Source organism: Hyperolius riggenbachi, chromosome 4, assembly GCF_040937935.1.
Source record: "Hyperolius riggenbachi isolate aHypRig1 chromosome 4, aHypRig1.pri, whole genome shotgun sequence".
In the NCBI taxonomy this organism is placed as follows: domain Eukaryota; kingdom Metazoa; phylum Chordata; class Amphibia; order Anura; family Hyperoliidae; genus Hyperolius; species Hyperolius riggenbachi.
Genome location: NC_090649.1, coordinates 413,727,134 through 414,185,834, shown reverse-complemented (window position 1 = coordinate 414,185,834; position 458,701 = coordinate 413,727,134). Strand labels below are relative to the sequence as shown.

Here is a 458,701-nt window from a genome sequence, read left to right as displayed (position 1 = left end):
GCAAGGTTGGTCCAACTCTGCTTACAGCATAGGAGGAGGATGAGGAGGCGTGCCAGTAACCGCTGGGTGCTCACCAAAACTAGCTGGGTGGAGCACCCAGCTAAAAGAGCCTGGTGAGAACACAGATTATGGACCTCTCTTATGGGGAGGTTCATTTTATATATTTTCCTGCACAGGTGCTGAAATGCCTTTAAGCAGCAAGATTGGCCTGGAAAAAAAAAATAACGTGTTGCCCTCCGCTACATAAAGGAAAGAGCTGCTTGTGTTACGGCAAGGAAATAAGAAGTAGTGGTAAAATAATGCAGCACGTTTCTTTAAGTTTAGAGGGTATTTTGTGCTTTAGTGAAACACTGGGCTGCAGCTGTTAAGCCCATACATTGCTCAACTTGGCAGCAGATCAATCGGCCGTCTTTTTTGGCTAATTATATTCAAATTGGATGAAAATCAGTGCCACCAAGAGCAGGCAATCGACAATGCAACCAATTTCAGGCTGAAAATGATCATATGTATCGATCGGACATGGAACAAAATCTCGTGCCAACGTGCTCGATAGTAACAGCGGGCGATATTGGTACGAGCGACAAATGCAATGGAACCCCCATCACTGTTCTCCCCCCTAGTGTAAAATATGAATGCCTCCTGCCCACCACGCCGGTGTCTGCCGCTGGCTCAGTCTCCACACTCTTCCTCACACACACGTGACTCACATAGTTGCCAGCATATTGCATGTGGCCGCGTGTGTGACGTTACGGACAGGTAAAGTATTCATGCACGGGGGGTACAACTTCATTTAGGAGGCACAGTGGCAGAGTGTGGCAAAGCAGCGCCACCAGGCCGATTCCAGGAAGATTTCATGCTGAAATAATTTGAGAATCGGCTTGCTGTTTATGGCAGCCACAGATCTCTCTCTGATCAGAGAGAGATCTGTCTCTTGCTCGATCAGCCGGCAAAATCGTTAGATGTATGGGCACCTTTAGGGTGTCAGCCAGGCCATCTAAACTGCATCCAGAGGTCAGCTTCAAACCCAGATCAGTATACTGCGGTGCATCTACAAAACCAACTTGAAAATGAGCTATTTTTATCCTCTGTATGCATACTACGTCATACATGTCCAACATTGGTGGAGGGGCGTTACCCCTTTTTTCCTTGATCTACAGCAGGGATCAGGAACCTTTTTGCCTGAGAGAGCCATAAACACAACATATTTTAAAATGTATTTCTGCGAGAGCCATACAATGGTTTTTAAACTAGGACAGTGTGCATGCGCAGCAGAGGGCTCATGTCCCTGTTGCCATGGTGATGTGTATACAGGCGATCCGCTGGGCAGGGGAAGTGTCAGACACATCTTCAGCTTTTCAGCAATTTCCCCGAGAGCCAGACAGGAGAAATATTGACTAACAGCTTGTACAGCCAGCTGACTTTGAGGTTGATTCACTTTATAGGACGGGATCCTCGGACTTTGGCCCAATAGGCTGCCTGTCGAATGAAAATTTTACTTCCGCTGCCACACTAAGCTGCGCTGCTTGAGCAGTTTAGCTTCGTGAATCAACCCCTACTGAGCCAGATGTAGCCATCAAAAGAGCCACATCTGGCTCCCGAGCCATAGGTTCCCTACCCCTGTTCTACAGAGAGCAACTTCTTAATCCTGAGTAGGGTCAGGTCTAATCTCCCCACCTGCCTATACAGGGGTTGCCTATGCGGTAACCCTGACTTGTGAGGATTCTGCACATACTCTTTCCACACACCTTCATTTACCAGTGCATACTACACACTATTGGGCTCTTGGTGTCTCTTTCTTTGTTTTTGTTTCTCTTGCAACTTGAAAATGAGGCCAACAGACAAAAATGAAAAGTCATCACAATTAGTTTAATGAAGTGCACAGAATAGCGATCATGTCAATAAAATAAAACAATTAGTTTTTTTGTCTTTTTCTTTTATACATCAAGTGTGCTTTATTTCCTCCACAGGTATTCTGTTAAATAAAGCACCATATATACTGCCAGGCCACAGCTAGAGAGGATTCTTTACAGAATCAAATTTCTTGTGGTTTTAGAACAGGTAAACTTAATTTTGATAATAAGAACCACAGCGATACGAGGCAACGGCCTCTATTATAAGGTACAAAACTGGCACAGAGGACACCATATTATACACGGTAAAAATGACAAGTTTAAATTACATTATATTGGGGTAAGGGAGGGTTACAGCCTCCTGTTATTCCAAGTGGCCAGTTAAATGGATGCCACTACAGCAAACCTGAATTACATAAAACAAAAACCATTATGATTGGCCTTCACAAAGTGAACTGCGGGATGCAACTCTTTGTTTCTTGACTTCTGCCTGAACAAGAATAGAGCGTATAAATCTAGCCTGCCATTCAAGCAGAAAAGCACTTGACAAACTGAAGCAAAAAAAGAACGAAAAAAAAAGTAAAAGAAACTGCAAAACTTGTATACAAAAAGGAAACAAAATAAAATAAAAGATAAAAACTTAAAAGCATATGTGCTACAACTATTGTCAAGAAGCAGCTTTGTTTTCTTTTCCTGATATCCTTGAGACCACAAGAATGGTGGACTCGATGGTCCTGCACAGGGTATCTAAAATGTCATTTTGTTGTACATGACTAAAAAGTCCCCTGGAATGCTCACAATTTAACGACGGGCTGAGTTCCTGTCCGTCCTGCGTGGGGGATGGCTGCCCATCACAACCCCTCAAGTCTGCTAAGTCAGCCAGCACTGCAGAAATGGACGTGGAAGGGAGCTCCCCGTCGTCCTCGGTGACGTTAGTCTCCTTGGGACTCTGAAGCTCTTTCACATCTTTGCCATCTTCAAACTTCATGCTGCAGCCAGGCTGCTCTTCCATTGGCTGTGGCCTTGCAGGCAGCATCATGTCTTCCGCGAGGGAAGAGGACGCTTCTATCCTGTACTCTTTAGCAGACAGTGGTGATGGAGAAGGTGGATCTTGCTCTGTTCCTGGGTCAATAATTGAAGAGTCTCTTGTCTCATTGTCAGATGTGCTTGTGGGTGTGGATGCTTCGCGCTCTGTTTTCAGATCGGTCATACAGCTATCGACCATGTGTTCCTCATCGCTGCTAACTCGCCGACGCTTGACTGGAGTAGCACCTTCATCATCTGGGGAGGAAAATAAAGTTACACTCAGTGATGTAGCAGACTGCAGCATTATTATGCTACAAACCCACATACCATGCAATTTCCCATCAGACCGACATGTCCGATCTGCTCCAGATCGATAACAGGATCGATATTCAGATCACTACTGCACAAAATCAATCACGTTATTGATAGAGAGCACATCAGATCGGGAGATCTACAGACTAGTGTAGAGATTAATCTGAAGTGAAAATAAACATATGATGTAATGATTTGTACGTGTAGTACAGCTAAGAAATAGAACCTTAGTAGCATAGATATGAGTCTCATATTGTTTCCAGTAAAGGTAAAGTGAATAAACTTCAGTTATCTCTGCAAAAGAGCTTCTCTGAGCTCTGCGACTTATTTAGTCAGAAAGAAATGCTATTCTTTTGAAGTACTTATACATCAAAGATACGATTTTACTGCAGAGAAGTTCAAAAGGTCATTAGCTCTGCTCAGTTTCATGGTTTAAAATGCAGAGTGTAGTTTGAAAAATGCAAATATTTGAGAATGATGCAATGTTATAAATAAAGCTATATAACCAAAAATAAAAATATGAGACCATTTTCTTTGCTACTAATGTTCTATTAATTATCCGTACTACACATACAATTCAATACAAATAAATATCTAAATATTGTTGTTGTTTTTTCAGGACAATCTAGACTGTGTGTGGTATTTTTTTTCCCTAAATTCATTCTATTTTATGGTCATCTTACAAGAGAAAATGGGTATAATACATAAAATACACTTCATAAACATATACAATACACTTCATAAACATACAATACATAAACTTCAGGTTTCACGCTTCCCAATTTTTACGTAACATATGCCACTGCTAACACCTCAAAATATATTTTGTGGCTCATCCCGGTTAAAGAAGCACCACATCTTAATTCACTACTAGTTGGGCATGAAGCGGACCATTTTTCCCAAATTGCATATCTGTAGTGATCGGATCTGATCGCTTGGATGACAGTTCATGGGTGGGAGGGTCTCTCATACTGTACAGATGCCTTGCAACCCCACAGCACAGTCATATCTATACAGCATTGAGGCTTCAAACTGTTGCCTTAGCAATTGCATACAATCGCTACAGGTGGCAGTCAGAGGTAAGCTCACATCTTAAGGTCGAGTACATAGGCTAAGAAGAGGTTAATTTATAAAAAAAAAACAAAAAAAAAACACACCACACCTTTCTCTGACACCATTTTTTAAAACTTTTACTTTTGAACTTTTTTTTTTTTTAAACTTTCAAGCGAAAATGATTGCTGTTGTAGTAAATAGCAGCAATCATCCACTAAACACATGCACATGTGGCAGTTCCTTTTAATGCAGGATTATGATTCGCACATCCTAAAAACATCAGGGTGGTCAAGTGGTTTAAGTACATTGCATTAAAAAGGACAAATTCAGGAATTCTCTGGAGAGCTGAGAAATAAGGTCTAAAATTAACCAAAAGAGGGTAAACAGTAAAGTATCTAGTTTGCGGACTTAAAAAAACACTGAGTGCAATTAGGAAGACATCATTTTTTTTATTAAAAATGGAAAAAAAAGCCAATTATCTGACAGTAATGCTAATCTGGCTTCAGCAGTCCCTGGAATCACACTAGGAACAAGTGTGCAGCTAGTGGAGACTAGACACCAGGGGCTTTATTCAATTCACTTTTTCACCTGCGTTTTCTCCAAGGTGATACTTTCCCAACTTAAAATAAAACCACCAACAAGCAATCAAATACTCAAAATAATTGTAACAGTAATTTTGCACCTACTTTTTCCATTGCAAAGTGCTAAAAGTTATTTTAAACTGAAGATTAAAAATTATCCCCTAGGAGAAAACTCAGGAGAAAAAGTGAATTGCATATGGGCCCTGGTCTTCATACTTGTTCTGGATCAGCAATTCCGATAGCACTGAAAACAGAAGATCAATATAGACAACCAAAGCAGGTCAACCTTTGCAGCTGTTAGATTTCTTTTACATTACGCAAACCTGAAGTGAAAATAAATGGATGAGCAATTGTCCAGCCTCGCCCACAGCTTCTCCAGAGAGCCTTGACACTCTCAGCCTTAGTAGCAAAGGCTTATGGGAGCTCAGACTGGGCAGGAGGAGGAGGTTACTAGCCAGAGATTTCGGAGGCAGAAGGGAGGAGGGGGTAGGAGATGAGTGAAGTTTTCACAGGCTGAGGGCTGGAGATACAGATCAGCTTGCCTGTGTGTGATGCGACAAACAGAACATGGTTGCCCTCATTGTAACATAGGAATAAATAATCATAAACTGTTAAAGTTGTTTGCAGCTAGATTTGCTGAGTTAACTATCTAAACTTTAGATAAGATATATAGACAAGTTACTTGCTATAGTTAGTTTTTCATCTCGGATCCGCTTTAACCTCAAATGCATAGCAGCAGGTTTTTTTTTTAATGTTTTTCAGCTCCCATTCAGAGACATCTTGAACTGTTAAGCTTGTTATCTCTTCCCTGCACTTTTAGACACACAAAATAATCTTATCTATTCTGAAAAGTTATCAGTGAGTAATGCTCCACTGAAGAGAAAGTGTAATTTAGAGCCCTGAAATCTTAAACCTCTCAGTTCAAAAAAATAAAAAATGACCAAAGTTTAGTTCTATGTAGGCTTGGGACTATACATACATATATTTCTCATGTCATATGTCCGTTCACATACCCTTGAAGGCTTGCTTTAAAAGGGGTATTCTTTCTCTTTCACTAAGGGCTCATTCGCATGAGGGCGATTACCGATAATCGGCGAAGCACTAACGCAATTGTAACTATCGCAGTGATCTCACTGCCGAGATTGTCGCCGATCGCAAAAACGTATTGCCTGCAGCATTTTCCTGCGATTCTTGAGCGATCCGATACAGTGCTTACAAAAAGCACTGATCGCGATCGTCTGGAATCGTGAGAGTGTACAAAGATTTTACCGCACTAATCACAGTAAAATCAACCACACAAAACCATAGCACTACCGTTTTGTGCTTCTAAGTGAGAACGGCCCCACAGTAGACAGAAAAAAATCTCAAAGTGCCAAATTAGTGTGCAAGCAAGTAGGAAGGCCAGCTGGCCTGCTTAGGGCCTGGTACACACTTGGCTGCGTTGCGCTGAGATTTAAAATTGCATGTGATTTTTTTATCTGCGAAGTCTTTATGAAAATAAAGCAAATCGCTAAGGCACTGTACACAGTAGTGCGATGCAATTTTTTATTTTCATGAAGGCTTCGCCATTAAAAAAAAAAAAAAAATTCAAAAATTGCATATGATTTTAAATCGCAGCGCAACACAGCCAGTGTGTTCAGGCCCTAATATAGATCCTTTTCATACAGCGCTTTTGTAAAAAAAAAAGAAGGAAATATTGAAACCCCCCACATGAGGAGATGGACTAGTCCAAAACTTATCAGATCTGTCACATTTTACTACCTACTGAAAACAACATAGGAGAAAAGTAATTGATACATTTTATTTTGGGAGAAATGTACTTCTAAATATTAATTTTAAATTCAACATTTTTTTTTACCCAAGTGTCATAGGACAGGTCACAAAAGAGAGACCTTTCCTACATTAAAATACTAGGAATGAAAATGTAAGACTCCCAGTGTCCCCATACTGAAGCATGCTGATATGGACATAGCTGGAAGTAGCAGCAGTTTCCCTTCACAAAAAAGGAAAAGTTGTGAACCAAACCGTGGTCTTGTCCACACAACTGCTCTTCGGCTACAAGGAGACCCCCTTCATTACTGACCTTTTGTTTTACCTTCTTTGGCTTCCTGCTCTTGTAACAAGTTCCTCTGCTGCTGGCAGGCTCTGCACTTGCTCAGAAGATCTTGTAATGTTGGTATTAAGGCTGGGTTGACCTGTTTCGGAGTGTGAACTGAGAGGAGTAGAGCCAGCGCTCGGAGATCCTAAAAGACAAAACGTTAATTTGTAAACCATTGAAAAATACTCAACATCTATTTTGCAATGTTATATCAAACCCAAGGGCATAACTACAAACCATGCAACTCTCCCTATTTCCTGAGTGACCCCCAGCCAGGTCAGGTCACTCAAAATGTGCAGTCACTGTGAGCCCTGCATTACAGAAAGGCCACCACGACCCCCTCCTAACAACTGCGGCCATCCTGACCCCATTTACCCAACATGACATACTATGATATGTAGAAGGTTTGGCGTAGGAGCAGCAGGAGGGCCTGGTTCGGGAGAGAACAAGAGACTGAAAATATGCATGGCAGAGGAAAGAAATGGCTGCGATCTGAAGTCATTAACAAAAAAAAAAAAAGTTAACAGTTTAAAGCAATACTGTAGATACACATCCATACTCACCTATGTAGATGGACGGCTCTGGATCTCAGAGACTTCCAGATACCCCTCTCCGCACCCTCAGTACACTGCTGTTCTCCTGCTGAAGTTATTCGACCAACTGGTCAAATACACCTTCAGGATTCCTTGTGAAGGCCTCAAAAGTACTCATATCCGCAAACACTTTAAAAACGAGCATTTCCATACTGCGCCTGCGTTAGTCAAGGCTTGTGCAGTATGGATGGGCCCGTCTTCAGAGGTACTCAGGGACACAAGTGCTTCCGAAGCCTTCCAAAGTGTGCCGAAACAGAAATTGGCTCCTGACCAGCTCACGGAGCTCTGCTGTCATACCACAACAGGGCAAGTGAGCTGCGGCAGGCAGAGAGTGACACGATCGGCAGGAAAGACAAAAGCATGCGGCAGCAGTGAAGTTAAATCTACGCCCTGGCAGGAATAACAGCATTGAAAAAGGCCGTAGATTTTAATCACTGATGTCCGGAAGCAGCAATCACTACCATCCGGAAGTGTTGGCTTATTTTCAAATGAGGACAACAGTTAACGACCAGTTTATTTGCAAAAACTATTGTTATCGACTGTTGCCTTTATTTGAAAGCAGACACTTGCCTTCTTTTAATCGTTTTTTTATTCATTTGAGTGCCTCCTGCTCACCAAAGTATCTACCGGTATTACTTCTGTTGGGAGGTTGATATTTTATGGCCCAATGACGCATCTTTTTCATTTTGTGTGCGACATTGTGGGACACCCATTCTGATACTATTCACCCAACATGATCACCAGGAAGGAGTACACTGGGGATAGGAACTTTGGCAGATGCAGAAATTTGGGGACAAGATGAATGGTGTGCTGTAGGTGACCATTACTAGGGTCTATATTTTCTGTGAAAAACACATCAATATAGCTTTCTTGATTTGATTAAAGTGCCAAGCTTGTCCCAGCCAAAAGAATACAGCAAAGCCCCCATTGTCAATTAACTGGCATGCCTGAGGGAATAACGGGGACTGTTTTTTTGGGTGGTTTTGGCGGCCACAAAAAAACTCAGAGCCTGCAGCGACGTCCTGTAGCTTTTATATGCTTTACGGCATCCGTGCACAGCTCCCGGCTTATCACAAGACCAGACGCAGGTCAGGTGACACGCAGGAAGACATACATGGAGGACACTGGAAAGCAGCCAGGAGCCCGCTAAGAGCTACAGGACGTCGCTGAAGGCATGGTGAGTATTTCATCCTGCACGAGGTGGGAGGTTGGTTTGTGCTTTTTCGTCTGGCTGCTCAAGCAACCGGCAAGCACATGTATCCAGCATCACGGAATCCTCGCCTGTGCTGGATATCGGGGACTCTGCTGTACATACACAAGTCAACCCTAACCCCTTCCCAGATTACCACCTTGGTGTATCAGCCTTAGTAAAACATGTGACTCACCCCATTTAAAGTGCTGCTTGCTTTGGAAATTTCAATCCTGCTAATAAAATCAGACTCCACATTTTGATACTGATTGATGACGTGTGTAATAATGGTGTTGATGAGGCTTGCACAGTTCGTTTCTGAGAATACCTGATTTTGAACCTATAAGGGGAGAAACGAGCAATGTATGAATTAATAGAACACAGGATGATGGTTGCTACGGCGAGAGATCGTAGCCTTACATACGTACCTTTACCAAAAAATGGGTGAGGAATGTGTAGACCACATTGTTATTGAGAAACACACGCTCATCCACCAGAATGCTTTTAATATATTCGGCAAACACTGGGTCTTCACACAGCAACTTGATGCAGTTTTTTGCCAGTGGAGTCTGCAGATGTATAAAAAAAGATAAAGATATAGTGAATCAAAGCAAAGAAAGGGTGACGTCTACAACCTAATAGATAAAAGTCTCAGGTCCTCTGTGCTAGAGCATCAATACTCAGGGCTGTATCTGGATGCTGCTTCATTCACCACAGAGCCTTTCCAGACAACGATGGAAGACCGCTCAAGTTGCTCTATTACAGCTACAAGATCATTGCTAGTGCAAATGAACATGTACAGGTATTACTGGATGTTTTTAAACCACACATGCACTTTGCATGTATTTTGTGTAGGTGGATGTTCGGATCGTATTATGTGTTGAACTACATATGTATCTATGTTCCCCACGATTGTTTGTTTTGTACTCTGTACTTCGCTACAGAAAATGTTGGCATAATATAAATATTCAGAATAATAATGATGTTTAATTTTGCAGATCTTTGATACCCATGCAGAGGGATTGAACACAAAGGGGTCTGTGGTCACTGATTACTAGTAACTTACGCTGAATACTCACACAGAAGAGACACACAGGGACACACAGGGACAATGCAGGGAGTTCCCGACGGCACGGTAAGTCGTCAGTTCATATCGGCGGGTGTTCGTAAGTTGGGGACTCGGCATATAAGACCCATTTTTTGGGGAGAAAAAAGTGCGTCTCATATGCTGAAAAATACGGTAGTTAAAAGTAAAGCTGGAAACAAGCTTTATTTACAGTGTAAGGGCTGGGGCCCACTAACAGTGCTTGTTGTTTACTGGCAAAGCGCTGCAACAGCTGAACCCTATGGTGGTGGCTCTAGAGTGTTGAGATCTCTGTGCTCAGCATTTTTGGAGCAATCTCAGAGTGATTGCATTCAATGGCTACAGAGCCAAATCAGGATTGCTCCTGAAATCGTGTTATCACTGGACTTCCGAAAAGCACTGCTAGTGGGCCTCAGCCCTAAAATGGATTATAAACCGTATATTTTTAAGAACCATTTTTTATTTTTGATTACATTTTTATTTTGTGTTTCATTTGGCGTCAAGATAATATGACAGACTGTGTAAAACTGGACAAATCAATGACAACCTACCATGTCATCAAAACTGATCTTATCCGTTAGTAAGCAGAGCAAAGAAATGCAGATATATGTAAACATTAAAAATCCTGTGATTAACCAATGATGGGCAGAATCTCATTTCCCTAAATACTGTGTGAACATATAAAACATATCATACCTGTGTTTGGCATAATTCCGTCCAGAGTTTTGGAAACAATGCCAGATGCAATGAAAGCCCTTCATATGCAATTAGGATACCTGTAAAACATTTTTAGGTAAAATATTAGTTCCTTGATTAACTAGAAAATGGAAAGAGCTTATACCATGAAAAGGGGCTTTAGTCAAAATCTGAATTCCTATTTAGTTAGTAAAATTGCCATCAGCTTATTCACATCCTAACTGCATTCTCTTCTTCCAGAGTGATAATTGTGACCGATTTTGGCGACATTCCCCAGCTGAGCTTAAGCTAAGTATCAGGAGCTGAAAGCGGTAAGCCAGAGCTCAGCTCGGGCTAGCTAAAACCGCCGCTCCTGCCTGCTGCCTGGGTCCCACATGCGATCAGCACTGGCCAGCGGGACTCCAGGTTTCTCTCGCCGGCCAACGGGATACCCTTCACCTCCATTCTTTTTCCCGGGATACCGATGGCCAATCAGTGGCGAAGCGTCATGATGTCATGGGGAGGGGGGAAGGGAGGGAATCGGGGGCACAACATTTAAAAGTGGACCTGAACTTTTGCACGGGGCAGAAGGAGAACATAGGGAAATGCACCCTGTATGTATATAGAGAGTTTAGCATGCCTTATCCCCCCCCCCCCCCCCCTCTGGACCATATCTCTTACACAGCACAGAATGTAAACATGGAGAAATGCAACCTGACTGTATATGTAGAGTTTAGCCTGTAAATTCCTCATTTGTCTCTAATCACAAGTTGTAATTTGATGTGTCATCTGACTGCCATGGCAGATAAGCTCATTTGAAAGCAAAGGATGTTAACAATAATGCCATTTGGTTCCCAACTGCTTCTGAGCGAAGTGCTTCTTGCCTTACTGGTACAGATTTTTGCCTGGAATCTCTGCCTGCACCGACCTCTGCCTGGATTTTGACTACTCTCTGCCTGTCGCCTGTACTGAACACTGCCTGGATTTTGACTACTCTGCCGGCTGCCTGCCCCGATTGGGATGCCGCCCTCTGTGCCATTCCATGTTTCAAAATATACCACACGCGGGAGGTGTATTAGGTATATGTGTACATACTGTATAGTCTGGTTATTTGTACAGTTTCACTATTTAAGCTTATTCATAAAATTAACTATTTCAACAATTGTGTGTTCTACTCTTTAATTTAGACACAGGATGTCTATCAGGCCTTTATTCTGATATATTTTGGTGGGTTAAGAATTAAAGTGTTAAACTCTGACATAATATTCAATAAAAATTTGTTTTCCTACTTTTTATATCCCATACAGTTATCATATTTGCTTTTTTGCATAAGTATTCATTTAAAAATTACAAGTTCCCAAAGTAGTTTTATTTGCTCTGAAAGCTGCCATTGCATTTTATTCATAACTGGTGTATTTATATTGTAATGTACCCAGTAATGATTTCTGAGCAGTATATCAGTTCTGGACACATTAGAAGAAGTTTCTGCACAGTCAGGGAATGTTTACATTTCTCTCTGCTACAATTAAGTAAACACAAGATAATGTTATCACCAGTTCCGATGTGGATCTCCCTGCAGGGAGCATTCTATTGAAAAAGTAAGCCCTGTGTTTTAACCCTTTGAATGCTGTTCTGCTTAAAACAAAATTGTGGTAGTATATTATATGCTGTAAAAAAAATCTTTTAAAATAAAGAAGAAATTCTGGATTTTATACCATTTTAAGAATTGGAGGCTTAAAATTCTAAAAAAGAAAAAAAAAAAAAAAAAAAAAAAAGTACCGCTTTAAGGCCCATAAATCCAGACAGAAATGCACTGCCAGGGAGAGTAATAAAGCATCTTTCATAGACCTGGATGGGTCTGGATGATTATATGTGCTATTGTAGCCCCCAGGCTCCCATCGTTACTGATGGTTTTTGTGTTTATGCCAATTTAACTCCCACTCATAATTGATCTTCACAGCAGAAATGTCTACATAAGGAGGTGGGGCATGAAGTCACAGTAAGTAGCAGATGAGGAGCTATAAAACCTATATTTGGTACCAGAAATGTAGAGGAAGGAGAGATCTTTAAAGAGACTCTGAAGTCTCTTTTTTTCCCTGCTTTTCTCAAATTCCTGTAAATCACCCATCTCCCGTGGGGATTATTATTATTATTATTATTTAGGGATGAGGCTATTCAACAGGGGCATTCATGCTAAACAGGAATTTATGACAAAAACATGTAAAAAGAGACTTCAGAGTCTCTTTAAGTGTAGCTGTACCAAAAAACAAGTGCCCCAAATGGGTATTTACCTCGATAGACCTCCTCACCAGGCCGTTACAGTGCTGTGACCTCCCGAATCCCATTGATAAACCTTCATCAACGGCTCGTGCCTGCCCAAGAAGCACAGACCCAATCGGGCTCTGTGTTTTTTCGCCAACACGTACTTGGAAAACCTCTGGAGGATCCAGAGGCTTCCTTATGCCGAGGTAAGTATCTAACTTTACTTCCCTAAATCAGAGGTTTAATTTAATCCTGTAAATTCAGTTTACAAGGAAGTACTATATTTACACAAATCAACATGACTATTTGGGAAATTTGCCTTGTTCAATTTTGAATACAGTTGAGCTTTAAGTTTTACAGTCTTCAATTCAAAAAGCATACATGAAAATAATTACTCACTTAGCTTTATCAAAGCTTCCGTAAACTTCTCACAATTGATTGCTACACGGCAAAGGAGATGGATAAACTGGTGATATGAAGACAGGTAATCTAGCAGCATGCGATCATACACATCATCTTTACCCTAAAAATAAGACAGAAGACCAATGTTAAAACAGACCTTATAAATCAAACACCGATTATAATTTATTTAATGGTCTAAGTAGTTCAGTTTGGAGCTCCCTGAAGATTTTAGACTGATTTAATGTGCATGGATGTGTTCCCTATACAATGGTAGAAACCTGACAGGCCTGAGTGTGAATCTCAGGTTCATAAGCAGTAAAAGTTTGTCTGCATGCTGATTGGTATAGGAAGAGTAGGGTCTCTTTCTGCAGAGGAAACCTCAACGCTGGTGAAAGGGTCTAGTAAGGAATGTTGTTGCATGCAATGCATTTTGGATGGCAATGTCCTCTATTTCTGCAACCAAATACAATTTGCAACCTAGTTTCTATCACTGCTATTACAAATTGCAGAGGGTTAATGCTTGTATGTAAATTGACTACGCCTCTCAGCCACTGCTTTTAAAATCTTGGTCCCTAACAGGATGCGCATAGCTCCGCTTTCTTGTGCGATATTCAGATATGACATCATTCAGATACAGAAGAAAGCTGGCGTACACACGTATGTGATTTTGGGTCATTTTTTCCTGATTGTATATCAATCAAAAAGACAAAAACATGGAACGATAGCCAGTATTTTCATCAATATTTTCCAGCATGTTCAATATGCATGTTCCAATGAAGAAAGATAGATTTTGAGCTAGCTGGTCATTGGCAATTAGTAGGCTGTATACATTTTTGCCCCATCTGATCTTTTTTTTGAATGGATTGATGCAAGTCTGAGAGAAGAGGATGTGTGGTGTATGAAAGCCTGGTAGAATAGGTGGTGGACGTCATGCGAAACTGGTAGAGAGACTAGGTACAGCTATGTAGCAGCTGGTGACACAAAAGATTTCAACAGCTTGGAATTGGGCCAATGAGATTAAACAGGAAGTAAATCTGAATGGCTAGTTGCATACAACTGGTATACAATTTACATCCACCCAGAATTATTTCCATCTCATTAACCATCTCTAGCTGTGCTCATCATAGTTACCAAGACTCTCTGTGACATGAGTCCACACTGACTGTCAATAACTGCCACTTGAAATTATTATTAGGGATAGTTTTGGGTGACAGTTTCAGAAAGATCACTACATCAACATGCTGCTGGGCTACTGAATTTCTGTTTGGGAAACTACAAGTGAGAGGCACCCTATTGTTGGGAAAATAACACTATTTCTTACCGCAGTCCATGTATTATCTAACAGTGAATCACTAATGACATAGTGAAAGATAATGTAAGACTGTTCTGATGCTGGATATTTGCCTGACTAATAGTTTTCCAGCAGCCCGCTTGCTCTGTATTTACCTACCTTGCTGGATTCAACCATTGTGGGCAAGAGGCACATATTGAGCTCAGGACGAGGGGGGCGAATATTGCTTTTTCCTCCTATAAGTTTCATGTTTTCACGACACGGGAAGTATGGACCAAGTGACACTGATAGGAAAAACATTTGGTCAGAACTGGCTATGTAAAATATCAAAAGACATTTTTCTACTGGAGATTTACTTATACTGCAATTAATAAGAAATATTTCATAACACTAAGCAATGCTAAAGCTCAACGAAAACCAAATTCATAAAGAGGAGGGCAGTTGGACTCAGAACAAAATCAATGTAGTCTCTTGCCCAAAATTGTAAATAAGTGTAGGAAAGGAGGGGGGAAATAGTACTTCATAGATGTGAACTCCTATATCAACAATATCACTTTAATTAATAATATAAACAGTGTACTTTATTAGAAAAGCAATACAAAATCCAAGAGAAATCAGACATCTATGACATTAGTCTCAAAAAAGCCACTTCAAAAATGTAGCCTATTTGCCATTTTGAGCATAGCCTCCTAGTTGCATGTCTGTTTATCAAAGTGTTCAATAGGCCACAATAAAGTTCAAAAAGTTAATCAATGTAAAGCAATCCAGTAGCACAGTGTTCCCCAACCCTGGTCCACCAACAGTACATGTTTGTAGAAATCCACAGAGCTCTGCTGAGACACTAATTACCTCACCTGTGCATGTTTATGGTTTCCTGTACTACTGGTGAGCCTTGAGGATAGGGTTGGCGAACTCTGTTTAAATAGCAGACTAATCAAATCCACAATTGTCAGAGGCAGAGCAGAGAACTAGTTACAAAAGGCAAGATGTTAATAAGGCTCCTTAGGGGGGGGGGGGGGGGGGGGGGGGGGGGAAAGACAGTTACAAACACTGGAAGGTGATGGGTTATCCTGACAGCAGTTCCATGCGTCGCTCCGATTTGCAATTTTAACAATAGTAGTTTCACTATAAAATTGTTTGTATGTAATCTGGATTTATTAGCGAGTGTGCTGCAGTTGGGCACCTGCTTGGCTTTTCATGTGTGTGCTTGAACTAACAGATCATTGGTTGTATGGATTGACCTGGATACAGTCTCAATTAAAGGGACTCAGAGCAGTGCAGAAAATATGGAAAGATGCATACCATTTTGAAGCTCTTTTTCTCCTCTATTTAATGATATATAAACCGCTGCCCTACACCTTTTAGTTTTCACTATTTTCGGGATCAAAATCGCGACCGCAGCAATTTCAATCACGCAAATAGCGAAAAATAAAAGATGTAGTTCGGCGGTTTATACATCATTAAATAGAGGAGAAAGAGAGCTTCAAAATGATATGCATCTTTCCATAGTTTCTGCACTTTTTGGAGTCCAGCATTGTATTACACAGTATTACATTGTATTACAACACTTTCCCCAGTGTTGGCAGCTCCATTCAGCACAATGCAATGAAATACAAGGAACCCAGGGGGATATAATTAGAAACATCATGCTGGTAGGTGGGAGGATATAATTAATTAGTTGTGGGTATGCTTAAAGGCATACCCACAGGCACTGCTCGGAGTACCTTTAACTGACTTATTCCACCTCTGGATGATAATTTGGCTGCAGGGAAGGCCTCCGTTACATAATTTAGTCTTCTGGATTGCTTTACAAAGATTAACTTTTTGCACTTGATGTCATGGTCCACTGAACACTCTGAGGAGACAGACATGTGATTAGGAGGTGCAAATACGCTGAACGGGCCACATTTTTTACATAGTTGTGAGATTTCTCTTATTTTGTATAGATTTTCGAATTAAAGTACATGGTTTATATTAATATTTTTTATTTATATAGCGCCAACATCTTCCATAGTGCTGTACATAGTACAAACAACTAATGGGGAACAAATATACATAAGAACTACAAGACACTGTACAGTCATAACATTGAATAGTAGAAATACAAATACATACATTGCTGATGTGTAGTTGGTACATGTGCATATGTTAAAATTACAGCAGTATGAGAAACACTAGGAGGAGGTCCCTGCCCTTGCGAGCTTACTATCTAAAGGGTAGTGGGGAGGAAACACAGGGGTTAGTGGGTGAGGCAGTGTGCCTTCAGTGCTGCTTATAGCAAATTATAGGCTTGTCTGAACAGCTGTGTTTTCAGAGTTACTGTCACAGCAATATTGATTGTTGGTAAAGGAGTTCATTCAAGACATCTTTCCCCCCCCCCCCCCCCTTTTCCTACATGAATATAAAAAAAGTACCCCATTAACTACATTTCCCAATAGCCATCAGAGGAGCTAGGAGCAGCCACTTACTTGGGATGTTGCTGTGGTGGTATGTGCAATGGTTGTGCTGTAAAAATGGAACGAGCGTGTGCAAAAAATCATGAGGACTCAAGAGCACGAGTTCCTTTAGCACATCTAAAAACAAAATTACAAGAAGGATGTTAGAATGTTGTACAATATTACACAAAACAATGAAGTAATCTGATACATCAAGTAATTAGTTGTCACAGCTGAATTACAAACATGACAATTTAGGTCCAGATACTGGTCTCATTCTTAAAAGGAACCTAAACTGAGAAGCATTTAGATCTTTCCTTTTAATATACCAGTTGCCCGACTTCTGCTGATCCTGTGTCTCTAAAGCCCCGTCTACACGGGGAGAGATTGTGGCGATCCGGCGGCTCGATTAGCCGCCGGATCGCCTCTTCCGCATGCCCGCCGCGTCCCCGCTCGGCGCGCATGCGCGGGAATCAATACCCGCTCGATTCCCGCTCGTCCCCGCGCCGCTTATCTGCCGCTCGATTCCCTGCCATTGTCCCCTCGCGGGGAGCGAGCAGGGAATCGGCGGTGCTAAGATCCGTCCTGTCGGATCTTATCAATCGAGCCGCATCATCGGCTCGATTGATAAGGAGCATCGCGGCCACATCTACGTGTGTAGATGCGGCTTAAAACTTTAAGCCACAGCCCCTGAACAAGCATGAAGATCAGGTGCTCAGACTGAAGTCAGACTGGATTAGCTGCATGCTTGTTTCAAGTGTGTGATTCAGCCACAGAGATCAGCAGGACTGCCAAGCAAATGGTATTGTTTAAAAGGAAACATCCATATCCCTCCCAGTTAAGGATCCCTTTAAGGTGCCCATGCATTATGTGATTTTAGCAGTTGATCGACCTACACACACCTCTCTCTCTGATCGAACAGGGATCTGATGGCTGTCATTAACCGCAGACCAATTCTCGAGCAATTTCAGCATGTAATCTTTCGGCAATCTGCCTCACCACCCCCTGCGTTATAGCACATGTGTGATGTCAGGCGCACCCACGTGCTATAAGGCAATGTGCTGGCAACCTCAAGGGCAGTAAATCTAGAAATGGAGTGCAGACACAGCAGCACCAATCGATGGACAGGAAAGGATAACTTCATGGGGCATCGTGTGTATGTGTGTTACGTGTACATTAGGAGGGACAGCGGTTGGGGGCTTCTGTTGCGTTTAAGATTATTGCCCACCATTAACGCCGTGCACTCGATCAAGCATGTTGGCCCAAATTTTTTTAAGAACGTCTTCATGAGGCATGCGACCAATTTCGGCCCAAAATTGGTTGCATCGTCGAATAGGCATGCTTTGGTGGCACTGATTTTAATACAACTTGATAATTATTTAACTGTATGGTCGATCGGCTGGCAAATCTATAGCTACATGGCCACCTTTAGACATACCACTACTGATGTGGAGCCACAAAGAGGCTCTGCCTGAACAGATAACACAGAGAACAAGCAGGGGGAGTGTGGCAGGTGGGAAGGTAAGTGATAGAAGAGATCCCACTAGATACTGTTGCCCAACAATCACCATGTGGGACAACTAATAGCCTGTACCCATGGATGTGCTCCAGAAACATGACTTCAATTCAAAGAGAAGGCGGAGATTAAAAAAACAAACAAAAAAAAAAACGAAGAGAATCAAGCGCAGAATAGAACTGTGCGGGAAAAATGGTCGCAACATCACACAGAAAATGTTACCGTGTGCACCCAGCATGAGACCCAACCTGGTTTACTAAGGTAATGACATCAACCATAAGATTGTACTAACCCCCCACCGCCCCCCTTATAATGTGCTGCCAGGACAGGCCTACATCATAGGTCATATATACTGTATGCTATGCACCAATCTCAGTAAAAATTTGTAAAGACAGTAAAGCATTGAAAATTCATGACAGATACCACCTGTCCCCCACTTCTCAGAATCCTCAATGCACCTGGCCTACACACACACACACACACACAGACACACACAGACACACACACACAGACACACACACACACACACACACACAGACACACACACACACACACACACAGACACACACAGACACACACACACACACACACACACACACAGACACACACACACACAGACACACACACACAGACACACACACACAGACACACACACACAGACACACACACACAGACACACACACACAGACACAGACACACACAGACACACACACAGACACACTGAATTTATACCATTCAACAAAACTGTACTTTCATTGTACATGTAAGATGGACAACTCAATTCCTGAAGTCCTTCTGTATTAGGAACAACTGGCTTTGCAGCTACACAACCTAACATTTACTGTGCATTCTAAATAACAATAGAGTGAGTTACCTATACAGGCATTTCTCAGTTCTGGAGGACTATAAGAATTTAACAATGTTAGGAGCTTGTGAGCAAATTCAATACGCTCCTGCCACTGGATAAGGGCCTGCTTTACATCTGTAGAAAAACAAGAGCAAAACAAACATAAGCTGCGAGTAATAAACATAAAACCATAAACACATGGTGTTCTATGCAGTGTAAAGTAGTAAAGATATAAATAGCACATAACATTCAGCTTAGCTCCTCCCACCTTTTCTCTGCAGATAAGGCCGTGTTGATTTGAGGACGGAAAGAAAGATGGACAAAAGCTCCACTAAGTCTCCAGTCACATGACAGGCTGTAGCTTCATGGTACATCATATGTAATGTGTTAAAGGACTGTAAATACAAAAGGTGGTTCCAAGTTACATGTCTTATTAAATGGATGATTTGTAGTAACAATCACATTTAAAGTGAACCTAAACCGTCACAAAAAAAAAGTTTCACTTACCTGGGGCTTCTACCAGCTCCTCCGCCCCCTTGTCACAGCTTACTTTCCGGCCAGTGCGCCTGTGGAACCGTGGTTGCGTGTCCTTGTTCGCGTTCCGTCCACAAGAGCATCCTGTACAGCACAATATGAGGTTTTCTCTTACTGTGCCTGCACAGGACGCTCTTGCCAACAACAAAGCAAACGTACGCGGCCAGGGCCCACGCAGGTGCCCGCCAACTGTCAGTCGGCAGAATGAAACTAAGCCACGGCGGGGGAACGGAGGATCGTTGAGGACAGGATCGCTGCTGGGATCCAGTAGAAGCCCTAAGTGAAACTTTTTTTGCGATGGTTTAGGTTCACTTTAAGGGAAAGAAAAAAAAAAAAAGATTGTTACCCTACAAAAGATTTTAATAATAGAGGAAAGGCAAAGAATTAAAACAGGAAAAGGGGATGTTGGGGTGATCATTATTTCTCACTGAAAATATTACAAATTAAGGCTCTACAAATGATTAAGAACCCTGTACAACAATACAGATTCTAAACTGGTCACATATACAGTCTTAACTGTACACTCCAGTACAATCAGTAATTTTACTGTGTTGGCTCCTATACATAGATATGGCACAATTACATGGCCAACATAGTGTGGTATATGGCCAGTATTTAGATTGCTGCAGTTGATCAGTGTGTAAAAAAAATAATTGCAGTTTATGTTAGTGTGCCACTAGGTTTAGTCAATCCATTGACTATCTGGTTATACCTGGTACCTTTATTTGTGTGGACTTTATATGGGGCATGAAAATATGGACCATCTAAGTAGCTGTGTAAACATTTTCCTACTTTTCACGTTAAATATCAGATCATATCATATCATTTGCACAGTGGGTGTTTTTTGCATATCAGACTACAGACTACTATTTTTCTCTGAAAGCAAGAAAAAAAAATAAAAAGCTGTGGTGTCAGGTTTCACACACAATTACAAATGTTTATAACAAGTTACATTTCCTCTGCTCTCTGCAGACAGTTCAGTAAGACACACATAGCTGCCAGCGAGAGCTTTCTCACACCCAGGGTTAACAGATGTAGTGTGAGGGATTCCCCCTCCCCTCAAGGTTCACTGGGCTGTAAGATTTGGCCAGACTTAACCTCAGTTAGGGCTGGTTCAGACGGACGTTTGCAGAGCGTTTACTGCCAGCGTTCGGGGCTTGGCGTTAAACGCTGCCATTCAAGTGAATGGGAGCGTTTGTACCAAGCTTTTACGAGCGTTTGCACAAACGCGGCGTTCGGGTCCCGATTTTCACTGGCGTTCAAGGAGCCCCTGGAAGCTACATGTTGCTTCCAGGGGCGGTTAACCGCGACGGGTAATGTCCCTCTAGGGGAAGAAAAAACGCGACCGCATCCGAACGCAATGCGAACGCTGCTGAAAGCCTGAACGCATTGCCGCCGCGACGCCAATGAACGCAACGCCTCCAAACGTCCGTCTGAACCAGCCCTTAAGAGTGAAAGGAATTTGATACAGTAAACAAAAGAGATAAGCAAGTGAAATGTATACATCATTATTTACCAACACTTCAGAAACTCTCAATCCCAGGTTTAAAAAAAAAAAACACGTTAATCGATCCTTTAAGTCATGTTTGTCACTGCATTCCACATCACTCAGATATTGCCTCCTTCCAATCTTGAATGAGGAAGTATCTGGGTAATGGAACACAACAGGGAATGCAGCTACCAGCGATGGAAACCAGGATAACTTAACAACCTCACCTCCCCCACCCCCAATACATGAATATTATACTGCACTCTGATAAATTCCCCGGAAGCTGATCCCTATTCAGAACCCAATGCCTGGTGTCCTGTATCATCCAATAACAATTAAGAAAAAAATTGGATTCGTTATGTTGTAATTGCGGTTGAATCCTTTTGGCAACATAGCGTCCATTATATACAAACAAAAATTAAAACGCAATTGTAGGTAGTACAGAATTGGTCAGAGCTTTCTTGTCAGTGTCCAACCTCCTATAAGCAGTTATACCCCCACTGGTGATGTGTTGGGTCTCCTAAGTACAATAGACAAAAGCTTACATAACCATTTTATTTGGCCAGCATGCAACTCTCCATCGACTTAGGAATGGAGTTCTTTCATGATAGCTCAGCCATTAATTTGGTATGCACAAAATTTTATTTAAAAGCACCACAAGTTTACTGCACAAATTACAGACAATACACCAAACACAAATAGCACAATACCAGAATGGTAAGAAATCCAGATAATAACTCACCTCCGTCATCAAGATTAATCCTCTGTTAAATACAACAAGAAGTCTGTCTTCATCAGACTCTAATAATATTCTGAAGGCACTGCAAAAGAGATCAAGCCAAAGCCGGTCAACAAATAAAACACTGAATCTGCCTAATGAGCAGAAAAACTGGCAATCACATGAACTCCTTGCAGCAAAACATTCCAATATTGCATAAATTAATGAATTAAATAACAATGTTATTTGTTAAAAACAAATATAAAAAAAGACCTTCCTCTTAAATGTTTTGTTTGTAAAGCTGACCATACGCACTTAAGATTGCCACCCAATATGGCAAACAGATCAATCCCTCTGATCTGATCAGAAAGGGATGGAATCCCCCCCCCCCCCCCCATACACTGCACACAGATTGTAAATAGATTTCACACCATGAAATTTATCAAATCGCAGTGTTGCACTGTTTGATACAGTGCAATTATTTTATTTATTTATTGTATTTATAAAGCGCCAACATATTACGCAGCGCTGTGCCTCAATCTACTGCTGCATACCTGCCACGTCCATTTTTATTTGCAAAATAGATCAAAATTACAATCGATAAAGCTAGCTGCGCTATAGCTTTCTGGCAGATTTGATAACAATGATTGAATCTGCCAGCACAAAATCTAAGCGTGTATGGCCATCTTTACAGTGAGGAAGCATACAACTCCTGCCCCCTTACCTTATTAATGTTGTCCAGCAGGAGCGGCCATCCAAGCAACGCAAGTAACAGTTTATGGTTGTCTTCTTAAACTGTTTGATATCTTCCAGCTCCTCCTCTCTCATATCTGGTCTCTGAGCTACAAAGAGCTGCATGAGATTAAACAGCTCCTCCACAGCCTGAACAAAGAAGACAGCAAAATAAATGGCAACGCACAAAACAGTGATTTACCCGTTCTGCTGCTGGGGTCGAGTGATCTGCTTTGAGATGATTTCTAGGGTGAACATATACAAACGGACTGACCCTCTCAGTGTAAATGATTCAATTGTGTGACTGACAAATCAAGAATTAAAGCAGCAGTTATGCAAAGCTGTAAATATGCAAGCTGAGCTAAAAGCGGCTCAGATCCCATCAAGCCGGATCACTGACCAGAGCGGGCAGTGCAGTGTCTGCTCAGAGATGGTGCATTGTGGTCCAGTTGGAGTCTGAAGCATATGCGTTTCTATCACAGGCTTGTGTGGGAAACACATCTATCTGGAATTACTGTGCAGGTCAGATTTTGGAGTTACAGATTGACAAGTGTAAACGGATCCTACTAATAGCATAGGATCCATTGACTGTCAGTTCCTGCAAACCTTTGGGGTCCATGTTGTGCTGCAGTGTGAACGGAGCCCAATTACTTGCCCTTTTTGTGCTATGCCAAAACGTTACCCCTGAAATAATTCTTTATTTGGGAGACAAATGTTTTCCAACTAATAGTGCAATAACAGTGGATGAAGGCATGGTGTCTGTGAGAACACAACCCTGCAGATAGAATTCATAAAAGAACAATGACAAATTGGACTTAAAGCACACCTTACCTCAGAGGCATATGTTGCCTGCCATATTCATTTCCTTTTAAACAATACCAGTTATATGGCAGTTCTGCTGATCACTTTGGCTGTCGAAGTCTCTAAATCGCACACTTGAAACAAGCATGCGGCAAGTCCAGTCAGACTTCAGTTAGATAAACATCATCTGTGCATGTTCAGGGCCTATGGCCAAGTGTACTAGAAACAGAGGATCTGCAGTCTGCCAAGCAATTTGCATTGCTTAAAAGGAAATAAATATGTCAGCTTCCATATCCCTCTCAGTTCAGGTATCATTTAAAGTGGACCTGAATTTTTGCACAGGACAGAAGGAAAACCGAGAAATGCAGTGCTTCCAAGCAGCATACGTACGTGCATCCTCTCATGACCCCGGCGCACGTGCGCTGGAGTCATGAGGGGGCGCCAGTAAACAGGACGGTACAGAAGCCTCTGTGCCGGGATTGCGCAGACTGGTAGGATCACAGCCAGGCGCAGCATCCCCAATCATTACAGCAGCTGCTGCTATGCTGCTTGCGAGCACTGACGATTGCGCTGTCGCCTTGAAACAGACACATAAGCCTATATCCAATTCACTTTTTCTCCTACGTTTTCTACTAGGTGATATGTTCACATCTTACCAATAAAATGCTTTTAAACCAACAGAAAACAAGAAAATAAAATACTCAAAATAACTGACATTTTCACCTACTTTTTTGGCACTTTCCAAATTAGTGTTGAAAAGTGATTTTTAACAGAAGTTGAAAACATTATCTCCGAGGAGAAAAAAAAAAACTTAGGAGAAAATGGTGAACTGTAATAAGGGCTCTACTGTCTCCACTGACCAGTCACAATGGCATTTGAAAGAAATCCTCACTTATAGTTTTGTTTCAGTTTCAAATCTACAGAGGAAACTGTACTCACTCCACTAATGACTTTAGGCTAGTATTAAGGAAGTGTTAAAGGGGAGTAACATACTGTATATACTCGCATATAAGCAGAAGTACCCCCTTTTCCCTCAGGAACCATTTTTTTGTGCTGAAAAATTAGGCTTATACACTGAATATATAAGGTAAGCAAACAAGACATATTCGTGTTAAGGATACATGACCCAAGGCAAAGCTATCTAAGGTAAGAACAGATATATGTTCATACTGGCTCCACATACCTCTGTGCATTGTCCTTCCTACTGACTCCCATAATTATGCCTTTAAAAAAAATGTGACTTTTGGATGAAGTCCTATTTTCAGACAGGAAGAGGCAGTCTTGCTGTGATGTTCCTGAATACCATCCTACTCTTCCCCACCTTATTCACTCCCCTTAAGAAGAGGAAATGGGAGGGGACCGGAGGGAACGCCGCAGCAAGAATTTTCAGGTCTGAAAATTTGACAGTCAAAAGTCTGATTTTCAAAGGCATGATTATAGGGAACAAGGAGAATAAGGAAAGAAAACAGAGCGCACAGAGGAACGTGTATCCACCAGGAAAATTCCTCTCAGCTCACCTTAGGTAGCTTTGCTTCTGGTGTGCTTTAACCCTTTGCACAGTAAAAGGAATCAGGCGTGTGTACGCGCCTTAAGAGCCATATACATAATGACGTTATACAACTGATCAGCTTGTACAACATCATTGTGCATTTGCATGCTGCAAGGTAAGCCTAAGGATTCATTAGAAATCTGCCACAGCTGATCAGCACACACCAACAACAGAAGAGTTTTCATCTTAGACAATGTTAGAGGTACTTTTGAGGTTTGTGAAAAAAAAAATGTAAGGTGTAGTATATAAGCTTAAAGGATATGTCCAAAAAACAAAACAAAACATCTACTTACTTTCCTCCAGCCCCTGGTAGCCTATCTGTCCCTCACCGCAGCTCCGGTGTCCACGGATACCCTCCTTTGCAGATGCTGACCTCACCAGGTCGGCATCTACTGCGCCTGCGCTGCTTACAATCTCACACTCGTAGCTGGGAGCGTTCTGCACAGGCGCAGTACTTCTGCGCCTGCGCAGAATGCTCCAAGTTATGGAAGCGCGATCGCGAGCGGCACAGTAGATGCCGACCTGGTGAGGTCAGCATCTGCATCGGAGGGGATCTGGAGCTGCGGTGAGGAACAGTTGAGACTGCCAGGGGCAGGAGGAAGCCATTTTTCTTTTCCTCAGACGTATCCTTTAAATGTACAAAGGGTTAATATGATCATATATTTTCATAAGCTGATTCAAAAACGTCAGGACAAACAACTAGCCAGAGCATGACTTCTCAGCTGGCATTTCCTGTACACCTGCATTAATATGAGATCACAAAGTACATCTATGATTCAAACATCAGAACCAGAAGATTTTCAATAATCTCGCTTTCCTTTCTTACCGCAGGGTACTGACTGGCATGTGGGGTAAGGTTTTTAAAGGCCCACTGAATGTTCTGATGTGAGGCAAGTTGACGGGTGAAGGCAGGAGACTGTTCACAGCACATCCGAAGAATGCCGTAATAAGCTGGCAGCATGCCACGGTTGAAGAGCACCACGTCTTGGTCATCGTGATCCGCCAAGATATAGTTGAAGGCAATATTCTTGGTCACCACAGGGTTCTGAACAATAAGGCGCACATTCTCAGGGCAGTCAACACAGACATTGTACCAAAAGGAAAGCAAGGCTTGCTTGTTGTGATTTGTGGCTATGGCTGGTTCAGACAGCTTGGGCTGGAAAAGGTTCCACAGATCCATAAAATACGTGGAAAACATGAGCTTCTCAGTTTTGGAAATCAAGCAATAAGTCATGAAGCTAAAATAGGGCACCAGTTTGGTGGTACCATGCACAGCAGCATCAACATAGAGCTTTGCTCTGGAGAGGAGGCCCAGGAGGACATTGTACACCTGGTGTAGTACCACTGTGGTTTCCGGGCTAAGGGGTAGGTCTCTGGTGGGAATGTGGAGAGATCGTGTGGATCGAAACATCTGACGAAAAGAGTTGCTTGGAATAAGTGACACCAACAGGTAGGCGGCAGCTAAAGGAAAAATAAATTGTATTAATTATCTTCAAACATTTCATAATTGCTTTGTCACTAATTTAAACTAGCTTTAACTACAGTACTTAAAACAAGAGCACCTCTGGCTACATTTGGTAAAATTTGGATGGCTTCAGTTGGACATTAATCGCCAGCTTTGATTGCATTTATGATAATTGTACAGTTATACAATAATCATTGAAGTTACTGGTATGAGTGGTTGTTTGATTGTGTGTATGTGTGTTGGTTGTTAAAACACTAGAAGAATTTTATACTGGTAGCTACAAGGCAATGCATTCACTGCCTTTCTGTTGCCCTGTACAGGCTGGGCGCTTGCAGAGGGTAGTAAAGAGGCATTCATTGTATGGAGGCTCACCTGTGTGAGGCTGCAGCAATACTCAGATGTGAAAAGAGGCGGTTCTTTGCTACCTGGTAACACTGCATGGTAAGCGCTGATGTGATTTTGATGAAAGCTAGGGTTGTCCTTATACATTAAACTTTTACCACGGTCTAAAGATATTGTGAGAACCTCAGAGTGTAATGTATTAAGTTGCGGAATACGTGGATTGCTCTGCACTGAGGAACACTAGAGTGCTTGGCAGATTCCTGAAATTCCATAGGACACTATACATTTAGGAAATGTGCTACTTACATGTTCTAACTCTTGGATAATTGTGCGCCAGGAGGAAACGCTCCACCCAGTTTTCCATGTTCTGCAGCACCCAACTGTGTGCCAGCTTGTTTCGAGGTGTCTGCACTGCCAGCCAATCCAAGCACTGGGAAGGGTTGTATTCAATCACCTTAAATAGTGAAGAGGTGAGACGAAAGCAATTTTATCAAAATGTATGCGCCACAAACACACACACCACATCAGTCAACTTACCTCCCATATTCTCTGCAAAATGTATGAGGCAAAAGGGGGCATTCCAGGAGGTCCACCAGAAAACTCCATAATCATGGTTAGCAGCTTGAAGAAAGGGTTAGCAGCCTGGAATATGCAATGCCACAGAATTAATAAAGGCTCCTTTTCATGGGACTTATGGTTTTGTATTTACTGCTGGCATATACTGTATGTTTATGTGTACTGTATGTTCTATGTTCCCTGTACTGCCAAGAGACTATAAGGGCCCATTCACACGAGAGTTTTGCCGACGATTTTGGCAAAACGCTCAAACGCTAGTGTTTTTGAAAGCGCTAGTGTAATTAAACTCTATGGGTCCGTTCTCACTCGGGCGATTTGCGCTAATCGACGCAAATTGCCCCAAATCGTGAAATGCAAACGCATCGCCTGCACCATTTTCAGGCGATTTGCCGGCGATCGCGTTTTAGTGCTATAGAAGCGCTAAACGCGATCACGGAGAAATCGCTGCACTGTCCAGTGATTTATCCACAGAAAAATCACTCCCGCAAAGCGCCGGTAAAAATCGCCAGCGTTTTGCGCTTCTAAGTGTGAATGGGCCCTTACAGTTCAACTGATGGGAGCGAAAATGTGATCTACGAATTCAAAGGGGGGAAAAAAAAAGTTGATAAATCTGAATGGTAGGGATGATCAATGAGTAGGAAATAGTTTCTCCTTGAATTCAAATTTCATGCACATTATATGCAGCTTGAAACTGAACCAGTCAGAATAACTTCCTACCAATTTTTATTGGTTCAAGTTCAAGCTGCATAATTTACATTCAATTTAAATGTAAGAAAAAGACTGCATTTCATTGATCATCCCTAATTGTGGGTACTTTAAAAAAACAAAAAACATTTTATATTGCTTGCACCCATTACAGAAATACTGTATTTAGCCAGTTATATCACTAACACTTTTGTGTCACACTCCATATCCAACCAAGTGATACCACTCAATCATATGACTATTACTTCCTGTGTTATGTGCCTCCATACTGACCAATGACTTTTGCCCAATTCCCTCAATTAAGCAGGCAGGTGTGACTGAAGGATCATAACCTGAAATAAATAGCGGTGTCACCCTGTCCCTCTACAGCACAGCAGATTACTGCTAGTGAAAGCAGCTTTCTCAGGAGTCACAATGATCAGCATCCCATTCCCTTCAATTAGAATGTGCAGGCATACTAATATAACCTAATAGTTGTGAGGAGATTTATTTAGCAGACACTATTATGGGAGAGAAGTTTAGCAGTAGTTTTGCTGACTGGGTTTATAGTTGTGTTTTAAGAGGAATAGTTTAAACAATTAAGTACCTACCTCTGGAGTCAGCTTCGCTATAGAGGTGAAGAGCATTGATGCAATCTAAAAGACAAGAAGAACAGCATGTAAATATGCAATATCATGCATTTGTATTTGCAAGTTATGGTGGCCACACACCATTCAATGCAAATATTTTACACCAATTTGATACAAATGATCGGTTGTGCAGAAAAATTGAAAGTATTTTTTCTGCTATTCGAGTGAGAAATTTCATCAAATTTCCCATTTTTTTCTATACAAGTTGATCAAGAGTGTTGGATTTTTCTGATCAATTTACAAACTGCTTTGCTGCTGTCATGAGCCTATACGCTATGTCGTTGTTGTGAATTATGTATTTATATACTGCACCTTAGCAATACTGCACTTACACGTTAGCATTTTTTCCCTTGAAAAAGCTCCCATCTAGGAAGTGAAACATGTCGGGTTTCTGGTGAGGGTTTGTGTAATTTATTATTTAGAACAATGATGTATAGGGAAATGAGGTTTTTCCTCATACATATGCACGCTGATTCCCACATCATTGACTAGATTCCAGTATGATTTTCTGTGACAGCACTTTACAAGATTTTAATAATGTATGATTAAAAGATAAGTTTTATTAGTCCCTGTTGACAGAGGCATTTATGGTGTATAAACATTTGAAATCTGCCTTAAGGGCCCGTTTCCACTTGTGCGTTGCGATCCCGTCGCAGAAAACGCGTCAACGAATCCGCATGCAGGTGCGGATTCATTCGCGTTTCCATGCGGATTTTCACGTGGAACCACTCACTGTTTGCGCTATACGATATTAACCATGTCAATGCCGGCAAGCATTTTTTACACGGAAACGCCAGGAAAACCGCAAGACTAACATGCTTGCGGTTTTCCAATTACATTACATTAGCAGCGATTCGCGTGCGGGTGTGTGGCATGCGAATTCTGACGGCTCTGCCATGCAGATTTTTTCTGCACAGCAGACCGCACAGAATTCCTGATAAGTGGAAACAGGCCCATCCACTTGTATTGGTTATGCAATTCTGCATGCAGAAAACACATGCAGATTCGCTCTAGTGGAAACGGGCCCTAAAGGAAACCTGCACATTTTCCTGCCCCATGATATACTTACCAGGGGCTTCCTCCAGCCCCTTGAAGCCGACGTCACACTCTGCATCTCTGATTGGAGCCACCAGCCCGGGGGAACCCGCCGGTGCAGAGGCCAACCTCAGGGTCATCCTTACTGCACCTGCATGAAGCGCTGCTGTCCATCAAGTCCACGTTGTCCGCAGGGTACTGGGCAGGACAACGTGAACTTGGACAGCGGCGCTCGCGCAGGGACAGTAGAGGTGGTCGGCCTCTGCACACAGTGCGGACCCTGGGCTGGCGGCTGCAAACGGAGATACGGCATAGGATATGTCGGCTGCAAGGGGCCGGAGGAAGCCCATGGTAAGTATATCATGGAGCAGGAAAATTTGCTTGATGCTTCCTTTAAATAATGGTGTCCTTTAGAGAGCAAGCAGAGTACAGGTTACTTTTTACAGATAAACTATGTATACAGGCAATCCCCAGTTAAACAAGATAGGGAGTGTAGGTTCGTTCTTAGCCTGAATCTGTTCTTAAGTCGTAACACTGTGCCATCTCTGTACCCAGTACCTCTTCTGTGCCCCCTGTGTCAACTCTGCTCCCTGTAACTGCGTATACAAGTTTAAAAGGCTTCTTTTTTTAATTGATTTTCTCAAAAACTACAATTTGGAGAAAACATAATTTTGACTTGTTCCCACAGACTACATGTCGTTCCTATTAGAGGGTCGTTCGTAAGTCAGGGACTACCTGTAATTATAGTAAGGACACTGATAACTCAATGTCCTAGAAAGTGTAACACTTACATGTTCTGCAAGGCGGTTGTTGTATCGGCAAAGGCTGAAAATAAGATTACAGGTTTGCCGGATATTAATTCCATCTCGTATGTGTTGGAACAGAAAAGGGAAGCCCTAAAAAAAACAAAAACACACAAATTTATCATCTGTAACCTAAAACTATAGAATGAAACAACATGCAAAACGGTAGCATCCAACTCATCCAATTACAAACACATTGCATGTACATTTACAGGAATCACAGACAATAAGATTACCTTTCCACCTGTTAGTGCAGCCATGTCATTCTGAGACAATGTGAGATGCCTAGAAACAGGAAGAAAAGTATCGTCATTGAAGTTTACTGAAAATTTTCCAAAAGTCCATTTTTTCCTTAGTGGTCAGTTGCGTTGCAGAATTCTGCATGTCAACTCATTGCCCATACAATGCTATGGGGCTGTTCACAGTTAAGAAACCGTGTGTTATTCTATCTTCCTGCATGCAGGCTTTGCATTAAAGTCTATGTCCAGTCTGCATTGCAGTCCGCAGTCATTACAAGAGTTATGCAACTGACCACTGTGAACCTAGCCTGAGGCTTGGCTCACACTGATGCTTGTTATAAATGTGTTTTTAGGGCAAAGTAAACCAGCAGTTTAGCTGCTCTCTAGCACTACTTTGGGTCAGCTAGATCGCGTACTGGTAAGGCTGTTGCCTTTGATGTATAATTGGAGCCCTTGACCAGGGTTCGAATCCTGGGACAGTATGTAAAACAGTAAGGAGTATTTGGGCAAGGCTCCCCAATGATCCTGGTCGCTTGTGGAGAAAAAAAAGTCTAAATGTTTTGTGTCTTGTATTGTCTACTTCCAATGCCTATTTCTGCAAACTACAATGGGTAAACCACGGTGTCCTGCTCAAATAATGCATTTTTTCAATTTTTTTCTTATTTTTCCTATTAAAATGCATTGAGGATACAATAATTATTACAAAAAAAGTACCACCCAAAGAAAGCCTAATTGGTGGCAAAAAAAACAAGGTATAGATCATTTTGTTGTGATAAGTAGCAATAAAGTTATTGGGGAATGAAAGAGAAGTGCTGAAATGTGAAAATTCCTCTCGTCCATAAGGTGAAAACAACACGCGGGCTGAAGTGGATATTATTAAAAATAACACAATATCTGTTCTGTCATACATATGCAAATGGTGCTCCTCAGATGCAGGGAGACAAGAATCATAGCCATTAGTCTACCTTTCTGAACGGGACTGTTCCACCAGGAATGCTATGAGCGCAATCATCTTCTCAAGAGCAGCCGGCCTGTACTTTTCTTCAGCAAGTGACAAGATATCTTCTTCCTCCTCTTCCTCGCCTTCTTCTTCTTCAGACAACACTTCAACCTGTGGCTGAAAAACAATTCCAACAGCAATTATTAAAGTGGCTTCCAATATCAAAGCTGCCTGTTTTTACATTTGTTCATACTCATGCAGACTGCTACGCAAAAATAAAGAAAAGGAAGCACGCTACCCGTATTCATTTTCTTGCACAGAGAAGTGTGCCCAGCTTATAGCCTGGTGCCCTTCAGCTCCTGTGCGCAAGGTACTTCCTGTGCAGCACGTGATCCTGGCCACTATTAGAGTATATATGAGAGTAGCCCACAATGCAACAGCACTTTTCAATTAAGGAAGCATTTTATTTGATTTTGGACAACCGATTCTTCTAATTATTTCTCTACATAATCACCTCTTTTAAGCATTTATCATATATTTTTTACAAGGTTTTAAATCCCTGTGTTGTAGCAGCACACTCCTTGACTATGAATCAAAGGGACTGGGGGCTTTAGGTTAATGCTGCTGAACAAACCGTTACTGGCACATTAAAGCAAATGGATAGGCAGCTTCTAAAGGGCAATGCAAAGCTCCCCTCTTGTCTTGAAACACTGCTCTCTGGTGGAGGTCCAAATGAAATGCTGTACTGTATGATGAGTGGGTCATCCCCCCTGAGAAGTGTGCAAACCTGGTGGCCAATTACAAGAAACGTCTGACCTCTGACTGCCAAAAAGGCTTAGTATTAAAGCATCTTTTGATAGGAGATCAAATACTTATTTCACTCATCACAATGCACATCATTTGTTCTTTTGTTGTTATTCGGTTTCTTGCAGCTACAATAAACCTACCATTACAATTCTAGATTGGTTATTTCTTTATCAGAGGGCAAACAAGCAAAATCAGCAAAGGATCAAATACTACTTTCTCTAGCTTTACAAGAGAGAAAAATCAAACTATGCGAAAGATGTTGTCTGGACACAGAAAATAATGAAAGACGTTATTTATACAGGGTGGGCTATTTATAAGGATGCACCTTAATAAAATGGGAATGGTTGGTGATATTAACTTCCCGTTTGTAGCACATTAGTATATGTGAGAGGGGAAACCTTTCAAGATGGGTGGTGACCATTTTGAAGTCAGCCATTTTGAATCTAACTTGTTTTTTCAAAAGGAAGAGAGTCATGTGACATCAAACTTATTAGGAATTTCACAAGAAAAACAATGGTGTGCTTGGTTTTAACGTAACTCTATTCTTTCATGAGTTATTTACAAGTTTCTCTTTGTTTACAGCCATTGACATGTCGCCGAGATTAACACGTGAGAAGCGAATAGAAATTGTGTTGATGTCTGGTGAACGCAGTACCCAGGTAATTGCAGCAGATTTCAATGCAAGACACCCTACCAGACCACTCATCTCCCATGCTACAGTTATCAAACTGCTTGCTAAGTTTCATGAAACTGGTTCAGTGTTGGATTTGCCAAATTGTGGACGCCTGAAATCTGTCACTAATGAAGAAACATCAGTGGCTGTCCTAGCTTCATTCAGCAAGAGCCCACAGCGTAGCACTCGCCGCATGTCACTGGAGAGTGGCATTAGTCAACATCCCTTCGGCGGATATTAGCTACTCACAAATGGCACCCTTACAAACTCGAGCTACTGCAGCATCTCAACGAGGATGACCCAGATCGGCGCACTAGAATTTGCAGAATGGGCAAAACAAAAATTGGAACAGGACCCTCAGTTTACGCAGAAGATTTTGTTCAGTGATGAGGCAAACTTTATGTGAATGGTGAAGTTAAACAAAACCACCGCTATTGGTCTGACACTAACCCACATTGGATAGATCCCTCCAAGACTGTTGGAACAAAAAAATTTAAGGTATGGTGTGGTATACAGGGTCAAAGATAGTGGGGCCATTGTTCATCAATGTAAACCTCAAGGCCACTGGATATGCGAAATTGCTACATGATGAGTTTCCCTCTTTATGCACTGAAGCTGGCACATTCCCTGAGTTTTTCCAGCAAGATGGTGCACCACCACATTATGGGTGTCAGGTCCGAGCATTTCTAGATGAACAGTTTCCTGGAAAGTGGAATGGTCATCGTGGGCCAGTAAAATGGCCACCAAGGTCTCCCGATCTGTCCCCCTTAGACTTATCTTTGGGGTCATCTGAAGTCAGTTGTCTACGCTGTGAAGATACTAAATGTGAAGCACCTGAAACTATGGATACTGGAAGCCTGTGCTAGCATTTCTGCTGCGGTGTTGCTATCAGTGTGTGAAGAGTGGGAGAAGAGGGTTGCATTGACAATCCAACACAATGGGCAGCACATTGACCACATTTTATAAGTGGTCAGAAACTTCTAAATAACTCATGAAAGAATAAAGTAACATTAAAAACAAGGACACCATTGTTTTTCTTGTGAAATTGCCAATATGTTTGATGTGTCACATGACCCTCTTCCTATTGAAAAAGGTTGGATTCAAAATGGCCGCCATGGTCACCACCCATGTTGAAAAGTTTTCCCCCTAACATATACTAATGTGCCACAAACAGGAAGTTAATATCACCAACCATTTCCATTTTATTACGGCGTATCCATATAAATGGCCCCCATGTACTATTCATGACTGTTTCCTGAAAACAGAGTAAACCACAGCGCTGGGCAGGCGCGTGAGTCAGTCCATTGAGCGCCAGGGGGTTTGGCGCACCAGGTGACTGACGGGGAGAGGGTGTCACAAAGGCCTGACACAGACACCATGAGCAGGATCCCCTCCTCCTGCACTCTCCCCCTCCAGATATGCGGAAGTCAGGCAGAGAATAACTCAACTGACTTCCGTATTCCAGCCGCTGGAGCGCTGCATCACAGTCACAGGTCTCCGCTTTCAATGTCGCTCACTGTGCTTCCTAATGAGCGACTTTGAAGGCGGGAGACCTGTGGCACGTGACGGTGACGCAGAGCTCCAGCATCTGGAACGCGGATATCTGGAGTGGAAGAGTGCAGAAGAATAGGACCCAGGTAAAGGTGGTGGTGGGCTGGGTTCTGAGCTCCCCCTTCTTGTGCTGCTTCCCATACTGGGGCCAACTATGCTACCTATACTGGGTGCAGCTATACTGGAGCAACTATGCTATCTACGCTGGGGGCAACTACACTGGGGGCAGCTATACTAGCTATACTGGGGGCAACTATACTACTTTTACTGGGGCAACTCTGCTACCTATAATAAGTGCAACAATACTAGCTATACTGTGGCAACTATACTAAGGGCAACTATACTAGCTACCTATACTGGGGGCAACTATACTAGCTACCTATACTAAGGCTACTACCTATACTACTTATATACTTGGGTAACTGTACTACTTATCCTGGGGAAACTAAACTAGCTACCTATACTGGGGCAACTTATACTACCTATACAGGAGGCAACTATACTAGCTACCTATACTGGGGGCAAATGTATCAAATAGACTGGGGCAACTATACTGGGTGGATTACCACACTGTCATTAGGAATGAGTGCAAAATATGCCCTATACGCAAATTTTGCCCACTAGCAAACCAGAATGATAGCCCCAATTGCAATAAGCCCTTCTCAGTTTTGCATAAGCTCCACCCCTCTCCATCAATAACCAGTGACCTCTTTCTTAGTCCGCCCCCTTCAGCACGCAATAATGCTTCCTCCAATGCCCCTTCTCCCCACCCCATCCTCAGCAGCAGCAAGTGACCTCTCTTCCTCCTCCTCCAGTAGAAGCCAGAGACCTATCTTTCTTCTTTCAAATACTGCGATAGTAGGAAGCGGTCAGTGACGAGGCAGAATGAGCTGGAGGCTACATTTCTTCCAGAAGTTAGTGCAGTGCCACGGCACTCCTTCCTATAGGGGGTGCGGCTTACTTATTTTCAGCCAGCAACAAGGAGGGGGTATGAAAATTAATCTTTCAAATGCCAATTAATGTACAAAAAAAAAAGTTTAACAGGTTTTTATCTCTAACTGTATAGTCTCTTTTTATAATATAAAGTCTCTCTGCAATAAGCTGATCTCTCATTTACATCCCAATAAAACAGGGACACAAGCCAGTGGCAGTTCCTCCTGCCTTGTACTGTGTCTATGGTAATACTTGCCAAGATAACAAAGGTGTAATTGTAGTTAGACTACTTACGTTTTCTGGTCCTTTGGTTCCCATGTAAAAATGTACCATGGTAGATATGGCTTGTAGGGACAGCAAAAACTGGCTCTGAAAAACAAATTTGTTTCAACGATTATATGTGTTGTGAATGAACAAATAACGGAGTAAGACAAATCAGAAGGCAATTACCTCCTCCTCTCCCATTTTAACAAACTCATACAAGAAGGCAAAGTACTCGGTCAGATGTTTACTGTGAGGCTTCACACCATGCTCCATAATGGACAGTAATGTTTTCACAAAGCGAGTGACACAGGAGCGGCTTCCTATGTCTTCTACAGGCCCATCCATGTCGTCAGAGCTGGAAGTGAATGAGGAAATAGTGATGAGGAATGACGAAACCGCTGATGTCTTCCAATGCAGACATTTTACCAACACACACATATACTGTATACACACGTTCATTGGGGTGGCAATTGGGGATAGTTGTGAACGCACTGCGGACCCTGGATCAGAGGGAGGCTCATACAGGTTGAAGAAAGTAATTTGTGCACCAGTGGCTACCTGGTAAGATCTCTATGGTAATTACTGGTATGTCGATGCCCAGGGGGTAATTTTGGCATCGGCGGCGCCCAACAATTATCGTAAGTAGGCGAAGCATATGTCTGCATGGGGGGAGCAAATTTAGCAGTAAAGACGGCGTTTATATTGATGGGGATTGTGACGCAGGGGGTAGGTTAAGGCTAGACACTATTAGAGGGAGGGATCAAGTGAGAATAGGGTCAGGTTAGACTATAGTAATAAAGGTTGGAGTGCAGTGTAAAACTTGCACTGGCGTCCAGCGCCTACTACACAGTGTGCACACAATCGTGGGGCAGAACAGATGCTGGGACACTAGCCACTATACAGTATATTTGGAACTAGACTGTTCATCATACGTAGTTCTGATTAGCTTGTACACTCACCCATCCTCCATGCCTGGCTGGAGATAGAGGTGGGCGTGCGCAGATCGGAGCCTCTGAATGACATGTATACACAGACGCTGGAACATCTGTCACAGACATAAAAACATCAGCATTTAAGGGTATGGAAAGCAACAAGAGAAAAAAAGTCCAAAAGCTACTACTAAACTAGCTACAAAACACAGCTAACCCTACATGCAGGGATGAGAAAGATTGAGATTATGAAAAAAAAATGGTGTGCAAGGAGTTCAGGCTGTGCAAGGAGTTCAGGCTGTGTAAGAAGGGGTTAACTCACCTAGGCCGAGCATACCTCCACGCTGCTCTCCATCTCCTGACACTTCCGCCTTCACAGCGGAAGTTCCGGTTTAGAAGGTGGAAGTGTTGCGGCGTGGTGCGGCAGGAGTTAATCCCTTTTTACACCATACGAACCTTCCGCACACTCCAAGCTGATTCACAAAATAGTTCTTGCTCATCCCTGGTTGTTTGTTTTAACAACAGACCTAACGCAGATATATATTTTGTTAAATGACAAGCTGCTCCAATCCTTTCAAATTACCATGGATATAATGCAAGTCCATTGTTAGAGAGTATAACACAGATGTTTTCCATCCAGAAACAAAGGTGCCCATACAGCAGAAGATCGAGCAAGAGATCTGTTGCCTGCCCATACACTAAAGGCCTATTCCCGATTGATTTCAGCATGAATCAGTCTTGTGACGCCGCCTCATGTAAAGTGTTCCCTCCTCGAAGCAGTATACTCTACTTGTCCGTCACTGGCTCTGGGCTCCATTGGCATACATGCACCCTGGTTGCCGGCGTATACATGGGCGCCTGTGTGATGTCACACAGGCGCCCATGTTAGTGCATGTAAAGTATACTGCACCGGGCACCAGGGGAACATTTTACATTAGTGGACACATGGCCGGGGGTTCTGTTGCTCGCCACAATATCACATGCAGTTACCGCCATGCACCCGATCGAGCAGGTAGGCCCTACATCTTGCAGCATGTCCGACCAACACGACTGATTTGGGCCTGAAATGTATTGCATTGTCGATCAGGCATGCACTTGGCGTCACAGATTTTCATCAGATTCAATTATAATAATCAGATCAGGTGGTTGATCAGTCGCCAAAATCGTCTGATGTATGGCCACCTTGAGCGAGATCAGGCTGTATAAAAAAGATATGGAACAAACCTGTCTGACAATCTGGTTTGGACATTTGATAAGGATCTGCATAGGCCACCAGTCGTCATCAGCCATTCGATCCAAGAACCACTGAAGGGGGAAAAACAAGGCCCATAAAAACAAGGCAATTTTATTTCTGTATTTAAAAAAACTAAAAAGTTCTGAACGTTCAAGACACAATATATCTAATCTCACCTCGCAGGCAGCCTGGCTGTTATTAAACTGCTTTGTCAACAATTCAATCCACTGGAGCATCGTGGGCTAAACACAAAGAAAACCACTTTACTTACATTAAATACAATGAGGCCTACTCAAACACTTAAAAGAGACACTAACTATGAAAACTTCTCCTGTGGGGTACTCACCTCGGGAGGGGAAGCCTCAGGATTCTAATGAGGCTTCCCCCATCCTCCTCTGTCCCACGGGGATCTCGCTGCAGCCCTTCAAAGCCGGCCAGACAAATCCATCAGCCTGTTCAATATTTTCCTTTCCAGGCTCCAGCGGGGGTGCTGTTTCAGCTTTCGGCTCCAAAGTAGACGGAAATACCCGATGTCAGTCGGGTCCATTCTACTGCGCAGGAGCTGGAGACTTGCGCCAGTGCAGTAGAATGGACCAGACTGAGATCGGGTATTTCCGCCTACCTCCGAGAGCAGCGCCGCTACTGCGTCTGCGCTGGAGCCAGGAAAGTAAATATTTACATCGCCGACGTTCGGAGGGGCACAGCGGGACCCCCGTGTGACGCAGTACGACGGGGAAAGCCTCGATAGGATTCGGAGGCTTCCCCCTCCCGAGGTGAGTAACCCCCCAGGGGCCGTTTTTTCTCAATACAGGTTTTCTTTAATTTGTACCTGAGATGAAGACCTGCAAGATATGCAATTCATACATACTTCCTCCAGCACCCTTCGGGCCTGATCGCTCCCTTGCCGCCGTCCTCCGCCTTCTGGAACCTCCGTAAAGGCTCCCGTAAGGTTGGCCAGTCAGGGCATGCGCAGTGCGGCTGTGTGCACTCCCCCATCATGCTCCTGTTTCTGGGAGCGTTCTACACCCGTGCAGTAGTACTTCACAGGTACAGAACGCTCCCAGTCACAGGAGCATGACGGGGGCATACGCATGGCTGGGCTGCGCATGCGCAGTAAACCCCGACTGGCCTAACTTACAATTGCCCTTACGGACGACCCAGAAGGCGGAGGAGGGCGGTGGGTGACGGATCAGGCTGAAGGGGTCTGGAGGAAGCCCCAGGTATGTATGATTTTTATAATGCAGGTCATCTCAGGTTCATTTTAAGACTGAACTTATTTGTGCATTTCTAAATTGCTATGCAATGTAAAAATTCACAAAGATCCAGCAGCACCAGGTGTAGAATTACAGATATTTTATTTAGAACATGTCTACATGACTTATGTCCTTTATCAAGCTGTTAAGAGGGCTACATACTTTCTGATCAAGAACAGCAGTCCAAAACCGCTCTGTCACGCTTCCCATACTGACCATGCAGCTCAAGTGTTCTGATTCCACTAGCAAAAACTGAGGAATACCCCGACAGCTCATGGTGACCCATAACTACCTAGAAAGTATAAAGGGCTTAAAAAGACCAAAACATCCCTCTATTAAAAAGCAATGCTAAAAGTAATTTTGCCTTCCTAAAACCTTTCATCTTAAAATACCCTCTGTTTTAAAGTAAACCGAACTGCAAAATAAAAGTCAAAATAAACATACACATGTCATACTTGCCTTCCATGTAGTGTGCTTATCTCTCTCCTTTCCCGCGTCCTGTTTGTCCATTATAATCCATTGAGTTCTCCTTCCTCAAATTAAAAAATGGCAATGACCCTGTAACAGCTTCTGGGTCAGTACTGTGTTAACATGTAATACCGCCCACTTGAGCCATAGAGAAATATGGATATTACACCTTGCACATCAGTTTGTCCTTTCAGTTAGAACTTGCAGCAAATTAAATAGTGGAAGAGGTCCCTAAGGCTTTCAGCTTCCAGAGAAACAAGGCTGACTAGATCTAGTCAAAACTAATAGGAATTATTGTTATGGTGCCCATACAAGGTACAATTTTTTTCATCCAATCTTACCATTTCTATGTAAACCACCCTGGCGTTCTGATAAGATCGCCAGGGAGGCTGCGGGAGGGTTTTTTTTTAACCTCCTGAGCGGTATGGACGAGCTCAGCTCGTCCATCACCGCCGGAGGCTGCCGCTCAGGCCCTGCTGGGCCGATTTTCTTCAAATAAAGTGCAGCACACGCAGCCGGCACTTTGCCAGCCGCGTGTGCTGCCTGATCGCCGATTCGCCGCGAGCAGCGGCGAAAGAGGGTCCCCCCAGCCGCCTGAGCCCTGCGCAGCCGGAACAAAAAGTTCCGGCCAGCGCTAAGGGCTGGATCGGAGGCGGCTGACGTCAGGACGTCGGCTGACGTCACTCCGCTCGTCGCTATGGCGACGATCTAAGCAAAACAAGGAAGGCCGCTCATTGCGGCCTTCCTTGTTTATTCTGGGCGCCGGAGGCGATCGGAAGAACGCCTCCGGAGCGCCCTCTAGTGGGCTTTCATGCAGCCAACTTTCAGTTGGCTGCATGAAATAGTTTTTTTTTAATTTAAAAAAAACCCTCCCGCAGCCTCCCTGGCGATCTCAATAGAACGCCGGGGAGGTTAATAAAAAAAAAACTATTTCATGCAGCCAACTGAAAGTTGGCTGCATGAAAGCCCACTAGAGGGCGCTCCGGAGGCGTTCTTCCGATCGCCTCCGGCGCCCAGAATAAACAAGGAAGGCCGCAATGAGCGGCCTTCCTTGTTTTGCTTAGATCGTCGCCATAGCGACGAGCGGAGTGACGTCATCGACGTCAGCCGACGTCCTGACGTCAGCCGCCTCCGATCCAGCCCTTAGCGCTGGCCGGAACTTTTTGTTCCGGCTACGCTGGGCTCAGGCGGCTGGGGGGACCCTCTTTCGCCGCTGCTCGCGGCGGAGCGCCGCAGAGCGGCGGCGATCGGGCAGCACACGCGGCTGGCAAAGTGCCGGCTGCGTGTGCTGCACTTTATTTGAAGCAAATCGGCCCAGCAGGGCCTGAGCGGCAGCCTCCGGCGGTGATGGACGAGCTGAGCTCGTCCATACCGCCAGGCTGGTTAAAGGGAACTGCCTAAATTATCCTTTAAGTCAGTGGCGTAGCTAAGGAGTTGTGGGCCCCGATGTAAGTTTTACAATGGGGCCCCAACAAGCACTCTATACATAACAATTGATACGGCGTACCTAATCCTGCCAAGGACAATCACAGTGTCAGAGGTGCAAGAAGGGGATGGGTGACAGTGTGAAGGATTACTACTATTCAATGCATCTATAGACATGATTATTATGAGCACAGGACCAATAGAGAGCTAATACTGTACCCCAAGGGCCCCGATCCGGTGGCTACCTCTGCAACCCCTATTGCTACGCCCCTGCTTTCAGTATATTCACTTAATTTACCCTTACACTACATAGAAATGGTAAGACGATGAAAAAAATCGTACCGTGTGTGGGTACCATTAGAAGAAAATGGTGAGCTTCTGAAAGGAACCGACAGTGCGGGTATTTATGCAATATCCATTTGCAAGTACACCATGTGTTAATTTTAAATAAAGTTTACTCAGTTCTGCTTCCCCTTAAGAAGGAAAAGTTCATATTGGATATATATGAAACAGAAAACTGGGGTTTTCAAAGGGTCATCATCAGTCTCCGTTCTTGTTCAATATCAATCTCCTTGATTGCAGTCATGTAAGTATGGATGGGTTACAAAAGATTCAATCACAGAACCAAAATGCCTGACACGGGTTTCACGGCCAGAAGCCGCCTCCCCAGAGGCACACAAATGTGTATATATCAGGAGTAACCGGATTAGAGGGACCGCAATCTGTGATGCTGTAAGTACGAGGTATAGCACCAAGGTGTGCTCTCCACAGTAGCAGAGTGTGTAGGAGAAATCGCTCTTAATCCGGTTACTCCTGATATATACACATTTGTGGGCCTCTGGGGAGACGGCTTCTGGCCGTGAAACCCCCTGTCAGGCATTTTGGTTCTGTGATTGGATCTTTTGTAAGTCCATACTTACATGACTGCAATCAAGGAGATTGATATTGATGAAGAATGGAGACTGAAGAAGTTGCTTTGAAAACCCCAATTGTCTGTTTCGTATATATCCAGTGTGTATTCTGGGGTGGAACTGTATTGACATATTTTATCTCCATTTTCTGGCATTTACATTTCATATTGCTACCTAATAGTTGAAGGTAAAATATCAGAATGACACCCAGGCAACAGGCAATTTTTAAAACTAACAGGTCAGTTTCGTATTCCTCACACTTTTGTCTAGTAGCAGCCTTTGTAGTCACAAAGGCTGCATGGTTCAGTATCTGTCAGACTGCAAGGGGCGGGGCCCAAAGTATTAAGTCTACAGCAACAAAGTCTGGCTTGCAGGAAAATGATAAAAGAGGGGCTCATTCTAAGGTAGGTTAAAATACATTTATGGGACATTAGCGGAGGAACTTGTACACACAAAAATCTCAACCAACGAATTTAATCAAAAGACTAGCAAAACTAATACCCAGAGCTGGTTTTAAAGAACACAAAGGGAATTTTGTCGACACCTAAAAGACATACAATACCTTTTCTTTTGAATGGATGAAAGTCTCCAACACAAATGATGTGCTTAGCTGAAAGAGAAGAACATAATGTTAATTACTAAAACATTTGAAGAGAACCTGCAGGGGAAGCCTCTGGGTCTTAATAAGGCTTCCCCCGTAGTCCTGTGCAGCACCAATCCAGCGCTGGCTCCCTCGATCAGCAGCAGAAGGCAATATTTACTTTTTAGACCCAGCGCAGGTGCAGTACCAGCTCCCCCCTCCGGCTGTGGAGGAAATAACCAAGCCTGAGTGGATACCACTCTGCTGCGCAGGCGTCTTGCACCTGTGCAGTAAAGCAGACGTGATGAGGCGTGGCTATTGCCGCCAGAGCCGGAGGGGGAAGCTGGTACTGACCCTGCGCTGGATCTAAAAGGTAAATATTGCCTTCTGCTGCTAATTGAGGGACCCAACGTTGGATTGGTGTTGCACAGGAGGACGGGGAAGCCTCATTAGGATCCAGAGGATTCCCCTCCCGAAGTACGTACTCCATAGGGCCACTTTTTTCCCTTACAGGTTCTCTTTAAGATAAATATAAATGAGTGCTTAAGGTATGAAAAATGCATGTAAAATCACCAGTAATTCAATAATCATAAATTAGAGAGAATACTTAAAGCATAACTCTGGAGTTCAAACTAATTCTGTGAGGAGAAAATAGTCTGCAACAGATTGATCTGCAAACACAATATTTTACCTTGGCTGTCATTAGAGACACTGCTTTGGGGTCTGGTAAAGTGCTGGGGATGCTGCTGCAAAGCTGCCACATAAACCTGGAAAATAGAAGGTGCATTATTTCACTCCTCTAAAAAAAGGCATTGGGAAATAATGCTATAGAGAATGAATGCACTTACCCAAAATAAGTGTGCTCGAAAATGTTTTTGTCTTGGAGAAACTGCATATTGTCATGCCATATCCACTGAAAATAGAGAAATAAAAATAATTGGAGTCGTAGAAACCCTTAAATGAAACAAAGGACAGGGATTTCTAGTCAAAACTCAGTTTTGTCTCATGAACATATTCATGTCAGATTCCTAATCTAAATTATTAATGTTATATCCCCACAAGGAAGGTGATAGAAAATGGGATTTCTGTACTTGGGAAATATAGATCCCACTCATTCCATTCTTTTCACAGTGCACTGGGTGGTCTGCTCCCACGCCGTTGTCCCAGTCCTCTCCGTTGAGCCACTTCCAGCCTCAGTAGTCTCCAACTGAGCCAGTTGGGGACTACTGCGCATGCATGGTCCTGAGCGCACGTGAAATCATGCTCCTGTGGCAAGGAGCAAGTGCAGTTAAGACTAACCGCGCTTGTGCAGGACGCACCTGGGAGCACGATTGGGGGGCATGCGTGTCTGGGACAACCCGGCTGGATTGCAGACTGCACTGTGGATCATCTGAGGAGACCTTATCGACAAAGAGGGAGGCAACGGACTACAGTGGGGTGGAGGAAATCCCAGGTATGTACAAATGATTTTGTTTCAAATGTTCTAGGTTTACTTTAAGTGCATCTACCTCAAGTTGTCTGCAACTCACTTTGTGGCTGGGTTAACTGGAAGTTTTGCAATTGCTCAGAGATCCACATACAGTGGTTTTCCAGAAGCAGGCAAGGCATTCCATTGCTCCTTGGTTCAATTTTTTCATTGTAGGTTCCTTCCGACAGTGGATAGCAGTATGCATGGATACTAACTGGTCTGTGCCAACTGACTTTCCTTCCTTGTACTACTTTTGTTAAGTATCAACCACTGCATATCAAGAACACCCCACAAGAAAATGTAATCTTGCAAGAGATACTCTGACCACGTAAGTTAACTTTCACTTAAAGTCGCTAAAATCCTTTTCGGCTTATTTACCTACTATGAAAATATTGCCTTTAAAACCTGTTTACTTAGCACCTAATGAACTTCACCCCTTGAGACAAGGGCCATTGATGCATCATAATCAAGGTTATTCTCCTTATCTGTCAGTAGTTTCAGCATTGTGGCTAATCATACAAAACCTGTAAGCTGCACATGACCAGAGCATACTATGTAGTAAGTATCAGAATCTCAGTAAAAAAAAAGCATAAATACCTCTAGCAGCTCTGAAGAGACATCAAATTTCACCTCCTTGCTGGTCTCCTCCTCCGGCTCCACGCGTTTGTAGAACAGCATGTAAGCACTGTGAGTCTAAGGAAACAAGACGGATCTGTTACCAGTTTTAATTACATCACACACTGAAAGCATTTAAGGAGTACAGTTTTATGGAAATATACCTTTTCAAAGGAGAAGTCCATAAATTTATCAGTGACCGAATCATACGTCTTTGTCTAAAAGGAAATAAAAAATGTTATTTACCAGGTAATGTAACTTTTCTAACATGCATTTTTTTTTAAGGTGAATGAGGATTTGAAATTATTACATTAACTTACTGTCATTTCACCACCAAAGCATTCTGAAGCAAGCTGAGCTGAATCAAACGGCTTCACTTCGGCATCATTAAAAAGATACCTAAGAAACAGAATACAACAGTGAAGCATGAGAAAAGATCTTAAAGGTCATTTAATACAAAAGCACTATTGCCTCTTGGTCCATGATTTGTCTTTGATAAAGGGTCAACTTCCCAGTAGAGACCTCAATCCTGCAACTGTCTCAAATGCCTCCTGTAGCGCTTTATCTACTCTCTTGATGGCATCTTGGTTGCCCTTGAACAGGTGACACATCTTACTAGTAATTAGGTAGCAGCCAAATCAAGGCAGCTCTTATTACAATCCAATAGGACCAGCTCATGGAAGTGGAAGCATTATCTGGGGAGAAAAGGGGCCCAATATAAATGATGGAGGGCAGTGGACCAAAAAAAGACTACTGTTGAATTACTTTGATCTCCGTGACTTTTTAAAACAATTTTTACTCCAAGCAGTCTCAGTAACTAACATTACTAACATGTTGTCAGACACATCCTGTCTCAGCACTCAAAAATAATCTTCATTGAAATGGGTTCCCATTTTTGGCTGCATGTGTGTGCAAGGAAATCCAGGCAGTCTTCTAGTTATCCTTGGCCATGTCTTCCATTCTCTCTGGTTAAGTCATACATGACCTTAGGCCTAACAATAGGCAAACAAGGAAGGAAATATAGGACTTAAGCAAGGTTCAGCTCCAATTATTTGGGGACCTGCTGGGACTCAAGAGATACCACTTTTAGAAGACTGCCCAGGTAGTAAGGCAGTCTACTAAGCAGCCTTACTGTCGGTGCTTTAAGACATTCCATGGTTGTTGGACACACCAACCACCTTCATGAACACAAAATTAAGTTTAGTATTTATTCAAGAACAGCTACCCAGCTAAAAGCACATTTTCCTCAGATTAACAAATTATTTTTTGTAGAGATATAGCAGGGCTTACCACTTGTTATTTTTATATGCGTGTGGGTTTACAATATCCTTGATGAAGCTGTAATAATGACCACCATCAGCAGTACCGGTGTGAACAGTAACTCCTATCAAGTCGTACTCATAGCTCTCAGTTTCTTTCACATCATCACCTTCATCTTTGAAGCCTAAATGAGCAGCAACAAGTCAATGTTAAGATTAATACACTTAATGTGGATTTAAAACAAAGGTTGGCAAAGTAATAAGCATAATAGTCACACAAGAACTTGAGGGATAAAGGAAAGACTTTAGGTCAAATTTCCAAAATGCTGACCACACCCTGGCACTATTTCCCACAGGTAGTGAAGTGTGTGGCCTTTCACCACTGCCAGATGTCTGTTGTCACCTTTGGACTCCAGTGGATCAGTTTCCATTCACTAGAGCTAGGCAGAGTGAATATGTAGAAAGAGCATATACTGCACATAACAGCATATACTGTTAAAGTGTACCTGAGAGCAGGAATCAAACATTTTATACTCATCTGGGGATTTCCTCCAGCCCCATGAGCACTGATGCCCCCCCCCCATCCTTTCCATTGGCTCTGTTCCGCCGCAAGCAGCCCCAGTAACTGGCTCAGTTGCGTCAGTCGAGCTTTTCTGCGCATGCGCGGACAGCCATGCATGCGTAGAAGAGCTCGACTGATGCAACTGAGCCAGATTACTGGGGCTGATTGCAGCTGAACAGAGCCGCCAAGAAGCACGGCGAGGGACGCAGCAGTGCTCATGGGGTTGGATGAAGCCCCGGGTAAGTATAAAATACTCCTTATTCCTGCTCTCAGGTACACTTTAAGTCTATGAAGAATGAGACTCCTGTATCTAGGTAGCAGTAATTAAGTCTAAGCCCAAAGACAGTGATGGGTTGGCTGACAGGAGGAGGCTGTAAACCCCACTACTTACAGAAAAGACCAGCAGTGCTAAAGTAAACATTCTGTGAGATATATATATATATATATATATATATATATATATATACACACACATGTGTGTGTACCTACGTGTGTGTGTGTGTGTGTGTACCTACGTGTGTGTGTGTGTGTGTGTACCTACGTGTGTGTGTGTGTACCTACGTGTGTGTGTGTGTGTGTGTGTGTGTGTACCTACGTGTGTGTGTGTGTGTGTGTGTGTACCTACGTGTGTGTGTGTGTACCTACGTGTGTGTGTGTGTGTGTACCTAAGTGTGTGTGTGTGTGTGTGTGTGTGTGTGTGTGTGTACCTAAGTGTGTGTGTGTGTGTGTGTGTGTGTGTACCTAAGTGTGTGTGTGTGTGTGTGTGTGTGTGTGTGTGTGTGTGTGTGTGTGTGTGTGTGTGTGTGTGTGTGTGTACCTACGTGTGTGTGTGTGTGTGTGTGTGTGTGTGTACCTACGTGTGTGTGTGTGTGTGTGTACCTACGTGTGTGTGTGTGTGTGTACCTACGTGTGTGTGTGTGTGTACCTACGTGTGTGTGTGTGTGTACCTACGTGTGTGTGTACCTACGTGTGTGTGTGTGTGTACCTACGTGTGTGTGTGTGTGTGTACGTGTGTGTGTGTGTACGTGTGTGTGTGTGTGTGTACGTACGTGTGTGTGTGTGTGTACGTACGTGTGTGTGTGTGTGTGTGTGTGTGTACGTACGTGTGTGTGTGTGTGTGTACGTACGTGTGTGTGTGTGTGTGTGTGTGTGTACGTACGTGTGTGTGTGTGTGTGTACGTACGTGTGTGTGTGTGTGTACGTACGTACGTACGTACGTACGTGTGTGTGTGTGTGTGTGTACGTACGTGTGTGTGTGTGTACGTACGTGTGTGTGTGCGTACGTACGTGTGTGCGTACGTACGTGTGTGCGTACGTACGTGTGTGCGTACGTACGTGTGTGCGTACGTACGTGTGTGCGTACGTACGTGTGTGCGTACGTACGTGTGTGCGTACGTACGTGTGTGCGTACGTGTGTGCGTGTGTACGTGTGTGTGTACGTGTGTGTACGTGTGTGTACGTGTGTGTTTGTACGTACGTACGTACGTACGTACGTGTTGTGGTGTGTGTGTGTGTGTGCGCGTTGTGTGTGTGCGCGGTGTGTGCAGTGTGTGGTGTGTGTGCGTGGGACTTGCCTGGGACTTCCTCCAGCCCCTTGTAGTCTGTAAGCTCCCTCCATGCTGGTCTGGAGCACTCCAGTCTGCCGCTGTGGAGTCTGCAATCAAGCTGGGTTGTGGGTGCTACTGCACATGTGCAGTTTTACCAAGGGTCGGCCGGTGTGGTGTGTGTGTGTGGTGTGCAGTTTTACGGAGGGTCGCGCCCCCCCCACCACCACCGATTGCATGCTGTGCAGGCACCCAGCAAAAGGAGAGTACCTTTACCGGCCTCAATTGGGGACTTTACCAGAGTTGACAATGGCATAACAGAGGGGGCCAGAAGGACGACGGTGAGGGAGCAGATGGACTACAGAGATCTGGGGTAAGCCTCAGGTAAGTTCAAAACCTTTTCTTTTCATTGTCTCAGATATACTTAACCCATTCAGGTTCCGTCGTTTTCACGTGAGAAATGTTCACCTCCCATTCATTAGCCTATAACTTTATCACTACTTATCACAATGCACTGATCTATATCTTGTTTTTTCCGCCACCAATTAGGCTTTCTTTGGGGGTACATTTTGCTAAGAGCCACTTTACTGTAAACACATTTTAACAGGAAGAATAAGAAAAAAATGGAAAAATTCATTATTTCTCAGTTTTCAGCCATTATAGTTTTAAAATAATACATGCCTCCATAATTAAAACTCACGTATTGTATATGCCCATATGTCCCGGTTATTACACCGTTAAAATATTGTCGCCATACATTGTGATAGGGACATAATTTTATTTGGAAATAAAGGTGCATTTTTTCCATTTTGCATCTATCACTATTTACAAGTTTAAAATAAAAAAAAAAATATAGAAATATTTCATCTTTACATTGATATTTAAAAAGTTTAGACCCTTAGGTAAATATTTACATGTTTTTTTTTTATTATTGTAATGTTTTGTTTTTTTTTATACTAAAAATTTTATTAGGGTACTTTTGGGAGGGTGGGAGGTAAACAATAGATTTATAATGGAAATGTGTGTTAATTCTGTGTTGGTTTTTTTTCCAGGTGTAGTATTACTTTTTGGCCACAAGATGGCGGCCATGAGTTTGTTTACATGACGTCACTAAGCGTAGCACGCGCTTAGAGTGACGCATCAGGAAGAAGACGGCCAGAAAAAGCTCAGCTTCCGAGAGAAGCTGTCGCTTTTTCAGCGGGGGAGAGGAATCAATGATCGGGCTCCGTAGCCCGATACATTGATTTCTTGGCTACCGAATCCGCGGCCGGGAGTGCGCGTGCACGATCGGCCGCGGGGGCGCGCGGTAGCGCGCATGGTTCCTGGACGTAGAAACTACGTCCAGGAACCAAAATAGGTTAAATAAAATCTACAATTTTCAAAACAGAAAAACATCTCTTACATTCTGCAAGTATAAATTCAGTATTACGTTACATAAATAAAACAAAGGCTGTTATGCACTAAACAGAATTGCAGTTTGGACTATCACTACAATGGCTACCAGCAGACACAATACCTTCTATTCGGTCATTCTTTCCCATTAAAAAATCCTCTGTGTATGGAGTCATATCTAACCGCAGAGGGAAGGAGAAATGAGTGTTGACCTTCTCCTTCATCATTGTGACCATGTTAAAGGTGTACCGCATTGTGTTAAAGCTTAATATCCTTGGCAATTTCTTGAAACAAGCCCTGAAAAACATAAGATGACAAAAAAATTAGGTTACGAGTGCCTGTGCACAGAAGTTTCTCTATCTGGGTAATGTGTGGCTCACAACTCCTCTGACAAACAACCTTCCCTAATGGACATGCTTTGCAAAAGCACAGCAGAAAATACAGTATAGGACAGCTATACTTTTCTCCGATTGCTCCCTTCTTCAAAAGAGTTATGCTGACTGCCAATGCAGGTCACAGAGCAGAACATATGGGAGTTCCCATTGCATTAGTGTATTTAGTTTCAGCCAGTTAAGCTCAGCTAAACAAACGTTTATCGTTTTAGTAAATATGTCACATCAAGTTTGATAGATAAATATCGCTGGGTGTCCTCAAACCATATATTTGGTGGTAGCATGTATATAATATGTTGTGAACACCAAAGCTATTTGAGCCCCCGCGGCACCTTGTATTTAGTGGCACAGGAATGTCATTTGGCACCATCAACACCACTATTTGACCTGATCAGGTTGATTGCTCACTAAATTGTTAAGTTAATAGGTACCTTGAGGCTAGAAACCCACTAGGAGAGCTTTTCTGAGCGCTTTGTGATTTGAAAAGCTCTAGCTAATGTAATGCTATGGGTGTGATCCCACTAGAATGATGTGATTTTATAAAACTCCCCCATAGCATTGCATTACCAAGAGCTTTTTCAAATCACTCACACTTACAAAGCGCTCCCAGTGGGTTTCTGGCCTAAGAGTAAGCCCAGTAATAAACCCTCCAAAAAACAGCCTGATAATGAAAAAGCATGGAGTTCAGCTGCAGAGCACTATTGTTCTCAGTAAGTGGCTGTATGGCCACTTATAACCACATGCCCGCCACTGTCCCTGCTATTTTGCTTGGGCACCTGCTATATTTTGGGGTGCAGTTTAGTTACATTGTAATGCAACTCCACTGACCCAATTTTACTTGGGTGCCTATGGAGCCCGCTTTTTATGTAGCTGGTAATTTCTAACTTTAACATGGTTGCCTATGGGAGCGCCCAAATTTACTACCTTCCACTTACATGCCCGTACAGCAGTTCCATTGGCGTGGAAACTGGCTTGTAGTCGAGGGAGTGCTCACACCTTGCGAAGCCTGCATGACGTTTTAAGGGAACCTAAACTGAGAAGGATATGGATTTTTCCATTTAAAATACCAGTTGCCTGACTCTCCTGCTGATCCTGTGTCTCTAATACTTTTAGCCACAACCCCTGAACAAGCATGCAGATCAGGTGCTCTGACTTAAGTCAGACTGGATTATCTGCATGCTTGTTTCAGGTGTGAGATTCAGCCACTACTGCAGCCAAAGGGATCAGCAGGCTGCCAGGAAACTGGTATTGTTTAAAAGGAAACGTCCATATCCCTCTCAGTTAAGGTTCCCTTTAACTAGATTAGCAGTCAGGTGGATGAGGTGGTGAATGGCCATAGCCTCTTTTCACTACTCACAATCTCTGCTGCAATGCAGAGCTGTGCATACTTATTTCGGCAAGCAGGTGCATGGCCACAGTTGCCCTTAAAGGAAACCCGAGGTAAGTGATATGGAGGTTGCCATATTTATTTCCTTTTAAGCAATACCAGTTGCCTGGCAATCCTCCTGATCCTGTGTAACACTTTTAGCCATAGACCCTGAACAAGCATGCAGCAGATCAGGTACTCTAACTCAGGTTTTACTGTATTAGCCATATGCTTGTTCCAGGGTTTTGACTCAGGCACTACTTATGCCAGAAGATCAAAAGAACTGCAAGGAAACTGGCATTGCTTATAAGGAAACAAATATGGCAACCTCCATATCTCCCTCACTTCGGGGTCTCTTTAAGGCAGTGTCTCTCAAACCTGTCCTCATGACTCCCCAACGGTGCATGTTTTGCAGGCAGCATCACCTATGCACATTCCAGGTAGCTGAGACACTAATTACCCCACCTGTGCATAGGTGATGCTGCCTGCAACACATGCACGGTTGGGGAGTCACGAGGACAGGTGTGAGAAACATTGGCTTAAGGACAAGGAAGTCCTGACTGCAGTATGTATACAATACAACCTTATATGTTGTGACCCTGTTTCAGTTACCACAATATCAGGTTTGACATCGGGTCACCTTAATCTTCTCACTGAAGACAGAACACTATAAAATGGGGAGAGGTCCTTCATAGATTAGAGAATGGTAAAATGGGCCAGTGCTGTTTCTCAGAAGACAGTCACTTACTTGTCTAATTCAAAGTGTGAAAATACAATTAACAAAGACCAAAAGGAAGGAGGCGAAAACACTTTTCATACTTTATATCATTTAGTGTGAGGTAAATGAAATTGTGAAGAAACCCTATAGCATGGTGAAAGCAATGACAAGTCCATGTAAGACACTGACTGCACTTACAGTCTGTTCCAACACTTACCTGGTCTGTGTAAATATGGTGCAGCATGCAACACTGGCAGCCTTAGAGCAAATCTGACCCACAGCCTGGACACAGGAGCTTGACCCGAACAGAGTAACAGGTTAATCCTGCTACGTCTACACTAACATCGCAACCCACTCATCTACCACACTGCCAGTATGAATGGATGGGATGGTGAAGGAGAGGTCAGTGTAGTGCAATGTCACAATGTGGGTGGAGAGAGGTGCAGCTAGCCATTACACCCAACCAGCTCCAAGAGAGCAAGCTGCTGGATGGATTTGCACAGAACTTGGATTAGGGGAAACTACACCAAAGTAATGCAGATCAGGTAACTGACGGCACTGACTGTGGACTCAGCGTCTGGTATGAGACTGTTTACTTTTAATACCTATATCTTACTACAAGGTACCTTTAAATCCAGTGGGAATAGGAGCATAAAATACAGACCTACATTATTGGTTATTGAATAACACAGAGACAGTAATAAAACAACCAAATAGAATGCTTCATATCACCTTTTCTCCGCTCGCACCTTCTTCCCACACTGGGAACATGTGTACATGTTGTCACCTTCCAGAGTGTCTTTGATGGTGACTTCATCCAGTGACTCCTAAAGTGAGGACAGTGGTGACATTTAGATGTTTGAACTTTATTCCAGAAGAACACAGGATGCAGTGCTTTCTCCTGGCAGTTAAAAGTGAATCTGTAGTGTGTAGTATACATGCATTCAATGGGTCCTCTACTTATAGCAAGTTACATAGTTATTTGGGTTGAAAAAAGACATACGTCCATCGAGTTCAACCAGAGAACATAAAGTTATAATTACCTGCTGTGTCTTTACCCCCAAATCCCTCAGCGCAGAGACACCCCCTCCTATGCTAAAAAAAATGCAATGGTGATTTCTCTACTTGGGATAGAGAAAACACCATGGTGGGGGGCGGGGCTACGGGAGGGATTTGAGGGATAAAGAAACCGCAGATAATTATAATTTGCAATGCATAAAATACCGTATTTTCCGCCGTATTAGACGCACTTTTTCTCCCCAAAAAATGGGGAGAAAAAGTCCCTGCGTCTTATACGGCAAAGGCAGGTAATCCCCGACTTCCGAACGCCCGCCGATACGAACCGCGACCCGCCGTCACGTCGGGGATTCCCTGCACTGCCCCGTGTGTGCCCATTGCTCCCCGTGTGGTCCGCAAACACCCGCCGCCTCTTGTGACTATGTTCCCCCTGGGTGGTCCACAACTGCTGCGTATATGTCCGCAAACACCCGCTGCTTGTTTACATGACCCCCCTCTGTGTTCCGCAACTGCCCGCTTGTGCCCTCACTTGCGTCGCCGCTTTCCCCCGGTGTAAATAGCTGGACCCCGCTCATGTTACCTAAGTCAGTGCCTTCTGCAGAGATCGGAGACCCGCTTGTGCCCTCACTTGTGTCGCCGCTTTCCCCCGGTGGACCGCGCTCATCTTACCTAAGTCCGTGCCTTCTGCGGGGATCGGAGACCTGTCTTCACTTCCGCACTTCAGCTCTAGTAATTGCTTCTGCTGCGTCATCAGCAGAAGCCTTCACTAGGGGGAGCCGCGTGTTTGAAGACAGGTCTCCGATCCCTGCAGCACTGACTTGGGTAAGATGAGCGCGGTCCACCGGGGGAAATCGGCGACACAAGTGAGGGCACAAGCGGGTCTCCGATCCCTGCAGAAGGCACTGACGTACGTAAGATGAGCGGGGTCCAGCTATTTACACCAGGGGAAAGCGGCGACGCAAGTGAGGGCACAAGCGGGCAGTTGCGGAACACAGAGGGGGGACATGTAAACAAGCGGCGGGTGTTTGAGGACATATATGCAGCAGTTGTGGACCACCCAGGGGGAACATAGTCACAAGCGGCATCACGGGTGTTTGAGGACATAAACACGGGGAGATACACGGTAGGCAGAATGGGGACACCTAGGGACAGAAAGACACAGACTAGGGACATAATGAAGACAGCAGGACACGTACTGGGGACATACAGGGAACACCTGGGGACAGCAGGACATACACTATAGGAACAGCAGTGAACATTCTGGGGACAGCAAGACACACTAGGGACATACTGGGGACAGCAGGGTATGTACCAGAGACACACTGGAGTCATACTGGGGACAGCAGAACACACATTAGGGACTTACTGGGGGCAGCAGGACACACATTAGGGACATACTGGGGGCAGCAGGGAACATACTGGGGACAGCAGGACACACACTGACATACTGGGGACAGTAGTACACACACTTGGGACAGAAGGGGACACAGGACGACACCAATTGGGGGAGAACATCAACAAGACGCTCCTGGAACATGGACGCACCAGGTTTAGTATATTTATTTTTTTCCTTGTTTTTTGCCCCCTAAACCTAGGTGCGTCTTATATTCCGGAGCGTCTTATACGGCGTTAAATACGGTACACTGGACTTCAACAAGAGATTTACATACATTAATGATTACTATCGAAATCAAAAGTTGTTTTATCTTTTACTACTACAATCCATAATTCAGTGCTGCGTAATAGGTTTGCGCTTTATAAATTCAAATATTAAGGTGATCCACTTTCTAAATAGGACAGCCCAAAAACATATACAGGTAGTCCCCTGTTTACAGACGCCCAACTTACGAACGGCCCGATCCCATCGCGATGTCATTTCCATGGGGGAAGTTTGAAAAGCGGTTTCAATCGTCCCGACTTAAGAACGAATTCAAGTTAAGAACAAATCTACAGTCCCTATCTTGTTCTTTAACTGGGGACTACCTGTACTACAAACCTACTGGAGTGTACGGAGTACATAGAGCCCCAGGTAAGCAGAAGTATAAAGGTTGCATCTTTTATGCCTCAGGTACACTTTAGGCTTTACAGTGAGGAAAAAAGGAACACAGGCTAGTTCTAAGTAGTATTGGGACTATACATACATGTTAATCTCATGATGTTCCGTTACGTGTCACGCCTAAGGTAAACTTTATTGTAAAAAAAAACAAAAAAAAAAACCTGATGGCACCAGCCAACACCAAAATAAACTGCTTATTTTTTGCGTTTTCTAAAAGAGGAACAGCCGTTTTGTTTTATCTTAGGATTAGAGCTTACATCTACCTCTTGGTGGAAATGGTTGGGCAGGCAACTATGCTATGTCTTCCAGCACGATCCCGTTACTGACAGGAATCTATCTCATGTGTGCCACACACTAGGAACAGGTTTCCAATAGATTTCAGAATGACATCTATTGGAAATTGATTTAAATGGATTATTGGACCATTAGATCCAATGCAACTCTATGGGCCCTGGTGGCAGCAGCAGATCCATCTAGATTTTCCATCCTATCAAATAGCTCACATCGATCAAAATCCGCCACAAATTGATCGATTGATAGATTCGACCAGTGTATGGGCCCCTTCAATGACTGCAAAATGAAAAGTTTTGCCTTAATTGACCTAGTTGTTCTAAGACAATCTTATAAACTCAATGAATTTAGTCAGGTCATTTACCCCTGAGTATGGCTTTTAAGGTGGCCATACATCAGGCGACTTGGCGGCCGATCGACCATCCGATTCGATGATTATTGAATCTGATGAATATTTGTGCCGCCAAGCGCATACCCGATTGACAATGCTACCAATATCAGGCCGAGCATGTTGATCGGACATTCTGCAAGATGTTGGGCTGTCGTGGTTGATCTGGTTCAAGGTGGTAACGGCGAGCGTCTTCGGGACGAGTGACAAACGCAACAAAACCCTGGTGCTGTCCCCCAATGTATAAATGTTCATGTATGTGCGCATTTATACATTACCTGTCCTGTGTCGCGATGCCTATCCGTTTTCTAAATCCACATGGCGTGTGTGACATCACACATGCACCACGGCGGCAGCGTGTATGCAGCCAATGGAAGAACAGCGGATTGGGAAGGACAGGTAATGTATAAATGCATACATGCACATTTATGCACTGGGAGGACAGCACTGGAGGGGGGCTTTGTCACGTTCGTAGATGTATGGCTACCTTTAGATTTTTGCAAAGGTCTGTGTATAACTATGAAAAAGGCTGCCTCTTTGCAAGAATATGGATACCAGAATGTGACAGAAAAACAACTTAAACATGCAGATTTAAATGCAGGTGATCAGTGCATTTTGAATTTAACTTTCTGCCCCACCCCACCTTATTAAAAAATAGTACTGCCTGGTATGTATATGTTAAAGTAGCTCACCAACACCAAGTACCATATGATGCTGATCATAAGTGAATTGAAAATTCTGTACACAGCAGTACTACTCACATAGATGTTTTTCATGTCAGCCACCTGACATCTCACGGTGTAGAATTCTTCTGCTGTTTGACTTACATGCTCACAGTCCTGATGGAACATAAGCAAAGTAAACATACAAATGTATCATTTTACATATTTATATTGGGCATTTTACATATAGGGAGAGCCGTTTTCCTGGCACTTTAGATTTACAGATGGAAAAATTATCTGGAAGCTGATTGCACGACTGAAGGGTACTGGTCTAGAAATTGAGAGCCAGGTAAGTAACTGCATTTAAGATCCGCTCGCAACTCTGCATGTAGCTCGGAAGGGGGATGCCTAATATCAGGGGCACACGTGTCTATCTATATTGGGGAAGCTGCCTAATAACGGGGGGGGGGGGAGGCACATGTGGCTACCTATAATGGAGGGGCTTTCTAATACAAGGTGCACATGAAGCTACCTACAAATTAGGGGCTGCCTGAGACCTTGGGCACACGTAGCTACCAATCGGGGGGGGGGGGGGGGGGGAGCTGTCTAGTACTGGGGGGGGGGTTCACTAGGCTACCTATACATGGGGGCTGCCTAACCTTCGGCCACACCTAGCTACCTATACTGGTGGGGGCCTGCCTATATTTCAGGCACATCTGGCTACCATATATTTGGGAGGGGAACCACTACGGCCACTAGTGCATTACACGGTTACATTACAGTAAGCTCCACCCACACGCTGTCATGTCCACATCCATTTTTGCCACGGCGTGCAACACTCACTTCTATTCTGGTCTGGCCCGCCCACTCAAACCCCATTTGGTCCTTGAGTCAAAAAGTTTGCCCACCCCATATCTAGAGAATTGCTGGATCAATGAAGCATTTGGCAAACATACAACATTTAAAACCACCTTTCTCTTATAAGATTAAATTTAAAAAAAAAAAATAATTACAAATTTGTATCAGTCTTTCATTCACATTTCCCTTACAAGACATTTGAAGATATAAAGAAAAATACCTACCAATGACACAACATTGTTTGTAATAACGCCTCCAAATAACGTTTTCACTGTGTTTTTCTGTAAAGCAAAGGAAAAGTAATATAGTTAGTTACAACACAAAACCTGCTACAATGAGCTACAGTGATGGCAGACAGATCTGGCTCACCAGCTCAGGAGACATCTCTTCAATCTTGGTTATGAGGTCGGTGAAGAACTCTGTCATGTCCTTCTGCTCTCCCGTGTTGAGCGGCTGTTTGTCCATAGTGTAAGTCTTGCAGAACGGCCTCGGGTTGTAAGCTTTGCACTCACTTTCCTGATGGAAAAAAACACAGCACTCCGCTTACACTACCGCATGCAAATACCAAACAGAGTAGCGATGGTCAGGAAGATGCCAACAATTTCACCTTGCATGGAAATGTAATGCAGATCACAGGCAGCTTGAAATTGGATTAATCAGAGTATTAAAAGAAAAACACTTATTGAACTTTGGCACTGTGGTTGTAGGGAACCCGAGGTGAGGGGAATATGGAACCTGCCATATTTATTTCCTTGTAAACAATGCCAGTTGCCTAGAAGCCCTGTTGATCATCTGGCATGAGTAGTGTGAGTCAAAACCCTGGAACAAGCATATGGCTAATCCAGTAAAGCCTGAGTCAACGGAGTCAGAGCACCTGATCTGCTGCATGCTTGTTCAGGAGTCTATGGCTAAAAGTATTAGAGACACAGGATCAGGTGGACTGCCAGGCAAATGGGTGTCGATTGTTTAAAAGGAAATAAATATGGCAGCCTCCATATCCCTCTCACCTCAGGTTCCCTTTAAGCAGAGATACAGTTGTCGGCAGGCAGAAGGTACCACACTGCCCGGTCCGGTTAGCATGCTCTGACCAATGACCAAGAATGATGAAAGAATGAACGGGTCAGGACTGCTGGGTCCGTTGCTTTATTCAAAGTGCTCAATGCATAATACAGTACTTGTGCAATTGCAAACAATGCGGCACATACTAAAACCTCACTCGTTTGCTCTGGGCGATCAACATGAAAAGGAACTTTGCCCATGAAAATACCACTACTTAATGTGTACATGCGAAATTGCCGCCAGGAGACTTTGGCACAGGATACAGCCAATATACGACTTACCCTACTCCTGCACAAGTTCCCGGTGGCGTTAATTACTATTTTCCCTCCAGGTCGACGTGGATGGCAGGGAATTATGTAATTCGGCTGCCAGCAATACTGGCGGCCGAATTACAGTTTTTTAAAAGTAACTTCAGCTTCGTCTTTTGACAGCACCGAAGTTACTCACTGTGCGCTGCTATAGCTGTAATTCTTATTACGGTCTATTGTGGCGCCATGTTCACTACTTAATAGCTCAAGAAAAAAAATGACTCGTACATCGATCACGATGATAGGCAGATTCGACAGATTTTTTTCTCATCAAATCTGACGAGATAGAGAGAGACCTGTTGGCTGCCCATAGACCGCAGGCCAATTCCCTATTGATTTTTAGCATGAAATCTCTTGGGCCTGGTGATGCTGCATCTGCCGCCACCCATTGTAAATGTGACCCCCTGCCCGTGCATTTATGTTTTACTGGTCTGCGGTCACCTACTGCAGTGCGCATCCATCTTCCACTTCCGTATTTACGCCTTACATACTGCCAGTGTATAACACGTGTGACGTCACACACATGCCACGTACTACCCACCAGCAGCGCATGTGGCGTTCATATTCACAGTGCGAGGAAACAGCAAACTTGCATTTGTCGCTCGTTCTAATACTGCACTCTGTTACTGCCATGCACTCAATCCATTACTTTGGCCCGAGATTCACCCGCATGTCTGATCAATACATGCAACCATTTTTGACCCAAAATTGGTTGCATCTTTGACCCAATAATTATTGAATTGGATGGTTGATCGGCTGCCTGATGTATGGCAACCTTTAATCATTTTTTTTTGGTATAAGAAAATAAACATGATTGTATACAACTTAAAAATAGTTCAAACATTCATACCTTTCAGATGACCAATCAAATAATGTATCATTCATTAACCTCCTTGCCGGTTATCCAGAGCTCAGCTCGGGGTAAGCCGCGTAGGAGGATTTCTCAGACCCCGCTGAGCCGATTTTCACAAATTTCGTTTCCTGCACGTAGCTGCGCGCAGTTTCCGATCGCCACCACCCGCCGCGCCGCACCCCCCCCCCCCTCCAGACCCCTTGCACAGCCTGGCCAATCAGTGCCAGGCAGCGCTGAGGGGTGGATCGGGATTCCCTATGACGTCCCGACGTCATTCTGACGTCCCGACGACGTTCTGAACGGGATTTCCTGCTTACTCTGATCGCCGATGGCGATCAGAGTGGATAGGGAGATGCCGCTTGTCAGCGGCTATCATGTAGCGAGCCCTGGGCTCGCTACAGGATTTAAAAAAAAAAAATGTAAAAAAAAGTGCTGCGCTGCCCCCTTGCCGCCAGAATTGTAACGGCAAGGGGGTTAAAACTGCCAAAGTCATATATACCAATGTATGAAAAAGTATAAACACATGCCAATTATGAAAAAGTCCATTCCAGGCAAAATTAACTTACCATTAAATATGTAAACATTTTTTGGAGCTCCAGCAGGGTGGTCTTGTGTTTAATATCATCAGAATACTGCAAGAAATAATGATAAACAAGCATGAGGAACTAACAGTATAAATTATTTTATCCAGCCAAAACAAAAGTTTCTCTACCTATAGCTAAAGTGATCATTGTTTACTCATCTATATATTTGTGATGAGCAAAACGAGTTATCTTAAAATACAAATCTCCACTGACCCAGGAAGAAAATAAAAACTGAGCCACGCTTCTAGGTGTTTAGCTGTTGGTTAAAGAGGAACTATCAAAGAAACTGTCCTATAGAGCTTTTAGCCAGCAACACTAGAAAGCTTTTCAGAAGCCTCTGATGACTGCCTGAGTGAAAAATGCTTTGTTTATAAAGTTTTCTAACAGATTGTGTCTGTCGGGGCTAGAGCTGTACCATGTGGATAGGTTCCACTTCTCTGTCACTATTCACAGAGGATTTACTGTTTTTCTCTGCCCTGCTTACACCGACCCACAGCTGCTTTCTCACAGATCATATGAGAATAATTTTTAGCTACAGAGAAGGATCTGAAGAGAAGGAGGCTTACTATTCCTGTTCTTGGATGCTTTTCCCCCATTCAAAATGAGCTCATCCTGGCTGTAAACTCTGCTTACTTTACACTGCCAGGCAGAGAGAGACACACACAGGAACACACAGAGCTGCAGCTGAGGAGTTATTTAAAGCTATATTTCCACTTTCTAGCATTCTGAAGACATTTATTTTACAAGATTATAGACAGTGAGGACTGTTTCCGCATGCTGGATGTGCTGGACACAGTCCTCCATAGTAATGCCCACATTCAAAACTTTCTCTGTAAATGTCATATTTTTTTCAAATAAAAAAATGAAATGATGAAAAAAAGCATTTGTATTGCTATTTGCTAGTAATGACTGGAATTCTGTGTGCCATTTAGAATTTTAGTTAACTTTGATAGTTGTCCTTTAATCAACCATCTGCTTGTTAAATGGTCAGGCTTTAATTGGCTATATTTTTTTCAAATACCTGGGTCAATGGAAACTTATAGGAGTGCAACAAAAAAAATTAAAGGCAGGAAAAAAAAAAAACCCTGCTTTATTTGCTCATGAAGATGCAGTTACTTTAGGTTTGATTACAATGAATTCACCCTTATTAATTGCAACATAAAATTATGATTTTGCTAGCTCTTATGTTGGTTACCTTAGCAGTAAAGATGGCTTGCCTGGCCTCCGGTATCATGTACAACTGCTGAATGGTAGATGCCAGATAGCAGGTGGCTCCAAGATTGGTGAGTCCAACAAACCTGCATTCAGCTCGCACATCATCATGTGGCCAGTAGTCCCATTTATAAGGGGCATGGGAAGCTGTGGTGCAAAATAGACAGAGGTAAACAGTGGAAGACAATCATGAATAAACAAACTTTCAAATCAACACCTTATGGATCCCACCTAAAACTGAATTTGCTGGTTGAAAAAAGACTTGTCTAACTTTGTAAGACTATTTATAGGTAATAACATGGACTAACAGGAATAATCATCAATGGAAAGCATTTACACAAGCACACATGGTTTTGCCTACGGAACAGATGGCAGCATTACTACTACTACTGAGCTCGCAAAACATTTATCAGGCGTACATATGTACACTTTATTTTTGCAGAATCGCACACAGTTAAGTTATGGGACAGCAGATCATTGAAAAGAAAATGCAAACCCACAGAAAAACCACATAGAACAGTGTTTGTTTTTTATTCTTTTTGATGTCAAGTCTTAAAGTAAACTTTCAGTCCTCTTAAAAACAATAGTTGCTTGGATGCTATGCTGACTCTTTCGTCAGCGGTGGAATCCCAGCGATTCGCACCGCACTAGTGGAAACGAGCCCTAGGCTGCCTTAGCAGTAACCCCAACTCTGAGCTGCGGATTTCCACCCCAAGCTTGAGCGTTAACCCCGAGCTGGATCCAAGGGAAGTGAGTAATCTGGAAGAAGGCTGCCACAGATCTATCTAGCAGTATGATTTTTTTAGGGCCTAAAAGCGAATGGAAATATTGCACCGCTTTTAGACAAAATCTGGAATTAAAGTGGACCCAAACTAAAAATACAAGATTTCAGAAATAAAATCTATTTTCTAAATGATAATAAATAGCAGCCTTTTTTCAGCTGCATGATAAGTATAAAATATTTGACATTTATTGGAGGAACCCCTCCCTTCCTTTCATATTGCCGGCAAATAATCCGGCAAACTGGTGGAGTAGATGGTGTCCAGCAATGGAGCAATTGCTAATGGCTGCCCCCAGTATAACCCTAGTTATGCAAAGAGGAGGGTGAAAAGCATGCACTGAAATGCTCATAGGCTTGGAGTGTTTATTTATATTTGTATGTGTCAGAGTGGTGCAACTAAATATTTTGAATTAAAAAAATGTTTGGTTTGGGTCCACTTTAATCATACCGCCAGAGAGGTTGAATGATGTATGGACACCTTTACGTTCATTGCACACCCTAGATAAAAACTATAAAAAGCATGGAAGCATATAGGGTTAAGAAGGGCCCTAAACAAAGCGTTTCTAAGACTACAATTATTATAATTTAATTTGTGGAAGAATCAGGTCTCTAGCTCGCCTATCCTCATAATAGCTATGGCATGAGTGGTTCTTTACAATACTTAACATTGCTAAGGTCCGTCCAGGGCAGTAGAAGGTGTAAAAATGATAAATACACTGGTTCTTACACTGCATGTGCTGCGCCATTACCCAGTTGTGTAACAGCCTGTAGTTCTCCACTGATCCTTTCACCATCTCCACCAACAGGTCATATGCAGCAGCGCGAGAAGAATGGGATTTACACTTGGGCTGCCGCCTGTCCTTTAGGCTGGGTAACATGAATAGGAGATTGAAAATATCTCTAAGAAATTCCTGAAAAACAACAATCCCATTAGATAGGTACTGACCACAGAATAGATATGGAGACTGAGATGTAAGAAGAATCAGATGTCATTACCTGCCCCTCTCTTGAAAACTTGAAGGGAGGCTTGTGTTTGATGACGCTGGTTGCAAGCCTCAGGAGTCCCGTCATCCCATCATCTTCCACATTTCCATCCTGGTAATCCAGAATTTCTCGACTAGTGTGAAAAGCAAACACTTATGTAGCAGACTTGCAAGGACTCAGCTACACCAATGCATTGCTCATGCATTGCAGTACAAGGCTTATGTGCGTTTTCATCTTTTGCCAAAATTGTTTCACTTCTGCCACAAACTTTCTTTCCCGTTAATGGAGGGGGCTTAAATTAGAGCCTTTGCCTTTAAAAGGACAGGCAGTCTCAACCGGAAACCAGTTAAAATCTCAGCGGTACTAACTACTTCTTGTCTGTCTTTAATGGATATTGTTTATTATAGTCATTGTAATCATAGGATTGTATTGGTCATATGTTAAAGGGAACCTAAACTGGGAAGGATATGGATTTGTCCTTTTAAAGAAAACCTGTAACTGAAAAAGTTTCCCTGGAGATACTCACCTTGGGTGGGGGAAGCCTCCAGATCCTATCGAGGCTTCCCCGTCCTCATGTGTCCCACGGCGGTCTCGCTGCAGCCCTCCAAACAGCGGGGATGTAAATATATACCTTCCCGGCTCCAGTGCAGGCGCAGTATCGGCTCTCCGGGCGGAGATAACTGATCAGTGTCGGGCCACTCTACTGCACAGGCGGAAGTCTCCTGCGCCTGCGTAGTAGAGCGGCCCCGACATCTCCGTGCTGAGAGCCGCAACAGCGCCCCAGCTGGAGCCAAGTAAGGTAAATATATGAGCCTTGTCAGGCTTGTCAAGCGAGGATTGCAGGAGACTTCGGGGGATCCAGCACTGGATTGCCTGCAGCTACAGGGGGGGGGGGGGGGGGGGAGAGCCTCATTGGGACCCTAAGAATTCCCCCTCCCGAGGAAAGTCCCCCCCAGCTGACTTTTTTTCAGTACAGAGTCTCTATAAAATAATACCAGTTGCCTGACTCTCCTGCTGATCCTGTGTCTCTAATACTTTTAGCCACAGCCCCTGAACAAGCATGCAGATCAGGTGCTCTGACTGAAGTCAGACTAGATTAGCTGCATGCTTGTTTCAGGTGTGTGATTCAGCCACTACTGCAACTAAAGAGATCAGCAGGACTGACAAGCAACTGGTATTGTTTAAAAGGAAACATCCATATCCTTCTCAGTTAAGGTTCCCTTTAATTTATGTTTGTTTTTAAAATATGTCTAAGAAATGTTAGGTCATGTGTTATTGCAACTGACCTACTTAGCCCAATACTTAAAGGGAAGGTTCAGGGACACCTTGCAAAAAATAAAAATCGATATCCACTCTCTTCTGCGTCCCACGCGGGCGCGCTGACGTCATCGGACGTCCGCCGGGCTGTACTGCGCAGGCGCAGAACTACTGTGCCTGCGCAGTACAGCCCGGCGGACGTCCGATGACGTCAGCGCGCCGGCGTGAGACGCAGAAGTGCCGGGCCTTGGAGCGCAGAAGAGCCCGACCTGGCAGCCGTCCTGGCCAGGTCGGGTCGGCCACTGAAGACGACCGGAAGCCTCGGGAGCGGCGGCGAGGGCACCTCCTGCCTGCCACGGGCTGGAGGAAGCCCCAGGTAAGTGGATATCGATTTTTATTTTTTGCGAGGTGTCCCTGAACCTTCCCTTTAATATTTTTTTATTTATATGGTGCCAACATCTGCTGTACTGCTGAACATAGTACAAAACAGACAATAGTTTGGGGGGCATAAATACGTGAATAGTTCAACACATGTACAATCAGGACAACCAGCAACACTGGTACAACAATGTACAATCGATGAGTAATTTGAGACATTACCAATACTGGTGTATTTATTGAAATACATTAGAAAAAGAAAACATTAGTGAAGGTCCCTGCCCTTGCAAACTTACAATCCAGGAGAAAAGCACAATATAAAAGTTATTTGTATTGTGTAGCAAATTTTTGTATATTTAAGGGATTTATATGAATACTTAACATTTTACTTATTAGGCACTCTATTTAGAGGTACCGTATTTTTCGCCGTATAAGACGCACTTTTTCTTCCCCAAAATGTTGGGGGAAAAGTGGGTGCGTCTTATGTGGCGAAGGTACGGATTTCGGGATGCAGAGGTGCGCAGGGAAGCACTATATACATTACCTGCTCCTGCCGCCGCGCTCCTGGCTCCAATCCTGGCTCCCCGATCCTCTTCTTCCATCTACCGCTGCCCGCTGCTGCCCCCGCCGAACATCGCTGGCCGGTCTTAATTAGCCGCAGGGATACGCTATCAGCACACCACGTGCCGGGGTCACGCATGCCGCCGAACGCTGGCCGGACCTAATTAGCCGCGCAGGGATACACTATCAGCACACCACGTGCGCCGGGGTCACGCATACGCATGTGTGACCCGGCGCACGCTGATAGCGTATCCCTGCGCGGATAATTAGGACCGGCCAGCGTTGTTCGGCGGCATGCGTGACCCCGGCACGTGGTGTGCTGATAGCGTATCCATGCGGCTAAGACCGGCCAGCGATGTTCGGCGGGGGCAGCAGCGGGCAGCGGTAGATGGAAGAAGAGGATCGGGGAGCCAGGAGCGCGGCGGCAGGAGCAGGTAATGTATGTGTACTCACACTACCTGCACAGGGGGACACCGGCACTGGAGGACACACGGACAACGGGGCCACAGGCACAGGGGACGCTACCACAGGGGACACTGCTACAACAGGGAGACACTGCCACAAGAGAGGGATACTGGCACAAGAGGGGGACACTGCCACAACAGGGGGACACTGCCACAACAGGGGGACACTGCCACAACAGGGGGACACTGCCACAACAGGGGGACACTGCCACAACAGGGGGACACTGGCACAATAGGGGGACACTGGCACAATAGGGGACACTGCCACAGGGGACACTGGCACAATAGGGGACACTGCCACAACAGGGGGACACTGCCACAACAGGGGGACGGGGGACACTGGCACAGGGGGCTGCAGGCAGAACAGGGGGACACAGCAGGCAGAACAGGGGGACACAGCAGGCAGAACAGGGGGACACAGCAAGCACAGGGGGACACAGCAGGCAGAACAGGGGGACACAGCAGGCAGAACAGGGGGACACAGCAGGCAGAACAGGGGGACACAGCAGGCAGAACAGGGGGACACAGCAGGCACAGGGGGGACACAGCAGGCACAGGGGGACACAGCAGGCACAGGGGGACACAGCACATAACACTGTCCCCATATGTGGTGTAATAGTATGTAATGTAACTGGAAAGGGGGAGGTAAAAAGTCCTTAAGACGCCCCTGCATCATAGACACACCTAGGTTTAGTTCTTTCTTTTTTTCCTGATTTTTGCCCTCTAAATCTGGGTGCGTCTTATATGCCGGAGCGTCTTATACGGCGAAAAATACGTTATTTTATACTGTATTAAAAAGGAAATAAATGTCAGTGTCTATATCTCAATCACTATATGGTCACTTTCAGACATGGTATGTAACCCTGTCGGAATAATGCCATTAATTCCTGTAGTATTATTGGCATTAAAAATGGAATTGGAAAGCACTTGGGACAGACAGAAATAATAGGTTTTATTCTTTGCTCTTAAGAGTTTGGTGGGAGCTTTTCTTTAAAGACCACACATAAGCCAGCATCAGTAAGGAAAATACTGTATTGAAGGAAGGAAGAAAGTGAATGAATGAACAAAGAGACATACCTGCGAATACAGTCGGCTAGATGTCTTGCAAGTGCATCCAAATCAAGCAATGTTGTCTACGAAAAACAAACAAACAAACAAGGTTTAATAATGTAAGAATACCTATGTGGCTTAATAAATTTAAGATGGATAAATTCTATGGTTCTTTACAAAATCGGATATTCATAGATCTCCAACGCCCTTTGAAAATGTATGTTCACAATCAGGCAGGATAGAGCACTCCCTCTCCAAGTTATACTACATACTCCTTTCCAGGAGCTCAGAGTCATGCTTGCTGAAAAATCACAGATGGTTGGGACAGAGATTTAGGTGCACCATTACCTGCCGAGACTTGGGAGAAAGTTTTTATACTATCCCATAAGTGATCAGTCTCCACCAAACTATAGAATTTTCTCCAGATGGTACAGAGACCCAGTCAGAACACATACTTACAACCCTACCACCTCGGAAATGTGCTGGAGGTGTGGTACATATAGAGGCACTTACCTTCATATATGGTGGGAATGTGACAAACTACAGAGCTTCTGGTCCAGAGTATTCGCACTACATGAAGAACTTTACCTTCTCCCTCTCCTACCCTCCCCAGCAGTGGCCTTGCTATCAGCCCTCCCTGGCTCGCTCTCTTCCATAAAAAAATCAATCTTCAGATTTGTGCTTACTGCTGCACGTACGCTCAATGCTAGGAAATGGCGGGCCTTGGAAGCCCCCAATGTAACTGAACTCTTTACCCATCTAAACGAATTAATGCAACTTGATGATCTAATACTATCTGCTCAAGATATGCAAGGAAAATGTGTCAAAAGATGGGCAATTAGGGTAGATTACAGAGAATCAGATAAGGCCAAAACCTTCTCTCTATCTTCAGTTCAGATCTAAATTAACTGATAATTTCCCCTGTTCCCAGTCAGTAGATCTTGCAGCCAGATACTATTCTTTATGGGTTGTTGAGAATCCGGTACCCCTTCTTAAAATATAAAATCAGGACACACGCTACTTCCACCATTATTATTATTTACTATATCCATTTATTTGCATGGTGGAGATATTGGCTCTTGTTCAATATTGTATTTTATTTGCAGAATGTCTGTTTGTGTCAAATTATCATGCATATACGTCCATGCTTCATATTGCAATGCCAAGGAAACCCTTGTGGTAAGGTTTTTCCCTACCCCACCCTACCCTTACCCGATTCACCTTTTTCTTCCCCCCCCCCCTTCATTCTCCCTCCCCCCCCATACTCGCCCTCCTCTTTCCTCTCTTCCCCCCATCCCATTGCCTCATCTGTGCAGGAGGCGTCACTCAGTGGATCCTTACTTTCTGTGCTAATTGTGATGTTTTTCCTAGTTCCCTGCTATGTATTATACACAGATGCTGTATTAAATACTCACTTGCAGAATCGCTGTCATAATGCTAGACATGTACTTATCTGCAATACCATTACGTTCCTCTGAAGCCTCCCTGTATAACTATGGCAATGTTATTTGTTCCTGTTTATGTCTTAAAAATTTCAATAAAAATATATTCTTCAAAAAAAATTATGTAATAATAGTGCATTCTAGGGATATCCAAAAATTGGTTTGGTGGTTATTTGGAGACAACTAGGCCAATATCTTCAACTAAAATTCACCACTTCTAAAGCCAAGCCTGCTTATTGTGGTACCAAAATAACCATCGCCTTTTTACTGTCAAATCTACCAGCCACTGAAGCTCCAACATATTTTGTGATTGTTTTGGATGGCTGTTTGTAGTTATGACCATTGTATATGTCTGGTGCTTGGTTCTCTGTTCAGCAGCATGCACCAACCTACAGAGCAGGGAAGAGGAGCAGGTGGTTTGCCTTCATATATGGCAACAGCAACTGGGATTTCCCAACTTGGTGGAACGCTGAAAAGGAACAAGTGTCAGACAGTAAGCTTGTTTAGGCAAATGGACTTCACTTGAAGAGTGATTCCAGTGTAAAAGACAGAGCCGTCATGTAAGGTCTGACTTAATGCTGCCAGGATTGAGGGGTCTCTGGGTTAATAACTCGCTTGCTCGGCCGTAAATTCACAGGTGCAGCTCCCAATCCTCCTCCCCCCATGAAAAGCAGCAGCTGCACTTTATCAGCTCTGACCACCCCTACTTGTGTTTCAGAGCTTTGCAATGCAGCCAAATCAAATTAAAGCCTTTTGTTGACCAAACTGTGGCTGCTGTAGCATGAGTGAGATGGAGGAGAGTCTACCGGTTTCATATTATCAATGAATGGGAGGGGTGGGGCTTGTATCGAGACTTCCACAGAGACCAGAAGCTTCCATATAGGAGCAAAAACTTTAGTGCTAGCCAGCACAGGACAAAACAAGAGGTAAAAACATTTTAAAAATTCATTTTATTTATTTATTGTATTTATAAAGCGCCAACATATTACGCCGCGCTGTCATAAGTTTCAATGTTTTGTTTGAACTATACCTGGCTGGCATCTTTGACATGAATGTTATCTATTAGTTTACACAGTAACCAAAAATATTCTTTACATCCAGGTCGTAGAATAGTTTCTTCCTCATAGTCCTCTACCTAAAAAAAAAGAAAAACAGAAATTAAAATATATAATTGTATGTGCTCTCTTTGTGAATGTCATTCTTATTTTCAATTTAAGGGCAGAAATTTTATGTCTGAAGTGTTAACAGCAGCCATGTCAGTGTGACATACAATATGGTTCATTCATCTCCCACACAGAGAATAATACATATTGAACTTTTTAGCACTGTTATTACAAAGGAGTGTTTGTTCAGCCACCTATAAGTTTTGGTTTCTAATTAGTTTTCAGGAGAACTGTTGCTACAGTTCAACTTCTCCGACTAAACAGATAAAGTACTGGTTTACTAAACCTTGTGATGACCAAAAAGTGTGCGCATGGGGAACACAAAATCAATGCAGGACTGGTACCATTTGTGCCAATGTCTATTTCAAGTCACTTGTCACTTCTGTTATGCTTTAACAGAGGTAGCTCTGCCAAATGCAATAGAGGCTGAGTCAATGAAATGGAGGAAAGTAGGACAGCTTTTCAAAAACAATATTTACAAGTCTATCAGGCCAAATGTGTCAATGGCCTCAATTCACTAAGATCATGCTGGAGAGAATAAGGCAAGAGAAAACTTACCTCCACACAAGAGATAGTATCTTCTCTCTTGATTCCTTAAGTTACCTCCTCTGTAGTTATTTTACACACAGTTAATAAACAGCTTGTCTTTTGTCTTTAACTGTGGCGTTATTTTAAGGATTGAAGAGTTAACTTAAAGACAGAAGAGTTAACTTTAGGTTTGCCTGAGGTTAAATGTTTCCTGAATACGACATGCCTCATCACCATGGTGATCACTCTAGAAATGTTATTAAAGACAGGAGATAAGCTTAGTGAATAGAGGCCAATGACTTATTGGCTTGCAGTGTATGACTGCTGCCTCAGAAAAGATCAATTTATGGTGTTTGCACAGAAGCGGACTTGTGTTGTATATAGAAGTTGGGCTTAGAAAATCAGTTTCAAGAAGAGCGAGTAAGGTGTGGTTAGTGTTAATCATAGAGCATATATGCCGACATCAACCAGACAAATGTTGATTGGGTAATATCTTTAATAATTACATAGGTTTTCAGTCTCATGCCTAGAGAAGGAAATTTAAGCGTACCTGATGTGATATTTTTCTAATTTAAAAGAATGGCTGTAATCACTGTTTTTTTTTATATATATGATAAGCAGCTTGTCAAATACTGGGAAGGCGCAGCAGTAGCTTCAATGGGACAACCAAAATGCGGCCCATTGCAACGTAACTCACACCTAGTACCCGCCTCCAGAAGCCACGCTCCAAAGGATACTGCTACTTGCTAGGGCACAAGAGGACAAACCGAGCATGGTCACATGTATGGCGTCTGATGAATGTGCATGCATTATGAAAGTCCACTGCCAACAGTTATCAAAAGGAATACTTTTTCAAACAAAGTGGTTTGACACGCTGACATAACATTCAATAAAAATGTGTTTTCCTACTTTTTATTAGCAAGAAGTTTTAAATCAGGATGATACCATTTATTGGCTAACTACAAATGAATAAGAATAAACAAGCTTTCGGCCTTGCAGCCTTCGTCAGGTTTATATCCTGTTAGTTTGCAAGCTGGTGGTACAGACAGCTTATATACATGCAACATCAAAAGGAAAAACAGATATTTTTTTCAAGCATAAATACATCATTAAGATGCCTTAATACAAACAGACCATCTAAATGGGGTAAGATAAGGATCCTTGTTTACTTTATTGCTCACAGACCTGGTATTAGGATTGACCCAGAGGTATCGTAAATTCTTAGTTCACAAGTTCAGCTAGGGTGGCTGAGACAGTTCATATATCATCAATCTCATACCAATATAGAAAGTTGTTGTCCTTATTCAGACCCTTCTGCACAGCTTTGAAACAATTTATAAATTTTGTTTCTGCTATTAATCGGTCATTTGACGTTTTGAAGCCGCCCTTCAGGGCAGTGACACGAAGATCATCCATGCTGTGTCCGTTGGACCGAAAGTGTGTAGCAACTGGGAGTCCAGATTTGGTATCATTAATAGTGTGCCTGTGTCCATTCATACGTTTGCGCAGAGTTTGTCCAGTTTCTCCCACGTACATAACATTGGGGCATTTAGCACACATGATCAGATATACCAGATTGGTGGACCCACAAGAAAATTTACCTTGTATTCTGTACTCCTGTTGTGAACCTGGTATCGATACCCTGTCAGTGGAGTAAATGTGTCTGCAGGTCCCACATATTTTTTGTCGGCAGGGTGATGTTCCGTTTTGTTGAGGCCTATTCAAAGAGCTCCTGACAATCATCTGTTTTAGATTGTGTGGTTGCCGATATGACAAGAGTGGAGGTTTAGGGAATATTGTTCTCAGTCTGTGATCCTTGTGTAAAATGGGATGAAGTTCCTTAGCAATCCTCCTTAAGATTTCCAGGTGTGGGTTGTAGGTGACAACCAAAGGGACACGTTCCTCTTTCTGGTTTTGCTTATATTTCAGGAGTTCAGTCCTGGGGATGTTGCTGGCTTTCCTGATTTGGGCCTCAGCCATAGGAGGACTGTAACCTTGTTTAATGAAAGTGTTCTTAAGGTGATCCAGGTGCTTGTCTCTGTCCATCCTGTCAGAACAAATCCGGTTGTACCTTATAGCTTGGCTGTAAATTATAGAGTTCTTAATGTGCTTGGGATGAAAACTGTCATATCTTAGGTATGTGGGACGGTCTGTAGGTTTGCGATACACAGAGGTTTGTATGTTGTTACCCCTGATGTATATGGTGGTGTCCAGAAAGTTAATCTCTGTGTGAGAGTAGGTAAGTTTCAATTTGATTGTAGGATGGAAGGCATTGAAGTTCCTGTGGAACTGGAGAAGATCATCCTCACTTGCGGACCAGATGATTAAAATATCATCAATGAAGCGGAAGTAGGCCAAGGGTTTTATGCCACATGCATTGAGGTATTCCTCAATGCATGTGGCATTGAGGAATGACTTGCGGACCAGATGATATTTTAATCATCTGGTCCGCAAGTGAGGATGATCTTCTCCAGTTCCACAGGAACTTCAATGCCTTCCATCCTACAATCAAATTGAAACTTACCTACTCTCACACAGAGATTAACTTTCTGGACACCACCATATACATCAGGGGTAACAACATACAAACCTCTGTGTATCGCAAACCTACAGACCGTCCCACATACCTAAGATATGACAGTTTTCATCCCAAGCACATTAAGAACTCTATAATTTACAGCCAAGCTATAAGGTACAACCGGATTTGTTCTGACAGGATGGACAGAGACAAGCACCTGGATCACCTTAAGAACACTTTCATTAAACAAGGTTACAGTCCTCCTATGGCTGAGGCCCAAATCAGGAAAGCCAGCAACATCCCCAGGACTGAACTCCTGAAATATAAGCAAAACCAGAAAGAGGAACGTGTCCCTTTGGTTGTCACCTACAACCCACACCTGGAAATCTTAAGGAGGATTGCTAAGGAACTTCATCCCATTTTACACAAGGATCACAGACTGAGAACAATATTCCCTAAACCTCCACTCTTGTCATATCGGCAACCACACAATCTAAAACAGATGATTGTCAGGAGCTCTTTGAATAGGCCTCAACAAAACGGAACATCACCCTGCCGACAAAAAATATGTGGGACCTGCAGACACATTTACTCCACTGACAGGGTAACGATACCAGGTTCACAACAGGAGTACAGAATACAAGGTAAATTTTCTTGTGGGTCCACCAATCTGGTATATCTGATCATGTGTGCTAAATGCCCCAATGTTATGTACGTGGGAGAAACTGGACAAACTCTGCGCAAACGTATGAATGGACACAGGCACACTATTAATGATACCAAATCTGGACTCCCAGTTGCTACACACTTTCGGTCCAACGGACACAGCATGGATGATCTTCGTGTCACTGCCCTGAAGGGCGGCTTCAAAACGTCAAATGACCGATTAATAGCAGAAACAAAATTTATAAATTGTTTCAAAGCTGTGCAGAAGGGTCTGAATAAGGACAACAACTTTCTATATTGGTATGAGATTGATGATATATGAACTGTCTCAGCCACCCTAGCTGAACTTGTGAACTAAGAATTTACGATACCTCTGGGTCAATCCTAATACCAGGTCTGTGAGCAATAAAGTAAACAAGGATCCTTATCTTACCCCATTTAGATGGTCTGTTTGTATTAAGGCATCTTAATGATGTATTTATGCTTGAAAAAAATATCTGTTTTTCCTTTTGATGTTGCATGTATATAAGCTGTCTGTACCACCAGCTTGCAAACTAACAGGATATAAACCTGACGAAGGCTGCAAGGCCGAAAGCTTGTTTATTCTTATTCATTTGTAGTTAGCCAATAAATGGTATCATCCTGATTTAAAACTTCTTGCTTTTACTGATGGCTAACACGGTACAATACCCTACTGCTACTACTTTTTATTACTCATACAGTTATAGTATTCGCTTTTGTGCAAAAGTATTATTGCAAAAGTGTAGTTCATCTTGCCCTGAAAGCTGCCATTGCATTTTATTCCAGCTGCATTTTATTATATACTAAAATCTTCTAGTGAGCTATTCTGAACTGTGTGCATGCCTGAAGCACAGAGAGCTTCTCAGAGAGTGTTTTCAGTTGTTAACACACAAATGTAACAACATTGGAATGTAAACAAAGATGCTGTTATCTTCAGTCTGGTTATCTCTAGTCTGGATGCTGATTTCAGGCTGAACAGCTTTTCCATGTCAGGACAAGGTGCTGTTTAACTGTTTCAATGATGTTCTGTGAATTTTTTTCTGGGATAGTTGAGCTTTAGGCCTTTTTCACAATGCAACGTTAAAGAGAACCCGAGGTGGGTTTGAAGAATATTATCTGCATACAGAGGCTGGATCTGCCTATATAGCCCAGCCTCTGTTGCTATCCCAAACCCCCCTAAGGTCCCCCTGCACTCTGCAATCCCTCATAAATCACAGCCACGCTGCTGACAAACAGCTTGTCAGAGCTGGCTGTGTTTATCTCTATAGTGTCAGTCTGCTGCTCTCCCCGCCTCCTGCAGAACTCCAGTCCCCGCCTGCATCCCTTCCCTCCCTGCTGATTGGAGGGAAGGGACGGGGGCAGGGACCAGAGCTATGCAGGAGGCGGGGGAGCAGCTAAGACTGACACTACAGCTGTAAACACAGCCTCACAGCATGGCTGTGATTTATGAGGGATTGCAGAGTGCAGGGGGACCTTAGTGGGGTTTGGGATAGCAACAGAGGCTGGGCTGTATAGGCAGATCCAGCCTCTGTATGCAGATAACATTCTTTAAACACACCTCGGGTTCTCTTTAAAGTCGCACGTCAGAAAATGTTTTAATGTGGACAATATTAAGTCTGTGCAACATTCACAGTGCACACGTTGCGTTGTGTGTAACGTGTAGCAATATTTAGAAAGTGCTGCATGCTGTGCGTTTAAGCAATAAATCTGCTGCGTTGTGTGTGTTGCGCATGCTCAGTAATTTTTTTTGAAATGTAACGCATGCGCTGTTTTCGCTCCATCACTGTGCGACGAATACGGCGCACCAAACGCAGGGCTAAAAGTTATAGTCTTTCAATGCGTTGCATTAGGGGCACATTATGCGACCTTAACGTCACATGAAACGCAACGTCCCACTGTGAAAGAGGCCTTAAAGCTGTAAGGAATCTTTTAGAGCAAAATAGAAATGCTGACTTTCAGACCACTTTAAGGGGGAGGGAGAACCATGAAAGGAGTGGCACAGGACGACAAAAATGGTCCAGATGGAATAGGAGGTGTTGCTTCAGGTCACATGATTTACTTATACTCATTCTGAATTCACAAGTTTGGTAGTTTTTCCTTTCCAGAGAATATCAATGAAATATTTATTTTTCCAAATTCATTTATATTGCAAATTGCAGGCAGCTTGGAGATCGATCACTCAAATTATTTGGATCAATCTAACCCTATACCAAGCTTCATGCAATTTGCAACTAATTTTAAAATAAAGGACACCTTAAAAGAGACGTGATATGGAGGCCGACTTATTTCCTTTTAAACAATGCAAAATGCCTGGCAGACCTGATGATCTTCTGCCGCTTAAGGGGCATACAGACATGCGACTAAAGTCGTTGGTAACGAACGACTAACGATCGTTTATAACAACGATCGTTACAAAATAACCGCTAACGATCGTTAAGGGTAGCGATCAGCAACTGAAGTCGTTGCAAACTGGAAATCCGTCCTGGCGGATTTTTTGCAACGACGATCGTTAGCAAAAGTACGTGTGTATGCTGATCGTTACAAAAACGATCGTTCGTTAAGTACCGTACATGCGCAGACAGAGAGAGAGAGACAGAGAGATGTATATAGATATATGTATATAGATATATATATATATATATATATATGTATATATAGATAGAGATATATCTATCTGTGTGTGTGTGTGTGTGTGTGTGTGTGTGTGTGTGTGTGTGTGTGTGTGTGTGTGTGTGTGTGTGTGTGTGTGTGTGTGTGTATAATATATATATATATATATATATATATATATATATATATATATATATATATATATATATATATATATATATATATCTGTACGCAACTTCCTCTTTCCTACTGGCCATTAACAATGACGTTCGTTCCGGGTTCATTGATCTGAATAACGTTTAGCATAATAGATGCGCTGCATCATACGTTCGTCACTTCCGCATCGTTCGTTCGGAAACGATCTGATCGTTTGCCACTTTCAACACCTCTTTACTAACGACCTTTTCATTTCTCTCCTTAATTGATCGTTCGTCGTTGCTTACGAACGATCGTTATCGCATGTCTGTACGTAGCTTAATACTTTTAGCCATAGACTCTGAACAAGCATGCAGATCAGATATTTGAGATAAAAAAAAAAGCTGACAAGATTAGCTGCATGCTTGTTTTAGGTGTGCAATTTAGACACTACTTATGCCAGAATGATCAACAGGACTGCCAGGCAACTGGCATTGCCTTAAAGAAAAATATGGCAGCCTCTGTATCCAGTGTCTGTTCAGGTTCCCTTTAATTCAGAAAATTAGCACCCCATGGATCATCTGTAATCCTCATGGTGGATCTAATCCACTTCCTCCATCACTGCAACCATTCAAGAGTTTGTTTTAGCAAAAAGGCCAATGTAGTAGCTTTGAAAATTGGGAAACGAGATGTCAAAACTTGCAATAAAGATACACGAGTCAAAAGTAACAGGCAGTCTAGTATGTAAAGTAGAAAATTCTTCTGAAGTGTATAATGCAGCCAAGAAAGTATTTCATCCCCAAAATGTGAGAAGTAACAACAGTGGGAAATAACAGCCAAGGCTTACTAGGAAGTCACTGGTTGGATAGGTTGATGTAAGCAGGGGTCTCAAACTCGCGGGCCATTTGCGGCCGTCGATACAATATTTTGTGGCCCTCGCCAGCAAAAGCTTCCTTATAGTTCGCTTCAGTCCTCCCAAGTAATCCGCCATGTCCCCGCGGCTAAACGAGGGCTGCAGAGCCCCAAATCGCCCGGGGGGCAATCTGCTGGCATTTCCTGGAAGGGGCAGAGCTTTCAGCTTTAGCTCTGCCCCTCCTGACGTCAATCGCCGCACGGATCGCCGCCTCTCCCCGCCCCTCTCTGTGAAGGAAGAGTGAGAGGGGCGGGCAGAGGCGGCGATGCGCCGTGATTGTGAAATTCCTTATGCGGCCCAGCCTCATCCTGACTTTGCCTCCTGCGGCCCCCCAGGTAAAGTGAGTTTGAGACCCCTGATGTACAGGTAGGAATTAATATAGGAAAAGTACAGAGAAGCAGAGCTACCTTCACAGCTTGAATAGAGCAGACATTTTCCAGTCACTCACCCGAATGGGTTTTAGTGCTTGAGCATCAGGAAGAAATTTTAATAGTGTTGATGCAGCCAGAAGCAGGAATGACCGATTTATAGAGTCGCCGCCATCCAGACCAGAAAGGGACAGCTTGTACAGGCCATTGCACGATTCATGACGAACTGCAGTCTAGCAAATAAACATGGACACGTTACAGTTGAATTTAAATTGCACATATTTTAAATAAAATGGTCATTTCACAAGAACAAGCCTCATCACTCATTGCCTTGCCTACAAGAGGACGGATATCAAGGAGGAAAAAGACACTACTGACCTGTGGCTGCAGATCATAAGTGCATGTCCTTTAGGAGGCCATTTATAAAGAAGCAATACATCACAGTGAACCACAAAACTTAAACATTGGTCTATTTATAAAAAGGTGGTATTTTTTGCAAAGCTAAACACCTCTGAAATGCCCGGTAATATTCCTACGCCAGCTATTGGTCCCCGATTGGCTGGGTTAAGGTCACATGATGTGGCGGTGACCACACAATTGATCCAGGCTTTCCCTGACTTTTCCTTAGAAATAAGAAGATGACACTGCCACATGTACCAGAACCCCACTAAGTTCTCACAATTCTTTAGTATTAAACAAAATCCTTGTGGCCTTCCACTGGACCACAGTGCCCTGATCTGACAAACAGTCATTATTCCATGAAAACAAGAGATAGTGATCAATGTACACACTTGCTTCCCTATCCTGATCAGATATTTACCTGAAATCTAGTAGAGAATCAAATGAACCACATCACCTATCTCTGCAGTGACTGGTTTCACACGATGCCATGTGGCTAATGACCCCTGCAGCTCCTCCTCTAGCCTGATGCCTAATCATAGATTCAGACGATAGTGTCCACAATTCGTGCACTGCCATCTACCGTGGGTTTCCACTAGGAATTCTAAACTATGCAAGTAAAAACGCACACCAGTACATTTGTCCTGTGTGCCTGCAAAATGACATTCAATAGCTTTGAAAGGCACAAACAATTCACATTCAAGTGAAGTATGCAGTACATTTAGATATCAGCGAAAATTGTATTACACTAGTTGTAACGATGTACTGCAGTTTATGAGGTGGCATCCTTGCAATTGGGAAATGTGCAAGGCTGTAAAAAATGCTCCAAGTGCAACTAGAGGAAAGGAACCCTAGGCACACTAACATCCAGCTGCAGACAGTTCCATACACACATAGATTGCAACCCAATCTGGCAAATTTATTAATCCCTCTCTGAACTGAATCCGTAAACGACCGAATCCTTCCATACATTGCACACAGATTATGTGGCATGTCGTGCTTAAGATTTCCAGCAGATTTGAGAGATCGAGTCTGCCGGGAATAATCGATGTGTGTATGGCCTTGCTTTACTGCAGCTTGTTCTGTGCAGTCATACCAGATTTTATCAGAAGGGGACACCATACATGTTTATACCTGGGGGCTCTGAAAAACAAAAGGGATTTAGAGGTTCCTAGACAGACCCTTTACCATGAGGCTGACTTTTAGGCTGGGTTTATAGGGGGCATGGTGTTGCCGGTAACAGTAGGAAAGTATCGCAATGGGAAAGCAACACCACACGTTATCCAAGCGCTGCATATGCAAGCAGTGAAGCATACAGTCAATGAAAAGCTCCTGTTTAACACACACGTTTTGAGGTAGCCCACTGAAAGCAGTGTTACGATGTCGCAACACACCCGTCGCATAGGTGGTGAATTGCAGTGCAAAAAGCTACCTAACTATGCTGCACCACTGTGAACCTAACCTTATACTCTTATGGCTATGAATACTTAGACAACAACCCCTCCAAAAAAAAATCAAATTTTACACACATTAATAGATAGAAGTCATATTAATCACATTAATACATAGAAGTCATATTTTATGACAAGCATAAGATTTCTCTTGAAGATAGAGTCTTACCTCAGGTATAAGAAGCGTTAATTTTTTAAGCCAATCTTGTAAATTATCACTATCTGCGAGACTGGATTTGACCAAAGAGCAGCAATGAGCCCAACTGACAAGAAGCCACATTGAATAATGCGTCACTAGATGGGAGAAACAAGAGAAATGTGTCAGAAGATTGTCATAGGCCAGCATACATAATGGCTCTATCTGTATTCAGACATGCAGTGCATATGGAAGTGTGGAAGCCGACAATTCAGAATTCATAGATTACATCCAGCACAGTGTAAAATGTAATATTCACCTGCAGCTAATGTTTTAAATCCATTCCAAACAACCCCATGATCAATAGCAGAATTATAATGAATTAAAGTGTTGCTGCCCCCCTCCCCCACCCACCGTTAAGAGTGCAGAGGACTCCCAGCTGCCACTGGGTAACATGATTTTCTCTCTCCCTAAACTTATAACTGAAATAACAGAAATAAAAGTGCTGACAGTGTAAGGAGGATTTGGCAGCCATTTTGCTCCTCAGATCACTGGCCAAACAACCTCTATACTAGGAAGAGGGACAATGCAAGAGAAGCCCAAGAATAAAGGCGGCCAACCTATAAGATATGAAAAGTGAAAAGGTTACAACTACACGTGTATTAAAGCAAACATGTAATGTCCAAGAAAAAAACCAGTTAGATACTTGCTGAGGCAGTGGAAAGCCTCTGGATGCTCTGCAGGCTTCCCACGTCCTCCTTGACCCCACTGCTGCTGGCCAGGGCCCTCTCACTTCAGGGCAGCACTCCCCTCTCAGGCTGTGCATGGATGGGAGCGAGAGACCATACCCAACGAGGGACCTTGCGCAGGAACAGAGGGCTTCTTCACGGATAGGGAAGCCTCTGGACTACCCACAGGATTCCCTCTATTGAGGTAAATACCAAACTTTTTTTTCTAGAGAACATTACAGGATCACTTTAAGAAAAATTTTCAAGGAATGATGCTGATGCATAATGTATTTTCCTTGCTGTCCTTTCCTTTTTTGACTCATATGCTCATTGTTGTATTATATCTATGTCTTATTCGACTTGAACTACTTTGTACGGTTTTACATTTTATTTCAATAAAGTTTTGTTGAAGAAAAAGAAAAAAATTAAACAGTGTCGTAGTAGACAATACTTCATGAAAAAGGTTTTGTGACCTTTTATTGCAGTAAGCTGTACCTGTGGCCTCACATCAGATCCAGCATAATAAAGTGCATCCCGCCTTTATGAACCAGAGTTCCACTTTAACCACTTTACCACCAGTGGTGCGGATATCTCTGTCCCTTTTTCCCCCCTGTCAACACCACAGACGGAGATATCAGCACCTCCCGCCGCTCCCTCGTGCACGCCGCCGCCCGCTCGCCCGGAGATCAATGAATGGGAAAAAATGTTCCCGTTTGTTGATCTAAGCCCACCGCAATGATCGGCTGCTTCTATGAGAAGCAGCGCGATCATTTAAAAAAGAAAAAAAAAAGTTTCCCAGCCTCATAACACTTCCTGCAAGATTACTTCCTACGCTTGCAGGTCGCATAAACAAAGTAACTGTGGCCATCTTGTGGCCAAATAGTAAAACTACACCCTAAAGCATTTTTCATATACAAATACATTAGTTTTACACAAAAAATTAACTCATTACCTCCCACACTTCCCAATTTTTTTTTTTACTAAAAAAAAAAAAAAATTACAATACAAAAAAAAAATACATAAATAGTTACCTTAGGGACTGAACTTTTTAAATATTTATGTCAAGAGGGTATAACACTGCTACTTTATAAACTATGGGCTTGTAATTAGGGATGGACGCAAAACTGAAAAAAATGCACCTTTATTTCCAAATAAAATATTGGCGCCAAACATTGCGATAGGGACAGAATTTAAACGGTTTTATAATCGGGACAAATGGGCAAATAAATTTCATGGGTTTTATTTACAGTAGCATGCATTATTCAAAAAACTATAATGGCCGAAAGCTGAAAAATAATGTTTTTCCCACAATTTTTCCTATCTTCCTATTAAAACATATTTAGAATAAAATAATTCTTTGCTTAATGTCCCACCTAAATAAAGCCTAATTGGTGGTGAAAAAAACAAGATATAGTTCATTTCATTGTGATAAGTAATGATAAAGTTATAGACGAATGAATGGAAGGAGCGCTGAAAGGTGAAAATTGCTCTGGTGTTCAAGGGGTTAAACCTCTCAGTTGTGAAGTGGTTAATAATGCAGCTTGAAAATCTGTCAGAATTATGGAATATTGAATTGTAGAATAATTTACCTTCATGCCTTGACCTATGATTAGACTGGGCTTTTAATACCCTGCAACAAAAGGACAGGTCAGGTTACCATGCAGCTTACACACTAAACAATCTAGGTGTACGGTAATCTATAACAGTGTTTCACAGCATAATTATAGCAGGTACTCCTTAACCACTAGCGTACCAACAGTCTCTGGCCCATTAAAGCGGTTTAAAACCCTGACATAAAATTCAATAAAAACATGTTTTCCTACTTTTTATATGCTATACGGTTATCATATTTGCATTTGTGCATAAGTATTATTATTCATTTATATGTTATAGGTTCCCAAAAGTACAGTTTTTTGCTTTGTGAGCTGACTTTGCATTTTATTAACTGGTTTTATTCATTCATTCAGGCAGACATGATTTGACTCTGTGTCCGGGAGCTCCTGCAGTCAGAGAATGTGTCACATTCCACACTTGATGCATTTAAGTAAACACAAGATTATTGGGATGCAGTAGCTCTGTTGGCAGGGGAGCTTCTAAATTCATCTGTGATTAACCCTTTGAATGATGTTCTAGTAAAAAAAAAATGCTGGTTGTACATAATATGCTGTGAATATTCTATTAGAGCAAAGAAGAAATTCTGCGTTATAAGGACCAGAGACTGCTGGGTACCATAAAACAGGGCTTACCGAGGAATCACTGCGTGGACCCGCCACTCTCTTTGGTCACACATCACCGCATGCCCCTTGCTCTGCCGTCGCTATGACAGCAGAGCTCTGTGAGTTGGCTCCTGACCCTGTCATCAAGGTGCTGGTAAATGATGTATACATTTCATTTGCTTATCTCTTGTTTACTGTACCAAATTCCATTCACTCTGAACTGAAAGCAGTCTGCTCATTTTGTGAGGAAAGAGTGAACAATGAGGGGAGGGTGGATTTCCCTCACAGTTATCTCTGTGTGTAGCTGTGAGTCAGAGAGCTCTCAGAAGCTGCCTGTGTTTCTGAGCTGTCTGCAGATAGAGGAAATGTAACTTGTTTTTAACATTAATTGTCAGTGACTCAACAGCTTTTCATACTTTTTTGCTCTGTAGTCTGATATGCAGAAAACAACACTGGCTGTGCATTGAAGCAGAAACCCCTTCGCAAATGATTTGTCCCAATAGAGTTAAATCCTATACACAATGAATGAAAGCTTTTGCCTTTGATATTTAACATGAAAATTAGGAAAAGGTTTACACAGCTACTTAGACATTATTTGTACATTGTCATTTTAGAACACTTGGGTATTGATAGTATTGTTTAAGTTATACTTTTCTAAATCTCAAAATATGGTGTGTGTTGGTCCATTCTCACTGGTCACGTTAAAATAAGGAGACATATCTCCTTCCTCCAATGGCTACACTGGCACCAAGCTTCAGTCTAAAGGTGGGTAGACGCATACAATCTTGATTGGTCAATTTTACCACCTCCATGTACTATGAGGATTAACGTATTTTGAACACCATGAACAGATTGTGTAGGTAAACTCTCATAATACATGGAAGTGTTAAAATTGGAGATTAAAGATTGAATGTGTTTTACACCCTTTAGCTTCGAGTCTAGAGGAAGGTGGAAGCTATAACTCAAGGTAGGTGGTTCTTATTTTTGGCTTTTTGTAACTATCTTTGTCCATTTGCTTGTTGTTACACAGTGCAAACACCAGGGTTGAAACTCCTCCCTGGCCTAGCCTTGCCTAAACAGGACTTTTTGACTGACCATCCAAGATTTGTAGCCCTGAAGATGTTAAGAGAAAGCATTCTAGTGCCAGTTCAAGGTGGTCAAGGCTGCCTTCTACGGACACAAAGGGATTCTGGAGTCCATTGCACAGTTAAAGTTTTCGGGCCACCCTGATGTACCCCTCAGTATGAAATCTCTCAATACAGCATAAGTGTTGCTACCAACCTTCTCTGTCCAAGTTCCCTCACGGTCTCCCTGCCCCCTCTGGGTCTTCAATTTTTGTTCTTGGGAGTGGTTGTTCTGATATGAGCAACTAGGTTGTGCTGTCTAGCTAAAATTGGGGATGAAACTTTGTGCTGATCAAGCTACTGGCTGCAAGACTAAACTCCATTGTTATGCCAAGAAACATATAGCCCCCTGCCTGGTAAAACTGGATATCACCCTGCACTGGTCAAAAGGAAAACAGAGAAATGCACCCTGTATGTATTTAGAGAGTTTAGCCTGTCTAATCCCCCCTCATTTGTGTGTAATTGCTAGTTGTAATTCAATCACTCCCATGTGTTACATGACTACCTATTGCAGATAAGCAGATAAGCCCATTTGAAAGCACGGGCTGTAAACAATATGTCTGCTTCCATGAATCAGGAAGTAGAAACTGTGCAGATTTAGTTTAGGATTTGTATCAACTGTAACAAAGAAATGTTCTTTGTTTAAAGGTTACTATGCTGTAGTGTATCTTAGAGCAGAGAGGACATTCGGAGTTCAGGTCCGCTTTAAGCCCTTCAAACAGGGTACTCATCTGCTGTATCCTTTAAAGAGGGTAGAAAGGATTTGATTTACTCACCTTTGGGCTAAGTTGTCATAGGTATACGCAACAGACATTAACCGCTGAATCATACACGTTCCTTGGACCAGAACTAAAAACACCTTCAGAGAGAAACAAACGCATATATTAAATCAACACAAAGCAATAGAAGGAACAAGTAGCTTTTGCTTTTCAGCAATACTTGCAGCCTCACAATTAGTTAAGCCATAATAAAGTACATGATGCTTGCTTTAGTCTGTCTGTCCCTACAAGAGACCCCGATTCTTCTCTGCAGGACCTATGAGAACCTTCTTAGCGGTAGTCAGGCACGGGCTGGAAATCTGCAGCTCAGAGCAGTAACCCAGAGTTTGATCCATGAGAGGGAGGTGAGTAATGTGCAGAGCTGCCACAGATCTATCTAGTGGTAAGATTTTTATGGTCTTAAATCTCGTGAATAAATTGCACTGCTTTCAGAACTGAAAATCTGCAAATAATCATAATGCTAGGGGGGTTAACCTCTTAAAATTAAAACTAGTCAGACTGGGTCCTGACTAGAGAGAAACTCACTTGCATACCTGATTAACTCTTTCAGGCAGAAAAAGAAAAGGGACAAAGCAGTGTTCTCCCCAGGCCCTTTTAGCCTCAGCTCCAACCGGCTGTCATCAGCTCACCTCCTCTTATGCTTTAAGCAGAATTGTGCAGAGAAGGGCCGACCCAACATTCTCATCTCGCCCCACCCGGCTATTTTTTCATGCCACCTGGGTGGGAAAGTTTTCTGAGGAGAACACTGCACAGCATAGTTATATGTATGCTCGGGGCTTGAATCATGTCCCCTCAGGTATTTGCCCTTCAAGGTCGAACTCCAGAAACAAATCTACATATAGATCAGCATGTGGAGCACCTTTGTGGTGGAAATAAGGCTTCAAAGACAACAAAAATACTAAACTTATACCAAGCAGCACGAAAAGAGCAGACTTCTGGGTGGGGCTGTCGCTTAGCACAGTATATAATGTAGGCCAGACTACATGGGGGTGGGCCTTCGGCTGAGCCACCTGCCTCAGAGGACTATGCTGCAGGAAGTGGCTGTAGAATGAGCTTCTCATCTGGTCATGTGATAGCAATTTATTTTACACCAGCTAATCAAGAATGCTTCTATACAGAGGGAAACAATCTCTGCCACCAAGTTCCCCCAACACTGGCCTAGTGAGGAAGGATTTCTACAATGGCCTAGGAAAACAAAGCTGAAGAAAGTTTTGCTTTAAAGGACAAATCTGTGACGCTCCAACTGCCTGTGCAAAGATTAGGATGAACATTTGAAATTACAACCTTACGAAAAAAAACACATTTTTACAATGACTGATGTTTTTATAAGAAGAATGTCACTGAAAATTACCTCTGTTAATCGAGGTATATGGAGTCCTTTAGAATGATCAGCACCAGATTTCCTCGATTTACCAGGCCAGGCTCTTTTCCTATGGCTTTCTGCTATTCCTGCCCAGGCAAAGACATCGTGATATGCCAGGTCCAGATCCGTGGGGTCCACAGCAAACTGACATATCAACTTTAACAAGCAAGCTAAGCAGTCCAGCTGCCACTGTAGAGGTACAGAATGGAATAATATGTCTAAGAAAACATTTCATTGCAGTTAAAGCGTATTACATATCATCTTACTACTGTAGACTAACAAGGGAAAAATCCTTTCATTTGTCAAATATTTGGTTATTTGCCATCAAGATTAAAATGATAGAGCTATGCAATACTGCCTACTTAAAATGTAATAACAGTCTAGGATGATATACAAATTAAAACCTTTACTCGTATAATTATCCTACCTGCTTTTGCCCCAAAGTAATTACAGTAAATCTGTGTGAAAAACCCACTTTCCCTCTCAGCTCACAGTACAGTTTGTGCTGGAAGAGTCATCCTGCATAATTATGCCATATCCAGTTATGGCTCTTTTCCACTACATGTAATTCCAATGCAATTCTAAAAAGTCCTGCATGCTGTTTTTTTTTTTTTGTCTTGCTAGCAAGCAGTGAGGCTTCTTGCACACAGGGACGTTACAGGCGCACGTTAGTGCAGCCTGCAACGCTCCCCAAATGCACAGCAATGTAACACAAGTGGGCTGTTCACACTGCTGTGCGTTCTATGCGGCTAAGCCGCGTTAGACTGTTTGCACATGCTCAGTCATGTTGGGGAGGAGGGGAGAGCAGCCAGGCACATGGCTAATTAATATTCACTGCACTCAGTGACGTGCAGTGTTTACTTCCTGGAGCGGGCGCTCTGTGCAGCGATTGGCCGGGCGGGACCACGTGATGCCGCATGCGTCCAAGAGTACGCATCACGGACGCCAGAGTGATCTGCACAACGCGTCTCACTCCGACGTCCACACCAGAGAGCACCAGGCGTTGCGTTAGGGGCACGTTATCTGCCCTATAATGTCCCCTAAACGCAACGTCCTGGTGTGTAACTAGCCTTAAAGTCGCAAGTTGCAGTGTAAAAGTAGCAGTGTGGACTAATTGATGGAATAAAAATAACTGATGATTCAACTGATATGCTAACCGTAATCTGGATTTACTACCCGTGATAATTTATAAACATTAAGTACTGTACTACTGTAATATACATACATACATACATATACACACACACACTGACAGGTCAAATTTTTTATTATTCGCTATAATAAAATAATTACTAGAATATTACACAGAATGCAAATTCCATTCCCAACCCTAAGGAATGTGTTGGTGAAGACAAGTTATTTTAGAGCTCTTTCACATCAAAAATCGCAAAACGCAACAAACACGTTTTGCATTTCATATTTTGCGTTGTGCAATTTTCATTATGCTGTCCTCAATTGAAACTCAGGAAAAATGCAGCAGAACTACGATTTCACTTTTAGAAAATCGCAAATGCATTCAGTATGAATGCATTCCCACTGTAACTTTGGGGGTTTTTTTTTGCTCGTGATCGCACTGTGCTGATCACCAGAGTTCAGCAAAGCGCTGCTGCACGAGTTATCCTATGGGATTACTCACACTGCAGCGATTGCAGCGCGTTTGCAATTTCCGATGACACGATTCTCATTCATTGGAATGAGAATCGCAAAACGCAATCGCCGAAAAATAACGGAACACAGCAAAGCAACGCCTAGCGATTGTGATCGGTGTTGCTAAGTGTAAAAGGGGCATTAGCCAGGAAAGTATACTAGGTCACTGAGTTTAGAAAAAAACAAAATTGTACACTGTGGAAAACTGCAATCTGCTGCATAATATTAGTTTAGCGCACACACAGAAGCTCCCTGCTTTGTTTGCACTAAGCAAACACTTCTATTTTCTCCTCTTGGAGATCAAAGGACACTTTGCAGTGGGGAGAACTGAGTGCAGCGCAAGCCTTGTGTCAAATACGTTTGGAGGGTCCCAGCGTTGGATAGGTGCGGACAAGGAGGATGGGGAAACCTCTGTATTATCCCTTTTGTTTTTTTGTACTAAAAAATAAAAAGACTTCATCTACAGAAAGCATGTATACAATTCACACTGTACCATAGACTGGACAACCAGTTTACTATAAACTCACCACTGTCCAAGATTCATGCTCTTTGGGCTCCAATATACCAGAATTAAAAATTTCAATGAGTTGCTGTAGACCACCAGCAGCTACAAACTAAACACACAACACGTCAAAATATTACAACAGGTCAAGGCCAACAGTTTCATCAAATGGACATTACATGGAGGACTTCAAAAGAGCTCTAAAGCAGTACACAGAATAGTAAATGGCATTTCAAAAATGTCTGTTCGCACCCAAACATTAATACTTCATATCTGTAATTTTTACGTTTGTATTGACGAGCTAGTAGTTTCACTGGAAGCCTTTGGTTCCCTCATTTCCACCCAAGCCCAACGGAAAGCCGCTACTGCGCTTGCACAAGAGCGTGGTAGGTAAATATTTCAGCTGTTACTTCGCAGACACAGTAGCAGCTGAAATATTTACCTACCACAGTGGCTAAAGCTGCCGACTGATTTTTTGAGGGCTGGCAGCAGAGGGTGAAGAGGAGGGAAGAAACCTCATTAGGATCCAGAGGCTACTCCCTCTTTTTAAGGGCCAGAACCTTTTTTTTTTCAATTTACTTCCTGATCACATTATCACTTCCCGTGTACGGGAGCTGGCGGCGTTAAAACCATCAGGCTTAGGTAGCCACAAGTGTGGCGTATATTTAACTGCATGCGTTTATAGCCCTTTTCAACCAGCAGCATGCTACTCCTGACTTAGTAAAAGTACTCATTTATATGTTATTTCTATAGAAAGGGAAAAAAAACACGCCATGCAGTTTTTACTGAACTTTGTCTCTCATAATGCACTGTGGGTGTTCTGACTTTAATAAGCTGTGTGTTTATTTCATGTTGGTGAAATGTAAGTCGTTATTTACACAGACAAACTAAAAAGTATGGAAGTCAAATACACACTCCCTATTTCTTCCAGTATAGAATTAGATGAATCCACAGTACATTATCCATTGCCAAGATAGATACCTTGCAACTCCATGTGTTTTTACTGTTCTCAATCTGGTCTTCACTAGAATCGTCTGAGTCTGGATACAAATCGCTGTAACTGCCCTGAAAGGTAAAAATTAACAATATGAATTATACTCAAGAAATACATTGTATGTAATTTACACTTATGAACCAAAACCTTAAAACCCCATGGCTAATATGGTGTTGGACCCCTCGTGCCAACAGCTGTGACCTGTCAGCACAGCCTCTGGAAGAACCCTGAAGGTGACCTTTACATCTGGCAACAGGACCCCATGAGCAAAGCCTTTAAATTTTGTGACATTCAGTACTTTCCAGAGATGCTCAAGTGGACGGAGATCTGGGGAAACTGGAGGCTAGAGAAAACATAATTTAGCAAACCAGACTAGCTGGAGCTTGTTTATTTGAGGGGAGCAGAGAAAAACCTCACATTAGCTCCACTCCTTGCTCAAAAAAAATAAATCACTGCACAGCACACCGCTGTACCCATGGATACAGGACTCTGGACAAGCCGATGGAAATCCCATCGCTGGAACGCTGAGAGCAGGCGAGTGAAACGGCACTTCATATCTAGGTAAAAATGAGACATGGAGTGCGAGGAGAGGGGCATTTGGGGAGGGGGGCAGCCTCTTGCCACCTGGTAATAGTTGCCGCCCTGAAGTACGCAATTCATGTTGCTTCATGGAAAAACTGCCCCTAAGATTTGAAAGCTGGTCTACCAAGCTTTCCTTCCTTGGACCAGTTTTAGTAAGTACTAATCACTGAATAGTGGCGACACTCCACAAGACCTGCTGGTATTGGAGCGACTTTTCTTCTTTCACCACAGTAACTTTTCACTTGCTACCACATGCACCACATGTATCGCACCCTCGACAAATGCTGATGTAGCAAAATCATCAGTGTGATTCACATACCAGTAGTCAGCCCAAAGACCATAAACTATGAATGTGAACATGGGGCCCGCTAATGGAATATAAACTAATGATAGCATTTATTAAGGTTCTCCAGGGCTGGAAACACAGGAAAATGTCTGTAGTTCTGCAAACATGGTTTGGAACTATTAAAAGCTCATCCTTGGCAACAGTATTCTGCTTGTGGTACTGTTGCCATGAGTTTGTCAAGAACCTCCCGCCTTGCTGCATAAGTAGTTTTGTGCAGAGCAAGAGCCTTACCTATTCATTTTGTTACACCTGCACTACTTCCCTGTTGACTGACAAAAAGGCTTGACAAGCCTATCTTTTAGCTTCCGTTAAAGCTAATACACACGCCAGATTAAAGTTGGGCGAGAAGGCCAATAGCAACCCTCTCTGTCGGTAATCTGGCATGTGTACAGCAGCCCCCAGTTAAAGATCTGCCAGGTGGATCAAATTAGTCGAGCAACAGCCAATAGCTTTGTTCCACCAGCTCACCCTGTCCGCTGCATGACATCACATACGAGCCACTTTCTCAACATCAATCTAGCATGTGTTAAAAGAACAACTTGGAGAAGAAGTGTGGAGGAAGAAATAAAGATGGTTGGGACATCATGGACTGAGATAGAAAAAAAAAATCGCCCAGGATAGAAACCGGTGGCATACATTTGTTGAGGCCCTTTGCTCCAGTAAGAGAGACAGAATTAAGTAAGTTAGAAGAACTGTGGACTGGTTTTATATGCTTATAGAACAAAGTAATCAAGCAGAAATAATATCAATTAATCCTTGTAATTTAAAGAGAAGAACATTTTCCTTCAATGGCAAGTGAACATTTTATCAGCACAATGTCTAAAATCATCAAAGTATTACCGTAGACTCTCTTCTTATCCTCCTGTTAGGTTTGCCTAATGCTTCAATAATTTCAAGAGCGTACAGAAGTTTGTGAGCACTTTTGATGCGCAGTAAGTCCTTCCAACAAGGTACATCGTTTCCCTTAAAAAAGAGACAAAGTCATTTAAAAAAGGCTAACAACTGAAAACCAGCAAATGCTGAGGTTTCTTCTTGAGCAATGGCAACCCTAGCATGCTCATCAGCTTGGATTACACTGCTGAGGAATTGACTGCCCACTAGTACTCACCTGCTCATCAGACACATTCTGGAAGGCCTGTAACATATTGGGACAAGTAGGCAGCAGCATCAGGAGCTCCCAGACACGCCTAGACAGGTTCTCTGCATGGAGATGCAGCTCCTCACACCTCGCACTCTGCAATACAGTAGTCCGTTAACATTATTTTAGTATTAAAGCAGACTTTGCATAATAGTTTTTAATTTTAGCGGTACCTGAGCAGATAAAGGAGGTCTCTGCAGTGTTCAGGCATGATTAGGTCTGGGACCCACAGAAGCTGTTTCAGATGCGTTTTGGAATCGCCAGTGATTACAAAAGCGCTAGGCTATTGAGTGTCAATGGAGGTGATTCCACAGGAGAAATTTTGATTTCTCCAAATCACATTTGTGGGTCCTGCACCTCTTTGGGTGTGAGTGGGCTCCAGTACAATGTATAGGATTGCTGCAAGATCACTTTTCAATCACTCGTAACCCCCCCCCCCCCCCCCCCCCAAAAAAAAAGAGAAGAAATCACAAACTGCAATCGCTGTACAAATCACTAACATTGAATGCAATTGCTTTTTCTAGTGGTCCCCAGTCCTAACTCATACATATATAGCAATGCCCGAGAGTCAAAAGGTAACAGTTAATTTCTACCTTTAAATTGCCAACAAACTCAGTTCCACAAAAAAAAAAAAAAAAAAAAAACATTTATATAACAAGAAAATGCCCAAACTTCCTTAGTCTTCAAGAAGGATACTGTGTAAATAGGCCTAGTCTGCAGCTGCTTCACTTGGAGGCTAGGGCTGCTGTACAGCTCAACAGCCAGTGAAGACCCCAAGCTAAAGGAAGCATCTGTTTTCTGAGGAAACATCTACCGCTATCACTTTAGCTACCTAACTTCATTTTACACATATGGAATATGTATGCTGTATTATAACTATAAGCATGAACAGAAGATAACCATATGCTTGAAAAAACAGAGCATTTCTTGTGAGCTATTTTCTTGAACAACTTTACAGTTTAAGTCTGTATTCCCGCATCCTACAATAATTTACACACATTCATTAGGGCCCGTTTCCACTATCGCGAATCCGCATGCGTTGCCCGCATGCGGATTCGCACAGCCAGTACAAGTGGATGGGACTGTTTCCACTTGTGCGTTTTCCTGAACGTTTTTCTGTGCAGAAAAAATCTGCATGGTAGGGTCCTCAGAATTCGCCTGCGTGTGGAATGCAGGCGAATCGCACGCAATGTATTTAATAGGGAAATTGCATGCGTTTTCCCCATGCGTTTTTTGCCGCGATTTTGCATGCGATTTCGCATAGGTACCCATGTTAATTCACACAGGCAGTGACATGGTTAAAATCGCATTACCCTAACCTATGCGAAATCGCATGCGAAATCGCGGCAAAAAATGCATGCGGAATCGCACCCGCATGCGATTTCGCCTGCGGTGATTCGCCGGCGATTACGCAACGCAATAGTGGAAACGGGCCCTTAGCGTCTACATATAATCCTGCGGCTTCAATTACAATGGTCATTGGAACAGTTTCTGTTTCATTACATGGTTACAGTTGAGAGAAAATAGACATTTTAACTTTGTACAATTAGCATAACAATATCAGTAACTGGTCCAGGTGGTTGGGACAACCTGAGAAGACTTTATAGTAGAGCTGCAATTCTGCATTCTCAACACCACAGCAATGAGGAATGAATAGAGTTTGGCTCACACTGGTGACATGATCTACCTATGGAAGAAAAAGTTTTTGCCATTTATTTAGAAAGGGGTTCTTAAAATAAGAAGAAGTAGTTATGGCAAATTCTATATTTGCATTTAAAGGGGGCTTAGAGGCTTTCCTTCCATTGAAGAAAATCCATGGCTATAATGACTAGGTAACTCCCGGTGTTGGTCCAGGGATTTTATCTGATTGCCAACTGGAGTTAGGAGAAAACTTTCTTTTACATTTTAAAGGCTAATTGGCCCAAGCCTTGAAATGTTTTTGGCCTTCCCCTGTAGCAACTGAAATATGTGAGGGTACAGAATAGTGTACTGTAGCAATTTTTTTTTTATTATTGGTTGAACTCCATTTTTAACCTAACTATGATGGATAATGAGATCCAGACTGCATCTACAGTATTTATTGACTTTACAAAGCTATTTCAAAATGTCTCCCTAAATTCAGTCATATTCATCAGTTATTCACACAAGAAAATTCGTACCTCAATATCTTCTATGTCCATTTCTCCTGAGGGAGGCTTGAATGATGCCAACATTTCTAGCAGGTCGAAGAGAGTGGTGAGGTGGGGTTCCTGCAGCAGAAGCAACATAGGGATATTGTCCTTCTGTGGGGGTGGCAGGCAGGATGCCGGTAGCTGCACTCCTTCCCCTTTCCTTTCCCGTCGTGGGGCGCCCAGTGACACAAATACCATCTGAAACCAAAACAAGATACACAAATGTAACTTTTCTCTCCTCCCCATCTAATACTATGCCTTACTGTTGGACATGAAGACATTATATTGGGCAGGATGACAGGTGAGTAATGGAGCTTTACACTAGATGTTTATGGAGTCAAAAGGGCCTGATGCATGTAACTGCAGTAATACTGCCATGCACAGACAGCGCACAATACACTTACTTCTGCCAGCAAGTACAACAAGTAACGTAATTAGAGCAACCAGTACTTGAGCAGTGTGACTATTGCTACATAAACTGCAGTTACTAACGAGTGTTACCACAGCTCCGGCAGTGGAAAGTCAACTCATCGGGTTGGTGACTTCTGCACATGAGCGCAGCTCCCTCCGCTGGGAGCGTTCTATGCAGGCACGGAGCTACTGCGCAGAACGCTCCTGGTGGGAGCGCGATTGTGAGAGGCACGCGCCTAGGACCATCCACTACGGGGCCTAGAGCTGAAACATGGAATAGCACGGACCTGCGACACACTTCTAGAGGCTGGAAGAAGCCCCAGGTAAATAAATCTGAATACCTGTTTGTCATCTTGCATCTCCCTTAAGGGCATTGCAGCTTTCTATTTTAACCCCCTTGCCGGTCCAATTCTTGCGGCAAGGGGGCAGCGCAGAACTTTTTTTTTTAAAAAATCATGTAGCTAGCCTAATGCTACGGTAGGCGGCGATCGCGTACCACACGCAGCTAGCAAAGTGCTAGTTGCATGTAGGGAAAAAAAATTGTGAAAATCGGCCCAGCAGGGCCAGAGCAATCCTCCTGCGCGAGTTATCCTGAGCTCAGCTCGGGATAACCGGCAAGGAGGTTAATGTATCGGCCCTTACTTAATTCACTTTTCCGCCTAAATTTTCTCCTAAGTTATATTTTCATATCTTATTAATAAAATGTCTTTTAAGCCACCAAGAGGCAAGAAAATATTCAGAATATTTTTGACAGTTCTTGGTTTACCTACTTATGGTACTTTTTCATTTGCAAAGTGCTGAAAATGTATTTTAAACAGAAGATGAAAATGTATCTCCTGGGAGAAAAATTAAAGCAAATGTCAGCCAAATTAAGATATGCAAGCTCTGCGTACCCGGGGCTTCCTCCAGCCCCTTGCAGCCAACATGTCCCACGCCGCAGCTCCACTCTCAGCCGCTGGTGGGGTCTCCGCCAGTGCAGAGGGCCAACTTCGCAAGGTCGTCCTCTACTGCACCGCTGTCAATCAAGTTCACTTTGTCCGGAGCGTATTGCGTAGGTGCATTACACACCAAACAACATGAACTTGATTGACAGCGGTGCTCCTGCAGGCGCAGTAGAGGACGACCTCGCAAGGTCGACCTCTGCACTGGCTGGGACTCCGGGCCGGCGGTTGAGAGCGGAGCTGCAGCGTGGGACAGGTTGGCTGCAAGGGGCTGGAGGAAGCCTTGGGTAAGTAGAGCTTGCATATATTCATTTGGCTGACGTTTCCTTTAAAGAGAATCTGTACTCTGAAATTCTTACAATAAAAAGCATACCATTCTATTCATTATGTGCTCCTGGTCCCCTCTGTGCTGTTTCTGCCATTCTCTGCTGCAAACCTGGCTTGTAATTGCCAGTTTTAGGCAGTGTTTACAAACAAACTAACCAGCTTCTAATAGGCTCAGCTAAGCAGAGTGTGTTAGTCACACAGAGCCTGCAGGGGGTGTGTACAGCTTCTAGCTAATCACAAGCAGCCCTGCACATTCCAGTCTGACTGCCTCAGCCTGACTGTGCCGACTATAGAGAGAAGATTAGATCATATAACAGAGATAACACAGCTACTGTGCAATTAGGAAAAGCTGCAGTAAGCCAGACCACATTAGAAAAGGCATAGGAACTTATAGCATAGAAGAAATAAAGATAAACAATTTGTTACAGAGTCTCTTTAAGAGAAAGAGTGAATTGAGTAAGGGCCATCATATCTTTCACAAGCATCCTTCAACCAACTTTAAAAGCAGGAAGGGACATACCAGCTCAAACTCAAAACTAAATTCCATCAAAAATGCTAATTACGTAATACATACCTGCATGTCCTTAAATCCCAGTTCATGAAGTGTTTTTTCATCGTAATCAGTAGTTAATTCATGACCAGATGAAATCATTCGAACGGGACCCATAAGACCACCTTGAAAAAAAAAAAACAGTTTTACAGTGAGCAATAAAATTAGTAGCTTAATTTACACCTATTTTAAAAACAAATTTAAACTGGACCTGAATTCTTGCACAGGACAGAAGGAAAACTTAGAGAAATGCACCCTGTATGTATTTAGAGAGTATAGCCTGTCTATTTCCCCTCATCTGTGACTAATCACAAGTTGTAATTTGATCTCAGCTGACTGCCATGGCAGAGAGATAATTGGTAAACACAATGTTAACCCTATGTCTGCTTTGATGAAAGCAGAAAGTGGACACCGCAGATGCAGGATTCGTTTTAGCTGTAACAAAGAAAGGTTTCTCTTTAACCACTTGATGACCCAGCCTTTACCCCCCCTTAAGGACCAGCGCTGTTTTCGCTGATCTGTGCTGGGTGGGCTCTACAGCCCCCAGCACAGATCAAACACCAGGCAGAGCGACCAGATCGCCCCCCTTTTTTCCCCACTAGGGGGATGATGTGCTGGGGGGGGGGGGGGGGGGGTCTGATCGCTTCTGCCTGTGTGTGGCTGGCGGGGGGGGGAACCTCAAAGCCCCCTCCGCCGCAGGATTCCCCCTCCTTCCTTCCTCTCCTCCCTCCCTTCCCCGGAGATCGGAGGCTGCACAGGAACGGATCTGTCCTGTGCAGCCTCTAACAGGCTCCTGCCTGTCATGTGACAGCGATCCCCGGCCGCTGATTGGCCGGGGATCGCTGATCTGGTGCAACGCTGCTACTGTTAGCAGCGTTGTACGAATGTAAACAAAGCGGATTATTTCCGCTTGTGTTTACATTTAGCCTGCGAGACGCGATCGGCGGCCTGCAGCCTATTCACGGAGCCCCCCGCCGTGAATTGACAGTAAGCAGCTTGCGCGAGCGGCTGCTTCCTGATTAATTAGCCTGCAGCCGGCGACGCATATCTGCGTCGCTGGTCCTGCAGCTGCCACTTTGCCGACGCGCATTATGAGTGCGCGGTCGGCAAGTGGTTAAAGGTTATTATGCTGTTGTGTATCTTTTAGAGCAGAGAAGAAGTTCTGAGTTCAGGTCCGCTTTAAGAAGCGACAAAGGGCAGGCATTGTCTAACATTTTTGTTGATATTTGTGTTTGCCCCAATAAAGAAAACAGATTTTCTGCAACCCACAACTGTGATTTGTAGGGGAGGGGGGGGGGGGGGGAGAGAGATAGAGAGCACCAAAATCAATGTCTTGTATGACCTATGCTAGCAAGGAGATGGTATGAATGTCTAGAATACATTATAGAGAGTGAACTTATGGCCAATGAGGTGAAAATAATTCCGAATTGATGCAGGATTATGCAAAGCTTTATGCAAAGGTATGCAGCTTAAAAATGGACCAATCAAATAAAGAGGTGGTAGGATTTGTTTGGTCCATTTTCAATCAACATACATTTGGATTGCTCACCCCTAGACTTCGTGGAAAGCAGCCATGATCTTAAATAAATGCAAGTATTGATACTGCATATTATGCAGACATACCACCTTTTCTGCACAGTTATTTCTTAGCACAGTGCTCCATTGAGTATATGAGTTATGTGAAAATGTGTCTCTCCTGGTCTCCCCTTTGCTGCGTCTGACCACTCAGGTCTATGATGGCTCAGACAACTGTTCCTAGAAATGAGCTGCACAGAGGAAGGGCTGCTTCCATGAGTTACATATAGCACTGCACATGTAGCAATGGGACTTCAAGGGAGTTTCCAGGTTATAGAAAAAACACCCCATTATCAAAAAGATAAACCAGATTTCTCGTCAACCAAGATATTAGACTATTTCCCACTTTCTGTTTCTGCCGACAGCCTCACTCTGTTAAGAAAACTGTTCAAAATCTCCAAGCAGTGTGTGCTAGCTACGCACGTCCACACAGTATGGATGTGAGCAACCTGCATCTCACAGAACATCTACAGACTGTTGGAAAAAGAGAACAGGGACGTAAGAAAAAAACTAAATACATTTTGCATTTTCAAACACAGTTACAACCTTAAATAAAATGGCGCTGGTCTCTGTAGGAAATCGATGATCTTTTTACTTTAGAGTAAGCAGATCAGCCTCCTGGAAACCCCCTTCTACTCAGTGGCGATTCTCGTGCACAAGAAGTTTTGCCTCAAAGCATAAACACCACCATATTGCACAACCATCACATGGTCTTCATACAAAACAGTCACGCTAAGAGAAATTCATTTACTGTTCTTTTATTCTTCCAGAATATTAATCCAGAATGAAAGTTTCCATTAATGACCAAACGCTCCATAACTGATTTCAGCTGTTCACTTACAGCAGTGATGCCTTTTAAGAAAATCTGTGATGAAAAAACTCCCCTGGGGGTACTCACCTCGGGTGGGGGAAGCCTCCAGATCCTATTGAGTCTTCCTTCGTCCTCCTCGGCCCCACGGTGGCGGAGAAAATCCTCCCGGAGCGGTGGCAATGTAAATATTTACCTTTTGGCTCCAGTGCAGGCGCAGTATCCACTCTTCCTACGGAGATAGGCGAAAATAGCCTGCGCAGTAGAGCGGACCAGACGGAGATTGGCCATTTCCGGCTATCTCTGTCAGAAGAGCCACAACAGTGCCCCCGCAAGAGCCCAAAAAGGTAAATATTGCACAGGCTGTCGGATTTGTCGCCTGTGCGTTCCGAGGGCTGCAGCGAGACCGCCGTGGGACACAGGAGAACGGAGGAAGCCTCAATAGGGTCCAGAGGCTTCCCCCTACTGAGGTGAGTACCCCAGAGGGCAACTTTTTCAGTACAGGTTTTCTTTAAAGAGAACCCGAGGTGGGAATTACTTTTACTATTGGGGCACAGAGGCTGGTTGTGCGCACTAAGACCAGCCTCTGTTGCCCCATCGTGTGCCTCCATGTCCCCCCTGCTCGCCGCTATACCCCCCGCATTGCTGGCGACACGCAGCGTGTCGCCAGCTCAATGTTTACCTTGCGCTGTCAGTCAGCGCTGCTCCCCTGCCTCCTCCGCATCGGCGCACCCGCCCGTGTCCCTTCCCTCCCGCTGATAGGAGGGAAGTGACGCGGCGGGTGGCGCCGATGCGGAGGAGGCGGGGGAGCGGCGCTGACTGACAGCGCAAGGTAAACATTGAGCTGGCGACACAGCCAGCAATGCGGGGGGTATAGCGGCGAGCAGGGGGGACATGGAGGCACACGATGGGGCAACAGAGGCTGGTCTTAGTGCGCACAACCAGCCTCTGTGCCCCAATAGTAAAAGTAATTCCCACCTCGGGTTCTCTTTAAGCATTTTTTTCAGTTACTGAAAATGTGTGCCTAGTCTTCATAGTTTTCAGCACATCTGCTTCTCCACCACCTCTACAAGATTAACACAAGTACCTTTCTGCAGATGCTTACTGCGAGTCACATGATGTGTGCAATTCCCAAAACTGCTTTGGATTATCTCAATAGAAGTGTCCATGGCGACTCCAAGCCTTGCAACTTACTCTATTAAGCTTGGTTCTCACCGTCACTGTCCTCCCTGCATTTCGGTGAACCAGGCAGTGACTTCAAAGCAGATGGGTAAATGACTGCAATGACTTTCCACTGGCCAGTTCACATTGATGTAGTGTTATTTTGCCCATTGCAGAAGAATGAAATTACATTTTTCTAGACAAGTAGACCGTGCTGCCATTCATTAAAAAACAAGCCTGTGAGTACAGGAGCATAAAAAAAAATAAAAAAAGCCCAATCCCAACCTTGGTAGAGGGACCCATGTCCTCCTCCAGACCACCGCCCCTGCTCTGGACCCTCTGAAAGTTTGTGGCTGTGCTCCTGTCTGTAAATGAGCGGAGGTACACTGCCTGTGCAGTAGCATGGTCTTGCTCATGCACAGATGGGAGCGCAGCCATGTGAACCTATTCGACAAGCTCTTGGCAAATAGGTTCAGAGGGTCCCAGTCCTGGAACAGCAAGGTGGAGGGGAGGCATCTGGATTAATCGAATACATGTCCAAAACCTGTGTCACGGACGGTTGCGGGGCCGCAGGCGCGTCCTGGAACCGCCCGTGAAGAAAAAGCAATCGCACTCGATTCCCTGCATCGATTGCGCTTCAAATCGGTACAATCTGGGTTGAGTGTGTAGGGACAGCTGAAGTCCTTTTCTTAGCAAAGAGAGCACCATCCTAAAGGCTGGATGGCTCTTTTGATATGCTAATGAGCCTGAGCCTAATCTGCCCCAGAGAGTCCCTGGCTTCAAGCTGTGCTGATGGCCCATCCATCAGGTATAAGGTGACAAGCACCATGGCAGAAGCAATCTAGTTGGGCTAAAAGCCAGACCCACTGGCTCATTCCCAGCAGGGGAGGCGACACCTCGCTGGCTGCTCCAAACTTCAAAGAGCCTTTGCCTGGGAATAACCTGAGTCTCATAGCAAATCCATAACTTCCCAGATCTGTCATATTTCTGGGGTTCCTGAGATGGCAGCTTCGCCAAACGTGGGGGAAGTGTAGCATGAGCCCCGGTGCTGGTTCTGAGGAAGTTTCAGAACATTCTGAGGTAAGGACTGCCAGTTAGGCAGTTTGAAAGTGCCTGATGATACCACAGGGGTCCCACCCCTCATGTCTGGTATCAGGGCGCTGGGTAAATCGAGACAGACCTGAAAATGTTAATAAATCTGCCCTGACCTGTACGGTTCTGTGAGATAGAGCCCATATATGGGTAGATATGATTTCTAGCCCCCAGTACAAGGGGAGGGCTCATCTCATCTTCTAAGGGGGTGTATGGCTCCCCGCCCTCACTCCCTCCTACTGAAGCAGGGGCATAAGAATGGCTGAGGACCCAAACTCAGTGTCCTCCAGCCTGAAACATCTTGCACTCATCAGATGCCAGCTTGAGGATATGCTGGCATCCACCTGGTCTGAACTCTGAACTCAAATTGAAACCCAGAACTCTGTTTTCCCACAAAAAGGACAACTTTCCAGGAACTAAGTATTTTTCTCCCTTCTTTTATTTTTTATACTGGCTATTACTGTTTTAATAATTGTTGATTTTAATAATTGTCTATATATATTAATTATTTATATTGCGTGAATAAACGACTTTCTCCAAGTCATTCACTGTCTGCTACCCTGCTTATCAGCACACACAGAACTGATCCCGGGTCTCTGAAGATACGCTACTGTTTGTTTGTTGTTGGCTAGACAGAATATCGTGTGTTTAACCGTTTTATTCGCAGGATTAGTCAGTTAATGGGCTCCACGGTCCCATGGTAACCGCGGTGGTGGCAGTACCCTGAACCAGTGGGTGAAGTTGTAATCACCCGTGTCTCACAGGCTCCCTTCTGAGTTGTCTGCGGCTAATTCTTAACGGTTCCTGCGCATTGACTGCGACCAGAGTTCGCACGATCTGTGCGCTGGCACCGTTTAGAAGGCTAAGTGCGGTCAGCCATTAGGGCTCCTGTGACAGTGTTAGGCAGCGGTTGGGACCTGTGTTGTGCTGAAAGTATCTGCGATAGCGCTATCGAGAAACGAACTAATTCGTTGGTGTAGCTGGAAGGCAATATATTTTTTATATATACAGAGAGACTGTGTAGCCAGTACCCCTCCCCAAAAGTTTTATTTTATTTGGCGTGGAAATGTCCGGGAACTACAAGAAAATGTGCCTGGCGGACCTGCAAAATCTTTGCCAAGAGAGAGGCATTGATGTCGGCCGCAAGAAACAAGGGGACCTGGTAACGGAATTGTTTCAATGGGATACCCAGCAACTGCAGGAGCTGGATGTGTCTGCTGAGGTAGACGCTGACCCATCTGACTCAAGGCAAGGGGAACCAGAGACTGAGACTCCTGACCGTACAGAGGTTGTGCATCCTGAGGGCCCTGCATCAACAGTTACGCAGGAGAATGTCAGTGTGGACCCCAATCCCAGAGTTTCTGAAAGTACTCGCCTGGAACCGGCCAGTACTGGACTGTCCGTTTGTACTGATCCGCTAATGCAGCAGGCATTATAAAAGCTGATGGACACTGACCTGGACAAGTACCTGCAGTACATGCGTGAGGAGCGGCAAATGCGGGAGGAACGGGAGCGGCAAGCCGCTGCTGCTGCTGAACGCCACGCAGAGAGGGATGCCGCTGAGCGAGAACGGGAGCGCCAATCTGCAGAGGCGCGGGAGAGACGACAGCATGAGCTCAACATGGCAAAGGTTCAACAGGCCAGCCGGAGTTCACCGCCCAGTCTCCCTGCTGAAGGAGCTGCACCACCCGTAAGTGCAAAATTTAAATTTGCTAATATTGAAAAAGACACAGACATTGACTTGTTTTTGCGGTCTTTTGAAAAAGCATGCCGTCAGTATCGTCTGTCCCAAGACCAGTGGGCCAGACTTCTGACACCTTTGCTGCGCTACAAAGCGCTTGATGCCTTCGCAGAATTGCCTGCGGAGAAGGATAATGATTATGCTGCTATAAAAGACGCTATCATTACTAAGTACCAGCTGACGCCAGAAGCCTATCGGAAAAAGTTCAGGGCCTGGCAGAAAAAGCCTTCGGATTCGTACCGAGATGTGGCCAGCAGCTTGCTCACCACACTCCGCCAGTGGACACTAGGCCTCACCAAAGGGTCTTATGATGTCCTGGAGGACTTGATAGTCCTGGAACAATTTCTGAACATTTGCCCTGCTGATGTATGCCAGTTTGTGCTAGAACGCAGGCCGGCTTCAGCAACTGTCGCTGCAGACCTTGCTGAGACTTTTGCAACTACCCGGGTGGCTGATACCCGCAGAACTGTCCCATCCAGCTGGAGAGGAGGTCAGCCCAATACCTCGGCAGACCCTCCTGCCCCTGTGAGCCGTCCGCCACAGAGGCCACCCAGCGCAGCTGCTGCACCCAGGCCTGCAGCGCCTGGAGAGGTCACCTGTCACTACTGCCGCCAGCCCGGACACATGAAATTCGACTGTCCGGAGCGGAGACAGACACCACCAGCACCTGGATCATCTGCATCACCTGCACCTCACCCACAGCAGAGGCAACCTGCCAGCGAACCACAGCCTGGATCATCAGATTTTGTCCTGTTTGCCCGCGGAAAGGAAATCCGCGACCGAACCGACCAGCAGCAACTTGTTAGAGTGAACGGCAAAGTTGTCACCGGATTTCGAGACACCGGAGCTGACATCACGTTAGTTCACTCACATCTTGTGCCAAAGGAGAGCATCAGCTCCAGCCGATCCCTTGCCCTTACTGGAGTAGAGGGCACCCTTTTTCACATAGCCCACGCGACAGTGAAGCTGGATTGGGGAGTGGGAGGAATCCAAGAAAGGGTTGTTGGGGTTATGAAGGATCTCCCAGTCCCTGTGTTGCTGGGGACTGATTTGGGCAAGCTTGTGTCCTACTATGAACCTGCCACGACCGCCTTGTCGCTCACGGGAGGAGACGGACTCTCCGCCCACCACCAGGTACTTTATACACTTGGGGGAGCACCAGGGGGAGGCGGGTTGAATGTGCCCAGTTCAAGGGTACCAGGTTCAATAGTGCCTGCTTCAAAGGCACCTGAGTTTGATGTACAGACTGTCTGTTGTGATGATGCTGTAACTGTACCTGAGTTTACTGTACAACCTGTCTGTAATGAAAAAATGTCTATACCTGTCAATGTCATTACTGCATGCAATGATGATTTGAGTAATGTCCGTCTGTGCCATTCTGACAGTGTACCTGTGCTAGCAGTACCGCGCAGCTGCACTGCTCAGAACCCGAGCTCAGAACAGGTGGAGGGGGTTCCGGCCTCCCCCCCCTCCTCTGACCACAGGGATGAGACCTTTCAGCCGCTGGCCTCGTGTGACATGAGCCAGTTGGCTGAAACTGACAGCGCCGTATTCTCAGCCGCACTACAAAGTGACCCAAGCCTGAAGGTGCTCAGGCAGCAAGCCGCTGAGCCCCTCGCAGACGGGGCCGCTTTCAAGGTGTACTGGGAAGGTGGGAGACTGTACAGTGAGTCTGTACAGCCCCCTACAGGTAGATCCCACGCGAATACCAAATGGCTTGTGGTCCCGAGTGCGTTCAGGGGACATGTGCTGAAATCCGCACATGGTAATCCTCTGACAGGGCACTCAGGGGTCCGCAAGACACTTGCCGGTATTCGGAAACAGTTTTATTGGCCCCGGATGAACAGGGATGTAGCAAACTACTGCAGAGCATGTGCCGTCTGTCAGGAGCTGGGAAGGTCCAGGGATCCCCGCGGGGTTCCCTTAGGTCCACAGCCACTTAGCAGGGGAACCCCGCGTGGGCTGGCTGTTGACTTAACCAACCCACTGCCCATTGTCAGCAGTCCCGGCAGACACCACGTCCGACTGCAGTGGTGCAAACGCCCTGTCCAGAATGGTCCATGTCGGGTCAACCCTGAGGGTAGCAGACCGCGCCCGGTCCAGGGAAACCGAGCCACAGGCTCCAATAGGTTTTCTCGCCGCACCGGCAACCCGAGACCCGTCAGCCAGGTTGGCCGACACGCAGCGGGCAGCCGGCCCCAGAACGCCAACGGGGAACTAGGTCAGATCTCGCAGGTTAGCGGCAACGACACACATCTTGCTGATGAATGTCTATCTGCCTTCTCCCCAGGGAGGGCTGTCATGGACGGTTGCGGGGCCGCAGGCGCGTCCTGGAACCGCCCGTGAAGAAAAAGCAATCGCACTCGATTCCCTGCATCGATTGCGCTTCAAATCGGTACAATCTGGGTTGAGTGTGTAGGGACAGCTGAAGTCCTTTTCTTAGCAAAGAGAGCACCATCCTAAAGGCTGGATGGCTCTTTTGATATGCTAATGAGCCTGAGCCTAATCTGCCCCAGAGAGTCCCTGGCTTCAAGCTGTGCTGATGGCCCATCCATCAGGTATAAGGTGACAAGCACCATGGCAGAAGCAATCTAGTTGGGCTAAAAGCCAGACCCACTGGCTCATTCCCAGCAGGGGAGGCGACACCTCGCTGGCTGCTCCAAACTTCAAAGAGCCTTTGCCTGGGAATAACCTGAGTCTCATAGCAAATCCATAACTTCCCAGATCTGTCATATTTCTGGGGTTCCTGAGATGGCAGCTTCGCCAAACGTGGGGGAAGTGTAGCATGAGCCCCGGTGCTGGTTCTGAGGATGTTTCAGAACATTCTGAGGTAAGGACTGCCAGTTAGGCAGTTTGAAAGTGCCTGATGATACCACAGGGGTCCCACCCCTCATGTCTGGTATCAGGGCGCTGGGTAAATCGAGACAGACCTGAAAATGTTAATAAATCTGCCCTGACCTGTACGGTTCTGTGAGATAGAGCCCATATATGGGTAGATATGATTTCTAGCCCCCAGTACAAGGGGAGGGCTCATCTCATCTTCTAAGGGGGTGTATGGCTCCCCGCCCTCACTCCCTCCTACTGAAGCAGGGGCATAAGAATGGCTGAGGACCCAAACTCAGTGTCCTCCAGCCTGAAACATCTTGCACTCATCAGATGCCAGCTTGAGGATATGCTGGCATCCACCTGGTCTGAACTCTGAACTCAAATTGAAACCCAGAACTCTGTTTTCCCACAAAAAGGACAACTTTCCAGGAACTAAGTATTTTTCTCCCTTCTTTTATTTTTTATACTGGCTATTACTGTTTTAATAATTGTTGATTTTAATAATTGTCTGTATATATTAATTATTTATATTGCGTGAATAAACGACTTTCTCCAAGTCATTCACTGTCTGCTACCCTGCTTATCAGCACACACAGAACTGATCCCGGGTCTCTGAAGATACGCTACTGTTTGTTGTTGGCTAGACAGAATATCGTGTGTTTAACCGTTTTATTCGCAGGATTAGTCAGTTAATGGGCTCCACGGTCCCATGGTAACCGCGGTGGTGGCAGTACCCTGAACCAGTGGGTGAAGTTGTAATCACCCGTGTCTCACAGGCTCCCTTCTGAGTTGTCTGCGGCTAATTCTTAACGGTTCCTGCGCATTGACTGCGACCAGAGTTCGCACGATCTGTGCGCTGGCACCGTTTAGAAGGCTAAGTGCGGTCAGCCATTAGGGCTCCTGTGACAACCTGTAAATAGAAAGAGCATTCACAAGTATTTCAAAAAGGTGTGCCCAGACCTGCACCCCAGTACCATCAGGGGTCAAAGGTCGGCACCACCAATAGTATTCTAGCTCGATCAAGCTACAATATAGGTGGTGCCGACCTTTTAGGTTTTCTATCCAAATACATGGATAGGCAATTGGTGTGCAGCAATCCGTGTTTATGGGAGGCATGACAGCAGAGAGTCAGCTCCTCCCCCTGGGCAGCATCATGATGTTAAGTCACACCTCCACTACTACAAGAGGTACCCCAACCTATCCCTAGCCACGCACACCCTGACAAAGCTCACAAGGGGTGGGCGTAAACACGCAGGTGGGCAGGGTCACATTCCACAACTGCTGGTGAGCGATCCCACTGGACCAAGCAGCGGAGGCTAGTGTGGATCTGCATGCACACTGCTCCCAGAAGTCTGCAGCCTGGTGCTGCATGTGATTGCTGGATGGATGCTTTCATGCAGGAATAACAAGCTATGCGGTTTGCAAATGCAGAAGGAGACAGAGCAACTGTCATCCTGTGGACTATAGCTGGTGAGCTCTCCACCTGATACAACTCTGCGGCTATTTGTTGTGCGACCATTCCCTTCCACACTGTCTCCTCTCTAAAGATTCCGAAGTGTGTGCTTTTTTGCACGAGACGTACGTGTGGTCTGGAGAGATATGGGAGTGCTTCATGGTGGGATCTTTAAAGAGTAACTGTCAGGCTGCAGAAGCTAATTTAAACCTCTATTCTCCTGTGTTAAACAGTTTAGAAGGAAGCTCAAAAGCCATTAGTGAAGATAAAAATCTCAGTTACCTTTGATGTGTGCTTATCAGCAAGTCTGTTATAGACCCATAAAGACACTGCAAAGCATTCTGGGGCCCTCCCCTCGGCTGCTAATGAGACGTTACAGAAGCTTGTAATCAGTCCAGCGTGTAGCACTGATAAATCTCAGGGCAGAATACTCTGCAGGAGTCAGCTATTGTTCCTAGCCACATGGCTCATTAATATTCACTGCACACTGTGTTGTTCAAGTAGGAGCTTATCTGTGATCAGGAAGCAGGCAGGACATGACGACACATTTGACAGAAAAACATGGAGCCTGCCATGAGCTGTCAGGAGCATCTATCTCTGCATATACTATATACAAATTCTGTGAAATCCAAACGTGGACAGTGAAATGCATATGTAATGTAAGTACAGCCAATCTTTAGCTACTGATATATGTGTTTATTTTCTCTGAGACCTTATACCTAACAGCTCCTCTTTAATGGTTGGTGTTTCCTAGTGCAATACAAATTGAATAAAGTTACATTTATATTTTGCTACACCTTGGAGTGATGATGTGCATTTAGTTGGTATTTGTGACGTCACTCCCGTTCATTAAGCGGTTGAGATGGGCTTTAATTTGTGCATTGTTACAAGTTTTGTCATAAGCCTACAGGTTGATCATACTACAGACACTAATAATCACCCAAGTGCACATATGCAAAGTGACTTGAGAAACATGAACACTTGTCGGCATTGAAGACAGGCTTGGGGAATTATCGCAGTAATTGAGGAGACGGAACATCACTGCTCACCTGGAAAATCTCCTTTCCGGCTGCTCTGCCCAAACTCCTGGAGCTGAGGTTGTTGGTTCATTTGATCTTTCTGTAAATTTTCATACCAGTGAGTGACTTCTGCCCGCAGGTCAGCAACCTGGTCACTTGGATACATTTCTATGGTCATCTAACATGGGACAAATGAAATCATGTTAGATGCAGGATACACATACGCAAGATGTACAGCATAGTTGGAAGCAATCTCACCTTATCAGGAAGGCCTGCCGGTTGACAAACAATCCGTAGAGGCAAAGACTGCTTGTCATTCAGTGCTTTCAGGTGACTGCTAATGCCAGTTCCTTCAATCTGCCACTGCCTTAGATGGTAGGCAAATCTAAGTGAGCAACAGGATGAAACCATTAGTATTACAAGACTATGACCATTCGTATGCAGGACAAACCTGCAGAGGTAGTGTGAGTCTAATCTCTCTAATATTATAAATGCGAAAGTTTGGATGTTTGTTAATCACGCAACAGTGGCTGAACGGATTTAAATGAAATTTGGCACACATAGTACATTACTCTTATTAACATATAGGATACTTTTTATACCCAGAATCAAAAAGTGGGCGGAGACAAATACACATTTCACTGGGAAAATGTGAACTGCAGCCATTCTTACACGGTTAATGGCAGGATTCTTAAACTTTGCACAGTTGGTCCTCCCACTATGCAGTATATGGCAAGGTAAGGAGTGTGGTAATTTAGTCAAACAAAACTACTAACCTCAAGTTACACTATGGAAGCACTTTAGACCATTACTGTACAAAACATACATTTTGATCATTTCAGTTGACTGTTCAGCAACCATAGCTGTACAGACTGCTCATCTCTCCACCAAGCTAATATGCAGAGGGTTATAAAAGCAAGTGATGCCCTGGTGCATGGATAATTAATAATACAATTTTACGGAGACACCTGAACATTCTCTACGTTTAATCTGAAGACCTTCATGGATGATCATTTAAGCAGAGTGACCTTCTAGACACTCGTATACCCACCAAGTTCACTCACAATCATTTTCTAATCAATTTGAAAGACAGCCAGTAATTCATGCATATCTATGTGATGGGAGGATGAATGAATAATATTATAGCCTACCGCCTCCTAAAAGCTTCGAGGTGTGTTTTCAGCATCAGTAATCCTCTCTCAATGATGGTGAGGCTGGAATGGGCATCCTGCTCAAGATTACTGGAAGCAATCATGAGGCTTTCCATGCATTTACTGATGAACTCATGCTCTTTCTCCAGTCCAGTTTTACCTGAAAATGGAAATACAGTGAGTTGCAATAAAACCAATTAAAAGGTTATAAACTTATTAAACCCAAATCTATACACTAATTTGCAGAAGTAAACGGACCACTCTTACCATTTATATAATAAGAGTTGATGTACTGAATAGCAGCACGGCTGACGTCACCGCTGTGTGCCCTCAATGCAATGCCCCAGAACTGGTCCATTCCACATAGCTGAACATTGAACAGAAAATCAAGAGAATTATTTGTTTACAGACTTCAACGGCATAACTAAAAATCATGGGCCTCCCAGCAAAACTTTGATGGGGTCCCCCTCAGCGTTCACACCCTTTCCCTTGCCTTCCCAGATGACTCTCACAGCCGGGGGGGGGGGCACCTTGCAGGGGTTGTAAAACAAGTGTGGACATCGTAATCTTAACGCACAAGTGTAGCCACAAAAACAGCTGATCTGAAGAATGGACCCCTTTATCAGAGGAAGTGAAGTATTAGTTGGGGCCCACTTACTGCTCTGGGCCCCCCTGCAGGTCACAAGGGCTGCTCCCCTGTAGTTACGCCCGTGCTTCCAGTGGCATGCTAGGAGATATGTAAAACTGAACAAGCCACTTGTATGCTGGTCTACATCATCAACATACAAAAAACAAAGTATACAGCTATTCTTACTAACTCCCTAATATCAGGGCTGTTTAGTCAGAGTTGGAGCAATTTTGGGTAACCGGAGTCGGAGATTTCATTGGATGTCGGATGATTTTTGTACAAAATCTACAGCCCTGGTAAGTATTAGACATAGGAGTCGGAGTCTGAGCCATTTTGGGTACATGGAGTCGGAATCTGTGGTTTCATAAACTGAGGAGTTGGAGTCGTAAGATTTTTGTACAGACTCCACAGCCTTGCCCAACATCCTATAACATTTCATACAAAGCAGTTTCTAGAAAGTGGGTAAAAAGGCTTTTCAAGGGATATAACCAATAATAATAGTTTTCCACAAATTATATACTGTTCAGGGATAACCATGTTTTTTTTTTACTGAAAAACATATGCTATAAATATAGGCTAAAAATAGCATTTCAAATCATATTGACTTAATCTGACTAAGATAGTGAACATACATAAATATTACCCAACTATCTGTCAGTAGTTTAAACATATGATAGCTCCTCGATATAGATACAGCTATAAACCCCATAAGTTGGGTCATCTAAACCAATCCGTTGTAAGAGCCTCATTAATTTTTGACTAAGCTTGTTTCGTGAACTAAGTTCACCTTCTAGACATCCAAGAAAGTGAGTAATATATCTTAAAGGGGTTCTGTTTACTTTAAAAAAAAAAAAAACTGCCACTTACTTGGGGCTTCTATCGGCCCCCTGCAGCCGGAATGTCCCGTGCCGTCCTCTTCCAATGCGCCGTTCCCCGCCACCGGCACCGATGTAATTATTCGTCTAACTAGACGAATAGAAGTGCGGCTGCACGGCCGGGCGCTCGCTCCCGCGGAAGCTTACCGCGCGCAGGTGCAGTACAGGAAAACTTTGTACTGCACCTGCGCAGTGAGCTCCCGCTGACTCTCGCGGGAGCGAGCACGCAGACGAATAAGTATACCTTTGCCGGCTGCATGGAACGCGCAGGAAATTCCGGCTGCAGGGGGAGGGGGGGGCGATAGAAGCCCCAGGTAAGTGGCAGTTTTATGTTTTCAAAAAGGTAAACAGAACCCCTTTAACCTCCCTGGCGGTAGGAACAAGCCTGACTTGTCCAGGGAAAAATAGCTGAAAACGGTATGGACGAATCAGGCATGTTCAGATATTGTAAGGCAGGGATACAGTTTTTCTAAAAAAAAAACAAAAAAAAAAAATTTCCACATTAAAATGTGCACTCCTATGCAATTTTTTTGCATGCTCTGGATACCTGGATGCAAATTTTAATGTGAAATACGCATGTGAAAAAAAAAAAGTTTTCTACCACAAAGCTGAAGAGTGAGGAAATGGCAGAAATGGAAAACTAAATTTATTTATTTTTTACATGATTTTGTGTTCAAAACTTTTATGATGCTCGAAACGTGTACTAGACCCTTGCTTGACACATTTTATTAAGTTACAGGCACAAATTAATGAAAATTAATTGAACCATTTTGCACAAAAATCCAGCAGAAATTCAACACAGGGACTTAAAGAGTAACTGTTAGGCATGAAAAACAAAATCAATTCTCTATTTCTATCTGTTGATCATATAAAAGGAATGCTAAAAAGGCAACGCATAACTTTAAAATCAGTGTTACTTTTTTATTGCAGAGATTAATCCTCCTGTCCCCAGCTCCTTAGTACGCAGCCAGTAATCAGCCGCAAAAGAGAAGTTGCAGTGCAGGCTGGGGGAGTTTCTGCACAGACACAGCTAGTTCAGCCTGATTGGCTGCAGCCTGTGTCACTCTCACTCCTTTTGCTCTTATTGGCTGCCTCCCATGACTGTCCGTGTCTGCCCTCTCCACACTCCAGCCCGACAAGCATCTCAGCCGATTCATGTGGGCAGTGGCTGCCACCACCGCATCGCATCCATGGGGACCCCCGTCCCTGCTACCATTTCCTTAAGGATTCCCTGCATTAACAATCAACGCTCCCTATTGGTGTGGGGAGGAGGAGGGGAGTAAGGGAGGAAATGACCTCACCATTGGCTTCAGCTGGAGGTAGTAAAGATGGCCCCTGCCAGCAAACAGAATTCTCTCCATTTACCTTTTTATTTTATTTTATAAAGTTCACTGAAATCAACACTTGGACCGTGCAATACACATGTTATGTAAGTAGAGCTGGTATTTATCTACTTATATATGTTGTTTTTTTTATCTGGCATGGTGTGGCTGACAGCTCCTCTTTAAAATCCCATACATAAAATCAATTTGTGAAAGGAAAAGCTACTATGAGGAAAAAAGACGTAAAGGAGGAATAGGGAGAGGGAAAGGGGGAGCAGAGGGAGAAAAGGGCATGCTAGGAGCTAATTACATTTCTTTATATATTGAGTATCTGGCTCCTAGTGCCAGTACAGCTTTATGACGCTCTATCCAAAGCTCACCTCAGAATTGGAGCCCCCATCATATGCGCTAGTTGCCAGGCGGGCCAGATTGCAGAGGTGCTGAAAGAGGTTCAGCCCAGTCATGCTGATGGTTTCGGGTTTTAGCTGCGGCATCTATAGGTACAAAATAAGCATGTTACGTGCCAGCACAACAAGCATAGCACATGAACACAACGTGTCTGAGGATAACAAACCTTTTCCAGGAATAGATGTTTGTAGGTCTCCATCCCCATGGCATGCTGGTCCTTGCTGCGCACCTGATTTAAGAACCAGTGTAATGCATCATCATAGCACTCCAAGTCTTCTACCAGACAGTGCCATAGGATGTCTACCTGCTCTAAACTAAGTCCTGCAAGAATACAAGAAGCACAAAATAACTAGTGTCAAAGATATTATATTACAAGTCAGTGAAATGTAACAGCTTCTCTCTCATAACCCTAAAATGCCAATAGTCTCCTTTTATCCTGTCCAGACAACCACCAGTAAAATGTGGATGGAAATGACGATTACTCAGGATCTGGCAACTTAGCCCTGCTGGGACTGACATAAATGGAGCACTAATAGTGGGAATACTTGAAATGCATACCTGTAAATTGTGGCGAAAGACGGCGCACCCTGCTCGAGCTATTCTAATGCTCATTTTAAAATTATTAGTCTATTGATAACGTAAAGAGACACTGTAAGAAAAACAGCTTCAGGGGGGTACTTACCTCTGGAGGGGGAAGCCTCATGATCCGAATGAGGCTTCCCCAGTCCTCTGTAGCCTTGGGGATCCAGCGCTGGCTCCCCCAAAAAGAGCCAACAAGCACTGCGCAGGCATGACAATGTTAACCTTCCTCGGTTCCAGCGCAGTAGCAGCTATCCGATGGGCTTAGGCAGAAAGAGCAGAGCTTAATCATGTCTGCTCTGCTGCACAGGCACGACTCGCCTGCTCAGGAGAGCGGACCAAATCAGGCTCTGCAATTTCCACCTGAGCCAAAACTGTAAAGGTGGCCATACACTGGTCGATTTGCTATCAGATATCAACCAACAGATAGATCCCTCTCTGATCGAATCTGATCAGAGAGGGATCATATGGCTGCCTTCACTGCAAACAGATTGTGAATCGATTTCAGCATGAAACCGATCATAATCTGTGGTGGTGGTGCTGCCCCCCCCCCTTCCCGCTATACATTACCTGCTCTGCCGGCACGTGTCCCCCGATCTCCGCTGTCTCTCCTCTGCTGGGTTCCGGACCGTCAGGCTTCACTGCGCTCTACTGTTTAAACTTCCTGCTGGGACAGGAAGTTCAGTGAAGCTGCAGCCCTGGAGCCCAGCGGAGAAGAGACAGCGGTGACCGGGAGGACTCGCGCCGGCCGGAGCAAGTAATGTATTGCTGCTGTATTGCGTCGGTTGTCGGGCATTCGAATGCCGCTATCGACGCACTCCCGACCCGCCGGCGATCGAGCAAAATCTTCCGCACGGACGGCTCGGTGGGAACGATTGATTTTGGACGGAAATCAATCGTTTGCACAATGATTTCACAGCAGATTTGATCACAGTGATCAAATCTGCTGTATATCAGCGGGAAAATTGTTAGGTGTATGGGCCCCTTAAGCCACTACTGCGCCTGCGTCGGATCACGGTAGGTAAATAGTTACCTAGCCACTGTTCAGGGAGTCCCATCGCTGAAAAGGAATAATGGAGGACAATGGAAGCCTCCTTAGGATCCAGAGGCTTCCCCCTCCTGAGGTAAATATCCCCCAGAGCAGGGTTTTTTTCTTACAGATTTGCATAAAAAAAAAATACCCACATAATTTGAACTTCAGCTATTAATGGCATCTGAATAACAGTTTTTATCGTAATTTGAACTCCGGTTATTGACGTTGCTCAAATTACACAGCGAATGCCCCTTCATATTACAGCCTATAGTGTTGCCCAAAACCCGGATGCTGCACATTGCCTAAATTACCAGTCTCGCTTGGAACAAACTATCTGAACAATCATATTAAGATAATGGATTCAAGTAAGGAAGTCCAAGAGCTCTGATACCCCCAAGTGCAGTATTCACTGCTGCTGGATCTTGTTAGCCAGACCATAGATACAACAAGGAAAAAATCTGCAAACTCTGATGAGTACTAAGAGCCAAAATTTTTATTGAAAACGGTAATACACTGGACACCCACAGGAATGACTACACAGAGTTTGCAGTTGTCCTTCCTTGCCAAGACATTGGATTGGCACAAGCTGAATGAAACAAAACAAGATTTCTGACTTGAGCATGTGTAAAAATTTCACATTATAAGCTGAGGGCTTGTCCAAACACCAATATTTACTCCTGACTAATTAAGAAACTAATAAAAATGCTAATTGGAAGTGAATTCCACTTCATTCTGATCAGAAAAAATAATTTATTTATTTTTTTGCAATTGGGTGCGCTGGTAAATATTGGTCTTACACATGTCGTATTGTATAGATATATAAAATAACCTGAAGTAAAACATTGAGAAGGAAGGATTTGTCAGAAAAGCCATTGCACACTTGTGAGCAGTTTAGCTTCTCTGACCATAAAGAGAAACAGTCTGGGAAATCACTTGTAAATGACCGATAGCATGAAAGGTTTTCCGCAGATTGGGTTTTGAGTACACAGACTAAAATGCTCTAAATAAAGTTATTATTGCTACCTTTGTAATGAGTGCGCAGTCTTCTCTGAGCAGGGGCTGTAAAGTAAACCCATGTTATTCTACATATTAATTACAACTGCCCAGATTTAGCCACAGTATTTTAACATTTCAACATTAAAAATGCCAATTTCAGGACCTCCCAAAGGCAGGGCTATTTCCCATTGTCAATATTGTGCCTCCCAATGGATGACGGATACAAATATCTCAGCTTTGAACAATGCTGAAAGGGGTTAGAAATGTTCTAGGGGTTCGGGCATCATAGTAGCTTTAAAGAGGGAGAAAAAAAAATCCAGGGCCAAAAATTGAGGGACGGTAATATAAACTAGTTTGGGAGTTTTAAAGGTGGCATACACTAGTCGATATTTATTGATATCCAGCCGATCTGATCATTTGATCAATTCTGCTAGAAGTCGATACTGTAAACTATATCCGATTGATCATTTTTCGGCCAAAATTGATTGATTTGGCCAATTGTGCTGAATGGAAGATTTCACTCGACTGGTGGCGGGTAGTGAGTGCTTTGCTAGCAGCATTCGATTTCAAGCCGACCAAAACAAAGCCGGCGCTATTCATTTGTCTACCCGCATTTCCTGTCGTATCTTCTCCATTGCTGGGGCTTCTCCCTGTCTCCTTACTCCCTGTGGAGCTGTGTATCACTATACAAATATCTGACTTAGTAAAAACAATTTAGGCCAAACACTAGAGACCTCTAGCGGTCACATAAAGTACATGTTTGGTCTCTAGCGTTTAGTCACATAGCTCCCAGGGAGTAAACATACAGGGAATAGCCCCGGCAGAGGAGAGAAGACATGGGAGAAGTGCCGGCAGACAGGTGAGAGTAGCTCCACTACACTCTGCACAGCCTGGGGAAGGGGGGGGGGGGGCCCTCTCTGACCAGATAATGGTCTGATGGCCACATTGACTAATGTATGGAGCTTAAAGGATACCACAACTGAAATGTGGCATGATGAGATAGACATGGGTATGTACAGTGCCAAGCACACAGATAACTATGCTGTGTTCCTTTTTTTCTTTCTCTGCCTGAAAGAGTTAAATATCAGGTATGTAAGTGGCTGACTCAGTCCTGACTCAGACAGGAAGTGACTACAGTGTGACCCTCACTGATAAGAAATTCCCCTTTTTTACCTCTTTCCTGCTCTCAGAAGCCATTTTCTGCCAGGAAAGTGTTTTATAGTTGGAATTTCTTATCAGTGAGGGTCACACTGTAGTCACTTCCTGTCTGAGTCAGGACTGAGTCAGCCACTTACATACCTGATATTTAACTCTTTCAGGCAGAGAAAGAAAAAAAGGAACACAGCATAGTTATTTGTGTGCTAGGCACTGTACATACACATGTCTATCTCATTATGTCAAATTTCAGTTGTGGTATCCTTTAATACTATGGGGCAAGTTTCTACAGAATTGGCAAGGTGAGGTGGCAAAGCAAAAACAAAAGACAAGCCAAGGACAAGTGCATCCCTTCTGCTTATACAAGGACCAGACTCATGCTAGTGCAGCAGGGATGAGCGCATCTGTGGAACTTCTAAGTATTAGTAGTACTGAAAAGCTACACCAGAGTACAACGTTGGAATGACAAGCTAGACCAGGGCTGGGCAAAGTACGTCCCAAAGGCCGAACATTATAAAGGCGGCTCGCTGCTAGAGGGCAAGATTCTTCTCCCACCTTTTAACGTTGCGTGCAGCACGCAACACCGAAAAAGAACTCACCCAAACACTGGATCCAGCAGGGATCTCCATGGCAACGGCGTGGTGATGTGACAGGCCATCATTACGTACCAGTGTGTCACATGATGCCGCCGTCACAGTGGAGATCACCATTGGAACGACCAATTGGGTGAGCGAGGGAGAGAAAGGTGCAGTGGGCCGCGTTCTAGAGGAATGTGGTCCAATCCTGCAAAGTTTTCCCACCCGAGCTAGACACAGGAATGGGAAGGCTCTATGCTATCCAAAACCTTTCCTTTATAGGGCAAGTATCAAAAACTGAGTTTCCTCACTTCACGTACACTTTAAACAGGAGAATGGAAAACAACACTGAGCAAGAGACATGGAAAGCCGATACTGGAAAATAAAGTGTACAAAACATGGACACAAATATATACAGAAATAAACAAATCTGGATACGTACTGAAATGGTCAGGGGATCCCAGTGTTGAGAAAACACATGTTAAAAACTGAAGCCGGACTTGCACCTCTGCACTGTGACTGTACCTACACCGGAGACATGACAGATCAGACAACCATAGCACAGCAGCGAAGAAGTTAAGAGAGAAGCATTAACCTTATCCAATGAAAATGCTATTTTTCAGATTTCCAGCGCTATTTAAAGTGGCCCGCAGTGGGCTATTAGGCCCTGGCAATTCCCCATGATTGAATGCTACCCACTTTCCTTCATGTGATTGGTTCATGGACTCTGAGGGAATTTTACCACTAGGTGGTCAAGGAAGGGCTGGGCAAGGGTTGCACATTTTAGGTACACGTCAGGAGGAAGTGTGGCGGTCTTGCTAAACCCCGGAACTCATTAGAACTTGGAAAAACTCTTTAGCAAGTGCAGAGTTCATTTTAAATAAAACCTGCCGTAACCCAGGAAATTTTAATGGCTCCTATACCCTACCCCGCCAACTAAAGAGCCATGTCTGTTATATAAATAAAGTAATGCATGAATCTTCCAGGGTCTAACCTGCAGGGAGCTGTCTGGGCCACACATACTCCCACAATGCACTGTTTCATCAACCTGAGACGCAGCACATCACTTTCAGCATCACATGACCACACGGGAGCTAGAAAAGGCATGCATTTTTGTCCCTTTTTTAACAGCTACTGAAGGTCTAGAGCCGCTTTCCGAACACCGGCGATTAGAAAAGCCCTGCAACGTTGGAACAGTATGGAGTAATTTCACAGGAGCGTTGCAATCACAAACCCACTGCATTTTTGCCACAATCCCGGAGCAATCGCATTTAAGGCAATTCGTGGCAAATTGCAATACCTCCGGGAATCACGCTGAAAATAGCAGTACTTTCTGATTAATGACAACGTAATTGATTTCCGAATTGCAAATGCAGCCACTAGTGGCCCCTAGTGGTCACCAAACTTTCAGGCTGGAGGAGCAAGGTTGGAATTGTTTTCACATCCAGCATTTTATCACATGCCATGCCCCTGCATACTTACAAAACATGCTTGTGCCTTCCATCACGGATGGACTGGATATAGTGCACCAAATTATCAAAGAAAAGCTTCATCATGTTTAATTCCTTCTCTGCCCACCTAAAAGGAGAAAAATGCATTTCAAATACAAAGTAAACACCAAAAAAATACTGCGGAAGGTACATCTAAGAACACTTACAAAAGACAAAATGTATTGGCAGCAGACTTTTGCCAAGCATTGCAAATCGCATCTGGAAATCCGCATGCATTTTTAAATGTTTTTAAAAATGCATGCGTTTTTATGCACATCATGCGAGAATTGGCGTTGCAATTTGAAAACTGCCTAACAAAAAGCAGGAAACAGGATCACAGGCAAAAGGAAATGACGCTGTACATGCTGCGTTAATTTCCGCATTTGTAACGTGAATATATGCAGCCCCACTGATAACATTAGCCACGATTCGCATCCAGATTGCCGCGGATGCGAAAAAATGCAGCATACCATCCAGATTTTTCCCACACCGCATCACGTCCAAAAATTCACATTGGTTGGAAATCGCTCCAGTCACAAACGTGTTGCATTTTGGATGCAGAAATTCGCATTCAAAATCCCTGAAGTCACAAGTCAAAGATGAGATAGACATAGGTATGTACAGTGCCTAGCACACAAATAACTATGCTGCATTCCTTTTTTTCTTTCTCTGTCTCAAAGTGTTAAATATCAGGTATGTAAAGTGGCTGACTCAGTCCTGACTCAGACAGGAATTGACTACAGTGTGACCCTCACTGATAAGAAATTCCAACTTTAAAACACTTTCCTAGCAGAAAATGGCTTCTGAGAGCAAGAAAGAATAAAATGGGAATTTCTTATCAGTGAGGGTCACACTGTAGTCACTTCCTGTCTGAGTCAGGACTGAGTCAGCCACTTACATACCTGATATTTAACTCTTTCAGACAGAGAAAGAAAAAAAGGAATGCAGCATAGTTATTTGTGTGCTAGGCACTGTACATACCCATGTCTATCTCATGTCACATCAGGTATCCTTTAAAATAGAGGTAAAAATCGCCATGATCGCGCACGTGAAAAATTGCAGTGATTTTTACTGCGATTTTAATGAAAGTTAATAGGAGCGATTTTTAAAAAGCACTCAGAAAGCGCTAATCACAAGCGCTCAGAAAAATGCTTATAGTGTGGCTGGGCCCTTAGTCCTCATTTCCATCTACTCTCTGCATGTGATGTGATTCTTCCCAATTTGTTTATTTATAATAAATGGGATCGCAGCGAATGCATGCAACCATGCGTTGTGATTCCATGGTGAATCGCAACGCATGAATGGAGACTTCAGACAGTGCAGCCTATGTCCCAGTGAATGGCGCACACTACGCATTGCTGAAATGTAATCAGCAACGCACAGATGAAAACGAGGCCTTACTGTAATCAAATTCAAACACCAATAAAAAGCTACATTTTCCTGCCCCGATCAATGACTAACATGGTACAGCAACTATCATTTTTAGAAGGATTTACTTAATCCAACGAGCATGTACAGTCTAACAAAAGAAATGTGTCAATACCAGAACAGCTGTAAACTGTTAGATAAAAGTATTCCATAAACAAAACTACAAGCAGATGCAGAAAGCAGATTCGAATAACACATTGATCAAAACACGGCCACTTTACAAGTTTCAGAAAAACATATCAATGCAGAAATGAGAGATTCATTCTTTCCACAGCCTGTTTATTTTTCATAACTGCACTGCAATAAAATACCTCACCAGTAAGAGGCACTGCAGTATTTGTAACTGCAAATCTGATTCCCTGACCTCCCAAAGGCCATGGACATGCTTTGAGAATTTTGAGAAAGATCGATATTTGTACAGGATATCGGCATTTTACATTCCCTTTACAGGGGCTTTCCATATTCACAAAAAGTCACTCATCAAACTGTTTACTCAAGAAATTTTGAATCAGGATGAGAACATTTATTAGCCAACTTAAAAGAAAAAGAGTAAGCTTTCAGCATTCTCCAGACTCTATACAGAATTAGAATCAAATCTATTCCTGTATGCATACAGGAAAATTCTGAAGAAAGCTTATTAACCAGAAGTGGAAGATGACTGAACTATACATTTTAAAAAGACACGGAAGCAAATATATATATATATATATATATATATATATATATATATAATGATTTGTATGTGTAGTACAGCTAAGAATTAAAACATTAGCAGCATAGACAAGATTCTAATATTGTTTCCAGTACAGGAATAGTTAAGAAACTCCAGTTATCTATGCAAAAGAGCCATTGAGCTCCACATCTTTCAAAGTTGCAGAGAGCTCTGTCCTCTGAAGCTTGTCACTGTATTTTCTTTTTCTCTCCAGAGGACAGTTCAACAGTTGATAAGGCTGCTCTGCAAAAACATTTAGAATGCGGAGTAGTGTGTAAACAGCAAATATTAGAGAATGATGCAATGTTATAAAAAAAAACACCATATAACTGAAAATAAAAATATGAGAATATTTTCTTTGCTACTAACCTTCTAGTAATTATCCGTACTACACAACCAATTCATTATATCATACTTTTTTTTTTTTTTTTTTGCTTCAGTGTCTCTTTTAATAAAAATTATGTAAAATGAACCACTCAAGTCAAAATTTCTGATTTTATATTGTTTTCCCTAACTATGATTGGCTTTACATTTAAGATAATTCAGCAACCTACATTGTTATCCAGTGGGTGTCATAACTGCTCCCAAACTGCTGAAAAGTTCCAAATAATTTAGGCAGAAGCCTTAGAGAAACCACCACAGACCTGGAAATGATAGAGAATCAAGATATTTAACAGTCACATAAACACAGCAGCGCTGCTTCATGAACAAAATATCAACTTTATAGAGTATAAAAATAAACAAATAGGTAAACAAGCAATAAGCACAACATTAACAGGTTTGATTGATGTTTAGCTAAATTTCTGCTTCATAAGGGCTCGTTTACACTACATCCAAATCAGATTTTTGATGAGATTTAAAAAAAAAAAAAAGTCCTGCATGTGTTTTTTCTGTGTTTTTCTTCTGGTGCTGCTAGCATTTAGTGAAAGATGGAACCGCAACTCTGAATCAGAAATCGTCATTGAGATTTGCAGTGTAAAAGAGGCCCCACTCTGGCCACTCATCTTCTCAGCTACTTCCATATATAGGGAGTGAAATTAGTCATTAAGCTGACTGTATTGGTTTGATCACTAGGCAGATCCACCACCTGCACATACAAAGATAATGAGCAGTGGCAGTTGGTAGGCCTTAATTAAAGGAATACAATCGATTCACATATTTTTTTCAATTGACACAGGAATTGTTTGGGAAGTGCTGCTAAGTACTGGTGTATACATTTTAGTAGCAACCTCTTTGTTTACGGTTATCAAAATACTTTCAAACTTTACTGACGCCAAAACTGACGGCAAACTGGCAGACTGAGCCATGAGGAGAGAGGAAATTCCCCTCACACTTGATCAGTTAACTATGTGTGACAGAGAGAAAGCTCCCTACAGCTGCAGCTTCTGTGTTCTGTGTTTCAGACTGAAGTGTCTGAAGAGAACAGAGGAAATGTAACGGTCACAGCTTTTCATACTGTTTTTGCTTTCAGAGTTTGATATGTTTGATATTTGCTTTCTGTAGTCTGATATACAACTCTGGCTGTGCATTGAAGCAGACACCCCTTCTGCAATTGATTTGTCCCAATATAGCTAAATCCTACCCTCAATAAATTACAGCTTTTGCCTCTGATATTTAACATGAAAAGTAGGAAAATGTTTACACAGCTACTTAGACATTATTTGTACATTGTCATTTTAGAACACTTGCGTATTGATCGTATTCCTTTAATTTTAAGAAAAATTTGAATTGAGCGATTTCTGTCCGAAATCACGATTTCCTTCAAATCAAGCTTTATTTCCCATTTGTGCCTCTCTGTCCCCCTGTGTGCACCCTCTGTCTCTTCTCCTTGCTCCTTTTGTCTCTCTGTTCCCGCTATGTGTCGCCGCTATCCCCCAGGCTGCGGCAATGCTGGACATACCTTTCAGCATGCGTCCAGCGATGCCGTGCATTAGAGCCTCTTGCAGGCTTTAATGCACGGCATACTTCCTGTATGTCATGTGACATATAGGAACCAGGAAGTATGCCAAGCACAAGAGCCAGAAGACTGTTTGGACTCGTGCGGAAGGTATGCCCAACACTGCCGATGCTTCAAACTTCCCCCATGTGGAAAGGACGTCATCGCAAAAATCGCTGCTTTGACCATTTCAAAAGCGCGATCTTGGTGATTGCGATTTCGGTTTAAATTTGATTTATCGTTGAGGCCTAGCAGTTGGTATTGAGAAACCCGGGAGAACTAGGATATGCAATTACAGTTATCCTTTAAGTAAGGGTTGTCCATTGTTTAGGATTGGTCTGTAAACTTTCACTTACCTATTATTGGCAAGGTTTTCCAAGCAGCCTTCAATAAAACGCATCCGGATCTGCCTGTCTGTAAACCAGCAAACTAAGGAGCACAGAAGCTTTTCTGCTTCATTTATTAGACCCTCCGACAGGTGGACCTGCAGTACACAAACAGACGTGGTTATGTATAGATCTGAGCATTTAGTACACTTACATTGATAAGCAATACAATTTGCACTCACAGCATCTTCATCTTGTACCAGATCCCACAAGAGTGTGTTCCCCTTCTTGCACACATTATCCAGGTTGATGTCCACCACTGAGTTGCTATTATACTGGTGTTTATGAACAGAAGGACCTAAACAATCAACAGGATTTAGGAGACAAACAGTGCACAGACAAGATTAGGGCAATTTACTAAGTGATGCATAGTGAAAATACTGTGTTCATCTCAGAATCTAACTTGGTGCAGAGCATTATAGAAATGATAAGTCTCTGTACCTGAGCACGTGTGACGTGAGCAAAGTTAGCTACAGTGTTCAATACATACTGCCTTCTGTGAAATGCTCCTACAAGCTGTGTACATACTAACCATTCTTCTATTCTGCCTTTATTCATCACTGCTTTTGCAGTGCTTGGCAATCAGCAAACATTACACCATATGGGGGTGATCACACATGTAGTTTGCTGCTTGCAGCAGTTTGGGAGAGATCACAGAGTGATCACATCTGTGGTTGCAGCAGCCAAATAGCGATCGCGCTGGGAATATCTTTGAAATGGCGGGACTTCTGCATAGTGGGTCCCAGGCCTTAGGGCTGTTTCATACTACACACTATTTTCCTGCATCTTCAAGTTGCAAAATGCAAGGACACCAGCAAAATTACAATCAAAGGAACCCTTTTAGATAAGTGAAATGCAATTGAGATGCAATTTTGCCTGACTGCAAAAATCCTGCATGTTGCATTTTTTCTGTTTTTTTCCTTGTGTTTCTAGCACTCTGTGAAACTAAAAGCCAGATCGCATTGCTTTTGCGATGGCCTTTTAGAGCTCGTTCAAACTTTTTTTTCAAGCGCAGAAAATCGCCCTAAAAACGATTGTGCAATGATTCCCTATGAGAGAGTTCACATCTGAGCGGTTAATTTCTGATTCGCTCAGCAAAGCGGTGCCTGTACTATTTTTGAGGCAATTTTGCCTCAATGGAAGGTATAGGAAAACACAAAAGGCTCACAAAACCGCTTTTTTGCAGCGATTGCGCAAGCATTTTTAAGAATAAATACATTATATTTATTCTTTTCCGGGTCAAAGCACTTTTACCAGAACCGCAGCACGCAGTGGAGCGCCGGGAGGTGGAAAAAAAGGCACAAAAATGCAAAGCTCTTGCATTTTTTCGATTTTAGGTGTAAATGAGGCCTTACAGAGTAAAAGAGCCCAAACTCAGCAGTAGACAGTAATTTAATATGTGCCTGTGTATGATGGTTGCAGTAGATATACAGATACACATATTATATAGGAAATCAGGTCTTGCCTTGACTCATATGCTCGTGGTAGATGGAAGCCAAGTTAGGAAGGTGTTGCTGGAGGTGTGAGGTGAGCTCTGCGTGGGAATTTATTTGCACTAGCTCTTCCTCACAGCCAGATTCTTCTCCGTCAAAGTCCGCCATGTTCTTCTCAGACTTTGCACTCACCTGTGAGCTGCTACAACTCACATCATCTGCGCTCAGCATGTCGTCAACCATGTGCCTAAAAAGGAAGCAAATGAGGATCTTAAACTCTATACCAGCCCACTCTTATTAATTATAAAATATGCAAAGGCTAAGGAATATGCACGTTGGAGTCAATTCACTAAGCGTTACTGCACTCGGTAATACAGAAAACAGGAGATTTTACCAAACATCTTGTGAAACACCCATTCACTAAATCTACTACCGCATTGAAAAGTAAAATTACCGACAAGTGAGGTAAATTAACGACTTGTGTAATAAATACCTCATTAAATTTCAATTCACTAAGATTAGAACATTCGGTAAAGTAAGTAAAACGTTCTGTATTTTACCTCCAGCCAGGTGCTGTGGGTGACTAACAATCAGCATGTGGTAAAATTGACAGACAAGGGAGGCAGCTAATAGGAAGAGCCTCTGGTCCTGCTACTTACCCCATTTTATCAGATACACTGCCAAGTGGGACATCACAAAAAAAGAAAAGCTACGAGTGCAGGAGACAGAGAAAGGCTTCTTGTATCCCTTTAGATGTGCAAGATCTATATACTGATACACAGAAGAGAGCCCTCTATTGGCATGTATGCACATCTAAAGGGATGCAGGTGGCATTTTAAGTCACAAAACTGAGTCAGAAATGGCTCATGCAGGCTATTACCCTATGCGAGGGAATCTTAGTGAATTTGGAAAAAAAAGTTGTAAAATACAGAATACAGTATTTTTTACCTAACAGCCCTTAGTAAATTGACCCAATTAGGTGCGATCAAAATGCTCTGTGAAAAAATGATCTCTGTGTACCTCACTGGAACCAATAGTCTTGGTCTACAGTGAAGAAGAATTACTGATAGGTCAGTTAAGATAACCACATATTACATGTGTTCATTGTCTGAACACATTTTAGGTAAACCTCAACATTTTAGTCAACCCTAGCTGTAGCCCTTTTCCTCCCTGAAAACAAAATTAGACAGGACTGTGTTGGGGAGCGGCAGGCAAGCCAGCTGGCACTGGGGGTGGAGTCAGGGGGTGGTGTTATACAGCACTGAGCAGTATAAAGTAACACAAAGGAAGCGGATTGTAGTCAGAAGTTAGGCTACAGTGTGAAGCATCATTAATAAATCATCATACAGACAGATGGCATTTTCTGGCTGAAACTATTATTTGTGATAATTTCAGCTGAAAGTATGCACCCAGGTAGGGGAAAAACACATACATGTTTGTCTCAGCCAAGCGGACCATGTACTGTCCAATGGAAAGGGTAGGAGGGGAAAGATAGAAGGCTGTTGCCAGATTACAGACTGCCAAGTCCAGCTTTACTGAAACTAAACTTAAACTTGGGAAAAAAAGAAAAGGCTGTAAAACGAAGGAGGGAGCAGGGAGTGCTGTGCTGCGGAAGGAGCAGGGAGTGCTGTGCTGCGGAAGGAGCAGGGAGTGCTGTGCTGCGGAAGGAGCAGGGAGTGCTGTGCTGCGGAAGGAGCAGGGAGTGCTGTGCTGCGGAAGGAGCAGGGAGTGCTGTGCTGCGGAAGGAGCAGGGAGTGCTGTGCTGCGGAAGGAGCAGGGAGTGCTGTGCTGCGGAAGGAGCAGGGAGTGCTGTGCTGCGGAAGGAGCAGGGAGTGCTGTGCTGCGGAAGGAGCAGGGAGTGCTGTGCTGCGGAAGGAGCAGGGAGTGCTGTGCTGCGGAAGGAGCAGGGAGTGCTGTGCTGCGGAAGGAGCAGGGAGTGCTGTGCTGCGGAAGGAGCAGGGAGTGCTGCGGAAGGAGCAGGGAGTGCTGCGGAAGGAGCAGGGAGTGCTGCGGAAGGAGCAGGGAGTGCTGCGGAAGGAGCAGGGAGTGCTGCGGAAGGAGCAGGGAGTGCTGCGGAAGGAGCAGGGAGTGCTGCGGAAGGAGCAGGGAGTGCTGCGGAAGGAGCAGGGAGTGCTGCGGAAGGAGCAGGGAGTGCTGCGGAAGGAGCAGGGAGTGCTGCGGAAGGAGCAGGGAGTGCTGCGGAAGGAGCAGGGAGTGCTGTGGAGGTGGGGGGAAGGAGCAGGGAGTGCTATGGAGGGGGGGGGAGGAGCAGGAAGTGCTGTGGAGTGGGGGGGGGGGAAGGAGCAGGAAGTGCTGTGGGGGGGGAGGAGCAGGAAGTGCTGTGGAGGGAGGGGGAGGAGCCAGGAGTGCTGTGGAGGGGGGGGGGAGGAGCAGGGAGTGCTGTGGAGGGGGGGGGAGGTGCAGGGAGTGCTGTGGAGGGGAGATGCAGGGAGTGCTGTGGAGGGGGGGGGGGGGGAGAAGGGAGTGCTGTGGAGGGGGGAAGGAGCAGGAAGTGCTGTGGAGGGGGGGGGAGGAGCAGAAAGTGCTGTGGAGGGGGGGGGGGGGAAGGAGCAGGGAGTTCTGTGGAGAGGGGGGGAAGGAGCAGGGAGTTCTGTGGAGGGGGGGGGGGGGAAGGAGCAGGGAGTTCTGTGGAGGGGGGGGGGAAGGAGCAGGGAGTTCTGTGGAGGGGGGAGGAAGGAGCAGGGAGTTCTGTGGAGGGAGGGGGGAAGGAGCAGGGAGTTCTGTGGAGGGGGGGGGGGAAGGAGCAGGGAGTTCTGTGGAGGGGGGGGGGGAGAAGGAGCAGGGAGTGCTGTGGAGGGGGGGGGGAAGGAGCAGGGAGTGCTGTGGAGGGGGGGGGGGGAAGGAGCAGGGAGTGCTGTGGAGGGGGGGAAGGAGCAGGGAGTGCTGTGGAGGGGGGGGAAGGTGCAGGGAGTGCTGTGGAGGGGAGATGCAGGGAGTGCTGTGGAGGGGGGGGGGGGAAAGGAGCAGGGAGTGCTGTGGAGGGGGGAAGGAGCAGGGAGTGCTGTGGAAGGGGGGGGGGGGGGAAGGAGCAGGGAGTGCTGTGGAGGAGGGAAAGAGCAGGGGGTGCTGAGGACGAGGAAAGAGCAGGCGGTGCTGTGGACGGGGAAAAAGCAGGGGGTGCTGTGGACGGGGAAAAATCAGGGGGTGCTGTGGACAGGGAAAAAGCAGGGGGTGCTGTGGACGGGGAAAAAGCAGGGGGTGCTGTGGACGGGGAAAAAGCAGGGGGTGCTGTGGACGGGGAAAAAGCAGGGGGTGCTGTGGACGGGGAAAAAGCAGGGGGTGCTGTGGACGGGAAAAAAGCAGGGGGTGCTGTGGACGGGAAAAAAGCAGGGGGCGCGGTGGACGGGGAAAAAGCAGGGGGGCGCGGTGGACGGGGAAAAAGCAGGGGGCGCGGTGGACGGGGAAAAAGCAGGGGGCGCGGTGGACGGGGAAAAAGCAGGGGGTGCGGTGGACGGGAAAAAAGCAGGGGGTGCGGTGAACGGGAAAAAAAGCAGGGGGTGCGGTGGACGGGAAAAAAGCAGGGGGTGCGGTGGACGGGGAAAAAGCAGGAAGAAAGCTGCGCATCCTCCTAGCTATTAATCCTGGGAACAATAATTACTGGCAGAGATACAAACTACCCATTTTCCATCCCTACTAGATGGATCGCCTACAAGAACTACAAATATAAAACAACAATTCATCCAAATGTGACAGGGTTGAAGCACGGTCACTTCGTGTCTTTGGATATCTTACAACAGGACAACATAATATTAAACACCAACTAAAAATAAATAAAAGTCCAGCAGCTCTGTTTTGGAGGGAAATTATTTTGAATATACAAATTTTACCTGTTCTAAAATGGAACAGCAGCCAAAATATAGTTCAGATTTGAATAGGGCAGGGAAAGGTCAGAGCGTCTGTCAGGATTTTACTGCTCTGCCCTTTCTCAGGAGATTCCCCTGACTTGTTGTTGTTTTGATGCCCAGTACTCAGATTCCCAATCATCTCCTACAGAATAGATAGCATGTTTCCCTAAAAATAAGACAGTGTCTTATATTAATTTTTGCTCCTAAAGATGCGCATAGGCTGATTTTCAGGGGATGGTTTATACTACTATCAGGAAGTGTCTCTCAGCAGAACATTTCCTGTTGCTTTGTACTTTGCTGTTCCTGGATCTAAAGGTATGCTACTGTTCTGATCAGGTACCTGTCCCATCAACCCTGCACACAGTTGATAACCTTGCTGTGTGCTAGGATGACAGGACTGATGCCCAATCAGCACTGCACTGCTGTGTCCCCGCTTGCTGGCCACCTCTTCCTCTTGTGCTGTGTACTGATCGGGCACCTGTCCTGTCATCCCTGCACACAGCTGATAACCTTGCTGTGTGCTGGGATGACAGGATTGGTGCCCAATCAGCATTGCACCGATGTGTCCCCGCCTGCTGCCACCTCTTCCTCCTCTTTAACTTCCGCCAGGGCTAATTTTCAGGGTAGGGCTTATATTTCAAGCATAATCAAAATATCAGCTAGGCTTATATTCAGGGTAGGGCTTATTTTAGGGGAAACAGGCTGGGGCCATATACAACAGCCACAGACGTAGTCGGTTATAGCAGGCACTAAGAAATAGGCTAGTGCCATATACAACAGCCACAGGAGTAGTAGGTTATAGCAGGTCCTACTGTGGAGCAATATGCAGGATGGATGGGCAATGGAAAGGGAGAGTAATGAAGCAGGCAGCACCCTGATGTAAAATGCATTACAGTGCAACCTGACTTGTAAGATTATTAAATGTAGGAATATTAATGATCTCCCCCAAAAAATATCTGAACAGATAGAATTAGCAATACAATTCTAAGAAGCTCCCACACTACATAAAAATGATTGCCATCTATGTTCTCATTGGAGATATTCAGAAATAAATGTGTCATTGTGTAAAATTATCAACACCTGGCAACATATTAGAACTTGGGGACATGATTAATAGAATGCATGCAAGGTACTAACTGGAAAAGGTTTTAGGAAGAACTTACCCCTCATGGTGGTGGTGATGATGGTGGTGGTGGTGATGATGGTGGTGGTGATGATGGTGATGTTGAGGTCCAATAAACCGTCTGCAGTTGAACAGCTCATTCCCGATAGCCTCTCCCAGGAAGTCTCCAGTGCGGGCGATGCAGGTGTCATGAGATCCTTGCATGTGGCCACCACTCATCTCTCCTGCCATCTCGTGCTCGGGTTCTTCTGCGTGGGAACAGCCATCCAGGATGCGGATGCGGCTATCACCTGGTTGAACAGACTCTGAATTAAAAACCAGGTCCTTGCATGTCCCATTGTTTGCTGTACCCATGTCCGTTGTCCCCTGGGGCTCCCCCAAACAAATACCCGCTTGAGACTCCAACTTTCTTTTCTGGAGGTCAACTGCTCTGCTGCTCTTTGATGGGTTGTGAGAATGTTCCTCTTCCTCCTCCTCTTCCTTCAAGGCTTCCATATCTGCCATGTCCTCTGAGTGCACCTCACTACCAGGGCTTCCTGCAGACTGACTGGCATGACTGGAATTGACCTCGTTGCTTGATCCATCGCTGTGACCACTGCTACTCCCAGGCCCACTGCTGGCATCTTCACCACTGTTTGCCGTTTCGTCAGAACTCCCTTGCATGGACTCCTGGAAAAGTCCAAGATGAACAAAATGCTGACCAAAGGATCACACATCCCATTACTAATCTCCATAAGTTGTGCAAAATTGGATTGAAAGGCATGAGCAATGCATCGCATCAGTGGGAAAAGACTACAGACATCTAATTTCTTGACAACTCTCCATCAGAATACCAAGATCCTTCAAGCACTACCATCAGTGACCTTTATTCTTAACTACTGGTACCAATAATGTGATCTACTAGCCTTGGAAAACAAAACCAACAAGGGAATGCGAAAGGTTTCAAATGATCTAAATGATAGTTTTAGCCATCTGTTTTACTATAGTGTAGATGTCTTTTCGTGAACATTTGTCAAAAGGCACATTATGGTAAGACTCAGGCCTGAGCCATAAATTGTGCCTGCCCTTTGCTCCCTCACTAAGCTGCCTTCATTGGCCAACTGCTGCTAGACTGGTGTCCACTAATCCAACAAATGACACCTTTGGACGTGGTGTACAATTAGCCTAGCACAGCTCTCAAAGGAGCCATGACAGGCAGGAGGAATAAATCTGCAGCACAAGCAAAAAGAATATTTGTCCATTTCTAAAAAGACAGCATTTTTTCACAATTCAGTAAAGTGCAGCACGACCTTAAAGTGTAAAATCAGCATTTCATGACACCATACAGATTTAGCAGTAGTGAATGGCAGAGTAAATTCTCTACTTCCCCACTGACCATGGTTCCCCCCAACTCTATTCACTGACCTAAGTCATAAGATACTGAATGATTTATTTCACGCTGCAGGTCACAGAAAAAAAAAAAAAAAAACACTAAAACCTCCAGCTACTCAAAAGTCTAATGCCTGGTACACACCATGCAATTTCCTGTCAGACGGATCAAATGGATAATTTCCAACAGTTCCCATCTAATATGCGATCATTTTTCTGATCGCTTTTTCAAAATCGCTTCTATTAAAAAAAAAAAAAAAAAATCGATTCAAAAAATGATCTAAAATCAGTTTGGACCTGTTGAAAATTATCGATTCGATCTGTCTGACCGGAAATTGCATGGTGTGTACCAGGCAAAAGAAAAAGACACTGAGCAATAAGGTACCTCCGTATCTGACAGCCTCTGCTGTACATGCTTTGATCGGTTCAAGATCTGTTCGTCCATCTCTATGTCACTCCCGCCACTGTGGTGAGTGTCACTGTTGTCACTGCTCTGTGGGCTGGCAGCTGGAGAACCTGTAAAACACAAATATAGTTAACAATTGTAAACATCTGAATATTCTATTGAAGTGTGTCGTCCTAAAATGGATCAATTTTATCATTTATATTAAAAAAAAAAGAACCGCTACAGAGAAATAGAATACATATAAGTTGTACTCATGGAGTAAATCTGTAAAAATTCAAGCATCCTAGGTGGAGACAATCAAATTTCTGGTATCCGCTGCCAACACAGATCCATTATTTTTATTTGTATAGCATCCATAATCTCATACACAATAACAATACAATTACATGCATATTAAAATAAAAATATATATTGTAAAGAACTTGTACAGCAAGGACAAGAAAAAATTCAGAAGCAACCCAGTACTTGCAATCTAGCCCGGGTTGAGCAAAAAGTTCATTGAATAAGCAAATTCCAGTTCAACTGGAAGTGCAATTTGCATCAATGGAAATAAAATATTGCACTGGGCTTATCATATTTGAGATCTGCCAAACAGTATTTCTAGAATCCATTTAACTCTGTACAAAATATTATTTCTACTGATTTAATTGACAGGGGGACCCAGAGAAAGTATTTAAATAATAGTGGAGGGGGGGGACTTGGTGCATTCAGACCATAAAACGCACTGACTCCCCCCCCCCCCCCCCCCCCAATGGTTTTGTTTAACCTTTTAAACAGCAACATTCAGGGTGGAAAATTGCAGCTCAGAGCGGTAGCCCCGAGCTACACCCGTGGTGGCCACCGGGAGGTCAATGCAGAGCATTGCGCACAGCGGGCTTCTCATTAACCTCCCGGGCGATCCAGACGTTGGTGGCTATTCCTCTCCCTGTCCACGGAGGCTCTGCATCCCCTTAGTGAGATCACTAACTATCGTCAGGACGACAGCCGGCGATCTCACTATAGGGTTACAGCACCACTCGGAGGGAGAACCGCAGCACTGGATACCAGGAAGGGGAGTGAGTGCAAGGACTGCTCCAGGCCCTCGTAGTATGATATTTTTCTTGCTTTTAGGGTCTAAAAGCACATGAAAAAAATTATACCGCTTTTAGATCCTAAAATCAGAAAGAAATATCGCCAGGGAGGTTAAAGGAAATAAATATAGCAATAGGACTGCCAGGCTCTATGCATTAATTAAAAGGAAATAAATAGGGCAGCCTCCATACGTCTCTCACATTAGGTTCCCTTTAAAGGAAAACTTAAGTCAAAAATAAAAAATTATATTTACTCACCCGGGGCATCCCCCCGAAGCTGGATGGTGCCCTCGCAGCCCAGCTCCGATCGTCCTGTCCCCGCCGGCGGCTACTTCCGTGTTCTGCGACAGCCGCCGACAGGCTGGGAACGCGGCTGATTTTCCGCGTTCCCAGCCCCTATATCACCCTCTATGCTGCTATAGCGTATATGTTATACGCTATAGCAGCATAGAGGGTGATATAGAGGCTGGGAACGCGGAAAATCAGCCGCCGGCGGGGACAGGACGATCGGAGCGGGGCTGCGAGGGCACCATCCAGCTTCAGGGGGCTGAGGGATGCCCCGGGTGAGTAAATATTTTTTATTTTTGACTTAAGTTTTCCTTTAAGTAAGCAAAGCTGCACAAAAGATTTTTGGACCTTGAAAAGTTTTAGACGTCAAAGTTATAGTTCACACTAATTACGCGTGTTTCATTTGGGGCGCAGTTGGGCTTTAATAAAAGAATTGTGAAATTCTGTAAGAACTTACCTTTCTTATTGCCCATTGGTAGATTAGTATTCAGTAACGAAGCAAAGGAACTCTGTTTAGAGAGCTGAGCTTTAGCCGCTAGTGCGTTGTTCCAGAGAGCTTTAATCAGCATGGATGCCAAATACAGGGTCTATAAAATCAAAACAACTTCCTATTAACAGCAAATTTGTGGCTCTTGATCAAAAGACAACGTCTCTATCTAAAGAGATAAAAACAGCAATCACAGAAAGACATTTGCCAAAACCTTGTCACAAATACAAAACCTGTCAAATATTGCCAAAACGCAGGTAATTATGTTGGCTGCAAGTACATCAACAAGCCTCTAATCAGCGTCTGTGCAGAACAAGTCCCTGGTAAGCTACTAAACGGAAGCTCAACCAAGGTACAGCAAAAACATGTCTAATAGTAACTCAGATTCTGATGTCAGAACTATATACTAATAAAGAAGGCACTCCAGCATACAACAATGTTTTTATAATAAAGGTGTTAAAGAGCCAACTCCATGAGGTCATTGAATTGAGAACTGAAAGGGAAAACCACTGCCAAGTAATATTTTTTCCCCCTTTAAAATGTAATAAATTGCAAAAGTGTTAAACACTTCCACTAGCCAGCCAGATAAATCACCTATTTAAATAAGTTTGTTGATAGCGGGAGAAATATAGGATTTCCAGTGCAAAGGCAACATAAAATGCCATTCTTAAAGGAATACTATCGATACCCAAGTGTTCTAAAATGACAATGTACAAATAATGTCTAAGTAGCTGGGTAAACATTTTCCTACTTTTCATATTAAATATCAGAGGCAAAAGCTGTAATTTATTGAGAGTAGGATGTAGCTATATTGGGACAAATCAATTGCAGAAGGGGTGTCTGCTTCAATGCACAGCCAGAGTTGCATATCAGACTACAGAAAGCAAATATCAAACATATCAAACTCTGAAAGCAAAAACAGTATGAAAAAGACGTGACAATTGCTCTGCTCTCTTCAGACACTTCAGTCAGAAACAGAGCTCCCAACAGCTGCAGCTCCTGTGTCCTGTCTCTCTCTGTCACACACAGAGCTACACATAGAGTTAACTGATCAAGTGTGAGGGGAATTTCCCCTCTCCTCATGGCTCAGTCAGCCATCAGTTTTGGCATCAGTAAACTTTGAATGTATTTTGATAACAGTAAACAAAGAAGTTGCTACTAAAATGTATACACCAGTACTTAGCAGCACTTCCCAAACAATTCCTGTGGCAATTGAAAAAAGTATGTGAATGGATAGTGATCCTTTAATTATAAAAGGATGCCTGAGTAAAGCAAAACAGGCGGTATAAACAGCCGCTGGCCACTTACTATACTATGAAAACATAGCAGCTCTAGCAGGTTAGACAAGCAGGGCTATGCTGCACTAGTCATCACTACTCCTGCATTATATGTATGTTTTTTTGTCTTTTAGCCTTTAGATTGCGCTTTGCAATATAAAGAGCCAAAGTAAATGAATTAAATTCTCAACAAAAGCATAATTTGCCTCAAAGAGAACCCGAGGTGGGATTTAATTATGTTAGTGGGGCACAGAGGCTGGTTGTGCACACTAACACCAGCCTCCGTTGCCCCATGGTGTGCCTCCAGGACCCCCCTGCGTGCCGCTATACCCCCCGCAGTGCTAGCGTCACACAGCGTGTCGCCAGCACAATGTTTACCTATGCGCTGTCTGTTAGCGCCGCACCCCCGCCTCCTCCGTATCGGCACTACCCGCCCGCTTCCCTTCCGCTGATTGGAGGGAAGGGACGCGGGCAGGTAGCGCCGATACGGAGGAGGCGGGGGAGCGGCGCTGACAGACAGGCATAGGTAAACATTGTGCTGGTGACACACTGTGTGTCGCTAGCACTGCGGGGGGTATAGCGGCGCACAGGGGGGGTCCTGGAGGCACACCATGGGGCAACGGAGGCTGGTGTTAGTGAGCACAATAAGCCTCTGTGCCCCACTAACATAATTAAATCCCACCTCGGGTTCTCTTTAAGGGTCTTTTTGGAACAATCGCACCACACCAGAACCAAAACGTTGCCCCGCATGTTATAGCTGCAGTGCTAAACAAGACAAAAAAAAATACATACATAAAAAAAATATGTAGCTGTGTACTTCTGGGATTATCGCCAAGTTGCACGACAATGCACTGCAGCTTCTGCATTACCCTGACCACTTCCATCGCATCGCAGGCCATTACCACGAGCTACTACAGGAGAGAGCACCACAACGCAAGTTACATACTCACTTATTGACTGGGAAGGCCATAGAACCTTCTCTCTGTCCCCTCTGTCCACTGCTGCCTCCTGTAAAAGTTATTTGACCAACTGTTCGAATACATTTTCAGGACTACTCAGAAAGCTTGGGAAGCACTCGCATCCCAAAGTACTGTCGAAAACGAGCAGGTCTGTACAGCGCACGCACGTGCGCACTTGTGTATGCGCAGTACTGAGCATGTCGTCTTCAGAAGCACTTGGCGACATGAGTGCTTCCAAAGCTTTTTGAGGAGTCTCAAAGGTACAGACTTTCACGGGGAAAGGGGTAAAGTGCATCAATGGACCAAGGGCACGGAGAGGGGACCGGGAACGCTCTATGGTGTCCAGAGCTTTCCCTTTCCATAGGCAATTATTTTTTACAGGTTCACTTTAGTATTGCATTAAGAACAGGTTTATTTTATAACAGATATTCCTTTAGGCTGCCAAGCAAAGCAGCAAACAACTTTGTTAACTATCAAAGTGTCCAATGAGGGTACCAATGTCCGCTTAACAGCACAGCTGCCATTTAATGTCAGAGAAAAAAGCCCATTCTGCGGCTCCACTCACCTGCTCTGTGTGTGCACTGGGGTGAAGGCCGGACACCAGGTTCAGGAGATGTCTCAGAGGCACAGGATCCAAGTTTTTAATCAGTGAGGGAAACAAATCATGGATATATCGACTACAATGTTTCAGCTGAAATATAGCAAAATAGTTTCACAGGATGCAAGGTGATCACATGATTCAATGTCTCAATGATTAAATGTAAAACGCATTTGCCAACGCTCAGGAATGAAATGTAACATACCTGTGCAGCTGCCCAGATACAGTCTATGTGCTGAGTGCTCAGCCGCCCCTCCGCTGCCAGAAAGTTCAGGATAACCTGGCATTGCTTGATGATCTGCAGGAGAAAAAGGAAAAAAAAAACCATACATATAAGAAATACAATAAAAGGCAAATTAAAGCATTACAGTTATAAGCCATCCACACCGACCTCAATGTGTAGGTTTGGTCCAAAAATATGTTCCACCACATTATTGCTGATGAGCCAGTCTGCAAGCTCCTTTGCTATGGACCTGAAGCCAGAAAACTGATGGTTAATAGGAGGTTCCAAAGAATTACATCTGTAAATTGTGGCTTATCTGGGACATTTAGAAAAAAAAAAGTTGAGTTGCTGAAATTAAATTCCTTGTTTCACATGAAATGATGCCTTAATGGTTACTTCAGGATACAGCTGAGTTTTTGGCCCAGCTGACATAAACCTCTCATTCTGTTTTAATGCTGGTTGTACTGGTCAAAGGCTCTTAGGGCCCGTTCAGACTGCACGCGTTTCCAGCCGCGTTTTGGAAACGCGTGCAGGAGGCCGACACGCACGACATCAGACAGTGCATAGAGTGCACTGTCTGATGTTCACACTGCATGCGTTCCGGACCTGTGCAGTCCGGGAACGCATGCTGCACGCAGATTTTGTCAAAACGCGTGGCTGTCCCATTCACTTTTCAGTGATGGGATTAGCCACGCAACGCACACAAACGCAGATGGTGTGCGTTCGTACGCGTTGCTGTCCGCACACGTTCCGCACGCATGGCCATCCGCATTTGTGATCTGAACGGCCCCTTACACAGGAGACCAGGGGTTTGAATCTTGGCTCCTCCTGCTCAGTAAGTGAGCAACTATTTAGTAATGAGTCCTTGGGCAAGACTCCATAACACTGCTACTGCCTAATGAGCGTACCCTAGTGGTTGCAGCTCTGTCGCTTTGCGTCTACAAGGAGAAACGAACAATATAAAGGTTTTGTGTCTTTCCTCTATATAGTATGTTATACAATAAAAACCTCAGAACTGCTAACTGCCCATATAGTTATACTACTTGTCTTAAAGAGAAACCATGATCAAGAATTGAACTTCATCCCAATCAGTAGCAGATACTCCCTTTTACATGAGAAATCTATTCCTTTTCACAAATGGATCATCGGGGGCTCTGTATGGCTGATATTGTGGTGAAACCCCTCCCACATGAAACTGCCAGGACCATGGTCCTGGCAGTTTCCTGTCTGTGAACCTCATTGCATTGTGGGAAATAGCTGTTTACAGCTGTTTCCAACTGCCAAAAAAGCAAGCACCAGCTAGTTCCAGTGACATCACCTGCCGGCAGTAAAAAGGTCACCATGTGATAAATGTCAGAATGTAAATCAGGGAGAGGAAAGATATTACAATGGGCAAACACTGACTAAATCATTTATACATAATTATTGTAAAATTGAAGCACTTTTTTATTACATTATTTTCACTGGAGTTCCTCTTTAAGGCCAAAGTAACGTAATCCATGTAAAACAAAAACACAAATGCCCCAGGTCACAACAGATAGTTGGTGGTGGGGACAGTAATTAGCATTTTAAGCCATTTCTTGGGTGGGGTCTTCAAGTTCAGAGGAAGTTGGGTGAACAAGGGGAAGAATTATACTGCAACTGTCAACATAAGTCACATGGGAGACTGTCCTACTTTGTTTACTTACTAAACAGAAGCATCTCTCTTCCTCCATATACATCAAAGTGAAATCTCATGAAAGTGGGTGGCAGAGGGAGGGGGATTTAAAGGAGAGCTGTAGATGAACTGAACCTATGGGGGACCACCAGATGAGATGATCTGGTGCCAAACACAATTACGTTGCAAAAACATACCTATGTGAAAATGGTATATTAGCTGCAGACAAATAGTGGGTTGTAAGTCATCCACCAAAATGCTTAGTTCTCAGGAAATCCTACCGAGCCATCTCTGTTCCTGTGTTAAGTCTAGTATACACAATCATTATGGTAGATTACGCTCTCGATCAAGAAATCGAAATTGCTATATATTGAGTGTACACAAGTATGCACTTTTCATTTCTAATTCTGATTTGTTTACTGGTTGGGTCTCAAATGAAAATGGAATCTGCATGGAAAATCCTCTCAGATTAAATATTAGAGAGACAATGCTGCTCCCACAAATGATGACAACCAGTTTAGGCTGGCCAGGACATTGGAGACAGGATCAACCTATTTTTGACCTATTACTGCATTGTAAAAACCTATCATGCATATACACAGGTCGATGATCAATACATGTGCAAGCTGTCTGATCAACTCACAATTGAGAAACTGGCCAAATACACACTATCAAATCGAAAGCAAGCATCGATAAACTACATTTCCTTTAGGCCCAATGAGATCAACTTTCTAGCCTGGAAGTTGGATCGGCTGTGAAAATTGCGTGGTGTCTACTATCCTTCACACAGCACTGCTGGGAACCTCTCACTACAGTGCTTTTTAAAGGAAGTACTTTAAGCAATCTATAGCCATTACTCACAAAAATAAAAAAATATTATAATAATAATAATAATAATAATAATAATAATACAGACCACATCAATGTGCAAGTGTATTAATCCCTTAGATTTAAACTGTATGAAGTCTTCCCCCATTGAAGACATTACTGAACTAAGTACAGGGATAAGAAGGAAGGCACACTGGGAACCGGTAAAAGCACACTTGGCACAAACAATGTGATATAACCCCACACTATGTACACAGAACCTTGACATTTAATCAACCCAAAGGTCCAGCACAGAACAAACTCCATCAGTAAAGCCAAAGCACTTACGTTTCTGTGTCAGACACTAAGGACTCATTGTTGCAGACATCGTTAAAAGTATGAAGTTGATTCTATGTGAAAGAAAAACATATTACCAAAAGTTAAGACAAATACATTTAATGACGATTTCCAGATAATATTCATGACCGCATTAAGCAAGAGAGCCGAGCCTTCACCCCCCCCCCCCCCCCCCCCCATTTCATGTCTGTCTTGTGGTTTCTAAAGTATAAAGGAAGTATGTGGTCAAGAGAAAAGGGGGGGGGGGCTTAATGTTGCTCCATTACCTGTGTGATATTAGAATTACGAGATTACTGCGGGCTAGTTCACACTAAGAGCACAAATCATGAATTGCAATATTTGCAGCACAAAATTTTGCGCAATTTTGCTGCATGCAGCGAGTTTGAAAATGACCCCACAGAGATACACAAGTCACAGCACTTTGCTGATCGCCGGTGATCAGCAAAGCGCTGAAAAGTTCCCGAGTGTGAACAAGCCCCAAGTTGGATATTGCACTATAAATCTTAGGCCAAACGATTCTATTTCTGCTGCCTTTGTTGTAATCAAACATTCACGGTAACAAACTATAATTAAATGCTTCCTGCTCATGTATCTGGTCAAACACAGCTGGTTCACACTACTGTGCTTTTGTTAGTGCCCACGATTTGAAGAGTGCTTTGTTAATGTAATGTGTGTGCTCTCATAATAAAAATCAAGCACAGCATTACATTAGCAAAGTGCTTTTCAGATTGCTGGCGCTTAAAAAAACACTTGCAGTATAAAACAGCCCTAAGAGAGTAATAATAACTTGTAGTGTTAAAATAAACTCTCATACAGCACTTTCTACTACAAAAGACTGTGTAGACTGAATAGTAAAAGTAAAGATGTCAGGCTAACTTAGAGCACACAAAAAAACCGAAACATGTTTACTTTGTCATAGAACATCTGTAAGAAGAACAAGTACTGCGCATGTGCAGGACCGCTCCCGGCAACGTGAGCGTGATCAAGGACGCACGCAGGCGCAGTGGCCAGCGACTGGCTGTTGCTAAAATCGTAACTTCAGCACTGCAGGGAACCAGAGGATTGGCGTGGGCACAGGGCAGCTGCAGGCGGCCAGTAGAAGCCCCAGGTGAGTTAAACCTTTTTTTGAGATGGGGGGGGGGGGGGGGGGGGGGTATGACTTTAGGATTCCTTTAAGCAGTACCTATAGCAGCTGATATTTTTCCCATATTTGCTCTGTTAACCCTCTCCTGGAGCCATGAAAGGACCAATAAGGAGGCTTAGGGGAGTTTTAAGGTATGGGACAATTACAGAAAAAGAAAAATAAATCAACTCGGCAGCCAGCATTACTGAAACTACTACTGGATTTAACATGCTGTTTTCACCACTGATTTTCTAGCACTTTTTTTCATCAAATGCTCAATTTCTACTGCACATGATTAAAGCTCATCAAAAAGAAGCAGTGTGCAGCCTGCCCCCCTCCCAAACTAATGTCACTCTGCCGGGAGTACCATCACTCCTGCCTAGACCCAGCTATTTTTCTAATCGATTCCATTGATCTGATTGGATAGCAGGTTTTCAGCCGTTCATGGGCCGGAATGAAGGTTTCCAATCAATTTTGTGATCAAAAAGGATGATCGATGGTGCAGGAAATAGTATCGTTTATGGCCACCTTTAGACAACTGTCAGGTATGCATGTATGCAATTCTCTTCATTTACTATATAAAAATTCACTGAAATCAAAACATGGACAGTACAATATGTATTATGTAAGTAGATCAAGTATTTATCTACTTATATATGTGTTTTTCCCCTGGCATAGAATGGCTAATCCTCTTGCTTTAACCACCTTAGCGGTATGGACGAGCTCAGCTCGTCCATTACCGCCAGAGGGTGCCGCTCAGGCCCTGCTGGGCCGATTTTGATCAAATAAAGAGCAGCACACGCAGCCGGCACTTTGCCAGCCGCGTGTGCTGCCCGATCGCCGCCGCTCTGCGGCGATCCGCCGCGAGCAGCGGCGAAAGAGGGTCCCCCCAGCCGCCTGAGCCCTGCGCAGCCGGAACAAATAGTTCCGGCCAGCGCTAAGGGCTGGATCGGAGGCGGCAGACGTCAGGACGTCGGCTGACGTCCATGACGTCACTCCGCTCGTCGCCATGGCGACGTAGTAAACAAAACACGGAGGGCCGCTCATTGCGGCCTTCCGTGTTACTTTTGGCCGCCGGAGGCGATCAGAAGAACGCCTCCGGAGCGCCATCTAGTGGGCTTTCATGCAGCCAACTTTCAGTTGGCTGCATGAAATAGTTTTTTTTTAATTTAAAAAAAACCCTCATGCAGCTGCCCTGGCGATCTTAATAGAACGCCAGGGTGGTTAAAGAGTAACTGTCAGGCTGCAAAAGCAAATTTAAACCTCTATTCTCCTGTGTTAAACAGTTTACAAGGAAGCCAAAAAGGCAATACTGAAGTTAAAAATCTCTCTTACTTTGATGCTTGCTTAACAGCAAGGCTGGTTATTCCCAAGCTCGTAAGGAGGCCGCATAACATACTGCAAAGCATTCTGGGGCCGCTTCTTCTCCCCACTCTGCACTACCCTGGGTACTCCCCCTTCATTTCCCTATCACGCCCTAAGGCTGCATTCACAGTGGAAAGTTACAGGCTCATGTTACAGCAGCTTATAACATCACAGCACTGAAAAATCACAGGGCACATGTTCCGTTAGAGTACACTGCATGAGTCCGCTATTGTTCCTAGCCACATGGCTAATTAATATTCACTGCACAATAGTGTTGTCAGGATCATGAACCATTAGGATCTTTGATCCTGATCGAATCATCAGGAAGGAGGGAAGATATTACATCACAATTGGCTTCATAGGAGACAGACAAACATGGAACCTGCCATGAGCTGTCAGGAGCAGCATTGTCTGCAAATACTATATAAAAATTCTGTGAAATCCAAACGTGGACAGTGAAATGCATATGTAATGTAAGTACAGCCAATATTTAGCTACTCATATATGTGTTTTTTTTCCTCTGAGACCCTATACCTAACAGCTCCTCTTTAAGGCCCATACACACATTAGATTTAAGTCGGCTGCAATGCTGCCCTTCAAAGTATAGAGGGCGACATTGCAGGGAGTCAAGCGGCGAGCAGTGGAACGCAAAGAAGGTAAGCTCCCCTCTCGCCGCCTACATACATTTGAACAACTTTTGTGCAAAGTAGCTAGAGGGGAAGCGAGGACGGGGGACGACACTGACTGGAAATATATGCTCTAATTACATTAAAAAAGGAAAAACTGAAGGAAAAAAAAATTCGCCAAATCTGCTACGGACAAGTGTGGACATAGCCTAAGGGCGTGATTCCACTTGAGCGGCGCGCGTCTGCGAGACGCGCGCCGGCTCTTCTGGGTCTGAGGGGAAAGCAGACGAATCCCATCAGCCGTGCCATGCACAGCTATGGGATCCGCAGCCTCCCGCGCCGATTCGGATGGCAAAGCCGGCCGAATCGCTAGCGGTAGCGATTCGGCCGGCGTTATCAGTGCACCCTATAGCAGAGTCGCCTGCGGGGAAACTCTGCGGATTCGTGGCGGTTTCCGCTCAAGTGGAAAAGCGCCCTCAGTTTTTCATTGAAGGTTATTATGCTGCTGCTTATCTTTTAGAGCAGTGAGAAAGTCCTGGGTTTAGGTCTGCTTTAAGTGGCATTCTCCTTTAAAGAAGAGCTAAGCTTAAAAAAAAAAAATAAAAAAAAAAAAAAAAATTCCCGGTACTTATCCGTTAGCCGGGCGCATCTGGCAGGTGGCGCTGTTGATGTTAATTCCAATCATAATTACTTCACGTCAACCTGTGAATGTAAACCGCCGGATGCGCCCGGCTTAAACAGATCAAGCCGCCGGCTTGCTTCGTGAGTGTCTCGCTCTCCTCCCCCTCTTGCCCTCTCTCGTATGAGCCTTGGGGAGGGGACATGCGTGTCCCCCCAGAGTCGTTCGTCGCGGCATTGCAACGAACGAATCTGGGGGGACACGCATGTCCCCTCCCCAGTGTTCTATAGGAGAGAGGGCAAGAGGGGGAGAAGAGCGAGACACGAAGCAAGCCGGCGGCTTGATCTGTTTAAGCCGGGCGCATCCGGCGGTTTACATTCACAGGTTGACGTGAAGTAATTATGATTGGAATTAACATCAACAGCGCCACCTGCCGGATGCGCCCGGCTAACGGATAAGTACCAAATTCCCTTCAAACAAAGTGTCATCAAATTTTTCTCATTATGATACAACTGTGGCAAAATAAGCTGGTTAATTAACTCCACACTCACACAAAATTTCTTTACTGAAGTTTAAAATGACTTGAAGAAGCAGTTAACAAAACTCCCGATTCCATCTAATCAACAGTAAGCCAAACCACATTTTTTTCAGTCAAAAGGTTACTATGGAGACACTGCAAACACTCACCGTTATCTGACTCAAGCCAGCAAGCCTCATTGTTAGTGTGGGTGACATAAAATATTTGAAGGCTAAATCGAGGCTCTCTTTATCAAAGCACAGGGCTGTGTCCAGGGGCTCCTTCACAGTGCTCCACATGAGGTCAGCCATGTTCCGGGCTGCACTCTGCCGTAGCTCCTGGTCAGACAGTTTACATAGATACCTAAATGACAGAGAGGAGTCATGCAGGTAGGTTATATATATCGGTAGGGAGTAATACTAGCAGATTTGATTAAGTCATATATGGTTCTTACTACTACCCTTTGATAAGGCTTACAGCCACAAACTTGCAGACTGTCACACCAATACATTCTAGATTAATAAATGATTTCAGTGGTGCAGAGATTTCAGACTCCATAAGGGCTCTTTCCCATTAGATAACGCCTGCACGCTCTTTCACACTAGGAGCTGATCTGTGTGTTTTGACGGATCGCTCCTAGGATGCCGGTAAGCGGGGTCACATCATGAAAGTCTATTGGCTTTCATGCCACCTTTCACATTAGACAAAGCGTTCCAGAGCATTACGTTCTAATGCATCTGGGAGCTTTGAACCGTCCAGCCGCAGCGCTTTCCCATTGGGTGAATTAGAACAAGCACCTCTGATATGCATCGAACCTCAACTTCCAGACGTCACGCCATAGGTCAAAACGTGTGCAAAAAAAAAAAAATAGAGTTCGTGCACACATTATCTAGTGTGAAAGAGCGCTCAGTTTAATTTGCTTAACTGGCAAAACAGTGATGATAGAAACACTCTAAACTCTAGGTTACACACATTTTAATTAAGAAGCAAAAGACTGAAATAAACGACAAACTGTATGTAGCAATGCGGGATTAAAGGGAGTCTGAAGCGATAAAAAAAAAAAAATAAAGAAAAAAAAATAAAAAAGGACACTCGCCTAAGGAGAAGGAAGGCTCTGGGTCTTATAGAGCCTTCCCAGTCTCCTGGCAGTGTCCACGTTCAGCACTGGATCCCTGTTAGCAGTCTATGACCAATTTAATTTTCTCACCGCCGTAGGCCGTAATGAACATTACGGCTATAAAGGCGCAAGTTGACTCACTAGGGAGCCAGAGCTCAAATTGGGGGGAGGGGGGAGCATGAGTGACAGCGAGGGCACAGGATGGCTGCAGGGGGCTAGTAGATGTTCCAGGTTAGTGAAACTTATGGGGTTTTTCTTTTTTTGAGTTAAGGTTCCCTTTAAATGAGGCTAAAGTAGAATCAAGTCCACGATAAAGTTAATAGTTCAAATCTCTGCATTTAAAAACACATTATAACTCCTGTATTGCAGAGAAAATACAGAGCTGGCACTGCAGTATACGTACATGAACCTCACACCAGTAGTATATTTATACTGGGTGGGGGAGTTTGTGCACTAGTTGCCCAAACAAGCATAAAGTCACTGAATGTGCTCTGGCCTTCAAAAGTAAGCGAGCATCAATCCAAATTCAAAAACACACAATCCGGCACTATTCCAAATCTTCTAAAACCTTTATATTCCATTAGCTGCTTAATATTCAAAGCTCATAAAAGACAAATGGACATACCAGGCATGGTGATGGTGGTGATGTTAGCTGTGGGGCAGTGTGGGATCCATTTTCAATCTGCACAATATCAGCATAACTTTTGCAACTTAGAATTACAGTGGTGTGAAAAACTATTTGCCCCCTTCCTGATTTCTTATTCTTTTGCATGTTTGTCACACTTAAATGTTTCTGCTCATCAAAAACCGTTAACTATTAGTCAAAGATAACATAATTGAACACAAAATGCAGTTTTAAATGATGGTTTTTATTATTTAGTGAGAAAAAAACACTCCAAATCTACATGGCCCTGTGTGAAAAAGTAATTGCCCCCCTTGTTAAAAAATAACTTAATTGTGGCTTATCACACCTGAGTTCAATTTCTGTAGTCACCCCCAGGCCTGATCACTGCCACACCTGTTTCAATCAAGAAATCACTTTAGGAGCTATCTGACACAGAGAAGTAGACCAAAAGCACCTCAAAAGCTAGACATCATGCCAAGATCCAAAGAAATTCAGGAAAAAATGAGAACAAAAGTACTGTAATTGAGATCCATCAGTCTGGTAAAGGTTATAAAGCCATTTCTAAAGCTTTGGGACTCCAACAAACCACAGTGAGAGCCATTATCCACAAATGGCAAAAACATGGAACAGTGATGAACCTTCCCAGGAGTGGCCGGCCGGCCGACCAAAATTACTCCAAGAGCGCAGAGAAAACTCATCCGAGAGGCCACAAAAGACCCCAGGACAACATCTAAAGAACTGCAGGCCTCACTTGCCTCAATTAAGGTCAGTGTTCACCACTCCACCATAAGAAAGAGACTGGGCAAAAACGGCCTGCATGGCAGATATCCAAGGCGCAAACCACTTTTAAGCAAAAACAACATTAAGGCTCGTCTCAATTTTGCTAAAAAAAAACATCTCAATGATTGCCAAGACTTTGGGGAAAATACCTTGTGGACCGACGAGACAAAAGTTGAACTTTTTTGAAGGTGCGTGTCCCGTTACATCTGGCGTAGAAGTAACAGCATTTCAGCAAAAGAACATCATACCAACAGTAAAATATGGTGGTGGTAGTGTGATGGTCTGGGGTTGTTTTGCTGCTTCAGGACCTGGAAGGCTTGCTGTGATAGATGGAACCATGAATTCTACTGTCTACCAAAAAAATCCTGAAGGAGAATGTCCGGCCATCTGTTCCTCAACTCAAGCTGAAGCGATCTTGGGTGCTGCAGCAGGGCAATGACCCAAAACACACCAGCAAATTCACCTCTGAATGGCTGAAGAAAAACAAAATGAAGACTTTGGAGTGGCCTAGTCAAAGTCCTGACCTGAATCCTATTGAGATGTTGTGGCATGACCTTAAAAAGGCGGTTCATGCTAGAAAACCCTCAAATAAAGCTGAATTACAACAATTCTGCAAAGTTGAGTGGGCCAAAATTCCTCCAGAGTGCTGTAAAAGACTCGTTGCAAGTTATCACAAACACTTGATTGCAGTTATTGCTGCTAAGGGTGGCCCAACCAGTTATTAGGTTCAGGGGGCAATTTCTTTTTCGCACAGAGCCATGTAGGTTTTGAGTTTTTTTTCTCACTAAATAATAAAAATCATCATTTAAAACTGCATTTTGTGTTCAATTATGTTATTGTTATTATTTGACTAATAGTTAACGGTTTTTGATGAGCAGAAACATTTAAGTGTGACAAACATGCAAAAGAATAAGAAATCAGGAAGGGGGCAAATAGTTTTTCACACCACTGTATTTGTATGTCACAACATCCCTGGCCAACAGCTCAGGTAAGCAGGAGAGCAGCACAGAGTATATTCAATGCAACCTTCATATACAAAAGTGCTAGAAGAAGCATTTACGGGTCACAATGCATATCTTTGCTATGAAAAGAGCTACACTTTTGAATGATTGAAATGAGAACAACAACAATCAATACGTTTAGTGACAGATTCCTACCTTATAACATAGGTCCTAAATGGTATAATGTGCTGCATAACAGCTGGGATGTGTAGCCATATTCGGATCTAAAAAGGAACAAAAGATTGCAAACAGTTCAATGACTGAAAACTTCCCCCCCCCCCCCCGACCATACATAACTGCCCAGCATAAGCAATGCCTGCAGTATGTGACAAGCATCTGTAAAATCATAGCAGGTCACCAAACACTATGGTTAGCCGTACACCACGCACTCGTAGCAGATTCAAATCAAATTTATTGAATTGGATTGTAATCTTTTTATTGCCACTTACCAAAACGATTATTTTCTTCAATTGGTAGCAGGTAAATTTAGAAATATACGACTAACAGAATTTTGATTTGCCTTAAAAGAAACCAGAGCTGGGATGATATAAACGTTTTATACATACCTGGGGCTTCCTCCAGCCCCATGTACACGGATCACTCCCACGCCACCGTCCTCAGTCATCGCCCTCATCGGTACCGGGTCCCGTAACTTCAGCCAGTTGTGGTCAGTCTGCGCAAAAAAAGTGCGTCCTCTATGTATCTCGCCGGCGGCTGTCGGAAAGATACATAGAGTGCGCACTTTTTCGCAGGTATGTATAAAACTTTTATACTATCTCAGCTCAGGTACACTTTAAGATGGTCACACACAATCTAATTGAAAAAAACATTGATACAAGAATTGTTTGTCTAATAGTAATTTTTGCCACATCTCACCAGTGTGTCACAATTGCTAGATTTTCCCCAATAGAGAAAATAAACAAAAATTCTCGAAAACTCCCAAGAATTACTTGGGTCTATAAATCAAGAAATTGACAATCTATTCTATACCACTGAATTTTCTGAAAAACTGATAAGAATATTCTGCCACTTCCAAGTGGCTTGGCTACGAAAATAAAATGAAAAAATTCAAGAAAAAGCTTCTCTTCCATGAGCATTTGACAGGCGTAATGTGTAGGATGGAGGGACCCAATGTGTGTTCTATTTTAGTATTTTAAAATACATCCTCCCTTTACCTGACAAAACTGCACCATTGGGCTCCTGGTCTTTACCTACTTCTCACCTAGGTTTCTTGGCCCTTTCAAGAATCACTAAAAAAAAAAAAAAAACAACCTATATCTGACAGGCGTTAAATTCACTGCCTGTCAGCTGCTCCTTGTCCACCGGCCAGAGGCACTTTCTAGCACTCGACACGGGCAGCAGACAGACTCCTCCCTTATGAAATTGCATGGAAACACGGCTGTTGCTGTGCTCAGACGCAACATGAGACCGATTTTCACTACATGGTAACGCCACCACATGTCAAGTGGTGTTACAACCATTGCCATTCAAATGCATTTTAATTGCACCAGAATCGCAGATGTGGGTGGCAGATGGGACACTGACCTACATGACAAACAAGCAGACATCTGTCGAGAAGAGGGCTCTGTTTGATCAGACTTATCAGATCAATTTGCAATTTGTTCAATAGATCACTTCCCAACTGGTTACTTTTCCATTCTAGAAGTGAAGATATGTGTAAATGGGCTATACTTGACTTCTATGTATGGTGACCTTTAGAAACAGGTCTTTTACATTGGGCATTGTCATTTTTATAATGTCTTCCTATAATCTACCGCTCCTCCAAAAATTGCTTTACGCAGAGCTCTACTGAAAGCTGAACCCTTTTTTTATTCCACCTCTTTTCACATACAGAATTCACTAGGATGACCGGACAGGGACTGTCACAGGAACGCCATCTTACAGAAGAGGCCTGCTGTCTCACCGGGAGACATTTACATAGCAGCAAAACCTTTACAGAAGCATTCACCCCCCTCCCTACACTACCCAAATCCAATTACTTTATAAGCGGAGTCCCAGGAAATAAAATTAGCTGTGGATGGTGTGGTGGGGTTAGAATATATCCTGTTGGCATTTTATTCTTGTTCTGTGTCCCCAGCTGTGGGAATTGTCATCACTTCCAAAATATGGCAGAAAGTGAGACATGGCAACAAATGTATTTTTTGTAGTAAACAATCTTTGACCTTTATTCCCCACCCAAAGGAACATCAGATTTTATACTAAAGCCTCTAAAGCTCTACAAAGGTCCCCAAAACAGGAAGTAAAATAAATATTTTCAATAGGATCACAGTGAGAAAACCCCCAAAAGTTTCAGCTTTTTACATTCCTCAAAAGGAAAATATATTTTTATTTCTTGGAACTGGGCTTTTAAGCAGACTTCTGTCAGAGCGTGAGGTCTGCATAAATCATTAGCAAGCAGCAGCACTAGCTGTTGCTCAGCTATTATTCAGTAACGTTCTTTACCTTTTAGGTCCCTTTCTTACTTGTTACTAGCCATTGCAATGCGATTGTTCTAGAACAGGCATGGGCAAACTTGGCCCTCCAGCTGTTAAGGAACTACAAGTCCCACAATGCATTTGCCTTTATGAGTCATGACTGTGGCTGGAAGAATCCTGCAATGCATAGTGGGACTTGTAGTTCCTTAACAGCTGGAGGGCCAAGTTTGCCCATTCTTGTTCTAGAATCCTACCACAATGCTCCTGAAAATACGCAACAGACGTTAACTGTGTTGGTGCTGCCATAACGTAAGGCATACAGTACCATTCGAGTATGCCTCACTTCCGGTATAAACACGCACATAGTTCTGATAACACACTGCATGCAATGCAATACTGCGTTTGTACGCGCCACAATCAATGTGGTGATCCCATAGGTCTATCATTGCTTGGGTATCAATGTGTAAAAGGAGCCTTAGGTTGGAACTCCTAATCATGTAGTTACACTCCCCTGCAGATGCAAGTATAACATTCTCTTTTTTATACTTTACCCAAAGATGGGCTTTAAAGCGGAATGAAACCTAGCATTTCTCCTTTGCTCTAAAATATTTTTTACAGCATATTATATACAACCAGCATTTTTTTTTTACTAGCATTCAAAAGGTTACACACAGGACTTGAAAGTTCAGTGCAGAGAAATCTGGAAGCATCCGAAGTGGAGATAATGTTATCTTGTGTTTACATAGTTGTATCAACTGAGGAATGTGACACATTCTCTGACTGTGCAGAAGCTCATGGACACAGACACTCAAAGCATTTCTGCCTTCAATACATAATGAATAAAACCAGTTATGAATAAAATGCAAAGTCAGCTCTCAAAGCAAAAAACTGTACCTTTGGGAACTTGTAATTTCTAAATGAACAAGAATACTTAAGCACAAATGCAAATATGATAACCATATGTCATATAAAAAGTAGGAAGACATGTTTTTATTGAATATGGTACTTATCCGTTAGCCGGGCGCATCCGGCAGGTGGCGCTATTACTATTCCCCCTCCAGGCCGACATGGATAGTAGGGATAAGATGCAACTCTGGTGGAGTTTTGTCGCCACCTGCCGGATGCGCCCGGCTAACGGATAAGTACCTTGAATATTATATCAGGGTTTTATACCGCTTTAAAGGACAACTGAACTGAGAGGGATATGGAGGCTGTCATATTTACTTCCTTTTAAACAATACCAACTGACTGGTGACCTGCTGATCTCTTTGGCTGCAGCAGGGGTGTATCTGGGTAATAGAGCCTATGGCAAACACGGATATTGTGCCCCCCTCCGGTTACAGCCCCCTTTCACTCCAAAAACAGCATCCTTTCCCGTGTACATGTGTTATGGTTGCATGTATTTTTTGGCTTGGCATATTGCTGAAGTTACTTTTTGGGAAATCTCTCTTCCTATTCTCTCTCTGTCATGTTCCCCAGATAACAGAATCAATCGGATTTGAGGGCTGAGTGACGTGGAGGCACAGGGACAGGCATGGTTGTGCAACACAGGAGCGGACATTGCGCCCTTAGTGCTGTGGCGCCCATGGCATGCGCCATGCCTGCACCCCTCTAGATACGCCTCTGGGCTGCAGTAGTGTCTAATTCACACCAGAAACAAGCATGCGGCTAATCTAGTCAGACTTCAGACAGAAGCCTCTCATCTGCATGCTTATTCAAGGTCTATAAGATAAAATTATTAGAGGTAGAAGATCAGCAGGACAACCAGGCAACAGGTATTGTTTAATAGGAAATTAAATAAGGAAGCCTCCATATCCCTCTCACTTCAGGTGTCCTTTACTTTATCTTTCAATTGTTGCACTTTTGTATTCTAAAGGCCAGTACACACATTCAACAAAACTGCCTAATTGTTGTCCAACTTTAGTCCGTTTTAGACTGTTGGACGACAATCAGGCGTGTGTAAGCATGCAAACGACTTGACGAGCTACTAACAACAGGAGTTGTGCCAGATCCAACTGTCAGATCTATGCTGGCCTACGGTCGTCTGCCATTAGGCAGTTGGTCAGTGTGTACAAGTTGTTTGAACAACTATTAAACAACTTGTACTTGTTTTCAATGTATAGTCTGTCGTTCCGCTATCGTGCACAGTCTGTAAAGGAGTTGGTCATTTATCCATCTGGACGTGTGGACATACAGGTCGTGCGGTACGTCAGGTCGTGCGAGTGGTTGTTTGCATGTTGTGCACTTGTTCAACGTGTGTATGTAGCTTTACTGCTGTGTGATGTAAAAAAAAAAACCAAAAACATAATGAGGTTTTAGTTCTACGTGTCTGGAAATGGGACCTACATGTTTGTTCCAAGGTCAGTGGATCAAGAAAATAAAGTATAAGAGCTTGTTGATGACTTCAGAGCTGGCCCCTTTAAACCCAGAAAGCTTGTAATGACAGTTCTATAATTTGTAAACTGACTGGTCCATTGTAAGGACAGGACAATGTAGACCACAACAGCCATTCACTTTGGTGCCCTCATTCTTAGTTGTACATGGTCAGACTAACAAACACAGAGGACTTTCCATACCAAAGCCAACTATTTCTATCACATTTTTATTAATTGTATCTGTAATTACAGGATATTGTAACCACACATTATAAATGCACTACACTTACTGAAAGCAGTCAAAGTGACTGAACTTGCTTACAAGGAAAAACAACAACAAACCTGTTAGCTGTAGTATGCAGACAGCATTTTAAAGGGTAATTCCTTTTTTATTTAAAAAAAAAGCGTTACTGCAACATATACAGTCTGTTTCAACCTGTAGCGGTTACAACTTTCTTATACTGGAAAAAAAAAATTCAACTAAGCTTAAAGGGACTCCGAGCAGTGCAGAAACTATGGAAAGATGCATATCATTTTAAAGCTCTCTTTCTCCTCTTTCCAATGATATATAAACCGCCGCCCTACGCCTTTTAGTTTTCGCTATTTTCTCAATCGCAAAAATAGAGAAAACTAAAAGGTGTAGGGCGACGATTTAGGTGTCGCCAGAAAGAGGAGAAAGACCACACTTACCTTCGGTAAGGTCTTTTCCAGTAGTCCAGGGGACAGCACCCCTCCTCTGAGACTTGTCTCCCCTCCCAATTCTGGACAGGAAGCTATTAAACAAACAAATTTGCATAATGGACAGCAGTACATGTATAAATACAAGCCACTTACAATGATCCTCAGTAATAACAAAGATGACCCGGACTCACCATACGATGCTTGCAAAATTTGTTCTTAATAGTTTCCCACATAGGGTGGGAAGTAGGGGTGCTGTCCCCTGGACTACTGGAAAAGACCTTACCGAAGGTAAGTGTGGTCTTTCCCAGAGCGTCCCTGGGACAGCACCCCTCCTCTGAGACGATAAACAAGATTCTCATTAGGGTGGGACTACTGCCTGTAGAACTTTTCTACCAAAGGCTAGATCACCACTTGATAATAAATTTAGTCTGTAATGTTTTACAAATGTGTTTTGGCTGGACCAGGTAGCCGCTCTACAAATCTGCTCGATGGAAGCTCCAGCCCTCTCTGCCCATGAGGTTGCGACACTTCTTGTAGAATGAGCTTTGACAGATGTTGGAAGGACCTTACCCTGTGATTGATATGTCATTAGAATAGCCTGTCTTATCCATCTAGCAATAGTTGGCTTTGATGCACGGAGCCCCCTATTCTTTCCAGCAAACAGGATGAACAAAGCATCTGTCTTCCTCCATGATTTAGACCTCTCCAAGTATTGAAGTAGACACCTTCTGACATCCAGACAATGAAGCTGTTTCTCTTTTTCATTAGACTGTTTCTCACAAAATGAAGGAAGAAATATCTCCTGAGTTCTGTGAAAAGTTGAAACTACTTTTGGAAGGAAGGCAATATCTGGCCTCAAAGTAACCTTGTCTTCTGAAATAATACAGTAGGGAGGCTTAATTGACAAAGCCTGTAACTCTCCTACCCTTCTTGCCGAAGTAATCGCAAGAAGAAATGCCATCTTCAAGGATAACAATTTTTCCGAAACTTGGTCAATTGGTTCAAAGGGAGGACCACACATAGCCTGTAAGACTATGTTTAAATCCCAAGACGGGGTTCTCGGAACCAACACTGGACGTAACCTCTTAATTGCCTGAAAAAAACGAAGAATGAACTCCTCCTGGGCTAGTCTTCTTTGTAGGAAAACACTGATTGCCGCTGTCTGAACTTTTAATGTACTAATACTCAGTCCTTTTTCAAACCCTGCCTGCAGGAATTCTAAAACTGATGTCGATGAATGAACATTCATAGATCTCTCCAAACACCAGCTATTATAGACTCGCCAGGCCTTCTGATAAATTACTCTTGTCACTTTCTTTCGACTTTGAATCAAGGTTTCCGAAAGACCATCTGAAAACCCCTTAGACTTCAAAATGTTCCACTCAGGTTCCATGCAGAGAGACGCATCTGCTGAAGATTTGGATGAAAAACTGGCCCCTGCTGCAATAGATCCGGACGTTGAGGTAAAAGCAACGGAGGACTGATCGATAACCTCTGTAATAGACTGAACCACGGTCTTTTCGGCCAAAATGGAACTATCAGAATTAATCGAGCCCTGTCTCGACAAATCTTGCTGAGAACCTTCGGGATCTGGGATAGAGGGGGAAAAGCATACATTAGTCTGATGCTCCAATCTATCGAAAAGGCATCTATCGCCCATGGCCTGTCCTGGGGCCATAGGGAACAAAAGAGTTGACACCTTGCGTTGCTCCTCCTTGCAAATAGATCCACTTCTGGATGTGCCCATGTCATGCAGATCTCCTGGAAAACCTCCGAGTTCAGGGTCCACTCGTCCTGCTTTAGAGCCGATCTGCTTAGGTAATCCGCAAGATAATTGTTTACACCCCTCAGATGCACTGCTCTGATGGATTTTAGATTTTTCTCCGCCCACAATAGGATTTTTGAGGTCTGAGACCATAAAAGATGACTTTTCGTTCCTCCTTGCCTGTTGATGTACGCCACTACACTGGCGTTGTCTGAACGTACTAGAACATGACAGTGGCTGATGTAATTGCAAAAGTGAAGTAGGCCCATCCATACTGCCTGTAACTCTTTGCTGTTTGACGATCTTCCTTTCATCAAAGTGGACCACTGACCCTGTGCTGGTAGTGAGTCTATATGAGCCCCCCAACCCCAGGAGCTGGCGTCTGTTGTCATGATTTTTTCGACTGGAGAAAACCACGGTCGACCTTCGGACAGACGAACTGGATTCTGCCACCAGCTGAGAGCTGCCATTACTCTGAAAGGAATTAGCAATCTTCTTTCTAAGGACGTCACCTTTCTGTTCCAATTCTTTAGGATCCAATTTTGTAGTATTCTTGAATGGAGTTGTCCCCACTGGACTGCAGGGAAGGAGGAGGTTAGAAGGCCTAGAACCGACATAGCCCTTCTTAGCGTAATGGCACCTGTGGTCTGAAAAGAAAGAACAGTATTAAGAATAGCAGTTGTCTTTCTCTGAGGCAAAAACACTTTCTCATCACAAGTAGAAATAACAAAACCTAAATATTCCATAGTCTGTTTAGGTTGAATAGATGATTTAGACCAATTAATAAGCCATCCTAGAGATTGGAGCAATTCCAGAGCTGAATTAATCTGGATTTTCAAGGAATTTACTGAGTCACCCCAAAACAAAAGATCATCCAAGTAGGCCAAAACATTAATAGATCTTTTCCTCAAAACAGCTAAGACCTCGGACATGACCTTCGTGAACAACCAAGGAGCCGAGGCTAATCCAAAAGGTAAAGCGTTAAACTGGAAGTGCCTTACCTCTTCCTGAATGCTGATGGCAAACCTTAGGAACTGCTGAGACTGTAGCTCTATCGGGATGTGTAGATAGGCGTCCTTGAGATCCAATGATGCCAGGAAGCAATCCTTCTGTAACAGACTTATAACAGAGGTGATATTGTCCATCCTGAATCTTCGATATTTTACGGCCTTGTTCAACCCTTTCAGATTGAGGATGAAGCGGAACTCCCCCTGAGGCTTTTTTACAAGAAAGACCGGTGAATAATATCCCTGACCCCTCTGGCATGATGGGACCTCTCTGATCACTCTTTTTTGTAGTAACATAGTCACTTCGTTTTGTAATGCCATTGTTTGAATCTCTGTCTTTGGCCTTTGATTTACCCAGAACCTTCGAGGGGGGGGATACTGAAATTCTATGGCATACCCTTCTAACACAATTTTCTGTAACCAGAGATTTTGAGGAAGAAGGAGCCACTGCTCGTAAAAATGGGCCAGTCTTCCCCCCACCGGGATCCTGACGTCATTGTTTATTTTGCTGGGAGGTATGGGCAAAATTTGATTTGGCTTTCTGAGGCCTACTTGGACCCCATCTCTTTCTCGATGAAGTCTTGGGGTCTTGTTCAGGTTTAGAGGAACGAAAGGAGCGTTTGGGTGGAAAGGTCCTCCTTTTAACAGGAAAATTCTTTTTAGCATCAGCAGTTCTTTCCAAAGTCTGCTCTAACTTAGAGCCAAAAAGAAATTCCCCCTCACAAGGTAGACTACATAATTTAGAGCGGGAAGAGTTATCTCCCTGCCACGTCTTTACCCATATACCACGTCTAGCAGAATTTACTAAAGCAGTGGTCCTGGCTGTCAACTTCACCGTATCATCTGCTGCATCAGTGAGATAATTGGTGGAATTGAATAGTTTTGGAAAGTCCTTTAATATCTCCTCCCTAGGAACACCAGAAGCAATCTTGTCCTGAGTTTCCATCAACCAGTATTTCAGGGACCTACCCACTGCTGTTGAAGCTACTGCAGGTTTAAAAGTTAGTGATGAGGACTCCCATGCTCTTCTGAGGAGATTATCCGCTTTTTTGTCAATTGGATCCTTTAAGTTTCCAAAATTTTCGAACTGCAAATCTGTTTTCTTTGACACCCTGGAAAAAGATGGGTCAAGCTTGGGAGATGTACCCCAGAATTTCTGGTCCTCCGCACAAAACGGGTATCTACGATTTAATGACCGAGGCCAAAAGGCTCTCTTTTCAGGTTCATCCCACTCCTTAATCATAAATTTTTAGAGAAGAATGAACTGGGATAAAACTGGACTGGGGATCTGACAAACCTTCGTACATCTGATCCAAGGGTGTCAAAGTCCTCTGTTCAACTGTAATACCCATAGCCGTATGCATATCAGATAACAGATTCTTCATTAGGTCCGGAGAAAAAGCAAATTTCTGCCCTTTGTCTGGTCTATCAGATGTATCCTCAGCGGAAATCTCTTCAAAGGAAGATATTTCACCCTCCTCCCCAGAATTTTCTGACTCCTCTGAATCCTCTCCCCTCTTTCTCTTAGGAACAGATAGGGAAGGTATAGGGACAGTGACATCAGGAATAGCCGAAGTGCCCTCCATAGGGGAAGTGCCCTCCAAAGGGGGGATGTCTTCCATAGGATCTGCTACAGCTGATGTGGGTGATGCTATAGCAGAATCCTTAATTTCTTTTATGGCTGAAGACATCTCCGAGCGCATCCATCCCATTAAGTCTTTGAAAACTACTGGGGATTCATCCTTGACAATTTTATCTGTACAATACTGACATAATTTCTTAGATGAAGGAGCAGATGAGGATATGCGATTATTGCAGATAGCACATCGTCTTTCTTTGGAGGATGATGAGTGTTTACTCAGAGTGGACTGAGATGATTTATCCTTTTCCTTATCTTTGTCAGCTTTTGGAAGTTTAGGCTGAAATATATAGATAAGAAAAAAACTGTCAGTCCCCTCAGTGTAACTTAAACAGCATATTCCGCAGAAAAAACACAAACAATGTCTCACCAGAGAGGGTTCAGAGCCAGTCCCTGCAGATTGCAGTGAGGAAAGGCCTGCGGCGTCCTCCATGATCCACCAAACAGCATTGAGTCATGGACAAACAACAGATCTTTTTTAAATCTTACCCTCCTCCTCCTTAATTGCCAGCAGCTGCCTCTGTGTCCAGCAGCCAATCGCTGTAATGATCACCGCTGCGGGCCTGCAATCAGGCCTGATCATGTGACCAGTCATGTGGGACGCCTGCACATGACGTCATCGCGCTTCCGCCGGAACTTCCGGTTAGCGCTCTGCCGTCCATAAAACTTCCGCACTCCAAGGAGAAGCCTCCACCACGCTGGGCGCATAGCACACTGAGTCCCCTGCTCAGCCCGTCCTTGCCTGCCCCACACGCTGCACCTGCCACCTGACATGGGAGCACAGAGACCCCTCCATCCGCTCCTGTCCGGGACAGGAAAAACAACTGAGGATCATTGTAAGTGGCTTGTATTTATACATGTACTGCTGTCCATTATGCAAATTTGTTTGTTTAATAGCTTCCTGTCCAGAATTGGGAGGGGAGACAAGTCTCAGAGGAGGGGTGCTGTCCCAGGGACGCTCTGGGAAAGAGAGCTTTAAAATTATATCCATCTTTCCATAGTTGCATTGTATTACACAGGACAACACTTTCCCCAGTGTCAGCAGCTCCATTTAGCAGAATGGAGCTGCTGACTTTAGGAAAAAGTCGCCCTGTGTAATACAATGCAACTATGGAAAGATGGATATAATTTTAAAGCTCTCTTTCTCCTCTTTCTGGCGACACCTAAATCGTCGCCCATACGCCTTTTAGTTTTCTCTATTTTCGCGATTGAAATCGCGGCCGCGGCAATTTCAATCACGAAAATAGCGAAAACTAAAAGGCGTAGGGCGGCGGTTTATAGATCATTGGAAAGAGGAGAAAGAGAGCTTTAAAATGATCTGCATCTTTCCATAGTTGCTTGTATTACACAGGACAACACTTTCCCCAGTGTCAGCAGCTCCATTCTGCTGAATGGAGCTGCTGACTTTAGGAAAAAGTCGCCCTGTGTAATGCAATGTAACTATGGAAAGATGGATATCAATTTAAAGCACACCGATCGCCACCGCCCCACGCTCGATCGCCGCTATCCGCGCCGCCGTAGAGCCCCCCCCCTAGACCCCTGCGCTGCCTGGCCTATCAGGGCCAGGCAGCGCTAAGGGGTGGATCGGGACTCCCTTAGACGTCACGACGTCCATGACGGTGACGTCATCCCACCCTGTCGCCATGGCGACGGGGAAAGCCCTCCAGGAAATCCCGTTCTTTGAACGGGATTTCCTGATCGCCTATCGCCGGAGGCGATCGGAGGGGCTGGGGGGATGCCGCTGAGCAGCGGCTATCATGTAGCGAGCCCTAGGCTAGCTACATGATTTAAAAGAAAAAGAAAAGCAAAAAACGGCAGCGCTACCCCCTGGCGGTTTTTAATATACCGCCAGGGAGGTTAAAAGAGAAAATATGATAAACGGTTCTATGTCTCAGTTAACAGTCATCATGAATAACTTGTATATACGCTAATAGCAGTGCGTAGTCCACAAAAAATTAAATAAACCTATTAAAAAAAAACTGTTTGTCCATCACTCGAAACCCCTTGATTGAGTTCAACCAAACATGGTGCACAGATCTCTTAGGAGAAGTTCACACTCGGCACCTGGAGCGCCGCTAGCCCGCGATCGGCTCTGCCATTCACGCTTGTGATTCCCGTTCAATAGAATAAAAATCATAGTGCAATCGCCCCTGAAATGCTGCATGTAGCGCGTTTGATCGAAATCGCAACCGCTGCATTGTGAATGTATCCATAGGGATACATTAGTAGCAGTGCTTTGCTGTGCGCTGACGATCAGCTAAGCGCTGAAAAATCGCCAAGTGTGAACCAGCCCTTACTACCTGGGAATAGAGATGAGCTCTGGATGAAATTCGAACAGGTTTAATTCAGATTTCATCCAGATAATTACTGCATCTGAGTGGGCGGGTGAGGGATGGTTAACTTACCCTGGAGCCGTCTGCTTTAATGAGTCCCACGGCACACCTCACACTGCGTTCCAGTTCACTACCACGCTTCGTCGTTCAGGAAAGTGGGTGGAGCCTACAGCCCCCAATCAAAATACAACTATTGATTATTAAAGGTAATATTTAAATTGCTGCCATTCTTACACTGTTAATGGAAGAGGCCTCAAACCTGCTACAGTTGGTTATTGGGTGACTGGGGTTTAAATTTAGAAAAGGGGGTGAAGTCAAACAGCCAATCAGATTTGTTCGATAAACTGCTTCCACTCTAACATTACTGATGCCAAGGACCCCAAAGCTCACAATCTTTGTCTATGACTGACCGTAAAAAAGTGGCCAGACCCAGCCACCACCAAATACATACCCAAGCAACACCGGGTCTTCAACTAGAGCTATTCTATGCAGTCCCTGCAGTGCATCAGCTGGATTTCTAGTGCACATCTCTGCATGCTTGCAGAAAATGGCCCTGGTGTTTTTATATCAAATATAGGAAAGGCAAAGGCCTTTTTCTGCAAGGTGGAACCTGGCTGCTATGGGGACATGCTGGGACATTCACGTTGGCAATGACGGGACGGGTTTGGCGACAGGGTAGAGTGTCAGCTTCCTGTCCAGGAGCATTTTGTTCCCAAAACTTGACAGTGATAACTACTGACTCCAAACTCCTGAAAAACATAGCATGAGTACACAGCCGTGACGTCCAAGAAATCTGATCTGTCACTGCTTTAGGGTAAATCTGAGAAGGAAAGTGCACGTCTGTGAAGATGCAAGATAAAGGTCTGTGGGGATGCCTTATTATGCTGAAGACACTAAGTACTCCCACTCACCACAGCCTGCCAGGTGGTTACTGCAGTGAGTTATATTGTAAGCTTCTGAGCACAGCAGGTATGTCTATGTAATGCATATTTTTAAAATAGTTGCAATGTATGTAATTGATGTGGTTAGAATAGTGCTTTGTTTGTAGAAGTGCAGGTATACATTAGAGTTTCATCTTTGACTGTCTCTTACCTAATTTGCTGTCCCCCCTGCTGTTGCAGTAGGTCCCATATTGCATATGGCAATTCTGAAACGTGTGCTTTGGAAAGAGCATCTGCATACTACTCTCACAAGCCTACACACACACCAACCAAACAACCTAGTGTTCAGACAAGCATCACAGTGGTTAGGGGAGAAATGACGGAACACTTTCAGAGTTACGAAAAGGCTTTACACTCACTTAATGGTGTAATGGTTAAGGGCGCTGCCTCTGACACAGGAGACCAGGGTTCGAATCTCGGCTCTGCCTGTTCAGTAAGCAAGCACCTATTCAGTAGGAGACCTTAGGCAAGTCTCCCTAACACTGCTACTGCCTATAGAGCGCATCCTAGTGGCTGCAGTGCTGACGCTTTGAGTCTGGCAGGAGAAAAGCGCGATATAAATGTTATTTGTCTTAAACAGGCCATCTCAGTAGCTAAACATTCCCTCCTCCGGCCCCCAACTCCACCTTCCTGAATCTCAGCTCTCCCTTCTTTAGTGACAAAAATTACCCACATCAGGAAAAGCTTCACCCAGCAGCCCTGTCTCACCATACAAAACCCAAACGTTCTATCCTCAGTGGTAAGACCCAAAGTGATAAGTATATCTGGAGGTTGCCATATGCATTTCCTTTTAAAACACCACCAATTGCCTAGCAGCCCTGCTGTTCTATTTGGCTGCAGTAGTGTTTGGATTACATCAGAAACACGCATGCAGCTAATCTTGTCAGATATGACAATAATGTCAGAAACACCTGATCTGCTGCATGCTTGTTCAGAGTATATGGTTAAAAGTATGAGAGGCAGATGATCAGCAGGACAGCCAGGCAACTAGTATTGCTTTAAAGGAAATACATAAGAGAGCCTCCATATACATCTTGCTTCAGGTTCCTTTTAAAAGTGTTCTCACCATTATATGAACTCACGATCTCCTCAATCATCTCTAAATCACATGCCATTACAAGCCCCCTTGACCCCATTCTTTCTCACCTTATCATTCACCTATCCTCTACTATTACATCTCTCTCTCTCTCTCTCTCTCTCTAAGCAAGCCTTCATCACACCTAGGCTTAAAAAAACTTCTCTTGATCCCTCTTCCTGTTCAAATACTGTCCTAGCTCTTTATCCCCTTTTAATTTCAAAGTACATGAGCACCACGTTTACTCAGTTCATCACCTCACCCCTAATTCACTGTTCAATGACCTCCAAACTGGATTCCACCCAAGCCACTCAAACGAAACTGCCATCCTCTAAGTAACCAATGACCCGGTAACTACTAAATCTAAAGGCCTCTACTCTATTCTCATCCTAGGTCTCTCTTTTGCTTTCAACACAGTGGACCATCCTCCAACTCTCAGCTCTGTGGCCTACCCGCCAACCGTTTCACTACGCTACAGTCCATCATGAACTCTACTGCACAACTCATTTACCTCTCCCGCCCTATCCTACTGTGTCAATCTCTTCACTGGCTGTCAGTTACACAAAGGATAAAATTTTAAATCCTGACACTCACCTACAAAGTACTTTACAACCTAGATCATCTAAAACTTATTTCTAGATACCATCCTACACGCAATCTCCACTCTACAATGTTCTCCTGTCTTCCTCCCCGGTCATCTCTTCCCACACCCACAAAACGTCTCTCGATCCTCTCATCTGGAACACCCTCCAACACATCCGCCACTCGCCCACACTTACCGTTTTTAGGTGCAACCTGAAAACTCGCCTCTTCAGGCAATCATATTCTACTAGGACACCCTGGCAACTGACCACCATTTTACCATCACATACACCGCTTTCCTTCACCTATTGTCCTATCCTTTAACCCTCTAGACAGTAAGGCCGACTGGCCAGGGCTCTCTTTCCCTTTTGTCTCTTAATGTTGTATAGTGGGTGTGCATATCTTCTACTATTATGTAAAAACCTGTAATTGATTTGTTCACTGCATAAGCTGTAATCCATCTTTGTTTTATACTGTGCTAACTGTATTGTTTATATTGTATTGTTATACCTTATATTCTGATGTACAGTGCTGTGGAAGATCCTTATGCTATATAATTCAAAATAATAATAACAGGTGTCGATTGTAGCTAGACTCAAATAAAAAGACCTGTGTATGTAAAGGAGCCCACAGTTATCTAAATCTTAAGTGATGTGCAAAACCCAACCCAAAGCGCATTCTCCTTCAAAACCCGACTGCCGGAAGCCGCTTGGCCATGCACTGTGCATCTTCCCCCCACCTCCATACCAACAGCTTACAGGCTAGTGATGAGTCTGTACGGAACATGGCCCAAAACTGTCGCCCTAGGGATCAAGTCCCAGTCCCTGCGGCGTCAGTCCCCATGCATGTATAAGTCTGTTATACATGACTACTTGTATATAGGCCTGTGTGATTAATGTATTCAAGTAATAAGTACGCAAGTACAGAAAAGTGGTTAGGGGACAAAAAGGTACTCTACGTTGATCGGGCTACAGACCACAAGTTTACCTACGGACCCCTCTGCATGCTTGCTGAATGACTTACATTAGATACAACAGTGATGAATGCATGAGCTATCAGAAAGGGAAGAGTCTCCGGAGTTCCATACTCAAAGCAATCCTTCATAAGAGAAAGGCCATTTTTCCCACAGAACAGGCAAACATAACGGAGAAGGTGCAAAGGGACTTCCACATCCTGGAAGGAAAAAACAGAAAAGAAAAAGTAAATATATGCAGATAACACTTCCCTTGCAAGCTGACCAAAACCAGACTAAAGGGCCCCACATGGTCAGGCATCAGACAACCCAGAAAGACTTCGGCTTGCTACAATAATCCCTGGCCCTTATTCAATTAATTTCCCTCCTGAGTTTTCTCTTAGGAGATAATTTTCATATTCTCTGTGAAATCACTTTTCAGGACTTTGCAATTGAACAAATAACATAGCTTTTACCCTAGTGGACAAGAGCAATTTTCACCTTTCAGTGCTCATCCCTTTCATTTGCCAATAGCTTTAGCTCTACTAATCACAATGAAATGATCTATATCTTGTTTTTTCATCACCAATTGGGCTTTTTGGGGTTCATATTTGTTTTCAGTAATTACTTTATTTTCTATGCATTTCAAAGGGAAAAACAAGGAAAAAATGAAAAAACACACTTTCTCCAATTTCATCCCCTATAGTTTTAATATAAACACTGCACATGTGCATAAAACCCACACATTTTACCTGCCTATTTGTCCTGGTTATCACAAGGTTGTAATTATGTCCCTAGTACAAAGTATGGTGACAATATATTTGGAAATAAAGGTGTATTTTTTCTATGGGGTTTTTTTTTTCGCGTACATGCACGTGCAAGTGCACAGCGGCAGCAGCACTGTTTGACTTATGAAAAAGGTCTTGGAGCCGTTAAGAAGCTCCAGCAGGATGTTAGTTAAGTTAACATTAAGTGTTTACATTTAGGGCCCATTCACACTTGAGCGGGAAATGCTAAAGCGCTAGCGTTTAAAAAAAAAATGCTAGTGCTATTCTAGCCTATGGCAGTGTTCTCACTGCCGCAACTTGAGACAATCGCGGGCGTTTCCAGATTATCGCTAATCGCAAACGCGTTACCTGCAGCATTTTTTTTTTTTTTTAAATTGGACTTGTAGTTTTTGAGAAAATCGATGTTAAAAAGAAATCTAAGAAAAAATGGCTTTTAAACTTGTATAAACAGGTACATGGGCCAGAGGTGACACAGAGGGAGACACTAGAGGCTCAGGGCGGCACAGGGGACAGATGGCACAATGTTCTGACTTAAAGGAGTACTATCGATTGAAACGACTTTTTTTTTTTAATACTCTATATTAGTGTACACATTACCACTAGTGCTAGGGGCACTTTATTTATTCACCCAGGTCTCTCTCACTATCCCTGCTTAAAAATTCTTTTCTCACACAGCTCATAGTAGTTTGGGTCACCCTGAGCTGCTTGGTTACTCTGTCACACAGCTCACAAATATATTTTACTGTGTCACTCACAGCATGCAGCAGACATGAGGAGAAATAGGCTGATCTGAGGTGGTAACAGGTAACTAAATGAGCTGGAATATTGCTGGAATATAACTAGCTGTAACAGGAGTCTGTGTTTACACTCAGACTGGCTGCCTGCTTGAGGAGATTCACTCCAGGCTGCATCCACTTTACAAGCTGCTGAGAGGGGCAGACCACTGTCTACAATTAGCATTATTAGTATCTTTATCAGTAAAGAGAAGCAAAGATAATAAACACACATTGCTAGAATCTTTAACCCCTTACCACCATATCAACAAGATTCTTTCAGCAAGGTGATAATTAAACTATAAACTGAGGAGTTGATAGCATCTCCCCTTTGCAGAGACATGGTCTAGCCCTCTGGGAGCTCAGTATTAGATACATTTTGTATCCAACACTGACGCCAAAACTGACGGAGGATTTTACAGCTGAGAGGAACAGCTGTGTGAGGAATCAAATTACTCCTAGTACTTGCCCTAATGTGTGCTACAACATACAGCATTTAAAAATAAATGCATACATCGATAGTATTCCTTTAAGAACATATTCAGGTTAAGAACGAACCTACAGTCCCTATCTCGTTCGTTAACCGTTAACCGGGGACTACCTGTATTGTCTTCATTGCCAGTAGCTTAAAGCGAACCTCCAGACTAAAAATCTACTCAGCAGAACTGAAAAGGCTTGGTGTTTCTTTAACAGTTTCACAGCATCAGTCCTTTGTTTTTCTTATAGAAGTCTACTTTTTAGCTACATTTTTAGCTAAGCTCCGCCCCATCAAAGAAAATTGCCCGGGCTTTTTTCCCCTGAGCAAAGCATGATGGGATTTCCTATCTTGTTATTCATGTTGCCTAGCAACTGGGAGTGGTGATCAGGACACAGGACAGTTGGAACTGTATCTCATGCTCCCTGTTACCTTCTTTCAACCAAAAAGATGGCTGCCCTTATGAAATCATAAACCTTTGCCTGTTCTTTTAAAACAGGGTGGGTAAGAGATTATATTACCTATCTATTTTAATTAAGATAAATAATGTAACTTAATGACAGTATGTTTGTTAAAGGTCCGTACACACGCCGGACTGGAGGCAACGACGGGTCCGTCGTTGCCTCCCGCTGGGTGGGCGTGCCAACGACAGTCCGGCGTGTGTACGCACTGTCGGCGGACTGATACAGCTGTTTCTGAGCGATCCGCCCGGCGGATCGCTCAGAAACAGCCGTATCAGTCCGCCGACAGTGCGTACACACGCCAGACTGTCGTTGGCACGCCCACCCAGCGGGAGGCAACGACGGACCTGTCGCTGCCTCCAGTCCGGCGTGTGTACGGACCTTTAGGCTGAAGTTCCTCCCTAAAAGGCATTTTATCACCTTGAAGAAAACTCAGGGGAGAAAAATGTACTTGCATATAGGCCCCTGTCTCTAATCTAATGCCTGACCAAGTCCTGCCCTCAGTCTGATTCAAAAGCATGTGATGCAATTAGCAACATTTGGAGCGTTCATTTAGATTCTGAAGCCAGTTGTGGCAGGGCTGGCTTCTATTCTATGGGTGATCTGGCAGCCCCTGCCGTTTTCTGGCATGCAATGCATATTCTGCTATTAAGAACGCTAGTGGTAGGACCATGGGTGATACACGGGAGGTTTATAAGTGCACCCATGGCTTTAAAGTGGTATGAAACCCAGCATCTCTTCTTTGCTTTAAAAGATTATTTACAGCATATTATATACTACCACAAATTTTTTTTTCACTAGAACAGCATCCATCTAGTTAAACACAGGACTTACAAGCTCCCTGCAGGGAAAGCTGGATGCCTTGGAACTGGAGAGAACATTATCTTGTGTTTACTTAATTGTATCAAGTGAGGAATGTAAACACTTCTCCAACTGTGCAGACACTCCAGAACACAGACAGATAAAGCAGCTATGGGTACATTACAATATGAATACACTAGTTATGAATAAAATGCAATGTCAGCTCTTAGGGCCCTTTTCCACTAGCGCGATTGTGATTGCTGAATCGCAAAATCGCAAATCGCTAGTGATTTTTAAATCGCTAGAGTTGTTACTTTATCATAGAAATCACGAGAAGTATTTTCCACTACAGTGATTCGATTTGGAAATCGCTAATCGCAATCGCTTGCTGGAGCGATTTTTACAATGATGATGCAATGCAAATGAAAATCACAAATCGCAATCGCATAACAGAATTAATGAAAAACCGCAATCGCTGGCGTTTGTGATTTGTGATTGCGATTGCTAGTGGAAAAGGGCCCTTAGAGCAAAAAAATTGTACTTTGGGAACTTGTAATGTGTAAATGAATAATACTACTTATGCACAAAAGCAAATATGATAACTGTTTGGGATATAAAAAGTAGGAAAACATGTTTTTATTGAATATTATGTCCGAGTTTTATACCGCTTTAAGTGTACCCGAGGCGAACCTTGAGTAAAAAGATACTTAACCAAGAAGAGCCTCTGGATCCTGAAGGGTAGAGGCTTCCCTCACTATGCTCAGGTCCACCGTTGACCGATGCAGACCCAGACAGGCTCTTGTCAGATTCCAAGCTCACGACTGTGCTACTCTCCAAGTATGAGCGCAGCCATTCTCAGCTCCTTTCAAGCACAAGCGCCCCATACTGTGCAAGCAGTGCCACCCAGTAAGCTGCAGATGCTCGTGCACAAGCAGCTCTGACTTACTGCGCAGGCACCCTCATCCTTGAACAATTATGTTGTGGGTATCAGGTTGCCGTAGTGCCCATGAAAACTGTTGACCTTCTTCAGGAAACACTAGGTGTATGCATTCCATTCAGCCAGTCACTTTAATACAATAATAGAAGTTACTAGTTACTCTAAGTAAAACTCATAAGTATTCATTCATTGCTCCATTTTGCACCCGATCGATCTTCAGATGCGATAATTTTATTAAATCAGTGCCGCAACATGGCCACTTGATCATTCTTTCGATCGATTTCTGCCCAAATTCAATCCAATGGATCAATTAGAAATGCTGTAAAAATATCAGGTAGAAATCTTGGCCTGTTCCAGCAACGTGAGATTTGATCAGAGAGGGATCCATCTAATGGTCAACCTGATAGCAATCGACTGATGTATGGCCACCTATACTGTTCATCACAAGCACTAAAACAACCAGCCCATTGTACAAGTTGTCATTGCTAGAGATGGTCTATCAGATGCTAGAAATTATGGCTAGCATGCAATTCAATGCAAACTGTGGCATTTGCTGGCCAAATTTCAAACTGCATTTATTTAGCCTGCATGCAAGCTGGAAAAATTAACATATTACTGACCACTTTAACTTTTGTAACACACTTACATTCATGTCACAGAAGGCCCCAAGGAGATTGCTTTCTTGAGCCGAGATATCCTGAGGGGAAGAGAGGGAAAAAATTGTTGACAACTTTTAAAGTCACACCAGGCTTGTCTCATCTATGACTGCATTTATTGGCCTCAATTCACTAAGCTTATCTCCTGTCTTTAATAATGTTTCTCTAGTTATCACCATGGTGACGAGGCATGTAGTATTCAGGAAACATTTTACCTCAAGTTAACTCTTCTGTCTTTAAGTTAACTCTTCAATCCTTAAAATAACTCCAGGTTGTTAAGTGCGTGTGATATTAACTACAGAGGAGGTAACTTAAAGGGAACCTTAACTGAACGGGGGGGGGTAAAGAGTTTTACTTACCTGGGGCTATTACCAGCCCCCTGCAGCAGTCCTGTGCCCTCGGCGCCGCTCTGGAATCCTCTGGTCCCCCGCTGTCACTTAGTTTCGTTTTTGACGACTCACCAGTTGCCGGCCGCCATGCGTATTATTGGACGCATTCACCAATGCAATTGGCGCTATTGCGGACCGCAACGCGTACAAAAGTACGCGTTGCCGCATATCTACGCGTGCGGAATGCGGCAACGCGTATTTTTGTACGCGTTGCGGTCCGCAATAGCGCTAATTGCATTGGTGAATGCGTCCAATAATACGCATGGTGGCCGGCGACTGGTGAGTCGTCAAAAACGAAACTAAGTGACAGCGGGGGACCAGAGGATTCCAGAGCGGCGCCGAGGGCACAGGACTGCTGCAGGGGGCTGGTAATAGCCCCAGGTAAGTAAAACTCTTTACCCCCCATTCAGTTAAGGTTCCCTTTAAGGAATGCAGAGATAAGATAACTCTCTTACTGTGTGGAGGTAAGTTTTCTCTTGCCTTATTTCCAGCATGATCTTTGTGAATTGAGGCCATTGATTCATGAAGTCATTCATGATTGTTATTCGATTCTGTGTATTTTTGCTCCTGTTTTAATATGTTTATCTGGTTTAACTTTTTTTTTATTATGCGTACTTTGTTACTCTTGGGTGAGGTGTGGAGTGCTGTGCTCCTCCCACTATCGGGGTGGGTCCACGCGCCATTCTTGATTGCCACCACTTTTTAAACCTTGTGTCTAGAGCTGTAAAAATTGGCTATGATTAAGGACCTAGAGTCTGAAACATGTTAGTCTTGAGCTTCTTTTTGTACTGGAACATGTCTTGAATAAATTTTGGATTTTCTTGAGACATTTGTGCAGATCATTCTCTCCTTGTTCAGTTTGTTTGGGCCTGGCTGCCTAGGTCCTAGCACTGTCTCCTCATTCTACAAGAGAGCGGTTACCTCTAACTTTTTCTATTCACCCCAGACCTGTTACACAGCATACACTAAACTCTTAAAATGAACACGTGCCAGACTTGACATAGTGCCCCTAAGGGTAATGGCATCTCTCTGAATAAAAGCAAATATGTAGAGCCCGGAAATCTTAACATCTGTACTTTCTGGTGCAGGAGTATGATTGTATTAGCAACTGTATTACAGAAACCCCCACCCATTCACCTACCCTGTATGTCACTCCATGAATTGCAGCAGAGCCTGGCTTGTGGCTAGGTGTGCAGGCAGAATAACCACACCAATAAAGCCATCACCTTCTGACAATATAAGAGTATCTTCATTGAAGTAACAACCATGCCACTAGCTTGTTATCACAATGATACTTTGAGGACTGATGTATTTTCTTGATTGCATTTCAATGCACTAGCACTTTGCAACTCTGATCACTTTCACCCCTGATGAAGCCTAAATAGGAGGCGTAACATGTAGGGACCTTAATGTGTTTCACACTATGTAAATAGTTTTTTTAAAGCTCAACAGAGAGAGGAGAGTTGGGATTAAATGCATTACAAAGCCCGCTCTATCCCTGGAGACACCATCTCCTCCCTGGCTTATCTGAGATGTAGCTTTTGACAAATTATCTAATTAGGTCATCTCTCTGAATCTTTAGGTGAACCAATAAAGGTTAAGTTTTAACTAAATTTGAATCTCTATACCCTCAATCCCTAACTAGGCAATCCTTATTATATATCTACATAGAAGCAAAGGTCTGCTAGTAGTTAGGTGGGTAGAAAGAGTGTGGTTTGCTGTGTTTTTGATACAGCCATTGCTTCAATGGAGAAACTGATGTATAATGGAGTAGAATGTTTAATGGCTTAAGTCCAGGATACACAAACAAAGGCTGTCAAAACTCTCTGACGACCCATTGAAAAACAGAAAAATGCAGAAAGTGTGGTAATGTTGCACAAAATGAGTGAAACTTTACATTAGTAAAGACGTGCAACACAAAAAACATTGCATACTGCAAATTAAAATAAATTTGCTATAATATATGTCTTAAAGAGAACCCGAGGTGGGATTTAATTATGTTAGTGGGGCACAGAGGCTGGTTGTTTTCCGAGGCAAGAAAATAAATGTAGATTTACCAATCTGGGGCTTCTTCCAGCTCCTAGAAGTCACTCATGTCCTTCACCGCAGTTCTGGTCTTCTCTGGTGTCCCGCCTCTGAAGGATCGCCAACCCCGGATGGGTCGTTGCCTTCTGCGCATGTGTGGGCCTGTGCCATCGGAATCGTAGTGCTCCTGCACAGTACTAGTGCACAGGCGCAGTACGCTCCCAATGGCGTGGGCTCGCACACACACAGAAGACGCTGATCCACTGGGGGACAGCGATCTTTAGAGGCTGCCAGCAGGACACCGGAGAAGACCGAAGCTGCGGCGAGGAACACAAATGAACTTCTAGGAACTGAAATTAAACAAATGAAACTTCTAAGGGCTGGAAGAAGCCCCAGGTAAGCAAAAATACTTTTATTCTATCACCTTAAAGGGAACCAGAGAGGAACGGGGGGTTGAAAAAAGAAAATGATTTTATACATACCTGGGGCTTCTTCCAGCTCCATAAGCCTCAATCGCTCCCACGCCGCCGTCCTCAGCTTCCTGGATCCGCCGGTACCGGGCCCGTCACTTCCGGCGGACGCGGCCAATTGTCCGCATCACAGGGGCTCCCTCCATACATGTACGCATGCGGCAGCGCAGTAAGCAGCCACATGCGTATCTGTATGGAGAGAGAGCACCCTGTAATGCGGAGAATTGGCCGCGTCCACCGGCCGACTTGCCGACTCACGGCAATGACGGGACCCGGTGGCGGCGGATCCAGGCAGCGGAGGACGGCGGCGTGGGAGCGATCCGTGCGTATGGGGCTGGAGGAAGCCCCAGGTATGTATATTGAATCCTCTCTGGTTCCCTTTAAAAGTCCTTTAAATATGAAATGCTGAGCTGAACTCAGGCTTTAACATGTTGCTCCAACCAAACACTTTAGTTATGGACAGCAGGGGAGGGGGCAGAAGTCTGTTAGGATTCTATGGCTTTGTGTTCCGACCAATGATATCCTCTCCTGTGTCAGACACATTTGACAGTTGTCACTAGTAACATGCTACTCTTCACTGCCAAAGAAGGGCCTGAAATCTAGTAAATAACTAGCTGCTGATCAATTAGCTAAAGCAGCACCTCCATTAGTGCGATTTGTTAGATTTCTAGATTTGACTGGTTCACTGGAGAATTGCACGTTAAAGAGTAACTGTTAGCCCCAAAAATCAAATTTAAATCTCTATTGCAATGTTTTAATTACTTTGTAAGGGAGCCAAAAAGGCAATGCAGAAGTTAAAAAGCAATCTAATTTTTTTTTACTGTGTAGCCTTTTCCCCAGGACGCAAAGCCGCATAACAGATACTGCTGAGCATGCAGAGCATGCCCATGTCTGTCCGACCCCCCAGGACCAGGTGCCGATATCTTCTCACCCCAAACAGCTGACACGGAGAGAGAGCGGGAGCGGAGTACATCTACACACTTCCAGCGCCGCCACCGCAGAGCAGCCGCCGCCGTGCATCTCTCTCCTGCTCGTGATTCTCTCACATGTGACTCGGCGGCGGCTGCTCTGCGGTGGCGGCGCTGGAAGTGTGTAGATGTACTCCGCTCCCGCTCTCTCTCCGTGTCAGCTGTTTGGGGTGAGAAGATATCGGCACCTGGTCCTGGGGGGGGGGGGGGGGGGGGTCGGACAGACATCGGCTCCGGGGGGGGGGGGGGGAGCGGACAGACATCGGCACCTGGTCCTGGGGGGGGGGGGGGGGGGTCGGGCTCTGCAGTATCTGTTATGCGGCTTTGCGTCCTCCTTAGGAGCTTGGGGAAAAGGCTACACAGTAAAAAAATTAGATTGCTTTTTAACTTCTGCATTGCCTTTTTGGCTCCCTTACAAAGTAATTAAAACATTGCAATAGAGATTTAAATTTGATTTTTGGGGCTAACAGTTACTCTTTAACATAACTTTCTGTCCAATACTATATATCACTGCAACAGATGTCCCTACGGAAAGATTTATACCCAACTCCTAATCTGGTAAAAATGAATAGTTTGGCACTCCCCTCAGCTTTTGTCCCACCGCCAGCTGTCACAGGAGCAGAAAACACAGGCGGCTCACCTCTCCCCCTTGCTATCCAAAACTAACGAGATTATTTATATGGAGTTCCACCTCAAGAAAGAGAAAGAAATATGTCCGTCTATGTCAAACCAGCAACTCTGGTGTAGTACAGTATATGGTTGACCGCAGCACAAGTCTATGGAGCTAAACGTTTCTGCTCTTGCGACAGTTAAAGGATACCTGAAGTGACATGTGACATGAGGAGATAGACATGTGTATGTACAGTGCCTAGCACACAAATAACTATGCTGTGTTCCTTTTTTTCTTTCTCTGTCTAAAGAGTTAAATATCAGGTATCTAAGTGGCTAACTTAGTCCTGATTCAAACAGGAAGTGACTACAGTGACCCTCACTGATAAAAAAAAATTCAAACTATAAAAACACTTTTCCTAGCAGAAAATAGCTTCTGAGAGCAAGAAAGATAAAAAGGGGAATTTCTCATCAGTGAGGGTCACACTGTAGTCACTTCCTGCCTGAGTCAGAACTGAGTCAACATACCTGATATTTAACTCTTTCAGGCAGAGAAAGAAAAAAAATGAACACAGCATAGTTATTTGTGTGCTAGGCACCGTACACACACATCTATCTCATTATGTCACGTGTCACTTCGGGTATCCTTTAAAAATCCCGGGATCCACTATTAGGCAGTCAGTTTATTTGGCTCACCTGCTCTGCAGGATTATTATATGTGTCTAGCATTTTTAAAGAAATAAAGTGAAGCAACCAGAGCTGCAAAGCAGAGTGAAGCAGACAGGTGTGACCTCACTCATCAAGATTATCAGAGAAAATATGAAGAGGGCCTTCAGGCAGCCATGTATCTGTCACACATCTTTACTTATAGCATATGGTGGCAAGTGGAGTCATTCTTTAACAGTAGTAGTGTGGAAAGTTCATATTTAACAGTAGCAGTTTTGGATAAAAGTTTAACTGGACCTGTAAATTTGCAACTGTTACAAATATGTGTGCGACTACCCATCAGAAGACAAGGCTACTGTAACAATAATACACAGATGCTTCCATTTTAAGCCCTGTACACATGCATTGTTCTCTTCACTTATTCTGCCCACTGTGTGACGTCACACCCACTGCAAAGGAGCAAAATGTCGCTAGCCTGCAGGCTGACAAGGCATCTGTCAGCCCACGTCGGCCGAGGGATTGGTAACAGATTCCCAAAGGGCAACATGCCTTGTACGTGTGTAAGAGGCTTTATTTTCCATACATTGTAGGTTTTACTATTAAGAGGTTTGCTTGAGGCGGCTATTGTTACCACTGGAGAACAAGCATTTTTAGAAGGTGGTGATTTTGATCATCTAAATCACTCACCTGAATTGTATAAAATTAGGTGTTATTTTCCTTTGGCTCATCTGATCTGCATACTTGTTCCAGTAGAGTAAGTCAAAGTTCTGCAGTCATATAATCAACAATAGGGATGAGCGTTACAAAACCAAACGCTAATCCGTATAATTCGGAACAGATGACTAGGCAGGAGGGGTAACTCACCCTTGACGCCGGCTCCGTGTGCTGCCCTTCATGTTACGTTCCAAACTCTCTAGCTACTTCCTCCTGACTGTGAAGGACAACCTACCGAGAGCAGGAACACACCACAGAGGGCAGCACACTGCGGCAGTCTCAATGGCAAGTTAAAACTCCCCTGCTGTGGTCCTCTGTGCTTGAAATTCATGTTTTGTTCAGACTCCAGCCTTGAGGGTCATTGCCAATGTTTAAGATGGACTGAGGAATGTGCGATTTATCAAGTAGAACACATTTCCTGATTTAGACCTCGGCCCCCAAAGACAGGAGTTGGACAGCCCCGCCCTAAAACAACCATACACCCAGTGAAGAGGCAACTCACAAATGTTACACTATTGTTCGGACCATAAGACGCTCCGGACCATAAGACGCACCTAGGTTTAGATGCTAAAAACCAGGAGAAAGAAAAATATACTAAATGTGGTGCGCCCATGGTGCAGGTGCCTCTTATGGACCCCCACCAAAAAAAAAAATTGTCCCTCTTCTGGCTTCCTTGTACCTCATATGTCCCCCTAACTCCTCTGTCTCCTCTGTCAAGTGGACAGAGGATACAGAAATGTCCTGTGTCCTCTTGTCCCCGGGTTTTCTGTTTAGCAGTGTCCCTGTGTTGTCTGCCTAGTGTGCCTGTCCCCTCCAGTGTCCGATGTCCGTCCTCACCCCCTCTGTCCACTCCAACGTTGCTTCACCGTCCCCTATAGTGAGTGCCCCCCATCCCCTTCCGTGTCCTCTGCCCGTTACATACAGAATAAATTGTAAAGTGATGGAGTGATGCGCAATAGGCATATGCTTTGTCCGCAACTCTGAAGATATTTGATTGAAGAATAAATAGAGAATTTGTTCATATAAAACCCCGTGTTTCTCGTTGAAGTTTGCTTGTTACTGCATTTTGGGGTGGAACAGAACTATCCATTTTATTGTGTCTATACTGCTTGAATGCAACGTTACTCACTCTGCAGTGGCGGCGGAAGGTTGTGTGTAAAGTACCTTATTGCGGCTCGTTGGATGCAAAGGCTTATTGTTCATTAGTTCTTTACTCATTCGGCCCCGTCATTGGAGCCAGCCTCGTTGGAGAAATTGTCTCTCACTTTGGAGTATTACATATTGGGCCCGACACGTTACATACAGGCTATGGCTTTAAGCATCAGGCTATGGAAGTAGCGCACAGCATTGTAAAAAAAAGATCAGCGAATCAGGCAAAAGGTGCTGCCCCAGACCGACAATCACAGCCCTCCCTGCTGCAGTCTCCCTTTCTAATAACCCGCACTGGTCTTGACAGCAGGACCAGGGGTGCCGTCATTGGGCCAATCCCTGCACTCCCCACTACTAAGGGAGTGCAGCGATTGGCCCCAATGACGGCGCTCTGGTTTCGCCGTCAAGACCAGCGTGGGCCTATTAAGCGAGCGAGAAGGGAGCAGGGATGGCTGTCATTGGCGGTCTGGGCAGCGCCCCCTGCCTGATTCACTGACCTTTTCCGATGCTGTACGGCTACTTTCGTAGCCTAAAGCCGTAGCCTGTATGCAATGTAGGAAAAATGGTAGGTTGTAGCCCCGACGCAGAGAACACTGGAGGGGACAGGGACACTCACTGGAGGGGACTGGGATAGAGACAGACATTGGAGAAGACAGACACTGGAGGGGGCGAGGACAGGACAGTGGACACCGGATGGGACGGGGGGTGGTGGTGGGGGGGGGGGGGACATTGGAGACAAGCCTGAAAATGTAGTATTCGAACTATAAGACGCACTAATTTTTCCCCCCACTTTTGGAGGAGAAAAAGTGCTTCTTATAGTTCGAAAAATACGAAATAGATTGTTTCACAGCAGTGTCTCAGACCATCAACACCAAAAATTCAACAAGTCAAATCTGAATAGTGATTTTGATACAGGGGGACTAAAACACTCACTCAGCCATGATCAGCTAGAACTTCAGAATGTCAGATTACAGTAGAGTCTTGGTTTTCCGGCACAGACAGGGATCAGCTAATGCCAGATAAGTGTGCTTACTGGTTGCTTGAGACTCAATGTTAAAAATAGGCCTAGCCAATAGAGTACTATACCCCATTCTATACAAGTACCATGAACTCTGAAATAAATGGTAAAATACAGTAACTGAAAGTATTTTAACCTTGGGGGAGCCATGGAACACAGTCTTTAAGCCCAGCAGAGCAAACAAACAGCATCAGAAGTTGTTTTTCACCAATGTGATTATGCTGGTTGGTGAGACTGCTGGTTAGTTCAGTTTCAGATAACTAGGAGTCAACTGTACTGAGTGTAGCTACATCAATGCCTCATACAACACAAGAAAAACGTTGTTAAAGACTAACATTCCATGACCTATTGTGATTCAATTGAGAAAAAGACCAATTACATAAAAAGCAAGGTTCGGAAGCATAACAACCTATCCTCGAGAATATGATCAGGTTTATTATAGGATTATAGTTACTGTGAGACTGTGGCCCGTATGCAATTCACTTTTTCTTCTGAGTTTTCTCCAAGGAGATCATGTTTTATATTATTTTTAAAAGAACTTTTCAGCACTTTGTAACGGAGAAAGTACCAAAAAGAAGTTGAAAAAGTACTTTAAAAATTACTTGGTGGTTTAAAAATATCACCTAGGAGAAAACTCAGGAGAAAAAGTGAATTGCATATGGGCCCATGTGTCCAAATACATTTAGGGCTGGTTCAAACTACAATTGATTTGAAAAGTGCTTTGCTAATGCATGTTGTGGGTGATCTTTATAAAATCACTTCGCTCACATACAACATTAGCAAGAGCTTTTCAAATCACTGTCGCTTAGAAGATTACTTACAGTGTGAACCAGACCTAGGATTAAGAATAACCATTGGTGCAAGCATGCATGCACAGCTTTTCCGCATGATTTTTGTAGAAATGTCTTATGACACATGCACATGCATGTGTCCCTTCCAGTTCCGGTGCCGCATGCAAGCTCATTCCTTCATCGTCTGTAGTGTGTTGAAAATGACTGTTATTGCAGCATGTGCAGAAACACAGCAAGTCATATTGTTCAGAGAGGTTTGTCATTTGTTGAAAATAGTTGGTGCACAAAAAAAAAAAAAAAAAAATTGTCTTGGATTGTGTATTTGACTTTAAAGATACCTGTAGCCACCTAAAAGGAAAAAAGTGACAAACTCGCCTAAGAAGAGGGTAGGCTATTTATCGCATAGAGCTTTCCCAGTCCTTTCTGCATTCTTTTGTTCCACAGCACCCTTTGCAGCGATGCAAATTTAATGTCGAAGAAGCCTTCAGGTTTCCTCGGAAGACTTCCAAAGTCCTTGGATCTAAGTGCATGCATTAAATTAAGGCCCCGGGAAATTTGGGTGCAGGGCAAAGCCGAAAACCTCACCCTGAGCGTTTGACCGACACTATAGCCATAATTCATATTACAGCCTATGTTGCCATATGGTGCACCAAAATTTCCTTTGCAGTTTCTGCCTTATCTTATTGTTTTATTCAAAATATTTCCAAAGACACGTGGTGCAGTATGGTGCTCCTCGTCTTCGGAAGTACCTGGAGACTAGAGGATCAGGAAAACAGCAGGCATGTTCAATGTCCGGCCTGGGGGACAAATACAGCCCATCAAGACATTTCTGGTGGCCCCCAAAGCTCTCTACAGTTAATTCCATGAGGCCCGCAGGCCATAGCTGCAGTGCCGCATGCAGGGGCCAGCAGCAGTGATTAGCAGCTGCCACTGTGTTAACTGCAAACAGTATATAGGTTATTTCCCATGGAAATATTTTAGCAAAATGTCACTTAACAGCAATCGGTAAAATTTTTTTAATTTTGCTAGTTCGGACCCTCTAGCACAGGGCTTCCCAACTCTGTCCTCAAGTACCACCAACAGTGCATGTTTTGTGGAAAACCATAGAGGTAGATAATCAGCTCTCCTGAGACACTAATTACCTCACCTGTGAATATTTGTGGCTTTCCAAAAAACATGCACGGTTGGTGGTACTTGAGGAGAGGGTTGGGAAGCCCTGCTCTAGCACTCAAGAACGGCAACATGACCCTTGGCCTAAAAAGTTTGGCCAACCCTGCTCTATGGGATCCAGTATCTTTCCTCTTCTTAGAAGAGCATGTCATTTTTTCTGTTTTAGGTGGCTACAGGTATCTTTTAAGTTAAAGGTCTTTTACGACACAGCGTACTAAAATATAGACTCAAAAAAAATGACAGTAATAAAAAACAGTCACAGTAATAAGTAGTAATTAGAAATACCTCTATTGTGGGATGCGTATTATGCTTGTAAGCCGTGTAGAGAGGAAATTGTATTTGAAAGATTTTTGCCACACACAACAACAGTTTTTCTTTTTCTTCAGTACTCCATAAACTATACAAGTCAGTGCTTTTCAAAGGGTCCTCTTCCGTTACGTTACAAGTTCTTTCACTTTCTAACTGTTTGTCAGGGGCTTTACATGGGTCAGAGCGCCCATCCTCTCCTTCCTCCTCCTCTTCCTCCTCATTTGTCTCCTTCTCCACGTTCAGCAGCTCATCGGATGGGTTGGCCTCATCCTGCCAGTTTGAATTAGGGCTAGTAGTGCAAATTTTCAAAAGCTGGTCCCGCAAGGTTTGGACTTGGCCAATCACTAAGTTAATAAGGGCACATACCACTTGGTTAAAGATCTCCAAATGTTTATACTCCTTAAAGCAGCAAAGACACTGTCTGTAGAGGAAACAGTTAAGGAAAAAAAAAAATCAGTATGAAGAAACAAAGACATGGATCAAATCAAGTGTCACAGAAAGGAAGCCCTTTCGATGTTGAGTGAAGATTACATATTGTAGTCAATTGTCAAGACCCCATGATAACCACTACAAGAGGAGGATCAGGTCACAAATGTTGAGATAAAAATTGTCTTAGTCCATAAATTAACAGCAGCCACTATATTCAGAAATAAGTACATTTAAAAGGGCCAATTAAAGCATAACAGTGAGGGAAAAAGTTCCGAGCTAGATACCAACCTCAGAAGAGGGAAGCTTCTGTATAATCTGCACCAATCCAGTGCAGCGACCCTCAAACCTTTTCAATAAGAGATTGCAGAGTATGTACTTGCGACCGTGCTCCCATCTGTGTACAAATGCAGCCACACTGGATAGGCACAACTACGGCCCACACCTGTACAGTAGCACTGAGCCACTCCTGCACAGCTTTTTCCTGTTACTACGAAGGTGTAGCCCTGTACCTGTGCAGTGCAACCACACTCATACATGGACAGAATCATGGCTGCAAAGAAGGGGGTCCTGGTGACCATTGGTGGAGTGGAAGTAGATCAGAGAAGCCTCTGGAAGATCCAGAGGCTTTCCTCCACTGAGGTAAGTATCCAACTTGGATCTATTCTCCTCCCCCACCCAGGTTTGCTTTAAAGTACCCCTGTACCAAAAAAGAGCTCCCATGGGGTTACTTGCCCAAGGAGGTGAAAGCCTAAGGGTCCTAATGAGACTTCTCCCATCCTCTCTAGCCTCGGGGATCCAGCGCTGGCTCCCCTGAAAATCCCTCCGACAAGCACAGTAATATATACCTACCGCAATGCAGCATCGGCGCATTTGGGGGCTTCCAGCGCTAAATTACCAGGAAGGAACAGGACAGGAGAAGCCTAATTAGGATCCAGAGGCTTACACCTCCTGAGGTAAGTACCCCCCAGGGGCTTTTTCGATTTCCCATCGGGTTGTATTGTGGCCGCTGATGCCTGTGCAATAAATGTACCCCACCACGCAAGCTGTGGGTCAGGAAACGTGCACAAAATAGCATTCTAGGCCCTTAGGCTATGTTGACATGTTTACACTCGCCCTCTGTATGTCAGTTAAAGAAAACCTGAAGGGGAAAAAATAATTATACATACCTGGTGCTTCCTTCAGCCCCCTTTAGGCTCGGCGCTCTCTTGCCGTCTTCCCGGGACGTCAGGATTCTCCACTAGCCACCCCTGTAATTCTGGCAGTTGGGGAGTATTGCTCATGCGAGGACTGGCAGCGCACCCCAACATGCTTCTGTGCCTGGAGGATTCTGAGTCTGCACAGGCGCAGAACGCTCTGGGCAACAGAAGCGTGATGGGGCGTGCAGCCAAACTGCGCCTGCACTGACAGGAGGAATTACCGGGCCGCCTAGCATAGGATCGAAGCAGCCAGGTAAGACGGCGAGGGAGCGACCAGCTTGAAGGGGACTGAAAGAAGCGCCAGGTATGTATCTTTTTTTCTTTTATTGTCTCAGGTACACTTTGAGCCTAGGCATGTGGCCCAGCAGGGCCAGGACCTCGGGCAACACTGCAGGGCCAAACTGTATAGATGCATCGGTAACCTGTTATGTTGTGGTGTACCCAACGGAGTGGCCCACGGGGTGCATCACATGACAGGCATGTGGAGTAGAAAGAACAATGCTCTGTGTAGCAGTTCGGCCAACTTGATCCGCCTGAACAAAGACAAAATATGTTAAAACCGTGTTTCACAAAACTGTCCTCAAGAACCTCCAACACTGCACGTTTTCAGGAAATCCATTCTGGTGGTTAATACTAATTGCAGAGGACGCCTGTGAAACATGCACTACTGAGGAGATTTGAGGACAGGATTGGAAATAAATTCTTTAGCCAATAAATATCAGTCACAGCTTACTTCTTTTCCAATAAAGAACACTTTCTGAGAGCTGCCAAGGGAAGGTGGCACTGCAGCACAGCACTAGCTGCCCCAGGGCAGATTGTAACCGTACTACACACTGATTGGTGGAGGTTCTCTGCAACAAGAGCCATGCCAATCACCAGATAAATCACTCACACAAAAAAAAGTTTTATTTAAGGGGGGGGGGGGGGGGGAAGACATGCAAACCAACTTAGAATAATTTACCTTTGTGTCCAGGAATTAATGTAAGCAAAAATCTTGAGGGCATGTTCTTTTCTGAGTTGTAACTCATCACTGCTGTCAGTGTCAGATACTGAAACAAAGAAATATATAAAGATCACGGCTAAAGCACTGCATATTCTGTATTCATAACCTACAGCAATAGAAAACGGTTTTTATTTATCTTGTGTAAAAACACTCTGATATGGCTTTGCTATGTAGTAAGAAAAATGGTTATACGATTAACCCTCATTCACTAAGTCTTTCATCAGTGACATCCAAAGGCTATTCCTATAACTTACACATTTTTATTTCATATTAAAACTACCCAAGTCTAAAATAATAAGTTCATTATTTACTGCAGCAGTATCAGGGATCTTTTACTCTACATGCGAATCGGATTTCCGACTATTAAAGTAATTTTCTTCCTGTGTTACTAGCAACCAGTGAAAAACGCAAATCAGAATTGCGATTGGCAGTGATAAAGAATCCTCAGACTTGCTGGAAATTCAGAATGACGGGAGTTAAAGGGAACCAGAGATATGATGGTTATATGGCATATTTATTTTATTTATTGTATTTCTAAAGTGCCAACATATTGCGCAGCGCTGGACATTAGTTAAGGTTGCAGGCAATATTTAGGGGTGACATTCAGCAATGAGTCAATAATGGAATGCATGCAAGCCAGATCATGCAGCACAGTAGGAGTACAAGGTAATGCTTAGTCACTGGATGGAAGTATGGAGATTAGGCAAGTCGAGTTCACTCAGATCCATAGGATGAGTGTATGGTAATGGAGGTGCATGAACAGGTAGGAGACATAAGGAGGAGGACCCTGCCCTAAGGCTTGCAATCTAGAGGGAGAGGTGGGGACACGAAAGGTAGGAGGACCAGAGTACAGCTGCAGGTTTAGAGCACCAGTGAAGGGGGTAAGCCAGAGTGAAAAGGTGAGTTCTGAGGGCATTCTTGCCTTGAAGATGATGGAGGGGGAACACCCTATTTGGGGGAGGTAAAGCGTTCCATTGTGTTGGAGCAGCTCTTGAGAAGTCCTGGAGGCGTACATGGGATTGGGTGATGCGGGGGCTGTCAGGTGAAGTTCATTGGAGGAGCGGAGTGAGCGGCTAGGTGTGTACCTCTGAGTGATATCGGAAATGTAGGTTGGGCAAGATTTGTGGAGAGATTTGTAGGCCAGACAGTATCTTGAATCTGGATAGGAAGGCAGTGGAGGGATTCACAGAGGGGAGCCGCCATGGTGGAGCGGATAATTCTGGCTGGTGCATTCATGATGGACTGCAGCAGGGCAATTCGGGCTATAGGGAAACCAGACAAAATGGCATTGCAGTAGTCAAGGTGGGAAATTATGAGGGCATAGATGAGGAGTTTGGTGGTGACAGAGGTCAGCAAAGGGGGGATCTTGCAGATGTTACGGAGGTGGAAGTTGCAGGACTTTGTGAGGTTTTAGATGTGGGGGTGAAGGAGAGTGCGGAGTCCAGGGTGACACCCAGACAGCGGGCTTGAGAGGTAGGGCAAACGGTAGTGTAGTTAACTAACATTATTATTATTATAATTAATTGTATTTATAAAGCGCCAACATATTACGCAGCGCTGAACATTCACATCTTGAAGGGTCAGGAATGGCTGGGGTGGGAAGATCATAAATTCCGTTTTGTCAAGGTTTAGTTTCAGGAACCTGTAAAACAATACCAGTTGCCTGGCAGTCATCCTGATTCTGTCTCTCTAATACTCTCTAATACTTTAGCCATAGACCCTGAACAAGGGTGCAGCAAATCAGGTACTCTGACACAGCTGATGCAGGTTTTACTGGATTAGCCATATGCTTGTTCCAAAGTTTTGAGTTGACACTACTTGTCAGAAAATCAACAGGACAGTCAGGCAACTGGCATGGTTTACAATGAAATAAATATGGCAGCCTCCATAGCCCTCTCACCCCAGGTTCCCTTTAACTGGAGAGTAGCAAGTAGCTCCTTATAAGCCAGTGCTCAGGAGTTCACTCAGAAACCAATGTTGTGACTGAAAGCAAAGAATCCATTAGGCTGGTTTCACAGTGGGACGTTACAGGCGCACGTTAGAGCAGCCTGTAACGCACCCCCACCGCACAGCAATGATAAATCAATGGGCTGTTCACAGTGCCCACGTGTCAAGACAACGTACTGCATGCAGTACTTTATACGCGGCAAAGAGACGTTAGACTGTTTGCACATGCTCAGTACGGGTGTTTTTTTTTATTTTAGGGGCGGAGAGGAGGCGGGGAGAGGCCACTACGTAGTCAGGCACATGGCTACTTATTATTCACTGCACTTGCAGAGTTTACATCCTGGAGCGGCCGCTGATTGGCTGGCGGGACCACGTGATGCGAAGAGCTCCGCTCACGTGGTCTCCGCAGCGCCTCCGACAGAGCAGGCGCCCCAAGAGCTGCTTGTAACGCGGCTCTTGGCAGCGTCCTGCTCCAACACCACCAGGAGTTGCGTTAGGGGCACATTATGCAACCATAACGTCCCCTAAAACGCAACATCCCACTGTGAGACCAGCCTTAATGGAATGAGACGTGGATACTGTGGTCATGTAACTAATCAGTTTAGGCATGTAGGTGCTTTATAACAACTTAAAGTGGACCTGAACTCAAAACTTCCTCCCAGCTCTAAATGCAACAGCATAATAACCTTTAAAGAAACAAACATTTCTTTGTTACAGCTGATCAAAATTCTGCAATAACCCTGCAGTGTGTTTACTTCCTGCTTTCATGGAAGCATATATAGGGTTAACATCCCATGTTTTTAAATTAGCTGCGCTGCTGTGGCAGAGGAGATTCCTGAACTGACAGTTAAGAGATCAAATTACAGTGGTGATTAGTCACAGATGAGGGGGAATTCGACAGGCTAAACTCTCTAAATACATACAGGGTGCATTAGTCTATGGTTTCCTTCTGTCCTGTGCAAGAGTTCAGGTCCACTTTAAATATATTCAACACAGAGAGAATGTCTAAGAAATAATTTCCTTAATACAGGCAGACAAACCGAGAGCCCAATATAGTGTAGTAGGTATTAGCCCGAATGGAAGAAATGAAAGGTAAGTATTATACTTACAAACAAGGGTTACCGCTGAGGCAACCACTGTATAGGCAGGTGGGGAGTATAAACCTGTCCCCACTCAGGATTAAGATGTCGCTCTCTGTGATAGAAGAAAAGGAGGGTACAACACCCTTCCACCAAGGGTGGTTCACTGGATGAATCAATGTACAGAGGCGCCAGTAGGATAAAAGATACTAAAAGGTTTAAAACATCTAGGTGGCGGTGGTGGACCGACCGACCCAAAACAGACACGATGCTGTCAATTAAAGTCAACGAAAATTTATTCACATACTCCAACAAACACTGCGACGCGTTTCACGGGCATAGAACCCGCTTCTTCAGGCATTAAACAATAGGAGTATCTCACTAAAAAATGACAGAGACATAAACCATATCAGGGAACTGTAAACAACATGTTGTACACTTGTAAATGCAGATTTAGATATGTATCAGGGGGAGAAGGTAATGAAAGGGGTAATTGAGTGCATCGTTAATTGTACTGTGTATGGGAGGTGAGAGGGGGAGTACTGTTAGTCAGAACATTGTGGGAAGAAATTACTGGGCAGGGAGAGACAGGAGGAGGCAACACAAATATATCACCAGGTATTATGATATGTGGTAGTGGGGAATGGGGAACAGAGAGGTGTATGATTATGAGCAATAGTACAGTATTCATAGACTAGATAAAACGTAAAAGGAGTAAATTGCTTACCAGCTCTAGGTCCTGATAGGGTTTGGCACCTCTGTGCTCAAAAACCCCGCTCTGGACCTTTAAATAGATCCGTGTCGGTGCAGGAACGATTGGGAAAGCGTGGCTGGAGGGCGTGGACCTGGATGGTAGCCAGGGTAGGGGGCCAATGAGGTGAGCGAGGGGGTGTGGACAAGGGAGCCAGTCCTGTGGAGCGTAATGGGGAAGGGGGCGTGTTTTCGCGGAGGCAGAGCGGTGTGACGATTGAGTCTCACCGCTTGCCTGAAGTACGCATGTGTGAGTGGCTGAATATGCCACGTGTACAGAAAGGCTCTGGGGAGTTGTGGGTATGGAGGGCGCCTGCGCATGAGGCAGGGACCGCCATATTTGTTGGGGGAACAGAGGGCAATGTAAGGGAGGGGAGGCCCGTGGATGAGGGAATGACTGATTGTCAAACCATGTCATTAGATAGGCAAGCGATGTTTAGAGCTTTGAGGGCACGCATTCAAACATAGAATCTTCCTGTATTTTCAAACGAACGTGGGTTTGTTTAACAGATTAGTAATAGTGATGAGACGCTGCCATCTAGTGGCCATTTTAGGTATATATCGTATTAAAGTTATAGAGAAGGTTTGCAAGGGATGAGCTGTTCCAGAAAGGAATTGAAAACGTATCTAATGCTGATAGTGATGTTTGTATGTGTCCTGGTGCTAGGATTGGTATAAATAAACAGATCATAACTTCCATCATGATTCGAGTTGCAATCATGAAAGGAGAAGGATCCAAAGGGGTAAACATTAAAACTATGCAAAGCTCCAAGGATAAATCCGTTGAGGGACTCCTCCCCGTTACTCCGCACCGCCCCAACATACATCTATATATATATATATACACACAGAAGAAGTGATCAAAATATATCGTATGGGGGTAATATACATTCAAGTGTATACGTATTGACACATTTTCGTATATTGTTGGTACATATGAATTCCTTTCATATGAGAATATTCCTATATAACACAATAATAGTAAGACATATATATACACACACATACACATATATATATATATATATATATATATATATATATATACATACATACACACATACATATACATACACATATACACATACATACACACACATACATACACATACACATATACACACACACATATATATACACACACACACATACACACTTATAAAAAGAGGTAAAGTGAGATAATAAAGAAGTAAAAAAACTTAAAAAATGATAACACAAACATGGATGCAATAGATAAAAATTCAACACATATAAACGTAAAAAATTACTAAAAGGAGAGCGCCAGATTAAAAAGAGAAATCAGTTGTACTTGAGGAGTGAACCTAATAAATTTTCTCCAGTACCTCGTTGAGGCCATCTGGAGTTAGTGTTTTCAGTAGTTGTATCCAGTACATTTCTCGTTTTTTGAGGGAGTCAAAGGAATTGGAGTGGTGGTATGGAATTGATTCGATAAAAGTGATACGGAAAAGTGCAGGGTCGCTATTGTGGTGTGTGGAGAAGTGGCGTGAAACGCTGTGTAGGGGGTATTTGTTTTTTATGTTCCTTTTATGTTGTCCCACTCTACTTCTGGCCAATTGGGTGGTTCTGCCCACATACTGTAGCTGACATGGACATGAAATGACATAAATGACGTATTTGGATCCGCAGTTTATTGTACTTTTGATGTTGAATGTTGTATTGGTGACTGTGGAGGAGAATGTGGATGTGTTGAGGACGAATTGGCATGCTAGACATCTCTGATGAAGGCATGGGGCACTTCCTGGGGTTGGGATGGTTTGGGGATTTATGTTATCTATAGGTGGCTGTCGCAGCCTGCTGGGAGCCAGAAGGCTGCGAAGGTTCGGGGCGCGTCTATATGTAATCTCTGGTTTTGTGGGTAAGGTGGGTCGTAGGTGGGGGTCCTGAAGAAGGATCTCCCATCTGTTGTTGAGAATGTTGCGGATGGACTGGTGTTGGTGGCTGTATGTGGTAATGAATCGGGGTGTGTTGTCTGTAATAGTCTCGGGATATCGTGTGGATGGTGTCGGGATTTTGGCTTTATGGTACGCATCCTGTAGGAGTTTTTTGGGGTATTTTCGGTCTGTGAATTTAGTTGTCAAAACTTTTGATTGTATGTTGTATTGTTGTATGTCTGTACAATTGCGGTGTATTCTCTTGTATTGACTGTAAGGGATGTTCTTAGTCCAAGGGCGGTGGTGGAAACTGTGGTAATGTATGTAATTGTTGGCGTCAACGGGTTTAAAAAAGGTTTTGGTTTTGATAAGGTGTTGGTCTGTGTATAGGACAAGGTCCAAAAATTCGATAGAAGTAGGGTCATGATGAGAAGTGAATTGCAGGCCTGCTGGGTTACTGTTGAGGTAATTTAGAAAGGAGGGAATAGTAGTGGGGGAGCCTTTCCATATAAAGATCAGATCATCTATGTATCTTTTGTAAAAGATAATATTGCTAGAGAAGGGGTTATCTGAATATAGTTTGATGTGTTCTAGGAGCCCCATGGCCAGGTTAGCATAAGAAGGGGAGAACGAGCTTCCCATGGAAACTCCGCTGACTTGGTGGTAGGTCGAATCTTGAAATGTGAAGAAATTGTTATTAAGGATGAATTCGGTGCATTGTACTAAGAAGGATTGTTGTAGAAATGGCATGGCTGTGTTGGATTTGAGGTAATGTTGTAAGGCTGTAAGGCCAAAGTGGTGTGGAATATTTGTATACAGGGAGGTGACATCGCAGGTGAGCCAGATGTAGTCGTCCTGCCATGGTGTGGAATGTAGAAATTGGATGAGGTGTTGTGAGTCTTTCAGGAAGGATGGTAAGGCCTGGACATGGGGTTGGAGGTGTGTATCAATGAATCGGGACAGATTGCTTGTTGCTGAATCAATACCTGAAATAATAGGTCTACCAGGTGGTTTGAGAATGCTCTTATGAATTTTGGGTAAATAATAGAAAAATGGAGTTTTTGGGTGATGGTTGATGATGAAATTCCTTTCGTTTTTGGTAATAATGTTATTAAGAAGTGCTTCATTGATGAAATTTTTAAGGGTTTTATTGATTTCGGGTGTGGGGTCTGTGTTCATTAGTTTATAATGTTTGGGGTTGTTTAATAGTCTCAGGGATTCCTCAAGGTAGTCGACTTTATCAAGGATGACTATCCCTCCCCCCTTGTCCGCTGGTTTAATAACAATGTTTGTGTTGCTTCGCAGGGTTTTGAGGGCCGATCTTTCTGACGATGTTAAGTTAGAGGTGGGGAGGGTGTCAGGGATGGTGAGTTCTTGTAGATCTTTTAACACCAGAGAATAAAAGGTGTCTATGAAGTTGCCCTTGGAGGCAGTGGGGTAGAATCGTGAACGGCCTTTGAGTTTTGTGTTGATGAATTTTTCGGTCTCTATTTCAGCTGTAGGAACGGAAACAATGGGGATTGAATCATTGCAGGTGAGGATAAGACTGGTGGAATCTGTATGGAGCGGGGTGTTGAATTTTTTGATAGCGAAGTGTCTTTTAAGGGTGAGTTTCCGTATGTAAGTATTGAGGTCATTGAACAGTTCAAAAAGATCAGATTGATTTGTGGGGCAGTAGGAGAGTCCTTTTTCTAATAAACCTGACTCTTGTTTTGTGAGAATATGATGGGATAGGTTGAAAATACTTCTCTTAGTTTCTGTGGCAAGTGGGGGGGTACCAGTTGGGTGCAGAGCAGTTATCGTTTGTTTCTTTTTTCTTTTCCCTCTCCTTCCTCGTTTTCTGAGTCTGATAGTGGGCGTTTGTTCTTTTTCGAAGGTTGTAGATGGGAGCGTTTGGAGATGGGGCTGGGTAATTGGGTCGAGAGGATGTTCTGTGTTAGGGAGGCTGGTAACTCTAAAAAAAGAGGATGATAGGGTTTGGTTTTGTGGTTCGTCTGACTCTGTAAGTTGGGAGATTCTAGGTACAAAGAACTTGCTGATGGTGGTTTGTAGGGGCTTGTCAGAGGATGGACTGGAGGGTGAGGTGTGTGGGTCTGATCTAGTGGGGGAGTTGGGGTTGGAATTATACGTGCTAATTTGGGAGAGTCTTATGTCGCCGTCCGCGTTGTTGACCGCTAGGTCGGGGTGGGGGGAGGGACAGTCATCCTTTTTGGTCCCTGATGGATTGGGCTCCTGTAGAGTGAGGGTAGCTGGGGGGTTGGAGTTGGTGAAGTTGAAGTTGGCTAATTTGGAGTTTATCTGGGTTTTTTTCTGGTCAGCCACAGTATGTGGGCTGCTATTCTGTGAGTTCTTTTGTGTTGAAAGGGGGATTGGACGTGGTTTGGTGCGAATTGGGTGTTTGGTTTTAGGAGTGTTTTTAGAGTGGAGAGTTTTGGTGTTCGTGAAGCTAATGGGTGGTTGGACTTGTTTTGAAAGAGGAATGGTGTTGTTGAAGGTGAATTTGCTATTCGTGATGATTGGTGGTGGTGGTGGGGTGTCTGGTTTGGTAGGCAGGAGGGGAGGGGGTGGGTATGGTGGGTAAATGTGCCCATTGGGTCTGTTGAGGGGGAGGCTCATAAGTGGTGGTGGGGGGAAGGGTGGGTAGGTGCCTGGTGCTGAAGGCATGAGAGGTTGAGGTGTGGGTCGTGGTTTCCTCTCCCTTTCCCTGTGTTCTGCATAAGCGAGGCGATCGCGATTTAGTTTTTTGAGCTTTGTTTCAGTAGTATCTCGTTCAAATTTTTTTACTCTAGTGGTAAGATTGGATAATAGGGGGTGGTATTGGGGGTTGGTGGTGTGTTGGGCTAGAAGGTTTTTACATTCTGTAATTGTGGGCTGTAGTTCTACTACCAGGGACTTTCTCTTTTTAATGATTCTCTCCATAATGCCCTGTGTGCAACATTCTAGATACCTATAAAATTCTGTCGTAAAAACCGTATCTTTCGGAAATGCTGATAAAATTTTGATTCTAATGCCATCAGGAGAAATTTTTTCACTGATATATGTCTCCTGCATGGTGATATCTGCTAAGTTAAAAAACTCATCCTTAAGGACTGACTCTAGTTTTAGAAAGGTAGGTTTCAAGTCCACTTGTGGAGGAGTGTTAGTGGTAGGAGTACAGTTAGTGGACTCTGTAGTAGACTGTTGCGTCTTCTTAAATTGTGCCAGGAGTGTGTTCCTATGCGATATGTGGTCTTCGAAAGGATCCATGTAATATGTGCAGGAGGGCTGCGATCAGGTTAGGGTTGCCGCGTCGTCTAGCGAGGTGGCCAAGATAACTTGTAGGAGATATAAGCAGACAAACCGAGAGCCCAATATAGTGTAGTAGGTATTAGCCCGAATGGAAGAAATGAAAGGTAAGTATTATACTTACAAACAAGGGTTACCGCTGAGGCAACCACTGTATAGGCAGGTGGGGAGTATAAACCTGTCCCCACTCAGGATTAAGATGTCGCTCTCTGTGATAGAAGAAAAGGAGGGTACAACACCCTTCCACCAAGGGTGGTTCACTGGATGAATCAATGTACAGAGGCGCCAGTAGGATAAAAGATACTAAAAGGTTTAAAACATCTAGGTGGCGGTGGTGGACCGACCGACCCAAAACAGACACGATGCTGTCAATTAAAGTCAACGAAAATTTATTCACATACTCCAACAAACACTGCGACGCGTTTCACGGGCATAGAACCCGCTTCTTCAGGCATTAAACAATAGGAGTATCTCACTAAAAAATGACAGAGACATAAACCATATCAGGGAACTGTAAACAACATGTTGTACACTTGTAAATGCAGATTTAGATATGTATCAGGGGGAGAAGGTAATGAAAGGGGTAATTGAGTGCATCGTTAATTGTACTGTGTATGGGAGGTGAGAGGGGGAGTACTGTTAGTCAGAACATTGTGGGAAGAAATTACTGGGCAGGGGGAGACAGGAGGAGGCAACACAAATATATCACCAGGTATTATGATATGTGGTAGTGGGGAATGGGGAACAGAGAGGTGTATGATTATGAGCAATAGTACAGTATTCATAGACTAGATAAAACGTAAAAGGAGTAAATTGCTTACCAGCTCTAGGTCCTGATAGGGTTTGGCACCTCTGTGCTCAAAAACCCCGCTCTGGACCTTTAAATAGATCCGTGTCGGTGCAGGAACGATTGGGAAAGCGTGGCTGGAGGGCGTGGACCTGGATGGTAGCCAGGGTAGGGGGCCAATGAGGTGAGCGAGGGGGTGTGGACAAGGGAGCCAGTCCTGTGGAGCGTAATGGGGAAGGGGGCGTGTTTTCGCGGAGGCAGAGCGGTGTGACGATTGAGTCTCACCGCTTGCCTGAAGTACGCATGTGTGAGTGGCTGAATATGCCACGTGTACAGAAAGGCTCTGGGGAGTTGTGGGTATGGAGGGCGCCTGCGCATGAGGCAGGGACCGCCATATTTGTTGGGGGAACAGAGGGCAATGTAAGGGAGGGGAGGCCCGTGGATGAGGGAATGACTGATTGTCAAACCATGTCATTAGATAGGCAAGCGATGTTTAGAGCTTTGAGGGCACGCATTCAAACATAGAATCTTCCTGTATTTTCAAACGAACGTGGGTTTGTTTAACAGATTAGTAATAGTGATGAGACGCTGCCATCTAGTGGCCATTTTAGGTATATATCGTATTAAAGTTATAGAGAAGGTTTGCAAGGGATGAGCTGTTCCAGAAAGGAATTGAAAACGTATCTAATGCTGATAGTGATGTTTGTATGTGTCCTGGTGCTAGGATTGGTATAAATAAACAGATCATAACTTCCATCATGATTCGAGTTGCAATCATGAAAGGAGAAGGATCCAAAGGGGTAAACATTAAAACTATGCAAAGCTCCAAGGATAAATCCGTTGAGGGACTCCTCCCCGTTACTCCGCACCGCCCCAACATACATCTATATATATATATATACACACAGAAGAAGTGATCAAAATATATCGTATGGGGGTAATATACATTCAAGTGTATACGTATTGACACATTTTCGTATATTGTTGGTACATATGAATTCCTTTCATATGAGAATATTCCTATATAACACAATAATAGTAAGACATATATATACACACACATACACATATATATATATATATATATATATATATATATATATATATATATACATACATACACACATACATATACATACACATATACACATACATACACACACATACATACACATACACATATACACACACACATATATATACACACACACACATACACACTTATAAAAAGAGGTAAAGTGAGATAATAAAGAAGTAAAAAAACTTAAAAAATGATAACACAAACATGGATGCAATAGATAAAAATTCAACACATATAAACGTAAAAAATTACTAAAAGGAGAGCGCCAGATTAAAAAGAGAAATCAGTTGTACTTGAGGAGTGAACCTAATAAATTTTCTCCAGTACCTCGTTGAGGCCATCTGGAGTTAGTGTTTTCAGTAGTTGTATCCAGTACATTTCTCGTTTTTTGAGGGAGTCAAAGGAATTGGAGTGGTGGTATGGAATTGATTCGATAAAAGTGATACGGAAAAGTGCAGGGTCGCTATTGTGGTGTGTGGAGAAGTGGCGTGAAACGCTGTGTAGGGGGTATTTGTTTTTTATGTTCCTTTTATGTTGTCCCACTCTACTTCTGGCCAATTGGGTGGTTCTGCCCACATACTGTAGCTGACATGGACATGAAATGACATAAATGACGTATTTGGATCCGCAGTTTATTGTACTTTTGATGTTGAATGTTGTATTGGTGACTGTGGAGGAGAATGTGGATGTGTTGAGGACGAATTGGCATGCTAGACATCTCTGATGAAGGCATGGGGCACTTCCTGGGGTTGGGATGGTTTGGGGATTTATGTTATCTATAGGTGGCTGTCGCAGCCTGCTGGGAGCCAGAAGGCTGCGAAGGTTCGGGGCGCGTCTATATGTAATCTCTGGTTTTGTGGGTAAGGTGGGTCGTAGGTGGGGGTCCTGAAGAAGGATCTCCCATCTGTTGTTGAGAATGTTGCGGATGGACTGGTGTTGGTGGCTGTATGTGGTAATGAATCGGGGTGTGTTGTCTGTAATAGTCTCGGGATATCGTGTGGATGGTGTCGGGATTTTGGCTTTATGGTACGCATCCTGTAGGAGTTTTTTGGGGTATTTTCGGTCTGTGAATTTAGTTGTCAAAACTTTTGATTGTATGTTGTATTGTTGTATGTCTGTACAATTGCGGTGTATTCTCTTGTATTGACTGTAAGGGATGTTCTTAGTCCAAGGGCGGTGGTGGAAACTGTGGTAATGTATGTAATTGTTGGCGTCAACGGGTTTAAAAAAGGTTTTGGTTTTGATAAGGTGTTGGTCTGTGTATAGGACAAGGTCCAAAAATTCGATAGAAGTAGGGTCATGATGAGAAGTGAATTGCAGGCCTGCTGGGTTACTGTTGAGGTAATTTAGAAAGGAGGGAATAGTAGTGGGGGAGCCTTTCCATATAAAGATCAGATCATCTATGTATCTTTTGTAAAAGATAATATTGCTAGAGAAGGGGTTATCTGAATATAGTTTGATGTGTTCTAGGAGCCCCATGGCCAGGTTAGCATAAGAAGGGGAGAACGAGCTTCCCATGGAAACTCCGCTGACTTGGTGGTAGGTCGAATCTTGAAATGTGAAGAAATTGTTATTAAGGATGAATTCGGTGCATTGTACTAAGAAGGATTGTTGTAGAAATGGCATGGCTGTGTTGGATTTGAGGTAATGTTGTAAGGCTGTAAGGCCAAAGTGGTGTGGAATATTTGTATACAGGGAGGTGACATCGCAGGTGAGCCAGATGTAGTCGTCCTGCCATGGTGTGGAATGTAGAAATTGGATGAGGTGTTGTGAGTCTTTCAGGAAGGATGGTAAGGCCTGGACATGGGGTTGGAGGTGTGTATCAATGAATCGGGACAGATTGCTTGTTGCTGAATCAATACCTGAAATAATAGGTCTACCAGGTGGTTTGAGAATGCTCTTATGAATTTTGGGTAAATAATAGAAAAATGGAGTTTTTGGGTGATGGTTGATGATGAAATTCCTTTCGTTTTTGGTAATAATGTTATTAAGAAGTGCTTCATTGATGAAATTTTTAAGGGTTTTATTGATTTCGGGTGTGGGGTCTGTGTTCATTAGTTTATAATGTTTGGGGTTGTTTAATAGTCTCAGGGATTCCTCAAGGTAGTCGACTTTATCAAGGATGACTATCCCTCCCCCCTTGTCCGCTGGTTTAATAACAATGTTTGTGTTGCTTCGCAGGGTTTTGAGGGCCGATCTTTCTGACGATGTTAAGTTAGAGGTGGGGAGGGTGTCAGGGATGGTGAGTTCTTGTAGATCTTTTAACACCAGAGAATAAAAGGTGTCTATGAAGTTGCCCTTGGAGGCAGTGGGGTAGAATCGTGAACGGCCTTTGAGTTTTGTGTTGATGAATTTTTCGGTCTCTATTTCAGCTGTAGGAACGGAAACAATGGGGATTGAATCATTGCAGGTGAGGATAAGACTGGTGGAATCTGTATGGAGCGGGGTGTTGAATTTTTTGATAGCGAAGTGTCTTTTAAGGGTGAGTTTCCGTATGTAAGTATTGAGGTCATTGAACAGTTCAAAAAGATCAGATTGATTTGTGGGGCAGTAGGAGAGTCCTTTTTCTAATAAACCTGACTCTTGTTTTGTGAGAATATGATGGGATAGGTTGAAAATACTTCTCTTAGTTTCTGTGGCAAGTGGGGGGGTACCAGTTGGGTGCAGAGCAGTTATCGTTTGTTTCTTTTTTCTTTTCCCTCTCCTTCCTCGTTTTCTGAGTCTGATAGTGGGCGTTTGTTCTTTTTCGAAGGTTGTAGATGGGAGCGAAACGCGTCGCAGTGTTTGTTGGAGTATGTGAATAAATTTTCGTTGACTTTAATTGACAGCATCGTGTCTGTTTTGGGTCGGTCGGTCCACCACCGCCACCTAGATGTTTTAAACCTTTTAGTATCTTTTATCCTACTGGCGCCTCTGTACATTGATTCATCCAATTTCCTTAATACAACTGAGAAACGCAAGAAAATGGCCCGATTTCTCTTTGGTCCAACCCCCTTCTCTGAACCAGTATTCCTGCTCACTATAACAATGCCTATGGCACAGCATGTCTTAAGAAGCCATAAATAGCATGTGCATATTTTATTTTAGTAGCTGCAAATCCGTGCTACGCACTGCCTTTCCCAATGAAACATTCGAAGAACCTCACTTGCACTACACAAATGCAATGATGTTTACATTGCACAACGCTAAAGATCACAGATCACTGAGGGCTGCTAACCTCCTGCCTTAAAAGGCACATGCAGCTTCATAAACATGCCATAAGACAACTGTCATTTATTGATGGCCGCAGTACAACTGTTCCTGCTGATTTATGAGGCTGTATGCAGCTGCCACTAAGTGATTCCAAGAAGAATGAGAGAGGACCAGCAGGGTTAGGAGCTAAAGCAGCTGTTTCCAGCTACAGTCTCACTAATGTCCACCTACAGAACATGCCTCAAGTTAAAAAGACAAGGGCAACCTGCTACCCGCCAGGTACAGGGCCAATGCTAGTCCCAGCACAAGCTGAACGTCAACCAGCCCTTCAAAAGAAAGCTCATGTACACCTTTTTTCTGATTGTTTTAATTATGCCAATGCCACCCAGGTCTATGAGTTGGAGAAAATTTTGGGTACCTGGAATCTGAAACAAAAGGCACAGAGTCCGACTCCTAATAAATATAGCAAACGTCATCTTAATATAGCTTGAAATTCCTAAGCTTTGGCAACAATGAAATGCCTTTTATGTTACATACTATCAATCAACAAGCTTGTTATATGCCAATTAGAGGAGTCGGTGGAACCAGAAACTGAGAAGTCGACTCCACAGACCTGGTACCATCCCCTCTCTTCCCAACAAACACATTTATTATGACTTTGCAAAATGTCCAGTGAGAACATCCCATTGGGGCTACCAACCAGAATTAGTCAGGCTCCCTGCCGTCTCCCCTGGGAAAGGGACTACTAAACCTTCCTTTTACCACTGACTGAAAGGAAGGCATGAGTGTTCTGTATATCAAGCAGTGGGGGGGGGGGGGGGCGCGGGATGGCTTCAGTAAGGCCTTGTACTCACCGTGCTACATCCGATCAGGAAAATAATCGGGCACAAACTCAGACAGGAAGTGACTACAGTGTGACCCTCACTGATAAGATGTTATAGAACTATAAAACACTTTCCTAGCAGAAAACGGCTTCTGAGAGCAGGAAATAAAGGGTAATTTATTATCAGTGAGGGTCACACTGTAGTCACTTATCCTGTCTGAGTCAGGACTGAGTCAGCCACTTACATACCTGATATTTAACTCTTTCAGGCAGAGAAAGAAAAAACGGAACACAGCAGTTATTTGTGTGCTCAGCACTGTACATACACATCTCTCTCATCATGTTACATGTCACGTCGGGTATCCTTTAAGTGATGTGGGGGGCGGGGCAGTTTGGGAGTTAAGGTAGGGTTTCTAGAATGTGACAAAGGCAGGAAGGTGGGGATGTTTTGGGATGCTGAAGAAATGAAACCTCAAAACCCAAGCCAAAAGGCTCCAAGTTTCATGAATGTCAGAGACAGAGGGTTGTGAGACCCTGACAAGTTTGACAACTTGGAAATTAAATCATGTACAGTACCTACTCCATCTGGTTACAGCATCTGTGCTACTGCTCAAGCAGGGCCAGTACTCACAAATGTGCAGTATGGCTGTGATCTCATCCATGAAGAGGGTCCCAGGCAGCAGCGGATAGGTCAAGGAGTATTGGGGAAGCCTCTGGACTATCTACTGGAGTCTTTCCACTTCTTAGGTAAATATCATTTTTGAAGTTTTTTTTCCCTTACAGGTTAGATTTAATACAAACATTTGAATGGTTCTGGTTTTGCACTCCCGTTTCCGTTAGCTTTGCTACTATGTAAAGGAAACCAGAGACGTTACGAGTCCCGTAAATTCCTCCAATCACGGCCAGTCTGCGCAAGAGAAGTGCGTATCACTCCTGCAGCCGCTGGAGAGATATGGAGAGGGCCCACTTCTCTTGCACAGACTGACCGTGACTGGAGGAAGTTACGGGACCTGGTACCGGCGATAGAGAAGGCCGAGGATGGCGGCGTAGGAGCAATCTGTGCGTATGGGGCTGGAGGAAGCTCAGGGTGTGTATAAAACGTTTAGATTAAAGTGAACCAGAGATGAAGCACCCTCATGTATTTTCCATATATATCAGTGGGAACATTAGAGAAAACACATACCCTGCTCTCTGTTTTATTCTTCACTGCTCAGCCTGCTTGTTATCAGCCCTGATAAAATCCCCGACAGAGCAGTCATTCTGGCTTTGCTTAGGAATCACTATAGCGGAGTCTGTCTTCTCTGATGTCTTTTCAAGCCTATGCCTGCCCCTTCTGGCTCTGCTATAACGATTCCTGAGCAAAGCCATACTGAATGCTCAGTGGGGTATTTTATCAGGGCTGATAAGAAGCAGGCTGAGCAGTGAAGAATGGTAAAATACCTGAGGGTGCTTCATCTCTGGTTCACTTTAAAACGTCTCTGATACACTAACTTAGTCTTTAAAAATCTACTGAACATACATTAATCCCTGATCTTTCCAGGATGTTTAGGTTGCTTATCTCCATTTGGTTGATCTAAATTTATATTTTCCTCAGATGAAATTCAAATGATCGTGAAATATGCCAGGACATTCACCTGTTTCCATTGTCTTGCAAAACACTATGTTGGCAGAGCTGTGATGCGCGATGCACCTGAATCCCTCTAGCCCTGCTACACACGACTAAAGGGATGCAGATGCATTTAAATGTTTCATGGCGTCCGTTTTTTTTCCCATGCACACAAATCGGACATCAACCTATTAATTTCAATAGGCTGCGCAAATAGCAGTCTCTATATAGTGAGCTTTCAGCCACGCTTATGGAAATGTGTTTGCAGGGACATCAGACAGAGCATAGACTGCACTGTCTGCTGTTTCCATACATGTGCTGCAACTCACCACTGAATCACGCGCATGGTTGCCTGCATTTTGGGGCAATTGTGCCTGCGATACCATTCAGTAGAATGGGATCGCAAGCTCCTCCCCCCCAGAGTGACATGCAACACAGAGTTGCGCAGCTCTGTATTGCAATGAAAACGAGCCCTAAGTGGAAACAAGCCTCTTTCAGTTTAAAATAACTGCTCACTAAGTGAAAATACCAGTTTTTGCACTAAATACAGTACATAGTGCTCAACTGAAAGCAAGCAATACAGGTGTACCTCCGTGCTAACTTTATATGCACCACAGGCACCCACTGCCCCTCCGCTCGATCCCAGCACAGCATCACAGCAGATTTTTCACAGATAAGTAGCCAACCAGCATCTACTTGAACTCAAACACACAAAAACCACACACACAAGGTTACAGTATATTTGTCTTCCCATCATATGGACTTTAATCAAATATTAACTTTAATCATTGGCATTGTCTTTTTATCTACAAAGATGGTTTCATTTAGTTCATTAAACTTCAAGGTTATCCTTGGTTACACAGAAAGAGTGGCCTTCAAGAGTAAACAGTTACACAGTGTGCCCACTTGTAAGCCAGATAAGGATCCTCCAATAATACAACATTGCTTGTTCTTACACTTTTAGCATCCGCAAAGTATAGTACAAAATCCAAAAGGCAACACTGCCCTTGTGACCTAGGCTTATGGGCTTTTATCAGAGTTTCAGTTTGAAGAAGCTTTGGGAAAACATAAGGAGCCTAATAATGCAACTCCATTCTGCAACCGAGAGTCTGATGATGCCCGCAGTACTTGCCATAATCTGAACATTGGGGAATTTCTCCTGAGAAGGGGCCGGTTTGGTTGAATTAGTTTGATATACATTGGATGCATGTAGTGGTGTGACAAGCTCTTCACCAACCTTGAAACTCCACGCTCATATTAGGATTGAGCCAGAAGCCTGAAGAGTGTACACAAAATTTGGCCCAAAAAAAAAGCTTCCAGTGTGTATGAGTGAAAAACATTTGGCATCAGTTCCCGTCATTCAATCGTCACATTTTGACCCACATAGGAGGTACACAGAAGCGTAGCAGTTAGCCAATACTGGATGCTACATGTAGTGAAATGAGACAGGATCGAGCGTGGTGTTTGCATGGACAGGATAAGTCAGTACAGACGTTTAATCTGTTAGCATTTTCTAACAAAATATTTAGCTTGAAACTGCTGTGCACTCTAAACCCTTGCTGGCAAATCTCATTAGGCTGCCTAAGGCCTCTTGCACACTGCAAGCAAATCAGATTCAGATTTTTAATCTGTTTTTACATCCGATTCCGATTATTAATCTTAACTGCATGCTGCGTTTTTTGATCCGTTTTTCTGTTGAATGTATTCAAGGAAAATCGGAAACGGAATCGGAATCGGAAACGGAATCGGAAAACGGATTTGCAGTGTGCAGGGAGCCTAATGCTGGGAATACACGGGTCGATTCCAAGCTGATAATATGGTTAGATAGATCATTTCTGACATGTCAGATCACCACTCGATCGTTTTTGCCACTCGATTGATTATTGAAGTGAATTAAAAAAAGATACAAAAAATGAGCGGAACATAAGAGAATTAAGCCAGGCAAAACTATCAGGCGCAGGATCAAGCGCCAGAATCGACCCGTGTAATCGCAGCATAATGCAGAGAAACAAGCGGGCGGCAGGGAGCAGTTATAGTTACCTGTTCCAGATGGCTTATTCTCTTCCTCCACTTGTGGTTCTGAACTTCCGACATGTCCTCTGGGTCCAGATCATATGATATGATGGAGATCGAGGAAACCTCGTCAACATTACAGCACCACCCCGCGGTGGAAGAGGGGTGATAGAAGAGACACTTACACCACTAGGTGGCGCTGTCACGCTGATACGGTCTCCTGGATCCCGATCACATATCATGTGATCAGAACCAAGAAGACATGTCTGGATTACATCATCGCTGCTCTGGAGGAAGAAACAGCCAATCCAGCCATCCAGACAGGTAAATAGAGCTCCCTGTCTACTCTGCATACCCTGCCAGGCTAGGACGGCACACTTCCCCAGTGGCAGGAAAAATTTGGCCCTGCAGCCAAAGTTTTATTTTATTTGGCTGCTAAAAGGTTAAAAAGAGATGTACATTCATTTACAATACTTGAGCTGCAAACACTGCATTTAACGCCCATGGGAACTAGGCCTTATGCCTAATACATACGGTACGATTTTCCGTGCGATAGATGGATCCGATTGATGAAATCAGTCATGTCCGATATTGCTCCCGATAGTTTCCGAGCTCGATTTCTCATAGCGGTGAATGGAAAAAGATAAGAAAAACCAATGAAGAGAATGGAGCGCAGAATCGAGTGCGGAATCATGTGGGGGGAAAAAAAATCCCACTGAAAATCTTACCGTGTGTACACAGCATAAGACTGCGTTTTAGATTTTTGCCCCTAATGTGATTAAGTTTGACAATCCTGCTGCACTACAATGCTCACTTGCTCTTGATTAGACCCCTGCAAAAATGTATTGAGAGTCAATCCAAATAATGCTGTTGTACGAGTACCATGCTATACAATATGTTTAAAAAAGTGGGGGAGATCCCCTGCAGAACATGTGGCAAATAAAGTGTTAAAATGAGCATCATCCCTTCATTCGCATTGCCGCATGTTTGCCTGCTGCCTTACCACCATACCTCCACTAACTTCCAGGGATCCCAGCCCCTACCAGCCAGGCACAGCACCATACAGTAAGCGCAGTGTTCTCTCCAGGCTCTTTTAGCCGGTGCTACTCCTGACTAATTTTGGTGAGCACATAGGCGGTCATCAGCTCACCAGCTGAGTTGGCTGACCCCCGTTCCACCCCACCTGGCTACTTTTTCTTGCCACCCGGCTGGAAAAAAAAAATCTGGGGAGAACACTGAAGCGAGTGACACCGCAGCCACTGTTTGCAGGCCGAGAGCCACTACTACGACCAAGGACATCGTCCCAAGCCAGGTTTCTGGCTAAAGAGGAACACAAGCGAGACAGCTGGCAAACCCATAAGGGTTAATCCGGCAACTTCAACCAGGTGAGACCTTTCCACATTGGGCCCTGCGCTACTACCAACAGCAACCACAGTGTGCACTCTGTCCTTTCTATGTCTATGTAGCACTGTCATACAGGAAGCTTACACGTGTTTTTTTCATACCACCAGCACCTAAATGCTTAACAAGTAAAATTGAATGAAAATGCCTGATATTGCCCTGTTGGGGAAATAGATTTTTTTTTTACCAGATTTAATAAAAGCAATTGAATCGGCCATTATGGCAAACTTATGAAAAGCATCCCATTTTGAATTACATTCTACAACTGCTAAATTATAACAAGTTTTCCTGCAGCTCAGCAATTTGGCATTTGGAAAATAATCAAATTAATTAACTTCAAAGAAGTTTGCATTCCTTCACTAAATAAATCCCACATATACGTCATGGTGCAAATGCTGACCTAGGCTGTGGAGCTGCCTGCTATGCTTTGTTTCTTCAGCTGAGACACAAGTCTAGAAATGTAGGTCTAATTCACTTCATAAAAGTATAGGGGTAGACTTATACATGAGTCACGGGCAACACTGAGCACACTGAGTAATGTGTGCACTAATAGTGACCTTCCCATTTGCAGCAATTTACCCTGTGGTAAGTGACACTTTGAGGATAGGAAATGCCAAGAAAACAGAGGTCTGAAAGTCCTGGCCACAACAATTAACAATGCACTTGAAACAAAAAGAAAAAAAATTGCACAACAATTAACAAGTTAAGGGACAGGGGGAAATACTGGGTTGCATAAAAGGGAGTGAATAATTCAGGGCTGTGGAGTCGGTACAAAAATCCTCAGACTCCTCTAATTTGCATATTACAATCTTGTTGATTGAAAGAACGTAAAATAAAATGAATCTCTTAACTGCCAATGCTTAGGAATTTTAAAAGACAACTGAACTAAGAGGGATATGGAGGCTGCCATATTTATTCCCTTTTAAACAATACCAGTTACCTGGCTATCCTGCTGATCTAATACTTTTAGTCAGACTTAGGCCTCGCTCACATCATTCGCGCTTCCGTGCGCATTTGGAAGCACGTATGACGTGGTAACATGCAAAAACGGCACAAGTGTACTGCTGCATGCATTCTGCCCGCAAGCGCAGAGCTGATCCATTCATTGTCAATGGATGGGAACAGCAGTGCAGCGGGTAGCATCGCAGAAGGCGTGCGATCGTACACGTTGCAAATGCGTTCTGATCGCACAGCTATCTGCACTGCATAGATGTGAACAAGGCTTACAACTAGTCCTTGGTAAAAGTACTTGTAGAAGGTACAGACAGGAATAAAGAACATGCTTGACCCGCAGTTCTGACTCCCAGCTGCTAGCCACAAACTCCTTTCTGCTGCAATTCTATGCAGCCATATGACAACATCTGTAGCACCATATGCAAAAAAGACATGTGCCTGAACAAAGCCTAAGCCATGGTCAAATGTGACTCCATTGGGGGGGGAGGGGGAGTTATTGTCGCTTTTCCAATGCCCGCGCGCTGGGCGCTATAAGTCTATACTAAGGATGTCTGGCACTCACAATTGGATTGCTTCAGCTGAATAAGGGGGTTGACGCCCCTTGTAAAACACTAAAAGAAGGGTAGGCGGCACATCCCAAGAACTTATTTTACTGTAACTTGCAATATTAAAAAGCCAACCTTTTTCGGAGCCATGCAAGGCACCTTTATCAAGGCATAAATTGCTCTAGGAAACCACTTGTCCGCCGCTCAAAGGTGGATAGACCTCAAACAGATAGTTCACAGAGGATCTCTAACTCCCTCTAACAGTGAAGTGTCTCCAGCGAGCGACTGCAGCAGGAAGTTGCCGATCGGTGCACAGAAGCATCTGACAGGTGGTAAATTCACAGTTTTAAGCCTTCTGTAATAAAGGGGCCTAAAAGAGATGAAGAGGCTACAATTTTGGGAGAAGATGGCAAACTAGTTGGTTTGGCCACTTGATGATCTCAGTGCAAGACCAGAAGGACAAACAAATGGGCAATGTTTAGTGAAGGTTAGTGAGAGTCTCCATAAAGGCCTGTACACACGCCTGATTGTTGTCACCCCACTGGCATTAGGAAACTTCGCTGGTCTGAGGCCATACAGACACAGAGTCAGCTGATGATGCGGCCTGTTGCTATGCGGGGAGGAGGGGGGGGGGGGACGCCATTGGAGCAGAGCAGACATGAAGTAACATGGCAGGCAGGGCTAATGGTGAGAAGAAGTTATTGACCATAAATTGATCTCCCCGGCGGATCGCTTGCTGGATGGCGGTCAGGCGCCACCGTACACACGGCAGATTATCTGCGGAGGCGGCTGTTATCAGCCACCTCAGCATATTTTAATCCAGTGTGTGTACAGGGCTTGAGGCTTCTTTCACACAGGAGCCTGAAGACTGGGAATTCACCAACTGTCTGCTACTCCCATGCACTGTTTGGGCGATTGCAAGTATGTGGCACGGGCAGAGCAGAAGGGACACCGCAGAGAGTCACATCCACTGATGGGCTTCTGAGTAGCTACCCACTAGTAACTACTTGGAAGCGAAACCAGGAATTAGCAAACCTGGTAAGACTATTTTTAGTAACACTCCAGGACAGGTACACTTCGAGACCTGGCTCCTCCCAGGAAACAGGAAACATCCATGAGCCTCTCTATATCTTTAATGTAACCGCAGGAGTCCGGCAGTATGTATCCAAGAAACGAAGACAAAACAGGTCTAACCGCCTCATCTCCTGCCAATAGTATACTTATATATGAATTTCTATACGTTCAGTTATATTATACATTGTTTTTGAACAGAGAAATAAAAGTCGAGGGTGGGTTACCCCCACCTGTCCTGGAGTGTTACTAAAAATAGTCTTACCAGGTTTGCTAATTCCTGGTTTTTCCATAACACTCCAGGACAGGTACACTTCGAGATGATAACAAAGAAATTAACATCACAAACCTTAGGGTGGGCTGACTGCTTGTAGGACTTTCCTTCCGAAATCCTGATCTGAAGCAGATAAGCGATCCAGCCTGTAATGGCGTGCGAAGGTCCCCAGGTTTTTCCAGGTAGCCGCCTTGCAGATCTCCAGAGGCGAAGCTCCAGCCCTGTAAGCCCAGGTAGTAGCCGTTGCTCTGGTTGAATGTGCCCGGAGACTGTCTGGAGGTTGTTGATCCATGACTTTATAAGCTTCCAGTATGCACAGTTTTATCCAATTGGCTAACGTCTTCTTTGAGGCTTTCTGGCCCACCAGTTTTCCCGTAAAATTAACAAAAAGAGCCTCTGATTTCCTTAATGATCTGATTCTGTCAAGATATGCTAGGACAGTTTTCCTCACGTCCAGCGATTGCCACTCCCATTCCTTCTCATTGGAAGGGTTAGGGAAAAATGAAGGAAGTACTATTTCTTGCTTTCTGCAAAACATGTCACCTACTTTAGGTAAGAACTCCGCACTCGTCCTCAAAATAATTCTATCTTCATATATCATGCAATATGGCTCTTTACAGGATAGAGCCTCCAGCTCGCTGATTCTCCTTGCCGTGGTGATTGAAACTAAAAAACCGCTTTTAGCGTTAATAACTTAACGTCCATAGAGTCTATGGAATTGAAGGGAGGCCGTGTCAGAGCTTTCAACACAACCGAAAGATCCCATTTGGGAAAAGGTTTAACCCTAATTGGTCTGTTTCTCTCTATCGATTTCACAAACCTAACCACTAAAGGATGAATGGCAAGCTTTTTATCTAAAAAAAACAGAAAGTGCCGAAATTTGAACCTTGATAGTGCTCAAGGCTAGACCCTTGTCTATACCGGCTTGTAAAAACTCAAGAATAGTCGCAATCTCTGTAGACTTATACTGAGATTGCTGTTTCCATAAATTAAACGTCTTCCAGTACTTCAGATAGATAGCTCTGGTATTTTTCTTTCTACTCTTAATTAGTGTTTCAAAAACTTTATCAGACAGCCCCTGTCTCTTGAGTATCAGTTCTTCAGTAACCAGGCCGACATCTTCCATTTCTCCAGGCCCTGAATTCTCTTCCCTTGCAATGTTATCATTTGATTGTCCACTGATAGACGAAGTGGTCCTTCTATCCTCATCTTGAGTAATAGTGGATACCATGATCTTTTGGGCCAGTCGGGTGCTATCAGTATCATGGTTGTTTTGGACTCTGCCAGTTTCCTCAGCACAAGGGACAGAAGATTCAATGGTGGGAAAGCGTAAACCAGACCGCTCGTCCACGGTTGAGCTAATGCATCTACTGCCGCTGGCTTGTCCCTGATATTTACGGAGAAAAAATTGCGGCACTTGGAGTTCTCCCTGTTGGCAAAAAGATCTACTACTGGATTTCCCCATCGCTTCGCCAACTCTCGAAACCCCTGCTGACTCAATGTCCACTCCGTATTGGAAGTCTGCGTACGGCTCAACAAATCTGCTCGAGTATTCAGTGCTCCTTTCAAATGTACTGCCGTTAACGACCCCAAGTTCTGTTCTGCTAGATCCAGTATCTCCAGTGCTAACTGTAATAGTTTCCTTGACCTTGTGCCTCCTTGTCGGTTGACATAAGCCACCACTGTCGAACTGTCCGTTCTCAGCTGAACATGGTGTCCTCTGATAATGTGTATCGAACCTATTATGGCCAGTTTCACTGCTAATAGCTCCCTGAAGTTTGAGGACTGAGTTTTTATATGCTTCGGCCAAAGGCCCTGCATCTCGAATTCTTGAACATGAGCGCCCCATCCTGCGCCACTTGCATCCGTTGTGAGAACCACCACCACCGGATATTGCCACAGTCTGCCTTGTGTAAGATGCGCTGGTGTAATCCACCACTGCAGGTCGTGTTTCACTATGCCTGTGATCAAAAGCACTTGTTCCAGGGACACCACCGTCTTGGCCCAATTTTTCAGAATCCATGATTGCAATTTCCTTGTGTGTTTCAAAGCCCATTGAATTGCTGGAGCCGTTGAGGTTAAAAGCCCCAATAATGTCATCGCTTCCCTGACTGTTATCGAGCTCTTTCCCAGGAAACCCCTTACTTCCTGAACCACCTTGTCCACTTTTGTCTGCGGAAGATAGATCTTTTGTGCTCTGGAGTCCAACAAAACTCCTAAGAATTGGATCATCTGTGTTGGTTCTAATTGGGATTTCTCCCAACTTATTATCCAGCCTGCTCGCTGAAGTTGATCTAACACAATCTCCCGATGGCTCACTAAAGCTTGTACTGATTCTGCAATGATCAGTAGGTCGTCTAGATACGGGATCACCATGATTCCTTGAGCATGAAAGGAAGCCACAATCTCTGCAACCACTTTTGTAAATATTCTTGGTGCTGATTTGATTCCAAATGGGAGGCAGTTGAACTGATAATGCTGAATCCCTGTCTCCCCCTTTACTGCAAACCTCAGAAAAGTCTGTGATTCCTTTTCGATTGGAATGTGCCAGTATGCGTCCTTCAGATCTATGCTGAACATAAAGCAGTCCTTTAGCTGCAGGTTTTTTTATTGAAAAGATCGACTCCATTTTGAACCTTTGGTTTTTGATATATGGGTTCAGGGGTTTGAGATTGAGGATTAATCGAAATTTCCCCGACTGCTTTTTCACTAGGAAGATTCTGGAATAGAATCCCTCCCCTTGTTCCCAAGCCGGGACCCAGGATACCACATTTCTTGCTAGCATGTCTCCTAAGATCTCCTCCAAAATTACCTGTTCGTCTGGAGTCAACCTTGAACTGGTTATCACAAATCTTTCCAGAGGAGTTCGCAGGAAAGAAATGTGATAACCCTTTTGGATCAAGTTTAATATGAATGGGCTCGTTACAAACTCTTTCCAATGTGGGAAGAACAGGCCCAGTCTTCCTCCCACCTTTTCTTGATCGTCATTGCTGGGGTTTAGGAATGGGGGCAGAATTTCTGAATAAGACATTCGGTTTACTCTGCTCCTTGTTAAATGACCAGGGTCTTCTTCTCGTCTGGATTTTTGTTTTGGGATCTTGCTTATTTCTCCGAAAAAACTTTTTCCCCTGGCGAAAAGGCTTTTTCTTGGGAAACGATTTCTTTTTATCGGAAGTTCGTTCCAGAATATTGTCCAATTCTGGTCCAAACAATAAATCGCCTGAAAACGGAATGGTACACACTTTGTTCTTTGATAAAGAACTACCATCCCAAGTCTTAATCCAAATGTGTCTTCTTGCCACATTGGAAAGACCGGCTGCTTTCGCAGTCAACCTAATAGCTTCCGTAGCTGCATCAATGAAAAAAATAGACTTAAACATAACCGTAAACGAGTTTAAAATCGTTTCCTTGCTAGACCCAATTTTAATATGCCTTTCTACCTGACGCATCCACAAATCCAGTGTCCTAGCAACACAAGTTATTGCCAATACTGGTCTGAATATTGCGCAAATGGCCGACCATGTCTTCTTCAGGGCAAACTCAGCCTTTTTATCAGACTGATCTTTCAAATTCTCTAAAGGCCTTGATAGAATCAGTCATTTCGTCCTTCATAATTCCTAGAAATTCTTTACAAGGCACTGCTGATTCTTCGTTAAGCACCCTCAAGGTACATTGCTGACAGAAAGTTTTACTCCATGAGGAAGTCAGCTTTATATTACAGGCTGGGCATCTCCTACTGGGCTTGGGCCTAGAGCTATCGCCAGCCTCAGGATTCCCAGTCTGAAAGACACAAACAACGGTGCTACATCAGTCACTTGGTCCCTGAAAGACATCATATACCTCCACCACAGTGATAGGATAGTAACCGTGACAGACCCAGGCAACAGGCACATCAACCCTATAGCGCTAAGCCAGCCCTGGTCCCTTGCTGAAACAGAGCCTCCACTATCAACAATACACCACCAGTGAAAAACAGCTCTGTACCGACCCACCAGGAATAACACATGTTTAACGATTACCACCGGTGCAAAATCATAATCAAACATGGCAGCAAATGATGAGACATAGATAATCAAACCCAATAGACACACAGTCTAATGTCTCACCCCTCCTGGAACTTGGGTTATGCCCTCCGGCTTCCTAGTTTTCTCCTGTGTCCGGATTTCCGTCAGTGCTGTGGAGGGGTTCACTGCAGGCACCGCTGTAGGCAGAGCTACAGGTACCGCCGCAGAGCCGGCCGCTCCCCCAGCCGTTAAGCCGTCCGAGCCGCCAGCCACAGACCCGCTCTCCATCCAAGCAACAAGCAAGTGCACCGGACACCAGGATACCACGGCTCTTCAATCCGGCGCCCGGAAGTGACGTCAGACGGCCGCCGGAAACGTCCGCGCCGCCATCTTGAATTCTGGCAACATCAGAGGAGAGTTGGCGTCCGCCTCCGCAATAGCCGACCCCTCTGTGCGTCTACTCCCCGGCCGGCAGCCATCGCTCATTGCGTCCTCGCCGTGGTCCTCTCCGCTCCCACCAGGTGCCCACGAGCACGGACAAGCAGAGGCAGAACAAGCGACAAAAGGCAGAGGTTAGTACGCAACCTCGCCGCCCCGTCTACGTGCCACACCGCCCTTAGCCCCCCAAGCTCTCCAGGACAGGCAGCACTCCATATAGAGACCTGTTCCCAGAACAGGAAACATCCATACTGCCGGACTCCTGCGGTTACATTAAAGATATAGAGAGGCTCATGGATGTTTCCTGTTTCCTGGGAGGAGCCAGGTCTCGAAGTGTACCTGTCCTGGAGTGTTATGGAAAAAAGTTAATTACAGCACCTGAGGGGGCGGATGGAGGGCGGGCTAACTTACCCATGCGGCCGTCTGCTTGAATGCATTTCAATCGCATCCCACGTTGCGTTCCAAGTCTCGTTCCCGTCACTACCGCGCTTCTTCAAACCCGGAAGGAGTAGTGACGTGAACATGACTTGGAACGCACCGTGGAATGCGATTGAAATGCAATCAAGCAGACGGCAGCATGGGTAAGTTAACCCTCCCTCACCCGCCCCCTCAGGTGCTATAATTAACTTTTCATTTCCAAGTAGTTACAACTAGGTAGCTACTTAGAAGCCCATCACTGGTCACATCTGAGCGTGGACCCAATCAGACACGGCATGATGTTCATTTTTTTTGACAAGTGGCAAATGCTGACTTATGCGGGATTACATACAGTGCATTACATTGCAGCCAGAAGGTGCTTGGCGGCCAACACAAGGACAAACTGCCACAAAAGTTTGCAGTTCAGTCCCATATGTGAAAAAGACCTAACAGCAGTGTTCTCCCCAGGCTCTTTTAGCCGGGTGCTCCACCCGGCTAGTTTTGAAGAGCACCCGGCTGTCATCGGCTAACTTCCTCCTATGCTATAAGCAGAGTTGCGCACAGGAACACCGGCCCTGCATTCTCTCAGATTGCCCCACCCGGCTTTTTCATGCCACCCGGCTGGAAAACACTTCTGGGGAGAACACTAACAGTAATGATCAGTAGATAGCGGAGGCAGTGCCCTGCATTCCAAACTATTCCGAATCACCTCTGCACCACCACTAGACAGACTGTCTATTAACTATTCAGTAGATTTCCATGCAGAGAGCTAAAGAAATGACCAGTCAGCATTTTCAAGGCCACATACATTTATACTGTATTAGGCCACGTAACAGCACATTACAGAATAATGGCTAGTGGGCACGGGAGGCAATGCTAGCCAGTAAACATTAATGGACACCTATGAATCATGCTTGGCTAGTTTAGGACTTAAGGTGCCCATACACATCAATTTTCCCATTTGATTCCCTGCAAATTAGACAGAAAATTTAGGTCAATCGAGGGTGGGGCAAGAGCATTATCAGATCAATGACTCATAGCACTGCACGTAACAGTGCAACACTGCAGTCTGATCAATTTTCAATAGATTCTCTGTTGGAATCTATTGGCGATTCATGTGCAGTGTGTGGTAGGAATGGATTCCTTCTGAATCGATGCTTTTTAGCAAGTAATCGATTGCATTGGAACATTGGGTGGAAATATTTACATGTATGGTCAGCTTTATTGTGCATTTAGGTTTGTGTGAAAGCACAACTGAAGTAAGAGGGATATGGTGCTGATCTATTTCCTTCCTAGGTGAGGATCTGGCGAGGGGAAGGTGGAAATTCACACAATTCTGTGGGCAGAAGTAGTGGCTTTATCTGGGTATGCCCAGGGGAGACCCGGCAATAGATTTCATGCTGCAGTCTACTGAAAACCTGTATGTAGCGTGTGGAGGATTCAAGCAGACAGATCCCTCTCTGATCAGATGATTGTAGAGGGATCTATCTGTTGCCATATCAACCATTGTATGGCCAGCTTTAGTTTAGCTGAAAGTTTTTGAGTTTGGCCCATTCGGGACACTTCACATTACTCAGTTATCCCATAATACCTAGTTTCATTTCTGAGTAAGACTACTTTTTTTTGCTTCAAAGCTGAAGGTGATTGTTGGCATACATGCAAAAAGGGCGCCGGGAAATTTGGGCGCAGGATGAAGCCGAAAATCGTCTCAACCTGCTATTGCAAATTTCCCGGCGTCGTTTATTACTATTTCCCCTCCAGGTCGCCATGGACTCAGAGGGGTAACATGCAATTCGGCTGCCAGCTATTGCTGGCGGCTGAACTGAACTGTTTTTGTAATCTGGGCTCAGTCTTTCGCCCCCACCCAAATTACCCTCCGAGCGCCTGCTATAGCCATGATTCACATTACAGTATGGCGGCGAGTTTTTGTCTCGTGGTTCTTGCTCTTTCTTCTCTGGGACACCTAAGGCCTCGTTTCCATCTGCGCTTTGCTGATCGCCTTTTAAGCAACAAACAATGCATAGACTGCACTATCTGATGTCCCGATCCATGCGTTGCAATTCACTGCAGAATAGCAACACAAGGTTGCATGCATTCCTGCGCCTTTCATTATAGGAATGTGATTGCAAACGCATCAGGCAGAATCTCGTAGCACAGTGCTATGCTTCACGATGGACATCTGCATTGCACACAGAAAGCAGATGGAAACGAGGCCTAAACTCCACACCATGGTAAGTGTCAATTTTCAATATTAACCAAGGAACTCAGAATGTTTTTTTGTTGTTTTTTTTATAGGGGTTTTCCTCTATTTCCTAACCATTATCTGACTGAAATCCCAAATAATCCCTGGGTGACATCAGTGACCGTTAGGCTTGGTTCACACCATGCAGGGGCAGTACCGCATCTTCACCACCGGGAATAGGAGGCACGGATCTACACGGCTCTGAGCATGTGCGTAGCCTGGAAGGTCTAATTGATGGGGATTTAAACTTCAGAACTCACATCTCTGCTGCGGTGAAATCATCCTACTTTCACCTGAAGAACATTGCAAAAATCAAGCACCTCATACCCCCGGACTAAGATCTACCAACCTTAGTCCATGCCTTCATTACCTCCCGACTGGACTACTGTAATGTTCTCTACACCGGCCTTACAAAAAAATAACTTGTGTAATAATCTTGTCATACCCAGAGGCCACCGAGAAACTTTTGTTTTGTTCCCAGAGCCTTCTGTCATGCAACTCCTACATTATGGAACTCCTTACCTCAGCAGATCTGGACAGCATCCAGACTGAAAACCCACCTGTTCAGTTTGACATTTGCAGAAATATACAGGTAGTCCCAGGTTTACGAACAACCGACTTACGAACGACCCGCCGCGATGCCGTCACGCCGCCAGGGACTACCTCTTCTGCTGCAGTTTTTAATGCAGAGTATGCGCAGCGGAAGGTAGATAGGTCCCATCGTGCTACCCAGAAGCTGCGCGGCCCGTCCTCGCTCTCCGTCCACTGTTCCCCAGCTGCTTCTTATTCGTCGCATAATGACGCAATCAGGAAAAGCCTGCTAGTGCCGGCGCCTCCTAATGCCTCATTATGAGACACGTGAAGCCGCCGGGGGGGGGGGGGACGGGGGGGGGACAGTAGACAAAGAGGACGGGCCGTGCAGCTTCCGGGCTGCACGATGGGACCTTCTACCGCCGTGGAACAGGTGAGACGTCCTCTACCTTCCGCTGCGCCTACTCTGCATTAAAAACGGGGGCAAAGGTGGCTGTCCCGACCTAAGGACAGATTCAGGTTAAGAACGAGTGGACAGTTCCTATCTCGTTCGTTAACCGAGGACTACCTGTAATTTTTGTTGTGTGAATACTTCCTCCTACTACCAACTACTGAATCTGAGAGAGCCTAAGAGCTTTGAATCCTATGGGAGAAAAGCGCTACAGAAATGTTATTGTTATTTATATTGCATGGAAAAGCAATATCACGCTAGGATCTGCTACCGCTATGAATGTGTGCTACTCACCATATAAATGGCTGTCACTGATAATGTACACATCCAAATAGGACTCAACCCTTGTCAGGATAAATATCCAAGCTTCACATTTGGATGTGCAGATTATTGAAGACTTTCTGGAGGCATGATGTACCTCTAACCTACTGCAGGGCTATGGAGTCGGTAAAAACATAAGGCCAACTCCTCAGTTTATTAAACCACCGACTCAAACTCCAGGTACCCAAATTGGCTCTGACTGACTCCTTAGTCTAATACTTATCAGGGCTGTGGAGTTAGTACAAAAACGACTCCACAGCCCTGCCTACTAGGACTCACCGTTACAGAGCTTGTGCTCCTGTGGCTTGCTGGCAAAATGAAATTCACTGTTCAATAAAATCATGCACATGAGTATTCACCATAGTGTTCCACAACAGTCACGAAAAGGAAAGGGCCCATAAGAATGCACAATAAGTACAATTTTGACCAAAAAAAAAAAAAAAAAAACCTGCATTCTAGCTGAACACAAGGCATGCAGCCTTAGGAAAAGGGCACAGAATCTGCTCCCATATAAATAAGTATTGTAGTTACTGCAGACCCCTAAGCTACACACAAAATAAATTAAAATGAAACACAAACCACTTGAAAAGATCCTTCATTAAAATAAAGCACAAACATTTCTTAGAGAAACCCTGTTCCTTGCTAGAAAAACAGTAGTTCTTACATGTTTCTCCGCAGAAACAACCCAAGGTTTCTCACTGGATTTGAAAAAGTACTTTACACACATTGTAGGTGCCCTGCTAAGTTTGGTAAAATATGGTCAGATTGGATAGATTCACGGGACTTCCTCACGGTTCACCAGTCCTGATATGGTTACTAAGTGCAACCCTGGGTTTCGATTATGGTTCTGACTAGTTACTTATCTCCAGTCAGGTGGCCACTGTTAGGCCCCTCTCTGGTCAATACTCTTGGGGCTGTTGTATGTATTCTGTTATATTCGGTTGTTGAAAGGTACATACTCATTTAGCATACTGAGATGTATTTTCTTTAGCTTTTTTGTATATACAGTGCTGCCCCATAAATATTTATACCCCTTGCAAATTTTGACTTAAAGTTACTTTTATTCAACCAGCAAGTCATTTTTTGACAGGAAATAACAGGTCTCCCAAAATATAATAAGCTTGGTGTGATTTGCCTTCTTAAAACAGAAGGAACCCACAATGCACCACTACTGAAAATGCAAATTATCTCTTTATGTCTCTGTAGCCAGGCTAGCATCCAGAACCGCTGGTGTATAGCACGCCTATAAGCTTTAAATTTTACCCAGCCACAGCAACCCCTCATGTAGATAGCCTATTTCAAACTTTTGGTCCTCCTCAGTACATGGCAGGGATTGATATTTAGTTACTCAAAAGATAATAAGACGATGTAAAAAACACAGCAAAAGTGGTGAAGAAATGGTTAGCAGTCAACAACATTAATGTCCTGACTTGAATCCAATTGAGAATCTGTGGAAAGAGCTAAAGATCAGGGTGATGGCAAGAAAACCCTCCAACCGGAAAGATTTGGAACTCATTGCTAAAAATAAATGGGCAAAGAAAAGCTGAGAAATGTGTTTTTTTTTTTTTTTTTTTTTTTTTTTTTTACACAACAATGCCTCTTGTAGATCATCTTATCTTTTGGGAGACACCTATGTCATTTCCTGTCAGAAAATTACTTGTTGGTTGAATGAAATTAACCTCAAGTCAAAATTTGCCGGGGGGGTATGAGTAATTATGGGCAGCACTGTATAGCCATGTGCACATTATGAGGTCCCCTGCATGGGATGTGATTTGATTAACTGGTATGTAGTCAACGATTAATAAAACAAATTTGCACAAACATACTTCGTGGCTTCTAAAATTGATTTTATTGTTTGACTTCTGGAGAACTGGCTTTACCATTAAGATATCTAGTGTTGTAAAATCATGTACAACCCCAGCATTCATCGCTGTACATCTAGCATAAATCACAGCGTCCGGTGATGTATTCATAAGGAGATTTCAGAGTGTTGGTTGAAGAATTCTTATACACAGCCATTAACTTTGTCTCATCAAGCCGCGTCCCAGTACTGTGAACGGTAGCCTGGAGCTGTATGGGGGGAGGAGGATGCGTGATCATCACTGGACAGAGGTACTGTAGTACTGCCCATGCTCTACTCACAGCGCCACCAGGGGATCTAGAGGTTAGGGTCACCTATGTCTGGCTTACCTATACAGTGAAACCTATAGCTGGCTTACCTATACAGTAGCACTGATAGCCAAGCGCTGTAAAAAAAAAGCGCAGGAGATTTGGGCACAGCCGGCGCAACCATAGATCATAAAAGGAACTTATTTGGGCGCCGTCAGGAGAGGGAGCACAAATCACTACAAGAAAACGAATTCGTCTGCCAGCAATAGCTGGAAGCCGAATTACATCTTTCCCTATATTATAAGTACTACCTATACTGGGGCAACTACAGCTGGCTAACCTATACTGGGGCAACTACAGCTGGCTAACCTATACTGGGGCAACTACAGCTGGCTAACCAATACTGGGGCAACTACAGCTGGCTAACCAATACTGGGGCAACTATAGCTGGCTAACCTATACTGGGGCAACTACAGCTGGCTAACCTATACTGGGGCAACTGTGTAATGCTCTGATACGAGCTGAATTGCCAATTTTCAAAATTGTCAACAACTGGATTTCTTAAACTTTAGGGCACATTCACACCTAAAATCAAAACGCTAGCGATAACCACTAGTGTTTTGCGGGAGTGATTTTGCCGAATTAACACAGAAAAATCACTGGACAGAGTAGAGTTTTGTGAGCGATCACGATTAGCGGTTCTATACATGCTAATCGCGATCGCTCCAGAATCGCTGCCAAAACGCTGCATGTAACACGTTTGCAGTTAACGCTAATCGCAAAACGCCCGCGATCGCAGTAAGAACAACGCCATAGGGAAACATTAGCTACGCGGCTTACTACGCTCGCGGTTTGCGGTGAGCAGGAATTGTGCAATTCCCTTTCAAGTGGGAAAGAGCCCTTAAAGTGGAACGGACTTCCCTCTTGTCTATCTACCTGGTGTTGCTGAAACTGGGGTTCTGTCTGGTTGGTGGTGTGATGAGCAGTGTTTTCTCTGTTGCACATACCTATACTGTGGCACCTATAACTGGCTTACCTATACTGTGGAAATTTACAACTGGATTACCTATACTGTGGAAACTATAGCTGGCTAACTTATACTAGGGCATCTATAGCTGGCTAACCTATACTAGGGCTTATACTCATCATTGGCATTCCAATCCCTTGTCGTGCATCTCCGATGGCTTCCCCAGTGTCTTCCTCCATGTCCCTCGGTGATGACGTTCCCAGGCAATCGGTGTTGATGATGCCAGGGTCACGCAGCGTCAACATCTGGCGGAAAACTCATTTTTGGGGTATGGAATTCAATACAATAACCTGTATTGAATTAAATACTTAAAAAAAATATAAAAAGCAAGTATGAAAAAAAGAAAAAGCTTGAAAATGTTTTCAAATTGAACCACTTTTTTCACAGAAATCCTGGGGAAATTGAACGTCAGGAAGGTAAAGTGGACCAGAACTCTTCCACAGCACACAAAAAAAGTTTTTATTCCACAGCTCCGTGTTTGTTTAGGCAGACCAAAGTGTCTAAGGGCCCGTTTCCACTATCACGAATTCGCATGCGGTGCCCGCATGCGAATTCGCATAGCCAGTGCAAGTGGATGGGACTGTTTCCACTTGTGCGTTTTCCTGCACGTTTTTCTGTGCAGAAAAAATCTGCAGGGTAGGGCCCTCAGAATTGCACGCAATGTATTTAATAGGGAAATCGCATGCGTTTTCCCCATGCATTTTTTGCCGCGATTTCGCATAGGTACCCATGTTAATTCATACAGGCAGTGACATGGTTAAAATCGCATCACCCTTACCTATGCGAAATCGCATGCGAAATCGCGGCAAAAAACGCATGCGGAATCGCACCCGCATGCGATTTTCCTGCGATTTACCTGCGGTGATTCGCCAGCGATTCCGCAACGCTATAGTGGAAACGGGCCCTAATTAGTTCCCATCAGCAACTGTAAATAGACTGGGGGAGGTCTGCCAAGGCAGCTCTCCCTATACAACAAACACCGGAGGCTCAGCCCTTTCAGTGCTCCCTGAAAAAATGAAACCAGGTTAAAACTTCAAGGTTTTTTTTTAGCAATTCCATATAATGTAATGAAGAACTGTATTTGCCTTAAAGGGAAACAGAGATGAACGTATCACACAAAATAAACATATCAGTCGATAGCTTGTAAAGAATAAATGCTCTACCTGATAATTTCACCGCTCTGGTGTGCCTTTTTGAGTGTTTTTTTTATCCATTATTGCTCCAGGAAAAATACAATATGGCCGCCGGCTGATACCCATTCTGCTTCCAGGTTATGAGCTGTTCTGGATGTGCTGTCTAGGTTCTATGAGACTATAGACAAGCAGGGCTGCTGCAGCAGCCTTTCATCTGTGTGCTTTCATTATTCTGGTATGCTGCGCAGCTGCCTGTAGGAAGTGTCTCTCATGACTGACTCAGCTATAATGATTCCAGGTCAAACAGACTGAATGCTCAGTCTGGGATGCTTATCAGAGCAGATAGCAGGCAGATTTAGCAGAGAAGGATGAAACTAAAAGCAGGATAGGTGTTTACGGTCATGTTCCCACTGATAAATGTAATAAAATACATGAGGGTGCTTCCTCTGGTTCTCTTTGAAGTGGTATTGTCACCATTAAAAAAAAAAAAAAAAAAAAAAAAAAAAAATCACATTTCAACAGCAACTGGTCTGAGTGTATGTAGTGATAAAGATGCTAATCCTGCTTTCAAAACTTTTTCTGCTGTTATGATTTGGAGTTTGTTTTTTGTTTTTTTTGAATTAAGAGGTTTGAAGCCTAGCGCTCACAGCTGTGAGGGTAGATCAGGACACAGGACAGTTGGAACTGTGTCTCATGTTCCCCATTACCTCCTTTCATATGATTCATATGAATCATATGCCTGCTAGCAATGATTCATATGAATCATTCTCTGCCTGCTAGCAATGATTCATATGAATCATTGCCGGTTCTATCGAACGAAAATGGCGCACCAAGAGCCGCATAACGCGCTCTATGTAGCGTCCACCTTTGGCACCACCATGCATTGCGTTAGGGGAACGTTATGCGACGTCCCACTGTGTAAGAGCCCTAAAGGGTTTTTTTTTTATTCCCTTAGTTGAAGAAACGACCATTTTTCCTTATATACCGTAGATGCCCAAGTTTATCCAGATCGCTTAGCAACCAGTCTCAAACTGAAATTCACAGCTAAACCCCTGATATTTTCAGGGCTGTGGAGTCGGAGCAATTTTGGGTACCCGGTTTTGGAGTCAGTGATTTCATAAAATGAGGAGTCGGATGATTTGTGTACAAAATCCACAGCCCTAGGAAGTATTAGACTAAGGAATTGGAGTCGAGGAGTCAGAGCCATTTTGGGTTCCCGGAGTCGGAGTCAGTGGTTTCATAAACTGAGGAGTCAGAGTTGGAAGATTTTTGTACCGACTCCACAACCCTGGATATTTTGCCGCAACTCTATTTAGCAATTCTCGTTCAGGCAGTGATTTTCACTCCCTGCGAATTGGAGATGCAATCGCGGAAAAAAAAATTTCCACAATTTTCTGTATGAAAGACTGCTTTTCACACTTATTTTCTGCTATTTCTGTGCTCTCCACTAGGCTGCTACATCAGTGCTGTGTCTGATCCTGTGACTGAACCTCCAATGTCTACAGCATTATATTATGCTGATATTAAAGGCTCGATAGCTCAGCACTCATAGCTCATACACCCTCCAAATTTTGGGGGTGGGTAGGTTGGTGGAATAAATGGAACAGGGGTGACAGCGCTGGGACTAGGGGACCGAGAAGGCTCTATAGGATCCAGAGCCTTCTCTCTCCAAAGGAGAGTATCTGATTTTTTTTTTTTTTTATTTATTTTTTATCACTTCAATATCACTGACCACTGCAGGTATTCCTACAACTTACATTAAACATAATAAATGCATACAAAAAAAAAGTGTACTTATTTCGCTGAAATGTTTCACAACAGACACTGTCACTCCTTACAGCAAATGTTCCGATTGTTAAAGTGTACGGTAACTGTCGGGCACAAAATCAATTCTTTATTTTTATCTGGTAAACAAGTAAGAGGGATGCTAACCAGGCAATCCAAAAGTTGAAAATCGCTCTTAGTTTTCTTATCCATAAAACATATCCCAGTTTTCGTGCCTCTTACTTGGTACATCTGCTGCCCAAAGTTGTCTTTTTTGCTTCTTTACTTCTTTAGTCTTAACTAATGCAGCCTGATTGGCTGAAGCCTCTTTTCCCCTCCCACACCTCTGTTCCTTTCAGATTGGCCAATATTTCTCATTCTGAGACAATGCACTTTCTATTGCAGAGCTGGATGGGAGTGCCTGAAGACTGGGACTAGGGCGGGCAATGCATACACAATCAGGCAGAAGAGAGCAAGGGAGGAAATGACGACAGGACTGCCTTCAAAATAGTCAGTTAAAGAGACTAACAAAATGTTCAGTCTTATTTCTCCTATCCTACAAGTTCCTATACCTGTTCTAATGTGCTCTGGCTTACTGCAGCTTTTTCTAATTGCGCTGTCTCTGTAATATATCTAATCTTTTTTTTGTCAAGCTTTGTCGACCCAGAGAGGAAGGAGCTGCCTCTGTTGTGATAGGCACAAAAATATGCACGCCCCCTCCAGGCTCACTCCTGTGTGCTTTGTTTATTTCTTACTCACAGACAGGTCCCAGACAGGTCCCTGCTCTCAGTCTCAGCGCGTTTGTGAGGCTGTGGGAGTAGGGAACTGCCTGTCACATGCTGACAATTTGTTACCCAGACACAAGTGCTGAGCCCAGACTCCTGGCTCAGAAGAAACAGCTGTGTTTATAAAGGAGTCAGAGGATTCTTGTCACGCTTCAGTGGCACAGAGCCGCAGAGGCAGAAGGTAAAACCTTTTCTAAACTTGCACATAACATCCAAAGGCTGCATTCACTGTGTAATAATAAAAACTTGTCATGCAAACATAAGGCAGTATACATCCTGTTTCTTTTCAGTATACTTCCTATTTCAGCGGCCATCTTTACTGTTTACAAGACAGTTTTAAAACTTAAATTATCGCCAATATTGCAGCAGAGAGGGGCGAAAATGTCACAGAGGGGGCTAGGAGATGTCCCCAAACAGACTGATACGTTTATTTACATAACATTTCTTCAATACAGATTCTCTTTAAAGAGACTCCATAACAAAAATTGCATCCTGTTCTTTATCATCCTACAAGTTCCAAAAGCTATTCTAATGTGTTCTGGCTTACTGCAGCACGTTCTACTATCACCATCTCTGTAATAAATCAACTTATCTCTCTCTTGTCAGACTTGTCAGGCCTGTGTCTGGAAGGCTGCCAAGTTCTTCAGTGTTGTGGTTCTGTGATGCATCTCCCTCATCCAGGCCCCTCTATGCACATTGCCTGTGTATTATTTAGATTAGAGCAGCTTCTCTCTTCTCTCTTATCTTTTACAAGCTGGATAAATCCTCCTCTGAGCTGGCTGGGCTTTCACATAGTGAGGAATTACATACAGGCAGAGCTGTCTGCACTCTGCAGGAAGAAACAGCCTGACACTTCAGTGGAAGATAGCTGCAGGGGGGAAGAAACACACAAATGATCTCTTGAGATTCAAAAGGAAGGCTGTATACAGCCTGCTTGTGTATGGATGTATTTTCTATGTGTGGACATACTGTACATCAATCTACTTCCTGTTTTGGTGGCCATTTTGTTTGTTTATAAACAAACTTTTTAAAACTGTTTTTAACCACTTTTAATGCGGCGAGGAGCGGCAAAATTGTGACAGAGGGTAGTAGGAGATGTCCCCTAACGCACTGGTATGTTTACTTTTGTGCGATTTTAACAATACAGATTCTCTTTAAGATGAAGAATCCTAAGAAGGATTTTCTCTTTTTTTTACTATAGAAAAACAACTAAAATCAAAACGTGGACCGTGCAATACATATGTTATGTAAGTAGAGCAAGTATTTATCTACTTATAGATGTGTTTTTTTCTGAGATAGTATTGGTGACAGCTCCACTAAGTATCATCACTACTATATAAGCAGAAAAAGTAGATACTCACATGTCCGATTCCATGGTAAACACAGCTCGGAGAGAGCTGTGGTGGTTGAGTCTAGTATAGATTGGGCATTAACCACCCTGGCGTTCTGATTAAATCGCCAGGGTGGCTGCGGGAGGGTTTTTTTTAAATAAAAAAAAAACTATTTCATGCAGCCAACTGAAAGTTGGCTGCATGAAAGCCCACTAGAGGGCGCTCCGGAGGCGATCTTCCGATCGCCTCCGGCGCCCAGAATAAACAAGGAAGGCCGCAATGAGCGGCCTTCCTTGTTTTGCTTATATCGTCGCCATAGCGACGAGCGGAGTGACGTCATCGACGTCAGCCGACGTCCTGACGTCAGCCGCCTCCGATCCAGCCCTTAGCGCTGGCCGGAACTTTTTGTTCCGGCTACGCTGGGCTCAGGCGGCTGGGGGGACCCTCTTTCGCCGCTGCTCGCGGCGAATCGCCGCAGAGCGGCGGCGATCAGGCAGCACACGCGGCTGGCAAAGTGCCGGCTGCGTGTGCTGCTTTTTATTTCATTAAAATCGGCCCAGCAGGGCCTGAGCGGCAGCCGCTGGCGGTGTTGGACGAGCTGAGCTCGTCCAGACCGCTCAGCTGGTTAAAGAGAACCCGAGGTGGGATTTAATTATGTTACTGGGGCACAGAGGCTGGTTGTGCACACTAAGACCAGCCTCCGTTGCCCCATGGTGTGCCTCCATGTCCCCCCTGCGCGCCGCTATACCCCCGCAGTGCTAGCGACACGCAGAGTGTCGCCAGCACAATGTTTACCTAAGCGCTGACTTTCAGCGCCGCTCCCCCGCATCGGCGCTACCCGCCCGTGTCCCTTCCCTCCCGCTGATAGGGAAGTGACGCGGGCGGGTAGCGCCGATGCGGAGGAAGCGTAGGAGCGGCGCTGGCTGACAGCGCATAGGTAAACATTGTGCTGGTGACACGCTGCGTGTCGCCAGCACTGCGGGGGGTATAGCGGCGCGCAGGGGGGACATGGAGGGCAAAGGAGGCTGGTCTTAGTGTGCACAACCAGCCTCTGTGCCCCAGTAACATAATTAAATCCCACCTCGGGTTCTCTTTAAAAAAAACAACGTAAAACGCTAGTGTTTTGCACTTTGAGCGATCGCAATTGAAATACATTGCAATTGCTCAAGAAAACGCAAAAAAAATGCTGCATGTAGCGCATTTTGCATTCAGCGCTAAACGAGAATTGCCAGCGATCACGGCAGTGACATCACTGACAAGGTTTACAATGCACTAGCGATTGCCAGCGATTAGTGGTAAACACCCGCTAATCGCCCGAAAGGCGATCCCTTCCACACTTGAAACCGCCATTGCGGTGTGATTCTTCTGCAACAGTACCACACATTATCTCTGCAGTGCAATCATGCATACTTTACAATGAAAGTCTGCCTCATGTCCATGTAAACCGCGCACAATGCACAGCAGCTCTTGCATCACCGCGTAATCACGGCGATAACCCCACAGGACTATCAGTGCTTCTGCGAATGGATGCAGCATTTTTGTGTGACGTGGCAGAACGTATCAAGAAAATCATCCTTAGGATTCTCCATCTTAACTGTGTCTATCTTGAAGCCAATCCTGATGTCATTACCTCCCTTACTCTTTGCCTGATTGTGTATGCATTGCCCACCCTCACCCCAGTCTTCAGGCACTCCCACCCAGCTCTGGAATAGAAAGTGCATTGTCTCAGCAGTAGAAATATTGGCCATCCAGAGATGGTGGTGGGGGGGGAGGGAAAGAGGCTTCAGCCAATCAGGCTGCATTAGTTAAGTCTGAAGGGAAATAAAAACAACAACCCAGCATGCCTTGCAATTTCCTTTGTGCAGCAGATGTACTAAATAAGAGCCGAGGAATCTGGGGAAAGTTGTTTTATGGATAAGAAAACTAAGAGTGATTTTTAACTTTTGGATTGCCTGGTTATCATCCTTATTACTAGATTAAAAAAAATATATATTTTTTATTTTATACCCGACAGTTACACTTTAAAAAGAAATAAATATGGCATCCTACATTGCCACTACAAGGAGATGGATAAGGTTACTGCCACCAACTTTATTGTCATTGTAATATTTTCTCAATGGACAAAACAATTAAGCAGATGGCCTGTTTGGACACAACCAACTCCACGTTTGCTGTAGATTGATAAAAGGAGAAAGGAAAAAAAAAGCCAGAAAACTAACATTCAACAAAAGAGATAAAGAAGGAATCCTCAATCTTCACCCTACAGCAGATTTTTTTGGTAATTTTAAGTTTAACAAATGTTTTGACAGCTAGGTGGCCTAACAGATTTTCCAGTCCAGTGTACACTCTGTGGCTCTTGAAGCGAGTACATTTGAATTCGGCGCTGGTAGACTTGAGACTTGGGCGCAGGATCCAGCTGTTATATGGCTGATCCTGCTTCTGCACAAGTCCGGGCTGAATTAATTACTATTCCCCCTCCAAGCCGCCATGGATAGTGGGGGAATGAAATAATTCGGCTTCCAGCAGTTGCGGAAGCCGAATTATTATGATTTTTAAGCAACCTCAGCTCCGTCTTCTGACGGCGCCGACGTTACTGAGCGCCGCTATAGACTGAATCCCTTTTTAGTCTATGGCGGCGCTGGCTGCGCCCAAATCTAGCAGCGCTGAAAAGCACTGCTCTGCTTGAAGCAGTGGAGGGTAGGAGTTTCTGTTGTAACTAGGAATAGTCAATGAGATGCTACTTCCAAGCTTGGAAATGTACCAAATGCATCATCAGTTTCTGAAGGTGATTGGTCCTTTTTAAGATGCATTAATTTGCATCAAACTTTCATCAAACTCAGAATTACTATCATTTCATGGACCATCTCTATAGCTGTAACTAGTGGCAGCTCTGACTTTCTGCAGCCCCCTTTATTTCTATAATGCAATTGCAAACACAGTAAAATGGCTTCCTCCCATCCAGTTGCATTCAAATCATAGTGCAGCGACATTCCTGCATTGCAAGCGATGCTGCAGGGTAACACAGGGGTGCCGATAAAGTAGCACCCCATATGAGGCAGAACAGGCACAGTTTCCCCGTCTGACTTGGATGCAAGGTAACACTACGTATTCCGCACTAGTGGAATTACATTATTTTCACTGGAGTTCCTCTTTAAAGACCACTGGATCTCTATCTCACGAGATTAGTCCAGCTCGTTTTAGACACAAGAAATTTCAAATGCTCGTACACGTGCTTGACTATCAGGCGTGTAATAAAGTTGCTCACATTCCCCAACCCGCAAACAATGCGCCCGGCGGATAAATTCACCCAGGTACCAAAAATTGCTCTGACTCCTTAACCTAATATTTACCAGGGCTGTGGAGATGGTACAAAAATCATCAGCCTCAGTTTATGAAACCACTGACTCCAGGTACCCAAAAATTGCTCCGACTCCTCAACCCTTGTTGTCAGCTGACTCGCATCAGCCCAGTACATCGATTTCACCCAACGGGAACACGTTCACGATGCCTGACATCCATCAAAGGTGTGTACACACCTTAAAGCTAAATACTCCAGTGTTCTCCCCAGGATCAATCAGCCGGGCGGAGCGCCCGGGTAAATTTAATTACCGCCCGCCTGGTGTGATTGCATGCCCCACAGTCACCGTGCCCAAGTAGAATAAATTATTGTCCAGCTGACGTTGCGTGCCTGTCATTTGTGCCTACACGCAGCGCTGCATCTTGCAAGTCAGCAGCAGTTGCGAGCATAGGCATCGAGGGGAGGAAGGAGGAGGGGGCGGGGGATCGGATCTGCGCGCTTTTGAAAGTTTGCTGCCTGCTGGGCTGGGACTCCTCGGAGAAACCACGTGGGTGGCCAGGCTCTGTGCAACACTCACCAGGCTCCGTTACAGCGGCCCCGCCCACAGACCTCTAAGCAGCGTGCAGAGTGTGTTTCCTGCCTGAGCCTGACCCACTGTTAGATCGCACAGTATACAGTGGTCGGGACTCGGCAGGAGAGATGAATGAGATTGTGGGTGGTCTGTGGATGCAAGAGTCAAAGCCCCTCCCTGACAGAAAAGGTAACTTGTGCACATGCACCATCGCCAATCCTCCTTTCCACCCCTTACACAGACACTCACTTTCTTGCTGTCTCTCTACCTTTCTCTCTTTCTCACTGTCCCTTTCACACTCTTTTTTTGCTGTCTCTCACGCAGTCTCTCTCTCACGCTGTCTCTCTCTTCTCTCTCTCTCGCTGGGTCTCTCTCTCGCTCTCTCACACTAGGTCTCTCTCACACGCTGTGTCACTGTCTCTCTCTCACGCGGTCTCTCTCTCTCACGCTGTCTCTCTTCCTCTTTCACGCTGTCTCTCTCTTTCAGCTGTCTCTTTCTCACTCTCTCTCCCGCGGTCTCTCTCTTTCACGCTGTCTCTCTCTTTCACGCCTTCTCACAGTGTCTCTTTTTCGCTGTCTCTCCCTCTCTCTTTCGCGCTCTCTCTGTCCCTCCCTTTCTTGCTGTCTCTCTCTTTCACGCTGTCTCTCTGTCCCTCTCTTTCTTGCTGTCTCTCCCTCTCTCACGCTGTCTCTCTCTCTCTCTCTCTCTCTTTCACGCTGTCTCTCTCTCTCTCTTTCACGCTGTCTCTCTCTCTCTTTCACGCTGTCTCTCTTTCACACTGTCTCTCTTTCACGCTGTCTCTCCCGCTCTCTCTTTCACGCTCTTTTTCTCGCTGTCTCTCCCTCTCTTTCAAGCTGTCTCTCTTTCACACGGTCCCTCTCTCTCGCTGTCTCTATCCCTCTCTCGCGGTCTCCCTCTTTCTCGCTGTCTCCCTCTCTCTTTCACACTGTCTCTCTCTCTCCCTCTCTTTCTTGTTGTCTCTCTCTCCTTCTCTCCCTTTTGCTGTGTCTCTTCCCCCCCCCCCCCCCCCCCTCTTTCACTTTCTCTCTTTTCACCTTATCTCCCCCCTAGCGCTTTCTCTTTCTCTCTCTCACTCTTCATCCACTTATCTCCATCTCCCTCCCCACCTCTCTCTCTCTCTCTCTCTCCTCTTTTTCTCCTCCCCATTTTTCTTCCCACAATTGTTCTCCCCAGGATCAATCAGCCGGGCAGAGCGCCCGGGTAAATTTAATTATCGCCCGCCTGGTGTGATTGCATGCCCCGCTGTCACTGTGCCCAAGTAGAATAAAGTATTGCCCGGCTGACGTTGCGTCCCTGTCACCGCAAGCCGCATCAGGATGCACTGCTTCTCTGTGCATGAGATCTCGCGCTGCCCAGCGAGCTCGTGCTTTGATTGGCTCAGCGCATTAGAGGCGTGACCATTAGCGCTGGCCGCCGACTGCAGAGCCATGTGTCTGTGAGCTGTACAGAGACGTGTATGGAGACAGAGGTATTGGCAGTGTTCACTGATGGCTGAAGGAATCAAATTCTATATGCAGGCTGTGAATTATTAAAATATATATATATATATATATATATATATATATATATATATATATATATATATATATATATATATATATATATATATATATATATTTTAATAATTCAAAGCCTGCATATAGAATTTGATTCCTTCAGCCATCAGTGAACTGTGCGCATACCTCTGTCTCCATACACATCTCTGTACTGCTCACAGACACATGGCTCTGCAGTCGGCGGCCAGCGCTAACGCACACGATGCCCCCATAATATGTGGCCCCTGCACACTATCTGCAATACCCCACGACCAATGCAACTGGAAACTAAATAGTAAAAGTGGACAGAAATAGAGAGATGAGCGTACGCTAGGCTGCGGTAGTGCAGCATAGCGTGCTCTGGTAACTTGCGCACGCCACCAAATTTCCCCATGCCTACCCACCCGGCTACTTTTTCATGCCACCCGGCTGGAAAAAAATTCTGGGGAGAACACTGTACTCCCCACCCGACAGCGCGGTCTACATCCCCATTACGACAAGTGTTCCATGATCCATCTTCCGGCTGGTGAACAGGAAGTCAAGCGGTCGAGGTATTTTGCATGGAGTAGTCGGGATCTTAAAGATGCGATTAGCCGTGACGGTCATTATCACTGCGTGATGCCAAACGACGTTCGCTTGATCCTGCACCTGTATGCACATCGCAAGATCGCACAAATAATCGCTCAAAGTATTGCCGTTATCGGGAAAATTGTCAGGAAAATCGTGTCGTAGTTACGGGTCTTAAGAAAACTTATGTCCCAGCCAGGGCTGTGGAGTCAGTACAAAAATCATCTGACTCCAAATCAGATTTCTCAGTTTATGAATCTGACTGACTTCGACTCCGACTCCAGGCGCCCAAAATGGCTCAGACTCCTCGACTCCAACTCAGTTTAATTTTTACAAAGGCTATGGATTTGGTACAAAAAAAAAACAAAAAAAAAAACATCCAACTAGGGTTGCAACGGTATGAAATTCCACGGTATGATAACCATCAAAAAAAATATCACGGTATGACGGTATACGGTACTACACAATTATTTGGACCCGGGGCCCGCCCCCTTACGGTAATGTGCCCCCACCCACCCAGTAATAATTGGCTGCAGCATAGGTAGCCAGGCATAGGTGTAGCCAGTGGTAGGTGGACGCAGCACAGGTAGCCAGGCATAGGTGTAGCCAGTGGTAGGTGCTCACAGCACAGGTAGCCAGTGGTAGGTGGCGGAAGCACAGGTAGCCAGGGATAGGTGTAGCCAGTGGTAGGTGGCGGCAGCACAGGTAGCCAGGGATAGGTGTAGCCAGTGGTAGGTGGCCGCAGCACAGGTAGCCAGGGATAGGTGTAGCCAGTGGTAAGTGGCGGCACCACAGGTAGCCAGGGATAGGTGTAGCCAGTGGTAAGTGGCGGCAGCACAGGTAGCCAGGGATAGGTGTAGCCAGTGGTAGGTGGCACAGCACATGTAGCCAGTGGTAGGTGGCGGCAGCACAGGCAGCCAGGGATAGGTATAGCACGTGGTAGGTGGCGGCAGCACAGGTAGCCAGGGATAGGTGTAGCCAGTGGTAGGTGGCGGCAGCACAGGTAGCCAGGAAGAGGTGTAGCCAGTGGTAGGTGGCGGCAGCACAGGTAGCCAGGGAGAGGTGTAGCCAGTGGTAGGTGGCGGCAGCACAGGTAGCCAGGGAGAGGTGTAGCCAGTGGTAGGTGGCCGCAGCACAGGTAGCCAGGGATAGGTGTAGCCTGTGGTAGGTGGCGGCAGCACAGGTAGTCAGGGATAGGTGTAGCCAGTGGTAGGTGGCGGCAGCACAAGTAGCTAGGGATAGGTGTAGCCAGTGGTAGGTGGCGGCAGCACAGGTAGCCAGGGATAGGTGTAGCCAGTGGTAGGTGGCCGCAGCACAGGTAGCCAGGGATAGGTGTAGCCAGTGGTAAGTGGCGCCAGCACAGGTAGCCAGGGATAGGTGTAGCCAGTGGTAGGTGGCGCAGCACATGTAGCCAGTGGTAGGTGGCGGCAGCACAGGTAGCCAGGGATAGGTATAGCACGTGGTAGGTGGCGGCAGCACAGGTAGCCAGGGATAGGTGTAGCCAGTGGTAGGTGGCGGCAGCACAGGTAGCCAGGGAGAGGTGTAGCCAGTGGTAGGTGGCGGCAGCACAGGTAGCCAGGGAGAGGTGTAGCCAGTGGTAGGTGGCGGCAGCACAGGTAGCCAGGGATAGGTGTAGCCAGTGGTAGGTGGCTGCAGCACAGGTAGCCAGGGATAGGTGTAGCCAGTGGTAGGTGGCGGCAGCACAGGTAGCCAGGGATAGGTGTAGCCAGTGGTAGGTGGCGGCAGCAAAAGTAGCCAGGGATAGGTGTAGCCAGTGGTAGGTGGCGGCAGCACAGGTAGCCAGGGATAGGTGTAGCCAGTGGTAGGTGGCGGCAGCACAGGAAGCCAGGGATAGGTGTGGCCAGTGGTAGGTGGCGGCAGCACAGGTAGCCAGGGATAGGTGTAGCCAGTGGTAGGTGGCGCCAGCACAGGTAGCCAGGATAGGTGTAGCCAGTGGTAGGTGGCGCCAGCACAGGTAGCCAGGGATAGGTGTAGCCAGTGGTAGGTGGCGCAGCACATGTAGCCAGTGGTAGGTGGCGGCAGCACAGGTAGCCAGGGATAGGTATAGCACGTGGTAGGTGGCGGCAGCACAGGTAGCCAGGGATAGGTGTAGCCAGTGGTAGGTGGCGGCAGCACAGGTAGCCAGGGAGAGGTGTGGCCAGTGGTAGGTGGCGGCAGCACAGGTAGCCAGGGAGAGGTGTAGCCAGTGGTAGGTGGCGGCAGCACAGGTAGCCAGGGAGAGGTGTAGCCAGTGGTAGGTGGCGGCAGCACAGGTAGCCAGGGATAGGTGTAGCAAGTGGTAGGTGGCGGCAGCACAGGTAGCCAGGGAGAGGTGTAGCCAGTGGTAGGTGGCGGCAGCACAGGTAGCCAGGGATAGGTGTAGCCAGTGGTAGGTGGCGGCAGCACAGGTAGCCAGCGATAGGTGTAGCCAGTGGTAGGTGGCGGCAGCACAGGTAGCGAGGGAGAGGTGTAGCCAGTGGTAGGTGGCGGCAGCACAGGTAGCCAGGGATAGGTGTAGCCAGTGGTAGGTGGCCGCAGCACAGGTAGCCAGGGATAGGTGTAGCCAGTGGTAGGTGGCCGCAGCACAGGTAGCCAGGGATAGGTGTAGCCAGTGGTAGGTGGCCGCAGCACAGGTAGCCAGGGATAGGTGTAGCCAGTGGTAGGTGGCGGCAGCACAGGTAGCGAAGGATAGGTGTAGCCAGTGGTAGGTGGCGGCAGCACAGGTAGCGAAGGATAGGTGTAGCCAGTGGTAGGTGGCGGCAGCACAGGTAGCGAAGGATAGGTGTAGCCAGTGGTAGGTGGCGGCAGCACAGGTAGCGAAGGATAGGTGTAGCCAGTGGTAGGTGGCGGCAGCACAGGTAGCCAGGGATAGGTGTAGCCACTGGTAGGTGGCGGCAGCACAGGTAGCCAGGCATAGGTGTAGCCAGTGGTAGGTGGCGGCAGCATAGGTAGCCAGGGATAGGTGTAGCCAGTGGTAGGTGGCGCAGCATAGGTAGCCAGGGATAGGTGTAGCCAGTGGTAGGTGGCACAGCACAGGTAGCCAGGGATAGGTTTAGCACGTGGTAGGTGGCGGCAGCACAGGTAGCCAGGGATAGGTGTAGCCAGTGGTAGGTGGCCGCAGCACAGGTAGCCAGGGATAGGTGTAGCCAGTGGTAGGTGGCCAAAGCACAGGTAGCAAGGGATAGGTGTAACCAGTGGTAGGTGGCGGCAGCACAGGTAGCCAGGGATAGGTGTAGCCAGGGATAGGTGTAGCCAGTGGTAGGTGCTCACAGCACAGGTAGCCAGTGGTAGGTGGACGCAGCACAGGTAGCCAGGGATAGGTGTAGCCAGTGGTAGGTGGCGGCAGCATAGGTAGCCAGGGAGAAGTGCAGCCAGTGGTAGGTGGCGGCAGCATAGGTAGTCAGGGATAGGTGTAGCCAGTGGTAGGTGGCGACAGCATAGGTAGCCAGGGATAGGTGTAGCCAGTGGTAGGTGGCACAGCACAGGTAGCCAGGGATAGGTTTAGCACGTGGTAGGTGGCGGCAGCACAGGTAGCCAGGGATAGGTGTAGCCAGTGGTAGGTGGCCGCAGCACAGGTAGCCAGGGATAGGTGTAGCCAGTGGTAGGTGGCCAAAGCACAGGTAGCAAGGGATAGGTGTAACCAGTGGTAGGTGGCGGCAGCACAGGTAGCCAGGGATAGGTGTAGCCAGGGATAGGTGTAGCCAGTGGTAGGTGCTCACAGCACAGGTAGCCAGTGGTAGGTGGACGCAGCACAGGTAGCCAGGGATAGGTGTAGCCAGTGGTAGGTGGCCGCAGCACAGGTAGCCAGGGATAGGTGTAGCCAGTGGTAGGTGGCCAAAGCACAGGTAGCAAGGGATAGGTGTAACCAGTGGTAGGTGGCGGCAGCACAGGTAGCCAGGGATAGGTGTAGCCAGGGATAGGTGTAGCCAGTGGTAGGTGCTCACAGCACAGGTAGCCAGTGGTAGGTGGCGGCAGCATAGGTAGCCAGGGAGAAGTGCAGCCAGTGGTAGGTGGCGGCAGCATAGGTAGTCAGGGATAGGTGTAGCCAGTGGTAGGTGGCGACAGCATAGGTAGCCAGGGATAGGTGTAGCCAGTGGTAGGTGGCGGCAGCATAGGTAGCCAGGGAGAGGTGTAGCCAGTGGTAGGTGGCGGCAGCATAGGTAGCCAGTGAGAGGTGTAGCCAGTGGTAGGTGGCGGCAGCATAGGTAGCCAGGGAGAGGTGTAGCCAGTGGTAGGTGGCGGAAGCATAGGTAGCCAGGGAGAGGTGTAGCCAGTGGTAGGTGGCGCAGCATAGGTAGCCAGGGATAGGTGTAGCCAGTGGTAGGTGGCGCAGCATAGGTAGCCAGGGATAGGTGTAGCCAATGGTAGGTAGCGCAGCATAGGTAGCCAGGGATAGGTGTAGCCAGTGGTAGGTGGCGGCAGCACAGGTAGCCAGTGGTAGGTGGCGGCAGCACAGGTAGCCAGGGATAGGTGTAGCCAGTGGTAGGTGGCACAGCATAGGTAGCCAGGGATAGGTGTAGCCAGTGGTAGGTTGCGCAGCATAGGTAGCCAGGGATAGGTGTAGCCAGTGGTAGGTGGCGCAGCATAGGTAGCCAGGGATAGGTGTAGCCAGTGGTAGGTGGCGCAGCATAGGTAGCCAGGGATAGGTGTAGCCAGTGGTAGGTGGCGCAGCATAGGTAGCCAGGGATAGGTGTAGCCAGTGGTAGGTGGCGCAGCATAGGTAGCCAGGGATAGGTGTAGCCAGTGGTAGGTGGCGCAGCACAGGTAGCCAGGGATAGGTGTAGCTAATGGTAGGTGGTGGCAGCATAGGTAGCCAGAGAGAGATGTAGCTAGTGGTAGGTGCCGCAGCATAGGTAGCCAGGGAGAGGTGTAGCCAGTGGTAGGTGGCGGAAGCATAGGTAGCCAGGGAGAGGTGTAGCCAGTGGTAGGTGGTGGCAGCATAGGTAGCCAGGGATAGGTGTAGCAAGTGGCGCAGCATAGGTAGCCAGGGAGAGGTGTAGCCAGTGGTAGGTGGTGGCAGCATAGGTAGCCAGGGATAGGTGTAGCCAGTGGTAGGTGGCGCAGCATAGGTAGCCAGGGATAGGTGTAGCCAGTGGTAGGTGGCGCAGCATAGGTAGCCAGGGATAGGTGTAGCCAGTGGTAGGTGGTGCAGCATAGGTAGCCAGGGATAGGTGTAGCCAGTGGTAGGTGGTGCAGCATAGGTAGCCAGGGATAGGTGTAGCCAGTGGTAGGTGGCACAGCACAGGTAGCCAGGGAGAGGTGTAGCCAGTGGTGGGTGGTGGCAGCATAGGTAGCCAGAGATAGGTGTAGCCAGTGGTAGGTAGTGGCAGCATAGGTAGCCAGGGATAGGTGTAGCCAGTGGTAGGTGGCGCAGCATAGGTAGCCAGGGATAGGTGTAGCCAGTGGTAGGTGGCGCAGCATAGGTAGCCAGGGATAGGTGTAGCCAGTGGTAGGTGGTGGCAGCATAGGTAGCCAGGGATAGGTGTAGCCAGTGGTAGGTGGTGGCAGCATAGGTAGCCAGGGATAGGTGTAGCCAGTGGTAGGTGGCACAGCACAGGTAGCCAGGGAGAGGTGTAGCCAGTGGTAGGTGGTGGCAGCATAGGTAGCCAGGGATAGGTGTAGCCAGTGGTAGGTGGCACAGCACATGTAGCCAGGGAGAGGTGTAGCCAGTGGTAGGTGGTGGCAGCATAGGTAGCCAGGGATAGGTGTAGCCAGATGTAGGTGGCGCAGCACATGTAGCCAGTGGTAGGTGGCGGCAGCACAGGTAGCCAGGGATAGGTATAGCACGTGGTAGGTGGAGGCAGCACAGGTAGCCAGGGATAGGTGTAGCCAGTGGAAGGTGGCGGCAGCACAGGTAGCCAGGGATAGGTGTAGCCAGTGGTAGGTGGCGGCAGCACAGGTAGCCAGGGAGAGGTGTAGCCAGCGGTAGGTGGCGGCAGCACAGGTAGCCAGGGAGAGGTGTAGCCAGTGGTAGGTGGCGGCAGCACAGGTAGCCAGGGATAGGTGTCGCCAGTGGTAGGTGGCAGCAGCACAGGTAGCCAGGGATAGGTGTAGCCAGTGGTAGGTGGCGGCAGCACAGGTAGCCAGCGATAGGTGTAGCCAGTGGTAGGTGGCGGCAGCACAGGTAGCCAGGGATAGGTGTAGCCAGTGGTAGGTGGCGGCAGCACAGGTAGCCAGGGATAGGTGTAGCCAGTGGTAGGTGGCCGCAGCACAGGTAGCCAGGGATAGGTGTAGCCAGTGGCAGGTGGCCGCAGCACAGGTAGCCAGGGATAGGTGTAGCCAGTGGTAGGTGGCGGCAGCACAGGTAGCGAAGGATAGGTGTAGCCAGTGGTAGGTGGCGGCAGCACAGGTAGCGAAGGATAGGTGTAGCCAGTGGTAGGTGGCGGCAGCACAGGTAGCGAAGGATAGGTGTAGCCAGTGGTAGGTGGCGGCAGCACAGGTAGCGAAGGATAGGTGTAGCCAGTGGTAGGTGGCGCGAGCACAGGTAGCCAGGGATAGGTGTAGCCAGTGGTAGGTGGCGGCAGCACAAGTAGCCAGGCATAGGTGTAGCCAGTGGTAGGTGGCGGCAGCATAGGTAGCCAGGGATAGGTGTAGCCAGTGGTAGGTGGTACAGCATAGGTAGCCAGGGATAGGTGTAGCCAGTGGTAGGTGGCGCAGCATAGGTAGCAAGGGATAGGTGTAGCCAGTGGTAGGTGGCGCAGCACAGATAGCCAGGGATAGGTGTAGCCAGTGGTAGGTGGCGCAGCATAGGTAGCCAGGGATAGGTGTAGCCAGTGGTAGGTGGCGCAGCACAGGTAGCCAGTGGTAGGTGGCGGCAGCACAGGTAGCCAGGGATAGGTGTAGCCAGTGGTAGGTGGTGCAGCATAGGTAGCCAGGGATAGGTGTAGCCAGTGGTAGGTGGTGCAGCATAGGTAGCCAGGGATAGGTGTAGCCAGTGGTAGGTGGCACAGCACAGGTAGCCAGGGAGAGGTGTAGCCAGTGGTAGGTGGTGGCAGCATAGGTAGCCAGGGATAGGTGTAGCCAGTGGTAGGTGGTCGCAGCATAGGTAGCCAGGGATAGGTGTAGCCAGTGGTAGGTGGCGCAGCATAGGTAGCCAGGGATAGGTGTAGCCAGTGGTAGGTGGCGCAGCATAGGTAGCCAGGGATAGGTGTAGCCAGTGGTAGGTGGTGGCATCATAGGTAGCCAGGGATAGGTGTAGCCAGTGGTAGGTGGTGGCAGCATAGGTAGCCAGGGATAGGTGTAGCCAGTGGTAGGTGGCACAGCACAGGTAGCCAGGGAGAGGTGTAGCCAGTGGTAGGTGGTGGCAGCATAGGTAGCCAGGGATAGGTGTAGCCAGTGGTAGGTGGCACAGCACATGTAGCCAGGGAGAGGTGAAGCCAGTGGTAGGTGGTGGCAGCATAGGTAGCCAGGGATAGGTGTAGCCAGTGGTAGGTGGCGCAGCACATGTAGCCAGTGGTAGGTGGCGGCAGCACAGGTAGCCAGGGATAGGTATAGCACGTGGTAGGTGGAGGCAGCACAGGTAGCCAGGGAGAGGTGTAGCCAGTGGTAGGTGGCGGCAGCACAGGTAGCCAGGGAGAGGTGTAGCCAGTGGTAGGTGGCGGCAGCACAGGTAGCCAGGGAGAGGTGTAGCCAGTGGTAGGTGGCGGCAGCACAGGTAGCCAGGGAGAGGTGTAGCCAGTGGTAGGTGGCGGCAGCACAGGTAGCCAGGGATAGGTGTAGCCAGTGGTAGGTGGCGGCAGCACAGGTAGCCAGGGAGAGGTGTAGCCAGTGGTAGGTAGCGGCAGCACAGGTAGCCAGGGATAGGTGTAGCCAGTGGTAGGTGGCGGCAGCACAGGTAGCCAGCGATAGGTGTAGCCAGTGGTAGGTGGCCACAGCACAGGTAGCCAGGGATAGGTGTAGCCAGTGGTAGGTGGCGGCAGCACAGGTAGCGAAGGATAGGTGTAGCCAGTGGTAGGTGGCGGCAGCACAGGTAGCGAAGGATAGGTGTAGCCAGTGGTAGGTGGCGGGAGCACAGGTAGCCAGGGATAGGTGTAGCCAGTGGTAGGTGGCGGCAGCACAGGTAGCCAGGCATAGGTGTAGCCAGTGGTAGGTGGCGGCAGCATAGGTAGCCAGGGATAGGTGTAGCCAGTGGTAGGTGGTACAGCATAGGTAGCCAGGGATAGGTGTAGCCAGTGGTAGGTGGTGGCATCATAGGTAGCCAGGGATAGGTGTAGCCAGTGGTAGGTGGTGGCAGCATAGGTAGCCAGGGATAGGTGTAGCCAGTGGTAGGTGGCACAGCACAGGTAGCCAGGGAGAGGTGTAGCCAGTGGTAGGTGGTGGCAGCATAGGTAGCCAGGGATAGGTGTAGCCAGTGGTAGGTGGCACAGCACATGTAGCCAGGGAGAGGTGAAGCCAGTGGTAGGTGGTGGCAGCATAGGTAGCCAGGGATAGGTGTAGCCAGTGGTAGGTGGCGCAGCACATGTAGCCAGTGGTAGGTGGCGGCAGCACAGGTAGCCAGGGATAGGTATAGCACGTGGTAGGTGGAGGCAGCACAGGTAGCCAGGGAGAGGTGTAGCCAGTGGTAGGTGGCGGCAGCACAGGTAGCCAGGGAGAGGTGTAGCCAGTGGTAGGTGGCGGCAGCACAGGTAGCCAGGGAGAGGTGTAGCCAGTGGTAGGTGGCGGCAGCACAGGTAGCCAGGGAGAGGTGTAGCCAGTGGTAGGTGGCGGCAGCACAGGTAGCCAGGGATAGGTGTAGCCAGTGGTAGGTGGCGGCAGCACAGGTAGCCAGGGAGAGGTGTAGCCAGTGGTAGGTGGTCGCAGCATAGGTAGCCAGGGATAGGTGTAGCCAGTGGTAGGTGGCGCAGCATAGGTAGCCAGGGATAGGTGTAGCCAGTGGTAGGTGGCGCAGCATAGGTAGCCAGGGATAGGTGTAGCCAGTGGTAGGTGGTGGCATCATAGGTAGCCAGGGATAGGTGTAGCCAGTGGTAGGTGGTGGCAGCATAGGTAGCCAGGGATAGGTGTAGCCAGTGGTAGGTGGCACAGCACAGGTAGCCAGGGAGAGGTGTAGCCAGTGGTAGGTGGTGGCAGCATAGGTAGCCAGGGATAGGTGTAGCCAGTGGTAGGTGGCACAGCACATGTAGCCAGGGAGAGGTGAAGCCAGTGGTAGGTGGTGGCAGCATAGGTAGCCAGGGATAGGTGTAGCCAGTGGTAGGTGGCGCAGCACATGTAGCCAGTGGTAGGTGGCGGCAGCACAGGTAGCCAGGGATAGGTATAGCACGTGGTAGGTGGAGGCAGCACAGGTAGCCAGGGAGAGGTGTAGCCAGTGGTAGGTGGCGGCAGCACAGGTAGCCAGGGAGAGGTGTAGCCAGTGGTAGGTGGCGGCAGCACAGGTAGCCAGGGAGAGGTGTAGCCAGTGGTAGGTGGCGGCAGCACAGGTAGCCAGGGAGAGGTGTAGCCAGTGGTAGGTGGCGGCAGCACAGGTAGCCAGGGATAGGTGTAGCCAGTGGTAGGTGGCGGCAGCACAGGTAGCCAGGGATAGGTGTAGCCAGTGGTAGGTGGCGGCAGCACAGGTAGCCAGGGAGAGGTGTAGCCAGTGGTAGGTAGCGGCAGCACAGGTAGCCAGGGATAGGTGTAGCCAGTGGTAGGTGGCGGCAGCACAGGTAGCCAGCGATAGGTGTAGCCAGTGGTAGGTGGCCACAGCACAGGTAGCCAGGGATAGGTGTAGCCAGTGGTAGGTGGCGGCAGCACAGGTAGCGAAGGATAGGTGTAGCCAGTGGTAGGTGGCGGCAGCACAGGTAGCGAAGGATAGGTGTAGCCAGTGGTAGGTGGCGGGAGCACAGGTAGCCAGGGATAGGTGTAGCCAGTGGTAGGTGGCGGCAGCACAGGTAGCCAGGCATAGGTGTAGCCAGTGGTAGGTGGCGGCAGCATAGGTAGCCAGGGATAGGTGTAGCCAGTGGTAGGTGGTACAGCATAGGTAGCCAGGGATAGGTGTAGCCAGTGGTAGGTGGCGCAGCATAGGTAGCAAGGGATAGATGTAGCCAGTGGTAGGTGGCGCAGCACAGATAGCCAGGGATAGGTGTAGCCAGTGGTAGGTGGCGCAGCATAGGTAGCCAGGGATAGGTGTAGCCAGTGGTAGGTGGCGCAGCACAGGTAGCCAGTGGTAGGTGGCGGCAGCACAGGTAGCCAGGGATAGGTATAGCACGTGGTAGGTGGCGGCAGCACACGTAGCCAGGGATAGGTGTAGCCAGTGGTAGGTGGCGGCAGCACAGGTAGCCAGGGATAGGTGTAGCCAGTGGTAGGTGGCCGCAGCACAGGTAGCCAGGGATAGGTGTAGCCAGTGGTAGGTGGCTAAAGCACAGGTAGCCAGGGATAGGTATAACCAGTGGTAGGTGGCGGCAGCACAGGTAGCCAGGGATAGGTGTAGCCAGTGGTAGGTGCTCACAGCACAGGTAGCCAGTGGTAGGTGGACGCAGCACAGGTAGCCAGGGATAGGTGTAGCCAGTGGTAGGTGGCGGCAGCATAGGTAGCCAGGGAGAAGTGTAGCCAGTGGTAGGTGGCGGCAGCATAGGTAGTCAGGGATAGGTGTAGCCAGTGGTAGGTGGCGACAGCACAGGTAGCCAGGGATAGGTGTAGCCAGTGGTAGGTGGCACAGCATAGGTAGCCAGGGATAGGTGTAGCCAGTGGTAGGTTGCGCAGCATAGGTAGCCAGGGATAGGTGTAGCCAGTGGTAGGTGGCGCAGCATAGGTAGCCAGGGATAGGTGTAGCCAGTGGTAGGTGGCGCAGCATAGGTAGCCAGGGATAGGTGTAGCCAGTGGTAGGTGGCGCAGCACAGGTAGCCAGGGATAGGTGTAGCCAGTGGTAGGTGGCGCAGCACAGGTAGCCAGGGATAGGTGTAGCCAGTGGTAGGTGGCGCAGCACAGGTAGCCAGGGAGAGGTGTAGCCAGTGGTAGGTGGTGGCAGCATAGGTAGCCAGGGATAGGTGTAGCAAGTGGTAGGTGGCGCAGCATAGGTAGCCAGGGAGAGGTGTAGCCAGTGGTAGGTGGTGGCAGCATAGGTAGCCAGGGATAGGTGTAGCCAGTGGTAGGTGGCGCAGCATAGGTAGCCAGGGATAGGTGTAGCTAGTGGTAGGTGGCGCAGCATAGGTAGCCAGGGATAGGTGTAGCCAGTGGTAGGTGGTGCAGCATAGGTAGCCAGGGATAGGTGTAGCCAGTGGTAGGTGGCACAGCACAGGTAGCCAGGGAGAGGTGTAGCCAGTGGTAGGTGGTGGCAGCATAGGTAGCCAGGGATAGGTGTAGCCAGTGGTAGGTGGTGGCAGCATAGGTAGCCAGGGATAGGTGTAGCCAGTGGTAGGTGGCGCAGCATAGGTAGCCAGGGATAGGTGTAGCCAGTGGTAGGTGGTGGGAGCATAGGTAGCCAGGGATAGGTGTAGCCAGTGGTAGGTGGTGGCAGCATAGGTAGCCAGGGATAGGTGTAGCCAGTGGTAGGTGGCACAGCACAGGTAGCCAGGGAGAGGTGTAGCCAGTGGTAGGTGGTGGCAGCATAGGTAGCCAGGGATAGGTGTAGCCAGTGGTAGGTGGCACAGCACAGGTAGCCAGGGAGAGGTGTAGCCAGTGGTAGGTGGTGGCAGCATAGGTAGCCAGGGATAGGTGAAGCCAGTGGTAGGTGGCGCAGCATAGGTAGCCAGGGATAGGTGTAGCCAGTGGTAGGTGGTGCAGCATAGGTAGCCAGGGATAGGTGTAGCTAGAATTAGGTGGCCGCAGCACAGAGAGCCGGAGGGAGGGAGAGGGGACAAATACTCACTTGTCGGCATAATCTCCTAGTAATAGTACCCAGGGGGCGCTGTTTCAGGGAAATGTGATGCAAGAACCGGAAGAACAATGAAGCCCAGTACAGCGTGGAGGACGGACCTGGTGAGTAATTTATCCCTACCGCTATTCGTGCGCCGCTGCTACATCGCCCTGCCCCCTAAAATCCGGTAAACCGAGATTGTGCATGGTATGATTACCATACACAAACCGCGGTATATTGTCATACCAGTATACAGCGGCAACCCTGCATTCAACTCCTCAGGTTATTGAAACCACAGGCTTCGACTCCAGGTACCCAAAATTGCTCTGACTCCACAGTCCTGGTCACAGCTGGATATAGTAAAACCCCCGTAAACCAACTGATTAATACAAAAATAAAAATTTTACTATATCATAAATCAAGAACAGTTTGAGACTACACAGACAATTGAAAGCACAGTGATTAGGTAGTAGTGAAAAATGATTAGGCAAGGTTTTAAAATGAGTGATTAAGTAACACTAAATACGATCATAATGATAAGATTCAAAAGTACAAAAGCTGCCAACACTTCAAGGACACCCTCACTGGACTGCTGAATCCAAACATAGCCGGCACTGTACAACACTGTTTTGACTGCCTAACCATCAGTAAATTCCAGAGAGTCGGTTTTCATTTCCAACCTGAATTTATGCTTTTGGTATTGGAAACTTTGTTCAATACTGTAATACATAAAACTAGAAAAGTAGTGAAACACTGCACACGTACTTGCCCCATGAGAAATATGTAAGTGCCCATTGCAATCCTTGATGCAATGCTGTAATTGGATAAGTTAGCTCTAAGCAGTCTTAAAGCGGTATTGTCACCATAAAAATAAATAAAAATCACATTTCAACAGCAACAGCGATCATGAACGCATTTGCGAAAAATAAAATGCCGACCTGGCGAGGTCGGCATCTGGAAAGGAGGGGACCCTGGGAAAACGGAGCTGCGGAGAGGGACACATAGGCTGCCAGGGGCTGGGCGAAGCCCCAAGTAAGAAGATTTTTACTTTGGGTGGGGGGGGGGGGGGGGTTGCACCTTCCCTTTAATAATTTACAAAAGTCAAACAAAACAAAACAAACAAACAAACAAACAAACCAAAAAAAGAAGAAAGAAACCCGGCCTGCTCCTCTGAACTATTTTTTTAACTGTGTGATTATAGGTGACTAGAGTAAGTAGATCAGCATGACAGCCAGTCAATACAGAAATGCTGACCACAAGAATTACCAACAATCAATAAATATGAAAATACAGAAGAAAAAAAACAAATATCAAATCAATCTAAAAAACAACTGGTCATCATGTTTTATCAAATGCTAACAGGAGTACATAACAAGAACGCTTAAAAATCTTGATGCAAGCATTTTGAATATGACAGCAAACAACAACTGAAGTAAAATGGGTAGGATTTTCTGCAGCAATAGCAAAGGAAAGGAAACCACCCAGATGCACTAGCTGACCAATGAATCGATTGCTTATCTATAGTTGCATGCATGGCATTGGAGAATAACTTTTCTTTGTTGAATATTTAAAAGGCCAATTACAGAACATTTGGTGTTTGTCACAGCTTTACTATACATTGCCAGCTACTGTAACAAAGTACATGAGAGTCCAGGAGGGTATTGAGGCCTGGGAACACACTTTATAGACTTGCATGCTTTTTTCAGGCATGCACTACTGCAAAAATATGCATGCTATACTGTAAGGTGTGCTCCCAGCCTTTGGGTATCAGCAATCCAAGCCCCCCCCCCCCCCTCCCCCCATGCTCTGGTCTCTGCACTGGTGCAGAGGTTAAGACGACATCAGAGAAGTCATTCCTTCACTTCCAGTAAGAGACAGTCAATGAGATGCAAATCATTTCAACTTAGATTCAAATGTCATACTAACTATATGCAGCTTGAATTCAGACCAATCAAAATTGAGAAGTGTATGGCACGGGTAGGGAACCTTGCCTCTCCAGCTGTTAAAGAACTACAAGTCCCACAATGCATTGCAGGAGTCTGACAGCAACAGTCATTGTTAATAAAGGCAAATGCATGCTGGGATTTGTAGTTTTACCACAGGTGGAGAGGCAAGGGTACCTACCGCTGGTTTATGGCGTCCGGTGTGACGAGACCAACATGAAACTCCAGTGGCAAGAAAGAAGAAGAAAAGAAAGAGGAGGGGGAAAACCAGGAGGGCCAAAATGGTGTATTTTCAAAGGGGAATTTGATCTAGCAACAAATGCTACCTACAAACACGGGATGCTTTTCGGCAACTGTTTTGAGCATGTGGGGAAATCCATCTTTACTCGGACTTGGGTCGTACTCCCATAGAAAAGGTCCACTGGATATTGGCTCCAGGGATACCTCTGAGAGAGGAAAGCTAGACTTTACAGGGTGGGAGGAGGCACCCCAGTGTGAGTGTCAAAAGACAAATGATAGTAAAGGGGCCCATACACTGAGCCAATTTTCTGGCCGACCGATCGATCCAGATCGATCGATCGAAAATCGGTTGGCCAATCGACCGATCGATGGCCGATTTCGATGGATTTCTGTCGAACTGGCAGGATGGAAAATTTAGGTCGATCTGATGAGATTGCTTATCATTTTGCATTGGCCTTAATGGAAATCTGATGGCAAAAAAATGCCATCAGATCGAATTTCAATAGATTTCAAACTGAAATCTATTGGAATTCTTTCCTGGTAAAAAATGTTCTAAAAACGCATCAGATAGATCATCAGATGCATTTCTTATCTATCTGCTGCCAATCTGACGAGCGTAAGGGCACCTTAATAGTAAAGTAACAGTCTTACCTCAATATGGAGGTTTAAGAATACATTTATTGGACACCAAAACAAAACATGTTTCTCTGGATTCACCCACTTTGTTCTCTGCAGTTCGGGATTCAGATTACTCTGAAGAAGCAGGAAAAGCGAGAACGTGTAATTTGTTTTGGTGTCCAAAAAATGTATTCTTAAACCTTGCTACAGAGGTAAAATGTTCCTTACTATCATTTGTCTTTTGACACTCACACTGGGTCGCCTTCTCCCATCCTGTATATAAAATTGACAAGACATCTTGATTGGTGCATTTTAACCATTTTAAGGACAAGCAGGCGTCTTTAAATGTCCTACTGGAGCCTCTTAACGGCTCCAGGAAGTTTTTCTAAGTTAAACAGCGCTGCCGCCACTGCTGTGCGCCCGCGACTCTTACCCGGAGATCAGTAAAACAATAAACACAACATAGAAAAAAATACACCTTTATTTCCAAATAATGTATTGTCGCCACACTTTGTACTAGGGACATAATTAAAATCTTGAGATAACAAGGACAAATAGGCAGAAAAAAATGTGTGGGGTTTATGTACAGTAGCAGTGTTTATATTAAAACTATAGGGGATGAAATTGGAGAAATAGTGTATTTTTTCCATAACATGCATAGAAAATAAAGTAAATTACTGAAAACAAATATCAACCCCAAAAAACCTACTTGGTGGTGAAAAAAAACAAGATATAGATCATCTCATTGTGATAAATGGCGATGAAGCTATTGGCAAATAAAAGGGATGAGCACTGAAAGGCCAAAATTACTCTTGTCCGTTAGAGTAAAAACCCCTTTGGGATGAAGTGGTTAAAAGTTGCTTAAAATTTACATAAAATTTCAATAATTATATCCATGATGTTGTCTTTATATCTGTTGTAACCTTCTTGATAACAAGGAGCCATCAGAGCTTGCTCACAGCCATTATGATAAGAAGCAGCCAGCACAGGCTATATAAAAAGTTATGGTAAATGAAGCCCATGTGTTTGGCACCGAAAACGCATTTCCACAACGCAACTAAAGTATAGCCAGTAAGAAGTTTCAACTTTGCAAATGCACACCATCAAGATCAGTCATTTTCACACACTGGACAGTTGGGGTGATCAATGAGACGTAAATAATACCTTCTCACATGTCATGTAAAGGTTATGCAGCTTGAACTTGGACCAATAAAAATTGACAGAAAGTTATTCTGATTGATCCATTAGAAATTACCGTATATCTCACGGATCATCCCTATTGCACATTCATAGTACAAAGCCAAATGTAATTCAAGTATGCAGCATGAACAATCAAGTATGCAAGCCATATACAATCCCTAGTCAGACAATATTAGTGACAGGATTACTAGCCACCAGTCAAGAACAGCTTTTCTTCAGAAAGACAAACTGCAGCCATGAGCCTGATGTGTAGGATGAAGCTGTGCTTGCTGTCCATGGCAACCAGTCATACTTCTTGGTTTCATTTCTAAATCGGAGCTGAAAGATTATAGTTACAAGCAGGAAAACATTCAGAGCAACCAACAGTCATTCTTTCAGGCCACTAAGAAAGGTAATACTGGGCACAGGCTTTTTACTGCTCATGTTCCCCCATGAGACAATGGTCCACAAATTAAAAAAAAAACAAAAACAAAAAAAACTGATGGACAGCACATACTTAGAGCCCATTACATCTGTAAATACAGTCAATGAAGCACTTTTTTTTCAAACAGGTTTACCAACAGTGGATGTGATTCACTAAATAACGGAATTACACTACAAGTTGTTTTCTTTTTGCTCTGGCTGAGGATAATGACAAGTCAATCGGCCAGTAACCATGTGACACACAAAGAAGAATTAACTATAGATGTCAGACTACATTTCCCAGAAACCCTGGATTACAGTAGAAACCACATGTTTACATAAGTAGTTGGAACTTGTAATCCCAGAAAATAGGAAACCCCCATCTCTGCTGAGGGAAACCAACAGACTCTATATGTAAATAGCTGTACAGCTACAGGGGGAAAAAAATCAATCTGACGAAGACTCAAAAGCCGAAAGCTTACTCATTTTTAGGTATATGTTGTCGATTCAAGACTTCTTGCTTTTACTGATGGGATTCCCAAGACAGGCTGCATCTGAATGACCAGCAGCATAGGTGAGCAGAGCTCAATTAATGCAGGATACACAACTTGCACTCAAAATAGATGCACCACAATTAACATAATGGAGGATTTTAGCTTCCAAAACAGTTTGCACGCAGAATGATCTGTACTAGACTCTTCCACTGCGTGGAGGTCATCCTTCATGGAAGAGAACCTAACTTCTAGTTACCAAACAAACACTGTGTGAACCTGGGGGCAGCTGGCCATAAAACGGTTTACACATATTTTTTCGACAACAGGGAAGAATTTTATTTTTCCTGACACCTGATTAGATGTTTCAAATTAACACATTTTATCGCCAACCTAATTAAATTAAGATGAAAAGAGGCCCTAGGCAAGGTAGCAGCTTTGGCACATCCTGATGGTCCTTTAGGCAATCTGAGGTGTGAGACAGAAGCGAGAAAGTGGGACCCCCCAAAATCCACTAGGCCTCATGCACCTGCCTTGTGGATGAGCCTGCTCTAACTACACTGTTGACACCTTCAGACAAACTGTCAGGTCAGTGTGCCAGGGTGTGCCCTGCAGAAAATTGTTTGGCACTATTGAATCAAACACAAAACAAACTGAGGAATGTCAAGGATCATACACAAGCAGATGCTCAGCACCTGGTACTGCGCCTGCAAGTGAGCAACAGATCAACTATTGGAAAGTCCTGGAAAGCCTCAGGAGGCAGGTGGAGGGCTATGCAGGGGAGCTGCAGGGATGTAGCTTTCGGAGGAAACATGGATGCCCTGCAATAGGGAAGGTGGTGCTGGTGTCACACAGGCCAGGCCTGCAGCTGCTCGGGCCCCGGATCACCCCTGGTGACAGCTTACTTCCATCAGGAGAGTGGAGGCCTCCCCATCCCACCCCGGCCTCTGCCGCCTCCCTCCCTCACTTACTCTCATTCAACACCTCCACCAGGTCAGCGCAGATGTCACACATCGTTCAGGAAGGAGCCGCGTCCTGAGCATGGAGATGGCGCTGCCCGCGGCCCCGTCAGCCGGTGGATGCGGTGCCTGTGCGCCGTCTATGCAGGGGAGGAGAGAGCTCGGCGCTCTGGAGGAGGCCCGATGCAACCACTACACGGCACAACCAACACACTCGGCTCTTCTTCCCCGCAGGGAGCTGTGGCGGCCACACGTAGGGGTCCCTCACTGCCTCCAGCGAGCCATCATCACCAGCACCGCCGCCGCCATTTTGGTTGGGGATGCTCGCTCGCCTCGGCTGTTTCCGGGAACGGCTCGGCAATTCGGCTCTGTGAACTCGACCCGCAGCTCATCTGACGTGTCACATGACCAGAGCTGCCTGGCGGAACGCTGGGAAGGGCGTGTCGTTCCATAGCGTGACCCTGGCAACAGGGAGGGGCATGAGGCAGAGGCGTGGCCTTCATTTTCCAGGAGGACGTTGGGGTGAGATGTGTCTGCGCAGTTGCGCACTATGACGAATAGGCAAGAGCCAAGTAGTATGTGTCGTGTAATTTAGCAACTGCTGACTTCTCCAACTGACTCTGATTTCTCCAACTGAATCTAACTTCTTCAACCCAAGAAGGAAAAAAAAAGAGATAATTGGATTTATCAAAGGCAATAATATAACTTTTGTAATTTATACTGACAGTCTATACCCAGGGCAATATTGTAACTGTCAAAGTGACATGAACGATTGTTCTTCTAACCAACATCGTGTAACTATTGTTAGAAGAAATTCGGTAAATGTCAGTTACTGATGGCCAATCTGATCAATTCGTTCAACGTCCCCCCATATATAGATCTTCAGCCTTTAGGGCTTGTTGACACTAGGGGCATTTTCGTACATTTTTTCAAGTGCAGGCGATTTTGAAAATCAACCCACAAAACGCTTGTGCAATGAATATCTATGAGAAGGTTCATATCAGCGCAATTCGTACACTGTGCGTTGAACAAAGCAATGCCTGTACCATTTTTTAGGCGTTTTTGCTATAATGGAGGGTATAGGAAAAACGCTCACAAAATCGCTTTGTGCAGCGATTGCGTGAGCGTTTTTAAGAATAAATACATTGTTTTTATTCTTTTCCCGGTCAAAGAGTTCACTTCCTGACTTGCGACAGGGAGTGAATTACAAAACCACTCTAAAAAGCGCTTTTACCAGAAACGCAGCGCGCAGTGGAGTGCCAGGAGAGGGAAAACAAAAATAACACACAAAAACGCAAAAGGTTTGCGTTTTCGATTTTAGGTGTGACTGAGGCCTCAGTGTTTTTTCACCTTATGCATCCGAGCAATTTTCACCTCCCCTTCATTCGCCAATAACTTTATCACTACTTATCACAATGAAATGATCTATATCTTGTTTTTTTCACCATCAATTAGGCTTTCTTTGGGTGGTACATTTTGCTAAGAATATTTTTTTTCTAAATGCATTTTAACAGGAATATTAAAGAGAACCCGTAACAAAAAAAAGTTCCCCTGTGGGGTGCTTACCTCGGGAGGGGGAAGCCTCAAGGTCCCAATGAGGCTTCTCACACTCCTGTAGCTGCAGGCAGTCCAGCGCTGGCTCCCCTAAAGAGTCCCGGAATTCTCCCTCGACAAGCGCTGATCAGTGCTGATTTATTTACCTCTCCTGGCTCCAGCGGGGGCGCTGTTGCGGCTCTCCGCATGGAGATAGGCGAAAATAGCTTAGGAGACTTTGCGCCTGCGCAGTAGAGCGGCCCGATGGAGATCGGTTATTTTCGCCTATCTCCGTGCACAGAGCCGATACTGCACCTGCGCTGGAGCCGGGGAATTAAATATTTCTATCCGTTTCGGGAGGATTTTCGCCAAAGCCGTGGGGCCGAGGAGGAAAGGGGAAGCCTCAATAAGATCCGGAGGCTTCCCCCAGCCGAGGTGATTACCCCCCAGGGGAGTTTTTTTCGTTACAGGTTGTGTTTAAGAAAAAAATGGAAAAAAAATTATTATTTCTCATTTTTGGACATTACAGCTTTAAAATAATACATGCTACCATAATTAAAACCCACGTATTTTATTTGTCCTTTTGTCCTGGTTATTATACCTTTTAAGTTATGTCCCTATCACAATGTATGGCGCCAATATTTTATTTGGAATTAAAGGTGCATTTTTTCAGTTTTGCGTCCATCACTATTTACAAGCTTATAATTTTAAAAAAATAATAGTAATATACCCTCTTGACATGCATATTAAAAAAAGTTCAGACCCTTAGGTAACTATGTATGTTTTTGGGCGTTTTTTGATTGAAATAATTTTTTTAATTAAACATTTTATTTGGGTATTTTTGGGAGAATGTGGGAGGTAAAGAGTTAATTTGAAATGTAAGTGTGGGTCTGTTAATTTAAAAAAAAATATATGTAGATGTAGTTTTACTATCAGTCAGTACAGGCTTCCCCTCTGGCTTCTGTAGAAATAGCAGAGCCCGATTGAGTCTGCTCCTCTGCACAGATTGGGACGGCTATTTCCACCAGAGCTCAAAGAGAAGCTTGTACTGTGTCTGCGCAGGAGCACAGATTGTAAATATTGCTGCGCTGCAGCCCCTACTGCACCTGCGCGCACATAGGTGCCTACAATGCCTGATAGTACAGGCGCCTGATGATGGAAATGTGGCTCACTCCCCTCCCTTAGTGCCTCCTTCCCTATGCAGAGAATAAATGAGAAGTTACTAACCCAGCTCTTGGCATTCCACTGACGAGATCTCCCTTCAGTCGGGGGCACCACTAGCTACTTAATACTGAGAGTACCTCTGGCTACAGAATGTCAAGGGACACCTTTGGCTGCTTATGGCAGGCAAGGTAAATAAAGGAGAAGTGACAGCTGGGACAGCCAGGACACTTGCAGTGCAGTTTGGTGGGGGTTTGTAGGTTCAAGGAGGGTGAAGTCTAGGGTGCTAGGACAAAGAGTTTAACTTACCTGAGGCTTCCACCAGCCCCCTGCAGGCGTCCTGTGCCCATGCCGTCACTAAGCGATCCTCCAGTCCCCCCGCAGTGACCCTCTTCTTGACGGCTGACTTGCGAGTTGATGGCCACTACGTGGCCGCACGGGGCATCAATCACACTCCCATTGCCAGGAACGTTCTACACATGCGCAGTAGAGATTTTAGCATACTGCACATGCGCAGAGCACTCCAGTACATGGGAGCACAATCAGGAGGCATGTGAAATTAGGGAACCAAAGGATTGTTTTGTGACAGCGCAGACACAGGGAAGCTACAGGGGGCTGGTAGAAGCCCTGGGTAAGTTAAACTCTTTTTTTTTTATTCAATTTAGGTTCAATTTAAAGAGAACCTGAACTGAAAATAAAAAGTCAAAATAACCAATCACAGGTACACATACTTACCTCCTGTGTAGTTTACTCCTCATTCTCTCTCTCCTCTCCTGCATCCCATTTGTCCACTGTGATCAATGGATTTCTCTGTCCTCCATTTTAAAAATGGCCATTACCCCTAAAAGCTTCCTGGTCAGCACACTGTTAAACTGTAATATCACCCACTTGAGCCTTAGGGAAACATGGACATTACCTTGCACATTCAGTTGTAACTGATAGCTGCTGATATGTAACTGACAGCAACTAGTATATTTCAGTTCTGACAAAATATTGTCAGAACTGGAAGTGATCACTGTATGAAGAAAATGGTGAGCCTCTGAGAGGGACTGACGGTGAGGTTAGTTTGTAATATTCATTTGCAGCTATGTCATGTGTTTATTTTAAATAATGTTTCTCACTTCAGGTTTCCTTTAAGGTTGAAGTAGTGGTGGACTGATCTCCTGAGAGGTTTGTAGGTGGAGTGGTGGTGGACTGGCCTGCTGAGAAGATCAGCATTTGAGTGGTGGTGGATAGAGCTCCTGAGAAGGTTTTTTTGGAGGGGTAAAATATTTGGCTTCTATGAAAACTATCATTGGAGTAGTGGATTGGGGTCTTTAGAAGATTTCTCGTGGTATGGTGGAGGACTGAGCTTCTGAGAAAAACATAATTAGATTGATGGTAGACTGGGCTTCTGAGAAGGAGATCAATGTATTAGTGGCTTATTGGACCCCCAAGATTTTTTGGTGTAGGAGTGGTGTATTGGACTCCTAAAAAGATTATCCTTAGAGTGATGGGTGATTGGACTCCTTCAATTATTATTGCTGGAGTGGTGGTGGGTTAGGCGCCTGAGAAGATTACTGTTGGAGTGATGATGGGTTGGTCTGTTGAGAACAATATTGCTGGAATGGTGGTGGGTTGGATTGTTGAGATTACTGCTGGAGTGGTGGGGGATAGACATTGATGAACACTTTCGGTGGAGGCATGGTGTTGGACCTCTAAGAGGATTATCATTGGAGGGTTGATGGTGCAGGCTCTTCAAAACATTATCAGGGAAGTGGTGGTCGGTTGGGCTCCTGAAGAGATTATCTGTAGAGAAGGTGGTGAATTGGGCTTCAAACAATGATGCCAATATTAAATCAGTGACATATATCAATTTGGATTGAACAACAACAACAACAACAAATAACATTTGTAAAGCGCTTTTCTCCCATGGGACTCAAAGCGCATAAGCATGGCTCCGACCATCGTGGTACAGAGGAAGAATTTTATAAATCTGGAAATGCCAGGCTAAACAGGTGGCTTTTCAGTCTGGATTTGAATAGCTCCAGGGATGGTGCTGTCTTTACTGGATGTGGTAGGGAGTTCCAAAGAGTAGGGGCAGCATGACAGAAGGCTCTGTCTCCAGATTTTTTGAGGTGCACTCTGGGAGTGACCAAGTTTATAGAACTTGCTGATCTGAGGTTGTGAGAGGTGTGGTGCAGCTTCAGCAAGTCCTTCATGTATCCAGGGCCCAGATTGTGCAGGGATTTGAATGTCAGCAGTCCAATCTTGAAGAGTATTCTCCATTCTACTGGTAGCCAGTGCAGTGAGCGAAGGATCGGTGTAATGTGACAGTGGCGAGGCTGGTTTGTTAGCAATCTGGCAGCAGCATTCTGCACTAATTGCAGGTGACGCAGGTCCTTTTTGGGGAGGCCAGCATAAAGGGCATTGCAGTAGTCCAGCCGTGATGTGATGAAGGCGTGGACTAGGGTTTGAAGATCCTCTGGGGGAATCAGATGTTTAATCTTTGCAATGTTCTTCAGATGAAAGAAGGAAGATTTAACTACAGATGAATGCTCTTTAAGGCTACTTGCACACCAAGACGTTGCGTTAGGTGCTACGTTAAGGTCGCATAGCGTGCACCTAATGCAACGCATGGTGGTGCGGGAGAGGACGGTAGAGTGAGCCGCGTTAGGCGGCTCTATCCGTATAAGGTCTCCCAGAGTGGCGCTGATTGGCCGGCGGGACCACATGGTCCCGCCGGGCAATCAGCGGCCGCCAGTGCAGTGAATATTAAGTAGCCATGTGCGCGGCTACTGTAGCAGCATCTCCCCGCCTCCTCTCACCCCCCACTGCGCATGTGCAAACAGTCTAACGCGGCTATAGCTGCTCTAGCGCCGTAGCATGCTGCACTTTCGGCAGAACGTGCAGCGTTACATGTAACGCAACGTGGGCTGTGTGAACAGCCCACTTGTGTTACATTGCTGCGCGTTGGGGGAGCGTTACAGGCGCACTAACGTGCGCCTGTAACGTCTTAGTGTGTAAGCAGCCTAATGGCCCATACTCACGAGGGACTGTCGCCCGTGAGTATGGGCCGTTGCACGCGCGCGCACCCCGAACTGTCGCCCGTCGCTCATGTCGCCATGCGATTGTAAGTTTCAATCGCATGGCGACAGTCGCCGCCGCACCTCCACCGCAACTGTCGCTAGTCCGCGTGAGTACGCGGACTAGCGACAGCAACCTCCATTAAAGTATATGGAGCTTCCGGCGGAGGGAGGAGGAACGTCGGCGACAGCTTCCGCCTCGCCGCTGGTCCCTCTTCCGCGTGTGTACGCGGAGGGACCTGGCAAGGAGCTGTCGCCGGCCTGTCGCCCACACGCTCACGTGTGCTGGCGACAGGCAACATTTGCAGCCCGTGAGTACGGGCCATTAAGGAACAATGGTGGACAGGATAGGGAAAAGTTAGTTTTAACAGGTAATGGTAGGTTAGGTATAAGGGGTAGGTCAGCTTTAGACATTTGAATGTGAAGTGGTTAGATTTAGGGTAACTATGAAGGGGCACATGGTGAAACCATCAACAGCTTTGCAAAGCCATGAGATTAAAAAAAGTTCATTTCGCAGAATCCAGTGGCCAAATCTAACCACTGTTGGATGGATTTCCATATTGAACGCTATTGTTACAAAATTGGACTGGTGACCAGGGAATGACAACAGTTTGCAGCAAATACTGAGACAAGAAATATTTTGCAATAATGTTTATTGCAAAGAACTCTACAATATGCATGCAAGGATATACAATAAAAATGCAGAGAGCACATCAAACCCCAGTGAACCTACCTAACTAAATATACACACATAAAATACATACACATGTATACATATAAAACCAGCACAATACAGAAGAAAGCAGGCAAGGTCAAGGCAAAATGCAAGGTTTGGCAACAAGAGAGCAAGGTTCAAATACAGATCAGGAATGTCCAGAAATTTAGGTCAAACAGTACAAAGTTCTGGTGCTGCTGAGTTCTTGCAGGGCTCTTAAAGGATACCAGGGCCGAAATAACCTAGAGAAACATATATTGTGACCTGTCCTGATGCCTACCACTCCCCCCGTTCTCCTCTCTGCCTCCCATACTACCTAAATGCCCCTCCAGCAGCCTCTTCCGGGCCAGTGGAGTTGGGCACTACTGTGCTGGCACTGCCTGGGCTCCGCACGTCCTAAAGCGTACACCCGTGTCCAGGAGTGCTTTGCGCATGCATATGATATTCGCATGACATAGTGACGTGTGGAGTGTTCCTGGGACCCAGCTCTCACCGCTGCAGCTTCCGTTTTCCATGCTTACTGGACACCATCTCGCGACTCAGTTCAAACACCCTCCACCTTGCACCGCCATGATACTGGTTCCATGAATTGTTTCAAGTGGTGGCTACTTTTATAAACCTGGCTATCTGAAAAAGTTATACTACAACAAAAATGTAAATTTTTTGTGGGGAATAGACTAATGGCCTAAAACTTTTTTTTTTTTTTGAACATCAATCACATGATCCCCTTAGATAAGGAGGCTTCTTCACCACTCTCCTTATAGTTGTTTGCAGAAGATAAGGAAAAAAACTATACCAATAGTAAAGTGCAAATAACCTTTGATTATCCTGATGCCTATTGTAGAGAAAAAGACAGAATATGCCAGTGGAAAAAAAGAAAAGATAAGTGAGATAAGAGAAAAGAAAAAGGAACAACACAGATCCACCCTGTACTTCTGCACAATGTCTTCCAGATCAAGTTAAAAGCTAAGTACACACACTTGATCAGGAAACAATTGCTCAGGTGCAAATTGGGGACCGATGCTGTGCAGACATGCATTCTGTTGCAATGGCGGGGGCGGAGGGACGATGATCGGCACACGACGGAGCAGATTCCTGTGGGTGGGGGTAGATAAAATAACATTGCAATCAGTCCTGCTCGGATGTTGGGGGTGGTTAAGGATCAGGCACAACAGATCCTTAAAATGAATGGGAAGCAATATTAAGAAAAAATAAACCAGATACTTACCTCTGGAAAGGGAAGGCTCTGAGCCCTATATAGCCTTCCTGCTACTCTCACGGATCCCTCATTCCAGCGCTGGCTCCCCAAATTGGTCAAATACTGCTTTCCACCACTGAAAGAGGGTTTGGAAGTCTTCGGGAGCCCAAGTGCGCACAAAGATGGGCGGCTCTGTACTGCGCCTGCACAAGTGTGATCTCTCGCACACTCAAGCAGGCACAGTACAGTGCCAACTGTCTTCTGGAGCACTCGGCTCCCGAAGACTACCAAAGCTTCCAGTGGAGCCAGCTCTGCAAAGAGGGGACCGTGAGAGGAGCAGGAAGGCTCTATATCTATAGGACCCAGAGCCTTCCCTTTCCTTAGGTATCTGGTTCATTTTTTTTTTCAAAGCTTCCCATTGACTTTAAAGGGAACCTGAATTGAGTAAAATTATTTAATATAAATACATGATGTAGCTGCAAATGAATATTACATACTTACCTCACTGTCAGTTCCTCTCAGAAGCTCACCATTTTCTTCTTACAGTGATACCTTCCAGTTCTGACAAGATTTTGTCAGAACTGAAATATACCAGTTTCTGTCAGTTATATATCAGCAGCTGTCAGTTACAACTGAATGTGCAAGTTAATGTCCATGTTTCCCTATGGCTCAAGTGGGTGATATTACAGGTTAACAGTGTGCTTACCAGGAAGCTGTTATGGGGTAATGGCCATTTTCAAAATAGAGGATGGAGAATTCCATTGATCACAGTGGACAAACAGGACGCGGGAGAGGAGAAAGAGATTGAGTAGTAGACTACACAGGAGGTAAGTATGACTTGTGTGTATGGTTATTTAGACTTTTTATTTTCAGTTCAGGTTCTCTTTAAAGAGAACCCGAGGCGGGGTTCTTACATCGCAATCCACATACAGAGGCTGGGTCTGTCTATAGAGCCCAGCCTCTGTTGCTAGTTTCAAAGCCCCCCTTGAGCGCTGTGAGACCTCATAAAACACAGCCGCGTTGGCGACACGCAGCGTGTCACAGCCGGCTGTGTTTATCTCACTAATGCCAGTCTCGCTGCTCCCCCGCCTCCTGAATCGCTCCGGTCCCCGCCCACGTCCCGTCCCTCCCAGCTGATTGGAGAGAAGGGACGCGGGCGGGGACTGGAGCGATTCAGGAGGCAGGGGAGCAGCCGAGACTGACATTCGTGAGGTAAACACAGCCGCATAGCACGGCTGTGTTTTATGGGGTCTGACGGCGCGCAGGGGGGTCTTTGGAGGAAACTAACTAGCAACAGAGGCTGGGCTCTATAGACAGACCCAGCCTCTGTATGGGGATTGCGATGTAAGAATCCCGCCTTGGGTTCTCTTTAACAACGCCCAAGCAGGATTGATGTGGTAGCCTCTGTACACATTCAGTTGTTGGCTGAAACTGTCAGTATTGCCCATTTCAGCTAGTAGAATATCACTACAATTACCAATATTCTACTGCTGGATTCCGATAGTTAAATATTGGTCATTTTTACCAATATTTTACTATGGCGAAACCAAACCCTACTCTCACACCCTCTACCGATGTCCAACCCCAACCCCTCCGGAGGTGCCTAACCCTAGGACCCCCCATGATCCAGGATGAATGCAGCTGGTCCTCGACCCCAGAGAGTTCTAGTTCTAACCAGACTTTTCATTATTCCACTCAAAAAATCTGTCAAAGTGTACCGTTTGCAGAAACACATAAGGATGGTAACTGCTAAGCCTTCCAGTTTCTTACTTATTGCTAACGTTTTGTATGTGATTTTGGATCTCTTACCAGGGCCGGCCCGCTCATGAGGCGGGGTGAAACATTTGCCTCAGGCGGCACATCTGGGGGGGCGGCACCCGCCTGTCCGTGGGTGGGAGGCCGCCCGCTGAGCTGGAGCAGTAGCGGGCAGAAAGGGGGTATTGGGCCTAGCGGTGGGGAAGGGGGTCGGACCCGATCTGCGCTCCCCTCCAGCTGTAAATAGTTAAGTACCAGTGTAGAGGCAACGGGCGGGGATCACTCACCTCTTCCGCGGTCCAGCGAGCGCCTCACTGACGTCACTTCCTGCAACACCACCCACTGTATGGAAGGCGTTGAAGGAAGTGACGTCAGTGGAGCGCACTTTGGAACGCGGAAAAGGTGAGTGATCCCCGCCCGTTGCCTCTTAATTTATACGCTGGTACTTAACTATTTACAGCTGGAGGGAAGCGCAGATCGAGGGACCCAGGCGAGGGACGACCCCCCTCCCCACCGCTAGGCCCAATACCCCCTTCCTGCCCGCTACCCCTCCAGCTCATTGCCCCCCCCACCCACCGGGGGCGGCGATTTTTTAAAATTTTGCCTCCGGCGGCAAAAAGTCTAGGGCAGGCCCTGTCTCTTACAATTCAATGTGAAAGTCTGAAATAATTTATCGCAGGCCTTGAGCAAAGCACTTGAGAGTTTAATGGGGATTTTTTTTCATTATGTACAAATATTTTTATCTATATAGTACCAACATCTTCTGTAGTGCTGTACACAGTACAAAAGAGACAGTAGTGGGGAACATAGATACATGAGCAATTCAACAACTATACAACCACGACATCCAGCAACACAAGTAAAAAATACATACAATTGATGTGTAGTTTAAAAACATCACCAATACTGGTACTGTGCTTGTTTATTTGATAAAATACACATAAACAGGACACGCTGTCCTTACGAGCTTACAAACTAGAGAGGGTATTGGGGTGGAGACACTATAGGAGGAGACATTTAAAGATTTCCAGGCTTGGAGCAAAACGTACGGCCTGTGGGAAAGAGCTCCAAAGAAGAGGTGACACTGGTGAGAAGTCCAGCTGGACGACAAGGGGGTCTTGCTGGAGGAAGGTTCCGGAAGGGATTGTATCTGGAGATTACTGAAGAGCTTTGTGAATCAACCGCATTGGCAGCAATGGAGGGATTGGCAGAGATGGGCGGCATCAGAGAAGAGGGGGGGAGAGGCGGATGAGATGAGCAGCAGAGTTCAGTAGGGACTGGAGAGGTGTCAGTGTTTTTTGGTAGGTTGGGGAGTATGGTGTTACAGTAATCAAGACGCAGTGTTGGTTTGGGTCACCAGTGATATTGATTACTAAATACTTTGGGGAGCTTTGCTATCTGAATCTGCATCTCTAATATAGTATTTTGTTTTATCATTAATTTTAAAACTAGATTGATTCCCAAAATATTTAAGAATGCCGGGGCTACCATTAGGCACCAGGGGGCGTGGTGCACCGGGTGACTGACAGCGAAGGGGTGTCACAAAGGCCTCCTATAGAGGACATGAGCAGAAGGAGAAGCAGTGCAAGAAGGAGGGGCAGCAGGGACAGTGGTGGGGACTCTGGGGAGAGGGGCCAGAACCCCCCCCCCCCACACACACACACCTCCTCCCTCACCTGGGTCCTCTACTTCCTCTCTCTCCCCCTCTATGCGGGCGGCAAGCAGGTGCAGCGGGCAGAGAAATACTCACCTGACTTCTGCATTCCAAGCGCTGGAGCGCAGTTAACCGTCACCACAGGTCTCTACGTTTAATGCTGCCCACTATGGCGACGGTGACGCTGCGCTCCAGCGCTTGGAATGCAGAAGTCAGGTGAGTAATTCTCTGCCCGCCATGCCTGCTTGCTGCCCGCATAGAGGAAGAGAGAGTAGAAAGCTGAGGCAAGTGGGGTTCTGGCCCCCCTCCCCACTGCTGTCCCCGCTGTCGCTCCTTCTTGAACTGCTTCCCCCTCCTGTGGCAACTATACTAGCTACACTGGGGGCAACTATACTACCTACACTGAGGGCAACTATACTACCTACACTGAGGGCAACTATACTAGCTATACTGTGGCAACTACTGTATATTACCTACACTGGGGGCTGCTATACAAGCTACACTGGGGGCAACTAAACTAGCTATACTGTGGCAACTACTGTATACTACCTACACTGGGGGCAACTACACTACCTACACTGAGGGCAACTATACTAGCTATACTGTGGCAACTACTGTATACTACCTACATTGGGAGCAACTATACTAGCTATACTGGAGCAACTATACTACCTACACTGGGGGCAACTATACTACCTACACTGGGGGCAACTTTACTATCTATACTGGGGAAACTATACTAGTTATACTGGGGGCAACTATACTAGTTACACTGCTGGAAATTATACTAGCTATACTGGGGCAACTATACTACCTACACCGGGGCAACTATACTAGTTACACTGGGAGCTACTATACTACCTACACTGGGGGCAACTATACTAGCTATACTGGGGCAGCTATACTACCTACACTGGGGGCAACTATACTATCTGTACTGGGGCAACTATACTAGATACACTGGGGGCAACTATACTAGACACACTGGGGGCAACTATACTACCTACACTGAGGGCAAGTATACTACCTACACTGGGGGCAACTATACTAGCTATACTGGGGCAACTATACTACCGACACTGGGTCAACTATACTACCTACACTGGGGGCAACTATACTACCTACACTGGGGGCAACTATACTAGCTATACTGGGGCAACTATACTACCTACACTGGGTCAACTATACTAGTTACACTGGGGGAAACTATACTAGCTATACTGGGGCAACTATACTACCTACACTGGGGCAACTATACTACCTACACTGAAGGCAACTATACTAGCTATACTGGGGCATCTATACTACCTATACTGGGGGAAACTATACTAGCTATACTGGTGCAACTATACTACCTACACTGGGGGGAACTATACTACCTATACTGGGGGCAACTATACTAGCTATACTGGGGCAACTATACTACCGACACTGGGTCAACTATACTACCTACACTGGGGACAACTATACTACCTACACTGGGGGCAACTATACTAGCTATACTGGGGCAACTATACTACCTACACTGGGTCAACTATACTAGTTACACTGGGGGAAACTATACTAGCTATACTGGGGCAACTATACTACCTACACTGGGGCAACTATACTACCTACACTGAAGGCAACTATACTAGCTATACTGGGGCATCTATACTACCTATACTGGGGGAAACTATACTAGCTATACTGGTGCAACTATACTACCTACACTGGGGGGAACTATACTACCTATACTGGGGGCAACTATACTAGCTATACTGGGGCAACTATACTACCTACACTGAGGGCAAGTATACTACCTACACTGGGGGCAACTATACTAGCTATACTGGGGCAACTATACTACCGACACTGGGTCAACTATACTACCTACACTGGGTGCAACTATACTACCTACACTGGGGGCAACTATACTACCTACACTGGGGGCAACTATACTAGCTATACTGGGGCAACTATACTACCTACACTGGGTCAACTATACTAGTTACACTGGGGGAAACTATACTAGCTATACTGGGGCAACTATACTACCTACACTGGGGGCAACTATACTACCTACACTGAAGGCAACTATACTAACTATACTGGGGCATCTATACTACCTATACTGGGGGAAACTATACTAGCTATACTGGTGCAACTATACTACCTACACTGGGGGCAACTATACTAGCTATACTGAGGCAACTATACTACCTATACTGGGGAAACTATACTATGGACAACTATACTGCCTAAACTGGGGGCAACTATACTAGCTACCTATACTGAGGGCAACTATACTAGCTACCTATACTAGGGGCAACGTTATTACATATACTGGGGCAACTATGTTACCTATACTGGGGCAACTATATTACCTAAATTGGCATTACCTGGCATGGCATGCTTAGTATGCTGCACTCGCTCCTTTCCTTTTTTGTCTTATAATACCCAGCACGGTATTGCAGTCTGTGAGGTAGCTGAGATACAACAGGTGCCCGTGCACCAAAGCTGACTGCCTTGACCCACAGAATATCATTTCAGGTCTCAATCTGTCTGTTTTGATGAAGCAGAGTGGCCCAGCCAGCTAAGGGCCGGTTCTCACGGGCAGTTTTGCGACGTTAAACACAGCGTTTCGATCGCTGCGTTTTTTGGAATCTACCGTCCCATTCAAGTGATTGGGATTGTTTACAGCTGGCTTTAGCAGGCTTTCATGAAAGCCTGGCGGTAGATCCCAGTGTTGCGTCTCAACTCGTAAGCAACATGTTGCTTTCAGAGGCGGTTAATGCCGGGAAACAAGTGCAGAGGCCCGAACTGCTGGCCTTGAAAGCTTCCTAAAAGCTAGCGTCTGAACGCCGGCGTTTGAACGTGGCGCCGAATGAAAGCTCGGCAGAAGCCCGTGTGAACCAACCATAAGTTTTGCTGGGGGGCCCTGCTAGGATCACAGTATTACCCTTGCCCCAGCACAGTGTGATCCCAGCCTCAAGCGGAAGGGAAGACAGAAGTATTGTGCTTTAGGATATAAAGAGATTACTTCTATTAATAAAAGACTGTTAGATTTCAGTTTGATTATGTGGAAAGCACCTGAGAAACCTTGTAACTGTATGTACTGAACATACATTATTTTACTATGTGGGATTTCACCTCCAACTAAGAAACAAAATACAGGCCGGCTTTCACTATATAGTAGATGTGATTTGGCCACATCTCAAACACTTCCAAAAGCATACACCAGTGTGCTTTGTTGAGGAGGTCTTTGTTTTTCTTTTTGTTTTTCTTGTCTTTCAGTCAGTGTTCAGTGCTTATATGAAACTGGAGAAGGGTTAGCTTTCATTGCTTGAACTGTTCTACAGAGCCACTATGTGGCACAAATAGGGTACTGCAGAGTACAAAGCGAAATCATTTGTTATTGTCCTATTTATTTCATCAAAATATTAATCAGTAAAGAGGAGCACTCTTAGGTTCAGAACCAGGGCGTAACTAGAAGAAATGTAACTGCCCCCCTACGAAAATTTGGATGGGGCCCCTCCCGCTGAACCATACCTTACACGCACGCACGCACGCACACACACACACGCGCACGCTACACATTACACACTACACACTACACACAACACACACACACACACACACACACACACACACACACACACACACACACACACACATATACACACACACACACACACCCTAATGTTATTCAATTGGTTAGTGCACTCTTGAAGGTGTTTTCCTCCTGCAGATAAAAACAGACAGCAGTGAAGCACTGCACACTTTTTCTATCATTACATTAGCTCCAAATGTGCATGTGTTCACACATACAGACACACATGGTGTGCAGAAAACGCATACAGAAAGCCGTCAGATGCGTGCGCTCCCAGCCTGACAGACACTCACTCGGTCCACCTCTGATAGAGCAGAACTGGCTCTGCAGCTTTCTCCAGCATCACTACAGTACAGAGCACTTGGTGTGGGGTAGAGAGGTTGGGGCAGGGCACTGTACACAAGACCCTGCTGCGCACTGAATAGGGACTGTCTACAAAACTTTGTATGATTCTTATCAGTGGCTGAGCAGATGCAGTCATTAGAACAACTGTGCAGAGAGCAGAAGGTTTTTTCTCTCCTTGCCTTTAGTTGTCAGTCTCTCAGGACAGTGCCCCCTGTGGCCTCTGGGGCCCCCTGCAGCTGCAACCCTAGCAGGGTCTATTGTTACACCCCTGGATAGCAAAATGTTAAATCTGCTCAAGGAAAAGGTAAAAAGAACCTTATAACACCTGCTTACCATACAAGTCCAGACTGAATACATAAATACAGTAGATTATTGGATATCCAGCACCAACTGGGGTCGGCTGAAGCTGGATAAGCGTGCTTACTGGTTGTTTGAGACCCAGTGCTAAAAATAGGCCTAGCTAATACAATACTATACCCCACTCTAAGGGCCCTTTTCCACTAGAGCGATTGTTATTGCTGAATCGCAAAATCGCTAGTGATTTTTAAATCGCTAGAGTTGTTACTTTATCATAGAAATCACGAGAAGTATTTTCCACTACAGTGATTCGATTTGGAAATCGCTAATCGCAAATCGCAATCGCTTGCTGGAGCGATTTTTACAATGATAATGCAATGCAAATGAAAATCACAAATCGCAATCGCATAACAGAATTAATGAAAAATCGCAGTCGCAATCGCTGGCGTTTGTGATTTGTGATTGCGATTGCTAGTGGAAAAGGGCCCTAACATGAACTGTATTAAATGTTAAAATACAGTAATTAAAAGTATATTACCCTTGGGGGAGCCATGGAACCCAGACTTTAAGCACAGCAGAACCTACACACAGCCTAAGAAGTGGGCCATCACCCTTGTGAGTACTGCCAAATATGTGTGCTGGTTGGTTGAGACTGCTGGTCAGTTGAGTTCCGGATAACCGAGACTCTACTGTAATATGCACTGTTTCACTTCAAACATTTGTCTTATAGAAACCCTCTGAGACAAGTGGAATGTGTGTCACTGAGTAGACTATGCATGTATGAGCATATTTGTAGGCTGGCAGGGCCCACTTAGGCACAAGGCAAATATTACCAATCAATTTCAAGGTCAATGTTGCTTTAGGCAGGGCAAAAGGTACGTACACACGTCCTGACTCTCCGACCAACTTCTCGTCCGACTTGTCATTTGAACGACAAGTTGGACGTGTGAACGTGCAGTCGAGCGACTGATAACAGCCGATTTTCCCGATCTGCTTGGCAGATCAGTTGGACCAACTGTCATTCAAACTACTGTCAGGTCTGTACGTGTGTACAAATGACCAGCGGTCGTTCGACCAACTAATAAGTCAAAGTGAATTGGAGAAGTTAGACAAAGAGTCAGACGACATGTAAAGTAGTCTGTCGGCCACTTTGTCTGGACGTGTGTACGTGATGTTTAAATGTTTCAAACAACTGATCCAAATGACAGTCAGGCGTAAAGTTGGACGTGTGTACGCACCTTTAACCTCCTTGGCGGTAACCCTGAACGTAGTTCGGGGTAAGCCACCGGAGGGTGCCGCTCAGGCCCTGCTGGGCCGATTTGTTTAATTTTTTTTTTTGCTGGACGCAGCTAGCACTTTGCTAGCTGCGCCAGCACACTGATCGCCGCCGCCCCGCGCACGATCGCCGCTATCCGTCGCGCCGCACGGCCCCCCCCCCAGACCCCATGCGCTGCCTGCCCAATCAGTGCCAGGCAGGGCATTCCTGATCGCCTATCGCCGGAGGCGATCGGCGGGGCTGGGGGGATGCCGCTAAGCAGCGGCTATCATGTAGCGAGCCCTGGGCTCGCTACATGATTTAAAAAAAAAAAAATCAAAAAAAAACTGCTGCGCTGCCCCCTGGCAGTATTTTTCATACCGCCAAGGGGGTTAAGGGACAATCCCAGTATTTATAGTAAGTAGTGTTGGCACGGAGCAGTGCTTTTCAGCGCTGCTAGATTTGGGCGCAGCCAGCGCCGCCATAGACTATAAAGGGATTCAGTCTATAGCGGCGCTCAGTGAGTAACGTCGGAGCCGTCAGAAGACTGAGCCGAGGTTGCTTAAAAATCATAATAATTCGGCTTCCAGCAGTCGCTGGAAGCCTAATTATTTCATTCCCCCACTATCCACGGCGGCCTGGAGGGGGAATAGTAATTAATTTGGCCCGGACTTGTGCAGAAGCAGGATCAGCCATATAACAGCTGGATCCTGCGCCCAAGTCTACCGGCGCCGAATTCAAATATACTCGTGTTGGCACCACCTAAGGCAGTGGTTCCCAACCTTTTTGGAGTCGTGACACATCAAACCAAACGTTCAGATCTCCGTGACACGTAGACTAAAAATGCATGTAATGAGAGACAGCGTTTCCCCACTAAATGCACATAAGAGACAACGTTTCACCAGTAAATGCAGGTAATGACAGACAGCCTTTTACCAGTAAATGCACGTGATGAGAGACAGCGTTTCTCCAGTAAATGCACATAATAAGAGACAGCTTTTCACCAGTAAATGCACATAAGAAGAGTCAGCTTTTCACCAGTAAATGCACATAATAAGAGACAGCTTTTCACCAGTAAATGCACATAATAAGAGACAGCTTTTCACCAGTAAATGCACATAATAAGAGACAGCTTTTCACCAGTAAATGCACATAATGACAAACAGCCAGTTGTCCCCAGTATATGTATATGTAGCCAGGGATATATGTGCCCAGTATATGTAGCCAGAGGTATATGTCCCCAGTATATGTAAGCAGGTGTATATGTGGCCAGTATATGTCGGCAGGTGTATATGTGCCCAGTATATGTAGCCAGAGGTATATGTGCCCAGTATATGTAGCCAGAGGTATACAGTATGTAGCCAGGGGTATATGTGCCCAGTATATGTAGCCAGGGGTATATGTGCCCAGTATATGTAGCCAGGGGTATATGTGCCCAGTATATGTAGGCAGGGGTATATGTGCCCAGCATATGTAGCAAGAGGTATATGTGCCCAGCATATGTAGCCAGGGGTATATGTGCCCAGTATATGTATCCAGGGGTATATGTGCCCAGTATATGTAGCCAGGGGTATATGTGCCCAGTATATGTAGCCAGGGGTATATGTGCCCAGTATATGTAGCCAGGGGTATATGTGCCCAGTATATGTAGGCAGGGGTATATGTGCCCAGTATATGTAGGCAGGGGTATATGTGCCCAGTATATGTAGCCAGGGGTATATGTGCCCAGCATATGTAGCCAGGGGTATATGTGCCCAGTATATGTAGCCAGGGGTATATGTGGCCAGTATATGTAGCCAGGGGTATATGTGGCCAGTATATGTAGCCAGGGGTATATGTGCCCAGTATATGTAGCCAGGGGTATATGTGCCCAGTATATGTAGCCAGGGGTATATGTGCCCAGTATATGTAGCCAGGGGTATATGTGCCCAGTATATGTAGGCAGGGGTATATGTGCCCAGTATATGTAGGCAGGGGTATATGTGCCCAGTATATGTAGCCAGGGGTATATGTGCCCAGCATATGTAGCCAGGGGTATATGTGCCCAGTATATGTAGCCAGGGGTATATGTGGCCAGTATATGTAGCCAGGGGTATATGTGGCCAGTATATGTAGCCAGGGGTATATGTGCCCAGTATATGTAGCCAGGGGTATATGTGCCCAGTATATGTAGCCAGGGGTATATGTGCCCAGTATATGTAGCCGGGGGTATACGTGCCCAGTATATGTAGCCAGGGGTATATGTGGCCAGTATATGTAGCCAGGGGTATATGTGCCCAGTATATGTAGCCAGGGGTATATGTGCCCAGTATATGTAGCCAGAAGTATATGTGCCCAGTATATGTAGCCAGGGGTATATGTGCCCAGTATATGTAGCCAGGGGTATATGTGCCCAGTATATGTAGCCAGGGGTATATGTGCCCAGTATATGTAGCCAGGGGTATATGTGGCCAGTATATGTAGCCAGGGGTATATGTGCCCAGTATATGTAGCCAGGGGTATATGTAGCCAGGGGTATATGTGCCCAGTATATGTAGTCAGGTGTATATGTGCCCAGTATATGTAGCCAGGTCCCCCCCCCCCCCCCAGGAGGAGAGAGCGAGGGAAGGAGAGCGGCACCTCAGGGTGCTCTCCCTCCCTTGCTTTCTCCTCCGGAACGAAGTGCGGTGGCTGGCAGAGGGGCGGAACTTACCTTCCGTATCTCCGTCTGGTCTCGTCGCACGGTTGCAGGCGCGGGATGATTTGCCACTACTCTGGTCTGATCCAGTCCAGAGCAGCGGCTGTGGCACCAGAACTTCCGGCACTTGGAGCGACACGGAAGGTAAGTCCCGCCCGCTGCAAACGCCTGACCGCATTTCGTTTCCGGAGGAGAGAGCGAGGGAGGGAGAGCACCCTAAGGTGAGGGAAGGAGGGGAGATGGCCCCCTTCTCCGCCGCTGCCCACAGCTCTCCCTCCACTGCACTGCTTTCCTCCGAGAGCTGACACTGCGACACATACCCGAAGCTGCCGCGACACATGTATGTGTCGCGGCACATGGGTTGGGAACCACTGACCTAAGGAGTATAGCTCTTTTATTGTTTTATCGTTCAAGATACAAACAGAGCAGCAACCGCCTGCTGCTTCGGGCTATCACCCTTTGTACGCAGCTTGACGAGGGGTGATATCCTGAAACAATTAAATCCTGATGATACAATAAAAGAGCTATACTTTTACTACTTGGTACGACTCAACTTGCTATTGTAAGGGTCTGCACATGCAGATTCTTTCAAGACATTGCAAGAGCAAGAAATCACATATATGAAAATACTGAGGTCTGCACAGGTTGGATTTGAAGGTGAAAAACATGTTTTATTTACAAAGGTGCAGCAATTCAAATATACATCCACCATACACATACAATCATACAATCAAACAATACATGGTGCAGCACAATACCAGAACCCCTAACTATCTATCTATCTATACAGAATATATACAACAATGAATAATCCGAATCAGCATACACAAAGGGAGGTCATACAAGCAAGAGTCAAACAAGGAAATCAGGATCAGGCAATAACATCAGGCGGAGAAAGGTCAGGCTAGCAAGGATCGATACCGGGAATTCAGAGAATAAGGCAAGGCAGGAAACAGAGAACACAGGATCAATGGCCAGAGTCACAATACTACACAAGCAAACAGAATGACCTAGCAATGTGCTGCTAGGAAGTCATTGATCAGGTGATCTCTCAGAAATTCACATAGTTCCATCTGCTGGTGATCCGGGGAACTGTACAGTACTCAGCAACAAGGGAGAAATCTGCTGGTTGACATTGGAAGTTTACAGAAAAGTTCACTAGTGATGTCACCAGTAGGATAACAGAGGCACAGATCCTGACATTATAGTTCCACCTGCTGGTGATCCGGGGAACTGCACAGTTCTCAGCAACAAGGGAGAAATCTGCTGGTTGACAGTGGAAGTTCACAGCAAAGTTCACTAATGAGGCCACCAGCAGGACAACAGAGGCACAGATCCTGACAGCTATAAATACTGCTAATTATCAGCACCGCCATAGGCACCCATGCAAATATCAGTATTACTAGGAAATTGTAATGACTTTATTTCCTAGTAATACTGATATTTGAATGGGCAGGGCACCTATGGCAGCTCCCAAACTTCCATAGCTTTCTGGTGCCCAAATTTCATGCTTCGCACTAGTAACCTATAGTGGCTGGAGGAGTACAGCACAGCACAATTGAAGGTAAAGAGGCGCCCTGGTTGAAATAAAAGCATCTAAAAACAGCTTAAAATCGAGGAAATAATATGAGGTGGCTTACCTCAATAACGAAATCCTTGTATATGACAAAAGATTTTTATTTAGCACAGGCAACGCGTTTCGCGGGTCCAAGCCCGCTTCATCAGGCCAATAAAAGTGCCAAATGAACAAGTCGATATGGCAAAGGGAGTCTCCTATATTTTTTTCCCTGCAAGGTGCTGAGACACCCCCACTACACTGAGTACAGCACAGAGTCATATATCGGTCATAGAGCAGATTCATGACATATACATACATCAGTGACAGTGACTGGATTGACTAGGGGGAAAGGGTTTGCTAGGAAAGGATCACAACACAGGCTGAGCCCCACCACCTACCTAGACCCGATAGCAATGACTATGGCTGCTTTGGCTATAAATGTGTCACTGATGCAGTCCTTTACATAGTGCATTTAGCAATTCACAACAATCTCTATCCCTAAGTGTGGCTCACAGTCTAATGTCCCTGAGGCAATCTACAGCCAACTTTGCATGGGAGCAAGTTAACCAACCAGTATGTCTGTGGAATGTGCAGGGTCAGCTCTAGACTTTTTGCTGCCGGAAAAAAAACATGTGAGAATGCCACCCCCCAAATTGGAATGATTGCACAGCATCTGACAATTTGCACCATGCATTATAGCTGCTGTGAGCCCCCCCAAAAAAACTGTCAGTATAGGTACGTAACCCAGTGTTAGTAGCTAGGTACAGTTGCCCCCAGTATAGGTTAGCCAGGCACTCTCTTCACTTCCTGTTTCTGCCTGGTGCTGCCCCAGACTTTTGTCACCTCACTTGGCATCATGGGTGAACCGGGCCTGGGAATGTGGAAACCAGAGCACCCAGGAAACCCACATGAGGAGAACATTCAAAGCTCCAGGCACATGGGCCCATAAGCCTCTGAAGACGCGGGAAAAAAAAATTGTCAAGCGGGCCCACGCTGCCCCACAGCCTCATCATTATCACATGGTATGTCATTTGAATCATGGTTCCATGCCCTGTGTGTGTTAGCTTCAGGGCCGGATTACCAACCAGGCAACAAAAGCAGTCGCTTGGGGCCCCATTCAGAGTCAAAGGGGCCCCATCAGCACATAAACCAGCCCTCGCCATCCTGTCAGCGGTGGCTGGATGGTATAATGGTTAAAGGGACTCTGAGCAGTGCAGTAACTATGGAAAGATGCATATCATTTTAAAGCTCTCTGTCTCCTATTTCCAATGATATATAAACCGCCGCCCTATTCCTTTTAGTTTTCACTAGTCTTGCGATCGAAATCGCGGCCACAACAATTTTGATCGCAAAAATAGGGAAAACTAAAAGGCGTAGGGTGGCAGTTTATCTATCATTGGAAAGAGGAGAAAGAGAGCTTCAAAATGATATGCATCTTTCCATAGTTACATTGTATTACACAGGACGACTTTTCTCCAAAGTCGGCAGCTCGATTCAGCACAATGCACTGAAATATAAGGAACCCAGGGGGATATAATTACAAACATCATGCTGGTAGGTGTGAGGATGTAATTAATTAGTTGTGGGTATGCTTAAAGGCATACCCACAGGCACTGCTCGGAGTCCCTTTAAGGGCTCTGCCTCTGACACAGGAGACCAGGGTTCGAATCTCGGCTCTGCCTGTTCAGTAAGCCAGCACCTATTCAGTAGGAGACCTTAGGCAAGTCTCTCTAACACTGCTACTGCCTATAGGGCGCGTCCTAGTGGCTGCAGCTCTGGCGCTTTGAATCCGCCAGGAGAAAAGCGCGATATAAATGTTATTTGTCTTGTCTTGTCAAATGATGCCGTGCGCTGCTGATTGTCTTCAGAGCCAGGCTCTCCTCCTAGGTCCCCCTCCTGCTACTGTGCACTCTGCCGCTGCCCACTCCTCCCTCCCTTCCCACAGAGAACCACAGCTGCAGCAAGAATGATAGCAGCAGATGGCAAACGCTCACTCACCTATCCATGATCCAAGCGATAGAGATCCTGTCATCTGAAACCCATCTGTCTCTTCTACAGTGCAGCCGCTCGCTCTGAACTTCCTGATTCTCAGATCAGTAAGGAAGTAGGAAGTAGTAATAGTAGTAGTAGTAACAGAGCGGCAGCACTCTAGAGGAGACAGATGGGCTCCGGATGACGGGACCTCTATTGCTTGGATCGCAATAGGTGAATGTGAGTTATCTGGTGCTGTCATTCTCCCCCGCTGTGGCTGCCTTCTCTGCTGGACTATCGTATTCACTGGGATGGAGGCTGCATGCTGGCTGTCTAGTTTGGGAGGAAATCGGTGGTGGGGGTGGTTATGTAATTCTGTCTGGGGAACGGCTTCCGTTTTTTGGTGGTGTCCAGAGCTTTCTGCTATTGCCAGGCTGGAGATGCAGGGGGAAAGTGCTGCTGCTGTGATATCTGGCGCCCTCTTCACAGGGGTGCCCCAGCCCCTGAGTGCAAATGTCCCAGCCATTTATCTCTCACTCTGCATTTTGCCGCTGCTATTCTGTGCATTGTGCACTCACAGAGGAAAGCGGGCTGTTGCCCATAGCAACCAGTAGCTCGGCTGCCCCGGTGTGGGCATGTTGCTGTGCAGCTGCATCTTCTGATTCTATTACGACATGATGGGGGGCCCAAATCAGTTACTTTGCTTAGGGCCCCATTTAGCCTTAATCCGGCTCTGGTTAGCTTGAACAGCATTCAACATTAAAGCGGTTTTAGTGTAAAGGAGTGGTGCCGGACGATCTTTTCTTCTATATCTTTCCATACTTGATGCACCTACTGGCTGTGGTCCAGGAGCATGCTCAGACACTGGCTGAAAACGTATGACACCGGGGTTACGACTACCCGCAAAAATATTACAAAAAAACTCCTAACCATTGGATACTGTAGTGCCAGCTTTTACTTCTGTATACATAAAAACACTGGTGCACATGGCAGGCCTAACCACTTACCCAATAATTCTGCATATTGGAGGCTGAAAAAAAGAAAGTGCAGGTACACCCACTACCAGGGGAGTGTATGTAATGCATTCATCATTTATATGGAGGCAGTGTGGGTGAATCTCCTGGTGGTGATAGTACCTGCACTCTCCCTCTTGGTGTTGCATGGGTATTTGGGGGTCCCAGGCAGTGGCAGAGCTTGGGGCCCCCAGCCTGCCATGTGCACCAATGTATTTAAATTTCTTTTTGACAGCTTCCAGTATGCAGAATTATTGGGTAAGTGGTTAGGGAAGGGGGGGGGCAATGAGAGAGTATACCTGCACGTGGTGCCCCTTGCTGGTGACATAGTCTACGATTATGTCCGACCGAACCCTCTCACCTGAATGTTGCTGAACTTATGTAATTTCTGCTAGATTTGGTACTACAGACGCGGGTGTACACCATTACACTTGATTGGCTGATGGGCTGTTTGTGGACAATTTTAAATGGCGGATTGCTGTCTGGGAGTGAGCATTTGCTTCTCGTGTGTATTGACTTCTGTATACATACATGTGCCCATAATATGGAAGCACCAAAGCTTGCATTCCGAGGACAGCCTCCCTGTGCAAATGTTAGCAGGGAAAGGGAAATGATTTGTTAATGTTTACCACTAATCAAAGCACATATAGAGATGATTATTACTATACTAGGTGGCCCATTCCGTTATAATAACGGGCTCTAGTCCCTCACAACCCCCCTCCCGCTCTACATGTAAGCGCACACCTCCACTGCCCCCCCCCCCCCCCCCATCCTCCTCCTGTCCCAACGGCTACACATGCGCAGCAGCTAAACACACGGACACAGGGACAGGAGGATGATGCAGGTACACATGGGGTTTTATTATATAGGATTAGCACCAAGAGAGTTGATGAAGCTGCTGAAGTAGGGCCGAAGGTGGGCACTGTAGACCAGGGGCCCAGGTGTCTTCACAATTTCAGCATCCCCTAATGCTGCACTTCTCTGCGGTCCTGAGGATATATATGTAAAGTTTTCTGTGCTTTAGGTGTCAAGAGGCCATCTCATAGGTTAAAAAAGTCTATGGATTACTGTGCTGACTGTTAAAGAGACTCTGAAGCGAGAATAAATCTCGCTTCAGAGCTCATAGTTAGCAGGGGCATGTGTGCCCCTGCTAAACCGCCGCTAAACGGGGGTCCCTTCACCCCCAAACCCACCCCCGCAAACCTTGGTCATCTTTTGGTCGCAGATTTATTGCTTCCTGGAGGCAGGGCTAACGGCTGCAGCCCTGCCTCCAGTCGCGTCTATCAGCGGCGCATCGCCGCCTCTCCCCCGCCCCTCTCAGTGAAGGAAGACTGAGAGGGGCGGGGGAGAGGCGAAGATACGCGCTGACAGACGCGCGTGGGGCAGGGCTGCGGTGGTTAGCCCTGCCCCAACCAGGAAGCGCTCCCCGGCTGTACGGAGGAGATTTGGGGGATCAGGGACCCCCCTTAAGCCGCGGGATAGCGACGTTTTAGCAGGGGCACACATGCCCCTGCTATCTATGAGGTCTGAAGCGAGATTTATTCTCGCTTCAGACTCTCTTTAAGTACTGTTTTCTAACCTGCACTTCATGCACTCATCATTTGATGAATTTATTACTAAAGTGAATGAAGGGGGTTGTTGTTTGAGATGATATCCAAAATAGTTGTACTTTAACTGCAAAGTAGCTGAACTGTGCCAGAACTGCAGTGAACCAGATGGAGCCAACAAAGTTCAGCGAAGCTTGTTTTACAAAGAAAACAACTGTCCCCTTCTATACAAATGTCACTCTGAATGATGAAATATAAAATGTTACAGATTGCCCAGCAAGCTCATGGTGAACCAGAACTCCTAGGAGTGTGTAAGGGGCTACAAAGGACCAAAAAGCCCTCTAACTAAAAATGCTATGCAAAACAGAATTTTGCATTCTTAAAGCAGAATGTATTTGCCAGTGGCATAGCTACAGACCTCAGGGCCCTGATTCAGAATTTGGACCGCCCCCACTCCCTTCTAGCTAGATGTGCCCCCTCCCTCACTTCCCTCCCCCCCCCCCCTGTTCCCGCCACAATATGGTAGCTAGATGTCCCTCGGCCTCTTGTAGCAAACCAGAGGTCACTCAGACTCTTGTAACACAGCTGTAGTACCCTGGCCACTTTGATAGGGAGGTTGTCATTTCCTCCCATGACACAATAGTGGTAACTCTGTTTGCTGGCAGTGGTTGCTTACCATCTACAGATGGTGTCACTCTGCCTGCTGTAAAAAGGTCATTGTCACATTCTTCTGCGACACAAACATAGTCACTTTGCATGCTGTGGCATAGCAATGGCCACACAATCTTCTGTGTCATGTTAGTGGTCACTCAGCCTCCTGTAATGTGGCAGTAACCATTCAGACTTCCATAAACACAAAAGCTGTCACTTTGTCTCTTGTGTAAGAATGTGTTCACATCCTCCTGTGACACAGCCATGGTCATTAAGCCTCATATGGCAATGCTGTGGTTACTCGGGCTCCTGTGGTATAGCAGCAGTCACTTAGCCTTCTGTGACATGGCAGTAGTCACTCAGACTCCTGTGACATGGCAGTAGTAATTCACTGTCCTGTAATACGAATGTGGTCACTCTACCTGTTGTTATATTGATGTGATCCCATTCTCCAGTGACACAGACACAATTATTTGGCCTCATGCACCATGGTTCTGGTTTCTCTGCCTTCCAAATTATTGCAGCAGCCAATGAACCATTTTTTTTGGCAGCAGCTATTCTGTCACATGGAGTAGTTGAAGATAGGTTGCCACTTAAAGAGAAACCGTGAGCAAGAATAGAACTTCATCCCGATTAGTAGCTGATGCCCCCTTTTACATGAGAAATCTATTCCTTTTCACAAATGGATCATCAGGGGGCTCTGTATGGCTAATATTGTGCTGAAACCCCTCCCACAAGAAACTCTGAGGACCATGGTCCTGGCAGTTTCCTGTCTGTGAACCTTGTTGCGTTGTGGGAAATAGCGGTTTACAGCTGTTTCCAACTGCCAAAAAAGCAAGCAGTAGCTACATCACCTACCAGCAGTAAAAATGTCACCATGTGATAAATGTCAGAATGTAAATCAGGGATTTAAAAGATTTTACAATGGGCAAACACTGACTAAATCATTTATACATAATTATTGTAAACATGAAGCACTTTTTTTATTACATTATTTTCACTGGAGTTCCTCTTTAAAGGGAACGTAAACTGAGAAGGATATGGATTTTTCCTTTTAAAATAATACCAGTTGCTTGACTCTCCTGCTGACCCTGTGCCTCTAATACTTTCAGTCACAGCCACTCAAAAAGCATGCAGATCAGGTGCTCTGACTGGATTAGCTGCATGCTTGTTTCAGGTCTGTGATTCAGTCGCTACTGCAGTTAAAGAGATCAGACTGCCAGGCAACTTGTATTGTTTAAAAGGAAACATCCATATCCCTCTCAGTTTAGGTTCCCTTTAAACATACATATATCCAGGCACATCGCCTCTAGTTAGGACATTAAATAAATTATTAGGGAAAGGGAGGTGCTGAAGGGGGTGTGGCTAGAAACAGAAAAAATCAATTAACCCTTCGCACACTCACATGCAAATGTTCAAACAAATGCATTCACAGATTTACTCATCCAGGCACAACTGTTATCCCTACAGCTAAATTAAAAGCCAGGGTTTTAGTTCACAGAAGAATGCATTCTTATGCTTAGTCACCTATACTGCGCAGAAGTACCCAGGTAAACATAGGTGTCCTAACTCTGGCCCTGTAACATGCATAGTGCAGACATGCAAACACAATCATTGCATCAAACCTATCAATGGATTAGGAGCACACATCCTAACTTCCTCTCCTGGGAAAGACAGTGCATCTTACCAATCGCACAAGGGAGCTAACATTATGTGTCCATGTGCACCATGCGCATACACCAGCATAAGCTGTCTGCATGCTGACAAACATACAGGGGAAGGGGGAGTGCACCGAATTGGACCCTAGCCACAGGGGTCAATGATAAGAATAAACATACATATATCCAGGCACATCGCCTCTAGTTAGGACATTAAATAAATTATTAGGGAAAGGGAGGTGCTGAAGGGGGTGTGGCTAGAAACAGAAAAAATCAATTAACCCTTCGCACACTCACATGCAAATTTTAAACAAATGCATTCACAGATTTACTCATCCAGGCACAACTGTTATCCCTACAGCTAAATTAAAAGCCAGGGTTTTAGTTCACAGAAGAATGCATTCTTATGCTTAGTCACCTATACTGCGCAGAAGTACCCAGGTAAACATAGGTGTCCTAACTCTGGCCCTGTAACATGCATAGTGCAGACATGCAAACACAATCATTGCAGCAAACCTATCAATGGATTAGGAGCACACATCCTAACTTCCTCTCCTGGGAAAGACAGTGCATCTTACCAATCGCACAAGGGAGCTAACATTATGTGTCCATGTGCACCATGCGCATACACCAGCATAAGCTGTCTGCATGCTGACAAACATACAGGGGAAGGGGGAGTGCACCGAATTGGACCCTAGCCACAGGGGTCAATGATAAGAATAAACATACATATATCCAGGCACATCGCCTCTAGTTAGGACATTAAATAAATTATTAGGGAAAGGGAGGTGCTGAAGGGGGTGTGGCTAGAAACAGAAAAAATCAATTAACCCTTCGCACACTCACATGCAAATGTTCAAACAAATGCATTCACAGATTTACTCATCCAGGCACAACTGTTATCCCTACAGCTAAATTAAAAGCCAGGGTTTTAGTTCACAGAAGAATGCATTCTTATGCTTAGTCACCTATACTGCGCAGAAGTACCCAGGTAAACATAGGTGTCCTAACTCTGGCCCTGTAACATGCATAGTGCAGACATGCAAACACAATCATTGCAGCAAACCTATCAATGGATTAGGAGCACACATCCTAACTTCCTCTCCTGGGAAAGACAGTGCATCTTACCAATCGCACAAGGGAGCTAACATTATGTGTCCATGTGCACCATGCGCATACACCAGCATAAGCTGTCTGCATGCTGACAAACATACAGGGGAAGGGGGAGTGCACCGAATTGGACCCTAGCCACAGGGGTCAATGATAAGAATAAACATACATATATCCAGGCACATCGCCTCTAGTTAGGACATTAAATAAATTATTAGGGAAAGGGACAGTTGTGCCTGGATGAGTAAATCTGTGAATGCATTTGTTTGAACATTTGCATGTGAGTGTGCGAAGGGTTAATTGATTTTTTCTGTTTCTAGCCACACCCCCTTCAGCACCTCCCTTTCCCTAATAATTTATTTAATGTCCTAACTAGAGGCGATGTGCCTGGATATATGTATGTTTATTCTTATCATTGACCCCTGTGGCTAGGGTCCAATTCGGTGCACTCCCCCTTCCCCTGTATGTTTGTCAGCATGCAGACAGCTTATGCTGGTGTATGCGCATGGTGCACATGGACACATAATGTTAGCTCCCTTGTGCGATTGGTAAGATGCACTGTCTTTCCCAGGAGAGGAAGTTAGGATGTGTGCTCCTAATCCATTAATAGGTTTGATGCAATGATTGTGTTTGCATGTCTGCACTATGCATGTTACAGGGCCAGAGTTAGGACACCTATGTTTACCTGGGTACTTCTGCGCAGTATAGGTGACTAAGCATAAGAATGCATTCTTCTGTGAACTAAAACCCTGGCTTTTAATTTAGCTGTAGGGATAACAGTTGTGCCTGGATGAGTAAATCTGTGAATGCATTTGTTTGAACATTTGCATGTGAGTGTGCGAAGGGTTAATTGATTTTTTCTGTTTCTAGCCACACCCCCTTCAGCACCTCCCTTTCCCTAATAATTTATTTAATGTCCTAACTAGAGGCGATGTGCCTGGATATATGTATGTTTATTCTTATCATTGACCCCTGTGGCTAGGGTCCAATTCGGTGCACTCCCCCTTCCCCTGTATGTTTGTCAGCATGCAGACAGCTTATGCTGGTGTATGCGCATGGTGCACATGGACACATAATGTTAGCTCCCTTGTGCGATTGGTAAGATGCACTGTCTTTCCCAGGAGAGGAAGTTAGGATGTGTGCTCCTAATCCATTGATAGGTTTGCTGCAATGATTGTGTTTGCATGTCTGCACTATGCATGTTACAGGGCCAGAGTTAGGACACCTATGTTTACCTGGGTACTTCTGCGCAGTATAGGTGACTAAGCATAAGAATGCATTCTTCTGTGAACTAAAACCCTGGCTTTTAATTTAGCTGTAGGGATAACAGTTGTGCCTGGATGAGTAAATCTGTGAATGCATTTGTTTGAACATTTGCATGTGAGTGTGCGAAGGGTTAATTGATTTTTTCTGTTTCTAGCCACACACCCTTCAGCACCTCCCTTTCCCTAATAATTTATTTAATGTCCTAACTAGAGGCGATGTGCCTGGATATATGTATGTTTATTCTTATCATTGACCCCTGTGGCTAGGGTCCAATTCGGTGCACTCCCGCTTCCCCTGTATGTTTGTCAGCATGCAGACAGCTTATGCTGGTGTATGCGCATGGTGCACATGGACACATAATGTTAGCTCCCTTGTGCGATTGGTAAGATGCACTGTCTTTCCCAGGAGAGGAAGTTAGGATGTGTGCTCCTAATCCATTGATAGGTTTGCTGCAATGATTGTGTTTGCATGTCTGCACTATGCATGTTACAGGGCCAGAGTTAGGACACCTATGTTTACCTGGGTACTTCTGCGCAGTATAGGTGACTAAGCATAAGAATGCATTCTTCTGTGAACTAAAACCCTGGCTTTTAATTTAGCTGTAGGGATAACAGTTGTGCCTGGATGAGTAAATCTGTGAATGCATTTGTTTGAACATTTGCATGTGAGTGTGCGAAGGGTTAATTGATTTTTTCTGTTTCTAGCCACACCCCCTTCAGCACCTCCCTTTCCCTAATAATTTATTTAATGTCCTAACTAGAGGCGATGTGCCTGGATATATGTATGTTTATTCTTATCATTGACCCCTGTGGCTAGGGTCCAATTCGGTGCACTCCCCCTTCCCCTGTATGTTTGTCAGCATGCAGACAGCTTATGCTGGTGTATGCGCATGGTGCACATGGACACATAATGTTAGCTCCCTTGTGCGATTGGTAAGATGCACTGTCTTTCCCAGGAGAGGAAGTTAGGATGTGTGCTCCTAATCCATTGATAGGTTTGCTGCAATGATTGTGTTTGCATGTCTGCACTATGCATGTTACAGGGCCAGAGTTAGGACACCTATGTTTACCTGGGTACTTCTGCGCAGTATAGGTGACTAAGCATAAGAATGCATTCTTCTGTGAACTAAAACCCTGGCTTTTAATTTAGCTGTAGGGATAACAGTTGTGCCTGGATGAGTAAATCTGTGAATGCATTTGTTTGAACATTTGCATGTGAGTGTGCAAAGGGTTAATTGATTTTTTTTAGGTTCCCTTTAAGTCACGTGAAATGATTGCTATGGATTTTTTCAGTGGATCATACCAAAACTGCCATACAAATGATTTCAGGGGACCTAGGTTTAACCTCCTGAGCGATAATCCCGAGCTGAGCTCGGGGTATATCGCGCAGGAGGATTTCTCAGGCCCTGGTGGGCCGATTTGCATAATTTTTTTTTTGTTACACGCAGCTAGCACTTTGCTAGCTGCGTGTAACTTCCGATCGCCGCCGCTCGCCGCCGATCCGCCGCCGCTCGCCGTGCCATGCAGCCCCCCCCCCTACCGACCCCTTGCGCAGCCTGGCCAATCAGTGCCAGGCAGCGCTGAGGGGTGGATCGGGACTCCCTCTGACGTCACGACGTCCATGACGTCGGTGACGTCATCCCGCCCCGTCGCCATGGCAACCGGGGAAGCCCAGCAGGAAATCCCGTTCTGAACGGGATTTCCTGCTTACTCTGATCGCCGAAGGCGATCGGAGTGGGTGGGGGGATGCCGCTGCGCTGCGGCTATCATGTAGCGAGCCCTGGGCTCGCTACATGATTTAAAAAATAAAAAAATTTAAAAAATAGTGCTGCGCCACCTCCTGGGCGATATAATTGTATCGCCCAGAGGGTTAAAGCAAACCTGAAATGAAAAAAAAAGTAAAAATACTGGAAAATTGTATACTCACCTTCGGTAATTTTCCTTTCCTGGATCAGATAATGGCAGCATACCCCTGGGTTTGGCTCCTCCCCCGAACCCGATTGGACAGGCCACATATTAAATCAAAGAAATCCGCCCCCTCCAGCCATTCTGATAAAAAGTAGTCCTCGAATGGACAAGAGGGAGAGAGATTCGTATGCCGCCATTATCTGATCCAGGAAAGGAAAATTACCGAAGTTGAGTATACAGTTTCCTGGACAGAGAATGGCGGCATACCCCTGGGACATTAAAAAATCCCCAATGAGTGAGGGAAATGCAAAAAAATATTTAATAACTCAAAATGCAGACAGAACAGCTTTGCCAAAATCCACAGTAGTCAAAGCAGCAGGATTGACATGGTAATGTGACAAAAAAGTGTGAGCAGAAGACCAACTGGCAGCTTTACAAATACAATCAACTGAGACTTTAGAGAAAGAAGCCCAAGAAGCTGCCATCCCCCTCAGGGCCGGCACTACCATAGAGGCAAAGGGGGCAATTGCCCCAGGGCCCCAGAGCTTGTAGGGGCCCCCAGTAGCTAGAAGAGGAAAAAAAAATTCAAACCGACCTTATAGTTTTTGAGAAAACTGATTTTAAAGTTTCAAAGGAAAAAAAAAACATATTTAAAAACCCGCCGACTTTAATGGTTAATAGCAAATCCACCTTAAATGCTAGAAACCCTAAATTTGCAGGATATGTTAAGGAGATCATTGGGAATAAGAGGAAAAACAATTGTTCAAAAATACCTTATAGTTTTTGAGAAAATCGATTTTAAAGTTTCGAAGAAAAAAGGTATACTTTTAAAGAGACACTGAAGCGAAAAAAAAAATATGATATAATGAATTGGTTGTGTACTATGAATAATTTCTAGAAGATTAGCAGCAAAGAAAATATTCTCATACTTTTATTTTCAGGTATATAGTGTTTTTTCTAACACTGCATCATTCTATAATATGTGCAGATTACACAACACTCAGTATTCAAAATGATTCTTTCAGAGCAGTCTGTGAAGTAATGACCTCTCCTCTAGCAGAGAAAAAGTAAACAGTTCACTTACAGTTGAGATAATAAAAGTCAGATAACAGCCCTCTCCACGACTAAAGGCCCATACACACGTCGGATTTCCGCGAACGACGGGTCGTTTGAACGTCCTGTCGTTCGCCCGCTAAATCGGGCGTGAGTACAGACTATCGTTCGTTTGATAATAGTGGGTTTGAAACCCACTCTTATCAAACGAACGATAGTCTGTACTCACGCCCGATTTAGCGGGCGAACGACGGAACGACGGGACGTTCAAACGACCCGTCGTTCGCGGAAATCCGACGTGTGTATGGGCCTTAACTTAGTCGGAGAGCTTAATGGCTTGTTTGCATAGAGATAACAACTGGAGTTTCTCAACTCTTCCTGTACTGGAAACAATTAGACTGATGTATCTGATCTTAATGTTTTATTTCTTAGCTGTACTACACATACAAATCATAATATCATAATTTTTTTTTCGCTTCAGTGTCTCTTTAAATGCGGTAAATGTCACTTTTAGTAGCAAACCTAACCGTAGTGTAATTTTACATGTATCAAAAGAAAGAGCAATACATTTCCTGACGGGGTTTCCAGGGAGTCCATACGCAACCGCAGCGCTTTGGCCAGGGATCACTATACAGCCACAATATGGCTGTATGAAGATCCCTGGCATTTTTTCCTATTTTCCCAATTTTTTGTTTATGTTTAGAGTGCAGAAATTTTTTTTTTTTAATTATGTGGGGTCCCCCCCTCCTGAAACTTTTTAACCCCTTGTCCCCCATGCAGGCTGGGGTAGCCAGAATGTGGAGCTCCAACCGATTGGGGCTTCAAACCCTGACTATACCAGCTGCAAAAAAGGTCCCTTAATGCCGATTTTTGTTCCGGGGTATCTGTTGGGGGGGGGGGGGGGGCAGGTTTATTTTGCCCTGGGGCCCCATTGTTGCTTAAACCGGCCCTGATCCCCCTTGTCGAATGTGCATGAACTTCTTGAGGGACTTGCAAACCTTTTTGCTTGTAACTCTGCTGGATAATCCTTACTAGCCAGCTAGCTATAGTTCGAGAGGTAACTTGCAGACCTTTTCTCTTACCATGAATATTAACAAATAAGCGATCTGAAGACCTGAAATCAGCTGTGGAGTTCAGATAGGCCCTAATACTTCTACCCACATCTAAAGGATGAAGATCATTGCCAGAGTTGAAAGTTGGAAGAACGGGCTCCTGACTGATATGAAACACTGATGAAACTTTCGGTATGTGATCCAATACAGGTCTAATTACAACTCTCTCCGGAAAAAACTCTAAGGCTGGTTTCACAGTGGGACGTTACAGGCGCACGTTAGAGCAGCCTGTAACGCAGCCCACCGCACAGTAATGAAAAATCAATGGGGCTGTTCACAGTGCCCACGTTGCGTTACATTGGAACGCTGCATCACAAGACAACGTACTGCATGCAGTACTTTAGACGCGGCTGAGCCGCGTTAGACTGCTTGCACATGCTCAGTAATCTTGTGGAGGAGCGGAGAGCGGCCAGGCACATGGCTAATTAATATGCACTGCACGTTGTGACAAATTGGGCGTGTGTACAGACTGTCGTTCGGGTGATCAGACTGATTATGAGCGATACGCCCGGCGGATCGCTCAAGACCAGTCTTATCACCTGAACGACAGTCTGTACACACGCCCAATTTGGCGTGCGGACGACTGAACGACGGGACGTTCAAACGACCCGTCGTTCGGAAAAATCCGACGTGTGTATGGGCCTAAAGTTTTGAAAAACGATTAACCAAGGAGGGCTTCTGATCCACTTTGTTCCATTCTTTCAAGAATACAGTATGTCTTTAATCACTTTCATAAGAGGAAACGCCACAGGTTGTCTGTTTAGGTGCGGATAATATTTGTCCGGTTCTTGGCTTGCCTCCTTATCATCCTCCCAACCAATGGCAGACTTTACAGCTGTAACAAATGCTGGCACCAGGGCAAAGTCGAAACCTACAGGAGGTACCGGACCTTGTGTAGAAGATTCTTCCCATTGTATGTGTGAGGTTGAAGGAGCCACCTGAGAGGTCTGGGCAGACATTTTATCAAATGTATCCTGTACAGCTTGCTGTATAAAGGACATAACCTGCATATTATCAGCTTCTTTGTCTCTTCCTAACTCGCTGAAACAGTTCTCACACAACATTTTATCAGGCATAGCAGGCTGAGCACAAGACCAACATAACGACTTTTCAGGCTGACGAAATCTTCTACTATCCTCCTCCTCAGATGGGGGAGATCTACGTCTACTATGATAGACTGGAGAATGTCTGTAGGAAGCATAGTCATGTCTCCTTGGAGATCTTGATCTTGATTTATGCCTGCGCCTAGGTGAGCGACTTTGATAATAATATCACCTATGGCGATCCCTAGAACGTCTATCTGGAGAATGTCTCTTATCCTTATGATCTTTGGAAGATCTTCTATATGAGGAACTTGGTCCGTGGGAAGAATGGTGAGCTGCAGGCTTCCTTCTTGACCTTGATCGTGAGTGACCTCTTTCAGACTGGTGACCTTTAGACACCGTATGTCTCTTCTCTCTCTCACGAGGACTGTGGAGACATCAAATGAAATATGTTCCACTAAAAAGATCTGCAAAGGAAAAATAAAAATAAAGAGAGAGACAGCACTCTTTTAAAACCCAGGGAAAGACAAACTTGTGCAATAATAGAGATAAAGAGACACCTCGTGCAATAATTATTATTATAAGCACATGGAAGGTATGTATCTCCCGATGCCCGCCGCCTGCATACACAAACTATTCAACGCTGGAGGGGAGCGCAGAGGGGAGAGCCCGAGGTGAGGGAGGGGGGGGGGGGACTGTCCCCCCTCCCTGCCGAAGTGCAGCATGGCTTTCCCCTCATGCTGCGACCCCTCCAGCCCCCCAAAACGGCCCCAAGCGGGCCCCGAGGGGGGGGAGGGGGCCCGCTTAGTATTTCTGCAGGGGGGCTCGGTGGGACCTTGTTACGCCCCTGCTGGGACGGCCCCTGAGACAATAGTGTGGGACGCATTTAAATCCACCATTAGAGGGGACTGCATTTCTCAAATTAGCGCCCTTAAAGCGAACCTTAAGTCACCTAAAAAAAATGAGATGAACTCACCTGGGGCTTCCCTCAGCCCCCAGCAGACGATCGGTGCCCTCGCAGCTCCGCTCCGATGTCCCAGGACCCGCCGGCGACGACTTCCGGTTTCGCCGTCACCGGCCGACAGGCATGGGAGCGCGAGTGATTGTTCGCGTTCCCAGCCTGTATATCGCCCCCTATGCTGCTATTGCGGCCAGAAGGCCGCAATAGCAGCATAGGGGGCGATATACAGGCTGGGAACGCGAACAATCACCCGCGTTCCCATGCCTGTCGGCCGGTGACGGCGAAACCGGAAGTCGTCGCCGGCGGGTCCTGGGACATCGGAGCGGAGCTGCGAGGGCACCGATCGTCTGCTGGGGGCTGAGGGAAGCCCCAGGTGAGTTCATCTCATTTTTTTTAGGTGACTTAAGGTTCGCTTTAAAAAAGAATTTAATTTCAAGCTAGAGAACCTCATGTCTCAAGAAGCAACTGCAACCAAAACCTTTACTGAGACACCTGACGCGGACGCTTATGATACTATAATGCAATGTAAGCGTATGTTAAACTTAAATATGACCGACATTACTAAAACCTCACTAACAGTGGAAATGGGAAATTACTGGCTAATATCTCTCGCAATGCAGCTTCCAACACAAATATCCCAGAAATTAGATTAGAGAATGGAGACTTAACATCGTCTGCTTCGAAAATTCTAAATAGATTTTATGAATATTACTCTAATATCTATAAATCAAAGTTCCCAGAGAGTGGGTCCCAAATGATAGACTTGCTCAATAAACTAGATCTACCAGTCTTGGAAGCCGACACTGCAAATGCCTTAGAAATTGATATTACTGAGTATGAGATTATCGATGCTATTGCCTCTTTGCCTCCTAACAAGTCACCAGGCCCAGATGGAATTCCCATCGAGTTCTACAAAAGATACTCACGAATCATAGCCCCCATCTGAAAATCCTTTATAACCATGGATTGGAGGCTGGAGCCCTACCAAACTCCTTTTATCAAGCCCATGTTATCTTGATTCCCAAACCAGATAAGGACCCTTTAGACTGTCAATCCTATAGACTGATCTCACTACTGAACAATGATCTTAAAATCCTAACCAAAATAGTATCAATAAGAATAAATACTTGCATTACAGATATAGATCCTGATCAAACAGGCTTCATGCCGCATAAAACCACCGATATTAATTTGAGACGTATCTTCACTCACATACAACTGACTACGGAGATACAAGAACCTAGAGCACTGGCATTCCTTGATATTCAACGTGCTTTTGACTCTGTGGAATGGGAGTATCTGTGGGCAAACCGTGTGTGCGCCATTCAAGTCGCAAACGCAAATTCCATTGCAAAATAGTATAAATGTAATTTTTGCTTTTTTTTTTAAATCAACTCTTTTTTTCTCCCCACTCTCTGGCTCTGCTAGCAAACACTGGCTGTTTCTAATCACATAGTCTCTCTCATCCAAGTGTGAAATTTGTCCCCTAGCATTTCTGGGTAGTTATATAGTTCATCCATCAGATGAAGGGTAGATATCAGCCTGACAGAATCTAATAAAACTGAGCAAAGAGAGGGCTCCAGCTTTCACACCTCCACACAGAGCTATCAAATGCACAGATCTTATCAGGGTCTCTCTGGATGCATCTGACCTACTGTGACCCAGGAATCCCCAATATTTCCTTTACATTTTCTTCATAATTCATGGCATAGAAAGTTCCTAGACCCCTGAAAAGTGCACAAGTTCTGAGGTTCAACTTGGTGCCGGTGCTGAGAGAGTTTGGACAAGCTAGATGCTTCCAAACCCAGGCTACAAAGGGGAGAAGTAAAACACTGTGTTATGAGTCATATCTGGTCCTCGTGTTTAGCACCACATGATTCCTAAAATTACGCTGATTATGAATATTGATTCGGCTTCTTGATGTGACCTACGGGCATGGAGAGAGCAGGCAAAACATGAATTGGGCCAAAATCTATCCCTCTCCTTATTCAAATTGCACAAGGCTGGACTTTGACGTGTCATGATCCCTCCCATCTACAGTGAGGTTAAAACTCCAGTGACACAAAGGTCCAGCATCCTTCACCTTTAATCTGACGTCGAATTAACATCAAACCGACCAGCATGCCAGGACACGGGCCAAAACCTCCATCTTGGATTATATCTCACAAAGGCCTCAGGCCGCATGGCAATCGGCCATTCTGGACTTTGATTGTCACATGGACTACCAATAACGGTATTTGAACTGTACATTAAAGACATTCTGTTTCTTTTCATCTCTATTCTCTTTCTATCAAACCAATCTGTTCTGCCAGACAGGTATATCTATCTGTGGACTTAATTAGGCTATGTGTATGTAGTTTTAGAATAAAAACTAACGATTTTATCGTTCACTCTTGTGCCTGTTCTGGTCATCTGATTGTTGCTACAACGAATCTGCCATCTGAAGAGTCAGAGTCATTCTACCGCATTGTTTTATTATTTGCTTATAAATTGTTGATTTGCCAGCTAGGTTGTATATAACCGTTTCTTCTTCTTTTAGGAGTAGCTAGTTGGATACTGTCTGCTCCATTCAACCAGACAGTGGTGCCAGTGAATTTACCCAATTTCGAGCACGAAATCGATATTTCTAGTTTACCGATTGTACATACAATGGTGATTGTACATGTATGGGCACCTCCAACCAATCTTAACCATTTACTACGCACACAGTGAATTTGCCTCCAGGAGGGTGATTGATTGTCCCATTAAATATTGTCGGCAGCTGCGCGACCAATCTCTATTGTCAGTCTGCTCACCGTACTTCCTGCGTATGCTAACGGGAGCAGATTAGACGGGGTTGGCACGCCCTGTCACATTAACCTTCTTCCTCTGATGATCCAGCAACCGGTCTTTGTTGTCCGTCTGCTCGCCATACTTCCTGCGTACGCTAACGGGAGCAGACTAGACAGGATCGCGGATCAGGGTTGTCACAGCCTGTGCGTCCCAGACCTTGCACGTCCTCATTCTAGAGATTTTCTCGTACTGCAGTTATGCAGGATGCTCCTAGCTACAAGAACGCGTATGAGGATACGCGTGGCCAGGGCGCAGTGGAGGTCCTTAGAAGTTGGCTTCCACTGCGTGAAGAAAAGTGAGCCGCGGCGGGGGGACGGAGGATCAGTCCAGGACGGCGTGGGCACAGATCAGCTGCAGGGGGCTGGCGGAAGCCTCAGGGAAGTGAAACTCTTACGTTTTTAGTTTATTTCAGTTCCGCTTTAAGAAAAAAAAAATGCAATGTATCTGATAGGGTGATTCAAGAGAAACACAAAGCAAAGTGAAAAGTGTTCTATTCATAGCAACAGGCCCCACATGTCTTTGTTCAGTGCCCCTAGACTGTCACTGCTGTCTCATTTGTCTGCCCCATCTTCCAACACCTGCATATCATCTCCTGGAAATGTACTGGACATTTTTACCTGAGTTTTTTTAGAGGAAGAGCATTTGTGTGTCTCCTTTGTAGTTTTCTGTCCATGTATACGGATCCTGATTTGTTTCTTGATAGCATATCTTATGTTCCTGTCTAGTCCTGTTCCAGGATTGCTGGCTTTGCATTGTCCCTGTACTATCTAGTCTTGCCCAGTGTGTCATGTGGATTGTCTTATGACTCTCTGTGCTATAGTTGTTGTTGTAGTGGCAGCCTTTCTTTGTTTTGTCCTTGCTCTTAGTTGCTGTACTGGTCCTATATGAAGTCTTGTTCAGTGTTTCCCTGTGTATACTGTCTTTTCTGGTCATCAGTTTATTCTAAATTATTATCTTACTATCACTGTTTGTTGACTGGTCATTAACGTATATCACATATTTTTGCGATGACAGACATTTCAAGACACTTTCCTGCCACACCACCAGACACGTCCCCCATCACGCACACCACAAATAATTCAATAGCAAAACAAGTAGTTTAATAATTAATCACTTGAGGACCCACCCTTTACCCCCCCTTAAGGACCAGCGCTGTTTTAGCTGATCTGTGCTGGGTGGGCTGTGCAGCCCCCAGCACAGATCAAACACCAGGCAGAGCGACCAGATCGCCCCCCTTTTTTCCCCACTAGGGGGATGAGGTGCTGGGGGGGTCTGATCGCTCCTGCCTGCCTGGGTGTTGCGGGGGGGACATCAAAACCCCCCTCCGCGGCGAAATTCCCCCCCTCCCTCGCCTCCCTTCCCCGGAGATCCGAGGCTGCACAGGAACGGATCTGTCCTGTGCAGCCTCTAACAGGCTCCTGCCTGTCATGTGACAGCGATCCCCGGCCACTGATTGGCCGGGGATCGCTGATCTGGTACAACGCTGCTACTGTTAGCAGCGTTGTAAAAATGTAAACAAAGCGGATTATTTCCGCTTGTGTTTACATTTAGCCTGCGAGCCGCGATCGGCGGCCCGCAGGCTATTCACAGAGCCCCCCGCCGTGAATTGACAGGAAGCAGCCGCTCGCGCGAGCGGCTGCTTCCTGATTAATTAGCCTGCAGCCGGCGACACAGAACTGCGTCGCTGGTCCTGCAGCTGCCACTTTGCCTACGCGCGGTATGAGTGCGCGGTCGGCAAGTGGTTAAAACAGCATTGATCATTTCCATCATCTGTATTTGAATTAAAGGGTACTTGAATTAAAGAGTAAGCTAAAAATGACAGAACCTGTGTTGACAGGCTCTGTCTTAAAGGAAATCTGAAGTGAAAATTAACTTATAATATAATTAATTGTATGTGTAGTACAGCTAAAAGTGGCCACTTATGATACAATTTGCCGATGATCGTTTATGAATGATTCTTCGTAAGAACGATCGGAAATGATCGTTTGGGACCATGTATGGACAAAACTCTCCTAACCAATCCGATCAGATTAATGAAATGGATACGAAAATCGGATCAATTTCATTAATTTGATCGGATTGGTTAAGAGAGTTTTGTCCATTTTTGGTCCAAAAAAATAATTTCCAATCATTCATAGGAAGAATCATTTGTAAACAATCGTTTGGCAAATTGTATCATTAGTGGCCAGTGGCCACCTTAAGTATTAGAATATTATTAGCAAAGATATGAGTGTCATATTGTTTCCAGTACCGGAAGAGTTAAGAAACATCACTTATCTATGCAAAAGAGCTTCTCTGAGCTCTCTGACTAATTTAGTCAGCTACAGTGCTACTGTATTTTCTGCTGTATAAGATGCACTTTTCTCCCCAAAAATGGGGATAAAAAAGTCCCAAGTCCCTGCATCTTATACTGCAAAGGCAGGGAATACCCAACTTACAAACGCCCGATGATACGAAGAGCCAGGCACAGCGGAGATTCCCTGCCTATGTCCCCGCTGTGCCTGGCTCCTCCCTGCATGCCTCTCCTCCCCCCCAGGAGGACACAGGTGGGAGACCAGAGGACACATGGGGAAGACCAGAGGACAAAGGGGGTAGACAGGAGGACACAGGTGGGAGACCAGAGGACACAGGTGGGAGACCAGAGGACACAGGGGGGAGACCAGAGGACACAGGGGGTAGACAGGAGGACACAGGTGGGAGACCAGAGGACACATGGGGAAGACCAGAGGACAAAGGGGGTAGACAGGAGGACACAGGTGGGAGACCAGAGGACACAGGTGGGAGACCAGAGGACACAGGGGGGAGACAGGAGGACACAGGTGGGAGACCAGAGGACACAGGGGGGAGACCAGAGGACACAGGGGGGAGACAGGAGGAAACAGGGGGGGAGACATGAGGACACAAAGTGAGATCAATATAACCCATCCCCACCCACCCCTACTCTTCTACTGTTTCATAGTTTAAAATACAGAGTGTAGTTTGTAAATTGCAAATATTAGAGAATGGTGCAATGTTATAATAAAAAGCTATATAACTGAAAATAAAAATATGAGACTCTTTTCTTTGCTAATAATGTTCTATTTCTTAGCTGTACTAGGATGCTTGCCTTGCTTACAAGGGCGAAAAGGGATAATTTGCATATTCAGTAGTGGAGCATTGTGGGTAACCACCAATGTTCACTTATAGCACACACAGTCTCTCAGTGCAGCGTCGTGATCCAGAGGTCACGAAAGTGAAAGTTGCCCATTGCGGCCCACGGGAGCGCCGGTTTTTGCGGCTACCTGATCCGCCCAGCCCTGCGGATCAGGTAGCCTACTTTTTTTTTCAGTTTTTGAGCCCACCTCGGGCTCTCTTTAAAAGCATTTAGATGGTTTAATTCACCTCTGAGACAAAACACTATTTTTCAGCACAGAGATGAAGCCTTGAACACCACAACGTCCTTAGAATCGTGGGTAAACGTATGGACTAATACAGTCATATTGGGGTAGACAAGACACAGAACATTTAAAAAAATAATAAAAAAGAGAGGTAATCCCTTACCTCTCCAGAAGATATAGACACCAGTTCAACTGGAAAAAGTTTTTCTCCACAAAGCAATCTGACAACGTGTTTCATGGGTTATGGCCCGCTTCCTCAGGTCAATACAAAATCCCTTGATAGCATAGGAGATACAGTTTAGATTATTTAGGGATCGATCAATCTATCCCACCTATTGATGCGCTGCGTAATATGTTGGCGCTTTATAAATACAATAAATAAATTAATTAAATAAAGAGGTTCATTGTATAATAATATTGAGAAGCACTGATTAAGGGAATCAAAATAAAGTTTTGAGTCCCATAAATCCATTTTAGTGGATACATATATTTACATAGCTCTTTATTTGAGTTCTGAAAGAGAGATGATGGAGGAAGACAGAGGAAGTTGGTTCTGACAGAGGAAGTGTCATTCTAAAAAAGAGACAGTTGGCAGTAGGGCAGGGACAAGGATCTCCAGCAACAGAGGTGGAGATTGCAAAGTGTGCCCCCCTGCCCAGTATAGTAAGATGCCTCCCACCTGAATGCTAATGGCTGCTAGATGTGGTATGGCAGGTAAAGGGTGTATGACAGTGCATCCTGATTGGCTGACGAGCACCTGCTGACGACTCAAATGTAGCTGCATGCATGTATTGCTGTGTTCTATTGCTTGTGTGTGTCGAATTTAGCATTCAGTATGGAGGCAGTGTTGGTGGGTTTTCTGGATGTGAGAGGTCCAGAGCCTGGGTGTGAGAGGTCCAGGCCCACCTGCACTCCCCTCCAGGTATCGCGCATTGGCCTTGGGGCCCCGGCCAGTGAGAGAGGTCCGGGGCCCCTGGCCATCGTGCGAACCAATTGTGTGTTTTTAAACGTTTTTTTTTTCAGCTCTAGGACATGGCGGACAGGTGAGCGGTTAGGGAGGGACCCCTGTGGGAGGGATGCCTGCACGGGGCGGTCCTGCTAGCGACGCAATCTTGCGATTTGCGTCCAACTGAAGCCTCCCACCTGAATGCTAATGGCTGCTAGATGTGGTATGGCAGGTAAAGGGTGTATGACAGTGCATCCTGATTGGCTGACGAGCACCTGCTGACGACTCAAATGTAGCTGCATGCATGTATTGCTGTGTTCTATTGCTTGTGTGTGTCGAATTTAGCATTCAGTATGGAGGCAGTGTTGGTGGGTTTTCTGGATGTGAGAGGTCCAGAGCCTGGGTGTGAGAGGTCCAGGCCCACCTGCACTCCCCTCCAGGTATCGCGCATTGGCCTTGGGGCCCCGGCCAGTGAGAGAGGTCCGGGGCCCCTGGCCATCGTGCGAACCAATTGTGTGTTTTTAAACGTTTTTTTTTTCAGCTCTAGGACATGGCGGACAGGTGAGCGGTTAGGGAGGGACCCCTGTGGGAGGGATGCCTGCACGGGGCGGTCCTGCTAGCGACGCAATCTTGCGATTTGCGTCCAACTGAAGCCTCCCACCTGAATGCTAATGGCTGCTAGATGTGGTATGGCAGGTAAAGGGTGTATGACAGTGCATCCTGATTGGCTGACGAGCACCTGCTGACGACTCAAATGTAGCTGCATGCATGTATTGCTGTGTTCTATTGCTTGTGTGTGTCGAATTTAGCATTCAGTATGGAGGCAGTGTTGGTGGGTTTTCTGGATGTGAGAGGTCCAGAGCCTGGGTGTGAGAGGTCCAGGCCCACCTGCACTCCCCTCCAGGTATCGCGCATTGGCCTTGGGGCCCCGGCCAGTGAGAGAGGTCCGGGGCCCCTGGCCATCGTGCGAACCAATTGTGTGTTTTTAAACGTTTTTTTTTTCAGCTCTAGGACATGGCGGACAGGTGAGCGGTTAGGGAGGGACCCCTGTGGGAGGGATGCCTGCACGGGGCGGTCCTGCTAGCGACGCAATCTTGCGATTTGCGTCCAACTGAAGCCTCCCACCTGAATGCTAATGGCTGCTAGATGTGGTATGGCAGGTAAAGGGTGTATGACAGTGCATCCTGATTGGCTGACGAGCACCTGCTGACGACTCAAATGTAGCTGCATGCATGTATTGCTGTGTTCTATTGCTTGTGTGTGTCGAATTTAGCATTCAGTATGGAGGCAGTGTTGGTGGGTTTTCTGGATGTGAGAGGTCCAGAGCCTGGGTGTGAGAGGTCCAGGCCCACCTGCACTCCCCTCCAGGTATCGCGCATTGGCCTTGGGGCCCCGGCCAGTGAGAGAGGTCCGGGGCCCCTGGCCATCGTGCGAACCAATTGTGTGTTTTTAAACGTTTTTTTTTTCAGCTCTAGGACATGGCGGACAGGTGAGCGGTTAGGGAGGGACCCCTGTGGGAGGGATGCCTGCACGGGGCGGTCCTGCTAGCGACGCAATCTTGCGATTTGCGTCCAACTGAAGCCTCCCACCTGAATGCTAATGGCTGCTAGATGTGGTATGGCAGGTAAAGGGTGTATGACAGTGCATCCTGATTGGCTGACGAGCACCTGCTGACGACTCAAATGTAGCTGCATGCATGTATTGCTGTGTTCTATTGCTTGTGTGTGTCGAATTTAGCATTCAGTATGGAGGCAGTGTTGGTGGGTTTTCTGGATGTGAGAGGTCCAGAGCCTGGGTGTGAGAGGTCCAGGCCCACCTGCACTCCCCTCCAGGTATCGCGCATTGGCCTTGGGGCCCCGGCCAGTGAGAGAGGTCCGGGGCCCCTGGCCATCGTGCGAACCAATTGTGTGTTTTTAAACGTTTTTTTTTTCAGCTCTAGGACATGGCGGACAGGTGAGCGGTTAGGGAGGGACCCCTGTGGGAGGGATGCCTGCACGGGGCGGTCCTGCTAGCGACGCAATCTTGCGATTTGCGTCCAACTGAAGCCTCCCACCTGAATGCTAATGGCTGCTAGATGTGGTATGGCAGGTAAAGGGTGTATGACAGTGCATCCTGATTGGCTGACGAGCACCTGCTGACGACTCAAATGTAGCTGCATGCATGTATTGCTGTGTTCTATTGCTTGTGTGTGTCGAATTTAGCATTCAGTATGGAGGCAGTGTTGGTGGGTTTTCTGGATGTGAGAGGTCCAGAGCCTGGGTGTGAGAGGTCCAGGCCCACCTGCACTCCCCTCCAGGTATCGCGCATTGGCCTTGGGGCCCCGGCCAGTGAGAGAGGTCCGGGGCCCCTGGCCATCGTGCGAACCAATTGTGTGTTTTTAAACGTTTTTTTTTTCAGCTCTAGGACATGGCGGACAGGTGAGCGGTTAGGGAGGGACCCCTGTGGGAGGGATGCCTGCACGGGGCGGTCCTGCTAGCGACGCAATCTTGCGATTTGCGTCCAACTGAAGCCTCCCACCTGAATGCTAATGGCTGCTAGATGTGGTATGGCAGGTAAAGGGTGTATGACAGTGCATCCTGATTGGCTGACGAGCACCTGCTGACGACTCAAATGTAGCTGCATGCATGTATTGCTGTGTTCTATTGCTTGTGTGTGTCGAATTTAGCATTCAGTATGGAGGCAGTGTTGGTGGGTTTTCTGGATGTGAGAGGTCCAGAGCCTGGGTGTGAGAGGTCCAGGCCCACCTGCACTCCCCTCCAGGTATCGCGCATTGGCCTTGGGGCCCCGGCCAGTGAGAGAGGTCCGGGGCCCCTGGCCATCGTGCGAACCAATTGTGTGTTTTTAAACGTTTTTTTTTTCAGCTCTAGGACATGGCGGACAGGTGAGCGGTTAGGGAGGGACCCCTGTGGGAGGGATGCCTGCACGGGGCGGTCCTGCTAGCGACGCAATCTTGCGATTTGCGTCCAACTGAAGCCTCCCACCTGAATGCTAATGGCTGCTAGATGTGGTATGGCAGGTAAAGGGTGTATGACAGTGCATCCTGATTGGCTGACGAGCACCTGCTGACGACTCAAATGTAGCTGCATGCATGTATTGCTGTGTTCTATTGCTTGTGTGTGTCGAATTTAGCATTCAGTATGGAGGCAGTGTTGGTGGGTTTTCTGGATGTGAGAGGTCCAGAGCCTGGGTGTGAGAGGTCCAGGCCCACCTGCACTCCCCTCCAGGTATCGCGCATTGGCCTTGGGGCCCCGGCCAGTGAGAGAGGTCCGGGGCCCCTGGCCATCGTGCGAACCAATTGTGTGTTTTTAATAGTAAGATGTACCCCAGTTTTAGGTACCCTCCCTCCCCAAGTATAGATAGTCATATTTGCCCCATGGCCCCACTATTACACAACCCTCCCCAAGTATAGATATTGAGATTAGCCCCCAGTATTAGGTTTCCCCCCTCCCCAAGTATAGCCAGGTGATCTCCTAGTATTAGGCAGCCCTCCCTTCCCAAGTATACATATTCAGAAGTGCCCCCAGTAATAGGCATTATTCCTCCTCCCCAAGTATAGCTAGGTGATTCCCCCCCTCCTATACAACCCCCTTCCCGAAGTATAGCCAGGTGTTCCCCCATTATTAAGCAGCCCCCCTCTCCAAGTATAGCCAGGTGTTCCCCAGTATTATCCACCCCCTCTTCCCCTGCACATTTGCAAAGCAGATTGTTCTGTAATAGCTACCTATCTCAGCGCCACTGCAATCGCTCTACACCCATCGTCTTCTCTGTGACGCCTCCAGTGGCGCACGTAATAAGAGGCGCCACTAGAGGGAGTCATAGGATGACGGCAGAGATCAGAGAAAAGCCCAGCAGAGACTTTTCTTCCTTCACCAACTGAAGAAGTTTGGTGTGGCCAGGAGCTTCTGGCAAAATTCTATTCCACCAGTATTGAATCTGTACAGATCAGTGAAAAGGATCATTGGAAAACTCCTCCCCAAATGGACCACCTCCTGATCAGTAAGCTTTTCAAAGCGATTTTGCAGCGATTTGGGGCTAGAATGTTTTTTTTTAAATAAAGTTTTATATACGCACCGAGTGTCCTGATGTCAGGCTTCCATCCATAGCCCTGCCCCCTAGCAAAATAAGTCTCAGGCACTTCTCTGATTGGAGCAAGAGAAGCACCTATGACCTCTTTTGCTAAGGGGCAGGGCTATGGGCGGAAACTGGACATCAAGACATATAAAACTTTATAAACAGAGGCAAAAAGTTAAATCAGAAGCGCTATAGAGTATACTGTACAGTGCTTCCAAAATGCAAGTGATCACAATCACCATAGAAATTGTGTGTTTTCAAAGCACTGCGGTGATTCCTAGTGGATCCCTTCACTAAGCCACAGTATTGTGACAAGTTTCTTGGTTGAACCATGATTCTAACTCTAGTATAGGACTACTTTCTATCTTCTTCTTAATTGTCTACCTGGGAATCACCCCCAGTATGGATGATAAGCCATGTCCAGAGATTTACTGTTTCACTAATTTTCAAGTATCAACTCAAAGGCAATCTACAGTCTGCAAACCATCTTCTTCTATCCTCCACTAAAATTACTTGCTCACATTCACATGCACAGGACTTCTCACAGGCTTCTTCCTTCTTTTGGCCCTGTCTCCCACAGCATATTTGTCACTCTCCAACTGTTGAATTACTTAAATGAGGCCTAAAACATACTTTTTGGGGGTAAAGTTAGGAGTTAACTGAAGGCTGCACCATGACTGTGTGGAGCTCGCTGGCAAGCTGTATACAGCTTACTTACTACACTGCTCGGTGCTTCCTCTACTGTCCCTTTTGATTGTAAGCCCACAAGTGCAGGGTCCCCTTCCCTATTGTTTCTTGCAACTGTTGTATATATTATGTATGATACTACAGTTTGTAGTAATTGCATACTTTTGTTATACCCTCTGTTTCCCCTCTGTTTCATGCACCCATAGCTTATTTCTCTGTACAGCGCTACAGCAGATAATAGCACCATATAAATCAATAATAATAACAATCAGTTTTCGGTTCCCATACTTTGATGCACCTGTTTTAACTACAATACATGCTGTTGGGTGAATCCACTGGATACTGTTTTTATATCCTTTTTTTGAGAACCTATTTTCAGCACATACTTTCCATTGCACTGTTTGTGATTAATCTGTTTGTAGTTTGTGATGAAACGTACGTCTAAAATAGTTGTATTTTAATTTCAAGTATCTAAATTGTGCCCAAACTGGAGAAAACCAGACGGATCCAGCAAGCCTTAGTAAAGCTTGTTCCATCCGAACCGCAGCTGTCATCTTCTGTAGAAATGTTATTGTGAACATAGATATGCTTAAAAAATGAAAGAGGAGAGTCTCAGGCCAAGAAAACTCAACTGATCTTTACTATCCCTCAGTAAAAACACATTTTGCTGTAGTCTGTATTCAGAGATTTGAACACTTGATTAATTTGTGTTTTTGTTTTTGTTTTTTTGCAATTCCTGAGGTTAGCAGTATACCATAGAAGTACTGTATATACTCTCGTATAAGCCTAATTTTTTAGCGCAAAAGTTACCCCCTCGGCTAATATGCGAGTCAGTGGAGCAGAAAGGATGGTGGAGCAGGTTTTGTTACCGGCAGAGGAGCATAAGGATTATGTATTAGTGATCCTGCTCTTGCCACCTGGCTCTCTGCTGTGTCTGTGCCCCCCAACCCCTGCAACATGATGTGCAGAGTGCGCTGCTCAAGACTACCTGTGTCCCCTGGCATGTGGAGCGGAGTGTGCAAGCAACGTGTCCGTGGAGCAATGATCAGGGATTCTTCTTGTGTGGCAATCGCTGTCTCTCATATCTATGGCGTCTTAATACACAGCTGTATTATACTTGGGGCACAGCTGGCTATGGGGAGAGGGAATGACTTGCACTGGGGGCACATCAGGCTACTGTGAAGTGGGCTATACTGGATAGGGGGATTATACGCGAGTCAATCACTTTTTCCTGGTTTCTAACGGAAAAGTGGGTACCTCGGATTATACACGGGTCGGCTTATTCGTCTTATATGCGAGTATATACAGGTATATGCAATAATATGAAATAAAAAACAAGTAGAGCTTTGGAAACCAAAAATATTTAATTTTTAATATTCAGAATTGCAAACATTAACAAATATTGGTCATCAATGGTGAAAAGTGCATCCATCCAGTGCCTGGTCATGTGGTTCCTTTGCTGATGCTTTTGCTTGCTGGACTTAGGATTGGTGTTTCGTGGCTTTATTTTGCCCAAATATTCCTTGCTTTTTCAGATTTTGATCTATTTTTCAGATCAATATTGCATTATTAATGCCTGAAGAAGGGTTGTTAAACCCGAAACAAGCGGGCGTTGTTGCCTAAAAAGAGGATACATGTCTTTATTGTTGTAAAAATGTCTGTGGGCCCCATTTGCCTGTTAACGTGGACCTGAAGTCTTGCACAGGACAGAAGAAAAACAGAGAGAAATACACCCTGTATGTATTTCGAGAGTTTATCCTGTTTAATTCCCCTTCATTTGTGTCAAATCACTAGTTGTAATTTGATCTTCTCCCTGTGTCACATGACTGCCACAGCAGATAAGGCAGATAAGCTTATTTGAATGCACAGGATGTTAACAATATGTCTGCTTCCATGAAAGCAGGAAGTAGACTCACTGCAGATTTATTTTAGGATTTGTAAGAGCTGCAACAAATAAATGTTTTATGTTTAAAGGTTATTATGCTGTTGTGTATCTTTTAGAGCAGAGAGGACATTCTGAGTTCATGTCCGCTTTAATGATATTGGATCGATGCACCTTTCACAGTTGAAGATCAATTTTTGCAATTTTGAAAATTAAAGATAAAATTAAGACTATTTTTGATTTCCAGAGCTCGAATTATTTTTGATTTCATATCCTTGTATATACTTCTGTGACTAGTTGGTGTAAGTGGAACACTACTAAGGATATACTTTTTGTACCTAGCTCCCAATAATTTTCTATAGTTAGCAGTATTCCATTCCAATTTTTTTTTACAGTAGGACCTGCACACAGTTATAGGATACCTCTAAATCTGTGTAAAGATGCATTACTCCAGAACATGTACACGTGAAAAGAGTGACATAGTAATTTGGATACAGGAGATAGCCGCTAGCTAGAAGAACATCTGTAGGATTTCCAATATTCTACTACTGGGCAGCGGTAATTCGGATACTTAGATACAGGTCATTTTTAATGTACAGTGGTACCAATCACTGCTTCTATCATTTTATAAACAATCCTCTAGTAGTCAGATCTCCATCCAGAAAGCTAAACAACTTCAAGTATTTGCTCACTGCTGGTTGAACATGGTCTGGTGGATGGCTCAAGGAGCATAAATCAATTTACAAGAAATTACTAGAAAAGAGATGACACGTTTTACTCTCGCCCCCACGTTATCTAGAATTGATCCCTGTTTCCTCTACTTATGCTAGGTAAACACTATGAGGTTTTCTAGCAGATTTACTGTCAGATTGACTATTTCCAACATGTCCGATCTGATTTCCGATTGATTTCCAATCATTTCCCGATGGATTTCCGACTGTTTTCCATTCACTTCTATTGGAAATCGATCAGAAAACAATTGGAAAACAGATAGGACATGTTGGAAATAATCGATCTGACAGTAAATCTGCCACAAAATCTCACAGTCTGTACCTAGCATTAAGGCACATACACACGCCATACTTTTTCAAATGACGGGTCCGTCAGACCCTCCCGCGGGGCGGTCGTTCTGCCGACAGTAGCATGTGAGTACAAGCTGTCGGCAGACCGATAAGACTGTTTTTGACTGATTCTCCCAAGAGGTTAAACAGCCAAACAGCCTAAGGTAGATAATAGGATAACAGAGGCGCCAACAGGATAAAAAACACTAAAAGAGCTTAAAAAACAATCTTGGTAATAGAGGCAGTGGTGGACTTACCTCCTCCAAGCAGAACATACGACTGTGGATTTTCAGTCAAAACAATTTTATTGGATACTCCAAATAAAGAGGCGCTCAGTGTTGATGATACTGGCAGATGCTGCTTACTCCTATCTGTTGTTGAAGTGGGTTTGTACCCCGCGAAACGCGTTTCACTTTATTTGGAGTATCCAATAAAATTGTTTTGACTGAAAATCCACAGTCGTATGTTCTACTTGGAGGAGGTAAGTCCACTACTGCCTCCTCTATTACCAAGATTGGTTTTTAAGCTTTTTTAGAGTTTTTTCTCCTGTTGGCGCCTCTGTTATCCTATTATCTACATCGGGTCCACCCATGGTTGAGGGTTGTACCCTTGCTTCTTTTACTACAGAGAGCGACTTTTTAATCCTGAGTGGGGTCAGGACAATCTCCCCACCTGCTTTGACAGTGGTTGCCTAATTGGTAACCCTGGTTTGTGAGTATTAAATTAATATTATTACTCTTCCAATTATACATTACCAGTACATACTACACTATATTGGGCTCTTGGTGTTCTCTCCTTTTCTCAAACAGCCTAAGGTATTCAGGGGAAGCCTGTTTTGTTCCAATCTCGTTCTACTGCCACCTGGGGGTTTAAAGCTTGTCCCGTCTGAGAAGGCTGCAGGTCCTATTAGATTCCATGATCCAGACTTGCAGAAGACAGAGGCTGTTTCTATTGGCTCCCTGCTTTTTCAGTCACAGCTCTCACTGCTTCTGCTTGTGAGTCACGGCTCCCAGCACAGTCTCCTCGCACAGACTCCATGCTCTTTTCACCACTTCAAAGCAGACGGTATTGTTTCGTGGCTTTACCGCATGTTGTAGGCTTTATGAATTGACATTTACTGACATGTGTTCAGGTATTTACCGCACAAGTCGGTAATTTACCTCACTGCTCAATAATTTCAGCTTTTCATGTGGTAACAGCCTTTATGAATTTACATTTTCCTAAGGGCCCACAGCTGAATTGCAAAATATCTAATTACTAGTGATTTTTAAATCACTAGGGTTGCTACTTTATCATAGAAATCATGAGAAGTATTTTCCACCATAGTGATTCTATCTGCAAATCGCAATAACTTTCTGTAGTGATTTTAAGAGTGATAATGCAATGCAAATGAAAAATTGCAATCGCATAACAAAATTAACGAACAATCATTGGCGTTTGTGATTTGTAATTGCGATTGCTAGTGGAAAATGGCCCTAAGTGCTTGGTAAAGTCAGCTGTTTTCTGCATTACCGAATGTGGTAATGCTTTAAGAATGGACCCCTATGTAGCCACAGAGGAGCTCTCACCACTTTTCATCACAAAGCAGTGATAAGAGGACATTGCATTCACATTAGTGCTAAGCGAAAGAAAACTAGAATTAGCAAGCAGAAGGAGCTGGAGGACCTATAGAGTGTGGCAACCTATGCAGCAAATGCATCCACAGCCGATAATGTAGTATTTCAAAGGGATTCTGAAGCATTAAATCTGTGCCTCACTAATTAAGCAATAATGCAAATTATTATTATTGATTTATAAAACACCAACGTATTCCCTGGCACTGTACAATGTAAGAAAACAAACAAGGGGTACATAATGATACAGATAATGATATACATCAAATATTGAAACTGGTACAAAATACAGAAATGGTGATTACAATGACAAATGTAACATGATGAATACGTTAAAGGCTGAGACAGCTAGCTGCAACATGTGAATTTGCTGAACTGCATGATGAACTTATTAGAGATAGGATAGAACTTGGATCAATGGATATCAATCATAGGAGAAGAATGCTGAGGGGGTCTGATCTGAACTTAAAAAAAGCTATAGACATGTGCAGAAGCCATTAGGGCTCTTTTCCACTATGAAATGCGATCGCGATTGCGATCGCGATTCCGATCGCGATCGCAATCGCGTTTCAATTTCCACCATGCGATTGAGCTACTATACTCATTATAGTCCAGCTCAATCGCATACAAAACGCGGCAGGACGACGATTGCGCTTTGACCAAAATCGCATCGCAATCGGATCGCACTAATGGAAATTGCTTCTGCAGTTTCCATTAGTTTAGGGCCTTTTTCCACTAGCCTGCGATTTGCGATTTGCTTCTGACTGCAAATCGCAAGGTACATTAAACTAATGGAAACTGCAGCAGCAATTTCCATTAGTGCGATCCGATTGCGATGCGATTTTGGTCAAAGCGCAATCGTCGTCCTGCCGCGTTTTGTATGCGATTGAGCTGGACTATAATGAGTATAGTAGCTCAATCGCAATCGCATGGTGGAAATTGAAACGCGATTGCGATCGCGATCGAAATCGCGATCGCATTTCATAGTGGAAAAGAGCCCTATGTACCTTGCGATTTGCGATCAGAAACAAATCGCAAATCGCAGGCTAGTGGAAAAAGGCCCTTAATCACTTTGCTAGTGTCTACAGACAGAAAAGAGTAATTATACAAATGACTTCAGAATGGGAAAACAGCAGCTCTGAGAAATCTGTCCTCACTGTTATACATCAGATTGGATCAGTCAGTTCCACAGGATCACACTGGTTTGTACCATTAGAACTCAGCATTTGGCAAACAAACAGGCAAGTGAATCATCTGCCAGCTAGACCAGGGGTCCCCAAACGTTTTGGGTCGAGGGCCGGGTCAACATACTTCAGACTACTGTAGGGCTGGAGTATACATAAGATGATGTAGAAGTCTTTGCGGGCCAGACAGTGAAGCATACCCAGGTGACAACCTGCACCCCAATTGGACAGCAGTGTCTCCTAATGTGGAATTTGATTGGAAACCAGCGAATTACTGCTTTCCGGCTTCCATGTGGATGGGTGGTGCCAGCACTGCTATTCCATATGTGGACCACCAATATTTAAAGATGTAGCTGACCGCATCTATAAGTAATACATTTTCTGTGTGGGGGGCCGGTAAAAAAGCCTCAGGGGGCAACATTCGGCTCGCGGGCCTTAGTTTGAGGACCACTGAGCTAGACTGTGGGGTCACCTGCAACCTTAAGGCATACACAATTCATTCAGCTGTCATTCCTAATTGTGTATGAAGCAGAAATAAATAAGAAAAGGGGATACATAGCAGTGACTGCAAGCCAGATAACTAGATATTAAGGTGTTGGGGAGGTTGTGGGCCCTGTGGCCCTCTTAGTCTAATAGCAATCAGTGTGTGACAGCTGGGGTAGGAGGGATTGAGGGGCGCACTTTGGTGTCTCAGCCTTGGGTGCAGGACCTTGTCCCGGCTCTGCTGAGGGGGGAACATGGAGGACAGCCCGGGGGGAGGAAGGGAGGGAGAGGTCGGGCTGCCCTCCCCACGGCTGCGGCTCCCCCCTTCATTACAGCGCCCCCCTCCCTCAGCGCTCAGGGAGGTCCTAGAAACTAAAACTAAAGGAGGAAATTCAGCGCCTAGAGAAACTTTGGAGTACTCAAAAAAGTCACAGTGTCCACACCATGGATAAGCAGCATGGTTGCAGTTAAGAAATCAGGCAAGTTGCAAATGTGTATTGATCCAAAGAACTTTAACAAAGCACTCAAAAGGTCACATTATCCAATTCCCACGATAGAGCAAGTGCTGCCTATTTTAGCAAGAGCAAAGGTGTTTTCAGTTTTAGATGCCAAAGATGGGTTCTGGCAGGTCAAGCTGGCTACTAAAAGCAGCTAACTCACTACATTCTGGATGCCTTTTGGAAGATATCAGTGGATGCGCATGCCTTTTGGATTAGCCACAGCTCCGGAAGAGTACCAGCGGAGACAGCATGAAGCAGTAGAGAGCCTGTTAGGAGTGGAGGTTATTGTGGATGACATCTTAGTGTATGCCTGTGGAGACACCACAGAAGACGCTGCAGCAGATCATGACAAGAACCTGATTAGGCTCCTGGGCCCATATGCAATTACCGTATTTTTCGCCGTATAAGACGCACTTTTTCTCCCCAAAAAATGGGGAGAAAATTCCCTGCGTCTTATACGGCAAAGGCAGGGAATCCCTGACTTCCATACGCCCGCCGATACGAACCGCCGACCCGCCGCCATTGGGGATTCCCTGCCTGTGTCCCTCCAGCGTCCTCATGTGTCTAATGACGCGTCATCAATGGCGCGTCATTAGAAGCCGGCACTAGAGGAAGCCGCACACTGAAGCCGGATGTCTTCAAACGCCGTGGGCAAGATGGAGGAGGTAAGCTGCTGCCGCTGACTGCACGAGGACCCGGAGACATAAGCGGGGGGCCGGAGACATAAGCGGGGGGCAGGCCAGGCCAGCGGGGACACATGAGGACGCTGGGGGGGGGGACAAGAGGACACAGGAGGGCGACCACATGGGCACCAGAGGACACGGGGGACCACGGTACTGGGGGGACAAGAGGAAACAGGAGGGTGACCACAGGGGGGACCAGAGGACACAGGGGGACCACAGGGTACAGGGAGGACAAGAGGGCACGGGGGCGACTACAGGGGGGACCAGAGGACACAGGGGTGCAACCACAGGGCACAACCACAGGGCACAGGGGGGCAACCACAGGGTACAGGGGGGCCAAAAGGACACAGGAGGGTGACCACAGGGGGGACCAGAGGACACAGGGGGGACCACAGGGTACAGGGGGGACAAGAGGACACGGGGGCGACCACAGGGGGGACCAGAGGACACAGGGGAGCAACCACAGGGTACAGGGGGGGACAAGAGGATACAGGAGGGTGACCACAGGACACGGGGGGGATCACAGGGTAAAGGGGGGACAAGAGGACACGGGGGGGTGACCACAGGGGGGACCAGAGGACACAGGGTGACCACAGGGCACAGGGGGGCAACCTCAGGGCACGGGGGGGCAGAGGACACAGGGGGCAACCACAGGGCACAGGAGGGGACCAGAGGACAGGGGGGGCAACCACAGGGCACAGGGGGGACCAGAGGACACAGGAGGGCAACCACAGGGCACAAGGGGAGACCACAGGGCACAGGGGGCAACCACAGGGCACGGGGGGGGGCAACCACAGGGCACAGGAGGGGACCAGAGGACACAGGGGGCAACCACAGGGGGGGACCAGAGGACACGGGGGCAACCACAGGGCACAGGGAGGACCAGAGAACACAGGAGGGCAACCACAGGGCACAGGGGGCAACCACAGGGCACAGGGGGGCAACCACAGGGCACAGGCAGGGCCAGAGGGTTCAGGGTGAGACCACAGGGCACAGGGGGGAGACCAGAGGACACAGGGAGAGACCAGAGGACACAGGGGGAGACCACAGGACACTTAGGGTAGACAGGGTGAGATAAGAGGACACATTACACAGGAGGACACCATTTGAGGGAGAGCATGTACAAGACACTCCTGAAATATGGACGCACAAGGTTTAGTTTATATATTTTTTCCCCTGCTTTTTTGCCCTCTAAACCTGGGTGCGTCTTATATTCCGGAGCGTCTTATATGGCGCGAAATATGGTATATTTTTCACCTGGGTTTTCTCCTAGGTCAGTGATCTGCAAACTTGGCTCTCCAGATGTTAACCTTCCTGGCCTGCTGGGCCGATTTGCTTAATTTTTTTTTACTTTGCTAGCTGCGTCAGCACACCGATCGCCGCAGCCCCGCGCTCGATCGCCGCTATCCGTCGCGCGGCGCCGCGCCCCCTCCCCCCAGACCCCGTGCGCTGCCTGGCCAATCAGTGCCAGGCAGCGCTGAGAGGTGGATCGGGACTCCCAATGACGTCACGACGTCGGTGACGTCATCCCGCCCCGTCGCCATGGCGACGGGGGAAGCCCTCCAGGAAATCCCGTTCTTTGAACAAGATTTCCTGATCGGAGATCGCCGAAGGCGCTCGAAGCGGGCGGGCGGCTATCATGTAGCGGGCCCTGGGCTCGCTACATGATTTAAAAAAAAAAAAAACTGCTGCGCTGCCTCCTGGCGGAATTTATTAGACCGCCAGGAGGGTTAAGGAAATACAAGTCCTACAATGCATTTGCCTTTATGAATCATGACTGTGGCTGTCAGACTTCTGCAATGCATTGTGGGACTTGTACTTCTGAATCCTTAACAGCTGGAGAGCCAAGTTTGCAGATCACTGTCCTAGGTGATATTTTCACACCTTGTAAATAAAATGCCTTTTAAACCACAAGCAAGAAAGAAAATACTCCAAATAATTTTATAGTATTTTTTCAACTAATCTTTTTCAACTGCAAAGTGCTAAAAAATAATTTAAATGCAATATGAAAAATTATCCCCTGCGAGAAAACTCAGGAGAAAACGTGTATTGCATATGGGTCCTGCAGAGAGAAAGAAAACTAAACTTGAAGTTTAATAAACAAAAGCTTCTGGTTCTCAAAGTCATTGATGGAGTAGTCGAACAACTTGAACTTAAACGCAAAAAAAAGCAAAATTGCACTATGATAAAGGCGCCAAGGAACTCCCTGAGTTGACCATAGGGCAATCAGTGCACATGCAACCAGCACCTTCCTCAGGTGATGGACTGTGGCGGAAAGGTACATGCGTACAGCAAGCTGCTCCACACGCTCCTATGTAGTGGAAGCAAACGGAAACAGGAGATTTCTTAGAGCAACAGAGGAGAGAAGTGATAGAGACAATGAGGAACCCTCTCCGACGGACAGAGAGTCCAGCTGGGAAACATACCAGACAATACATTGCAGAATAAATCAGAGTTGCGGACGCCTGTAGATGATGGTTCTGCACCCCCTCGCTGCACTCTAACTCAAGTTATCAGAACACCTGTAAAATATAGAGACTACATCCTCTAACTTATTTTTTCTTAGTAGATGCAGCAGTCCACAAACTTATGTTTAGCATTTACTTATATTTGCAAAAGAAGGGAGATGTTAGGATATTGGGGTTCAAATATCTGCTCCACCTACAGTAACATGAAAGTACTGCATTCTAGCTGTATGTTAATGTTGTGTCTCAATAAAGATTGTTGTTGTTCTACTACTGACCACGAGGCTGATCAGACACCAACGTTTAAAGAGACTCTGAAGTCTCAAAAAAAAAGTCTTTTTATTTAACAAATATGTTTAATACTTTAGCCCTAACTAAACCCGCCGCATCCCCGCTGCTGTACGCTATCTAAATACCCCCTAACTCCCTGGCGGGCAATCCGGGCAGCGCTTCCGTGTGAGGCAGGGCTATGAGCCGCAGCCCTGCCTCACACGCGTCTGTCATCCCGGATCGCCGCCTCTCCCCCACCCCTCTCAGTCTTTCTTCACTGAGAGGAGTGGGGGAGAGGCGGAGATCTGCCACTAACAGACGCGTGTGAGGCAGGGCTGCAGCTCATAGCCCTGCCTCACACGGAAGACTAGAGTGCAGCAAAATCCACGACCAAGAAAGTCGTGGATTTTGCAGGGGAGAGGGAGGGCAAGTTAGGGGGGATTTAGATAGTTTATAGTGGCGGGAATGCGGCGGTTTAGTTAGGGCTAAACTATTGGACATATTTGTTAAATAAAAAAACGTTTTTTTGAGACTTCAGTGTCTCTTTAAACCTGGGACCCTAGTGCAGCAAGATGAGAGTGCTATATTCTGTCCACTACTTAGCTTCTATAAACTGTTTATATTTACTTATCAAAGTTATGACATTTCTTTGTTCAGAGTTAAATTTTGCTGGACTTATGCACAGAAACTGTGATAATTCCTGGGTATTAATTATCTGGTTTCACAAGGCTGGCAGAAATGTTTCCGGATTCTCACACAAACAGGATCATTGTGCTTAGAAACCTGTTGCACTGAGTTTCTTCATGATTTCAAACTTTTGGTTATTTTGTTTTCTACCCCACAGCATGTTTTACTAGATTTAGAAGCATGTTTACCTTCATGAATGAAAAAGCAATTTTCATAAAGAATCTGTTCATTCTCGTAAAAACCAGGTGTGTTGCTTCTTTTGCAGATATTTCTGGTATTTAAAGTGTCATTGTCAGATATGAGATCATTTTTATACATTCCCTGTAAGCAGTGGCGTAACTGCAATTCATGGGGTGCCCCAATATTCCCACCCCTTTATTCCCCTTGGTAACCTTCACGGCCGTGAGGCCCACCTCACAAGGGTCATAAAACTAGTGTGGCCATCATGATCTTCACACCCATAACAAGTGTAGCCACAAAAACACCTGGGGCCACATGCAATTCGCTTTTTCTCCTTGGAGATAATTTTTCATCTTCGATTTAAAATAACTTTTTAGCACTTTTCAACTGAAAAAGTACCAAAAAGTTTAGTGAAAAAGTACTGTCAAAATTAGTTTGAGTATTTGTTTGCCTGCTGGTGGTTTAAAAGGCATTTTATTGACATGGTTGAACATTTCACCTAGGAGAAAACTCAGGTGAAAAAAGCCCATATGCAATGATATTTTTATAACTTGCAAATAAATTGCCTTTTAACCAATTGAGCCTATCTGGACGAATATGTTATCAGAGGCCGCGGTCTTTCTGCTTAAAAAAAAAAATCCCCGTCCTCATTCTAGTTCCTGGAAGCGTGATCGGTTGCTTTCAGGACTTTTTGACTGTGGCCAAATAGTAAAACTACACCCACATCCATTTTTTTAATTAAATAAATACATTATTTTACACTTAAAATTAGCTGTTTACCTCCCACACCAAAAATTACCCAAATAAAATGTTTAATAAAAAAATAAATTAAAAAATTACAGTTAAAAAACAAACAAAACAAAAAAACCAACATAAATATTTACCTAAGGGTCTGAACTTTTTAAATATGCATGTCAAGAGTATATTAATATAATTTTTTAAATTATAGGCTTGTAAATAGTGATGACGCAAATTGAAAAAAATGCACCTTTATTTCCAAATAAAATATTGGCGCCATACATTGTGATAGGGACATAATTTAAATGTTGTAATAAGCGGGACAAATGGGCAAATAAAATACATGGGTTTTAATTACGGTAGCATGTATTAATTTCAAACTATAATTGGCCAAAAACTGAGAAATAATGAATTTTTTCCATTTCTTTCTTAATCTTCCTGTTAAAATGGATTTAGAATAAAATAATGCTTGGCAAAATGTGCCACCCAAAGAAAGCCTAAATGGTGGCGGAAAAAAAGAGATATAGATCATTTCAGTGTGATAAGTAGTGATAAAGTTATTGGCGAATAAATGAATGGGAGTGAAAGTTGGTCGGATGCATAAAGTTAGTAACCCTGTAGGCTGAAGTGGTTAACCACTTCAGGACCACAGGCTTACAGCCCCCCTAGTGACCAGGCCATTTTTCACAATACAGGGTTGTGCAGCTTTGTCAGCATGCTTCACAGCCATAACACTTACCACACAAATGAATTTTTCCTCCTTTTCTTGTCCTTAATAGGACACTCTGTAGGAGGTCTCTGATCGATGCTGCAATCTTTGTTTTTTTTTCATTAAAGAGAGGCTTTTACCTCCCCATCCTAAACTGGCTCTGGACGGCGATCCGTAGTCTTCCCCACCTCTCATAGGCATCAGCCGATAAGAGGGCACACATTAGGAGCCGCTCTGAGGGACAGCCAAATGTGTCCCCCATACAGCGCTGCAGGAGATTGCAGCGCAGTAAGTTAAACAAAGGGGATTTATTCCCCTTTCGGCTAAAAACAGTCCGCTAGCTGTATTCGTGGCTAGCAGGCTGATCCTCCGTGAATCGGCAGGGAGCGATCGCGCATGCGCACGGGTTCCCTGCTAAACTGCAGCTCCAGGTCTTGAAGCCAATCGGCGTTAGGCAGTCCTGGGGCTGCTGTCGCCTTCACACACTTTGGCGTGAAGTGGTCGTTGGGTAGTTAAATCACCGGCAAACAAAAAAATACTCAAAATAATTTTGACAGTATCTTTTCACCTACGTTTTGGTACTTTTTCAATTGAAGAGTGCCTAAAAATTATTTTAAATACAACATGAAAAATTATCTCCAAGGAGAAGCCAATAATTACGCTTACTGGTAATTGGATTTCCACGTAGCCTCCACCACAGGTCCACCAGGAGAAAGCCCATCCCATCCCTGGGACAGAAACAACAGACAAGTTTAAATAGCCACCTCCTACCTGGCTGCAGTGCTTTGACTATCACCATGTAAGGGTAGGAGACTTACCATCGTGGAGGCTACATGGAAATCCAATTACCGGTAATAGTAATTATTGGCTTCCACTTGCCTCCACGACACGTCCACCAGGAGATATAAAATATTACCTCCCTCAGGGTGACACCTGTAGACAATACTTTACGACCAAAACCCAAGTCCTGATTACTTGGTAGATCCAAACAATAATGCTTTATGAGTGTATCATAGGAAGACCATTTGGCTGCTTTACAAATTTGTAGAACAGAGGCAGTTTCTCTCTGCCCAGGAAGATGAGTCCTAGTAGAATGAGCTTTTACATTCTCTGCAGCTGGCTTCCCTGCAATATCATATGCTTTGTTAATACAAAGCTTCAACCAATTCCTAAGCGTACTTTTAGACGCTTTCAACCCCTTTCGGGCACCCTGAACCTGAACAAACAAATTATCTTCCTTTCGGCAAGAAGAAGTTTTGTCTAAATAAACTAAAATTATTTTCTTCACATCTAGTGAGCTAAATGTTTCCTCTTTTTCATTTGAAGGATTCGGACAAAATGAGGGAATGAAGAATTCCTGCTCTCTGTGGAAATCTGACAAACTTTCAGTGTAAACGAAGGTGGTAACTGAAATTTAAGTCTATTCTCCTGGATAAACATAAATGGTGGTTTAATACTAAGGGCCTGTATTTCTCTGATACGCCTGGCCGTAGTTATTGCCACCAAAAACCAAGTTTTTAGAGTTAAGTCCTTAATGGATATCTGATCCAAAGGCTCGAAGGGAGACTGAATAATAGAATTTAAAACTAAATATGGGTCCCAAGGAAGAACAGTAGTTTTTTTTCACTACTGACTTCCTTTTTTACTGCCTTGATAAACCTGTGGTCTTTTATGCAGCACAATTGTCAAAAAGCTTTTGTTGTGAAACAAGTTGAAAAAAAACCTAAAAAAAAATATTTTGTCATTGTTCAAAAAAACTGATAAAACTGATAAGAAGTCATTCCAACAGTTGGATTTAATTCTTATCAGTCTCATCAGCTGTTTGAACAATAGCAAAATACTTTTTTTTTTAGTTGTTTCAACTTGTTTCTCAACAAAAGTTGAATGGGGCTTAACAGACAAATTTGGTAGATAGTAAGGGCCTGGAGCTGGAGCTAGCGAATGCGCAGGGCCCAGCATGATGGGGTAGCCGTTTTCCCCTGGGGATTAGAGGGTTAAGGAGGTGGGTGTGCTTTAGGCTGGGCGGAGGGGAAGCAGGGGTTTGCTGGGTAAGGCGGCAAGGGAAGGGGGCGGGGCAGTCTGATAGCGTGGAAGGAAGAAGAAGCTCCCTCCCTCCCTGTATGTTTTCTGTTTACTTCCTTTAGGTTTCAATTGTCATGGCAGCGGAGGGGTAAAAGGGGGATCCGGAGGGTGGTTTGGAAGCGGATTTGCCGCGGGGCAAAATCCGGTTTGCTTAAGAGCACGACAAGAAAAGATGACTTTGGGGCATGCAGCTGTCCCCGAGCCGGGGCTCGCGGCTGGGGGCCGGTTACAAGGCTGCATGTCACACGGGGGCTGTTTGATACTCCAGTCGGTTACCTCCGGACCCCTGTACCCCAGCTCTCTGTGGATTATTTGATACAGTGATTTATTGTTCCTTCTATTATGTGTTTGGTTTATTGTTAATTGGGCTTAATAAAAGTTGGGCTGCTATGGCCTTAAATTATTCCATAGCCAAGTAGTCCGCGTATTTATTTATTAGGATAAGTGGGGGAACAATATGTGTGTGTAATCAAAGTAGTGGTATAATAAGGGGGAGTAGGCTCTACCATTATCAAGTTGGACAGATAGCTGGTAGGTTTGTATGAACCTTAAGGGTGTTGAACTTTAAACCCATATCTAGGCCTTTCTGCAGGAAATCTAGAATATTGGGAAAATAAAAATGTATTAAATTTTCTGGAGAGCTTTTGTAGAACTCACAAAAAACGTTCCATACTATTAAATAAATTGTAAAGGTGACAGGTTTCCTGGAATGAAGTATAGTTTCAATAACTTTCTCTGACAGACCTCTGTTTAGAAGCAATCAGCGCTCAAAAGCCACGCCTTCAGGTTCAGACTGGCCACTGCAGGATGGTACACTTGTCCCTGCTTCAGAAGCTGATCTGAAAATGGTAGGATAATTGGATTCCTCATCATCATTTGAACCTTCTACCATCAGGCAGAGTAGCAACGGATACCAGGCCTTTTTCGGCCAGTCTTGAGCAATCAGGATTAGATTGGCCTGATCTTTTACAACCTTTTGCATAACCCTCCCAAATAGGTTTAGAGGAGGAAAGGCATATGCTCGCTCCAGCCCCCAGTTCAGCATCTACACATCCTGGGAAGCCTCTGGGGTTGAGGGAGCAAAATCTGGGAAGAAGAGCCTTGTTCCATGCAGCAAACAGGTCTAATGGCCCATACTCACGGGCAACTTTTTGTGCCTGTCGCCAGCACATGTGAGCGTGTGGGTGACAGCTCCTCGCCAGGTCCCTCCGCGTACACATGCGGAAGAGGGACCAGCGGCGCGACGGAAGCTGTCGCCGACGTTCCTCCTCCCCCCACCGGAAGCTCTGTATACCTCAATGGAGGTTGCTGTCGCTAGTCCGCTAGTACTCACGCGGACTAGCGACAGCTGCGGCGGCAACTGTCGCCAGGCGATTGAACAGTTCAATCGCCAGGCGACATCAGCGACGGGCGACAGTTCGTGGTGCACGCCCGTTCAACGGCCCATACTCACGGGCGACCTGTCGCCGCAACATGCGCGCGCCGCGTGTTGCGGCGACAATTGTAGCCCGCGAGTATGGGCCATAAGGATGGAAGACCCCATTTGTTCCAAATAATCTCAAACACTTCTTTGTTCAGACACCAGTTGCTCTGAATAACTTGTTTGCGGCTCAACCAATCTACTAGAACATTGTCCTTTCCTTTGAGGTGAACTGATTTCAAGGAAAGACCCCTGTTCCCTGCCCAGCAGAATATCTGGAGGGAGAGAGGTGGACTGAATGCCTTGCTTGTTTGTGTGAGCAACAGCAGTATGATTGACTGAATCATCACATATTTGTCCAATAGCAGATCTTCCCATTTTTGAAGAGTCTTCCAGATCGCAAGCAACTCCCTGTGGTTTGAGGAAAATGTTTTCTCTAGGGGAGACCACCTGTCCTGTATGCAATACTGTTTGAGATGCGCTTCCCAACCCCAGAGGCTTGCGTCTGTTGTAATGAAAAAAGTTCTGGGTTTGTCCAATTTACGCCTTTTTGCAGGTTTGGACGGCAAGTCCACCAGTTCAGGGAGAGTTTCACTGGATCTGACAACCAGATTGTTTTGTCTAGATCTTCCTGTTTGCCTGACCACTGACAGAGTATTGCCAGTTGAAATATTCTGTACCTTGCTTGAGCCCAAGCTACAGCTGGGATGCAAGTTGAAAATGTTCCTAGGAGACCCATGGCCTGTCTTACTGTGACAGACTTTGCTCTCAGGAGTACTTGTGTACTTTTTTTTCTGGCAAACAGGAGATCTGCAAAGTTGAATTCAGTGAGAGTCCCAGAAAAGTATTTTTCTGTCCTGGACTTAGATCCGATTTCTGTACATTCAGAATCCATTCCATATCCTCCAGAACTCCAAGCACAATCTGAATATGGTCTTGGAGCATTTCTCTCGTTTTTGCAGCTATCACAAGATCTTCTAGGTAAGGGACTAGAATAATCTTCAGCATTCTTACAAAGGCTGCTACTTCTGTCATGAGCTTTGTGAAGATCCTGGGAGTGCTTGAAATCCCAAACGGGAGTGCTTTGAATTCGAACAGAATCAGCCTCATCAGTCCGCCGACAGACTGTACACACGCTGTACTGTCTGCTGAAAACCCGCCCAGCGGGAGGTGCAGACGAACCGGTCGTTGGCTGCAGTCAGGCGTGTGTACGAGCCTAAAGCCTCAATCACGGAGGAACGTCGGCGACAGCTTCCGTCGCATCAGTAATCCCTCTTCCGCGTGTGTATGCGAAGGGACCCGGCGACGAACTGTCGCACACACGCTCCCGTGGGCTAGCGATCAGCTACATTTGTAGCTCATGTGTACCAGCCATTAAGTTTAAAATTCCTGAAGCAAAACCAATTACTTTTAATTGGAAGCTAAATAACTCCTTGTTATCTGATACAGAATATAAACCTCGCATAATTCAAGCTTTGCAGGACTACATCACTACTAATTCACAGATGGAAGAGGCGTCACCGGTCTCAGTCTGGTTTGCACACAAATGTGTGATGAGAAGTACATTCATTAAATTGGGCACTAAAAGGAAAAAAGAAAAAGCTTCACAGATCCTTTCTCTATGAGCTGAGATTAACAGATTAGAGTTGATGCATAAGTCCTCCTTTAACTCACAAACACTGATTGAACTACAGAATGCTAGAGAGAAACTTATGCTGGAAATACACGGTTCGTTTTGAACCGTGTAATCGAGCCGCTGATGGCTCGATTGATAATTTTTGACCTGTCTGATACCCCGCCGGATCCATTCTCCGCTCTATACCGCGGGCAGGACAATAGTAAAAAAAAAAAATCGAAAAAATGATAAGAAGCCGCCTGCGGGGACGAGCGGGAATTGATCCGGGCGCCCGTGGGAACGCGCTGGAATCTATCGAGCGGCTCGATACACTGTTCAAAACGAACCGTGTATTCCCAGCATAAAACATATATTGGAATTGGGCAGACTGCATAATCTGATGAGATTATAAAGGTCATCTTTATGAGTACTTGAATAAATGCGTCTGTCTTCTGGCACGTTCTTTGCGGCAAAAGAGGGCATCCACGTTTATTCCTTCCATAATAACTTCTCAAAATCAGAAGGTACATACGTCTGAACAGATTGCTAAAGTGTTTCATTCTTATTATTCAAAGCTATACAATTTAGATGTGACTGATCCTCCTATAGCAGCAATAGAAAAATTCCTAAAGGACAATAAACTCCCTTCTATATCTAAGGAACAAATACACTCGCTAAACAATCCTATTTCCTTTTTTTTTTTATCAACAAAACTCAGTTTATGGAGGTCTTACAAGTCATACAAGGCAGTGACGGGTAGTAGCTTTCGTACAGCAAGAGTAAAGTACATAGAGATACAACAAATTCGAGCATATCTTATCTATTAACATTCGATGTTCTTGATAAGCCAATACTTGCCAAGATCTGGTCTCTGATAAGATCTGGATCTACATAATCATGTGCGGCCAGCCAGTTGCACCATATCTTTTCAAACTTACCCCCAGCCCCCCTATGTTTGTAAATAATTGTTTCCAATTTTAGAGAGGCGTTTACCTGCACTATCCACATATTTATAGTGGGGGGATTGGGATTTTTCCACATCTGAAGAATCAATTTTCTAGCCACAAACAGCACTCTTAAAATCGCAATTCTAGTATGCTCGGACAAAGTACCATCCTCAAATGCCCCCAACACACAGACCACCTCAGTACGTGGAATCTTTATATTAAAAATTTGATCTATAGCCATCAAAATATTATTCCAGTATCTCCTTAATTTGGGACAGTTCCAGAGCATGTGTAGCAGGTCTCCGTGATCTCTAGCGCATCTAGGACAGGCTGGCAAGGGAAGTAGACCAAATTTAAATAGTCGTTTAGGTGTATAGTGAGACCTATTGATTATCTGAAGCTGCGTGAAATTCTGTGTAGCATTTACTGATAACAGGGGTATAGCTATATAACTTATACGTCTCTGCCTGTTTCTTAATTGCGTGTTTGAGTCGTAGGTATTGAAATTGCAAAACACCCTTGGAGATAGGATGGCACCTTTGTACAATTGAGTTGAAATACGCAAGACCCTCCCCATTCCATATCATTGATAATTTATCCACCCCAGCTGTTTCCTACGTTTGCCCAAAATCTAACCCTACCAGTTCCGTTAGCTCATAATTTCGCCAGACCGGGGTATATATCGTAAAACCAGTGACCTGTTGCAGGAACCTGACCTTGTGCCATACCTTATGCATGAGAGTAAATGTAGGCATTTTGGGTTGTATCATATTAACCCTACCTCCCTCCAATGCTTCATATATTGTTTTAGAGCTCAGCCAGTTGAAGATTCCTGATTGATTCTGCCAAATCTTCTTGTTCCCATCCCCCTAAGTGTTGCATCTGAGCCGAAAGAAAATAGATCCATGGATTAGGGACTGCTAACCCACCTTCCTCATTGGAATGCTACAACAGTTCGAGTTTAATTCGGGGCGGTTTCTTGTTCCATATCAAATCTCTAAACATCCTATCAAAATTTTTAAATAGTTTTTTGGGTAGCCATACAGGGGAATTGTGCAGAAAATACAGAATTTGCGGCATTAAAACCATTTTTATGAGGTTTACTCTGGCCACCAATGATAGAGGTAACTTTGGCCATGCTTTAATTTTGGACCTGGATATATCTAATAAAGGGGCAATATTTAATTGCTCAAATTTAGTGGGTTCCCTAGATATAACTATTCCCAAATATTTGAAAGATCCCACCACTTTTAGTTTGGATTTTGCTACAAGGGGAGGTATTACAAAGGGGTCTACTGGCATTATACAGGACTTGTCCCAATTCACAGAGGCCAGAGTACTCTTTAAATTTTTGTAGTAAAGTAATAGTGGCTTCTAATGATAACTGTGTATCCGCCAAATATAGCAATGTGTCGTCCGCATAGAGCGATATTTTTTCTTCAATATTACTATATTGAAACCCCAAAATATCCGGGGAGCCCCTTACACATTCTGCGAGAGGCTCGATGGCCATTGCAAAGAGCAACGGCGATAGGGGGCAGCCCTGCCTCGTACCGCGCTGCAGATTAAATGGAGATGAAAGAGCCATTAGCCCTTATAATAGCAGAGGGAGATCGATATAGTGTCTTCACCCACCTAATAAAATACGGACCAAATCCCAGATGCTCCAATACCCCGCATAAATACGTCCAATTCCACGCTATCAAAGGCCTTGGCTATATCTAGTGCAAGAATTGCCCTGTTGCCCGCTTGGGCTTGGAGAGTTAAATAGAGCCTACAGATATTGTTTGCAGTGGCTTTTTGTGGCATAAACCCAGTCTGATCTGACGAGATCACTGTTGTAATCACTTTGGACAATCTATTAGCCAAGGCCTTCGATATGATCTTAACGTCCGTATTCAGGAGTGATATTGGGCGATAGGACTCCGCCAACAGGGGGTCTTTATCAGATTTAAGTACAATTGTAGCTACATCCAAGGAGGGAGGTAAGCTTCCCAATTCTTGTGCCCTAGTAGCCATTTCTAGTAATTTAGGCAACAGTATTTCTGAGTACTGTTTGTACGTTTCAGATGGAAGACCGTCTGTCCCCGAGGCTTTATTGTTTGCCATAGAGGCCACAGCTATTTCTAACTCCTCCAAGGTTAAAGGGGCCTCTAGTGATTGCCTGTCCTCCTCCGATAATTTGGCCATAGGGATCTTTATTAAAAAAATCATTAATCTTGAATGGAGTGCAAGATTTTAGATGAATAGAGATTTGCATAGAATCTTTAAAGCTCCCTCAAGACATCTGTTGGCTCATCTACCAGGCTTCCCGAGGGGATTTTAAGTAGCGGGATAAAGCTCGAGCCCTGTTGTGCTCTTATGATAACTGCCAAAATATGTCCTGTCTGGTCCCCCTGGTCGAAGAACACCTGTTTGATGAAAAATCTTTTCTGATTAGCCTTACTAAGAATCAATTTTTGGTACTGCTCTTGGGTAGCCAGCCACTCAACTTTATGTGCATCAGATGGGTCACTAATGTACCGTTTTTCAGCTACGGATACAGCCAGCTTATGAAGTTTCACCCATTCAGTGGAGTCTGTTTTAACTCTATTAATTGCTTGGATAAACAATCCGCGTGTAAATGCTTTAAAGGCCTCCCAAGTCCACTGAGATTCTAATAGGGACTTATTTACATTAAGAAAATTCTCGTAGTTTTTTCATAATCTCGATATGAGAAGTTATAAGTGGGAACCAAAAAGTGTTCATCTTCCAGGGAGGCCTATTTGCCTGCAGCATCACACTCATTTGCATATTAACTACCATAGGGGAATGATCTGATAAGCCCCTCACCTCATAGTGTATTTCTTTGAGACATGGCATCAGAGCTTGATTTGCTACAGTAAAATCAATTCTGGATAACGACATATGTGTTTTGTTAAAGAGAATCTGTATTGTTAAAATCGCACAAAAGTAAACATACCAGTGCGTTAGGGGACATCTATTACCCTCTGCCACAATTTCGCCGCTCCCCGCCGCATTAAAAGTGGTTAAAAACAGTTTTAAAAAGTTTGTTTATAAACAAACAAAATGGCCACCAAAACAGGAAGTAGGAGTATGTCCACACATAGAAAATACATCCATACACAAGCAGGCTGTATACAGCATTCCTTTTGAATCTCAAGAGATCATTTGTGTGTTTCTTTCCCTCTGCAGCTATCTTCCACTGAAGTGTCAGGCTGTTTCTTCCTGCAGAGTGCAGACAGCTCTGCCTGTATGTAATTCTTCAGTATGTGAAAGCCCATCCAGCTCAGAGGACGATTTATCCAGCTTGTAAAAGACGAGAGAAGAGAGAAGCTGCTCTAATCTAAATAATACACAGGCAGTGTGCAGCGAGGGGCCTAGAGGTGCATAGCAGAACCACAACACTGAAGAACTTGGCAGCCTTCCAGACACAGGCCTGTCTGACAGGGGAAAGATACATTGTACTATCACAGTCTCTGTAATAAATCAAAGTGCTGCAATAAGCCAGAACACATTAGAATAGCTTTTGGAACTTGTAGGATGATAAAAAACAGGATGCAATTTTTGTTACGGAGTCTCTTTAAAGCAGGAGAACTCAATGAGGTCAGGGTTCCTAGATCTCCAGACTTCTGTTAGGCTTAATTCGCCTAACGTTTTACATAAGTTCGTATAGCGTGGGGTGTCCCCTTTAAATCCCATTTTGTCCAACTAAGTCCAAACAACAATTGAAATCTCCAACCAGCACAAGCGGCAGATTGCTTTTATCAGTTAAGTAGGGAAGTAAGAGTTTAATTGTGTTGAAAGAGTAAGAAGGGGGGGGGGGGGGGGGGAGAATATATATAGCAATCACAATGCACTCTCTCTTGTAGAATTTACCATGAATTATTACGTATCTACCCTCGGAGTCTATTACATCGTGGATATGTTCATACTCTATTCCTGCATGAATCAATATGGAGACACCCCTCGAATACGACATACGAGTTGAATGGAAGGATCGAGCAACCCATCGCTTATTTCACCAACCAAGTTTTTCCTTGGTTAAATGAGTCTCTTGAAGACAATAAATGGCTGGAGCAAATGTTTTAAGGTATCTAAAGATAGCCTGCCTGTTGGTGGGGTCAGAGATACCCCTCACGTTCCAGCTAAAGCACTTGAAATACATACTCCACGTTTAAACCTATTTTCTTGGTGCAACCAGCTGCCGCACAGATCTTTCTGTACAAACAATTCTATTTCAAGTGATGAGTTTTTTTGCTCAGTATCCTGCTTAACGGGCAAGGCGGCAGGGCCTGACGGGTTCTCTCCAGAATATTATAAAATACTCAAGGGATCCTTCGCCCCACTTATTTCTGCTTTCAATAAAATAGGCGAAGGTGCCTCCCTTCCTTCAGAGGCAAAACTCGCACACATCTCTGTAATTCCAAAACCAGGTAAAGACTCCTCACACAGTTCTAATTATCGTCCGATTTCCTTAACCACTTTGTCCTCGACGTAAGTTCTACTTCGGGGACATGTGCGCTCCCGCAGCGGTTCGCACGTACACGTGTGCTCCCAGCTGCGGATTTGTTAACCCAGGAATCAATGAAATGGGCCATGGTGCGCCTCTAAATGTGAAGTTTTGAACTTATCACTTCCCTCACGGATGGCTCAAAATATTCAGAAGTCATTTTCCTTTAACTGGCGTGAAGACAAAATCACTATTTGGGTTTAAAAATTACCAAGAATCCCTCTAATCTTTTTCGAGAAAAAGTTCTACCACTGCTGTCTAGATTTGAGGAAGATATACAGAGGTGGAAAGGAATGATACACTCCTGGACTGGTCGTATCAATATCATTAACCACTTTGTCCTCGATGTAGTTCTACGTCAAGGAAGACGCGCGCTCCCGGCTGTGGATTTGTTAGCCCCGGAATCAATCGAGCCATGGTGCCCGATCACAGATTCCTCTCCCCCGCAGAAAAAGCGACAGCTTCTCTTGGAAGCTTCGCTTTTTCTGACTCCTATGTCCCTCTAAGCGTACAGGTTATGCTTAGAGTGATGTCTTGTAAACAAACTCAAGGTTGCCATCTTGTAGCCAAAAATTAAAACTACATCTACAAGTAAAAAAAAAATAAAATAAAAAAAAATACACATTTCCCCAAATCAAATATGATTTACATCCCACCCTCCCAAAAATACCCACATAAAATGTTTAATAATAATAATAATAAAAAAAAAACACATAAAAACAAACAAATATTTACCTAAGGGTCTAAGGGACAAAATCGCTTACAAACTGCTCATACAAAACGCTAGCGATTGTTATAGCCTTTTGTAGTTAGTTACAGCCCTAAAGACTGAATGCTAAATAGCAGCTATAAAAGCCTGATCTGAAGTATGCTTTGTTCAGGTGCAGAGCAAATGAAATAGTAGCCATTTCCTTGGCCAAAAGGAGTTTTTTTTTTAGTTTCGATTTACTTTTCACTGCAGTAGACTGGCTCATGTGCATAAATAAAACCTTTTCAGTCTTCACAATGCAAAAAAATAAAAAGGATCCTCACACAAAATCTGCATAATCAAGCATCAACTCTGAACAATCTACATCTCACTGACCATCCCTAGCCAAGATGCTTGTGTTTGGAACTGGGATCTTATTCCTGCACTGGGTGCTGACTATGGGGAGATCAGCCATAAAACAATCCTAAGCTAACTGTCTTGTGGCGTAATGCTCGGTACACACGATGCAATTTCCCAGCTGACAGGCGGGAATTGGGCGATCAGCTTTCGATCTATAAAGTGATCGATTTTGTGGAAAAATCGATCACTTTATCGATCAGGTGCAATTTGGACATGTACACACGATGCAACTTCCCATCCGATCACCTGTTGATCGGGTGGAAAATTGCAACGTGTGTACCCAGCATAACCGATTGCTGGGCCTGCCATGCTTTTTACTGAAAGGGTCCACCGCATGCCAGGAAAACTATCCTGAACTTCAAGGACAGGGATGCTATATTGGCGGCGGCTCGCAAGGTGGGTGAACTCTCCAGATCGGACATGTTGGTAAATAAATTGATCTGACAGTAAATCTGTCAGATAAGCAGTTGGCTGATGGTGTAATGGTTAAGGGCTCTGCCTCTGACACAGGAGACTAGGGTTCGAATCTCGGCTCTGCCTGTTCAGTAAGCCAGCACTAATTCAGTAGGAGACCTTTGGCAAGTTTCCCTTACACTGCTACTGCCTATAGAGCACGCCCTAGTGGCTGCTGCTCTGGCGCTTTGAGTCCGCAAGGAGAAAAGCGCAATATAAATGTTATTTGTCTTGTCAAAAAATTGCATCGTGTATACCTAGCATAAGACTAATGCTGAGAATACACAATTAGTTTTTTCAGCAGATTTACTGGCCGATCGATTTCCTTTCGCTTCTAAGACAAAATTGTTCAGAAAAATGATAAAAATCAGATTGTACCTGACGGAAATGATCGAGCAATCTGCCCCCAAAAAACTCCCAGTGTATTCCCAGCATAAAGCTATTGGGCCAGGGCTCTCTGTCCACTTCTGTATCTCAATGTTCTGTAGTACGTACATATTTTCCACTCCTGGGTAAAAATCTGTAATAGATTTGTTTATTGCAACAGCTGTAACCCTCCATTGTCTTGTAAGTTGCACTGGTTATTTAGTATGTTACACCTTGTATTCTGTTTTACAGCATCACAGAAGATGCTGGCACTATATAAATCATACATAATGATTTATTATGTAAACAATATAAGGGGGGGGGGGGGGTGTCGCAGCAACAAGACAATACCTCTTTTTCGTGTATAATAGACAGAAAAAAAACCCACCATCAGGGCCAAGACAAGGCTGGGGAGGCACCAGTCACAGGGCACACAGCCCTGACCATGCCTACTGCACTGCCTGGCCTCAAGCAGCATGAATGCTCAAGTTAATGGCCAGGTACAGGTTTGCAAGATCCATACCTGGGCTTGCTACAAACTCTGTAGAGGCCACTCACTATACAGGTAGGTCCCCATGCCATCCTGCATTGAGTGACATTAAGCACAGTAGTTTACCCATTGCTGTTTGCATCCTTATGAGTTAAAGTATGGCAAAAAGAGGCCTGGGAATACAGCAAATGATGCACACAAACCTTCCGGCTCATCTCCATAACTCTGGAAGAAAAGCAAGGTAGGTGTGCCAAATGACAAGTCAGGAAACTTACTTATGACAGGCTACCTCCATAACTACACTCTTCAGGATATCCTCCATGAGCAGGGGGGGCGTAAGAGTAATTCAGGCTCTGGTAATCGCTGGACTCAAAAACATCTCCCTCCGAGCTGCGACAATTCAAAGGGAGAAATAGTATTTTAGGCTGCCAGTGATTTGAGCGGCAGCAGGATGAGCCCGTGCCCAGCGGCGGCTTACATATACGAATGCACCAACTGCCATTATTTATAACCACACCCACTGACATTAATATAGGCTACGTTTTTTCACACACATATCTATCTATCTATCTATCTATCTATCTATCTATCTATCTATCTATCTATCTATCTATATCTGCACAGAGGGAGATACTAGTTGCTTGGAAGTTGAAAACAAAATGTTATTTCCCAGAATGCAACATGGTACACAGGCAGCAAACTGTCAGGACCTAGGCCCTGACATCACACTGTGAGAGGGGTTTCACAACAATATCAGCCATACAGACCCACCACCTGATTACCTATCTGAAGAAAAGGTAAATATTCCTCATTGGAAAGCGGGCATCATCTACTGATTGGGTTGAAGTTCAATTCTTGGTTACAGTTCCTCTTTAAGCGAGGGGTTTCAGGCATATGACAAGTTAGCTTTAAAAATGAATTTTTTAATGGAAAAAAACAAAAACTGAACTCAAGAATAAATGTAAACCAAGTTTATTTATTTATTTTTTAAGTAGTAGTGTTCTTAAAGCACTACAGCATGGTAAACAATGTAAATTAGTACAAGTCATCTCAAAAGCCAGAATTTTTATGAGTTGTTAAAAAGATGCAAGCCTATTCTAACAGGATAAATATTTTTTTTAACCATTTCACTTCTCGTTAATGAAGGCTCACAAATGAGCAACACTCCTCATTGAGGAAAACAAAAAGCTGTTGTCGACAAAGCGACAGCACACACACAAAACAAAAAAAAAATGTGTAAAAATAATTAACTGTACTGTGTTCCCATACTTTCTGAAGTTGCTTTACAATGGGATGATATGCACATGATCTTGCTGCAAAAAGTCTATCCAACCTGCAGTACGTATGTAGTCTACCCCACCTCAACCCAAAAATAAACCTGTTAATTGTTCAGGGAATGCAGCAGTGACTTTGCCATTCCAATCATTTCTAGTCTGCAATATCCACTGGGAAAAATATTTAAATTATAAAAAGGGAAAAAAGAAAAATTCCTAATTGAGGGAAAAGGAATTTTTTTTTTTTTGCAGCAACAAATTTACAGGAGAATTAAATAAGTTTGAGGTTCCTGTCCCCGCAGCTACAAAATCTGCAGGGAGTAAAACAAATTAAAAAGGAAAAAAACAACAAAAAGGAAAAAACCCTATAGTTTAATGTCATGTCATGCAAACCTAAAAGATGACCAAAGCTTTTTAACAATGGAAGGATATTTCACAGAAAATTTCTTATACAAAAAACGCATAATAAGAAAAAAGGACCACTAGGTGTCGTTATAATTTACAAATTGGCATCATTTTGGTCAACAATAATCAAAGTGATGTTTTTCCTGAACAAAGTTGATGTTCGCCTGGGAGGGAGGGAAAGTAACATAACAACTTGGCTTCTAAAAACTAATCACACATTTCCTCAGGAATTTCATGTGGATTAAGTATGCCAGGAACGGACATCTGAAGTTTGTGTTTTTCTTCCTGGGCTTGCCGGAGAGATGCTTCCCTTTCTTCCAGAAACAAGTCGGAGGTGTCTTCACCAGCATATTCCTGTCATTGGAAAACATCAAAATGTGTTATTAAAACAAAATCAAGAGGTAAGAAACTTGTATTAGTTAGATTCAGAAATGCCATTTCTCATACATTATGGGAGCAAGGAGTTTTGAATCATACATTGTGGGACATAATAGGCTTATGGAGGCCCTGCCAGTGCAAGACTGAACAGTATTTTTGGGTTTCATTTACACAAGACAGAAGCAAACCAAAAGGCAGATTTAATTATTTGTGGCAGGAACAAGGCCTAAGTAAGTCTATGAAGTAGTTTTTCTGTTTTCCAATGGACTGGTATGTGCAATGATGTGAATGATACTCAGCTATAAGGGAAGCTAAACTGAGGAAGATATGGATTTTTCATTTGACAATACCAGTTGCCTGACTCTCCTGCTGATCCTGTGCCTCAAATACTTTTAGCCACAGCCCCTCAACAAGCATGCAGATCAGGTGCTAACTGAAGTCAGACTGGATTAGCTGCATGCTTGTTTCAGGTGTGTGATTCAGCCATTACTGCAGCCAAAGAGATAAGCAGGACTGACAAGCAACTGGTATCATTTAAAAGGAAACATCCATATCCCTCTCTGTTTAGGTTCCCTTTAAGAAAATGCATACACAACATATGCTTCTTATAGCAGATAAGTTGGCTGCAAGTATTAGGTAAATTGGCACCTTTACATCCACAGTCCTTGAGCTAATATCACTGTTCACATCTAAGGGCTAGGGCAGATTTCAGCAATGCGTATCAGTGCACGATATTTAGGGATATCGGACAGTGCAAACAGCACTGTGATGGGAACACTCCCAATGTTGTGCACCACTGCATGTATTTCTGTCCACAACGCAGCAATGTCCCATTCAGTGTAGCTGGAAGAGGTCAGTGCTGTACAAACACTTGTGTACGTGCCTAGGTTAAATCAGAGTTGACAAATCAAGATAAACACTTCGATCACCCAAAGTCAATTGGGATGTAAATATAGATTTAAAAAAAACAAAATCAAATTGCCAGAAGGAGGTCAAGTAACCAAAAATGTTTTGCCAAATGTTGACACCCCCCCCCCCTTCTGGGTCCTCTGTAAGGGCTCCCAGGGTAACTTCTCTAGTCGGGGCTAACCGTGTACGCAGCTGGCCGCCGCATGTCCTCGCGACAGTTCTGTGCAGTACTACTGGACAGGAGCAGAACTATCCTGGCTGCGGGAGTGAGACGGGGAGTGTACGCAGCCCCACTGCGCCTATGAAGTTACCGGGAGCCCTTATGGAGGACCCAGGAGGCGGAGGACACCGTCAAGGGAGCGATCCGGCCAAAAAGGGGTCTGGAGGAAGCCCCAGGTATGTAGGATTTGTTTTTTTAGTTTATCTCAGGTACACTTTAAGTAGTTTCAGCCTTACAAGCTACATTGGTTTTAGAAAAATGCAATTATCCTGTATGTAAGGATGGTGTTATGCAAGAAAAGAATATTCACATTCACAAAAAGGCAAAAATTAAAATCTGCAACACAATGTAGCCATATCCTGTTCCACTTTCTGCACAGTGAACTGAAAGCCAGTAAAAAAATAATAATGACATAGCTACTCCCACTTGGGTGCCATGCTCTAATCATAGGAGATTGCTACAGGCCTACAAGATTATGGCAGCTGCAAACAATTACAACTACATGCAAACAAACTGTGCTCAACAGCTGCTGTACAGCTCAAGACTAACTTCACAAGAGTGCCCAGTGATAGCCAGGTCCAAGTGGGTATTGAATGCATGTCCCCACTAACCTGCCCCAAAAGATATATGGCGCTGGATGGAATGGTTTTACAGGCTTTAATGAACTCTAATAGAAGTGTCGGGAAAACAGGCTGTGTTGAAGGTGAACCTGCATAAACGTCTCTATTTCGCTTTAAAAGTGAGCTTCTCATTTTTGTACATATAAATGAACTTGGATTTGTGGAACCAGACACAGAGTTTGGCTGCTGCTCTCATGTCAAAACACTAAATGCACATCCTAAATTTTTGCAGATCCTGTTCGTTAGCGAATATCGAGCATTAGTGCAAGTGTCCTTCAAGTGTGCTTGTATGCTAGATAGGATGGATAGATAAACTGGGACAAAAAAAAAAAAGTACTTTCTCCATACGCATCATTCATGCAACAAATGGTTTCACTGATTTACCCTACCCAACATGAGAGAAGGCCAGGAAAACACATTGATCCTTTACACTGTAAAAAGTGTGTGTAAGTGTGTGTGTGTGTAAGTGTGTGTGTGTGTGTAAGTGTGTGTGTGTGTGTAAGTGTGTGTGTGTGTGTGTGTGTGTGTGTGTGTGTGTGTGTGTGTGTGTCTATCTCGTCATCCATGTGTTCCTTGCCTTGTATCGTCATGCTGGGCAGGGTAATCACACACGCAACCGTTCAGGGCATAATTAACCGCTAACCTGTAGGCTAGCAACACACTGTTGATACAAAGGGACAATGCGCAATGTAAGAAGGGGTGGGATAAAAATGGTCTCTGACAAGATTATCTTGAAGCCTTGATCTCTTGAAGAGGCATCTGGGTATAAATCGGGGATCTGACACACACACACACCGCCATAATCACATTCTTGACAGAGGCAGCCCCGAGCCATATGTGTGCAAGTCTTAAAGCAATACTGAGGCAACCTTGAGTTAGATACTCGCCTATGGAGAGGAAAGGCTCTGGAGCTCAGCCTTCCCGGCCCTCTTTTGGTGTCCTCGTTGCAGCACCATCACTCCCATTCAAAATTACTACCTCTGGAAGCACTCCTGTACCAAAGTGCTTCTGGAGACACGCGTTCTGTACTGCGTTGGTCAAATACTTTCAAACAGGGGTGACAGCAGTAGAACGAGTATCCTGAAAGACCTGAAAGGCTTAATAAGATTGAGAGCCCTCCCCCTCCATAGACGAGTAACTATCACTTCGGTGTTACTTTAAGTGTAAATGGTTATACAAGTACAGCACTGCAAACGCTCTTCAAGTCTATATACACAAAGGTGTGTTGTGCTGTGATTTTACAGATTTATGCTTAATTCATGAGTCAAAATTTTAAGAAATACATTAAGATAGATACATGAAATAAGTATATAATCTGTCATTTCTATCACTTAGTAATTTTTTTTTTTTTACAAAATGACATTTGGTTCTAGCCTCTTGTATGCATAAACAGTAATGCACATCTGCAGAGGTACAAAGAAATTCTCTACAAATGCTGAATTAAAATAAATACCAAAACATTTACCTTAATCTGCACAAGGAAGTCCCTCAGGTGCTCTTTAAAAGCAGGAATATCCTGATTTAAACTGAAGAGGCCTGTCACAAATAGTTTCACTTGGGCGCTAAGGGGGAAAAAAAAGGAGAATTTATTATGAAAATATGTAACTGAAGAAGGGAGAAGCATCAAGATAGCCTACCTGCTTGTGAACATTTATTGCAATAGAGACCTCATAAAATGCTTTTAGTCAACAAGATCATTTTGCTTATCCTCTATAACAAAAACATTCCGTTTTGATGAAGTCTAAGCCCACCATACCAGATGGGCTTTAGATCAGGTAATTGACTAACACCCGACACCACTTCATATTCATGACGTCTGAAGGAATAGCGATCTGACCACCACCCACCACTAGCGTAACACTGCTTAAAGGGAACCTAAACTGAGAGGGATATGAATGTCTCTTTTTAAACAATACCAGTTGCCTGGCAGTCCTGCTGCTCTCTATGGCTTCAGAAGTGGCAGAATCGCACACCTGAAACAAGCATACAGCTAATCCAGGCAACCTCACAAGTTTCCCTCAGGCAGCAAGAAGGTCCCTGGTTACAGCTGATACATATTCGAAAACAAATCTGCACTGGTTCCACTTCCCCATTCATGAAAGCAGACATATTGTTAACAGCCTGTGCTTTCAAATGAGCAAACCCATAAGTGTATGGGCATCTTTACTTAGAAAAACACAATTCTAATTTACACCTATTACGTTGCAACCAGGACAGTGGAGTCGGTGCAAAAATCTTCCAACTCCGACTGAGTTTATGAAACCACCGACTCCAGTTCCGACTCCGGGTACCCAAAATGGCTCCGACTCCTCGGTCTATTACTTACCAGGGCTGTGGATTTTGTATAAAAATCATCTGACTCCTGACTCAGATTCCTCAGTTTATAAAATCACCGACTCCAATTACCCAAAATTCCTCCGATTCCTCGACTGACTCCAACTCCACAGCCCTGGTCACAACAGTCCAGAAAATCTCGCCCCAAATCTTCTGTCACTGAAGTGGTGTTCTCTGCATTTACATTATGAGTTAAAGCTTAATCCCCAACTATCTAAATAGATTTTGGGTTGTGTAATAATGGCAGTATTTGTATAATAGCGCCTTTCTCCTGTCGGACTCAAAGCGCTTGCGAGGCAGCCACTAGAGCGCACTCAGTAGGCAGTAGCCGTGTTAAGGAGACTTGCCCAAGAAACTCCTTACTGAAATAGGTGCTGTGTAGGGGTTAACACAAGCCCCTTAACCCTTCAGAAGCAATCTTTGCCAGAAACACTCTGGACCCAGTTTGTCCCATTTCTCTACCAGTTTTCCCGTCTTAGCACAGTCCCAAAAAACCAAATACACTTCTCGTGCTGTGTACACTTGGACATGAGGTCATGCACTATCCATCAAATCTGTCGTCCACATAGTTTTGAGACCAACTCAGCCACTGCAATTAAACAGCATAACCTTTCATAAAAGTAGGCAAGTTACAGAGGTTTATTTACTTACTCTTGTAAATGAGGAAACGCAGACTTTAAGAGATTAGCAACATATTCTTGAATAAATATTTGATTATTGGGTGGAACTGCAGGGTTCAGTGGTGCACTTATCTTTCCTTCTTCAACTAAATTAAACATGTATGCCAAAATTGAAGCATGCATCGTTAATCCTGCAGAAACAAAAAGAATGAAATGGAATGTGCATATCTCAACATATGGTCAATGTGCTTTACAAACATATTGAATTAAATTTGTCTTCCCTTCCAATCACCAGTCCTGTTTTTCAGAGAATTAAAATTCTGCTAGCTGAACAGTTAGGGCCATTTTCCAGCAGTGCAAATTTGCAATTTCTACCCATGTAAATTTGGGCAGGGGAAAGCAGCCTATTGAAATCAATAGGCTGCTGTCAAATTCACATGGATGGGGAAACAAAAAAAAAAGAAACTTGTTTTCCCCACACATGACAGCTGTTCCAGCACTGCATCTCGCATGCTGAATGCCAGCACACAGGGGAAGCAGGCCCAGTTTCCTGGATCCATGGAGAACCTTGGATATGGCAAGGGAGAGCAACGACCAGTGAGTGCGGGCGCTAGGACCTTGCGGAACACCGCACGGATATGCGGAAGTGACATCACTTCCGCATATGCAGTGCGGTGTCCACGGTGGTACCATGCGCAGGCGCTCGCTGGTCTAGTGATGCTCTCACGAGTAATAAGGAGTGCTTAAGCACTCACATTCGTGATTTAAATGAGCTTTAAAGTGGATCAGAGATGAACTTTTACACATTGCATAATTGGGTTCCTTTCCTATTGTTTATAGGGCATTCCTCAAGCCAAATACTTTTTTGCTTTTGTTTTAATACTGTAATCCCCTATAAACTAAACAAGCCACGCCCACAGGTTTTCAGAAAGCCAAGGCACTTTCAGACAGTAGCAAGGGCTCATGGGTACTCAGTCTGGGCAGGAGGAGGAGGATGTAGTACTAGCCAGAGATTTCAGAGGCGGAGGGGAGGAAGGAGGAGGAGGGGGGGGGGGGGGCAATTAGGTTTTTTTTGTTTAAGATGCAGATAAGCCTGCCTCTGTAATGTTTACAAACAACATGGCTGCTGTCATATCACAGGAAGAAAGAACCATATTCTATTAAAGCTGTTTGCAGCTAGATTTGATGTGTAAACTATCTAAACTTTAGATAAGATGTATAGACAAGTGACTTGTTATAGTTAGTTTTTCATCTCGGATCCGCTTTAATTAGCTCAGGTGTGCGGCACGGAGTGAAGGGGTTATTTACCCATAAGTGCGCGTTCTCCCTGCGCTCCAACTAGCTTGCACACGTCCTATTGGACGCATTGCAAGTCTCACCATGGCGTACTTCCTCCTTCCAGCTTGGAGGAAGGAAGCGCAAGCAGTGAGGCACCACACCTGTCTACCTAACCTGGAACGGCAAATGTCACCCAAAACTAAGGGGCAGCCATCACTACCTAAACTGGGGGGAACCTGTCACCACCTAAATTAGGGGGGTCCCTGTGTCTACCTAAAACTGGGGGCACCTATCACCTAAGCTGGAAGGGGAGGGGTCCCTGTCACTACCAAAACTGGGGTTCACCTGTGTCAAAGGCACTCACAATCCCTACCATAGTGCTAGTCTAATGTCCCACCATTGCCAAGTTCATGCAAATTTGGCTCCCCCGTGACCACACCCACATCTTGGTCCATGGCAACACCTATTTTCAGTACGCTGCAACCTCCCCCTCCCACCCCCCATTTTCCAGCGTGGTGCGTACGGCTTGCCCCCCCCCCCCCCCTGGCAGAAGCCCACGTAAATGAATGCAATGGTCATAGGTATACAAACTTCTCTTCAGTGATTTTTTTTTTTAACCACTTGATGACCCAGCCTTTAACCCCCCCTTAAGGACCAGCGCTATTTTTGGTGATCTGTGCTGGGTGGGCTCTGCAGCCCCCAGCACAGATCAGCTGGCACGCAGAGCGATCATATCGCCCCCCTATGGGGATGATGTGCCGGGGGGGTCTGATCGCTCCTCCTGGCTGGCATGTTGGGGGGGGGGGGGGGGGGGGGGGAGCACCTCAAAGCCCCCCCTCTGCAGCGAAATTCACCCCCTCCCTCTCACCCCTGGCGATCCGGGCTGCACAGGACGCTATCCGTCCTGTGCAGCCAGTGACAGGCTGTCCACTGTCACATGGCGGCGATCCCCAGCCGCTGATTGGCCAGGGATCGCTGATCTGCCTTACGGCGCTGCTGCGCAGCAGCGCCGTACAATGTAAACAAAGGAGACCTATGTCTCCTACGTTTACATTTAGTCTGCGAGCCGCAATCAGCGGCTCGCAGGCTATTCACGGAGACCCGCTCCGTGATCTAACAGGAAACGGCCGCTCGCGCGAGCGGCCTTACCTGATTAATTAGGTAGGCACCTGGCGACGCAGATCTGCGTCGCTGGTCCTCCAGCTACCACTTTGCCGCCGCACGGTATGAGTGTGCGGTCGGCAAGTGGTTAAAGAAACTTAGGATTTAAAGGGACTCCGAGCAGTGCAGTAACTATGGAAAGATGCATACAATTTTGAAGCTCTCTTTCTCCTCTTTCCAATGATATATAAACCCCACCCTACGCCTTTTAGTTTTCGTTTTTTTCACGATCGAAATCGCGGCCACCATCTTTGATTACTTATTCAGCATTGTATGATGCAGGACGACACTTTCCCCAGTGTCGGCAGCTCCATTCAGTGCAATGCAATGAAATACAAGGAACCCAGAGGGTTATAATTACAAACATCATGCTGGTAGGTGTGAGGATATAATTAGTTGTGAGTATGCTTAAAGGCATACCCACAGGCACTGCTCAGAGTCCCTTTAAATTAAAGCGGATCCGAGGTGGAACTTTTACTCATTGCATAATTGTGTTCCTTTCCTATTGTTTAAAGGGCATTCTTCAAGCCAAAAATTTTTTTGTTTTTGTTTTAATACTTCAATTCCCTATAAACTAAACAAACCTCGACCCACAGCTTTTCAGAGAGCCTTGGCATTTTCTGACAGTAGCAACAGCTCATGGGAGCTCAGTCTGGGCAGAAGGAGGGGGAAGTATTACTAGCCAGAGATTTCAGAGGCAGAGGGGAGGCGGGAGGAGGGATTAGGTTTTTTTCACAGGCTGAGTGCTGAAGATACAGATAAGCTTGCCTGCATGTAATCTTTACAAACAACATGGCTGCTGTCATTGTATCACAGGAATAATCATTCTATTGAAGCTGTTTGCAGCTAGATTTGCTGTGTAAACTTTCTAAACTTTAGATAAAATATATAGACAAGTTACTTGTTATAGTTAGTTTTTCATCTCCGATCCGCTTTAAAACAAAATGTTTCTAAAACGTAATTTGCCCTGTTACTTTTAGAGGCTAAAATATTTAGCAAGTTTTTCCTATTATGATATTATGTATCAGGAGTTCTGACCAGACCTTAAAGGACAACGGAAGTGAGAGGGACATGGATGCTGCCATCTTAATTTCCTATTAAACAATGCAGATTGCCTGGCAGTTTTGCTGATCCTCTGCCTCTATTACGTTTAGCCATAGACCCGAAGGGGGGAAAAAAAAACAAGAAAAAAAAAAGGGAGCATGCAGATCAGATGTTTGACTAAAATTTGACTGCATTTGTTGCACACGTTACTGGTGAGCTTCCATATTCACCCGACTTCAGTTGTACTTATAAATGAGGAATACAATAACAGGGACACTGGATAAAAACGCTCTATACTGCCACATTTTTATAGACTTAAGGCTAACTAAGATTGCTGATCATACAGGTGACAAACATACAAGTGTACTATAGCACTTACCAGCTGTGTGTGACGTATCCGTCACTACAGAGAAGATGTGCTGGAGAATGTCACAGAAGTACGTTTGATAAAAACTTTGTGCTGCGGCCTCTTCTTGAGCAACATTTTGTAATAACGTGTAAAGGATTTGTAATCCTGCAACAGACATAGGTACATTGAGAGAAGGTAAAGGATCACTACTAATGCCAACACAGCTCAACTAAACAAAACCATTTAACATGTAGGTTTAACTCAAGCAAAAAAAGAAAATACAACAGAAAACCAGGATTCATTTTTCCTAATTCCCGTAAAGTGAAATACAGCTAGTTGATAGCAAACAAGCCTGTGTGCAAATGGCAACCAGTTTTGAGTGTACATACCCGTGTCCGCTACGTTCCGCATGGTGTGCTTGAAAGCCCAGATGATTGAGTCCAAAACCAGCTTAAATTGCGCTGGAGGTATGGCCAGGAAAGCAGGGAAGCAGTGGGAATTTACAGCTTGTAAAAGCAAGAAGAAATTTGTCCTGTGGTCTGGATACTCTTCAAAATCCTACAGAAAACAAAAAAAAAAATGAGTCAATTCTCTCCAGATAAAAAAAATAAATAAACTCAGAACTGTGTGTAATATATCTATATCTATATATATATATATATTAATAATAATAATAGGCAAACACGGGGGAGGGGGTTTGGGGGGTCATTACAGCTGCCTTTGGATGTAGCAGCAGCATGTGTACAAAGCATGGAGCAGCTCTGGGGAACTTAGAGTCAAGTATGAGCACAGCCCTGTGCCCTGCTATATAAAGGTTTCACTTTACCCTTCATTACCAATGTCATCTGTCCTCATTACCTGTATCCAAACTGTTCCTGATCGATCCCATTGTGTTTTTCGGATGGTAAATTGCATTAGGTGTATCCAGCATGATGTCCTACCATATTATTATACTGTATTGTGTGTGGCTGAGGGTAACCTTTCAGGAACCAGGGTTTGCCCCAAAGAGTCTTGTTGGCGTGATGTGTCACTTTAACGCCACATGTTCCAGGGCTCATCACTTAGGGCCCTTTTCCACCTGCAATCGCTAGCGTTCACGCTGAACGCTAGCGATTGCTGAATCGCAAAACCGGCGATTCCCCCGACGTTTGCGGCCGCGATTTTGCTATGCTATGCACTGCATAGCAAAATCGCGGCAATTATCGCTCCGCCGCGCGTTCGCGTTCCCCGCAAAAACGAATCGCGGTAGTGGAAATGACCTACCGCGATTCCCATGTTAAAAAGCAAACCGTAGCGATTGTAAAATCGCTAGCGGTTTGCGTTTTTGCGATTCAGCATCGCAAACGCCGCTAGTGGAAAAGGGCCCTAAGAGTGGATTAAATTATCTGATTGGCCCAAATTAGCATTGTATTGGATACAATGGGATTTGTATCCAATGCAAAGTTGCCATTTGCTTCCTGGCTGCGGCTGAGCGAAGTGCTTTGATCTGTGTGAGTTGCGGATCTATTTTTCTGCCAACCAGTTACCGATTTTTGCCTAGACTGACTATTTTTGCTGCCGTCTGCAAGCACTGATTTTTGCTCAGACTTTGCCTAGATTTTGACCACTCTTTGCCTGCTGCCTGCACCGACCTCTGCCTGTATTTGACAACTCTCTGCCTGCAGTTTGCAACAACCTCTGCCTGCCATTTGCTATGGCGTCAGCCTCCAGAAGGTGTCTCACTGCGGAAGTGCTGGTTAAGTTGAAGTACAGCGATCTGCAGTCACTGCGGACTCAAGTGACACCTGGAGATCTGTCATCTGACCAATGTAGCAAAAGTGACTCCATTACCACCGAGGTCAGTGATGTCCACAATTGGTGCCCCATAGACCTTTCTCAGGCTCCGTCACCGCCCCCACGTCTTCGTTTTACTGGGAAGCCCAGCCTGAAGATGGAGTGCGAGCACAACCCCCTGGCCTACCTGCAGCTCTTCATGGATCCGGTTATTGAAAAGATAGTGGAGGAGACTAACCTCTATGCCACCCAACAACTGGCTGCTCCACAAGGGCGCTTTTCAAGGAGCAGGACATGGGAGCCGGTCACCAAACAGGACATTTGGTTGGTTTTGGTAATTCTGCAGGGAGTGGTGGGAAAGCCCCCGCAGAAATGGTATTGGACCACCAATAAGATCATCGCAACCCCTTACTTCGGAACGGTAATGTCCGAATACTAGTTTAGCCTTATGAAGTTCTTGCACTTTGTCGACAACACCACCTTTGAGGAGTCCACCCACCCTGCATCAAAGAAAAACGTAAAAAAAAAAAAAAAAAATCTGAGAAATCTATCAGATGGTTGTTGACAACTGCCAGACCACTTATGTTCCACAGAGGGACAGAAGCGTGGACGAGTGTCTGATGGCCTATAAGGGGTGTCTAAGTTGGACCCAATATATAGCATCCAAACGGGCCCGCTTTGGCATCAAGTCATACATGCAATGTGAGTCAGCAACCGGATCCATTTGGAACACTATATTGTATACCGGGAAAGCAACCATGTTTAACCCCAGGTTCAGCGACTACGGAGTGGCAGCATCCTCTGTACTGTCCCTTGTTGAGCCTTTACAGGACAAAGGCTATTGTGTCACCACGGACAATTTGTACAGCTTCCCTGAACTGTTTGAGTTCCTGATCAGGCATAAGACTGATGCCATGGCACCATTCGTCCTAACAGGCGGAAGATGCCATTAGTGTTGCCGCAATTTACCGGTATTACGGTATATCACGGTTTTACAATGCATGATAACCGTAGCGTGCACTTTTAGGAAATACCGGTTTAGGCTGCATTTCCGCATCCACCGCTCCGGCATTGTCCTGCTCTCCGTCTCCCTCGGCAAGCTCCCAAAGCTAGTTCACGATTGCGGGAGGCTTGCCGACATGTGTGCAGACTCTGGGTGGTGAAGCGCATCCTGTGATGACGCGGCTGGAGCGCACACAGAGATCTTTTTCCCCCCGGCAATGTGTATCTGCTTGTGTTTTTTTTTTTTTTTTAATTGTGGACTGTACCACAAGAGCAGAGGTGGAGACACCAGGCGATTAAAAAATAACTACACTAAATGAGAAAAGGCTACAGCCCGTTCTCCCTCCTGCTCGATGCACGCAGTCTCCTTCCTCCCCCGACTGCAGAGTTGAGCTTAACACTGATAAAGATCAGTGTTCAAAGGAATGGCCAAGCGCTCCTCCCCCATGAAAATGAACACTGCCGCCCGCCCCGGAGAAGGAGAGAGAGAAAGACAAACTGACTGCACGTGTAGGAGTTGAAGCTATGACGGCAGATAAGCAGCGCTGCTGTGGGAGAGGTGCAGTGTTTGAATGCAGCCAGTGTGTAATTTATGGCATGTGTGTGATGTGTCTGCCTGATATATGTGTGTGCCTGATGTATACGTGTGTGTGATGTCTGAGTGATGTCTGCCTGATGCGTGTGTGTGCGTGCGTGTGTGTGTTGTCTGCCTGATGTCTGTGTGATGTGTCATGATGAGTCCTCATGCCCACTGCTCCCCCTTGTTCTCCTCTGTCCCCCTACTTTGTAAAGAAATCCTCTGCTGCGGCTCAGCCCAGGACTGCACTTAATACATGTCCGCTCCCCCCATTTGCATTATATTTTTCAGCTCTGGTATCCTTTAAAGGAAACCAGAGATGCAGCATAGTGAGTTTTTTTTATACATACCTGGGGCTTCCTCCAGCCCCATCATGCGCACAGATCCCTCCCTCGCCGCCATCCTCAGCCTTTTCTATCGCTGGTACTGAGTCCCGTAACGTCAGCCAGTCGCGGCCAGAAATAGTACTACGCCTGCATATATTATTCTCCGCTGTAGAGAACGCACTGCGCATGCTCAGACTGGCCGCGACTGGCTGAAGTTACTGGACTCAGTACCAGCGATAGAAAAGGCTGAGGATGGCGGTGTGGCAGGGATCTGTGCTCATGATGGGGCTGGAGGAAGCCCCAGGTATGTATATAAAAAAAAAAAAAAAAAAATTTCACTATGCTGCATCTCTGGTTTCCTTTAAAGGATACCAGAGCTGAAAAATATAATTCAAATGGGGGGAGCGGACATGTATTAAGTGTTTAACAAAGAGTTTGTTCAACTTTGACCTGTTCTCATTTTATAAGGGTAATTGTAATGAGAATAATTGCGTAATACCGTATACCGTAATACCGTCATACCGTGGTATTTTTTTTGACGGTTATCATACCGTGGATTTTCATACCGTTGCAACCCTAGATGCCATCAGCATTTGCCAAGCAGAAGCTGAAAACTGGGGACATAGTTTTGCTTGGCAAAAGGGGAAAATGTTAGCTCTCCGTTGGCGTGACCAAAAAAAAAAAAAAAAAAAAAAAAAAAAAAAGTGTCTCCCCTCAGCACAGTCCACAACATCTTGACTGTCACCACCAGAACAAGAGGAGGAAAAGGACCTTGAAAAACCTCAGGTCGTGGTTGACTACAACAGCTCCATGGGTGGTGTGTACAGAGCCAAACAGGCGGTGACTTTTTATCCTGCCGTAAAAAAAGCAACAACAAAAGATTATAATATAAAGATTTCCCGCCATCTCCTGGCACAAAGCATATGGAACGCCTACATTCTCCACAAGCAGCGAAGTGACAGGCCAGAACGCATGCTGACTTAATCTGGAAGATGTGTGAATGCATCTGCCTGAAATACCAGACTGCAGCAGATGCCAGAGTTGGGCGTTGTGCCTCCTATGTAGTGAACCTAGAGCACCACACTGGCCGTCACTTCATGGAATACATTCAACTCCCCCCCAAAAAAATGCCCCAACCAGGACATGTGCTGTATGCTGCAGCAAGACAGACAAGAGGGGGGGGGGAAATCACGATGCTACTGCCCCGATTGTGATGTTGCCCAGTGTACCGTTCCCAGTTTAAAGTTACACCTCACCCGGCAGGAGTATTCGGTATATACTGTACTGTATGTACATACTGTCTAAATGTTATCAATTTAACAATTTTGTGTTCCTGTCTGATTTATATGCAGGATGTCTACCAGACCTTTATTCTGATATGTTCTGATGAATTAAGACTTCAAAACTGGAGGCATAAAATTCTTGGGGGGGGGGGGGGAAATTACTGCTTTAGACTCATAATTCCAGACAGAAATGCACCGCCAGGGAGGTTAAAGGACTTCCCAAGTGAGTAACTAAATTTAGCCTTACTTACCTGGAACTTCTTCCACTCCCTAGAAGTCTCTGTCCCTCGCCGCAGCTCCGGTCAACTCCCAGGTCCTGCTGGCTGACTGAGGGCGTCTTCTGCGCATGCAGTTGTACTGCACTTGCCCAGTATGCTACCGGTGACGTGGGCCCAAGCGCAGAAGACACCGACCGATCGGGGTCAGCAATATTTACAAAGCTGCCAAAGACCCAGGAGAAGACCGGAAGTGCGGCGGGGGACACAAATTACTTATAGGAGCTGGAAGAAGCCCCAGGTTAGGTAAAGCTAAATTTAGTTAATCACCTTGGAAGTCCATTAAGAAACCTCTGTGTCACGCCATCACTATGGGATTGTAACATCTTTAGCGTTTGCCTAGTGTTGCTCTCTAAAGCACATTTTCACCTGCAGTCTACAATGGGGGTAGTGAACGAACCAGGAACCTTCACAATATGCTAGATTTTAAAGAAATTTTACAGCACTAAATTACTATCAATGTTCAAATGTAAAAAACGAAAACACAAGGAACAATGGAAACATCACGCATGCCTCCTTTGCCCTACAGTAGGAAATTGTAAACCTACCTTGTTTATCATATTCAATGTGCATTCAAACACTGCGTCAAATATCTGAGGTATTTCTGCTGTTATGTGGCCTCCTAGCTTGTTCACTATAGTGGCCATTGTGCTGAGTACTTCAGGCTCTCTAGCAGCTGGGACATTCCTCTGGTAATCAATAAGGACGGCATCCAGCAACGGCGGGACAAAGTTCTCTGCAACCTGGGGACAAGACAATGTGTAAATCTGGAGTGCACAACACTTAAAAGGTTACCTTCCAAAAAAAACCTGAGGGTAAATCTTACCATTTGTGGGTCGTTTGATCGACTAACCCATCCTGAAATGAGTTTTAAGGTTTCCTTTTTAACTGTTCTCATACTTCGTATTAAAGGCTGCTTTGTGACCATCTCGCCTACACAAATGAAAGAGTACAGCTTTCAGGATCTAAGTCTATTCAGATGAAAAAAATCTGAGCGAGGGTCTGTTAGGTGGGGGAAACTGACCACTTACCATTTGCTTGAATAGCTGCAGAAATATTTTCACTTAGGCACTTGTAGACATTTAACATATCCAAATAAATTCTTCCCAGTTGAATAACAAAGGGGTGTCCAACAGCTTTACATGCTCTTACATTTGTTTTTAATATGCTGCCTAGTTGTTTGACTGTTTCTGGGTCTTTCAATATGTCAACATTCTGCAATGAGATAACGAGAGATTATTATTTGCATATATGACATGACCATGTAGCTGTAAAGTAATCCAAAACTTGGCCTGCCCAACACCAACTTAAAATACATACTTTGACATTATCAGTCTGAAGCTAACATTTAGGGCCCATTCACACAGTATTGCAAAACGCTAGCTATTATAGCGCTAGTGTTCTGCGGTGGAGATTTTCATGGTAAAAACGCATATTTTTTTGCTGTACATTTTCACAGTTTTCACGATCACTATTCGCTTTTTTTGAACATTCACTCAAAAATCTCAAAAAAGCAATGCATGCACTGGGTTTGCTGTGAATCGCCAGTGATCTCTGTAGTGAGATCACTGCCATATACTTTTTAGCGATCGCCAGCGATTAGTGGTAAACACCCGCCAATCGCCTCAATGTGAATGGGCCCTTATGATTATTTCAGCTGACTGTCTAGGTAGTAAAGTGTCCCCAGTTTCAGCAATCCACTGAGGTGGAAAAACAACTTTGGCAAATGACCATTACATTTCTGTGTTGCAGCAGGATACTTTACAAGTATGTACAGCGCTCAAAAATAAAGGACCACCAAAAACTGATCAGGTCACGACACATTGATTGTACACAGCAATAATACCAATTTTAATTATTTTTACAACAGGGCTTTTATTTTAGCTCCATAAATTGACAGAAAACACAGCTGTGCCAGTACTTTTGACAAAAACTGTCATGACTGTCAAAGTTTGCTGTTGAAAATGAATAGAAAAAAAAAAAAATTCTGCTGGGTGCAACTAACTACTCTTACAGCAATGTAGGAGTTTCTGGACTGTATCCTGGAAACAGTGCTCCAAACAGTTCACAAGGCACTATTGCCATGGTTGAAAAGAATATCAATTTGAGCTATTTGTTTAGGAAACTGATCTGGGTGTAGAAAACAGATACAGGTTACTAGCATCCAACTTGCAAACCAATTGTGTAGCATCCATCATTTCATAATTAAAGTGGGATTCTCCCCGCATGATGTAGAGAGAGATAGATATTGATCTAGGACATTCAATAGCAATATTAAAACTTGATGTTATTAAATTTAGAGATCAGCTAGCTCCAAGTACTTCTTTACAACCAGCATACTTTGCACATAGAGATTATTATTTGAGAGATGCGCAGATACTACTTACTTTAGTGGCTTGCTGAATAATACTGTCCCATACTTGATTAGGAAGAAGCATATATTTCTCTATCAAATGCTCCTGAACAGGTTGGTCTGTTTGTGCTCCAATCATATACCCAACAGCTTCGTAGAACGTGTGAACCTAAATCAGAGCACAATAAGAACACAATTACAAACCTATTTTGGACAATAATGTAGCTGAGGAAACAAACGGCAAATTGTATACATTTTTTACTTTAACAGGGCAGCATGGTGGCATTGTAGACTGCAATGAACAACCTATTAAACAGCCACTAAGAAGAAAAAAAAAAAAGCAAAACAAAAAAACTGCAACACAAAAACAGTTCACAATTAAAACATCAGCTAATACATAAGATTGCCATTTAACATTGTTTTGGGAGCCCATAGCCAATTGTTCCAATGTAAGTGACACACACCACCTATGTATGCACCAGGGACAGTCTTCAAAAGGAAGGTGTTCCAGTCCCAGACAGGTACATAGCAAACACACCTGCTCAAATTCGGAGGACGGGGTGGGGAATGGAGTATAACTATATATTTTAATCATGTTACAATATAGTACACCACATAAGCTAAAAATCCATAACATGCCAAGAAAACTAAACTGGACTAGAAGGCATACAAGTTTTTCCTTTGGTACAGTATATGCTTTAGCTCAGGGGTCCCCATACTTTTTTTTTGGGGGGGAGGGGGGGGGGGGGTCACGGCAACATAATTCAGACTGCTGGGGGGGGGGGGGGGGTATTATACATGAAATGATGAAGAAAAACGTAACGTTGAGACTAGGTATTGTAGACCGCACCTATTAACATGGGCAGCCCTCATGTCTCCCATTTAACCAGAGCAGATGTTATGCCCCAACACAACATGTGCAGGTAGTATGCCCCCCAACACAACATGTGCAGGTAGTATGCCACCCAACAACATGTGCAGGTAGTATGCCACCCAACAACATGTGCAGGTAGTATGCCACCCAAAAACATGTGCAGGTAGTATGCCACCCAACACAACATGTGCAGGTAGTATGCCACCCAACACAACATGTGCAGGTAGTATGCCCTCCAACACAGCATGTGCAGGTGGTATGCCACCAATACAGTGCAGATCATGACCCTAACATTGCAAGTCATATGTGAGCCATAATGTCACCCAATGGCCTGCAAAAGCCTGCAGCACAACCCAGAAACCAGCAAATGACTGCTATCTGCCTTCCATGTGGATGGGTGGTGCCAGAACTGCTATTCTACATGCGGACCACCAATATATAAAGGTGTGTGTGTGTGTGTGTGTGTGTGTGTGTGTGTGTGTGTGTGTGTGTGTGTGTGTGTGTCTGCTTTAGCTAAATCACCAACAATATTCCTTACTTGTTGCGGCTGAAGATCACAGATTATGGTGTTGATATTATTAAGGATTTCGTCAATAAATGGCATCACTTCCCCAACTTGCACTTGAACAAAATGCCTGCGACATTTCTGAGCGATCTTAATAAATGTATCACATGCCATGTCCTGCACTCCATCATGAGTCTCTGAAATGAAGAGTTTCAAGTTAGCCTCACAGCGATACTCACAAATAATCTTGTAATACAGGTGTGTGGAGGGTGAGGAGACGAAACATACCATGCATAAATTCAAAGAGCTTGTTTACAACAGTCTTCAGGAACTTCCAATGAGCTCTTAGAAACCTAGGATACTGGCCCACAATGTACATAATGTTGGAGGCAATGATGGCCTTGTTGTCTTTGCCACGCTTTTGCTCACAGAGACCAAGAAGATCCTGAAATAGAAGCAGAGTAGAATTCTAATCCATCACGTTTATTTTAAAAAAATACAAAGATAAGTGACTTGTACAAGTTCGTTTATATATATATATATATATATATATATATATATATATATATATATATATATATATATATATATATATATATATATATATATATATATATATATATATATATATATATATATATATATATACACACATACACACACACATATATATATATATATATATATATATAAAAAAAATTAAAAAAAAAAAATTAAAAAAAAATTTAACAGCATTTTTTCTCTAAGTAGCACATAGCTCACCGTTGATGAAAAAGGAACTCACTATCTAATGTAAATCTGAAAGGATTTGAAAATCTGGGTAAAGACAGTAGGTTCTTGTGCGGTGAGGAGAAAACAAAAAACAAAAACTATACCAAAAAAACCCTATATAGACACCACACAAATCCTGGACTGCACAACAGCAAGGCCAGTGAGCAACAAATTCAACCATCCAGCTGCCCATATTCTACCCAAATCACTGGAAGCCTAAAACTTAGCAACTTTTAACCACTTCACTGCAAAGGGATTTTCCCCTTAAAGAGAACCCAAGGCGGTTTGTGGGAGGGGGGCAGATGGGACACAAAGGCATGTTCTCTGCCTCATGACATGCCTCTGTGTTCCCAACACGCTAGAGGCCCCACGAGATTAGCGACATTTGTCGCCATCTCGGTGGTAAACATGGGGGAGAGGGATTCCCTGCTCAAAACTCCCACTAGGGGCATTCCCGCAGGCTTTTCAGAGCTGCCATTGGGCATCCCCCTCTCCCTGGCACTTCCCCGCCTTCCTGCACACTGCGAGACACAATCTCTCCTTCCAGAGTCGTGACCCAGAGGTCACAAAAGTTAAAGTGGGCCAGTGCGGCCTACTGAAGCAGCGGCTACCTGATCCGCCCAGCCCTATCTGGATCAGGTAGCCTACTTTTTTCTTTTTAATTTTATAAGCCTACTTCAAGGCTCTCTTTAAACACCAGAGCAATTTTCACATTTCAGTGCTGCGTCCATTCATTTGCCGAAAAACTATCAAAGATCTCTTCTCACGCTGAAATCTATACATTTTTTTTTGCCGCAAGTTAGGCTCTCTTTGGGTGTTACTTTTTGCTAAGAATTTTATATGCATTTTTTTTTTCCACAATAAATTTTTATTGAATTTAAAGCAATAACAACAAACATTCAGGTATAAATTGCATCATGGTTCAATGTACACAACATGTATAAACAGAATGTAAAGGTATTTGAGAACACAAATCATGGATATAGGTCACGAGATCATAATCTACTGTTTTCTACTTCTATGAACCTATACCATACTCTATTTTTGTGGGTATACATATAACAAAGATTCTGATCAGTATAGATGTGAGACCTCAATCTATCAGTCAGAAAAGTGTCATCAGCTTGTTACCACCACATGGTATATAATGCATAAGGTAACATATTTAAAAAAAACAATATAGGGTGTAACAATACAGATGTGTGAAAGTAACAGCAGCTCTTTACTTTACCTGCTATTTTCTTGTGGTAAGGGGAGCTGTTGTGGAATGTTTGTTTCATCAGAGGGATAGGAGAAGGGAAGGAGAGTGTGGGGGAAAGCACCAGGTGGAGGCATTATATCCATTACGTAGAATAGGGAGGTACCACTAACAATCTGTGTTGGTAGGGAATACTTCATATCTCATTATACTAAGGGAGAACTAGTACCGGTATAAGAGGTGGAGACTCCAACAAAAGAATTTACTATTTCTTTCCAAATTAATAGATTGGACAGGAGGATATAGTAGGGGGTTGGGATTTAATCGCAGACTGTGTTACATAGTTAGGTTACATTGCGTGGTCTGAATTATGGAAGGCAGGGAAGGGATATGGTCAGAAGCCCAATCTCCTAAAATAGCTGGTCTTGTGGAGCATAACAAGTGTGCCACTGGCATTTGGAAATAGGAAAGGTTTTAAGGCCTAAGCAAGCGTGGAGAGGTATAGAATTTATAGAAGATCTTCCTTGAGGTCTCAGGGTGAGTGGCACATTTAGATATCTTTTTTAAGGTAGTTATGGGCTCTGATAAAGATATTAGTTGTTATTGGGGTCTGTATTTCTGAGGACCAGTAAATAGCATATTTATCCAATAAACTGACTCGTTTATGCATCATAGTTTGGTACAAGGCAGAGATGCCTCCTGTAAGCTGGATTTGACTAACATTGCCAGTAGTTGTCGAGGTATAAGGATTTCTGTTAGAGGCTATGATTTAAACCAGTGAGCTACTTGCTGGTATTGGAGGAAGGTGGATTCAAACCCTGGAAATCTCTGGGATAGAGTAAAAAAAAAAAGTTTATTATGTGAAGTAATTTGCGATAGTGTATGTATACCCAGAGAGTTCCATCCCTGAAATCTAAAATCTCGAATTACTGCTGAGAGTGCAGAGATCTTGATGGGAACCGATTTATACTCGGTGTTGGGTAATAAGTTAGCTAGCATGTCAGCCCAGGATTGTATAGTGACTTGCACAATTGGGGAGGTTGAGAATTGCAGATCTCGTTTGCAGCTACGTAAAAGAAGCAGATCTCGGAGAGGGATGTTGTGGTTTAGTTTCTTTTCCCATAAGGCCCATTTTTTGGGAATATTAGGGTTCCACCAAAATTTAGCCATGTCGAGGACACATGCTTGATGATATATTTAGAGGTCTGGGAGACCAAATCCTCCTAGATTTGATGGGACAGTAAGAGTACTTACGCAATGCGGTGTCTTTTCCTACCCCATAAGAAGGAGATCAGGATTTTTTTAGCTTCCTTAAAAAACCCTACAGGAAGTGGGATCGGGATTGTGCGAAAGAGGTACAATACTTTAGGTAAAGTTTGCATTTTGTAGGCCGCAATTTTCCCTGAGGGAGAAAGTTCGTTTGGAGATTCTATCCAGCTCTATGCGCAACATGTTCAGTAAAGGTGAAACATTATGTGAATACAGATCTTTAAATCTTCTAGGGATCTTTATGCCTAAGTAATCTAAGGGGTGCTTGGCCCAAGGGAAGGGAAAGGACCTTGATATCTTCACTCTCGTTTCAGAAGTTAAAGTCTAGTAGTAGGGATTTGGTTTCATTAATTTTGTAAAAAGATTTCTGAGAACTCTTTAAGGGCCCGTTCAGACTACAAAGTGCAGACCGCAACGCATGTGGACCGCAACGCGTACGAACGCACGCCATCCGCGTTCGTATGCGTTGCGTGGCTGATCCCATCACTGAAAAGTGAATGGGACAGCCGCGCGTTTTTGTAAAATCTGCGTGCAGCATGCGTTCCCGGACCGCACAGGTCCGGAACGCATGCTGTGTGAACATCAGACATTGCACTCTATGCAATGTCTGATGTCCTGCGTGTCGGCCCCCCCGCACGCGTTTCCAAAACGCATATGGAAACGCGTGCAGTGTGAACGGGCCCTAAGTGTTTTCCAAATCTGATCTAATGATGTATAAGGTTCAGAGGGTGAATTTTATATGCATTTTAAAGTGAAGAAAAAATAAATATGTTTCTCAGTTTTCAACTAAAATAGTTTTAAAATAAAACATGCTACTGTAATTAAACCACATACTTTTTATTTGCCCATTTGTCCCAGTTATATACAGTTTAGATTATGTCCCTAGTACAATATATGGCTACTATTTTATTTGGAAATAAAAGGTATTTTTTTCCATTATGCGATTTTGTGTACGCCAACAATAATGTAAGCCATTATTTTGCAAAAATAGAAGTAATACACCCTCAGCATACATATTTTAAAAGCCAAGTCTCTAACAATTTATATATGGTCTTAAATTCCGTCACTTATTTTTAGAATTTGCGTTATATGGGGGCAGGGATGGAGCATAATGAATGAATTGGCTTGTTATATAGAGATAGGAAATGTATATTTTTTTTACGGTAATCTTTTTGGCCACTAGATGTCTCCACACATTTTACTGTCTGGTTGCGGTCAACAGGAAATGACGGACTCATTTTTACAATGAAATGAATACTGTTGCTCGATGCAACAGCAATCAACAGGGATGATTATCTATGACCCCGGGAACTCAAGTAAAATTTTCAGGGACATAGATACTCGTCCCGCAGGAGTGCAAGTAGTTAAACAGCATCTTCTGTATTACTTCTAAAACCACACTGTAAATCATGTTATGAGGCTACAATTTTAAATACTCAGACTCCAGCTGATAAAAACCATCACATCAATCATTAACTTCCTTTGTGCTTAAGAGTAATCTGTGCATGAATGACTGGGCAACATTGCACAACCTTTGTACATAAGTGCACAGATCGGCCAGCTGTCAGGAATGTTCAGGTTTTTAGTAACAGCCTGACCCTAGAAAGCATGAGTATCTCAGGAGGAAGAGGGATGGACGCACATCTATTAACCTGGAAAGATACTTCTTATTCCACTATAAATGGTCATAAATGAGCAAAGAACAATGTCCGCAGCGCCCAAAAGTCTTGTGGCAGAACACGAAAGGTAAATGTAAGTCAGGATGCAACTATTAATTACTGACACCTACTTTTATGACTGTGACCAGAAACCTCTTCTCATCCTCCTCATGCATGGCTCCACTGATAGAACCAATAGCCCAACACAACGTATTCAAATTTTTCCATGACCATTCAGTCCCATTTACTTGGTTGTGCAGTTTTTCAGTCATAATTCTTTCAGTGTCTGCATAATCCAAATGAGTGAGGTATACTGTAAAGCAAAAATTCAAGTCAATTAAAATCAGAGCTGCCCAGTTCAAAGCAAGGGAAAAATGCAATACATAAAGCTGTGCAAAGCTATTTAGGTGGTTTAAATCTGTATTTTTCAAACTAGATCAAGTCTAACGGTGCATACACATTCAATTTTATTGGCTAATCACTGACCAATTGTACCACCTCCATGGGCCAGACAGAGATTGTGTAGGTGAGCTCTCCTACTACATGGAAGTGGTAAAATTGGCCAATGATTGGCCAATCAAAATTGGATGTGTGTGCTAAGCTTAACGTGTACCCAAGCCTAAGCTCCGGTACAAAAATGAGATACTTGCCTAAAGAGAGGGAAACCTCAAGAACTTAGTGAGTCTTCCCTCTGTGATCTGATGTTCCCCGTCGCTGAGTGTGGCCCCCCGGAAGATAAGTAAAAAGGCATTGTTGCTAATCGTATCTGGGCTGCACAGCTCCTCTTCCTGCAGCGTGCGCCGCGCAGTAGCCATGCAAGTCTGCTGTACAACAAAAAAGTTTGTTTTGTCTGGCACTCAGTAGTTGTGGGGATAGTGAGGTCATCTGCACCTTTTATAAATAACCCCATCCTGTTCCACTTGCCGCTCTGCTGTCTGGCGTGTGTGGGGGAGGCGTGCATACAGGCAATGAAAAACACAATGTCGGATGCAGTACAAACAGAACAGCCTGTGCACAGCTTCTCTAATCACATAAACATTTAATTTCTTCAGCAGGCGTATACATACATTGTCCAGCTTTACACAGAAAAAAGCATGATGTGGGTGGATCTGACCTGTTCCAAGATCCGATTCAGGGCGGATGCGGGAGTGTGACCAGGGGGTGAAGGGACGGCGCAACAGCCGTTTCGTGCCGGTGTGGCTCTTGTTCACGTGCTCTAGTCCCAGGGCAAAGGCGGCGTGCGTGGGCCTCCGTAATGAAGTCGGAAAGCCCAGCCCACCGCGTTCGCCATTGGTTCCTAAGCTGGGAAGTGAGGTTATGGGTGAGTGGGAGGGGTGAAGGAGTCCGCTGAGCAGCGGAAAAAGTGACAGCGTCTAGTGTGTGGTAAGCCACGTGGTTCTGTTCATTAAAGTGAACGCTTTTTATGGCCAAACAATGGCAGAAAGTGCCACATTTGCGGAAAGTGCTACAATTACGGAAACCTGTGCATTAGATAAGGAATATAGCCTTATTCGTTTGTGCAATTCATTAAATAAGTAAAAGTGAAACTCTGGTGCATTATATAACCAGTGAAACTCATGTGTGTTAAAAACAGTACCCTGCATCTGTCTCCCTCTGTCAACTTGTGGCTGGTTTATTCCTATTGCCTCCTATTAAAAACCTTTACCCTTTATTAATATCACTATTAAAAAATAAACACCACTCATCCTCCTACCTAAAATCACTGAGTCTGGGGGAAGGAAAAGGGGACCCTATAAGGGAGAAGCTCTAATTGGACGGACTAGAACATCCTCAATTGTAACCATGTCATGGTTACCAATAATCGGCCAATCTAGCCGTGTCTCCAATACAGGAGAGGGTAGTGGAAATATTTCCACATCTGGCTATGGCTCAGGAGAGTAGAAAAGATGAAGAAACATACAGAGAAGAAGAGTACATACAACTTAGTAGGTAGCTTCAGGTGGGGGCCCGCGTGGGAACCATGAGGGATCATTAAAAAACAGGGTAGTTGCCTCAGGGTTAGTTTTGATCGGTCCAATGGCAGTGCAGATAAAAGACGGCGGTGCCCATGCAACACGGACATATCTGGGAGCCGGGGATGAACCCCATCTCCATATCGTCCGCCACCTACTCTTTGAAGGTGCACATCGCTCCCAAAACCAAAGAGGAGTAGCTACTCAAAAACGCCATCGGTAATTCGGTGGCAGCTTAGAGGTGGATCGTCTGATATCAAATTGCACATGTCCATTAGGCCGACCCCCACTTTCGTGTCCAACTGGACAGTCACTGCATGGTTCCGCAGGCTCAGACCTGGTGTTACTGGGAGAGGAAAACAGGCGGAAAGCAAGAAGGGTCAGGGAAAGGGCAGGGGGATAGCAGAGGAAGGAAGGAAAGAAGAGAGGAAAAGGGAAAATAAGACAAAGGGAGAAGGAAAGGAACAGTTGATCCTAATTTAATGTTAAGGGGGAGCTGGGCGAGTACAAAAAGGGGGAAAGGGGGAGAACTCAGGCCTCGGGCCTGAGTGAGGAATAGGGGACAAGTAGGGGAGATGGCAGAATGGGGGCGTGACACCCACCTCCAAAGATATTAGTAAGGTTTAAAGGAGCACACCCACAAGTCCACCACCTCATCTGTGAGGGGAGGGATGTCGACGCTGCTATGGGTCCAAGAAGCAGGACAACTTTAGCCTATCATTGAGGCCCAAAGGCCCCATTGCCTCCGTGCGTAAAATCACACGTGACTCGCGTCGAGTTAATTCCTGATCTCTATTACCTCCCCTCCTGGGGTCTAACGTGCAGGAGACCCGCGAATTTCAAGCATTTGGCTTTGCCACCATGAGTATCCCTAACATGTTCAATTAGGCGTGGGCATCCCTTCCCAGATTTGATGGACTTGAAGTGCTCTCCCACTCTCTTTAAGGGGCCTGGTTGTTTTACCCACATAGTAGAATTGGCAGGGGCAGAAAATGACATACGATACGAATCTTGTCTGGAAGGTGATGATCATCAATCATCAATATTAAAACAATAAAAGGCTTGAACTACTTCAGTTGTGTGTAATGAATCTAAAATATATGAAATTCTAATGCTTATCAGTACATTACAGAAAATAATGAAGTTTATCACAATATGCTAATTTTTTTTTAGAAGGACCTGTAGTGTGCAAGAAGTGTTTTTGTTAGTTTATAAACATGGCGGTGGTGTGGGCATTCTTTTCTCTGATAAATGCTCCTTCAAGCCACTCACCCCCAATTCCTTCTCTTTCTCTACCTTCCTTTGAAGTCCATGCAGTCAGTCTATACTCTCCCTCTAACCTCCAGATCGCAATTATCTACCGCCCTCCTGGCCCTGCTTCCTTCTTCCTAGATCACTTCTCTGCATGGCTCCTCCAGTTCCTGTCCTCCGATATCCCTACCATCAGTATGGGCGACTTTAACATTCATGTTGACACCAACAATTCTGCCACTAAACTTCTGTCACTTACTTCCTCCTACAACTCACTAATGGTCATACACTTGACCTCATATTCACTCGTCTCTGTTCTATCACGGATTTCACTAATACTCCTCTCCCGCTTTCTGATCATTACTTACTAAACTTCTCTCTCTCTCCTCCTCTCTTACCACGCTGCCTCAAGCGCGCTCATATACACGCAGGAACTACCGCTACATAGACATGCAATCTGTATCTGATGCCTTGGCACCTCTCACACAACCATTCACTGACCCTGACTCAGCAGCTGCACACTATCACAGCTCAATCACGCAAGTCATGGATGCAATCGCACCCCTCACCAATGTCCGCCCACACCGTGTCAGTCGCCAACCCTGGCTGACCAAAGCTACTAAACAGCTAAAGAGGTGCTCTAGGGTAGCTAAACGCAGTTGGAGAAAAACGAATACTAATGAGAATTTCATTAATTACAAAAAGAGTTGAACAAGTTTAAAACCCGCTCTCTCTTCTGCAAAACAATCATACTTCTCCTTCATATCCTCCCACTTGCACAATCCAAAGTGCCTGTTCAGTACTTTCAACTCCCTTCTCCGTCCACCCTCTCCTCCTTCAAGCTTATCAGCTTAAGAATTTGCAACATACTTTAAAGATAAAAATTGCAAAAATCCGTAGTGTGTTTTCCATGCAGACATCAAACTCCATCTCCACTCCTCTTGTTGACTGCTCTCTTTCCAGTTTTTCTCCACTCTCCGAACATTCGCTCTCTTCCCTTATCTCCAAATCCCATCTAACCACCTGTTCTTTGGATTCTATCCCATCACATCTCATTCCACAGCTATCCACATCCCTCATCCCTACCCTAACATCGCTGTTTAACCTATCCCTCTCCACTGGAACTTTTCCATCCTCACTCAAGAGGGCTGTTGTAACACCACTACTTAAAAAAACCATCTCTAGACCCCACCGAACTTGCTAACTACCGCCCAGTGTCAATTCTCCTATTTGCATCTAAATTACTTGAACGCCACATTCATGTTGCACTAAGTCAGTATTTATCTGCAAATTCCTTGCTTGAACAGTTCAAGTCTGGCTTCCGGCCAAACCATTCCACAGAAACAGCCCTCACCAAAGTAGCTAATGATCTCCTCACAGCTAAATCCAAAGGCTATTTATTCCATAACTCATCCTTCTAGATCTGTCATCAGCATTCGACACTGTCGACCACACTCTACCTCCTACAGATCCTTTCATCTACAGGAATAAAGGACCTCGCTCTCTCCTGCATATCTTCCTACCTCTCTGGAAGGTCTTTCACAGTTTCTTATTCAGATCAGGCCTCCTCTTCACATACTCTGTAGGGGTACCTCAAGGCTCTGTCCTCGGTCCCCTCTTCTCCATCTACACGCACGGTCTTGGTAACTTAATCAAATCATTTGGTTTTCAATACCACCTATATGCAGATGATACAACTGTACCTCTCGGCTCCAGACCTCAACTCCCTCCTCACACGGGTTCCCGACTGTCTGTCCGCTATTTCCTCTTTCATGTCCTCTCGCTTCTTAAAACTTAATATGAATAAAACTGAACTAATAGTCTTTCCACCATCCCTGTCCACCTCTTTGCCTGATATTATAATAAATGTTAACATGTCTATAACTTCAGTTCCCAAAGCACGGTGCTTAGGGGTAATATTTGATTCTTCTCTCTCTCTCATGTACTCCTTACATTAGCTCCCTAACCAGCTCCTGCCATCTCCAACTCAAAAACATAGCACGCATCCGACTTTTTCTCTCCCATGACAACCAAAATGTTAGTACATGCTCTTATTATATCTCGATTGGACTATTGCAATATATTGCTAGGTGGACTTCCAACTAACAGACTAGCACCGCTCAATTCTTTATTGAACTCTGCTGCTCGACTTCATCTCTCCTCTCGCTCTTCCTCTGCTGCTCCTCTCTGTCAAGCTCTTCACTGGCTACCAATTAACGAGAGGATTCAGTTCAAACTCTTAGCCCTAACCTACAAAGTTCTCCACAATCTCTCTCCCCTGTACATCTCCTCACTAGTCTCCAAATACCAACCCAACCGCAATCTCAGATCTGCACATGCGCTTCTTTTATCCTCTTCTACAATTACCGCCTCACATTCACGTGTACAAGACTTCTCACGTGTCTCACCCCTCCTCTGGAATGCCCTTCCACAACACATCTGCCACTCTCCCACCTTTGAAATCTTTAAACGCTCTCTCAAAACCCACCTTTTCCGACAAGCATATTCTCTAGCTTAGGCCAAACTAAATAACCTAATTATGCACTGCCTGTACATATACTGTATACTTCCCCACCTCTTGTTTCCACCCCATTCCTTTAGATTGTAAGCTCGCAAGGGCAGGGCTCTGACCCTTTTGTGTCATGAACTGTTAAATTGCTTGCACTCTGTTAGACATTTATACATTTTAGTCATCATGTTAAATCAAGTTTTAATCAGCAGTGCTGTATTTTGTATCAGTGTTCGTCTATCATTATGTATCCCTTGTTTGTTTTCTTACATTGTACAGCGCCACGTAATATGTTGGCGCTTTATAAATAATAATAATAATAATAATAATAATGTTCTATGTTAACGGTTTCCAAATTTAGCACACCTGTACTTGCTAGTCTGTGTGAATAGAACTTATGTTCTAGTACTAAATGTATTTACATGATTTTAGTGTTCAAACACACTAGGGCTAATGACATCTTTTGAAGTCAGAACGGTTTGGAGTGGCAATGTATTAGACTAAAGTAAACAGAAAACAACATCACAAAATAAAAACATTAAAAGACTTACCTAAAGTTTCCCTCATGTTCTTGTATAGATTAATAGAATCTGTGTCCTTCATAAATTCACGAACCACTTCACCCTGATCATTTTCTACAACCAGAACTTCTTCTGGTTTTGCCATTCGACTAACCATCAACAAGCGCACCTGAAGAAGTGAACAGAAGTTTACAAAACTCCCTAAAAAAGGCATTACATTTAGTTTTTCTATGGAGTTTTGTAGGTAGGAAAAAAAAAAACATTCTTAAAGGGGCACTATTGCTAAAAATCATCTTTTTAAACCTTTTAGCATACATATTAGTTGATGGAGGACTGATTTTGCACATTATTCATTTTTATTTGAAAGTATTTGTTTGCAGGCAATAAACATTTAGATACATGTAGTCACGTCAGCAGTTGTACCTTTCCGACACCAATGTAGTTCATACCATTCTTCAATAGGGAAGGCAGTTTGTAGTGGTGTGCGAGTTGTCAGTTATGTTGTACCCCTCTGGCCATTTCAGTTCGGTTTTCCCACCTTGTAACCGTTCTATAGAGCAGTTACTGAGCACAGCAGAAGACGTAAAGTGATGGTCGCAGCCTCCTCCGTGCAGGGTGCAACGTTATTCAGAGCGGCTGTGTGTAGTTACGCTGCCCGGCCGCCAAGGACACCCTTTCCCTATGCGGGCAATGAAACGGACACCTATTGTCGTCTGTTTCTATGGTAACCATGTCCGGCTTTCCTATCTGCGCAATCTAGCGACGGCATCAAACAGCACACACAAGCGCTACAGCTGTGTGTTGCTCTGCGTGGTGTATTGCTTCCTAAAACCTTTTTTGAATGCCTACCTACTTCCACAACACAAACACCTTTAAAACAGTTTTGCAGGCATTCAAAAAAGGTTTTAGGAAGCAATACACCACGCAGAGCAACACACAGCTGTAGCGCTTGTGTGTGCTCTGATGCCGCTGCTAGATTGCGCAGATAGGAAAGCCGGACATGGTTACCATAGAAACGGACAACAATAGGTGTCCGTTTCATTGCCAGCATAGGGAAAGGGGGTCCTTGGCGGCCGGGCAGCGTAACTACACGCAGCCGCTCTGAATAACGTTGCACCCTGCACGGAGGAGGCTGCGACCATCACTTTACGTCGGCTCCTGTGCTCAGTAACTGCTCTATAGAGCAGTTACAAGGTGGGAAAACCAAACTGAAATGGCCAGAGGGGTACAACATAACTGACAACTCGCACACCACTACAAGCTGCCTCCCTATTGCAGAATGGTATGAACTACATTGGCGTCGGAAAGGTACAACTGCTGACGTGACTACATGTATCTAAATGTTTATTGCCTGCAAACAAATACTTTCAAATAAAAATGAATAATGTGCAAAATCAGTCCTCCATCAACTAATATGTATGCTAAAAGGTTTAAAAAAGATGATTTTAGCAATAGTGCCCCTTTAATACACATGCAGGTAAAGCAGCATACCCTGCAGCATTATCTACCTCTCCCCAGCTTTGTTTTCATTTGGATTCCACTAAGCTTCAGTGGGTCTACAAAAAGCAAATTTCCTTAGGCTAGGTTCACACTGGAACGGATGGAATACTAATCCGTGTAAGTTTTTAGAGGCATCAGTTTTCCATCTCTGGCGCACCAGAAAAATTACTACAGATCCAAACTTGTGGTCCCTTCCAGCGGATCATGCGGAATGGACCCATATGTTAAAGAGGAGCGGTCAGCCATATTATCTCAGAAAAAAACCCATATATGTAAATACTTTCTCTACTTACATAAAATATGTATTGCACTGTCCACGTTTTGATTTTAGCGATTTTTCTACAGAAAAAAAATACTTCTTGGCATATCCCATTTTAAGTGTGGCTATTTTGTAGTCAAGTACACTGTAGAACAAACTTCACTCGGCACTCAGGTTGAGTTCTTAGGGGTATGGGCCTTGATAAACATCTGCACCTGTATAATAAAGTCTTCACCTCATAAAAACACCTATATAATGGCACACAGGTCAAGCTAAGAGACGTGCAGCAGGTTTAACTTGTGCAGGGCACAACTGGAGAATACATGGTACATAGAAGCAGACCGTGCACGGTCTGCGTCTATGTACCATCTATTTTGAAGTCAATTCTGATGTCATTTCCTCCCATAGTCTCCCGTTTTGCCCGCCCTTCACTATAGAAAGTGCATTGTCTCAGCATGAGAAATATTGGCCAATCGGAGAGGAACAGAGGTGTGGCAGGGGAAACCCGGAGGGAAAGATGCTTCAGCCTAACCTGCCCATGCGCTAAACAAAAAAATACTCACCTAGTGTCCAGCGCCGTCTAACCTTTCTGACGCTTTCCTAAATTCTCAGTGCATGTCACCGGGCCCCCGTCGGGCGATGTGACACGCCAGGAGCCGTGCACAGACATCCGAAAGCAAATAGGAGCGTCGGGAAGGCTAGAAGATGACACTGAACACTCAGTATTTATATCACCGCAAACCCCCCCCAAAAACAGTCATTATCCCCATAGGCACGCCAGTTGAGACTTCTGGTTACCGAAATTCCAGATAATGGGGACTTTGCTGTACTTAAATTGTGAAAAGCAATTTTTAAAGGTAGTATACTGTAGTTTATGCACACACCATTATTTTATATTAACATTTAGCATTCCACCTCTTTTTTTTTTTTTAAGAGACTAAGACTATTCTTCCTTACTATATTAGCAACAGACCCAATTATAACGGCTATATTCTACTGAAAAATGCAAACTGGTTGATTCAACTGCAATTCCGCACTGATTTGACGGGTGTATGGAGCGAAAACAGGAATAGCTGCACGATTGCTATGCAATTTTCCTGCTCTCCTATAGTTTATATAGGCGGCCATTCATACAAAAGATGCAGTAGGCATGGCGCCTACGATTGGGGAAAAAGCGCATTGCAAACGCAGAGCACTAATAGAAACATTCCCACACGATTTCCACTTGTTTAAAGGGTGTCTAGCATTTTTGCAAATGGATTGCTATTGGAGCACACAAAGCACTCTGTAGACAATTGCACTAATTCTGATTTTATTTATTTTTTAAATTGACCTATAGTGTAAATTTCTATATGCTCTGCAGTGAAGGATCCTTTATTGGGAACTGGAAACATTCACATCTGAAGAGATAATAGGTTCCTAAAGATTAAAAAACACATACTGAATAACCGTATACCACAAGATACCGTAAAAATACTACCTTTGACAGAACTGGCAAGTAGAGTTGTCTTCTGGGAGGAACATCGAAGTGCTGACTGCCAGAGAGCAAAGGGGATGCGGATGTAGAAAACGGGCTCTCTCTATACAACTCTGCTGCCAAATGGTTCCAATATTCTAGGCAGATTTTGAAAATCTCTGTTTCTTCTACTTCAGACACCAACAACATATAATGCAGAGCCTGAGAATGACACAAATAAAAACCAGTTCCACCGTCATATATTGCATTTGATGATTTTTGCTTTAGGATTTGTCTTTTTTCAAGATGTCATAATAACATTGTTGAAACACTGTATTTAACGGTGAGACAATATGCTCTACTTTTCCCTGGCAGTGTGGGAATGATGGCTTTATCAGGTGAATTCCTGTAGGACTCAGGTTTAAGACAAAAGGGTGGTAAAATAGGAAAGTGAAAGTAGCCAGTATGGAGGGGAGGGAGAGAGGGGCTGGTAATGTACTGATATATTTGTGCTAATGTAAATTTTGACAACCAGTACTTGTATATTTTGTGTATAATACTACAGGAATATATTTTTACATGGAAAGATTCTGGTTTAAGTATTCTATTTCAATGAGGTATAGCGGTTACAAATCTATATTGTGGCTAACTGTGGTCTTGTAACTCGTATAACTACAACTGTATAGGAGCCATCAATACCATCAGTTACTATTTGCACTCATATCAAATTTTAAATTAACAGTACAAAAAAAAAAACAAAAACAAAAAAAAAAACAGATAAGGGACTGGGGTCATTACAAAAAAAACCCTACATTTTATATTGAAGCAATAATAAGTTTTGAACACAGATTTCCAGAAAGGATGTCCCGCTACACCAAGTGGCTGGGTAAAAATCCAAGTCTTTATTTAGAACATCATATGACACAGGTAAAAGTTCATGCATATCGGAGCTCTGCATGGCTCCTTAATCATAGCAAGCATTTGCTTCCATTTACTTTTCAGTAGAGCTGCCTCTGCTCACCACCTGCCTCATTTGCATACATAAAGCACTGGTGTATTAACACTTACAAAGGGAAAAATAGTGAACACAGGTAAATTCTAAATAGGCTTGGTACTGTATGTACACATTTCTCATGTCAGTTCAGTTATACTTTACTACTTGTACCTTGTATACAATTAGCCAATTGACAGGACATTTATGCTATACATAGCTGCAGTCTTTAAAATCAAAATTGAAAAAGAAATAAACTGACCTCCATTAGTGTTTCTCTTAAGTTGAGTCTCTTTTCTATAAGCTGTCCATGTTCTTTGAGAAACGTACATAAAAACAAACTGAGGTTCTGAATAAAGTTCTGCTCATCATCTTTTCCATTGGCATATGCAAGACGAATGTTTGTGTTCAGTGGCAACATCTGTGTGTAAAAGGAATACATTCGTAACTGGAGAGAAGAATACATTGGAGGACCCTAAACCAGCGATTCTCACTCTGGTGCTTGTGGACACCTGGGGTATTTTGGCACTTGTCAGGGGGTCTCTCAGGGGCCGCAGACAAAATGGCAGATCGCACCCCCAGGTTTGTTGGTGAGGTGTTTCTTAATACAAACATTATCTAGAAATGCACTGTAAAAGTATGTCTGGATAATCTGGTCTGTTACAACTCTGATATGAACATACCCATACAATTGTATACAAACCAATGTGGGACAGAAACTGAAAATCCTAAAAAGAGACTTTGCTTGAACACATTCGAATATCAGTTACAGAGTCATACCACTGTTTACTGACACTTGCGAACACACTTTGGAATCTCCGCCTCTAGAGCTAGAACACAGTGCTCTCCCCAGGCTCTTTTAGCCGGGTGCTTTACTCGGCTAGTTTTGGTGAGCACACAGCTGTCATCGGCTCACCCCCTCCTTTTCTGTAATCCGAGCTGCACACAGAAACACCGACCCTGCAGTCTCTCATTTCGCCCCACCCGGCTATTTTTTCATGCCACCCAGCTGGAAAAAATTTCTGGGGAGAACACAGATACAGTTTCCAGTCCCTGTTTGTAACACAGATATATCAGGGAGTGAAATGTACATTGTTTGCTTGTTTTCCTGCTCCTCATGCAACTTGCCTAGCTACCACCTGTGAGGTTCATGGGATCACTTGTATACTGCGCCACACTGGATTTTTTTCTCTGTTGATAATTACTTAAAGAGACTCTGTAACATGAAAAAGATCCCCTGGGGGGTACTCACCTCGGGTGGGGGAAGCCTCCGGATCCTAATGAGGCTTCCCACGCCGTCCTCTGTCCCACGGGGGTCTCGCTGCAGCCCTCTGAACAGCCGGCGACAGGCCCGACTGTAATTTCAATATTTACCTTTGCTGGCTCCAGCGGGGGCGCTGTGGCTGCTTTCCTCTCCGAACTACACTGAAATACCCGATCTCAGTCGGGTCCGCTCTACTGCGCAGGCGCCGGAAACTTGCGCCTGCGCAGTAGAGCACACCCGACGGCGATCGGGTATTTCCGTGTAGTGCGGAGCCGACAGCCGTCAGAGCGCCTGCGCAGGAGCCAGGAAGGTAAATATTACGTCACGGCTGCACAGAGGGCTGCAGCGAGACCCCCGTGGGACAGAGGACGGCGTGGGAAGCCTCATTAGGAGACGGAGGCTTCCCCCACCCGAGGTGAGTACCCCCCAGGGGATTTTTTGAGGTTACAGATCCTCTTTAAAAATGACTGTATAGCAGTTTTGCATAAACGGATAGTTACTGCGTAGCAAAATGCATTTTAAAGGTCCTTTTCTTTACTAGTGGATGTTCAATAAAAGTATAAACAATTATGAATTTTCCTGTATATAATTTAACAGTACACTTCCAGTTAAACATGGAATGAAGATTGAGGGTTATCTTAATTTAGACCCCCTCCCCCACCCCCATCAAAACACATTCCTTAAAGAGAACCCGAGGTGGGTTTGAAGAATATTATCTGCATACAGAGGCTGGATCTGCCTATACAGCCCAGCCTCTGTTGCTATCCCAACCCCACTAAGGTCCTCCTGCACTCTGCAATCCCTCATAAATCACAGCCATGCTGCTGACAAACAGCTTGTCAGAGCTGGCTGTGTTTATCTCTGTAGTGTCAGTCTGCTGCTCTCCCCGCCTCCTGCAGAACTCCAGTCCCCGCCTGCATCCCTTCCCTCCCTGCTGATTGGAGGGAAGGGACGGGGCAGGGAAGGGACGGGGCAGGGACCGGAGCTATGCAGGAGGCGGGGGAGCAGCTGAGACTGACAATACTGATGTAAACACAGCCTCACAGCACGGCTGTGATTTATGAGGGATTGCAGAGTGCCGGGGGACCTTAGTGGGGTTTGGGATAGCAACAGAGGCTGGGCTGTATAGGCAGATCCAGCCTCTGTATGCAGATAACATTCTTTAAACACACCTGGGGTTCTCTTTAAAGTTTTTCTCATGTTCATGGTCCTGTGGCTCAGGGAGTGTGCATCTATGCCAATTACTTTCTAGGAACAAAAAACAATGCAAGACACCAGCAAGGGGGAAGCCCGTACCATCAAGAGCATGGACATAGCGACAAATATTCAAATGCTGCGTTTCATCATACAAATATTTTACATTCTATAAATTAATTAAAAACCAGGTATCTTATTTGCTGTTCACAAGTATAAAAAGTGACCTAGTTCTAAGAGCTGTTTTCAAAGGTCACACAGTTAATTTGTCACTGGTGTCACAGAAGTAGAAGAAAAATCCAAGCCTACAGTCAGTCAGGCTATGCAATAAGACACATGAACAGAGTTATGCCTCACCTGCTTCAGTTGCATCATGGTCAAAGTGAAAAGCGTTACAAACTGCTCCTCATACTGGCTGACGCTTACTCCAGCTATTTCAGTGAGGCATTTTAAGGACACATTTCGAAACATTGGAACATTTAAGAACTAGAAAAAGAAAAATTGATATGAATTTTTTGGATACAGAAATGCTTATTACAAATTTTAATGGGCTCACAGAAAACTAGCAGCGTACTTTATAAATTAATGTGCTGATCAGTTTGGTCTCAAATATATAGCCCAGCGGAATCCAGTTAAGAAATCGAAGAAGCGTTTCCAAGGTGGCATGGACGAGTGGCGCATTCTGTGAGTTTTCCTTAGAGAGAAATAATAAAAATAAAAGTAATTGTAAAGGTTTTGCAGACATTTTAGCCTCATACCTAAAACTCTGTCCACCCATTTAAACTAGGCATACTTATCAAAGAATTCATCCTTAAGTGCAAAAGAAGGCATAACACCATTACAAATAAGTGTTGCCCATTAGGATCAAACTCGATCCCGTGGGAAACACTGTAGGGAAGATGTGTTGTACAGACGCTTTGCTTAGATATACCCCAGTGGTGTGCACGGTTTCCAAATACCAGATGGTATTGACTGGAAGCAGGTTATGTATCATTTTATGAGGACAGAAGAAGAAGGAGACACAATGTCTATGTCCAGGGTCAATGCCATATAAAGGAAATATAGAGCTGACTGATAACATATCTGTAGCCACATGGGGTGAAGGTGGGAGGTCACAGTATCGCTCTTTTCAGGGAGTGTCTTATATTTAAAATCAATAATAAAAATATAAGGCCCGTACACACGCTGGAATCCCTCCGGTGACTTCGCTGGGCCAAGGCTGTACAGACAAGGAGACAGGTGACGACGCGTTCTGTTGTAATGCGGGAATAAATTGGCTGTCACTCGGCTGAGTTTATCCGCTTGGCCATTCGCTGGCTGCTGTACACACCAGATTATCGGCTGAGGCGGTTGTCATCGGCCGTCTCAGCCGATTTAATACAGCGCGTGTTTTACAGACACTAGGAAGGTATTAAAGTGGACCCGAGAGAAATTTTTACTCATTACATAATTGTGCCTCTTCTATATAGTTTATGGGGCATTCATCAAGCCAAATACTTTTGGTTTATCACCTTAATTCCCTATAAACTAAATGAGCCTCGTCAACAGCTCCTCCAGCGCTTAGGCATTCTGAGTCTCATGAAGCAAGTGCTCATGGGAACTCAGTCTGGGGAGAAGGTGGCATTGTTAGCCAGAGATTTCAGAGGCAAGGGGGGGGGGGAGAGAGGAGTGGAGATTTCACAGGCTGAGGAGTGGAGATACAGAGCAGCTCGCCTGTGTGATGACATGCAGAATATGGCTGCTCATTGTATCAAAGGAAGAAATCATCATATCCTGTTGAAGCGGTTTGCAGCTAGATTTGCTTTGCAAACTATCTAAACTTTAGATGATATATAGACAAGTTACTTGATAGTTTTTCATCTCGGATACTCTTTAAAGAACTGTTAATTCAAACAAAAACCTAAGATCTACATAACCGAGCAGCAAGTTTTGCTATTAACGTATACACATGAACTCACAACACACAGAGAATATACTTACCATTACAAACTGACAGAGCTGAAAGATCTTTGAGAACTCGTTACACATACTGCAAATAAGAAAAAAGCAAATTTTAACAGTAAAAATAGAAACAGTGAAAGTTACAACACACACACTGTTTATTCTACATGACCAAGCCTCCAAATATGCCCATTAATGGTACAATATTCTCTTCAGATGAGATCACTCAATCCGATTTGCAGGATTGTAAGTAACTGGAAGGCGATTATCAATTGTTTCCATAAAAAGGTCAATTGGGGCATTTCTTTTCTTCAAATACGATTGTAAAATCCACATTCCAATCGATAAAAGTCTGTATTCCAATCTACTATTGACTCTGTTCATGTTTAATATTCTCCACATACTGCATGGTTTTCTGTACAATTGTATTTAAAAAAATCTGATTGAAAGATTGTACCGTTAATGGGCACCTCAACAGTCATTAGTTCACTCCTCTTAAAGGGAACCAGAGAGGAACGGGGGGTGGAAAAAGAAAAAGATTTTATACATACCTGGGGCTTCTTCCAGCCCCATAAGCCTGAATCGCTCCCACGCCGCCGTCCTCAGCTTCCTGGATCCGCCGGTACCGGGCCCGTCACTTCCGGCGGACGCGGCCAATTGTCCGCATCACAGGGGTTCCCTCCATACATGTACGCATGCGGCTGCGCAGTAAGCAGCCACATGCGTATCTGTATGGGGAGAGCACCCTGTGATGCGGAGAATTGGCCGCGTCCGCCGGCCGACTTGCCGACTCGCGGCAATGACGGGACCCGGTGGCGGCTGATGCAGGCAGCGGAGGAGTGCGACGTGGGAGCGATCCGTGCGTATGGGGCTGGAGGAAGCCCCAGGTATGTATATCTCATCCTCTCTGGTTCCCTTTAAGCCTCATCTACACCCGTAGATAAGGCTCCAATGTGTGTTATCAATCGAGCTGATGCGGCTCGATTGATAAGATCAGACAGGTCAGATCTTGCTACCGCCGATTCCCTGCGCGAGGGGACAATGGCAGGGAATCGAGCGGAAGATAAGCGGAGCGGGGACGAGCGGGTATCGAATCCGGCGCGGGCGAGCGTAAGAGGCGATCCGGCGGCTAATTGAGCCACCGCCTCCCTGCGTGTAAATTTAGCTTTAGACCTGTTAAAATGCCAGTAACTGTTGTGAATTGTGGGATGCTACTCACCATTAGTATCTAGTTTTGGGGGTCATAAAACTAAAAAGCTATATAGTTAACCCAAAGCACTGCATGTGGACATCCAATTCATTACTAGTCTTTAGGTGAGATTTATGGGAAGTGCTTTTAACTTGTCAGCAAATGCAATTGTTTTCTTGGGCAGGTTAGTTTAAAGAGAATCTGTATTGTTAAAATCGCACAAAAGTAAACATACCAGTGTGTTAGGGGACATCTCCTATTACCCTCTGTCACAATTTCGCCGCTCCTCACCGCATTAAAAGTGGTTAAAAACAGTTTTTAAAAGTTTGTTTATAAACAAACAAAATGGCCACCAAAACAGGAAGTAGGTTGATGTACAGTATGTCCACACACAGAAAATACATTCATACACAAGCAGGCTGTATACACCCTTCCTTTTGAATCTCAAGAGATCATTTGTGAGTTTCTTTCCCCCTGCAGCTATCTTCCACTGAAGTGTCAGGCTGTTTCTTCCTGCAGAGTGCAGACAGCTCTGCCTGTATGTAATTCCTCAGTATGTGAAAGCCCAGCCAGCTCAGAGGAGGATTTATCCAGCTTGTAAAAGATAAGAGAGAAGCTGCCCTACTCTAAATAATACACAGACAGTGTGCAGAGAGGGCCTGGAGGAGGGAGATGCATCACAGAACCACAACACTGAAGAACTTGGCAGCCTTCCAGACACAGGCTGACAAGTCTGACAAGAGAGAGATAAGTTGATTTATTACAGAGATGGTGATAGTAGAACGTGCTGCAGTAAGCCAGGACACATTAGAATAGCTTTTGGAAGTTGTAGGATGATAAAAAACAGGATGCAATTTTTGTTACGGAGTCTCTTTAACATATGAATCAATATTTACCTGTCTTTTAAATGTTTTGCTTTCACTTGTGTAATCTGTCCACTGGAAAAGTCAAAAACTTCTTCACTTAAAAGCTTTAAAATGACCATGTTGTTCTGACAGAGGCTCTCGCTGGTCTTGCTGGCCCCTACAATATCACTGATGAATGTGGGCCAATGTTTGGGCCATTCTTGCTTCAGTATCTGGAACATAAAAATAGTTCAACACCCAAAACTTTACCAACGATGCTTTTCGAGCCCCTGTAAACACACACAGTGAACAGATAATTAAAATGACTCCAAACTCTGCTCAATTCAAAATAGTACCATTACATTTTTAATCTGTTTCGGATTCGGATGAGTAGTCTTTACTCAAGTTAGCTTTAAAGGAGAACTCCAGTGAAAATAAGGTAGTAAAAAACTGCTTCATTTTTTACAATAATTATGTATAAATGATTTAGTCAGTGTTTGCTCATTGTAAAATCTTTAGTCTCCCAGATTTACATTCTGACATTTATTACATGGTGACATTTTTACTGTGGGCAGGTTATGTAGCTGCTCCTTGCTGTTTTGGCTGTTAGAGACAGCTGTAAACAGCTAATTCCTGTCTGTGAACATTGTTACATTGTGGCAGTTTGCCCAGAGTACCGCGGTACTCAGAGCTTCTTGTGGGAGGGGTTTCAGCACAAAATCAGTCATACAGTGCCCCCTGATGGTCTGTTTGTGAAAATCATTCTATTTCTCATGTAAAAGGGGGTATCAGCTACTGATTGGGATAAAGTGTCTGCGATTTTTCTGTAAGAGCGGATGCATTTCCCATATAGCCTATGGTTGAAAACGCATCCACCCCAGGTTCCAACCAGACCACAAACCACAGAGCCTGCTCCTGCTGGCCATTCGTAGTCCAATTCAAGTGAGAACCCAGTCTTATGCTCTGTAGAGATGATTTAAGATCACATGGAAAAGGGCTTGACGGCATTCTTTACTTTGCAGGGCATCCACATCTATGATTGCCAAGTGTGGGAAGATACTTCAAGGCTGCTTTCACAGTGGGACATTACAGGCGCACGTTAGAGCATCCTGTAACGCAGCCCAACTCACAGCAATGTAAAATCAAGGGGCTGTTCACAGTGCCCACGTTGTGTTACATTGTAACGTTGCAATTTAAATAAAGTGCAGCATGCTATGCGTTCTACGCGGTTTTAGCGGCTTTAGACTGTGCACATGCTCAGTTATATTTATTTATTTTTTGGGCCGGAGGAGAGGCGGGGAGAGTCCGCTATTGTAGCCAGCCACATGGCTACTTAATATTCACTGCACTGCATTGTTTACTTCTGGGAGCGGCCGCTGATTGGCTGGCGGGACCACGTGATGCGGAGTGCTCCGATCACCTGGTCTCTGCTGCGCATAGGACACAAAAGGCGCACCAAGAGCTGCATAACGCAGCACTAGGTAGCGTCCTCCAACACCACCAGGCGTTGAGTTAGGTGCACGTTATGCGACCTATAACGTCCCCTAAAACGCAACGTCCTGGTGGGAAAGAGGCCTAAATCCAGACAGAGAATTAAGCTAAAAAGGTAGACATTTATTTGCTCTTGATTGAGGTGTGGTGAGGCTCAAGAAGTTGCACTGCATAGACACTTTTTTTAATCTTAATTATGTAGGCCTGGCGGTATTATTCACTAAATAGGCGTAAACGTTACATGTGTACACAAAACCATCTAATGTAATTAAGTAGCTTGTATAATTTACATCATACACACTGCATATTCTGGTGTAACGTGCGTTATGCGATCAGTGTGCACACAAAGCACTTAATGTTATAGGTGTAGAAGGTCTTAAAAAAATATTTAATATTGACCAGTAAATTAAAGATATTACCAGAAAACATCCTTGAGGCTTCTTTCACATTACATAACGCTTGCAAGAGCAGATTTCCCGCATGCGTTATGATCTGCAGCGTGTCGTCGGGGTGTTGCGGTGCGACGCTGATTAGCGGCGTTAGTTCACATTATAACCGACAGGAAAATGCAGACGCCGGACGATTAAAAGCTTGAGTGCATTGAACCGCAACGCACCAAAAGGCTGCGTTAGATGTGAAAGGTAAAACGTAAGTCTATGGACTTTCATTTTACCTTGGAGAACGCAAACTATTGTGTTTGCGTTAAAATGCCAGAAATCAGCTTTGGTGTGAAAGTCATTAGAGTTGGTAATTTTAGTCCAATTTCATTTTTCCTCCCATCGTGCATTAACCAGAATTGTCAGAGGCTGTACAACAATTTTTGCATAGGCTAACTGGAAGCAATTAACTGCTAGGTTAAGCAAGCTATCATTTAATCACTTTGGTGTAAATATAAATTTTTCCCTGTACAAAGTTTTAGTCCAGAGACTATCATGCTTAAACTTGCTTACATCCTAAAAAATAGCCAAGTGCCGCGCATTATAAGTTTAACCACTTGAGGACCACAGTCTTTTCGCCCCTTAAGGACCAGAGCCTTTTTCTCCATTCAGACCACTGCAGCTTTCACGGTTTATTGCTCGCTCATACAACCTACCACCTAAATGAATTTTACCTCCTTTTCTTGTCACTAATACAGCTTTCTTTTGGTGCTATTTGATTGCTCCTGCGATTTTTACTTTTTATTATATTCAGCAAAAAAGACATGAATTTTGGCAAAAAAATGATTTTTTTTTACTTTCTGTGCTGACATTTTTCAAATAAAGTAAAATTTCCTATACATTTGAGCGCGAAAGTTATTCTGCTACATGTCTTTGATAAAAAAACAAAAACATTCAGTGTATATTTATTGGATTGGGTAAAAGTTATAGCGTTTACAAACTATGGTGCCAAAAGTGAATTTTCCCATTTTCAAGCATCTCTGACTTTTCTGCGCACCTGTCAGGTTTCATGAGGGGCTAAAATTCCAGGATAGTACAAATACCCCCCAAATGACCCCATTTTGGAAAGAAGACATCCCAAAGTATTCAGTGAGAGGCATGGTGCGTTCATAGAAGATTTTATTTTTTGTCACAAGTTAGCGGAAAATGACACTTTCTGACAAAAAAGAAAAAAAAAAAAAAAAAAGTTTCCATTTCTTCTAACTTGCGACAAAAAAAAATGAAATCTGCCACGGACTCACTATGCTCCTCTCTGAATACCTTGAAGTGTCTACTTTCCAAAATGGGGTCATTTGTGGGGTGTGTTCACTGTCCTGGCATTTTGGGGGGTGCCTAATTGTAAGCACTCCTGTAAAGCCTAAAGATGCTCATTGGACTTTGGGCCCCTTAGCGCAGTTAGGCTTCAAAAAAGTGCCACACATGTGGTATTGCCGTACTCAGGAGAAGTAGTATAATGTGTTTTGGGGTGTATTTTTACACATACCCATGCTGGGTGGGAGAAATATCTCCGTAAATGACAATTTTTTTTTACACACAATTGTCTATTTATAGAGATATTTCTCCCACTCAGCATGGGTATGTGGAAAAATACACCCCAAAACACATTATACTACTTCTCCTGAGTACGGCGATACCACATGTGTGGCACTTTTTTGCACCCTAACTGCGCTAAGGGGCCCAAAGTCCAATGAGTACCTTTAGGATTTCACAGGTCATTTTGAGAAATTTGGTTTCAAGACTACTCCTCACGGTTTAGGGCCCCTAAAATGCCAGGACAGTATAGGAACCCCACAAATGACCCCATTTTAGAAAGAAGATACCCCAAGGTATTCCGTTAGGAGTATGGTGAGTTCAGAGAAGATTTTTTTTTTTGTCACAAGTTAGCAGAAATTGATTTTAATTTTTTTTTTTTCACAAAATGTCATTTTCCGCTAACTTGTGACAAAAAATAAATTCTATGAACTCACCGTAATCCTAACGGAATACCTTGGGGTGTCTCCTTTCTAAAATGGGGTCATTTGTGGGATTCCTATACTGCCCTGGCATTTTAGGGGCCCTAAACCGTGAGGAGTAGTCTTGAAACCAAATGTCGCAAAATGACCTGTGAAATCCTAAAGGTACTCATTGGACTTTGGGCCCCTTAGCGCAGTTAGGGTGCAAAAAAGTGCCACACATGTGGTATCGCCGTACTCGGGAGAAGTATTATAATGTGTTTTGGGGTGTATTTTTACACATACCCATGCTGGGTGGGAGAAATATCTCTGTAAATGACATTTGATTTTTTTTTTACACACAATTGTCCATTTACAGAGAGATTTCTCCCACCCAGCATGGGTATGTATAAAAATACACCCCAAAACACATTATACTACTTCTCCATAGTACGGCGATACCACGTGTGACACTTCTTTGCAGCCTAGGTGGCTAAGGGGCCCAACGTCCTATTCACAGGTCATTTTGAGGCATTTGTTTTCTAGACTACTCACGGTTTAGGGCACCTAAAATGCCAGGGCAGTATAGGAACCCCACAAGTGACCCCATTTTAGAAAGAAGACACCCCAAGGTATTCTGTTAGGAGTATGGTGAGTTCATAGAAGATTTTTTTTTTGTCACAAGTTGTCAGAAAATGACACTTTGTGAAAAAAAAAACAATACATATCAATTTCCGCTAACTTGTGACAAAAAATAAAATCTTCTATGAACTCACCGTACTTCTAACGGAATACCTTGGGGTGTAGTCTTTCCAAAATGGGGTCACTTGTGGGGTTCCTATACTGCCCTGGCATTTTAGGGGCCCTAAACCGTGAGGAGTAGTCTTGAACCCAAATGTCTCAAAATGACCTGTGAAATCCTAAAGGTACTCATTGGACTTTGGGCCCCTTAGCACAGTTAGGCTGCAAAAAAGTGTCACACATGTGGTATCGCCGTACTCAGAAGAAGTAGTATAATGTGTTTTGTGGTGTATTTTTACATCTAACCATGCTGGGTGGGAGAAATATCTCTGTAAATGACACATTTTTGAATTTTTTTTACATACAATTGTCCATTTACAGAGAGATTTCTCCCACCCAGCATGGGTATGTGTAAAATTACACCACAAAACACATTATACTACTTCTCCTGAGTATGGCGATACCACGTGTGACACTTTTTTGCAGCCTAGGTGCGCTAAGGGGCCCAACGTCCTATTCACAGGTCATTTTGAGGCATTTGTTTTCTAGACTACTTCTCACGGTTTAGGGCCCCTAAAATGCCAGGGCAGTATAGGAACCCCACAAGTGACCCCATTTTAGAAAGAAGACACCCCAAGGTATTCCGTTAGGGGTATGGTGAGTTCGTAGAAGATTTTTTTTGTCACAAGTTAGTGAAAAATGACACTTTGTGAAAAAAAAATAAAAATCCAATTTCCGCTAACTTTTGACAAAAAATAAAATCTTCTATGAACTCATCATACACCTAACAGAATACCTTGGGGTGTCTTCTTTCTAAAATGGGGTCACTTGTGGGGTTCCTATACTGCCCTGGCATTTTAGGGTCCCTAAACCGCGAGGAGTAGTCTAGAAAACAAATGCCTCAAAATGACTGTTCAGGGGTATAAGCATCTGCAAATTTTGATGACAGGTGGTCTATGAGGGGGCAAATTTTGTGGAACCGGTCATAAGCAGGGTGGCCTCTTAGATGACAGGATGTATTGGGCCTGTTCTGATGGATAGGAGTGCTAGGGGGGGGTGACAGGAGGTGATTGATGGGTGTCTCAGGGGGCGGTTAGAGGGGAAAATAGATGCAATCAATGCACTGGGGAGGTGATCGGAAGGGGGTCTGAGGGGGATCTGAGGGTTTGGCCGAGTGATCAGGAGCCCACACAGGGCAAATTAGGGCCTGATCTGATGGGTAGGTGTGCTAGGGGGTGACAGGAGGTGATTGATGGGTGTCTCAAGGTGTGATTAGAGGGGGGAAATAGATGCAAGCAATGCACTGGCGAGGAGATCAGGGCTGGGGTCTGAGGGCGTTCTGAGGTGTGGGCGGGTGATTGGGTGCCCTAGGGGCAGATTGGGTCTAATCTGATGGGTAACAGTGACAGGTGGTGATAGGGGGTGATTGATGGGTGATTAGTGGGTGTTTAGAGGAGAGAATAGATGTAAACACTGCGCTTGGGTGGTGATCTGATGTCGGACCTGCGGGCGATCTATTGGTGTGGGTGGGTGATCAGATTGCCCGCAAGGGGCAGGTTAGGGGCTGATTGATGGGTGGCAGTGCCAGGGGGTGATTGATGGGTGGCAGTGACAGGGGGTGATTGACAGGTGATCAGTGGGTTATTACAGGGAATAACAGATGTAAATATTGCACTGGCGAATTGATAAGGGGGGGTCTGAGGGCAATCTGAGCGTGTGGGCGGGTGATTGGGTGCCCGCAAGGGGCAGATTAGGGTCTAATCTGATGGGTAACAGTGACAGGTGGTGATAGGGGGTGATTGATGGGTAATTAGTGGGTGTTTAGAGGAGAGAAGAGATGTAAACACTGCATTTGGGAGGTGATCTGATGTCGGATCTGCGGGCGATCTATTGGTGTGGGTGGGTGATCAGATTGCCTGCAAGGGGCAGGTTAGGGGCTGATTGATGGGTGGCAGTGACAGGGGGTGATTGACAGGTGATCAGGGGGGATAGATGCATACAGTACATGGGGGGGGGGGGGGTGATCAGGAGGGAGTAGGGGGCAGATTAGGGACTAAAAAAAAAAAAAATAGCGTTGACAGATAGTGACAGGGAGTGATTGATGGGTGATTAGGGGGGTGATTGGGTGCAAACAGTGGTCTGGGGGGTCTGAGGGGTGCTGTGGGCGATCAGGGGGGAGAATCAGTGTGCTTGGGTGCAGACTAGGGTGGCTGCAGCCTGCCCTGGTGGTCCCTCGGACACTGGGACCACCAGGGCAGGAGGCAGCCAGTATAATAGGCTTTGTATACATTACAAAGCCTATTATACACTTTCCGTGCGGCGATCGGGCAGCTAGTAACCCGCCGGCGCTTCCGAACGGCCGGCGGGTTACAGCGAGCGGTGGGCGGAGCCAGTCCCCGGCGGCTGATCGCGTCACAAATGACGCGATCGCCGCATAGCCACTCCCGCAGCCGCCCCCGCCGATGGGCGTATTGCGGTCGTTTGGGCCCGGACTTTGCCGCCGCCCATCGGCTGGGGGCGGTCCTTAAGTGGTTAACATGCAAATGTGGTTATAGGAACCCCCCCCCCCCCCCCCCAAGAGAACTCTGTGGCCAGTGCTCTGAGGCGCTACACCTGCTATTGCCGAAATTCTGTTTTCTCCCCATGTTTATTGCCTGATGAAGCGGGCTGGGCCTGCGAAACGCATTGCACTTTTTGGGGGTACTATTTAATAAATGTGATTGCTGCTATTCAGACAGTCTTTCGTGTCTGCTTTATGGAGGTAAGTCCACCACTTCCTCCCAGCAAATTTTAAAGTTTTTATCCGGTTTTGTCCTGCTGGCGCCTCTGTTCTACTGCTATTCTGTGACCAGGGCCACTGCTACAATCCTATGGAGTTCTTCTCTATTCAGCGCGTTATAAAAATGGACTTACTGTGAAAGAACCCTGAAAACCTTATTACATGCTGAGTAACGGGAACCTACAGCAGTATTTATGAGGCTCGTTTGAGCTGCAACTGCAGTGCTAGACACCATCACGGAACACACTTTCCAGCATCATGGGATTTCCCGCATCCGAAATCACATCACAATGTAAGGCCTTATTCACATCTGCTGCGCTGAAAACCGTGTGAAAGCACGTGGTAAAAACGCATACGCTTGTGCGCGCTTTAGTGCGCTTCTTTAAAGCATGTTTTGCTTATTGTAGCAGTTGTCAATAAAACTTTGTTTTTCTATGTAAATGTATTTTTTTTCCTCCAATTAGGGGTAAAAACGCATGCGCTTCTATGCGCTAACAAAGCGCACCCATTCACTTGCATTGATGTGCGCTTTACAGCTCAACACACAGAAATGCATGCAACCCTACGTTTTTGTAACACTGCGTAGCACATAGATGTGAACCAGCTACATTTAGTTAAATGGGAAAATAAATACCTTGCTGATCGCACAGGGCAGTGCGCTGTGAAAAGCGCACAGAAACGGCCCTAATGTGAACGAGACCTAAGTCAATGGGATGTCACACGCACACGGTTGATTTGAGAATTCTAATCCAAAAGGGGATGGAAGAGGCAGACCATGGGCAAAACAAACCGCCTGCAGCATAGCATCACTGTGCACGATTTCCCATTGCCAGAAAATTAAACCCACCATTGTAAATAGAAAAAATCATAAGTGTGCATCCTGTCCTCAAGTCACAAGATGTGGGCAGGTTCAGCGCTGTGTTCAGTGTGACACTGTGCATAGCAAATATGATCTATTCCACACAGAATGTGTCCTGAATTGCGGTTTACACATCATTTACGAAACTGCACATACCTGAACAAGGATCATGTTAAGTTTCCCAATGTACACATTCTCTTTCTGCGAAAAAACAAAGACAGTGACATTATTTCCTGCACTTCTGTATCTTTACACATCGTTTGATGCAAATTATGATACTTGCCTCAACACTGGTTGCATCTGAAGAGGTTTTAATGATAAGTCCAACAACATATTTCTTTATACCTGTAATTGCAACATCAAACACTTCAAAACAAATCCAGATGATTAGCAGCTGAGAGAAGATGACTCAACACAGAATGATACCCATCCTTCATTATACAAAAGAACAAAAAAAAAAAACACAACACTCACCTTCACACTGATTGCGAGGGAGTATTTTCCATCTCGTTTTGATTACATTTTCCAATATTTGCAGACCATAATACTAAAATTGGAGATGGAAACCAAGTAAGTATTTTTAGGGTAACAGTTCAGCCATATTTAAAAAGAACTCACAAAACTCACAAGCAGCTCATTCACACAAACATTTAAGACAGTTTTACTAAACATGTAATTCAGTCTATCCCATTAGAACTCATGCACAATTACTGCTTTTAGCATCCCTGCTGTTTGGTCATGCTCACACCAGGAAGAAGCAGCATCATTTAAGATGTCTGTAGCCAAATAGGCTACTAGAAGAAAGAAACATACAACATAAACAAGTATTTAGATACAGGTAGAGCAGCATAAACTGAAAAGAACAAAAAAAGAAAGAAAAAGATAACCCTATGTTCTCAAATGCTGCCAATGGCAACACTCTTCTCTGGTGTGGATTTACAATTGCAGCAAGGAATCCCATGTTAACTACATTCAACCCCCCCCCCCCCCCCCCCCGACCAGCCCACAACATATGTTTCCACTAACTTTCCGATTAACTTTTATACCAAGTCAAAACAGTATGTGTTATGACAACATTTACCTTTCAGGTATTTTCAAATGAAAATGTGCAAAATGTTTGCTACGTAACCCAAAATTATATGCAAGTCATGTGCAGTCAGCAAAAATGCATTTTTTGAATATTGCTTTCTCAGGGCAAAATGTGTAGGCGGTGAGGGGGTTGTACAATGTGACAAAAGCTTTGTGGACTTTAAACCTGTCATTTTCCCCTGACTATAAACCTTTAGTGACACGGTCAAAAGCTTTACAGGAATTTGGGTATCAAGCAAATACCTGAAAAACTGAGTGCCAGCATGATTTATATGTCCTGCTATACCACATGCACAGAAAGCCCATGTCCACAGTTCTAACACAAGAAAACTACAATACAGGAAAATACTTAAATATACTGTATGTGCCTTTGTTACATGCAAAAGCAGACAAACCACTAGGACCTCCCAAGCTAAAGAAATGGGTCAAGCTAAAGTAAGTGTCTATTCACAGTGCACACATTTTTTGCTTTTCAGCTAAACTTGGCATGGGGAATATAAAACCTAAGCATCAACAGACCCAACACTATGCATTTTGGAAAGAAATGCAACTCTGGTTGCAACACACAAGAGCCACACAAAAAGGTTTCCTTCAGAGGAAGTGTAAAAGAAGGAAAGTTCTAAAAGTAGTGACAGGGGAAAAAAAAAAAAAAAGTTATCCATTTCATCTCCTTTCACCTCATGTATGAAAACTTCCTAAGAACTTTTTATAAATGGGTTTTAGGGCTCGTTCCCACTATCGCGAATCCGCATGCGTCCAACGCATGCGGATTCGCACATGTAATGCAAGTGGATGGGCCTGTTTCCACTGTAGCGTTGTTGAGGTGCGTTTTTTTCAGCGGTAAAAAAACGCACAAACGAGTCAACGAATTCGCCTGCGAGTGGAATGCATGCGAATCGCCGCTAATGTATTTAATAGGGTTTTGTACAAGCATTTGGAATAAAGCAAATATGTTATTGCAGACATTGGAGTATTGGAAATTTTGTAGTTTGGGATAGGCTTTCTCCTCTGGCTCCCCATTAAGGGTATACATAGACTACACAGTTTTGGCGCAGGATATTGTTTGGAATAGATTTAATGTATTTAATAGGGAAATCGCATGCGGCTTTGTCATGCGGATTTCCCCGCGATTTCGCATGCTTTGCTATGGAGCGTTACTCTGGCAGTGACATGGTTAAAATCGCCTGGCTCCTTGCCATGCGAAATCGCATGCGAAATCGCGGCTAAATCCGCATGCGGAAACGCAGCCGCATGCGATTTCTTCTGCGGTGGAATCCAGGCGATTCCGCACCGCTACAGTGGAAACAAGCCCTTAATCTGTTCACACTATGCTACAACAGTTTGTTTACTGTGTATCCTGAGCAGATACGCTGTGCCTCATGATGGCTTTTTTTTTTTAAAGCAATTCTGAAAGATTTTTCTGCGTTTCCAAACATACGGTAAATGCAAAGTGAGGAAAAACGAGGTATTTAGGCGGTAAAACAATAGTCTCATTTGGAAGATATTTTTTTTTGGGGGGGGGGGGGGGGGGGGGGGGTATTTGATTATGTAGTAACCTATGGTGAGTATATTTATAGGAGTCCCTTATTTAAAAAAAAAAACAGTAAATAGAGTTTTATTTCTACTATTCTATTAGCCTGAATAGGAACTCACTTAAAACTGCAAAATGCATACAAATTGACTTTACCGCCAGGTACAGTCAGGTCTCAAAATGATCAGTGAATTATGTGCCAACATGTCCCCTAATTTCCATGAAAATAGTGATGTTCAGTAAAATTAATGCAAATTACAGCAGGAATTACTGCATGGCTAAAACCTACCAGAATTGCAAAATGTTATTACCACATACAATAAATTACTTATACTTGCGTACATTTGCTCAAAAACCCTACCAGAATGGAGGCCCATTATGTAACCAGCTCTGGAATCCCAAGAACACAAGGAGAATGGAGAGTGGGTCAGATGTCACATTATTATTATTGTTTCTCGGTGCTCCTTTCAGTTATTCGGACAGGAATAACTAATATTTTTTTTTCTTTTGGATTGACACATGTAACCTAATTTCCATTTTTAAGGTATTTCACAATCTAGGAAAACATTTGTGTGAACTATGGCTTTAATTTCGTATGCAGTCAAGTAAATAGGATTCTCTACTATCCCTAAAAAACCAGCAGGTGGCAGCAGCTTCACTTTGCAGCTTATTTTGAATGCAGGCACACAATACAAATAAAAGCAAGAGGTTTTGTATCAGGGTGATACCATTTATTAACGAACGGAAAAAAAAAAGTAAACTTTCAGCGATTTTGCCTTCACCAGACTGAATCCTGCACATAAGGGAAACAAAGTGCTAGACCAGCTATTGCTGGTCCAGTGTGCCAGAAATGGATAGTCTAAGCAAAGCAAGTAAGGGCTGTTTCTCACACACAAAAAAAAACCCCACTAGCGATTGCATATAGCTTTCAGAGTGAAACAGCTGTAAATAATAAATATGAATCAGTAACATTGATTGTTCTTCCGTGTCAGTATGGCATCTGATTTTATTAACCACTTTACCCCCACGCGTACGCATTTCTCCGTTCCTTTTTCTATCCTTTCACCACCAGGGACGGAGAAATGCGTACTTTCCGCGTTCCCGCCGCTTGCCCGCGCTCCCGCTCGTAAACTCGCCGCCGGCCGCTCACCCGGAGATCAATGAACGAGAAAATCCATTCCCGTTTGTTGATCTAAGCCCCGCAATGATCCGCTGCTTCTCCGATAAAACAGCGCGATCATTGTGAAAAACATACAAAAACGTTCCCAGCCTCCTAGTACTTCCTGACGCTTGCAGGTCGCATTAAACAAAAAGTTACTGTTGCCATCTTGTGGCCAAATAGTAAAACTACACCCTAAAGCATTTTTCACATACAAATAAATTAGTTTTACACAAAAAATTAGCTCCTTCCCTCCCACACCAATTTTTTTTTTTTGTAATTAAAAAAATACATAAAAAAAATACATAAATTATTACCTTAGGGACTGAAGTTTTTAAATATTTATGTCAAGAGGGTATAACACTTACTTTATAAACTATGGGCTTGTAATTAGGGATGGACGCAAAACTGAAAAAAAATGCACCTTTATTTCCAATTAAAATATTGGCGCCAAACATTGTGATAGGGACATAATTTAAACGGTTTTATAACCGGGACAAAAGGGCAAATAAATGTCATGGTTTTAATTCCAGTAGCATGCATTATTTAAAAACTATTAAGGCCAAAAACTGAAAAATAATTTTTTTCCCACATTTTTCCTATTTTCCCATTACAACACATTTAGAATAAAATCATTCTTGGCATAATGTCCCACCTAAAGAAAGCCTAATTGGTGGCAAAAAAAACCAAGATATAGTTCATTTCATTGTGGTAAATAATGATAAAGTTATAGACGAATGAATGGAAGGAGCACTGAAAGGTGAAAATTGCTCTGGTGTTCAAGGGGTAAAACCCCTTCTTTTGTGAAGTGGTTAAAATAAATAAAAAAAAAAAAACAAAAACAACTAAAGGCCCATACACACGTCGGATTTTTTTTAACAACCCGTCGTTGACGTCCCGTCGTTCAATCGTCCGGATGTCAAATCGGGCGTGTGTACAGTCCGTCATTCAGGTGATAAGACTGGTGGATCGCTCAAGACCAGTCTTATCACCTGAACGACGGACGGATTTGACGTCCGGATGACTGAACGACGGGACGTCCAAATGACGGGTGGTTTATGGGCCTTTAGAATACATAACGTTTAAAGCTCAAGTAAGCCACCTTAACTGTTGGGGTCACAGCTTAACTTACATGCAGAGTCCATATCCAGGACAATTCAGGTTTTATTTTGCACCAATCAATATTTTTCATGGTACAGAGTAACATTCTAACCCGAAAATTCATTGAACTATATTCTACAACGCAGGCCACCCGCAGCGATCGTTCGTTCTTAAACAACCGCGATGTTGATCATATTGTGTAGGGTAGTGCTGAACGATTTTCGGTTTTAAAACCGAAATCGTGTTTAAGGGCAAGACCGTTTTGCAGTGGTTTTCCCACACTGCTGCTGGTACCTGCTCTGCTCTCTCCTGGCTTTCCCCCGTAAAGTACCGACCCCCCCTTGCACCACCGCCGTGCAGTGGGCCGCTGAGACGTGGCAGCAAGCGTTGCCCAGTAACGACAGATAACAGGAAGTGTGACACTGTTACATGCCCCACCGTTAGTGGGTGAACGCTCTTTGCAGTGGCTCGCCACGTGGTGAGGGGGACTGATACTTTATAAAAGGAAGGGCCAGGAGAGAGCAGAGCAGATACCAGCAGCGGAGAGGGGGAGACTATACACTAAAAGATGGTGGGGTATCTGCCTACATGCACTAAAGAGGGTGTGTGTGTGTGTGTGTGTGTGTGTGTGTTGGGGGGGGGGGGGGGGGGGAAATCTGACCCTGTACTGCGGCACCTTTAGCTGGCTTACCTATACTGGGGCACCTTTAGCTGGCTTACCTATACTGGGGCACCTTTAGCTGGCTTACCTATACTGGGGCACCTTTAGCTGGCTTACCTATACTGGGGCACCTATAGCTGGCTTACCTATACTGGGGCACCTATAGCTGGCTTACCTATACTGGGGCACCTATAGCTGGCTTACCTATACTGGGGCACCTATAGCTGGCTTACCTATACTGGGGCACCTATAGCTGGCTTACCTATACTGGGGCACCTATAGCTGGCTTACCTATACTGGGGCACCTATAGCTGGCTTACCTATACTGGGGCACCTATAGCTGGCTTACCTATACTGGGGCACCTATAGCTGGCTTACCTATACTGGGGCACCTATAGCTGGCTTACCTATACTGGGGCACCTATAGCTGGCTTACCTATACTGGGGCACCTATAGCTGGCTTACCTATACTGGGGCACCTATAGCTGGCTTACCTATACTGGGGCACCTATAGCTGGCTTACCTATACTGGGGCACCTATAGCTGGCTTACCTATACTGGGGCACCTATAGCTGGCTTACCTATACTGGGGCACCTATAGCTGGCTTACCTATACTGGGGCACCTATAGCTGGCTAAACTATACTGGGGCACCTATAACTGGCTAAACTATACTGGGGCACTCATACTCACCATCAGTGTGTTGATTCGTCATTGTGTAGTGAAAATCGTGAATCGAATCAAACGCAATTTCTAGCAGAAATCGTGCAATTCAATATTTTTCTAAAATCATTTAGGCCTACTGGATGATTGTTCTGATCCTCTTCGACATTAATAGCGATTTGCTGTGATTGTGAATTTGGGAATGATCATTGGCAGAGATACCCAATCCATCTGGCCATGGGTACACAGCTTAAGGCTGAACAGTGACTGAGCTGGAGTGAGTCAACTTGCTGAAGTTAAGGGCAATTTTACACTGGCCTTGTACACAAGATTGTCAGAGAGCATCATTAATATACACTTTGTCCAGGGAGCAGCTAAAGTGTGTTTATAGCTTCCTATTGTAAGCTTGGTTGGGAAGGGTCCTCTTCTACAGTATGGGAGGTATGCTACCGGCCTATTCTATTTGTCTATTTGTTTGTACAAAAGATAGCAAAGAAAAAAAAAAAAAAAAGCGACAATGTTCAGATAAAGGGTCTTTATAGCTGCACTTTTTGTAATAAATGTAGAAGTACAGCAATAAAGAATTTTAAATAGCAAAGTTTTGTAAAAGTAATACCTTTTAATGGCTGATACATTATACAAAAACTTTCAGGGATCTAGTCCCCCCCTTCAGGCATATTTCCAGATGTTAGCTGAAGTAAAATAATGTATGCAGGAAAATAATAAACCCAAAGATGACAGTTGTACTGGTTACTATGACCATCTGAAAGCTTGCATAAGTTAACTATTAGTTTGCCATTACAAGGTATTTTTACAAAAAAAAAATTTCACCCTACACAATCCATTTGGCTAACAGTACAGAAAATCTTGCTACTAAACTGCAAGACACTACCACCCAAACGGCACAGCCTATTCTAAGGGCTTTTTCACACTAGAGTCCGTTTCATGCGTTGACGCAAAGTTGAAACTTTGCGTTAACCAAGGTAAAATGAGAGTCCATAGACTTTCATTTTACCTTTCACACCTGCCTCTGCGTTTCGGCGCACCTGGGAGCTTCTAATCGTCGGGAGCCAGCGGTTTCCCGTCGGGTGAATTAAAAGCTACCGCCGCTGATTACGTCGGACCGCAGCATCCAGACGACACGCCACAGGCTATTCAATGCATGCCATGCGTTGTTAGATGTGAAAGAGCCCTTTGAGAGAGCTAGCAGTAAGAGGGATTTCTCAAATTTGACTAAGTACCAGTAGTTTGATGTAAATGGCCATCTACAGTCACAAAGACAGAATCAGTAGTATATGGTCAGCTATGGTCACTACTATCCAGTCAATCTTGTCAAATTACTATAATGCAGACATTTATCAAAAAAACATTCCGGTCGCATTCACAGTGGGACGTTGCGTTATAATGCGTCTGCGTTTAGAGGTGACGCACTGCAAGCAAACTGTTACCAAACTGCAACATTTCTCAACGCGACGTTAACGCCACACTGTGAACGTCCCATAGGATTATTATTGCAGTGCGGTAAGCTGCGTTCTAAGATTTTATAACGCAGCTCCGCAGCATTCCACGGTGAATGCGACCTCCAGGTTATAAAACATTAATGCAAAGGCAGAGGCAATCTGAGATGTTAAAATCATACAGTTTATTATTCAAGAAGCAAAAAATTACTAGACAATACTGCAGCTACGACTACAGAGATGCCTTAAAAAGGATATGAGTATTTGACAAAAGCAAACAGTATTACTTCACCATCAAAAAGAAACCAAATGCTGGAACCTGACTGGCTGATATGGCGTTACAATCCTATCAAAAAACAAAAAGGTTAACTAAGGTACTTAGTACATTTGCTGTTTGCAGGCTAATTAAAAATCCTGCCTTGCAACTACCTAACAGAAAAAAAAGAAAAAAAAAAAAAAAGTCCAGCAGAGAGATCACAAAACATTTCTACTTTTCATAAAGCACATCCTCCCTAATAACAGACAAAAGCTGTAGCACAGGAAAACATATGCCCTAGCAACGCACTAATATACCAAATATGTATTCTCCACAGAAATTAGCAAGGAGGGGTGAAGCTGTAGATGGGTTGTCAAAAAGTTGGTGGTGCCATACATGAAATATTTCAAGCACCATAACTGTAAAAAATAAAACACATGTACACATACTTATAAGTACATTTTTCTTGAATTAAAAGCCACTACAAAATTACTTTCTCCTATCGCTAAAGGTGGGTACACACATCAGATAAAAGTCTTTGGAAAATGAAAGATCACAGACAGGGGAGGACTGGGACCTTTTGGTCTGGAGGGAAAACACAAACTAGAGGCCCATTTTCACGGCAGCCCCAGCCCAAATTACATCACACACATGCCCCTCCTGCTACAGTGTTCTCCCCAGAATTTTTTTCCAGCCGGGTGGCAAGAAATAGTAGCCGGGTGGCATGAAAAAGTAGCCGGGTGGGTTGAGATGAAAATGCAGGGCAACTCTGCTTACAGCATAGGAGGAGGTAGGAGGTGAGCCGATGACAGCCGGGTGGTCACCAAATCTAGCCGGGTGGAGCACCCGGCTAAAAGAGCCTGGGGAGAACACTGCGCTATATGCCAAAAGTCACATGGGAAATACAGCAAGGACACATGAGGGACAGCGTGACAGGTAAAGTATAATGCACTGACAATGGGGGGGGGGGGGGGGAAGCACATAAAACATTTTGAGTTATAGCGGCCAGGGTTTCCGTCGCGTTCATTGTTTGTGATTATCGCACGGGATCGACCACATCAGCCCGAGATTTCTCAGCATCTCAGATCGATACTTTCAACCAATTTCCACCCGAAATCAGACCGATATTTTCCCACGGACCCTGCAGACAAGCCTTTACTCTGCATCATGCTGTTTATATAAACCAACTTGCCCACCCTCTAATTACTCTGTAATTAGGCATTGATTTCCCTCGGCCAGCCTAGTAGTTCACATTGCCTTATACAAAAACATGTACCAGGCACTGTACCAGCCCTAAATCATTAAATGAGAGGCAGCCTGGGGGGAAATTTTCCCCCTTCCCCCCTGGCCAGTCCTCCCCTGATCACAGACCAATTTTACCCCCTTTCATGTAGTATGAGAACATACTTTACAGTCTATTCTATTGAGCTGAACTCCCCATCATATAAAAATCTTTGCAAGATGCTGTACACAAAGATGATGTACACATGCAACAGATCAGTATCTGCAAAAGATCACTTCCTGCAAAAGATCCGTTCCTACAAAATACATTCAAAGTCTATGATATCTGCAGATCTCATACACACCTTGTGTAATGGACAATCATCTGCAGATCAGACAATTATCTGTAGGTCTAAAGATCCATCCTGGTGGATCTGATCTGCAGATGAAGGTCCGTTAAACAAGGTGTGTATGAGATCTGCAGATATAGACTTTGACTGCAATTTGCAGAAACTGATTTATTGCAGGTACAGATCTTTTGCAGATACTGATTTGTTGAATGTATACAGCATCTTGCAAAGATTTTTATCCGATGGGGAGTTCAGCTCCATAGAATAGACTGTGTAGGTATGGCTCTCATACTACATGGAAGGGGGTAAAACTGGTCTGTGATCTTTCATTTTCCAAAGACTTTGATGTGTGTACCCACCTTAAAGGTGCCCATACACTCGTCAGATTGGCAGCAGATAGATAAGAAATGCATCTGATGATCTATCTGATGCGTTTTTAGAACATTTTTTACCAGGATAGAATTCCAATAGATTTCAGTTTGAAATCTATTGAAATTCGATCTGATGGCATTTTTTTGCCATCAGATTTCCATTAAGGCCAATGCAAACTGATAAGCAATCTCATCAGATCGACCTAAATTTTCCACCCTGCCAGTTCGATGGAAATCCATCGAAATCTGCCATCGATCGGTCGATTGGCCAACCGATTTGCAAACGATCAATCGGCCAGAAAATCAGCTGAGTGTATGGGCCCCTTTAGGCAGTAAAGATCAGGTTTTGGACCAGCCCATCTACTCATGCGGATTTTTAGTCTTTACAAAAAAAAACACTCCTTGGAAAGGATCTATACAAATATGTCAGCAAGCCTACCTACTCTCACTATTTTGGCAGGTTGAATTAGCAACTGCCACTTAGTAGATGCTTTTAAAAATAAAGAAAGCTCCACGAGGAGATGAACTAGTCCAAAACCTGTCAGGTCTGTCAGACTTTTACTGCCTACTGTAAGCGCCGATGTAATTCATAGTGTACTCTAATTTGGGGAAAATGCAGGGCTGTGGAGTCAGAGTTGGAGTCGAGGCAATTTTGGGCACCCGGAGTCTTTGATTTCATAAACTGAAGAGTCGGAAGATTTTTGTACCGACACCACAGCCCTGGAAAAATGTACTTCAAATTTGAAAGGTTTTCAAGATAGTGGTCCTTTAAAAAAGGTGACAAACTTTTTCTATGCTCCTGATACTTTGTAGAGAAAGCCAGTGCTCCAGTTTTGCAGCCCAGCCAGAGCATGCTTGAGTATCTCACAACTCTTGTCCCCATAGTGTGTCCCTAGCTTTTAGAGCTAAATAACCACTGACAGTGTCCGAGACCACCTGTAACTGCTGACAGATGAGGGGGGCTGCACAGTAACCACAGGGTGGAGCACCCAGCAAAAAGAGGCAGGGGAGAATAGTGCAAATAGTACATCAGATCTCCTAGGAACAAAATATATGGGCATTACCACATTTGCCACACAATACCTGAAAGGTAAATATTTCATATTTTGAGTTTATGTAGACAGTTTGACTCAGAATAGAAGTTTTTACTACAAAAAAGGTTAGTCATTGTACAACAAAGTCGATCAATAACTTCAACCAAAGGGATCATGAGCTTTTCAGATATTCAAAAATATCTTAAGATTTAACATCTGCTGCTGTACAAAAAGATATATGACAATTAGATACTGAGAAATTCAAATTGTAAATTTGCAGTGCTTAATAGAAGGGGGAAAAAATAAAGAGGTACATTAGCCCCAATTTGATTGATTAGGGCAATTTAATATAGAGCCCATATCATTAGGGAAAATAATATTTCAGGTTACACACAATATGCAATCCTGCCTAAAGTTTAATCCAAAACCGGTTATAAGTCATAGTTAAGTCAAGCAGCAAACAAAAATAAAGCAATTTTGATGATCCCTGTGGCAGAAATGTCTAGGTACCCACCATATTAATGAAAAAATCTATCCACTGAACCCCACCCTATAACCACCCACACCCACCCATGAAACAAAAACAATTGATGTACAGAATTCAGTTAAAGGGAATGAAAAGGGTAGACCTTGTGGAGGCCTGCCGTCAAAGCCTAGCTGTGTCAGTTGCACAGGAAGACACCCCTTTTCTTCCTATTACAAGCAATCAACATAATGGAACATTATGATTAATATCAGGTATAGCGTTAACAGCTTTAAATAAAAAAAAAATGCATAAAAGCCAAATGTAATAGTGCAGAAATTTTAGCACCAAATCATTTGCAGATTACGTAAAAATTAAAGAGTTCTTTACCTGTTGCTTTCTTTTCAGTCCCGCTAATCATGTCAATTTTTCTCAAGACAATTGAGTTTTTTTAAAAAATAACTGTTGATAAAATCAACTTAAACATTAGTAATATCTGCCAGTATTTTAAAGCAAAGAAACGACCAGGCAAACAAATACTGTTACTAATGTGAGCACTGAGGACATTTTAACAAATGGGGGACCAAAACGCAAACATGTCTAATATAGTGAAAATAGGAATCTAGTATTGTAGTATAAGGGAGCAAGTCACCATTCACTACATTTAGTGCAAGCGTAAATAAAAAGGGAGCCCAGACAGGACCTAGAACCAAAATAGCCATGGTAACTTTATGGAAAAGATCTGTGTGTGGCATCAGAGGCAGAGATGTGGTTGTGTCAAAGATGTGTAATTACATACTGCCAAATGACGTCAACAAGAGATCCAATCGGTCCATTTAAAGAGAAGATTTATAGTCAGATTTAACAAATAAACAGGTAAAAAACTCACATGTATGTTAAAGCAACAGATATTGCCAAATTATACATCTCAAAATTAAAAATGGAACAATGCTGCAAATAAAAACATTTAATGCAAAAATGTCTGTGTTCTTATAAATTACAAATTGGGGCATCTACCCAGCAGACAAGGTACTTGAACTATAGTTATCCCACCCTCTTGAAGAGTGCATGCTTTTAGAATGCTTTCCAGGAGGAAGCTCTATGACAGCTACACTACTCGGGGTTCAAGAGAACCAAGCTGGAAACCAGCCTACACCTCCCTTTCAAACGCTAAACCTGAAGCCCTCATTCTCAACCTGTGGTCAGAAAAATGGCAAAACGGTAAACAAGCAGCTTAATCGACTTTGTTTTCATCAGTTTATGCTAAAATTAAAAGTATCTGTTTGTGTTATTGCAACAGCAAAAAAATTGTAACTATTCTTTATATTAAAAAAAATACATCAGGGCAAATAGGATACGTGCCTCAAGTTCATAGGTAGGGAGCAGGAGAGAAGGGTGAAGGTAAAACGGAGTAAATTATGTCTAGGTGCTTACTTTGGTGTTCATGTTCTGTGAGAACTCGAGAATTGTATCAACTCTTGTCCAAGCATCAGGGTGCTCCTTTAAATGGGTCAGTACTTCCTGTGCCATTCTCTGCTGTAAGAAAGACAACGCATTATAATCTTGTATTGAATCCAACTCTACAAACACTTTATTTAATCCGCTTATGCATCCTTGGGACGCATATCTACACGCTGAAAACTTCACTTGCTGATCGGGGCGTAGATAGGAGTCTCTGCTTGTTGCGATCACCGCATTTCGGTCAGCGATGGTTGAATGGGAACACGTAAGCTGATCAAAGTGTCTAATGAACAAACACCGGTATCAGCAAGATGCCAGTGATTACCCATCCACAAACTGAAAGTGAAAACTACAATCACAACACTTCCTGTACACTGTTCACAGTACACAGGAATAAAGTGTGGGGACATCTAGTGGACAAAAAGTAAAAATGCACCTACAGTAAAAACAAAAAAATTTAAATAAATCCTACAATAATTTGTAACCCTTTATTTCCCACTTCCTCAGTTACCAACATAAAACACTTGTTGAAAAAAAACAAAAACACAAAATGACAGCATTTAAAAACAAACAAACTAATAAATAGTTAACTTAGGGACTATAATATGTATATCATGAGGGTACTGTATATTACAGTGATTTTGCAAATACGGGCTTGTAATTATTGGTATAGTATACAGAAACCCAAAACAGAAAAAAATACAAAACCATTTCCAAATAATATATTGGAACCATTTGTTGTACTAGGTACAGAATTTAAAATGTTGAAATAACCAGGACAAATGGCCAAATAAAATGTGTGGTTGTTATCTACAGCAGCACTTTATTTTTGAACAATGGCTGAAAACCGTAAAACATTCTTCTATTTTCCTTCTTATTCACTTCAAAATGCATGTACAATAAATAACCGAACAGTGAGCGAGTAGGCCTAAAAAAAAATAATGATAATAAATGTAACGCTTAAATCCCTGATGTTCCAAGACATGGAATGTAGGCTCCTGGAGCTACATTACTGGAATAGGTTATCCTTCCAGCTATGTACTTTAACAGCTCAATCACCGTAGAGAAATCAGGTGCAGTGCTTAGTGAAGTCTCTAAAAAACAACATTTTTTTTCCGTTAATCTCTTTAATACATTAGTCCTAACTAAACCGCCGCATTCCCGCGGCTCTAAAAACTTATCTTAACCCCCCAAACTCCCCCTCCCTTCCCCTGCAAAATCCATGACTTTCTTGGTCGTGGATTTTGCTGCCCTAAGCTCTTCCGTGTGAGGCAGGGCTATGCGTTGCAGCCCTGCCTCACACGCGTCTATCAGTGGCGGATCTCTGCCTCTCCCCCGCCCCTCAGCGAAGGTAGACAGAGGGGCGGGGGAGAGTCTGCGATGCGCCGCTGACAGAATCGTGTGAGGCAGGGCTGCAGCTCACAGCCCTGCCTCACACGGAAGAGCTCCCCGCAGTGTGCCCAGGGGAGTTTGGGGGATTAAGATCGTTTAGAGCTGCGGGAATGCGGCGGTTTAGTTAGGACTAATGTATTAAAGAGATTAATGAAAGAGACTTCAGTCTCTTTAAGCTTGGTTCAGATAAATCTGCACATTTCCGGTACAGTACTGTCGTCCATTTTGCATAAGTCTCCTCTGACTGGACCGGAAATGTACACCTTTTGAGTGTGAACACAGCCATAGAAACGCATGCAAAACTGAACCAACTGTCAAAAACTGAGGACACCTTTTTATTTGTAAACCAAGCCTTAGGCCTGGTTAAGGATTTGTATCAGCTGTAACTAGGGTTGCCGCGGTATACCGGTTTGACTATATACCACGGTTTGATTGTGTATGGCAATCATACCATGGCCAATTTTACCGGTTTTCGGGGGCGGAGCGACGTAGCGGCGCACGAACAAACAGCAGTGAGGATAAGCGATTACTCACTTGCCGGCAGCCGGGTCCGTCCTGCACACTGTACTAGCTTTATTCTACTTCCTGCTCTTGTCCTATTTCCCTGAAAAAGCACTACCTGGGCACTATTACAAGATGATGCAAGAACAAGAAGTAGAATGAAGCTAGTACAGCGTGGAGGACCCGGCTGTCGGTATTTGTTTTGTACCCTCTGCTGCTGCGTCCCTCTTGGCTCTCTATACTGCGGGCACCAATCCTGGCTACACCTATCCCTGGCTACCTATGGTGCGGCCACCCAATTCTGGCTACACCTATCCCTGGGTACCTATTCTGCGGGCACCAATCCTGGCTTCACCTATCCCTGGCTCTATACTGTGGGCACCAATCCTGGCTTCACCTATCCCTGGCTCTATACTGTGGGCACCAATCCTGGCTTCACCTATACCTGGCTCTATACTGTGGGCACCAATCCTGGCTACACCTATCCCTGCCTACCTATGCTGCGGCCACCTAATTCTGGCAACACCTATCCCCGTCTACATATACTGCGGCCACCTACTACTGGCTACCCATGCTGTGGCCACCTACTACTGGCTACACCAGGCATGGGCAAACCTGGCCCTCCAGCTGTTAAGGAACTACAAGTCCCACAATGCATAGCAGGAGTCTGACAGCCAGTGTCATGACTCAAAGGCAAATGCATTGCGGGACTTGTAGTTATGTAACAGCTGGAGGGCCGAGTTTGCCCAAGCCTGGGCTACACCTATCCCTGGCAACCTATGCTACGACCACCTAACTCTCGCTACCTTCGCTGAGGCGACCTAATTCTGGCTACACCTTTCCCTGGCTACATGTGCTGTGGCCACCTATTACTGGCTACACCAATCCCTGGCTATCTATACTGTGGCCACCTACTACTGGCTACACCTATCCCTGGCCGGAGCAGTGCTTTTCAGCGCTGCTAGATTTGGGCGCAGCCGGCGCCTCCATAGACTTCAATAGGAATCATTCCTACTGAAGCGCTCAGTGAGTAACGTCGGTGCTGTCAGAAGACGGAACCGAGGTTGCTTAAAAACATAATAATTCGGCCTCCAGCAAACGCTGGAAGCCGAATTATTTCATTCCCCCACTATCCATGGCGGCCTGGAGGGGGAATAGTAATTAAATCGGCCGGACTTGTGCAGCAGCAGGATCAGCCATATAGCGCTGTATCCTGCGCCCAAGTCTACCGTCGCCGATTTCAAATGTACTCATCCCTGGCTACCTATGCTGCGGCCACCTATCCCTGGCTATCTATACTGCGGCCACCTACTACTGGCTACACCTATCCCTGGCTATCTATACTGCGGCCACCTACTACTGGCTACACCTATCCCTGGCTACCTATGCTGCGGCCACCTACTACTGGCTACACCTATCCCTGGCTACCTATGCTGCGGCCACCTACTACTGGCTACACCTATCCCTGGCTACCTATGCTGCGGCCACCTACTACTGGCTACACCTATCCCTGGCTACCTATGCTGCGGCCACCTACTACTGGCTACACCTATCCCTGGCTACCTATGCTGCGGCCACCTACTACTGGGGTGGGGGGTAGGCACATCATTTAATGTAAGGGGGGCCCCGGGTGCAAATAATTGTTCAATGCCGTATACCATGTTTTTTTTTTTTTTTTTTTTTTGGGACTGTTATCAGACCGTGGAATTTCATACCATTGCAACCCTAGCTGTAACAAAGACATGTTTTTGTTTAAAGGTTATTATGCTGTTGCTTATCTTTTAGAGCATTGAGGAGTTATGAGTTCAGGTCCGCTTTAAAAGGATACTTAAGCCTTGCACACACACACGAAAAAAAAAAAAAAGTCACTCGCAGATCCTCCTGTCCCCGCTGCAAACTAGTTTAGTTTTTGGCCGACAGGTTGACTGCGCCTCCGTCTGGCCACGCGTCTCCTCCACGTTTCCATCCGCAATACCGTCCTGCGCAGGCCACTATTGAGGACAGGACCATGAAGACTACTATGCATGGCCAGGCCCATTGGTGAAACGAACCTAGCTAGCGGCGGGGGACCGGAGGATCCGTGAGTGACTGCGCGGGCACGGGATGGATGCAGGGAGCTGGTAGAAGCCCCAGGTGAGTAAAACTGATTTTTGTTTGCAAGGCTTAAGTATCCCTTTAACGGGAACAAACATTGACATTTATAAAAATGTATACATTATATATAAAATGGAAACACACAGTACCTGTGCACCTTCTCCCTGGTATAAGCAATTCACCACATTGTCCAAAAGGTTGATGTCCAGTTTCTGGCTGAAATCCAGCAGCTGTCGAGCTGCATGGTCTGCTAACATGGTCATAATTGCTGGCATAGATTACTGAAAACACAACACATTGAAAATTAGAAGTAAAAAAGTGCAGGGAAGTACTTCAGATAATCACACTCAGCCTTGATAAAACTAAATTTAATTAAAAAGCAAAACAATCAGGAATTAACAGGTAAGAGTCCATTGCACACCTGTAACATTCTACCAGTTTCCAACAGTCTTTAGGTGGCCACACACCATGCAATCTAGCTGTACAGTCAGTCACCAATTTTACCACTTTCATGTAGTATAAGTGACTAACTGAAAAATATATCCATGTCAAAGTGAATCTATTGCTGTTATACTACATGGATGCTGGTAAGATTGTATAAAAATTGTACAGTCATCAGTGATGCTCACCGGATGCTGTCATGAGTAATCACAAGTAATTACTCGTGATTCAAATGAGGCTTAATTGGCGCAGGCGTGCAGCGGGGACACAAGGGGTCATTTACCCATAATTCTGCTGTCTGCCCTGCATTCCAAAGAGCTTGCATGCGTCCTACTGGTTGCGTTGCAAGCCTCACACCGGCGCACTTCCTCCCTCAAGCCAGAAGGAGAAAGTGTGCCGATGTGAGGCTTGAAGTAAAAATAGGAGCAATAGGACGCAGGCAAGCTCTTTAGAATGCAGGGCGAACGTCGGAATTAAGGGTAAATAACCCCTTGTATCCCCACAGCAAACCAGCGCCAATTAAACCTCATTTGAATAACGAGTAATCACTTGTGACAGCATCAGTTGAGCAACCCTGACAGTCAGATTGCATAGTGTGTGGCCACCTTTAGGCAGAATAGTAATACAGTAAATTTAACGACTAATCTATTTTTATTTTTTATATAATTAAATATCTGAAAAAAATACAGTACTAAAGGCCTCCCAATCGAGCACTAATCTGGAAAGGCCATTCTTTTCCGCATAAACTGCAGAAGTGGCTGATTCATGATCAAGGACAGCATAGCTCTGTACTGCATCAAACAGCAGCACATCCCAAACATCAGATTTGCTGAAATCTGATTATCTACTGGTACATTGTGGTAACCATGGCTGTGGAGTCAAAGCAATATTGGGTACCTGGAGTTGGTGGTTTCATAAACTGAGGAGTTGGATTGGTTTTGACCAATCCGCCGAGCGGATCAGTCAGAAGCAGCATCATCAGCCTGCCGACAGACTACACACTGGCAAACTGTCAGCAGAACGGCCACCTCGCGGGCGGGTCTGACAACCGGTCGTTTGCAGGAACCAGGCGTGTGTATGCGCCTTTAATGTTGGAGATGCATATAAAAGATGTGGTAAACTATCAATGATCTTTTTGGCTGCAGTAGAGTCTGAATCACACACCTGTGACAAAAATCTGACAAGATTAGCTGCATGCTTAGAGACATCTGATCTGAATGCTTGTTCAGGGCCTATGGCCAAAAGTATTTAGAAAACAGCCATGCATCTGCATTGTTTAAAGAACAAGCGACACCCATGCTAACCTAGAAATAAACACATATATAAGTAGATATACAATTCACAGGAATCATTACAAGGATAGCACAATACATCTATTATGTAAGTAGAACTAATATTTAAAGGAAAAGCAGAAAATCCTATTCTAGGCAGTGGCCACCTTGTCAAGTTAAAGCGGATCCGAGATGAAAAACTATAACAAGTAACTTGTCTATATATCTTGTTTAAAGTTTAGATCGTTTACACAGCAAATCTAGCTACAAACTGCGGGCCCGTTCACACTGCACGCGTTTCCAGCCGCGTTTTGGAAACGCGTGCAGGTGGCCAAAACGCACGACATCAGACATTGCATAGAGTGCAATGTCTGATGTTCACACTGCATGCGTTCCGGACCTGTGCGGTCCGGGAACGCATGCTGCACGCAGATTTTGCAAAAACGCGTGGCTGTCCCATTCACTTTTCAGTGATGGGATCAGCCACGCAACGCACACAAACGCGGATGGCCATGCGTTCGTACGCGTTGCGGTCCGCACGCGTTCCGCACGCATAGCCATCCGCATTTCTGATCTGAACGGGCCCTTAATAGAATATGATTATTCCTGAGAGACAATGACAGCAGCCATGCTTATCTGCATCTTGAGCAAAAAAAAAAAAAAAAAAACTCAATTCCCCCCTCCTCTGAAATCTCGCCCCCTCCTCCTGCCCAGACTGAGCTCCCATGAGTCCTTGCTACTGTCTGAAAGTGCCTTGGCTCTCTGAAAACCTGTGGGCGTGGCTTCTTTAGTTTATAGGGAATTAGAGTATGAAAACAAAAACAAAAAAGTATTTGGCTTGAAGAATGCCCTATAAACAATAGGAAAGGAACAATTATGCAATGAGTAAAAGTTCATCTCGGATCCACTTTAATGCTGACATCTTATCCTCCCTGGCTCTTGTTTCCCCCCTCTCCCTTCTCTTGCTCATTGTGTATTCATTAGCTGCCCTCCTCCCAGAGTCTTCAGACACTGCCACTGAGGTGTATACTAGCAACTGCACTGTCTTCACTTCTAATCTCTGAGTCACCTCATCCTTGCTTGTAAACACAAGTGAGCAGTTAAGAAGCTAGGCATGGAAATAAAGGGAAGAGGAGGAATATATTATAGATAAAAAGAACCCCCAGCATGCAACTGAATGCCAATGGCAATTAACCACTTAACGACCAGCTAACGCCAATAGGCGGCGCCTGGTTGTTTGTGGTTTTGTATGGAAACCTTTCCATGCCACTTCACGGAGGGTGTCTCCGTGATCAGTGTGCGAGCTGCCAATCGCGGCTCGCACGTGTAATGTAAACACGCGGGGAAGAAATCACCGTTGTTTACATCAATACGGCGCTGCTGCGCAGCAGCGCCGTGACGGAGATCGGCGATCCCCGGCCTCGGATTGCCGTCATTTAATAGGCAGAAGCCTATACTATCCGTCCTGCGCCGCTCAGAGGGGAAATCAGAGGGAGGGAACGGAGGTGAGGGCAGAAAACGCTGCGGAGGGGGGGCTTTGAGGAGCGACCCCCTGCAAATCAATAATATCCGGCGGCGATCAGACCCCCCCCAGCAGGTCTTCCCCCTAGTGGGGGGGGGAAGGAAGTCTGATCGCCCTGCCATTAACACGATCTGTACTGCGGGCTGGAGAGCCCACGCAGCACAGATCTTTGAGAAACAGCCCGGTCCTTAAGTGGTTAAAGGACCAGTGCGCCTAAAGTATGCGATCACTCCAAAACATAAAAGCAGAAAAAGTTTTGCAAGTTATGAATGCAGGATTAGCATCTTTATCCCTTAATACATTTAGACCAGTTGCTGTTGAAATTTGATTTTTATGGTGACGATATCGCTTTAAGCTAGCAATGGATGCCTATAAGCCTTGCATGGCTGTACTAGTCTCCATCAGTGATAAGCTTTGAATAGAATCAAAATGGATTTCGAGTAGCCATCTACTCGAAATCACTCTGGTTCGAAATATTAATTAGTGCACCTCAGGACGCAGGGTGAGGAATGGTTAACTTAGCCATGCTGCAGTCTGCTTTAATGCATCCCACATCGTTGGAGGAAGCGTGGTAGTGACGTGACTCGATGTGGAATGCATTAAAGCAGACTGCAGCATGGCCAAGTTAAAGAGGTACTATGGCAAAAAATTGTAAAACAAATAAGATGCAAGTTTTTTCCAGAGTAAAATGAGCCATAAGTTACTTTTCTCCTATGTTGCGGTCACAGTAGGTAGTAGAAATCTGACAGAAGCGACAGGTTTTGGACTAGTCCATCTCTTCATGGGGGATGCTCAGCAAGGCTTTTCTTCTTTATAAAGATACTAGCTGATGACCCGGTGTTGCTCAGGTATGTATTTGGCTGGTGTTGGCTCCACCCACTTTTCCTAACCCTAACACACAAACATTCAATGACCAAGTTTGTGAGCTTTGAGGTCTTTCATTTCTATGGAAATATACAAATTGATGCCAAACAAATCAGATAGGCCGTTTGTGGCTCCGCCTCTCTCCACCATTTGAACCCCAGTCAACCAATGACCAACTGTAGCAGGTTTTAGACATCTGCTATTAACAGTGTTAAAATGGCAACAACTTAAATATTCCCCTTGAAAATCAACAATTGAATTTTGATTGGCTATTATAGGCTCCACCCACTTCCCTAAGTATTAATCAGTCACCTAGTAATTATCTGGGCAAAGTTTGAGAACCCTGCCATTAACAGTATAGAGCCTCATCTACACGGGCAGATGAGGCGGCGATGTGGCTTATCAATCGAGCCGCTGATGCAGCTCGATTGATGAGACACGACAGGACGGATCTCCCCACCACCGATTCCCTGCTCGATCCCCGCGAGGGGACAATGGCAGTGAATCGAGCTGAAGATAAGCGGCGCCGGCGGGGAATCTAATCCGGAGCGGGGACGCGGAAGAGGCGATCCGGCGGCTAATCGAGCCGCCGGATCAGAGCCTCATCTACCCGTGTAGATGAGGCTTAAGAACGGCTGCAGTTTATATTTTCCCCGTAAAATTTGTTTTTGCCCCCACCCACTTTTGTAACCTGGACACAGTTTACTCAATGATCAATTTTGTGAGCTTTGGGGTCCTTGACATCAATAATTTGATTGGCTGTGGCTCCGCCCCTTTTCTGAATTTGAACCCCAGTGACCCAATGACCAACTGTACCAGGTATGAGGCTTGTACCATTAACAGTGCAAGAATGGCAGCAACTTCAATAATCCCCTTGAAAAACAGGTGAATTTTGATTAGCTTTTTTAGGCTCAACCCACTTTTCTGATTATTCCCAGTCACCCAGTAGCCAACTGTGCAAAGTTTGAGAACCCTGCCATTAACAGTGAAGAAGGGCTGCCGTTTACATACAGGGAAATCTGTTTTTGACTGCACCTACTTTTTGTAATCTTGACACACAATGACCAAGTTTTGAGCTTTTGGGTTCCTGGCATCAAAATGGTGTAAATGGAAGCATTTTATCTAGCAAAGAAATTTGATTGGCTGTTTGTGGCTCTGCCCCTTTAGTGAATTTGAAACCCAGTCATTTAATGACCAACTGTAGCAGGGTTGAGGCCTCTGCCATTAACAGTGTAAGAATGGCAGCAGTTTCAATATTTCCCTTGAAAAATCAATAGGTGCATTTTGATTGGCTGTTGTAGGCTCCACCCATTTTCCTGAATATTAATCCCAGCCACCCAGTGACCAACTGTATCAAGTTTGAGGATCATGCCATTAATAGAGTAAGAATGGCTGCAGTTTACATTTTACCATGTAAAAAGTTAGTTTTTGGCTCCGCCCACTTTCTATCCTTGACATACTCAATGACTAAGTTTATGAGCTTTTGGGTCCTTGGCATCAATAAGTTGCAATTTCCCACTGAAATTAAACAAATCTGATTGGCTGTTTGTGGCCCGCCCCCTTTTAAGAATTTAAACCCCAGTGACCCAATGACCAACTGTACCAGATTTGAGGCCTCTGCCATTAAGAGTGTATGAAGGGCAGCAATGTAAATCTCCTAGAAAATCATTCCCAGTCACCCAGTGACCAACTGTGCCAAGTTTGAGAACACTGCCATTAACAGTGTAAGAATGGTTGCAGGTTTTTTTGTTTTTTGTTTTTTTCATGGGAAAATATAAAGTGTAGTTGTTGGCACTGCCCACTTTTTCTAATCTTGACATACAGTCACTCAATTACCACCTTTATGAGCTTTGGGATCCTTGGTATCAATTTGTATATTCCCATTGAAATTAAACAAATCCGATTGGCTGTTTGTGGCTCTGCCCCCTTTCTGAATTTAAACCCCAGTTACCCAGTGATCAACTGTACCAGGTTTGAGGCACCTGCTATTCACAGTGTAAGAATGGCAGCAATTTAAATATTCCCTTTGAAAATCAACAGGTGTACTTATTTGTATAAGTTTGCACATATTCTAAAATTTTTCGCCATAGTGCCCTCATCTGCCCCCTCAGGTGCACTAATTAATGTTTCAAATACAAGTGATTGAATAGATAGCTACTCGAAATCCATTCGGACTCTATTTGAAGCTCATCCCGGGGCTCCATGAGCAGTGGTAAAGCAGTGGTAAATCAGTGTTTTTTCCATTAACCTCCAGGACAGGTCCACCACGAGAACGACAGGCTCCTCCCAGGAACAGGAAACGTCCAGATAGAGTACTCTATAAATCTTTGTCCAACCCCTTGATCCTCAGTTGACGTTTCCTGTTCCAGGGAACAAGGAGTGCTCTGGTCGCTCGCCGGTCCGTCAGACCAGGTGTGTTTGGGACCCGGTTGGCGGCGGATGGTGGACCTGCCTAGAGAGGTGTTGGGGTCTGGTGGGGAGAAAGCGAGAGTTACCTTCTCCCATGGCTGTCCTGGCTGCCCGAGTTGCGGTGGATCCGGAGGACACGCGCGGCGTCCATGATTCCCCTGGAGCGGAGGCTAATGGCGCGCCGGAGGTGACGTGGATAGTCATGCGGGCCTCCAGAGGGTAGGCAGCTGATTGCCCTCAATGGCGGTGTACGCGTGACGTACTTCCGCCCTTACGCGGCGTCACTTCCGGTCGCGTGGGGAAGAGACGCCGGAAGCCTGCATGGTTCGGCAGTTCGTGTGCTGAACGGAGCGGGATGGACGCTAAGCAGGAGCCAGGAAAGGTAAGCGTGGCGGAGGCTTGGTGACCTATATGGTATGAGCTGTACGCCCTATGCCGCGTCTGTACTGAGGTCTGTTATTAAAATTGAGACTGTGCAGTATAACATAACAGCCTGCTTAGCGTCTCATCTGAGGTCTGTATAACTATGCATAGAATAGAATGCTGGTACAGATTATTCGGGGAGATATACGGAGAGGTGTATATATATATATGTTTGGATATTAAGACCTCAGATATATGGACAACATAACAGTTATATGATTGGCCTTTATGATATATTCCCTTGACTACTATATGCAAAGAAAGTATATATATTATAGATTTTAGATGGATTATATGTATATGATATCTCTATACATGTTCCTTCTTTTCCTGGTCTCAGGGTTGCTATCACTCTTGATATTTGTGCACCAGGGTGTTTTTTCCCTTTTGGTTTGAGAAAGAGGGATGACATTATTTTTGTTTTTGTTATTATAGGGCCCGGAGTCTACTGAGCCGACAAGGCCAAGAAGGCGGTGCCCGCTCTGTGATGCAAAAATGGCCCATAATTATAATAAGCAGTTTTGCCAACCTTGTTTAGTAAATCTAATACAGGAACAATCAGGGGGTTTAAAGGAAGAATTAATGTCAGCTGTTAAAAGAGTAATGGCTGACACAATTAAATCATTAAGAGAAGTATTTGCCTCTGCTATTCCCCCAGCAACAGAAGCAGTAATTACAGGTACGAGTACGTCCATGCCGACCGTGGAGATACCAAATGCTGAGTCTCAGCCTATTAAACATAAAAGTAAAAAGATGTTAAGACTTGGGATAGATGTCCCAAGCTTGATGCAGCATTCTCACAGGTTAATAAAGACAATTTAGCCTTTGAGGATCTGGGGTATCTGAAAGATCCACAAGATAAGGAAGTAGAATTGCCTTAAAAAGGCCTGGACAGCAGCAGGTGCAAATTTTAGACCAGCAGCAGCTACAACATGTGTAGCAAGAGTTATATCTCTATGGGAAGCAGTGGCTGCATGGTGTGATGGATAAGGGTTCTGCCTCTGACAGGGGAGACCGGAGTTCGGATCTCAGCTCTGTCTGTTCGGTGGGCCAGCGCCTGTTCGGTGGGAGACCTTGGGCGGGTCTTCCTGGCGCTGCTACTGCCTATGGAGCGTGCCCTAGTGGCTGCAGCTCTGGTCCTTTGAGTAATTAAAAAGGTAGTGTGGTTCATGGTCTAGAGGTTAAGACAGTTACCTACTAGCTACTACACACTGCATACTGGGTTCAGATCCCAGCTATGGTATATAAGGCCTGCGGCCACACTAAGCCGATAGCGCCGCTCTAGTCAGATCGTGGAGGCTAAGCGGCTTCAGGCCTGGTTAGTAGCTGCATGGGAGACCGGCTGTGAACCCCAGGTGCTGCAGGTGAGGAGCTTCTAAGCAGGAGATTTTAGAATCAGAAGTAGTTTCCAAGGCCACAGACTAAATAATTGACGCAGCAGCCGAGAACATCAAGGTAAACGCAAAAACCTCGGCATTGATTAACACAGCAAGGTGCATGAGGCTTTACTCCTTGAATCCAAATGAGGGAATATTCGACAAGGGTTATGCGTTTCCACCAATCCAACTGATTCCACGGATTTTACAAATCTAAACCTGTCAGCCTGGCTTCTGAGAAGTCCCCTCTAAGGATAAAGGGAGTTTAAGAGAGGGTCATCAGTACCTTGTTAGACTGTAGGAAGAAGGGACAAGGAAAATATACTTAAGATATTGGAAAACCTTCAATATGTGGCAGGAAGAGTCAGGGTTCAAGGGTGAATAAGTACCGACTGTTTTAGGGTTTCTACAGGATGGTGTAGCAAAGAATATGTCATTAGTACCTTAAAGGTACAGGTAGTGGGAATATCTACCTTTCGGGAGGTAGGGTTAGCAAAGGACCCCCTTATCATCCAATATTTTAAATCAGTAGAAAGGAAACCTATGGTAAATAGGAAAGTTGGGATGTATCCTTAGTTTTGAAGGTATTGAAAATAGAGCCCTTGAACCCATATCATAAATTCCCTTCAGACTCCTAACAATGAAGATTGTATTTCTCATAGCTATTACCTCGGCTAGACGGGTGAATAAGTTAGAGGCCCTATGTTGCGACGAACCTTTTTGTATAATATTTAAGGATCTATTACCGTTATTTGAAGAAGAGCCGGGGTTAGATGTCAGAAGATATCTTATATGCTACTTAGAGAGGGTAGCGGAGTTTAGGAGTTCTAGAGCCTTGCTAGTCAACACTTCAGGTGCTACAAGAGGCGGAAAGATGTCAAAAGGATCTATAGCTAAATGGGTAAAACTATGCATAGAAGTATAGGATTACAGGAAATACTGTGTTAAATACAGTTGGAGCCCATTCAGCCAGAGCAGCAGCCACTTCATGGGCTTACAGAGCGAGTGCTACGCCAGAAGAAATCTGCAGAGTGGCTACAGGTTTAAGTCTAAGCACCTTCTCTAGACACTACAGAATGAACCTGATGTCTGCAAGGCAGCAATCATTTAGAAGGAAAATCCTGCAGGCAGTCAGCCCACCCAAAATTGGTAAGATTCTTGCTCATCTTCTCGTGGTGGACCTGTCCTGGAGGTTAATGGAAAAACCAATGTTAGTTACCTGGTAACATCCTTTTTAGTAACCTCCAGGACAGGTCCGTAACCCACCCGAGTAAAGGATTTATATGTGTATATAAGTACAAGAAAGGTATATGTATATGCAGTATGAATATTAAAACCCCTTTGTTTTTAGGAACAGTACTTGGAATTGACTGAGGATCAAGGGGTTGGACAAAGATTTATAGAGTACTCTATCTGGACGTTTCCTGTTCCTGGGAGGAGCCTGTCGTTCTCGTGGTGGACCTGTCCTGGAGGTTACTAAAAAGGATGTTACCAGGTAACTAACATTGGTTTCTGACCCACAACAAATGCAATCATTCTCAAATAAGTGATATGTGGCCCATAGTAGGATCATTAGGATTTGCTTGGCATCAACTTAGGAAGAGCAGTTAACTAGAGGTTGGGATGCAGTGGAACGTTTTAACATCTGTCTTTCCGTATGGGATGTCAAAAAGCTGAACGCAATGCCTGTAACTTTAAGTGGAAGATATGATACATGCATACCTTTCAGATATCCATGTGCTAAATATAACCTTAAACCGCTCAGCCATTTTGCTAGTACTTATAATTAAGGGGGAAAATAGAAAAAAAAAACACTGTACTTATTACAAGAGGGATAGAAAAGTCAGTGGTTTAACCTGCCTAGCGTTCTGGACGAGCCCAGCTAGCTGAAAATGTTTCCGACGAGCTCAGCTCGTCGTGCAGTGCCAGCACTCACCGCTGCGGTTTGCGCCTCCAGGCTGCTCAGCGGGCTGCTGCGGCTCCCTTCGTCTCCCTCCCGGGCTCCCTGTTCCCATCCCTCCGGGCTGATCGGCTGGGCAGGCAAGATGACGCTGCCCAGCCACTTCCTTTGCCCTGTGTCACTTCCTCTGACGTCGATCAGGCGCCTCTCAGTGGCCGTCGCATACATTGCATAATTGGATTACATCAGTACACAAAACTGATGTAAATCCAATCATGCCAAAGTAATTCAAATTTATTTAGTAAACACACAATAAAAGGGCAGACCCGTTACTGATCTTCCTCTTTCAGAGTCCCCAGTGTCCATTAGCTTAGTCTGCTTGTCAGCTCTGCTCTTGCGATTTCTGCCTTTCCAGCCTTTGCTACATACATATTGCAGTTAGATTAGTCTTTTTCAAGACGCTGTGGTCCCTGTGTGTTTGCATTTTCTGGATTTTCTTTTTTTTTTATCCTTTTGCTGACCTTTGATCCCGTATCCTGCTTTGGGGTCATGGCTTCGTCTTCACAGAGGCGTTTGTGTGACCAGGAGCTGCTGGATGTCCTGGAGGGAAGAGACAGGAGGCGCTCGTTGAGGAGTCTACGGACTGCGAGGTTCCCGGTGACCTGTCTTCGGAGTCGGAGAGCAGTGATTGTAAAACCGAGGAACCAGTGAGTCGCACGCACTTGGTGTGAGCTGGAGAGCCCCACTCGCGCTCCGCCCCACCTTTCACAGGGGCACCTGGGCAGAAGATCGCAAGCGACCACACTCCGCTGTCCTACCTGGAGCCATTTCTTACCGATGAGGTCATCCGGAAGGTGTAGAAGACCAATCGGTATGCAGCGCAGCAGCAGGAGGGTGCTTCTCTACCCAGGTTCTCTCTGAGCCGGAAGTGGGAACCTGTCACCTGTGATGATATCTGGGTGTTCCTGGGCCTCATCCTCCAGGGAGGAGCCGGTAAGCCGCTGTAGAAGTGGTACTGGACCACGAACAAGATCCTCAGTACCCCTTTCTTTGGATCCGTTATGACCGAGCCCCTCTTCACCCTCATCATGAAGTACCTTCACTTCAGCAACAATGATGGACCCACCCCGCCCCCAAGCTGGAGAAAATTTGGGAGATCCATCAGCTTATTGTTGCTAAATTTCAAGGCTGTGTATGTTCTGGAGAGAGACATCACCGTGGACGAGAGCCTCATGGCATACACGGGGAGACTGAGCTGCGTGCAATTTATTGCATGCAAAAAGGCACACTTTGGGGTGAAGTCCTTTATGCTGTGTGAGGCCAAGACTGGCTACATATGGAACTCTGATATACACAGGTAGTTTGCACCTCAGTACAGGGAGTTTGGGCGTGCTACCTCCTCTGTACTAACACTTATTGAGCCTTTGCTGGATCAGGGGTACTGCCTTACGACAGACAATTTTTATAGCTCCCCTGAACTATTTGACCACCTGACCAGCACAAGACAGATGCATATGGTACGGTGAGGGCTAACCGTCGCCATATGCCACCGACCTTTACTGCCAGGAAGCTGAAGGGGGAGGTTGTTGCCTGGCAGAAGGGCAAAATGATGGCTCTGAGGTGGAGGGACAAGCAGGATGTGTGCATTCTCAGCACTGTGCACAATGCAGAGACTGCCCGCACCACTACCAGGAGTCGACAGGAGGTTGAGAAGCCCAAAGCCATCTTGGATTATAACAAAACGATGGGGAGTGTGGACAGGGCTGATGGAGCAACGTCTTTTTATCTGGCTGTCCGCAAACAGCAGTGGAAATACTACAAGAAAATTTTCCGCCACCTGCTGGAACAGTGTTTATGGAACCCTTATGTGCTATACAAAGAAAGGAAAAAAAAAAAAAAAAGTGCGACAGTCCTGTACCCCACCACGACTATCTGGAAGCTTACAGAAGCCATCTGTGTGAAACACTCCCCACCGGAGTCAGCAGCTAAACCGGAGCACAGGGCGTCTTACGTCGTGAACCCGGCACAACTTTCTGGATGCCACTTTCCTGAACATTTGCCACCGACTGCACTGAAACAAGCCCCTAACAAGGAGGTGCGTGGTCTGCTGCAATAAAAATGGCAAAGACGGCAAAAAAATGTGAAAGGAGACCCGTGTCTCTTGCCCGGACTGTGATGTAGCACTTTGTGCAATACCATGCTTCAAAGTGTATCATACAAAGGAGGTGTTTTAGGAGTATCTCAGGCTCAGGCACGGGATTACTGCTCAAAGCTGCAGCTTTCCATCCCAAGCCTGAGGCCTGGAACCCACTAGAAAGCGGTATCGCAATAGTTAGCAAATTGTGCAGGGCTGTGGAGTCAGTACAAAAATCTTCAGACTCCTCAGTTTATGAAACCACGACTCCAACTCCGGGTACCCAAAATGGCTCAGACTCCTTAGTCTAATACTTAACCTCCTTGGCGGTAACCCCGAACGTAGTTCGGGGTAAGCCGCCGGAGGGTGCCGCTCAGGCCCTGCTGGGCCGATTTGTTTAATTTTTTTTTTTGCTGGACGCAGCTAGCACTTTGCTAGCTGCGCCAGCACCCCGATCGCCGCCGCCGCGCGCCCGATCGCCGCTATCCGGTGCGGCGCGCGGCCCCCCCCCCCAGACCCCGTGCGCTGCCTGGCCAATCAGTGCCAGGCAGCGCCGAGGGGTGGCCCGGGACTCCCAATGACGTCCCGACGTCAGTGACGTCATCCCGCCCGTCGCCATGGCGACGGGGGAAGCCCTCCAGGAAATCCCGTTCAGATCGAAGAGGGCGGGGGGATGCCGCTGAGCAGCGGCTATCATGTAGCAAGCCCTGGGCTCGCTACATGATATAGAAAAAAAAAATTAAAAAAAAAACTGCTGCGCTCCCTCCTGGCAGATTTTTTTATACCGCCAGGAGGGTTAACAGGGCTGTGGATTTTGTACAAAAATCAGACGACTCCGACTCCTCAGTTTATGAAATCAACGACTCCGACTCCAACTCTGAGTACCCAAAATTGCCCTGACTCCACAGCCCTGAAATTGCGATAGCGTTTTGCAGTAATTTTGGGAGCGATTTCCCTGCTCCTATACAATTCATTAGAGTGGAAACACTCCCAAAATTCTGCATGTCCTGAAATTTCCTTAATCACAATCGCTCTAGTGGAATCTGTCCCATCAATTTACATTGGCAGAACGTTTAGGGAAATAGCTAGCGACTGAAAGCGCTCCCCAAATGCTCAAAAAAATGCTCTAGTGGGTTCCAGGCATGACTCGGGATTACCACTAAGGAGGTTCATTGAACTCTCTCTGAACTCACAAGCAGGGCTGCGGAGCCGGAGTCATGGAGTCAAAGTAATTTTGGGTGCCTGGAGTCAGAGTCGTAAAAAAAAATACTCCGACTCCTAATGAATTTAAACGGTAATTAAAATAAAAAATATGATAAAATGTTCTATTTCTCAGATAGTAGTCATCATAAATAATTTATATATACAGTAATAGCTGTGCTTAGTCCACAAAAATGAAATAAACCAATCAAAAATTAGTTACTTGTGCTGCTTCAATAAAGCAGTCCCTGTATTTTTAAAGTCAGATATACATATCTTATTGTGACTGCATATATGTGTACACAGAAATCTCATATATACTAAACAACATCTATGCTGTAAGAATAAAGCCTGATGTGTAGCTGTGTCACTAATAGAGATGGTCAATGAGATGAAAATAAGTCTGCGTTGATGCTGACTTATGCACTCTCTTTGCTCATGAAATCAAATCATTTGATTTGTTAAAATTTGGTTTGGCGACTACAAATTAAAGGGTACCCGAGACGGATGAAAAGAAAAAGGTTATACATACCAGGGGCTTCCTCCAGCCCCCTTCAGGCTAATCAGTCCCTCGCTGTCCTCCTCCACCACCTGGATTTTCTGCTACGAGTCCCAGTAATTCAGCCAGTCAGCGCAGTCCGCTCCTACAGCCAGGAACATTCTGCACCTGCGCAATAGTGCTGTGCAGGTGTAGTACACTCCTGGCTGCGGAATGTGTGCATGCGCACTACGCCCGACTGGCTGAAGTACTGGGACACATAGCAGAAGATCCAGGTGGCGGAGGAGGACAGTGAGGGACTGATTAGCCTGAAGGAAGCCCCAGGTATGTATAAAAAAACCTTTAATTTCATCTGTCTCAGGTTTACTTTGTTACACAGTAGTACTATACTCTACATATGCACTCCCCACAGAGCTGCAGGGAACATTCAACACAGAGGTGTTTATTACCCATAAACCTAGTTCATATTGTACATGAAGAATGCGTAATAGAGGAAGAATCTCTTTATTCCCCAGCAGAGTACCTGCACATCACTCTTACATGTATTCACAGTCACATTGCCTAGGGCCTGATAAATGTTCTTTTGTTCCGGTCTGTACCTTTTACAAGTACTCTTACCAAGGGCTAGTTTTAGGCTGCTTCCACACAGGGACGTTACAGGCGCACGTTAGTGCAGCCTGCAACGCTCCCCCATCGCACAGCAATGCAACACAAGTGGGCTGTTCACACTGCCCACGTTGCGTTACATGTAACGCTGCACGTTGTAGTGAAAGTGCAGCATGCTGTGCGTTCTAGCGGCTTTAGCCGCGTTAGACTGTTTGCACAGGCTCAGTTGGGGGCGGAGAGGAGGCGGGGAGATGCCGCTACAGTAGCCACGCACATGGCTACTTAATATGCACTGCCAGCCCGATTGGCCGGCGGGACCACGTGATGCGGAGTGTCTCGCTCCGCATCACGTGGTGGCGCCGGCCAATCAGCGCCACCCTGGGAGACCTTATGGGATAGAGCCGCCTAACGCGGCTCACTCTACCATCCTCTCCCGCACCACCATGCGTTGCGTTAGGGGCACGTTATGCGACCATAACGTCCCCTAAAACGCAACGCCCTGGTGTGAAACCAGCCTTAAACAAGATTGTAATATGTAAATTAGAGGAGTCGGAGTCGTGGATTCGGAGGAATCCTAAACTGAGGAGTCGTCTGAGTGGGTGGACCGACTCCACCGCCCTGCTCACAAGCCACATGAACAGGCTCTACCTATAAGCTGTCATGTTTAGTTGAATTATTCTTCAAAACACATCTATACAAAAACAGGCACCCGGATTACCTAGCAAGCAATAGAATCAGCAACAACCTGGCACTTACGAGGCAGTTACAATCGTAAACATTGAGGGCTCGATTCCAGTTGTGCGGTGCAAATTTGTTCTGGAAAACATGAAAACGAATTTGCATGCGGATGCAAATTTTATAGCGAATTCACATACATTTTCGGTTTTTTGCAACTATGCGAATGTATCCTTGTCAGTGCCTGTGTGCTTTCACAAAAAAGCCCACAGGCAAAAACGTACGCAAATTCGCATAGCGAGAACGCAGGCAAATTTCCTATTACATTGTATGCGATTCACACACCGCAAGGAGGTGTGCGAATTCTAATGGCTCCGCTATGCAGATTTTTCCTGCACAGAAAAACGCTCCGTTTTCCTGACAAGTGGAAACAGGCTAATTAAGTTGTATTGGTTGTGCGAATCTGTATTCAGTAAACATGCAGATTCCCGATATTGGAAACGGGCCCCCAGCTATGTATAGGATTAGTAAACATTGAGCCATGCTAATCTAAAAAAAGGTACCTATACACTTATACAAATTCCCGCCGATATAAAGCAGATTCAATTACTAATCAGTTGGATACGTTTTAGATTAGCATGGCTCAACGTTTACTAATCCTATACATATCTGGGGGCCCGTTTCCACTATTGGAAATCTGGATGCGTTTTCTGCATACAGATTCACACAACCAATACAACTTAATTAGCCTGTTTCCACTTGTCAGGAAAACAGAGTGTTTTTCTGTGCAGGAAAAATCTGCATAGCGGAGCCATCAGAATTCGCACACCTCCTTACGGTGTGTGCTGTGAAAGAGTTACGCAAATGTTGACCGATTTCCACCCGAAATCGATTCAGTCGATCTGTCCATGCGGGAAATTTAGCTTGATCGCCGGCAGGTTAGGAGCACGTCGTTAGAAGCGGTTGATACGGCGGCGACTGATGCAGCATAGCGGCAGCAATACATCACCTGTTCGCCGACGCGAGTCCCTGACATACATGGTGTCACATTTTATGTCATATGACATACATGGTTACAGATTGCCAGATCACTACCCTGTATTAGCCACATGGCTACTTTTTTTTCCTGTTCTTACAAAAAGGATAGGTGTTTTGACACACTTACGTTTACTTTGCAAACCTTGCGTTTAGACTTAATTTTTGCAGTGCATTTAGGCAAGCTACAAGCTGTCAGCACTAGTTATTTTCCAGGTGAATGGTACGGTTTGCACCACCTCATACACTGTATTTTCACAAAAGACACCTCTCCTGGTTGATAATTCCATTTTGTATAGCGCTTTTCTCCTGGCAGACTAAAAGCGATTGCAAGAAGGCAGTATTATTACCGTAAGTATTTATATAGCAATGACATCTTATGCAGCGCTGTACAGAGTCTACATTGTCTTGTCACTTACCTGTACCTCAGAAGGGCTCAATCTAATCCCTACCATAGTCTTTTGTCTATGTATGTGTATGTATCATGTAGTGCAAGTATAGTCTAGGGCCGATTTTTAGGGGGAAGCCAATTGACTTATTAAACCGGGGTGCCGGGAGGAAACCCACACAGATACAGGAAAAACATACAAGCTCCTTTGCAGATGTTGACCTGGCTGGGATTCGAACCGGGGACCCAGCGTTGCAAAAGCACTAATCACTACGCCACCGTGCTGCCCAGTAGTAGTGTTAGGGAGTCTCGCCTAAGAACTCTTTATTGAATAAGTGCTGGCATACTGAACAGGACGATTTGAACCAAGGTCTCCTACGTCAGAGCCCTTAACCATTACAATCTGCCACACATTCACAGGGCAATCTAATGCTGGGCATCCACAGTGAGATACTAGTCATCAGTCGAGCCGCTGATGGCTCGATTGATAATTTCCGACGTGTCCGATCACCGCGGCGGATCGGTTCTGCGCTTGATCCCCGCGGGCAGACAATAGAAAAAAAAAAAAAGCTGATAAGCAACCGCGGGGACGAGCGGGAATCGATCCATGCGCGGGATCGAGCTGCTGGCTCGATTCCGGCGCATTATCTCACCGTGTATGTCCTGCATAATACCCCAAATACCTTGGCATTTCACTCTGTACTGGAGTACGGTTTTGGGTGCAACTTTCATGCAGTAGTGGTCTGGGTTTTGTCTTTAAAGTTTTAGCAATGGAGTCCTTTCAAAGCTCCTCAACAAGCTCCTCCTGTCTCTCCATTATAGCAAAACCGCTGCAAAAATAGTCCATGCATTGCTTGAGCGGAAAGTGGACGGATCACCCTAATATGAACTAGCGCATAGGATAGCATGATGAAAGCACTTTCAGGGCGTTTTTGAAAAATTGCAGGCGCTTAAGAGACTCTGAAGTCGCCCTAAAATGAGGTTTTTATTTTAAAAACCTCATTACCATTATTCTCCCTCTTAAAAACGCCACAGAACCGCAGCTGAAAACCCCCTCAATCACCCCAAACTCAAGACGTACAATCGCGGGCTCCTTCCCCATAGAGGCAGCGCAGCTCTGCCTCTATGCGCGTCAATAAGCTAGGATCGCCGCCTCTCCCCCCGCCCCTCTCAGTCTTTCTTCACCGAGAGGGGCGGAGATACGTGCTGATTGATGCGCATAGAGGCGGCAGCAAAATCCACGACCAAGAAAGTCGTGGATTTTGCTTGCCGTGTACTCCTTGAGTTTGGGGTGATCGAGGGTGTTTTCATCTGCGTTTTAAGAGACAATGTTAATGAGGGTTTTAAAATAAAAACCTAATTTTAGGTAGACTTCAGAGTCTTTAAAAAAATCCCAACACACCTCCAGTGTGAACAAGCCCTTAAACAATGCAGTTTGCCTGGCTGTCCTGCTGAGCTTCTAATACTTTTAGCCATAGAGCCTGAACAAGCTTGCCAAAATCAGGTGCTAGGAAGCCACCAGGAATTGCTGCAGCGCTTTAAAGGAAAACTGCAATGTAAAAAAATAAAAATAAATAAAAGCACAGGGGCCGTCAACTTGCAAGATGGCGGTAAAGAACCTGAGCCGCGGCGGGTGCCCAGAGGATTGTTAAAAGAAGGTGTGGGCACAGGGAGGCTGGCAGAAGCCAGGGGTCTCCTAAGGCGCTCAATAACAACCACCACAACTGATAAGTGTGTGTACGGCAACCTCCGACCCCTAGCAGACCTACTCATCTGAACGGCCAACTTCTTTGAAGACACTGCTTCCCCACGACATCACGTTGCTCCGCCCCCCCGCATAGCAACAGCATGCATTAATAAACTTCACAGCTGAAACATATCTGCAGTGGCGGGTTCACCGGTCGCCCAAGGGGATTCGGTTCAGATCCCCAATGGGCGACATACATCATAGGTGTGCACACACCTTAAAGGAAACCGAAAAGACACGGACAAATAAAAAAGTATACATACCTAGGGCTTACACCAGCTCCATATGCACGAGTGAGTCCTTCGCCATCCTCCCGTAATCTGCCGTTCAGCCCTGGTAACCGGCTCAGTCGCCTCAATCTGGGTCTTCTGCGCATGCGGGGACCTCCCGCGCATGCACAGAAGACCCAGACTGGACCTGACAGCCGGTTACTGGGGCTGATCGCAGCTGAACGGCAGACCACGGGATGACAGCGAGGGAGAGGGATTCATACAGTGGAGGAAATAATTATTTCACCCCTCACTGATTTTGTAAGTTTGTCCAATGACAAAGAAATGAAAAGTCTCAGAACAGTATCATTTCAATGGTAGGTTTATTTTAACAGTGGCAGATAGCACATCAAAAAGGAAAAATCGAAAAAATAACCTTAAATAAAAGATAGCAACTGATTTGCATTTCATTGAGGGAAATAAGTTTTTGAACCCTCTAACAATAAAAGACTTAATACTTAGTGGAAAAACCCTTGTTTGCAAGCACAGAGGTCAAACGTTTCTTGTAATTGATGACCAAGTTTGCACACATTTTAGGAGGAATGTTGGTCCACTCCTCTTTGCAGATCATCTCTAAATCCCTAAGGTTTCGAGGCTGTCTGTGCAACTCTGAGCTTGAGCTCCCTCCATAGGTTTCCTATTGGATTAAAGGGGAACTGAAGTAAGAGGTATACGGAGGCTGCCATATTTATTTCCTTTTAAGCAATACCAGTTGCCTGGCAGCCCTGCTGATCCTCTGCCTCTAATACGATTAGCCAAAGCCCCTGAACAAGCATGCAGCAGATCTTGTCAGATATGACAAGACTAGCTGCATGCTTGTTTCTGGTGTTATTCATATACTACTGCAGAGAAATAGACCAGCAGGGCTGCCAGGCAACTGGTATTGATTAAAAGGAAATAAATATGGCAGCCTCCGTATACCTCTTACTTCAGTTCCCCTTTAAGGTCCGGAGACTGACTAGGCCACTCCATGACCTTAATGTGCTTCTTCTTGAGCCACTCCTTTGTTGCCTTTGCTGTATGTTTTGGGTCATTGTGGTGCTGGAACACCCATCCACGACCCATTTTCAGTTTCCTGGCAGAGGGAAGGAGGTTGTCGTTCAGGTTTTCACGATACATGGCTCCGTCCATTTTCCCGTTAATGCGATTAAGTTGTCCTGTGCCCTTAGCAGAAAAACACCCCCAAAGCAAAATGTTTCCACCCCCATGCTTGACGGTGAGGACGGTGTTTTGGGGGTCATAGGCAGCATTTTTCTTCCTCCAAACACAGCGAGTTGAGTTAATGCCAAAGAGCTTTATTTTGGTCTCATCAGACCACAGCACCTTCTCCCAGTCACTCACAGAATCATTCAGGTGTTCATTGGCAAACTTCAGACGGGCCTGCACATGTGCCTTCTTGAGCAGGGGGGCCTTGCGAGCCCTGCAGGATTTTAATCCATTGCGGTGTAATGTATTTCCAATGGTTTTCTTGGTGACTGTGGTCCCTGCTAATTTGAGGTCATTCACTAACTCCTCCCGTGTAGTTCTAGGATGCTTTTTCACCTTTCTCAGAACCATTGACACCCCACGAGGTAAGATCTTGCGTGGAGCCCCAGAGCGAGGTCTATTGATGGTCATTTTGTGCTCCTTCCATTTTTGAACAATCGCACCAACAGTTGTCACCTTCTCTCCAAGCTTCTTGCTAATGGTTTAGGTTGTAGCCCATTCCAGCCTTGTGCAGGTCTACAATTTTGTCTCTGACATCCTTGGACAGCTCTTTGGTCTTTCCCATGTTGGAGTGTTTGGAGTCTGATTGATTGATTCTGTGGACAGGTGTCTTTTATACAGGTGACTAGTTAACCTCCTTGGCGGTAACCCCGTGTGTGACACGGGGTAAGCCGCCGGAGGGTGCCGCTCAAGCCCTGCTGGGCCGATTTACTTAATTTTTTTTTTGCTGGACGCAGCTAGCACTTTGCTAGCTGCGCCAGCACCCCGATCGCCGCCGCGCGCCCGATCGTCGCTATCCGGTGCGGCGCGCGCCCCCCCCCCCCAGACCCCGAGCGCTGCCTGGCCAATCAGTGCCAGGCAGCGCCGAGGGGTGGATCGGGTCTCCCAATGACGTCCCGACGTCGCTGACGTCAGTGACGTCATCCCGCCCCGTCGCCATGGTGACGGGGGAAGCCCTCCAGGAAATCCCGTTCTTTGAACGGGATTTCCTGATCGCCTATCGCCGGAGGCGATCGGCGGGGCTGGGGGGATGCCGCTGAGCAGCGGCTATCATGTAGCGAGCCCTCGGCTCGCTACATGATAAAAAAAAAAAAAAAATTTTAAAAAACTGTTGCGCTTCCCCCTGGCGGTATTTTTCATACCGCCAAGGGGGTTAAGACAGGTGTCCTTAATGAGGGTGACTAATTGAGTACAAGTGTCTAACCACTCTGTGGGAGCCAGAACGCTTAATGGTTGGTAGGGGTTCAAAAACTTATTTCCCTCAATGAAATGCAAATCAGTTGCTATCTTTTATTTAAGGTTATTTTTTCGATTTTCCTTTTGATGTGCTATCTGCCACTGTTAAAATAAACCTACCATTGAAATGATACTGTTCTGAGACTTTTCATTTCTTTGTCATTGGACAAACTTACAAAATCAGTGAGGGGGTCAAATAATTATTTCCTCCACTGTATGTGCTTATGGGGCTGGAGGAAGCCCCGGCAAGTATAGATTCTTTATACGGTTTGACCTCTGGTACACTAACATCTCTAGGAGCCTTAAAACTCTCGAGAGATGTGTGTATATTGCTCCTTCACCACAACGTTGTTCGTAGCATCGAACGCGATGCTAATGAGCAACACTTACTAAAAAGGAGTGTATGCACCTACACTAGTTTAGAGGCCATGTAAGTCAAGATAACAGGGACTGAACTCAGGTTCAAGAGAGCACCATGTGACAGCATTAACACTGTGGTAAGGTCTTACACCGTCCACCTATATCAGTGTACCTTCAGGGTCATTTTATTACACCTGGATTAAAAGGGAATTTTTACATCTTGAGTTGTAACTTCAGTCACACAAAGGATGCAGTGTACCTCCTATTAAAAACTGCCTTCATCATACCCTGAAATAGTTATCCTTCAATATTCTTGCATGTTTCACCATTCTTAAAGAGAACCCGAGTCGAGTTTTTTTTTTAAATCTTAAGAGGACACAGAGGCATGTTCTGTCCACAATCACATGCCTCTGTGTGTCTCTATTGCTGTTGCTAATCCCCGCCTAGTCCGATGGAGGAAGCCCCAGGTATGTATAAAAAAACTTTACTTTTCATCCGTCTCAGGTACCCTTTAATTTGTAGTCACCAAACCAAATTTTAATAACATATCAAATTATTTGATTTCAGTGCATACATTTGCATAAATCAGCATCAGTGCAGAATTATTTCCATCTCATTGACCATCTCTATTAGTGACACAGCTACACATCAGGCTTTATTCTTACAGCATAGATGTTATTTAGTATATATAAGAGATTCCTGTGTACACATCATATATACAATCACAATCAGATATGTATATCTGACCTTAAAAATACGGGGACTGCTTTATTGAAGCAGCACAAGTAACTAATTTTGATTGGTTTATTTCATTTTTGTGGACTAAGCACAGCTATTACTGTATATATACATTATTTTTAATGACTATTATCTGAGAAATAGAACATTTTATCATATTTTCTATTTTAATTACAGTTACAAATTCATTAGGAGTCGGAGTCGGTGCATTTTTTCCCGACTCCAGGCACCCAAAATTGCCCGACTCCACGACTCCGACTCCACAGCCCTGGTCGCTAGCCTGATTTTTACCCAGCAACCTTTTTACAGCTTTGCCTCCCCCATAGCATAGCTCCCCGCCGCTTTGTCACAATAGCCATCTCCAGGCGGAAGCTAAGCCGCAAACCCAGGTACCCAAGTACTCGTGGTTTATGGCTTAGCTTCTGATTGGAAGCAGCTAGTGAGGCGGAAAGCAGCGGGGGGAGCTAAGCTATGGAGGTTGCCAGGTAAACCGTCTAGCAACATGCTGATTGTCGCTAGCCTGTTGATATCTTCAGGGGGCACAGCAGGGGGAGTGTTGTCTTGTTGGGGACTAGCGGCAGCGATAAAGAGACACACAGAAGCATGTGATCTTGCACAGAACACTCTTCTCTGTGCTCTAAAGATTTAAAAAAAAAAAAAAAAAACACCTCGGGTTCTCTTTAATCTAAGATCAGGGGAAACAGGTACTCGCACTACATAAGATAAATTATTGTCTCTGGTGACAAAGCCTAGTTTGGAGCTCCCCATACATGGGGACAGTTTTCCAACAATTATCTCAAATTGAATTTACTTGTGAGCTACTGTCCCCAACATTACAGGTAGTCCCCGACTTATGAACGACCTGCCGATACAAACATCATGGATTCTGTGTTTCCACGGGAAAAAAGTAAAAAAAAAAAAAAAATTCTAATTGGACTTTGAGAAAATAAATTTTAAAAAATTCAAAGAAAAAATGGCATTTAAAAACTTTTATAAGTAGGTACAAAGGGCAGAAATGACACAGAGGGGGACACTGAAGGCACAATGTTCCTATCTAGTTCATTAACCGGGGACTACCTGTATTGACTGATCACCTTTTAATTGATTTAGAACTTAAACTGGTGTGCTGCGTAATATGTTGGTGCTTTTATAAATACAATAAATAAACTGGTGTTAAAGGTAACAGGCTAAAAAAAACAAAAAAAAAACACTATCAGCTTAGCTCACCTGGGGATTTCTCCAACCCCTTGCAGCCTACTGTCCCACGCTGATCGCTCTGCTCTCCGCCGCCGTCCTGGGCTCCTCGCACACTGTTCAGGACAACCTTTACAGCGCCTGCGTGAAGTACCGCTGTCAATCATGGCCATGATGTCCGCGGCATACTGCGCAGGCAGCGATTCACGCAGGCGCAGTAAGGACGACCTTGAGGTCGGCCTGAACAGCATGCAGGGATCCCGGGACAGAGGCGGAGAGCAGAGCGATCAGCGTGGGATAGTCGGCTGCAAGGGGCTGGAGAAAGCCCCAGGTGAGTAAAGCTAATTTTACATTTTTTAGCCTGATGTTTCCTTTAAGGCGCAGTGGTAAAGGTGATAAGCAGGTGGAGCAGCAGAGGACTGAAAACTGCATAAAGGCTGAGACCTACTATGGATACTTTGCAGAATCGCAAAGCACCCACGATTTGCTAAACCTCAGAACTGCTGTGATTTCCAGGTGCAATCATGTTTTGGCTACTGTAGCCACCGACGCGACTGCTCACAAAATGCTGGACCACCCCCATAAGGAGCCACTGGTATAGTGCTTTGCTGATCCCCAGCGATTGGCGAGCTATGCCAAAGCGCTCCTAGTGGGTCTCCACCCCAACACTGGTTTATTAAAAGAGCCTGAAGGGAGAGCAGTATGGAGGAGGCCATCTTCATTTCCTTATAAACAATGCCTGTCATGCTGAGCATTTTGCTTTAGTTGTTTTCAGTCACACACTAGCATACTGTGCTATGAACCTCCCTTGTTGGGAAGTTCTTTGGAGAGGAAAAAAAAAAAGTTTGATGGGTGCTCAGTGCACTTTAATGGGAATCTGAAGTGAGAGGGATGTGGAGATCATATTAATTTATTTTTGAACACAAATTGTCTGGCAGTCCTGATACCCTGCCTCTTAAATACATTTAGCCATAGACCCTGAACAAGCATGAAAATTAGATGCATTTGACAAAACTGACAGGATTAGCCATTTGCTTGTTTCAGGTGTGTGACTCAGACAATACTGCAGCCAAAGATCAGCGGAACAGCCAGGCAACTGGTATGGTTTAAAGAGAAACTCCAACCAAGAATTGAACTTTATCCCAATCAGTAGCTGATACCCCCTTTTACATGAGAAATATAATGCTTTTCACAAACAGACCATCAGGGGGCGCTGTGTGACTGATTTTGTGCTGAAACCCCTCCCACAAGAAACTCTGAGTACCGCGGTACTCTGGGCAAACTGCCACAATGTAACAATGTTCACAGACAGGAAATGGCTGTTTACAGCTGTCTCTAACAGCCAGAACAGCTAGCAGCAGCTACATCTCAGGTACACTTTAAAGGGGAATAAATACGGCAGCTTCCATATACCTCTCGCCTCAGGCTCCCTTTAACTGACATTGGTTATTAGAGAATGAATATGGCAGCATGTATTCCTCTTGCTTAGAAGTCTTAATTTGTGAGTAAACTAAAACAAAAAACAGTAACCAATCAGGAGATGCAAAAGCATTTTCTGCAGTCCACATGCGGGTCCCATGGGATTGTATTGAGCCTCACCGCAACGGGAAGTACAAGCAGTTTTATCGCTGCACCGTGCGGCAGCAATGCGGTCAGTGGAAACGGGCCCTGAGAGAAGCACCCAATCTAAATTCCTACCATATGTATGGGCAGATCGACCACCAGAGGGATCTGTTGCTAGCCCATACATCACAGACAGATTTCAGATAGATCCTAGCCTAGAGCATGGGTATCAAACTCACATACAAAGTGAAGCGGGCTGAAATTGAACAATGGGACCAAGTGGCAGGCCAGCATCAATGGTGTGTGGCCACCTCCCTCCCTTATAAAAGTTGCCTGGTATCGAATGGCTCCCCTATACAATTCCCTGGAGTCTATTGCTTTCTCCCTCTCTCCACAAAAACGGCTTGTAAATTATTTTGATTGTATTTATAAAATCACTGGACAATAAGTAGGGATACATACAATGTTAAAGTGGACCTGAACTCTAGCACAGGCCAGAAGGAAAACATAGAAATGCATCCTGTATGTATTTAGAGAGTTTAGCCTGTCTTTCCCCTTATTTGTGTTTAATCACAAGTTGTAATTTGATCTCTCTCCTTTGTCACCTAACTGCCACAGCAGATAAGCTCATTTGAAAGCACAGGATGTTAATGTCTGCTTCTATAAATCAGGAAGTAGAAACAGTGGAGATTTATTGGATGTCAGCTGCAAGAAATGTTTCTTGTTTAACCTATTTTGGTTCCTGGACGTAGAAACTACGTCCAGGAACCATGCGCGCTCCCGCGGCCGATCATGCACGCGCGCGCCCCGCAATCAGTGAATCGGGCTATGGTGCCCGATCACTGATTCCTCTCCCCCGCTGAAAAAGCGACAGCTTCTCTAGGAAGCTGTGCCTTTTCTGGCTGTTAATAAAAAAAAAAAAAAATGTAAATATTTACCTAAGGGTCTAAACTTTTTAAATATCAATGTAAGGCCTCGTTCAGACTATACGCGCTGCCGTGCGCATTTTGGCAGCACGTATAGTGTGCGACACGCAAAAACGGTAGAAGGGCATAGACAGCCCTTCTACCGTTCCCATCATATGCGCTGCGTGGCAGCGCGATTGCGCTATCGCGTGCTGCACGCATTTTTGGGAATCGCAGCGCAGATCCCATTCATTGTAATGAATGGGATCTGCAGCGCAGCGCATAGGAGCGCAGATGGCGTGCGATCGGACGCGTTGCGTTCTAATCGCACAGCCATCTGCGCTAAATGATGTGAACGAGGCCTAAAGATGATATATTTCTAGATTTTTTTATTTTAACCACTTTACCCCCACGCATACGAATTTGTCCCTTACTCCATCCTTTAAGCCCCAGGGACGGAGAAATCCGTACTTTCTGCGCTCCCGCCGCTGCCCGCGCGCACTCCCGCCGGGAAACACGCCGCCCGCCGCTCAATGAACAGGAAAATCCATTCCCGTTCATTGATCTAAGCCCCGCAATGATCCGCTGCTGCTCCGCTGAGCAGCGCGATCATCGTGGAAAAAAAAAAAACTCTCAGCCTCCTAGTACTTCCTGCAAGGGTCCGGAAGGACGCTTGCAGGTTGTATTAAACAAAAAGTTACTGTTGCCATCTTGTGGCCAAATAGTAAATTACACCCTAAAGAACTTTTTACATAGAAATAAATTAGTGTTACACAAAAAATTAACTCCTTACCTCCCACACTCCCCAATTTTTTTTTTTTGTAATTAAAAAAAATTAAAAAAATTAAAAAAAAAATAAATACATAAATAGTTACCTTAGGGACTGAACTTTTTATATATTTATGTCAAGAGGGTATAACACTTACTTTATAAACTATGGGCTTGTAATTAGGGATGGACGCAAAACTGAAAAAAATGCACCTTTATTTCCAATTAAAATATTGGCGCCAAACATTGTGATAGGGACATAAATTAAACGGTTTTATAACCGGGACAAATGGGCAAATACATTTAATGGGTTTTAATTACAGTAGCATGCATTATTTAAAAACTATAAAGGCCGAAAACTGAAAAATAATTAATTTTTTCCCACATTTTTTCCTATTTTCCCATTAAAGAGACTCCGTAACAAAAATTGCATCCTGTTTTTTATCATCCTACAAGTTCCAAAAGCTATTATAATGTGTTCTGGCTTACTGCAGCACTTTGTACTATCACAGTCTCTGTAATAAATCAACTTATCTCACTCTTGTCAGACTTGTCAGGCCTGTGTCTGGAAGGCTGCCAAGTTCTTCAGTGTTGTGGTTCTGCTATGAACTCCCCCTTCCAGGCCCCTCTATGCACACTGCCTGTGTATTATTTAGGATTAGAGCAGCTTCTCTCTTATCTTTTACAAGCTGGATAAATCGTTCTCTGAGCTGGCTGGGCTTTCACATACTGAAGAATTACAAACAGGCAGAGCTGTCTGCACTCTGCAGGAAGAAACAGCCTGACACTTCAGTGGAAGAGAGCTGCAGGGGGAAAGAAACACAAATGATCTCTTGAGATTCAAAAGGAAGGCTGTATACAGCCTGCTTGTGTATGGATGCATTTTCTATGTGTGGACATACTGTACATCAACCTATTTCCTGTTTTGGTGGCCATTTTGTTTGTTTATAAACAAACTTTTTAAAACTGTTTTTAACCACTTTTAATGCGGCGGGGAGCGGCGAAATTGTGACAGAGGGTTATAGGAGATGTCCCCTAACGCACTGGTATTTTTACTTTTGTGCGATATTAACAATACAGATTCTCTTTAAGGCCTCGTTCACATCATTTAGCGCAGATGGATGTGCGATCAGAACGCAACGCGTACGATCCAGGGCTGTGGAGTCGGTCCAAAAATCCACCGACTCCGACTCCTCAGTTTAGGATTCCACCGACTCCGACTCCTCTAATTTGCATATTACAATTTTGTTGATTAAAAGTATGTAACATGAAATTCGTCTCATAACTGCCAACGCTTAGGAATTTTACAAGACAACTGAAGTGAGAAGGATATGTAGACTACTATATTTATTCCCTTTAGACTAAAACTAGTCCTTGGTAAGAGTACTTGTAAAAGGTACAAACCGGAACAAAGAACATCTATCAGGCCCTAGGCACTGTAAGTGTGGGTACATGTAAGAATGATGTGCAGGTACTCTGCAGGGAAATGAGGAGATTGTAAACAGACAACACCTCTGTGTTCAATGTGCACAGCATTCTCAGTGGATTCCCTGCAGCTCTGTGGGGAGTGCATATGTAGATTATAGTACTACTGTGTAACAAAGTAAACCTGAGACAGATGAAATTAAAGTTTTATACATACCTGGGGCTTCCTCCAGCCGCCTTCAGGATAATCAGTCCCTCTATGTCCTCCTCCACCACCTGGATCTTCTGCTATGAGTCCAGGTACTTGAGCCAGTCAGGCGTAGTGCGCATGCACACACTCCGCCGCCAGGAGCATACTACACCTGTGCAGCACTATTGCGCAGGTGCAGAATGTTCCTGGCTGTGGGAGCGGCATGCGGCCGGACAGCGCTGACTGGCTGAATTACCAGGACTCGTAGCAGAAGATCCGGGTGGTGGAGGACAGCGAGGGACTGATTAGCCTGAAGGGGGCTGGAGGAAGCCCCAGGTATGTATAAAACTTTACTTTTCATCCGTTTCAGTTACCCTTTAATTTGTAGTCACCAAACCAAATTTTAATAACATATCACATTATTTGATTTCATCAGCAAAGGGAGTGCATACATTTGCATAAATCAGCATCAATGCAGAATTATTTCCATCTCGTTGACCATCTCTATTAGTGACACAGCTACACATCAGGCTTTATTCTTACAGCATAGATGTTATTCAGTATATATAAGAGATTCCTGTGTACACATCATATATACAGTCACAATCAGATATGTATATCTGACCTTAAAAATACGGGGACTGCTGCACGCAGCGCATATGATGGGAACGGTAGAAGGGCTGTCTATGCCCTTCTACCGTTCTTGCGTGTCGCACACTATACGCGCTGCCAAAATGCGCACGGCAGCGCGTATAGTCTGAACGAGGCCTTAAAAATAATTCTTTGCATAATATCCCACCTAAAGAAAGCCTAATTGGTGGCGAAAAAAACAAGATATAGTTCATTTCATTGCGATAAGTAATGATAAAGTTATAGACGAATGAATGGAAGGAGCGCTGAAAGGTGAAAATTGCTCTGGTGGTCAAGGGGTAAAACCCCTCAGTTGGGAAGTGGTTAAATTTGTAAATAGTGATAGATGCAAAACGGAAAAAATGCACCTTTATTTCCAAATAAAATATTGTCGCCATACATTGTGATAGGGACATAATTTTAACGGTGTAATAACCGGGACATATGGGCAAATACAATACGTGAGTTTTAATTATGGAGGCATGTATTATTTTAAAACTATAATGGCTGAAAACTGAGAAATAATGATTTTTTTCGTTTTTTCTTATTCTTCCTGTTAAAATGCATTTTCAGTAAAGTGGCTCTTAGCAAAATGTACCCCCCAAAGAAAGCCTAATTGGTGGCGGAAAAAACAAGATATAGATCAGTTCATTGTGATAAGTAGTGATAAAGTTATAGGCTAATCAATGAATGGGAGGTGAACATTTCTCAAGTGAAAACGACGGAACGCGAATGGGTTAACCTCCTTGGCGGTTATTCCAAGCTAGGGTCGTGGCAGAAAAACGCAGCTAAGAGCGGTGATCCCGACCTCTGTTCAGGGTAGCCGCCGGAGGCTGAATGCAGAGCAATGCACGCAGCAGGAGCGTTTCTACATACCTCCCGGGGATCCCGCCGTAGGCCGGCATTCTTCCTCTCCTCCAGGGCTCTGCTTCCTGCTGGTGATATTGCGACGACAGTGAGCAATTTCACTTTAGAGTTGCAGCGCCACCCGGAGGATGGAAGCATAACTACAGCGCTGGAGCCAGGGAAGTGAGTGATTGAATAACTTCTGCAGATCTCCCATGCAGCATGATTTTTTTTTCCAGGTTTTAGGGTCTGAAAGGATGCAAAAAAAATTGCACTGGAAAGAATCATAACGCCAAGGGGATTAAAGATTATTATGCTGCTGCGTATCTTTTAGAGCAGAGAGGATGTGCTGAGTTCAGGTATTTAACATAGGGTGTCAGAGATTGCACTATGTCATACACAAAACCAGGTATAAAATGCATGGCGGGGGGGTTGGACACCTTGCCAAATGCTTACAATCTAAAGGGGAAATCCAGAACAAATTTGCTGGTTCAGTAGGCCAGGTTTAGCCCACGGGACAGAGGTGACACGACACGTATGGGCTAATGCTGCCTCCACCCCCTCCAAATTGTCACCTACTGTGAAGGGTTAGTTTGTTTTTGTAAGAAAAAAATGGCATTGGGGGGGGGGGGGGAGCCTACACACTGGAGGCCAGCTGATTGAAAGTCTTCAGGGGCAAAGATAACATCTGGCAGGGAAATGCATATATATTCAATGGAGGGTGACTTGTCACACTTTCCAACTGATCTGGCAGATTGTTAAAGAGACTCCGTAACAAAAATGGCATCCTGTTTTTTATCATCCTACAAGTTCCAAAAGCTATTCTAATGTGTTCTGGCTTACTGCAGCACTTTCTACTATCACAGTCTCTGTAATAAATCAATGTATCTTTCCCCTGTCAGACTTGTCGGCCTGTGTCTGGAAGGCTGCCAAGTTCTTCAGTGTTGTGGTTCTGCTATGAACTCCCCCCTTCCAGGCCCCTCTATGCACACTGCCTGTGTATTATTTAGATTAGGGCAGCTTCTCTCTTCTCTTTTACAAGCTGGATAAATCGTCCTCTGAGCTGGCTGGGCTTTCACATATGGAGGAATTACAGACAAAGGCAAAGCTGTTTGCATGAAGAAACGAGCAGCCTGAAACTTCAGTGCATGAGAGCTGAAGGGGGAAAGAAACACACAAATGATCTCTTGAGATTCAAAAGGAAGGGTGCACACAGCCTGCTTGTGTATGAATGTATTTTCTATGTGTGGACATACTGTACATCAACCTACTTCCTGTTTTGGTGGCCATTTTGTTTGTTTATAAACAAACTTTTTAAAACTGTTTTTAACCACTTTTAAATGCGGCGAGGAGCGGCGAAATTGTGACAGAGGGTAATAGGAGATGTCCCCTAACGCACTGGTATGTTTACTTTTGTGCGATTTTAACAATACAGATTCTCTTTAACCCTCCTGGCGGTTTGCAAAAAAATCGCCAGGGGGCAGCAAATCTTTTTTTTTAAATTTTTTTCATGTAGCGAGACAAAGTCTCGCTACATGATAGCCGCTGCTCAGCGGCATCCCCCCAGCCCCCAGCGGCATCCCCCCAGAACGGGATCTCCTGGAGGGCTTCCCCCGTCGCCATGGCGACGGGCGGGATGACGTCATCGACGTCGTGCCGTCAGAGGGGACTCCGATCTGCCCCATAGCGCTGCCTGGCACTGATTGGCCAGGCAGCGCACGGGGTCTGGGGGGGGGGGGGGGCGGCCGCGGCGAGAGGAATTGCGGCGGATCGGCGGGTAGCGGCGGCGATCGGGCACTGCACGCAGCTAGCAAAGTGCTAGCTGCGTGCAGCAAAAAAAAAATTATGCAAATCGGCCCAGCGGGGCCTGAGCGGTGCCTTCCGGCGGCATAGCCCGAACTCAGTTCGGGCTTACCGCCAGGAAGGTTAAGGGACCAAAACAAATGTTCCAACACTCCAACACTGGAGGTGGTGACTTCTTAGTCTAAAGGTGGCCACACACGATACAATAAAATGATCCGATTTTACAGCAATTTGATAAAACCGATCGGATCTCCCGAAAGAATCGAAAGCTTTTTTTCATTCGACTGAAAAATTCGATCGATCGGATTTCCTGTTTTTTCTCTCTCCGGAATGCCAGATATTTTTCTTCAATTTCTCTAAAGATTGTATGGTGTGTGTTAGATTGTCAATTTATTAATATACCACACCCTAGCAATTTTGTCAGAGTTTCCAATCATTTTTATCCAGGGCTGTGGAGTCGGTACAAAAATCTTCCAACTCCTCAGTTTCTGAAACCACGACTCCAACTCCGGGTACCCAAAATTGCTCTGACACCGACTCCTTAGTCTAATACTTAACAGGGCTGTGGATTTTATACAAAAATCATGCGACTCAGACTCCCGACTCCTCAATTTCTGAAACCACGACTCCAACTCCAACTCCGGGTGCCCAAAATTGCCCTGACTACGACCCCACAGCCCTGTTTTTATCACAATTGGGGAAAAATGTAACAGGTGTGTGGTACATTGGTCATATTTTTGGAATGTTACAACCAGTCTGAAAAATTTATTGCAATTCTTAAATTGAACAGATATTTAAAAAATTGTATGGTGTGTGGCCACCTTAATACTTACCAGAGCTGCAGAGATGGTACAAAAATCATCCAATTCAGGTTATGAAACCTCAACTCCAGGTACCCAAAAAGGCTCCGACTCCACAGCCCTGGCCGCAGCATACAACTGATCAATAACTGATACATGTATTGATCAATCGTGCTGGAAAAGCTCAGATCAATGTGGTTGATTGGGTGTGTGGCGGTAACGGCATGCGATACCATGCCAAGTGATAGACGCAACAACCGTCAGCTGTGCCCAAATGTAAATGTGCACCCCCTCATTAAAATAATTTACCTGTCCATTGTTGCCACTAGTGTGCAGGCTTCCATCTCCTGCATTGGCACCACCCGTGGCTGCTGCCGCATAGCGTGTTACATCACCCGCATGCCATACAGCAGTAGTCACATGAAGCACAGCTGGACACTTGCAGCAGTTACGCAAGGTACTTTAGAAGCTGGGGGGCCACAGCGATGGAGGTGGTATCACAAGGACAATTCCTGAAAGATTTCATGCTGCAATCGATCATGAATTGGCCTGCCTCTTGGTCGATCTGCCCATACATTGCAAGATGTAAGAACATCTTTCTTTTACACAACTGCTATTTCAATTAAGAAAGGGAAGAATGGTAGATTTAACAGCTAAACAGACAATGCTGAATAGCATAAAAAAGAAGGCCTGAATTAAGACTACAATGACATGATGGGTGCTGTTGAGTGTTCCAAATAAACTAATTTTGTTAAATTTGATCTGCAAATAAAAGTACTGTAGAATGTATTAGCAAAATTATAGGAAGTGTTATGTTGGTTCAGTGATTTTCTACCGGTGAAGGATTTCTGACCTGGTAATTTGTGTATCCTTTACAGATTTCTTGGGAAACGACATAATTTCAGGCACTAGTCTACTTTAGGTGACCCAGCAGGAAACAGCTCTCCAATCACAGCACCCTCTACAGCACAAATCTTGTGATTAGCCAAATAGTGTGGGCATAGTTTACTACAAACTATCTGAAACCCAGCAGCTCGAGAGGGGCCTGTCCACCCAATCACTTAGCGGAATTTCCCTATGGAGGTTTCCTGATGGGTACCCTAGAAGACTAGCGCTGTCATTTTGGTATACAAAATATTGATTCATTATTGGTACCTGCAAACTAATGCAAAACTATGATCTTCCTATTCACAAGACTAGAGGACTGAAAAAAAGGTAGTTCGCTTGGAGTAATAATGTGCATAGAAACAGTCCTAAAGCCTCATACTCACCACCCAAATAGTCCAGCGACGGCCCCTTGACAGCGGTCATTAAAGGATACGTCCAGAAAAAAACAAACAAAAGAATACACTTACCTGGGGCTTCCTCCAGCCCCTGGCAGCTGTCCTGTGCCCTTGGCGCAGCTCCGGGTTTTCTCCCCAGTACCGATGACGTCATCAGGACTGCACTGCGCAGGTGCAGAACTACTGTGTCTGTGCAGTACAGTCCTGAAGACATCTGCGGTGGAGCGCATAAGAAACCGATCCGACAAGGTCGGCTTCTGCAGCGGAGAAGACCGGGAGCCATCGTAGCTGCGGCAAGGGCACAGGACGGCTGCCAGGGGCTGGAGGCAGCCCCAGGTAAAGTGGAGTTGGTTTGTTTTTTTTTTTTCCCTGAATGTATTCTTTAAGTGGTGCCTTTTCCTACACACTACAGGTGCGAACAGGAAGTCAACCAATCGCAGTAACTTTGCGCAGAGTTGTCGGGGGATCTTAAAGATGATCCGCAGTGACGGTTACCGTTGCATGACACTAAGTGATGCTTGTGTGATCGTGCGATTGTTCCTAAGACGCAAGATCCTGGAAACTGTTGCTCACCAATAAATAAAAAATTTAAAAAAGTCAGTCGAGAAAATCACCACGTGGGTACACAGCATAAGACGCAATTTGTGCAATGAAGCTTTTGCAGTGTTAAGTCTGCATGTGAAATCAAGTGCTGATGAAAACAGTAAGTTTGCTATATATAATCAAACCCAAGTTAAGTGTTATAAATAAAACTTTACTGCTCATTTACTCCTGAGAACAACACCACTTGAGAATATCAACCATCGTGCGCGTGGTCAGCATTACTGTAATAATAAACTAGTTCAAACCTGCCTGTCCAAAGTCAATTCAATGTGCTGCAAGGACTGATAAAGAATACTCCTCTTGGTGTGGTTATCAAATCCACAGAGATACATCAGCCAAAGCAAACAATAGTCAATGGGTTTGAGCCTCTGATGTGTGAAGTAATTAAGATCAATCATGTAAATATACAGTCGCGCCAGGAGACACTCTCCTATTGGTCAGCAAAGCTGTCATATGGAAGGGCCAACAGACAAGCTTGATAAGTAGGAGATTCCCTCAAGACACTAAGCAAATGCACTAATTAGCATATTTCTCAGGGCATGGCACTACAGTACCACAATTGTACACAGTCCCAGTTAACTCTCATATTGGTCAGTAAAGCTGTCAATTGTAAGGGCCAACAGACACACTTGATAGGTAGAGTGGAAGATTTCCTCTGGACACTAAGCAAAGGGACTAATCAACATATTTTCCTGGACATGGCTTAGCACTGTAGTGAAATCTATGTAGATAAGGGACTATGTAGATATGCAACCAGTCCACGTTATCCATGTTTACTAAAAGGTCACTTTTATTCCCTCGCTGGCTATGGCCACCTTCCAGTCCATACAGAGAATCAGGCAGCTCTATGACAGGTGCTGATCGCGGATGTTTATAGAGTAGGCCTCATCTGCAGGGCACGTGAGCCCCTCTGTGCCGCAGGTAGCAGCAGCGCTGGTCTGTGCGTCTCCCTCGCAGTTCGCGCACACAGCAGCCTCTCCCTGCCCCGCCCTCTCGGCACGTGACGGAGCTCTCCTCACACACTGAAACATTTCTGGAAATTTCCACTCCGCCGCCAACAACACGGGAGCCCAATGTGCTCCCCTCTGCGCGGGACCGACTCTTACGCGAGTTCCTTGAAAGCCAGAGGCCTGCTGGACAATAACCTCGGCCTACCTCCCACTCGCTGGAGGGAAAAGCAGCAGAAGCCCCCAACACACAGTCACGGCCAGCCCGCAGCCACCACGTGGGGCTCGGCACACCCCCCCCCCCCCCCCCCCCCGCTCCAGTCACGTACACTCGGCCCCCCATAACACAGTATGATATATAACTCCAGGCTATCATAGAACGTAACTGGTTAAAAAGTCGTCAGAGGGACTACAACTCCCAGCATGCCCTCGCCCAGTCTGCAGCAGCCACTTACCGAGAGCGGGCGGCCTCCTCCTCAGCGCTCGGCACGGAGTAGAAAGTGGTGGAAATCCAGAGGCGACGGCTTCACATAGAAAAGGCCTCAGGCGGGAGCCCTCTGTGTACGGCGCCTTTATGATCGTCTTTCAATGAATGGGGAGGGGGGAGGAAGTGAGGAGTTTCCGGGCCTAGGCCTCACACGGCACACAAACAGTCAATACTAGTCTAATGAATGGCTGGTGAGACTGTCTCCGGGCGGGGGGCCCTGGCACATTGGAAAGCAGGTTTCCCGGGAAGTAAGCTGTGAGGTAAGCCGTGTTTTCAGTGGACTCGCCGTGCTTCAGGCGCTGTGTAGCGGACAGGCGCGCTGAAAGAGGCGCTGCTTCTACTCTAGTGCCACACACTCGCAACCGGCTGAAACCGGTTCAGACTGGGACGTTCCATCTCCGTTTAGTTCTCAAGCCCATGGCGCCGCCGAGCGTTTGGAAACCTGCGTAACTCCACCCTCTCTCGGCTCCCATTGGCTGAGAGGCTGCCCTGGAGTGTGCTGGTTCGTCGGCGGGTATGCCTGTCAACGAAGTGCGAGTGAACGCCCCTTTTTGCCCTGTTTTTTCATTTTTTTATTTTAGCTCATCGCCGCGAAGCGACTGTAGTGAGGGGCTGAGGTGACGTAGTGGACAGGCTGCGAGGTGCTGGTTGGCCAAAGGGGGATGCCAGTCAGGGGGGGGGGAGGTTTGGTTGCCGTGGAGACAGGACCTTTTCCCCGCCACAGTTCGCTCTGGGCTGCTGTTGCTGCGAAGCTTTGGCGCCTTGTGATATAGGAGTGTGTTCAGCACTCAGCAGTGATAACAAGGACCCTTCGCCTGGGATGGTCAAGCTGCCAGCTATTTGTCCCATATTACTGCAGGGCACCTGTTCCTTCTGCTCTACTCCTAGCTAAATCTGGTCGGATGTGTTGCCTAGGTGGATCTGGAGATATGAACTCGACTGTGAAAACTGTTGAATGATAGTAAACAAAACATCCTTTGCTGATGTCTACACTAGCCTGTAGAGTAGATCGTAAGCTCGCAAGGGCTGGGACCACCTCCTAGTGTTTCCTATTCTGATGTAATTTTATCATGTGAACATGCAGTGCAGTTTCTAGGCTAAAATGCACCCAGGGCGAGGGTGTAAAAATTGCGCCCTCCCCCGAAGCAAGGTATGGGTGCCCGCAGTGTAGGTTAGCCAGGTCTAGTTGCACTTAGTATAGATTCCCCCAGAATAGGTACCCCAGTATAGGTAGCCAGCTATAGGTCCCCCCAGTATAGGTAGCCAGGCATAGGTGAGCCAGTATAGTTGCCTCCGGTATAGGTTAGCCAGGTAGGTGCCTCCAGTATAGGTAGCCAGTATAGTTGCCCACAGTATAGGTTAGATAGGCAGGCGTCCCCGGTATAAGTTAGATAGTTAGGTGTCCCCAGTACAGGTTAGCTAGGTGGGTGCCTCTAATATAGGTAGCCAGAATAGTTGCCCTCCCGCATAGGTTAGATAGGTAGATGCCCCCAGTATAGGTTAGTTAGGTAGGTGCCTCCAATATAGGTAGCCAGTATAGTTGTCACCTGTATAGACTAGCTAGGTAGGTTAATGCTCCCACTATAGGTTAGATTGGAAGTTGCCCCCCAGTATAGGTTAGGAAGGTGCCCCCCAGTATAGGTTAGATAGGTAGCTGCCCCCCAGTATAGGTTAGATTAGGTAGCTGCCCCCTCAGTATAGGTTAGATTAGGTAGCTGCCCCCCAGGTTAGATAGGTAGCTGCCCCCCAGTATAGGTTAGGTAGGTGCCCCCAGTATAGGTTAGATAGGTAGCTGCCCCCCAGTATAGGTTAGATAGGTAGCTGCCCCCCAGTATAGGTTAGATAGGTAGCTGCCCCCCAGTATAGGTTAGATTAGGTAGCTGCCACCCAGTATAGGTTAGATTAGGTAGGTGCCCCCCAGTATAGGTTAGATTAGGTAGGTGCCCCCCAGGATAGGTTAGATAGGTAGGTTCCCCCAGTATAGGTTAGATAGGTAGGTGCCCCTCAGTATAGGTTAGATAGGTAGTTGCCCCCCAGTATAGGTTAGATTAGGTAGGTGCCCCCTCAGTATAGGTTAGATTAGGTAGGTGCCCCCCAGTATAGGTTAGATTAGGTAGGTGCCCCCCAGTATAGGTTAGATTAGGTAGGTGCCCCCCAGTATAGGTTAGATTAGGTAGGTGCCCCCTAGGATATGTTAGATAGGTAGCTGCCCCCAGTATAGGTTAGATAGGTAGCTGCTCCCCAGTATAGGTTAGATAGGTAGTTGCCCCCCAGTATAGGTTAGATTAGGTAGCTGCCCCCTCAGTATAGGTTAGATTAGGTAGGTGCCCCCAGTATAGGTTAGATTAGGTAGGTGCCCCCCCATTATAGGTTAGATTAGGTAGGTGCCCCCCAGTATAGGTTAGATTAGGTAGGTGCCCCCCAGTATAGGTTAGATTAGGTAGCTGCCCCCCAGTATAGGTTAGATTAGGTAGGTGCCCCCCAGTATAGGTTAGATTAGGTAGGTGCCCCCCAGTATAGGTTAGATTAGGTAGGTGCCCCCCAGGATACGTTAGATAGGTAGGTGCCCCCCAGGATAGGTTAGATAGGTAGCTGCCCCAGTATAGGTTAGGTAGGTGCCCCCTCCATCACAGCGCCCCCCTCCCAGCAGCGCCCCGGGCGGCGGCACGCCCCACACGGCCGTGGAAACGGCCATGTGAACATGCACCAGTGTTCAATAAGGGAAAGAGGCGCCCTGATTTGAATAAAAGCTTTTAAAACCAGTTTAAAAACGAAAAAGAAAAATGAGGTATCTTACCTCAATGGCGAAATCTCTGTAAACTTACAAAAGATTTTTATTTGAGCACAGGCAACGCGTTTCGCGGGTCTGAGCCCGCTTCCTCAGGCCAATACAGTGTACCTAATCCCAAAAATCCATAAGAATGCCAACAAACCACCTGGACGCCCAATTGTAAGTGCTATAGGTGGGCCCACAGAGAAGATAGGCAAGTGGTTGGATACAAAATTAAAAGGATTAGTGATGTCCCTTCCATCATTTGTCCAGGACTCCACCGATGTGTTAAAATTGCTGAATGAGCTGAGACTCGGCCCGGATGACATCCTTGTGGGGATTGACGTGGAGAGCTTGTACACGTCGATCCCCCACGAGGTTGGCATCGGGGCTGTCCGGTTCTTCCTGGAGGATGAAAATCCCGATTTTGAAACCCACAACTCCTTCATTGTGGATGCGATGCGATTTGTGCTTGAGCACAACTGCTTCATGTTTGGAAGCTCCCATTATAGGCAGGTGCGCGGCACTTCGATGGGGGTGGCTTGCGCACCTGCCTATGACTGTCTCCATCTAGGCTAATGGGAGCGCCAAGATGTATACCCTCTCCCAGAATATAAACAGCATGTACGACTGGCTGCGTTTTATTAATGATGTGCTGGTGGTGTGGGGAGGGAGGGAGTGAGCAGGAGCTTGAAGCATTTATGCGCCGTTTGAATAATAATACGCGCAACATCACACTTACCTTTACCTCAAACAGGACAGAACTGTCCTTTTTGGATCTGCGGATCCGTAGGGATGGTGATGTTGTGCATACCTCGACGTATCGCAAGCCCACTGTGGGTAACACGCTCCTTCATGCCACCAGCCATCATCCACAGCATCTCAAGACGGGAATACCGTACGGCCAGTTTCTGCGATTGCGCAGAAACTGCTCAGCGGAGACTGATTTTGCGCATGAATCTCTTGAACTATATGATCGTTTTCGTGAGAGGGGGTACCAACATGGAGCACTATGTGCCAGCCTTGAGAGAGTCCTAGAGCGCCCGAGGGGGGACTTGTTGGAGAAAAACGGGAAACATCTAAAAGGTTCGAGAAAAGAGGAGGCTCCTCCTCGTTTTATCACACCCTACAACTCCAATTGGGGAAAGATCCGTGAAATACTCACTAGACACTGGCCAATTCTGGAAAATGACCCCGTCCTTAATAAAATAGTGGGAAATCGCCCCTTGTTAGTTGCTAAAAGAGCCCCAAACCTAAGGGACGCACTGGTCCAATCACAATATATCCCCACAGAAAAAACAGCTTGGTTGGGAAAAAGTAGGACCGTGGGTATGTTCAAATGTGGTAAGTGTGTTGCCTGTGATAGAGTGATGCCCTCTAAATCATTCACTGATGCCCAGGTAGGAAACATTGGACAATAAAAAGTTTTATAAATTGTGACACCGAGTGGGTCATCTACCGCTTAGAATGCCCATTAGAGTTGGGCCGAACCTCCGATTTTAGGTTCGCGAACCGGGTTCGCGAACTTTCGCGGAAGGTTCGGTTCGCGTTAAAGTTCGCGAACCGCAATAGACTTCAATGGGGATGCGAACTTTGAAAAAAAAAAAAAATTATGCTGGCCACAAAAGTGATGGAAAAGATGTTTCAAGGGGTCTAACACCTGGAGGGGGGCATGGCGGAGTGGGATACACGCCAAAAGTCACCGGGAAAAATCTGGATTTGACGCAAAGCAGCGTTTTAAGGGCAGAAATCACATTGAATGCTAAATGACAGGCCTAAAGTGCTTTAAAACATCTTGCATGTGTATACATCAATCAGGGAGTGTAATTAAGGTACTGCTTCACACTGACACACCAAACTCCACTGAACAGAACAGGTATGCAGTGGCGGGTTCACTGAACAGAACAGGTATGCAGTGGCGGGTCCACTGAACAGGTATACAGTGGCGGGTCCACTGAACAGAACAGGTATGCAGTGGCGGGTTCACTAAACAGGTATACAGTGGCGGGTCCACTGAACAGTACAGGTATGCAGTGGTGGGTTCACAGAACAGGTATGCAGTGGCAGGATCAATGAACAGGTATGCAGTGGCAGGATCACTGAACAGGTATGCAGTGGCAGGATCAATGAACAGGTATGCAGTGGCAGGATCAATGAACAGGTATGCAGTGGCAGGATCAATGAACAGGTATGCAGTGGCAGGATCAATGAACAGGTATGCAGTGGCAGGATCACTGAACAGGTATGCAGTGGCAGGATCAATGAACAGGTATGCAGCCAGGGACAAGCTAAGGCTAACTAATCTTTCCCTATGAGAGACTGCAGTAGCTCGCCCTACTCTAACTAATGCAGGCACACGAGTGGCCACGGCCGCCGCTGCCTGCCTATATAAGGGGGGGTGGGGCTCCAGGGGCTAGTGTAGCCTAATTGGCTACACTGGGCCTGCTGACTGTGATGTAGAGGGTCAAAGTTGACCCTCAGTGCATTATGGGGCGAACCGCAATGGGGCGAACTTTTCCGCAATAAAGTTCGCGTGCGGTACCCGCACGCGAACCACCTAGGTTCGCGCGAACCAGGTTCGCCGGCGAACCGTTCGGCCCAACTCTAATGCCCATGCCACAATATATATGTGGGGATGACAACAAGAAAACTTAAAACGCGCGTAATGGAACACGTATCCAATATAAAGAGTGGATTGCAAGAAAATGGACAGTATAAAAGCTCAGTGGCAGAGCATTTCTGCTTGGAGCATAATGGAGAAGTCAATGGACTAAAAGTGATGGGCATAAGTCATATCCAGGCAAATAGGAGAGGGGGAGATCGATGAAAAACACTAATGCAGCAAGAAAGTCGATGGATTTATCTATTAGGCTCAATGAGCCCTGAAGGGATGAATATGGAATTGAACTATGCCCCATTCCTTGCATAATGATAAATCTACAGTGAGTAAAGAACGATAGGGGAGATGGGGGAGAGTTGGTGTCAATGATTAGAGTGCCCTGGACTTGTATATATGTGTAAAAATTGGGAGAAGAAAATACTCCTACATACAAGTACAACAAAGGGATGATACCTCTTTAAGAGGGGTTTCCACTATATATGAAATGCTTGGAATATGAGATGAAACATCACCTGTGAAGGAGCACTTGTGAGGTATGCCTGAAGCCAGAACTGTGTGCAGATTTGGACAAAGTGTAGTATGCTACAATTCCATATAGACGGCACCTCTGCTGATGTGTCATAATGACGAGAGCCATGGTGACGCTTACCATGGGCGGAAGTAAGAAGGCGGAAGTGCCTCACTGCCCTTAGGATGCGTCTACAACAAAAGCGCAGCCCGGCCAAGTACAACCGGCGCACATCCTGACGAAGCTCGCAAGTGGGCGGGCGCAACGCGTAGATGGGCGGGTTCAAGTTCCGTAGCCGGAACTCCGTGTGTGACTGCAGCCAAACAGCGTGATACAGGGGAGTCTATCGCCGAACGTACAGCAGGATTGTCAGAAAGCTCCCCGCCTGTGCAGTCCGGCAGGGCGGGTAGAGCTGGGGACAAGGCCTGACGGCAAGAAAGGGTCGCGACTGAAGACCAAACGGAAAACGTGAGAGGAGTGGACCACTCAATTCGATCAATCTGTGGACAGCTGAAGTGGTGAGAACGCTCCAGACATACACTCCACACGCAAGTGGCAGACCACACGGGATGAACGCATACCATACTGCCCATATGTAGCACAATACCCTATCTCCCCCTCTCTGAAGACCACAGTACAATTGGTACCGGTACCAGTAGGGAGATATGAATGGGGTGGCATGTATGGACAGTGTGAGTGTGTTAGAAGTTCCTATATGGCTATTTTAATTGTTTTTATTGGTTAGGTCTGTGTATGGCACAACGATTTCAATAAAGCCAATTTTTCTACTTTTTTCACAAAACCTATGAGCAACTGACCTAATTAATTTTTGTATCCTTGATTTCTCATTGTGAATTAGGGTTGCTCCCTCCTAAACGTGAGGTGTGGGTAGTGATAATTAAGGTCGTTGGTTGAGTCAGGCACTTCTTGATTGTAATTGCAATACAGTGCCAAATGACAGAAATCATGTAGCATAGGGAGCCTAGCTTCCTATGCTACATGATTTCTGTCATTTGGCACTGTATTGGCCTGAGGAAGCGGGCTCAGACCCGCGAAACGCGTTGCCTGTGCTCAAATAAAAATCTTTTGTAAGTTTAAAGAGATTTCGTGCATTGAGGTAAGGTACCTCATTTTTATTTTTCGTTTTTAAACTGGTTTTAAAATCTTTTATTCAAATCAGGGCGCCTCTTTCCCTTATTGTGCATAGTTATACCCCCGTACATGTTTGTCCGAGGGGTGGTGACAGAACACCCGTTGTTTTACCACGGTTAATGTTTTGTCCATCCTTTTTCGTCTAAGAGAACGACCGCAACCAGGTCCGTCCAGGACCACCCCAAGTGGAGTCGGGTTTATGGTCTCCACCTGCTTCCTGTGGTCGGTTGCCCCTTGCAACCCTCCTTTGTGAGTAGCCCTTTCAATCAATTGATTTCTCCACACACCTATTATTGACATACTGCACTATTGGGCTCCCTTTTTTGTCTCCTGTACTTTTTCCATAGGGTGCCAAGACACCCCAACCACGAATGCACCAGTGTTGTTAATGTCTAGTGCTGGGCATACACGGCTCGTTTTTGCCGCTCCATTCTCCTGTTTGATTGTTTCGCTGCTTGATTCTGCAATCAATTTTCTTTTCTTCTGCTCGTTTTTCTTATCTTTTTCTATTCACTGCTATCACAAATCAAGCGGTGAAACGATCAAGCGGGAGATCGGATATGTCGGAAATTATCTATGGAGCCATCTAAATGGCTGAAAAACGAACCTTGTGTTCCCAGCATCACACCACTTACCAACAGTGTCTGTATGTGTATTGTTGATTGTCCAATTTTACCGAGTTTTGAATCTCTAATGGATCTGTGTCCCCCACTATTTATTTTGTACTATGTACAGCGCTACGGAAAATGTTGGTGCTCTATAAAGCCGAGGACTTTGTCTCCTTTATTGATAAAATCACCAACATCCGTAAAAACTTTCACCAGCAGCCTCCTCTTTCCTTACATACTCCACACCTACATTCTCCTTGACAACCTTCTCCTCACTTACTGTCTCCTCTCTCGTCTGTAAATCACGTCCCACTACATGCCCCCTTGACCACATGCCCTCTCACCTCATTACTCACTTATCCTCTACCATCTCACCTGCCTTAACCACTCTCTTCAACCTTTCTCTCATCAGAGGTGTAGTTCCATCCTCCTTCAAATAAGCCCTTATAACGCTCATACTGAAAAAAAACCTTATCTTGACCCCTCTTCCTTGCCCAACCACCGACCCATTTCTCTCCTCCCCTTCGCTTCTAAACTACTTGAGCACCACGTCTACACTGACTTAGTCCGTCACCTCACTGCCAATTCTCTGATGACCTCCGATCTGGATTCTGCCCCAGCCACTCAACTGAAACTGCCCTACTTAAAGTAACCAATGACCTGGAGACTGCTAAATGTAAAGGCCTCTACTCTATTTTTATCCTCCTAGACCTCTCTTCCACTTCTGACACTGTGGACCACCCCCTACTTCTCCAAATCTTCTCATCCATGGGCATTCAGGGTCTTGCTCTCTCCTGGTTTTCCTCCTACCTCTCAGATAGGACCTTCAGAGTTGCTTACTCCGGCAACACCTCCTCTCTACGTCCCCTCACTGTTGAAGTTCCCCAAGGCTCAGTCCTCGGACCTCTCTTTTTCTCTATCTACACATATGGTCTCGGTAAGTTCATCAGCTCCTTTGGTTTCTAATATCACCTATACGCTGATGATACCCAGATCTACATTTCAGCACCCGACTTGGACACCTTAACGGCTCGTGTCCCAGACTCTCTCAATGCCGTCGCCTCCTTCATGTCCTCCCGTTTTCTAAAACTCAATGGGCTCTATTCACAATGCCTTACCGCATGCGGTAAAATAGTATGTGCAAAATATCACTCAAAAGATCACCATTGTGTAATTCTCAAAGATTTATCTCCTTAATTTTCCGAGTGCGGTAAAAAGTGACATATATATGTCCTCCACTTAGAAATTCTTAATTGAATAAATGTGCGGATAATTGGTGATAAATAAGGATTTTTTATCACCTATAGAGGGCAGGTGATAGTTTTCACTTCTCTGCTGTTGGACTTTAGGATGGAGCCTTTTGAGCTTTGTTTGCTTGAGTTTATGTCATTTTTACATAGGAGGCAGAGAAGACGAGTGTGTCTCATCTCAAGGCGCACTTTAAGACCTCGGACAGTCTTTTATATGATTTTATAGATGCCGAGGAGGAAATTCCTCGCTGCTCTAAAAGATAAGCAAACAGCATAATAACCTTTAAAGAAAAATATTTCTTTGTTACAGCTGATACAAACCCTGCAATAAATCTCCAGTGTGCCTACTTCCTGCTTTTATGAAAGCAGATATATTGTTAACATCCTGTGTTTACAAATTAGCTGCTCTGCTGAGGCACCAAGATGGCACAGCTGAGAGCTCAAATTACAGTTGTCATTATTCACAGATGAGAAGGAATTAGACAGGCTTAACACTCTAAATACACACAGGGTGCCTTTCTATAGGTTTTTCCCTCTGTCTTGTGCAAGAGTTCAGGTCCACTTTAAATGTAACAGGCTATCCTGGGTCATTTCTGTGTAATGGGTGGCAAGCATATGGCCTGCCCTACAGTGGTCAAAAAAGCTTTATTTTCGCACATGTTACCGACCAATTACCGAACACTTAACACATTTACCGCAACATTACCGAATGATTACCGACTGTTTATCGGCCGTTTTACCGCACTTTTATCAAACATTTATCACACTCGGAAAATTTTTCAGTGAATGCTCGAAAAAGTCGGTAATTATCACTGGAGGTAAATTTGCGACCAAAAAAAAGTTACTGCATGTTATTGTGAATAGAGCCCATTATGGACAAGACTGAAATAATATTCCCACCTCACAACTCAATGCCCCTGCCAGACATCTCTATTTCTGTTGATGGCACTTCCATTATTATTATTATTATTTATTGTATTTATAAAGCGCCAACATATTACGCAGCGCTGCACAATAGATAAATGGGTTAACATACAGGTAGAACATACGGAAACTCACAACAAAACAAGATCATGCAAATGATTTGATAACAATACAGTGTCATAGGTTTAAATAGAGACTGTTCTAGTCCACAAGAGGGGTGGTTGTGAGTAAGATTGCATAATCAAGCTGGATACATTAGGGAGGAGGGCCCTGCCAGAGGCTTACAATCTAAAGGGTGGGGTGGAGACAATAGGTGCGTCTTTTGAGAGGGGGTCTAACAGAACATATTATGGTGCTGGTGTAGGGGGGTATGCGAGCGTGAAGAGGTGAGTCTTGAGAGCTTGTTTGAAGGTATTAAAGGTGGGGGCGAGTCTGACGGCTGGTGGGAGAGAGTTCCAGAGAGTAGGGGCGGCCCTGGTGAAGTCCTGCAATCGTGCGTGTGACTGAGTTATGCGTGGTGCGACTAGGCGCAGGTCATTGGAAGATCGGAGGGGGCGGGCTGGTATGTGCCTGTGGACCAGATCAGAGATGTAGGTCGGGCAGGTCTTGTGCACTGATTTGTAGGCCAAGCACAGGATTTTGAAATTGATCCTAAAGCTGATGGGGAGCCAGTGTAGTGCTTTACAGAGCGGAGTTGTAGAGGCGCTGCGGTTCCATAACACCTGTCCCCCAGGCTCACTGTCTAGGTGTAATTTTGGACTCAAGTCTCTCATTCAAACCACACATTGATAAACTCTCCTCCTCTTGTTGCCTCAACCTAAAAACGTTTCCCGCATCCGCCCTTTTCTAACACAGGACACTACCAAACTTCTGGTGCATGCCCTGATCATTTCCCGACTAGACTATTGCAACTCTCTGCTCTGCGGTCTCCCTGCCAACCGTTTAGCCTCGATAGAGTCTGTTATGATCTCTGCTGCACGGCTCATCCACCTCTCCTCACTCTTCTCCAGCCCAAGCCCCCTCTGTCAGTCCCTTCACTGGCTGCCAGTTACACAAAGGATGCAATTTAAAATCCTTACTCTTGCCTACAAAGCTCTCCACAACATAGCTCCTTCCTATCTTAATCAACTTATTTCCAGATACCATCCTACATGCAGTCTCCGCTCTGCTAATGATATCCTTTTGTCTTCTTCCCTGACCATGTCTTCCCACTCCCGCTTACAAGATTTCTCTCAATCCTCTCCCCTTCTCTGGAACACTCTTCCTCAACACATCCGCGACTCACCCACACTTACTATTTTTAGGTGCAGTCTAAAAACTCACCTCTTCAGGCAATCATACTGTCCTACCTAGGACACTGCCCACTAACCACACAAGCACTCCTTTTTGCTAGGTAGGTGTGCTCTCTTTCCTGGGTAGTCTCAGAGCAATACCCCCTAAATTTAGCAGTCCACCATGGCAAGAAAGGGGTATTCCGCTGAAGAGGCCTACAGGAATCTGGACCAGTCGGATGAGAGTGATTGGGACTTCTCATCCGACGAATCATCCGGGTGAGAATACGAACCTATAGATAGCAGTGGCTCACTGACTGATAGCGAAGATGACGAGGTTGGGATCCCTGCTAGCGGCAGGCGTACCGCACCCCATGTCAGTGTACTGCAGGTGGCGCAGGATCAACCTCAAGGGCAGCAGAGTGATGCTAGCACTGATCCAGGTTTTCATGGTGAGGCATGCACCAGCAGCGCAGCACATCCTGGACTTGGAAGTACTGCCGTAGACCCTGGTGAAATGGCGAGCATCAGCATGGCAGTTGAAACTGGTTTGGTGGCATGTGCAGTAAGACCCCGGTCGCAGCCACTACAAAGACGGGCCCGTAGTACCCCTAGCCTCCCAGAGGTGCTGGCAAATTCTGATTGGCAACCCTCTGGTTCCGCCGCACCCATAGTGCCCCCTTTCACCGCCTAGGCTGGAGTTCAGGTGGAGACAGATCATCTAGGATCGGCCCTAGACGCTTTTCATCTGGTCTTCACCGAGGATCTCTATGACTTAGTCGTGGCAGAGACCAACCGTAATGCCACACAATTTATTACCGCCAATCCGAACAGCTTCGATGCCCAGCCTTTTCGGTGGAAACAGGTCACAGTTTCCAAATTTAAAATCTTTTTGGGCCTTTTTCTGAACTAAACAACTAACTAAAACTAAGTTTACGTTTTACTAGTCTAACTAAAAAAAATGTATTGTTTGGTCCTATTGGTCTATGCACCCAATACATCACATGCCCAAAGCGCATGTATTGCGGTCCTGTTGGTCTATGCACCCAATACATCACATGCCCAAAGCGCTGCAGAATATGTTGGCGCTATATTAATAAAAAAATAATAATAATAATAATGCCCATGTACTCTACTGCCGTGTCCAGGGCACGTTTTGAGGACATCCTGCGCTTCCTGCACTTCAATGACAATACAACCTGTCATAAAAGTGACCACCCTGACTATGACCGGCTCCACAAAATTAGACCCCTCATAGAACACCTGTCATCCAAATTTGCAGATGCTTACACCCCTAAACAAAACATCTGCATAGACGAGTCTCTGATACATTTTACCGTGCGCCTTTGCATTAAGCAGTACATCCCAAGCAAGCGCGCCCCGTATGGGGTCAAGCTGTATAAGCTCTGTGACAGGGCCATAGGCTATACATATTGTTTTAGGGTCTATGAGGAAAAAGCCACAAAATATGAGCCAGTCGGATGCCCTGAATACCTGGGGAGCAGTGGCAAGATTGTTTGGGACTTGGTGTCACCCTTGTTCCAGAAGGGATACCATCTTTACGTGGACAATTACTACACAAGCGTGGCCCTCTATCAGCATTTACAGCTACTCGGAATTCGCTGCTGTGGCACCGTGCAGCCTAGTCGTCGGGGCTTCCCCCAATGGGTCACTAGTATCCGACTTGCACGGGGGAGAGGGTTGCCTTGTGTAACGAAAACCTGCTTGCGATGAAATGGAAGGACAAGAGGGACGTTTACCTTCTGTCCACCATACACGCAGACACGACAGCCCAAATTCAAGGAGCAACTGAGGTTGTTGAAAAACCCCTCACCGTCCACGACTATAACCTTAACATGGGAGGGGTGGACTTTAACAACCAGATGTTGGTTCCCTATTTGGTTTCCCGCAGAACCAGACGCTGGTATAAGAAGGTGTCTGTTTATTTGTTTCAGTTGGCAATTTACAACTGTTTTGTTCTCTACAGTAAGGCTGGGAGAACTAAAGGATCCTTCAATTTCAGGAAGAGATCGTTTCGGAACTCCTGTATCCAGGAGGAGCCGTGGCCCAAACTTAAAATGTAGTTAGCCGGCTACATGAAAGACACTACCCGTATGTCTTTCCAGGTACCCCATCTCACCGTTCCCCAAGAAAGCGTTGTTGTGTCTGCAGCAGGGCTGGAATGAGGCGTGACACCACTTTTTATTGTCCCTACTGTCCTGACCAGCCTGCCCTATGCGTAGGGGAGTGTTTCGAGAACTGCCATGAGCGAGTAGGGAACGCGAGACACAGTACTAGGCACACAAAGGTCTCTCAAGGTTTATTAACACTGGCGCGATGCGTTGCAGCAAATTGCCTACCGAAAGTCCCACTTTGCGGTCCCCACTACGCTGGAAGTGTGTGACTTAACGCTAGTGCATACCTATGCTACTGCGCGGCTCCTGCGGCAATATGCGTTGGCCGGATGGCGACGCAAAGATTACTTGGGCGAATGCCAGACAGGGAGTACCATGTACTAGCGTAGTATTCCCTGAAGGTCTATTTTTGGTGATGCGGTGCGGCGGGCGTGACCCACCGGATACGCCAATATGCAGTGTGAATCCAGACATCAGCTTTTGAGAGACCCAAATACACAGGGCTGCCAGAAACCTCTCCTTTCACTTGGGACAAAGTGCATAATGTACTTTGCCACATCTCTGTGCAATTTGCACTTTGCACACTGTCCCATGGGGAAGGAAAAGTTTGTCCTCGGAAGGTAAGTAAAAAAACAAAACAAAAAATAAAACAGGTAAGCAAAAAAGTTAAACGTTCCAAATGTTGATGTTTGGTTAAAAAGGTTCAATAAAGTTTATCAGAACTATTGATCAGAATCAGAACTACTGCGCCTGCGCAGTAGAGACCCGATAACGTCACGTACCCCACGTGACCCGCGCCGTGGAGCGCACAGGAAGCCAACCTGGCGAGGTCGGCTTCTTCATCGCTGGACGCCGGGAGTGAGAGGAGCTGCGGTGAGGGCACAGATCGACTAGCAGGGGCTGGAAGAAGCCCCAGGTAAGTGCAGTTTGTTTTTTGGGGGCAGCGCGGATCAGGTACAGCACTCACAAAAATATTCTTAGTAAAAAAAATGCATTTAAATTCAAAACACAAAAAAATTCAAAGGATACAGTACAATCTTGATATAATAAACTCTGATATAGTAAACATTTGGGTATAGTAAAGTACCTCTCCAGGTCCCTGCCAATCTCCATTATAAGTCTATGGGAGCAGCTCCTGGTATAGTAAACTCTGATATAATACAACTTCTGTTATAGTAAACATGTTTTTTTTGGCCCCTATGTGATGCTGACTCTTGATATAGTAAACAGCAGGCAGTGCATGACTAATTTTTCAGTGTGAAACCCATGGTCTGCTGCTCTCTTCAGGCTAGTTGCAAGTGAGTTGATGCCTGATAACATTTCTAAGCCAAGAAGAATGGCACCTGCACTGGATACAGTATATAGCAAAAATAAGCAGCATGGGGAAAATGAGAAATAATGTGAACATAAACAAAAGAGGATGCAATGTTACCACTTTCACTTTGTAATCACTTATAAAAGTATTGTCACCGTCCTCCCATGGGATTGTATGCACTCCTGGGTATCTCCTGGTAGGGTGTGGAGCACATTACAGGCTACTTTCAATTGTAGTGCAGATCAGAGCAGGCCTACTCACTGCAAAACTAAGGAGAGTGGAGAGGAGTGCTAAGTCCAGCCAGCGGAGGTATTGGAGCTACTCACATTACAGATGCGAGTGGCTTATTATGACTGGCTGCATTTTGAAGAAAGGCTTCATGATTGGCTCAGGTGTGAGCAGAAAGTTTTGCAGAACATGCTGCAAGTCCCACCTGCAGAGGTATCGGAACCACTCACAGGAAGCGAGTGGCTGCCTCTATAGTGACGGCTGCAATTTATAAGGAGCCCTGGATACTGTACTAGTGATTTGTTCAGCCTGGCTATGTAGCCCTAAGGTAAGAACCTGAACTGAAAATAAAAAGTCAAAATAACCATGCACAGGTCATACTTACCTCCTGTGTAGTCTACTCAGCCATAGGGAAACATGGACATTACCTTGCACATTCAGTTGTAACTGAAAGCTGCTGAAATATAACTGGCAGCAACTGGTATATTTCAGTTCTGACAAAATATTGTCAGAACTGGCAGGGATCACTGTAACAAAAAAATGGTGAGCTTCTGAGAGGAACTGACGGTAAGGTTAGTATGTAATATTCATTTGCGGCTACATCATGTGCTTATTTTAAATAATTTTACTCGCTTCAGGTTCCCTTTAAAGAGAAACTCCAACCAAGAATTGAACTTTATCCCAATCAGTAGCTGATACTCCCTTTTACATGAGAAATCTATTCCTTATCGCAAACAGACCATCAGGGGGCGCTGTATGGCTGATATTGTGGTAAAACCCCTCCCACAAAGAAATTCTGAGTTCGTACTCTTGGCAGTTTCCTGTCTGTGAACCCTGTTGCATTGTGGGAAATAGCTGTTTACAGCTGTTTCCAACTGCCAAAACAGCAAGCAGCAGCTACATCACCTGCCAACAGTAAAAATGTCACCATGTGATAAAAGTCAGAATATAAATCAGGGCTTTAAAATATTTAAAAATGGGCAAACACTGACTAAATCATTTATACATAATTATTGTAAAAATGAAGCACTTTTTTTTATTACATTATTTTCACTGGAGTTCCTCTTTACCCTTGTAGTCCACTAAATGTGCAAGTGCTTGTACTGTACTTCCAATGGGAGGGCTCCTTTGCAGCAGAGAATGTACCAGGGCATGCTGGGTAATTTCTAGGACAATTTCTGATATAGTAAACCCGTTTTCCTGGTCCCTTGGAGTTTACTATAATGAGAATATAATGTGTCAGCAAATAAAATTCAAGTCCCACCTGGCTTTCAAAACTCCTGGAATACGGGTACCAAGTGTTAGGATCCAGAAAGCTTCCCATAGTAATAATTTTCAAGTAAGTATCCCTTCCTTTTAGAAAGTCCTTTGCTGGGAACTTGACCCTGCAGGCCTCCAGTTGCCATCCCCAACAACACACCATTAGGGGAATCCTAGCAGGGGAATTTATTAGAGCAAGGAGGAACTGCTCCAAGGATGAATACAGAACACAGGAATTCACAGTACTAAGGCCTTGTTCCCACTATACTCACTGCTGTGTGCATTTCGGCAGCGCGTATATTGTGCAACATGCAAGAATGGTAGAAGGGCATAGACAGCCCTTCTACCGTTCCCATCATATGAGCTGCTGCATGCACTTTTCGAGAACCGCTGCGCTGATCCATTCACTGTAATGAATGGGATCAGCAGCAGAGCACACAGCAGTGCAGATGGTGTGCGAACATACGCGCTGCGTTCCAATCGCACAGCCAAGTGCGCTAATTGATGTGAAGGAGGCCTTAGAGACCGCCTCACCCTATGGGGTTACTTGGCTGAGAACTTAGGGCAAACAAATAACATTGCAATATCCAGGGATAGGAGTTCACCCCTACTTGGTAGCTCCCGTAGCAAAAGCAAAAACACTGAAGATGGCCTTGCACCAGTAAATGTCATCACAACATTTAGTCAGCAGTATAATTCGAGTGATCAATACAATTAAGAAACTTATTCCAATTTTGTATGCCAATGAAAAGTTGTATGAAGTATTACTTTTTGGCTGCAAATTCGCATACAGAAGAGCCCCCTTCCTGGCAGATAGCCTGTCCCCCAGCCTATTTCATACCCCCAATAAGTTTTGACGTCCCATTTGGCTTTCAACCACTGGGTCATTTAGATGTGGATATTGCACAGTAGGTACTGCTCGTCACCACTCTGCACATAGGATTGTCTCTGTCGCAAATAGTAAGAGTTTTCCTCTTCGAAAATGTATAAATTGTAGCACAAAATCAGTGGTATATGTGATCACGTACCAAATGCAATGTCCAGTATTATGAAAAACAGTAAAGAAAATACCTGGCACCAGTATGCAGCAGGGATCTGTAGTCCACAGGTGGGCTCACATCCAGCATGCTCTGTGTATAGTGATCCAATGTAGCAAAAAGAAAAGGTAGAGAAACCACCAGTTTATCGTGGCTGGGTTAGTGGCATGCAGCACTGCTGTATGCCACTAACCAAGTCACAATAAAGAGTTTTTAACTAGCGGTGCCCGACTTTTCTACTTTTTGTTTTTGCTGCAATGTCCAGTATGTTGGCTGCACAACTCCCCCTCTGTGCTAGAGAATCTCCTAACATTCGAATGGGGCATCCTGCGACATGGAAAATATTTGGGATGTTGCTAGACGCTTTAGACGCCTATGCGTGTTCCCCCGAACTCCTGTCCCAGACACCCCGGTAAGGCATTCCACATGAGCTCAATTGTTTTCCTGATTTAATTGTGTACAGGCAACTACTTATTCACAAATTTCTTGCACTATTCGCACGCAGCGCTGTGTGTGTTGTGTGCGCATGTGTGTCCCCGCGGATTTTTTTTGCGGAGGCACATATGCATGCACAGCGCAATATATGTATATATGTGTGTATACATGTGTTTATGACTTATATATGGTTCATATTTTTTGCACTTTATATTTAATGGATTATTTATTATGCAATTTCAAGCGCTAAGTCACTTTATTAGCTATCTACAGCTTGAAGGGTTGCACTAGTAGCACCCTTTTTTCTTTCACTTTTAATAAAATCTATGCTTTTTCAAATTGATTACTATCTCTGGGGACAGGATTACTAACTAACATAAGTTTAAATTGGGAGATTTTCATTATATTTTAATGTATTTTATTTCTGATATGTATTTTTGACCTAATACAATTGATTTGGTTATTTTTGCACTATATTTGTGTGAAGCCTCTATTATCATACATATTTTATTATTATCCAATTTTTGCCTAAATTGATCCCTTTTCTTGAGTGTAATATGTTTTCTAATTGGTCAATTTGGTTTATTGATATCTAGCATGATATGTTACTAGATCCTAGGATCTAGATCGCTCTTTTTTTAAAAGTGTTAATACAATGTGCAGCTGTCACACAGGTGCAGTTAACAGGTATATAAAACAGTGTGCGGTCACACAGGTGCAGTGAACAGGTATGCAGTGACTGGTATTAAAAATGTGCAGCTGTCACACACACAGGTACCCTGAACAGGTATGCAGTGACTTTTATTACAAATGTGCAGCTGTCACACACACAGGTACCGTGAACAGGTATGCAGTGACTGGTATATAATATAACACTGCATGCAGTCACGTAGGTGCACTGAACAGGTATGCAGTGACTAGTATCAATAAAATGTGCAGCTGTCACATACACAGGTACCGTGAACAGGTATGCAGTGACTAGTATTACAAATGTGCAGCTGACACGCACACAGGTACCCTGAACAGGTATGCAGTGACTAGTATTACAAATCTGCAGCTGTCACGCACACAGGTACCCTGAACAGGTATGCAGTGACTAGTATTACAAATGTGACGCTGTCACACACACAGGTACCCTGAACAGGTATGCAGTGACTGGTATATAATATAACACTGCGTGCGGTCACGTAGGTGCAGTGACTGGTATCAATACAATCTGCAGCTGTCACACACACAGGTACCGTGAACAGGTGCAGTGACTGGTATATAACACTGCATGCTTCTGTCACGCAGGTGCTGTAAACATGAACAGGTATGCAGTGACTGGTATTACAAATGTGCAGCTGTCACACACACAGGTAGCGTGAACAGGTGCAGTGACTGGTATATAACACTGTGTGCTTCTGTCACGCAGGTGCAGTAAACATGAATAGGTATGCAGTGATTGGTATTACAAATGTGCAGCCGCCTGTCACACACGTGCAGTGAAAAGGTAGGCACTGAATGTGCTGGGCCTGGCAGTGGCACAGTAGGAATTAACAAGGGGTCAAGGGCCAGCTGCGACTGACTGACAGGGCTGTATATGCAAGTGTCAGTGGGACACACACAAAAAACAAACAAAAATAGATCACAAGAACAGTAGCTCTCAAAAGAGCTGTTGATTGGTGCTTTTTAGCAATAAGTATAAGCAAGGAGCAAGCTAACAAGCCTAACAAGAGCCTAACTAAGCTTTCCCTATGTCTCTGCAGCAAGCTCTCCCTTCTCTAATTTCTGCAGCCACACGAGTGAGGGAAATGGCCGACGCTGCCTGCCTTTTATAAGGGGGGGGGCTCCAGGAGGGAGTGTAGCCTGATTGGCTACCATGTGTCTGCTGACTGTGATGTAGAGGGTCAAAGTTGAGCCTAATGATGTAGTATAGGGGGTGGGTCGAACTCGCATATAGTTCGAGGTTCACCGCGAACGCGAACCACCGAAGTTTGCGCGAATCGGTTCGCGGTCGAACTGTTCAGGCCATTTCTACTGCCATTATCTATAACCACGTCCACTAACTATGCGATAGTCTAAAAGATTGTTTTTTTATAGATGTACATATGCAAATAGGGAGATACTGGTTGCTTATAAATTGGAAGCAGCTTTTATTTCCCACAATGGAAAAGGGTCACAGAAAGGAAACTGTGGAAGGGGTTTCCCAATCAGTAGCTGATACCTCCTTTTGTCATGTGAAATATTCACCTTTTGTCGAATACATCATGGAGGGGGGGTATGTGTGGCTATTACCGTGGTATTAGCCACACACACACCCCCCCCTGATGATGTATTCGCCAAAAGGTGAATATTTCACATGGCAAAGGAGGTATCCGCTCCTGATTGGGGTGAAGTTCAATCCTTAGTTAAAGTTCCTCTTTAAAGAAGAACTCCAGTGAAAATAATGTAATAAAAAAGTGCTTAATTTTTACAATAATTATTGATTTAGCCAGTGTTTGCCTATTGTAAAATCTTTCCTCTCCCTGATTTACATTCTGCCATTGATCACATGGTGACATTTTTACTGCTGGCAGGTGATGTCACTGGAAGGAGATGCTGCTTGCTTTTTTGACAGTTGGAAACAGTTATTTCCCACAATGTAACAAGGCTCTCACAGTGTGATGTCAGAGAACTATGGTCCTGACATCACACTGTGGGAGGAGTTTCACTACAATATGAGCCATATAAAGCCCCCTGATGATCTGTTTGTGAAAAGGAAAAGATTTCTCATGGGGGGTATCAGCTACTGATTGGGATGAAGTTCAATTCTTGGTTATGGTTTCTTTTTAAGTAAGCTAGTGAAGAGTGGAGGATGGAAGGGGGCACAGTCTGCAACAGCAGTAATTACGGGTTGGAGGTAGAACTTTGGGCAGTTGACGAATGTCATTTAATGGCTGGGGAGTAGGCCATATCTCCCCTAAACAGTAGAGGCTTAAAGGAAAGGTTCAGGCGGTGCTTAAAAAAAATAAATATCCAAATCCACTTACCTGGGGCTTCCTCCAGCCCATGGCAGCCAGGCTGTGCCCTCGGCGGCGCTCCGCAGGCTCCCGGTGGTCTCCGGTGGCGAGCCCGACCTGGCCAGGCCGGCTGCCAGGTCGGGCTTCTTCTGAGCTCCACAATGCGTGTCATTGGTGCGCGTTGACGTCATCCGACGTCCTCCGGGCTGTACTGCGCAGTACAGCCCGGAGGCCGTCGGATGACGTCAACGCGCACCAATGACACGCATTGTGGAGCGCAGAAGAAGCCCGACCTGGCAGCCGGCCTGGCCAGTCGGGCTCGCCACCGGAGACCACCAGGAGCCTGCGGAGCGGCGCCGAGGGCACAGCCTGGCTGCCACGGGCTGGAGGAAGCCCCAGGTAAGTGGATTTGGATATTTTTTTTAAGCACTGCCTGAACCTTCACCTATAAGCTGCCATAAGCTTGTTTTAACCCACTGACAGCCTTGAAACGCTGGATATCAGCAATAGTTGTCAATGAAGGGTACAGTTTTGCTGAGAGCCATTTCATGAAGGGCAATCAAAGGGTTAATTATACTTAAAATAAGCTATGATGAATCATGCAATGTATTTGCAGTTATAGTTACAGTATATCACAAAAGTGAGTACACCTCTCACATTTCTGTAAATATTTTATTATATCTTTTCATGGGACAACACTGAAGATATGACACAATGATACAATGTTAAGTAGTCAGTGTACAGCTTGTGTAAACAGTGTAAATATGCATTTCCATCAAAATAATTCAAAACAGCCATTAAGGTCTAAACCGTTGGCAACAAAATTGAGTATACCCCCCTCTATAATGTTTAGAAACAGAGATTACCCATAAAATTCAACAAAATATGGTATGGTTGGCGGGAATTGGATCCCCCTTCTTAAGGGGCCCATACACCTAACGATTTTCCCGCCGATATACAGCAGATTTGATCACTGTGATCGAATCTGCTGTGAAATCGTTGCGCAAACGCTGACAGAACGATCGATTTCCGTCCGAAATCAATCGTTCCTGTCGAGTCCTGTCGATCCGTCCGTGCGGAAGATTTCGCCCGATCGCCAGCGGGTCGGGAGTGTGTCGATAGCGGCGTTCAAATGCCCGACGACCGACGCTAGCGGCAATACATTACATGCTCCGGCCGGCATGTGTCCCCTGGTCTCCGCTGTCCCTTCTCCGTGCTTGGCTCCTCCAGCTTCAGTGAACTTCCTGTCCCAGCAGGAATTTTAAACAGTAGAGCGCCCTCTACTGTTTAAACTTCCCTGGCAGGAAGTTCAGTGAAGCTGGAGCCGAGCACGGAGAAAGGACAGCAGAGACCAGGGGACACGCGCCGGCTGGAGCAGGTAATGTATGCGGGGGAAGGGTGCAGTGGCAGCTTCACAGATTGTGATCGGATCACAATCTGTTTGCAGTAAAGGCAGCCATACAATCCTCTCTGATCAGATTCGATCAGAGAGGGATCTATCTGTTGGTCGGATCTGATGGCAAATCGACCAGTGTATGGCTACCTTTACACTACTATGGGCTGTTAAAAGGACTCCGAGGAGTGCCCAAATTTAAAAGAATACACTTACCTGGGGCTTCTTCCAGCTCACTGTAGGCGGTGAGGTCCCGTGGCGTCCTGGCTCCTCTCCTTCAGCCTCTGCCGGCCCCCATTACCGGCGTGACCCGGTGACACCCAAGACGGGTGTCGGGCCAGCTCTTCCTGGTTAATGACGCAATGTCATTCGGCGGAGGCTGAAGGATCGGCGGAGGCTGAAGGAGAGGAGCCAGGAGGACGCCGCTGGACCTCGCCACCGACGGTGAGCTCTAAGAAGCCCCAGGTAAGTGTATTCTTTTAAAGTCGAGCACTCCTCGGGGTCCCTTTAAGACTGGAAGTTGGAGACTTTACTATTGGTTGATCTTTAATTTCACATTCATTGGCATGGCTGTCACTTATAAAGTATCCTAGTTTATGTCGGTCCTAGTGACTGAAGAAAACAAAATTGGCAAAAAGATCCCACTGGTTGCTGTAGTTTAGCACTGACCTTCAACCCAACATAGGAGGTTTAGAGAAGCCCACACATTCCAAGTATTAGAAAAGTCCAAAAGTTTATTCAGAAAACAGGTACAGCAAAAAAAAAAAATGTTTTGGACTGTGTGTCCTTAATCATAGCTCAAAGGTATATATACCCAAAGACACACTCCTGGGGGCATATCCCTCCAGTGGACATGTCACAGGTATTTAAAGATACATTACTCACAAATACGTTCACAGTATAGATTAATTAAAATCACAAACGAAATAAGCTAAAAAGACGTCAACATATGAGATTTAATTCCCACCTGGCGTCCAAACCACCCAAGGCAGGAGTGCCAAGGGTCAGGATCCAATAAGCCTCACATAGCAATAATTTCCTGTACATGTTCCCCTGTCTAAAAGGGCAAATAACTCTTTCTACCCCCTGAAATACAAAACTGGCCCATGTCACCGCCATGCACTTGCCTGAAATCTCTTGCAACATTGGCAATATTCTCCGTATCCAACATAGGAGGTTGTTACAGTTTTAGAAGGCTCTTTACAGCAAATCTCAGTTTCAAGTACACCTTCTTTTCATGGCACCATTTTTGAGTTCTTATTTAAATTGAAGTGCTAACTGGGCGATGGTCATAGTAATTTATCAACAAAGCTTTCTTTTGAAAAGTTGGGCGGTACATATTGCGACTGACCGTGTTAAATAACAATGTCACTACATTTTAGCCAGCCTCAAGGGAAGTTACAAATTCTTGTCTAAGAAATGTTCAGACGTTTTCCTGTACAGAAAGACTCCAAATGGTCATAAATTGTAATGTGCAACATTTTTCAAGAGTCAGTTTTAAAAAGAATGTACTCTATGAAAGTAACTTTAATTGCTTATCAATATCCTACAGTGACCCATCGCAGTTGGGGAATGTTTACAAATCTGTCAGGTTGGCTGATTTATCAAGACCAGTGCAAAGGAAATATTTAAAACTACAGCAGTTACCCAGAGCAACCAAACAAGCTCTAGATCAGGGGTGCCCACACTTTTTCAGCTCGCGAACTACTTTGAAAATTGCAGAGTCCAAGACATCTACCAACTGTAACGATTGGTGTCAGCACGCAGAGAGAATCTGATTATTGGTGATCTGCAGTATCACCAAGAATGCAGAAATATACCTGATTATTGATGATCTGCAGAATCACCGATAATACAGATATATTACTAACCTCTAGGCACCTAAGGGTATGTAAGTGTTTGGTGTAACAGTAGTACTTTGAGTAATGCACCTGCAGGGCAGGTGATATTAGGCAGTAAAGGAACACTGCTCGGAGAGCACAGGAACCTTCCAGCAGCCTGAAACTCTCCAAGGGGTGGAGTCAGGCTGGAGACAGGAAGGGCCAGAGAGTGAGTGACTCCTGAAGGTGGATGTCACTCTCTGATCTGGAGACTATCTCTTAAGGGAAGAGATAGCTCTTGAGGTCGGACACGCCTGGTCGGTAACACACGGACAGATGAAGTACAAAGACAGAAGGCTGATTCGGTATCCAAGGCAAGCAACGTCTGGCAACGGAGTATTAGATATGCGAGGTACCGAATCAGAGGACAGAGGAGTAGTCAGGAAAGCAATAAGTCATAACAGATATCAAACAATGCCTAGTCTGGGTGTGAGGTCCGTAGGTCTCTCCACCCTGGAACTAGTCTGATGTATAACAAAATGATCGCACAAGTTCCCTAGTCTTGGGTGCGAGGTCCGTGGTCTCAGCACCCTGGAACTAGTCTGATGTATAACACAAATGAATACAGTTCCCTAGTCTGGGTGCGAGGTCCGTGGTCTCAGCACCCTGGAACTAGCTTAAGCATAAACAGAATAACAGTTCAAGTAATCTGGCTCAGTGTGAATTCCCAGGTCCACCTGGTTCAAACACACTGTTGGATTTGACTAAGGTCTGAGTGCTTCCACGTAGTGTTCGCAACGGCAGACAACTTGCAACTGGCCAGCAGTAACTATATATGGAGTAGTGCTCTCCAGCACCACCCCTAATTGATCAACCAATAGTATCCTGCTCTGAAGTCAGCTGATCAGCGTGATCAGCTGACTCTCTCTGCCCAGTATAAGAATTCTGCCTCTCAGAGCACGCGCGTATTCCTAAGCCTGTGTGCACTAACAGACTCAGCCACACCAGACACACGGTGCCGCGTGCAAACCGCCGCGCTGGACGCGGAACCAGCCGCCTTACTGTTGTTGCATGCAGCGGCTTTTCTGCGTTCTGCCCTGCTACCAGACACACGCTTCCGCGTGCAAACCACCACATTGGACGCGGAATCAGCCGCCTCCTCAGCAGCACACGCGGCGGCTTTTCCATGTTCTCTCACACCAACATTTCAAATGCTAATCTTAGCATTTACAATGCTGGTATATTACTATATAAGTCTTAAATAGTCATATAACAACATTATAAATGCTAAGTTTAGCATTTAAAATGTTGGTGGATCTCTTGGACTTGGCAGCCCACAGTCACAGAATCCTTCTCTCTCCCCCCCCCCCCCCCCCCTCCCCTCCCCAGCAAATGGCTTTTTAATCGATCCCCTCTCCCCAGCATAGGCAATAATACATACATATATATTATAGTGTCATAATCCCCTTTCCCCTCCCGCCGAGGCGCCGACTGCCACCACAAACAAATGGACTGAGTCAAGGAATTCCCCAATTTCCACCTTAAGCAAAGCCCCGTTCAGTGCTGCAGCAAAGCCTTCACTCAGTCTCAAGTCCCCAGGACCTTGTAAACATAGTCGCTGAAAATGCACAGGACGTGGGCGGGCGTGGCCACAAGGCTGTGCAAGAGAGCCTGGAGGAGGAGGAGGGGAGGAGATGCTTACCATTCGCTCCTCTCCCCTTCAGCCACACCTCTCCCCTTCAGCCGCACCTCTCCCATCTACTTCGGATAGCTGTGGCTGCTAGGTAGATAATTTTGACAGCCACAGCTACATGGCAGTAGGAAATCTTGACAGCTGCGGCTATGCTGCTGCAAAATTTGACAAGACGCGGCCAGGTGGCCCCACTCTACTAAGGAGGCAGTTACGATCTAACCAGTAGATCACAATCGACCTATTGGGCAGCGATGCTCTAGATGGTGTGTGAAGCACTGTGCACCTACCTTGATTAGTCAACCACAAAAAGCTCACATAATGCTGTTTGAGATGCTCAGAAGATTTATATTCCAGATTTAAATTTCTCCATCCTCAATGCAACAATATGTTCTTTGAAGTCATATTTACTCCCCTTGCTGTGATGGTTTCCTCTAAATAGTGTTTTCTTTCTTTCTTTAAGGACTATTCGCTGTTCCCCAAAAACACCCAGGGGCATAACTACAGGGGAGCAGCCCCTGCGACCGACTGCAGGGAGTCCCAGAGCTTTAAGGGGGGGGCCCAACTCCCTCTGATGATGATTCTGGCTACACTTATTATGGATGTGAAGATTATGATGTTCACACTTGTTTTAGGACCCTTGCAAGATGGGCCTCAGGCTGTAACGAATCAGACCATTGGGACGTGGTCGCGTAGCGCCTGTTACGGTGCGTATCTGTAATTTAGGTGCCATAAATTTCCGAACCTCAAATTATGTCCCCCTCCCCCCCCCCCCCCCCCCCCCCGAGTTGCTATGACTCAAAGAGGGCATAGAGGACATAGTATTTTATGCTGCCAGCAATTTCAGCAGCAGAAAGCTCTCCCTGCAACCAGCTGACTGGCTGTTTACTCATACATACGTGGACCCCCCCAGTATACAAAGCATACATACGTTGCTGAGAAGGTCACCAACAGTAGGCAAGGGACAGGGTGTTAATATTGCGAGCACAATTCGAGTTTTGCTGGGGAAGCCCATCAGATTTTTGTTGGGGGCACCCTGAGTTACGCCCCTAGCCGCCACAGTTGTGCTCAAACTTGCCATGATGATAAGCGTGGGGTTACACACACTGCTATGGGGCTGTATTAAATCACAGCCAGAAAGCACTTGGTGGTCAGCAGACAGGAGGCTGAACAGCCCAAATAGCATGCCGTTCAGCTGTCTATCTGAAAGAGAGACATCTGGCGTGAAGACATACATATGGTCACGAAGAGTCGGAGTCAACTAAACGATCGAGGAGGAGAAACATGTTTAATGGTTTCCTCCATTTTGGGAGTGAACAATGTGAAATTGTCAAACAGAATTTTACAGCAATTCTGTTTACAAGGTAAACGGGCTGGCCAAGGTCTAGCCATGAAGCGCTTCTGGTGGTGATGGAAAACAGCATCGAGCATGCTGAGCCCAGAAGCAATCGGACGCTGCTTTTAGATCTCGTAATGCAGCCATAATAGCTTCCTTGCAACTACTGTTGGCTTTTTTTTTTTAATAAATTGGCTGCAAAAGCGTTAAATGTGATGCAACTGAGCCTTGCAATGGGGATTTTTCGGTGTTCTACATTTGACACTGAGGCATGTACTATGGCGCAGCTAGATAAAAACGGAATGTTTTTCTTTCAAAACCAGATATAGTTTTGACCAACAATTTTGCACAGATGTTTTTACCCCGTGGCTTGTTTCGCTCATCAGTAATAAGTTCCTTTATTTTTTTTCCATGAAGGGGAAGGGTACTGCTTTCATTTAAGGGAAAGAATATTACTTTTTTTAGATTTTCTTTAGGTTGCTCCACAGATTCTTCCTATTTGATTGCAGCTATTGCGAACAGTTTTAACAGAGTCTCTTCTTTTGCTCCATGTTTTTTTTGGGCCATATCAATTACAAAACTTGCCAGCGGTAAGCGCTGGCAAGTTCTTAAAGTGAGTCTCTGAAGCTAAAAAAAAAAAAAAAGATACTTACCTAAGGAGAGGGAAGGCTCTGGGTCCTCTTGAGCCTTTCTGTTCTCCTCCCAGTGTCCTCGTTCCCCTGCAGGCTCCTCCGTTTGAATCTCCCACCCCAGGATACTTTGGGGGCACTCCCGAAGACCAGCGGCTCTGTATGGAGCGGCCCGTCTTCGGAAGTCCAAATACTTCCGAAAACTCATGAAATGATATTATGCGGCTGTGCACACATCTCTGGGGAGCGAGGGAGCAGTGCTGTGGTGCTGAAGGACAGCACCATAGTGGTAAACCTCACTCCCTATTGCTGGGGATATGGAAGCATCGCTCAGGCTTTCGACAGAGTAATGCTCCCTAACTATCGGCTATTGCACAAAGGAACCTGGCAATAGGATTTCCCGGTAATCCTCATGCAATGGCAAGGTGATAAGTAGCACCCCTCTGCAAGCTACTTTGTTTTTTTAATTTAGCTTCAGATTTACTTTAACTGTACTGTAATCTAGGCAGAACATAGCTCTGTCAAGCAGAAGAATGAATTGTATGTTCTCATATTTGCTGCAACGTAATTTTGTTAGTTGCAGATGGTACTTGGTAAACAGCTAAAGTGTGATTCAAAATAGGAGGAGTAGTTCCAGGCATCCTGGACTGGCTGCTACCACTTTTTGTCCTTCAGGCAATATTGCAGCTTTGTTGTTTGTCATTTCTTGTTAGATGCTGGTTTCAGTATTGTCACATCTCTGAGGTGTTTTCAGGCCTCCCTCATGCAGAACTTGTGCTTGGAATGTGGCCAGCCTAAAAAGATTTCAAACCATCACAGTAAAAACTTATATATGTATAGTGTCTCTACATGAATTATAGATATAGTAATGTATCTTTTATTTCCTGTTACAGAGAAATGTTTTGTTTATTGTAATGCAGTCCTGTGTTATGTCATAAAACATAAGCAATTGAAGAACCATGCCAGGTGTAGGAAACTTTCCGTAGCTGAAAGTGTATGCAGTAAACCTCAGGCCTCGGCCCACTAGAGAATGCAAAATACTCTCAAAAAAGCTAAGGTTTTTTAGAGCAATTTTGCTACTAAAACCAGAGCAATTTCAGGGAATGCGATTTTGGCCACGGCATTCCCTGAATAAAATTAAAATCACTGAAAAATGCTACGATTGCCATTTCGGCATATCTGAATGGAATCACTGCCATAGGCTTTCATTAGCCTAGCGCTTTTGGGATTGCCAGTGATCCCTAGAAAGCACAAATCACTGCTGAAACAACTCTAGTGGTTTCCAGGCCTGACTGATTTCTATGCCATCAAGTGGCCTATGTAACGGTCTGTACATACGCTTTACAAAAGTTGCCGGAAACAAACAACCAATGCCGTGGAAACGACTTTACCATTGATGAAGATAAACTATAACTCTTTCCAACGACATTATCCGTACACCAATATTACAAATAACCAAGTAATTTAAATACTGCATGGGCAAGCGGTTGTGACATTACACTCGACATGTGCATTTTGCAGAACAATGTTGTTTAGATGACAAAACGACATTACACACACATTTTTTTAAAAGGGACCCTGAGCAGTAAAAAAAAAATAAAAAAAAAATGAAACTGGTACTTACCTGGGGCTTCCTCCAGCCCACCGTAGGCCGCGAGGTCCCCCGGCGTCCTCCTGGCTCCTCTTCCGGTCCCACTGGCGGCTCCATTACCAGTGACTTTCGGGCTGAAGTTTGGCTGGTTCTTCCTGAACGGGGACGTTCCACATCATCACGCCGGCTGCTACACATCATCGCGCCGGACAGTCCTGCACATGCACGTTTTTCTAACTCTGAACCACCCATGTGCAGGACTGTCACGCCGACCGTGATAATGAGTAGCAGCCGGCATGATGATCTGGAGCTTCCCCGTTCAGGAAGAACCACCCGACCTTCAGCCCATAAGTTGCCGGTAATGGAACGGCCATCTGGACCGGAGAGGAGCAAGGAGGACACCAGGGGACCTCGCGTCCTACCGTGGGCTGGAGGAAGCCCCAGATAAGTACTAGTTTCATAATCTTTTTTTTTTCTGCTCAGGGTCCCTTTAAGCTTCTTTGTATCTCCACAAATAGTTTAGAAAAATGTTTTTTTTTCCCAGATCACTGGATCCTGGCTACCTACAGTTCGTGTTAGGCAAGCAATGTCAGCAGATGGTTGAGGGAGTTATTCTACCCACACTTGGGATGCAGACGGCACTAAGAAGCCTCCATTCTTTTACCCCATTATCTTTGGCACTGGATGTGTCTGACAATTAGACTAGGAACACTGTGCAGGAACCCCCTCAGTGTCACAAAGCTAGTAGGGTTAAATTGTACCCGAGCCGAAGTTCGAGTACAAAATCACAAACTTGCCTAAGAAGAGGGATGCCTCTATATCCTATGGAGGCTTCCCACAGTGTTCTTCAGTCCTCCGTTGCCGCTTGTGGACCCTCCAAATATTACAGAGGCTTGTGAGTAATCTGATCGGGGCCATGCTCCTCTTCAGGCACAAGCGTGGCCATACTGTGCATGCGTGAGTACGACCTCACCTGTGCAGTAAGCCGGAGCTGCTTGTGCACGGGGCACGGCCATAGTCACGGAGGTGCAGCTCAGCCGAGCTCGTGCCAGAAGACATGCATGACCTTGATGTTAAGGAGGGTCCCAGACAGCTGCGGAGGACTGGAGGACAACTCTCCGTAGGTAAGTATTTATTTAATGTTTTTGACAATTATTACGCCTTCGGTTCTCTTTAACCACTTAAAGACAACTGGACAGGTATATTTGTCCAGTGTAACTGTGGAGAGGGCAACACCAGTTTGTTACTAAATGAGGCACATGTGGTATCATTTTAACCATGACGAGTTGCAGAATACATTTTGGTGTGTCTCAAAGTTTGGACCCACGGGACATAAAAAATAGGTGGGGACAAACTCAATCCATCATAAAAAAAGTAATTTTCAAAATTATGATCAAACGTGGGAAAGTCTTGCCAAAACTACAAGAGACATATGTGGTAAATTGTAATTGTGATAAGTAGTAGAATAGAGTTTAGAGAGTTTTAGAGTTGAGGCCCATGTCTTGTGTATTCTTTTTAGTCACAAACTGAATCAAAAGCAATTACATTTTCGCATATTCTGTACCAAAATAAAAGACTTGTAAAATGAAAACAAAGTGACAGAATATAAAAGTAAAACATATATTGGTACTTTAGGCTTTTTAAATATGTATGCCATAAGGGTATATTACTATTACTTTTGCAAATAAGGTCTTATAACCATCGATAGTGTACAGCAGGGGTAGGAAACCTATGGCTCGGGAGCCAGATGTGTCTCTTTTGATGGCTACATCTGGCTCACATACAAATCAGTAGGGGTTGATTCACTAAGCTGGATTGCTCAAGCAGTGCAGCTTATTGTGGCAGCGAATGGGAGCAGCGCTGAAATGTGAAAATTGCTCTCGTCTTGAAGTGGTTAAGGATAGGGGGGGGGGGGGGCAGGGCCGGGCCGAGGCATAGGCTGGAGAGGCTCCAGCCTCAGGGCGCAGTGTAGGAGGGGGCGCACAATTCATTCAGCTGTCATTCCTAATTGTGCTTGAAGCAGAAAGAAATAAGAAAAGGGGATACATGGCAGTGACTGCAAGCCAGATAACTAGATATTAAGGTGTTGGGGAGGTTGTGGACCCTGTGGCGCCTCTTAGTCTAATAGCAATCAGTGTGTGATGGCTGGAGTGGCAGGGATGGAGGGGCGCACTTTGGTGTCTCATCCTTAGGTGCTCGAGGACCTTGTCCCGGCTCTAGGGGGGCGGGGGGGGGGTGTCACTTTTTTGTTGTTGTTGGCCAACCACCCTACATGTCTGGATAAAGGACTAGGTTGAGATCAGTATGGGGGTCTCATAGCAAGCATTTCCCCTCCCCTTTATTAATATCTGCAAGGTCATTTTTTTTTTTTTACTTAATTTTTACATTTTTTTTTTTAATATTCTTTATTTATCCAAAGAGTAAATGTATAAACAAGCATTTTTCCCTTTCCTCCCCCTCCCTCCCCCACATGCCTCTCCCCCATCAAACGCATTTCATATTCACAAATAACAATTTGTTTTACTCATATATCCTGAAGTAGGGCCTCTAGGGCTAATTTACTCGCACTAAAACATGTCAGTGAGCGATCATTAAAAAAAGTCTATTCTCGCCATGACTATCTCAAGAGGAATGTTTGCAAAACAAAACAAAAAAACAATAGAGGAGAAGAAGAAAGAAAATAGAAAAAAGAAAGCGGAAAAAGAGAGAGAGAAAAGAAGAAAGAAAGAGAAAAAGCAGAGAAAAAGAAAAAGAAGCAAAGGAGATCTTCTACCCAGTCCGCACACCAGGGGTGAGCTGGAAGGCTCCAGCCCCCTCTTCTAATCGAGTATTCTCAATGAAATCATATATTCCTAACCAACACCAGAGTCAAGAACCCCCCTTTAAACCCCAACCAGTATTTATCTGTCCAATAAGAGGGCCGCAGCCATTATATCTTTATAACGTATGATCTCTTTAAACTCCAGCCATTCTCTCCATGTGCTACAAAATTGTTCTTCCCTATCCGGACCAGAGAGAATCAATTCCTCCGTCTGTTGAGTTACCTTGATCTCCCCAAACCATTCTAAGGCGTGGTGCACACCAAAACCCGCTAGCAGATCTGCAAAATGCTAGCAGATTTTAAAACGCTTTTTCTTATTTTTCTGTAGCGTTTCAGCTAGCGTTTTGCGGTTTTGTGTAGCGGTTTTGGTGTAGTAGATTTCATATATTGTTACAGTAAAGCTGTTACTGAACAGCTTCTGTAGCAAAAACGCCGGCAAAACCGCTCTGAACAGGCGTTTTTCAGAGCGGTTTGCGTTTTTCCTATACTTAACATTGAGGCAGAAACGCATCCGCAATCCAAAAAATGCCTCACCCCGGGAGTATGCGTTTCTGCAAAACGCCTCCCGCTCTGGTGTAAACCACCCCATTGAGATACATTGACCAAGCGTATCCGCAGCCGCAAGCGGCTGCAGAAACGCTGAAAAAGCCGCTCGGTGTGCACCAGCCCTTAGATTGTCGGGGGTTGAGCCCCCTGCCATTGTACAGCAATAAGAGACTGCAGCATTAACTTCCCTGGCGGTATTTATGGTTATACATTGTCAATACAAAATATGCTGTGAATAGCATTGACATGTATACACGTCAATACTCTCCTGCACTGTATACTAGACCCTTGCTTGACATATTTTAGCACGTTACAAGAAAAAAAAAGGTTATGAAAATTAATGAAATCACTTTTTGCACAGAGATCCTGGGGAAATTGAATGCCAGGGATGTGAAGGAGGTGACTAACCAGAGCTGCAATGACATTTCATTTGTAAATGTAGTCTTACTGTACATTGCACTGGATTCCTAGGGGGGCAAGGTGGTAAATGGTCGCTAAAAGATTGATATCAATTGTTTACATAATCTAATAGTGTTTACCTGCCTTAAAGGACGACTGAAGCCGAGCGAGAGGGACATGGAGGCTGCCATGTTGCCTGGCTGTCCTACTGACCCTCTGCCTCTAATACTTTTAGCCATAGACCCTGAACAAGCATGCCGATCAGGTGTTTCTGACATTATTGTCAGTTCTGACTACATTAGCTGCATGTAACGATCGGTGTCAGCAACCAGAGGGAGAATCTGATCCTTGGCGATCCGCAGTATCCCCAAGAATACAGATATACCCGATTATTGAGGATCTGCGGAATCGTCAATAATCAGATATGTCTAACCTCTAGACACCTGAGAGAGTGTAAGTGTTTGGTGCAACAGTAACAACTCTGAGTGAAGACCACCAGAGGAGCTGGCGGACTGAGACTCCTGAGGAATTCACCCCTGACTGTGGGTGATATTCCTGTAGCCTGTGGACCCCTGAGCGAGGGACCGAGGCTGGGGTTGCAGGAAGCCATGCTGCTAATATAAGGTCTTGCCCTGAACTGGGCTAACGTAATACAATAGTAGCACAATCCTAGACTTGGGTGTGAGGTCCGTATTCACAACTCCCTGGAACTAGTCTGGAGCATAACATAAATGATAATACAATTCCCTAGTCTTGGGTGTGAGTTCCGTGATCATCAACACCCTGGAACTAGTCTGGAGTATAACATAAATGATAATACAATTCCCTAGTCTTGGGTGTGAGTTCCGTGATCATCAACACCCTGGAACTAGTCTGGAATATAACACAAAGACAATACAGTTCCCTAGTCTTGGGTGTGAGTTCCGTGATCATCAACACCCTGGAACTAGTCTAACAAATAATACAATTCAATTAGTACTTTAAGCTATCAACAGAATCTGGCTAAGTGTGAATTCCTAGGTCCTCCTAGTTCAAACACACTGTAAGGATCTGACTATGGTCTGAGTGCCTTCACGTAAGTGTTAGGGCCCGTTTCCACTTGTGCGGTGCGAATCGCCGCGGTTAAAATTCACATGCGGATGCGAATTTCTCATGCGGCTGTATGCAAATTTTCGTGCGAATTCGCATGAAAATTCGCATGCCAAAGCCGCAGGCGATTTCCCTATTAAATACATTAGCGGCGATTCGCATGCATTCCACACGCAGGCGAATTCTGAGGGCTCTGCAGAAAAATCCTGCACAGAAAAACGCTCAGGAAAACTGACAAGTGGAAACAGGCACATCCACTTGTATTGGCTGTGCGAATCTGCATGCAGGAAACGCATGCAGATTCGCGATAGTGGAAACGGGCCCTTAGCAATGGCAGACAACCAGCAACTGACAAGCAGCAGAATATATAGTTGCTGGACTCTGCCGCCCCGCCCGAGCCACTCAGCCAATCATGAGTCCTGCAGGAATCAGCTGATCTTCCTGATCAGCTGACACTTCCCCTGCTGGTATAAAGGTCCTGAGTTCAGGCCCGCGCGCGCGTAGCTCTCCATCTGCCTATGTGCACTAACAGACCCAGCCACACCAAGCGCACGCCACTTCATGCAAACTGCCGCGTTGGACGCGGAAACAGCCGCTCCGCCGTCAAGACATGCGGCGGCTTTTCCGCATTCCACCACACTACCAGACGCGTGTCTATGCGTGCAAACCGCTGTGTCGGACGCGGAGTCAGCCGCCTTGCTCTTGGCACACGCGGCGGCTTTTCCGCGTTTTCTCACACTGCATGCTTGTTTTGGTGTTATTCAGACGCTACTGTAGCCAAATAGATGAACAGGGCTGCTAGGCAACTGGTATTGTTTAAAAGGAAACAAATATGGCAGCCTCCATATTCTTCTCACTTAAGTTGTCCTTTAAAGCGGACCTGTACTCAGAAGTTCCTCTATGCGCTAAAAGACAAGCAAAAGCATAATAACTATTTAAAAAAAAATCATTTTTTACAGCTTACAGAACTCCTTCAATAATATCTGCAGTGTGTCTACTGTCTGCTTTCATGGAAGCAGAGAAAGGGTTAACCTCCTGTGTTTACATATTAGCTGTGTCTGTCGAGATTGCCGAATTTCTGTGCTGACACAGCTGACAGCTCAAATTACACTTGTGATTACTTACAGATCAAGTGGGATTAGGCTCTTCTCTCTACAAACACACAGGGTGCATCTCTCTGTTTTCCCTGTGTCCTGCACAAGAAGAGTTCAGGTACACTTTGAGAGACTCCAGTGTGAAGTTTCTAGGTGTAGCTTTTCTTCTCCTGTTTCACAAGGCTGTAACAAAGGTTTCATTGTCTTACATGTGAATACCGCAATTATTTGTGACCATTAGTAAAAAGCATGAGCATTTCATCATAAACTGCCAATTCATGTGCCAAAACCCACCACTCCCCAATGGTGTTCATGGAGCAGAAGATGTCACCCTGTAGAATCTTGATGAGTTTTGGCCAATTTGACCTCCTCCATGTACTGTAGTATAAGAGCCTTACCTACACTGTTTGTTCATAGTATTCAAAATCTGTTGGCCCTCATACTACACAAAAGTGGTACAATTGACCAATCATTGGCCAATCCAAATTGGATGTGCGTATACACCCTTACTCCAAAGGTGCAGTTGGAGAATAGATATAATGTATTCCGAATATACTCTGCTAAAAATTCAAACATCTCCATAGCATTAAAGGAATCATCAAGCAAAATCATGAGTAATTAAACCGCCTACCTCCAGCTGTTCCATATGTAATTCCTTGCTGGGTCGCAATGTCTGTTGCCTCCCGTACTCGCTCATTTCCCCGTTATTTGGGCCAGTAAAATCTCTGTGCCTCGGAAGTAATAATAGGTCCATGCAGGTGCAATAGTCATTTCCTTTCTGCGGGACGCTGGCGCAGTTGAAACACATGCTTACATAAGCCTGCGCATGCGTACTGAAGCCGCCGGAGGCGTTTCAGCTTGCCGTCCTCACTTGCAAGCCAAACCTTCCGCTTCAGCCTCCACCCACCAAACCTTCCCTTCAGCCTACGCCTAGCACTGTGCACGAGACGGATGAGCTGTGCAGTGAGCGCGCATAGTGCTAAGCATAGGCTGAAGGGAAGGTTTGGTGGGCAGAGGCTGAAGCAGAGGGTTTGGCTTGCAAGTGAGGACGGCAGGCTCAAAGACTCCCCCGGCAACTACTGTATGCGTGTGCAGGCTTTGTAAGCATGCTATATGATCCAACTGCGCCTGCGTTCCACAGACAATAAATTTCTACTGCACCTGTGTGGGGACAATCACTTCCGGGTTGCGGGGAGCCTGACCTCGAGGTCGGGTCCCCGACCGGAGCATATAACAGGTAAAGGAGCCGTTTCAGGAGGCAATCCTGCAAAGAAAAACGTAACAGGCAGACCTAGCTCTTTCACCTAGCACTGTTTGCCTGGTGACTCCTAATTAGTTCTTATCAGCAACTGTGAATAGACTGCAGGAGAGCTCTGCTGAGGCAGCTCTCCATACAGTAAACACTGAGGCTCAACTCTCTCAGTGCTCCCTGCAAAAGAGAAACCAAGTAAAACGTCAGTTTTATGTAGGACTTACATAAATTGTAATGCAGATTTTTTTTTCCCATAAAGGTTATCATGCTGTGGCTAATTTTTTAGAGCAGAAAGGAAGTTCAGAGTTTAAGAATGTGATTCAATGTACCAACGCATACAAAAAGCTGAAATCTTTATTTTGTGTGGAGATGGCCTTTCAATTAGTTTCCTTGTGTAGTTCAGTTTTTTTAGAGCGATAGTTACTGAGCCTTAAAAAAACCTGCGAACTGCACAGTTACAGTATTCTGAGTTTGCTCGCTGCTTTCAAGCGCAGACTGTCTCACAAGAACTTCCCCTATAAGAGAATGACTTCTGCCACAGGTATTACATTATTAAAGCTGTGATTGTGCTTTAATAATTGAAGCAGTCGCAGATGACGTATTCGAATTGAATATTATCTTTTTGCAAGATTGCTGGCACTGCAGTAACATGTTACCAAAACTTAGAAATGAAAATGTAGACCTTTATAAAAGCAATATTATCATATTTTCTGCATGGTACGTTTTCTGAGGTGGGCTGGCGAATCGTTACTGGGGGCAGGGCCGGATTTCTGGAAAGGCCACAAAGGTCAAGGCCTAGGGCGATAAAATTCAGCAGGGCGCAGGACTTGGAGAGATAAGAGGTCACATGTCAAAGTAAATCACTTCTGCTTTGCTCTATTCTGCCTGAATTCCAGCGATCCCTGCATCTCTCTCACTGCAGAGTGTGTGATGACAGCATCTATTGTCATCTGAGGAACTTGTCCAGTATAATGAGTGGGGACATACAAGCTGCTGTGAGAAGAACAATATATGGGCTCAAGTAGTAGAACTTTTGAGTTCAGATTAGTTTCTTTATGCAGCACACATTCACGGACAGGAATTATCAGCTCTCCTCTCCCCCTGACTGATGTTTATTACTTGGTCAGAGCTGTTAAAGACCTGAGACCTGTTAGATTTATGGTTTGTTGTTACAGCAACATTCTCTCTGTGCTACAGTTTAACTCTTTCCTGACATGTTTTAGAAGCAGCAAAGCATTGTTCTGTGTTAGCCATCAGTGAAAGCAGGATGTTTTGAAACAGAATGACAACTGTATTGCATTTATTTATATTTACAAAACATTGTATGCATCTCCTGCTGACTGTATATATAACTGTATGTGCTAACATCATGTATACAGGAACAAAGTCTGAAGATGGCTCATTAGCCAAAAGGCTCACAGTTTTCTTTTGGTTAGCCAATAAATATTATCATTCTATTACAAAACGTAAAAACTTCCTGCTGACTGATTAAGATCTGTCTTAACTTGCCCCAAGTGCTAAATTGTCACTGTGTAAAGTACACCTGAGCTTATGCTAGATACACATGATGCAATTTTCTGACAGATTTACTGTCAGATCGACTATTTCCAACATGTCCGATCTGCTATCCGATAGATTTTCTGAATGATTTTTTTCATAGAAATGACCGGAAAATCGATTGAAAAATTGATCGGAAATCAGATCAGACATTGGAAATAATCAATCTGGCAGTAAATCTGTCAGAATTGCATCGTGTGTTCCTAGCATTACACTACATCTATGCCAGCGTGTGTAGTATCGGATCCTTCTACTTACCTGTTCTGTATTGGATGGGCTTCTCTCCTTTGCGCTGCACCATCACCTGTTTGTGGCTCTGACTGAAGCAAGTCGCACAGAGGACAAAGAAGCAGTGCATGCTCTGTCCTCTCGGGCTTCTTGTTATTATGCACTCCTGTACTGAGGTGCACAGCAACCGAGGCTTGGAGTGTTATGGGTATCTGTACTTGACAAGTGCTGCTCATATATGAGCATCATTTCTGAATTATGCAAGCCCTGAACACTACCGCCTGCTGTGCATCCAGGCTGGAGTGCAAAATTACATGGAGTGGCCAGAGCATGCACTGCTTCTTTGAACAGGGGGGGCAAAGCAGCAAAACAGACAGGAGCCCATGTAACCCAGTGATCACTAGTCAGAGTTGGACAGAATGTGTGTGTGGGGGGGGGCTGGTTGGTGACAGCCGGCCTAGGGCGCTGGAAAGTACAAATCCGGCCCTGACTGGGGGCTACCTATGCCTGGATAACTATACTGGGGTTACCTAGCTAGCTGGATACCAGTACTGGGGGCAACTACAGGGAGTGCAGAATTATTAGGCATGTGGTATTTTTGAGGAATACTTTTATTATTGAACAACAACCATATTCTTAATGAACCCAAAAAACTCATTAACCCATTCGCGTTCCGTCGTTTTCACTTGAGAACTGTTCACCTCCCATTCATTAGCCTATAACTTTATCACTACTTATCACAATGAACTGATCTATATCTTGTTTTTTCCGACACCAATTAGGCTTTCTTTTGGGGGTACATTTTGCTAAGAGCCACTTTACCGTAAATGCATTTTAACAGGAAGAATAAGAAAAAAAACGGAAAAAAATCATTTCTCAGTTTTCAGCCATTATAGTTTTAAAATAATACATGCCTCCATAATTAAAACTCACGTATTGTATTTGCCCATATGTCCCGGTTATTACACCGTTAAAATTATGTCCCTATCACTATGTATGGCGACAATATTTTATTCGGAAATAAGGTGCATTTTTTCCATTTTGCATCTATCACTATTTGCAAGTTTAAAATAAAAAAAATTATATATCATCTTTATATTGATATTTAAAAAGTTTAGACCCTTAGGTAAATATTTACATGTTTTTTTTTTTTTTTTTATTGTAATGGTTTTTTTTTTTAATATTAAACATTTTATTTGGGTAGTTTTGGGAGGGTGGTATGTAAACAATAGGTTTAAAATGTAAATGTGTGTTGATTTTAATTTTTTTTTACTTTTGGTTGTAGTATTACTTTTTGGCCACAAGATGGCGGCCATGAGTTTGTTTACATGACGTCACTCTAAGCGTAACACAGGCTTAGAGCGACGCATGGGGGAGGTAACAGCCAGAAAAGGCGCAGCTTCCGAGAGAAGCTATCGCTTTTTCAGCGGGGGAGAGGAATCCGTGATCGGGCACCATAGCCCAATTCACTGATTGCCTGGCTAACGAACCGCGGGCCGGGAGCGCGCGTGCACGCGCGATCGGCTGCGGGAGCGCGCAGTAGCGCGCATGGTTCCTGGACGTAGTTTCTACGTCCAGGATCCAAAATAGGTTAATATCAAAGCTGAATATTTTTGAAAGCAGTTTTTCGTTTGTTTTTAGTTTTAGCTATTTTAGTGGGATATCTGTGTGTGCAGGTGACTATTACTGTGCATAATTATTGGGCAACTTAACAAAAAACAAATATATACCCATTTCAATTATTTATTTTTACCAGTGAAACCAATATAACATCTCAACATTCACAAATATACATTTCTGACATTCAAAAACAAAACAAAAACAAATCAGTGACCAATATAGCCACCTTTTTTTTGCAAGGACACTCAAAAGCCTGCCATCCATGGATTCTGCCAGTGTTTTGATCTGTTCACCATCAACATTGCGTTGCAGCAGCAACCACAGCCTCCCAGACACTGCTCAGAGAGGTGTACTGTTTTCCCTCTTTGTAAAGCTCACATTTTATGATGGACCACAGGTTCTCAATGGGGTTCAGATCAGGTGAACAAGGAGGCCATGTCATTAGTTTTTCTTCTTGTATACCCTTTCCTGCCAGCCACGCTGTGGAGTACTTGGACGCGTGTGATGGAGCATTGTCCTGCATGAAAATCTTGTTTTTCTTGAAAGATGCAGGTTTCTTCCTGTACCACTGCTTGAAGAAGGTGTCTTCCAGAAACTGGCAGTAGGACTGGGAGTTGAGCTTGACTCCATCCTCAACCCGAAAAGGCCCCACAAGCTCATCTTTGATGATACCAGCCCAAACCAGTACTCCACCTCCACCTTGTTGGCGTCTGAGTCGGACTGGAGCTCTCTGCCCTTTACCAATCCAGCCACGGGCCCATCCATCTGGCCCATCAAGACTCACTCTCATTTCATCAGTCCATAAAACCTTAGAAAAATCAGTCTTGAGATATTTCTTGGCCCAGTCTTGACGTTTCAGCTTGTGTGGCTTGTTCAGTGGTGGTCGTCTTTCAGCCTTTCTCACCTTGGCCATGTCTCTGAGTATTGCACACCTTGTGCTTTTGGGCACTCCAGTGATGTTGCAGCTCTGAAATATGGCCAAACTGGTGGCAAGTGGCATCTTGGCAGCTGCACGCTTGACTTTTCTCAGTTCATGAGCAGTTATTTTGCCTTGGTTTTTCCACACGCTTTTTGTGACCCTGTTGACTATTTTGAATGAAACGCTTGATTGTTCGATGATCACGCTTCAGAAGCTTTGCAATTTTAAGAGTGCTGCATCCCTCTGCAAGATATCACACTATTTTTGACTTTTCTGAGCCTGTCAAGTCCTTCTTTTGACCCATTTTGCCAAAGGAAAGGAAGTTGCCTAATAATTATGCACACCTGATATAGGGTGTTGATGTCATTAGACCACACCCCTTCTCATTACAGAGATGCACATCACCTAATATGCTTAATTGGTAGTAGGCTTTCGAGCCTATACAGCTTGGAGTAAGACAACATGCATAAAGAGGATGATGTGGTCAAAATACTAATTTGCCTAATAATTCTGCACTCCCTGTATGCTTTGCTATATATACTGGGGGCACCTATAGATGGCTACCTATACTGGGGCACCTATTCCTGGCTAACTATACTTCGGGCACCTATAGCTAGATACCTATACTGGGGGCAACTATACTTGGGTATCTATACTGGGGGCTACCTATGCCTGGATAACTATATTAGGGGTACCTATAGCTGGAAACTGGTACTGGGGCAACTATACTGTACTTGGCTATCTATACTGTGGGCACCTATAGCTGGCTACCTATACTGGGGCACCTATTCCTGGCTAACTATACTTCGGGCACCTATAGCTGGATAACTATACTGGGGGCACCTAAAGCTGGCTACCTATACTGGGGTCATCTATGCCTGGCTGACTATACTGGGGCACCTATAACTGCGCAGTAGCGCGCGATCGGCTGCGGGAGCGCGCAGTAGCGCGCATGGTTCCTGGACGTAGTTTCTACGTCCAGGATCCAAAATAGGTTAATATCAAAGCTGAATATTTTTGAAAGCAGTTTTTCGTTTGTTTTTAGTTTTAGCTATTTTAGTGGGATATTTGTGTGTGCAGGTGACTATTACTGTG

The 458,701-nt window shown here is 44.9% G+C and overlaps 2 protein-coding genes and 1 pseudogene across 6 annotated transcripts; 1 reads left to right on the top strand and 2 right to left on the bottom strand.

Moving 5' to 3' along the window:
• Nucleotides 1–1,847: 1,847 nt before the first annotated feature.
• Nucleotides 1,848–241,935, bottom strand: USP34 (ubiquitin specific peptidase 34). 5 transcript variants are annotated; one of them, XM_068232388.1, is made up of 81 exons: nucleotides 241,549–241,935; nucleotides 178,629–178,716; nucleotides 176,019–176,463; nucleotides 165,755–165,805; nucleotides 160,945–161,094; nucleotides 145,245–145,312; nucleotides 141,736–141,928; nucleotides 137,307–137,368; nucleotides 134,663–134,744; nucleotides 134,477–134,569; nucleotides 134,239–134,364; nucleotides 131,408–131,537; nucleotides 129,572–129,702; nucleotides 128,208–128,487; nucleotides 127,859–128,108; nucleotides 122,862–123,076; nucleotides 121,579–121,694; nucleotides 121,367–121,494; nucleotides 119,629–119,718; nucleotides 116,927–117,022; nucleotides 115,887–115,969; nucleotides 113,742–113,777; nucleotides 111,273–111,427; nucleotides 111,079–111,192; nucleotides 108,141–108,240; nucleotides 107,874–108,033; nucleotides 106,981–107,107; nucleotides 106,753–106,900; nucleotides 95,072–95,172; nucleotides 92,807–93,016; nucleotides 90,618–90,743; nucleotides 90,350–90,472; nucleotides 88,569–88,652; nucleotides 87,613–87,699; nucleotides 85,427–85,627; nucleotides 84,073–84,155; nucleotides 81,546–81,586; nucleotides 79,262–79,386; nucleotides 77,323–77,475; nucleotides 69,351–69,455; nucleotides 66,906–66,961; nucleotides 63,181–63,301; nucleotides 62,912–63,095; nucleotides 61,387–61,550; nucleotides 60,174–60,239; nucleotides 57,757–57,903; nucleotides 57,612–57,668; nucleotides 56,629–56,706; nucleotides 52,848–52,942; nucleotides 49,764–49,936; nucleotides 46,173–46,326; nucleotides 45,203–45,281; nucleotides 45,047–45,100; nucleotides 44,865–44,960; nucleotides 43,648–43,712; nucleotides 43,491–43,566; nucleotides 42,782–42,829; nucleotides 38,339–38,404; nucleotides 38,153–38,233; nucleotides 36,959–37,044; nucleotides 36,186–36,354; nucleotides 36,030–36,104; nucleotides 31,797–31,948; nucleotides 30,829–30,877; nucleotides 30,581–30,685; nucleotides 28,716–28,760; nucleotides 27,382–27,486; nucleotides 27,151–27,298; nucleotides 25,864–26,498; nucleotides 22,680–22,837; nucleotides 21,980–22,058; nucleotides 19,483–19,609; nucleotides 19,242–19,349; nucleotides 16,885–16,989; nucleotides 14,576–14,700; nucleotides 13,123–13,246; nucleotides 10,483–10,562; nucleotides 9,131–9,271; nucleotides 8,899–9,042; nucleotides 6,906–7,065; nucleotides 1,848–3,131 (listed from the first exon to the last, which is right to left on the bottom strand). In XM_068232388.1, the coding sequence occupies exons 1-81, from the start codon at nucleotides 241,589–241,591 to the stop codon at nucleotides 2,518–2,520; spliced, it is 10,593 nt and encodes a 3,530-aa protein (XP_068088489.1). In that variant the 5' UTR covers nucleotides 241,592–241,935; the 3' UTR covers nucleotides 1,848–2,517. The 5 variants fall into 5 exon arrangements, with proteins under 5 accessions (XP_068088489.1, XP_068088485.1, XP_068088486.1 ...); XM_068232384.1 differs by having other exon boundaries at nucleotides 127,859–128,487; XM_068232385.1 differs by having other exon boundaries at nucleotides 6,918–7,065; nucleotides 127,859–128,487.
• Nucleotides 241,936–315,951: 74,016 nt separating this feature from the next.
• XPO1 (exportin 1) lies at nucleotides 315,952–417,599 on the bottom strand. Its single transcript, XM_068232383.1, has 25 exons — nucleotides 417,097–417,599; nucleotides 381,535–381,666; nucleotides 377,372–377,473; nucleotides 365,057–365,129; nucleotides 364,866–364,927; nucleotides 364,739–364,783; nucleotides 356,396–356,577; nucleotides 354,350–354,398; nucleotides 352,944–353,063; nucleotides 352,727–352,855; nucleotides 350,174–350,332; nucleotides 348,945–349,142; nucleotides 345,736–345,874; nucleotides 339,583–339,764; nucleotides 334,844–335,000; nucleotides 334,589–334,752; nucleotides 333,211–333,345; nucleotides 331,855–332,038; nucleotides 331,650–331,756; nucleotides 331,372–331,566; nucleotides 325,977–326,145; nucleotides 325,618–325,752; nucleotides 321,787–321,946; nucleotides 320,267–320,363; nucleotides 315,952–317,028 (listed from the first exon to the last, which is right to left on the bottom strand). Exons 2-25 carry the CDS (start codon nucleotides 381,658–381,660, stop codon nucleotides 316,882–316,884), a joined length of 3,216 nt encoding a protein of 1,071 aa, XP_068088484.1. The 5' UTR covers nucleotides 381,661–381,666; nucleotides 417,097–417,599; the 3' UTR covers nucleotides 315,952–316,881.
• LOC137505654 (5S ribosomal RNA) lies at nucleotides 389,565–389,682 on the top strand (annotated as a pseudogene).
• Nucleotides 417,600–458,701: the final 41,102 nt, after the last annotated feature.

Bases quoted from the DNA above. Each gene is read 5' to 3' on its own strand.
- USP34 (XM_068232384.1), bottom strand. From the start codon at position 241,591: ATGTGTGACATCTGCGCTGACCTGGTGGAGGTGTTGAATGAGA. The intron at 123,077-127,858 runs GTAAGTTCTTCC...CTTCCTTTTTAG, and splicing joins CATCACCACCACCATGAGGG to GCACATGGTTGACGACATGC. The intron at 107,108-107,873 runs GTAGGCTATAAT...TTGCTCACTTAG, and splicing joins CTCGAAGCTTTTAGGAGGCG to ATTTGCCTACCATCTAAGGC.
- XPO1 (XM_068232383.1), bottom strand. From the start codon at position 381,660: ATGCCAGCAATTATGACCATGTTAGCAGACCATGCAGCTCGACAGCTG. The intron at 377,474-381,534 runs GTACTGTGTGTT...TCTTTCTTACAG, and splicing joins ACCAGGGAGAAGGTGCACAG to CAGAGAATGGCACAGGAAGT. The intron at 335,001-339,582 runs GTAGGTGTCAGT...CTTCTATTTCAG, and splicing joins TTCTGGTCACAGTCATAAAA to GATCTTCTTGGTCTCTGTGA.